The sequence below is a fragment of the Canis lupus genome, chromosome 5 (assembly GCF_011100685.1).
Source record: "Canis lupus familiaris isolate Mischka breed German Shepherd chromosome 5, alternate assembly UU_Cfam_GSD_1.0, whole genome shotgun sequence".
Lineage (NCBI taxonomy): Eukaryota > Metazoa > Chordata > Mammalia > Carnivora > Canidae > Canis > Canis lupus.
The window spans coordinates 16,472,566-17,049,281 of NC_049226.1; the positions used below are offsets into that span (position 1 = coordinate 16,472,566).

The 576,716-nt window shown below is 43.8% G+C and overlaps 8 protein-coding genes, 5 long non-coding RNA genes, 1 other non-coding gene and 2 pseudogenes across 56 annotated transcripts; 6 read left to right on the plus strand and 10 right to left on the minus strand.

Moving 5' to 3' along the window:
- Window positions 1–40,930: 40,930 nt before the first annotated feature.
- LOC111095817 lies at window positions 40,931–48,484 on the minus strand. Of its 3 annotated transcripts, XR_005359208.1 has the most exons (4): window positions 48,307–48,484; window positions 46,149–46,705; window positions 44,319–44,455; window positions 40,931–43,278 (listed from the first exon to the last, which is right to left on the minus strand). It is a non-coding gene; the product is annotated as an uncharacterized LOC111095817 (long non-coding RNA). The 3 variants fall into 3 exon arrangements; XR_005359209.1 differs by lacking the exons at window positions 40,931–43,278; window positions 44,319–44,455 and having other exon boundaries at window positions 45,897–46,269; window positions 46,566–46,705; XR_005359207.1 differs by lacking the exons at window positions 40,931–43,278; window positions 44,319–44,455 and having other exon boundaries at window positions 45,897–46,705.
- A 717-nt stretch (window positions 48,485–49,201) lies between these two features.
- Window positions 49,202–289,559, plus strand: SIK3 (SIK family kinase 3). 8 transcript variants are annotated; one of them, XM_038536044.1, is made up of 25 exons: window positions 49,202–49,474; window positions 178,997–179,113; window positions 182,319–182,382; window positions 212,271–212,432; window positions 240,428–240,552; window positions 241,094–241,217; window positions 259,458–259,576; window positions 260,103–260,213; window positions 260,458–260,601; window positions 261,041–261,118; window positions 261,247–261,356; window positions 262,750–262,903; window positions 263,157–263,312; window positions 266,550–266,620; window positions 268,866–269,009; window positions 272,833–272,983; window positions 273,730–273,855; window positions 274,121–274,206; window positions 274,659–274,768; window positions 275,773–276,112; window positions 276,736–277,613; window positions 286,478–286,641; window positions 287,525–287,657; window positions 288,428–288,643; window positions 289,337–289,559. In XM_038536044.1, the coding sequence occupies exons 1-24, from the start codon at window positions 49,202–49,204 to the stop codon at window positions 288,628–288,630; spliced, it is 4,143 nt and encodes a 1,380-aa protein (XP_038391972.1). In that variant the 3' UTR covers window positions 288,631–288,643; window positions 289,337–289,559. The 8 variants fall into 8 exon arrangements, with proteins under 8 accessions (XP_038391972.1, XP_038391975.1, XP_038391977.1 ...); XM_038536047.1 differs by having other exon boundaries at window positions 288,473–288,643; XM_038536049.1 differs by having other exon boundaries at window positions 276,916–277,613.
- On the minus strand, window positions 80,506–80,612 carry LOC119872101. Its single transcript, XR_005360285.1, has one exon. It is a non-coding gene; the product is annotated as a U6 spliceosomal RNA (small nuclear RNA).
- On the minus strand, window positions 83,437–89,219 carry LOC119871807. The gene is made up of 3 exons (XR_005359211.1): window positions 89,102–89,219; window positions 88,640–88,841; window positions 83,437–84,888 (listed from the first exon to the last, which is right to left on the minus strand). It is a non-coding gene; the product is annotated as an uncharacterized LOC119871807 (long non-coding RNA).
- On the minus strand, window positions 213,900–213,999 carry LOC119872043 (annotated as a pseudogene).
- LOC119871806 lies at window positions 275,529–282,561 on the minus strand. The gene is made up of 3 exons (XR_005359210.1): window positions 282,022–282,561; window positions 281,185–281,288; window positions 275,529–277,933 (listed from the first exon to the last, which is right to left on the minus strand). It is a non-coding gene; the product is annotated as an uncharacterized LOC119871806 (long non-coding RNA).
- A 6,819-nt stretch (window positions 289,560–296,378) lies between the features above and the next one.
- On the plus strand, window positions 296,379–298,391 carry APOA1 (apolipoprotein A1). The gene is made up of 4 exons (XM_038536053.1): window positions 296,379–296,471; window positions 296,647–296,709; window positions 296,882–297,035; window positions 297,648–298,391. The coding sequence occupies exons 2-4, from the start codon at window positions 296,667–296,669 to the stop codon at window positions 298,249–298,251; spliced, it is 801 nt and encodes a 266-aa protein (XP_038391981.1). The 5' UTR covers window positions 296,379–296,471; window positions 296,647–296,666; the 3' UTR covers window positions 298,252–298,391.
- A 2,550-nt stretch (window positions 298,392–300,941) lies between these two features.
- On the minus strand, window positions 300,942–303,503 carry APOC3 (apolipoprotein C3). The gene is given in 4 exon segments (NM_001003369.2): window positions 300,942–301,230; window positions 302,492–302,615; window positions 302,768–302,835; window positions 303,443–303,503. Coding segments are annotated over 3 exon segments (303 nt in total). The 5' UTR covers window positions 302,823–302,835; window positions 303,443–303,503; the 3' UTR covers window positions 300,942–301,106.
- A 4,674-nt stretch (window positions 303,504–308,177) lies between these two features.
- On the plus strand, window positions 308,178–310,728 carry APOA4 (apolipoprotein A4). Its single transcript, XM_038536054.1, has 3 exons — window positions 308,178–308,348; window positions 308,713–308,839; window positions 309,593–310,728. Exons 1-3 carry the CDS (start codon window positions 308,300–308,302, stop codon window positions 310,569–310,571), a joined length of 1,155 nt encoding a protein of 384 aa, XP_038391982.1. The 5' UTR covers window positions 308,178–308,299; the 3' UTR covers window positions 310,572–310,728.
- A 20,459-nt stretch (window positions 310,729–331,187) lies between these two features.
- APOA5 (apolipoprotein A5) lies at window positions 331,188–334,245 on the plus strand. Its single transcript, XM_038536055.1, is given in 5 exon segments — window positions 331,188–331,389; window positions 331,691–331,769; window positions 331,886–331,997; window positions 332,526–333,009; window positions 333,011–334,245. Coding segments are annotated over 4 exon segments (1,104 nt in total). The 5' UTR covers window positions 331,188–331,389; window positions 331,691–331,729; the 3' UTR covers window positions 333,479–334,245.
- A 1,282-nt stretch (window positions 334,246–335,527) lies between these two features.
- Window positions 335,528–344,385, plus strand: ZPR1 (ZPR1 zinc finger). 2 transcript variants are annotated; one of them, XR_005359213.1, is made up of 15 exons: window positions 335,528–335,710; window positions 335,817–335,978; window positions 336,355–336,445; window positions 336,817–336,887; window positions 337,561–337,647; window positions 337,807–337,929; window positions 338,291–338,341; window positions 338,509–338,575; window positions 338,964–339,034; window positions 339,798–339,887; window positions 340,366–340,476; window positions 341,139–341,225; window positions 342,082–342,175; window positions 342,566–342,631; window positions 343,525–344,385. XR_005359213.1 is itself a non-coding variant. In XM_038536059.1 (14 exons), exons 1-14 carry the CDS (start codon window positions 335,540–335,542, stop codon window positions 343,657–343,659), a joined length of 1,383 nt encoding a protein of 460 aa, XP_038391987.1. In that variant the 5' UTR covers window positions 335,528–335,539; the 3' UTR covers window positions 343,660–344,385. The 2 variants fall into 2 exon arrangements, 1 of the variants encoding a protein (XP_038391987.1); XM_038536059.1 differs by lacking the exon at window positions 342,082–342,175.
- Window positions 343,115–345,851, minus strand: LOC111095818. Its single transcript, XR_005359242.1, has 4 exons — window positions 345,609–345,851; window positions 345,019–345,120; window positions 343,945–344,023; window positions 343,115–343,392 (listed from the first exon to the last, which is right to left on the minus strand). It is a non-coding gene; the product is annotated as an uncharacterized LOC111095818 (long non-coding RNA).
- Window positions 345,852–345,980: 129 nt separating this feature from the next.
- On the plus strand, window positions 345,981–446,801 carry BUD13 (BUD13 homolog). 4 transcript variants are annotated; one of them, XR_005359212.1, is made up of 12 exons: window positions 345,981–346,166; window positions 348,461–348,554; window positions 352,790–352,874; window positions 355,444–356,391; window positions 359,078–359,382; window positions 360,934–361,039; window positions 361,399–361,537; window positions 361,855–362,039; window positions 362,277–362,358; window positions 411,202–411,272; window positions 445,934–445,985; window positions 446,082–446,801. XR_005359212.1 is itself a non-coding variant. In XM_038536057.1 (11 exons), exons 1-10 carry the CDS (start codon window positions 346,024–346,026, stop codon window positions 411,227–411,229), a joined length of 2,115 nt encoding a protein of 704 aa, XP_038391985.1. In that variant the 5' UTR covers window positions 345,981–346,023; the 3' UTR covers window positions 411,230–411,272; window positions 419,484–419,625. The 4 variants fall into 4 exon arrangements, 3 of the variants coding, with proteins under 3 accessions (XP_038391985.1, XP_038391984.1, XP_038391986.1); XM_038536057.1 differs by lacking the exons at window positions 445,934–445,985; window positions 446,082–446,801 and adding an exon at window positions 419,484–419,625; XM_038536056.1 differs by lacking the exons at window positions 411,202–411,272; window positions 445,934–445,985; window positions 446,082–446,801 and adding an exon at window positions 377,103–377,499.
- On the minus strand, window positions 352,473–372,012 carry LOC111095821. Its single transcript, XR_005359243.1, has 2 exons — window positions 371,628–372,012; window positions 352,473–352,534 (listed from the first exon to the last, which is right to left on the minus strand). It is a non-coding gene; the product is annotated as an uncharacterized LOC111095821 (long non-coding RNA).
- LOC479430 lies at window positions 383,187–397,855 on the minus strand. 30 transcript variants are annotated; one of them, XR_005359241.1, is made up of 10 exons: window positions 397,691–397,852; window positions 388,372–388,444; window positions 387,234–387,444; window positions 386,456–386,669; window positions 384,762–384,931; window positions 384,571–384,613; window positions 384,431–384,482; window positions 384,272–384,337; window positions 383,768–383,909; window positions 383,187–383,639 (listed from the first exon to the last, which is right to left on the minus strand). XR_005359241.1 is itself a non-coding variant. In XM_038536061.1 (9 exons), exons 1-9 carry the CDS (start codon window positions 397,738–397,740, stop codon window positions 383,566–383,568), a joined length of 1,002 nt encoding a protein of 333 aa, XP_038391989.1. In that variant the 5' UTR covers window positions 397,741–397,849; the 3' UTR covers window positions 383,187–383,565. The 30 variants fall into 30 exon arrangements, 4 of the variants coding, with proteins under 4 accessions (XP_038391989.1, XP_038391988.1, XP_038391991.1 ...); XR_005359234.1 differs by having other exon boundaries at window positions 383,768–383,920; window positions 384,790–384,931; window positions 397,691–397,849; XR_005359233.1 differs by having other exon boundaries at window positions 383,768–383,920; window positions 397,691–397,849.
- Window positions 438,465–438,633, minus strand: LOC119872081 (annotated as a pseudogene).
- Window positions 446,802–576,716: the final 129,915 nt, after the last annotated feature.

A 576,716-nucleotide genomic window follows, 5' to 3' on the forward strand; every position in this document is an offset into this window, starting at 1 on the left:
GCTATCAGGCAGGTAGAATTGAGTAAAGATAGTAAAATATTCCCAATTAGCTCGTCTTTTTTTCCCCCTTTAACTATGAATACAAGGTCATCCTTCCTCTTCTGAAAGGGCAGAGTAAGCAAAAATTTGTTTCTTTGTGCCTTCAGACACTTGGATTTTGTATTGTTTTGCCAAATCAAATTCTCCCAATACAAAGTAGCTTTCAGTTTTACTGATGCCTATGGCTTGATAACATCCTGAAAGAGCAGGTAAAGAAAAACTGAGCCACAAACCCATGCAATCTCCTAAGAATGAGGCTAGAAATGTACACTCTAGGGGACTATGCATTTAGAAGATCCAAACAATTTGGAATTCAAATAAAATAAGCTGTTGTATTTTTTTTAAGACTTATTTATTCATGAAAGACACAGAGAGAAGCAGGCTCCCTGTTGGAAACCTGATGCAGGACTCAATCCCAGGACCCCAGGATCATGACCTGAGCCAAAGGCAGACACTCAACCACTAAGCCACCCAGGTGCCCCAACTGTTGTATTCTTTAAAAGAGAAATGAGGAATGAATTAGGAGCTATCCAAAGTACAGTCTGTGATAGGACACAAAAACCTGAATGATTTTGGGTTTCCTGCCTCAGGAGGAGTATTTGGAATAGTGAAGCTGTAAAAACAGTAACACAATTAAAAAAGTACGAGCAGGGAGGTGGATTCTGACTCCCCTCTCACCTTCTTGATTCATAATTTTCCCTCTGAGGCGGTGGATTATTATAAGTCACTAATTTCTGATCACAAACAGCAGGTTCAGTTAGAGAAACCAAGCAGAATAAAGGTCTGAAGAACAGAACTTTTGTTAATTTACCAGGAGAGACTCTATTCCAAGGAATCTGATTGTCCGTTAAAAAATGTAAATTCTTTGGAAGAATGAGGAGTAAGCAACTTGCACAGCATTTCCCAATTTTCCTGCATTTTCCATCTTCTTTCTACCTTAACTTGAACCGTGACAGTGAACACCAGAATCTCTAGATACTTACACCAGTATGTGGTGTAGCTGGTGTAGCGTGTTTAATCAGAAGCCAGTTCCAACAACAAAGAAATATAAATTCTCAGGCTCAGCAGGATCTTTAGTTTAAGCAGGAAACAGAGGGAGGAGAAAAGTTGCGCCAAGAATTAAAAGGTTGAGAGTGTGTCCACTCTGACCTAAGACTCTTCATTTTGTTTCAGAGGGAGTGGACAGGGTTATACTGAAAGGGAAGGAAAGCCTCATCCAGAACACCCTGCCTCAGTGGGCTGGCGGGTGGGTCCCGGGGATCCAGCACATCCATAATTTATTATCAAACGCCCGCCCAAGCCAACAAATTAAAGCACAATGATTTCCTACTCCTCCCCTGCTCCCCCACAAGGAGGCAATCTTTACATCAGAACAATGTGCCCAAGAGAATCTAAAGACACAAGGCTTATCTGAGGCGAAGCCGAATTCAAATACCCAGGAGAGACCATCCTCTGTATTCTTCCCTTCCTCTTTCTCGACACCTTTATCCTCAGCCCTCGATTTTAAAACTGCATAAAATGAGATCCCAGAGTGGGTGCAGATGGTCTCCCCTTTCTCTGCGGATACGCTCTGAAAAAGAGGCCAAAGCTTCAAGGGTTTGCTTTTCTTAAGGTCTGAACGTAAATCATGAAAAGCAACGCTGGCTTGCGAGCTGGTGGGAAGCAGAGCAGCAGTGACCACGCAACGGGTCCAGCACAAACCTGTAGGCCGAGGAGGTCTCCACCTGGTCCACGGGCACGGGTGGACCAGGCGACGACCCCCGAGGAAACCGGAGAAAACCTGCCCACGGGCCCTTTCCAGGCAGCTGGTTGACCTTGCGCGAATAACCAACCTCGCTGGGCCTCATTTCTAAACTGAGGTGCCGGGGCTGCAAGGCCGTGTAAGCAAGAATCCCTCCGGAGCCGTGACAGTCTGCGGGTTTTTGAGTACATTCAGGGGGAAACGGATAAGTTTCTAAAGAGTTGGAATTTTTCGACAAAAAGCGGGGGGGGGGGGGGTGGCGAGGAAGAAGCGCTCGGCCAACGGGCCACCGACTAACGGGTCTGGGCCCCGTTCAAGGCCTCGCCGACAGCGGAGGGAGGGTCGGCGGTTCCGGCGCGGGGATGGAGGGAAGAGGCAACAGCTGAGACGGAGGCACAAGAGTTGCTACGAAGGCGGCGGGCGGCGCCGACCGCGGCGAGCGGGGGAGCGGGGAGCGGGGAGCGGGAGGCCCGCTGCAGGGGGCGGGCGGGGAGGGGCCGCCGCCTGCCGCCCGCCGCCCCGGTGCCCCCCCGCCCCTCCCCCGGGAGAGGCGGCGGCCGAGCCCAGGCGGCAGGTGGGGGGGGTGCCGCCCGGAGGCTCTAAGGCGGCGGCGGGCGGTCCGGGGGTGCGGGGGTGCGGGGGCCGCGGGGAAGGCGCGCGCGAGGCCCCCGAGGGTCCGGGCGGGGGGAGGGGCCGGCGGTGGGGGAGGGGAGGGGAGGTCGCGGGCCTCTCACAATAACAAATCGCAGGCCTTCCCGACCCCCGCCGCTACGCCGCCGGTTCCCCGCGACCCCGGCTGCACTCACTCAGGCAGAGGGTCCGTGCGGGCCCCAAGCGGCTGCGGCGTCGGCGGGTGGCGCGTCTGTCGCTCGCTCAGTCCCGGCGGCCCCGCTCCGGCGCGTCCCTCCTCGGGCCCCAGCACCAGCAGCAGCGGCAGCAGCAGCGCCCCCACTTCCGGTTCCCCTGCCACTCAAGCCAATGGCTTCCGGAAGTCCCGCCCCATCCTGCGCGGCCTCCGCGTGGCTGGCGGCTGCCCGCGTTCCCCCGCCCGCGGGGCGCTGGCTGCTGGCGCTCAGGTGCCCCGCCACGCCCCGCGGCGGTCCCCGCATCGTTCTGCGTCCTGCCCTCTCTTGGCGCGTGGTCTGCGCAAGGGGCACACGATCTTTCCTCCAGCCGCATCCTCGACCCCGCGTTACTGTCGCCGCGGAGGGGAGATGCCATTCGGGACAATGTGGCGTGACCTCACACTGACGCCATTCCTCCCACCCCGCCAACCTGGCTTCTTTCTCCACCCCGTGGAATAAACCAGATTGCTGCAGCTGGGAGGGAAACGGGGCCTCAAGGTTAATGAGACGGGCTGCTACATAAGGAGACTTTCTGGGATGAATGGGGGGGGCACGGGGGTGGGGGGAACCGCCTCTTAAGGTGATACCGTAGGGGGCTGGCGGGTCCGTCTTTTCCTTAACACTCCGTCCAGATTAGGGGAAGGTGCACCCATATACAAAGTCAACGCAGAAAAGAGCAGAGGCTAAATGCTATTTTAAGCGCGGGATCTATGAGAGTAGAGAGGAAGGGAGAAAGATGTAGGCGGGCTTGCGGCCGCGAAAGCATTGGTAGCGCACAGCCGTGAGCTGGCCCTTTAAGGATGGAACCTTCGGCAGGTCGCCCGCAGAGCCTTCCAGCGCTCAGAAATGATGGGGGGCAGGGGCACGGCCCCGTGATTTCGCTGACAAAAACCTGCTCAGAGTACTATGAAAAAAATCAAGATGATGAAATAGTTTTCCAGCTCACCTGTGCTGTCAAGGGATACTACATTTATCAGGCATGTGTAATCCAAAAATAATTGTGTCCTTGGAATAGGATGGTTTTTACATCGCTAATTTACCGTGGAATTTTCTTGCAGATGTTCGCACACTGTATGGGAGCACCCGTCCACGCGCTCAGTGAATGCGTGTTACGTGTTTTATTGAAAAGAATTCATGTTTGGGGAACTCAAGAGGCAGCCGGGAAATATGTTGATAACAGAAGAGGAACAGCTTGAAATTATTCTCCAGGGATAAATCCATAGAATCTGGCGTTTCCCCAATTGCAACACTCAACACACTTTAATGTAATTAGTACTTTAATACTGTCCCTGCCATAGTGTAAGCTCTGAGGGAGCAGGGACTGTGTTCTGTGGATTCCCAGCACCTGGCACGGTGCCTCATTCACGGTAGGCGTTAGGTATTGCTGAATGAGGAATGAATGATCAAGGGTTGAATTTGTGCCTGTGTGGAACCCATGGCCTATCTTTCTACTTTTTTGTTTTCAACTTGTTAATTAAAAAGCACAAACAAGGGAGGTGTACCCCTAGGAAATACTAGACCCAGTTAAACTAGTTTGTGCAAATATTTAAATACCTTTCAGCTCAGGCAGTTTTTAGTGGTGGGACAAAGCCTCAGTGTTACTGAACCCTGAAATCTATGAAGAGCTTGTTTCCTGAGTTTGTCAGTTTTAGCTTTCTAAAGAGATCTTTCTTTCTTTCTTTCTTTCTTTCTTTCTTTCTTTCTTTCTTTCTTTCTTTCTTTCTTTCTTCTTCCTTCCTTCCTTCCTTCCTTCCTTCCTTCCTTCTTCTTCCTTCCTTCCTTCCTTCCTTCCTTCCTTCCTTCCTTCCTTCCTTCCTTCCTTCCTTCCTTCCTTCCTTCCTTCCTTCCTTTTGATTTTATGTATTTATTTGAGAGAGAGAGAACAGTGGAGGGGAGAGGCAGGGGGAGAGGGAGAAGCAGACTCCTGCTCAGCAGGGAGCCCAGGTGGAGCTTGATCCCAGGACCCTGAGGTCATGACCCCAGCCAAAGGCAGACAGACCCTCAATGGACTGAGCCACCCAGGTGCACCCATTGTCTTTTCTTTCTTCTTCTTCTTCTTTTTTTTTTTTAGATTTAGATTTTATTTGTTTCAGAGAGCCAGCCCAAGGACAAGTTCGAGCAGGGGGAGGAGCCAAGGGGGAGGGGAGTAAGAGAAGAGGGAGGGGCAGGGGCAGAAGGAGAGGGAGAAGCAGACTCCTAGAACTAGGGGAGCCTGACTCCAGTCAAGATTCTAGGATCCCAGGACTCTGGGATCATGACCTGAGATGAAGGCAGTCCCTGAACTGAGCCACCCAGGGGCCCCAAAATAGATCATTTTCAGAAATAGGCAGGTGGTACAGTGCAAAGGGCCCTGAAGTAGGCTTCAGGGTGCCCTGGGTTCTTGTCTGCCAGCTACTGCTATTTTACTTCTTCAAGCCTTTGTTTCTTAGTCTGTAAGACAAAAAGAATGGACTAGATGATTGCTAAGGTCCTTTCTAGCTCTAAATTTCCACCTTCCAGTTATATTCAGAAACATAATTCTGGTAGCAGCTACATCCTATCTCACTCCTCCTCGCTTCCCACACACAACATCCCCTTTCCCCCCTGGGTCCCATTCAGAATCTGTGTTTTCCGTTCAGTCCCAGTTGGTGGTAGGGAAAAACAACTTTTCTGATTATGAGACAAATTGATTGAAAACTATCAGGAGAAAAAAAAAATTGTAATAGAATAAAAAGAAAAAAGAAAACTATCAGGAGAGCTTGTGCTTCAAGTTGTTTTTCCACTAATAATGATGGGTTATATGAATCCATCCAGATTCTTTAGTCTGGTTTCCCTATTGATTAAATGCCACCCTAAAGGGAGGATATATATAAATCCTGACAAAATGTCTGTGGCCTGATTGGAGTCCTCAAATGGGCAAAAGTAAAAGTGATCTAATGTAGATCTAGGACTTTTGAGAATGAGAAGTGTCAAAATACTACCCAAGTGGCCTGGAATTTAGAAGACTGCTTGGCATTTCATTACTAATAGTAATGAAACAGAGGTTTCAGAGGACCTGGCATTTCTTTTTTTCTTTGTTTCTTTTTTTTTTTTTTTTGGACCTGGCATTTCTAACATGAAAAGAGGGAGGCAAATCTATGTGGACTGACAATGAACACATGGTGTGAATTCAGGGAATTTCTGTGGGTAGAACCCAAGATCAGATGGTTCATAAAGAGTTTCAGGGGATCCCTGCGTGGCTCAGTGGTTTAGCGCCTGCCTTTGGCCCAGGGTGCGATCCTGGAGTCCTGGGATCGAGTCCCATGTTGGGATCTCAGCATGGAGCCTGCTTCTCCCTCCTCCTGTGTCTCTGCCTCTGTATCTCTCTGTCTATCATGAATAAATAAATAAATAAATCTTTAAAAAAAATAAAGAGTTTCAATGTGTTGTGTATTGTTAAAACAACATTAAAAAATGTTTTGATGGGCGCCTGGGTGGCTCAGTGGTTAAGTGTCTGCCTTCAGCTCAGGTCATAATTCTGGGGTCCTGGGATCGAGCCCCATGTTGGGCTGCCTGCTCAGCTGGGAGCCTGCTTCTCCCTCTCCCTCTGCCACTCCCCTTGCTCATACTCTCTCTCCTTTCCTCTCTCTGTCAAAGAAATAAATAAAATCTAAAAAAGGTTTTGAGAGAAGAAAACAAGTTTGTTTACATCCTCACAAACACATTTTCATTTGTCTCAATAACCATATATTCAATATTTCCTTTAAAAAAAAAAAGATTTATTTATGTGGGGATCACCCCAGGACCCTGAGATTATGACCTGAGCTGAAACTAAGACTTGGACACTTACCCGACTGAGCCACCTAGGTGCCCCTCAATAAATATTTCTTAATTTTAAGATCTCTGAGGTCAGGCCAAATGTTATTAGAAATATAGTAAAAAAATATACAGTATTATGACAACATTTTTGTTTCTACCACTGACAATTGTTAATTTGTCACAGCCTTATTTTTGTAAACAACATGTGTGTATGTTTTAGTATCGTTACAAGCTCATGGATTGAAATTGAAACAAATTTGAGTGTTTTATTCCATTGTAATTATAAGCTTATTGATAATCATATTGTCCTAACTTTAGGAAGTGGGGTCCTATTCAAGTTGCCTGAGTCATTCTGACATAACCAACATTGATTTGCTTTCTGCCACTTTAGTTTTTGTCTTTTCTACAATTTTGTAGAAATGGAATCATTCAGTAGGTACTCTTTGGTTTCTGGCTTCTTCTGTTTAACATTTTTGAGATTTATCTGTGTTGTTTTATATATATATTAGTAGTTCATTCATTTTTATTGCCAAATAATATTTATGGCTAGTCTACAATTTTTTTATCCAATCAACTGTTAACATTTGGTTTGTTTCTAGTTTTTTTTTTTTTCAAGATTTTATTTATTTACTCATAGAGACACAGAGAGAGAGAGAGGCAGAGTCACAGCAGAGGGGGAAGCAGGCTCCATGCAGAGAGCCCGACGTGGGACTCGATCCAGGGTCTCCAGGATCACACCCTGGGCTGCAGGTGGCGCTAAACCGCTGTGCCACGTTTTACTAATTATTTTTTTTTTAAATAATTTATTCATGAGAGACACAGAGAGAGAGAGAGAGGCAGAGACACAGGCAGAGGGAGAAGCAGGCTCCATGTAGGGAACCTGATGTGGGACTCGATCCCAGGGCCCCAGGATCACACCCTGAGCCAAAGGCAGATGCTTAACCGCTGAGCCACCCAGGCGTCCCTGTTTTGCTAATTATGAATAAAACTAAGATGAAAGTTCCTATAGAAGTCTTTGGGCAAATATGTATTTTCACATTTTTTGACAAACATCTAGGAACAGAATTGCTAGGCATATTACAAGTGCATGTTTCCCATGATAATAAACTGCCCAATTGCTTTTCAAAGTGGTTTATCATTTTATACCCCCACAAGAAGTGTGTGAGAGTTCTAGTTGTTCTGCATCCTTGACAACACACGATATTGTCAATCTTTTTAATGTTAGCCATTCTAGTGGGTATGTAGTAATGCCTCATTGTGATTTTTAATTTGTATTTCCCTGATTATTAATAATATTAAGCATCAGGCAGCCCGGGTGGCTCAGCGGTTTAGCGCCACCTTCGGCCTTGGGTGTGATCCTGGAGACCCAGGATAGAGTCCCAAGTAGAGCTCCCTGCATGGGGCCTGCTTCTCTCTCTGCCTGTGTCTCTGCCTCTCTCTCTCTCTCTCTGTGTGTCTCTCATGAATAAATAAATCTTAAAAAAATAATATTAAGCATCTTTTCATATTCTTTTTGTCCATTTACATACATATATATGGCAAAGTGCTTGTTCAACTCTTTCACTCATTAAAAAAATAACCTAGTTATATACATATATATGTAGCCTAGTCTTATTACTGAGTTGTAAAAGTTCTTTTATATTCTGACTATAAGCCCTTTGTCAAATATATGTATTTCAAACCTTTTTCTCCCAATCCTTAGCTTGAGTTTTCTTTTTTATTATTATTACTTTATTTTAATTCCAGTATAGTTAACATACAGTGCTATATTCCTTTCAGGCGTACAATATAGTGATTCAGCAATTTCACGTATAATTCAGTGCTCATCAAGACAAGGGTAGAGTTTTCATTTTCTTACTTTTTTTTTAAGATTTTATTTATTTGAGAGAGAGAGCATGCACACAAGCAGGAAGGAGGGGTGAGGTAGAAGAGAAGCAGACTCCCTGCTGAGCAGGGAGCAGGACCCTGGACTCAATCCCAGGACCCTGAGATCATGACCTGAATCAAAGGCAGACACTTAACCCACTGAGCCACCCAGGCGCCCCTTAAAGATTTTATTTTTAAGTAATCTCTACACCCTACGTGGGACTGAAACTCACAACCCTGAGATCGAGAATCGAATGCTCCACTGACTGAGCCAGCCAGGCACCCCTGACTGATGATTACTGTTTACTGTGCCATTGTTTTAGATCTTCTTAAATTTCTCTCAGCAATATTTTGTAGCTTGTAGGGTGTAGGTTTATATATTTGATAAGTTTATCCTTAGGTATATATATTCTTGACATTTATGAGAAAATCTTGGTCTTTAAGAACTCTTCATTTTTGAGAACCACATAATAGCATATAATTTTCTGATGAAATGTTCTTGAAATTTTTAAGCAATCACTTGATCTCTGTTGTGACTGTAACACTATGCTTGAGGAGGAGTAAAAAACCCCAATGCCAGGCTGAAATGTACACCCTATCTAGGCATCTGGGTCTTGATTTCTGGCTAAGTGCTTTGTTTTCATTGCCCACCAACCTTGAAGAGTGTTTCATTCAAATTTCCACCTTATTAAAATGACAAATCCTTGTATCATGGATTTTTAGGCTCTCTCTCGAGATAAAACCCTGAATTCTGAAGCCGAGAGAACATGGATGTTTCTACTGTAGTGTGCATCTCCCCCTTTGAACCCTTTGTTTACAAGTCTCTTTCCGTATTTCACTATGAGTTCTAGGGCAAGAGCCTTGTCTCATTTCTCCTTGTAACTCCAGTGCCAGGAAGTGTGTGGCACAATGAATATTTTTTGGTAAATGATGGATAAATAAAGTCATGCTCGATTTTCAGGCCTCAGGAAAGGAGATCGTAAAAGCTTAGAGGAACAGATGCTGGAAGTAAAGTCAGGAATAGGATTCAAGAACAGGAATCCTAAAAGACTGGCAATGCAGTGGGAAGTTGAAACTCAGGAGTTAACCTGGCATAGTCTAACTTAATGCTGGCAAACAGTTATGCTTTAAAAGCTGGATATTCTTCCAAAGATACAAATGTAGTGATCTGAAGGGGCACTTGCACCCCAATGTTCACAGCAGCAATGTCCATATTAGCCAAACTATGGAAAGAGCCCAGGCGTCCATCAACAGACGAATGGACAAAGAAGACGTGGGAATATACGCAATGGAATATTACTCAGCCATCAAAAAATGAAATCTTGCCATTTGCCATGACATGTATGGAGCTACATGGTATTTTGCTGAGCGAATTAAGTTATTCAGAGAAAAGCAATTATATGATTTCACTCATGTGGTATTTAAGAAACAAAACAGAGGATCATAGGAGAAGAGACGAAAAAGTAAAAATGAAATCAGAAAGGGAGACAAACCATAAGACACTCTTAATCATAGGAAACAAACAGGTCACTGGAGGGGAGGCAGGTGAGTGGACAGGGTAACTGGGTGATGGGCATTAAGGAGAGCACATGATGTATTGAACCCTGGGTGTTATATAAGAACACTGAATCTATCTCTGAAACTAATAATTCATTATAGGTTAATTGAATTTAAATAAAAATCTAAAAATTAGATTTAAAAATAGGGGATCCCTGGGTGGCTCAGCGGTTTAACGCTTGCTTTTGGCCCAGGGCACAATCCTGGAGTCCCGGGATCGAGTCCCGCATCGGACTCCCAGCATGGAGCCTGCTTCTCCCTCCTCCTGTGTCTCTGCCTCTCTCTCTCTCTCTCTCTCTAGGTCTATCATCAATCAACCAATCTTTAAATTTAAAAATAAATAAAAAATAAAAAAGCTGGATATTCTTAAAGGCAATGCCCAAATCATTGACATTACATTTCTTTCACTTCAGTAGATACTTACTGAATTCTTACTATGTCCCAGGCATACTACTAAACCGTGGGGAGAAAAGATGATTAAGGTAACATCCTGCCCCATAAGGAACTCACGGTCTAGTCATAGATACAGACGGATATAAAGACAAATGATTTTCATATAATATGCAATGATAGAGGAGACCATTGAATACTCTGAGATATGAAAAAGGCAAGTATTTAGCCCTACCTGGAGGTGGGGTGATCAGAAAAGGCTTCTGGGAGAAAATGATGCCTGAACTGAATCTTTTTTTTTTTTTAAAGATTATTATTTAAAGAGTAGTTTTAGGTTCACAGCAAAATTGAAATAGGGTAAAGTACAGACATTTCCCATATACCTTCTGCCCTGTACAGCCTCCCCCATTCTCAACATTCCCCATCAGAGTTGTACATTTGTGACAATTGATAAACCTACACTGATACATCATTATCATTCAAAGTACATGGTTTATTTACTTTAAGGTTCACTGTTGAACATTGACAAATGTGTAATGATATGTATCTACCATTTCAGTATCTCAGAGTATTTTCACTGGCCTCAAAATTCTCTGTGCTCCTCCTATTCATCCCTCCTTCCAACCCCAAACCCTGGCGACCACTGATTTTTTTTTTTTAATGCCTCCATAGGTATGCATTTTCTAAATGTCATATAGTTGGAATCATAGAGTATGTGGCCTTTTCAGATTAACTTGCTTCACTTAGTAATATGCATCTAGGTTTCCACTCATGGCTTGATGGCTAATTTCTTTTTAGCCCTGAATAATATTTCATTGTCTCGATGTACCATAGCTTGTTCATTTACCTACCAAAGGAGTTCTTGGTTGCTTCCAAGTTTTAGCAATTATGAACAACGCTGCTATAAACATCCATGTGCAGGTTTTCATGCGGTTGTTTTCAACTTATTTGGGTAAATGTTAAAAATGCAATGTATGGTAAGAGTATGTTTGGTTTTGTAAAAACGAGACAAACCCCCAAACCAAAAAGACATAAAAAACCAACCAAACTGTCTTACGACGTGGTCGTACCATTTTGTGTTTTCACCAGCAATGGATGAGAGTTCCTGCTGCTCCGCATCTTCACCAGCATTTGGCATTTGGTGATGTCTATGTTCTGGATTTTTATTCTAATAGATGTGTGGCAAAATATCATTGCTTTAATTTGCACTTCTCTGATGGCATACAGTGGAGCATTTTTCTTTTTCTTTTTTTTTTCTTTTTTTTTTCAGTGGAGCATTTTTCATATGCATGTTTGCAATCTGTTTTATGCCTCTGGTTTTGTATCTAATAAATCATCAACATACTCAAGGTCATCTGGGTTTCCTCTTATGTTACCTTCTAGCTTCTAGCTTTGCATTTTTCTTTATCTTCGATTTTCTATAGTTTGAAAATAATATGCCTACATGTAGTTTTTTTGGCACTTATCCTGCTTGCTGTTCTCGGAGTTTCCTGGATCTGTAGTTTGGTGGCTGACACTAATTTGGAGAAGTTCTCAGTAATTATGGTTTCAAACATTTCTTCTATTCCTTTCTTTCTTTCTTCTCCTTCTGATACTCCCATTATGCATATATTATATCTTTGGTAGTTGTCCCACAGTACTGGGGTGTTCTGTGTTTGTTTTTTTTTTTATCCTTTGTTCTCTTGCTTTTTAGTTTTTTTTTTTTTTTTTTTTTTTATGATAGTCACACACACAGAGAGAGAGAGGCAGAGACATAGGCAGAGGGAGAAGCAGGCTCCATGCACCGGGAGCCTGATGTGGGATTTGATCCCAGGTCTCCAGGATCGCGCCCTGGGCCAAAGGCAGGCGCCAAACCGCTGCGCCACCCAGGGATCCCTAGTTTTTTTTTTTTAAGAGATAAAAGTTTATTGTGCACAGTGCAAGGGAGCAGTGGGCAGGACAGCAGAGGAGAGACTATCTGCCCTTGGTGGTATCAATAAAAAAATCCTCAAGCTCAGAGATTCTTTTATCCGCTGTATCCAGTCTACTAATAAGCCCATAAAAAGCAGTCTTCATTTTTGTTTTTGACTTCTAGTATTTCTTTTTGGTTCTTTCTTAGGATTACCATCTCTCTGCTCATATTACCTACCTGTTCTTGCACACTGTTTACTTTCTCTTTTTGAGCCTTTAGGGCATTAAGAATAGTCATTTAAGGGCAACCCAGGTGGCTCAGCAGTTTAGCACCGCCTTCAGCCCAGAGCATGATCCTGGAGATGGAGTCCCACGTCCGGCTCCCTGTATGGAGCCTGCTTCTCCCTCTGCCTCTCTCTCTCTCTCTCTTTCTCCTCTCTGTGTATTCTCATGAATAAATAAATAAAAAAAAATCTTTAAAAGAATAGTCATTTAAAATTCCTGGTCTGATAATGACACCGTGCAATGTCAGGATGGATGCTTGCTCTGTCTCTTCAAACTGTGTTTTTTGCTTTTCAGTATGCCCTTGTATTTCTTGATAGCTGAACATCATGTTCTTGGTAAAAGGACTAGTATAAATAGGCCTTTAGTTATTTGATGGTAAGGTGGGGAGTGGGGGCTGGGGAAGCATTCTGTACCTGAGCTGAATCTTAAAGAATGAATAGAGGTTGCCAGGTCTGAAGCAGGGAGGATAAAGGGAAGAAGCAGAGGATGCACTATAATTAAAGGCTTGAAGCAGAAGAGGCAGCACTAGCAAAATCTACCCCCCCTTTTAAAAAAGTCTCCCCTTCTTAAGATCTCTCAAGACTAAAATATTTTGGCAATGACCTCATATTAGCTGACTCTCTGGCCAGATGGGCCTCATGCCCAAATCAGCTTTACTTTCTTCACACTGTCTAACCTAGAGCATGAGTTCTGTACACAAGTGTTGTAAAACAAATAAGTAATAATTTACCAGTGACAGGAGCCCTCTCTGCCATCAGAGAGAATCATCCTAAACAAACATAAGTTGGTCCCTAGGTCACATTAGACCAGCCTCACCCTTACATTACTGAATAAATTAGAATTGCCTCAAATAATAGATGGTCTATTACCACTACCTCTCCTACCAGTACTTCTAATACTATCACAAAAATACACATACTATAGTGTGTGTGTGTGTGTGGATATATATATATATATGGATATATATATATATATATATAGTTTGTATATATGTATAGTTTGTATATATATGTAGTGTGTATATATATATATATACACACACACATATGGAGAGAGAATTCAATTATAACCTCAAATTTTAAAAATACATTTTAAAAAAGATTTTATTTTTATGTAATCTCCACACTCAATGCGGAGCTCGAACTCACCACCCCAAGATCAAGAGTTGCATGCTTTACCGACTGAGCCTGTCAGGCGCCCCTAAAAAAATACTTTCATATATACATAATCATAGTTGATCTTTATAAAATACTATTATATTGTTTATGGCTACTGCAAATAGAGAATAGCAAAAGAATAATGAAGAGATTTCAGTTATTCAGTTAACAGATAGTTGTTAAACACCAAAATGTAGTCAGACTGTTAGCTGCCTCAGGGATGCAAACGGCATATTGAAACAATAGTATTCGTAACTAAAAGGATTATTTGGTCCAGCTCTCTCATTTGATAGGTGAGAACTACAGGGGAGAGAGTTTAAGCTTTTGAACTTGCCTGGAGAGCCCACAATTCTGTAATAATCTAGCAGGGAAAATAAAATGAAACAGGTGAAACAATTCAAAAGCAACCAGGTACTGAATAGTATGGCCCTGGCAGAAGAGAGAGACCCACACAGAAGGAAGGTAACAGCACTGAGTAGCACAGTCCTGGGAACTTCCACATGATACTAATCCTCAAAACACACGTCCTCATCACTATCTTCTTTATTTTATGATAAACACCGAAGCTGAAAGAAGTCAGATCAGTTACCAAAAGCCACACCACAAGTGGTGGGCCTGGAATTCAGAGGCAGTTCTGTCTGAATTTGAAGTGTATGGTATTTAAACTTCAAACTACCGAAGGATAGGCACAGCCTCTGTGTGGGATGAGAAAAGCTTCTCAAAGTACTGAAAAAAAAAGAATGAAATGCAACTCAGCAGAGGCTTGAAACTAGGAAAGTGGATTACTTAGGTAGGCATGAGAAGCTTCTGTTGGTTTTTAAGTAGAAGCAGTAACACAGCCACTATCAGGGAACTTTATAATTTTTTAAAAATTAACATATAGTGTATTAATGGTTTCAGAGGTAGAGGTTACTGATTCATCAGTCTTTTTTTTTTTTTAAGATTTTATTTATTTATTCATGAGAGACACACAGGAGAGAGGCAGAGACATAGGCAGAAGGAGAAGCAGGCTCCATGCAGGGAGCCCGACGTGGGACTCAATCCTGGGTCTCCAGGATCACACCCTGAGCTGAAGGCAGACACCCAACCGCTGAGCCACCCAGGCATCCCGATTCATCAGTCTTGTATAACACCTAGTGCTCATCACAACACATGCCCTCCTTAATACCCATCACCCAGTTACCCTGTCTCTCCACTCCCCTGCCCTCCAGCGACCCTGTCTGTTTCCTATGACTGAGAGTCTCTTATGGTTTGTCCCACTCTCTGATTCCATCTTGTTTTATTTTTTCTTCTCTTCCCCTATGATCCTCTATTTTGTTTCTTAAATTTCACATATGAGTGAGGATCATACGATAATTGTCTCTCTCTGACTTGGCTTATTTCGCCTAGCAGACTATCTTCTAGTTCCATCCACGTCATTGCAAATGGCAAGATTTCATTTTTTAATGGCTGAGTAGTATTCCATTGTAACATCTTCTTTATTCACTCATCTGTCATTGGACATCTGGGCTCTTTCCATAGTTTGGCTATTGTGGACATTGCTGCTATAAACATTGGGGTGCAGGTGCCCCTTTGGATCACTACACTTGTGTCTTTGGGGGTAAATACCCAGTAGTGCAATTGCTGAGTCATGGGGTAGCTCTATTTTCAACTTTTTGAGGAACCTCCATACTGTTTTCCAGAGTGGCTGCCCCAGCTTGCATTCCCAACAACAGTCTAAAAGGGTTCCCCTTTCTCTGCATCCTCGCCAACTTCTGCCATTTCCTGACTTGTTCATTTTAGCTATTCTGACTGGTATGAGGTGTATCTCATTGTGGTTTTGATTTGTATTTATCAGGGAACTTTAGAGTTGCAGGGACTCTCAGGTTAGAAGTGACGTAGACATCTATTTTATAGCACTGCTTACAGATATTTACTCAAATTCTGATTTAGGTGACCACTTGACAGGGAGCTCACTTTTTAGGTAGTACATTCCATTATTAGCTAGCCCTGGTTACTAATAGCTCTTTGGCAAGCATACTTTGTATTTCTTCAACCAAAAGAATAAAACAGCTCAGGGACCAAGATCAGAGCTTTGTATGTCACTCCTAGAGATCTTTCTAGGTGATCACAGAGCCAAAAATCCATACCTTCTCATCTGCTCCATTCTTTTTTTTTTCATCTGCTCCATTCTTTCACAAAAGCCTAGGGAAAGCTCCCATGTGCCAGTCCACTTTCTAGGGCTTTGGGCTACAAAGGATCCCTGCCCTCTCAAAGCTTACATTCTAGCGGGAGAAGTACCAAACTTTATACATCGTCATAATCAAAACTAAGTCAAGGACCTAGTATGTTCAGAGATGTGTACTACAGAAATACAGGAGAGCCATAAAGTGGTAGGGAGGGCTGGGGGTGGTAGGATGGTGGAGGTGGTAAGACTTCCATTTGCTCAAGGAAAGCGTCATTTGAGAAGGCAACATTGGGAAAAGAAGTGAGTTATCTGTGCAGATCTCTGGTGGAAGAACATTCCAGGCAGAGGGAATAGCAACTGACAAGGCTCTGAGGAGAGTGCAGGCCTGCATATCTGAGGAGCAACAAGGTGGCCAGCGTGGCCAGGGTAGAGTGAGAATGGGAGGCATGGTTGGAAACAGGAAGGAGAAGTGATGGAGCCAGAAAATGAAGGGCTTTGCAGATCTAGGGGCAGGACTTTGACTGATATCCTGAGGACAATGGGGAACCACTGTAGGGTTTTGAGGAGGAGCATGAGCCATCTTTAATTTTAAAAGGATTCCTCAAGCTTCTGGGCTAAGAGTTGACAGCACAGGGAGAGAAAGGGCAGGAGCAGAGAGACCAGTTGTGGGTTATGGCAGTGGCCCACATAAGTTGATGGTGGCTCAGGTCAGGCTGGTGGCAACTTGAGGTTGTTTGTTTTGTTGCAATCTGCACCTCCTTGCATCAACCCAAAGCAGATGCTTTCTAAAATGTGTTTTTGTGGGGTGTCTGGAAGTCTCCATTGGTTAAACAACCAGCCCTTGATTTGACTCAGGTCATGATCTCAGGGTCATAAAATTGAGCCCTATGTCAGGCGCCAAGCTCAGCAGGGAGTTTGAGATTTTCTCCTTCTGTTCCCTCCCCGCCACTCTCTCTCTCTCAAATAAATAAATCTTTTTTTAAAATGAGCTTTTGCTTGTGGAACTTACCCCACTACCAGTCCCCCTCTCCTTGGGTTTATTTCCTCTCCCCTGACTCTGAAGGTGGACATAGTCAAACCAACTTCCCTTCCCACTCACTTCCCAAGACATGCCACAAGACCTTTCCACCGTGCAGATTTTCCTGCAAAACCACTAAAAGAAAGCTGACAAGAGATGAGGCAACTAACACAGATGAGAAAGTTACAAAGGTGAACTTTATAGTTTGTATAGTAGCAGTGCCTTGTTGGTGGTTTCTTGCTGCCTCTACGATGGTTTCCGGGAACCTCAAAGACTTTTGTCTTTGCTTTTATTCTTGAATAATGGGCCTCCCTAACATTGGCTCCAGCTTCCACAATCCCTGCCCCCCACTACTTTTTTTTCATTAAGGTCTCTCGATTCCGCATCTGAGCTACACTCCTTACAGTTCACTGAACTCTATTAGTTACTTAACGCCCACCTCTGCCCCCTGCCCTTAATTTCCCTGAGTATAGTACAGGAAAAGACCTCTCTACTTCTCACATTTCTCTCTTCACTTCCCTGAGCCCCCAAATGCTCTGGTGCTGGGTATTCAGCTCATGATCATGGTCCTTTCCCTCTACTGTAAACTCTTGGGGTTCCTGAGCTCCAGGTCTGCACTGCAGGGACTTGCTCTTTTTCTCTTAAAGTCCAGTTTCCTTAGTGTGGCTTTTTAAAAAGATTTTATGTATGTATGTATGTATGTATGTATGTATGTATGAGAGACAGAGACCAAGCAAGGGGAAAAGCAGACAGAGAGGGACAAGCAGTCTCCATGGCCAGTACCACCCTGATGCAGGACTCAATCTCAGGACCCTGAGAGCATGACCTGAGCCCAAATCAAGAATTGGATGCTTAACTGACTGAGCCATCCAGGTGTCCCTTATTGTGGCTTTTGTTTTCTGCTCCCTTTTAGGTCTCAAACTGCCTCTTCAGTGTCATGTCCTCCCCACCCCCCCACCACAAATTTCATAGCTTACCTGCTCTGGCCACTCCATAGACCTGCCATGCCTCCAGCAGACCCCACCACTCATTTTCCCATGCCTTTGCTCTGGCTGTCTTCTACCATGAAAGTCCCCCATCCCCCATCCTTTAGCCTTGGAAATCCTACTGCTCCTTAAAGTTTTGCTTAGTTGTGACAGCCCTTCCTCTGTAAAGCTTTCCCTGCTTCCCCCGCTGGAAAGAATGAGAGATGGTGACAGCCTCCTACCCTGCTTTGCTGGCAGTAATCCCTGCTTGGGATCTCTTTCTTCATGAAAAGGCTATCATGCTATGTAGGTAAGGACCCAATTCTCAGCAAGATGTCACATTGGATAGCTTCTGCCTAAAATATTTTTTCTAAGGTGTTAATTAGCTGATAAAGTTTAGCTTACAAATATGTGATACAGGCAATTATAGTAGACAGATTATATCATTGAGAGTCAGGAGACCTGGATTTGAATCTCAGCTCTGATCTATCCCTCCCTTGCTACCTCCTTCCTTCCTTCCTTCCACCCACTCTCCCTCCCTTCCTCCTTTCCTTCCTTCCCAAAATGAGGTTGGCAAAATGAAGTTGGCCAGGTAATACAGGGCCTTTACAATTCATGCTAAGTGCATGTGGAAATCATTAAAGAACCTTAAGGAAAAGTGTAAGAAGAAGATCCAATTTCTCTTTTGGGAATGTGTGTGTGTGTGTGTGTGTGTGTGTGTGTTTGTAAAATATACTTACTATTTCCATTTTAACCATTTTTAGGTATACAGTTTCATGGCTTGAAGTACATTCATATTGTTGTGAAATCATCACCACCATCCATCTCCAGAACTTTTTCATTTTCCCAAACTGATATTCTATTATATAATAACTCCTTACTCCACCAACCACCCACTCCCAGCCACCATCAACCACCATTCTATTCTCTATCTCTCTAAATTTGATGATGCTAGGTGCCTCCTACATAAATGGAATCATACACTATTTATCATTTTGTGTCTGGCTTTTTCACTCAGTGTATCTCTGAGGTTCATCTATGTTGTAGCCTGTGCAGAATTTCCTTCCTTTTAAAGGCTGAGTAATACTCTGTTGCATATATATATACAACACTCCTCCCCCATATTTTGTCCATTCATTCATTTATTCATGGATAGTTGGGTTGTTTCCATCTTTTGGCTATTGTGACGAGTGCTGCTATGAATGTACAAATATCCGTTCAAGTCCTTTCAATTCTTTGGAATATATACCCAGATGTGGAATTGCTAGATCACATGGCAATTCTTTCCTCTGGGGGAAACTGCCATACTGTTTTGCACAGTGGCTGCATCACTTTACATTCCCACCTGCAATGGATGAGGGTTCCAATTTCTCGACATCTTTGCCAACATTTATTATTTTCTGTTTCCTTCCTCCCTCTCTCCCTCCCTCCTTTCTTTCTTTCTTTCTTTCTTTCTTTCTTTCTTTCTTTCTTTCTTTCTTTTCTTCTTCTTCTTCTTCTTCTTCTTCTTCTTCTTCTTCTTCTTCTTCTTCTTCTTCTTCTCCTTCTCCTTCTCCTTCTCCTTCTTCTTCTTCTTCTTCCTATTCTAATATATGTGAAGTGGTATCTCATAGAGGATGGCAGGCACAGTGAAACAGGATGATTGAATAACTATTTATATCCCAAATGCTAAATGCACAGACTGTCTAACCCTTTTTCCCACTTGGCTCCCTTTACTGTCAAGGCAGGCAACTGAAAGAGATTTCTCTGGGGAATCTTGTTCCCAGCAAGTGACCAATGCAGATCATCCCTTCTGAGAAACCCAAAATCAACAAGCCCCACAGATGTCCTCAGAGATTTCAACAGCTCTTTAGTCCCTCACTTTTTACCAAGAACATAGTGAATAGTCAATATTGCCAGATATTTAAGAAAATCCTCTAATCCTGAAGACAGAGAACAAAACAAGGAAACATGTTTTTCATGGAAAAATGTGAATTTTATAATACTTGAAAGATAATATTGTGAAGGGAAGAGAATATAAAAGATGAGCAAGTGCTGGGTGTCCTCATGGCTGCTAATGAGTGTCCCTGCCTGTAGGCTTCTCAAAGAACAGAGCTAGGAAATAACCATACCTGTACTACATGTGTACACACACAGTATCTATTGGTATCTATGTTGAGCTAAATGTGAATCCACAGGGGTATCTCCCACTATAGCCCAGCGCCATATGGTTCATTCTAGTTTGCTCTCCTTTCTTCTCCATAACCTCTCACTCCAACAGTGAGAAACCTGGCTTTCACCATCTGCCATCCACATACATATTTGTTCATTCCCACTATTCTTGTATAGTAGTTTTAGAATTGTTAACCCATATCTCTAAGGTAAACAACTTTACTAACTAGAGGACAAAGCTTATGCATAGTTCTTTTGTCTTATGGTCTAGAGTCTCCAAAGTTTCTGAAGTCAACACGTCTTTTCCCCCTACCCCCTCCAGTGAGAGCATGTCATTTATAATAATGTTAGATTCTTTTATCACAATGTGCATCCATCCTAGGATCTTCTGTCCTCCTCGTTGACTTTTTTAAGTTTGCATACATTAAGATGCACTGTTGGTGTGATGAAGTCCTATTGGTTTTGACAAATGGATAGTGTAATGAGCGATATATTTTTTTTACGTATAAACAATGAGAGAAAAAAGTAAGATGAAAGTGAGCAATGGAAGAGAAGAAGCAGATAGATGTAAACTATTGGCAAAACTCCCACTTTTTAAGTTAGGCAGTACAGTCATTATATAAATAATAAGTAAACAAATAAGCAATAGATAAGACCATCCATGGACCAATGTCAGCAGGTACATATGTACCAATGGTTCTGAGTTATGGTCATGATAAAATTATATAGCCTTTCTATCCCCATCAAGGTGGAAAAGGGGCCATCTGGTGTCCACAGAATTTTTAATAGAAAAAGTCAAAAACTACCCATGCATTCCTTGAAGGATGAGTGGATAAACAAAATGTGGCATGTATACACAATGGAGTATTACTCAGTCTTAAAAGGAAGGAGATTCTGTTACATGCTGTAACAGATATAGAACTTGAGGACATCATGCTAAGTGAAATAAGCTAGGTCACAAAAGGACAAATATCATATGATCCGCTTCTATGAGATGCCTTGTGTAAATTGGCAGAGATGGAAAGTAGAACAGTAGTTGCCAGGGCTGGGTAGGGGGTAGAATGAGGAGTTAGTGTCTAATGGGTACAGAATTTCAGCTGAGGAAGATGAGAAAGTTCTGGAGATGGATGGTGGTGATGGTGTACAATGTGTGATGTACTTAATGCCACAGAACCATGAGCTTAAAAATGGCTACAATGGTACATTTTATGTTATATATACTCTATCACAGTGAAAAAGAAAAGGCAAACACAGAAGAAACAGGTTTGCCCTTCCCTAACAGGAGTCAGAGTGAACTGTGCATAGGGATTAAGATGTCTCAGGATGCCTGGGTGGCTCAATGGTTGAGCATTTGCCTTTGGCTCAGGTCATGATCCCGGGGTCCTGGGATTGAGTCCCACTTGGGGCTCCTCTGCAGGGAACCTACTTCTTCTGCCTGTGTCTCTGCCTCTCTCTCTGTGTGTGTCTCTCATGAATAAATAAATAAAATCTTTTTAAAAAAGGAATTAGGACGTCTCCTTGAGTTCTTTCTTTTCTTTTAGAAAAAGAAGTTTATTATTTTAAAAAATATTTTATTTATTTATTTGCATGGAGAGCACAAGCAGGGGGAGCAGCAGGCAGAGGGAGGAGAAGCAGACATTTGATGCGGGGCTTGATCCCGGAACCCCAGGATCATAACCTGAGCCGAAGGCAGATGCTTAACCACCTGAGCCACCCAGGTGCCCTCTTTGAGTTCTTTTACCCCACCATCAGAGTGAAGAGGGGCCCCATCTCTCCGGCCTTCTGTTCCATCAGCTGTCAAAGAGGGAGTCTGTATCTCCAGACTAACCCCTGGTTTCCTGAGAAAGCTCAACTCCTTGGGCAGGCATCAAAGTGGAGTCTGCATCTGGTATAAACTTGCCCCTCCCCTAACAGGGCCAAGAGTGAAACTGAATCTTTGAGAATCTGGCTGTGACCTTTCCTCTCCCTCAGGCCTTCTACCTACATCATCAGAAGACAAGAGGAGACACGAAGGAGACTGAACACTCAGCATCCCTGGACTCCCTTGCCTCTGTTACCAGGGGTGAAAAAAACGCTGCCCAGATTTCCACCACTCCCTATTCCCCAATGACATTCAACTGACTTGAATCCATCAGAACTAATCTCATTATGTTCTTTACCTCTGCTTATGTCTCAGAAGGCCCATGTAATCCCTCCTGTTGGGAGAGGCAGTCCACTCTGGGCTCTGAATGTCCCTGCGGAGGGAACCAAACAGTAAGACTTAATATCCCGTGATGCTGGGCGGCTTCAATAGTCAGTCACTTGAGCAACTAAGCAGGTGAGGGTAAAGAGGGTGTGACTACTGTCTGTTCAACTGCCTGCCTCAGCCCAGCAATCATGGTTCAGTATATACATGGTACATGTTCGTTCACGCATCTACTCTCCTGGATGGGAATTGCATAGCGTCTCTCTCCTCAAAACATCCTAACTCCTGCCTAGATCATGACCTTGGCTCCTACTTTCCTGAAAAAGTTGAAGCAAACAGAAGACTTTCACAGACTTCCAACACACATTAACCCATCTTCCTAGGATCATAGGTAAATCTTCTGTGCTCCTGCTTTAAGCCAACCCATCCACCTGCATCCTAGAGTCCATCCTTGTCATGTAATGAAGGACATCAGTGCTTGCTGACCACCCACCCATTCCCCACACCACTGAATCCTTTATCCTGTTGTCTTCTTACTTTTTATCCATCATATTTGTTTCCTTCTACTGTATTTTATAGCTTATTTTAAAATAATTTTTATGGTTTATTGTTTGATTCCCCTCACTAGTATTAAGCTTGATAAAGACAAGGATCTTTGTTCACTGGAGGATCCTGAGTCTCTAGAACAGTACCTGCCCTAGTAAGAGCCTCAGCAGATATTTGTGGGACCTGTGACCTAGGAGAAATCTCACCAAAGGACAAAACTAAACTGGAGTAAGGGGAAAGATCTACCATACTCTTGAATGGGAAGACTCAAAACAATTGAGATATCATCAACTGATGACAAAAATTAAAAGAAATTCTGCTTAACATCCCACTTCAATTTGTAACAAGAATTTTAACTTCTTCTGTATTTGAATAATACACAAAACAGGGGCACCTGAGTGGCTCAGTTGATTAAATGTCTGCCTCTGGCTCAGGTCATGATCCCAGGGTCCTAGGGTTGAGCCTCACATCGCATCAGACTCCCTGCTCAGCGGGGAGCCTGCTTCTCCCTCTGCCTTCTCACACTGCTCATGATCTCTCTCTCACTCTTTCTCAAATAAATAAATAAAATCTTTAAAAAAGTAATACACAAAACAGAGAATAATATAGTAGACCTCTATGTTCCCATCACTCAGCTTAAATAATTATCAACTTAGAGCTATTTTTAATTTGCCTTACTCCCCCCATCTACACTCCCAGATGATTTATTGCTTTTATTTCTCCCAAATTGTTTATTTTGAAGAACTTTAACTTACAGAAGAGTTGTGAGAATCCTTCAAGCAAACGAATGAATACCCCAGATTCACTAATTGTTAATATCTTGTCATATTTCCATATTAACATAAACATAATCTATCCTCTTCTAACTCTCAGAAAAAATAAAACTACTAGTGTATTAAAATACGCAAACAAGGAGGGGCATGGCATGTGGTGCGATGAAAAAACATGTGTCAGTGCGTCCCTTTAGAAGATTGTACATATCTATGAATATATATGTGTATTTTGTTATAGATAGTTGTGAACTTTGTGACATTTCATAACAGGGTTTTAAATTTTGATAAGATTATCTTAATGTTTATTTGGGAGAAAAAATATTCAAGAATAGACAAGAAAATTATTAAAAAGGGCAATAATGATAAACGAGCCTTAACAGGTATTATATCATTAAGCTTCTCTAATAAAAATATATGAGAATAAAAAGAGAATCCAGAAATAGATTCAAATATGTATGATAATTTTATATATTAAAAACGTGATTTGAATTTATTGGAGCAAGGTGGTTTATTTAATATATGGTGCTGGAACAACTGACTGTGGGGGCACCTGGGTGGCTCAGTCAGTTAAGTATATGTCTTTGGCTCAGGTCATGATCCCAGGGTCCTGCTCAGTAGGAAGTCTGCTTCTCCCTCTCCGTCTGCCCTCTCCTCCCCCTTCTGCTCTCTCGCACACTCTCTGTCTCTGTCTCAAATAAACAAATAAATAAATAAAATCTTTTTTAAAAGAACAATTGACTATCCATCTTGAGAGAAAAGATTTAGTATGTCACATCATATGCAAAAATTCATTTTAAGTGATTAAAAACTTCAATGTAAATAATACAAATTATAGAAGAGAATTGAGGCACCTATATATACAAGTTCCATGTTATGCGACCTTTAAATCAAGACAGGAGACTTTGGAATTATGAAAGAACAGAGTTAACAGTACTTAAAAAACGCTTTTGTGTAAAAAGATTCCATAAACAATGCCAAAGACTATTAATATATTGAGAAAATTTTTACAATACAAAGGATGTATAAGGACTAAGAATGATAAAATATAAAGAGCTTTTAAAATTTTGTAACAAAAAGACAAGCAACAAAGAGAAAAGCGGACAAAAGATGTGAATGGACAATTCACAGAGGAGCAAACACAAATGCAAGAAAGAATATGAACAGATGCTTATCTTCCCAGCAGTCGGAGAAAGGCAAGTTCAAGTACAATGCCGTCATTTATGCCTATTAAATGGGCAAGAATGAAAAAGAATAACCATGCATACTGCTGACAGTGACATAGAAAGGAAAGGCTCTCATGCTGGTGGAAATATGAACCTTGTTGATCTTTTGGAGAGCAATCTAGGAACATCTGTTCAAGATGTTGATGTTCAAGATGTCAGATCAACATCTGTTAAGATGCAGAGACCCTTCACCTAGGCAATCCTACTTCTGTGAATCTGTCTCATGATAATAAAGGGTGACAGGGGCACCTGGATGGCTCAGTTGTTTAAGCGGCTGCCTTCAGTACAGGTCATGATCACAGGGTCCTGGGATAGAGCCCCACATCAAGCTCCCTGCACTGCAGGGAGCTGCTTCTCCCTTTCTCTCTGCCCCTCCCCCTGGCTCCTGCTCTCTCTAGTGCACTTCCTCAAATAAATAAAATCTTTAAAAAATAATAACAATCGAAAAAATAAATAAAATTAAAAAAAGAAAAAAATAAATAGATACCACTACACACCTATTAAAATGGTCAAAATCCAGAACACAAACAACACCAAATGCCGACAAGAATGCACAGCAACAGGAACTCTCATTCATTGCTGGTAGAAATGTAAAACTATACAGACATTTTGGAAGATAGCTTGGCGGCTTCTTACAAAATGAAACATACTCTTAAAAAAAAAACCCAAATGAAACATTCATTTTCCAGCAATCAGCAATGGTTTTTGCCCAATGAGTTGAAAACATGTCCACATGAAAACCTGCACATGTTTTTAGCAGCTTTACTGATAGTTGCCAAAGTTTGGAAGCAACCAAAATGTCCTTCAGGAGGTGAGTGGATAAATAAAGTGTCATATATCCAAACAATGGAATATTATTCAGCACTAAAAAGAATGAGCTATCAATCCATGAAAAGACATGGAAAAACCTTAAATGCATATTGACTGCTAAGTAAATGAAGAGAATCTAAAAAGACTACATACTGTATGATTCCAACTATATGACATTTGGAAAAGGCATAACTATGGAGACAGTAAAAAGATCGGTGGTTGAATAAAAAAAATCCATTTTAAAAATGGGGGTGCTTGGGTTGCTCAGTCAGTTCAGTATCTGACTCTTGATTTTGGTTTGAGTCACAATCTCAGGGTTGTGAGACCAAGCCCCAAGTGGGGCTCGAGGCTCAGCATGGAGTCCACTTGGGATTCCCTCTCCTTCTTCCTCTCCTCCTCCTTCCACCCCCTCATGAGCGTTCTCTCTCTCTCTCTCTCTCTCTCTCTCTCTCTCATACATACATACATAAAATCTTGAAAGGGAAAAAAAAATCAGTGGTTGGAGTGTAGAGGGAAGGATGAATAGTTAGACCTCAGCAAATTTGGGGGGCAGTGAACTATTCTGTATGACACTCTAACAGTGGTACATGTCATTACACATATGTCCAAATCCATAGAATTTACAGTATCAAGAGTGAACCCTAGGGATCCCTAGGTGGCGCAGCGGTTTGGCGCCTGCCTTCGGCCTAGGGCGCGATCCTGGAGACCCGGGATCGAATCCCACATCGGGCTCCCGGTGCATGGAGCCTGCTTCTCCCTCTGCCTGTGTCTCTGCCTCTCTCTCTCTCTCTCTCTCTCTGTGACTATCATAAATAAATAAAAAAATTAAAAAAAAAAAAAGAGTGAACCCTAATATAAATTATGGGCCATACACACATGGACTTTAGTTAATAATGTGTCAATATTGGCTCATCTATTGCAACAAATGTATGGTAATGCAAGATGTTAATAATAGGGGAAATGTGGGGGTAAGAGTGATATGGGGTATGTGGGAACTCTGTACTTTCTGCTCACCTTTTCTGTAAACCTGATGGCTCGGGGATCCCTGGGTGGCTCAGCGGTTTGGCGCCTGCCTTCGGCTCAGGCATGATCCTGGAGACCCAGGGTCGAGTCCCACATCAGGCCCCCTGCATGGAGCCTGCTTCTCCCTCTGCCATGACTCTGCCTCTCTCTCTTTCTCTGTGTCTCTATGAATAAATAAATAAAATCTTTTTAAAAACCTGACTGCTCAAAAATGTAAAGTCTATTTAGTAGAAACAGATTCCCCAATATATGGCTTTCTGTCTGATTATGTATAATCTTATGGGCATTCTCTTAGAAAGCTAAGAAAGACAACATAGCCAGGTTTGGGTGATGGGATGATGGTGGGAATAGGAGGGAAGGGGTGAATACAGACTGAGCAAAATGCACAAACATAATATTCAGGATCCTGAGCCAAGAAAACATCCCAGCCAAACAGGGTGGAAACAAGCCCAGAGTGGGCACGCAGAAGATCTGGCGCTGTATCCAAACCAGTTCCTTAGCCATACTGGTTAAGAGTTATTACCATTTTCTAAACTTGTAAATGATATGGAGTTTGTATTAAAAACAAGGCACCAAACAAACAAACAAAAGGACAACCTTTGAGAAATGTCCTGTTCTGATTTCCCATATGTGTCCATGTTCTGCCCATATTTCAAGACCCAGTTGAAATGCCCATTTCCACAAAGCTTCCCTGATTCTATCAGCTGAAAGAAAACAGTCTCCTTCCTTTGAACTTCCATAATATGTCACCCATATCTTCTATGGGCACCTTATATTGTGTATAGATGTCTTAATACTATGTTGTTCACACCCTAATCAAAATTAGCCTCCTAATGGCATACTTAGTAGGGATTTATTGAGAATGAACTGACATCATGGAATAAAATATACAATTTACCACAGAGTTAAAATAGTTTTCAACATATTAAAAGCTAGTTTAAAGTAGATTCTTTTTTGATTATTTATTTATTTATTTATTCATGAGAGACAGAGAGAGGCAGAGACACAGGCAGAGGGAGAAACAGGCTCCCCACAGGGAGCCCAATGTGGGACTCGATCCCAAGACCCCAGGATCATGACCTGAGCTGAAGGCAGATGCTCAACCACGAGCCACCCAGGCATCCCTAAAGTAGGTTCTTATAGTAATTTGTAATTTTTTTTCTTAGTGGCTTAAAGTCTTCTGGTCTCCTCTATCTCTTCTTCCTGGTTCTACTGCTTCACTTCCTCTCTGCCTCTGCCTATCACTATCCCAACCAGTCTTACTATTACTGAGTCCTTTTTATTACTGGGCATTTCTTCAGATCCCCATCTGTAATTGCTCAACATTCCTTTTAAATACCCAATTGCCTGTCACCTTCTATCAGAAGAGCTTTGCACACACTGTCATTTCTCATGAAACACCTATTTTTCAGGGAATGGGTTCTCCTTTCATTTATCTGACCCTGCAGCTTTCTGTTCTTATCTCTTACCTGAGCCACCTTATGGCTCAGATGGAAATGAGGAGAAAGAGTTTTTTCTTGGGTAGAAGAGTGACTCCTTGATGAAAGTCTGGTTGTGTTCCATTACCTAGAGACTTCCTGTGTAAGAGTAGTCAGCATACCTCTGACTTGGCAGGTGTTTCTTGACCACCGTGAGGCGAGCTATATTAGCTCTGCTCTGGATTCTAAGCTCTCCGGGGGCAGGAGCTAGGCCTCATTTATCTTGGTGTCTCCTGCAACATCTACCATGGTAGTATACTGCCATCCTCATGCTGGATTAATTCAGCAATAATTTATTTTTTTAAAGATTTAATTAATTTATTTATTTGACACAGAGAGACAGACAGAAAGAGCACAAGTCTGCAGGGTGGCAGGCAGAGGGAGAAGCAGACTCCCCACTGAGCAGGGAACCTGACCCGGGGCTCAATCCCAGGACTTTGGGATCATGACCTGAGAAGAAGGCAGATACTTCAACTGAGCCACCCAGGTGCACTAATTCAGCAATAATTTATTAAATGCCCATGAGCCAGGCATTTTTACCTGGTTCTAGGGAAACTAAACAAATACAATTTCTACCTTCACAGAAACTACTTGTCTTGTGTTAGAGGTTGGAATCCATGAAAAAAGAGTGATGAGGTGCCTGGGTGGCTGGGTGGTTGGGTATCTGCCTTTGCCTGGAATTGTGATCCTGGGGTCCTGGGATCGAATCCCGCATCAGGCTCCCTGCAGAGAGCCTGCTTCTCCTTCTGCCTATGTCTCTGCCTCTCTCTATGTGTCTCTCATGAGTAGATAATGGAATCTTAAAAAAAAAAAAAAAGAGTGGCAGAGGGTTGATAATCGAGTTGAGTGATAGGCAAATAGAAGGTCATTGTACTATGTTTTCTTCGTATTATCATGTTTGAAATTTTTCATGATAAAATGTTTAAAAAGCTATAGAATGGGAAAAATGTCCGGGGTCAAAAGCGACTCTGAGAATTAAAAAAACCAAATAAAGCAATCAGCCCATATTATGGACTGAATGTTTGTATCTTCTCAATATTCCTATGTAGACACCTTAAGCCCCAAATGTGATAGTCTTTGGAGATTGGACCTTTGGGAAGTAATTAGATTTATTTACATATTTTAAAGATTTTGTTTACTTATTTATGAGAGACACACAGAGAGAGGCAGAGACATAGGCAGAAGGAGAAGGAGACTCCCTGGGGGAGCCTGATGTGGGACTTGATCCCAGGACCCTGAGATCATGATCTGAGCCAAAGGCAGACACTCAACCACTGAGCCATCCAGGTGCCCAGGCTAATTAGGTTTAGATGAGGTCATTAGGGAGGGGCCGGTGACTGGAATAATGTCCTTAAAAGAAGTGGAAGAGACTGGCATTTGCTCTCTGTGCCATGTTGAGGACACAGGCAGAGGGCAGCCGTCTGCAAACTAGGAAGAAAGCTCTCACTAGAATCTGACCATGCTAGCACCCTGATCTTGGGCTTGCAACCTCATGAATTATGAGAAATAAATTGCTGTTATTTAAGTCACCCGATCTGTAGGGTTTGGTTATGGCACTCTGAGCTAAAACAATGAGTAGCCAGAACTAAGAAGAGGATGTGGTCAAAATTGACCTTATCATTAGACCAAAGCCTTTGTGATTTGAAGACCTTCGGGGCAGTATCTACAGCCGCTAGATGCTTGAAATTTTCTTTATAGGCTTAGAAGAGGATTGGTAGTTGAAGCCTAGATGGGATGCTGTTTTTCTCCTCTTCACTATTTCTAGCATCTCTAGCTCAAAGTGTAGCTATACTGCAATAATATGAAGAATACACTGGTAAGATCCTGCCCAGAGATACTTCATCCCTCTTGCTCTAGATATATTCAAGACTTGCTGCAATCTCAGAAGTGGTGGATGGGGATGGCATCTTTTTTTATTAATATTTTATTTATTCATAAGAGAGAGAGAGAGAGAAAGTAGGCTCCACGCAAAGAGTCTGATGTGGGACTCGATCCCTGGACTCCGGGATCACGCCCACTCAACCGCTGAGCTACCCAGGCATCCCTGGGATGACGTCTTGAGATGGGGAAGGTGTTTATAAGCAAAAAGATCATAGTCCAAGGAAGAGATCAAGTCTTCAGGCTTCTTTTATGATTTTTCTAGCTTTTTCTGAATCATTTCAGCAAGTCTGACGTAGGCTCTGAAGTTTTAGTTGAATAAGTTGCTTGCAGACTCTTGACAGTGGTAGAAAAAAAAGAAAGTTGCTATTGTCTATGCCACAACTCATACTTAATGAACTAGAATTTACTGGGGCAAATCCCCAGGTGATTATTATAGACACTAAATATTAAGAACCACTGATTTATAGACTTTTCTCTGGTTATAGGCAGCAAGCTTAAAGACCCAGAAACTTTTATCTTCATTATATTTCATTTGATTTACTTGTCACTTAGCTGGATTGCTAGTTACCATCCCTCCCCTCAGAGGACTGAAATCCTTTCCACCTTAGGAAATCCTACAGGAGACTCAGCTTCCAATTCATTGAATAATCAGTCATCTTTAAAATGAATTCAGTATTAAAACCAATAAATTTTTCTCCCTTACCCCCATAACTTCATCCCCAATGTATGAAAGATGCAAAGAGAGCACCTGTCTCTTGTTTTCAGGGAAGATAGAGTGTTGCCTATGGCAACTACCAGACCACTTGAGATTTACTGCTGCAGGTTCCCTAAGCAACCCTGGTAACCATCTTTGCAAGGACTCTTAAGTGGGCAAGGGCTCTGGATAATCTCAATCTATTGCATCCCCAGCTACCACCTATTTCTGACTTTTCTTGGGAGGCATACGGGATTCTGAACAACCTATTCCCCTGAGAAAGAGCTAAGGATTTTCTGTCTCCTTTGGGTCCCTGGAGCAGGGCAGAAGGCAGAGAAGGCTTTCCTTGGAAAAAGCAAGAGGCAGCAGCTGCTCTGAGTATAGGTGAATGGCAATAATTACCTCCTAGGGAGACTTACTTCCCAGCTCTTAGTCTGGCACTGTGGCATTAAAAAAAAGTCTCAAAAAAAAAAAAGTCTCTTTTCAAACTCTATTGGCACTTTGGGGTGTTGGAGAATTAATGGTTGAGTGTTCGTTCTCCAACATGTAGATTAAAAGACACCTTTCAATATATATTTTTAAAATATTTAAGTTTTGGGGGGCTCCTGGGTGGCTCAGTCATTTAAGCGTCTGTTTTTGGCTCAGGTAAGGATCCCAGGGTCCTGGGATGGAGTTCTGCATCAGGCTCCCTGCTCAAGTGGGGAGCCCGCTTTTCCCTCTCTCTTTGCTCCTCCCTCCGACTTGTGCACTCTCTCTTTCTCCCTCTCCCTGTTCCCCCTCTCAAATACACAAATAAACATCTTTAAAAGATTTAATTTCTTAAAAGTGACCTCTACACCCATCGTGGGGCTCAGACTCACAACCCCAAGATCAAGAGCCATGTGGTCTACCAACTGAGCCAGCCAGGCACCCCACCTTTCAGTATTTAAACATGCATAGTGAACGACTTCAAGGTCCAGTGGACACTTCCTCTGGGACGTTAGTGATTCTAGTCTGCTAACTTTTTTATTGTCTGAAATGACTCTGTGTTACATGAACCTTTGCTGGCTTTTAGGGCTCACCTCCTAATGTAGGGGCCCCAGTTTTCTGCAGATCCGCAGATCTCCTCAATGTTCCTGGTAGCTCCGTTGACTATCTAAATCCTTCATTTCTAAAATATCCACAGTACTCTATCAGGAGCTGCTGCCGCTCTGAGCTGCTCCACTAACACTGCCTCCCACTATGCTGCCTGGCATGGCAGTTTCTGCTAAGGACCATCCCTGCTCTGTGGGAAACAATGCACACTGCTGCATTCAGTAATTGTGCTGTGGTCCTTGCTGGAAATTGACACCTCTGCAGGCTGGCACTGCCATGACTCTGCTCTTTCTCCTGGGTGCCCTGGGTCTTTCCCACTGGGTTCCTACTGGGTATCAAGGGAGCACCTGCTGGTCAGTAACAGAGTAGGGAATACTTTCTCTCTCTTATGTGTTATACACTATGGTGGTGGTGGTGGGAATGTCCCCAAACAAGTTGTTTGAGCTCCAATGTGTTATGGAGATAGGAAAATAGTTCTTTCAATGTCTATATAAGACCTGTCTTTACTTTGAGGGCTGGACTTTAGCTCAGGAGTTATGGCAGAGGAACAAAGACCACACACCATTCTGACGAACAAGGCACTTACTTAACTCTTGGTGAGCCTATTGTGCTTGGCTCCATATTCCCCTAGGAGGAGATCTCTCAGATGAGGATCCGAAGGCTTCTTGCAAATAAACACCCTTAAAGCCACCCTCCCGGCTAGCCAGACATACCCAGCCATCCCAGAGCCATCTGCAGTGGGGAAGATGAGATCCCTGACCACCCCTTTGCAGCCATGTGATATCCTAAAGGTTTTTCATGTTTGCAAGCCTTGTTTATACTTATAGGATCTCAAGAAACTTGAGGTCAGGGACTACGTTTCACACTTCTTGTGTTTGTAACACTAGCATAGCCCCAGAACAACAGACAGTAAAGAAAACAAACCTACATAACCCTTTATAATTTCCAAAGTGCTTTTGTAAACATTATCTCCTTTAGTTTTTACAGCAACCCTGTAGTGAGGCTATTACTATCTTCGTTGTGCAGATGAGATATCCCAAGCAGTCCAGGGGCACCAAGATACTCAGTGGTGGAGCTGAACCTTGAACTGCTAATAGCCTCAAGCATAGGTCACTTTTAATTTTTAAAAGGAAAAGTCTTTTGTGCTTTTTCTTTCTTTTTTCAATTTTCCCTCCTATATTTGGGGTCTTTCCTTGCTTGGACCTCTGAGATCTCATTATGGCCTGAATGTGTCTCTCCCCTTCCCATTCAGATGTCTAAGTCCCAACCCCTACCATGATGGTATTTGGAGGTGAGGCCTTTGGGAGGTAATAAGGTTCTGATGAATCAGAAGAGTGGGCCCCCATGATGGGACTGGTGCCCTTAAAAAGAGAAAGACAGACTAGGGCTCTCCTACTCTCTTTCCTTCTGAGAGGTGAGGATGCTGCGAGATGGCAGTATGTCTGCAAGCCACGAAGAACCTCTCTTCCTGGAATCAAATCAGCTGACACCTTGATCTCGCATTTCTCAGCCTCCAGAGCTGCAGGAAATAAATTCCTGTTGTTTAAGCCACCCAGTGTATGTATTTTGTCAAGGCAGCCTGAGCTGCCTAATGCAGACCTTATTGCCTATTTTTTCTTTGTCTTTGTCTTCCAAATCTCTGGCCTATCATACTCATGGAAAGGAGAATGTTCTTTGCTGCTGCTTTGATCTTTTGGTTTCTTGACTTTTCTTCATTTGTTCCTGGGAGGAGAGAGTATGAAGGCAAGAGTGCTGGCTTCATAAGGAAAGAATCAGAAGATACAGCTTTAGATTCTAAGTCCGCTGCTACCTGTATGAGCTCCGACAAGTACTCTAACATCTCCAGGTGCTTGGATAGGTGGTGCATCTGTTTGAGACTCAGTTTTCTCATCTGTACCATAAGAAGATTAAAAAAAAGGATCCAGGACCCTTTCTGGCATAAAATGTTCTGATTTGGGGGGCACCTAGGTAGTTCAGCAGGTCTGCCTTTGGCTCAGGTCATGATCCCTCTCCCTCTGCCTCCCCCTGCTTGTGTGTGCTGTCTCTCCATCTGGGATAAATAAATAAATAAATAAATAAATAAATAAATAAATAAAATCTTAAAAAAAAACAAAAACAAAAATAATGGGATGCTTGGGTGGTTCAGTGGTTGAGTGCCTGCCTTCGGCTCAGGGCGTGATCCTGGTCCCAGGATTGAGTCCCACATCAGGCTCCCTGCACAGAGCCTACTTCTCCCTCTGCCTATGTCTCTATCTCTCTCTGTGTCTCTCATGAATAAATAAATAAAATCTTTTTTAAAAATTAAAAAAAATAAAATGTTCTGATTTTATCAATCTGAATTAACATCTTAGGTTCCTTCTCTGATAGTTTCAATCCTTTGACAACCTACCATTCTTTTTATCAGTCCACCAATTTGGACATTCAATCTGTCCCTCTTCCTAAGTCCTAATCACGTATTTCATATTATCAGATGTAATGCTAGGCCACCTAACATACACTCAGGCTATTTCCCTGGGGAAAGGATTCTTTGCTACAGAATCAACTACAGCATAGTATCATCTTTGTAAGTTGTTTATTTTCTAAGATCAGCTTCTTAAAAACAAGGAGTGTATTTCAGTGAATCTAGTTCACATGCACAATGTAGGAGGTGTCTGTGGCTTGTTGGTTTATGTAACTTATGGTCAAGTGGTGGCCGCTTTGTTTTGGGTCATTCCTTTATCCCACTTTTGGTGCTCTGTGCTTAGCCATGCTGTACTGTCTTCTATAGAAACCACGCCAACTTCTTCCCATTACCTTTCAGCTTGGCCCCACTAGAGGTGAAGAAGTGAGCCAGAGAATATCATTATATTTCTTTCCCCAACTCCTACATCAAACCCCATTCTGGAGGAGATGCAATTCATCATCTCCCCTTAGATCTGTTAGATATTCTGAACAGCTGATCTCATAGCTTCATCTCAGATGCTGTGAAACAGCAGCTTTAGCCTTATACACATTCAGCTCTTCCAAGTCAATAGTGTTGGCTCACAAATGGGCCCCCTTTACATGGAAGGCAAAGAAAGATCAAAATAAGAGGTAGGCCACTCCAGATTGGTGAGCTGGGGGACTTATTTATGAGGCTGGTCCTGAGAGGCCACATGATGAGCAGATTACCCACACTCATCTCTCAGAATCTAAAAAGTTTACATAGAGGCCTTAACTGGGTTCAGTAACATATACCATCCAGATGGTCTCAACAAAACCTTACTCTCTCAAGACTATGTCCTTGGAACAGCTCCCACTGTGGAACAGTGGAACAGTAGGCATACATTCCAAGGACAGGGAAAGGGATGAGGAGCCTCTGATTGCCAGGGTCCAGCTTGACTGTCAACTGGTGGTCATATCCTTTTGATTAATTTCTCCAACAAACAGGGTACTAAGTAAACACATAAGAGCTGAAAATAATTCAGCCCATGAGACAACCTCCAAAATGAAACTGTAATTGATGACCCTTGAGGTCTATTAACAAGGGATAGACAAGAAATAAGCAGACATTGCTACTGCCACAGAACCAGCTGAGCTTTTTAAAACCATGAGGGATTCTTCAGGGACTCTTGGTTTTCCCAGGTATCAGTGGGATTTACTATTTACATCATTGCATGCAAAGTGGGGTTTGTCCCTTGTTCAGTAAAATTGATGAATGTAAATGGGGAGAATTTTAGTTCTTCCTCTTGTGAAATTCTCCCTCCCAGAGGTGTTTCTCATACACTCTGCCTTCCCTGCAGTATGTATTCTTTTTTTATTTTTAATTTTACTTTATTTTTATTTTTTATTTATTTATTTATTTATTCATGACAGACACACAGAGAGGCAGAGACATAGACAGAGGGAGAAGCTATGGGACTCAATCCCAGGACCCCAGGATCATGATCTGAGCCAAAGGCAGACACTCAACCACTGAGCCACCCAGGCACTCCTGTATTCTTTTTTTTTTTTTTTTTTAATATTTATTTATTTGAGAGAGGGGGAGAGCAGACTTGTAAGCAAGCGCACAAGTTGGGGGAGGGGCAGAGGGAAAGCATCTTCAAGTGGACTCCCCACTGAGCAGGGAGCCTGAGGTGGGGCTTGATCCCACCACCTATGAGATCATGACCTGAGCTGAAACCGAGAGTCAGATGTTTAATTGACTGAGCCACCGAGGTGTCCCATGCAGCATATACTCTTTATAAAGAGAAAACGGATTCTAATTCTGGATTCTACAAGTCAAAAGTAATGCAGACTAACCCTTCCCACTGTCTTCCGTGAAAGTGTCTCTTCTTACAAAGACCTTTGGTGCTTGAATGAAACACTTGATAATATATATTTTTTGCACCCTCTTTACTGAATTCCCTTCAGCTGAGTCTCCATTAGTAGAAAATTTCTTCCTCATGAGTTTTTCTTTAATGAAAAAAAAGTTTAGGGGCACCTGGGTGGGTCAGTCGGTTTAGCATCTGCCTTCAGCCCAGGTCATGATCGCAGGGTCCTGGGATCAAGCCCCACATTGGGCTCCCAGCTCAGTGGGGAGATTGTTCTCCCTTTCCCTCTGTCTCTCTCCTAGCCTGTGCTCTCTCTCTCTCACTCACTCTCTCTCAAATAAACAAATAAAATCTTAAAAAAAACTTTAACATCTTTATCCAGATATAATTCACATACCAAAAAAAATCAACCCATTTAAAGTATACAATACAATGATTTTAGTATATTACCAAACTTGTACAATCATTATTATGATCTAAGTTTCAAATACTTTCATTATCCTAAAAGGAAATGCTTTATCCATTAGTAATCACACCTCATTCTTTCCTACTGCCCAACCCTAACGCTTAGCAACTACTAATCTCGTTTCTGTTTCTTGCCTATTCTGGACATTTCATATGTATGGAATCAGGCAATATGTGACTTTTATATCTGGCTTCTTTCATGCAGGTACTATTTTGAAGGCTCATCTATGTTGTAGCATGTATCGGTATCCTATTTATTTATTTGTATATTTTTTATTGGAGTTCGATTTGCCAACATATAGCATAACACCCAGTGCTCATCCTGTCAAGTGCCCCCCTCAGTGAATATCTCATTTATTTTTATTGCTGCATAGTAATCCAGTGTATGGATATACCACATTTTATTTATCCATTTATCAGTTGAATCACATTTGGGTTATTTCTGCTTTTTGGCTATTATGAATAATATTGCTGTGAACATTACTATACAAATTCTTGTATAAACATGTTTTCAATTCTCTTGGGTATACCTAAAAGTGGAATTACTGGATTATATAGTAACTTTATGTCTGATATTTTGAGAAGTCGCTAAACCATTTTCCCAAGGTGACTGTACCATTTTACATTTCCATCAGCAATGTACGAAGTTTCCAATTCCTCCACATCCTCTTTAAAAAATATTTAATTATTTATTATTTGAGAGAGAGAGAGAAAGAGAGAGAGAGCTCATGTTAGCAAGTTGGGGGAGGGGTAGAGGGAGAGAGAGAGAATCCCAAGCAGATTCCCAGCTGAACACAGAGCCCCATGCAGAGCTTGATCTTACAACCTGAGAACACAACCTGGGCCAAGCCAAGAGTCACATGCTCAACTGACTGAGCAACCCAGGCACCCCCCATGTCCCCTTGCCTTTGTCCATCTTCTCTATTACAGCCAGCCTAGTGGGTGTGAGGTAGTGTCTCACCATGGTTTTGATTTGCATTTCCCTAATAACTAAGGGTGTTGCGTATATTTTCATGTGTTAATTGGTCATTTTTATATCTTCTTTGATGAAATATCAATCAAATCCTTTGCCTACTTGTAACTGGGCTGTTTATTACTGAGTTATAAGAGTTCTTTATATATTCTGGATACATCTTTATCAGATATATGATTTGCAAATATTTTTTTCTCATTCAGTAAGTTATTTTTTACTTTCTTGATGGTACCATTTGCAGCACAAAATTATTTATCATTTCTCTTTTTTTAAGATTTATTTATTTATCATAGACATAGAGAGAAAGAGAGAGGCAGAGACACAGGCGGAGGGAGAAGCAAGCTCCATGCCAGGAGCCTGACGTGGGGCTCGATCCCGGGACTCCAGGATCGCGCCCTGGGCCAAAGGCAGGCGCCAAACCGCTGAGCCACCCAGGGATCCCCTATTATTTCTAATTTTATTTGTATGTAGTCCAATTTATCTATTATTCATCTTGTCTGTTGTGTTTTTGGTATTGTAGCTATGAGCCCATTGCCCAAGTCAAAGTCTTGAAGATTTGCTCCCACATTGTCTTTTAAAAGTTTTCTAGTTTTAGCCTTTACATTTATGCCTATAATCCATTTTGATTTAATTTTTGTGTATAGTGTGAGGTAGGAGCCCAACTTTATTCTTTTGTACATGGATATCCAGTCTTCTCAGTACCATTTGTTGAAAAGACTATTATTACCCCACTGAATTGTCTTGGTATCTTTCTCAAAAATCAATTCATACACCCCATTAATTAAAGAAAGGTTAAAAACCATGTGATCCTGTCAATAGATGCAGAAAAACCATTTGACAAAATACAGCATTCATTCTTGATAAGAACCCTAAGCGAAGTAGGGATAGATGGAACATACCTCAACATCATAAAGGCCGTATATGAAAGACCCACAGCTAATATCATCCTCAGTGGGGAAAAATAGAGAGCCTTTCCCCTATGGTCAGGAACAAGACAAGAATGCCCACTTTCACCGTTACTATATAACACAGTACTGGAAGCCTTAGCTTCAGCAATCAGAAAACAAAAAGAAATAAAAAGCATCCAAATCAACAGAGAAGAAGTTAAACTTTCACTATTTGCAGATGACATGATATTCTATGTAGAAAATCCAAATGACTTTACCAAAAAATTGCTAGAACTAATACATGAATTCAGCAAGGTTGCAGGGTATAAAATCAATGTGCAAAAATTTTGTTGCATTTCTATACACCAATAACAAAGCAGCAGCAGCAGAAGAAATCCAGGAATTGATTCCATTTGCATTTGCACCAAAAACAATAAGATACCTAGGAATAAACTTAGCTAAAGAGGTAAAAGATCTAAACTCTGAAAGCTATAGAACACTTATGAAAGAAATTGAAGAGGATACAAAGAAGTGGAAAAGCATTCCATAGTTATGGATTGGAAGAATAAACATCGTTAAAATGTCTATACTACTCCAAGCAATCTAGCCATTTAATGGCATCTCTATCAAAATACCACCAGCAAGATGCCTGGGTAGCTCAGCGGTTAAGCGCCTGCCTTCAGCTCGGGGCATGATCCTGGAGTCCCAGGATGGAGTCCCACTTCGGGCTCCCTGCATGGAGCCTGCTTCTCCTTCTGCCTGTGTCTTTGCCTCTCTCTCTTTCTCTCTCTCTCTCTCTTTCTGTGTGCCTCTCATGAAAAAATAAATAAAATCTTAAAAAATAATACCACCAGCATTTTCACAAAGCTAGAACAAACATTCCTAAAATTTGTATGGAACTACAAAAGACCCCAAATAGCCAAACCAATCCTGAAAAGGAAAAACAAAACTAGAGGCACCATGATTCCTGACTTCAAGCTATATTACAAAGCAGTAGTCATCAAGACAGTATGGTACTGGCACAAAAACAGACACATAGATCAGGATCTCTGATGTCTATCATAGAACGATTTCTATTCTGAGAAAACCCAGAAACAGACTCACAACTCCATGGTCAATTAATCATTAGCATAGCAGGAAAGAAAATCCAAAGGAAAAAAGACAGTCTCTTTAACAAATGGTGTTGAGAAAACTGGAAAGCAACATGCAGAAGAATGAAACTGGACCACTTTCTTACACCATACAAAAAAATGAATTAAAAAATGGATGAAAGACCTAAATGTAAGACAGGAAACCACCAAAACCCTAGAAGAGAACAGGAGCAACAACCTCTTTGACCCTGGCCACAGCAACTTCTTACTAGTCACATCTCTGGAGGCACGGGAAACAAAAGCAAACATGAACCATTGTGACTTCATCAAGATAAAGAGCTTCTGCAGAGTGAAGGAAACAATCAACAAAACTAAAAGTCAGCCTACAGAATGGGAGAAGATATTTGCAAACAGCATATTGATAAAGGGTTAGTATCCAAAATCTATAAAGAATTCATTAAACTCAACAACCAAAAAATAAATAACCCAGTTAAAAAATAGGCAGAAGACATGAATAGACACTTTTCCAAAGAAGGCATCCAAATGGCCAACAGACACATGAAAAGGAACTCAACATTACTCATCATCAGGGAAATATAAATCAAAACCACGATGAGATACCACCTCACACCTGTCAGAATAGCTAACATCTTTTCCCCTGTATATGCAAAAGCCAATTCTTTTTCTTTTTAATTCAGAATGGCTAAAATTAAAAACACAAGAAACAACAGGTGTTGGCAAGGATGCAGAGAAAGGGGAACCCTCTTACGTTTTGGTGGGAATGCAACTGGTGCCACCAGTCTGGAAAACAGTATGGAGTTTCCTCAAAAAGTTAAAAATAGGGGCGCCTGAGTGGCCTTGAAGTGACTGACTTTTGTTTTTGGTTCAGGTCATGATCTCTGGGTCTGGAGATTGAGCCCCACATCAGGCTCCCTGCTCAGTGGGGAGTCTGCTTCTCCCTCTCTCTCTCTTTGCATCTCTCCCAGCTTCCTCATTGCCTCTCTCTCTCTCTCTCAAATTAATTTTTAAAAATATTTTTATTTATTTTGCAGAGATTGAGAGAGAGAGAGAGAGAGAGCACAAGCAGGGGGAATAGGAGAGGGAGAAAGAGGCTCCCTGCTGAGCAGGGCACAGGATATGGGACTTGATCCCAGGACCTTGCGATCATGACCTGAGCTGAAGGTAGATGCCCAACTGACTGGGCCACCCAGGTGCCTCTAAGTAAATGAATCTTAAAAAGTTAAGAATAGGATTACCCTATGATCCAGCAATTGCACTACTAGGTACTTACACAAAGGATATAAAAATACAGATTCAAAGGGTCCATGCAGCCCATTGTTTATAGCAGCATTATCAACAACAGCCAAACTATGGAGAGAGTTCAAATGCCCATCGACTGATAAATGTATAAAGAAGATGTGGTATATATATATATACACATACACCATAGAATATTTCTTAGCCATAAAAAAATGAAAAATTGCCATTTGTAACAATGCGGATGGAGCTAAGTGAAATGTCAGTCAGAGAAAGACAAATACCATATGATCTTGCTCATATGTGGAATTTAAGAAAGAAAACACATGAACATATGGGAAGGGAGGGAAAAGGAGAGATGGAAATAAACCATAAGAGACTTTTTAAAAGATTTTTAAAATTTATTCATGAGAGACATACAGAGAGAGGCAGAGACATAGGCAGAGGGTGAAGCAGGCTCCTTATGGGGAGCCCAATGTAGGACTTGATCCCTGGACCCAGGTTCACGCCCTGAGCTAATGGCAGATGCTCAACCGCTGAGCCATCCAGGTGTCCCTAAACTACCTGTTTGGAGAAACTATTCTTAGCTTTTCTGCAGCCCTGGGGGCACAGTTTTGTAATTTTTAAATTTTTAAAAATGTTTACTTTTTAATTTAAATTTAATTAATTAACATATAATGTATTATTGATTTCAGAGATGGAGGTCAGCGATTCATCACTTATATGATACCCAGTGCTCATTACATCACATGCCCTCCTTAAAGCCCATCACCCAGTTACCCCATTGGGGGGCATGTTTTAACTGTAGCTAGGACTCTTCCATCTTTCCCTTGTAGCAAAGTCAGAATTGGATCTTTGCCAACTATCCCTTCTCTTGCCCTTATTCTAGCTCTCTGTTTCTTGGCAGGGATAGAATCCTGGGCAGTACGATGGTCTCCATTTTCTGGAGGGTGCTTGATTGCTCAGCAAACCCCTTTGCTTTTCTCTTGGCTTCTCCATAAGTGCCTTGGGGGACTCCACTTTACTATAAGATAAAGCGGTCAGACCTAAGTTAGATTTTGGACGGCAGCTCTAGTGTGCTAGTCATGTCTCCATAAACTCTCAAAAAAGAGAATATATGGTTTGGGATAAAACCTCTCTTTCTCTTGCTTTATTTTTGCCAATATACACTGAGTGCTGCCAAGGTGCCAGTATTGTGTTAGGTTCTGGGCGTAGAGAAACGAAGTAATGAAGAAATGCTCTGAGCATATGAGTCCTTGGTGTCAAGGAAATCACAATTTAATGGGGAGACATTCATTTATCTAAGAAATATTTGCTATGTCCCAGACACAGTGTTAAGTGCTAGATAAAGAATAATGAATTAAACAGATATGGTTTCTGTCCTTTAGGAATTATAATCTAATTAGACAGAGAGCCATAAATGTAATGTAAGTTAGGCTGTTAAAAATGCTACAACAGACTCACAATAATAATAATTTTAATAATCATTTGTAGAGCACCAATTATGTGCCAGGCACTATTGTTAGTACTTTATACATAGTAATTTATTCATTCTTCCTGACACTTCCATGAAATAGGTGTTATTATTAACCCTACTTTACAGCTGAAGAACTGAGGCCTAGAGATGCTCGTTAATTTCTTTAAGACCACATCGCTAATGAGTTGTGTGTGAAGTCAGCATTTGAACCCAGTCGGTCTGGCTCCCAAGCCTGTGCTCTGAAGAGACAAAAGCTCTGGAGACCCAGAAGAAAACTATGACTGATTTTTACAAGGATTATGAAGATCTTGAGCTGAGCTGTACAGTTGGGTGAGCTTCAAGGGTATTCCAAGCACACGGACAAGCAGGTGCAAAGGTTACAGAGAAAGTGCAGAACGTGTTTTGATCCTAAGGGAGTTGGCTTTGGTCCTGGGTGGGGAAGGGTGGAGAGTGGCAAAATCCTTGAAATTTGAAATGCTGACAGAGATTGGGGCCAGGTTGTAAAGGTGTTTGAGTCCTCTGCTCTGAGAGTTTGAACTTCCCAAACAATGCATCCGTAAATACTTGATGCTTGGAAGTCACTGGAAAAAAAAACTCTAGAGAAATCAAAGCTTCTAACAGAGTTGGTATGACATGTAGGGGTAGGGTATTTGATACCTACTTAGGTTTCCACATCCAGCTTTTATTGGAACGTGGCTCAATGTGGAGTTTGGAGTTGGGGTTAGGATTGTCAGAGCTCAGATCCTGATACCTACCTACATCATACCCTGCCCCTATTTTTACCTTAAAATTGAACTCAATAATCTTAATTAAGAGTGAAAAGAAATGAGGGCCTTTTAATTTTATTTTGAAAGATAGAGTTAAAAATCACCCATGGGTGCTTGGAGTAAAATCTTAAAAGTAGATTATTGCAGAAAAGGAAGGCATTGGTATAAATAGTAATTTTTTACGTATATGATTTTAAATGAGTTTTAAAAGGAAGACATGCTACCAGGATTGAGTTTTTTTTTTTCCCCATAGAGCTCCTATAGAATTCTCACAGCGCACTTGCAGAAAGTTTGGGAATGCACGCAATTTCTTAAGCAGATTGTTGCATAGCAGTGATAGAAATATTTTAGTATTTTTCTTACACATCTACTTTAAATAAATTTGTGAAGAAAAAAAAATCCTTGGCATTTTTTTTTAACAGACCACAGACACTGGTATACTCTAAAGTTCGGAAAGACAACAAGATTTGGCGATGAAAAGCCTGGATTTGCTTCTCAGACTCATCACTTCCCGGCTGTGAGTCAGTCATCAGATGGGTCAAGTAACCTGACCATCTGTAAGTGGAGATAATAACTACTTTATGGGGCGCCTGTGTGGCTCAGTCGGTTAAGCATTTGCCTCAAGCTCAGGCATGATCTCAGGGTCCTGGGATCAAGCCCCTGCATTGGGCTCTGCTCAGCGTGGAGCCTGCTTCTCCCTCTCCCTGTGACCCTCCCACTTGCTCTCTCTCTAATAAATATAGCCTTAAAAAAATCTCATTTAAGGAAATAACTACTTTATGAAGTTGTGAGATTGGGAAGGTTTTTACGTGACATCTCTGGTTGTATCATGAATACAACTTCCAAAGACTGAACGATATGTGCTGAGTAAACCTAACTAAAACACTTAAAACTATCATTTTCTCCCTGTGACTCCAAAGTTAATTTTTTTAAAGATTTATTTATTTGGGGGAGAGAGAGAGAGAGAGAGAGAGAGCGCAAGCACAGGGGAAGGGGCAAATCCTGAAGCAGACTCCTCACTGAGCAGGGAGCCAGACACCATCCCACCCAGGACCCTGAGATCATGATGGGCCAAAATCAAGAATCCTCTGCTTAACCAGCTGAACCACCCAGGTGCCTCAGAAGTTAATTTATTTTCATAGCCCTAATCCTATTCTCCATCATCCCTCATCTTTTCAAGGTGATTTGGAAAGCAGCCTGTCCTTGTATCCTTGCTTTTAGAGGAAGGAAATGAATACTCAAGTGTATACTATGTGCCAGAGTTTAATCTAGGTCCCTGTGCATATTTATAACAATTAATTCTCCTAACAAGCCTGTGAGGTAGGAGTGATTCTCCAGAAAAAGAAACTGAGGCTCAAGATGACCCTATAAATGGAAAAGCCGACCACAAAGTCTAGGCCTAACTGTAAAACCCTTGCCTCTTTTTCTCTGTTCCACCAGGCTGCTCTTTAAACATACCAGAGGAAATTATTTTTTAAATAAAAATAAATAATAAATAATAAAAACCTAAGAATTCTTTTTAAAATGCCTTGAGAACCCTGGGGCTAACTGGAGACATCCCTGGGTGGCACAAAACCATGGTTGCAGACTGTTACCTAAGTCCAAGGCACCGTTGTAACTTCAGCCCTCTGTGCTTTCTGTTTGGCCGTACAGACATCCAGCTTCCTGGAGCCGGCTTCCATTTGGATTCCAGCTTTCTGGCTCCTGATGTGGGTTTGTGGTTTTCAACTGCCTGTAGTTTAAATAGAAAGGACTAGAAGGCCTTCAGTGTAAAGGAAAAGGAAGCGCAGCTAGGCATCCTGTAGTTTAGAACTTTGACCAGCAGGTGTCTCTGCAGGCAAGGGAGAGGGTTCCTCTCTGGCAGTACCGTCTTAGGGGTGCAAGATGGGTTTTCTAGTTTCACTAAGGAAAACTGTGGTAGAAATGAAGCAAACAAAGGTAGGTTGGCCACCTTTGAATGTGTGAATTGAGTGACCAATTCACTCAATTGGTCAGTCCCAATTGAGTGAATTTTTCTTAACCAATAGCTTAAGAGGCTGGTAGAAGAACTAAGCAAACCCAATCTTTTTTTTTTTTTCCTTAAGATTTTATGTATTTATTCATGAGACAGAGAGAAGGAGCAGAGATATAGGCAGAGGGAGAAGCAAGTTACCTGTGTGGAGCCTGATGCAGAACTCGATCCCAGGATCCTGGGGGTCCTGGACCCTGGGATCATGACCTGAGAAGAAGGCAAACGCCCAAACCACTGAGCCACCCAGGTGCCCCTGAACTGTGTATCCTTATCTTCCATGAAATGTTGTGAATTCTCAGAATTTTAGAGACACTTCTATATAAGGGAAAGAAAAGGATCCAAATATGCCAAAATTTTAATTAATATTTGTTGAGTTCTACTCTTCATTTAGCAGAAAGCAGCACATTATTAAAAAAATTTTTTATTGGCATAGATATTAAGGAGTTGACCACAGGGTAACTAAGTGTACCTTTCCCTAAGGAGCATGTCCTTTTGTGAAACAAAGTTACCTGAATAAATTTTTTTTTTTTCTGTACCCAGTGTATTTTCCCCTATAAAACCAAAGGCCTATCTACCCGGGGAAAACATTTATCCTAAAAGATGATTACAGTCACATCGAAGAGTGCAGAAAACCTTGAAAAGAAATCATACTTAAAGATCTTTTGGATGATCTAAAGGGTGATTAATAATACTCTAAAATTGCTTCCACATCCTAGAACATATGGCAAGTAGTATGGATAATTTTTTAAGTTTGGTGTAATAGCTCGAATGGCTCCAGTTAAAAGAAAAATGTGGGCAAGCTGAACAGAAAATCCTTGAGTGAAAGTTTATTTAGCTTCTCTTAAGCCCCTTCCCCAAGATCTTTTATAACAGGAGACTATGTACTTTACTTTGGCTGCCTAGACACCCAGGGGGAGCATTTGGACACGACTGGGTTGATCTGGGATAGAAGGAGGAAAGGCAACCGCCTCATAGCTGAAGTGGTAATGCAGAACACAGCCCTCACAAAGAAAAGGCACACATTCGACTCCTCCAGAGAACCAGGGAACATTGAGTGTTTGGACAATGTGATCAGTGTCCTGATTACTATGTGATGGCAGGATTTATAACTGGGTAATAATTTCCTTGTTTGGCAATATGTGGCATATAAATATGGTATTGCTTTTTGACATACAGCATTTCTGAATGATGCCCTTCTATCAACTGACTGCTCATATAACATTAGCTTTTTTTTTTTTTTTTTCAGAGTAGTAATAAATTGGGCCAACGTAAAGTGAGGGTTGGACTTTCTTCAAGGCTCTGAGAATCTTTGGAGCTGTGTTGTGAGGTTGCAGTTTTCTTCCAGGTCACTGGTAAACTGCTCTGCAGATAAGCTAAGAGCACCTTTAAAGTCATGAAAGAGTTAATGAATTACCTCCTACTGCTTATATTTCTTTCTGGGCAGACCTTAGGTCCTCAGAGGTTCTCCATCATTTCTAGGGTCTGTGGGCCTACAGTATCCATCAAGCCATGCCTTGGCTTGCCCTTTTCAAATTCTAGAAACAAGACCCAATGACATTACATAGGAAGATATCTCATTTTCATCTCTGAATCGATCTTTTGCCTATTAAAAAAAAAGTCTCTTGTTTTTCTAGAAAAGAGTGAGCTGGTTATGGAGCTGGGTGAGGGCTGGGTGGGGGCTAGTTTTCTGCCTCCATGTGTGATGGCAGGGACTCTGGGAACTTAGCCCCCTTCCCCCCAGGGGAGTTTGCAGGGACACACCTTCCAACCTGTTTTCTAAAGGCAGCAGAAGGACACACTAACCAGCAAGTCTCATTCCGGTGCTACTTACAGGTGAAGCTTCCCGGGTACTTCAGTCTGTTTTGTAGTTTGCTGTTTGTTATGCTTCCGTGCCAACTCCATCCTGCTCTCAAGAATTCCTGGAGTCCTCTTCGTCCCTGGGTCTAAACTGAGTTCAGTCACCCTGGGCTTCTGGAGAAACCATTTTTTTTTTTTTTTTTTTTTACCAGCTCCTCCCTTGCCAGATGTATAATCCAGTCCAGGAGGGCTCTTGGGCTCCAGAGAACACCACCTGAGTTTGAATTCTAGTTCTACCACTTTCGAGTGTATGACCATGGCCAATTGCCTCAATCCTGCGGTGCCTCATTTTCCTTATAGGCGAAATGGGGAGAATAGTATAATGTGTTTCGCAGGGTTGTTGTGGATTAAGTGAGTTCACTTACGTAAACTGCTTAGCGTCCCGACACGTTATTACTGACTGCCAGTTCCTCCCCAAGCCTACCTCAGTCTTAGCACTCAAGAAATCCTTTCTAAATGCATACATCTAAACTATTTTCCTTGTTCCCTGATGATTTTTGCTGCTCTGTGCCCTCCCCAGTTTTCCATGTTCTTTTTACCAAGGAGAACCCTTCAGGGAGCTTTCGAGCAAGTCTTTGTCCAACTCTCAATGGGACACACTATCTACTGGCCTCAATCCCTATAAGCAGGGAGCATAAATAATCTAACACACAGCATACATATTCTGGTCATTATTAGGGACCAGCATGATCTGCCTTTCCTCTTTGGAAGTGAGACTGACCCATGCTCCATTTCCCAGTTTCTCCTCAGAAGCTTCTTGCTTTTGACACCCTCCAGAGAGTGCCAGAAATTGTGGTACTGGATGTTCAATGATATCTGTGAGCGGAGGAGAGGCTGTGAAGACCCTGGTGAGAATGGTTTTGGTTCTGTTCCTCCCCAGTAAAAGATTCTTTTCCCCTTGCCTTACTAGCCAGCTAAGATCTCTGTTGAGGCCCCCCACCCCAGGGAGATGGCAAAACTGTGACTCTGGAGTGCAGCGCTAAAGCTAATGCACAGGCAGGTGAGTGAGGTCATGAAGTGCTAAGAGAGGTTGGGCACACCCCATCATTTATTTGGGATTGAATGAGCTCAACCAAGGCAAGGGCTTAACCAACACAAGAAGCTGAGGACCATTGCATCCTTATCCTTACGTGCTAGTCAAGCAGCCAATTACTGTTAATTGTGTTGGCAGTTTGGAACAGCAACCAGGGAACTGATGCAAGACAATTGTGGGATGACCTCTCTGTCCCGTCCTAGTGCCAGCCATTACTCATAGTCAGATGGGGAGCCAGGACGCGCTCGTAAACATTTTTGGGTCAGAGAGAGTCAATAGGCTCCCTCCTCCTCACACACTCACGGTGCCCTGGGTGTCAGTTTTGGTATGGTACATGCGGTCACCTGACGACACAGTTCCGCCGCACAGACAGGCAGACGTCCAGGTGGATGGATCCGGACCGGACTGAGCACATCTTAACACTGGAGCGTTCAGTCCTCTCCCTGTCTCTAGCACCCCCCAGGCTGCCAAAGGCCACCTTGCCATTGCCAGCCCCATCGCCTATCCCTCTTATCCCCCCCCCCAAAGCAATTAAATCAATCTAGTTAATAGAAGCAGTGGGACGAAGTGGAAGGGAAAGCGCGGAGCTAGTGAGGAGGGGCCCTGGGGGATCCGGATGGCAGAGGAAGGAGAGAGAGAGAGAGAGTGTGAGATTCACTGTTGGAAGCGTCACTTTGGTCACCTTCGATGTCTTTGGAGGGTCCCCGTGGGGAGGGAATCATGATGCCAGAACCTGCTTCTTCATTTTGCCTAACAGACGGTTTCGTCCCTGAGCACGACGTGGCCCTGCTGGACGACGCGCAGCTGCTTCGTCGGGTCACGGCAGCGACACGAGCAGGACGCGGCGCCGGGACCGCCGGGACCGCCCCCCGCTGCAGGGTCGCCGGAGGCCGGGCGGAGGGAGACCCCCGGCGGAGCGCATCCCCGCGCGGCCCCGCCCCCGCGCCCCCCACCCCGCGGGCCGTGACGGGGCGCCCGGTGGCCGCGGGGCAGTTGCGCTGCTGGAAGGAATCTTGCTGAAGAACTGCCCTGCCCGGCCACCGGCCTGCTGACGGTTTCCTCGGCGCGGCGGCTGCTCCTGCCTGGGGGGCCTCGAGGGCTAAAGGGGGACGAGGCCGCGGTTTCCGGGGACGGGGCAGTACTTTGGTTCACGGGAGGCCGGGCGACTGCTGAAGGGGGCGGGTGGCCTGGAGCGCCGTGGCCTGCACCTCCCGCGGCCCCCCCCGCCCCCGCCCCCGCCCGCGAGCGCGAGCGCGGCGGCCGTCCCGGAGCGGCGGGCGGGCGGGCGGCGCGCACCGTCCCGTCCCCGGAGGGGGGCGCCCGGGAGCCAGCGCCCGGGCCGCCGTCCCACGCGGGGAGGGCGGGCGGGCGGGCGGGCCGGTGACGTCACGGTTGCCATGGCCGCGGGCAGTGACGCGCGTCGGCACGTGACGCGCCGTTGCCATGGCGCCGGGCCCCGGCGGCGCGGGCGCCCCGCCTCCCGGAGTGACGTGGGCCGGCCCCCCCGCTTTTCCCGCCCCCCGCCCCCTCCCCCCCGCCGGCTCCCCGCGGCCCGGGAGGTTTCACTGCACAACAAGATGGCGGCGGCGGCGGCGAGCGGAGCTGGCGGGGCTGCCGGGGCCGGGGCGGGGGGAGCCGGGCCGGCGGGCCGCCTGCTGCCTCCGCCCGCCCCGGGGCCGCCGGCCGCCCCCGCTGCCGTGCCCCCGGCGGCCGGCCCGCCGCGTCCCCCCGCCCCGGCCTCCCGCGGGCCGGTGCCTGCGCGCATCGGCTACTACGAGATCGACCGCACCATCGGCAAGGGCAACTTCGCGGTGGTCAAGCGGGCCACGCACCTCGTCACCAAGGCCAAGGTAGCGGCGCGGCGGCAGCGCGGCCCGGGGCGGGGGCGGGGGCGGGGGCGCGGGGCCGGGGCCGGGGCCGGGGCGAGCGCGGGGCGCGGGGCGCGGGGCCGGGCGGCCGGGGCCGGGGACCGACGCTGCGGAGCCGGGGCTGCGGGGGGCGGCGGGGGAGCTCTGGGACTCCTGGCGGAGCCGCACCCCGAAGCCGGGGGCCCCGGGAGCCCGCAGTTGGAGCCCCCGGGGGACGGGGGCAGGGGCTAGGAGGTGCGGACCGCGGGGTGGCCGCGGGGGGGCTTCGGAGAGGACCAAGGACGGCCGGGGCATGCCGGGGCGCGGGGCTGCGGGGCTGCGGGGGTGCGCGGTCCTGGCGCCCCGTGACACACGCCGGGCAGCGCTTGGTCGCCCGGGACTGATGGGAGGTCGCGGCGGGGAGCGGGAGCCCGGGGACGGCCCCGAGATCGTTGGAGGAGGCGACGGAGAAAACGGGGAAACGAGGGGGAGGCAGATCGCGTGGCTCCTCCGCGGGAAGGGGCTCAGGGAGCAGAGGCCCAGGGCGCCCGGGGTCGTGACGGCACTAGGGAGTCAGGGGGTAAGCGGTTCGGGAGAGCTGGGTTGCTGCTTTATTTTTAGTTGTTGCAGGGTCTGGAATCGTGGGCTTTCAGAGAGCCCCGGGGTGGGCTCTCGGCGGTGGTGGGGGAAGCCCGGTGGGTGACGGAGGAGGTGTTGGAGGAACCCAGACCCTGGAGGATCAGTACACTCCTTGGGCCCTTTGGTTCTCCAGGGATTTGCGGAGCTGTTACTAGTGAAATGGGCCAAGGTCAGTTAGGAAGGCACATAAGTACACATGTACGGTTTGACATGTAAAATTCCTTTTTTTTTTTTGAGGAAATGTGGGGTAGCCTTCTTCACTGGAAGTATTGGAACCAGAGTCCTCAGGAGGAATCTTTTGGTCTTGAGAGGACCCACAAAGCCCATTTGTACTCCAGATCTCTTGCTTTGCTCAATCTCTCACTTGAATGAATACTTTCAGTGTAGTCATTCATTATATCTAAAACTGCAGTTTGTGTTTTCCTTCAACCTGATGAAGCACCCTTAGAGCTGCTGCTCCTGCTTCCTACCAAAGCCACATCAATTCCTCACCTCCTCAGTCTGGCCCTTATCATCGCCTGCCTTGTTTTTTGCTTTTATGGCAATTGCTTATTTTCAGAAGCCAGTAACTTATCTAGGCCTTCTCTCCTGCTCACTCACAACCTGAAGTTCCTTTTTTCCCTCCTTTCTGTCAGAGCCTACAAGGGGCCCTTTCCACCAGGGTAGCAGGGTAGGTGGCTGTGGAAAATTGATTGGTCAGTTTCACTTCCTCTGGGGGGCCCCCTTCAGCCTTTTTGTCAGTTTTTATGGGAGGGCCTCAAGTCTGCAGGTCTGAGCTGAATGAGATACCAAAGTCCAGGATTCTCTGATGTCACCCTCAGACCCTGAGGGGGACTAGACTGAGCCAAGACTTTGGTGCGTCTCTGCCTGTCCCCCCCCCCCCCCCCCCATGCACACCCAGGTGTTTACAGTTCTATTTACTGTTAGCTAAGCCAAAGTTATGTTTATAAACAATACTAGTTGTTCGAGAGCTTTGTTCCTTGTTTCAGTATTTCCTTTTTTTTTTTTTTTTTTAAACCTCCCCCTCTCTTCTAAGTAATCACATTGAGCTCCTGTGATTATTTTGCTCTGACCTCTGGGGGATGGACTCCATGAACTTAATTGGTTTCCTGGTTTATGGTATCTATGATTTAAAGAACTTTGTGTCTTACAGCCCTTGGATACACCAAAATATTGATAAAAAAAAAAATCTGTGACAGACAGGGTTGTATGTTTTTGTAAATGTAATTGCAAACAGTTGATTCTTGGCTTTATATATAAAAGAGACATTTTTATCTTCAGTAGTCAGCAAAGCCAGTGGCTAATTATGGCTGATCTGCTTGCTTTCTAATTTCCCTATGTGTGTGTGTGTGTTTCTTGGTTTTTCTCCGAGGCCTTGGTGTCCTTTAGGATAGCAGCATTTTAAACATTAGCTTGTTTATACACGGGTGTCACTGTTTATGTTGGTTTTTATCTTTGATCATTTGTGGTGTGCAGTTATGTAATGCGTATGTATGGAAATATTTGAAATCCTGAACGATACCGAATGAAATGGCTTGGACAATGAGTTGCATGTGTGCGAGGACCACACCAGCGCTCATTTGTGTTTCTGTAGCAGTGTGCAATTTCCTAGTTACAGTTACAAGTGCCCTATCTTTTGCTGCTTAAATTACTCTGACGACATGAGTGAAGCTTAATTCACAAGGAGTTGTCATGTGCTCTGGGTGAACGATGAGCATATTTTGGCCTGCTCCATGGTTGTCTGAATCCACTTTGGAAGGGATTCTTAAATGCTGACAGCTTAGATGTGCCTAACAGCTGTTGACATACAGTGTGATGGCCTATTAAGGCCATGGTTTGGTTATATAATGGCAAAGAAGGTGCCTAGCTAGGTACTAGTAGATGCAGAAGCTGCTGTTTCAATTGCTCAGGGAGATAGATTTTTCTCTCCGTGCACTGCAGTGTTTATTTTACTTCTGCAGTCAGGTCACTTGGAACCAAGAGAGCTATTTTTTCCCCCCACCTCTTTCTAGAATCTATAATTTTTTGTTTCATCTTTTAGAGGTCTGTGATTTTTTTTTTTTTTCTCCTCTTCCCCTGTAAGCCACTGAATGGTCTGGGTTTTTCTTAAAACCGTGTCTAACAGGGGGATCCCTGGGTGGCTCAGCGGTTTAGCGCCTGCCTTCGGCCCAGGACATGACCCCGGAGTCCTGGGATCGAGTCCCACGTCGGGCTTCCTGCATGGAGCCTGCTTCTCCCTCTGCCTGTGTCTCTGCCTCTCTCTGTGTCTCTCATGAATAAATAAATCTTAAAACAAAAACAAAAACGTGTCTAACAATTAGATTCCGGTAATTCAGAAGATACTTGCATTGGTTGAAGGAGGGTAGGTTATCAGAGCTTTCTGAACATCAGAGAAGTATTTAGGATCACCTTTTCTCACACACACTATCCATTCCAAGGACTAAGAGGCTAAAGTAAACTTCATTTATTAAGCTACTGCCCTCTGTCCAACCATAAGCGGTGAGGGTAGCTCTTTTCCAAATTCTGTTAACTCTCAAACCTCCTCTAGTAGGACCCTGGGCTGAAGAGAATCAGTAGAGAAGAGGAAATAGTTTCCTGTTAGGATGCTGGTGACTTTTACAGCACGGCCTTCATGGGCTCAGACTTAATATTGGCAGTTCTGCATTGCTTAGAGCATCATTGCAGAACAAACAGGTAACAGGAGAGAAGATTCATTGGTGACACACTTTGGTCAGCAGCTCACCCTGGTTGTCTTTGTCCTACCTTCTGTGATTTCCTTTTTTTTTTTTTTAAAGAAATCTTAGTCTGAGATTCTCAGTGTGCTTTCTCAGTAGGACACTGTAAAGTTTAAAGAGATTGAAAAAAAGATTTTGTGCTTTCAGATTGCTTATAGTCTGTCTCCTTTGCCTACTTATACTTCTACTGATTGGATTAATGGGAACAAAGGGCAGATATATGTTGTATGCAGTTTTTCAGCATATTTCTGACTATAAGAGCCATTGGTCAAATACTTATAAAGCGTTATTTCAACACATACGTATCACTTGCCTGCTATTGGATTGTGGTAAGAGCTTGAGCTTTTGGTAAAGCTGCCTTGGGGTTGAATCCTCTTCTGCTTAATAGTTGGATGATCTTTGATCAATTATTTACCTTCTCTGTGCTTGGATGTGGTCATCTGTAAAATGAGATGGCAGTGGTACTTACAAGTTTGGGTGTTATAAAGATTAAATAAGATAACATATGGGAAGCTACTGGAACAGTGCCTAGCACATAGTAGGCATGTGGTGAATAGCAGCGGCAGCAGCTGCTGTAGTAAGAAAGATGAATAGGACAGAGCTCCCCTCTTTTTGTTTTTCATCTGTTTGGAACAGTTCATGAATACATAATGCCATTTGTTTTGGGTAGGAAGATGTCATCTTCATGATACGCTTTCAGGATAAAAAATTAGCTATTATTTCAGTTGCCACTTTGAGATATTTGGGTTGAACTCCTGTGGACTATGGGCTAATTTAATGAAATTGACATTTTAAAACATAATTTTCCATTAGTTAAGGTTTTTTTTTTTTTTTTTTTAAGTAAGCCTATGCCCAATATGGAGCTTGAACTCGTGACCCGGAGATCAACAGTCACACGCTCTACTGACTGAGCCAGCCAGGTGCCCCTAAACCTTTTTTTTTTTAAAAGCAATTGTGAGACTTGTCTAATGAAAATGGACTAATAGTGGCTTTTGCTTTGGGCCACCCCAAATTCTTAGTGTGTTTGTGTAACTACTCTTTGTTATATTGGTGATGGAACAGAGTTTATCGGAGTGTACTTCCCCCTCCAGAGATTCACTTAAGTCTGGTGGAGAATATGAAGAAATATTCCTGCAAACTTAAGAATACATTTTGCATTTGGGTGCACAGTGTGCTACTTAGAAGGCCAAGGTCAGGATTCTTAACTTTAGATATTACACAGAGAAAACATCTTGCCCCATGACCCCATTCCAAATGTGGACCAGCCATAACATATGTGTGTGCTGTGTGGTTTACTGCAAACTCATTTTCATGAAAGGGAACGACTCAGAGTGGGCAAGGGCTAGTATTTTCACTTCTAAGGAAGAGTTTAATGGAACAGAATAGATGATGCTTATGCTCATGAGAAGGCTGAAAGCAAGATTCATTGGTAAATAGAAAAGAGAATTGTATCAAAAAGAAAATGAAAGGAAGATTATACTAGATGCATTTGAGGAGGATAGTTCCATCTTTGATAATCTAAAAATGACTATTGAAAGACTTCATTTTGATACAGTTGTGATGGGGTTACTAACTTTGTTGAGATTTTGTGAAGAGCTAAGATTGATTTGGACTGGTTTATCCAGAATCAAAATACCAGTATTCCACTTTCAACATCAAAGCTGTTTATTTTAACATTCTGACTTTGGTGCCAGCTCCCTAGAAAGTCATAGATCTGGCTCAAGCCAGAGGTGCCCAGACTAGTTATTTCTGTGCCAGAAGTGCTGTTTTCATTTTCCAAGCATCAATCTGGCGAATGTTTTCTAGTTCACGGCATAAAAGAGAACAAAATGGATGCTTTGAAGGGAAAAAGAAATGCTCTCTACTTACCAGAACCTCTATAGTTCTAATAAACATCAAAAACACCTTTGCACAGGGATGGAACCTTTTCCTTATTCATCCATTCATTCAGCATGTATATGCTGAATCCAAATTTTGGGTCAGGTTCTATCCTGGGCTCTTGAATTTACCAAGAACAACAGGGACAAAAGCTCTTGCCTTCTTGGAGCTTACTTTCTAATGCAGGGAGACAGACAAGAAACATGTAAACAAATAGCTTCATATAGTATGAATACCATGAAGAAAATAAATGGGCTAGAGAGTAGGGAAGAGTGCTGCTTTAGGTAGAATTGTCAGGGAATGCCTTTCCATAGTGATGAGATATATGTATATATGTATTTTATAAGATAATGGCCATTTTATTATTATGTTTTAGACAGAAGGGAGAGGGAGAGAGAATCTTAAGCAGGCTCCACATCCAGCACAGAGCCTGACAGACTCAGTCTCACAATCCTGAGAGCATGACCTGAGCCAAAATCAAGAATTGGATGCTTAACTGAGCCACCCAGGTGCCCCACAAGGTGATAATATTTGAGCTAATACTTGAAGGATGAGAAAAAGCCAGCCTGAGAAGATTTGGGAGAATTTTTAATGCAGAAGGAATGGCAGGTACAGTGGTGTTGGGATAGAAATGAGCTTGGTTTATCCAAAGATTAGACTCAAGGTCATGGTGCCTAGAGCTTCGTCAATAAGGAGGAGGATATTAAGGGGTGAGGTCAGAAAGTTAGGGGCCAAAACATGTAGGTCCAATAGCCATTTGATGGAATTGAGTATGAAATGGGAGCAGCATCAGTGGATATCACAGCAGAGCTCTGGTATCATCTGATTATGATTTTAAAAATTCATGCTGTTTATTTTATGGTTAAGGGTAAAAATGCTTTTTCTAGTGCATTTCTTCAGATAAGAGAGGTGTTCAATTTTAACAGCTTACATTCTTTCAGAGACTTCGTGTCACTGGGACGGCAACCACCCCAGCATCTTGGGGTCAGCCTGGAGGACTTGGCTCTCTTCCCCAAGACTGGCCATGGGAAACTGAGCGGCCCCTTTACCCCTTGCCTCTTCTTGCACCCAACTCCCCTGCGGGCCCCCAACTCCCCTGTGGACCCCCACCCCCATCCCCCGTACACCTCTGTTGGAAGTTGGATGGTTGGATGTTGCACACGGCTCTCGGTTCCATTTTTTTTTGTCGGGGATCTGCTTTAGCACAGGCCGGTGTCTCTCCAGGTGCTCACCCAGGTTCTCCTTTGTTGCCCACACCCACGCATACCCCTGGGGAGCACTAGATGGCATGGGCCCTCGGGGCTACTGGCCTAAATCCACAATAAAGCCGTTCTAATGCCCCTCAAAAAAAAAAAAAAAAGTGAATGACATACATTTCCCACATTAATTGAACGTGATCAGCCAACAATATTTGCTGATGTGGTTGCGGCGGGGAGACACAGAAAAGATCTTAGACATGTTCTATTCCAGCTTTTTCTTTCCCAGAGTCTAGAAATATGGACTTCATGGAATTTAGGATATTAGGCTTTTAGGTGCTAATTAAAGGAGTTTGGACCAATTATCCATTGGAGTTTGTCTCTTTGGTTTCTGCTCCCGCCCCCATTTTGGCCAGAAACCTACAGTTAGTTAATGGGGGAGTTGGAATTTGAAACAGGCATTCCTACTTAACTCTACCCTGACTCTACCAGTCATTGAAAACCTTGTCCTCGCTGTCTTGATCTTTTATTGAAGAAACAAGATTTATCTACTAATTAAAGTCTAAGAGATTTATCATTTCTGGTAAAACAGACTCCGAAAGTGAGATGCCATTAGAGGAAAAATTCCCAAGTAGGGAGGAAGAGTAAATATACCAACACTGTATTTCACTTGTCCTTTTGGCATTATTGCACTCTGTCACTTACCAGCAGCCCTCCATGGACTTTAAAACTTACCAAATACCCCTTTATGCCCCCTTGACTTGACTGAGGGATCAGAAAAGCCTTTTGTAAGGTGCCTGGGTGACACAGTTGGTTAAGCATCTAACTCTTGTTTTTTTTGCTCAGGTCATGATCTCAGGGTTGTGAGATCGATCCCTGCGTCTGGCTCTGCACTCAGTGAAGAGTCTGCTTGAGATTCTTCTCTCTCCCTTTCCCTCTGCCCCTCCTGCTCGTGCTTTCTCTCTCTCTCTCTAAATAAATAAATAAATCTGTAAAAAAAAAAAAAAAAGCCTTTCAAAATACTAAGGAAGTAAAAAAGGAAAGCAATGAACACAGAAAAGGCAATGACCATAAACACAGTCTGCCTTATATAGTTTTCTTTTACCACTATATCTAGCTTACTCCCAGGGAATATGAGTAATTATACTTTTGCTCTGTTGGGCTAGTCTGGTCTGTCTTTGAAAGTACCTTTCTGACATGGACTCGTGACTTACCAGATCACTACCAATTTCTAGGGCATGGTGCTATCTTTTAACTCATTAAGAGAACTATTCACGAAGATATATACCCTATTGACACAGGTCAAGAGAACCAGTTGTCTAGGGCTCCTCTTACATGGTTCTACTTTCTGGTCTAAGAGTTACACCCAGGGGCACCTGCCCGGCTTAGTCGGTAGAGCATGCAACTCTTGATTTCGGGGTTGTGAGTTCAAGCCCTACACTGGGTGTAGAGATTACTAAGAGCTATGCCTGTTCCCCAAGTGAATGACCTCACTCATCAGGTGAGTCCCTGCCCCCTTCAAATAGTGAGAAGCTTGGTTCCGTTTGGCCTAATAGGATAGACAGACTGTCACGTAGATAACTGATAACATCCAGAGAATGAAAATTATATACATTCTCATAGGCTTTTGTCCTAATGTAATAAATAATTGTTAAATAACTGGCCTAGGCAATGTCTTCTAGAAGCCTCAACAGCCTTGGTTGTATTACCTTGAAAGGGCTTGTTTTGGATCTGTTCAAAATAAAATTCTTTCAGCTACTACACACCTGTTGGATGAGCCATGGTGAAGTTATGTTTAGGAATGTATTTCTCTTTAGGAGATGTGTGATCCACTGAAGACAAGGAGTCTCTGGCTGCTTCTTACTTAATGTCAGAAATCAGTTTGTCAGAAAGGTAAGAATCAGATTGTGAATACTTAGCCTCATTTCCTAGAAACTGAAAAGGAAGGAGAAATACACCCCATGGCCTGTTTAAGCTTGTCTGTGTGGGCTGCGCTCACTCAGTTGGATACTTTTGGCCAGTTGTCTTAGACTATATTTAGGTTTTGATTAGGAAGTTCTGAGAATTTTCAAATTTCTGCCTAGTTTCAGCTCTAGTATGTACATGCTTACCAGCAGCGTGCTTTACTTCCCATTGCTCCCTTCCAAAGAACTAAATGTGAAGATTCAGGTTAACTAATCTCATTTCCTGGGACTAAAATTTTTTGTAAAGAAACTTTTCATTCACTTGTTCCAGCCATCCATTCATCCACCTACCCATCCATCCAGTAAACTTTTGAAAAATTATTTATCAAAAACCAGGAATAGATGCTATCTGCATTGAAATACAGAAAATATAAATTTATACATAGTGAAGTTGAGTCTGCCTTCCACCCCAGTACCCAGCCACATGGTTCTTTTTAGTCTTGTTTCAAAAATATTTATTAACCTCTACTCTGGATCAGTCCAAATGCTAGATGCTGTTTGTGGCATGCATGTAATTTCTAGAAACAATTTTTTTTTAAGTTAAAAAAAAGAGAGAAAATAATCTAGGTTTTAATGCTTGTTAGGAGGCACAGTGTGATAATTTAATGTAAGCTCCATGAGGGCAGGGATTTTATTTTATTTCATTTTTAAAAAGATTTTATTTCTTTGACAGAGAGAGTGAGCAAGCCCAAGCAGGGGGAACAGCAGAGGGAGAGGGAGAAACAGACTCCCTACTGAGCAGGGAGCCAGACACCTGGCTCCATCCCAGGACCCTGAGACAAGGCAGATGCTTAACCGACTGAGCCACCCGGGCGCCTTGAGGGCAGGGATTTTAATCTGTTGTCTGCTGCTGTATTCTCCATGGCTACTAAGAGGCATTTACAGTGCCTGTAAATTCTCATTTAGTGAATGAATATCAGGATTAATAAAAATGGGAGCTGAGCTGGTTTTTATACTCTTAATATATCTTAGAATTTTACGACTAAAATTTTCTATCTCCAGTTAAGACGTTAAAGACAAGTAATTTTCTATTTTATTCTCGCAAGTCTCTGGGTAAGGAGATTTCACAAGCTTTCTGGGCAAGTAATTTATTTTTGGCATATCTGCAACTTTTCATTATTAGGAAGTTCAGTATATCTAAAGTAAATCCTGCAATTGAAATTCTAGTGCCTTACTTTAAAGGGACGGTTCTCTCGGATGCAGGCTCCCTGTGGGTGATTTCCTGGAGAAGGCCCCACAGTATATTCAGCATGGTCAGCTGGTGCCCTGCCTCTTTTTGCCTTGGAGCTTCTCTTCCTTTGCAGACTCACCAGTGTGTCTTGGGCTGCTAGCACTTCCTGAAATAACATCAAATTCTGTGTTGTTACCTCTGGTTCTTTTTGTGATACTAAGCGATCTGATTTATTTTATTTAAAAAAAATTTTTTTTTTATTATTTATTCATGATAGTCATAGAGAGAAGAGAGAGAGGCAGAGACACAGGCAGAGGGAGAAGTGGGCTCCATGCCAGGAGCCCGACGTGGGACTCGATCCCAGGACTCCGGGATCGTGCCCTGGGCCAAAGGCAGGCGCCAAACCGCTGAGTCACCCAGGGATCCCCGCGATCTGATTTAAAAACAAAACAAAATGACTTCTTGGTCACTGGCCCTTAACTTTAATGGGTTAAATTCAGTGGTCCTTATTTTTAATGGATTAATTCAGCCAGTATTTGTGTGTCCATCTGTACAGAAAACGTAACAACTACTGGTCCTAGAGGACGAGAAGAGAAATTTTATTCTTGTCAGGGCAGATTTAGGTTAAGTTAAAGGAGCAGTTGAATGCTTACAGCTTGAACCTGATAGAGGAGGAAGACAAGAGGTGTCTAGGATAAACTCTCTTACTCCAGCCCAACTGCTTCTTACTGAGCTTTCTTCTACCCCCTTGTTTTTGTCTTCCTGATTATAAAAGTAATTTTTGCTCATGGAAGAAATTTGGGGAAAACTCAGGAAATTTTAAAGCAAAGGGGGGAAAATCACCTTAGTCCTGTCACCTAGAGGCAACAGTTATTTTATTTTAAAAGATTTTATTTATTTATTCATGAGAGACACATAGAGAGGCAGAGACACAGGCAGAGGGAGAAGCAGGCTCCATGCAGGGAGCCCCACATGGGACTCGATCCTGGGACTCCAGGATCACACCCCGGGCTGAAGGCAGGCGCTAAACCACTGAGCCACCGGGGCAAGGCAACGGTTATTAATATTACAAAATACATAACTGGAATCATATTGTTAGGCTATTTTATTCCTTTTCTCTTTTATCATTATAAGCATTTTCCCATCACTAGAAGCTCTTTAGAAACATCAGTTTATTTATTTATTTTTAAAGATTTTATTTATTTATTCATGAGACACACACACACACACACACACACAGACACACACAGAGGAAGAGACACGGGCAGAAGGAGAAGCAGGCTCCATGCAGGGAGCCTGACATGGGACTCGATCCTGGGTCTCCAGCATCACACCCTGGGCTGAAGGCAGCGCTAAACTGCTGAGCCACCCGGGCTGCCCAGAAACATCAGTTTTAATGGGTGTATACTCTTCCACTATCAGACTACTGTCATTTTTTGAAACTTTTTATTTTTATTTTTTAAAAGTTTTTTTTTTTTTTTAAAGAGATCTTATTTATTTGTTCATGATAGACACACAGAGAGAGAGAGGTAGAGACACAGGCAGAGGGAGAAGCAGGCTCCATACCGGGAGCCCGATGTGGGACTCGATCCCGGGACTCCAGGATCACGCCCTGAGCTGAAGGCAGACACTAAACCACTGAGCCACCCAGGGATCCCATGAAACTTTTTTCATGATCGAAGTTTCTTCGCAGTTTTCACTCTTGAGTTCTCTGGTATGCCCATTTTGTCCACATGAGTTTTGATGCATTTCTGATTTTTTTACTCAGGATAGATTGTTGGAAGTGAAATTACTGGGTCAGAGGGTACACGTGTTTTTGAGACACTTGATACTTGTGTTGCCACACTGCTTTCCAGAAAGGTCGTGCCAGGGTTAGCCTCCTGGCATGTGTGAGGAGGCCTTCTTTCTTCATCTTTATCCCCTTTGCCTTCTGAATCCCTACTGTGCCTCCGAGCCTGGGCTGGCAGCTGGGCTTTTGGACAGGTCAAACGAGCTGCCTCTTCCTTCTTTCCCTGAGCCCAACCTGGACAAGGAAGAACAGAATGAGTAAGACTCTCACCTTTTAGTTGTTGGTGAATCACCATTCTCCCTTGATTTTTCACAACCAGATGCAAACTTAAATTGGAGAGCCTTACCCAAACCCTGGCTTTTCAAAGAACTTGTCTTGGGTGAACCCGAGTGACAATTTGAGAGATTAACGAAGGCTGTAATTTACTCCTCCCTCTTTTTAAAGGTAAAAAGATGGTGAAGGGAATTGTAAGGGAGATAATTTTGTGAATAAATACGGTGATGCAGCAGCCCTATGATGTTTGAATTTGCTTATGTACTCTACGTGTTAGCTAAGAGGTTTTCAAGGGTAATTGGGCTGTATGGGATATTGTTCTTAGAATGTTTTAGGGTTACCACTGCTGTATTTGCAGCATCCAACAATATGCTCTTTTATCTCCTATAGAATACCTCTTATGCAGTCAGTTTGGATTATGACTTCCTTGGTTAATTGGGGCTGAACAAATGAAGCAGAGAAATCAGAAATAATGATGTATATGTACTTGTAATATTTTAACTGAAAATATACATAGGCATTTGTTCACTAATCTTTTTAAAAGTGTTTATTATGGAAAATTTCAGATGTAAACGAAAGTAGAGAGACTTAGGATAATGAACTCATCACCCAGCTTATGTTGTCACCACCTCATGGCCAGTCTTTCATCTGTACCTCTTCCCAATTCTTTCTGTCTAGTTTACTTTGAAGCAGATTACAGAATCCTGGAATTTTATCCATAAATATTTTGGCATGTATCTCTAAATACGGATTCTTTTTCAAAAAACATGACACCGGGACCTTTATCCTACCTAAAATTACAATTCCTTACTGTCAGTAAGTATCAAATCAGTGTTAAAATTTCCCCAACTGTCATATATACATACATATATATATATTTTTTAACCACTTATTTTTTTTTAAAGATTTTATTTATTTATTCATGAGAGACACAGAGAGAGAGGCAGAGACATAGGCAGAAGGAGAACAGGCTCCCTGTGGGGAGCCTGATGCGGGACTTGATCCTAGGACCCCAGGATCACGACCTGAGCCGAAGGCAGACGCTTAACCACTAAGCCACCCAGGCACACCTTAACCACTTATGTGTTTGAATCAGGGTCTAGTTATAATTGATTGATGTCCCTTAAGGTTTTTTGTTTTGTTTTGTTTTCCTCTGTAGGTTTCTTCTCTCTTTGCAATTTAAGAAACACATTCACTAATCTTTTGATGTAGGGCCAAGGCCTTTCTTTGTGTATTGATGTCGTTTTTTTTTTTTTAAGATTTATTTATTCATGATAGACATAGAGAAAGAGAGAGAGAGAGGCAGAGACACAGGAGAAGGGACAAACAGGCTCCACACCGCGAGCCCGAGCCCGATGCGGGACCCGATCCCGGGACTCCAGGATCGCGCCCCAGGCCAAAATCAGGCGCTAAACCGCTGAGCCACTCAGAGATCCCTGTATTGATGTCTTGATTGGAGTTCCTTCATCTTGTTTGCATTAAAGATACCCATAGTTTATCATCTATGGTTTCCAGTTTGTTTTGCTTTTAAAAGCTGAGCATGAATTTAAAGGCATTTGTGAAGCAGTATGAGTACAGAATCCCTCGAGTTTTATGATCTACCCTCCCCTACCCCCAATCCTTTACATCTGTCTCATCTACATCTAATTTGACTTTACCAAGTCTCTGTAAGCATTCAGCTTGGTTTTCATAGAAACAGGCCTTTCCTTTTTTCCCTGATTTCAAATAACTAATAACAAGAGCACCTGGTATAAATAGGTTTGGGGAAAAAACAATTCTTGGTAAGCATGCATCTCAGTGGGTGGGAGCAGAAATGTCTAGGAGTAAGAGTGGCTGTTCATTGGGGACAGGTCACATGCTGGGGCACCAGTTGTTTCACAGAGGGAAGGGGAAGCATTGGTCATTTAGGCAGCTTGGTTGAGTGGAGGTGGGCTAAGAGATCTTCTGCATGAACAGAAAGCTATAAGCGAGAGTTGTTAGAAATTTGGGGAGAAGCTATTTTACAGAATCTGTTATTGACAGGGTATACTTCAAGGTGGTATTTTTGTTGACTTCGGTTAGAGTTTGCCTGAACCGAACTGAATTTGATAATGGGCCAGTGATGTTAAAAATTTGGTGAGGAAACAGCCAGTCTCTCTAGTTTAAAAGGTTTATATCTGTTCACTGCCAGCATAGTGTTCCATGGAACAAGTTGACATTTTCATGTAGTAAGTTGTTTTCTGTTCCTGGCAAAAGAAATTTTGGTTCATATGCCACAAGAAACAGAATTGTTTTTATTGTGGAAGGCAGGAGCAGAGCTTTGTGTTTCTTATTTGGATTAGTTGGGCACCTGCAGAATTTCTGACTTCTTTCTTTCGCTTCCTGCCTCCTGTCTGTCGTCCTTTCTTCTGTCAAAATGTTCATTACAGTGTTGCATAAAAGCAGCATTCGGACAATAGCTGAGTTTTTTTAGTGGCTCATTTTTCCAGACCCTCAAAATAATGTTTTTAGTGATTGCGTGTTCTTGGCTTACTTTCCATTTCGCCATCAACAGTGATATTGTTATTCCTGTCAAATGGAACAGTTGTTATTCCAGCAATGACCTCTGTGTCTCAATCAGCTGCAGAGACCCCATATTCCTATGTCATACCTAACTACCTTCCATGTGTACTGTCACCCTGGGACATAATTAAATTTTGGGGCAATACTTTTGGAGCTCTGTAAAGGATTTTACACTCCTTGTGAATAAAATCACTTGTTTGAAGCACGTTGCTCATTGGCCTCTTTGACACATGCACAAGCGTGGCCAGTGATTTCAGTCTGCTGTCTCTTCTGATCTCATTTCTCTTCTTCCTTTTCAGTCAGCAGCTGCATCCAGTGCCCTGCTCTCATTGAGCTCTTAGTAAAAGGGGTACTGTTTTACTGAGTCACAGCCTCTTATATCAGTGGTGGTTAGAGGGTTTTTTTTTTTTTTTTTTTAGGTCAAGTCTCCATTTCGGAGTCACATTAAATTTTAAAATGGCATTTCAGTTGTGTTACTACCTAAATTTCTCTTTTTCTTATGCAAGTTACCAGTGTTTTCTGCTTTTCCAGCTCTTTGGGGAACCTTATTGGCCCATCCAAAATGCCCGAGGCGGTCTATAACAAGGAGTTGAGCGTTGGTGTGGGAGTCAGGGCACATGTTTGTGGATTTAATTTTTGATAGCTGCCAGTTTTCTTTGGCCAAATCACGGAACCTCATGGAGCTTCCAGTTTCTTGTTTTGCTTATGTGTGTATATATATTTTTTAAGAGCTTTATTGAGATGTAACATATATGCAATTCACTCAATTCATTGTTTTTAGTATATTCACAGGGTTGTGCAAATGTTAGCACAATCAATTTTAGAACATTTTTATTCCTTTTTAAAGAAATGGTGTATACCTATTAGTGGTCATTACCCATTTCCTAAGCCTCCTTTCCCCAGCCCTGAGCAACCACTAATCAATTTCTATAGATTTGTCTGTTCTGGACGTTTCATATAAATAGAATCATACAAAGTACAGCTTTTTGTGTCTGGCTTCTTTCACTTAGAATAATGTCTTCAGGGATCCCTGGGTGGCGCAGCGGTTTGGTGCCTGCCTTTGGCCCAGGGCGCGATCCTGGAGACCCGGGATCGAATCCCACATTGGGCTCCTGGTGCATGGAGCCTGCTTCTCCCTCTGCCTGTGTCTCTGCCTCTCTCTCTCTCTCTCTCTGTGACTATCATAAATAAATAAAAATTAAAAAAAAAAAAGAATAATGTCTTCAAGGTTCATCCATATGGTAGCATATGTTGGAATGTCATTACTCTTCATGGCCAAATAATATTACACTATATGGCTAGGCTGCATTTTGTTTATCCATTTGTGAATTGATGGACATTTGCCTTATTTCTGCCCTTTGCCTATTATGATCAATACTGTCATGAACATTCATATGCAAGTTTTTGTGTGGACATATGTTTTCATTTCTCTTGGGTATATATATCAAAGAGGGAAATTACTAGATCATATAGCTCCACGTTTAACTTTGTGAGGAGTTGCCAAACTGTCTTCCAAAATGGCTGGACCATTTTCCATTACCACTAGTAGTGTATGAGTAATGTTTTTCTATATCCTCCCCAAAACTTGTTGTGTTCTTTCTTTTTGATCAAGCTATCCTAGTGGATGTGAAGTGGTATTTCATTGTGGTTTTGATTTGCATTTCCCTAATGATTAATGGTTTTGAGCATCTTTTCATGTGCTAAATGTTGACTTGTAGATCTTTGGAGAAGTGTCTATTTAGATTTTTGCCTGTATTTTAGCTGGGTTATTTGTCTTTTTGTTGAGTTATAAGAATTCTTTACATATTCTAGGTACAATTTCTTGATCAGATATATGATTTACAGGTATTTCCTCCCATTCTGTCTCTTCACCTTGATGGTTTTGTTTACAGCACAAAAGTTTTTAATTTTGATGCACTAGTTTTTTAATTTGTCACATTATTCTAACTCTGAAATTATATGCTCTGGTGTCAATATTTTCTTCTATTTTTACTCATTCTCTTCCTTTCTCTTGCTTTTAAACAGTTCTCCCTTTTACAGGGCATTTTATAGCCTCAAAGTCTCTTTAGAAACATCTGTGTAGGGGCTCCTGGGTGGCTTAGTTGTTAAGCATTTGCTTTGGGCTCAGGTCATGATCTCAGGGTTCTGGGATCCAGCCTGCGTTGGGCTCATCTGCTCAGCGGGGAGCCTGCTTCTCCCCCTGCCTCTCTTTCCTGCTTGTATGCATGTGTGCTCTCTCTCTTTCTCAAATAAATAAAATTAAAAAATCTATGTATTTATTTATCTGATACATGTGTCTTTGAAGTAATCAAGCTTTACAAATTACATGGGAAGTAGTTGTTTCCTTTCTCCAGAGAAAACATTAACATTTTATAACCAGATTTTCCTATTCATGTGTTAACATTTTATGTTTTTTGTTAAAAAGGGATCATACCACATATTCAGTTTGCTACTTATTTTTTTTTTTTAATTTTTATTTATTTATGATAGTCACAGAGAGAGAGAGAGAGGCAGAGACACATGCGGAGGGAGAAGCAGGCTCCATGCATGGGGAGCCTGATGTGGGATTCGATCCCGGGTCTCCGGGATCGCACCCTGGGCCAAATGCAGGTGCCAAACCGCTGCGCCACCCAGGGATCCCAGTTTGCTACTTATTTTTTGATGTAAATTGTAGATCTCTGATATTCTTCCGTGTTAGTACATTTTGCCCTCATCTCAATCTTTTTAATGGCTGCAGAGTATTCCATTTTAGGGGAATACTATAATTTATTTAAGTTGTACCCTATTGATAGGGTTAGGGTTGTTCTCAGCTTTTATTTATTGATTTCTATCATGAATTACATCTGTTACTGTGCCTGCACATTTACATTTGCACACTTGTGCTAGTGGTTTTTTCTATTCCATTTATTTGCTCTTGCATTATTTACTATTCAAAAGACTCAGACTTTTTAAAATTAAAAAAAAATTTCAAATGCAAGAGTTTGATTAGGTCCAACTTCAAGTAAATGTCCCAAAAGTTATGTATTTTTTTCTGTGAGGTTATGTACAATGTTAGGATCTTCTTTTGAAATTAGGTTCTTCATTTTCTCAGTAATTTAATAGAATAATACACTAAGAGAGGAATGCCTAAGTATGAATGGTTCAAGTTTTATAAATGTTGCCAAATTGCCCTCCAAGAAAGGCCAAGCTAATTCACTCAATTCAGGAGTGTATCACAATGCTCTCTCTGTTCTCTTTAACACTGGCAACCAGCCACCTTTTTAGAGAGTCAATCTGACAGGTAAAAAATGTCATTTTAGTTTCTAGTTATTTAATAGTGAATTATCACTTAAATTGTCGATTGGCTATTTGTATTTCTTCTTGGAATTGTCTGTGTTGTTTACTTTTCTGTTGGGCTTTTGGCCTTTTCTCATTATTGTGCATAGCTTTCTGAATATTAGGGAAATTTAGTTACATCTAAAAATACGACAGATATGTTTCTGTGTTTGTCTTTTGACTTTATGTGTTATGTGTATTTTGTTAAAAATACAAAATGTAAACATTTCTATGTAGTCAGGTTTTTCTCTTTTTTATTTAATGGCTTCTCATGTGGTTTCCATCCTCATTCCAATCTTATAAAAATATTTACCCATGTTTTTGTCAAGTACTTTTATGGTTTTGTTTTTAAATATAGATCTTTGCTTCATGTGGAATGCATTTTGGTTTAAACCAAAGAAGGGATCAGTTGTGGAATTTGTTGGAGTTGTAACTTTACATTTATTTTTGTGGTTATTAATAGCTTTCTTCTCTTAACTGGACTGTAAGCTCCATGAGGGCAATAGATTATATACTTTTTATCCTCCTGTTCTTTTTTTTTTTTTTTTTTAATTTTTATTTATTTATGATAGTCACAGAGAGAGAGAGAGAGGTGCAGAGACACAGGCAGAGGGAGAAGCAGGCTCCATGCACTGGGAGCCTGACGTGGGATTCGATCCCGGGTCTCCAGGATCACGCCCTGGGCCAAAGGCAGGCGCCAAACCGCTGCGCCACCCAGGGATCCCTATCCTCCTGTTCTTATTTTCAGTATTGAGCACAGTGCCTACCTCATGCTATGCCCTCCATTTATGGAGGATTTATGAATGAATCTCTTTCTCTTTGTCTCAACACAGTATCTTGAATAATTATTTCTTTCTTGATTTTGAAAAGCAACTATTCTACAAAATCTCCAGATGCTTGGATACATTTCCAAGCTCTTTTAATCCATTGATTGTACTACCTTTACTTGGTACTATGTAGCTTTAATTATTATACCTTTCTTCTGCTTAAAGCATATTTGAAAGGCTAGCCTCAAATGTTCTTAAGTATACCAGTTTGGGAAGCACTGTGATCTCCTTTAAAAACTTCTTGCTATACCCCTTAGAAAAGATTGATTTAACTTACTGATTAAACATTTGATCTATTTTGAGAGTCAGCCTGCAAAGTGGAAATGATTTGGGGGTGTTATTGCCAGAGTTTTTCTAGGATATGACATCCTTAGTTCTGGCTTGACATCCTAAATGTCTTTAAAAACTCTCATTTTGTAAACTTGGGCATCTCTAGAAAAACATAACATTTTTCTCAGAGTCTTTTAATGCAGAATACACAGAGGGTAGGTGGGAGAAAAGGCATCGAGACATTGTGTTGGCACCCAGTTGACAGCAGAGCAGATAGTGAAAAAGTCATTACTTAAAAGTGGTCTACAGGGGTGCCTGGGTGGCTCAGTTGGTTAAGCATCGGACTTGGGCTCAGGTCATGATCTCAGTGTCCTGCAGTTGAGCCCGCATCAGTGGGAAGTCTGCTTCTCCCTCTGCCTCTCACCTGCCTTGTGTTTTTGCACATTCTGTGCGGGCTAGCTCTCTCGCTTTCTCTCTCAAATAAATAAATTAAAAATCTTAAAAAAAAAGTGGTATAGAGAATTCACTTCAGCGACTTTTTGATTTCTCACCTCAAGCACGGCATGTTTCTTTCCTATGGCATGCAGTATTAGATGGACTCATTGACTGTGACTTGGGTGAAGTTCAGGTAACGTTGCTAACTAATCACTTTGTTTCTTCAGTGTACCCTCTGCTCTGTAAAACATTAGAAAATCTAATAGTCTGAACTAGAGTATTCTCTTGGGATTTTCTGCCTTGTCCTTATGCGGGAACCAGCATTAGGGTTTTAGGAGTGTTAGAGAAGTTTAACGTGTGGGGAACGAAGCTCATGGAACCTATTGTGGAAGATTCCTTGCTTTCTTCTCTGTTGGAACATTATTCTAGAGTACCTTCATGAAACTCTTAATTCTAAATAACTGCTAATTTACAAGTATTTTCAGACGAGTGCCCGTTTTCTTTGAAAAAAAAAAATAGCAGTGGTTTTGTTAAGCTCTTTCAGACTTTTCCTTAAAAAACCTAACCATGGATTCTAGAAGTATTAAAGCAGAAAAATACTCAAGTTAGGTGTGTTTGGGACCCTTGGTCTCCACCCTGGAATTAAATACCACTGAAAAGAACCCTGGAGTGAAGGAGTTTTGTGTGGCAGGACTAGCTGACTTACATAATTCTTCCTTTTGCAAGTTTCTGTTGATGGAAAATGGGCTGACTTTTAGTTGTGTCCTTGACTTCTCAATGCTAGTCTTAACTGTGAGATTTTTTGATAGTTGGATTTTTTGATAGTTGATAGTTGGAGCACACCAGTGAGCAGCTTGTTAGATGTTATCTCACATTGATTAGGTACTCTTGAGATTTACTGTGCTTGCAAAACACCTGTCTGTATTTGAGCTTTGGTAGGTGGTTGGCTTTTGTGTTTGGAGGTTTGCTCCAAAGAAAGCAAATAGCAATTGGAAAAAGGGAGAAGGGAAAAAAAGGAGTCAGCACTTTTCTATATGCTTTCATTGAAGAGGTTTCCCAATTAGAAAGCTTTTGTAGGCTTGACCTTTTTGCACTGGAGTAACCCAGCATTTCATTATGTATTCCATTGAGGTTTTGGAGCTCTGTGCCAGAAAGCGAGAACCAAGGTTGGATGTGAAAGGAATATTCAGAGAGTGAAGCTCATAGTCAACAAAGTGCTACTTCATAGGCTGGCTCCAAAAATAACCTGCCTGCTATAGGAGAGCAAGCATGGAGGTAGTGCCTGCTGCTGTTTGGAGCAGTGTTTTAGGTCCTGTTATGTCATCCCAGGGTGATTAAAGTCAAATTTAAGGCAATATCAGTTAAAATTTAGGTGGTAGAATGTTGCCTGGGTCATTCTTACCCCGTTATTTTGAAGAGTTATTTTGCAAGGTTTGGAAGGAGTACTTTTCTGCCAGGTTGGAGGATATTAACATAATATCTTCTCTAAATAGGGGGATAGACTGCATCATAGCCTTCTAGTCGTTTAGTCTCAGATTAATGATTTGCATGGATCCTGTGGTCGATCTTGAATAATTAAGAGACAGAACTTATCTTTGGTTCAGAAAAGTTAGCTTTGGAATGGATCCCTGAACCAGCCTTGAAAGTAGTAAATGTTATGGTCCAGAGGTCCTTCGTAGAGCATGCAGTAGAACTTCTAAAGACAATAAGTTTTAGGAGTTTATAAATAACGTTGAGTGTGGAAATGCATAGCACACAGACATAAAATTAGCAAATCAGGGAGTTTGACTACAAGGAATAAATTAACTCTAGTCACTTGATGGAATGAGATCATGGAAGGGAACATAGTTTGTGTTAGGCGTTGGTAATTGTGATGTTGATGCTGGCCCAGGAAATGAGTTGTCAGGTATGCCGTCATCCTCATTAATGGTTGATATTATTTCTCAGGTTGATAGTTGTATGAAGAGATGATTTTCCAACTCCCATCTAGGGCTTCAAAAATTTAAAAGCTACAAAAAAAGAGTGAAATACAGAGGAAAGTTTGCTGCCCACGCATACCCTGTAACCATCCAGATCCCTTTCCCATAGGCAATTGGTGTTATCAGTGTCTTATATATATTCTGAGATATTTTATGTGTATATAAGTAAATGTGTATATCTATTTACTGTATCCTTCTTTTAAAACAAATTATAGTAAATTCTGCACACTAGTCTCTGCCTTTTTTCACTATTTCATCTTGAGGATTATTACATGCAACTGTATAAGAAGTTTTCTAATTAAAAAGAAATGCTTTACAGTATTCCCATGAAAGAATGTATTTTTTTTTTTTTTAGTCCCCTTGTGGATGACTGTTTGAGTTACTTTGAATCTTGCTAATATAAATAATACTAGAGGGTTTTAAGAAATATGTTAGGGTTTTATATTCAAAGGTAAATGTTTTATAAATGCTTTAAGTCATGGTAGAAACTTGTTATAGTTTCAGTAGCATCTCAGATCTGTGTAACATGTTCATAAATGTCATATTTGAGTCTTACTGCAATCCTGTGAGGTAAGTCCAGCGTTTTGCCCAGAAGGCAGTAGATATCCCTTCAGAACTAGCTTGAGTGACAGAGGTAGAGGTAGAAGAACCAAGGGCTTCTGAGTCCCATTGAGTATCTTTTCACTTTACTCAAAATGGGGATGTTCCTGCCAGGGTGTAGAGAAGTTCGTGGTGGGAGAATAATATGAAATAAAACTGGATGAAACAAATGTGAGAGAGAAAGAGAGAGAGAGAGAGAGAGAGAGAGGATCCTGTTTGCCAGGGCAGAGAGGGGCTGGGTATCGGCCTGTGACAGAGGCATAAAGGTGTTTAGGCACTAACAGAACATCATAAATGAACTACCATGTTGGAATATGGTGGCAAGGTGAGCCAAAACATGGTGGTTCTTAGAGAAACTGGCGACTTTCAGAGTTCCCTAGCGTAGATTAGCAAAAAAAGAATACTTAAGATCTGCTAAGATAATGCATTTGGCATAGGTCATAAAACAGAAACAGGCAATAATAAAAACATAGGATTTTCTAAAGTCCCCAGAGTCAGGGAGGGGATGTAGCAATCTAATGGCAAGGGAATGCTTGTAGTGTTGGTCATTTTTGGCCTCAAGACCGTGTACTGGGGGAGGGCCTTCTATAGAGTCCAGATGAAAATAAAAGAGGGTCGGTTAAGTCAGCCGACAACTGGACTAGGGAGAGTGAGAATTGTGGAGGACAAAATCAGTATGACTCATACTTTCGTCACATGGTCAATACTGTTTGGAAATCTGAGTATAGGCCGGGTTATTAGCCTTCCATCATAATTACCATATGCTAAGTGCTTGCCGTGTTCTGGATACTTAGAACAGTATGCAGGCTAACCTCTCAACAACTCTGCAAAGAATCTGTTGTTACACCTAGTTGAGGAAGCTGAGGTTCGGTTAGGTAACTTGTCCCAGGCCACATATATCTTCAGTGGTAGAGTTGAAATTTATAAGTAGGTCAGCATGATTCCAAGGCTTTTTGTTCTTTCCATGATACCAGGCATTAGGCACCAAAAGTGAACAACGGAATTCCAAATAACCAGAATTCTGTCACTGTCATTGGAACTGTTAATATGTAACCAGACACTTTGCTTGTTACAGATGATTTAGGCTGAAAGAGTGAAAGGAATGCTAAGGAAAAGCGACCATTGGAGATGCTAAGATCTGGGCAGACTCACTCCAATAACTGTATAATTTAAGTTAAAGTCATGCTCTTGCCATGTATGTGTAGCTTTATGTAAGATTCTCTAGTGTCCCCTTCCCCCATTAGATTGCGCTTTCTGAAGTCCTTCTCTGTAGAGATTATATAGCAGCCAGAAGACTGTAGCTGATGGTAGCCAGGACCTAGAACTTACTTTGTGTAGAATGTCTGGGGAATCCATATACAATAAGACCACTCACTGTAATTATGAATTCTTCTATTGTGAAGTTTGAGGGAGTAAGAATCTTCTTGACTTAACAGATTTTGGCTTATAAACGTTAGCATCAATTGGATTTTATTCCCTTCAATCCTTTTACATTATCCTCAAAATATTGGAGAATACTTAATGGATAATTCTTTTGATTTATTTTAACGACCATCATAAGGAGTGTTAATATGGGAGGTTGACAATTTGGTGAAATAACCACCTGGAAGCCATGATTCAGCATTAGTCACTGGCTTTTCTGCTAGGTTACACTCCCCCATCCCTCGCCTTAATGTGGTGAGTCTCAGGCATTTGATTACCCAACTATCAAAGAAACTGACCTTAGTGATAACCCAGGCACATTTCCAGATAGTAAAAATACTCAGGGAAGGAAATTCATCTGCGTTAGCTAGTGGTATTACTTCTCTAGAGAAATGTTAGTACACTTTCCAGATTATATCCTAGAATATTACAAAGATGAATGACCATTTTAGGAAAAATGGTCATTTGCACTGTTAGTATTCTTAAAAAGTGGAAGCACAACAGAATGTACTTTCTGGACATGTTCATTTTAGTGCTTAATAATATGGGATCAGTTTTATATCTCTCTTGACTGACTTTGAAAACCATGGATGATTTGGGTTCACTCTACGTGTTTACCTGATTTCTCACCTTTCTGTGTTTCTTCACTGTCTCATGAAATTGCCATGTTTAATCTTTCATTAAATTTTTTTTTCCTAGAATGCCTATTCTTTGTTTCTTCCCTTTTTTCTTTTCTTCTATTTATCCTTGTAGTAATCTACCAATATTTGACTGTCTGCTGTGTTCCAGGCACTGTAGTAGGCATTGGGATAGAGAGGTGAACAAGAGAAGGACATGGTATGGTCTCTGCCCACAGGAGCTTACATTCTATGCTGGTGTTACTGGTTCCTCACCTGACCTGCCTTCAAGGTTTAGGTCTTCTTCTTCCCTTTGTATAGTCATCTTGGACTTTATCCCTCACTAACCCATCTTTTCTATGAGCTACATTACTTTAAATTTGAATCACACAGTTTAGTGCATGGTGACAGCTCATACTGTGGGCCGATTGTTGAAGTGTCTTAGTCTCATCTTACCAGCTAGAGTGTAAGTTCCTTATAGGCAGAAGCTGTCACAGTCTTTTTTGTCCTCTACAATGCTGAGCCCAAGTAAGTGGGTGATAAAAATGTTTTATTTCACCTTGCCGGGCTGAATGTCCCAAGTAACACTAGAAGCCATTTTGAAGATTATGCTAAAATTAAAAAAAAAATATTTATTTATTTGAAAGAGTGAGAGAGAGAGATTGAATGAACAAGCAGGGAGACAGAGGAAGGAGAGAGAATCTCAAGCAGAGTGCAGAGCCTGATGTGGGTCTTAATCTCACAACCTGAGACCATTATTGGACACTAAACCAACTGAGCCACCCAGGTGCTCCTATGCTTTTTTTTTTTTTTAAAGAAATTTGAATTCTTCCTATTGTTTGCCTAACATTTGCTGCTTCTCTTAATCTGTGCTGAAGATGAATGAAAATGACCCCACTGATTCACTATCTGCATTTGTATTATTTTCTAGTGGAGAGTTTGTATTTGAGCTGATTATTGCACACCTTCTTATCTAGTTCCCCTTGTGACTAATGAGGAATGAAGTTCATGGCTAAGGAATGGAGCTGACCTAATGCTGATCTCTTAGTACTGTGCCTGTAATCTTTAAGGCTTAAAGTTCTCACCAACTATTAATTCACTTAAAATTGGAAGCAGACACTGTAGTAATTTAAAATGTAAAATTGAGCTCCTCAAAAAGATTAATAGAAATGGGAAATAATCTTTTAATGGGATCTACATTATTTATATTTATGTGGTGTTAGAACTCAAAACTCTTCCTGAATACTAAGTGAAATATGGCAACCTAACTGTGAAGGAAGGAGGCTGGATCACTGAATTAAATGTTTTTCTGAATGTGCTAAAAGCTCTGAGGTAATGGCACTGGTGTTGGGTATAAGAAGGAAAATTTTCTTTGAAGAGGAGAGCAGAGGGTACTGGGAAGAGGAAATGCTTGCCTGCCTACACCTAAAAATTGCGACGATGAGTGTATTGAATTGAAGACCATAGAGCAGGAGAAAAGGAAACCGTTTTTCCTCTTGAGGTAATCCTAGTTCCTGACTTGAACAAACTGTCTGTTAAGAAGAATTATATGACAATATGGAGATTTGAACATTGATATTTGATGTCAAGCAATTACTGTCTTTTTAGGTGAAATGATAATATCACAGTTATATTCAAAAGAAAAAGTACTCACCTTTTAGAAATATATGCTGAAGTGCAGAGGGATACCATAATATGGTATTGGGGTCTGCTGGGGAGAGGAAGAGATGGTCAAGAGTCTAGAGTCCACTGGCCATTTATTTATAATTTTGGTGGCCGGCTGATGGAATAAGGCTAAGCAGGGTTTTTTGTTGTTGTTTGCTTGCTTCTTTTCTAAGGATAAGCAGTTTTTATTAGGCCAATGGACTTTGGCATCACCTTTAAACAAAGTATAGGAGTTGGATTGCTGACAGTAGTGTGTGGGGACAACATCCAGGGAAGGACAATATTATGTTTGGGGGAGAGTGGATGAATTTGAAGTAGTAAGTTAATTAATCAATTATAAAAAATATTTAATTTCCACCTTTGATGTGGGGTTTGAACTCATGACCCGAGATTAAGAGTTTTATGCTCTTCTGATTGAGCCAGCCAAGCACCCCTAGATTGGTATATGTTAGATAAATGGGATGGAGTGGATTCATAAAGGAAATTATTTTTTAGCTGAGGCATTTGGACTTGATCTTATAGGCTGTAGAGAGCCATTTTTGATTCTTAAGGTACCTAATTATTAATTTGATTTGATGATAATGTAGTGTATTATTAGTTATGTGCTTTTGCACAGAGAATAGAACTTGACTATACTTTTTAAGTTATTTTTCACATAAATTGTTTCTGGAGTGCCCCAAAGGGCTGTTCAGGGACCAGAATTAATATTTCTATTTTTAAAAAGGGAGGGATGGGCTTAGTGGTTGAGCATCTGCCTTTGGCTCAGGGTGTGATCCCAGGTTCCAGGATTGAGTCCTACATTGAGCTCCCCACAGGAAGCCTGCTTCTCCCTCTGCCTGTTGTCTCTGCCTCTCTCTGTATGTCTCTCATGAATAAATAAATAAAATCTTTTTTTAAAAAAAGAGAAACACTGGATTCAGATCTGACATACTGAGTTCTGAGCTCCTTCTACACATTTTACTTATATTAAAAGTAATTGTTTCCTGTATGACTGATTTTCTTTTTTATTTGAGGTGTGTGGTATGTATAGGTGATGTTGACTTTAGGCATTTACTGCCTTTTCTTACCTGTCTGCTTCCTCGGAAGATACATACTTTTTGGTTCTTTATTTTTTTTGTGTGGTCCTAGCCAATTTTCCCCCAGCAATTCAAGACCCAGCACTTCATTTATCCCGTCCTGCCAGTTTGGTTGCCGTGACACATCTGCCCAGTGTAATGTAACGCCGTGAACCCATGCTTCTAATTCTACGCTATGTATCCTACTTTCCTGCCACCCCTGAAATTTATAAAATGAGATAATACAGCTTTTTCTGAGATTCTTTGTGTCAAAGATTTGAAAGTAATCTAATGGAAGGTACTATAAACATCTTAAGAAATACTATAATTTCATAGATTCCCCCCCAAAATAACATTTTAGTCCACTTCATTAAGACCTTATTTGTATTCAATAAAATGGAACCATTTTAAGTATACAGTTTGCATTTTGACAGATATATACAGCCTTGTAATGACTGCACCATCAACATGTAGAACTTTGCTATTATCCCAGAAAATTCCTTTAGTGCCCTTTGTATTCCTTCCCACCCTTCTAGCCCCAGAAAACCCCTAGTTTGCTGTCACTGTAGGTTATCTTTGCCTATTCTGGAATTTCATGTAAATGACCTTAACTAGGTGGTATCAGCATCCCATGTTTAAGATTCATTCACTGGGGGCAGCCCCAGTGGCTCAGCGGTTTAGCGCCACCTTCAGCCCAGGGCGTGATCCTGGAGACCTGGTATCGAGTCCCAGGTCAGGCTCCCTGCATAGAGCCTGCTTCTCCCTCTGCCTGTGTCTCTGCCTCTCTCTCTCCCCCCCTCTCTGTGTTTCACATGAATAAATAAATAACATCTTAAAAAAAAAAAAAGAAAAAAAGATTCATTCACTGGAGCGCCTTGGTGGCTCACTCAGTTAAGCTTCTGCCTTCAGCTCAGGTCATGATCTCAGGGTCCTGGGATTATGCCCTGTGTTGGGCTCCGTGCTCAGCAGGGAGTCTGCTTCTCCCTCTTCCTCTGCCTCTCCTTGTGCTCATGCACATGCAGGCTCTCTTTCTCAAGTAAATAAAATCTTAAAAAAAAAAAATTCAATCTTTGTTATGGTCTGTATCAGTAGTTTGTTACTTTTTATTGCTGAGTGGTAAATCTGAGTAGTGTTACATTGTATGGCTATAACAGGATTTGTTTATCCATTTTTTTTATTGATGAACATGTGAATTGTTTCTAGTTTTTGGCTATTGTGAATAAAGCTGCTAGGAACTTGATGTGGAACTTTGGGTGGACTTATGTTTTCATTTCTCTTGGATAAACACCTTGGAGTGGGAGGACTGGGTCATATGGCTGGTAGGTGTGTGTTTAGCTTTTTAAGAAACTGCCAAATTGTCTTCCAAAGTGGCTTTATAATTTTACATTCTGTCTAGCAGTATGAGGGTTCTAGTTGCTCCATATCCTCACCAACGCTAGGATGAGAAAATTTTAGCCATTCTGATAGTTGTATACACTATCTTTTGCTTTAACTTTACATTTTCCTCATGACTAATGATATTGACATCTTTTCATGTACATACTTGCCAACTGTACATCTTTGGTGAAATACTTGTTCAGATCTTTTGCCTGTTTTTAAAAATTGGGTTATTTTTTTAATGTTGAGTTTTGAGAATTCTTTGCATATTCTGGACACAAGTCATTTATCAGATAATGCTTTGCAGAGATTTTTCTTCCATTCTGTGGCTTATATTTCATCCCCTTGGTAGTGTCTTTTAGGAACAAGAATTTTTATTTTGAATTCCAGTTTATTCATTTGCTCTTTTACGAATTGTGCTGTTGGCATTTACTCTTCATCCTGTCTTTTCATTTTTTAAAGTAATAAAGTAGTTTGGGATTTATCAGAGCATGGCTAGAAGTCAAAGAGTATTTCATTTTTATGTTGGGTAAGAATCACTACAGACAAAATATTTTCTATGGGATCAATTCTTGAATTTTCTCTGGCACAATGTTTCTAGCAATTAGAAGTCAAATGCAGTGCAGAATATTTTGAGTGTTTCTAGAGAACTTAATTTGTAAGCTGTTTAGTTACTAATTACCTGTCCTTTTCTATAGAAAGAACTTAACTATTTTAAGGCGCCTTTTTTAAAGGAGGCTGTTATAGGTATAAGAGTCCACAAATCAAGATCTGAGTAGTAGCTAATAGTCAAAAAGTATTAAATTTGATAAGAGAACATGCTCAATCATATCGTTAATCCTAATTTGTGGTAGTGCTTTTCAGTTGAAAAGAAATGTAAGCTATTGTTAGGTATTAACCTACTACCGGGTAAAATGCCTTGTAGCTGAATTGGAGGAGTTTTGAACCAGTCTTTATTACTCAGTTTTGAGTGTCCGTAATTTCCAAGAATGAAGAAAAAGGAGTTAAGATTGGGAGGCAGTAATTAGTATGCTGTTTCTATTTAAAATACTTTAGGAGATAATGACAAAAGCATAGGGTTATATAATTTTTGGTGTCTCTGAAATGATAATGAAGTATGTTACAAATTGGATAAAGCGAGCACTCTCAGTTTAAAAAAATTTCTTGATGGTTATGGATAGATTATACAGAGGTGATTTCAGTATTAGGAATACTGAAGGACTTTGACCTTAGTTTTGAGCCTGCTTTCTTTTAACTGGTCTATGAATTCTTAACGCTGCACTCTTTGCACACTTTTCCTAGACCTTGATGCCATGCTCGTTGACATGTGATAAAGTTTTCTGTGTACCTGAAGAGGTTTTTTTGACTGAATACAGGACATGGAGTGTGCAATTTCTAACATTACTGACAAGGTCTGTCTTTCTCTTAAAAGATGAGGAATCTTAGGAGTCTTAGCTAAAAATTTAAAGCCTGAGTGTGCTGCCCTCCTGATCATTTCTTTCTGCTCACATCTTTTTTGGTAAATCAGGCCAGAGGGATTGTTTACCTTTTGAATAAAAAACAAGTAGATCCTGCAGTTTGTTTTGGTTGCAAATATCCAGGCAGCTGAATTTAGATGGAGCCGAAGATGCTGCCTTGCTTTAGTGGATGTTCTAGAAACCAAGAGACAATGCCTGTTACTTACATGGTGAAAGGTAATGAATCTAACGAATCTCTTCTTTCCTTTGTGAGGAGAAAGAATGCCACCCTCATCAATTTATGACTTCATTGTAGTTATGTTTGTATCTTTTGAGATATGGCTCCTAATTGTTTTAGCTTTAGCGGGTTTGAGTGATAGTTTTAGGACAAAGGGGGAGGGAATCTAGTTACAAGAACTGGCAGTTTTTATCACTTTTATCAATTCAAGTCTAATGACGTGAAGAATAGTTAGTATTGGGCAGATCCATATGTAATGTATTTTGTTAAGCGTCAGTAGTTTAAAAAAAAAAAAAAAAGTCCAAGTAGTCATATAATTCGTTATAGCAGCTGAAAATTTTGTGATGCAAGAAACCAGTGAAGCTAATTCCTGATTCACCCAGAGCAAAGGAATTTAATATTCTAACTTCAGCAAAAGGCAACTAAAAAGCAAACATGAACCACTTTATGTGGCTTTCAATATGTAGGAATATTTTGTTCATCTTTCCTCATATGTTTTACTTCTTAGTCATTTGCTTCCAGTAGTTTCCAAATTGGTTGAGGGAATTAAGGTGGTAAGTGAGTTCCCTGTAGTACAAGATTTTCCTGCTGTGAATATGAACCACTCTTTCTGGAAAAACCCTTCCATTGGCAGTCTTCTTGAGGCCATGTACTTCTCTGCACTTAGTGATTTGGGGGCTGAAGCCTGTGTTTAGTCAGAGATGACAAATGGTTCAAATTTTTTTTTTTTTCCAGTTTAGTGACTGAGAAATGATTCAGAATTGAAACTAAAGTGAGTATGGAGTTACTTGCAGTTACTCTTCAACCGTTACTGTCTGCTACTATTAGGCACATTTTGGACATGTGGTTTCCATTTCGATATTCTGTGTTACGTTGCTAAATTTCTTGTCTGGTTTAGACACTTTGCCTTTGGAAATTAGGTTGGAACTAGCTTTGAACAGGACCACTAGAAATTGAACACTGTGGTCCATTTGGGAGGAGAACTTGGCATATTTTTACTTAAAGGATTCTTAGGAAAATTTTGATAACAAAAATATATTTTCCAGATGTTACAAGCTTTGGAGGTTAAGTATTTGTTGAGAAAACCAGGAAGCTTCTGATTCCTACTGAAAATATTAGCCTTTTAAGCTAAAGCTATCACTCAGTCCTTTTTTCTTTTATAATTAAACAAAGGTAAGTTTTAAAAAACCATGTTCATTGTAAATACAGAGTTCAGTTTATAGAAGTTTATAATGAAAAAAGCAAAGTGCCTCCTTCCTCCATTCCTGATTTTTTTTTTTTTTTTTTCCCATTCCTGATTTTACTCTCAAGAGGTAACTACTATTAACATTTTGGTGTGTGTCCTTCCGTAGCTTTTCCAGGCACATGCAAATATTTGTAGGTAGATTTGGAGGGTTTATTTTCTCCTTACATATATAAAATCTACTTTATTTCCCCACCCCCCCCACCCCCATTTTTCTGTTAGCTTTTTGGAAGGTTGCTATTAATTTTCCTTTTTTTTTTTTTTTTGCTAGTAATTTTCTTAACTTTTGTGGTATCTTTTGTTATTTAAAAGGTTTTATTTTGCTTATTTTTTTTACATATCTTTATAAAAAATATGGAACATTTCACGAATTTTCTTCTCATCCTTGTGCAGAGGCCATGCTAATTCTCTCTGTATCGTTCTAGTTTTAGTATGTGTGCTTCCAAAGTGAGCACAAAAAAGTTGTTTTTTTTTTTTTTTTTTTTTTTAAGTATAGTTTCAGTATGACTTCTGGGTTTTATGGTATCCTTAGGAGTGTAGGTACCCATCCGAGCATTAAAAGTATTCTATGTTTTCTTCTAGTGCTTTGTAAATTTATTTTTGATGTTTAGGTTTTACATCTACTTAGAATATAGTTTCAGAATAATGTGAGATAAGGATCTGGATTCCCCCCCCCCCCCCAAAAAAAATACTGATAGCCAGTTGTTCTAATAGTTTATCATTTACATACTTATTTGAAATGGTTTTGTTAATATAGTCTTATTTACTTATTTAAGATTTTATTTTTAAGTAATCTCTGCACCTGTGGGGCTTGAACTTGCAACCCCGAGATGAAGAGTTGCAAGCCCTACTTGCAGAGCCAGCCAGGTGACCCTTAACATACACTCTTGACAAAGGGTGCTTGTTTGTGTACCTGTACTACATGTTTTAATTACAGTCACTTTAGAGAATGTTTCGAAATTTCTTTAACTATTACAGTTGATTTTCCCTCTCTTTTTAAAGTAGACTAATCATAATCATGAGCAAATAATAATTTGGACTCTCCCAATGTTTATGCTCCTTTTTTAGTGACAATGTGGAAGAATAGTTACAGTGATAATAGTACCACCTAATATAGTGGTTCTCAACTTTATGCGCACAGAACTTACCTGAAGGATCTTATTAAAATGCAGATTCAAGTAATTGCACTAGTAGGTATTTACCCAAAGAATGTAAAAATACTAATTCAAAGGGATAATGCACCCTGATGTTTATAGCAGCATTATCTACGATAGCTAAATTTTGCAAACAGCCCAAGTATCCATTGACTGATGAATAAAGATGATATTGTATATATATGTATATATATATATATATGGACATACAACAGAATATTAGCCATCAAAAAGAATGAAATCTTGCCATTTGCAATGACATGGATGGAGTTAGAGAGTATAATGCTAAGTGAAGGGATTCCCTGGGTGCCTGCCTTCGGCCCAGGGTATGATCTTGGAGTCCCAGGATCGAGTCCCGCATCGGGCTCCCTGCATTGGGCTCCCTGCAGGAAGCCTGCTTCTCCCTCTGCCTGTGTCTCTGCCTCTCTCTCTGTGTCTCTCATGAGTATAATGCTAAGTGAAATAAATCAGAGAAAGACAAACACCATACGGTTTCACTCATGTGGAATTTAAGAAACAAAATAAGCGAGCAAAGGGGAAAAAAGAGAGAAGGAAATAAACAGACTCTTTAACTGTAGTAAACAAATTGCTCATTGCCCGAGGCAGGGGATGGATGAAATAGGTGAAGAGGATTAAGGAGTGCACTTGTTGTGAAGAACGCTGGCTCTTGTGTGTAATTGTCGGATCACTATGTTGTACACCTGAAACCAATATTATGCAGTTATGTTAACTAACTGGAATTTTTTTTTATTTTTTGTTTTTTATTTATTTATTTATTTAACTAACTGGAGTTTAAATAAAACAAACAAAAAAAGATGGCATATAAAAAAATGCAGACTCAGTAGGTCTGGGGTGGGCCTGCGTTTCTGACAAGCCCCTATGTAATGTTGATTTATAGGTTCATAGACCTTACTTTGAGTAACAGGGGGCTAATGTTTGTTAAACATTTCATTCTAGTCCCTGTTCTTAGTGCTTTCTGTGTATGAACTCAGTTAATCATCTTAACTCCACGAGGATTATTATCTACTACTTTACCAACAGAGAAACGGAGACTTGGAGAAATCTGTAACTTGTGCACAGCGACACTACCAGTAAGTGGAAGAGCTAGACCCAGCCCAGGCAGCGTTGGCACCTTCAATCTCTCAAATAGATTTCCTCACCAATACTGGATATTATTTTCTCCTACATGACTCAAATGGTAATACCTTTAGTTTTTGTTTTAAATTAATAGACTTTATTTTTTGAGCAGTTTTATATTTACAAAACTTGAGCAGAAAGTACAGAGAATTCCAGATATCCCCTTACTTCCCCATTCCCCATGACCCCCATTTTCCCTAATATTAATGGCTTGTGTTAGTGGGGGTATATTTATTACAGTTGATGAGCCAATATTGATATGTTATTGATTAAAGTCTGTAGTTTACATTAGGGCCCACATTTATTTTGTATAGTTCTGTGGGTTTGGACAAATGCATAATGTCATGTATCTACCATTATAATATCACACAGAATAGTTTCACTGCCTTAAGGATTTTGCTTGCTCCACCTATTCATTTCCTTTTCTCCGTCACCTCCAGCTCCTGCAAACACTTATCTTTTCACCAGCTCCATAATTTTGCCTTTTCCAGAATATGGTATGGTTGGAATTGGACATTAGGCACCTCTTCAGATTGGCTTCCTTCACTTAACAATGGCCGTGTAAGGTTCCTTCCTGTCTTTCTGTAGCTTGGTAGGTCTGTTCTTTTAATCACTAGGTAAATTCTGTTGTCTGGATGTACCTTAGTTTATCCATTTACCTGCAGAAGAACATCTGGGTTGCTTCCAAGTTTTGGCAGTTATGAATAAAGCTGCTGTAAAATCCACCTGCGGGTTTTCCTATAACCTAAGTGTTCTTTTCTTTCTTCTTCTTCTTCTTTTTTTTTTTTTTTTTTAAGATTTTGTTTATTCAAAAAAAAAAAAAGATTTTGTTTATTCATTTATGAGAGACACACACAGAGAGAGGCAGAGACACACAGGCAGAGGGAGAAGCAGGCTCCATGCAGGGAGCCGGATGCGGGACTCTATCCTGGGACTCTAGGATCACGCCCTGGGCCTAAGGCAGGCGTTAAACCACTGAGCCACCCAGGGATACCCAAGTAGCCTGAGTTTTGAACTCTTTGGGTAAATACAAAGGAGCATGATTGTTGGATCATATGATGTGTATGTTTAGTTTTGCAAGAAACTGCCAAACTGTCTTCCTAAGTGGCTGTTTGGTTCTGCATTCTTACCAGCAATGACTGAGAGCTCCTGTTGCTCCACATCCTTACTAGCATTGAGTGATGTTGGTGCTTTGGATTTTTGCCATTCTAATAGGGGTATAGTGGTATCTCATTGTTGTTTCAATTTGCAATTCCCCAGTGACATAGGACGTTGAGCATCTTTTCATATGCTTATTTGTTCTCTGTCTATATCTTCATTGGGAGGGTCAGATTCTTTCGCCCACTTTAAAAATTTTTCTGTTTTTTTTTTTTTTTTTTTATTGTTGCATTTTACAAGTTCTTGGTGTATTTTGGATACCTGTCCTTAAATCAGATATATGGGTGTTTTGTTTGTTTTATCAAATATATGTTTTGCAAAGATTTTCTCCCAGGTTTCGGCTTGTCTGTGCCTTTAGTTTTTACCATTATGATGATGCTTGCCCTTGAATTGTGACAAATAATGATTAAGAAAGTTTCCTTCTCTTTTTGTCTTTTTCAGAGCGTTTTTCAGGCATGGTATTCAGGGAATCTTTGAAAATTATTTGGCTAAATAAATAGACTAAGCAAGGCATGTCTGTTTTGTTCTGGATACTTAAGAACACATTCCTTATGGTGCTGTATTTAAGAATGTAATTGAAAATTTAATTCCCAATCCTTGTGAATAGTTTACTCTTCCTCCTTCCATGATCTCTTGTCTCTTTAATGTTTATGTTGATTGCTTGTCCAGCATCCTAATCTCATTCTGGCTTGATCTTTACTTTAGTGACTGTCTCTCCACTTGTCTGTAGCAGTCTATTCTTGGGGCTGGACAGACCGCCACCTCTGGAATCATAAATGTGGAAATTTTGCTCTCTGAACACAATTTCCTGTCTTTTTAGTTGTGCCATTTGCTGAACTTAAGTGTCTGATTTCACTGAGGCCTCCAGCCCCTGAAATCTTGCCTGTCTCCAAATGTGTGACACTCTTCCTGGCATCACTTTCGTCCACGTGGACATAGTTGGTCACTTTCAATGAGTCAGAAGTATCCTCAGTTCTCCTGCAGCTTTGTTCTGCTGTCCCACATGCCGTGCACATCTCCAGCTGAGGATTAACAATACTGCCCATTTTCCGTGTTCCTGCTTTAGGGCCTGAAGAAATGATGGAATTGTGTTTATTTGTCCAGTTGCCAATGCGTGAGTTCTGCCCTCATCTGTGCCTCTTATTGTTAGTAGCCCTCGTACCCGTGTGGAGCTGATTTCTTTTCTCCTTTGCCAGAATGACTGTCCTTTCCAAATCTTTACCCCTTTTTGGTGAGCTCACGTTCACCTTCCTCTATCACAAGATTCCATACTGAAACAAGCCTAAAAAAAAAAAAAAAAGAAAAAAAGAAAACCAAAGAAATCTGTTATTTCTTGTATCATACCTTCTGTTACTCAGATAAAGAGAACATTCCTAAGTTTCACATGCCATTTCTAGTTGTCCAGTCTCCTCTCTCCTCTCTGAGCCCCATCTCCATTGGCCTTTTGTCAAATTCTTCACATGCCATACATACTCTTTCTTAGCATTGAGTCTTTCTGTCCATCCTTCCCTCTGCCAGACAGATTTTCTCTTTCACTGTTTAATTCACATTCATCTTTGGCACTTAATTTATATGTCACTTCCTCAAAGAGGCTTTTCCTGACCTTCTATTTGCCTGAAGACAGATTAGACTCCCCCCTGAAATAATAGTAATGAGACCAACAAGAATAATAGCAGCGGGATCCCTGGGTGGCGCAGCGGTTTGGCGCCTGCCTTTGGCCCAGGGCGCGATCCTGGAGACCCGGGATCGAATCCCACGTCGGGCTCCCTGCATGGAGCCTGCTTCTCCCTCTGCCTATGTCTCTGCCTCTCTCTCTCTCTCTGTGTGACTATCATGAATAAATAAATAAAATCTTTAAAAAAAAAAAAAAAAGAATAATAGCAGCAAACATGGTATTTATTCTATGCTGGTACTGTTCTAAGCACTTTATATATATGGGCTTTTAAATTTTTAAAAAAATCTTCACATCAACCCTATGAGTTAGATAGATGGGTAAATAAATAGGACCTAAAATTATCCCCATTTTACAGAGGAGGAAACCAAAGTACAGAGTGTTGTCACTTGACCCAAGTCACACAACCATTTGGCAGCAGAGCTGGGATTTTCACGCAGCCATCAGGCCTCAGAGCCCGTGTTCTAAACCGCTGTGCTGTAATATAATGCTAATTATGATGGTGTAATTTTGGTTAATGTCCACCTTTCTTGGTAGGCTGTTAGTTCCTGGAGTTCAGAGATTGCACCTATGTGGTTAATTTTTGATTGTCCAGTGCCTTGAACAGAACCCAGCAGCAAGTAGGCTGTGACAGATCCAATCAGCTAGCCATTCTGCTTAAGTGAGTGAGTAAAAAGAAGCTTTTGGTGTGAGCATCTTCAGATTCTGTACCTTCTGCTTCCACATACTCAGCACCCTGGATCGAAAAAATAGGTGCTTGCATTTATTTATTTATTTATTTATTTATTTATTTATTTATGAATGATTTTATTCATGAGAGACACAGAGAGAGAGGCAGAGAGACAGGCAGAGGGAAAAGCAGGCTCCATGCAGGAAGCCTGATGTGGGACTCGATCTCTGGTCTCCAGGATCAGGCCCCGGGCCGAAGGCAGGCGCCAAACCTCTGAGCCACCCAGGGATCCCAAGGTGCTCACATTTATTTCAAAAGTAATCCCTGGGCAGCCCCAGTGGCTTAGCGGTTTAGCGCTGCCTTCGGCTGGGGTGTGAATCCTGGAGTCCTAGGATCGAATCCCACGTCGGGCTCCCTGTGGGGAGCCTGTTTCTCCCTCTGCCTGTGTCTCTGCCTCTGTCTCTCTCTCTCTCTGTGTCTCTTATGAATAAATAAATAAAAATCTTTTAAAAAACAACAACAAAAGTTAATCCCTCTATCTGTTGACTTTCTCTATCCTCGGGGTAATATCTGTACTTTGTGGCTAAGGAGAACTAGTGTCAATGTCCATAAACTGAGTGTCCTTCATCTTCTCTGTCCCTTAACGTTTCTCACCTTTCCAGAGGTGTTGGCTACGAGCCAGCAAAGTGTGTATCTTCTGAGCAGGCACAGACTGTGTGGTCGCTTAAATACACAAAAGGGAGTGTATGTAATATGCACAGTAGTTTAAGTTTGCTTTTATATTAAAAATTAACTTCCAGTATTGAATTATAGTTTTGCAAGCTGTCACCATTGAGGGCAGCTAGGTAAAGGGTACATGGGATCTCTATTACTTTTTAAAGTTACATGTGACTCCAATTATTTCAAAATAAAAAGTTTAAATAAGATATTAAATTATGGAGACCTCTCCACGTCAGCATATAACGTGCTGACTTCTAACTAACTACACAAGACTCCATTGTATAGATGAGCATTTCTTTATTTTACCTTTCCCCTACTGATGGACTGGTAAGCTATTTTTTTTTTTTTTTTTTCATTTTTACCAACTGCTACAGGGGGAACAGCCTTGCGTTCATAGCTTTTTCCTTGCTTGGGGATATACGCACGGACAAATTTTAGAAAAGGAGAGGGGATCAAAAGATAGATGCATTTGGAATTTTGATGAAAGCTGACAGGCTGCTCTCCAAACCAGTTTATACTTTCATCAGCAGTTAGGATAGAGCCTGTTCTTCTGCATTTACCTGCACTATCCTGATCCTGTTCCTCTATCTTTTCTTTGGGATTTGAAAAAATTAATTAGTCCTCTTCCATTGAATATTTCTCCTTCTCTGTTGGCTCTTTGCTGTCTGCTCATCCTCTGTCAAATCCTCCTCATTGATAAGACTTTCCTTTAATACCTAAGTGCTTGACTTGTATTTATTTCTTATATGACAACCCTAAGAGGTAGTTCCTGTTGTTATTCCCATTTTACAGGTAAGGAAGCTGAGAGATAGAGAAGTTAAGTGACTTGCCCAAGGTCACCCAGATAGTGAGGAGCTGGAAAATGATATAGTTGGTCTGACAGCAGAGCCTGTGCCCTAACCACCACACTCTAAGAAGGGGTCGAGAAACTTTATTGCCAGCTGCTCAAATCTATCCTGCGGCCTGTTTTTCATATAACCCAGCCAATATGCTTTTTACATTTTTAAAGGTTTTTTTTTTTTTTTTTTTAAAGGGACAGTGTGTGACCCACAAAGCCTAGAGAAAAATTTACTTATTAAATGAGATTGTTTTTGTGAAATTATTTAGCATAGCACGGGGTCTTAATAATAGCTTTGGAAAGGGGGCATTATTGGCATTATCATCACCCGGTTTCTATGCCACCTCTTTCTGCTCCTGTAAGCTTAGGGCGGTCTGGGTGCCTTCATTGAACTGCTCTGGGAGGGGTTTTTAGTGCTGTGTAGCCAATACTCTTATCCAATTGAAACTTTGGTTCTGAGTTCTTGTATCATTTGATGCTAACTACCCTTTTCTTTTGCAAATTGTTTTTACTTTACCTTTTAAAACCGGAGTGCCTTCTGTGTTTGCTTTTTCTCCACCAGTACACTACTACTTCATAAGGTCCTTTGGTACTCTTTCTCTACCAGCTTTATAAGGGATGGTATTCTTCTGGATTCAGTCCTTGGTGCCCCCTCCCTGCCTTCTGCCCCACTTCCTCTTCCTTTCCCTCCTCTGAATCATGGAGCCCTGCATTTGGATGTGATTCCATCCTTCTCTGTCTGAGCAGCCTCTCTTGGTTTCTTTCTCTTTAAGAATCGAGAATAGTAGTGCCCACCTCACGATTGTGTTGATTAAATGAAACCATGAATGTAAAACCCTCAAACCGTGTCTCATTGGCAGCAAGTGCTTAATAAATAATAGCAATAGGAATAGTAATAATTGTATAGCTGTGTTGCTGTTCTAACTCAGTACCTCTAGCACTTCCACCGTTCCTCACGTCCACATAGAGATACTTAGTCACCTGCTAGAGACCCACACTGAGACACTTCCCTAGATGCTCTCAACTCTTTCTCTGGCTTCAGTGTTGAGTGGCCATGGCCTTAATTAAATCACTTATTTTCTGCCAGTCTTAGTTTCTCCATTTTTGAAATGGCAATGATAATAGGAACTCACCTTATTAACATTGAATGAGATCGTTCTTTTTTTTTTTTTTTTTGAGATCGTTCTTCTAAAAGTATTGAGCATAGCACTGGCGTGCTCTAACTAACAGCTTCAGAAATATTAGAAGGGTGCCTGGCTGGCTCAGTTGGTAGCGCATGCAACTCTTGATCTCGGAGTCATAAGTGCAAGCCCCACATCATGGGGTAGAGTTTACCTTAAAAAAAAAAAAGAAATATTAGAGCCATCATGACCATTAGTATCAGTGTTATTATTATCATTCATTCATTCATTCAATCATTCATTCATTCATTTATAATTCCTGAGAAACACAGAGAGAGACAGAGGCAGAGGGAGAAGCAAGGCTCCATGCAGGGAGCCTGATGTGGAACTTGATCCCTGGACTGTGTGCAGGATCATGCCCTGAGCCAAAGGCAGATGCTCAACTGCTGAGCCACCCAGGTATCCCATTATTACTCCTCTTAAAATTTGATCTTCCTTTTGCCCTGTTCTGCTCAGAACAGGAGCCTCAGCTTTTTCCATCTGTCTTCTCTTCCTGATCCTTTACAGGCAATTAGTCACCAAGTACTGTTGATTCTACCTCAGAAGCATTTGCTCACATTCATCCACTCCTTATCATTTCTTGACAGAGTTATTGTGTAACCTTCTAATTGGTCTCCTGGCCTCTGGGCCACCTTCCACCTTTCATCCAGATTTATCTTTATTGAAGACAGATCTGCTCACATCACTCAGGAGTAAAGGCTTCAGATGAGCCCCTCTTACCTGAAATATAAAGCCTGCAAGGCCCATAACACCTCAGTCTTTTATGGCCCCCTCTCTTGTCCCTGGAACCTAGGAGTCCTCCATGAGAAGATGATGCTTCTGACTATTCCTTGACTGTACCAGGCACTCTAAAATCTTATCTGGTACCAGGAGGGATTGCTCCTCCTTCATTCTTATTGCTTAGAGTGCAGTCCCTCCACCCACTCCCGGCAAATAAGCAACCCTCCAATCCAGATACCTTAATCTGTCTTGGGAATGCTTGGTGGCCCTTCTGTGATGAGCCTCAAAAGATGCCATGCTCTCTTTGGTCTGGACTGTCCTTCATTAATAATTCAGTAATGCCCAACATTAATTGGTCCTTCATTAATGGTCAGTATGGTGGGCCGTTCAGTCCCACCTGAGTTAGGAGCCAGACTGGCTTGGTTAATCATGTGCCTGTAGAACTGGGGTAAAAGTGTTCAACCTATCTGTGCTTCAGTTTTCCAATCTATAAAAAGTGGATATTAGTCTTGTTGTGAGAATAGTGAATTAATATAGGGAAAATGCTCTGAATAGGCCCTGTGCAGACTAAGTACTTCATCAGTATTGGCTGTTGTTATCATTATCACCATTGCCGTCGTCATTGTCATCATGATCATGATGCTTTTTGATTTCTTAATAAGCATCTCTTACATACCTCTGTAATGACATTAACTGCTTTGTATTACATTCACTTTTTTTTGTATGTTTCCCAGTAGACTATGGCTTCTTTGAGGGTAGGACTGTTGCAACCATCTGTGTCATCAGTATCCAGTACACAGTGGACCCTGAGTAAACATTCAATCAGTTTTGCTGTTTGCTCAGCCTATAATAAAGTCCTGGATCCTCCTGCATTTCAACAGTCAGTATCTCACATCTTCTGGAAATGATTACTTTCTGAAAGTATGGCATTAGAGACACAAAACTGTTTTAGGACCTCAATAGGCTCTTCTACCAGAAATTTACTATAACAAATGAAGCTTCCATTTGAAGTGGACAGAGTGCAGCTGATAGTGTTGCAGTCTTTGGGCGGAAGTTTCTCCCAAAGTGGAAGAGAGCTTCTAATGTTGTTTGTTAAAGGGACACAGTCCAAAGCTAGAAAGTCTACTTGTTATCAGATCGTTTTTTTTTTTTTTTTGATATAAGTAGAATTGTTTTTGCCTTTTTAACTTTATTTTATTTTATTTTTTTAAGATTTTACTTATTTATTCCTGAGAGACACCCACACACAGAGGCAGAGACACAGGCAGAGAGAGAAGCAGGCTCCATGCAGGGAGCCCTATGCGGGACTCGATCCCGGGACTCGATCCCGGGACTCGATCCTGGGACTCGATCCCGGGACTCCAGGATCATGCCCTGGGCTGAAGGCAGGCGCTATACCGCTGAACCACCCAGGCATCCCCAACTTTATTCTTATAAGCCTGTTGAAGATCAAAATGTTAAAACTTCACCCTTTTAGTGATTCAGAGAAGAGATTTCTTTATTGTAAACATGATCTGGAGCTCAGAATGAAGCCAGATATGGGATCTTTATAGACAAGTCCAGAGCATTAAGTCATTAAGCTCCATATAGTCTGGTTACACTGCCAACCCCAACACCTCCCCAGGCCTGGGCTATTGTAATGGTAACTGATCTTTCTGCCTTTAGGCTCTTCCCTCCAGTCTGTCCTCTCTGCTGCTGCCATATTAATCTCTCAAAAGCCTTGCTTTATTTTTCTCATGTATTATAAAAAAAAAATCTTCCAAGGGTCTCTCATTGCAGACAAGGTGAGTTCAAAACCATAGCTTGACATTCAGGATGCTCTACAGTCTGACTCGTGTTCTACCTTCTTTTCCACTGTACCCTGGAATGAACTTTGTGGCTTATCTGGGCCAGTAGTGATTCCTGTGATGTGAATTGCATTTTTATTTTTTGACCTACTCAGAGTAGTTTCCATGCTTTTTCCATTTTCCTTTTGAAATTCTGCCTCTCTTTTAAGAGCTGTATTTGAAAACCTTTTTATTTTTAAATAATTATAGATAGACTCACAGGAAATTGCAGAATAGTACATAGTATCCTGTGTTCTTTCCCCCAGCTTGCCCCAATGATGATATATTGTATGATTGTAGTATAAGATCCACTTTAAAACTCCACTTTGAATAATAATCTAGGAGAAAAAAAAACCTGTTCCTTCATTCTTAGTTAGGTGGGTGATCAAGCTGAATAGTACGGTGTCTGGTCCTTGAATGGAAAAGGGTATGGCCATGTGGTATCAGAAGACTGATTTTATCTGCCTTTATGAACTGGCCTTGAGGATAATTCCAAAACAGAAATTTCCAAAAGTGGAATGGGTTTATAACCTCCTTACGTAATTAAGTGGGGGTATGGTACTCATTTATGAGATGCAAATATTCTAGTCTGTTGGTTAAGCTAGTTTCAATATTTGATAGCCATACCATTTATATTCTCTTTTAATACTTCTGTTCTTCCTAGAGATTATGTATTTGTAAAATAAACTAGTTGTTGAAACACATTGGATCCGTGAAATAAAAAAGTTTATTTTCCTCATGCTCATTTTTTTAAAGGAAGGCAAAAAGATTTGTAAAGGAAAAGATTTCAGGAAATAAAGCTTATTTTCCAAACTGGAACCCTCATACGTTGCTAGTGGGAATATAAAATGGTATAGCCACTTTGGAAAAACAGGTTGGCAGTTCCTCAAAAAGTTAAACATAGACCATATGACCCAGCTATTCTACTGCTAGGTATATACCCAAGAAATTAAAAGCATATGTTAACACAAAACATGTACACAAATGTTCATAGCAACATTATTCACAATAACCAAAAAGTGGAAACAACATGAATACCTATCAACTGATGAATGGATAAACAAAATGTGATCTTTCCATACAGTGGAATATATATCAGCCATAAAAAGGAGTGAGGCAATGATGATACAGCAATGTGAATGAACCTGAAAACACTGGGCTCAGTGAAAGAAGCGAGGCACAAAGGGCCACATAGTGTATGATTCTAATGTCTACAATAGGCAACTCCATAGAGATAGAAAGTAGATGAGTGGTTGCTAGGAGCTACAGGAGGAGGATTGACAGAGAAAGGAGGAGAGTGACTGCTAATGGATGTAGAATTTCCTTTTGGGGTGATGAAAATATTCTGGGATTAGACAGTGGTGATGATTGCGCACAGTCTTCTGAATATACTAAAAACCATTGAATTGTATATTTTAAAAGGGTGAATTTTATAGTATATGAATTATATTCAAAAAAATTATTCTTCATTTGCCAGTATCCAATTTTGTTGTAGTTTGGAGCAATACTTGTTTGCTTGGTGTGGCGGTACATGTATATGAGGTTTCCTACATTTTGAGCCCAAGTGAGGCAAGAGATTTTTGGGAAAAGGGAGTAACTTTGCCAGCCGTAAGCCTGATAACTGCTCATTGCCCTGTGACCCACCCTAGTGGGCAGAGTAGAGGTAGAAGCAGATCAGTCAGATAAGGTTGGAATTAACGTCTTTTCAGTTCTACGCAAATTTGTTAGCACATAGAGGGATCAAGAAGTATTTTAAACAAAGCAGGTTCTGACCTGTTAAATTTGTTAGGTTGAAGTTCCTGCCATTCTGTATTGGATGTGAACCTCACAGATCTTTTTTAGTAGATACTGGGAGATAGAAGTCTTGCCTCATTAAAGAATTAGAGGGAAAGTTTTAATAGTTTTTTTTTTTTTTTACCTGTACAGTTACATGCATTTTAATTAATTTTTAAAAGGTGAATCAATCTGGTTTTTTGTCTAGGTGTTGAAAACAGGATTTTCACCAATGCCATACTTATTTTTTCCATATTTGCATAGAAAGCCTTTTTGTTTTTCTCAAATTAATCTGTTTGTTTGTGGTGTAAAAGTCATAGTATATATAGGAATGGTACCAAGATGGTAGCTGTCCTGAACCAGTACGCTTTGGCAGACTGAGCTATATGTAGGTTATAAAAAATAAATCGTATTGCCATATCTGAATAAGGCTTTAATCTTACTTAAATAAATGTATGACAGATGGGGAAAAAGTAGTATGATCTGCCTAATGGTAGGTAACAGCCACTGAGTCTTACTATCTGCCAGGCAGTGTTGTCAGTGTTTTATATTCATCATCTCACCGAATCCTCACAGCTGACTTAATCATTTGATTTAAAAAAAGTAAGAAAGAAAAAAAAAAAAGTAAGAAAGAAAACAAATCAGTACAACATAGATGTTCTTAGTGACTGACATTTTTTCTTAAACTGTTTTAACGCAACAAAGACTTACTGAGTTCTAATAAATGAACCTAGCTGTGTGTGTTGGAGGACCGGTCTTCAAACCGTGGTACGTGTCTAGAGGTATCTAGGCTGGGTGGTTTTAAGAAAATCAATTTCCTGGGTCTCAACATTCATTTACGCTCTTTCCTGAAATTGATTTGTCTGAAGACAATATCCACCTGATCTTCCTTCTTTCCTACCCTCCCTTTAGCCCTGGTCCTTCTTACAGTTGACAAAAGAAAAAGCCTTATTTTCTTTCATCCTGAGTCTCACCATTGTGTGTTTCTTTGAGGTATAAAATCCTCCAGGGTTCCAACAAAGAGATAGTGAAAACATTGGCATCAAGCGTGAAGCTTCCTTTTGTCAAGGTGTAGATCATCTTTCGTACATTTTATTAAGAACTGCAACTCCAAAAAAGGAAGTTCCTTTTTATGTTTACTTATCAAAATCTGTAATATATTTGCATTGTTTTCATCAGTTATATACTACTAATAATACTAACAGGAACTCAATCTAAAGGAGATACTTTAAGGAAATAAAAAATAATTCACATGCATATTTTTGTTACAGGATTCCTAAGTATGATAAAATAAATTATGCTAAAATAAGATACTGTGGAGGAAAAGGAGAAATCTAATTCAAGGAGAAAAAGAAATAATATTTTATATAAGAAAGGAAAATGCTACTCTTATAGTTTTAAAATGGAGGATGGTGGGTATCCAGTTGCTCAAGTGTTTAGATTTCATTGGCTGCATTTAAATTAGTGATATAATTGTATTATTACTTAGATGTCAGTTTCATATTGGCATATAGTACTCTATAAAGGAAAGTTCAGCCTCTGTAATGATTGAAAGTTTTAATGAAAAGTTTTATATATCATCTTAAACATATTCAGTATATTCTTATTTTTCCCCTCTTGGTTTGATTTTTGGGGGTGTTTGAGCAAAACTTTTTGAAGGATAGTATTCTACAAGATATAGAGATCCAGAGGAAACAATCTCTTTCACCCCCGCCCCCCCGGCAGGGGAAACAATTTCTGCCCTCAAGTAGCACCATAGTTGAATGATGGAGTGGGGATATATATATACATAATTTGGCTTAAATAAAGCCTTTATGGGGCATATTTTGCTGCTTATTGACATGGGCATTGTGCCTTGGTATTGCATCATGCTTATTAAAATGACCTTTGAATAGTGATTTAGCTCATATGTACTCTGTTTCCACATAGGCTATTGTGTAGAACAGAGAGGAATTGTTTCTTTCAAAAGACAGAAGGATAGGAAAAGTGCCCACTGCACTTGCCACCGATGAATAGAAGGTCTCTCTGTTGTTGTTGAGTTCCTGTGGTCATGAAGGGCACGAGACAGGGAATCAGGAGACCCTAGTTGTCCTGACTCGAGCACGGGCCATGTGACCTTGACCAAATCACTTCACACATTTGAACTCCAATTTCTTCGCAGGAAAAAAAATTTTAACTGGGTGATCTTATAGCTCCCCAAATTTAGAATCCATCAGTTGATTTTATACATTTTTACACAGTGCATTAGTTGTAGAAGTGGTAGCTGTAGCAAGCGTTAAGAAAGAGATGCCAAAATAGTGTGGCGGATTACTTGCTCATTGTAAGTGATGTTGTGGAGAAGGATAGTTAACTACTCGTTAGTTATCTGACGTGTGACTGAGACCATCTGTTATAATGGCCTGTCAGAAGTGTAGTGAGACTCACCACAGCCCTTTTTTACTTAAAATTTTAAAAAGGGAGAATTTTCCTACATGTTTGAGAATTAGAACAAATGCTACACAGGATTAGTAACTGAGAATCCCTATTTTAGCTTCATACCAGTGCCTTTAGTGAAAGCCACGTATTTGTACTGTGTTGGCAGAATATTAAACTGGATTATGGATTACAGACAGCTCCAGGCCTTGCTCTTTATAGGTCAGAGGCGTAAACCAATAGAGCAATTACTGTTCACCCTTGTCGTGGATGGGGCCTCCTAGCTTCTTTATGGAGCTAAAGTGAGACTCTCTGGAGTAGTTCCACCCGAATGGCTTTGCTGGGGGCTTATGAGGCTTACATTCTGAAACCGATACTCTTGTAGTACAAGAATAACTACAAACTGATGTGGAATTAGGAGGCCATGAGGGGAGAAGCCATATGCAGCTCTCATTCTCGAAAGTCCCTTGGCTGATGAACAGAAATTTTTCCCGTCAGTAAGCAGTATTCGGTTATATATTGACAGAGCCTCTCTAAACAACTTTTAGAATAGAAGACTCTCTCTGTCTTGTGCCTTTGGAAGCTAAGAAGAATCTTGAAGTGTGCAGAATTAGCTAGTTGAACATACACATGGATGTTATCTGTTGAATCTATAGTCTTCATTTGTTATGTTTGTTCTTGAACATGATCTCCATTGTTTGCGGCCAAGAGAGAGAACTGAATCAGTGCTTAAAGACTGATTTGCAGGTGTTATTGTCTTTTAGTTATGATCCTCAGTAGTGGAGAGTTTGGTTTGCTTTATTTAAGTAGAGACTTAGATTGGACCCCCAATTTTTTACTCTTTTTTTTTTTTTGACAGTACAAAATGTGGGGGTGAAGAGGTCCATCTTGAAAGTGACCAGGCTTGTACCTTTTGATGCTGAGGAGGGAAAAATGTTTCCTGGTAGTTTATTGCATTTCTATCATTGAATCTCAAAGTCAGCAGTTTACTTTTTATTTAGTAGTATGCCTTGGCTTGTCTGAATGAGTCATAATTAAACTCTAGTCCCTGGGACTCATGATCTTGTCTAAACAGGAATTATACTACAGAGATACTTGCCGTTGTAGAACTAGGGTGGTACAGGTCTGCTCTGATCCCTGTGATAGGTTTGTTTTTGTTTTTAACCTGTGATAGGTTTTTGTAAATACTCAACTCCTTTGGAAGAACTTTAATAGTTTTCTATATCACCTTCTCCCACTCCCCCAGAGTAGAAAGTGAAAGTGAACAGAAAAATAAGTAAAAATAATGGTTATTAGATTTGAGTTCTGAAGACCCTTTCATCCCCTTTAAGTTCTTTGTATGATGTAAAAATGAAATGATTATTTTGTTCTCCTTGAAAAGATTCAAGGAACAGCACAGTTTTAAAATCAGTTTTGGCATTCCTTTATTTGGTGACAGAGACATTGTCAAGGAGTACCAGCTCAGGGCATGTGGCTTCTGAACCATATCAATCATTAATATTGCTAAGTCTTGCTGTGGTCATTTGACATCAGTATTTCATTGAGCTACAGTTGCACTAGGGCAATAGCCTTAAAGTCAGTAAACATAAATTAAGAATTTGGGTTGCCAGGCACTAAATACTAAGAATGCAAATGTGAATAAAACATTATTTATACCGTGTTTTGTTCCACAAAGGATTTGAAGTGGCTGACAGGAAGTAAATGTAATCATATTGTAAAATACAACAAATTTTCAAAACTAGGGAAAAATAGAAATTAGATTCGGAGGCCAAGATATGGTCAAATAATAAGACACGGACCCTGTGGCCCAGAAGCTCAGTTTAACGTTCATCCCAGAATGACATGATGCAGAAGCTGAGCTTTGTGATGTTCAAGCTATGTTCCGGTGTGGTTAATAGATTTAGCAGGATTATGAAGAGTGCAGGCATTTTTTGGGAACTCCCACAAAAATGTCATCTGGAATTGGTTTTGTAAGTGGTAGTACTTTTGATGTTCAGTGTTATATGAGTTGAATATCACATGGATTTCAGTGTTAGTTTTTAATCTTACTTAAACCTCATTGTGTGTGTGTAGAGGGAGGGGGAGACAGTCTAAGTATCCAGGCTGAGGAGCAGAGGACCGAGTTTCACTTTATATGGTAATGGTTTTTGTTTACATGATAAATATGGATTTAATGTTGAGATGGAAAAAGTAGAAGTGAATTGAAGTGTAAAAATTGTTCTGTTTCCCTTTCTATTTTTCTTGTAGTTATTAAATTTTCTCTTTCCTTGGTTTCTAGAGTTCTTTCATGGCATCTTGGGGTGTGATGCTTTTTGCTGTATCAATAACTACTGTTCCCTCCAATTTCCCAGGTTAGGGAAACTGATCAAATAAATAATTTGTAATTTGAACATAGAGGCTGTTTTGAGGACTCTTGTGGGCATATCGTGGTTTTAAAAGGAAAAAGAAAATGTACTGTTCTAAAGGGATATAAAAACACAACTTTATGACAGTAGCTTTAGATTTTATTGGTTCAACAAATATCATTGTTGCACAATACATAATCTTCCAGTGTGGTAGCTAATAAGATACAAAACTGCATAATTACACCAACAGTTATTTTCCTTATAGAATTTGGCGGCTACTAAGTAAACAATTTTTTTACTTATCTTAATTAGCTTAGTTATATGCCATCACTGAAGGAGTCATATTTTCCTTCATGTTGTTGCATTCCACATTTTAGGTGAACAGAGAAAGATATTAATTATTTTTAAAGAGGGCTTGCTCTTACAGCATTTTAGCCAATTGGCTATCCTGAATTAGGATGGTTACTCATATTTAGAGGAAATCCAACTCAGAAAGAAATCCAACTTAGCTGAAAGCATTCAGGTAGCTAGTATGGAGGAAAGCCTAGAATGTAAAATATTTCAAAGCTGTTTTGTTTGTTTGTTTGTTTGTTTATTTATTTATTTATTTATTTATTTATTTATTTATTTATTTTTAAAGATTTTATTTATTTATTCATGAGAGACAGAGAGGTGCAGAGACATAGGCAGAGAGAGGAGCAGGCTCCATGCAGGGAGCCCGACAACTTGGGACTCAATCCGCTGTGGGAGTCTATCCCGGGTCTCCAGAATCATGCCCTGGGCTGCGCTAAACCGCTGAGCCACCAGGGCTGCCCTCAAGGCTGTTTTAAAGTTTATCCTCATTGTTTTTATTCAGCCTTACATATGTTAATTGCCCAAAGGTTCCTGGTTGTGGGACTGATATTTTGGCAAAGGTCTATGTTTTGTCTCAAGTGCTTCAAATGCAGGTTCTGACTTAAAAACCAGACACATGTAGATGTGCAACAAGACACCACTCCAGCCTTCTGTGTTCTTTTTTAACTTGTAACTTAACAAACCATCTGTGTTTCTTTTTTAACTTGTAAGTTGTGTTTGCTAGTGTATTTCACATTTCAACCAATAGAATCTCAAGAATGCAAATGGGAACATATAGAACCTGTCTGTAAATAGGTTTTATTTTCAAGAGTTGGGAGTAACTGTTGAGAGCCCTGTGGGTTTGGTGGGAAGGAGTGCTTTGGTGGTTGGGTGGTATCTGCTCCGGGTCAGAATGGGGGGGGGGGGGGGGGACGGGGGACTGCAGCATGTGCTCTTTCTCACCTCCCTGCTGTCACTGACTAGCAGTTGAGCATGTTCTCTGGTCATCGTGAAAGTCCAAAGGCACAAAATAATAATTAAAACAGGGAGTTGGGAGAAATTAAGAGGGCAGAGGCATATAGGACGAAAGTGGGCCAGTAAAGGGAAAAGCACATATGGATGGAAGAGTAGAGAATGGTAAATTGGAAAAAAATTGAAAAAACTTGAAAAAAATAATAAGAATAGACAGGCTCTACCAGTTTCATTTTTTGGAGTAGGAAAGGAAAATACATCTGAGATTTTTAGGCCATTTTGGGCAAGGAAATTAAACATTAATTCAAGGTGTATTGTCAGAGTACATACAGTCTTAAAATTTTTGTTGTTCTCAAGGTACAAAACAGAGTATGATATTCACTCATGGTACTCCTCATGAGTATTTTTTTTTTTTCTTTTTGTCACTTTGGACAGAATAAAAGAGACTTCCAGAGTAGCATGGGTTCTTGGAAAAGTCTTTCTAAAAATAATCATGAGATATCTCTTCCTCTCTCTTCTCATGTGAGATCACATCCCATCTTTTCAGATATTTTATTTTTTTAAAGATTTTATTTTATTTTTTTAAATTATTTATTCATGAGAGAGTGAAGAGAGGCAGAGACATAGGCAGAGGGAGAAGCAGGCTCTCTGTGGGGAACCTGATACAGGACTCAATCCCAGGATCCAAGGATCATGACCTGAGCTGAAGGCAGATGCTCAATCACTGAGCCATCCAGGGGCCCCTCAGATATCTTAGTATCAGAGTTTCCCAAACTGAGTTCTGTAGAACACTAGTGTCCCTCCCATGTTTACATACATGTTCTAGGAGGAAAAGGACCATCAAGGAGGTTTGGGAACAAAATAACAAAATGGTAAACAAAATTAATTTCTTTAGATATCTATAGGACATCTGAGCTCTTAAAATACCAGTATGCCTTGTGGATCCCTGAAAAAATAATAAATGGAGTGGAGCATGTAGCTTTTTTTTTCTAATGTATTTATTTATTTATTCAGAGAGAGAGAGAGAGAGAGAGAGAGAGGCAGAGACACAGAGGGAGAAGCAGGCTCCATGCAGGGAGCCTGACGTGGGACTTGATCCTGGGTCTCCAGGATCATACCTTGGGCTGCAGGCGGCGCTAAACCGCTGTGCCACCGGGGCTGCCCAGCTCTTTCCAAATTTAGTTGACCACCATACAGTTTGAGAAAAGCTGGTATATATAATTGAGTTAACCAGTAAGCCTGGCTTTGTATAGTAGCTTTGCTTTATTTTTTTCTTTCTTACTTTACTTCCCTACCCCCTCGCAAATTGGGGGGATTCTCTGCCGTCTCATTTCCATATGTGTATTTCACTTGGGGAGAATATTAATACTAGTTTACATTTATCTACCTATGTACTGAGTTCTGTCTAAGACTAGTCAGCACTGGTTCAGGTGGATCGTGGGAATGGTAGAGAGGAGTATGCGGAGAGATGGTAGGATGTGTGTAGTCGCAAAGGTACATTGCTGTGCTGGAAACCATAGAGGCCTTGGAGTCTAAAGACCTGGCTAGGAGTTCTAGCTTCCTCACTTATTAGCAATTCAGGCAAGTTTCTTAACTCTTCCACACCTCTGTTTACCCTTTTTTTTTTTTTTTTTTTATTTATGATAGAGAGAGAGGCAGAGACACAGGCAGAGGGAGAAGCAGGCTCCATGCACCAGGAGCCCGACGTGGGATTCGATCCCGGGTCTCTGGATCGCGCCCTGGGCCAAAGGCAGGCGCCAAACCGCTGCGCCACCCAGGGATCCCTCTGTTTACCCTTCTATAAAACAACTGTAGCTACTTCAGTAGTGTCTTTCTGAGGATTAAGTCAGATAATCACAGGAAGCACTTAGCTTAGCGTCTCATACATAGTAAGTACTCAACAAAAGTTATAGTACAGCAGGTTTTATCTAATGTAAGATTACTAGTCCAACATTCAGTTTCTTCTCCATTTCATGGCAGCTACGTGAGCACTAGATTAGGAGCTCAAAGCACTAGGTTCTAACATTCTCATTCAGTCTGTTCACTTTCTGTAGGTGATGTTGGCTGTGTTACTCAGCCTGGGGCTCTAGTCACTGATGAGAGATATTTGGTGCATTCATTGCCTCTTTTGATAAATGGAAAAATCTCATGCCTTATTGCCTTTTGTCATTTTGAAATAATTACAGAATTGCTTTCTTCTTTTAAAGTAAAAATATCTTTAAATAAAAAGTGACCTGAATAAAACTGTTATCTGAGGAGAAAAGAAAACTTTTCTTTTTATGGTAAGCTGTAAGAATTCTGGTGTGTATAGCACCATCTAGGCACCACAAACATTGTACATTAATAGGGCTGTCATAAACTGAGTTTGTTCTGAATATTTTCTCATCGTTGAGCTTTATTTTTGGTGTCGTAATACAAAGACAGTGGGTATCTTTTTATTTATAAGTAAAGTTTATTTTATAAATTATGCTTTTTCCTTTGACCTGCACCTTCAAGAGGCATATTGCTACCTTCCTGTATTGAGAATTGCTGTAGTCTCCATGAAGAGAGCTGAGGTGATTCTGATTTGGGAGGACCTATGTGAATGTGGTATATTTTCCAAGAATTTCAGCCTTGATTCATCATGGGGAAGAACTATGAGATTATTAGCAAAGAGAAAAGGGGTGGAGAATCACTGCAAATAAATAATTTTGTAGTCATTTATTCTAGACTAGAGCCAGGGTGTAGTTGATTTGGGTATAAATTACTAAAGTTGGTATTCTGTGAAGTTTTCTTTGAGTGCTTCTTCGTTTGGTTGCACAGGTTCAGATGAGGTTGAGAAAACAGGAACAGCGTGCTTGGAAGGGGAGAAAGTTTTCTTTAGGCCAAGACAGGTCAGTAATCTTATAAGAAGCATCCCCAGACATGATGTTTCTGCTTTTAAAAATATTGTCTGATATGTAAATGCACATATCTGGTGCAGATTTTTCTGGCTAAGGTTTCTGTTTTCTTTTGATTCAGAAATAAGACAGAATAGACCTCTCCCTCAGAACACACAACAAAAAAGAGACATTATGAAACTTTCCAGAACTTCTGAAGTGGTATGACTTCTGGATGCATTCAGCATTCAAAAAACCACGGGAGAACAGAGGAAAGGTGTTTGGCACAGAAATTAATTTGTTTTTTTGGCAAGGAGACAGAGCAGCATTTGAATCTCTGGCTCAGTGGTGGTTGTGTTGTTTTTCATGCAAGTGTTTTTTCTTTTTTTAATACCTTCTGCTTGATTGTCATCTCTTTTACAATTTTTGCTTTGGAAGAGATGTCTCTTTATCTGTGGCAATTACCTACTTACACAGGAGGCAGATTCAAAGCAACCAGTTGTTTTCCTTAACCAGAACCTGCATTTACAGCTGGTCTTAAGCTGAGTCATTGAGGTTTGTTTTACCCAGTTTAGGTCTTGATGTTTGCAGTTGCTTGCTTGCTTGCTTGCTTGCTTATTTGAGAGTGACAGGAACCTTCTTACTCATATTAGTTGCTTAATGTTGATAAAAGGGGTCAGATCCGTATTCTCCCAATGATGCCTCCTTCATTAGAGTCAGGGCTGTGTAGACAGGAGCACAGGTGTGGGGCCTGAGTGTCCTTCCTTACCGTGTGTTCTACCACCAATCCCTAACAGCTTCCCTCAAATGCTTCTCTGCCTTAGGGAAGCTTTCTCAGTTTATTTTGGCCTTGTTGATCATTCCCTCCTTTGAACTCAGCCTAATGGTCTCTGAGTCACGTGGCAGGTAATCTTGTTTTGCTTTGTGGTATCTCTTGTAGTTGACTTTCTTTGTCAGTGTTAAGCTGCTTGAGGATGAAGGCTGTTGTTAATTTATCATTCCCTGTACATTTTACATTGACTCTTGATTCCCCCTCCCCCCTTGACCTTGGGAAGTTTTCTTGTCTCTCAAATGGCAAGAGGATCCTTTAGAACATTTCAGAAAAACTAACCATGTTTTAGGCTTTCTGGGCCACGCTGTGTTTGCCTATGGCCTTCATAAGAGACACAACCAAGATTCTGGGCAAACACCAGGCACCACAATCTTTCTAGATTAATACTTAACCTTGAGTGGTTTTTTGGTTTGGAGAGAAAATAACAGTATCCTTTTCATTTTCACTGCTGAGTATTTGAAGGATGGAAACAAATGATGTACAGTACTTAGTTATGGGGGCAGTAAATAAGCAAACATGTAAAATTAAGATCTTGCATGACTAGTAAGTATTATACCAAACATTCTGATTTTGCTGGTCCCACACTGTAATGTTAGAAAGTAGGGGACTTGATTGATATGATGCTCTCAGTTTCCTCTAAGGAATTTATTTTTTAATGAATTAAAGGCTTCAAATTTAAAAGGAATTTGCATATTTTTATGTAATATCCCAGCTTCCATCAGAGTTATTTTATGTTTTTCATTGCCCTGTGGGAAACCCTAATTATTAAAAGAGTCATTTACTATATTTTGCACACTGGTGGCGCTTGGCGGCCTTTAGTAATACTTCTAGAGGAACTAGTGATACCTTAATACAAGTTGCTTATGATGGAATAATGACAATAATAATTTTGAGGGAAAAAAGTATAAAATTCTACTTTGAAGGAGCTGTTCTGAGCTATTTGAGAGGATATATTTAGATTTTTTTTTTTCAACACATGGTAGGGAAAGATACAAACCTTTGGGTTTTTCCTACAATATTCCCCATGATGATTATTACCTTAGGTTTTAAGACTTCTTTCTTTAGGAGCTCTGATTCTTCCACATGAACAGAATGCTGACCTTTCTTTAAGTAGAGCCAGACTGGGGATCCAAAGCTTTGTATGTATCTGTTAAATAACAAAAATTCAACCATGTACTTTTTTTTAAAGATTATTTATTTATTTATTTATTTATTTATTTGAGAGAGATAGAGAGAACAGGAGCAGTGGGGAGAGGGAGAAGCAGGCTCCCCTCCCCGCTGAGCAGAGAGTCTGACGTGGGCTTGATCTCAGATCCTAGGAGCCGGGGATCTGACCCGAGCCGAAGGCAAACACCCAACTGATTGAGCCAACCATGTACATTTTTAAGTTCAAATTGGCTCTATTGAATGATTCATGAATCAAGTAGAAACCCATCTATCAAGTAGAAAGAAGCTCCAAGGAGCTGTACAAAATGGAAGGCTTTTTTATAGGCAGTAGGGGGAAGGGATAAGGAAAGAGCAGATTGCCTCATCGTCCTTTGGGTTATGGAAAGGCTCTGTGTGGCGGATTACCTCATTGGTGCTGACCAGAAAATTCCAGACTGATTGGTTAATACTCCATTCCCAGGGAAGGTTGAAACTGTAATTAGATTAGGTATTAAGTCTTGGATTAGTGATTTGGGCTTAGCACAAGTGACTCCATGAGGAGTCTTTTACCTCTTTTGTACAAACCCAAGAGCCTGTGAATTGCCCCCACAGTATCCATATTTCCACGTTTCTTTTTGTTATGATTTTTTTTTTTTCTGATGACCTTTTGGAGTGTATCTCCGTACCATAGTATCTCCACTTCCAGGACACACAACTTACATATTCTTTATATTATGATGAGAAACAATTTATTAGGCACTAATTTTAGAAATTTTATTTTCTATATCTGTCTTGTCCAAAAAGAATGGATCTAAGGTATATGCTAAGCATTGGGTCATGGAAGATAATTTATTTTCCTATAATTAAAAATATTTAATTGTGGTAAAATACAGATAATGTTTTAATTTTAATTTTTCATTTATGTTATCTCCCAGAAAACAATTCTCTAGTTTCTGGGCCTCATATACCTTCCTCACTAAGATTATCTTGTTATTTGTAGAGAGGAAAAGAATTCATTATCTTTTTTTTCTCCAAACATTTTTTGAAATATTTTAATTCTTGAAAACAAGTTCCCTGGGGAGCATCCAGTTTTGATCTTAGGTGGAGTAGCACTGTTATCTGAAATAGATATTTTGAAAGTTGAGGGTAAGACTACTTCTGATTGGGTTGGTTTCTCAATTAATAATTTATAGTCAAAATTTTGTCTTGAACTATTGACCTAGTTTGAAGTTTTGCAAATGAAATTTTATCTGGAGCCCTAATAAGCACGAAATTGATAATGGTAGAGTTTTTTAATAGAAATTTATAAGTTTATTACATTTTTAAGAAAGTCATTCATGTTTGATGAGCTCTTGGGAGCTCTAGGTTACGTTTTGGTTCCATACTGTCAAAAAGAATCCTGGTTTACTTAGAAAAGTCCTTATAAATTGTAACAATGTTTTGGAACATCTTGCCTCAAAACAGCAATAATAAAAGCATCTAACATTTTTGAGCACTTAAGCCCTAGACTCTTGATAAGGGCTTTTATATGTTTTATTTACACAACAGCCCAATAATGTAGGTAAGTTACTTTTCTGTTTCACAGATGAAAGAATTGAGACACAGTGAATTAAGATAATTGATACACAATTTATAGATAGTAGGTGGCAGAGCTAGGCTCACATTTGGAGCTATTAACCACTGTGTGCCGTATTTGTATTTTTCTGAAAACCTTTCAGTTAATCTGATCTAGAAGTTTTAAAATGGAGTAGCAGGAAATTCTAATTTACAAATAGGATCACTATATGTTGCTTAATTCACACATGTTCAGTCTGTAGTGATTGTTGAGATACTTTCTTGGCTAATTTAAATCTTCATCATGTATTTGAAAATATTATGAGTGTCATTAAAAAATTTCATTGCTTGTCTTTGTTTATTCACTCAAAATTTTAAAGCAGGTAAACATATTTTGTTTTACATATTCAGTTCAGATTTTGTTTTAATTTTGTTGTTGACATCGTTTGCGGTTGTAAAGCATGATAGCATTACAACCTTGAATTGCAGAATTATTTAAAATATTAGCAGGATTCACCAGCTGGTGCAGCTGTGTTATAATTGAGAGATACTAAAGGAATTTCTTGGTAACCAAAAGAAAAAAAAGTCAAGTTTTGTTTGTTTTATTTGAACTATTTATAATAGAACTTGCCTTTAGAGAGGCAACCTATTTCACAAACGAAGGAGCAGATTCTGGAACTTATAGAATTACGAATAACTCTGTGAAGTCAGAAATTTAAAGACCATGCCTTAATCAAATAGATAATTTGGATCATGCTTACATCTTCTTAACAGCTTGTGCTTGTCAATGGGTCATATCATGCTTCTTTATACTACATTTAGGTAATAGGTTTTTTTAAGAGCCACTACCTGCCCTGTTTCTTCTGTCCTATTTTTTTGTTACCACCAGTACAGATCTCACTATATTTTGGCTAACTTATTTGAGGGCATACTAAAAGGTGATCTAAATAGTACTTAATTTTTTCCATCCTGTGGAAACACCATGTGTGTTTTACAATAAACCTTACTTGCATGAACATACCATTAAAATTTTTCTTGCGATTTCTAACATTCATGTTCATGCCATGTTGAAGTATTTCACATAATTTTCACATGTGAAGTATTTCACATAATTTTAGCCTTTGAATTGTTCAGGTATTGCAGATATTTTTCTGTGGTCTCGGTTTGCAAATAATGGTTCTAATTTTATTTAAGCAGTAGTGTATTCATCTAATAAATGTGTTTACAATGCACTAGTATAGGATTTAATATAAGCCTTTCCTCCAAGGTATATACTGGTTCTGCATGTTCTGTATAATACTTTACCTTGAACAATGCTATGATATTTTTATTATTAGATTTGAATTTTGTTTGAACATCTCCCTCCCCCCAAATAACATTTGACTTTCTTTTTATGCTTCTTGGTTTGTTATTTTTCCCCAAAAACTAGTATTACCCTAGTTGACAGGGATCATAAATCTATTTTGCCAGATTTAACTTCGTTAAACATATCAGAGAGTTGAGTTATATTTTTTCTTGCCATAAAAAGTGACTTCCAGTGATAAAAACTGTTACTTCATTTATTAATATGTGATTCTTGCATGTTACAACACCATTATCAGTGTGTTTGATATTGGTTGAGGAACTGGTTGGTGTTGGTTTCTCATACTAATTATTCATTTGCCTTGAGCCCAACCAATCCTGTTATGTCCATTATCAGATATTTTGCTTAAATCTTAGAATTTTAATCATATTTCACTATGGTTCATTGGGGATAATCATTTTACCTACCGTAGACACATAAGGTATCAAAGTATTCAAAGCTTATGATAATGCCATCCTAAATGTAAAAGGTAGGGCAATGCCATCCCATTCATATTATGGGTTCACTTATTTTGTGCCAGTCAGGCTGTGTCACCTGTAGCATGTGTTGGGCTTGTGTTGGCTGACCCTTCACAGAGCGTAGCATATGTGTGCTCCATTCACCATCTTATGTGGGTTGGATATATATGGCACTGAGTAAGAAGAAGAAGAAATACAAGGGTACAGCTACAGTCTTCCAAATCAAGGACACATTTTAAAGAATTTCCTGTGCAGCAAATGGACAGAAATGATTGCAGAAGGCTTATTTTGAATCCTGCACCAAAGCCAATTAACCAAGTAGGTATAATTGCCTGGAACTTGTCAAAACACCTATGTGTGTTTTGTTACCGAAGTCTTAACTATTTGCTTGTTTATCAAAAAAATGAAAGTAACACAAATGTTTGCAAATGCCCTGATGTTTATTTTTTTAAAGAAGATTTTATTTATTTATTTGAGAAAGAGAGTACATGTGCGAGAGAGCATGTGCAGAGTGAAGGGCAGGGGTAGAGCACACCCCTTGCTGAGCATGGAGCCCATTGTGGGACTCAATCCAGGATCCGGAGGTCATGACCTGAGCCCAAGGCAGACGCTTAACCAACTGAGCCATCCAGGCGCCCCTGGTGTTTACTGGACAGAGTTTGAAGACCATTGTATTTAGGTAACAGTTCCAAGCCTGGTTGTTGTCTAAATTCAAGGACAGAGTCTTCACTAATGAGGCAGATTCTCTGCCCTGGGTTAGCTTGACTTACAATATGTTTGTCTTGAGAGAAGTTGGACTATCTTTATCAGCCAAAGCATGGATTTTGGCTGCACACGTTGTTAATTAAGAATCACTAAACGGATGAATTTCCCATCCCATGAAGTGTACTGTTCTGTTCTGCAAACCAGTGTTGAAGAACTTTGGCCAGAATGTGTGGCTGTACCCAGCAATACTGGACATGGGTGAAAATCGTGCCCTTTTAGGTAGAACAGTCTGAACATCTGTATCAGGAGCTTTTTATTTATTTATTTTATTTATTTTTAAAGATTTATTTATTTATTCATTCAGAGAGAGCGAGAGATAGGCACAGACACAGGCAGAGGGAGAAGCAGGCTCCATGCAGGAAGCCTGACATGGGACTCGATCCCGGGTCTCCAGGATCACACCCTGGGCTGCAGGCGGCGCCAAACCGCTGCGCCACCGGGGCTGCCCTGTATCAGGAGCTTTAATATCATATAAGACAGTTACACTGAAGTTTTCCATCAAATGGGTCAACCTGAGTAATGTTGGTATAGGAACATCCTCCTGTTTTAGGTACAGGATTTTTACTTATTTTTATATTGAGGATCGTCTTTATTGTCTACAGAATTAAAAGTATTCATGAGATATTATAAAAGATTGCTTTTGAGTAAATGAAACCTCAATTATATATTTATTAGTGAAGATGGAATAATTCATTATTAAGAGGTGTTCATTAGGCTTTGAAATATCTACATTTTATATAATGGTAAGATGTTCCATATTGGGAATAGTACTGATAAGTGAATCTTAATGATATAGCTTATTGTTTTATTTTTTATTTTTATTTTTTAAGATTTTATTTATTCATATGAGAGAGAGAGAGAGGCAGAGAACACAGGCAGAGGGAGAAGCAGGTCCCATGCAAGAAGCCTGATGTGGGGCTTGATTCCGGGACTCTGGGGTCACGCCCTGAGCCAAAGGCAGACACTCAGCCACTGAGTCACTCAGGTGTCCCTAGCTTATTGTTTAAAAAAAAATTATTAGTTACAGCCCCAAATTGGAAACAACTAACAGATAAGTCATTGGTGGTATAGTCATACAATGAAATATACTTAAAGAAAAAAGGATGAATTTGAAATGAATCTCAGAAGCATTATGTTGAATAAAAGAAGCCAGATGCAAGAGGGTATATACTATATGATTCCATGTATACGAATAGTAGAACAGTTAAAACTAAATGATGGTAATGGAAATCAGAACAGTGTTTTTTTTTCTGGGTGAGTGGTTGGAATCAACTAGAGTAGGAGGGAACTTTCTAGTGGAAAGATCCTATGTCGTGACTGGAGTGATAGTTACATGGGTACACACATTAGCCAAAATTCATTAAATCCTACCATGATATGTATATTCTATTACGTGTAATTATACCTCAGTAAAAACCATTTGGAATAGAAATCTTTCTAAAGTGATTAATGGTAGTAGTAGTAATAGAAATGACCAGTAATTATTGAGCTGTTATGTACCAGACAACAAACCAATGAAGTAGATTTCATCAGTTCCATGTACATATAAGGAAACTGAGTCTTAAAGAATGTAAGTAACATGTTCAAGGATACAGAGCCACATATTTCAATCCAAAGATTTGACCACAAACAATCCAGTGAACTTAATAATGACACTTCTCTGGGTCTGTAGATATAATGTGTTAAATATTTTCTTGTCTTTTAAAATAGAACATAGCAGTATAATTTAAATTTAGATGGAAAAAATAAATTTATTAGATAGCTTAGGATTATTATTACAAACAATATTTTTTTGTGCTGAAGTGTATAGGGTTCTTTCCTATGAATCAAACTAAATGTTTTGTTGATTATTTTGTAATACTTATACCTCTTCCCTTACTGCTACTCTAACAAATTTTTTCGCCCCTAGTTTCCCTTTCTAATTTTTTCCCTTTTAAATATGCTATGGCTAGAAATGAAACTTATAGTGATTTTTTATAAAATAAGTTTGTAGTAAGGACGGGGGGTATGGGGGCTTTTCTTCAGCATAATGCATGAGCTTTGATGCACAAACCTTCTGATTTATTTTGGCTGCTCAGAGCCACGAGGCCTGACTCCTTGTCCTCTTTTACTCTTTTTAATTTACCTTCCAGATTTTGGTTGTGTTTTAGCTAGATGATTAAATTAGAGGAGTAAATAGCTCGTGTGTGTGTGTGTGCGTGTGTGTGTGTGTGTGTATGTGTATGAAGACTAACAACTAATCCTTAGCAGTAGGCCCATTGTAAGCACATTAGTGTAGGTCAGTTGGTTTTAGGCTTAAAAGAAATCAAACCATAAGTAAATGCTTACCAAATGTTATAGTTGGGTTGGGAACTTGCAATTTCCATTCTATTTGAAGTGACCGTTTTAAAAAATTTATCGATTGAATAATTGATCAGTTGGTTTTTTATTTTAATTCCAGAATAGTTAACATACAATATTATGTTAGTTTCAGGTATGTGAGGTGACTATTTTTTTAAATTTTTAAAAATTTTTTAAAAAAGAAAAGAATTAAAAAATTTTTTTAAAAAAGATTATTTATTTATTCATGAGAGACAGAGAGAGAGAGAGAGAGAGAGAGAGAGAGGCAGAGACACAGGCAGAGGGAGAAGTAGGCTCCCTGCAGGAAGCCCGACGTGGGACTCCATCCCGATCCCAGGTCTCCAGGATCACGCCCTGGGCTGAAGGCAGCGCTAAACCGCTGAGCCACCCGGGCTGCCCAGTGACTTTTTTTAAAAATTGCTTTTAGTTATGTTGACATAGAAGGTGAATGCTTTTATATAAGGAGCATTTCTAAGTTAGTAGCTTGAAAATAAAATCTTTGAAAAATGTTTTAATTTGTAGTTTAACCTGACCTCCAGAATCAACAGTGGCTATAAACAGTTTTGTATGAAAGATTTGACTTTGTATGCATTTATTTCCTTTATTTTATAGCCTGTCTACACAAAAGTAAGGTTTTAATATGTATGTATCTATGTAGATAGATACATATTATATATATATATTTATAGCCTGTAAGTAGGGTTTTAATATGTATCTATATCTCTCTATATATTTTGAGTTTCACCCACCTGACTTTGTTGTAAGCATGGGAGAGAGACTATTTTAAATGTTTCAGACTATTAATAGAATCTTAGTCAATGGAAAGATTCCAGAAGGAATCTATAAAAACTAGGCAAGTAATTTTTATTATTATTTTTGTCCCAGCTTAAGTCTGCAGATGTTATAATTTGAAAGGGGGCATTTTCCTCCCTTTCATCTAGCCTTCGCCTACCTAATGGGAAAAAGAAGCCTATTTTTTATTATTTGGATGAGGTATTTGAAAGGTTGGAAAGGGGATCCTTGGGTGGCTGGGCAGTTTAGAGCCTGCCTCGGCTCAGGGTGTGATCCTGGAGTCCTGGGATTGAGTCCCACATCGGGCTCCCTGTGTAGAACCTGCTTCTCCTTCTGCCTGTGTCTCTGGCTCTTTGTCTGTGTCTCTCATGAAAAAATGGGTAAAATCTTAAAAAAAAAAAAAAAAAAAAGAAAAGAAAAGTGGAAGAAAAAACTTTCTCTAGGTTGTAAATATTTATCATGTTTAAATGTTGATGTAGTCTATTCTAATTCATATTGAAGGATTGAAACTTCTGGCCTTTCCCCTTTTTTTTAAAAATTTATATATTTATTCATGAGAGAGACACACACACACACAGAGAGGGAGAGAGAGAGAGAAAGAGAGGCAGAGACACAGGCAGAGGGACAAGCAGGCCCCATGCAGGGAGCCCAACGTGGGACTCGATCCCAGGTCTCCAGGATCATGTCCTGCGCTGAAGGTGGCACTTAAACCACTGAGCCACCCGGGCTGCCCTCTGGCCTTTCCTTTTTTAAAAAACTGCAATGATTCCCTAAAATAGTGACTTAAATCAATAGTTTTATTTATTGCTTATTATGTTTAAGGCACAGTACTGAGGAGTATAAACACTGTATGGCATAGTCTATGTCACTGATGTATTTAATAATCTAATTGTCCAAGTTATCTAGGTTATCAGTTTATTTTTTTTAAGATCTTATTTATTTATTCATGAAAGACACAGAGAGAGTGGCAGAGACATAGGCAGAGGGAGAAGCAGGCTCCTTGTGGGGAGCCTGATGCGGGACTTGAACCCAGGATCCCGGGATCACTCCCTGAGCTGAAGGCAGACTCCCAACCACTGAGCCACCCAGGTGTCCCTAGGTTACCAGTTTAAAACAGAAAGTTATATCTTATCTTTATGACCAAGGTATTCTGGGAAGAAATCCCTGATAGGGATTATCATGGCCGAATTAGCATTGTTAAGGAGTCATGTGTAGATAACTTACCATAAAGTGAGCTGCTTAATAAGACAGTATGTATTTCAACTTGTGAGGTTTTGTCATGTGATAGAGGGAGGGAAACAAGTAATTGCTTCTCCATTTATGAGGCAGATGCTTATTATACGTAATCTCAGAAGGTCTCAACCTTTTTGAGCGTAACTTCCTCAACATGATAAAGAGCATCTACAAAAAGTCTACAGCTAACATTACATTTAATGGTGAAAAACTGAATGCTTTTCTCCTAAGTTTGGGAATAAGATGAGAAGGTTTCTTCTCACTACTCTTATTAACATAGTGCTGGAAGGTCTAGCTACTGCAGTAAGGCAGGAAAAAAATAAAAGGCATATAGATCAGAAGGGAAGAAATAAAATTTCCCCATTTACAGATGAGATCATTGTTAATGCAGAAAGGAATCTGTAGATAAACTAGAAATAATATGTGTGTTAGTAAGGTTGTAGAATACAGGATAAACAGAAAAATTAAATGCATTTCTATATACAAACAATGAATACATGAAAATAAATGCATTAACATTTACAATTGCTGAAATAAGAAGTAATGCATAAGTGTATATCTCACAAAACATGTATAGAACTTGTATGCTGAATACTACAAAATGTTGACGAAAGAAGTCAAGATTAAAATAAGTAGAGAGACATATTGTGTTCATGGATTGGAAGACTCAACATAGTAAGGATGTCAATTCTTCTTAAATCAACATATGATTTGGTACAAATCCTGTAAAAATTCCAGCAATATTTTTTTTTTACATACAGACAAATTATAAAACATGCGGAAATACAAAGTAACTAGAATAGCTAAATATAAGAAAAAAATGAGAGGCTCACTCTCCCTGATTTCAGCACTTATTATGTAGCTGCAGTAATATGATGGTGCGATACTGGTTAAAGGATAAGACACATGGATTGATGGAACAGAATAGAGAACCCAGAATAACAGAAGAAAGACCTATACAGATATCCCCAGTGGAATTTTTTTTCATTATAATTCATGCACCATAAAATTTACCCCTTGAAGTTCAGTGGTTATATTTACAAAGTCGTACAATGTTTACTATTTCTTAATTCCAGAACATTTTCTATCACCTAAAACAGAAATGCTATACTCCTTACCCATTGCTCAATTACAGTATATTGTGGGAGATATAAAAGCAATTCAGTAGAGGAAAGCCAGCTTTTTCAATAATGGTACAGGAACAATTGAATGCCCATAGGCAAAACAAACAAAAAAAGAACTTTGACCTAAGCTTCACACATTATACAAAAATTAACTCAAAATGGATCACAGGCTTATATGCAAAGCATAAAACATGGGGAAAATTTTTGGAATCTAGATATAGGCAAAGAATTTTCAGATTTAATACCAAAAGCACCTGTAAAAAGGAAAAAAAAATTAAGTTGGGTTTCATAAAACTGAAAACTTCAGCTCTGCTAAAGACCATGTAAAAAGAATTAGAAGACAAACTATTGACTGGGAGAAGATACTCAACAAAATACCAGTATCTAGAATATATGAAGAACTCAGTAATAAGACAAATTGCGCAATTAGACAATGGCAAAAAGACTTCATGAAGGCACATTTCACTGAAGAGGATGCCATATAGACATACGAAGACATGATCAAGGTCATTAGCCATCCAGAATTGCAAATTAAAACCACAGTGAATTATCTCAAAATAAAAAGTTTAGTTTAAAACGCAAAGGAGATGGGATCCCTGGGTGGCGCAGCGGTTTAGCGCCTGCCTTTGCCCAGGGCGCGATCCTGGAGACCCGGGATCGAATCCCATATTGGGCTCCCTGCATGGAGCCTGCTTCTCCCTCTGCCTGTGTCTCTGCCTCTCTCTCTCTCTCTGTGACTATCATGAATAAATAAATAAAATCTTAAAAAAAAAAAAAACGCAAAGGAGAAAAGGGGTACCTGGCTGGCTCAGCCATTAGAGCATGTGACTCTTGATCTCAGAGTTGACTCTCGATCTTGAGATTGTGAGTTTAAGCTCCATGTTAGGCATGGAGCCTACTTAAAGATAAATACATAAATAAATATTTTTGAAAAGGAAAAGATACACCATGAACATGGTTAAATTTGGTAAGTGTAAAAAAGACCAAAGAACACAAAAAGCATAAGTGATCTCACTACCTGTATAAACTTCCACCAAGATTCTGTTGTATTTTATACCTGTTTCTTTTTTTACCATGCACATTTTTATTTTAGACATTTAAATGAATATGTGTGGTTGTGTCCTGCCCTTTTCAACAAACACTACCATGAGTATTTTTTCCATATCGCTTAAAACTACCCATGAGTAAAAACTATTAGATGGCTTGTCCTAGTCACTGTATGGATGTACTATAATTTATTCGCCCATTCCTCTTTTATACATTGAAAATATTTTCATCTTGTTGCTGTTGTAAATCATCCTGTGATGAACATGTTTGTATGAAAACCACAGTCAGCATTTCTGATTGCTTTCTGAGAATAGATTCTTAGATGTGGATTACTGTGCCATTGGGTGTGGGCATCTTGGAGGCCTTTGGAAACTACACTTTGCCAAAATGTGAAATTGTTTACAGAAATACTCTTTGACTTTATGGTCCCTTACACTTCTTTCTCTCTCTTTAAAGATTTAGTCATGAGAGACACAGAGAGAGAGGCAGAGACCATAGGGAGAGGGAGAAGCAGGCTCCTTGCAGGGAGCCTGGTGCGGGACTTGACTCCAGGACCTCAGGATCATGCCCTGAGCCAAAGGCGGATGCTCAACCACTGAGCCACCCAGGTGTCTCCCCCCGCCCCGCCCCCCCCCCCCCACGCTCTCTCTCAAAGGTGTTTGTTTTATTTTAAATTGTGTTAACCTAAAAAAAAAAATAAATAAATAAATAAAATAAAATAAATTGTGTTAACCTCTGCTCTCTTGAATTTCTCTTTTCTCTAGGTTTCTAAACCCTTTATCTTGATTTTCCTCCAACAACTGTTCTCAGTTTTCTGACATTGTTTGTTTCTACCCCTTAAACATTTGGGTTCCCTAAAGTTCTTTTCTCAGTCTGCTCTCCTGTTCCTCCAGGCCTAACTAGAACCAGACCATGTCTTCAACTATAGCTTATACCCTAGGGATGTAAATCCCATGTCTCTTCTGAGTTTCAGAGCTCTATTCTAGCTACAGATTGGACATCTTTACCTGATGCCATCATGTGTATCACAAACATACCTCAGTTTTCTAAAACTGAATACATTATTATTGTTATTATTATCATTATTTTGAACTCATTGTTTATTTAACCCAAACAACTTCTTTACCTTTACCCTATAGTGTAAGCCGGAGGTCTGAGAGTTAGCCTACATAATTCCTTAAACCGTGTCACTTCTTGTCATTCACTAAGTTTTAAGATTTTGCTTCCAGAATCTCTCTCTCATTTGTTACCTCTCCTTCGTTCTTTTTTTCACTGCCTGAATTTAGGCACTCACTTTTTTATACTGCTGCTATAAAGTCCTGACTGATATGCCTATTTTTGGCCTTGCTTTCCCCAATTACATCCTTCATACTAAAACCAAGTTGGTCTTTTTAAATCTAAATCATGTTACCACCTTTACTAGCTTCCGGCTTCTGTAGAACAAAGCCCATTTTCCTTGGCATGGCGTCAGTGAGCCTGATGCTGATTGCCATGGCCCCAGCCGATTTTCCAGCTTTATCTCTTGCCATGCCTGATACAGCTCCCTGTCATGCTGAGCTAGTTTCCTCAGTATATTATATATATATTTTTTCTGGCCTTTATGCCTTTGCCTTTCTTGTTTTTTCTTCCTGACATGTTTCCTTCCTCTCCTACCCACATAATAATTTTTTTTCATGTTCCAAGATTCAGATAATATGAATTAAAGGCTTCCCCATCTGTGTTCCTGTTGTGCCACATACCCATTTCTGTTGGCCACTTCTGATACTGGTGTACTTTCTTTGTTGTTTTTATTGTTGTTAATCTGTTCTTGACCATTATACTAGACTGTATGTGATATACTCAGTCTACTACCTAAAGCAGGTATTTGTGTTCTTTTTGTTTTCTCAAGGTGAGAGAATAGTGACCAACATGTAGTAGGTTTTTAATATTTCTTGACTTGATACAGGAATGAATGAATGAATGAATGAATGAAAGGTTTCATGAATGAAGTGTTTCATTTTGATAAATGAATAAAATGTTAAGGAAAATCACAGAATTTGGAGTCATAGGAACTGAGTTTAAGTCCTCCAATCATTTTGATGTGTCTGTATAATTTGAGCCAAATCATTTCTTCTCTCTGAGTTTCAGTTCTTTTGCAAAATGGAGGTAGTAATAATAATGATGATAATAATATAAGTGCTTTTTAAACCATACTCTGTAAATTTTGGTTAATGTTGTTATCAATAATAAAAAGTATCCTGGGGATACCTGGGTAGTTCAGTCAGTTGGGCATCTGCCTCCGGCTCAGGTCATGATCTTAGGGTCCTACGATGAAGTCCTGCATTGGGCTCCCTGCTTCTCCCTCCCTCTCTGCCCCTCCCCCTGCTTGTGTGCTCTCTTACTCTCTATAAAAATAAATAAAATCTTTTAAAAAAAGTAAAAAACATCCTGTATGTTCAGGCTGCATGTGTGTAATGCACTATCTTCATTGAAGTAAGTGAAAAATTACTCCCAACTTTGGTAGATACACCCATCAATCAGAAGATCAGTTGACCTTCTTTGCTATAATTTGGTTGCATTATTGAGCTATTGCTTTCTTCTTGCATTGGCTCATCACATGCTTACACCCTAAAGATGGGTCAGGCTGAGTCAGTTTCAGAAAACAGACTTGCCTGAAAATAGTCCATAATGCTTACGGTCTGTGATGTGAAATTTCCAGGATGATGAAGTACAAAGCTGCTAACAGAGTTCCACGTTCTTTTCTAATGTGGTTTGACTTTTCTGTTTTCAGTGACACACTTGTGTCCTACAAGTCCGCCCTGTTTTCCATGTTTTCTATACAGAGACACAGAGTTAAAGCAGTGATGAGTCATATGTTTTCAAGAAAAGCTACTATAACCTTTAAGTCTAGATGGGTAGATTGAGCATTTAGAGCTGTAGCTTTTTCACCGCTTTGGGATGACTGTATGTTCCTAGCAAATGAATCACTTTATGAATATGCATGAGCTTAGAAACGCTACTTTTTAAAAGAAATTTTTTTGTGTTAGGAAATAAAATTGGTAGTATTTTCCAAATTTTCTGTGAGAAGGTTTCATTAGTCTCAGAGATTCTTTGAAAAAAAAATGTGAGAGTGTGTTCCCCCTCCCCACTCATGCTACTTTTTTGACATCTCTGGCATTTTTTTCTCCATCCCTTTTCCATCAAATTTCTTTCTTTGTTTCTTTCTTTCTTTCTTTCTTTCTTTCTTTCTTTCTTTCTTTCTTTCTTTCTTTGTTTCTTTCTTTCTTTCTTTCTTTCTTTTTTTTTTTTAAGATTTTATTTATTTATTCAGGAGAGACTCGGAGAGATGCAGAGACATAGGCAGAAGGAGAAGCAGGCTCCTTGAGAGGAGGCTGATGTGGAACTTGATCCCAGGACCCTGGGATCGCAACCTGAGCCAAAGGCAGACACTTAATCACTGAGCCACCCAGGCACCCCTCCATAAAGTTTCTTAATTTCACTGTTTCCTCCTTATCCTTTAGGTAGGTGAAATGACAATGACTCATTTTAGAATTCTGAGTTGGGGAGCTCAGCAACTGGAAAGCTGGTAGACACTGGAGCCCCAAATGGCCAGCACCCAGTCCTGTCCTGTCTTTATTGTCCATGTGGGGCTTAGGGCAGAGATGTGCCCATTCAAGCTTTTATTAATGTGTAATTTGTAGGTGAGAGTGCACCTTCAGATTGTATTTACATATGACCTGGAGGTTCAACCATGTATTGCTTTGGGAAATTCTTGATTGTAAAAAAATCACAGTTGGATTCTGATCAGTGTGTACACCCTCAAGTCATTATTCAGCCCCATCATGGGCTTTTCTTTTTTACTTTGGTACATAATATCACTCTGCAGCTCAGAATGGTCACAATGGTTTCATCAGTGCCTTAAGGAGTGTTCACAATATATCACCTTGTAGAATGTCAGTATATGCTTTCTTTATCTACAGTTCCCTTTTTTTGGCCTGCACAGACTGTAAATTCCTTGTATTTACTTTTAGGTCATGGGATGTTAAAGATTTTGTTTTTTTCATGGCACCATTTTGTTTTCCTTGATAAAAAGGTATTATAAAACCTAAGTTTCAGGAGTTGATAAGAATGGCTTAGCAGTGAATACAAGTATTATATGAAGTAGTGGAAAAAGCCTTGGAGAGGCAGTCAGGAGACTCGAGTTCCAGGTCTGGCTGTGCACTGAATTCACCATGTAATCTTGGCTAATAATAACGGAATAATAAAAATAATAACACTTTATGCAGTGCTCTGCTTCCTACAAAGCACTTTTGTAGAGAATATGCTGGGCAGAGAGATGATTATTACCATCTTATGATGAAGAAGCTAAAGCGAAAGAGTAAGAGATTTGTTCAGGGTTGTATACCTGGCAAAGGGGTAGGACTGGGATTACCTTTTATTCCACTGTGTCATTTTCAGTTATATAGTGCTTGCTCTCATTTTGCTTTTAATTGTGAAATGAGGGATTGGAGCACATCAATGATTGTCAAGTCATTTTCATCCAGAGCCCTAGGATTCTGTAGGAGAGCCTCCTGGTTTGCTTGTGAATAAGGATAAAAATGTGGGGAAAGCAGTTTAGACTGGGCATTGGAGGGACATTTGGGATACAGTGGTGGTTGCACACTTCCAGATGACCTGCGCATCTTTTTCACCATCTTTGATTACTGATGGATGATTTTGTGTCCTTTTAGTGTGAGGGGGCAAGAAGAACGTGGAAAGGCATCTGATAGAAATTTCTATTTTAAAAAAGGATTGAGGGATTCCACAGCTTCTTAACAAAAGTTTGAAAACAACTACATTAGATGATTTTGAAGGTCATGTTTCAGCTTCAGAGTCTGACAAATACTGCAATCTTAAGTAGTGTTACCAGATGGGCCCTTGGTGACTTTATAGACAATTGCAACCTTCTGTCAGTTTGGTGTTATGAGGCACTACTGAAGCCCTGTTTATCTTACAAGATGGGCTATTCATATGTGATCAAGTTGCTATATTTAGTGGTCTTTAGGGAAAAGAGGCGAAATGTCCGAAATGAGCATGGGTAATGATGTTGATGTAGCCATATTTGGTCATGTATTTTTTTTAAAAGACTGCTAGTAAGAATCACTGACTTCACAGTTGCACGGGGGTTGTTTTAAAAAATGAACATGTTTTATCTTGGGTGTCGTGTGTGTTTCCTACAGTCTGCAAATGGTTGAACTTGGCAGTTCTATCAAGAAGGAGCTTCCTTTTTCTTTTTTATTTGCTTCTGGAATGAAGGTGTTTTTATTAACCCTTGAAACAGATACCCACTTCTCTGAACAAAATAGACTTGGCGTTTTAGCTAAAATACTCTTTTATCTACTTTGAGATGAAAGTGGCAATTTCCCTTTGTAATATTAATTATTTAGTTTTGTATCCTTTTACATTTCTCTCTTGCCCACTATAATCTGATAAGCATTGCATTGACAATTATGAGAGACTAACTTGGGCCATGTGGTTATTGAAATTTCAATTCATTTCTTCTCTTAATCTTAATCTGCCTCAGAGGAGATATCAATGAAATATCCATGACTTTTTTTTTTTTTTAAGATTTTATTTATATACTCATCAGAGACACAGAGAAAGAAGCAGAGACACAGGCAGAGGGAGAAGCAGGCTCTCTACAGGGACCTCGATACGGGATTTGATCCCAGGATGCTGGGATCACGACCTGAGCCAAAGGCAGATGTTTAGCCACTTGAGCCACCCATGCACCCTCTGTGACTTTTTTGATGACTCCTTTGATATAAGGGTGGTTTTTGTTACTTCAACTGTTGTATGAGGCAACTCTAGTTGACGTGTTTACATGCTCACAGGCAGGTGCACATGTCCACACTGCCCTGAGGCCCTCTCTTTTCCACTTAGGAGAGGCTGTGAAATCCCATGGCTATTTGATTCTTTAAGAATTAATTAGTGCACAGGAGTTGAAAATACAGGCTGTAGGAAAAAAGAGCAAGTTTCTTTCTCAGCTGGGATTTTTGTCTTACTGTGGTTTGATATGGGGCTTCCTGTTGGTGCTTCCTTACTCAAGTGTTTGGCTATTAAATAATTATCTTTGACGCTTGTATTTTTTTTTAGGTAAAATTTGCCTACTGGGAAGTGCACAGATCTTAAGTATATGTGGTTCAATGAGATTTGATAAATCCTATAACTGCCATGACCACCACCTGAAGGAAGATAGAGAAAATTTCTGTCATCCACTTGATTCTCTCCTGTTTCCTTCCAGTCAGCCCCCTTTTTCTTATATAAGAAAAAGATTTTGACATTCCCAATACAAATGATTAGACTTTTGTTTCTGTAGCAACTATTACTATAAATAATACAAAGTACAACTTATTTAAAATGAGTTTATTTTCTTCTTGTAGAGAGGCTTGTATGTATTGGCAGAAGGTGCTCAAAAGCTGCTTCTTTAACGACATTTTTGATAATAATTGACAAAGACAGTGGTAAGCAGAGCAGCTCGGCTACCTTTGGTATCGACTTTGTATCTTAAAACATAGTTTCCTGTGAAATTGAGAGCAGCTTTCCATAATAAAGTGGTAAGCAGAGACATCAAGCAGTCTTTTCTGGGTAGTTTACACACCAAGTAAAAGGCAGAGAATGACAGTGGCTCAGGGGCCAGGATCTCACTTGTTTGTATCCCCAGGATTTATCCTCCTATTTGTAAAACATTATTTTCCTCGCTAGGCTGCTATGGGCATTGGTTAATGTTTGGAAAATTCTGTGTAAAGAGTGAGGTTCTGTCCATGTTGTCTTACCAAAGAGATTGAGCAAATTTGTACTAAGTGACCGACCTTTGATAAGCACCTACGGCTTCCCATCCCAACTTCTGTTCTTTTGCACGAATAGTTCTGGTGGTTCATATTTCATTTTTCACTCCACACGCAGGCTGTTTGCCCTTGTGTAGACACTGCCCGAATGACCATGGGTGACCCAGGCTCTTCTTGAGGGTGTGTGCCTTTGGGGACTGGCCAAGTTGGCTGTTACACTTACTTTTTCTGAACAAACAAATATATAGTTTCATCTGGCTCATGTAGTCAGACCTCTGCTTTGGGAGGTGTTTGTTCCCTTTTGTGTATTTGTTTTCATTTTTAGGTAGTAGTAATTGATGTGGTAGAGGTGGGGCTTTTTTTGGGGGAAGATAGCACTTTATTTTTTATTTTTAAAAATATTTTTATTTATTTATTCATGAGAGACACACAGAGAGAGGCAGAGACGCAGGCAGAGGGAGAAGCAGGTTCCCCACAGGAAGCCTGATGTGGGACTTGATCCCAGACCCCAGGATCAGGCCGTGAGCCAAAGGCAGGCGCTAAACTGCTGAGCCACCCAGGGATCCCCCTGAAGGTAGCACTTTAAACATTTCTTCCCTTTTCAGGAGTGATAGTCTAGTCTCTTATGGCTCGGTGGTATCAGTAAATACTTATTTTAGATCCTTATCTTTTATCAAGGAAAATACAGGAGCAGAAAACGATTTTGTTTTGTGGCCATAATGTCCGTTAACAGTGATTTCTTGAGATACCTCTTTTTTCTCATATTGACCATAGTGTTTATTAGTCTTATCTGTGTACATTTTATTTTTATTTTTTTTAAGGGGCTCAAACTCAAAACCCTGAGATGAGAAGTTGCATGCTCCACCAACTGAGCCCGCCAGGAGCCCCCGTCATCTGAGTACATTTTGGAAAAATTATTTTTATTCCATACTAAGGAAGGAATGTCAGCCCTCCGTTCTGCTAAGCCTAAAGTGCTGTTACTAGTGTAGTTTCAGGTTAGCAGAGACTACATGTCTGGTCCTGGTAATATAGGTCTCTGGAGAGCAAGGTCATAGCAAAATGATACCCGTGGATGAGTACTGAAGAGTGGAAATGTGGTATGACATTCTTGCAGGCTTCCTAATTCACTGCCCCCACTTCATTTCGGGGGGATGGAATTTATGTCACTGAGCCTTACGTAAGGCCACTGATCTTCAGTGTCACTGTTCCTGAAATCATGTGGGGCCTATGAGGCTTCCATTTAATTGGTTCAACATGTGTCCCTTAGAAAATTCTGTGCCACTTAAGCTCTAAGTAGCAGATTTCCCTTTATTTGTTTAGAGGATTATTAAGAGAACAAAAAAATCCTTTAAAAAACTGTTCCAGTTATTTCATTTTTTTTTTTTAATTTTAACCTTCTTCTGTTTTTCTAGTCTTGTGTTTATGTAGGGCCTAAGCATAACTTTGTAATCCTTAATACTTATTATTCACAATTGCTTATAGTTTTTGGATTTGTCCAAACTAAAAATGTGAATGATAGTTCATCCCAGTAGTTTTAGTAGTTTCTTTTTCTTAAAAGAAAAATTGATAGACAATTTACCAATAATTTCCACATTAAATTAGCTTTTTTCTTCTCTCCATTTGGTCACCTGTTGGCCAACTTCAAGAGTATTAAGATTCCTGATATAATCTTCATATTGAACCTCAATGACTGAAGTATCAGATTCTTTATTTGGAAAATGCCACTTCCAGTATCTGTCATCCTCATTCAGAAAGCTTTCTAACTGCAGAATTTGCTGTTCACTTAAGTCAAACCTAATTGCGTAGTAGTGAACATGAACAGAATTAATGATAATTTGGCCCCACAGGTGCTAAAATATACATATTTCAAATCTGTTAAGATTGTCTTCTAAACTTAAATATTGGGAGGGGAGGAAGAGAGCAGGGAATTTCAGTTCCTAATGAGCTTCATTAATTTTGAATGAGCTCTGTTTATTATGGGGACTTAGTTTTGAATTCACTTTGCAATCATCTACTAGTAAAATTGACCCTTGCTCACTAGGACCTTCAGCAGGTCAGTTCTACAATTTGGCCTTCACTGGTTTTTCTTTTGTTTCTTTTGTTTCTCTCTCTTTTATTTTTTATTTTTATTTATTTATTTTTTTAAAGATTTTATTTATTTATTCATGGGAGACACAGAGAAAGAGAGAGGCAGAGACACAGGCAGAGGGAGAAGCAGGCTCTATGCAGGGAGCCCGATGCGGGACCCGATCCCAGGTCTCCAGGATCACGCCCTGGGCCGAAGGCAGGCGCCAAACCGCCTAGCCACCTGGGCTGCCCCTCTCTCTCTTTTAATACACTTTATTTTTTAGAGCATTTTTAGGTTCGCAGCAAAATTGAGCGGAAGGTACTACAGAGATTTCCTATATACCTCCTACCCACACTCACACGTACCCTAAACCCCTTTATGAACATCCCTCACGAGAGTGGTATAATTTTTACCAGTGAGGGACCTACATTGACACCTTATCAAAAAGTCCATAGTTTACTTCAGGGATCATTCTTGGTGGTGTACATTCTGCGGGTTTGGATAAATGTATAATGGCCTGTATTCACCATTATAGATAATAGTATAAGACAGAGTAGTTTCATCGACCTAAAAATTCTCTGAGATCAGCCTGTTTGTTGCTCTGTCCTCCAAGCCCTAGCAACCATTGACCGTTTTACTGTGACCCACCCATTTTTTAAAAAATGTTACAATAATTCAGTCTTCTACATATTCAGAATTGTTCTTTGAGTGACATGGCCATAGCATTTCTTATGCCCAGCAACATTTGCCTACTTGCAAAGGATTAGGGTTGAGTGGACCAGCCTGGGGCTCTTTCCTTCCTGCTCCATTTATGGTACACCTAAAGCTTCTTCTAAAGATGATTCTGATCCTTTCCTGCCATCAGAGATAATACTAGGTCAGTGGTGGTTGAGGAGTGGTGTTCTCCTTTGGAACCATCATTTGGTCAAAATTAGCTAATATTATTGTATTTCACTGTCAGACTGCAGGTTTTCTCCTAGGTGCTCTTCAGGGTTCATATTATCTTCAATTTTATTCTTTTTCATCTTAACCTCTTAGATCTTATGCCAGTCTAGGGGCATCATCTCTACCTGTATCCCCTAAATGACAGTTAGGGTATGAAGTATTCATATTTTCGTGTTCCATGGTATTTTCCCTCTATGCTTGTTTTACCCATATCTAAAATGATATTGTTCAGTAGTTTAATAATATCGTACATTTGGTGCTTCACTACTCATGAAGTGCTTTTGTAAACATTGTTTTATATGAACCTCACAATAAGCTAAATAGATAAGTATTTTCTTAGTTTGACAGAGGAGAAAACAGATTTGGAGAGATTAAGTAATTTGCTCAAGGCCAGGTCACTAGCATTGAAATCCACATGGCCTATCTTCAAGAGCAGTGTGCTTTCAGGATGCCTGAGTGGCTCAGTGGTTAAGTGTCTGCCTTTGGCTCAGGTAATGAACCTGGTGTCCCAGGATTGACTCCTGCATTGGGTTCCCTACAGGGGGCCTGCTTCTCCCTCTGCCTCTGTGTCTCTCATGAATAAATATATAAAATCTTTTAAAAAAAGAGCAATGTGCTTTGATATACAGGACTTACTAGATAGGATCTTCTTTGGCTGTAAAAGAGCTCATTTCTTTTCTACTAGGATTATGAGATATTCAGTCAGGAGGCAAATAACTTTTCTTTTATATGTGACTGCTTCATACCCACAGGTACTTAGATTGTCCCAAGGTGAGTCACATCAATTTAGTAGTGTCTTGCCTTTAAAAACAAAGCAAAATAAAACTTATGTTGTATTGAGTGCTTACTATAGACTATGTCTGTGGTTAGCACTTTTAAAAATCTTTTTTTTTTTTTTTTTTTTGGTGGGGGAGAAAGAAAATAGACATAATGAAAAATGCATAATAAAATTAATATAGCTTAATGAATTGGTATGATACAAATGCTCATGTATACAACACACAGATCAAGAACTAAAACATTTCTAGCATGCCAGAAACCAATTTCTTGTGTACTGCCTCCAGTCAGTATGCTAGCTTTTTGATACTTCTTTTCTTGTCTTTATGGTTTTATCTCCTAAATGTGCAGCTTTAAATAATATAGTTTGCTTAGTTTGGGGCCTTATATAATTGGAATTACAAAACATGTGCTTATTTTACCCTGTTTTAGGTTTTGTCCATATCTCCTTATGCATAGCCATAGTTTGTTTTTCATTGCTATACAGTATTCATTTGCACAAATAAACCACAAAGTATTCATTCTCCTATCAGTGGACATTTGAAGTTGTTTCCAATGTATAGCTATAATGAATTTACTGGTAGGAACATTCCCATATATGTATTCTGATACATATCCAGCAATTGTTCCTTTGTGATACCCTCAGAAATGGGATTATTACTAGGTTGTGGGGTTTCTTTATTTTCTTTTTTTTTTTTTTTTTAATTTTTTTTTATTTATTTATGATAGTCACAGGGAGAGAGAGAGAGAGAGGCAGAGACACAGGCAGAGGGAGAAGCAGGCTCCATGCACCGGGAGCCCGACATGGGATTCGATCCCGGGTCTCCAGGATCGCGCCCTGGGCCAAAGGCAGGCGCCAAACCGCTGCGCCACCCAGGGATCCCGGGTTTCTTTATTTTCAATTTTACTAGGTACTGCATAACTATTTTCTAAGGTAGTAACAGTTTATATTCTCACCAGCAGTATAGGAGCTTTCCCATTGTTTGTCTCTTTAACATTTGTTATTGTCAAACTTGAAACATTATAGCTAGTTTTAGCTAGTGTAATAGGAGTGTAGTGGTATTTTATTGTGGCTTTAGTTTGCTTTTCCCTGTTTAATAATGGAACACCTCTTCATGAGTTTATGGGGCCGTTTATGATGTGTAAGTCTCTTGCAGATTTTTCTGTTGTGTTGTCTTTTTTCTTATTGACTTGTGATAGTTCTTTATATATTTTGGACATGAGCCTCCTTTTTTTGTTTTTGTTATAGATTTGTGTGTGTGTGTGTGGCTTGCCTTTTCACTCTAAGTAGTCATATAAATAAAATTTATATATATAGATATATATAAGATTTATATAAAATATATATTTATATATAAATAGATAATAAAATTTATATATAAATATATAAGATTTATATAAAATATATATTTATATATAAAATATATATATTTGTTTATTTATTCACTTATTTATTTATGAGAGATTGAGAGAGAGAGAGAGAAAGTGTGCATAAGCAGGAAAAGGGGTGAGGGAGAGAAAAAAAATCTCAAGCAGACTCCATGCTGAGTGTGGAGCCTGACACAGGGCTTGATCTCACAACCCTGAGATCATGACCTGAACTGAACTCAAGAGTCAGATACTCAATTGACTGAGCCACCCTGGCACCCTTCATTGGTGTCTTTTAATAAACAAGTTCTTAATTTTAATATAATGAAATTTTATACCATTTTTTGGTATGATTAGTACTTTCTGTGTCGTCTTTATGATATGAAGTCATGAAGGTATTATCTAATATTATCTTCTACAGGTTTTATTTCTTTACCTTTAAAACGTTTTACATTTAGATTTCTTAAGAGAAGAAATTATTAGGTCACTAAATATTAGTTGAGGAAATTAATTAGTGAATAAGTATTTATTGTAATTCCAGCTGTGTAGAAGAGTCAGTGTAAGATATAAAGAGTTGTAAGGCTTGGCGCTTGCCCTAAAATAATCTACATTCTATTTGTGGAGGTGAGGCCCCTAGCAGTTGGCATCATGTAACAACACTGGACTAAGAATCAAGAGACTTATATTTCATTCTAGAAGCCTGGCTTTGTAACTTTAAACTCTTTACCCTCTTGAAGTCTGAGTTTTAACTTACCTGTAAAATGAGGGGGGCTTGGCCTAAGTCTGGTTCCTGATTTTGGTTCTTCAGATTGATAAGGGTCTGGGTAAATAACAGGTGGAAGCTATTTTTTCTTTTTAAAGCTGAGAGAAATTTTGCATTTTCAGCCATGACTAAGTTGCGCGTGTTAACCAAAATATCAAGTGTCTTTGTTGTTGTTTTTTCCTTCTTCAATTATCTTTGTTTTTAACTGGAGTTGTTATGTCCTTTCTGTTTGAGACCTACATTGAAAGAAAGAAGCTCTAATGTACAACAAGAATCTTTAATTAATTATTTTTTAAACAAACTTTATGTTTGTTAATTATTGTAGTTTAGTAGACAGTTTTTAAAACACGACCTTCGGGGCACCCAAGTAGCTTAGTGGTTGAGTGTCTGCCTTTGGCTCAGGTCATGCTCCTGGAATCCTGAGATCGAGTTCTGCACCAGGCTTTCCTCAGGGAGTCTGTTTCTCCCTCTGCCTGTATCTCTACTGCTCTCTCATGAATAAATAAATAAAATCTTTAAAAACAAAAACAAAAAACAAAAACCATGACCTTCAGATGTCAAAGAGGCCAGGTGATAAGCAGGAGTACAGGGAAGGTATTAAGTGATAAAAAATATAATTAATGATGAAAAAGGGTAGGTACCGACTAGTCTAATGACTTTTAAGGGCTTTTCTAATTACAAAATATTATGACTCAATGAAGAGATAATGACTCAATGAAGAGATAATGTTTACTGCTTTGTGTTACGAAGTACCAAAATGAATGATCTGGACAGCTATTGTGACAGCTTGTGAGCAGGGACGGAGAACCTGTGGCTGACTGGGATACTCGGAGGAGGAGGGCTACCAGGACAAGCTAGGATTGAGCTGCACCAAGGATCTTCAATAGGTGGGGGAGAGGCCCAGAAAGGGAGTTCCAGATAGAGCAATGAAAGAACGGAAGGTACAAGTCATTTTTAGGCACAGCAAGTGAATCAATTTAGCATTAGAAAGTGATGAAAAGGTAGTTTGAGGTGAGAACACAGAAAGCCTTCAAACATAGGGCTGAACACAGACAGCTTTGGAAAAATTACCCTGTGCCAGTATGATTGTGCAGTGAGGATTCTGGGTCTTCTAGGACTGGAGGCTTGTGGAGAGGCCATTGACTTTATAGGATGTCCTCTGTGCTTTAGTAGAATGATTCTGGCTGGCCCTTAACAGCAGTAATAGGGGATCCGTGGGTGGCTCAGCGGTTTAGCGCCTGCTTTCAGCTCAGGGCGTGATCTTGGAGACCCGGGATTGAGTCCCACGTTGGGTTCCCTTCATGGAGCCTGCTTCTCCCTCTGCCTGTGTCTCTGCCTCTCTCTCTCTCTCTCTCTCTCTCTCTCTCTCTCTCTCGAATAAATAAATAAAATATAAAGAAAACAGTAATAAAAAAAAAAGGTATTTGAGAGATAACTGGTTAGATTGGGATTATGTTGCCAGCCAAACTATAAAGCAGGAAATCATATTTTATGGTAGCTGTCCAGCTGTACCTTTCTGAATTTATATATGGAGTGAATCTTCAGTAAATCCCAAGAAGCTTCTCTCTGTGCTAGAAAATGCCTCATTAATGGTGTTGAAGGTTTTGTGACACTCACCAGTCTCAACAGAATTTCTGGTTCTGGGAAAAAAAGATTTTCTCTGTTTAATTTCCATAGAAGTAACAACTTACGAATAGTCCACTCTTTATTGTGTGTAACAATGGAAAGAAATTTCTCTGGATGGTACAAGACAATGACTCATCACAAGCCATCTCTTAGAATTAAGAATGTAATCATAATACACCCGTAAATACTCATGTATACATGGTTAAGCAGTCCCATTCTGCCTTCCTTTTTATTACTTCTCCCTACACCATTGTGGTTTAGCCTGAGTAATCTATTTGCAACTCATCAAAATTCTTAATACAAAACTTTAGCAGCTTTGATTTGGAAAGAAAAAAAAAGAGGTATGGAGATTTTAGATTTCATCTCTGACATTGTTTCTTAAACTATATTAGTGATGTATTTTTAAAAAACACAGTAACCATTTTTGATTGACTCCTCTAATATAATGAAGTAAGGTCATCTACTTTGGGTTTCCTCCATAGAGCATTTAAACACTTTAAAAGGATAAGTTAGACTGCAGTGGCCTTGGGGACAGCAAGTGGGAGCATGGTTGGCATAGGAGTGAATAAGCTGATGGAGGAGATCGGAGTCCCATGCTAAACTGACACAACACTGGTGATGTCTGGGCAAGGACTGGGAAGGGGTGGATTTAGATGGAGAAAAGAGAGAAGTCAGATTTGGGTGTTTCCGACACACCTCACTCTCCTTACACATGAGAACATGACAGCTTAGTCTTCTTGTCCCTGGTTTTCATATAGCGAATACCTGTCACAGCTTTGATCCTAGAACTGGAAAAGTTAGGCCTGTCTCCCCATCCCATTCATTCTTTTGCAGAGGAGTCTCAATTTACTCTTCCCCCGTCCCTTTTCAGTAATGATGCTGAATACTGTAGGTATTTGGAAAGAGGAAGGGGAAAGATTAAGTTCTGCGTGCCAGGGAGCCTTAATTTGTTGTCCTCCCTTTCCTTCCTCCTCTCATCTTCAAGAAAGGGGTCCTGTCGTGAGTGAGGAAGAGGAGAAGCCTGTCCAGGGGAGGCTTTTTGGAAACTAGGCAGCCAGAATCAACCTCTTCAGGGATAACTGATGATAGGTGTTGTCATTAGTATTCTTTTAAATTTTTCTTAATTTTATATATTTTTTCCCAAATGCATCTTCCGTATATGGATTTTTGGAGGTGAAGTTTTGTGGAATTGGTCAGTGCAGATCTAAAAGTTGAGCAGACAACAAAAATGGTACTGAATCAGTATTAAAACAGCCAAAGAAAACATTCTTAAGGAATAACTGAACATCCAGGTGGATGAAAATTTTGATCCAGAAAGACAGTTTTCAGGATGTTAAGGAGTAAATTATCAAGTGAGGATCTCTAAAAGATTTGTAAGGTATGTTGGTTGGGTATAGATGTTAGAGCATGCTAAAAAGTGTACTTAGATTGACACCCTATAAAGCAAGTGGGATTATTATTTATGAAATGGTAAATTTTAAACAATACATCTTGACTTTGTGTACCATAGTTCCTAAAAATACCAACGGATATCTATGCCTTCCTACCTCTAGTCAGTCTGATTTTGAAATAATTTATTTCTGGGTTGCTTTCTGTGGTCTTGGCCGAATTGCAGACTTACAACATGCTTCAAGAAAGTAATTTTATCAAATGTAAGGCTATTTGCAATGTCGTTTTCTGGTTGAGAAGCTGTAACTCTTTGCTGGATTTGGTTTTTTGTTTATTTAACACTTGCCAACAAGATTTTGAATAATTCTGGAATTTGAGATTAACATATTTTCAATAGGGGCACCTGGGTGGCTCAGTGGTTGAGCATCTGTCTTTGGCTCAGTTTGTGATCCTGAGGTCTTGGGATCAAGTCCCACATGGGGCTCCCCATAGAGAGCCTGCTTCTCCCTCTGCCTATGTCTCTGCCTTTCTGTGTCTCTCATGAGTAAATAAATAAAATCTTAAAAAAAAAAGCCAAATATATTTTTAGTAAAGAAATCAGTGTCAGTTTTGTAGAAAGAGTTTAAAAAAAATATGTGTAAATATACAAATAGCAGCCCATGTGGTTAACTGAATTCAAGGTTTTGACTTCTCTCCATAGAGAATTTGAGTTGATTTTTTATAGTCTTGCCTCTCTCTCTTTCCTTCTTTGTTCCTATATTAACCAGATTTAGAGTTTGCAAGGGTATAATAGAGTTTGGAGTCAGAAAAGTACTAGGTTCAAAATTCTAGCTTGAGGATAATAGGTAGGCAAGTTACTTAATCTTTCTGAGCCTCAGAATCATCAGCTGTAAAATGGGATAGTATTGCTTATCTCTTGAGGGTTTTGTAGGATTTAAACTAGAAAAAAAAAGGTGCTTAGCAATAAATGTCAGTTTTCCTTTGACAATCATTTAGGCTTAAGGGTCAAATTTTCCACTTGTTTTAGAATAAATCCAAATGTTATGGTTATATTTCCATATTTTTCTTCAGAGTCAGACTTTTTTATATGCATTCTTGCCAATTTTTAAAATGATTTATTTATTTTAGAGAGAGAGAGAGAAAGAGAGAGAGCAGGGGGGAGGGGCAAAAGGAGAGGGGGAAGGAGAAGCCCAGATAGACTCTGCACTGAGCTGGAGCCTGATGTGGGACTCTCAGAACCCAAGATCGTGAGCTGAGCCAAAACTAAGAGTTGGACACTTAACTGACTGTGCCACCCAGGTGCCCCACATCCTCCCAGTTAAAAAATTTTTTTTTTATAATTGGAAATCCATGAATTCCAGTTATGAATTAGAATCCATTCCTTTTTTTTTTTTTTTTTAAAGATTTTATTTATTCCTAGAGACAGAGAGAGAGAGAGGCAGAGACACAAGCAGAGGGAGAAGCAGGCTCCATGCAGGGAGCCTGACATGGGACTCGATCTCAGGTCTCCAGGATCACCCCCTGGACTGAAGGCGGCGCTAAACCACTGAGCCACCCAGGCTGCCCTCCTCCCAGTTTTTAAATTGGGTTTTCTGTCTGCCAGCTCTGTTTCTAACATATGTTTTCTGTAAGTGATTGATTAGTTATTGAAGTATTGTTGAAGGGAAGATGGTGTACATTTTCTATTGATGAAGACTGAACAACTTAATACAGTGAACTCATATTCTAAACTCTTAGAGTGCCAAATATCAAATTTCAAAAAAAATTACATCTAAAAATTATGGTGATACACCATAACATAATTGTGAGCCTCGGGTGTGGTGGGGAGCTATAAAGATGTAACGTTGCTTAGGATCCCCCACCACACAAGCACCTGTGATTGAATGCACATTGGCACATGCACATATAGGCATTTTCCCCGTGTCCCCCAATATTCAGTACAGATATGTTGATTTGAATTGATGAGGAATGGGAGAGGGGTTTTGAAGAGAAAGCAAACAGGCTTATATTCAATTATAAGATATATCACAGATCTTTAATTCACCAAATTATTATTTCCATCCTTCTTCTTTCAGTAGGAAGCTATTGCTGTGATAGAGCATGTGCCAAAGGGAACACTATGGGTTGGATGGGATACTGGTGAATTGTGGATGAAATCCAATTTTGAGCTCAAGTCTCCAATTCTAGGCTTTTTTCTTTCACTGAATTCATTGGGCTGCTCTGTTGTTGGTGGCTGTACTATGACCACATTCAAATTAGTTCATTTGGCTTTATGGCAATTGTGTAATATTCTGTAACAAGATTAATTTGAGACAAGGGCTTTTCTGTGAAAGTTGCTGTTTTCATTCTGAGGGGGGAAAAAATAGAAGAGATTGCTGACTCTGCATTTCTCTTATCCAGCCCTTAGGTAAGTGCAGGGTCAAGATAGCCTGAACAGAAATGTCTGTATCTGCGAAAACAACAGCAGCTCCCCACTCCCGCCTTGCTTGACATTGAACCATTTCACTTGCTGAGGCTTTTACACAATCAGTGTTCTTTAACTCTGATGTCCCTTACTTCTTCCCACTTTGAGGCTCTTTCTTCCTCCATCATTTAATATAAAGAGCCTTTGTCTTGAGTATACTTTGAGGGGAGAACTTAGGAGAGACTGAGTAAATGCTGGCCTACGTTGACCACAACACTTGGTCTTTGAGTTTATCTGGTTTCTGCTTTTGACTAGAAATGTAATCTGCCCATCTGAGATCCAAGCTAGAAGGAAGCCTCTGTTGAACCTTCTTATTTATAAACTTCATTTAATCAAGTTCAGTTAGTTTCCTGTCCTGAGGATTTTACCTTTTAGATTGTATTTTTACAGATGCCAATCCATTTGTGCCAAAGACCTAGAGCAGGCTCTGTGCTCTAACTCATTTAGCCTCTACTTTTTTTTTTTTTTAACTGTTAACTCTAAATCAAACTGTAGAGCTAAGTACTTCAGCTTGAGCATAGTTTGAAGAACACTGTATTTATTCATAATCAACCTACTTTCTGCTTCCCTTCCTTCCCCTACATCTACTTTACTGTGGCATCATGGTTCTTGCTTGCTTGGATTCATTTCCTTCCCCCAGTGCCTCATCTTGGCACCACTGGTGGAGATTTCATCAGTTCACCAGTGACTGCAGTGGTGTCGATTTCAGTGGGTGCATTTTCAGTGGGTGCATTTTCCTTTGCTTGAATGGAGTGTGTAACATGCCAGATATCGTGTCTCTTTCTGATGAAGTGTCTTTCCCAGGATTATTTTTATATGCTGCCACGTAAGTATCATGTTCTTAGGATTGTGATACTTTATGCCCTCAAAAGCAGCAAAAAATAGTAACAATATTTGGGGGGATGTGCCATATAAAATATACCCTCTTGCTTATTTCTCTCCTTTTGTGAAATAGATGTTCTTATCCTCATGTTAGTGATTAAGAAAGTACTTAAACCTGAAATCCCAGGGCTAGTAAGTGACATGGCTGGATTCAAACCTAGGTGGGCCTGACTTCAAAATCAATGTGCAGACCTCCATCGAGGCTGTGAACCCCCCACCATCTGTTTCAAACATTCAGATTCTGTCTGGTCTTTGCTGAATTCTTTATTGTGTCATTTAGGATTCAATTTTGAACCACTTGGGGCCTTGCTTTCCCATATATAAGTTATAATGTTGGCAATAGTTTCTAAAATTAATGTAATAGAACTAGGGCCTGTGGTGTGATGGGCATTTGTAGTTTGAAAATGAGTGTCTCCCATTATTAAGGATCACTGTGCTTGAGGATTGGTAAGAAAATTGAAAAGTTGAAAACACATTACACAGATGACTACAAGTCTATTGTTGAAACATTAAAGTCCCTACAAATAAGAGATCGTAGGAAAAAAATATTTGAGAAAGCATAGCCTTTTCAGTTTATTTATAATCTTAAGTATGTAGACAGGTTGTTGGGGGTATTCTCTGAAATATGTTCAGAGGCATAACTTATCCAGGAATGGCCCAGGTGTGATTTTTTTTTTTCCTATAAATTGAGACTACATGACCTTCCACAATTCCTTTAACTCTGGTTCAAGTCCTGTATGACAGACCAGTTTTATAGCTAGGAAAGTGATAAATTTTTTTTTTTAATTTCAGTCTCAGTTTTATCTCAGATTAATTTCAAGGTGGTTCATTCTGAATTAAAGCAGTTGCTCTGGGATCCCTGGATGGCGCAGAGGTTTAGCGCCTGCCTTTGGCCCAGGGCATGATTCTGGAGACCCGGGATCAAATCCCACGTCGGGCTCCTGGTACATGGAGCCTGCTTCACCTTCTGCCTATGTCTCTGCCTCTCTCTCTCTCTCTCTCTGTGTGACTATCATAAATAAATAAAAATTAAAAAAAAAAGCAGTTGCTCTAACTTCTTCTGTATATTTCCCATTCTTCCTGTTGTCTTGAGAAGATCTTACCTCGTTTTCATTGAGCATAGTTCCTTTGCTTCTGTGAAATTGATATTTCACCTCGTACATGCTTTATTTCCTTGAGGGAATAGTAACTTCATGAGGTTTCAAAGTCACTGATTTAACGGGAGTGGAAAACAGAATCTTTAAGCCAGTTTAAGCAACAACAAACGGCCATATGGCAAGGATGGTAGTCATTTTCATTGTTTTTTTTTTTTTTTCTTGCAAGCTGGAGCCTTTCCATTGGATACTTGCATCTTATTTTAAAGGACATTTTGATTTGAAACCAACTTCATTATATAGTTTGGCCAGAGTCATAGTTCTCTGGGATTTAAGGATTGGCTCGTGGTTAGTATGTGGAGGGCTGCATTCCTTATAGTTGGGCTGTGGCCACGCCGCCATTCTGAAAATTTCCACTTTTAAAGGAGAGGAAAGGAGTGGAACAAGCGACTCCCTGAGTTGAGCTGAAAAGTCTGTATAATGAAGATTCAAGAACTGGACACAGTTTTTGGAGGGCTATAGCGATTTCAAAATGACCTTGTGTATTGCAGCCTTCTATCAGTCATATTTGTTGACTAGGGAATACATCAGTTAAAGAAAGGCAAATAGAGCAAATAAGAGGGAAAAAACATGGATGTATATAATACTGTGGTTTGTTTTGTTTTGTAGGAAAATCCTCAAGGCACTTGGGTGGCTTCGGTGGTTAAGAGTCTGCCTTCGGCTCAAGTCATGATCCCAGAGTCCTGGGATCAAGTCCTGCATCAGACTCCCTGCTCATTGGAGAGCCTTCTTCTCCTTCCTCTGTTCCTCTCCCTGATTTTTGTTTTATAAAGATTTTATTTATTTATTTATGAGAGAGGCAGAGACCCAGGCAGAGGGAGAAGCAAGCTCTTTGCAGGGAGCCCAATGTGGGACTCGATCCCAGGACCCCAGGATCACGCCCTGAGCCAAAGGCAGATGCTCAATCACTGAGCCACCCAGGCACCCCTATCCCTACCCCTACTTGTGTGCTGGCGTGCTCTCTCTCGAATAAATAAAATCTTTTTTTTTTTTAAAGATTTTATTTATTTATGAGAGACATAAAGGGAGAGAAGCAGGCTCCATGCAGCGAGCCTGACGTGGGACTTGATCCTTGGTCTCCAGTATCACGCCCTGGGTTGAAGGTGGCACTAAACTGCTGAGCCACCCGGGCTGCCCTCAAATAAATAAAATCTTTAAAAACATAAGGAAAATTCTCTCTTGGGCTTCATTCTTGCAATTATAATTGGGCCAGTAGCCTGGCAGCAGAGCAGTACTCAATCTACTCTTGATAATTTGTTGATCATGATAGCTCTCTCAAAGCTAGATATTAACCAGATCGAGATTTTACTAGATTTGGCTGGATTATAGCAAGCACTGAATCCTGTACAGAAATCGCTCTTAAGAGGTTTGCTTTATTAAGGTCAAAATAGGGATCCCTGGGTGGCGCAGGGGTTTGGCGCCTGCCTTTGGCCCAGGGCGCGATCCTGGAGACCCGGGATCGAATCCCATATCAGGCTCCCGGTGCATGGAGCCTGCTTCTCCCTCTGCCTGTGTCTCTGCCTCTCTCTCTCTCTGTGACTATCATAAGTAAATAAATAAAAATTAAAAAAAAAAAAAAAGGTCAAAATAGAGGCCCAGTAGAGTGTCTTTGGAAGAAGGAAATTTTGTGGATATTTACTATATGAACTGCTTTTCTAATGATGTCTTTTTCTGTTTTGACTTGCTACTTATGCATAGTCTCTAGGTTAGACTGAGCTCAAATTCTAGATCCATCATTTACTAGCTGTGTGACCTTGAGTGACCTCTATGTACCTCTATATCCTTATCTGTAAAAGGATGCTAATAATTGCACCCACCACTAGGGTAGTTAAGAGAATTTAAAGGAGGTAATGCACCTAAGTGCTCAACAGAGTGCTTGGCACAGAAATTCTCAGCAAATGTTAGCTATTAGTATTTTTTATTCCCAGGGCTTCATCCTTTGTTCATCCTTTGTCTTTATATTCTGGGTGTTATCTAGTGAAAAAGGAGAAGTCATCATACAATCTTCTAAAACATGATCTCAGAGATATAGTAGGGAAGATGTTAGCTTGGGACATAAGAGTTTTGGGTTCTATTCTGGTTTTAACATGAGCTAGTTGCATAAAACTGAGCAACTCTTAGTTTCCTGGCCAGTGAAATTATGGTAGCTATCCTAGATGTCTCTAACATACCTTCCAATGCTTAAGTTTTAAGACATCAAGTTTCATTAGAAGTCTTTGTTTTGGGCCTCTTACTACCCCATAGCCTGTGACCTTGTTTCCCTTCTCATTGTCCAAAATGAGTTGGACCAGAGTTGGTAGAAAGTGGAATGAGGAGAGGAGCTAAGAATCTCACTGCAGCTGTTGAAACAAAGTTATTACCAGATGGGAAGAAGGCTCTTGTGGTGGGTAAACCCTTTTAAGAATAGAGGAAAAGGACTGAGTTGGATCTTAATTGTTACTGTGTCATTTCCTCCTTCCATCTTTATTATATATTTTGTTAGAATCGATTAGCCAAATGCACTTACCCAACTGTTTGCAGGGTTCTTGTTTGTAAAGTGCAAATAATATTGTTAGTTATTTTGATCAAAATATGCCCCTAAAGGTAAATTCAGCAAACTTACCTGTCAAAGCTTGATTAAGGAGAAGCTTCAGGCTTAGTCCAGGTTACTTAAATTCAGAGTTACATTCTGCCAATTTTGTTTCTAAACAATGGATGGTAGGATGTTATTTGGAAAGGATTTTTAATATTTGCATTTTCTACAGTAGCATTTTGCTGTTTAATAAATACTTCAGTGTGATTTTTACTTCTTTTGTTTATTCATTGTCCACAATTTCTGTAGATGCCCAGATGAAGGCAACAGCACATGGATAATGAGAGTTTATCCTTTTGAGCATTTCTTGCTGAAATATAGTTTTCGCCAATGCTTGGCATCTGAAATGGGAATCCCTCTGTATTTCTCTTTTATATGTTAGTCTATCAATAAGTAGGTTGCCCTACCTTTAAATTCTCAGCTTGAATTGTTTCCTTTTTGTATGTGCCATTTGTAACCCTCTATGTCAAGCAAATAGAATAGCTACGGCAGCAAAATCAAAATAACAAGATAATAGTAATAGTTGCTTTTAATAGAGTGTTTACTGTATACCTGGCATTGTGTTGAATATATCATTTTATTCAATCCCAAGAACAACCCTATGAGCTAGGTACTTTTGTCATCTCTAGTTTACATTCGAAGAAATTGTGCTTAAAGATGTTAAGGAAAATATACAAAGTGCAAGAGTAGTAGTAAGTCATGGAGCGTGAATTCCAAACCAGGTCTGTCTCAGTCAAGGCTTGCTTTTGCATTCTCTTTCACTAAAGACTCACTAAACAGAAATGAGTGAGTGCTCGGTTAATTCTATATAAAACCTGGTCAGGTTCTGCGTAGTGTAGGCCTGGGTAGAATTGATGTGAATTTCTCATCATAACAAGAGACTTCATGTAGCAAAAATCGATCTCCTAGGAACGGAGATGTTATGTGGTGTGCAGACTGACTTTTTAGGGGGGAAGGTTGTTGTTGGTTATTGCTCTAGCAACTACTACAAAGGCAGCATTTACTTGACAAGCCGTGTATACTTAAGGCAGAACACTGACTGCTTTTCATGCTGGCAAATCCGTCCTTTACCAGTACTGGCTACCTGTGAGGAATGTGAGCAAGTTGGAGTTTAGAACAGGAAAAACACAACTTCCACTTCATTTCACAGTAGAGTTCACTTAGGGATACAGACTTTTTGATGGCAGTAACTGTTACTTACTGCTTGTTATTTCTGATACTTGCATAATGCTAACCTGGTAGATATTGTCAGATGACAAGCCATCCTCCTACATGTTCTCCATAAAAGAACTGCTAGTGTCAAGCATTTTATTCTATTAGAATTATGCTTGATACTGTTTTAGATTAAAGCGCATTTATTATGAAGCCAATATCATAAAATATTCTTTTTACCTCTTCCTGAATGTGATGTTTTTTACCCCTCAGTTATGGACTAAGATGCACGTGTTTTGTGTAAAAGAAGTTATTGGCCAGATGGACCCCAGTGAAAGTATCTTATGCAAATAGATTCCGCTTCTGTTTTGGAAAATGATCTAAGATGGATGTTTTATTTTTTTTCTTTGGAGACTAATACTTTATCCCAGTATTTGGCTACTTAAAGTCAGCCTACTACAGAATTGGGAAGTGTTGTGTATGTTACCATTATGCTCGAGCTGTAGCCTTTAAAAAGTAGGGGAGGGAACTTAGGGTAGAAATAAAGACAGGTGTGAAAAAGCAAGATAAATTCAGGAAAGTGTAAATGGTTTTGTAAGGCCAAAGCACAATGGTAGTGTGGGGAAGTGGCAGGAGGTGAGAAAGGATAGATTCTAGAGACCAGACAACAAAAAGCTTTGTATTTTATGCTAAGAAGGTTGGAATTGTTCCTGTAGACAATGGGGAAACTTCTGATACCTTTTAAGAAGGGACCACATAAAATCAAGTTTTGCTTTTAGGAATTCATGTGGCAATATAGAGTGTAGCTTGAAGGTAGGAAGACTAATCATCATTAGGAGAAACATTCATTATTAGGAGACTCTTGTATTATTCAAGTAAGAAATAATGAATTAGGGAACTATTCTAGGAGTGCAGAAAAGAGTGCCCTTTATTTAGTCATCATTTGAGAAATGTTTATTAAGGTCCTGTTATCTGTCAGAATTATTACACATTGCGTTAAAAGGGTGAACAGGATACAGTTAATACCTTCAGGAAACTTCCAGTCTAGTGGGAGATTTGACAAACAACAGGCAATTGCAATGGTCAATTCCTATACTGGGGCATTGATGATAGCACATAGACCTTAACTCCATCCCTGGGGAGTGGGGAAGCCTTTTTAGGAAACTGTAAGTTGAAGTTAGCTAAATGAAGTTGTGCAAGACATAGGGGTGGGGCTTGGGGTGTTGGAAAGATGACTGTTTCAGTTGAGGAAGTAGTATCTGAAAATGGCTAGAGTATGTAAGAGAAAACCCCTGGCTTGTTTAGAGAACTGCAGATCATTTAGTGTGGCGAGATTGTGGAGAGCAAGGAAGTGGGTTGAGAGAAATGAGGCTAGGGGAATTGAACAGTTACCTTATAAGCCACATGAAAGACTTTGTCTAGAAGCACACGAACTGTTTTAAGCTGGAGAGTGTCATGATCAAATTAGACCTTTATCAAAAATCCTTCTGGCTGCTGTGGGGAGGATTGGAAAGGGAGGAAGAGGAGTAGGGCAGATAATAAAAGAGATGCCAGAGAGGCAGGGGAGGGTTTTTGGAAGCAGAAGAAAGAGTTGAAAGAAGGGAGTGGGCTGTTTTGAAAAACATTGCTGGGAAGTCATTAAGATTGAGACTGAGAAATATCTTAGTGGGTCAATTGGCGACCTTACTAGAGAGGAATTTCAGTAGAGTTGTTGAGTGCGAGGCCAGTTCTAGGGGACTGAGGAGTATTAGATAGTAGGTAGCCCTAGTGATTAAAGACTACCTGTCATAGAAACTTGGTCATGATGAGATAAAGGGCACTTGTGAGAAAAAAGTTAGGCGATCGAAGGTTCTAATGAGGTTGAAGAGTGTTTGCTGATGTTGTAAGGCAATGAGAGTAATGCCTCTCTGGGGATTAACATTATTTTGAATGCTTGTTGTCTCTCATAATTTTGCAAGGACAAGTGTAATGATTATTGAAAATTGGAAAAAATCTGTCAGCTTATTGCAGATACTGTACTTTAGGATTTCAAGACTGGGACAGCTATGGATTATGATGCATCTAGAAGAGATAAAGATCCTTGGCAGTAAAGTCTCAGTTCCAGGGAGTTGGCTAGAAGGATGGCTGTACCTGGGATGGAGAAGACTGAGCCAGGTGCCAAATTATTCTCCAAACGTTGAAAGATGGCCTGGAGATGAGCTACAGCATTGACATAGAGAGTAGTATGATGGAGTGATATGAACCTCCAAGGACAGGAAGGTTTCCCCTGCCCATTGGAAGGTGGGAGAGCTTTGGGGAGAGAGAACAGTGATCCTATATTTTAGTTCCTATATATGAGGAAAATTTGCCAAGAAGGTACACTTTTTTAGCTGAGCTCCTATGCTGAGGGATCAATGAGTACTGTTTTATGAATAGGTTCTGTCTATGATTTTCTGTGGAGAAGATTACTCAGTTTTTTTCATATGAATGTATTTGGAAAACTGTTGCTAAGCAACCTGTTGTCATTTTCAAATGTTACTATAATCTGGTGTCAATGACTAATGATCTCATTGGGCTAGTTCTCTCCCCTCCAGCTATGCTGGCATCAGTATGTACATTAATAGTCTTTAAGAAATGCATTCATTACAGACCAGGCAATCACTTTGGAACTGGCCCTGGCAATGTCTGAATGAGTTGGACAAGTTAGAGAAAATGTTGAGCCCGAAAGCTACTGGGTCTTTCAGGTTTGTTTGGGCAAGGTAACAAGAGATGAATCAGCTGTAATATAATGGGATCTGATACTACTTTTATAAGATGGATCAGTTTAACTTGATGCTTTGTCATTAATGTTTTAGTAATCTGACAGCATTAAAGAGAGTTGGTAGTCCCCGTTTTATTATTTCTTGGCTCCATGACAGAACTATGCATTAAAATGCACTTAAGATTTTTAAAAGGGATGTGTCTAAGAAAGTAGTTAACAAACAAACCCCTGGTGGGTTGATCTGACTTATAAATTCCAACAATGTGTAGCTAATTGCAGATAGCTTTTATCATTCTGTATTGTGTCAGCTCTCCTGTGTATACCTTTTATATTGGAGCACAAGTCGTGGAGATGCTCTTTTGCCAACATTAGTTTTGAGGAAGGAGTTTCCAAGGCAGGAATATCAGAATAGTTTGATGCGGTATTTTCTTCTTTTACATAAGCCTGCTAAAACTCAGTGGTTGAGCAAGAGGCTTCTGAGCTAAAAATGAGCTGATAGAAATTTTTAGCAACAATGAAAAAAACATACAATTATCCATTATGCATATCTAATTTTAGGTATACCTTATATGTATACCACCCACAATCAAAGAAATGTCAGTTACGATGTCATTCTTTTTTACTTGCCCAAATGCTGAAGCTTTATTTTAAAAAAGACCATATTCAGTGTTGCTGTGGGGTGGAGGACTAGGTAGCTAGCTACAGCTTTAGGGGTATGTATGAAGAATGTGTCAACAGCTTTAAAAGTGTATGTATTCTTTGACTTAGCACTTTTGGCTTTAGGAGTTTGTCTTATAGAAATGGTCATAGGTCAAAACAATGTAGCCATAAGAATATTTACCACAACATTGTTGAGAGTAGCAAATATAAACAAGTAAAACCTACCCCAAGCCCCTAGAAGTCCAATTCTGAGAAATCAATGTTAAATTCTGAAATACTTTCCTAATGTTGTGGAAAACTATTTGAAGACATTGAAAGATAAGCAATATGTGTTCCTACATGGAAAAAACATATTCTGTATGGTATCTATGGACAGTAGAGTTTCATTTTTGTATTGATAGATGTAGTACACTGGAAAAAATTACAGACATATCAAAGGAATTTAGGATGACATGTTGTGTTGGTAATCCAGGTGAACTGGAAGAGGTTGTGATGGTGGTGGAGCTGAGGTTGAGGTAGAAAATACCGAGCCGAGTGACAGAGTTGTACTGCTCAAATGTCAGCAGTTGCATTCTGTGAGTGGTAACATTAGTGAATTTTTTTCTCCTTTTTTGTTTCTGTATTTTCTAACTTTTCTACAATAAACAATACTACTTTGTAGTAAAAATACTTTATTTTACAAAACAAACACAAAAAGTTGATTGGGTGCTCAGCTTTCAGTGAATTGCCAGAAGAGTTTATGTTGTGAACTTAAAACTGGTTAATTGCATCTGATGTGAAGATGATGAGGCAAATATTGATTGATTTTCTTCATTTTGTACTCCTTGCATGCATGGCCCTTTTATAGGATTCCTTTGAAAAGACTTTAAATTAAAGCAAAGTATGGAAAGATGATTTGTATTTAAATTCAGATTGCTGGAGTGCAGAAAATTGAAGCGGCTTCTTCAGATCAAGAATATTTTTCAGTTAAAGGTATTAGAGATCTAGTCCCCTCCTGTGTCTTACAGGATTATACTGGTACTGATCTCATAAGCACCTAAGTACGCTGAACTTAAAGCTGATGTATATGTACCGCTGAAGCGAGCACTCATGTAAAACCAAGTGTTCATCTGGATGGACTAGATAGCAGTTAAGACTGAGACTTGTTTGCCATTGCTGATCTACCTTGAGCTTAGAGGAGTCACAGATTTTAAAGAATTTTAAAGGACTTGAAGTTACAGCTTCAGAAAGGTCACAGATGTTTTAGAACTATAATTGGAGTGTAAACATCTGTCTATAGCTTAATTATCAAACAGTTGCCCTGTTATAGCTTGGTACAAAGAAGTGAAGGACCTGAAAGTAAACCATATCTACCAATAAAAACATAAAAATGCATTACTCTTGGGATTTAAACCAGTAATTCTGGAAGCCTTCTAATATTTTTAATTCTACGGCCAAAGTCTAGGCACATTTGGTTCCCCTGTATTTGTAAAAATATATTTTCTTTCATCAGTCTTTTGAACTGAAAGCTAAGAATTATCAGGAATCTGATTTGAAATGTGCCCTGATTTCATATACCTCTGTTCTTGGGGGTTGTGTACCTATAGTGGTCAGTATTCTCTTTGATTTGCTGAAAATGGGTCACTTAGTAAAATTCCTTATGTACTTTCAGTGTAGTTAAAATCAAGCTTTCTGGACTAGTTGGGGGTTATGGCTAAATTCTATTTTCATATGGCCAATAATTTATACTTTTACTGTATTTATCAAGTAGAAAGCCCATGTCCGTGTACACATAGAAATTGTGATTCTATGAAAAATTTCAGTGACCTTGGCGATGTGGACAGAGTGCAAGATGCGACCTCTCCATGCCAGGAGGGGATTTTCTGAGGTGAATGGTACTCAGGTTTGTGGAGGAAATGCTGAAAGCCACAGCTTTGTCCTGCCATTTTATTTTTCATATTGATCATGGTCAAAGTTCCTGGCTCTCATTATGGTGAAATGAGATTTTAAACATTTGTTTCTATTTACATCCAAAATCCACCCTAGATAAGAGGAAAAAGAATTACAAGTATTTTTTGAACAACAGTTGTTCGTCTCTTACTTATTCTCTTTCCTTTGAGCCCCTGAATAGCTTGTCTTTGGACTAGTACGTAGAATACCCTCATAGGGGTACCATGCTGGGACATTAATGATGTGCCACCATCTCAACTTACTCTGTGTTTTCCAGGCATTACAAAAATGGTAAAGGGGAAAAACTTTTAATTGACCTCAGTAGAACCATGAAAATCATTGGGTTTTTAAATGGATCCAGCAGACATTTATTAAGCACCTCCTGTGTACTTGATACATTGCTCTAGGCATCGGTCTTACCATGATCATGAAAGACCTGGGAGGAAGTAAGATAGATACATGAAGTGTAAAAGATATAGATGAAGAGATGATTAAACCTGTTCAGGAGCTTTCTAGAAGAACTTTTCACATAATTTTTAGAGTAATAGTATTCAACTTTGTCATTTAAAAAAGGAATCAGACAAAAAATTAAAATAAAAAAGAAATCAACATTTTTTGTCAGTAATGACACTGTTGTGCCCTTTTGGGTCCTGGCCTTCCCTGATTGTACTGATTGGCTGAGATCTGTTCCTCCAAATTCATAGTATTGTTTTCTGTACATTACACATTTGCCTCTCTGCAAAAATGTTAAAGATCCTAATGTTCACATTTTAGTATACTAACTAAAATCTCGTCTTCTTAATCTCATTTTCTCATCTTTCTTTTCATAATTTTATTTTTTACCCAATGTGTATTTATGTAGATACATGTATTTAAAACGTTTCCTGAATCAGAGTGAAATTTAAATATGTTAATGAATAAATGCTATGCTGTCTCTGTCTTCTTAGTAGTCTGTGTCTTATACCTTTTATTAAAAATTTAAGCCACTATAGGATGAATCTGTGTTTAAGTACAGTACTGAACAAAATGCCTTGCGTATAGTGCATAGATGTGGATTTGCATTTAGTGCCTTGCGTGTTTGTTGAATGAATGATACACATATGAGATACTCTGCTGCTAAGGGTTTCTGTTGGCCTGTGCCTCATTTGCCTGTCAAGCAGACTGCCTGCCCCGTTAGATCCACATGAGCTGGCTGAGCTTGCAAGCAGTGTTTTGCTCAGCACCTCTGTGCTCATGTGCATGGATTTATGCCTACTCACAGCCTAGTTGCTAAGGAGTCAAGTGCAGGGCAAAACAAAGGAAGACTGGCAGTGAGAGTATCTCAAGAGAGGTAATCTAATAATAACAGCCAGTGGTTCCTCTGAATCTTGTTTCCTCAAGTTGTTAACTTCAGAGAGATGTAAAATTGCTTGCATTAGGATAGATTTGGGAGTTCTTTTTTGATAATGGAATAAAGTGAAAAGGTCTCTATGATATTGTTGTGGATGAATGTGATACTGGTCAGGAAACATGAGCCTGCCAATTTTAAGTCCACATGCTTCCACTAACAACAATAGTGAGATGGCAGCCTATTGTCTATTGTTTCTCTATGAGGAATAGAGAAACGCCCTATTTTCCATCTTTTTGGATCTGCCCATTCTCATGTTACTGGATTTGGGCAAGTTTCTATGTTGATATTTTTCTGGTCATAAAATTATAGCTACACTCGAGAATATTTTCTTTTCTTTTTTTAAAAAATATTTTATTTATTTATTCATGAGAGACACAGAGAGAGAGAGAAAGAGGCAGAGACACAGGCAGACGGAGGAGCAGGCTCCATGCAAGGAGCCCGATGTGGGACTCGATCCCAGATCTCCAGGATCGATACTGGACCGAAGGCAGGGGCTAAACCGCCCCGTGCCGTGGACCTCTGGGCCCACTCATTCCCCATCTAGGCCCCCGACCAGTGAGGATGCAGACCCCTGGCCGCCCCCACTCATCTGCCCTAGAGTGCTCTGTGTTTAAGGATGAATTAGACTTGTCATTTTTCTCTTCACTGGATGTTTATTATTTATAAAGATTTGATCTGTTCATACGTCTGTGGAGCAGCCCTCCGTCTCCCAACTATATAGTAACCTTAGGTAGTGTTGCGTTGTGGGGTTACCGTTTGCCCTGAGGCTCGGATGGAACCACCCTCGTCCAGCCCCGGCTGTCCAGGGCTGCGGGCCCTGAGTGGAGCCGTGTCCAATAAAGTTCTCGGTTGTGACTGGAAAAAAAAAAAAAGGGATCCCCAGGAGAATATTTTCTTATTTCCCCCCTCCTGACATAGTCAACTGTAATATGGAATTGAGAGATTTATTATTCATTGTGTTTATTGAATAAAATTTTGTTCCTTGGGTTTAGTTATGAAAACAAGTGAGTAAAATACTTATGAAAGTGCGCAGCATTTTGCTGGATACTGTGGATGATGTTTAGGGAAGACAGAGCCCCTGACCTAAAGGAGATTCTTATTACCTTGTAGAGTTTGAACTGACAGACACAATTAGAGAACAGGGTAAGTTTATCCTCTGCAGCTTGGTTCTTGAGAGGATTAGGAGTGATCACCAGGGGATCAAAATATTGGCACACACTCAAAGAATCTGAATTGTTTTCTGGAAGGGTAGATCGCATTTGCACAAGAAGAAAGTAGGAGTAGAAAGTGCTGGAAAATGGGCCTTATTAAAAAGACAGTAGTTGCTGCAGAGGCGGGAATGAAAGAGATCAGTTTTGTGTGAGGTGAGTGACGAGTAGTAACAGGACTGAGTGTGATTGTTTGGGGGTCAATCATTGGGGAGATCGTGTGGGGACAGGTCTTAGAAGATTTTGAAAACCAGACCCAATACATTTGAGTTTGGGATGAGCAAACACAGGTCCCTGATGTACTGTGGAAGGAGTGTTTTAGGAAATTGAGGCTTACAGTGTAATATACTAGCGGATAGTTGCAGTGTATGTGACAGTGGTTGAGATGAGGAGCTTAATTAGGCAATTTCAAAGAGATTTTATGAGCACTTATTGAATGAATACTGACCAAGCACTGTTTGTCTTAAGTACTTTAATCATGATTTCATTTAAACCTCATAGCTACCCTGTGAGTTAAATATTATTATGTTCACCTTAACAGATGAAGAAGCTAAAGGGCACAGCAAGGGTGAGTAGCTTTCTTGAAGTCACACAGCTAATAAGGAATAGAGCCATCAGTCTGGCTTTGGAAACCAGGGTCTTAGCCCCTTTGTTATATTTTCCAGAGAAAATAAAACTAGCATTCTTTTCTCCTATGTTGATTTTTTCCTATATTACTTCCCCATCTCCTTACCTGCAACATGGTTTAGTGGCCTTAGAACAAAGGTCAGGGTTGGGAATTTCAAGTAGTTTTGCTCATTTTGAACTCTTCAACATCAGTGACTGCTAGTTACTTATAAATGATAATTTCACTTTTTGCCCTCTAGCCTGAGATGAATCAGAATAGCTAGAGACTGGATTTTAAGGCTGGAGGAAGGGAGGCTAGCTAATTTTGTAAGTGGTTCTGATTTTCTTTACCTAGGTCATATTATAAACAGTAATGGTTTTTGTATTTATATCCGTTTAAGTATACCATTTATACCTATCTAAATGCTAAGCTGACAGAAGCTCTCTTAAAAAAATAACACAAAATTTGGGTTTCAGCAGTCACAAGATTCATCATAGATTTCTAATTTGTTCATAGTCACTCTGATACATGTGAACAGCATAATATAGGACAGGCAATTGCTTGGCACTTGGGTTCTGGGTTCCCTTTTTATCATTTGTGACAATTGGTCTCTTCACTGTGTGTCTTTTAGGACAAGGGATTGAGCTCCTACAAAAAGCATTTTGGAGGTTTGCCAACTAACGACTTTTCCTCTTATTCTTTACTGTTTGGTTTCTTTGGCAACCTGGCCTCTCCTAGCACTCTGCAGCCCCTCTTCCTCTCCACTGCCCCTCCCGTCACTTGAGGGGTTTCCCTTGTCGCTTTAGGACTGCACTAGAAGCATATGCATGTTTTCTTAAATGTCTGTTCCTGTATGCTCCTGAGGATAATTAGAAGGATAGAGAAAGGAAATCACTTTTAGAAGCTAAGTAACCTGTATTTTTGGGTTTCAGGGCTCCAGCCACAAAAAGGCTAAGTTTATTCTGTTGTCTGCAATGTCTTTCCTTCCTCCCTTTCTTTCTCCTTCCCTCCTTTTGTTAAACAGTAGTAAAGAAAATGTTTTCAGTTAAGCAAACATTTTAAAATCAGAATATTTTAGGATGTAAGGTGTAGAGGGAAAAATAATCTGAAAATGATGTATATAGATTGGTTATATAAGGTTATGCTGTGATTTGTATATTTAAAAATCAATTATGTCTATGAAAAGCACTTCTATTACTTCGGGGGTGGTGGAGGAAGTAAAGATCTAAAAATTTGTCCATTGTTCATTCACATTTGATCCTTAAGTGATACATTTTGAATCCCAATTTCTTGACCCTATTAGTGGTAACTTCAGTATCCTGGGCAGAGGTGGCCATTTCTACTGCCTAAAGCATAGCGAAAAGCCCTACTTCTTTAAATACAAATGAAACAATTTGTACAGTTCATATACATTGGATGCCACATGGTTGAGTCTAACTGTAGTAAACCGTGTCATTTGCTTTTACATTTGGAGATATTCACTTTGGCTTCAATGTATTTTCTTTTCAAAATATGCTGTAGAATATACAGGGTATAGGTAAGGAGTAGATAAGAAAGGGGAGGGGGGGAGAAAGAGAGGAAGGATTGCTGTACAAATGTCCTTCCTTACAGGTACACAAATATATGAGGTTTCTGTGTGTGTGTCCAAACACTTGAAAAGATAGGATAACTCTCTTTTGGGGGATCTATAGTAAATTTTGAACTTTGATATATGTGTATGAGTGTAATTTATATGTCCATAGATGTGTGTGCTGCAAGTTAGGAATGAAAAGCCTGCCATAGAAACAAGCAAGGAGGAGGAGGAGGAATTAGTTTTGCCTGGAGAAGTCAGGGAAGGCTATATTGAAAAAACTGACTATAGACCTGGCCTTAGGAGAATGAGTGAGAATTACTAGTTCCATACAGTGTTAGCCACCAAAAGGTGTGTGGGGCGGAGGAAGGGGACAGTGGGAATTTGGAAGATCTAGTTGAAAGATAAGATTGGAGGCAGAAGAAAAACTGTTTGTCTTTATCATTTAAGCAGGGGACAAACACCAAAAGATACTTTTGGTTTGGTCTTTCAGATCAGATTTGTGTTTCGAGAGTATCTATAAATATAAAATTATATGTAGTATGACTAGAACTATACAATAAAGAGTGAATTTATAATTTAATTATTAGGGTAATTGAATAATACCTGGGTTCCTCCTTCCATCTGTCTTTAAAAAAGCATTTTGTGTAATGCGGCAGTTTTATATAGTGGTTAAGAGGTTGTATCCGATTGAACTCCTAGTCTCCCACTTATTGGCTATCTTTTTAACTTTGAATAAGCCTTAAGCTTGGTTTAATTCATCGGTAGAATAGGCATAATAATGCCTACCCCAAAGAATTGCTTTAAGAATGGATTGAATAAGATCATATCTATAAAGCTCAGCACTTCACAGAAAAAATTTATCTAATAAATAGTAGCAATTATTATTTTGTGGTACTGCTTTCATTATAGAAGAAAAATTTTGGAATGTGAGGGATTAATGCTTCGGGGGGGTTGGGGAAGACCTTTGGTACGTAGATAATTAGGAAGTAGGCTCATAATTGCTTTATACAAACAATGCTTTTAGGTGACAGGAAAATTCAAGGTAGAAAAGGTTTGGCCAGAGTAGATTAGGCAATCGTTTCAATAATAGATGGATCACCTGTAGGGTAACAGAGTACATTCGGGGCATGTCCAGGAGGTGATGGTTGGAAAAAAACAAAGCCTGGACATAGAGATGTAAGGTTTTTCAGTGTCTGCTTGGGGATACCTGGGTCAGGAAGGAGCGATTGAGTAAGTAGCAACCTAAACAGAGAGAGCCTTAAGGAAAACTAATGTTTAAGATTTGGGGGGCCTGTCAAAAAGATTGTGTCTATTTGGTTCTAGGGGCATAGGTCACTAGTCTTTTGTCTTACCTTCTTAAAAAAACTAGGAACTAAGAAATCAGTGATTTCTTTTTCTTAATGTACTGCCAATAAAATAATAAAGACTGTTATACTAAGGTACTAGACTGTATTCTGAAGGCCCATGAGTTGAAATTTGTTGCTGTCTTCATTAATATGTATAGGATATACCCAACTTCGGTTACCTTTCTGGGTATTTGACCTCATTCACAGCATTTTCTCCACTTCTCTGTCAAAGTGGGGGAAGAGTTCATTCTTTGAACTGGGGAGGCTCTCCCATTTGGCAGGTTTCCTCCCTCTCAAGTCTAGACACTTGGCCTCTATAGTAGTTTTTTTATTCAGGAAAGTTCTCACCTCTGCATCGTAGAGGTAGCGTAGATTTGCTGGTAATTGGCTAGTCAGGACCAGTGCAGTGATTGGTATTGGTAAGTAGCATGCTGTCTTGCTGCCAAGAAGCTTTGCATAGTTAATGTACTCAGTCATAGCCTTTTCTTTACATGACTGCACCATTAAATTACAGATTGTCTTACTGCCTTCGCACAGAATGTCTACTGTTTCTAATTAAGTTTTTTTCTGAGTGAGAAAGGAAAAAGTCTTTTGCCATTGTCTTCAAACTGAAATTTAAATTTCAGCAGCATTTGATCTGATGCAGTAAAACATTAAGAGACTCAGAAATTACCCTATTAAAAGTTTGAAATGCTACTTCCCAGTTTATAGTAGGATTTAAACCTTAAGCCCTGTGTTTCTAGTTACCCTTTTGAGCTAAATTGTCAGAAGATACCTTGCTTGCTCTAGAGATTTATAGTTGTTAATTGTCCTGCCTTACCCTACTTCATGTACCAAGATCTAGAGATGGGATTGTAATTGGAAGCCCACAGTTATAGGAAGTTAATTCCACAGGGCCAAGTCTAATTTTTCATTTTAATTTACTCAATCCCTTCTTTACCTCTGGGATACTAATTGAAAATAACTTGGATGGCCTTTAGTTTTAATTTTATTAGGATTTTGTGATAGCGTATCTTTTTGGCCCTGGAAGTGTCAGGGGGCTGACCTTGTTCTTCTTGATCTTTAGGGAGTTAAGATAGTTTGTGTTAGTGTAGAAGCAATATCCTGCTTGTTTTCAAGAAGCCTAGTGGAAGAATACTGAGTTGCAAGTTTGTGCAGACTTCAAATAAGTGTATGGTGTGCTATAAAGTTACAATGTTAAATTAGCTTCTGGCCTGCCTACTTTGTTTCCAAAACTCACTTTGCGTTTTAAAAGCCCCTACTGATTTTAAAAGCAAATACAGACAATTGCATGGAAATACAGATCATCAACAGAGGGACATTTGAACTTGCAAAAATAGTGAATATAGAAGGCAAGGGGCTCTTGGCTGGGCATTATAGACTAGAAACTGGCACTTAAAGTTTAAACTTTTTGGGTAAGATGACATGGTTTCCTGGTTTATGCATCATAGTTTGTCCTCCGTGTCCCCTACCACTATTGCTCACAGCATGGAAGAATGTTATTTATTATAGTCTTATTTGGAAGAGAGACTAGAATGTGGCTTAGTTTAGGGGCAAGGAAGGAGAATTGAGGTCTTTTCAATATGAGGTATTTTTTTCTGTAGACATAGCTTATGTCGTAGGTCCTTCACTAATGTTTTATAGTTTTCTCCACAAATGCTCACACATTTTTGGAATATTTTTTTCCAAGGTTTCTGATAGTTTGTGGCCATTTTGAATATGTTCTTTGGAATATTGTCATCACATCTTATGATTTGACATTGGTACACTGGAAAGTTACTAAATTTTCATATGCTAGGATCTCATAATTTATTTCGTACTTAGCTTTATCCTCTCAATACCTCAATTTGATCATCTGTCCATCAATGGGGTTGAGTTAGAAAGATATTTCAAAGGGTCTTTCTGGTGTCAGCATTATGCACATCTCAGATGAGGTAACAATATCCTTTACATACTTTATGAGGTGAGTGGGAGTTGTACCAGCCAAATTACAGATAAGTTCTGTGAATACAGCCAAACTTAGCTTGGTTTGTATATGTTTGCATGTGTTTAACACTCTTTGTATAATGATTCTTTAACATATTGAGGTAAAGAGTGAATACTTAACATCTTAAAAATAACCCTCAGAAATACACTTTCTTACTCTGGTTGAGATGGTTTACTATTATCTTCTCAGCCTGCATTTTAGTTTGTTGCTATGTTAGTCGTACTACATATTTTTTCTCCTAAAAATAGATGTTCTTTAAACCATAGCTTTTATAAATATTTGCATCTCAAGTCAGATTTTTCCTGTAACATGGGTTTCATTTTGTGAGTTTCATTAGAACAGGTTACATGAAGAGAGCTTTCTCTTACATGTTTGTTCTCTTCTGTACCTCTGTCCCAAAGATCCTAAGTGCAGATGCCACAAGAGTCCATGAGGAGCATGAGTGGAATTCTTGAAGAATTGTTTTAATATTTATTTCTGCTGGGTGGAGGGAAGCAGATGCTGTGCTTGTCATCTCTGAGAATATCCTATCATAACCCCAAAGGTACCTTAGTAACAGGCCATTTTTTTATATCTTTTAGAAAGACATGAGCTATATAAGTTTCTGTCTAGATGCTCGCCAGAAATTTGTTAGAACAAACTTAAATGGCTAAATAAATTTTATTTAGGCAGTGAGGTGCCAAAACTCCCAATTTCCCTCTTGCTGCTGCTCCTGGCAACCACCATAGTCCTTTCTGTTTCTCTGAGTTTGAACCAGTAGTTATTTTTTTGAGAACTTGCCCTCCTTTCTGCCAGCCAAATGGATTTTGAGGGTGAAGAGTGGAGTAATCCAGTAAAACCAGTAGCCACTCTCCACAATCCCATGAGTGTTGCCAGTTGCCAGCACTGAAATTAGAGCATCAGTAAGTCTTCTGTAATCTGGAGTTTGGAAATTGCTGTTACTTTTGTTTGAGGAAAAGAAGGATGATAATAGTTGGTGACTCTCTTGGGCCCTTGTCACTCACCTGAGGTTGGAGGAGAGACCTGCTTCGTCTGGGATGAAAAAGAAAAGGCAAGTTTGGGTGCAGGAAAACGCAGAGAGACATAAAAGAAATTGAAGGAATTTTTCATGTTTGATTTCCCTGTCCAGTAGAAGACTCCATCATTGGTTGAGAGTTAGAGATCTGCAGTTGATGAGAATCAGGCTTTCAGGAAGTGACAGAAGTTGAGATACTTAGGCAGTGGGTAGAGACCTGGTCAGGGATAAGTAGAATGATGATAATAGTAATAACAACATCATCAAGAACAGCCAATACCTACTAGTTTCCTGTTCTGGGCCTGCTCTTGTTCTGGGTGATCTGTATTTCAACCCTTGGAGCGCTTTATTTGAGCAGTTGTTCTTCAGATATGGAAGTCAGTGGCAAGAGTGAGGACCCCAGGGGCATCCACCTGCCCTGAGCCCAGGCTCTTTTCTCTCCCTGCACTGTTAATGACATTGGAAGTGTCTGCGTGGCATTGAGAGCTAGAAATTGAGGGTAGAACTTCAAAAATTGTTTTTCAGAGCAAGGGGGAAGGGCAGACTGAAAAAAAATGTATAGATCCAAAATACAATAAACAGATTGATGCTTTTTTCCCACCCGAATGATCAGATGCCCTTGATGGGCTGCTCCACTAACCGGGGGTCAGGTACCATGGCCCTTTTCATTTTGTGAAGGAAGAACTTGAATTTATCTATGGAAACCCAGATCTGGTTTTGTGACTTGACAGTTGTAGGTCTCTGAAATTATAAATTCATTTTCTCTTTAAAGCCTACATGTCTGAAATACTGGATTGAGGTTTAGTGCTAGTAAGTGCTTTAATTTCTTTGCAGGGAAAAATGAAGGCCTTTTCATTTGTAATTATTTTATTTATTGAACAGATATTTGTTGTACTCCTATTTTGTATTAAGAGACTGTGTTGCAAAGTATGAAAGTATGTTTTTTTTTTAAACAATAGCATCTCTTCATTCATATTCATTATTGCTCTAAATAAATGTGATATTTATAAAAAGTAAACCACTATTTTCTTAGACTCATAAATTCAAGCTTAAGTTTCCTGTTTATTTTTATTTGATATACGTGAAGGTACTTCCAAACTTCTAGGGGCACAAATGGAGGCCAGAGGAATTTGATGTAAAGTAGACCAAAACAGCTGAAGTTGTAACTGAGCCTCTGTGCCTGTTTTAATGTCCAGGTGGATAAGCAAGCTCTTATCCATTTACAAGGGTAAACTCATCTATTAAGATAATTGGGGGCGGCCCAGGTGGCTCGGTGGTTTAGCGCCGCCTTCAGTCCAGGGCGTGATCCTGGAGACCCAGGATCGAGTCCCGTGTTGGGCTCCCTGCATGGAGCCTGCTTCTCCCTCTGCCTGTGTCTCTGCCTCTCTCTCTCTTTGTGTCTCTCATGAGTAAATAAATAAAATCTCTTTTTAAAAGGCTTTTTATTTATTTATTCAGAGAGAGAGAGAAAGAGAGAGGGGCAGAGGGAGAAGCAGGCTCTATGCAGGGAGCCTGACATGGGACTCGATCCCAGGTCTCCAGGATCACACCCCGGGCTGCAGGCAGTGCTAAACTGCTGCGCCACTGGGACTGCCCTAAAATCTTTTTAAAAGATCAATTGGTTAATTTCTAGGCTCTAATTAATTAATTAATTATGTACATTACTGTTATGGTTTAGATTTACATTGCCTAAAACTGTGGAAGGTACCTTTGCCTCCCAAATCTGCATATGTCAGATTACTTACAATTCAGACTGAGCATTTACCCCTTCTAGGCTTAACCTTTTACAGTTTAGTAGTATCTCCTAGGCTTGGTGTATCCTGTGTACTACTTTGTTATGGAGGCTAACTCTTTGATTATAGTGTTAGGAGAAAAACTAGCAAGAAGGTATGAGATGAAATACAGTGTAGATGAGTTCTGTCCACTTGGTGAATGCACACTGTAGACTTTTGGTTGCAGACTTTTTTCATAAGTAGAAAACTCTTCCAAAAGACATTTTTGAAGTTTTGCTATGACGAAAGATGGCTAGTGAATGAAAACCTTTTGTAGACCCCTATTTGGGAATCTGGTAACTGGTACTTTGGGATTCTGTACAGAGATCCAAGGCAGGAAGAATATCTCAGGGTAAAGCTATCTACGTTTTGAATCCAAAGCCATTAATTTCTTCAATTATGAGAAGAAACCACAGATTGCATAATGACCTTGGTATTTTGTCAGTATGGAGAGGATGATCTCAGAAGACTTGTAAGCCTGTGTTGGGATGTGTGTGACACATGCCTTTTTTCCCCGATTTTTAAATTCCAACAGTCTTTGACACATTTTTGAAACTGTGGATATCCTAAGTTAGCAAATCCAAATCAGTGCACAAAGAATCATTTTTTTTTTTGCCAATGCCAAATGCATACTTTGCTGAATTTTGTAATCTGGGCTTCAGAGTTTATATAGAGCAAATTCTAACAACTGCCAAGTTCTGTTATGACCCAGAGGGGAGTAGAGCAAAGTGGGGATGAAGAATCTGGAAATGCATACTGCCCATAGGGTAAATTGCATTTTGGAATTTGCTTCCATGTGGATTTTCTCCTCACGGACCAATGTGATGTTTAGCAGGCTGAGCTGGAAAGGTCATATTACTCAAGAGGAAGAACAATAAATGGTCTGTTCAGTGGCTTGCTGTTAAGTCTTCTGCGAGTGCCGACTAATAGTTGTGATAGCCATTTCTCCTCTGTGATGTGAGAGTTTGGCTGTCATCTTTTGGGGAATATGATAATTTGTTGCCATTGCTTTCAGCATGGTGGAGAGATCTAACATGTAAAGGCTCTTATCCCAGTGGCTTACAGTTCTGGCTTTTTTCTTTTTTTTTTTTTTCCCCCATAAACTGCTGCTGCTTCTTTTGAGCCTTGACTGTAATTTTAAAAATATAGTAAGGGTATCTATTTCATAAAATGTATATGAATATTAAATCTACACGATACATTTTCATTTTGCCAAGGAGAGCTTGAATTTATCTCTTCTTCTAAAACAATTATACATTTATTTATTTATTGAGAGGGAGTGGTTGGGGAGGAGCAGAGGGAGAGGGAGAGAGAACCTCAAGCAGGTTCCACACCCAGCAGGGAACCTGACTCAGAGCTTGATCTCATGATCCTGAGCTGAAATCAAGAGTCAGACACAACTGATTGAGCATCCAGGTGCCCCAAATTTATCTCTTCTTAAAAAACATTGGCCTCACCTTTTTTTTTTTTTTTTTTTTTTAACCTTAGGACATTGGCACTAGAAATAATTTATTGGGTTTTTTGATTTTCCTTAAATCAGTAAAACTTTCTTTTTCTTGAGTTGTAGGTGCAGTTCTAAACCATGTTTAAAATATGTACAGGGGCACAGACCTCAATAGGATTTAAAAGATAGGAAGAATTTGGGGCAGAAGTTAGTATGTCTAATAAATTAAAGTTCCCTCAGATTTGCTTTATAGGAAATGTATCAATATTTTCCGAAGCATTTCCATCCAAGTGAGATATTTTACATAGCTGCCTTTAAAAAATAGATATAATCCTGAAATTATTCATCGATTTTTAATGAGTAAGTAGCTTAAAATGAGTGATGATATGCTATGATAGATTAGATGGGCAGAGAAGCCCTTTCTGGTTAGAACATTTTAATTGTTTTTAAATTTTTAAATTTTTAAAAGATTTTATTTATTCATGGGTGACACAGAGAGAGAGGCAGAGACCTAGGCAGAGGGAGAAGCAGGCTCCATGCAAGGAGCCTGATGTGGGACTCAATCCCTGGACCCCAGGATCACACCCTGCACCAAAAGCAGACGCTCAACCACTGGTCCACCCAGGCGTCCCATGGTCAGGACATTTTTAAATGCAGCTGGCGAAAGGAAAAAATATGTGCACACAAATAAAATATATGTAAAATGCTGGAGCTTGTGTAAGAGAAACAGTTGAAGGCCTCAAAAGGGCTAGAAAGCATGATTTTATAAGATAGAGTAAGCAGTGAAGATAGTGTGTATGCTGAGGGTTTCTTAGAGGATTAGAGCAGCGGGGGGGTGGGGGGTGGGGGAGAGAAGGAATAGTGTCCAAGCAGAGTAGTAGGAGGTCATACTGGTGACTGCCCCCTAGAAAACTTGAGACCCCAGAAAGGTGACTTCCTCAGTGGATAAAAGGTGTCTTGCAATGAAGAGACTTGCTTTTTAATGTTTTGGATCTGAACGGCGAGGGCGAAGGAGTCTCCCATGAAACTGCCTAAAACAGAAGCCCACATTCTGCAACCAGATTTCATACTACCCATGAGGCTTGAAAATCTCATAAGGTGATAACTTAGTTGAAAGTGCTCCTGGTTGTTTGTGATCCCAGGTGTCTGGGAGAATAAAATTCAGATCCAACACAGGAGTACCCAAATATTTAAAACAATTAACAAACACAAAAGAACTCATTGAGAATAACACGATCATGGTAGACTACTTTAACACTCCACTTACATCAATGGAACAGATCATCTAAACAGAAAATCAACAAGAAAACAATGGCTTTGAGTAACACACTGGACCAGATGGATTTAACAGATATATTCAGAACATTCCATCCTAAAACAGCAGAATACATGTTCTTTTCAAGTGCGCATGGTACATTCTCCAGAATAGATCACATATCAGGTCACAAAACAGGCCTCAACAAATACAAAGCGATTGAAATCACATCATGCACCTTTTCTGACCACAACACTATGAAACTAAAAATCAACCACAAGAAAAAAATTGGAAAGACCACAAACACATGAAAGTTAAACAACATGCTACTGAACAATGAGTGGGTCAACCGGAAATCAAAGAAGAAATTAAAAAACAAAACAAAACATGGAAACAAATGAAAATGAAAACAACCGTCTAAAACCTTTGGGATGGGGGTTCCTGGGTGGCTCAGCGGTTGAGCATCTGCCTTTGGCTCAGGGTGTGATCCCGATCCAGGGATCGAGTCCCACGTCAGGCTCCCTGCATGGAGCCTGCTTCTCCCTCTGCCTGTGTCTCTGCCTCTCTGTCTCTCTCTGTGTCTCTCATGAATAAATAAATAAAATCTTAAAAAAAAAATAAAACCTTTGGGATGGGCATGCTTGAATGGCTCAGTCTGTTAAGTATCTGCCTTCAGCTCAAGTCATGATCTCAGCATCCTGGGATCAAGCCCCATGTCACATTGGACTGATATTCTGTGATTTCTGAGGCTAAGCCATAAAAATGCCACACATTTGTTTCTTATTCTCTTGGGATGTTCATTCTTGGAACCCATTCCCATTCTGTGAAGAAGCTCATGCAGTTCGTGGAGAGACCCACGTGATAAGGAACGGAGGCCTCAGGCCCATGGCCCCAACTTAGCTCCCAGCTGACAGCCAGCACTGACTTGCCAGCCTCGTAAGTAAGCTGTCTTGAAAGTGGATCCTCCAACCTCTGGTCAGGCTGCTTTAGTTGATGCCACATGGAGCAGAGCCAAGCTGTCCTCTCTGAGACCTGGGCACATTGCAAATTTGTGAGCAAAATAAATGATTATTGTTTTAATCCACTGAGTTCTGGGATGGTTTGTTGCACAGTGATAGGTAAAACTAGAACATCAACAGTAACCATTAATCTTGTAGATTATTCTATAATAATTTGAAGAAATTTTTATTTGACGAAATAAAAGAGGGAATTAAATATATGATGAAGAGATTCAAAATTGATGAGAAAGATGTGAAAGAAGAGCTCGGTCTTGACAGAACTTCTAAAAATAAACATAAATGAAAAACATTGGAAAGATGATTGGATAGAGTCAAATAGTCAACTGGGAGATCTGGAGATTTCCATAATTGCATGCATACAGGGGATGGGGCACATGTGGTTTAGTGACATGAGGATGAGAAGATACCACATAGGTCTGATTTAGAGGTTCCTAGTCTTTGTGATCTTAGAACCCTGTGCACTTATAAAATTATTGAGAACCGCAATTTGCTTTTGTGCATATAAGTTACACTTATAGTTTGCTCACATTTCTGTGTATATGTTATAGTTCAATAAAAACTTACTTAAAAAAAAGACGTCATGAAGAATAAAAAAAAAAGGTCACAACTTGAGAGAAGATATACTGATAAAGTTTGTTATTCAGAATATAAAAGAACTCCTCAAATTAAAAAAGAAAAAAAAAAGTTAGGAAAAGGAAATAGGAAAGTCATGAATAAGTTTATTTCACTGGAGCAGGAGCAAAGCATCTATGAATATATGAAAAGATTCTCAGTTTTTTCAGTAATCAAGGAAATGCAAACTAAAACAGTGAGGAACTATTTGCCTCCCCATACTCCATCAGACTGGGAAAAATGAAAAAATAGCAGTTGTTGGAGGTGATAGAGAGCTGTGGGAACACTTGCACTGTTGGATACAACCATTTTGGAAAACAATTTGGCTTTACTTAGTGATTCCTAAGGATACACCTTAATGAAACTCTTAGACTCATGGCCCAGGAGACATGTATAAGAATATTTAAAGTACTGTTCATAATAGCTACAAATGCAAACAACTCAACTGTGTGGCAACTGTAAAGCAATACATAAAATTGGTGTGTTCAGAAAGGGTGACTAGCATAAAGTGAATTAGATACCACTCTGTGCATTTCGTGGAACAATTTTCTAAACATAACCAGGATCAAAAAAGGTAGTTAAAAATAATAAGTATGATTCTATTTACATAAAGTTTAAAAATAGACATACCTACATAACACGCTGTTTGGTAATACATTTATGGTGAAAGTGTAAGGAAAAACTAAAGAATGATAATGTAAGTTTTAGGATAGTGGTTATTCTGGGTAGGGGCGGAGTGGAAAAGCACATAAAGCATATGTATATGGTTTGTATATGACCTGTTTTGCCATAAAAATTTCTGCAAGTGTGTTGCTGAAAGGAACCTGCAGTGATTCTTCTTCCAAGGAAGGAATTTGGGTAATGCAAATACTAGCTCTTAATTATTCTCTTCATAGGTGTTCTTGAATAGAAAATCCTCCAGTTAAATACATTTTTGATTTGTTTTTTAGTTTGCATCAACCTTGCTAACTAGGGAACATGCCTAGGAAGCAGATGAACCAAGGAGGATTTATCCACAAGTTCAAGTTCAGTTGTAGTCTTAGAATGGGAAACTAGGCCTCTTATCCTAACCTGTCTGAAAATTGGCTTTCTGTTGTTAAAAACAAAAGACTGTTTCCCAATTCATTTTTTTGGTCAGCCCCAGAGGCACTTTTTTTGCCTCTGCCCCTAGCCTGAGTCTGCTGTTTGTTAAAAATCTCCATGCATTGACATCTCTTCCTTTTCTGAAGGAATGTGAAACCCAATAATTACACACAGACCTGACCTACTTTGGAGGAACCAGAGGACAAAAAAATCTTAGTTTTTTCATCCTTTTTTGGTTAAAAAGCAGAGATTTTGGGAGATGAGGACCAGAACTTCTTATATCTATACTTCTTTGAAGGGTTTAACAAAGTTTGTCCCTGTCATATATAGTAGAAGTTTCCCTGCGTGTACATTGCTTGTAGACTCATGGACTTGATGCTGTTGAATTCTTTGCATGCCTGCCGATCTGGAAATGTTTGGCCATTTCCCAAGGGCACAGTGGCTGAAAGAATCTATTGATTTTTTATTTTTAGTTGTCTTATTTTATAGATTTGATTTTATAAACACTTCACTCCTTTTTTTTTTTTTTCAAACGAAGTAGCTGGGATCCAAATATACACATTTACATGAATGCATGAATGAATTGAAATAAGAGTTTGGACCAGGCATTCCCAGATACTTATCACTGTGGTGGCCTAGTAGCTGTTATTCTACTTCTTAGTTGCTAAGTTGGTGGGTTGTTTTTATCCTAATTTTTATTATTTGTTTTATCAATTGATTTTTTCCCCTTAAAATAAAAGCTAAGTTCCCCTTAAACCACAAGCAAAAATCTTTTGGGTCTGGTTCATTAACAGTTGCTAAATCACAACTGGGTTCTGGGTCTTCCAAGGTCTGTATGGGATGCTTGAGATTTATTAAACCCATTGTTTTATTTGCTAATTATCGGCCTTAACAGAGTAAGATGAATGTGATTATCTGAAATATTAAGAACTAGGAGGCAAGACAACATGCACAAGGATAGACAAACAGATCAGTGGAGTAGATTCAGTAGCCTAGAAATAACCCTTCCATTTATGGTCCTTTGACTTTTGACCAGGGTGCCAAGGCAATTAAAAGAAGAAAGAATAGTTTTTTCAAGAAATGGTTCTGGGACAGCTGGATATCCACATGCAAAGTGAAGTTGGACTCCTGCTTTGCAAAACCATACACAAAAGTTAACTCAAAATGGATCACAGATATAAATGTAAGGGCTAAAACTATAAAAAAAAACTCTTAGAAGAAAACAGGAGCAACTCTCTGATCTGGATTTGTCAGTGGTTTTTTAGGTATGACACCAAAAGCACAAGGGACAATGAAAAATAGATAAAGTGGATTACATCAAAATAAACTTTTGTGGGCAGCCTGGGTGGCTCAGCGGTTTAGCGCAGCCTTCAGCCCAGGGCGTGATCCTGGAGACCCGGGATTGAGTCCCACGTCAGGCTCCCTGCGTGGAGCCTGCTTCTCCCTCTGCCTGTGTCTCTGCCCCCACCCCCGCCTCTCTGTCTCTCTGTGTCTCTCATGAATAAATAAATAAGCTTTTTTTAAAAAGATAAAAATAAACTTTTGTGTTGCAGACAATACCGTCAAAGAAGTGAAAGGCAACACAGAATAGGAGAAAATATTTACAAAGCGTATATCTGATATGAGGTTTATATTCAGAATATATAAAGAACTTTTACAATTAAATAATAAAAAGACAACCAATTTAAAGAATGAACAAAGAAAGCATACGGCAGGCCCACAGACACACAAAAAGATGTTCAACATCATTAGTCATTAGGAAAATGCAAATCAAAACCACGATGAGATACCCATTAGGATGGCTATAATAAATATTATGACCAGGAGCACTGATATTGGTGAAGATGTAGAGATGTTAGAATCTTCTCTTGCATTGCTGATGGGAGTGTAAAATGATATAGCCACTTTGCCATTTCCTTAAAATTTCCAAAAGTATTAACATTTGGAGTTGCCATATGACCCAGGATTGCACTCCTGCATTTAAATTCAAATGAAAACACCTCCACACAAAGATTTTACATGAATGTCCATAGCAACATTATTCATAATAGCCAAAATGTGGAAACACTTAGAAAGCTATCCACTGGATCATTAAAATGTGGTAATGAAATACTGGTCCATGCTACAACATGGATGTCTCTCAAAAACATTATGGTAAAAGACCACATATTATAGGACTCCATTTCTGTGAAATGCTCAGTATAGGCAAATTTATAGAGATGGAAAGTAGGTTAGTAGTTGGTAGGGAGTGGGGGGACAGGTAGTGGCAGCCTATGGATATGGGATTTCTTTTAGGGGGACAAAGTGTTCAAAATTAGATTGTTGTGATGGTTGCACTACCCTGTGAATATACTAAAAAACATTGAAATGCACACTTTAAATGGGCAAACTGTATGTGAATAATACCTCAATACAGCTGTTTTCTAAAAAAGAACTAAAATACCACAAAGCAGGGAAACTGCTAAGGGGAAATATTAATGTGATTGTTTGTGTTGTTAATGTGTTCTTAATGAATTGCTTGTCCTTACTCTGGCTAAATATTTGTAAATTTTTTTAAAAGTCTACTTTTGGAAAGAATTTTAAATATCTTTTAGTAAAAGGTCTATAGACGAAAAACTTTAAAACACGTTTAAAAGAATAAGAGCCAAATAGTGTAGGGGAGAAGGGAAATGGATATAATTTTACCAGAAAACTTAGGCTAACCCTAGCTACCACAGTTCACTTAGTGTTTACTTTCTGGCAGTGAAAGCAACCAACACCAATGATGAGTTCTTTAACTTACATTATTAAGCAAAAGGAAGCAATCCAAGTGAGAAAATGTATTTCCCAGCCCTGCACAGTACTCCACCATAAAGCAGAATTTGTCCATGACTTGCTATCAGGTTCACAAACTATGTAAAAAAAAGGAAAGAAAAAGAAAAGGAAAGAAAGAAGGAAAGAGAAAAGAAAAAAAAAGGATTCTTCGGTAGTACACTTTAAAAAATATTCCAAAATATCTTTCATATGGAAACTTATTTTTGACCCTGGATATATGTCTAGTGTAAAATGTTAACTTTATTGAGCTTTCTGGCTATTGGATTTGAGGAAAGAATGGAAACTGATTTTGGTCTGGTGTCTCTAGCATTTTTTTTTTTAAGATCTTATTTATTTATTCATGAGAGACACAGAGAAAGTGAAGCAGAGACATAGGCAGAGGGAGAAGCAGGCTCCACGCAGGGAGCCCGATGTGGGACTCTATCCCAGGTCTCTGGGATCATGCCCTGAGCCAAACAAAGGCAGGCGTCGAACTGCTGAGCCACCCAGGCATCCCTGGTGTCTCTAGCATTAAATCAAAGTTAATTAACATAATAGAGATGAACTTGAATGTAGTGAACGTAGTACCAGAAGAGCAGAGTATTTTGTTGTGATGTTTGAAATGAAATGCATATGGTTATTTTAAAAATTTAATAAATTTTTTTAGAATAGTTTTAGACTTATAGAAGAGTTGCTAATATTGTTGTTTCCAAATGCCCCACACCCAGTTCCCCCATTATTCATTCATACCTTACATTAATATAGTATGTTTATCACTTTTAATGAACCTATATTCCTACATTATTATTAACTGAAGTCTAGCATTCATTCAGATTTCCTTAGTTTTTACCTAATGTCTTTTTCTTCATGTCAGAATACAGACAAGGATAAACACTAGATTTAGTCATCATATCTCTAGGCTCCTCTTGGCTGTGATAGTTTTCTCATACTTCACTTGTTCTTGATGACCTTGACAGCTTTGAGGAGACCTGGTCAGGTATTTTGTAGAATGCCTCTCTATTGGAATTGCTTGATGTCTTTGTGGTGATGAGACAGGGCTTATGGGCTTTACGGGAGGAAGACGACAAAGAGAAAGTGCTCTTCTCACCACATCATATCAAGGGTAGATGCTATCAACATGACTTATCACTGATCACTGGGCTGAGGTGTGTTTGTCAGGTTTCTGTGCTGTAAAGTTCTCTTTCTCCCCTTTTCCATATTGTCCTTTTTGGAAAGAAGTCACCATATACACATGCTTTTGGTACCATCTTTGCAGGTGACAAAAGTAGCTGTTTTGAAAACTAATGAGTCTGGCATGCTTACTTTTTCCAATGAAGATTTTACCTACCTTTCACAGAAAGGGTTTGCCAGAATCCTTATGAATAGGGCCAGAACTTTTCTCAAGAAAGAGCTTTAATTCTGTTCATATGCTTGAATTCTTTTTGAAACTGCTGGACTGGGACACCTGGGGGGCTCAGCGGTTGAGCGTCTGCGATTGGCTTGGGGCATGATCCCGGGATCCGGGGTCCAGTCCCACATCGGGCTCCTTGCAGGAAGCCTGCTTCTCCCTCTGCCTGTGTCTCTACCCCTCCTCCTCACTCTCTCTCTCTCTCTCTCATGAATAAATAGATAAAATCTTAAAAAAAAAAAAAAACTGCTAGATTTCTATACCATAAATTATGGAAGAGATTTCCCTGGCCTAAAATTTTTTCGAGGTGAGAGTTACCTAAATCATAAAGAACCATGAGGTATTAATTTTCCATTGTTGTGGGGGGGCCTGGGTGGCTCAGGCAGTTAAGTGTCTGACTTCGGCTCAGGTCATGATCCTGGGGTAGTAGGATCGAGCCCCACATCAGGCTCCCTGCTCCTCGGGGAGTCTGCTTCTCCTTCTCCCTCTCCCTCTGCCTGCCAGTCCACATGCTTGTGCTCTCCATCTGTCAAATGAGTAAATAAAATCTTAAAATTTTTTTCCATTGTCGCGTAACTAAAACTTAACAGCTTAAAAGAGTACACATTTATTATCTCACAGTTGCTATGGATCAGGAGGTCTGGCATGGCTCAGCCTAGTCCTCCAATCAGGGTCTCAAAAAGTTGCAATCAAAGTATTGGGTAGATTATGTTCTCATCTGGAGGCTCCAATGGGAAAGAACTCACTTCCAAGACTGTTTGGGCTATTGGTAGAATTGATTCCTTGTGACTTTATGACTAACTCTTTGGTGGCTGGAGGACACCCTCAGGTTATAAAGATGTTGCCTGTAGTTCTTTGAAACCACCCACAGTTGCTTTTCCTCTGGGTTTCTCAAACATTGCCCCTTACTTCCTCAAAACCTCCAACTCCAGCAGGAGGTGAGGGAAGAGATTACACCGGGGTGTAAATATGTATATCATTATGTGTGTGGCCTCATTGGAGGTTGGCCACCATAGCGTCTCTCTGTTACATACCATATGACTTCTGTAGAGAATATTTAATTTTGAGTAAGATTCTATCCAGTCAGTCTTTTTTGATGACAGCTGGGCAGAGTGCCTCCTAAATATCAGTTTATTTACCTAAATATTACTTTACTTTTGACCTGGTAGAGCTGGTTGCAGTGAAAAGAATAAACCTTATAATGACTAACATTATGATAAATGGAGGAAGGTTGAGATGTTCATGAGGCATATCTGTAGAAGGTGAAGAAAGGAGGAGAGGTGAGGTAATGTAATATATTTTCCCTGGTTCAAACTTTTGCTGACTTCTGATGTTGTCTGTCATTAATTCCTTTATGAGCCAATTTTCTGTATTGATTTTTTAGAACTCATTATACCATAAAATCTAGTTTTCAGAGGCAGCAAAGCATAGTGTAGTTAAGGGCTCAGGTTCTAGAGCTCCACTACCTTGGTTTAAATCCTGCCTCCATGGACTAGTACTGTCTTACCTGGGCAGATTACTTCATTGCTGTGTGTTGTGTCAGTGTTTCATGGGAATAATCACAGTGCTTACTTGGTAGGGTTGTTGAGAGGATGAAGAGCTAATGCCTGTAATTATTGTGAATTTTTTCCAGTGCGGTAATGCTTCCATGGTTATATTTTCTAAAAAAGAATGTGAGGGGTGCCTGAGTGGCTCAGTGGTTGAGCGTCTGCCTTTAGCTCAGGGTGTGATCCCAGAGTCCTGGAATCGAGTCTCACATCAGGATCCCTTCAGGGAGCCTGCTTCTCCCACTGGCTGTGTTTCTACCTCTCTCTCTGTGTCTCTCATGAATAAATAAATAAGGTCCTAAAAAAATAAAAATAAAAAAGAATGTGAATCCTTTTTATTGATACATATTGAAATATTTCCAGATGAAATAAGGTGATTAGGATTTTGGATGAAATTGGTGGAGGTATAGATGAAGCAAAATTGGTGATGAGTTTATGGTTTTTGAAGCTGATTGATGGTTAATTGTATTACTTTACTTTTGTGTATTTCTGAAGTGTTTTATGATAAAAAGTAAAAAGAAAGTAACAATACCATGGCACACATTAAGTGCTCAGTATATTTTAGCTATTCTTGTTACGTTATGTTTAATATACTTGTCTAAAACACAAAGGAAAAAATGTAAAACAAACTAAGCTGGACACTTCAGTTTTTTCATTTCTAAGATTCATGCTATAGATGGAAACTTTATTTGGATAATATTCCCAAGATCTTAGACTTGGGTTTTTGGTTTCAGTTGTCTTTTTAGTTCAGTTGTATTTTATGGTTTAATTAGTTTGATTTATTTGTGGCTGTTATCACATTCCATTTAATTTACTCTACCATGGTTTTCTATAAGTGGGATGGAAATTAATTTAATTGATTATTTAGTATTAATAGTTTCAATGTGGGAGACATTGATTTTACCAAGAGTGAAAATATTAGCAGCAAATGCCAGGGTTTTTCCTAGGTAAACAGTGGTGGTATGCTTTAGTTTAATACACTTGCTGCTTAATTTAAGTAAGAGTAATACTTAGGAGCAAATTCTCTGAGGTTATCTCTGCTATGGTAAATGCAGCTTTTTTTCCTTAGGAAATGGTCCTACATTAGATAGCACTGTAAAAGTAGGTGGCTTGAATATTTTAATTGTTTGAGATTGAGAGTTATCTAATTAGTGATTCTGTTTTATGTGAAAGAAACTTAGAAGTTAAAAAAAAATTAAAAGAGGCAAAACCAGACTCTTTCAGAGTTCTCATTAGGAATTGGCCCAGTGAGAGCCTTTGTCTTGATAACCCTGCTTTTTAGTACACACAGGCACACATCTATGTAGTCGATTAGGACGTTGAGGAATAGAGTTGGTCACTTGTAGGTCTGCCATAGATATATTTTAGTGATGGAATTGGGAGTGGAGCCCTAGGTCCCAGCTCTCAGTCCAGTGCTCTTTGGCCGTCCCAGTGATTTCCAAATTGTTCTCCAGAGCCTGAGGGTTCTAAAAAGTTTTGTCTGTTTCTGAACCTTTACCCAAAATTAGCTAGAGTAACCCTCCCCTCCCCTTCCCTTTCCTCCTTTTTCTTTTCTTTTTTCCTCTTTTCCTTTCTTTCTTTGTTTTTTTTTTCCGGAGGGGGGTAGGGGGGGGTGGGGGGGAGGGGGGGGGGGGAGGGAGGGAGGGGGTAGCGGGAGTGCGGGAGGGGGAGGAGGAGTTCGGAGGTCGGAGGGAGTTTGAGGGCGGTTTGGTTCGTCTTTCTTTCTTTTTTCTTTTTGTTTTTAGCTTTCTTCATGCACTTCCGTCCTTTCCTCCTTCCTTCCTTCCTTCCTTCCTTCCTTCCTTCTTTTTTTCTTTCTTTCTTCTTTCTTTCGGTATTTATTCTATCAGCAAGATTTTGTTCAGAAGGGAAAAGATTGTGCTACTGTGTATGTTAGTTTTGATGTCATTCCTACCCTGAGCTCTTTATTCTGTGCCATCTTCTACTCAGAAAAGTACATTGTTGGCGGGGTTTTGTTTGACTTTGTTTCAAAGAATGTCATTGTGTTCTCTGTAGAAATCTGTGACCCAAAGACCTCAGGAAAATTCAAAAGGACTTTTAAACATGGAGGGATAATTATTTTTAGTATGAAGTTATTCTCAACGAACGTTTTATTTCCTTGTACATCTCTACATTCTCTCTATTCTCTCATCTCATCAATCTTATTCCTTGTGATTTTCTGGATGATGTTTCTCATGATCTGTTGTTCTTTTAAGGAGATATTTATGCAAATATGTCTATTTTAAATGAAACTATTTTTGATATCTGGAGATTTTTTTTGGTCTTTCTGGCAGTGAGTTATGGGTCATATCAATTTGCTTAAAAACAGTCTTGTTAAGATCAAAAGAAGACCCAGAAGACAGTGTAATGGTTTGGTTTTTGCTTAAATTGTGGATACTTTAAATGCTTAAAAAAGACCCTCACTGTTATTAATTGTATTCACCATTTCAGCCAGACAGTACATGATTATGATAACTTAAAATCCTTGATGATAACTTTAGAAACTTCAGAAGTCCAGACTTGTACTGTAATGTCAGTTTAGGACTATCTTAGAAGGTCAGAATTTCGGATGCATGTAATCCTGCTAAGGGAAAGGACAAACAATCTTACTAAATGTTAAGTCTGTTATATTAAGTACATACTTCATGTAGTTGTGTTTTTACATTTAATGGGTATAAAACTGTTAACATACATAAGATATACACAATAATAATACACATGACAATGAATTACATTTTAATAGAACAAATTTTTATATTTTTAGTGGCAGGGTTAATCATCTTCTTCCTGCCTTTAGAATAAATATCAGAAATTGAGAATTAATTAATGTTTACTATTAGACTATCCAGAGGAGTGATTTAAGTTACTTAAACTTCATTATTCAGCCCATGGAACACATTAATTATGGAACTATAAAATCTGTTTGATTTGAAAATGTGATGACCATTAACTATAAGGAACTCGTTGAAGCCAGAATAAATGCAAAAAAGCCATCACACAAAATATTCCCATTTTGCTGGAATCCCAGAGGGGCATTTTTTCTGCCAGCACTAATGGTGTGCAGCTGTGATTAAAAGACCATTAGAAGGTACTTGGTGCAGTGTTCCTAGTGGGTGCAGGGAAGCTGGCTCTCTAATTCTGGGCTGCCCCAGGGAAGAGAGTCCAATGTCATCAGCGTTCAGACTAGAAAGCCTGGTTTGACACAGATGTACATCGTGACAGCTCACAGTGCTGGCGTGTAAGGATGCATGACAAGTAACTTTCAGAAATAGGCTATGATGCTCTCTGATAATGGAGATTGCTTCCCTTTGTTCTCATTGCCAAATAATCGGCAAATGTAAGAGATGAGGAATTTAGGGTCGTTTTCCAGCTCTTATCAAGTTCCCTTGGTTCACTCAACCTTTTGCTACTGCAGGCTATCTTATTAGGCCTTGGGGGCATCTTACTATAATTTTAAACAACTTCAAATATGAACTGTTGCTGACTTTGTTCATCAGGAACAACACTACCATTGTAAGGTCAGCAAGATGCTCAGTGTAATAGATCTCCATTGGGGACATATAAGAAAGTTACGACTGCCAGTTGAGTTCAGCTTTCTTTCCAGCTGGTGCTTTAAAAAGCTTTGACTGTTCTAGGTGCTACATCGAAATGTGCTTAATGGTACACAGGCTCCTTGACAAATGCCGTTCTTGGGAAGAGCACAATCTTTCTGTGAGTGTGTGTTATTTTTACCTATGAGCTGGCACTCCAGGAAAAGAGTAGCATGTACTTCATTAAGAAAATTCATCTTGAAATCCATTCCAGGTTTCTGCCTCCTCCTAACTTCACAATCGAGGTCATTGCCAAGTTTTACCCACATGTCTAATCTTTCTTCTTGGGGACTCAGATGCCATCCTTCATAGATACATTTTCCACCATAACTTCAAACTTTGCCTGGGACTAACTGCTGCTCCTTGTTTTTCTTTTATTTCAGAACATTGCTGTGACAGTTCCTATTTTTATCTAAGACCATTTTCTTAGAACTATTCTTTGGTGGCCACTTTCAACCATTGGAGCTTCCTTGTTAAACCGCTGTTAATCCTTTTCCTATCTCTTGAGAGCCTTCCTGCTCAATCCGTCTGTGCTCCAAGCAGCTCCTGTTTGCCCTGCGTTCTTCAGCCTCACTCTCCCTTTCCTGCTCTTTCCCCTCCTGCCTTTTCTTTAAGGGCTGCAGGGTGTTCTTTTAAGTAGGTCCCTAACCTGGGAATTAAGCGATCAGTCCAATTCTATATCTCCCTCTTAAACTTTGAAGCCATGCTTGACCGAAATAGAGACCTGAGAACGGACTGGGCACTGATATTTGTAAGTAATTCTTCTTTCTTTCTTTTTTTTTTTTTTTTTTTGTAATTCTTCTTTCTTATTGTCAACTCCTTTCTCTTCTCCACTCCCCTCCCCCCCCTTTCTAAATATCTTCTTGTTCAGTTCATTTCAGTAGGCAATTAAAAGCCAGGGGTTGATTTACTGTTCTAGAAAGCATACAAAATGTGGCTCTGTGCAAATGCTGAAATAACAGCAGTGGTAGTAATGTCAGTGTGGCTGAGACAGTGGCCTGTTACGTTAGAGATACTCCTAGGACTTCTGCTTTCTGAGAGGGTAAATGGTAACCAGATGGGAATTATTGGAACTGAGAAATCATTTTCTTTTTGTCTGAAAAAATTCCCTTCTAAGCCTTGAATTCTAAATAATCACCAGAAAATTTCCATTGATTAATTATGCACAGTATGACCATGTTCCATCTTAAGAATTCTACCAAGAATAATGCATGGTTCATGGCCTGTTTTTTAACATCGGTAAGCTCACAATTCTCTATCCTCCAGACATTGTAAGTGCACAGATGATTTCGTTTTTACTGTTTAGTACAGCCAAAGCAGGGAAGTATAGAAAAATAAGTCACCTAAAATTCTACTAGATATTGTGAACTATTTCCATTGGAGTTCATTGGAAGCTGATTTACTCTTCCTTTTGGTGGTCATGTTGAGTCCTCCTGTCTAGAGTTGGCTGGAATCCTAACATCTCAATCTTTAGATTTCACAGCTGTGTGTTTTTCCAAAAACAGCTGTGATTGGTCTGTAAAATGGATAGAATAATTAGTTCTTCCCAAATATATGTCTTGGCTTTGCCCCTTAGAACTTGATTTGACTATTTGTTACTGACTCAAATATGCAGTCCTCCTTGATTGGTTCTGGTACAGGAGTCTGGATTTCCCAAGAATATGGCCAGCCTACATCTTGACCACAGCCACAGGGCACATCATTAATAATGGCCATTTACTGCCTTGCAGGTTTAGCCTTATAGTCTAGCTTGTGTATCCTGTGGTGATTTGGGCTTTCTTTTAAACCTGTATTCTGATGACAATTCTATTTTGCAGTTAATTTAAAAGAAAAACAGGTTTGGTTTGGTTTGGTTTTGCAAAGGCATTCTGATTCCTTTACTAGAAGCCATTCTCTACTGGGAATGAGTTAAGTCCCACAGAAAAATATTTGAGTTACTAATTTTTCAGTTTTCCTAAAAAATACCATTCTAGATTATAGGGGAGAAGTTAATTCATCACATATAATAATGCCTCAGGGAAGTTGTACTCAAAGTTTCATTCAGGGAGCCCCAAAAGAGCCTCTAGAACTCTTTCAGTGAATCTCTGAGGTCAACATTGTTTTCATAAGAAAACATTATTTTCATTTTCCACTCTCATCCTCTCACAGTTACACAAGGTGGTTTCGAGGGACTACATGATGACTGATATAATTACTCTTATGGCTGATGAAATGTGTGCTTGTGTATTCTTATGTTTTAAATTTTTGTTTTAATTTCTGGTTTTAATCTTAATCCATTTTGTAAGTAAACATGGATAGATATTACTCATGCAAACAAAACTTCTTTGAAGGTCTCAATAATTTTTGAGAAAAGGAGTCCTGAGACCAAAACATTTTTGAACTGCTATGTTAAGAGTGTAAAACTTAATTCTCTCACAGAACCCTGTTGAGAGCAGCCTCTAGCGAGCTGCATGGGAGCGCTGCCCTCAGCCAATCAGTTGTTCAATAAACATTTTTTAATGGAATTAAATTGAGTTCTTGGAATGCAACTTTTGAGACCTAATTTAAGATTCTCTCCCAAGGCAGTGTTTGAGCATTGAGTGCATTGCAACCTGCCAAGTTTCTTCGAGATCAGTAACTGGCAATTCTCAATATTGAGTCCAGGATTTCAGAAGTCACTTTCGTGTAATGTGTGCTGTAGCTGGCAGCTTACTGGCATCATCTAACATGTGGGCCACATATATATTTAAAATTTTCAAGTAGTCATATTTAAAAGATTAAAAAGAAACAGGTAAAAAAAAAAAAAAGAAACAGGTAAAACTAGTTGGGTTTTCCCCCCAGCTTTTATTGAGGTATAATTGACAAAATTGTAAGGTCTTAGAAGTGTACAACGTGTTTTTTTGTTACACGTATACGTTATGTAGGACTCCTCTGATTGAGTTAATTAACACGTTCATCTTCACATATTTGCCTTTGCTGTTTGTTTTTGATGAGAACATTTAAATTCTATTATCTTAGCAAATTTCAGTTATTACTCACCTACTCACAGTGTTTTACATTAGATCCTCAGGCCTTACTCACTCCTTGTAAAGTTTGTATCCTTTTACCAGCCTGTCCCTATTTCTCCCACCCCCCAGCCCCTGGCACTCACTTACATGTTTTCTGTTTCTATGAGTTTGACTTTCTTTTCTTTTTTTTTTTTTTAAGGATTCTACATATGAGTAATACCATGTAGTAATGTGGTTGTCTTTCTCTCTCTGACTTACTTCACTTGGCACAGTGCCCTCCACATTCATCTGTGTCCTCACAAATGACAAGATTTTCTTCTTTAAGGGTGGTTAATATTGCATTTTGTGTGTGTATAGATACAGATATATAGATAGATATGCTACATTTTCAAAATTTATCCATTCATCCATTGACAGACACTTAGGTTGTTTCCATACGTTGGCCATTGTGAATAATGCTGCAGTGAACATGGGAGTACAGATATCTCTGTGAGATAGTGATTTCATTTCCTCTGGATATACACTCGGGAGTGGGATTGCTAGATCATATGTAGTTCTATTTTCAGTTTCTTAAGGAACCTCCATACTGTTTTTCTATAGTGACTACCTGTTTGCATTCCCACCAGCAGTGCTGCACCAGGGTTCCCTCTTCTCCATTATCTGTGCTAGCATCTGTTCTCTCATTTTTGTTGATAGATACCCTAACAGGCGTGAGGTGGCATCTCATTGTGGTTTTGATTTGCAGTTCCCTGATAATTGGTGATACACAGCACCTTTTCGTGCAAGTGTTGGCCATTTGTATGTCTTCTTTGGGAAAATGCCTGTGTAGGTCCTTTGTCCATTTTTAAATCAGGTTATGTGTGTTTTTTTTTCTGTTGAGTTGAGTGAATTCCTTGTTTATCTTGCATATAAACCCCCTTATCAGATACGTGGTCTACAAATATTTTCTCCCATTCCATAAGTTGCCTTTTCATTGAAATTAGTTTTTAATGAGATTTTTTTATTTAGACTACTATATCTAAAAAGGTATTTATTTCTTCATGTAATCAATCTAAAATTTATCAATGAGATAATTTATATTCTTATTTTAATATTAAGGCTTTGAGTTCTGGTCTATATTTAACATTCATAGCACATCAATTTGCACTGGCCACATTTTGAGTGCTCAGTAGTCACATGTGGCTGGTATGTTCTGTATTGAACAGCATAGATCTCAACCGTAAAATGATATTAGATCTCAACTGAGAATGATGTAGAAATAGAGAAATAGATCATGAAAATTTAGTTACAAAATTTACCATAAAAACAGCCCCATTGAAAATAAGTCACAATGGCAAAAAGTTTGATATCTGCCTAAATTTTAAGACATTTCAGTGAGAAGTAGAGCTGCTTCAGAGAACATTGAAAAAATAAACTTTTCTCTACACTGTCATAATGTTTCTCTTCCCTTCTTAAAAGCATTCAGTCTGCTTATGGTATTTTGTGAAATTATTGTGCATGCATCTGCATACTAGTTCAGGGGAGTGCTCTTTCTCTTTTTGGAGGAATTTTAGCACTTGTGGTCTTTGCATTTTCTTCCTAAGTGGCTCCTTTCTTTAACTGTCCATTTGTCATGGCATATCTCAGCATGAAAGAACCCACATACTTCTGATGGGTGAGGGGTAAGATCTTAATGTTGAACCTTTCCTTGGCTCATTGGTTTTTATTCTGTCACCGTACCTTGCCAATGAATGTGGTGTCAGGATATGCAAATGAATTATTGCCTGTTGTGAAGAAAGCACTATTTTTTCAACTTCATTCCTTGTGAACATTACTGTGCTTGCAAAAATTAGGTAAGAGTTAAAGGAACTGTGGTTTAGAAGTGAGAACTAAAAGGGGGAAATCACTATTTTTCCCCTCTTCTAGAATGAATAATAAAGAACTGCGACTTTACATTTGGCATGATCTGAATTTAGTTTTTTGTCATGCTGCATGCCAACAAGAAAAAGAGTTCATCGAATGGGAATATCTCAGGTTGAGAAATTCCTGAGGGCTTCAGGCAAGCTGTATCTGTTGGAGCAACATCTTGGATACGATGACGTGTTTAATTGATATTAGTGTCAATTCATAAAATCCTGCTCCTTGCAAGAAGAAAAGAATTCTATGTAAAACAAGAAACTTTAAGAAATATATGGTCTCTTGGTAAAATATTGGAAGTTTCCTTTTTTAATTGTTAGGCTTTTCATATGGAAGTACAAAGATGTGATTCATAGATTCTCAGCACCAAAATCTAAAAACATTCTTTGAGAGTTTATCTTCTGTTTACCTACCAATTTACCATTCGCTGTGGACGCATTTCATTTTTCAAGCAGCGTATGTGTTACTTTCAGCTGAAACCCTGATTATATAGCTGCCACCAACCTGTAGCAGTGAAAATTCATGATCATCGATCTCTTCAGGTAGTCTCAAAATAATCACACTTGCTCACCAACTCCCTGCTCTTTGACGTGGTTATTTCTCTGTTTCATTGGTATTTTTCCATTTTCTAGAAAATCTCCACCTTCCAATTTGCAGCTAATGTAGGAGCTGAGCTTTTGGAGGTTATCTTTTCTGTTCTGCAGGCCTCTTGGGTACATATGCCAAGTAGCACATGTGTCCTCCTCCTTGGCGTTAGTACTTAGTTTGCTTAGTTTGAGGGGCAGGGAGCCTGGCCTGCCTTGAAGGAGCAGAGTGCGCTCTCCCTGGTGCAGCCCTGAGGATCAGATCTTTCTGTGGGTTCCATCCTGCAGCTCGGTGTGATGCTCCCCAATTGACTGCATCCCACACCCTAGCTTCAACTGGAAGCTCCCACATCAACTGGAAGCATGCAGTTCGTTCTGAATGCTGCCCACAGATTGTTAGCTATTCGCTTGTTGGCCCCTTCACCTTGCACCTTGAGTGAGGAACTGATGTGTTGGAGATCCCAGATTATGTCCTTTAGTGAAGCAGATCTCATTTTTGCCAAGGAATGCCTAACGTTTAAGGCTTGATTCCAGAAAATGAACACATAAATAACAGCAGTACTGTAATTAATATGGATGGCATGTTTACCACATGCCAGGCATTATATATTAAGCAGGCTGCATCCATTAGCCTGGTCAATCCCCAGCAACCTTTAGTGCAGGTTCTGTTATTACCCACATTTTTTTAAGATAAGGAACCATAGAAAAATTAAATAGCTGGGTCAAGGTTATACATTAAAAGGGCAGTTCCAAGGTTTTGAACCTAGGCCGCTGGACACTGGAGTCCTTCCTGTTGATACCATATTCGGCTGCTAGGTAAAGCTTTGCCCCCATGTCTTGTTGGATCTTGAATCTCATTGAAGAATGGACAGGAATTTGGTGTTCTAATCTATTAAAACCTCTCTACATCCACCTCTGAAGAACAGATTATACTTAATACATTTTCCCTGCAAAGATAAGAATACATTTCAGTATATGGGACCATATTCCCTTTATGGGGAGGCAGATATACTTGTTATGAAATGTATAACTATATGCATACTATACCATTACCTTTATCAAATTAAAAATAATATTAGGTGCGTAATGTCTTGAAGCCAGCTTTGTTCTCATGGATGATTAGATTTGGTTTTCTCTTTATTTACCTTTATGAAAATCTTATTGCTTGAGAATGCAAGTGAAACTCAGGAGTTCATGTGAATCAGGAGGCACTACTCTATGACTTCCTCAATTATGTTTGACTTAGTACTCTCTTGCAGGTGAAAAAGTACAAAAATGCATTGAAAGCCCTAATTAACCACCTCTACCCTCTACCCCCATTATTTTTTCTGTGTCATCCATTGGCAGCCATGGGCAAAACGGGATTTGAGGCCCAGTCCTTGGACAGTTGATGGTCAGCAGATCTTAGTATTGCTTCCCAATCTTTTATATATCATGGCACACACAGAGAAAATGATAATATTTCCTCTGTGGTAAACAAGTGAGGTTTCTTGAGGCTGGAGGTGATCCCTGCCACCTACCCATGGCCTTGGGTACCCTTGTAACTCATTTCTAGCACACTCATTGGGAAGCTCTGCAATAGCATGGCTGCAAGTTTCTTAGCTCATTATACATATAGGAAAGCAGTCTCTAAAGTATATTGTGCCATTCATCTGTAAGCTTTTATTAATAACTAATTACTATTAAGACCCAGAGATTTGTTCTATAGAAGGACATTGTGTACTGTGGTTTTTGTGTTTTAAGAACTGTTCTGGGATCCCTGGGTGGCGCAGCGGTTTAGCGCCTGCCTTTGGCCCAGGGCCCGATCCTGGAGACCTGGGATCAAATCCCACGTCGGGCTCCCGGTGCATGGAGCCTGCTTCTTCCTCTCCCTCTGCCTGTGTCTCTGCCTCTCTCTCTATGTGTGACTTTCATAAACAAATAAATAAATAAAATTAAAAAAAAAAAAAAGAACTGTTCTTAGAGAATTCAGTACAGATGCTAGACCAATTACTGGAGTTAAGGTCTGTATGTGATATGGCCCAGTAGTGAGAAGTAGAAACAGTAATGGTCTGGGGTGATATGCACCGAGATGCCCTACCACTGAGCTATACCCCCTGTACAGATAAGGCTTCCTATAGGAGATTGAACAGCTGCTGAGATTTGTTAATGATTCAGCTATTTTTCCTCATAAAATTACCCACTCTCTTTCCTGCCTATCCTAATTCTTTCTTTTTTCAAGTTCTATTTTGTTTGTGAGGTCTTTCCCTGTGTCTGCTTCTCCTCCCAGTGAAGGTCATGTCCATCCTCAGTTCTACCATCATACCTTGCTTATAGCTTTACTGGCTATATTTCCAATGTTGTGTTGTTGTCTGTTTCATGTATGCCTCTTCCCTACTAGATTGTGAGCTTCTTGAAGTTAAGGATGTATCTGATTTAATCTTTGTAGCTTGAGCTGCATCCAGCTCATTTTATCACATTCCATCATTAGGCAGGGCTTAAATGCTCTTTGGATTGAGCTGAAATTTGTCTCCCTGGGCCTTTCTCCTATCAGTCCCCATTCGAATATCTGAAACAACTCCAAAGTTAGTTTTATGTTAGCTCTTCTTATATTTGAATCATCTACTTTGTATAGTTCCATATAGTCTTTATTGCTCTGGGCAGAACATTTTTATTGTTGAAATTTTGCTTCCCTTGTTTTTCTTTTCTTTTTCTCAATAAGCTTCCTTTCCCTCTGATAGTGTATAGAATTAGAGAATTAAAAAAAAAATTTTTTTTTTTAGAATCAGAATTTTAAGAATTGAAAGGGGCTAGAATTGACCTTGTCTTGGTCCTTCATCAAACTAATATTCATTGATTATTTGCTAATTGACCAAGACAGAAATACAGAGATATTTGCGGGCAACACAATATTTTCAATATTTCACTAAGAACAGTGAAGAAGTTTAGATTTGATAAGTTAGAAAAAGTTCTTCATCTTTCGTTCTGTTTTAAAATGTATGTGCTGGGGCACCTGGGTGGCTCAGTTGGTTAAGTGTCTGCCTTCGTTCAGTTCAGGTCATAATCTTTGGGTCCTAGGATGGAGCTCCGTATCGTGCTCCCTGCTCAGGGGGGAGTCTACTGCTTCCTCTCCCTCTTCCTCTCCCTCTGCTTGTTGTCTCTTTCTCTGTCAAATAAATAAAATCTTAAAGATGTATGTGCTGCTGGATATCTAAAGAATGATGAGCAAAATATATGTTTGATGCTGAAACAGGATATATACAGTACAGAAGGATCTTCAGATTTTTTTTTTTTGATCTTCAGATTTTTATAGCATTACCATTAAGAATTTGATTGTAAAGTCAACCTACCTGGGCTTTAATCTTGGATCTGCCTCATACTAGTAAATTACTTTATTTTGGGTAAATTACTTATTCTGTGTGTCTCAGTTTCCCTATTTCTGAAATAAGGTTAATAATAATGTAGGGTATTGTGAGGCTTAAATGATTTAGTACTTGAAAAGCACTAAGAATTATGCTTGGCACACAGCAGATGTTCAGTATATAGTGACTGCTGCAACCGCTACTATCGTACCACCACTTCTACTACTGTGGAGTTATGCAAGTACCTGGTGCAATGTGGGACACCCCTGTGGAATTTCTGGTCAAATATTACTAAATTATCATGTACTTGTGATATAAACATTTTATCTTAATAAGAGACCCAACATACCATTGTCTGCATCAAAGCATGATTTGCCCAGATTGTGACCACATCTTTGGAGTAATGAAGTATTTTGTCTAGGGTTTTACATAGGAGCAGTTTAAGAAATGGCATAAAGACCCATTAGCTTTTGGAGTCTGTTCCTTTGAGACCAACTTGCTAGGAATCCATTTCCTGTCTTTTTAAAAAGAGTAAAATAATTTTCTTCATTGATATTGTGTAAACAAAGTGCTGGCAACTTGTATTGTTTTAAAATGGATTTAATTTTCTTAGTGAACTGCTTTTAATCATGCATTAGAATAAATTTTCTTCCTCCATTCTCAGGTTGCTATCAAGATCATAGACAAGACCCAGCTGGATGAAGAAAACTTAAAGAAGATTTTCCGGGAAGTTCAAATTATGAAAATGCTTTGCCACCCCCACATCATTAGGCTCTACCAGGTAGGTTCCTTAGTGATGTAGTGTATGGTGATGAAGAACCCAGAATAGTCACTTTTGTGTATAGAAGAAAAGGTGTCTCGGTGAATATCTGCAACTTTTCTTGGTTTCTGTGTTCATATGTATATCCTACTGTTTTCCCACCCTTTTATCTCTTGCTCAGTGCTCATGTTTTACCTGGCTGTTTACTAGTAAGATCTACCTTACCCACCTAGACCTTTTAAATTTGTTCTTTAAAACTTGGGCACAAAAAAAAAAAAGAAAAGAAAAACTTGGGCACCATTCTTTGTGAGGATTACACAAATGGATTACTCAGAAAATGACAAGAAGTTATTTATGTATATCTGAATCCTAAAACAGAACGGGAAAGCCAAAGGAACAGAGAATTTCTAGGGATGAAAAGCTAAAGGTGAATGTAGCATTACCTTTTTATAACATTACTTAAGTACTCATTTCTTTGATCTTGGTATGACATATGATAGCAAAGGATATTTTAAGTATTGCTTCTTGTATCAATCAGAACCTACCTCTTTTCTAGTAGGATCCTAGCTTCATTTTCTAAGGCAGCATTAATCAGTTTGATAACCATGAGATTGATTTTGTTTAATGAAAGAGATTTCCATTCTAGTGTTCTTACCTTCCCAAGAACCATGCCTATTTCATGCCATCCCCCACAACGACTTACTCCAAAAACAGTAAATCTAATGACTGGAATTTCAAGCCAGATAGGAAGAGAGGACCTTGCCTCAGCAGGCTGGTGGAAGAGATATTTTGGGAGAGGTGGGGCTTTGGGGCACTTCTCAGATTGCAGTGTGTTGGCAGCCACAAGCTCTGCCTCTGCCTAGGGCCAGCTCTGCTCACTGCTTTGTACCAGAACAGCCATCACCTAGTTGTTCAGGAAGTGGCCACCCACTCGGTTCATTTGCTGCCTGTTAGTCTGCAGTAAACGGTTGCTGGCCCAGACATGGCACCATGTGTCAGGGCGGAGGCACAATGGGCAGGCTTTCATAGTCTATTAATTTTATGGAAAAGAAAGCATGTTGTGATGTTAGTGTGTGTGGTTAAGGCTACAGCTTTAGGGCTCTTTTCTGGCATCAGCTGCTCACATAATGAAATGAATTAGATCGGCAGGAGCCGACTTGTTGAAATTTATCAGACTAAATTCTGTTGAACCACACCTACGTTGTGCCCCAGAAGCAAACCCATGAAAGCTTCCTGGTGTTGCCTGAAGACTTATGTCTGCAAACTCGGAGGTGTCTAACCTCTGCTTCCTTCCTATCCTGATCGACTGAATAAACTTCTTGACCTCACATTTTAAAAGAAATTGTCTTTAAATAGTTGTAGGGCTTATGAGCTAACTTTGCTCAAGAGATTACCTGGTAAGTATTAGCCTTATAACTGAATTATCCGAGTTTCTCACCCAAGATTTCATTAGCCCTTAAGAATTCAAAATAGTTTCAGCCCTGACATTGAACAATGCCCTCTTTTAAGCTTTAATTTTGCTCTCTGGCAGCTAGTATTGATAATGGGGATTCCAACTTACCCAGGTGAATGGCTATCAAATTATCTTTATAAATAGTATCCAGGTAGTTTTCAGGTGATTTGTCAAAACTTCAGTCTTGTCGGTTTATAGAAGGAGCCAAATATAGGTAAGTGTTTTGAACTACTGAAAAATTTAACAATAAAAGAACATTTGCACTCAATAAAAGGCCCAGGGGTACAAAGGAGATATACAATATAACATTTACTTTTTTTCTTTTCTTTTTTTTCCCTCAACACCCACATATATATACAACACTTTTATTGTTGTTGTGTAAATCAACATACAGGAAGAGCTTGGAAGCAATGCATGTAATAGTGAGCTGATATCACCAGTATATATAGAGTTCTTAAAAATTAAAGAGAAAAATAAGGATGATACAGTTATTAGATTAGAAATGTAATGTGCACTTACATGACAATGCCAGGAAACCATTCAGAAGATCTGTTATCGTAACATGTAATGATGTTATATGGTATTAATGTGTTAAGATGCCCAAGATCAAGTAACTGGGAAATAATTTAGCAAAATAATCAACTGTGAATTATGGTGAAAGTATAAACTGTATTGCCTAATATGATAGCCACAGGCCACACGTGGCTATTAAGTATTAAAAAGTGGCTAGAGCAAATGAAGAACTGAATTTTTTAATTAATTTTCATTAATCTAAAAACTGAAGTAGTTTATAATTAAAATTTTTGTTCAATGACAATATTTTGGATATATTGGGACAAATGAAATGTTAATTTCACTTTATTTTTTTTTACTTATTAAATGTGGCTACTAGAAAAGTCAAAGTTATATATGAGGCCTACATTTTTTTCCAATTGGTCAACATTACTCTAAAATGATATAGAATAAATTAACTTATTGCCAATGTTTCCTTTGAGGGAATAAAATGGAGAGGGCTGAGAAGAGGAAAATCTTTGGTCTTTTGTTTAAATATCAGGTATTTAAAAAGTTTGTATCATGAACATATATATTCACATATTATTTTTAAAAATATGTAACAAAAAAAGGTAAGAAAGGACTGCCAACACACAACTAAATAAAAAAAGCAAAATAGGAATGAAAATGAAATACAAATGAATAATTTATATTACTTGAGGTGTTGGATATTTACATTATTATTCCCAGTTTTGAATAAATGGATAGGAGAAAGGAAAGTTGTCCTTTCCATAAAAAAAAAAAACAAAAACAAAAACAAAAAACAAACCACATCCGCATGTGATTTCTGCATAGTTCCTAAATGATTCCCTTATTTTTCCCTATGCGTTTTTTGGTTTTGATTGGGTTTTGTGGGTGGGAGGGCATTTTTGAACTTCAGATGACCAGTGTTGAATGTGAACTTTCTGGTTCTTGGCAGCTTCTTTGCTTCTCAGTCTTCTGGAGCTTAAGAGATTGCAGAGGCCTCATGGAACAACAAAACGGCTGTCTCTCTCAAGTAGTAACTGCTTCCTACTTTTAAGAACACGGAGGGATATCTATTTTCCCCCTTTCTTCTTTATAGCATTTATACCTGCTCTCCCCGTCCAATGTTTTAAGTTTGCTTTAAGCAGTAACGGTTATTAATATTTCAAATGACAAAAGAGGAGTCGTTAGTTTCTCTCCTATGATATCAGCCTGTCATTTGTGTCACTGTCTGTCACTTTCCTGCCTTTGTACCAGGTTATGGAGACAGAACGGATGATTTATCTGGTGACAGAATATGCTAGTGGAGGGGAAATATTTGGTAAGTACCTCTGTTGCATTCTTTAAAGCTATTGAGCACACTGTAGCAGACCTAACATAGCCGTTCAGTGCCTTAGTCACTTGAGCAGCCGTACTTGATGCTGTCCTTCGGCGCTGTCATTTTTGATCAAGAATTTTAATTTATTTTGGTTTACCTGTTTAAGTCCCTTCGCGGTCTGGGTTTCCTCAGCAAAGGTGTTCTGTTGATTTCAATCAGGTGTTGACAGTTGAGGTTAAAGATCTCTAAAAACAAACACCCCCACCCCCCACCCCGAACATGCAACGGAGGGGCTTTGCTGTTGCCAGATTCCCCTGGGGGTCCTCACATGTGGGAGCGCGCCTGTGGTGTGTGGCCCTCTGTTGTGAGAGAAAAGAGCCACTTGGAGCAAACAGTCTCATTCTAATGCTTTCTTTAAACTTTGTTTAAATATAACATGTAGCTATATTCCTTACCATGTGTTCACAGTTTCCTTGAATTCTTATAGTTTGGGAGGTTTTATCTACGGTAACCATTTTTTTCTCTAACACTGCGCAGCATCAGAATTAGGCAGTGGAGTCTGTTACCAGGAAATCGGACTTTTTGAGGTGGTAAAAACTGGCTAAGAAAAAAATCTTTTATAACCCCAATAAATAGAGCCAAGTAGAGCTAAAGCCTAAATTTTCAAATACGCATTGATATATCTTTTTTATTTTTTATTGACTTTTCTTTTGGTGAGTAACTACAGAGAAAGGTTTCTTTTTATACTTTAGGTTTATCTAGTTTATTTTTTGGGGTTGTGTTTTGGTTTCAGTTGTGATCAGAAATTTTTTTGTGTTTTAAATATTGGTACTTACTAATTTGAGTACATTTAAAAACATGAGATCACCTTTAAAGTGAAATATTCTTACTAGTGACTAGTCAGTTGTGACTGTATGATGTATGGATTTGTGTGTGTGTGTGTGTGTGTGTGTGTGTGTTAAAATTTTCCCTGAAATCTTATAATTTGGGCCTAAGAAGCTTCAGTCTTTTTTATTTTATTTTATTTTATTATTTTATTTTTTATTTTTTTGTTTCAGTCTTTTTTAAAAGAGGTATCATCATTTCTTAATAATACTTTTAATTGACTTCATTTATGTGGTTATATACAATGGTAGTCTTGGGAGAAAAAGAGACCTTGTTATTTTAATGTTTGTAGTAATCAGAGACCCAAACCCAGTGCACATAGATCCACTTGCAGCTGGATCTTTAGGAAAACAGATTTTATTTATTTATTATTTTTTAAGATTCAAAAAAATTTTATTTCTGTATGTCTGTATTTATTTGTTTATTTTTATTTATTTATTTATTTATTTATTTATTTATTTATTTATTTATTTATTTACCAAGACAGAAAGAGAGCAAGTATAAGCAGGGGAAGTGGCAGAGGGAAAGAGAGAAGCAGGTTCCCTGCTGAGTAGGGAGGCACATGCAGGACTCCATCCCAGGATCCTGGGATCCTGACTTGACCTAAAGGCAGACAGTTAACAACTGAGCCACCCAGGTGCCCCAGGAAAAGAGACTTTAAAAGTATACAAAAGAGGGATCCCTGGGTGGCGCAGTGGTTTAGCGCTTGCCTTTGGCCCAGGGCGTGATCCTGGAGACCCGGGATCAAATCCCACGTCGGGCTCCTGGTGCATGGAGCCTGCTTCTCCCTCTGCCTGTGTCTCTGCCTCTCTCTCTCTCTCTCTCTCTCTCTCTCTCTGTGTGACTATCATAAATAAATAAAAATTTAAAAAAAAGTACACAAAAGATAATAATCATCTGGTCAGAGATTCTTTATGAAAATGTAGCAGAAGGCATGAGGAAACAAAATAGAACTTCTCCTAGTATTATTATAAAAGATATAGATGAGGAAGAAAATGATGTATTCCCTAAAGAAATCACTGTGACTGGATAGGGATATAACTATTTCATGAGCTCTGATTTTTAAAAGGATCTGTATAAAAGTTGAAAAGATAGGCATGATCAAGAACATGAGTTTTGGAGGCAGTGAGACCTGGTTTTGAATCAGCTCCTTATTCCCTATTTGCCGTTTTAATTGGAGCAAGTTATTAAATGGTTCTGGGATTCAGTTTCTGTAAAACCAAGGTCTATAGTAGCTGCACCACACTTGTGAAGATTAAATGAGATCACACATATAGAGTCCTAGCACTTTGTTCCTTCATGCCCATGTTAAAGAACACCTGAGAGATTGACTTCTGTCATAACAGCATGAGGAGCTCTGCTGACCCAGTGAAACATGAAAATGATGAAACCCCCTCCCCCATGGTCCTAAGTTTGAACAGTAAATGAAGAGACATTTTTTTCAAAAACATCTATGAAAATATGAAAATTTGGTAAGAAATGAGAATGGCTTTTAAATTAGTACTGCTGTCTCCTTCCTCCTTGCCAGCTCAGTGAGGTGGAGATTCTTATTAGGGCTGCTGTAGCTTAGAACACAGGACCCCCACCCCCACCCCCAACCCTAACCTAGAGTACTGGCTCCTGGGAGGAACAGGACATCAGCATTCTCTTCCTGTCTACAGCTGCCTATTGCTGCAGCTAAGTCATGGGTGAGTGTAGTGCAGGAGCAGGGATTTCCTTCTGCCTAGCCCCCACTCGTGGAATTCTGGAATTCGGTTGCAGCATGCTGAGAATACTGGGGCCTAGATCACTCTTGCCTCAGATTGTAAATTGGTTGTTCCATCCCAGAAGAGGAAAACTGAGAGGACCTCAGACTGTATCCCCTCTCCTTCCACTGAGCTCTCAGCTCCTAGGATTCACTCAGAGAGAATTTTGCCATTGTCCCCCACAGGTAGCTTTAGAGCCCTGGCTCAGAGACGGGCCCAGAGGGAAAAACAGACCATTAAACAGTTCCTAATCTGTTCACAAAGGAACTGACCTCATTTGCAACAGAGACTGAAGAAGTTGAAGCCTAAAAGTATTCTAAAGAACAGTGGAGATTGTGGTAAAAGGCATTTGAGAGGAGATTCAAGATATAAGCTATACCTCAGTTTACCTAGAGAGATCCAGGGAATAAAAATCATAAAAGCCTTCCAGAGGTCAGAACAAAAATCAAACACTGATCTCAGAAACTATTCCTTCAAAGGAACCAGAGTTTTTTTTTTTTTCTTCAAGATTTTACTTTAAAAAAAAATTATTTATTCATGAGAGATACAGAGAGAGAGAGGTAGAGACACAGGCAGAGGCAGAAGCAGGCTCCATGCAGGGAGCCTGACGTGGGACTTGATCCTGGATCTCCAGGATCACACCCCAGGCCGAAGGAGGCGCTAAACCGCTGAGCCACCTGGGCTGCCCAGGGACCAGAGTTTGATTGGCTTGTTTATGGACCAGTTTATTCCCCAGGGCATTCTTGAGAGCAATAGAGCAACCAGCCAGCAATTATTAGAGTTTAACAAGTGGGTGTGGTTAAGAAAAGAATAGAGCCCTCCTCAACCATAGTGATCCAGTGATCTGAGGGTAACTGTGGATATACCAAATCTGTGCTTTCCTGAGGAACAACATCAGAAGCTGAACACTGTGGATGGGAGAATAAACTTCACTGAAACAGTCCATTAGTCACTATACCAATAAGTGAAAAACAGTAACATGTTCTAGAAGAGGAGAGGTATATCAGTACTCAGAGGTCCTATGATACAGCACCTCTAAATATATGTAAATTCCAACAATATGTAGTTTCCAACAATAAGAAAATATGAGACATGCAAAGAAACAGGAAAGTATGAGCCATGCAGTGGAAGAAAAGCAGGCCAAGAGACTGTCAGAGACACCACATGTCAGATTTATCAAAAAAAGATTTAAAGTAGCCATTATAGACATGTTCACAGAAATAAAGGAACTCGCAATTAAAGTAGCAAAGGAAGATATGATGACAATAACACATCAAATTAGGGTATTAATAAAGAAATAGAAATCATTAAAAAAATGAACCAAATGGAAATTACAGAATTGGAAAGTAAAATAACAAATAAAAAATTCATTAGAAAAAAAATAAAAAATTCATTAGAGAGGCTTAACTATAGATTTGAACTGGCAGAAGAAGAAGCATATGTGTAGATAGATTGATGGAGATTATGTAACTTGAAGAAGAAAGAAAACTAGGAACAATGAACAGAGCCTCAGAGAAATGTGGGACACTATCAAATGCAACAATATATGCCTAGTGGGAGTACCAGAAGATGAAAGAGAAAGGAAAAGAAAAAATATGCAAGGAAATAATGACCAGAAGCTTCACAAATTATTGGAAAACCATAATTTACGTAGGCAGAAAGCTAAACAAAATCCAAATAGGATTGCACACAAGAGATCCTCAAACAGATACATAGTGAAAGAATAGTGAAAGTCAAAGACAAGGAAAAAATATTGAAAGCAGCAAGAGAAAGATGATATGTCATTTAAAGGGAACCCCATTAGGTTCACATTGGACTTTTCAGCACAAACAGTGGAGGCCAGAGGTAATAAGATGACATTTTGAAAGTGTTCAGAGACAAAATCCTATTTACCAAAATCTTACATCCAGTAAAGCTGTCTTTCAAAAATGAAGGGAAAATAAAGCTTTTTCCAAATAATAAAAAAATGAGAGAATTCGGTGATCATCCAAAACCAAGAGACCCACCTTACAAGAAATAAATAAAGGAAGTTCTTGGGGGTGAAAGCAGGTAACCCCAGGTGGTAATTTGAGCCCATATAAAAAAAGAAAGAGCACCTATAAAGGTAATTATGTAATTGGGAAAGACAGAAGGGATCCATATTTTTTTCCCTTTCTTCTCTTAGCATATTTAAGAAGCAGCTGTATGAAATAATATATACATATATATATAATGCATTCCCTATAATGTAATATATGTGTAATATATTTGGCAATAACAGCACAAAGGAGGTGTGTGATAAAAGCTTTGTTGGGCTAAGGAAATCACTAAAGGTGGTAAAGAAATAATTATAACAATGTATTGTTGGATTTGTAACATTAATTGATGTGATTTATTAAAAATGACTACAAAGGGGAGTAAAAGGAATAGAGCTATAAAAGAGTAATAGTTCCATATAATCACTAGAAAATTAAGCTAGTATAAGTTAGAAGCCCATTTGGATAAGATAAAATATATACAGTAAAGCCTAGAGCATTCACTAAAAAATTTTCTTTTAAATTATACTGTAGGTATGCCTAGGTGACTCAATTGGTTTAGTGTCCGACTCTTGATTGTAGCTCAGGTCATGATCTCAGGGTCATGAGATCGAGCCCCACTTTGGGCTCTACACTGGTCATGGAGCCTGCTTGGGATTTTTCTTTCTCCTTCTCCATCTGCCCCTCCCCTGACCCTTCCTGGGAAGAAAAAAAAAAAAAGAACTGTAGCCATGACCAAGTAGAACTTATCTCAGGAATGCAAGGTTGGTTGACCATATAAAATTCCATTTATGTAATACATCATATCAATGCAAGAAAAAAATGACACAATCATATCAGATGCAGAAAAAGCACTGGACAGTCCAACATCTTTTAATAATAAAACACTCAACAAACTAGAAATAGAAGGGAACTTTCTTAATCGGATAAAGGATCTCTGAAAAACCCATACCTAACATTATACTTTTTTTTTTTTTTTTTTTTTTTTTTTTTTTTTTTTCTTTTTTTTTTTAATTTTTATTTATTTATGATAGTCACAGAGAGAGAGAGAGGCAGAGACATAGGCAGAGGGAGAAGCAGGCTCCATGCACCGGGAGCCTGATGTGGGATTCGATCCCGGGTCTCCAGGATCGCGCCCTGGGCCAAAGGCAGGCGCCAAACCGCTGCGCCACCCAGGGATCCCCTTAACATTATACTTAAAGATGAACAACTAGATGTTTTTCCCTTCCAATCAGGAATAAGACAAAGATTTCATCTCTTTCTATTTCTAATTAAACATTGTACTGGAGGTTCTAGTCATAGCAGTTAGGCAAAGAAAGACTTATATAAAAGACATCTAGATTGGAAAGGAAAAAGTAAAACTTTACTCACAGATGACATATATAATCTTGCATATAGAAGATCCTAAAGAAAAAAAAAAAGATCCTTAAAAAATCCACTAAAAGACTATAAGAACTGTATAAGAGTTCAGCAAGGTTGCAGGATACAAGAGCAATATATGCAAATAAGTTGTATTTCTGTATCCTTACAATGAACAATCCGAAAATGAAAGAAATACAGCAGTCCAGTTTACAATAGCATCAATAAGAATAACATACTTAGGAATAAATTTAACAGAAGAAATGCAAATTTTATGGTCTGAAAAGTACAAAACAGTGTTGAAAGAAATTTAAGATCTAAATGACTGGATGTCCCATGTTCATGGATTGTAAGAGTTAACATTGTTAAGATGGCAGTACTGCTCACTACTCAAACTAATGTGTAGATTCAGTATGATCCCCATCAGAATCTGAGCTGACATTTTTGTAGAAATTGACAAGTGGATTATAAAACTTGTGCGGAATTATAAGGGACTCAAAATAGCCAAAACAGTCTTGAAAAAAACAAAGTAGGTTAGAGCGATGCAGCCACAAGTCAAGGAAAACTGATAGCCACCAGAAACTAGAAGAGGTGTAGAAAAGATCCTCCCCTTAAGCCACTAGATAGAGTGAAGCCCTGGTGATACCTTAGTTTTGGATTTACTGCTTCCAGAACAAATGATAGTTTGTGGGTGAACAAATGATAGTTATTTTATGTCACCTACCTTGTGGTATGTTGTTTCCAGTACCCTGGGAAACTAATACTGAAGAAGACAGGATTTTGGCATAATTTCAGAATATCTCCCCATAAAATACTAAACATTTACAAAGGAGAAAATTATCAGGCGGAGGTGCTGATATTAACATCATGTGTGATGAAAGCTTTAAAGAGGTAATGCAAGAACTGCCTCTTTGGATTCTTGCTGAAATTAACTAGGAGGAACAAGGTACTGCAGAAATGCTGTAGTCTGTTTGAAAGATTTTAAGATGAGAGAAAGCATGGCATATTTCATATTCCTTGAGTTGTTTAGTATGGTTTAAATATAGGCTGTATGTGAGAAAATGCCCGGAAATGAGGCTGGTAAGATAGGAAAGGCTCAATAAATAATAGAGGCTTTGAATGACGTTTCTGACTTGACCAATCCCCTATCACACCCTCTCATTGCACTGTATTCTTTCTTAGTGGTCCTTATATCTATTGTGGTTTTACATTTATTTTTGTAATTATTTAATGGTGTCTGTTTCCTTCTCCACCAGACACCAAACTCCACAAGTTCAGAGCCATGTCTGCTCACCATTGTATCTATCTACACATCTCTTCTTGCTCTCCAGTTCATACTGTTGGACTCAAGATACTTATTGAGGAAAGTGATCAGTAACTGTTCATTGAATGAAAGAGTGAGTGAATGAACGAACCAGAAGTGCAAAACAATTGAACCTTATCTTGAATTATTGCCATGTGAGGAAGAATTGGGATGGAACATACCAATGCCAGTTAGGAAGCTGTACAGTAATATCTGAGGATGATGAGTTATTGAGAAAAGATAGTGACTTCATCTCTTTCATTTTAATCTTGCAATATAATATTTTTTATCATCATTTTACAAAGAAACTGAGATTCAAGGAGGCTAAATAATTTGCTTAAGGTATAACTGAGATTTAACCCAAGTACTATCTGACTCCAGAGTACATGGTTTTCCCCACTCACCAGGTTGAAGAAGCCAATATAAAAAGACTTCACTTGAGTATTTCAAGGAGGGTCTTTTATTACAAATATAAATCAAATTTCTGTTTTGAAAATTTAGGTCATGGACATAGCAATATAAGTATTTTTTTTACCCCCCTGTTATTGAAGACCCATTTAAAGAGAGGGTGAGACATTTTTTTAGAGAGTATTACTGAGATTTAGGCACAGAGAGTCGCTTATTTACAGACCTAGTGTTTGTCAAATAGCAGCCTCTCCTCTACTTACAAAATAACAATTTCATCTTCTCTTTTTAAGGTTTTTGTTTAATTGTTGTCTATGTAAAAGAGGTGGTCAGTATTTTTAAATTTTAGATTAATTAAGCCTATCAGGAGTTTAGTAGTAGTAAGCCTTTGGAAAATCATAGTGTTAAAGGAGAAAATGAATAGGAGGGTTTTAAGATGATTTTCTGATTTCTGATTCTGTTATTAGTGTGAATGGTAGTGTCATTTACTAAGATGGAGAATATAAGAGTGAAAAATAGACGAAGTGAATTGAAGCATCAATTATGTAAAAGTTGCACACTAAGTCATTGGATATAGTAGTCTGGAGATCAGGGATAAGATGAAGCCTAGAACATTGTTTCACCAGCAGATTGATGGTAATTGGTCATTGTTGTGGGATCATGCAGAAAAGATTAAGGATAAGACCCTTCGTATCATTAGTATTTATGTTGAAAGTAAGGCCATGAAGTACCTGAAAAAATTGCTGTTGGTGAAATAAGATTGTGGTATTTTAAAAGCCAAGAAAAATAGGAATTTCAAAAAGGAGCATTACTGAATGATGTAGAAAGGTAAAATATGGTAAGGACTGAGAGTTAGCCTCTGGCTTTGTGAAAGATGTTCTCAGTACTCTTAAAGAGAGCTGTTTCACCAGTGTAATCAGAAAAGAAATTAGAACTTAATGGGATGAGGTGTGAGTGCAATAGTGAAGAAGGGGAAACTGAGAGTTTATGAGAATGTTTTCTAAAGTTGATCACAGAACATATTAATGACACCATTTAAATTGTGCACTCTAGTTTATTCAAATATATTTATGTAAACAAATGTTATATAATACAATAACTACATTCTAAAATTCATACAGGCCAGGAATTGAAAATGAGGAGATAGTTAGGAGTAACAGGACCTCTGGCAATGACACAGTGGAGGCGTTAGAAAATATTCTATCCAGAGAACTAACACAAAAGTGGCAGGATTATAAAACATAACCATTAGGGCTCTGAAAATGAATCAGTGGCAAACATTAAATTGAGAAGCTTTAATTCATGAAAATCTTTTGAATTCGCGTGAAGAATAATGGGAGTCTTTGGCCTTATTGCCTGAACCCATATATCCTTTCCTTTCCCTCCCCAAGGGAAAGCATAATGTAATCAAAGCTGGGCTAGTCTTAAAACCAGCAGCTTTGTTGCCAGAGGCAGCTGGTATGATTTGGAAAAGAAGACCAAAATAAAACAAAAACAAAAAACCCAAAAAACTCTCATGTCCAGTTGTGTTGTCAGTAAAAATAGCAGGTAGGAAACAAATGTGGAAGGCTCAGAGTCTTGCTAGCTAGATGTTGTGATCTTGCTAGGGGCAAGCCACACAGTAGTTAACTGGCCAGAAATTTAGTAGGGAGACCTTGTTAATGAGAGAACCACAAGAGGGTAAGATAAGTTATTAATTCATGACTGGCTTACTGGGGAACTGGCATCTGATCGAAAGTTCTGAGAAAGCACAGCAAAGAGTAAAAGCTGAGGCCGACTTTGAAGCTTTCAGAACTTTGAATGCCTTCCTGAACTCACCAACAGATTTGTCAGCAGGGGGTGAAAAGTCTACTGACCTGATCACTAATCAGTGTAGACATAGGGATGACCTTAAGGAGCCACACTAAAGAATAAAAATAAGATTAAAAAAAAAATTAGCAGAAAAACCAATGACTGCATTCCACAGGGAGAAATTATCTTAAATTATTTCCAAGAGGATTGCTAAAAAACGAAAACAGCAACAACAGTCCTCAAGGGGAAAAATCATAATCCAGAATTGGTTAAACATATTATCTATAATATGTAGTTTTATTAAAACAAAACAAAACTATTGTAGATATTGAAGAAAAAAACCTAGGAAAATGTGATCCATACTCAGGAATAAAAAAAACCAATAGCTTCTGAGTAGGCCTAGATGTTATGTTTAGCAAAAACTTCATGGCAATTATTATAAATTTGTTCAGACAATTAAACCGTGTCTAAATGGAAAATATGACAGTGACTCAACAAATAGAGAATCTCAGTAAGGAAATAGAAATGATAAAAAAGAAATTCTAGAGTTGAGTGGTACAGTAACTGAAATGAAGAATTCACTAGATGTGATCAATAGCAGATTTGGAAGTTTTAGAAGAGAGAACCAGCAAACTTGAAATATTAATAGAGGGATGCCTGGGTGGCTCAGCAGTTTGGTGCCAGCCTTCGGCCCTGGGATCCCAGGATTGAGTCCCCGCATTGCGCTCCCTGCAGGGAGCCTACTTCTCCCTCTGCCTGTTGTGTCTCTGCCTCTCTCTCTATGTGTGTCTCTCATAGGTAAATAAATAAAATGTTAAAAAAAAAAAAAAGAGATCCACATCTAGACACATATTATCAATTTACTGAAAGACAAAGAATCTTGAAAGCAGCAAGAGAAAAATGACTCCTCATATACAGGATAGCAACAGTATGATTTATAGCTGAGTTCTCATGAGAAAAAATGGAGGCCAAAAGCAGTGCACTGACATATTTAAAATACTGAAATAGAAAAACAAAACAAAACCCTATGAACCATAAATTCTGTATCTAACAAAGCTGTCCTTCAAAATGAAGGCAAAAGAAAAATACATTCTCAATAACCAAAGACAAAGAATTTCTTATAAGCACACCTGCTATACAACAAATTTAAGGAAGTGTTCAAGCTGAAAGGAAATGACACCAAATGGTGACTTATATCCACAGGATGAAATAAAATCAGAAAAGATGAATATGTAGGAAATAAAAGACCATATAAATATACTTTTTCCTCTTTTCTCCTCTTAGGTTCTTTTTTTTTTTTCTTTCTCCTTTTAGTTCTTTAAAAGACAAAAAAGGGCTTCATGAAGTATTTATAACACTTTATTTCTACATTTCACATATATATTGATATAATACAAGTACCTAAAGGAAGGTTGAGGAAATAGAGTCATATTGGAATAAAGTTGCTATAGTTTACCAGAATCAAGTCAGAGTTAGCTGAAAGTAGATTGTGAGAAATTAAGATGCACGTTATAATCCCCAGAGCAACCACTAAGATAAAATCAGCATCCTTTGGAGGCCAGAGGTATAAATGACTCTTGAGAAACTTGGCTATGATGGGAAGCAAAGAGAGAGGGTCAGTAACTAAAAGGGTCATTGGCTGAATGTATGTTGTCTTTTTTTTTTTTTTTTAAGATTTATTTACTTTTTGAGAGAGAGCGAGCGAGTGAGTAGGGTGGGGTGCAGAGGGAGAAGGAGAGAGAGGATCTCCTCGCTGAGCATGGAGCCTGACCAGGAACTCAATCTCATGACCCCAAAATCATGACCGGAGCCGAAATCAAGAGTTGGACACTTAACTGACTGAACCCCTGGTTGTCTTTTTATTATATATTTGACTTTAAGTCTCTCATTTATTTTGAGGGAAAAGAACCTGGAGAACCAGAGGAAATATAGATACAAGGGAGGAAGGGAGATTTACTGGGGCATTCCTCGGGGAGGAGTTGAAGGCTATTGAGTTTGTAGAAGTATTTGTGTGAGATTGATGTTCGGGGGATTAAAGTTTAGAGTCTGACTATCTACTACTAGTGTTTGAAAAGTAGGAAAACAGTTTGTGTGCAGAGGTGAGATCATGGAATAGCAGCTAAACAAAATGAAAGAAGTAAGTAAAGGGACAAGTTGAAGGACTGATTGGCAGCGTTGATAGGTTAGCAATTGTTGGAGATCTTAACTTTATTGGGACTCCACTCATGGCCTTTTTTATGGGTTGTTTAGTTAGCAGTACTTTACAGGTTAGGTATAGGACTAAAGAACATGGTTGGTTTGATCCAGAGTTTTGCAAGGTTGCTTGAGGTGATGCATCATGGTGCTTGGAAGTTTCTGCTCTAGGTGTAAAGCTGAGAACTTTATCTTAAAGTTGGCAGCTGATGACACAAAACTGTCTGGAACAGTAGTTGGCTGCTTGGTTCCGAACTCAGTTTCAGATTTGCTGAAAGAATTATAGTGCTCTTATTCTTTGCAGGATTCATACTATATCTGGAATTATTTTATCTTCTGTTTTGAGTACTGTATTGTACGAAGGATAGAAATGTGATAAAGATGGTGAGCAGTATTTGCAATTGTTGGACAAGGAGTGGGTTAGAGAAGTCTATGGAGGGAGTAATGGTTGAGCAGAGTTTGCAAGTATGAGAAGTTTGATGAGTGGAAATCAGTTTTCCAGAGGGATAGCACAGTAAAGACTTTAAGGTGTGAAAGGATATTTAGGTAACTAGAACTAGTTTTTTAAAAGATTAAATGATGTGCCAGTGGTTTTTTAAATTATTCTAAAAGTTCTGTAGATTCTTTGGAAGTATCTAGGATGCCTTCTCTGAGAAAGTAGATATGTGAGGCCAGGCTTAGCAGTCATGCTTTTCTCACAAATACATTCAACCACTCCCCATTTTTTCCCTCCTGTTCAACAAGAGCATGGCATCTCTGCTTTCATACCTAAAATACTTACTGGATTTCCACATAAGATTTCATTGAAATAAATGATTATGTGACCACTATAGTTTCATCCACTGTTAGTTTTTTTTTTAATTTTTTATGTATTTATGATAGTCACACACAGAGAGAGAGAGGGTGGGGGCAGAGACACAGGCAGAGGGAGAAGCAGGCTCCTTGCACCGGGAGCCCAACGTGGGATTCGATCCCGGGTCTCCAGGATCGCGCCCTGGGCCAAAGGCAGGCGCCAAACTGCTGCGCCACCCAGGGATCCCTCATCCACTGTTAGATGATAGTGAGCCATAGAAGGACTCTAAGCAAGGGTCATGACAGTCTAAGTTATGTTTTAGAAAGGGTACATTTGGTGCCAAAATAAGGGTGTATTTGAAGGCGATGAGACTGGAGCCTGGGAGAGCACTTAGGAGGCTATCAGCAATAAAACAGGACAGCTGGGGAATTTCTGATAAGTAGCAGCAATGGGTACAAAGAAGATGGATTAGAAGTGTACTGAAACAGAGCAGCTTGGATAGAGTTAGACTGCTGTGATTGAAATCCTCGTTCTTACAGCCTTTGTGATCTTGGGCAAGTTTTTTAAAGTTTTTTAACCTCACCATCTTAGTGTCCTCATCTTTAAAATGAAGATAATAATAATAATGATGACAGTGATGATGATGATACCACTATCTCAAAGGTTATTGTAATGATCCTGTGTTTTTAAAGTACTTAGTCTGTGCAAAGACTTGTACAGCATGTTCATAGCATTATTTATAATAGCTAGAAAGTTGAAGTATGTTAAATTTCCATCAACAGATGAATGGATAAATAAAATGTGGTGTATCCATACAGTGGTATACTAGATTGTGGTAAAAAGGATGAAGTGCTGATATAAGCTACAGCATGGATAAACCTAGGAGACACTGTTATGTGAAAGAAGCCAGACACCAAAGACCATGTATTGTGTGATTCCATTTGTATGAAATGTCCAGAAAAGGCAAATCTGTAGACAGAAAGTAGATTCGTAGTTACCAGGGGCTGGGGGTGGGGAAAACTTGGACTAATTGCTTATTGGTAGAATATGTCTATTTGGGGTGATGGAAATATTCTAGGATTAGATAGTAATGGCAGTAGCCCAACATAGTGAATATATTGAGACCACCAAAGTGTACACTTTAAAATAGTTAATTTTATGTCATATTAATTACATTTCAATTTCTAGAAAGTTTTTTTAAAAATGCTTAGAATATTAGCTGGTATATTGTAAGCTTCCACTGGTAACAATTATTAGTTAGCAATTGTAATGTTATAGGTTCCTCTCCTTGGACGCATCCAACTGAATATGCAGAGGTCACCTGGTCTCCTTCACATCACTCTGTGCAAATTAGGATTTGGGAGACTGAAGCAAATATGTTGATGCTCATGCTGCTTGCTGTGCCCTAAATACCAAAGTCCTCTGACCTAGGGAGTTGGGAGGGGGGGTCTCATGTCTTCTACCAGCATTCATGCCTCTATGGTACATTAAATTGTTAAATTCTGGTAAAGCCTCACATCATCTCATTACTTGACAAAGAGCAAGGGGGGAGTTTTGTTTTGTAGTGTTTATAAATGAGACTCGATAGTAGTGTGAGGTTAAGGATACAGGAATGAACAAGATGAGTTTGACTGTAATTGATATGGGAAAGATAACCTGTATGACCAGGTCTGTGAATAATAGGAGGCACCAGAGCTGTGAACATAGTTACCAGGAACTGGTTGCCCAGAGAGGATAGAAGAAGGTAGAACATGTATGTGGCTGTAGGTGGGTTTTTAGGTAGAAGAATGTGAAGTGAAAGTACATCATCTTTTGTCTAATTTTCTGCTGGAAGTCGGAGGCCAGTCCAGCACCTGAGGGCTAAGGGTGAAAGGATAGGAGCCTGGATACATGTAGAGGAGGTGGAACTAGCTACCTGGGGAGTGAAAGAGGGAGAGATCAAGGACAACTAAGAGTTGCCTAGCAGTAGGAAACCACGAACTCGTTCCATTATACAGGATCGAATGCTTTCTTTCCCCAGCAGTACTCGACAGACTGTGAGCCAACAGGGGTAAGAAAAAGTTGGATCTGTCAGTGTTGGGGGTTCATAGGACATGTGTTGAAGAAGAGACCATTGGCAAAGGAATCGAGGCCACTGACTTTAAAGAAATTAATGTCTGGGTCACTGGACATGGGCTAAAAAGGGGGATGAAGGCAAGTGAGATCAGGATGAATGATCTTAGATCATAGGAACTGAAAAGGCGTGAGGCTTAGATGAAATTGGGAAGGATGTGTGTTGGGCCTACGAGGATCAGAGGGACAGAAGTCTGAAATTGTGCTGCTTGGTACTGTAACCACTGACCACATGTTGCTATTGTGTATTTGAAACATAGTACTACTAAGGAACTGAATTTTAAATTCGATTTAATTTCCATGTAAATTTAAAAATTAAGGCAGTGTGCAAGAATTTTAGGTCAGGTGAGAGAATTAGCTAATTGCAAAGGTAGGGCACAGTCTCCAGGACATCCCGTTACTTCTGACACCATCTACAATTTTGGAGATTTCCCCAGACCACTCTCACCTCTGATAATTCACTATAAAGACTCACAGAATTCACTGAAAGCGATTATACTCATAGTTGCAGTTTATTACAGGGAAAGGATACAGATTAAAATCCGCTAAGGGAAGAAACATAGAGTCCATAAGATGTACCAAACACAGAGCTTTTATTTTCTTCTACATGTGGAATCAGGCTGTGTACTGCCCTGGTACTAACATGTGACAGTCTGCACTGAGTATTGCCCATAGGAAGCTCAGCTGAGCCTCTGTGTTCAGAGCCTCATAGGCATGATCGGTTGATGGCCTGTACACTTCATTTCTGTCTCCAGGTTATCTGGGATTGCATGTCCCCAAACTCCCACCGTAAGTCACATTGTTGGTCTTTCTATCCTAAGACTAGATGAGTATGACCAGTTGCCTACTAAATCATTGTTATACTGTCTGGCATGAACCGAGCCCCTCAGGCAGAGACATTCCCAATCTCTTGCATAACATTCTAAGGGCTCAGTGATTACATCTCAGAAGCCAAGGGAAAAGGCCAGATCTTCACTTTGGGCAAGGCCAAATTCTTTGTCATATACCATGTAAGATACCTTTTCATTAAACACAACTCTTATTTTGCCAAAATTACATTTCATCTAGACTATAGACAACTTAATGCCTAAAATGTAATAGGCTGTAAAGTACACATTGGAATTTGAGTAACATCTCATTGCTAATACTTGTGTTAATTACATAATGTAATGATTGGATTGGGATTGATGTATTGGGTTAAAAAATAAATTATAAATATTAAATTCAAAATGAAGTCACATTTTGATTTTTAACGTAGCTACCAGAAAATCTCAAATTATTTAAGTGGCTCACATTTTATTTCTATTCAACATCGCTGATCTAGAAGGTTATGTTAAGAAAGAAGAGTGTATACTATTGAAGTTTAAAATTTCAAAGGTTGAAAAATATTAAGCAAAGGCAAGTTTAAGATGTGGCCACAGGAATAGCTGCTGAACTTTGATGGAGTTATAGGTCACTGGAAGATAAAGAAGGTTCAAGGAATTATGAGGCTAACTTACCTAATAGATTATCCTCATGATTCTTGACATTTCCTAAGTGAGTCGAATCTGGATAGAGAGGTAGACTGTGACGTAGGTGTCAGTGTCTGATAAATGTGAAGGCAAGAGAAGCAGAAAGGGATTTACTGGTATCCTAGCACATACTTTGGTGGTGTGGAGCTAGTGGGGACTTAGAAAACCTTGCATTACTTCCTGATTCCTCATGGGATATTGTCCTTTTTTTCCTTCGTGAAGCTGATAAAGGAATTGTTAGCCTCAGAGGAATTGATTGGAAGTTGTGTGAGAACGCAAGATACAAAAGCCCTATGCTCTTCTTTTCTCTTAGTTGCTACTCTGCTTTTATGACCTTTCTCAAATGTTATGCTTTCTGTGAACTCTGCCCTGATTTTGCTACCAAGTTAATTGCCTTTTTCTTCTTCCTTTGAACGTAACTCTACTATAAAACTATTTGTAGTAAGTTTTTTCTTTCCCTACCCTACCCTCTTGCACTTTTTTTTGGGGGGGGGGTAATGTGTATGTTTCTGTGTCTGTCATTTAATGATCCTAGACTAAATAATTAGACAATAGTCTCTTGACTTACCACCTTTCTTGTGGTGGTTGTTTTGCCAGATTCTCCTCTTCTTCCTGAGATCTACATTTTGGAATACTCCTTGGACCTCTTCTCTTCTATACCCACCCAATCCCTTGTTGACCCATTACACTTTTGACTCCTGCATTTTGAATCTCCAGCCTGACATGTTCTCTGAAGTCTAGATTTATATATCCACATGTCTACTTGACATTTCCACTTGGATGTCTAACAGACCTCTCAGTCTTAATATGCAAACTAATATCCATTTACTTACTTTCTTTTCTCACCAGTCTTCCCCATCTCAATATTGGCACTTCTGTTCATCCAGTTGCTCACATCAAAAACCTCTGTAAGCTCACACTTAATTTTTCCTTGCTCATGTCTCATGCCAAAGCTATCAGTAAATCTTGGTGATTCTACCTTCAGAGTATGCTGAATTCATCCACCATCTCTACCAGTACCAACCTGGTCTAGGTCGCAGTCATCTGCTAGGACTACTGTAGTAGCCTTTGACCAGTGTCCAAGTCTCCCCTGATTCCACTATTGCAATGAGAGTGATTCTTTAAAAATGAAAGTGAAATCTTACTACTCAGCTACTTCTATTGTCTTTCCCATCTATTTGGAACATAGTCCTTTTTGTGGTCAGTGAAACTCTATATAATCTGACACTAGCTGCCTCTCTGACCTCAGCTTCCAGGACTCTTCCCCATTGGCATTTATTTTTTGTTCCCTAAACTCTCCAGTACATTCTCACTTTAAGGCCTTCATATATTCCATTCCTTCTTCCTGAAATACTCTTTTCCTAGACACCTACATAGCATTTCCATTTCTTTCAGATGTCTTATCAAATGTTACCTTATTAGAGAGGTCTCTGCTAGCCATGCTATCTAAAAATCTCACTTTTTCTACTGGCCCACTACTCTCTATCTCCTTCCTTGCTTTATTTTTCTTCTTTGTTCTTATCAACAATTAACATATACGGGAGTAAAGACTTTTTACATTTTGAGCCTTGCTAAATCCCTAGTACTTAAAATAGTGTCTGCAGAGGATACCTGCTCAATGAGTATTTATTGATCAGCTGGATGAAAGACTAAGTGAATGAAAGAATGTCACTAGATTGCAGATTATAGCATTTGAATTGTATGCATCTGTGTCTTCATTGCTTCCTGCAGTGTCTAAAATATAGTAAGCACTCAGTAAAATGATTTCATTGTGTTGTGATGAAATATAAGCAAGTCAAATGGAATTTTTATGTTATTCCATAACACATTTTAGTTAATGAGTTTTTGATGTGGGGGAAAACACCTTTTTGTTTTCTGGATGACTGCAGAGAAAGATATTGAAGATTATGAATTCTAAGCAATTTAATAGGCTCCAGTAAATGATTATTGAATGAACATTTATTACTCATCCATTTGATTTGTTGAAATGATTATTGCATACTATTCAGAACTGTATTAAGAAGGGGCAGCCGTGATAGTGTGGGTCTGTTTAATTTCACAAACAGAATGGAGAAACTGGTTAGTTTGGCAAACCACTAAACTCATAATTTAAAACTTCCACAGTATAATTTTTTTAGAGATATATATCCCCAAACTTCCTATCTGAGACCATGAAGTCATAAATCCAGCAATTTATCAAGAAAAATTTCCTGAATACCAGGCAGAGCTCATGGGCATTTATAATAAATTATTAATAGCAGTTTTTTGAAGTGCATATGATTTATTATGGGCCTTCTCCGTGCCTTAAAAATAACGTTTCCTAATGGTTGCCAACATGTATGGAACCTCGAGCTTCTCAACAAGCCTCCAGGACACTCAGAGACTGACCAGTCAGGCAGAGAATGGGAAAGACTGACTTGTGTAACCATGCTTGCCAGATGTTACTGGTTTCATATATGTTACCCTGGAACCTTCTGTTTGTTTGAGAATACTCTCCCATTTGTTTATTTGAGCACACTGCTATATGCTGGGTTTGTGTTTTGGTTATAACATGTTTTTCCTATTTAATCCTTATGGCCTTCTGTATATCTTTACAACAAAAATACTGCTTGCCCACCACATTATTTACTCCCTTTGGCTATAAAAGCAGTTTTCTAAGTCTCTTCCCCAATTAATTTCCCATTCATTATTCTTCATTTTTGTGGTTTTATTTTCTTAATATCAGCCATGGCTTTAGAATTTATGTTTGCAACCTGCCCCAGATGTATGAGATGTATGACCTTACTTTACTGCTAATCACCCCTTCATATTTGTGTGATCACCCTGCCAGTTCTACCATTACATAAAATTAAATGCCCCAGAGAATTAGCAAAAATTTTTTTGCTGCATTTGATATATACAAATCCCAAAGGAATATGTTTGCCTGGTTCCTGTATTAATATTTTTCCAGAGGGTTTTCTGAACTGTTTTTTTTTTTCCTGACCTTCTTTGGAAAATTCAGTTTCTCTGACAAAAAATAGAAAAAATAAGAATATTTTAATCATCACATTTACAAATTGACTTTATATAAGGAGACCTTTATGACATACTTGGAATTAGTGTACTATATTTCAGTGTGCTTTCTTATCTTTTCTTTTTTTTTAAACAAGTGTGCTTAGGATGCCTTTTTTTTTTTTTTAAGATTTTATTTATTTATGAGAGACACAGAGAGAGAGAGTCAGAGACAAAGGCAGATGGAGAAGCAGCTCCACACAGGGATCCTGACGTGGGACTCGATCCCAGGTCTCCAGGATCAGGCCCTGGGCTGAAGGCGGTGCTAAACCACTGAGCCACCCGGGCTCCCCTCAGTGTGCTTTCAAACTTTGATGTCTCAAAGATATTTGGGACTGGGCTGGTGTGTGTGTATGTGTGTATGAGAGAGAGATTGAGATACATTGATCCCAGTTCTATTATATTTTATTTTTTAGAGCGAGAGCGGGAGAGAGTATATGTGCACTTCCAGGGGGTTAGGGATAGCGATGAAGTGAGAGAGAATCTCAAGCAGGCTCCACACCCCTCGTGGAGCCTTACATGGGGCTCAATCTCATTTACCCATTTTCGAGCCCTTGTCAGCCTCATTCTACATTTTGTCTCTATGAATTTGACTATTCTAGGTACCTCAAACAAGTAGAATCAGATAGTATTTGTCCCTCTGTGATTGGCTTGTTGCATTTTGCATAAAGTCCTTAAGGTTCATCCATGTTGTTGTATGTGTCAGAATTTCCTTCCTCTTTAAGGCTGAGTAATATCCTATTATGTGTATATATCACTTTTTGTTTATCCATTTATCCAGAGGTGGATACATAGGCTGTTTCCGCCTTTTGGCTATTGGGCATAATGCTGTTATAAACATAGGTGTACAAATGATAGATTCCATTTTAAAAAGCTTTTAAAGCTTTTTAATATAAGCATTTTCAAATATATGTGAGAGGGAAGAGAATAGTATAAGGAACTCTGTTGTACTCATCACACAGTTTTGACGGTTATCAACGTTTTGCTTGTTTTTGTTTCGTCCTTTCTCTGAACCTTTTTTGGTTAAAAGTATTTTAAAGCCAATTTGAAAAATCATAATTTCATTCATAAATATTTAATATTTTCTTTTATATATAAGAACTTAAAGAAACTTAACCATAATACCTATCTCAAGGTCACTTAATCCTGTCTTTTTTGGTGTTACTGTTAAGCCTATCCAATAAATTCTCAATTTCAGGTGTTTTGCCATTTTAGAACATACGATTATACATATATATACATATATATGTATATATTTAAAGATTTATTTATTAGGAGAACATAGAGGGGTGGGGCAGGGGGAGTGGGAAAGAGTCTAAAGTTGACTTTGTACAGAGCATGGAGCCTGACACAGGGCTCAGTCCCAAGCCCCTGACTGAGATCATACCTGAGCCAAAACCAAGAGTCAGACCCTTAACCAGCTGCACCACCCAGGCACCCCTAGATTATATATACTTTAGATTCTGGTTCTCCGTTGACATATTCTACCTTTTGGCCCTTTGTACATCTTTTCCTGTGTTTTCTTTAACATATTAATTGTAGTCATTTTGAAGTCCTTGCTTGCTAGCTTCAATATTAGAGTCATTTTTGGTTCTGCTTCTGTTGACTTTAATCTCTTGATTATCATCACTTTTCCTGCCTTTTCCCATGTTTAGTAATTTGTTGTTTGCTAGATATTAAGGGTGACATGTTGTAGAGACTCTGGATTATGTTATCTTCTGTAATGTTGAGTTTGTTGTGGCAGGAAGTTAAATTACAGACGGATCAGCTTGATCATGTTGAGGGTTGGTTTTAGGCTTTGTTAGGGTGATTTTAGGAATTTTACCCTTATTCCTATGGAACAGCTCTTACTCCTCAGGTGTCATCTTCTGGGGTCTCAACTGAGGGCCTAGAGTAGTCACGGAGGTCTCTCCTTATGAGCTGAATTTGAACTCCAACATCTCCTGAATGCTGTGTAACATCTAAAAATTTCTCTTTAGCTTTCATTCTCCCATCAATTTTTTTTCTGCTAGACTTCCCAGAGTCTTGTTTTTGCACATGGGAGTTGACCAGGACTGTGAGTGGAATTTCTGTGTAATTGTTGGTGTTCTTCCTCTGCTGCCTTGCCACCCAAATTCTAGCTGCCTTATTAGCTTCAAACTCTGATCTCATTCCTCTACCCTCATCTACTTCTCTGCTTGGGCTCTGTCTCCCTAGGTTGTGCTTTGGGGTAAATAGAGGGCTCACCTCTTATACTTTCTTTCTCTGAAGAATAATAGTCTTTTGCTGTATGTATATATGCAAACAGTCCAACTTTTTTTTTTTAGGATTCTATTTATTTATTTGGGGGGGCGGGGAGGGAGATTGAGAGCACAAGCAGGGGGAGCAGGAAAGGGAGAAGCAGGTTCCCCGAAGAACAGGGAGCCTGATGCAAGACTCGATCCGAGGACCCCGAGATCATGACCTGAGCCAAAGACAGGTGTTTAACCAACTGAGCCATCCAAGTGCCCCAAAAGTCCCAACTTTTATACGTGGTTAAAGTGCAAGAGTAAATGAATAGCAGCTACTCTTCCATAATCAAAACTAAAGCTTACAATACCATTTTTACACCCAACAAAATTAACAGCATTTTCTTACTAATAAGCGGGCATGTTTAGCTTTCTCCATTTTGTCTCCTAACAGCTTTTTATAGTTTGCTCAATCCATGTTGCATTAAAGTCCATATATCCATTAAGTTGATAACTGTCTCAAATTTTGAGACAAATTTGTTACAAATTAGTAACAACCATAACCCTCTCCTGCAGACACACACTTATTTTCTATGCCATTTATTTGTTGAAGAAACTAGATCATCCTGTAAGATTTCCCACATTATAGATTCAGATCCTTCTTGTGTCATTCAGCATGTTCCCCTAGCTCACTAAGTTTTGTAAAGTGGTTTAGTTAAACAGGCCAGTGTGGGGGAAATGGGGGCAAGAATACATTGTCTTCCTATTGCATCATCTCATGAGTTGTGTAATGTCTAGTTTCCCCGCTTGTAGTGATGTATAAAGTTTTATAAAGTTCTTATAAAGTTTCCCATCAGCCTTTGACCCAGTGTCTTAGCCATAGTCACTCTTCTTATTTAGTTGCTTAGACACATATTCCATTAAAAATTGCAATATGGTGATTTTCTAATTCTTTCATTCTTTCTGCATTTGTTAGCTCTGATTCTTTTGTAATGAATGTTGCTGTAAACTGTTTAGAAACTATAATAAAGGCAAAATAAGTGCTTAATTCTTTTCCTTTATGTTAAATTTCAGAATGATGAATTCTGCTTCTCACTCTCCTCCTGCTCCTTCCCCCTGCTCATTCTCTCTCTCACTCTCACAAATAAATAAATAAAATCTTTAAAAAAAGAATGGTATTGTAAACTTTAGTTTTGATTATGAAAGAGTAGCTGATACTCAATTTACTCTCCTACTTTAACCACCTATAAAAGTTGACTCTTTGTAGACATTGAAAATACTGGTGACCAAAAAAGTTGATTTTTATTTGTAATATTATTACGAGTTTATGAGTTTTAATATATTTGATGTGTTTCAGTCCCTTGAGTTGTTATCCTTTGGATGTTCAAATTATTCCACTGAGCCAGCAGGAGCCTCTTGAAGTTGACTCCTGTGTCCTTTTGACATGATCCCAGTAATCTTTGATAGCTTCCTTGCTTTTAGGTAATATATTCCAGGCTTACCCTGAACATTTCTTGTATCAGACCTAGAATCAGACATGTCTTCTAGGAGCTGTGGTTCTTTCAAGTGGAAAATAGCATGTAGAGACCAGAAACTGTGCCCTCGGGATGCTTATTACTGTCATTGTTTGGAGGCCTTTTCAGGGCACAGAGGTGGGAAATATGTATTTTTTATATAGAGAGGAAAGTAAAACAGGAGCTTGTCATAACATTCCAATTGAATTTAAGATTTTAGCATTTTAAACTTCTTGAATATTATGTATTTATGTCATATTTCTCTTATGCTGAAAATTGTGGTTCCAAATGACTTTAGTATAATTACGTATTTGATCAAAGAGAATAAGGGCAAAATTGATTCAAAGCAATTCCAGTATTATTACAAATACTGAGGAAACTCGTTCTTTTTGTCCCATTAATGCAGAATACTGTGTCACTTTAAAAAAGTATTCTCTGAATGGTTATGGCCTAGCTTAACTTACAGCTAGGTTCATTTTTTTCCAGTTTGATTTTAGTTTTTAGAAATTACTTTTTCTTCCGTTTGATTCAGTTGTGAATTGTTTGAGTTACTTAAGACATTACATGTTTCCAAGGTTAAAGCTATAAAACAAGGTACGTTCAGGAAAGTCTCGCTTCCACCCCCTTTTTTTATCCCCCTATAAGTAACCATTTTTAGAAAATTTTCACCTAACATTACTTCTTTTAGAAAATCTAAACAAATGTACCCATGTGTACCCGTGTGCACATTAGTATTTTCTCTCCATTCTTGCAAACCAAAGCATGCTGTATTTTCCTACACCTTGCAGAGATTCATAGATAGAAACCCATTGTGAGCCAAGAAATCCTAGTCTACAAGAGAAGACAGACATGTTAAGACATAATTGTAATACAGTTGTTCACTGATATTATAGAAATATGTAGAATAAATGCCATTAGACACAAATTATGAAGCATTTTCTTCTAGGGTAGGTGAGTGGGTTAGGAAAAGCTTCAGATAAATGTTCTTTGAGCTGGTTTTTAAAGAATGAGCTTGATATGAAGCCTGTGGATTATCCTAGGAATCAGGGATAGCGTCTGTATCACAAAATTAGCCAACCCGTGTTTGCTGGTATATGGGTGTAGCATGTAAAACATTTGCACTACATAAGAAGTGTCTGAATAACATTCTTGAAAGGCCTTTTGGAATATATGGGATTCTGTTTCACAGGCTGCCTGGGCTTGATGCTTAGTCCAGAGGTATTTTTTTAAGAAGCTATAAGAAAATAAATCCTCTGTTATACATTAATGTGAAAGGACTTCATATCAGAAGAATAGCCTATTTTTGTTATAAAGATTTAACATAAAATAGTACTTAGTTTACAAACTTTGTTTAGTGGAATAATGAAGAGTAAAGAAATATGTTTTTATAAAAGGTATATAGTCTTTTCTCTGGTTGATATTCCTTGAGTTAACCCGTAAGTATGAAGCATTGATCATACATAGAGCATTCTTTTGTATGTAGTAAGGAGGCATAGGAAACAATGGAAATAGTTCTAGTTTAAAACTTTAAGAACTAAGGCGTATCTTGTGACTATGTTTCACAAAGAAATTGTGTTTCCTCAAGACTTTTAAGGAAAAAATTTAACTTACTTGGGATAGAAGAAAATATGGTGTGCTTTTTGTTTTTGTATCTGCAGGAATACTCAGTACCAAGAAACTCCAAGTCATTCCATATCATGATTGCAATGGTCATTGCACAAACATACATGTGAGAAAATGACATAGGACTGTACTCATGTTGTACCCATGTCAAAGTCTGGGTTTTGATATTATTCTAGAATTATGTAAGATTTGCCCATTGAGGGAGAGCGGATGGAGGGTACATGGGCTCTGTCCGTACTCTCTTTGCAACTTCTTGTGAATTAGTAATTACTTCAAAATATAAAGTTTTTAAAAAGTTATTGCTCTGGTTGTTTTGAGAGTGGATCATAGGCCTCCAAGGACAGAATCGAGGGTATTAGGAGCATTCCGATGAGATATCACAGTGCTCCAGAAGGGAAATAATGGCTGTTGGACTAGTTTGCTGACATGAAGGTGGGTTGGAGATGGGGTGAGGGCTCATTGAATGCTGGGTATGTTTTGAAGATAGAGCTAATAAAATCTGCTGATGGGTTGGATATGGGTGTGGGAGAAAGAGAATGGGGTGACAACAAGGGTTTTGGCCTGGAAGCATGAAGAAAAAAAGATACCGAGGAGAAACAGCAACAAGAAAAGAAGGCTGATGTGAGGTAGTTGGATTCTTGGCAAGGAAAACAAAGTAACGAACCTCCTTCCTCCAGCCCCTCCTTCCTCCAGCAGGGTGGTAGCTTGGGGCCTGCATGGGTTAGGGACAGGATGACACTGAAGTGAGTGCACTCTTGTTAACCTGCTCCCAGGCAGCTGAGTTCTCTTGGCCTCGCCCTGGCTCTTTTGGAAAGAAGCATTTGTTTAATAAACAGGAAGTCGTTTCCATGGGTGTAGAGAGAAGAAATGATAGAAGTGAGTGGCAAAGCACAGAACTGCCAGCTGTGGTTAGCTTGGAATTGGCAGAAGTCTTCTCAGGTAGCCACCTAAGCTTAGCACACAGGCTGCTTCCCCGCCACCCCGTTCTGGACTGGGCTATTTCTTTATCAAAAGAAATGAAAAATTTCTGCCCTGTTGGTTGACCTGCTGTCAGAGCATATTCATTTTCAGCTAGTGTTTTGGATCAGTTGGAGTCATAGACTCAGCAGACAAATGGAGACACTGTCTGTTTATAGTGGAAGAGTGACTTATTTTAAGAAGTGTTGGCTCCCCACCACCATCCCATTAGTGGCGTGCCTCTGACACTCCAGTGAGGCTGGTCGAAGGAAGTTAAGACCGCCTTATGTGTATTTTCGCTCTTTGAAAGGTTCGACTCTAAAATGTACCACAAGATATTTCTTCCTGAGTCAGATTAGGACAAAATTACAAGTAGGGAATTCTGAAGCAAACTTTATATATTTACTTGCTCTTCATACTTTTACACTTTGGAATTCATTCCCTCCATTTCTAAGAATTCTCTTCTCGAGCTATATGCATCCCCCCACCACCACTGTGTCACTAGCTTAGCTTCTTCCTACTTCATGAGGAAGAGCAGTTAAAAAAAGATGAAAGAAGTCCCTTGCAAAGTGATTTATGGCAACTGGAAAGTCAGAAAGTCATCTTCAACTTCTTCCTTTGGATAGAAACTTGACACAGGAGACTTGTATTTTCCCTTTAGCAGAGAGTCACCTCATCCTTGTCTTGTCTGAAATGGTTGGAATGAAGCTGTGATAGAGAGGAACTTAACATTTGCCCCAGAGATAGAGGGACAGCTAAATAGATAAAGAGTGCATCATTGAAGAGAGAAAGGGGTTGGGGCTGGTACAACAGATGAGTAACTGGAGAGGATCTGGGCTCGGAGGCTGGGGCCCAGGACCTGGGATCCTGGCTGCTGTGTGAGAAGTTCAAGACTAAGGGTACAAGGTGGTATGGCCCTCAGGATTTAGGAGAACTAGCTCACTGAGCTGCCTGGAAGAAGCAAGACAATTCCTCAGGGTGCCTTTCCACTGAGGTTTATCCAGACAAGATTTAGAATGTATCTTACTCTGAATTCTGAGTGGTTCTGGAACCAGTTTGTTTCATCTGTCTTCTGAAATTACCCCAGTATTTATTCAAATGCTGTGACTTTTTGTTAGGTCCAGGCCGGGCTACTGCTCTGAGTTTCTTTGCTGGAAGTTAAACATCGCATTTGAGCTTGCAAAGTTTTTGCTGCCTGCCTATGGGGCACACGTGAACATAAAGCAGCCATTTGTCCTCGGGCAGCTGAAAGGCGGTTTCAGCAGGGACTGGAAACCACTGCAGGCTGCTGGCTTCCTGGCACACCCACTAGCCCCCATAGGTTTGCTCTGAAAGCAAACTAACAGGGATGGGAGGTAGCGGCGGCGGCAATCAGATGGGCAGAAATAAAAGCAGAGGCCAAAAAGTCTGAATGACAGGGAGCCATTAAGGTGGTCCTGTACTGTACTTCTCCAAAGCCGAGAAAATGTAAACGTCAAACACAGTAACTAGGAAAAAAGATCTGATGCTAGCAGCCAGCACTTGAAAAAAGTGATTTGTATATCTTTATATTCATAACTATAGGGATACTATAGGTGTCTCTGGGAAAATACTATATAGCTTAAACTCTTACCCAGGATGCTTTCACAAATACCTTTTAATTAGATCCATGTAACAGTGACATTTGATATATATCATAATTACCTTCAAGCACTATTGAATCCTGAAGAACCTTAGGATCTATTAGCTAAATATTTGAATATTCTCTGTTTAGATACTGAGTGGACCTTTTTAAAAATACTTTTTAAATGCCCTTGAAAGTTAAAGTTATATCGTATAGGATAACTCCCAATCATTGTACAAGTTTATTTGCAAATATGCTATCCTTTCTTTGGCCATTGCGTGGAACAGGGTTTCTTTCTGCTTAGCAGTTCAAGAGGTGGGGATATTGGCAGTATAAATGATTTGTCCAAGGACAACCAGTGTGTCATTGTGGAGATAAAACAGGACTAGGCTGCATTCCACTAGCTCCTGGCCCGTGTAACAATTTTGAGAACTTTGCAATCATTTTAGGAAAACAAAGTACTTAGAAAATATAGTTGTTTTTTTTAAATAAAAGAAAATCACTTATTTTGGAAATCACAAAATTAATCATTCTGTTGTATTTAAGAAGCTCTTTGATGTGTTCTGGTAATTAGTATTTACTGCCAGACGAATGTCTCTTGGGCATTTTAATTAATGGGTGGCTTGGCCAAATGAGCTTCTGATGGTAAACCTTCATAAGGGTTTATTTTTATGTTTCTCAAGAATAGCTGTCTCTTCAAAGCCCTTTAATTAGACAAAGTTTAGCAGCTAAAACATATTATTAGAATAATTAGGCCTTGGGTTAAGAGGAATAGGGGGTCAAAGGAGCAGGTACTGTTAGAGAGGATGGAGTCTTAAAATAAAACCTAGCGTTGCGTGTTTGATGGATGTCCACTTCTTTAACAGCTTATATTAAGTGACTCTCCCTAGTTAGGGACTTGGTGGTGTTTAAAGTTCATTTGACAGATCTCACCAGAAGCGTAAATACACCAGAGTGCGTGCTCGTTTATCACTACCTCTAAACTGTAGAAAGTGGTATTCTTGTCCTTTTAACTTCTAAATGAAGACTTCCCATTTTCTCTTTTTTTTTTTTCCTACTACACTGGTCATCTTGGCTGTAATAAAGGATAGCCTTTGAGGGAAATGCTTCAAGAAGCTGGGGTAGAAGCCACTGATAACACCAACAATTACAATAATTCTGTTGAAGGGTCTTTCTTAATAGTTTCAGTGATCTACAAGACGTTATTCTTAAAATTACTGTAGTATTTGATGCTAAAGTTTTATGCTCTTTGTGGTCAGAATGTAGTTTGAATTATTTGAAAATCTGCTGTGTAGATGGATTGTCATTTGGCTCCCCTTCTTTACACCTTACCCCCATTTCTTGTCCTAAGCCCTCAATCTTGGTGGTCAATACTAGTGCACATGTTTTATCTCAGACTTCCTCTTTGTGATGAAGAAAAGATACATGTGACTGGTCCTGTGGGTGCTCGCCATGGTGCCAGAACAGTTGGGTAGGATTATTGAGATGACTATTGATAAACAGTAATATGCTTATTTATATTGTCTGATTTTTCATGTTCCCACTATCTCAGGATGCTTGTGATGGCAAGTGTGTCCTTGTCCCGTCTAGATGAGTTAGGTTAAGGATAGTGCTAATGAGACCATTGGAAGTTTTCAGTAGGGCAAGTTGTATCACCAGTGTTTCTAATCCCATCAGTTGTTATGATCTGGATATGTTATCAATTAGATGAAGAACTCGGGTTTAGGATTCATTGGTTCAGTATAAACCTACTGGCAATGTTAGAAAAAAGTATTTAATTATATTGGTAATTGGTAATTAATGGGATTGGCTCTGGGTCAGTCAGTTCACTTTTTTTTTTCCAGTTCACTTTTAAATATTGAAGATAGCTTGATTTATAGTATCACAAAGTTCATCACATGGAAATCTTTTGCTATAGCTTAGTTAGTCCTATTACCAGTGAAATCATTTCATTGAAAGTGGTAGAGGGCAGCCCCGGTGGCGCAGCGGTTTAGCGCCACCTGCAGCCTGGGGTGTGATCCTGGAGACTCAGGATCGAGTCCCACATCCGGCTTCCTGCATGGAGCCTGCTTCTCCCTCTGCCTGTGTCTCTGCCTCTCTCTTCACTCTCTCTGAATGAATAAATAAGTAAATCTTTAAAAAAGAAAAAAAAAAGAAAGTGGTAGAAACTTCTCTTTGTTTTCTATTGTTATCTACAAAAATAATAACAGTTTAAGAAATATTTGAAAAGCACATAAATGCAGATGGAAAGATAGAGGCATATCCTCTATGCATTCCAAGTGTAATCACCAAACAAATACATTTTTAGATTAAGCTGTAAAACTTTGTGAAAGCAGAAGAGAGATTAGCATAGATGGGCTCCTATATAAAGCCGTTTCTCCCTTAGCAGTGACTAACTTCTCTCCTCTCGTCCCCAAAATGATTGATTATTGTGACTCTGCTTTTTGACTCATGCTTTAGCACAGGAAATATTGCTGATTCTTATCTTCAAGGGTATGTTTGCTGTAATCTCTTACAATGGAGATAAGAGAGAGGAGGTGTTGAATGTGATGATTCTCAAAAAAAAAAACATCATAACCCTCAGAACTCTTTTTTCTTAGGGTAGAGGATATGCAGTCCTCTGCATACTCATGTATGCTGAAAACAGTCTGAGCACTGCTTGCTAATGGGCTTCTATAGATGCAGATCAGGGCCACAAGTTGCCATTTGCTTGTTTCACTTCTTCAACTGTTCATCTGGTGGCCCCCTTGCATCTCTCCTGGAGTCCACCTTTTGAAGTGATACCGGTGTGCAACATAACTGACTGTGCTCTTTTTCACCGCAGACCACCTGGTGGCCCATGGCAGAATGGCAGAGAAGGAGGCCCGTCGGAAGTTCAAACAGATTGTGGCAGCCGTCTATTTTTGTCACTGTCGGAACATTGTTCATCGTGATCTAAAAGCTGAAAATTTGCTTCTGGATGCCAATCTGAATATTAAAATAGCAGGTGAGAAGTACATCGAGGATCCCTCAAGGTTTTTGAACAAGGGATTGTCTATTCCCATCTATTCAGAAAGAAGTATTGTGAAAATAAGAGATTTGTTTGTGTGTGGCTTGAAGATTGATAAACCTTCAAAACACACTGATGTTATTTTTCATGTAATATTAGATGGAACTAGGCTGGGGAGAACAGAAGAAAGGGGCGATATTTAAAATTCTCTTATGTTGGTTGACAGTCTCTTTTAAATAATAACGAATAAAGTAGCATGAAGTGGAGACAACAACTGCGGAACCTGTGTAACCTGTCAGGCTTACTTGGGGAGGTTGATGTATGTCATCACTGAAGGCTGTAGTTTTGTGAGAATTCAGGAGGTGCAAATCTTGCATTGGTGTAAAGGCACTCGACCTCTTTGTTTCCTCAGATTTCACTGATGGTGCCTAAGAAGCACTTTTCACTGCCTCACTCTATTCCTCCTTCAGTTTCAATAAACTCTCAGCATTTGCCCAACCAATACAAGCTCACCACCTATTGATAGAAGCAAGTGACTGCAGTCCAGACAGAAAGTATACATCTGACAAGAACCCAGTTTTGTTTTCCTAGTTTTCAGTATTATATTGTGGGTCCCCCATGTAACATGCAAAAAGGGGAGGGGTCTCCTGTAGAAAACTGAAAGACAGCTAGGATATAGTTGCCTGGAAAGTCAAGATGAAAAGCATTTCTAAGGACTTTCCTCCTTAAAAGAGTGGGAGTTGAGGGTTCAGATTTATTTTATATGTTATATACAGGTCAGAGTTACCTACATGTAGTCTTTCAGGGTGGTAATCCTGCTGACTATTTTGTGTCGATAAGTTGAAATAAGTCTTTCCAGGCTCTCCTTTCACATCCTTGGAATGCCACTTAACTCTTTATTTATCTAAGTTCGGCTGATGGATGCACTGTTGTTCAGTACTTTTACAAAGTTGTAAGTTCTCTGCGTCCTGCATTTGCCCAGTATGTAGTAGACAGGAATTAGATGCTTTCTTTATCTTACATAAAATCACATTTTTCCTTTGTCTTTATGTCTGCTTTATATTCTCCAAAGTCCTCTAGATGCTAGCAGTTCCCACACAAGTGGGTAGTATGGAAAGACTGGTAATTTCAAATCCTCTTTTGTAATTTTTCATCCTAGCTTCATTTAAACTAATAGAAATAACATCTACTAAGCTTCACAATCCTTAAAAGTATAATAAAATGTTGCATTAATTTCCTATTTTCGCTGTAACAAAGTACCACAAACATAGTGGCTCAAAAATACAAATTTATTGTCTTACAGTTCTAAAGGTCAGAAATCTGAAATGAGTCTTTTTTTCTTTTTTCTAATGTAGTTAAATTTGTTATTTTAATCCCAGTATAGTTAACATACAATGTTATATTAGTTGCAGGTACACAATGTAGTGACTCAGCATTCCTGTACATTCCTCAGTGCTCATGATGAAAAATATGGAACACTTCACGAATTCACATGGCATCCTTGTCCAGAGGTCATGCTAGTCCTATCATTCCAATGTTAGTATGTGTGCTGCTGAGCAGGCACCTGAAATGAGCCTTATGGGGCTAAAATCAAGGTATTGGTAGGACTATTTCCACCTGGAGGCTCTGAAGAATCTATATCCTTGCTGGTTTCAACTTCTAGAAGCCACTGCACTCCTTGGTTCTGGTCCTTTCCACACAGTACTCTGCCTCATGCTCCCATCGTCACATCTCCCACTCCTAATCTGATCTTCCTGCTTTCCTCTTAGAAAGACCCTTGTGATTACATTGAGCCCTCTCGGATAACCCAGAATGATCTCCCCGTTGCCCAGTCACATCTGCAGAAGTCCCTTTTGCCATGTGGGTCACACTTCACAGGTTCCATGGAGTCACATGGATGTCTTCTGAGGGGCTTTTATACAGCCTGCCACAGATGTGATTGGAGGGTTCTTTGGATTACTGATTAGGACAGTGAGTTAAAAGAAGGTCCTCGTTTTCTTTTACCGTTGTGTTCTACCTTCATTGACCAAAGGCTAAAAATCTTTTTATGCTTCCCTGGTTCTTGATTTTGACTTTAGAACCATTTTGATTTAGTTACAAGAGATTAGTATGGCTCTTTGTCTTCATATTGAGAAACCAAGTGTAAAAGCAGGGGTCAGTGATAATTGAAATTAGAAACACCACTGACAAACACAGGGTAAGGAGATTTTTAAATGCTCTTCTTTGTTAATAGTAAACAAATCCATGTAGTCACAATAAGAGTCTCTACCTGCTGGTGTGTAATTACAGACTCGTAGGAATGCTGGCAGCCCACTGTGGGCTCTCTGCGTTAACACATATGGCGAGATTTTTAAGTTCATTAACCCAAAGTCTGCATTTTTATTGTTTGTTTTGCCAAGAATAAAATAAATGAGCTGCTCTAGTTTTGTGCCCTGCTATAAAATCTAACATTGTCTTTCCTTGTACATTATTTTTTTTCATGCTATAATTATCTTGTCATTCTCATTTTCTCCGCCGCCCCCACTCCCACCCCCCGCCACCACCATCACCCATGGTTTTGCTTTCCATGGTTTCAGTTACCCATGGTCAGCTGTGGTCCGGAAGCGGTGATCCTCCTTCTGACGTATGGTCAGAAAGTCAGTAGTAGCTAGCACTATGTCACAATGCCTACATCATTCCCCTCACTTCATCTCATCACATAGGCATTTTATCACCTCCCATCACCACAAGAAGAGGAAGGGTGAGTACAGTACAGTAAGATATTTTGAGAGTGAGTGACCACATGCACGTAACTTTCATCACAGTATATTATTATAATTGTTCCATTTTATTATTGTTGTTGTTAATCTCTTACTGTGCCTTATTCATATATTAAACTTTGTCATAGGTGTGTATGTATAGGTAAAAACAGAGTGCATATAGGGTTTGGTACTGTCCCAGTTTCAGACATGAATTGAGGGGCTCAGAATGTATCCCCTGTGGATAGGGGGACTCCTGTCCTCAGTTTCTCAATCATTGCCTGAACTTCCTTTCTGACACGTTCTCATCTGCCAAGTTGTCTTTGAACTTAGCAGGCCAGTGGGAGAAACGCTTATGGTTAAAGCCGACCACGCATGACTAATTTTGTTGAGGTGGAATGGATGGCTCTGACAGCATAAGGTCAGACAATTAATGCAATCAACTTTTTATTCTAAAAGCTAAAAGTAACTTCAGGATTTCTGATTTTCTGGTCTTTTGATGAGTTATTATTAAATCTCACTAAGAAGGAAACTACTAGGCACGAAAGAAACACGTGAAAGAGAAAAGAGTTTTGTTGTTTTATTTAAAATATTGTTAGTCTTTGGGCAGCCTGGGTGGCTCAGCGGTTAAGCGCTGCCTTCAGCCCAGGGTGTGATCCTGGAAACCCGGAATTAAGTCCCACGTCAGGCTCCCTGCATGGAGCCTGCTTCTCCCTGTCTGTGTCTCTGCCTCTCTCTCTGTCTCTCATGAATAAATAAATACAATCTTAAAATAATTTAGTCTTAAGCACCTCATTTCTAAAATCATCGTATGTTACAGTGTCAAATTAACATGGGATTAATAAAAATTCAGATTAAGAAATTCAAGGAATTCATGTTTTCCTTATGCCAATGTTAACCTCAGTGGTTTGTTTTGTTTTGTTTTTACCTAAATGGTTTTGATGAAAAGATGATACATCCTGTTCAAACATAGAAGATGATGAATAAGTTGTTCTGGGGATGTTTGTGTTTATGTTGACTTATATACTTTTTTATATGAATTAATGTGGCAATTTACATCTAACCCTTGATATTATAAAAATCTAGCTATTAGAAAAGCCTATGCTAGCCTTCCTCAAGGGAATATGTGCTCCTTGGACATGACAGGTACATTTCAGTTGCAGATATTTAAAAATGCAGTGGTTTAAGTAAGAGTTTTCATGCTTAAATTCTTATCTCTGAATTTTTGTTCCAGTGCTATTTCTAAAGCAAATGAAGCCCAGATGAATAACTCTGTTTTCCTTCTGGTTTTAGAACGGCAATAGCAAACTCGTCTTCTCTAGAATCCTTTAAAAGATGTTTCTGTTATTAGTGACCCAGAAGAAACATTGATGATTTTCAGAACAAAAAACTTTATTTCTGAAAGGCAAAGTTACCCAGTCTAGAACTGAAAATGTGTAGTGATCATCCGGAAATGTATCTGTTATTAACAAAGGCTCTTTGCTCAAGTGTCTGGGAGAGAGAAAGGAAGTATAAGACATGACTCCTGCCTGAAAGAATTATAGTCTGTTTGGGCAGCAAATGCTTACACTTTTGGAAAGTTAAATAGCACCAGAATTACACTTGATGTGTGTATGTGTGTTGTATGTATATGTGTGTATGTGTGTGTGTGTGTATATATATATATATATATATATATATATAATCACTTCACAAAGCATTTTCACATATATTATTTAATTTCATCATATTTGGCATGCAATATGGTTTATTTAGAAAACATTAGAGGTTCCAAAAGACACATCTTCAACTTTCCAAAACTTTGAATTCCTTGTAAAGAGCACTCGTGCAAATCCTTTTCACGTAGAGTTTGGCACCAAGAAAGAATAGGATTCTTGGCCTCTAACCCTTCACTTTTTTGTGCCTCAGACATGTGAGGATCCACAGAGGAGCAAACGAAGAGTGGGGGAGGCACATCATGGCTCTCTTCAGCAGATAGCCTCCATCACTGGGTGACAGTGTGTTCAACAGTGACCAAATTATACTTTGATACAATAGAAGAGATGTTACAAGGCACGCCATGATTCATTATCACCTTAATTATATAGTTTAATTATGACAGAAGTTCAGAGGATGAGGAAACCACTTTAGTTTGTAAAGTTCCATTAAATTGTAAATGCCACAGGGACTGTAAGCGTATCCTGTTTGTTGTTTCATCCCCATGGCGGAGCACACGCCTGTTGTATAGTAGGTGCTCAGAACTTTGTTGATCTGAACTATAGACAGTGGTGATGAGGGCATAAATGCCCTATTCAGGACATAGCATTTGAGGTGAGTCTAAAGGGTGAATCAGATTCTTTAAGGTGTAGGTGTAGAGGAGAGAATTCTAGTAGGATTCGTCAGTCAGCAAATGTTAATAAAGCACCTGCTATGTGTGGGCCCTGATCCATGCACTGGGGATATAGTGGCAGATGAAGTTGTAAAGTCCCTTGGTACTAACACTCTAGTTCGGGAGATATATAGTGAACACATAAACAAATAAGCCCTCATAAAATCGAAAATGTGCTAGAACGACTTGTGGGAGAGAGAATGCTTTTAACCAGGATAGTCCAAACCTTTCAGGCTGAAGGAAGGGCAATGAAAAGGCCTGAGAGAGGTAAATTTAATGTATTTGATAGGGTAGGAGAAAAGTTGACACGACTGGAGTTAATAACTAAAGGGGGATCTGGAAGAAGATGGGGTAAGAGAATTGGCAGGGGCCAGTTCATGCGGAGCTTTATGCACGAGGTGAGGATTTGGGATTTTATTTTGGTTGCAGTGGGAAGCTGAGTTGGAGAAGTATGGGCAGCAGTAGAATACGCGTGGCATAGTTGCAGAAATATAAAGTGGCTTGGCTGGAGGGAAGGTTCAAACAGGGGAGTCGTGCCTGAGAAGGTGGGAGAGAGAGCTGTTTATTTATAGTAGACTGTGAAATTGTTTGAATACCAGCCTTGATAAGTCCAATTCAGGATGGATAAGGAAAAAAAGATGGGAGCAGGAGGAAGCACAGGAAAGGAAATAGGGGGTCAGTGCAAAATGGTAAAATCCTACATAAAGGTATTGGTTGTAGATTTGAAAAGGAAGACGAGGGCACCAAATATAAGAGAGAGCAAATGAAGGGTGTCTGGGGGTGTTTTAACCAATAAACTATCTGGGCTAGGATGAGGGAATTGCCAAAGATACATGTAGAAATTGAGAAATCGGATTTTCTTATTGATGGAATATATTGAGCTATCAAGGAAAATGGTGTTGTCTTATTTCTAATGCTATTTGAAAGCAAATTTAATTCTTGTCCCCAAAGATTAAGTAGAGAAATGTCTATGTTTATAAAAGACTGCCTAAGAAAAGACCAAAACGTAGCTGGCTTACTCCCTGAAGCAAACTTATCTGAAATACTCAGACGTTATGAGAATGTTTTGAAAATTGTGGAAACTTTTTTTAAACCTAAGGAAGTTGGAAACTTTTCTCTGTAAATGTCGACTCCCAGAATGGCCTCCATGAGATAGTTTCCACTCCGGTGTTATTGTTTTAGTTGGCAGTCAGGCGACAGCAGAGATCTGAAGTACAACTACAGCAAAGCCATGTTTTGGAAAGAATTTCCAGAGTGCATGGATCTAAGGTACTGTGGAAATTTTTCACCTTAATGCAGTGAGATCTAGACTACTAGTTCATTTTTTGAAAGTGAGAAACTAAAGCATTCTGCAGGTCCAATGACCTTTCACCTTCAGTAGGAATATGCTGAGAAATGATTATTGAGGGGAAAAAAGGTGGTGAACTTTGGCTTTCTGAGAACCCTCCCCCAGTGTGGTAGCTGAGAATGTCCCTGACAGCCCTCAGAAGGTGGTTATGGATTTCATCACGTCAGTCACAAATCTTATGTCCTGATCGTAACACCTTTATTTAGGTTATCTGTCAGTGCACCTCCCTGGTTGACAGGTAATGAGTTGAGACCCAGAGAGGCCATGTGACTTTCTTGAAATCATGTCATCGCACAACCTGGGAATCCCAGTGCCTCAATGTCTGACCCACAACTAGAAGGTGCTAACAACTTTTATGTATGTTGACCCTTGGGAAAATACACTTTGGAAATTCTCTCTTCTGCATCCTGTCCCTAAGACTGGGGCTTTAAAAACAAGAAACGAAAGCATCTTCACTGGGAAGGTGTTTTTGGTACACACAGTATGAAAAAATTCTAGAGTTAAAATGAGCAGATTTTCGTTAGTCATGGCTTTAGGTTATAAGTGAGGTCTTAATGATCTTGAAAAGTGACTGCATCCTGCTAAGATCAAGAAAATGTTCTATTTTCTATTTACAGGGCCTCACTCACAAGAGCTATGTGACACGTACAGAAGCATTGCTTCTCAAATTCTCCCACTGTGGTTTCCCTAACTTGGAGGGTGATGAACTCAACACAGGGCAGGGGGCAAGTGTGGGATAGTTTGGCTAGTCTGGAATGGTTCAGTTTTTAGATCACATGCTTTATTTTTAAATTCATACACATTTTGTGTTCTCCTCAATGTCATATTACATTTGTTTTAACATTAAAATTATTCAACTTTATTTAACATAGAAAAAAATTAATGTTCCAGGAATATGTGTTTTCTTTAGCCTTCACTTTCACATAACTCTTGGCACCCTGCAGCATTATGCCTGGGGACATATAAACATACACTAGTTCAAGAAACTTGATAATAAAAAATTTCTTCCCCAACTATAGGTTCCTTTTACACAAACTTTTGTTAATTGCAAATAATTTGGTTGGAGGATAATCAGAAGTCAGTAAATCAAGTAATGATTCAGGCATCTCCCTGCCCCCTCCTTAAACGGAATAGTTTGAGAGCCTCTGAGAGTAAGTCAAGTGAACCCACCTGTTAGCAGGCAGCTAATGTGAACATGCTTGTAACTCAAACATTCCATTTACTGCTTAGGTGAAGCCGTTGTTACCATAGTAGTTTTTTTTTTTTTTTAAAGCTCTTATTTTTTTTTTAATATTTTATTTATTTATGACAGATACAGAGAGAGAGAGAGGCAGAGACACAGGCAGAGGGAGAAGCAGGCTCCATGCAACCGGGAGCCCGATGTGGGACTCGATCCCGGGTCTCCAGGATCACGCCCTGGGCCAAAGGCAGGCGCCAACCCACTGCGCCACCCAGGGATCCCACCATAGTAGTTTTGACCAGTATACAGTTTTTCTTCCTATTTTGTTAAATTCACATCTCTAATGAACCATTGGACACTAGAAAGCATAAGGAACAGGAGTGTAAAAATTTGGTTAATAAAAATAATAATGTAACAGTGCTTCAAGACAAATTTTACCCAGTTCACGGATTGTTTTCATTTGATTACTGCTCTTATATAGCACATCAAGATCTTTCTAGGACTTCAAAAACCACAGTTTTATACACAAAGACACACACACAAATATGCACACACCCAATATCCCATTTGCTTTATTAGGAATAAAGACTGTCCATGTTCATAATGTTTTTTTTGCACAGAAGTTCTAAACTTGCTTACCCATTTTACTGCTTGAAACAAAAACGTGAAAATTATTCAGATAAACAAGCTTATTATTTTTTTTAAATTCAGTTAGCCGGGATCCCTGGGTGGCGCAGCGGTTTGGCGCCTGCCTTTGGCCCAGGGCGTGATCCTGGAGACCCGGGATCGAATCCCATGTCGGGCTCCCGGTGCATGGAGCCTGCTTCTCCCTCTGCCTGTGTCTCTGCCTCTCTCTCTCTCTCTGTGTGACTATCATAAATAAATAAAAATTAAAAATAAAAAATAAAAAATAAATTCAGTTAGCCAACATGTGGTACATCGTTAGTTTAGTTTCAGAGGTAGAGGTCAGTGATCCATTAGTTGCATATAACACCCAGTGCTCATCACATCACGTGCCCTCCTTCATGCCCATCACCGAGTTACCCCATCCCCGCCCCCAGCAACCTTCAGTTTGTTTCCTAAAGAGTTTCTCATGGTTTGTCTCCCTCTCTGATTTTTTCCCAGTTTCCCCTCCTTCTATGATCTTCTATACTGTTTCTTATATTCAACATATTTGTTGTTTGTTCTTAGGTTCAAAAATGTAAGTATTTCAAATACCATCTCATGAAAAGTTTTTGGCTATTTCAGGCATTATAATCTCAATATCTATGTGTCTTCCCAACTAAATATGACATAACAATTTTAAATTAGAGAGGGAGACAAACCATGAGAGACTCTTAACAATAGGAAACAAAGGGTTGCTAGAGAGGAGGTGAGTGGGGTAACTGGGTGATGAGCATTCAGGAGGGCACATGTGTGATGAACATTGGTTGTTCTTTGCAACTGATGAATTATTGAACTCTGCATCTCAAACTAACGATGTACTACTATATGTTGGCTAATTGAATTTAAATAAAAAATAAATTAGCACTTTTAATTTAAATAAATAAGTGAGTCACTTACAAAATGGGAAGTTGTTTTCTTAAATGATAAAATGATTAAAAAAAAAAAAAAACCAGGTATGCTTGACCAATAACACTATATAAGTTTCAGCATACAACATAATGATTCAGTATTTTTATATACTGTGAAATGATCACCACAGTAAGTTAAGCCTGGGACACCTGGGTGGTTCAGGGTTTGAGCCAGCTCAGGGCGTGATCCCAGAGTTCTGGGTTTGAGTCCCACATCAGGCTCCTGCAGGGTGCCTGCTTTTCCCTCTACCTCTGTCTCTGCCACTCTCTGTGTGTCTCTAATGAATAAATACATACATAAATCTTAAAAAAAAATAGGTTAAGCCAACATCTATCATTTACGTAGTTACAAATTTTTTTTTCTTGTGATGAAAACTTTTAAGATCTACTTTCTTAACTTTCAAATATACAATATAGTACTACTTACTATAGCCCCCATGCTGTACATTATACCCTCATGACTTATTTTATAACTGGAAGTTGGTACTTTTTAACCACCTTCATCCATTTCACCTACCTCCAGCCACTGCTTCTGGCAACCACCGGTCTCTTCTCTATATCTATGAGCTTGTTGTTGTTTTTTAAAGAGTCCACATATAAGTGAAATCATAAGGTATTCATCTTTCTCCATCTGATGTATTTCACTTAGCATAATACTCTCTAGTGGCAAGATTTCATTCTTTTTTTTTTTTAATTTAATGGCTGAGTAATAGTCCATTGCATGCACACACACTGGGTGTTCCTTATTTATGCATCCATCGACAGACACTTATATTGTTTACTTTGCTACTGAAAATAACGGTGCAGTGAACATGGGGGAACATGTAGCTTTTGGAATTAGTGTTTTTATTTTTTCAATTGAATATCAAGAAGTAGATTTGCTGTGGATCTTATGGTAGTTCAATTTTTAATCTTCTGAGGAACCTCCATACTGTTTTCTACAGTGGCTGCACCAATTTATATTCTCACCAATAATGCACCCAGGCTCCCTTTTCTCTACATCCTCACCAACACCTGTTATTTCTTGTCTTTTTGATATTAGCCATTCTAACAAGAGTGTAGTGATATCTCATTGTGGTTTGGATTTGCATTTCCCTGATGATTGCTGATGGTGAGCATGTTTTCATATACCTGTTGGCCAACTGTATGTCTTCTTTGGAAGAATGTTTTTTTCAGATCTTCTACTTGGTTTTTTAGTTTATTGTTTTTTGTTATGTTTGCTATTGAATTGTATGGGTTCTTCATATATATATATATATATACACACACACACACACATATCATATATATTATCAGATATGTGATTTAAAATATTTTTCCCACTCAGTAAGTTACCTTTTCATTTTGTTGATGATTTTTTGGTAAATATAAATATTACTTATAATGAACTTTTATTTTTTTTATAATGAACTTTTAAATCAGATTTTAATAATGTACTAATGTAGAATGAGATACTTTAAAGTTACTTTATCATGTTATACAAAAGTGACAAAATTAGTTTTTACATTTCTTTCCTTTTCCTAATTTTCTTTTAAATTCTTTTTTAAGATAGTATATTCCTTTGAAAGGAGTTTGTTAGTCAAAAAAGTTGGAAAACACTGGATATTTGTATGGTTAGATAGGTTACCGTCCAAACATAACTTTGTAGATGGGGTTTGGGTGTTTTGTTTTGTTTTGTTTTGTTTTGTTTTGTTTCATCAAATTGTGAGATTCTGAACTCTTGATAGACTCTTTCAGGAAAGCCTCTCTTCTCTATTATATGCCATTTGTGCCTGAACTTTCCCCGAAACTCACTCCCTGGCTTATAATTATACAGTTAGATGTGTAATTGTGTTGTGTGTCTCCCTCACAGGACTGTTTCATGAGGCCAAGGACTATGTGTGTTTTGTTCACCTTAGGCCAAGAACTCATTAGTGGTCCCTCAAAAACTTGGGGAATACCCTACTCCGGTTACCATATTTGCACATTACCTTTTAGACAGGTTATTTATTTTTCAGGTGTTTGCGCTCACATAAGTTATGTTTATCCTGTTAGCTTTAATTTAAGAGGGTATATTCTTACCTGTTTTTAATTTCTTGGGGACACCTTAGAAGTTCTGTGATAGTTAGATCTTTTCTCCAAAAGTAGGCTTCTACTTATTAGACCATACGTCTTAATTTTTAATTTGGGAAACATTATTACTATACCTATATACTATATTTCCATTTGATATTTTTAGTGTCTGTTGAGTGTTTAAGGGAACTTTGATTCATCATACTTCATAAAAGGCACACTAAAATTTTGTATAGATGCTCGCCTGTCAGTATTGGAAACTTACCTGATTGAAGGATTGGACTTTCATTGTTCTAGTGATAGGACTTTATGACTGTAATAGTATGTATTGGATGTAGTCAAGAATTCCAATGAATATTGTTTACAGGTCTTACAGAAAGTGTCCCATTATAGCTCTTTCCTTATATGTCTATTCAGTACTGAGCTTGATGAAAAATCCTATGTCGAGGAGAGGGTTTTCGTGTGTGTGTGTGTGAGAGAGAGAGAGAGAGAGAGAGAAGGGTTGGGGTAGTGCTATCTATAATAGAGCGAAAGGGTTTGGTTTATTACCTCATTCAAAAATAGCTGAGTTCAGTGATCCTAACTGCTAAGGTATTTTAAAGCTTTGAGAGAAAATTTGTAAGTCATTCACTGAAAATGCCAGTGTAATGCTGGCCCAGCATTTTTATTTTTAAGCTTTCATCTTCCACAAAGATAGTATTAGGCTATATAAATATATAGTGCTAGGAAGTTGGGGAGGATCAGAAGATTCGTAAGATTAAGCGACAGATATGGGGCAGTCCTGTATATGATATAATAGCACCTGCAACAAAATGGCACTGCACTGCTTCTCTAATACATTTTCCGGAAAGTAGATACAATGTTTCAATCTCATGCATAGTACCCTCTCCCCTGATCTAATTCTGACCTGCCCTAGTTTCTTGAACTAAACCAAATATCCCCCTCCTACCACCAAAAAAGAGCTGATTACTTGATTTAGTGTCTCCCCCCCCCCCCCCCCCCCCCCCCCCCGTGAAGGAATTTCTCTTGTGTATAAATGCTCAAGCTGTGAGTCAGTAGTTTTTGGCATTACTTCTCTATTAGCTCCTAGTCAGGAAGTTCAGCCAGGGGTTGGAGTGATTGCTAAACGCTGAGGACTTCCCAAGACCCATTTTTAAGAGTGAACTAATATTGTGACTCCTGGGAACTTCGAAGCTCAGCCTTCTTCACTACCGTAATTCTGAGATTCACACAATTGCCTCTTGTCTTGCAGAATTCCAAGTAACACTTTTGGGTCACATGATTTCTAGGCTAGTAGTATTGTATAGGAAAAGCAAGATTGGTTCCTTATCAGTGTCATGTTCCATTTTACAGCCCATATAACAGTCTAAATCCTGTTTATGTACTGTTCTTTCTGGAATGTTGGTCTTTGGTTCTTTGAGTCATTTCTAGTGAGAATACCTGACAGCTTGTCTCCTCCACCCCTCTCATGCCCTGAGTCTACTGGGAAATTAATCAAGGGCCAGAATTATTTCTGTCCTTAGTCTTTGTAATTGCAAGTGCGGAATTAGGGTTATGAGTCCTCAGAAGCTTTCAGGTTTTAAAACGTGAAGAATCTTGTCGCCATGTCTTCTAGTGAAGTTGTTTATTTAGCATAAATAAACATTTTCCTGTTCTACTTTGTTCCTCTGCCCCTTCCTTCTGAGCTGTTTACTTATAACAGCAAGGAAGGGAAGCACAAGTCACTCTTGGGGGAGTTGGCTGTCAATTTTAGCTGCACTGTGTTACCTTAACAGACATGGTGAACATTGGAACCAGCTGTGGGCTGTGCCTCATATGTTTACATCTGCTTTGCATTGCTCCTTGGTCAGCCAAAAAAGAAGTCAAGGGCATTGCTCTGAAGTGGTGGACCGAATAAGAAAATTTCCTGTTGCAGTCATCCTGAGTTTTAAATTAGTGCCACTTGTTCTTTCCTGTTTCCCCTTAACCACATAGACATACTCTGTTGATGATATACTTACTTTTAGGGAGACAGTATCACTATCCTATAGAGCTCTGGGCTCCTGATCTTGCCCAGAGCAAAGAATTTCAAGTCTCAAAATTGACAGTAAAGCTCTGGTATTTAAACCATCCCTAGAAGACAGACATATGGTTCAAATTAAAGTCTGCTGCTCTGTATTATGAGAAGGGGGATATAAGATACCATTTCAGCCTGCAGACAAATGCTAACCAACCAGGGTGTTGGGGGTTGGAAAGAGACTTAACAAATTACGTTAGGAGCCACTTGTGAGTGGAGAAATAAATGGCCATAGGCCACATGAAGAGAACAGCTCCGCCCATATGGCTTCTGTTGTGTGGGTGTGAGTATCCATCTTAACCAGTTTCTGCTGCTGTTTTCTTCTGTAACTCTTCAGAATATTCATCATTGTAATGTTGAATCTGTAGAGCATAAGTCTTTCCCATTGCCAATAAACAGAGATATAAAGTATCTTTACGGGCATCTTTGTACCTGAGAATTTTCTGAAACTATTACAAAATGTTCATCACGATGCATGTAGTTACCTAATGTGACCATACAGTGTTATAATCTCAGTGACTGTATTACCTATGCTGTACTTTTCATCCCTATAATTTATCTATCTTAAATTGGAAGTTTGTAACTCTTAATCCCCTTCACCTACTTCACCCCTTCCTCTCCTCCCTCCCCAGTTCTTCACATTCATGGGTATGTTTCTCATTTTGTTGTTGTTTGTTCATTTGTTTGTTTTGTGTTTTAGATTCCACCTATGAGTGAAATCATGTATCTTTTTCCTATTTGACTTATTTCACTTAGCATAATACCCTCTGGGTCCATCCGTGTTGTCACGAATGGCAAGATTTCATTCTTTTTTATGGCTGAATAATATTCCACTGTGTGTGTGTGTGTGTTTGTGTGCGCACACGCACACCACATCTTCTTTATCCATTCATCCATTGATGGAGACTTGGGCTGTTTCCATATTTTGGCTATTGTAAATAATGCTGCAGTAAACACAGGGGTGCCTATCTTTTTCAATCAGTGTTTTTGTTTTCTTTGTGTAAATACCCAGAAGTGGCATTACTAGATTGTATGGTTTTTCTATTTTTGGTTTTTTGAGAAGCCTCCATACTGTTTTCCAGAGTTGGCTGTACTGATTTACATTCCCTCAAACAGTGCATAAGAGCTCCCTTTTCTCCACATTCTTGCCAATACTTGTTGTATCTGACTGGTGAAAGATGATATTGTGGTTTTGATATGCATTTCCCTGATGGTTAATGATGTTTGACATCTTTTCATGTGTCTGTTAGCCATCTTATACCTTTTTGGTAGAAAGTGCCTATTTAGGCTCCTGCCCATTTTTAATAGGATTATTTGGGGGTTTTTGGTGTTGAGTTGTATGAATTCATTGTCCATTTTGGATATTAATCCCTTATTGGACATCCACTTTGTCAATGTCTTTTCCTATTTGGTAGGTTGCCTTTTCGTTTTGTTGATGGTTTCCTTTACTCTGCAAAAGTCTTTATGTTTGATATGGTCCCTTTTGCTTTTGTTTCTTTGCTTGGGGAGACATATCCATGAAAATTTTACTAAGGCTATTGTCCTTTAGTTTACTGCTTGTGTCTTCTTTTAGGAGTTTTATGGTTTCAGATCTTATAGATAGGTCTTTATGTAATCCATTTTGAGGGTTTTTGTGTGTGTTTGCATGGTGTAAGAAAGTGGTCCAGTTTCATTCTTTTGCAGGTAGCTGTTCAGTTTCCCTAGCATCATTTATTGAAGAGATGGTCTTTTCCTCATTGTATATTCTTGCTTTCTTCATCATAGGTTAATTGACCATAGAAGTATGGGCTTATTTCTGGACTATCTTCTCTGTTCTATTCATCTTTATAGGGGTTTTTGATTCCAGGACCATACTGTTTTGATTACTATAGCTTTGTAATATAGTTTGATATCTGGGATTGTGATACCTCCAGCTTTGTTCTTCTTTCTCAAGATTGCTTTGACTGTTCAGGGTCTTTTGTGGTTCCATACAAATTTTAGGATTTTTTTCTTCTAGTTCTATGAAAAATCCTATTGATATTTTGACAGGGATTATACTGAATCTGTAGATTGCTTGGGTAGTATGGGCATTTTAACAGTATTAATTCTTTCAGCCAATTAGCATGATATATCTTTCCATTTATTTTTGTCTTCTTCTATTTCTTTCATTATTGTCTTACAGTTTTCAGAGTACAGAAGTTCCATCTCAGTTAAATTTGTTCCTAAGTATTTTATTCTGTTTGATGCAACTGTATATGGGACTGTTTTCTTAATTTCTCTTTCTGCTATTATTAGTGTAGAGAAACACAATGGATTTCTCTATGTTGATTTTGTATCCTGCAGCTTTCCTGAATTCATTTATTAATTCGAATAGTTTAGTGGAGTCTTAAGGGTTTTCTATTTAGAGTATCATGTTATCCAAATAGCACCAGTTTCACTTATTCCTTACCAATTTGAATGCCTCTTATTACTTTTTCTTGTCTGGTTGCTGTGGTTAGGATTTTCAGTACTTTGATGAATAAAAGTGGTGAGAGTGGGCATCCTTGTGACATTCCTGATCTTAGAAGAAAAGCATTCAGCTTATCACTATTGAATATGATGTTAGCTGTGGATTAGTTATAGATCCCCTTTATTATGTTAAGATATACTCCTTCTATACTGGGTTTGTTGAGAGTTTTATAATGAATGGATGTTGACTTTCGTCCAGTTCTTTTTCTGTACCTATTAAGATGATCGTAGGATTTTTTAACCTACATTTTGTTAATGTCGTATATAGTGTTGGTTGATTTGTATATATTAAACTATCCTTGCATCCCTGGGATGAATCCCACTAGATTATGGTGAACGATCCTTTTAATGTATTTTTCAATACATTTTGCTAATATTTTGTTGAGAATTTTTGCATCTATGTTCATCAGGTACATTGGCCTGTAGTTTTCTTATTTTGTAGTGTCACTTTCTGGTTTTGGTATCAAGGTGATGCTGATAGAATGAATTCAGAAGCATTGCTTCCTCTGCTATTTTATGAAACCTTTGAGAAGAATAGGTATTAACTTATCTTTAAATGTTTTGTAGAATTCATCTGTGAAGCCATCTGGTCCTGGACTTTTTGTTTATTGAGAGTTTTTGATTACTGATTCAATTTAGTTACTAGTAGTTGATCTGCTCATATGTTTTCATTTCTTCCTGGCTCATTCGTGGAAGATTGTATGTTTCTGCTAATTTATTCATTTATTATAGGTTGTCTAATTTGTTTGCATGTAATTTTTTGTAGTAGTCTCTTTTAAGCTTATATTTCTGTGGTGTTGGTGGTTACTTCTGTTTCATTTCTGAAATTATTTGAGTCTTCTTTTTCTTGATTTGTCTGTCTAAAGTTTCATCAATTTTATCTTTTCAAAGAAGCAGCTCTTATTTTCATTGATCTTTTCTATATATATATTTTTTGTCTCTATTTCATTTATTTCTGCTGTGATCTTTGTTATTTCCTTCCTTCTACTAAATTGGGTTTTGTGTGTTCTTATTCTTTTAGGTATAAAGTTAGACTGTTTACTTGAGATTTTTCTTGATTCTTGAGTTAGGCCTGTATCTCTCTAAAATTTCCTCTCATAAGTCCTTTTGCTGTGTCCTAAAGATTTTGATCCCATGTGTTTCCATTTTCATTTGTCTCCGGGCATTGTTTTATTTCCCCTTTGATTTCCTTGTTGACCCATTGGCTGTTCAGGAGCATGTTTTTGCCTCCATGTATTTTTGTTTCTTCCGGTTCTTCTCTTGTTATTGATTTCTGCTTTTATACTCTTGTGATTGGAAAAGATGTTTGATATGATTTCAGTCTTCTTAAATTTATTGAGACTTGTTTTGTGGCCTAACATGGGATCTGTCCTGGTCAATGTTTTATGTACACTTGAAAAAAATGGAGCACAGAAATTCTTCATAGGGCTTCAGTCCTTTCTTCAATGTCATAAGTGCACTTTGAAACCACAGAGTGTATATACTTAACTTTTTGAATATACGTTGACTTTATTCTCTTCTTTGCCTTAAGTTTCTGAAGTTTTTTATTCTTGTATTTTACTTATATTGAAGTTGCTCCCTCTTTTGTGTTTTCCTGTACGTTGGACCAGTGTCTGGTCTGGTAGTGTTCTTCTCCCTGAGCCATGTGAGCCAAACTTGAGCTTATGATAGTGTAGTTTATTTTATTTGTGTCCCTGAATTAGATTGATCCCAGGTTGACATGTGCTGGGGGAATACTCGAGTGTTCCTTAGGATGATGTTAGTTCTAGAAAGCTAAAAAAAGATAATTACTGAATACAAAGTGACTGTAGTTTTTTTGTTTGTTTGTTTGTTTTTATTTATTTATGATAGTCATAGAGAGAGAGAGAGAGAGAGAGGCAGAGACACAGGCAGAGGGAGAAGCAGGCTCCATGCACCGGGAGCCCGATGTGGGATTCGATCCCGGGTCTCCAGGATCGCGCCCTGGGCCAAAGGCAGGCGCCAAACCGCTGCACCACCCAGGGATCCCCCAAAGTGACTGTAGTTTTAAAGAAATTGTTAGGCTCTGTCTATTCTTTGGCTTGTGACTTAAAGTATTTGATAATCAAAAGGTTATGATCAGAAAATAAAATATGTTTTAAAGTTAGGGGAGAGTTAAGATTAATTAACTGAAATATTCAGCAAAATTATGTCAACTCTCAGTTATACAGTTTTGTCTATTTGTTTTATTATCTGGGTTTTTTTTTCCCCCTTCCCTCCTCTTCCTTCTGGCCATCCAAGTTTTTTTTTGGTTTGCTAGTTTTATTAAGCCCGTTTACCTTAGGTTGAGCATATTAAAGGAAAAGAAGGGAGATCTAAATCTCCTCAGTGTTGGTTTTTTTTTTTTTCGTTAGTAGCTCTTGTTAAATTAGGGAAGACAGTAACATAGAAAAAAATGAATTTTTAAATTATTTATAAGTGATGTGTCTTCGTCCATTCTGGCTGCCGTAACAAAATACCACAGCCTGGGTAGCATATGAATAACAGAAATTTATCGCTCACGGTTCTGAAGTGATTATGTAGATCATTAAAATATTTACTCCTTTTAAGTTATATTTGACTACAGCTGTAAACTTTATCATTATATGTAAAGTCTTCATAGTTTACTCTTCTTCAACAACAATTTCAGTGAGTTCTCTGTTTTAGCAAGTAGCTCCGTTCCTGGCCTCTTGACAGTTCACAAAGAGCTGCTGTGAATTCTCAAGCATGTATGTCCTTTTTTATCCTTTTCTCTCTTTTCCTCTTTTTGTCCCTCCCTCTCTGTTCTTGATTAATCAGTGAATCATTTGTAAAACACTGAGTGCCATGTCTCCTCCCAGCACTGTTCTAGGAGGCAAGAAATCAGCGGTGAGAGAAACAGCTTCATCTCTGCTCTTCTGAGCCCTGATGATAATGGAGCTTAGATCCCAGTGAAATTGCCCTGGATGGCAGGAAATAGAAGTAAGGGAGAAAAAGGATCCTATTATTTTCTCATTTTTTTCTCTATTATTTTCTTTTTTATTATGAAATGCTGCATAAATACTCAGAATTGTGCATTAGCCATATACATATACTTAAATGAAAGTGTACTATAAAGCAAATACCTGTGCAATTACCATTTGGATCAAGAATTAGATCATTTCATCAGCCCAGACTGTGCCTCCCAATCCCAACCTCATCCTTGCTCTAAAATGCAATCACTGTCTTGATTTTTGTGTTTTCCACTTGTATAATGCTTCCCTCAGGACTGTTGCTCCTCGGGGTGCCATATTTATTGGATATAATGTGCAGTGGGGCAACCTTCATATAATTTGTTCTTGAACTATGTATGAATGGAATCATACCAAATATATTATTTTGCGTCTTACTTCACACACTGTGTTTACAAGATTTATCCATGTTTTTATAGCTGTGATTTAGTCACTTTTTTTTCTTTATTGTATTTTATGAGATGAATATACCACAAGTCATTTTTTCCATCATATCCATGATGTATATTTGGAGTTTAGAGCTCTTACCAATAGTTGCATTGAATGTTCTTAAACATTTATCCTTGTTTTACTCCTAAACATTTAAGAGTATAAATGGAGGAGTAAAGTTGCTGGGTTGTACATCGTATCTGTCTCCAGCTTTTACTTGTAATGCAAAACCAGTGTTGCATGTGCCTGAGCGTTTCCATTCCTGCACCCCCTCACCGGTGCTGGCTGCTACTCCACTTTACAAGTTTTGCAGTCTGGTGAGTGTGTGAGTGTGGTTTTAGTGTTTTTATTTTTCTCTCTAATAACAAGGTTGAACTCTTTCCCACATCTTTTGACCTTTTTTGTGATGTGTGCATAAATAAGTCTTCTACCCGTTTTTCTGGTGGGTTGTCTTACTGATTTATAGATGTTTTTGTTTCACTAGTAAGGATGTGAGTCTTTTGTTGTAGTGTTACTAATGTTTTCTTTCATTTTGTGGCTTCTCATTTTACTCTTTTTTTTAATTTTTTTTTCATTTTACTCTTTTTTGTTAAGATTTTATTTATTTATTTGAGAGAGAGTGTGAGTGCACAAGTGGGGAAAGGGGCAGAGGGAGAGGGAGAAGGAGAGAAAATCCCAGGCAGACTCTGCGCTGAACATGGAGCCTGATTCAGGACTCGATCTTAGGACCCTGAGATCACAACCTGAACCAAAACCAGGAGTCAGACGCTTAACAAACTGAGCCACCAAGGCGCCCTTCTCATTTTACTCTTTTTAAAACGTCTTTCAGTGAATAGATATTTTAGTATAATTTTTATGTAACCAAATTTACCACTTTTTCCTTTATGATGAGTACTTTTTGTTTCTTAAGAAATCCTTCCAGGGCAGCCTGGGTGGCTCAGCGGTTTAGTGCCGCCTCCAGCCTAGGGCGTGATCCTGGAGACCTGGGATCGACTCCCACATCGGGCCCCCTGCATGGAACCTGCTTCTCCCTCTGCCTGTGCCTCTGCCTTTCTTTCTCTCTCTCTCTCTCTCTCTCTCTCTCTGTCTCTGTCTCTCGTGAATAAATAAATAAAATCTTTAAAAAAAAAATCCTTCCATCGCCTGAGGCTATAAAGATATTCACCTTTATTATTTTATAACACTGTAGTAGTTTTACCTTTTGCACTGAGTCTGTGATCCACCTGGAATTGATTTGAGTATATAATGTGAGGAAGGTGTCCTATTTAATTTTTTTTCATATGGAAAACCAGCTGTTCCTGTGCCATGTATTGAAAAATCCAGCCTTTTCTCAGTGATATGTAACTTCTTTCCAGTGTACTGTTTTTAAAGAAACATGCAGTATGCCTCAAGCATTTTATGACTTTGGGAATTACATAAGCAGAGTTAAAGGGTTGAGAGTGAAGAATAAAATGAAAAACAATGTAATAACTAAGGAATTTGGAAATGTAAAAATAGTTATGGGTGTACATTTATCTCAATATAAACATACACAAGATGCTGAAAATATAGTGTGGGTGTGGGCTTTGAGGGCATCCAGGCTGGCATTAGGGGCTTGGTTTCATTAATGGGAATTTTTTTTTAACTTCAAATTTGGAGGGATCCCTGGGTGGCGCAGCGGTTTGGCGCCTGCCTTTGGCCCAGGGCGTGATCCTGGAGACCCGGGATCGAATCCCACGTTGGGCTCCCGGTGCATGGAGCCTGCTTCTCCCTCTGCCTGTGTCTCTGCCTCTCTCTCTCTCTCTCTCTCTCTCTCTCTCTCTCTCTCTCTCTCTCTGACTATCATAAATAAATAACAAATTTTTTAAAAAAACTTCAAATTTGGGCATGTTACTTAACAAACCTCACTTTCTCGGACATAAAACAAAAATAATGCTCATCTTAATGAAGTAATAAATACGTGGCAGTCACACAGCACTTGACAGAGGGTCCTTTACAAAACTTCTCCTTCCTTTGTCCTATATAATTGAGAGTGCCGCATAAATGGGAAAAGTGCTCTGAGAGAAACCAGGCCAGTCCAGTTCTAGGTTTTCCCAGATACCAGACTCTTTCCAGGGTTATGCCACTCAGCTGCATGGCCAGGTGGCTCCTTTCTAGGTACCCTGACTGAACTGATAATTGAGAACTGTTGTTTATTACTTGTCCTCAGACATGGTCAGAAATACCTTATTGTGCTCCCAGTATGATGTCTAGGTAATTGAGAATGAATCTGGATTATGTCTGTAGCCCAGTCCTACAATGTAGCATTTCATTAAGACAAACTGACAAATAGAAATTCTGAGGGGGAATGATCCCATTTCTAATCTTGAGTAATTATGTCACCCTACTTTTCCCCAAGACGCAGGTCACAATTACTTGGGTAACATTATATTTCACTATAGACCACCTTTCCTTCTTTGATGTGCTTTTCTCCTGTTTCAGCTTCTTTGTTGTAATGATCTTTCTGTTTGCTTTTGGCTGCATCTTCTTTCTCTTCCTGCACCTAGAGAGCAGGAAGTACTTTGGGGTGCATTCTAAGCCTTAATTCCCAGCCATCCTTTTTTCTACACTTATTCTTTTAAAAAAAAATGCTTATCCATTCAATACTATGACTCAGTTCCTCAGAACATGTCAACTTGAATTTCTTCTCACCTCCTTTAACTCAAGATATAACAAAAATATTTTTTTTCTTCCCAAACCAACTACTACTCTCTAGGCTTTCATGTAGCCAGACGTGCATGGTCATGCTCTCTACTTTCCCCTCCTTTTTACCTCATGTGTTCAGCTTGTCTTAGTACTGTCCAGTCTTTTTTCAAAGTATTTTTTGAAAATACTTGTTCTTTATCACAGGCCTTCCTCTTCACCTCACATCTTATCTAGTCTTGATTTCAGGTTAATTTTACTGTATCACCTGTTCTCTCTAAAAGTTCCATTGACTCCTCATTGCCAGTAAGAGTGGTCTTCAAACTTCTGCAGAAAGAATTATGTTTTGTTTGTTTACATTCAGATGTCTAAATTATTTCCAGGAGATCCAGTAAGGCTGAAGCGAGGTTTGTGGATCCCTCTACATTTTCTAAAACTGTATTGGTGATTCTGATTTGCAGAGAGGATGAAAATCAGTGGTTAGGAAAGGACAAGGGAATGGGACAGGTGGTGCTTTTGATTCGATGTAAGTAATTATCAGGATTATATTTTTGTATTTGGGTGGTAGATTCACTGGTGTTCATTGCATTAATAAAACTAACTATTTATAAAAGAAAACACAGGGATGAATCTTCACAACTATGGGTTAGGCATGGTTTCTTAGATATGACACCATGAGCATAAGTGACCTTAGAAAAAGCTAGGTAAAGTGGAGTTCATCCAAATTAAAAACTTTTGTGCCATCAAAGGACACAATAAAGAGAGTGGGGGGGGGGAATTCCATAGAATGGGAGAAAATACTTGCAAATCATATCAATGAACTTGCATCCAGGGAATATAAAGAACTCTTACAGCTCAATAGTGAAAAAACAACCCAACCTAACAATGGGCAGAGGACTTGGGTAGACATTTGTCCAAAGAAGATATACCAGTGATCAATAAGTACATGAAACAATGCTCAACATTATTAGCCAATAGGGAAATACAAACCAAAATCATAGTGAGATACCATATACCCCTGTAGGATGACTGTAATTAAAAAGAAAAATGGCAGTAACAAGTATTGGCAAGGATGTGGAGAAGTTGGAATAGTGGTACATTGGTAGGAATGCAAAGTGTGGCAGCCACTTTGGATGAAAGTTTGGTCAATTCCTCAAAAATTTAAACATGGAGTTACCATACCATATGACCTAGCGATTCCATTCCTAGATATATAGATAGAGAGATAGGGATAGATACACCCTAAGAAGTGAAAACATACACTCACAAAAAACATACAAGAATGCTCATAGTAGCATTATTCATAATACTAAAAAGTAGAACTAACTTGAATGTCTGTCAGCTGGTGAGTGGATAAATAAAATGTGGTATAACCGTATCATGGAATATTATTTAGTGGTAAAGAGAAGAACAAAGTACTGGATTGATATATGCTAGCTACAACATGGATGAGCTTTGAAAACATTATGCTAAGGAAAAGAAGCCAGACACAAAGTCTACATATTGTAGGAAATATCCAGAATAAGCAAGTTCACAGAGACAGAAAGTTAATTACTGATGGCCTGGGGCTGAGCTCAGCAGTGGGAGAGTTGGGGGGGGGGGGGGGCGGATTGGGGGCTGACTGCTGATGGGCATAGGGTTTCTTTTTAGGGTGATGAAAATGTTCTAAACTTGATTGAGGTAATGGTTGTACAACTATGAATATATTAAAAGCCACTGAACAGTACACTTTTAAGTGGGTGAATTTTATGGAATGTGACATTTATCTCAGTAAGGATAGTGAACAAAAATCTGAGTAGAAACAGGCCACATGTGGAGCAAGGATGAGACTGTGTCCCCACCTGCCCCATGCTGCCTCCAAAACAACCCAGCAGTAGGGAGTTACTTCCCAAAACTACCAACAGAACCCAAAGTAGACTGGTTTGAGTTTTAACTGCTTTCATTTTTTTTCCCTCCAGTCTTTTTAAAATGTGTAGCAAAATGCCCCTCCTAGGTAAGCAGCTAAGAGGATAAAGAGGAGGTATTCTTCCCATTTCCGTTAGCCAGTCCCTGGAGTGTAGATTAAAAGGAACTAGATTCTCAAAATGAGTTCCAGATTTAGTATGTGAATGACTTGAGGTTTCTCCCACATCAGTAACTTAAATCTTCAGAAAGTAAGTTATGTTATAGGTGGATGGACAATGAGCCAGCCAGAGTTGTAACTTACAAGCCGCACAGCAGTATTGAAGACGGATGTGAAATACTTGTGAGGAGGTTCCAGTAGGGAAGATAGGACAGCCGTCTGCTGTCGGTGAAACTGTGAATTTATAGTGATGTGTGCATTGGACAAGGAGGGTGGGTCACACTCTGTTAGGTTTGATACATTAAAGAATGAATTGAGATACCCCAGGATCATTCATTGGAGGAAGCTGGCTTTAACGGGAAAAAATAAAGTCACAGCAGGCAAGGAGAGGCAGATTTTGCTTAAATGTGCAGTTACGGGTGGCAACAACATGTGAAGTGGTTACAGGAGACCCCTTGACTGGTTTACAAGACTAGAGAATTTTTTGGTTGTAATAGGAAATAAGAGCAAGCAGGGCGGGGGCAGGGGGGGAGGTTGTTGTTGAATATTACTAAAATCTTGCTGTTGGTCATCAGTCCAGCTGTTGAAGCCACCGCTCTGGTTGTAACACACTGTTGAAGCAGGTGCATCCCCAGATGCGGATCCCTGTAGTTGTCAGGCCTGATCATATCATTCATTGTTGCGTGCTCATTTCTCATACCAGCACCTCTAAGCTTATAGCCACCACTAACGATGGTTCCCTTTGAGATTGTTTCCTTTGTAAAGACTTCCTGTTTGGCAGATAGAATAAACACACTCATGCCATTAAGTTTGTGCCTTCCCCTCCGCAGCAGAGTAAATGGGTAAAAAGGTTACTGATTGTAGATCATCCATGGTTCAAAATGAGAAATGTCCTGTATATTTTAAGCTGCTTTTTAGGAAAATTTAAAACCTTATGCTTTTAATTAATTGGTTGCCCTATTGTGTTCTCCATTCAAAATACAAAATACTCCACGTTTCTCTCTTCTGGATTTGCTTACCGGTCACACCAACGTCAAGGTGCATCCGTTATCACAGACAGTATCTGCACGTCTCTTCCACGTGGTGCAGAGGAAGGCCAGCCATGGAAAAGGATCTGTGAAGTCTACAAGCCAATTATAATAAAACAAAATAATTACGGATCCTCTTTCTAAAAAATTCCCAAAGACATCTGCTTTGCTGAATCTCATTTGTTAGGATTTTTAACAACCTATCCTCACTCTTGCAAGCAAAATCTTAACAGGGTTCAGTGCACACAGACTTTAGTAAATTAAAGTTACTGGCTTTTAAAAATTGGTGGAGCTTTAAATGCAGTTGCATTCATAGTGAACATTTACTAAGTACCTATTGTGTTTAAACTCTGTTATACTGGGTAATCTGAGAGAGTCGGAGATGAATAAGGCATTCTTAAGGAACTAGAAAGAGTGTGTATTTCAGGGGCTAGAAGAATAGGATATGTATATGTGGAAATAACCAAAATAAGGGAGAAATACAAGGTAATGGGGGGTACAGAGAGAGGCTATCAGGAGATCAGGGAAGACTTGACAGAAGAGGCATTTATTTCCTGTTGATGAAAGGATATTCAATTTCTTATAGAAGTAGCTGTAAATGTTTCTAATAATGGCCCTGACCTCTAAGCCCCTTGTGATCATGACGTTAATTTTAGAACTGTAGGCAGGAGGGCTAAGAGGTAGAGGCTCTAGTGGCTGGCCGGCTGCCGTTATAAGGATGAGAGGGCTCCAGGAGCCAGAAAGTCACAGGGTCAGCCAAGGGATTTTCTTGCCATTTCAGTCAGTGACCCTTTCTTGAGTCCTGGCTCTATATGAGAGCACTGTGTGAAAACAGTGAGTACTGCTGTACTCCTCCCGTTTACTTACTAGTGGGGCTAAGCACACAACACAACTAAGTGTAAGATACGACAGAGTATTTGGGGTATAGAGGTATAATGAAAGGGCTACGGAAGCACAGAGGAGGAAGCCATTGACATAGCCTTTTGTGGTGGAAATCAGTTAAGGCTTCATACAGGAAGTAATATTTGACTGGACCTTGGAAATGAGCGATCTTTCAAATGTGGGAAAGAAAGGAAAAGGCATGGCACAGAGAGGAAGCAGCCAAAGGCAGGCATGTGAGCAGAGGATGGAGCAGGCTAGCAATGCTGAAGGGCGGGAGAAGTTGGACAGATGGGTGGGCTGGGCCCAGAGGAGCTGAAGGACATGGCTCAGAGGGTTACACTGTTCTCTGAGCAGGTGGGAGCCACCTGTATTTTTGAGTGAGGAGTTAACGCAACATGATTTGCGTGACTGTCCCCGCTGTAATGGGTGGCCTAGAGAGAAATGAATTGGAGGTAGTGAGCTATGCATGAGCCTTGGTCGCAGAGAACATGAGTATGAGCTGAGGTGTAAGGAGTGGAAATAAAAGGAAGGAAATGGATTTGGGACACACTGAACAGGGTAGAGGCAGAAAAAGTTTTATTACCAGTTTTGGAATGGGAAATAAGAGGGAGCAGGGAAACGCCAGTGCTCCCAGATGGTGAGTTTGAGCTCTTTCTTCCCAGGTAAATATTAGAAGTTCATATCAGGAGTGGAGCCAGGACCAGAGATAGCAATTTGGAGAATTATTACCAAACAAATGATAATGGAAGCTATGGGAACAGAAGAGTCAGCCTTAGAACAAGGAGAGAGAGAGGCAAAATCGGCACAGAACTTGCAAGAAAATACGTAATGTAGAAGAAAGAAGGGAGCAAAGCAAATAGCAGATAGAGACAGAGTTGTCTTTTTTTTGAATTTGTTTTTACTGAAGTTTGATTTGCCAACATATAGTGTAACACCCAGTGCTCATCCCGTCAAGTGCCCTCCTCAGTGCCGGTCACCCAGTTACCCACCCCCCACTTCCCCTTTTGTAGCCCTTTGTTCTCATGGTAGGAGTCTCTCGTGGTTTGTCTCCCTCTCTAATTTTTCCCACTCAGTTCCCCTCCTTTCCCTTATATTATAATCAAGGGGCGTAAAACTAGGAAGGGGAGAGTAGGGAGTCACTCTGCATTTTCAGGCACCATGACTGCCGGGAATGTGGTAGGCCTGGGGCAGGAGGGAGCTGGCCTCCGGACGAGTTGTGAGTTGTTAGTGTAAATACTTACATACATGAAAGTATTCAGAAGTCTACAACTCTCTGTCCCTTCGGCCTGCCATCCTTGCTCATTTTCTGAGCATTCCTCTCCACACCTTACCTCTCCTGTTGCCCATCGGTTCTCTCTTAAAACAGCAAGAAGGGAAGAAAAGTAGGGGGGTAGTTGAAGCACAAAGGGACTTGGAGTTAAATGTAGATGCTCTTGTTTCAGTGTGTAATTAAGTCGCCTATCCTTTCCTTCGAAAAAGCCACCTTCATGATAATAACACGACTTTATCTAAATTTTCAAGTCGCTGTGTCTCCCATGGTCATAAATGGGTTTGTCATAGGAAACAAAAATGATAGGAAAATTCTGGGTCCAGATGAGTGGGCTTACATGTAGTTACTGACTCTGACACGATCTTAACATCACTACCCAAAGTCACTTCTGTTCTGAAAGGAACAGGCTCACTTGGCTCACCCGGCAGAGGTTCCCAAAGGGAGTGGTATTGGTTCTGCTGACATAACCCCATTACTCGTACTTTTTTTTTTTAAATTTTTATTTATTTATGATAGTCACAGAGAGAGAGAAAGAGAGAGAGAGAGGCAGAGGGAGAAGCAGGCTCCATGCTCCGGGAGCCTGACGTGTGATTCGATCCCGGGTCTCCAGGATCGCGCCCTGGGCCAAAGGCAGGCACCAAACCGCCGTGCCACCCAGGGATCCCTCATTACTCGTACTTTTAGTTAACCAGGGATCTTCTGTGTTCCAGGTCACCTTTGTCTCCCTCTCACTATTATGTTCAGTTCAAGTGGCTGCTTGTAGAGTTTCCAAATGTTTTTTTTCACATTTGATACTCAAATGTAACGATCCAGAGCCTTTATTTGGTGACTAGAAGCTAGTAACATGAGTTGTGTGTGTTGTCTTTCTAGATTTTGGCTTCAGTAACCTGTTCACTCCCGGGCAGCCACTGAAGACCTGGTGTGGTAGCCCTCCCTACGCTGCACCCGAACTTTTTGAAGGAAAGGAATATGATGGGCCCAAGGTGGACATCTGGGTATGTACTGTCTTCTCTTAGCCCCCACTGGGTGTTTATCCTGCGCTGGTAACAGCTGCCTTCACCCTGGGTGACACCAAATGCTGCATGCACTTTGAGACCTTGACTTCCTGTTCTTTGAATTCCCGATTCCATGTGCAAAGCCTTTCCTCCAGCTCTTTTCTTTTGGACTGAGCCACAGATTTCAGACTTCCCCCTTTTGCATCTGCAAAACAAGCCCAAGAGCAAGCTTGGATGGGTGCCCTGGCCAAGAACAGAGATTCTTTCTGTTGTTGCCACTTGCCTTCTCCCTAGAGGATGAGTACTGAGAGAAATTCTAGATACGTGGCCCAAAATTAATGTTGAGAAGCAAAGAAGAATGTCAGCTATCCTAAAGCTGATTGGCCTTGACAATGCCCCATATTATTTCTGATCAAGAAAGAAGAAAAAGCATGTTCCATTATCTTGTGCGTGACTCACTATTGTCTTCATACACACACTGTAATGGCCTCTCGTTTCCTCCGATGCGATTAATCGTATGTGCTCTCTGTTTGGGACACAGAGCCTTGGAGTCGTCCTCTACGTGCTTGTGTGTGGTGCCCTGCCGTTTGATGGGAGCACACTGCAGAACCTGCGGGCCCGGGTGTTGAGTGGGAAGTTCCGCATCCCATTTTTTATGTCCACAGGTAAGGGAGTGACCAGCACCTCGCAGTGACTGGGTTTATAGGAGTTAGACATGCTGACTTACTGTGGGGATCGAGTCATGGAGCACAAACAGCCCACGTAACAACCTTTCTTACCCCAGTTTGCTGTATTGGTGCCTCCAGAAGCAAGGATCTCTAGGAACATAGTGTACAGGCTGTTGCGTCAGGGGGCCCAGTCTGAGGTGGCCTGAGTTTGGCGCCGAGCTCTGCATGTAGCTACTTGTGTTGTGTGGCCAGTTGCCAAGTCTGTCTGAGCTTTAGTTACCTTATCTGTGAATGGCCTGTAGTTTTTTGTGAGGCTATTACTCTGAAGACTCCATTAAATATTCCATGGAGAGAGTCAACAGCCCATCATAGAGTTGCAAGGCAATAAATATTCCTGTTCCACCCTGTCTTTGGCCCCTTTCCCACCCTTTCTCACAATAATATCTCCACGTACTGGGGCCCTGCGGAGATGAGCGGTAAATGCCCAGGATGGAGGCAGGCTTTGCACCTCACTCTTGCTGCTACATTTCCTACTTCCATGACATTTATCCCCCAGACTCAAAGAAAAAAGTATTTTTTAAATGAGTGAGTGGTGGGGTAGTAAGTGGCTCTTGGAAAGAGGTAACACTCTAGACAGACACCAAATACACAGAACCTCTAGTGTTTCATCACCTTTTCTATGCACGTGAGAAAGGAGCAGCTTAGAGACCATGCAGTGAGCACCCTCATTCATTTCGCTTAACCACATTTTCAATTTAAGGAATGGCACACAGAGTGTATGGCCCATGTTGGCAACACAGCATAAGCACATTGCATTTTAGAGTGAATAGAAGACCCTTTTTCTAGATTTGCTTCAAGTCTCCTTAGAATTAATGGCTTAATAGAGTGTCTGATAATGATGAGTGAAAATGAAAAGTAAAAAAAAAATTAAAAAAATTAAAAAAATAAGAAAATGAAAAGTAAAATAGAGAAGATGGTCAGGGCTGGTGGGTGGGAGAGTATTTGCAAAGGTACAGCCAGGGAACCCCTTTACTGCAAAAGCGACATGTGAGCACAGACATAGAGAAGGTGAGAGAAGGAGCCACACAGCCTAAGGATGAGCTCTCCAGCTTGGGAGGAGCGGCCAGTGCAAAGATCCCTGGGAGGGAGTGTGCTGGAGTGTTTAAGGAGCAGGCCAGGGGCCTCTGGGCATGAAAGAGGTGATGGGTCAAGAGAGATAAGGTCAGAGAGGTGAGAGAGAGCTTGCTTTTAGGGCCCATTCAATGCAAAGACCTGAGTTTTTACCATGAGCCAAATGCCAAGGATCAGAGGGCATTGACAGAAGAATGATATCATAATCTGACTTTTGTTTTTTTCCTAACTTTTATTATCAAAATTTTCAAACACACACAAAAAGTCAAAAACATTTGACTTTGAATTTTGGTGGTTGTGTTTTATTTTGTTTTTTTAAATCACTTTGGCGGGGGATCCCTGGGTGGCTCAGCGGTTTGGCGCCTGCCTTTGGCCCAGGGCACGATCCCGGAGTCCCGGGATCGAGTCCCACGTCAGGCTACCGGCATGGAGCCTGCTTCTCTCTCCTCCTGTGTCTCTGCCCACCCCCCTCCCCACCATGTCTATCATAAATAAATAAATAAATCGCTTTGGCTGCTCTGCTGGTTAAAAGGGCTAGGGGCTAGAGGAAAAGAGACTTTTGCAATAATCCAAATGAGAGATACTCGTGGCTTATTCCCAGACATGGTGCGGAGGTAGAGACGGTAAGAAGTGGTCAGATTCAAGAGATACTCCATACTTTGTGGCAGGCACCGTTCAAAGCATTTTATAAACATTGACTCATTTTGTTATTATGACAACCCTATGAGATTTGTAAGTCTATCACCTCCATGTTACAAGTGATAAAACTGAAGCCAGGACACGTTTAGCAATTTTCCCAAGATAAAACAGCTACGAAGTGGCTAAACTAGAATTTGAACCTAGGCAGTCTGGTTCCAACAGCACTTATGCTGGATTTGATGTGAGAGAGGGGGTCACTAAAGGTAAACTCCAGGAGTTTTGGCTTGACCAACTGCAAGGATGAATTTATTGCTAACTGAGATGGGAACAGCTAGAGAAGAATGCTTACATTTTGGAGAGATGTTTTAGATAATTTAGTTTGAGATGTGCATTGTAGCTCTCAGCTGAGATCTGGTGTAGGCAGTCGAATCTAGGGCTGTAGCTTAGTTGAGAGTTTTGGGCCAAGGATGTATATTTACAAATCATCAGAGTATAGATAATATTTACAGCTTTGAGATGAGATCACTTTGTAGGCAGTGATTATAAAGAAGAGGACCAGGGGTTAATCTCCAGGCCACACTAATGGTCAGAGATCAGGAAGATGAAGAATGATCGGCACGGGAATTGCTAGCAAGGTGTGCCAGAGGGTCTGCCGTTCTAGAAAATAAGGGAAAAGGTGTTTAAGGAAGAGAGACTGAGGAATTGCCAGGTGAGAGATGAGTGGGAGCTGAACATGGGAAGCAGGAATGTGACGAACAGAGATGACATTGGAGGATGGTTTTGGTGGAGGGGCCGGAGGACAAACCTAATTCATGTGGCTACAACAGAAAAGGAATGGAGGCAAAATAGCAAAAAGAAATAGGCACAGCTATCCCCAATTTTACTATAAAAGGAAGCAGAGCCTGGGGCCAGCGGATTGCTCTGGCCAGTCACCAGTGATCCTGTCATCATCCACTGGGTGTCCTTGGTGCTTATCTTCATGACTGTCCAGCAGCACTTAGCACCGACCCACTCCTTACTTTTCTTTCTTTTTAAAAAAATAAATAAATAAACTTTTTTTTTTAGGGCAGCTTTAGGTTCACAACAAAAAATGAACAGAAAGTGCAGCCAGTTCCCATATACCGATGTTCCCTCACACTCGTAGCCTTACTCATGATCGGTATCCCACACCAAAGTAGAATATTTGTTATATTCAGTCATCCTACATCAACACTACATCAGATTATCATCCAAAGGCCATAGTTTACATTAGCCCTCACCCTTGGTGTGCATTCTGTGGGTTTACACAAATATATGATGACATGTATCCACTATTATACTATCATACAGAATAGTTTCACTGCCCTAAAAATCCTCTGCACCTGTTGACCCACTCCCCCAACCTCTGGTAACCACCGATCATTTTATGGTCCCCCTAGTTTTACCTTTTCTAGAATGTCATATATAGTAGTTGGAATCCTACAGTATGTGTAGTCTTATTTCATTTAGTAATATCCACATAAGGTTCCTCTCTGGCTTTTCAGGGCTTGATTGCTCATTTCTTTTTAATGTTGTTTTATCCCATTTATCCATTTACCCACTGGACATCGTGGTTGCTTCCACATTTGGACAGTGATGAATAAAGCTGCTGTAAACTCCATGTACAGGTTTTTGGTGTGGACCTACGTCTTCACCTTCTTTGGCTAAATACCAGGAAGTATGGTTGCTGGATAAAATGGAAGAATATGTTTAATTTTGTAAGAACTGCCAAGCTGTCTGTCAAGGTAGCCACAGCATTTTACATTCCCACCAACAGTGAGAGTTCCCAAGAGTTCCTGAGCTCTGCATCCTGGCCAGTATTTTATATTTTGCTTTGGAGTTTTGCTGTGCTAATAGATGCATAGTGGTTTCTTATTACTTTAATTTGCAGTTCTCTAATGATGCATAATGATGAGCATCTTTTCATATGTGTATTTACCATCTGTCTGTCTTTTGGTGACTTGTCTGTTCAAGTGTTTGGCCCATTTTTTAATCAGGTTGTGTGTTTTCTTATCTTGGAGTCACTCCCCACTTTCTGAAACACTTTTTTCTCACTGTTTCTCAGACACTACATTCTCCAGTTTTCCTCCTGTGTCTGTGGATGCACCTTCTCAGTCATCTCTGCCAGATTGCTTTTTCTCTGTTCACCCTTGAAGTTTTTTTCTTTTTATACCATCTTTCTGAGCCATCTTACAGCCATGGCTTCATTGAGGACTGTGATGTTCAGTCCCCTATTAACGCTCAGTTAACTCTCTGGCCCAGACCTCTTCTCTGAGATGAAGGATGACCTAGCCAACCCATTGCTACTGATCAACTTCACTTTTATGTCTTGAATTCACATCAATAGAAACATTTCAAAACTGACTAACTCTCCCCTCCCTATCCTTGGTTGCCTATCCTAGTGAATGAATGGCAGGCGTTACCATGTGAGCAAGGCAGAAACTAGCCTGATTGCTCTGTCTCACTGTTGTCACAGCTGATCAGTTACCAGATCATGTCCATTCAGCCCTCCTTTCATGTAGCTACTTCTATAATGGCTCTTGCCTAGGAGAAAAAATAGCCAACTAGTGGGTTTCTGGCTCTCGTCTTGTCCTTCCCTGATCCATTCTCCACATGCTGTATGAAGAATCTTTCTAAAATAAACAACACACACGCGCACAGATCTGATCATACCATTTTTCAGCTTAAACTTTTCAGTGGTTTGCTTCTGAAATGGTTTGCCTCTAGGCTAAAGTTCATTTCTTAATGTGGCAGGGCCTCTGACTTTTAAACATTTTGACCATGACCGCAGTAAAAAATGTTTCATGCTGTGACCTGAAACCTGCACATATCCATACTCCTGAACAGAAGTTGCTTTTTAAAAACAAAACTTGCCTTCATTATATATTCATTAACACTAATATGCAGTACACTCCAATATATTTTGTTCTGTTACATTAAAAACTACTGATTAGGAGATCCCTGGGTGGCTCAATGGTTTGGCCCCTGCCTTCGGCCCAGGGCATGGTCCTGGAGTCCCGGGATCGAGTACCACATCAGGCTCCCTGCATGGAGCCTGCTTCTCCCTCTGCCTGTGTCTCTGCCTCTCTCTCTGTGTCTCTCATGAATAAATAAATAAAATATTTTTAAAAACCCCTACTGATTATAACTTACTCTATTGATGTCATGACTGCTGTTTGAAAAACAGTGGTCTAGGAATACCTTATGACCTGGTGCCTACCATCTCTGCAGCCCCAGCTCCCCTTCTCTACCTGGTCAGCCTGACTTCCTCCCACTTCCCGGAACAAGTGATGTTCTGTGGAGCGGTTCCCTTTGCCCAGAATACTTCTTCCTCCTCCAGCCCGACTCCACCCACTCCTGTATTCTTGAATAAGAAACTCACATGCTAGAAAAAGAATCAAGATAATTTCTACCAGTCTTCAGATCTCTGGGCTATTTTTTTTTAAATCATGAGACTTACCAAACTTTTTATTGTAATTACTTCTTTTATTGTACATCTTCCACACCAGACTGAGCTTAGAGAAATATAGATAAAGTGTGTTTCTTCACAGTTGTCTAGAGCCTAGCATAGTATCTGGCATGTAGCAGGACTTAGTAAATAGTAAGTAGATAGTAAATAGAATGCTATTTAAAATCTTTCAATGGTTTGCATTTACACTTAGAATGAAGTTCAAAAAGCCATTATCATGATGGGCAACAAGGTATAGCCGTGATTGGCCTGCCTCTTTCATCTCATTTCCTGCTACTGTTCACCACAGGTTCTGAGCACCAGTCACAGAGGCATCCTCAGTTTCTCAGACTCACCAAGCACACACATTCCTGTTCCCTCAAATATCCATATGGCTTACTTCCTCATTTTACTTGAAGTTTCTGTTTAAAAGTCCCCTCAGAGAGGCCATTCCCAACTACCCTTCATTATTCTCTTTCGAACTCCACTTCATTTTTTACATGGCATGTACCACTGCCTGACTTCATTTATTTATTGTGTCCCTATTCCATGTGCCCACTGCCTCTTGACTGTAGTAAACTTTTGTTTTTGTTCACTGCTCAGTTTATTCCCAGGGCTTAGGAAAGTGCCTGCGTTCTAGTGGCACTCAGTATTTGTTAAATGAATGAACAAATGCCTGTGTAGTTTCATTAAAATGCTAATTATTAAAACTCTCCCAGAATGTACATTCGTTTTCAAATAATAACAGTAATAGTGATTTACATTTCTTTAGAACTTTCAAGTTCACAAAGTATTTCCTATACTTGATCTAATTTGAGCTGGATAACTGTACTCTCTGGGATTGGTATTGATACATACTATTTTAGCATTTTGCCATTGAAGTTTAAAGAAATTATTTGACTTGCCTAAAGCCACACAGTTAATAAATGACTAACATAGTCATTTATTCAGTGTTTGTTTGACGACACCACACTGTTGCAAAGAAAGGGCCAGATAAACAAACCACTTCCTCTGCTTTTCCAGTGTCCACAGTATTTCCTGTGAGCAGCTTGGATTCCCCCTGCCCTCCACCCCTGTTCCCTTGCATCATGGCAAAAGATGGGTACTCCAGCCTTACCAGAGCTGGCTTCAGATAGTGGATGCTGGTAAAAAAAAGCCTATCATGCTATCAACGACGTTTATCTATTAGTGCCTAGAAATAAACCACATAGCATTTTAACTACTTAGAAAGAACTAATATTTATAATAAAATTTAACACGAAAGTTTAAAGACTCAGAGAATGTCAATCTTATTACCCTAATTGTGCTTACTTTTTCATCTTAGACAAGTAATTTCGTAAGTTGGAATAAGCATTTTCATAAAATGAAGTACAGAGAATGAGAAACCACCAGTCTAGGAAATGAGTAGACAGTTCTGTGTTAGCCATCTGAGCTTTCCTGCCGTCGGGGACACACCTGTTTGGCCGTGCCTAACACCACAGCCCTAAACCCCAAGGCCCAGCAGACAGTGCCGTCATAAGGACAAGGCATAGGAGCAAAGGAACTCATATAGCTACCTAATCTTTTCCTAGCTCAGACCTCATAGTACCATAAAGTTTCAAGTTCACATGAAGGAAACCTCCAGGCTGTCTCCAAGTTCCTTCTCTGCTTACACCTCTAGTTTCTGGGCACGGTGGCCCCTCAGCAGAGCTAGAGTGAACTCTGAGGCTGGAGCTAGCTACTTTCCAGCTGTGAGCTCGGCTCTTCCTGTGCTGCAGCAGATACGGGATTGAAGAAAGTCCTGAAGAGCCAGATCTTTTCTTTTCTCAGGCTGGTGTCATAGACTTGAGCCTAGTTGATCCATTTTTCTGCCTAGAGGATTTAGATGCTCCAGCAGAGCTGCTGTTCTCTAAATTAGCACTTGGGAGGCCAAACACATAAGGCCACACCATCTCTAGCTGCTTCTAACGGAGTTGAATTCCAGAATATCTGCAGCTGTGTGGGTCCATGCTGTACAGATGGACACAGTTAGTTCAAGAATTCTAAACTCTCTGTTGTCAGTAATGTGTGGAATGAAGCGTCCTCACAGCTAGTGGATATTTCTGTGCCTCGCCTTGTGTGTTTGATATAAGCTTCCTTCCACCAACATCCCGAGATCCATTAAAGACCTGATTCCAAGTTGGAAGATAGTGGTATATTTAAAAGATGATTTTTTCGAGGCTGAACGATTTTGTACTACCTAGTTTTATAATTAGCGTGTATGTCTTCCCCTCTCCCCTAGAATATAAGCTCCTTTATATCAGAACTGTATTCTGTGCATCATCATCTCCCATAAAACCTGACAGCACCTGGTATTGGTATAAACATGCAGTAATTATTTCTTGGTGAAAAACTGAATTATCACTCCCTCCCTAGAATCTTTCTTACATCAAACTCTTGGGTTTTATTATTAAACAGATAGGCAATTCACTCATGATCCAAATTATTCACTGGTTTTAGGTGCTTTTGTTATATATATGGCTTCTAGTTTTAAAAAGGTTTTGATCTGTTATGGATTTGACTTTCTACATCTCAAGTGAAATAAGTTTGGTCTAGACCAGTGTTTTTGGATTAAAATTCTGAGAGCATCCTGGAGTGGTTAGGTAAAAACTTTGAGCCTAAACTAGAGAAGAATTAAAAATTGAAACTTGGTGGGTTTTGAGCTGTTACAGAAGATGAGACCTCACCTGACCACAGGTGTTGATGGGTGCCTTCTCTGACTCCCCCTCCCACTGAAGGAAGCCAACAACTTAAATTTTTTGAGCACCAAACTCATTAACTACCAGTATGTTTTTTTTTTTTAATGCAAACTTTATTCATGAGAGACACAGAGCGGCAGAGATATAGACAGAGAGAGAAGCAGGCTCCTCAAAGGGAGCCCGATGTGGGACTTGGTCCTGGAACTCCAGGATCAGGCCCTAAGCTGAAGGTAGATGCTAAGCTGCTAAGCCACCCAGGCATCCCATCAGTATGTTTTTTAAAACCTCCAGATGTCTATTTCTTAAAGCCTAGTTTGTCTTATTCACCAATTATACTACCTGATAGCAAATATTGTAAGATCAGTCATTCATTTAACTGAAAGAAAATTAATTTACAGTGGAAAAACTGCCATGACAATGAGTGCAGAGAGATCTCATGTGGACAATATTTTTGAGTCCTTATTGATTAGACTTCAGTGTGCATTAATTAATTGTAATACTGCGTAAGCATTTTATCACTGGGAACACAAGACCCAGGCTTCCATAATGCTTCTGATGGAGACTGTACTATGCAGCTTCTGCCAAAAAGCTTGTACTCTGATGCAAGTATCTCTGCCCTGATTGGCTTACTCATCAAGAACCACACAGCATCTTGCTTGGCTAAAAGCACTTTGTATAAAGGTGATGGGACAGGAGATTACAGTAGCTTACTGCCTTATTTATTACTGCCCCTTGTAAGCAGACTGTCTCTGAGCTTATGGCAGCCCAACGGAGGAAAAATAGAGAAAGGGGGAAAATTCTAAGTGGAAGGACTCCAGAGATTTGGGTAATACTTAACATTTATTGAACACTTTCAATGGGCCAGGCACTGTTGCATTAACTTGTTTTATATTTGGAACTACCCTATGAAGTAGGCTACTCTGTCATTTGATAGACAGGAAAATCAAGACGTGATGGACTCCAAATCCCACAGCTAGGAAGGGGCAGAGCTGAGATTGAGACACTAGCAGTCTGGCTTCAGAAACCACCTGTCTTTGATTGTATTTTAATTCTCAAGAAATACCTGCCAAGTTATTTCAAGTATCAAGAAAATCCTGAAATAGCTATCTTTGTCCATCAACATCAATTATGTACTGAAAACAGAATATCAACTATCTATTGGACTGTGGAGCAAAACTAAGCCAGAATTGTATTCTACTCTAAGGATTGATAGTAGGACTTGAAAACATACTCAAATAGTGTTAGAACAGTACAGGCAACACCATTCTTTTTAAAAAATGTGAACTTCAAGTTGGACAGCTTCTAGTAGAACATAGTAGCCTGCCGAGGTCTCTTCCGCATCGGGGCTGGAGGTCTTTAAGCCAGCACTCGTGATCTCTGAATCTTACTTCCAAAGTATCACAGCCACCTAGAAAAAATAGAAAACAAGAAACATTCAAGAAATAGGTGTTATTTTTCTAATAAATGGAGAGAGGTGACCAGATACTTGTTTTCTTCTCAGTCTATCTAAGGCTGATAAACTATTAAAAACCAAAGAGAAAAATCTCTCAGCCTAAGTTTATTCATTCATCATGAGAAGCTTTTCTCACCAGCCCCATCTTTATTGGTTCAGTCATGCCAAGCCACGTTCCCTTGGCCTCTGTGTTCCCCCAGGAAGCATCTCACAAGGTTTAGTTATAAGACACTTTATTTTTATGCCAGAACATTCTGATAATAATTTGCAGAAACCAGTGCTGTTGAGATTTGTATTTAAATCAAGAACTCTCCATTTTCTTGTCTGTTCTCTTACTGTTGGACCATCCTTCTAGGAATTTTACTGAATACTTCAGTACTGGGACTCCCAGTTTTCTTTCCCCTAAAGAACTGAAAGCAAATGATTTCGAAACAAGATTTTTTACCCTTCTCAGTGCCATTCTAACACAGGAGGAGCTGATCTCAATGCTTGTTTTTTAATGAGTCAAATCTTATTACAGCCAACACTCCTGAAGATTAAGTTCAGTATAGTTAATTCCAAGATTATGTGTTTTCTTTGGTTGTGTAAAACTGTGGTATTGACTAGTACTTTCAATAACCCCCCTTAATTAGCTAACTTGCAAGTTGGAAATGTGTATATATTTCTGTCATGACAGTAACGTATCATAATTGAATTTATAAAGTACATGTCTTCCAATCCGACAGCAACATTGTTCCAGCACTGTCTAATATAACAAAGTTTCATTGCAACGACAAAAAAACCCTGTATTTTGTGTGATTGTATTTAACATTTATAGTCTCTGAATGCATCTGTAAGTCTAGCACATTCAGTGCATGTTATTTATACATAGAAATGTCTTGTTTCAAGACCATTTGTCTACTTTGTTTAGATTTTAAAATAGTTACTATGTAAAGTAGCCTTGACCTTAGGTGACAGCTGACAATGACAGGGTTTCCTTGGGTGTATTTAAAAAACATCATTTCTGGAGCTTAGTCTACAGGCTGAGTGAGGATCCCTAACTCTGGCCAGCTTCTTACCAAAGGTAGATATCTTGGCAAAAACCCCTCTGATGTGTTTTTGATTGACTTTTTAATTATTTCTATAGGATCATGATGCTACAAAATAGTCACACTGTTTTAGCCATGATTATGACTAGACAAGGACATGGTGGCAGATTATATTTTCTTTTCATTAAGAAGAACAGCATGTTTGGTGCATGATTTTCCTTTTGGGAAAATGCAGGTGGGATTAAAGAGGAGCTATGAGACATAGACATTCATGAAGTCCAGAACATATACACAAGGGCACAGACTCTTATTGGTGCCATACTGCTCCATTCAGAGATTATCATTGAGGACCATTCATCTGTTGCCTGCTCTCATGGTATCTGTTCTTCCCCAGACTGCTCCCCGAGCTAGGCAAGGTGAATGGGTAACAGAATATTATTAAGGTTATTTGTTTTCCAGGAATCTCTATTAGAGATTTTAATAGCCAACTTATTTTTGCTTCCTTTCTGGATTTTGAGATTGGAGAAGAAATAGACCCCTCTTTGAAATTTGAATTGCTTGGGAATTAAGTATTTTAAGAAGTTTGTTAACCTTATTGAAAATAACTCTTTGGAATTACCTTTGAACACACCTAGTATCAACTGGAATGTTACTCACATGAGACACCAGACCGTACCCTTCTTCCAAGCACCTGGAAGGAACAAGAATTTCCTGACCAATTGCCCCTTCCTTGCATTCTCCCCATGCCTCCTGGCACACAAATGTCTTCTGTTTCCTCAGCTCAGAGCAGTTTTATGTGGTCAGAAAGAATCTATGACTCAATTCCTTTCAGACCACTCCTCTGCCCACAGAGCCGAAAATGATTGCTTTGCCATGTCCTCATCCTTTGGCATCACATGAAGGACCTAAGGGACAATTGCCATTCGCTCCATCATAGGATCAGCCTGAAGATGCTGATGACTCAGTTCCCCAGATTTCTGCCCACCTCTTCTCTTCTGTGGCGCCTTGATTGAGGAACCCTGTTGTTTCTGGCCTTCCGTCTGCCACCATCAGCACCAACAGCCTGCTGTGTCCCCTGGGTTCACTCTTCGCTGGTGCATTTAATACTCACCCTGATGTCTGTGCCTTCTCAGTTCCTCGCAGTGCAACCTACTATCCCCCTTAACATTGTCTTTAGCTAGTTTGTAGCCCACTTTTTTCTGAACATGGCTTGTAGGTGGCTCTAGGGCGATGGAACCTGGGAGATTATATGGCATTTGATCATCAGAAAAGGAAAATCCATTTGCTTTGCTTTTTTTTCTTTAAGATTTTATTTATTTATTTGAGGGGAGGGAAAGAGAGAGAGAGAGCACACATGGAGGGAGAGGGAGAAGCAGACTCCCCACTGAGCAGAAAGCCAAATCCAGAAGCTTGGATCTCAGGTCCAAGACCCTGAGATCATGACCTGAGCCAGAGGCAGATACTTAACCAACTGAGCCATCCAGACACCCTTTGATTTGCTTTTTAAAAGATATGCTAGCTACTACATAAAACATCCAGAATTAATTTATTTTAGGTGCTATATGGGTTACAGACTCTGGCTTTGGAGTAAGACTGACCAGAATTTGTATCCTGGCCCTAATCTCTTTCTCAGGTCAAGTTTCTTAACTTCTCTGATTTTTAATTTTTTTTATCTATAAAATAAGTGGGTGTGATGGTAATAGGGGTTGGTGTGTGAATTAATGCTTAATTAGCTTGAAGGGGTTAGTACTCTGCCTAGCATATAAATGTTCAATAAATGTTAGTAATTATTATTAAGTAATATTTTTGAAGGAATTACTCTATTAATCTTTCATTAGCTCTTTCCCTATGTTGTGTTTTTGCTCTTTTCTGTCTCACTCTCTGTTAACATGGTAAGGATATATTACTAATACTTTCAATCAAATCCACAGGGTTTATGGAGAAGACTTATCTGCTAAGAGTTGTTTTGGTTTTTTTGCAACATAATCTTGACGCTAAGGCTTTGCCCACGTGCAGATATCTATTTCACCCCAAGTGGTAATCTGATTTACAGATTATTCTGTATTTTGCCTCAGAAAAGATCAGTGAGTAAGTACCACTGTGTGAGGCAGAGAACTCTAAAGCTACGAGGGCAAGCCCTGGAAACTGTCTGATCTGGGCTTTTGCCCCCACACACTGCCACATCCCAGTTTTCTGTAAAAGGATAGTTGTGTGGTTTTCCTGGTTGGAAGCAAGGAAAAGGCTTACTCTGTTGTGGATTCTTAGGAACCGCTGAGGAACGTTTGAAGGAATTGTAGCAGCATGCCATCCAGTACTTCTCTCACTGGCCTCTGGAGAGCGTGTTAGCCTATCAGGTGTTGTGGTGGGCACCAGGGTACACAGCTTAGGCTGACACAGTCTCTGTCCTTACGGGACTCTCTGTCTTCCTCACGTGATGCTGGGAGCCCTTCTGATGACTCTCAAACGTCAGCTTCTGATTGAACGCTAATGATAATAAGTGATTATCTAGTGATAATAAGTACACCATTTCCCAGGACAGATCATTCCCTTTTCACAGTTATGTGGTTTTCAGAGCTGGAGGGGACCGAGGAGTTCATCCTATCCAGGATATTGTTTCTGGACTTAACTTTGCAAGTGAACTCTTATTCAGAACACTGATCTATAAAATGCATAAAATTAGCCATGCCACAGGTATGGCCCTGCCCACTGGACAGTCGCTCTCGCTTCCCCAAGGGGCCCCTCCTCAGATCCCTAACACTCTGACCCAGGAATATGGATCAACTCTAACAATTAGAAAGATTTGTCCTAAGTTGAATTTATTATGTTCTAATGATCTCAAATTCAGGCCCCTGGAACAGCATAGTATAAATTCCCTTTGTTTTCTTTATAAGAAGCCTCCCCATAGTTGAAGAACACCCAGTATGCCCCTAGCTGCTGACCTATACCTTCTCTTCTCCAAGATAAATCTGCCTCCTGGCCTTTAACCTATCTTCAGGGCCATGGTCTCAAACTTTGAGTCTGGAAATTCTGAAATTGCTCATTTCTCCTTGTGGCCTGGAAACTGGAGACCAAACTCCTGTCAACTTGTCTTTGGTGAATCTGAAGTTGGGTTTTAATTCCCCTTCCTCATCCTTTACTTCTCCCCATCTCTGCCCCCGACCCAGGCCAAATGCTTTCTAACTCTTAAAAGAAAAACTGTTTATCATCAAGTTTCAACAAGAAAAAAGGTGTTGAAGACCTGGCCCTCTTAGATGGAATTACACGGGTGGTCTCAATGCAATTCCCATTTTAGGGCCTGGCCTTATGGCAGTTCTGTCTCTCCAGAGCCTTCCAAAGGCCTGTCAGCACCACAGGGCAGGGCCCGCCTGAGCTGTGCATCCTCTAGTTAGCATTCTGGTGGCAGATCAAGTTTCAGGGCCGTGGCGATCTGCACTGCAGAGACTGCCTGGCGTCGTGTGCGGAGCAGATGAAAGCGGCGTCTGAAGTAGCTGCTGGCTCCTCTGGCACATGCAGGCAGAGCACACTATTCCTGCACGGCCCAAAGCGCTTCGGTTTCATGCCCTAGCAGAGGGAGGGAACCAGGGATCGGCTATTGCCGAAGTGAAAATAGAGTCCTTGGCAATTGGAAAAGTTGATGCATGTAGCCTTTCATCTGAGGCCCTAGCTTCCTCCCATTCATTTGAATTGACTGTCCCGTGGTTGCTTTGTGGTATTGGGTTGGGAGCATCGATTACCTTTGTTTTCACCCTGTGTCCATATTTTATGTAAAATGGTGTGTTCAAATCTAGCTTGAGTTTAATTTCATGAGCTATGTAGGACACTTAGGAAGTATGAGTTGATGATAATATCTGGCTTTCTGCATTTTGTCATATTTTACCATCTGTGCAACACATGGAAAGCGTGAGATTTCTTTCCTTTGCATGCAGGATATTATGGAGGCCATACAGGATAGAAACTTATCTCCTAGGTATTGTCACTGCCACCAGGAGACCTTAACCTGGGACCTGTAGACATCAGGGGAATCAATGGCATGGTTTGGGGGGCCCCTTGAACAGAAATTACGTGCAAATTTTTGTGTATAAATGCTTTTTTTCAAAGATTTTATTCACCTATTTGAGATAGAGTGAGAGAGCACACACGAGCAGGGAGAAGTGTCAGAAGGAGAGGAGGACACTGACTCCCTGCTGAGCAGGAGCCCGATGCTGGGCTCCGTTCCAGGACCCCAAGATCATGATCTGAGCTGAAGGCAGACGCTTCACCAACTGAGCCACTCAGGCACCCCTTTATGTATAAATTCTTGTTTGTGTTTTTCTGGAGAGTTTTCAAGGCATCTGAAACCAAATCATGATTAAGGATCACTGAATAAAGATTTCAGATCCTAAAATCGAACTAGCTACATCTTCTAAGCAAGGCTTATTATATTGGTGTTCATTTCTTTTGTTTTTAAGGAAATTGCCTTGAAAATCCTGTTTTAAAGCAGCCTGTAACTGAACGTCATTCTGCCTTGGTCATCTGATTGAGGACTGACGTGGTTACCTTTTATACACTAACATGCTGTGTGGGAATTGAAAGAAAACAGAAGGGCGCCATCTAGAGGCTCCAACAAAATTCTCACCACCTTCCAACCAGCCCCAGACCTCCTCTGTACCTGGGGATCTTTAGTACTACAACTAAACAACTTTTTAAAGTGGGCTCCATGCGCCCACGTGGAACCCAACATAGGGTTTGACCTCATGACCCTGAGATAAATACTTGAGCTGAGACCAAGAGTCGGATGCTTTATCAACTGAGCCACCCAGGCACCCCAGTTGTAGTAACTTCTTAAATTAGGAACGTTTTCAGAGATCCCTGGGTGGCTCAGGGGTTTAGCGCCTGCCTTTGGCCCAGGGCGCGATCCTGGAGTCCCGGGATCGAGTCCTGCGTCGGGCTCCCGGAGTGGAGCCTGCTTCTCCCTCTGCCTGTGTCTCTGCCTCTCTCTCTGTCTCTCGTGAATAAATGAATAAAATCTTTTTTTTTTTTAAGTAAGAATAAATTTAAAATTGAGTACATTGTCTTAATTACTCTTTGTATCCCTTTTCATACAGTGATTTAGAATGGTGTTTGCCACATGTTACAGAAACTGTAGGGTTGCAGAGCTGAATTCACTCTGGAAAAATAGATCAAACAGGATTTATGTCCACATGAGGATGTATTAAGGTTAGTCAGGAGCCTTCCTCTCCAGCACCAGCCCTGACATTACTTTGCAATGTTGAGCACATTCACTTGCTTCTTTTATTCAGGGGCCTAATAATAGAAGCTAATTTAGGGTTGTTGGGAAGAGTAAATGAAATAAAGTTGTTAAGCACAGTGCCTTAGACATAAAAAGTCTTTTAAAATTAGCACTGATTGGTTACTGCTATCATCACTGGCCAGTTTTATTTTCAAGACCAATGTCCTGAAATGGAAATAGTTTTAAAACCTGTATCTTACAGAGAATTCTATAGTCTTTTTTTAAGTATCTGTTTTTTAAATTGAAACCTAACTGACATACAACACTGTGGTAGCAGGCGTACCACATGATTCAGCATATATATATATGTGTGTGTGTATGTGTATGTGTATATATATGTGTGTGTGTGTGTGTGTATATATACATATATTTTGCAGCATGATCGTCGCAAAAATCTAGCTACCATCCACCTGTGGCCATGTGACGTCATACTGTCATTAACTGCATTCCCAATGCTGTACGTTGCTTCCTCCTTATTTATTTTATAACTGGAAATGTGTGCCTTTTAGTTCCCTTCCCCAATTCCTCCACCTGCTCACCCCCACCTCAGAATTTTAGAGTTTTAAAAAGCAGTTTCACAATCTTTTATTAGAGTTTCAATAAATATTTATTCATATACTCAGCAGCTATCGATTGGGCTCCTACAAGGTATGATGGTGAGGTATGATCATCTCTGGTATTGAAGGTTTGGTACCGGAAATATCGGTGAGAGAGACACAGGCCTTACATTGTGGTGGGGAAGCTAGACAATAAAGAAGTAAATCAGGTGGCTTCAAAAGAAGTCGTTTGTGTGGAGGAAATTCATGTGGTAGAAGAGAGGGTGATCGGGAGCCCACTTTAGATTGACGAGGTGGGAAGAGCTTTCTGAGGAAGTGGCATTTAAGTCCTCTCCTGAGTGACAAAGAGCTGCCACGTGAGGGTCTGAGGAGCAGCAAGTGGAAAGGCCACCAGTGGGAGTGTGCTAAGCGTGTGCAGTCCAGAGAGAATGTCGGTGTCGCTGGAGCTCTGTGAGCCAGAGGGAGTGTGGCAGGAGGTGAGGCCAGAGGAAGAGACATGGGCCTGTGGGCCAGGGACTTTGGACTTCGTTCTCTGGGTTGTGGGAAGAGATTGGAGAGTTGTAGGCAAGGTGGTACGAACCTAGATTTTTGTTTTAGAAGCATACCCTTTGCTTCTCCATGGAGAACAGATTGTAAAGGAGCAAGAGTAGAAGCAGAAAGACTGGCTAGGAAACTTTTGCAGTAGTCTAAGCAAGAGATGATACTGGCTTAGATGTCAAATTAGTGGCTAGGGGTTTGAATCCTGCCCACGGCTCTGCACAGTCCAGAGGCAGCATAGCGCGTGGTTAAGGGCAGCAGCTAAAGCGTCAGACTGTGTGGTTTGAAATCTGACTTCCATGTGATCTTGGACACATTTTTTTGGCTTCTCTGTGCCTCTTTTTTACCATCTCTAAATGGCAGTGATGATGGTACCTTCCCTTTAGGGTTGATGTGAGGTGTAAGAGAGAGAAGAGTAATTGTTAAATGCTCCAAAGAGTGTAAGTACTGCTTGCTCTTATCATCGCTGCTGCCTCTGACACAAGTACTACTCCTTCATCATCCTCAGTACCCCCAGTTTACACCTGAGAAAATTTAGAGTGGTTTTGAAATCAGAATATGGAATTCTCTATTGTGAATCCATCGTATGTTCTGTAACATAGTATGTAGTATGAGCCATCGAAGAATATTGATGGGAATCTCTATAGCTCAGATCCCAGTTGTATGCACCTGTCAGTGTTTAAATACATGTGGAAAAATGATAAATAAGGGTAGCAGCAGAGTCCCAGTGTGTGGTAGGGAGGCATCCTGTGTTTCTCTATCCCACACGTTGGACCATCAAAAATTTAAATTCTGAGGTTTGAAGAGAGCTCTGGACACCCAAGTCAGAAGCATTTGTATCTCATAGTAATATGTATAGGAAGGTAGAACTCAATGTTTTGAGGACCTTGCAAGATACCAAATCTCTTTAGAGGACAATTTTTTTTTTAAGATTTATGTATTTATTTGAGAGAGAGAGAAAACACGTGCATGCAAGTACACAAGCGGGAGGGGTAGGGAGAGGGAGAGAAAATCTCAAGCAACCTCTAAGCTGAGGATGGAGACCCATGTGAGGCTTGATCCCATAACCCAGAGATCAGGACCTGAGCTGAAGTCAGGTCGAGTCAGACACGTAACCAACTGCGCCACCTAGGTACCCCAAGAGGAGATTCAGTTTTTCATTAATTGCATTAAATGGGGCTATACATAATATAAATAAATGAGACCCATGGATCATCCCCTAAACTGTCTGGTCAGACTTTTAACAAAGGTATTAACCCAACTTTTCTTCTCTTTCTTGCCTTTGCCCAGTCCCTTGTGGAATAAGTAGTGACACCAGTAATAAGGAGCAAAAGAGAGAAATGAGAAGCAAGGTGCCAGAGAGTCCCTCTGCTTGCCTTGCCTCAGCCACACTGGTATGCCCCTTCCCAAGATTGAGGGCAGCCCATTTGTCTGTTGCAGAGTGTGAGCACCTGATCCGCCACATGCTGGTGTTAGACCCAAACAAGCGCCTCTCAATGGAGCAGATCTGCAAGCACAAGTGGATGAAGCTAGGGGACACCGATCCCAACTTTGACAGGGTGAGCTGAGTCCTGCGTGCCTCAGGGAACTCCTCTCAGAGCTCCGGCTATCTCTTGATGTAATGAGATTGTAGTCAGGCCAGGAAAAGGGTGGGTGCTTTGGACAAACCGTGGTGTGTTACTGACGAAGCCAGGGAAGCAAGCAAGAGGGAATTGTAAACCAGCTGAGTTGTTGGTAGTGTTCCCAGTTGCCTACACTGGTCCCCAAATCATAATCCCTCCTTGGCTTTGGAAACCGTATAGCGCACATTTCTGTAGCTCCCCAACCATGGGGCTAGCTCCTTCCTCTTGTCGCTGTGTGTTCAGTTCAGTGGCTTTTGTGACATACCTTTCTTTAAGCCATTGTGGCCATTGCAGAGGACCTCAGCAAAGTGGGGACCTTTGCCTATGGCGTGAATACCTAGGACTTTTGTGCTGAGGCTTTGTCTGAGGCTCGGGACATGGAACAGCTAGTTCTTATATCTGATCTGCCATCCCAATGTGGTTAATCAGGGCTTTGATAGTTTGCCTCTTTTTAATGTCACAGTTAATAACCGAATGCCAGCAGCTGAAGGAAGAAAGACAGATAGACCCCCTGAATGAGGACGTCCTCTTGGCCATGGAGGACATGGGACTGGACAGAGAGCGGACACTACAGGTATCTCTCAGGGCGTGGAGGGCAAAGCAAGGGGTAACCATATTTCCTCTGCCCTGCCTCTCCTGCTTTTTCTCCCTCCTGGGAACTTTAGTCTTTTCATTTTCTTCCTGTTCTTCTCCTTCTGCCCCTCTCTGACTCTCGACAAGAAGGTGCTTTGGTCCTCGAATGTACTGTTGAGAGGGTTTTGGTTATTGACATGCCATTTCACCAGGGTTTTTTACTCTTTTCCCTTCTCCCTCGGTAGTCATTAAGATCAGATGCCTATGATCACTATAGTGCAATCTACAGCCTGCTGTGTGATCGACATAAGAGACACAAAACCCTGCGTGTTGGAGCACCTCCTAGCATGCCCCGAGCCATGGCTTTTCAAGCACCAGTCAATGTCCAGGTGGGCAATAACTCCAGTGACCTGATTTAGGTCAAGTAACATGGCGGGGAAGGGATGGTTAGCCATCACTCACTCACTAACTGTAAGAGAGTTTCCTGGTCTTCCTTACCTCCGTCCCCTCCCACCTGTCATCTTTTCCTTTGTCAGAGGTCAAGAAGAAGTCAGAACCTTTCTTTGGCAGAGAGAGGGTGGAAGGGTATCCCAGTACTCAGTATGGACAACAAGAGTTGCATCTTTTTTTTTTTTTCTTTTAAATAGCCAGTCATCAAGAGAGACTGTTTTCTCTAAAGAATGCTTCCTTGTTGTAGCTTCTAAGGGCAGAGGAACCAAAGACTCAGGGGTAGAAACAGACTTTGGTAACCCAGAATCCTTTGAAAGACCACCATGATTTCTGTCTAGCATGTGAAGTAAGAGTGTGTACATATGTACTACTTTCCAGGCAGAGCAGACTGGTACCACTATGAACATCAGTGTTCCCCAGGTGCAGCTGATTAACCCAGAGAACCAGATCGTGGAGGCAAGTAGTGACCTCAGAGGGCTGTTTGCCAAAAATCACTTTCTTCCCCATACCTTTGCTCCCTTTCCTGGCTTTTTATTTTGAATTCCTTTTTATTTCTAATTTGATTCTATTTCCTTCCACCTCAGCCGGATGGGACCGTGAACTTGGACAGTGATGAGGGTGAAGAGCCCTCCCCTGAAGCATTGGTCCGCTATTTGTCCATGAGGAGGCACACAGTGGGTGTGGCTGACCCACGGTGAGTATCTGGCCAACAGCCCTGGTTAATACTGAAGCAAAGAAGTCTCACCTGACTTTCAGTTCCTACCATGGCTCAGTTTTCCTACTTCGTTGTAGCTCCCAGATGAGATCAAATCCAGTGGCTAAGACATGTATTTTTTTTTAGCCTAGTTCAGGGTCCTGACTTGATCAGACTTGATGTGGCCACAGAATGACAGAGCTGTCCCTTGTGGATGGTGAGCCAATAGCCATCATCATGTCAGTTGATCACAATACTTTGGTGAAAAGCATGGTAGCGTCTTGGCTCACAAAAATTGAGTTCTCCTGATCTAAGTCATAAAAGCACCCCTTAAAATTCATCCAAGTTTGACAGCTTTTAGAGATATTATTTACTATATGTTCTAATGCAAGACTCATCTTAGAAGGGAGGACAAATGATACAATGTAATTTATGTAAGTTAAAAGTTGTATTAAGCGAGTGAGAATCCAAAAACATCCCAAGTAAGTCCCAGTTTCCCAAAGCATTTTCCCAAAACAGTCTTTCAGTATGCTCGCTGATGCCCTCACATGGGAAATGTACCGAAGGCTGGTTCTCTGTTTTTGTTCTACATTTGAAGACTTTCAACATTAAAAATAGCCTTACCTCTTTTCTGGATATTTCCTTTACTGTGTTGGGAAGAGGTTATGGCAAGAGTTCTCTTGAGAGTTCAGTTAGGGGCAAAGCTGGTGTTATTATAAATACCTTTTTTCTCTGAGTGATTTCCAAAAAAGCCTCTCGAGGCCTGCTGATTGTTTGCTTTACATTTCTCATTCTCGGCCTACGATCAAACAGGCAATAGGGGAACGTTCTGGCTTCAAAGACTCTGTCAGCTGCAAAGGGGTGGAGTCCTGTGTCACCCTGTTAGTGGAAAGATCTCTTATTTTAAAGTGTGCTGTAAGCCTTACACAGCACAGCAGCCCTGCACATCCCGGGCTTATCTGACCCATCAGCACAGACAGGAATAATTGCATTCTTTCCCTGGTGAATCAGTTGCTACTTCGGGTAGCCATTGTTTTAGTGGATGCTCTATGTCCTCCAGAAGCTTGCTTGTTCACCTCTAGGCTTTGAAAAACTTCAGCTGGACTGGTGCCAGGATTTCCTCTTGGCTCAGAGCTGTTGGTTTTACATGAGTGGTCAATGAAGAATAGCAAGCCCTAGTCCCAAAGGGTAAAATGGCAGAGAGCCAGGTTCTATACACTAGGCTTCTACTTGCTTTGGGGTCTTAGAAGTACAGATTTAGGAGGAAAGTAAAAAAGGTAAAATTAAAAAAAAAAAAAAAAGTGCTGAACTCAGCAGTTTCAGCATTTGGGTCTATATGCACTTTGGAGTGAGAATATTAACCAAACCTCTCTGTCATCCTGTTTCCTATCAGCACGGAAGTTCTGGAGGATCTGCAGAAGCTCCTGCCTGCCTTTCCTGGAGTCAACCCGCAGGCTCCGTTCCTACAGGTGGCCCCTAACATGAACTTCATGCACAACCTGTTGCCCATGCAAAATTTGCAACCAACTGGGCAGCTTGAGTACAAGGTACCTGGGTGTGGGAGAGAGCTCGCCCCCCAAGAAACACATCTGAGCTCCCTTGAGAGACTTTGAGGGACCTTGCCCAGGATTTCAGAGTCTCTCCTTATGGTGTCTCTTGCACAGCCCCTTGGGTGAGAGGGGCAGATCAGTCTGAGCACACTGGAAGGATCCCTTCATTTCAGCGGATTAGAGTCCCATTCCCTTCTCGCCCCTCCTTCCCCACCTCACCACCCTGTCCTGCCCACTCTGCTTGCGACAGGAGCAGTCCCTCTTACAGCCGCCCACCCTACAGCTGCTGAATGGAATGGGCCCCCTCGGCCGGAGGGCATCAGATGGAGGAGCCAACATCCAACTACATGCCCAGCAGCTGCTAAAGCGCCCACGGGGACCCTCCCCACTTGTCACCATGACACCAGTGAGTAGCAGCACAGGGCATGACCTACTTTCTCAGAAGCTTTTGATAAAGAAGCTGTGGGCCTCGGGCTGGGAACCCAGATCGCCAACCTACGTGTCTGAATTTCTTCTTGCTCTAAGCTTATGATGCTCAGTGTATTCCTGTTTCTTTCAGGCTCGTAGAATTTACCAGACTTAATTTTTGGCCACCTTCTTTACTTAATAATTGCCACCCTAAAGCCTGCTCCTAGAACAGGTCATCCTCAGTGGGCCACTTACAGACACACTGTTAGGTGCTACCACAGTGCTACAGTCCAGGGAGGGGAGGGGTCACAGTGGCCTCACTGACACAGCCCTCCCACCGAAACTCCTCCCTGCCCAAGGGCAGTGGTCCCTAACAGTTTTCTCTAGAATGAACTGCTCTTTACGCTGGTTTCAGGAATCACCTTCTCACTGACCCTTTCTCCTTCCATTAACACTACTTCGAAGTTTTGGTACAACCTCAATCACTGATTATTTGGCTTTCATAAGCTCTAACCTAGTCAGTCGGTGTCTCTCAGTCCCATCCTTTTTTTTTTTTTTCCATCCTTTTTTTATAAATAATGATCACATTCAAAAATTCTTTTCCTCCGCTGGGTTCTGTTTATTTCTGGTGATTTTCTTGTCATAGGTCAACTCATTCATTCGTTTGTTTCTTCATTCATTCTCAAAGGACCATACAATTGGGTGCTAACTATATCCACAGCCTTTACCGGGTGTTTTTAGGGCAGTGCTTCACAACATTCCTCTTATGGAAGACCTTTTTTCCCCTTCAATCCATCATGAGATTCATACCTCTGTAAAATGCAATTAAAGTGAATTATTGAAAAAAATAAAAAATAAAAAAAAATAAAGTGATTTATTGGAGAAATAAAATTTTTAAAATATACAAAATATAAGCCTAAATTTTAGCAGACAGAATTACCCTGTTAAATTGCTATAAAAATTTCTAAAAGCTTACTCTTAATTTCTGTGCTAACCTTATCATAGATTGGTAACAGCAGTTTGTGGGCTGACACGGGTCCACCATGGATCACACTTTCAGTAACAGGGCTGTCAGGAAAAGGAAAGGATTGTATTCATAGTTCTTAGCCCCACAGAGCTTATCATATTGGGAAGACAGGATCAACATATGTGAAATGTTGGAATACTAGGAAAAGACCATGTGTGATTAAGTGCCAGAGTATCACAGACCGGGAGATGTCGGAGGTATGCAGGAATGGGCCAGATCAGTGCAGGTTATGAAGGATCTGGAACCGCTTTGTGGGAGGCAGAGTGACGTACTCCGTCCACTGGAACTGTTTTTACCAAGATCACTGACAAGCTTTTGTTGATAAATCCGGTGGACATTTTAATCTTTATCTTGGGGGCCTTCCAACTATATCAGTCACTGTTGACCATTTTTCTTCTTTGAAATACTGTCTTCTTTGGCTTCTCTGATCCCACATTCTCATTTTCTTCCTGCCTCTCCTTATCAGGTTCCCTTTCGCCTTATTCCTTTAAGTTGGTGAAACCCCAGTTTTGCCTCACGCCCTGTTTTCATCTCATTTTACACACCCTCTCTGGCTGATCTCTTCCACTCCCATTTCCATTACCAAGTGATTGTCCAGCTCAGAATGCTCTTTCTGAGTTCTCCACTTCATATGGATGACCATGTAGAGTTAGTTGGCTATCCTACCAGTACTCGACATGTCCTCACATTTGAATTTGAGATGTCTTCCAATGACTGCATGTAACCATTTTCTCCTCCTGGGTGACAGGGACTGGCACAGTCATTCTCCTGGTCATGTAAGCTAGGAGTGTGGGGTTTCCATTTAACTCCTCCCTCTCCCTCAGCCCTACATCAAATCAGTTAGCCAGAGCCCGCCTCCCATCATCCTCCCTTGCTCCTTCCTCTCATCACTGTCATCCTTTGCTGAGATTAATAAAGTGGCCTTCTCACCACCCTCCTTGCCTCCAATCTTTTCTCCTCATCCTCACCACCAATCCCTTCTACACTGCAGCTCAAGCAAGCTAGCTTTCTGGAATATAAATCTTGTAACATCATGTACCTGCCAAAAATCTTTTAATGACTCACCACTGCCCTTCCTCAGAATATGCCTCTTAGTATGGCATTCAAGGCCATCTATAACTGGCCACTGTGTCCCTTTCCTGCCCCATCCATAGCCACTTCCTGCCTAGCCCTGTTCTCACTCCAGCCTCATGGAACTGCAATAAGGGATCCAGGCAGCCTAGCAGCCTTTCAACAATGGAATTATTCCCAAAGTTTTCATTTTGTTTTATAATGATCTTCCATTTTAAAGTTCTTTCATACTAATCAAAGATGGCCTTTCACTCTAGTGTCTGAGGCATGGTGATTATGTGAGCCACTAGGCTGTGAGGAGCTGTGAAGGATGTACAGCATTCCAGAGTCCTCCTGTAGATGAGGAGAGTCACAATAATGCGTGCATTGTGGTGGTTCTCATTTCACATATCTGTTTTGGTGGGTAATAGCTATTTTAAAGCATTGAATTGCAATCACACAATTATATGTTGTGTACTAAAATGTACTGCGAAAGAACCATTATGCATTTTCGCAAGAAAGACATCTATCTAAACACTGGTGATAACATTAACATGAAACAACAGGCCAGTTCCTAGATGCTCCAGGTAAACAAGCTTCTCCTGTATTTTCAGGTCCTCAGACATCTGTGCAGGCCTTCTCTTTTCTCTCAGTCTAGAAACCCCAAAGGCTTGTGACCCTTTCTTTTATATGTGGCCAGCTCCTCTTTATCCTTCAGGTTTCAAGTGAAGTGTCACTTGAAGTGAAGCCTCCAAGATGCTTTCCTGATTCCCAAAGGGGCCCTGTTAGAAGACCAGGTCATGTTGTTCTGTAATTGTCTGTCCCCTTCTCTCCGTCCTCCACTAGACTATAAAGTGAGGGCAGGAACTATATTTGTTAATTCACATCTCATCCTGGAACATGGTAGACATTCAGCTCTTTGTTGGATAAATGAACAAAGATGAATCAGAGGAAGAAATCCCAATTGAAATCACCTGCTCGAGGTAAAAAATGGAAAGCTAGGAAGGTATGTGAAAGATCCAGATAGCCCAAGGGTCCTAGAAACGGTTTTATAAATAAGAAAATGAACAGAAAGGCCTATCCCACACCTGGTTTCTCAAACGAGAGGTATTATGAAAGAAGCGCCACCTTGAGCTTTTCCTTCCTGTCTCTCTGCAGGCAGTGCCAGCAGTTACCCCTGTGGACGAGGAGAGCTCGGATGGGGAGCCAGATCAGGAAGCTGTGCAGAGGTAATGTGACATCTGGCAGTGCTTGCAGAACGTCCTTGGGCAGGCTCCCCCTGCAACCAACGAAAGGTCACCTCTGCCCAAGGAGGTGGTACAGTGCAGCTTCAACATTTGTGTGGTCTCTTTGCTCAAGCCAGATGGCATGTTCCTCCCCACATGGAAGTAACAGAAGACTACCCAGAAAATGGCATTTCTGTAAGCGCCATTGGAAGTCCCCTAAGTGACAGCAATAACCATAAGAACTTTCTTTCTCCTCCCTCCTTCCTTCCTTACCCCCTGCCTTCATATTGCAACTCTGATAGTATTCACAAGGCGCAAAGCCTGCTCCTACCTGCCAAGAACTGTTTACTGAGAAGGAATTGGAGATTTGAGATGACAGTGATCCTAGCTAGTCTGGCCATGGACCTCTGGCATGGACTCTTCCTTTCCAGGAGAATGAATACCTCTTGTACTGTTTGCTGTGTGCTTCTTCCATCCCCTTGTACCAACAAAGAGATAATGAAAAAAAGAATATGGGATTCGGGCCAGGGACAGATGCAAATATCCCTTGTTTGCAGAACCTTGTTGAGAGATGCCTAATTCAGAGAACGGCAGTGACCATCAGGCATGCTGTACTGTTTGTTTTACCTCAGTCCCGTTAGCTGTGGTCTGCAGCTCCATGCATGCCCCCTTGTGGGAGTTGTCTTTCTTATTTTCTGGGGTGGGTCGGGGTGGGGGGGTTGACCAGAATCCAGCATGTATTTTCCCAGAAATACAGGTGTTCTTCAAAATTATATGTTTTTCCCTTGAGGGAAGTTGAAATAAAATGGTTTTCATGGGCTCTTGGGGAAACTTTGGGTGTCTTTATCAAATGGATATTAAACCACTGATGGCTTACTCTTTGGCAAGTTTACATACCACTAATGGCTCTACAGTCTGTTAACTGTTTTTAACTTAAATGGGCAAAGTAGTTAAGAATGAAGACCACTTTTTAAGAACCTGACAGTTGCTGGCCAGTACTCTCTTCTTTACCCATAGTAGCTCTGTATGAGAGCTACTCTTCGTAAAGAAACTGGTCCCATTTGGAAAGAAGAGTAGAGAACAGAGTGGTGGCAGGTGGGTTACCTACAGTTTGGCCAATAGAAGAAAATCTTTGTAACGTTTTTCCCCCTCCTCACAATGCTTTTGTCTCTATAGTTTGCTGATACTAGGGTATATGATGTACCAAATGGGCCCTGCTGGTGTCATGAAAAAAAAAAAATTCAGGAACTTACTGCCTTTCTACCTTAATTAGACAAGTAGTGTTTCACTTTATCTTGTCTTGGACTTTACTTCCTCCAGCTCCACCTTCTTTCTTCTATAGACCAACATTTAAAGGGTAAAGTGCCCATCGGTCCTGACGTCATGGAGAGGGATAATGCTTCTTTTATGCATGCCCAAGAAGAGCAGCAGTGATAGAGGAAACCATTGGCTACATGAAGGGGGACCGTAGCTTATTTTTGGTATTAACTAAGTAGTGGATCCGATAGATCTTTAGAATGAAAGTCATCAGCTTGTCAACTCCTTAGCTTTGAAACTTCTGTTTTCTTGCCTTGCCTTTTTTCCCCTAAAAACCAATTCTGAGCATTTTATGTGGTTTCATTTCTTCATCCTCTAGAGAATGTGGTTCCCTTGGGACAACATCAGTTTTTCTTCTCTGATGGCTGACTTACAATCATGGGGCATGAGAGAAGGGGTAGTTTTGGAAACACTCATCCCCAAGTGGAAGGATCTGTTTTCCGTGACTTGTAAGTGAGGACAATCTCAAACCCAGGGGGCCATTGGGATCTAGAGATGTATGTGGAACCCTTCTGAACATCTCTCTTGGCTCATCTCTAGGAATAATCCTTAGGGCGCATTTCCTCTGACTTGAATTTTGGAAATTTGGAGGGAAAAGAGGAATCAAATTAACAAGTGGGAAATAAATTCTTTTACCAAATGGAATGAAGGAAGGAAAATCAATCTTCTTCATGAGCTCCATCTGTTTTCTCTCTTCTCTTAGTGGCTACTCTTAGGTTCAAAATTCAGCCACTTCAGTGGTAAGCCAGCTTTTATTGGCCAGCTGACCATGTTTCCCTTTCATCCAGCCAGGGATCTGTTTGCCATGGAGCCCTTTTGGAGCTCTGGCACGATTTCATTCTGAGTGCTTTGGATTAACTTCTGATGCTTCTTGGTGAGGAATATTCCTATCTGTCTTTTTTACTATGAAATGTGCTCCTGCTTGTTGCAGGTACTTGGCAAATAGGTCCAAAAGACATACACTGGCCATGACCAACCCTACAGCTGAGATCCCACCGGACCTACAACGGCAGCTAGGACAGCAGCCTTTCCGTTCCCGGGTCTGGCCCCCTCACCTGGTACCTGATCAGCATCGGTGAGTAGCCACATGAGCTATGTGAGCTCCTTGAGGCTCATCGGGCAGGCACCCTTCTTGCTAATCTTCCAGTGAAGGTGACTAGCATCGAGACTTTAAAGTAGCATCCTGAGCGTACATCTTCTCAACTCCTCTCACTGAGCACTATGCGGGGCATCATGAGATTCTTCTTTCCCATTACCTCATGGACATGTTTATGGTCTGCAGTTGCTTCTCGTAATTCTAGGTGTTGACTCATAGATGAAACTGAACTTGAAACCTATGAGGAGGTGAAGTTCTCAGAGGCCAGCTGGACATGGGAGGATTTGTAGCCTTATCAATAGACTTGACCGTTAATAACCCATCGCCTTCAAAAGAACGAGCATATCTTACCATGTTACCACTGAACAGAACAGTGAGCTTGGACCTGGAGGAAGGTACATCCCTTTGTGAATGGTAGAGCAGAGATACTGCAGTCTCTTGAATGTCGTGCTCGAGAAGTCATTCTCACAATCATATTCTGATGGCTGAAATCTTTCACAAGGTCTCTCTTACATTTGTAATTCATCCTCTTGAAGAAATAACAAGCTTAACCTTCTTGGTCAAGAAAGCTTCGTAAAATTGAATCTCAGGACACCTGGAAACACGGGTGTGGCACGTTGCTAGATTAAGAAAGTGATTACTTTCTATGAATATTTCGATGACTAAAATTCTTAGCTGTGTCCGCTCTAAAGCTGTCTCCAAGCTTGTGGGCCACACTTTCCAGGCCACCAACAATTGCTAAGCTGATTTTATTTCAATCTTGTTGGAAAGACAATGAAAGCAGGCTTGCTTGAGAAAGTTGAAAAGCAGTCAGGTTCCAAGGAAATGAAGTTTATAAATGTGTTGTTATGAAATCTTGTAACCAGCTCACACTGGCAAGCTTGACACAATGTTTTTATTGTGGCTAGTTACCCATCGGGTGTCCTTATAATCAGCAGAGACCGTGGACTCTGCGCAGACAGAGACTTAATTAGTGCCCTGTTGGCACTCTGAGAGAAGGAAGATAAGCTATTATAGATGACCATGAAAAACAGTAAGAATGGTCTGGTCAGAGTAGCAGGAATGATGGCTCTCCAATAAAAACTCTGGTGCAGAAAGACAGTATTTTCCTAAGGAAAATCTCTCAGGACCTACATTATGAGGGCACTATATGAAAAGGGACTTGGAGTGATTGTTGGAGAGGTGCCCCTCCCCACCCCATCCTCCCCCTGCCTCCTCCCACTTCCCCCTGCCTACCCCCCTTAAATTTTCCATGATTTCTCAACACCTCTGAGCTCGCCACTGTTACCCAACACAACCTTTATTTCTTTATTCTCCTTGTTTCTATCGTCCCCGCCTCCACGGCCTGACAGCTTTTTAGCCTTCATCAGGGTCTGTGGTTGAGCAGAAGTCCTCTGGGTAGCCTTTAATTTTATGTGTTCCTCAGGAGACACTCCTGTCAGGGAAACATGAAGACCAGCCCCTCTCACAGAACCTCTATCACAGGGCCTCTATCCTGTCCACGCGTGTGTAGTGAGGAAGGCCACACTGGCCACAGCTCTGTGTGTGTGTGTGTTGCCGCCCTGCGTACAGTCACTGTCAAGGCCTTGCCTGCTGGAAATGTGTCTGCTGTCTGTTTTCGTGTGAACACTCGTGGTGGAGTGTTTCAAGGGTTTCCTGTGGCCAAGCCAGTTTGAATTGGAATGAATGCTTGATGAGTGGCAGATTGTGCAAGGCGAGGCACTTACGCAAACTCAGCCTATGGATGGGGTTACTGTAAAAACACGGCAACACAGGAGGGTGAAGGTAGTCTGCAGAGGACAAAAGCAACTTCGCTGGGCTGTAGGGCACTGGAAATGGGGGGGCCTAGACAGATTATTGAATTCCTCCCATTTCCCGGAGGAAATGCAAGAACAGCGTATATATCTTTTCTTTGGGGGTGTAACTCATGAAGTCCAGCATGGAGACAGAAGAGGGGTCTGATCAACCTTTTCCATCCTGGAAATGTGTAACTTAAAACCTAAAATAAATTATAAAGTGTAATTGGAAAAATGAACACAGGATGATTTTTTTATCAAGGTGGGGAACCAAGTTCCTGTTTGAAAGGTATAGCGGGAGTGTCAGCCTGATACGGGGCTGTCCTGAGTTTGAACATGATTGCTAATAAAAAGACAACACAATGGATACTGTGAGTGCTTCTGAAATGAGCATCTCCATCAGAACTGTTCCTCTGGAAAAAAAAAAAAAGAACTGTTCCTCTGAAGCTCCTGTGCCCAACTGACCAGGGTCAGTCTTCCCACAACCTGGGGCTTCTGGAAAAGTCATCAAATGCCTGGACTGGGAGAGCTGCTCTGTCTCTTTTGTGTAGACAGGCTGAATTACCTGCTTGGAGAACACCGCTTTCTGAATGAATCAGAAATGGGTCCAGTAGCAGAAAATACCTAAAGCATGAGTCCAGTTTTAGGAGAGAATAGTATTTGCTCGTTTTGACTCCAGACACCTGAAGTAGAAACAGACGTAGGAAGTACTGAGGAAGTGCTCCTGAAAGCAGCTTTTGTGATCACTGTTTCTGGAGCGTGTCTGCCAAAATCATGCATCTTTTGTGTTACACACGTATGTTTGTGCTCATTTCATCAGTGCACCACTGTGTCAAGCTTCAGGTAGAGCCAGAAACCGAAGTCATCATTAGCAAGGAGAGGGTTCAAGGCTTGCCTGCGCGGCCACAACTCTGGACCACTCCGCACAGCCATCAGCCACCCCCCCACCCTCCCATAGCCAGACCCTCCCCGTCTGCATTGTATTTGAACTCGCTTATCAACCTGCTTCCTTAGGCACATTCTGCTTCAGTCCAGAGTGAGTAGCTGGCAAGGCGGTCCATCATTTCACCCATAGTTCAGTGTGGTATCATCTCTGCCCTGGACATGAAACCCTGATCCTTTCCATCAGCTGCTGGAATGCTGCCCTGGCAGTCTTTTATCTGCTTACCTCAACCCATAAACATCTCTTTCTGATTAGCTAACAAGGAGAGGTGTTAGCTTCTAACTCCCATGCTGTCTTACGGATTCCTTATCAACAGCTTCTTTCTTTCTTTCGGTAAGATACCAGCTCCGTTCCGACTGAGCAGTGGGATTTGGTCCACACGATTCCTCTTTCGCTGGGAGGTTGTGGGGGAGGCGTGCTACCCTGAGAAGTTAATTTTCACAGTGCCCAGCTGTATTTGCGTTGACCAGGTACGCAACGCAGGATCTTGAGGCCCACGTTCCTTAAGAGTGTGCCATCTCCATCTGGGGATCAGGAGTCCCCCTGTCATCCCGCTTGAACCTCCACCCTCCACTTTCTAGCATAAAACCTCTAACTTCTGGGCCAGGCATTGGCCACAAAGCTGATCATAGTTTTCTTCTGGTCACACGGAGAGTGCTGCTCAGGGAAAAGTGGATCAAACAATGGATTTTAGGTTTCGAAAGGCACTAGACAGACGTAATATAAAAACCAGAATTCCTATGCAGCTTGGCCCGAGGGCTACTGTGAAGCTCTTCTCTCTGACCTAGTATATTTGTAAGAACTGGATGTATTTAATCCCAGGACCTCACCGAGCTTGGAAAGTAAGCCAGCTCAAGGTAAGTGGAAATGGAAGATGTGCTGTTGGAGTTCTCTAAAGGGCAGCAGGCTAGGGACACGACCAGCCTCTGGAAATGGCGTAATGTGCAGGGCTACACATGCAGCCAGCCACCTTTGCGTTCTTCTGGAACAGCAAGCAGTCCCTGGGTGATTTGGTCAAAGGCCCTGAGTCCTTGCCCCTAACCTTCTCTTCCCATGTATTCAGCTCTACCTACAAGGACTCCAACACCCTGCACCTCCCCACGGAGCGTTTCTCTCCCGTGCGCCGGTTCTCAGATGGGGCTGCAAGCATCCAGGCCTTCAAAGCTCACCTGGAAAAGCTGGCCAACAGCAGCAGCATCAAACAGCTGCAGCAGGTAATGGGAGAGGCAGCAGGTACCTCTGGAGAAGCGTGGGGCACACAGAGCAATAGCGTGTGGAGGACCGGGGTGGCAAATCTCTGCCCTGTTCGTGTGGAGGCTCAAATCTGTAGCTTCCTAATGCTCTTTCCTTACTCGTTGGTATGTACGGCTTTCCCCAGACTCAAACGTAACCTCCCCCCGCCGCCCCACAATGAAGGGCCTAGATTTTCCTCCCGTCTCTGTAATTTTTAGAGAGGGATTTCTGGGCATGGGTTTTGGTGGGAAGCCTTAGGGAAGGTAATTCCAGCAACCTTGGCATCCTTCTCTTCTTTTCGGGCACTGGGTCTTGCTGGAGCCTGCTCGGCATGGTTGCCACCTGGCATGCTTTCTGGTGGGTGTGGAATGGTGCTCCCAGAGGAAGGAAGTGTACCTCCAGACTTCTGTAAAGGGCTGGTTTTCTTTCTGCCTTCCTCATAACCAGGCCTCAAGCAACAGGTGCTCTGTACCCAGATTTCACACTGGACACCTCCACTGGCACACAGGCCACCCTTGGTGTCTTCCATTCGTTCCCCCAGCACGGAATGTGAATGTATTTAGTACACAAATACCCATATACATGGGTTGGTTGCTCATTGAGGACACTGTTCTTCTCTTGGGGCTCTTTCCGCCCCTGAGACCTTGCAGCAGATCTGCATCTGCTGACATCACTGCATGGGGTGGGCCTGGCTGCACCCCATCTGTATTAACTGCTTTCCCTTCAGGAGTGTGAGCAGCTGCAGAAGATGTACGGGGGGCAGATTGATGAGAGAGCCCTGGAGAAGACCCAGCAGCAGCATATGTTATACCAGCAGGAGCAGCACCATCAAATCCTCCAGCAACAGATTCAAGTAGGCCTTCACTCTTTGCTCTCTCCAACTTGTTTGGAGCTTGCTTGCAGGCTGATTTGCCTGTGAATTTTCAAGGAGATCACACAGGGCAGAGTGGAGTTATGTTTATGGTTGACATGTTTGAGTAAAGGTAATCAGACTTTTTGATGAACCACAAAAGTGTAAACCTGGGTCACAGAGAGTTCTTCCTGTTTCTTCCCTTCCTGAGAATAGCTCTGCTTAATCTTCAAGCTCACAGATATTCTTCTTTCCCCCATATGTTTAGGATTCCATCTGTCCTCCTCAGCCATCTTCACCTCTTCAGGCTGCCTGTGAAAATCAGCCAGCCCTCCTTACCCACCAGCTCCAGAGGTAAGGAATCACTTGTTTCATACCTAATGTGTTGTCTCCGTAGCTTGCCGTCCTTGGCCTGCTTGTCATGGGAGAGGTTGACTACTTCATCTGGGGAGAACCTCTGTGAAAAGCAGAGAGAGCAATTTAAATGTTAGCTGCCTCCATGAGATCCTGACTGGATCCAGTCCTGTGCCACTTCCTTTCCTTAGCCTGACAGACAAAGTAAACTGACAGTCATACAGGCCAGGACACAGGCCTCCATGACCTCTGCCTCTCTTGGTCTGGGAAACTAAGATGTAGATAGGTCTTACATGCATTGTGGTGGGTGGTGTAGGTATGTTTTTCTAGCCTGGAGGCCTAGCAAAACTTAAAAAAAAAAGTTCCTGCTGATGCGTAGTGTATGAGAGTAACATTAGGGTTGTACTGTCACCTCAGGAAATTTACTTATCTGGTTTTGTTGTTTTTTTAAGGTTAAGGATTCAGCCTTCGAGCCCACCCCCCAACCACCCTAACAACCATCTCTTCAGACCACCCAGTAATAGTCCTCCCCCCATGAGCAGTGCCATGATCCAGTCTCACGGTGAGTGTCGAGGTTTGCGCTGAACCATGATAAGCCACTTGGAGAATATCAGTCCTGGTCTTGAGCGTCAAAGGCCACAATAGTAGTTAAGGGTATAGGCTCTAGAGCCAGACAGCCCTGGTGTGAATCTGGGTCCCACCAGTGCCTAAGCCATACAGCCTCAGGTAAGTGACTTCACTTCTGCATGCCTTAGGCTCTTCAAATATAAAATAAGGATAATAATGGTATTTAATAATAAATATACAAAGAGCACTTAGCCTCTGGCACAAGATAGTTCTTGGTAAAGGTTAACTGTTATTTATATTTTCAATAAAACCCCCTCCAACACTACCAAGTAAAAAGCTGCTACCAAAACCTGCCTACTGTCATGCCTCCAGTTGGTTCTCCATGGTATATGTGAGATCCTCTCTTGTGGGTGTTTAGGAGGAGGCTGAGATGACTTTACCTGAATTGGTATGGGTCTTCAGAGACCGGTGATCTGAAGATTTAGTATTCCCCAAACTGGTAATCTGTTAAGTAATGCCACGTGATCTAGATCCCTTGAGGAGTCTAGATTGGTCTCTGGGCCCTCCCTACTCGATGTGGAGTCCCCTGCCAACCATATCAGCAGGAAAAGTAGAGTCTCAGGTCCCCCTCCAGACGTGTTGAATCATAATTTGCATATCAGCAAGATCACTGGGCCATTTGTCTGTATGTACATTTGAGTTTGATAAGTTCTGCCCTAGATCAGAGCTACTCAAAGAATAACCCAGGACCAGCTTTCAGAGCAATTTATTGAAAAATCCACATTCTGGGGGCCCCACCTGGACCCCACCCAGAATTCTGTGGATAAGACCCAGAAATCTGTGTTTGAACAAGTTCTTCAGATGAGTCTTCCACATGCTAAAGTTTGCAAAGTACTCATCTAGATGGTGTCCGGTGTGAGCATCCTCGTCAGCTCCTGCTGCTTCCAGTCAGCAGGTGCCCCAGGGTATTTGGTCACTCCGAGGTTCCTCTCTCTCCAGGCGCTGCCTCGCCCTCCCAGTTTCCAGGCTTACCGTCCCGCGGTGCAGTCTACCAGCAGCAGCCCGAGAGCTGCTCCCCACCTCCCAACGTGGCCCTAAGCTGCCTGGGCATACAGCAGCCCCCCCAGTCACAGCAGGTGACCATCCAAGTACAGGAGCCCGTTGACATGCTCAGCAACATGCCGGGGACTGCTGCAGGCTCTGCCGGGCGCAGCATCTCCATTAGCCCCAGCGCCAGTCAGATTCAGATGCAGCACCGCACCAACCTGATGGCCGCCTTCAGCTACGGGCACCGGCCCTTGTCCAAGCAGCTGAGTGCCGACAGCGCGGAGGCGCACAGGTGAGGCTGCATGAAGTCACCGGCCGTCTGTCTAGGTGATCCATGTGGGAGGAAGGCCCTTTAGCTAGGCGAGAGAGAAGTGGAGGAGAGTGAGTCTGGCCGGTGGGGGCTTGTCTCACCCTTTCTAAAATCAAGGGAGTGGGGTTGGAATGAACTTGAAACCTGTTTACTGACCAAGATCAAAGTGCTGCTAATGAGACAGAGAAGGAAAATGCCAGAGCTGCCTTCCTCTCTGCAAAGAAGAAAACAGCCTGGTAGAGGAATTTCTAAAAATGCCAGTTCTCCTTGTTTATTTTTTTTACAATTTTTTCCCCTCTGTCACTGTTACTCTAAGAGCTTGGTGCTTCTTGGTAGCTCAGATAATACTGTCAAGTAGGCCAAGTGGCTGTCTTCAGGCTGGATCTGGAGCTGTCCCCCACACAGTGCCCTAAGTCCCCTGGAAATTACTGGAGAAGTGAATGAGGATGAGTTGGGAGGCCACATGCATCCTCGTCTTCCCATCACACCCCACTTCCCTGTCCCAGGGGGCTCCCTACCCAGAAGGGGGTAGTAGCTGTTTCCCAGGGGAGTCTAACACGCTTGGTACATAGATGCCCGGTACTCACTCCCTTTTGTGTCTGCAGCTTGAACGTGAATCGGTTCTCCCCTGCTCACTACGACCAGGCGCATTTACACCCCCACCTGTTTTCGGACCAGTCCCGGGGTTCCCCCAGCAGCTACAGCCCTTCAACAGGAGCGGGGTTCCCTCCAGCCCAAGCCCTGAAAGTCCCTCCACTTGACCAATTCCCCACCTTCCCTCCCAGTGCACACCAGCAGCCACCGCACTACACGGCGTCGGCCCTGCAGCAGGCCCTGCTGTCTCCCACGCCGCCAGACTATACGAGACACCAGCAGGTACCCCACATCCTCCAGGGACTGCTCTCTCCCCGGCATTCGCTCAGCGGCCACTCGGACATCCGGCTGCCCCCGGCAGAGTTCGCCCAGCTTGTTAAAAGGCAGCGGCAGCAGCAACAGCAGCAGCACCAGGAATACCAGGAGTTGTTCCGGCACATGAATCAGGGGGACGCAGGGAGCCTGGCTCCCAGCCTCGGGGGACAGACCATGACAGAGCGCCAGGCTTTACCATATCCAAACGCTGACTCGTATCACCACCAGCACACCAGCCCCCAGCATCTCCTACAGATCCGGGCCCAGGAGTGCATGTCCCAGGCCTCGTCCCCCAGCCCAGCCCATGGTTACACTCACCAGCCGGCCCTCATGCGCTCCGAGAGCATGGAGGAGGAGTGCTCCTGTGAGGCGGCCAAGGACGGCTTTGCAGACAGAAAGAGCTCAAATACAGTGACCAAAGCTTGCCATGACAGCCCCCTGCTCTTGAGTACTGGCGGACCTGGGGACCCCGAGTCTTTACTGGGAACTGTGAGTCACGCGCAGGAGTTGGGGCTGCATCCCTACCGACATCAGCCAGCCGCTGCATTCAGTAGGAATAAGGTGTCTAGCCGAGGTAAGAGCCTCTCAGAGTGAGAGCCCTGGGCCAGTCTGCCCTAACTCACTGAACTCGGGGACAGCGTCCTTTTCTAGCCAGGGCTCTGTGTTCCTAAGAGAAAAAGAATTCCTAAAAAGACCTTCAGGACCTTATGGGGGAGAAGGATATAGGAGGTGGGTGCTGGTCCATAGTGGGTCTGCTTTCAAAATTAAGAGAGAGCGATAGAAAATTAGCACTTACATAACCCAGTGGGTAAGAGCAGTTCCCATTTCTCCTATACATACCATGGTTCCTTGGAATCCAGAACTTCCAGTCTCCAAAATAGCTTGCTTTAACCTCTGCAGTGGAACAAAAATCAGCCAATGCTGAGGAAATACAATTTTGTGCAAATGGTGTTGGACCAAGAGTCAAAAAAGCCCCTCAGTTCTAGACTCTCCTGGATCACGAATGCCATAACCTTGTCACTTAAACCCTCACGTCTTGTTTCTCCTCTGTGAAAAATGGGCAGGAGGAATAATGATACTTTGCAGAATATTTGGGAAGATAAAAACGTGCACATATTTGCTGTGTTAATGCGTAATGCATACGCACACGTGCCTGTGAGAATGGGAGCAGCACTTGCTACCCCGCAAGCGTGATGGAAATGTAAAGTGTTACCATTACTCCGCTCCTCTCACGAATATGCTCACTACAGAATATCCCCGCGTCATAAGGGATCCGCTGTGTTTTCCTGCATCACTTTATATAATGCATGAGCACATTCATTTCCATCCTGAAGGAGACTAGGGTGACCAGCAGTGAGTCATACTCAGAACATCTTCCATTGTTATCCTTGCATTCATCTGAGACGAAAACTGCACTGACATCCAAGCCATCAACATAGATCACGGAAAATGAGTCTGTCCAGAAAATACACAACCTTAAAACCACACATACTTTCTGTCCTCCCTCTCGAGGAGCTGCCCACATCTCCTGTCCTGTCCTTTAAGGTCAACACACAAATTCCTGGGGATTAGGTCCCGTGGAACAGAGCAGAATGGAAAGCCTTGCTCTGAGTCAGTTTTTGAAGATGACTTGGTGCTTTCCAGTTGTGCTTATTAATGCGGATAGGGAGGGATGTGTGGTGGCCTAAAACAGTTAAAAATCATGACCTTTTGAGCAGATGGGTGCCATCCAGCTCAGAGGCCTGCACCAGTCAGACACACTGTGTTCACCTGTGGCTGCTGTATTTTGAGGTGGACATCAGATGGTAGGAGATTTCAGAACCAGGTCATATGTGCAATGGCTGACAGACCTGGCAATGTTTAGGCTTGGGAGAAAAACAAAAACAAAAACAAAACAAAACAAAAAAAACCAAAGAGAACCATCATAAGTAGGTGGGAGAAGGGATTAGACTTTTTAGGGGTCCGTATTATGTGTCAGGACCATGATCAAGGTAAAGATGTCAGCAAATATCAACTCCTGAGGAAGACCTTAAGAACTTTCTAGAATAAGCTGCCTCAGCAGCCTAGGAGCTTTCTGGCACTGGGCGTGTTCCAGCAGAGCCAGGATGATAGTATCAGGGATACCGTGGAAAAGCTTCCTGAGTGAATGAAAGCTTTCGCCAGATTAGCATACTATTATAGCTGGCATAAAAAGGAAGAGAGCGGCTAATGTCTCTATAGTGCTTTCTGTGTGCCAGACACCCACTGCTATTCACATACAAGTTCATTTGATCCTCCAACAACCCTATAAGGCAGTAACTCTTCCTGTCCCCATTTTACCAATGAGAAGAATGAGGCACAGATGAAGTAACTTGCCCCTGAGGTCAGCAGCTGTGAAGTGGCGTCCGAACCCAGGAGTTAGTCCGTTCTCTACAGGAGATGCTGAGTAAGCACATCCTGGGTGTGCAGGGCAGTGAGGCCAGGACAGAGCTGAGCAAGCAGGGTACACTCCCTGCTCCCCCCACCACCACCACCTCATCCTGGATTGTTGTGCATGAAAACACCTTTTTAATTGTTTTTCTTCAAAACATTCAAAAGTTCTCACTTCTCCTCAGTCTTGCCTCCTGTGTGAAGGGGCGGGGGGGCTTGAATTCGCCTGTGCCCCATAATTGTCAGAGGAACCCCCTGCTCAGCAGACTTGCTGGTCTCCTTGGTATCTTCAGTGAGGTAGGATATAGTTGGCTGGTACAGGTGCTTTGGGAACGCCAGAAAGGGGAGAGTGTTCCCAGAGGAATGGGAATTTCCAGCAATAAGTGGCATTTGAGTCGGGTCTTTGGTGGATGAAGAGGAATTCACCATTTGGATGTAGGGAGAAGCAAGAGGAAAGACCAAGGGGCAGGGTGCCTTGGCTTTGTTCTGGGGAGAAAGCAAGTAGGGTAGGTGGGTTTGAAAAGTGTAGTGCACATGAAGGAAAGAGTAGGGGCTAAGCACAGAGACTTTTTTCTTTCCACTTGTAAAACACTAATTTATTAAAGTTTAGGACAATTATGTGTTCTGTAATAGCATGCAGTATGTTTTTACTTTAGATGCAGACGTAAAGGGAGTACAACCCTTAAATGCAAACGGGAATTGTATCTGATACTTAATAGACCCAAAGTCCATAGCAGCAGTAAAAATTAAATTGGCTTGGAATACCATTTTACAGATTGTTTCTATGTGGGCAGAGGTTTTCAAAGGTCCAGAGCATGATCTGGATCCAGCTACAGGGTACCACAGGAAGTCTGAGGCCTTCCTTCCAGCCAGAACTTCACGGTTCTGATTCTTCTGACAAACCTGCCCTACTTCTCCCAGCCGGGTTACTCTCATTATTTCTGTTCTCCCCCTTTTTTCTCCCTACCTTGTCCCATCTACCACCATCAGCCAATGATCCCCTACAGACACCTTTTCTGGTCTCTGGAAGAATCAAGCCATAAGTATATCCCTAAAGCTTTTAGCTCAGCACTACCCACAATGTGCTCATGATCAGGTTTGCCAGTACCTTCCCCCCTCCAAAAGCCCTCTTTTTTCTTAATTTCCTTTCCTGACCTTTTCTAGAAACTATAATCTTAGCTCCTGCCCTGATTGCTAATACATTGTAGAGAAGATTCTCCCTTCTTTCTACCCAGTTGATGCTAAACTTACTTTTTTTTTTTTTTTTTAAGATTTATTTATTCATGAGACACAGAGAGGCAGAGACATAGGCAGGGGGAGAAGCAGGCTCCCTGCAGGGGGGCTCAGTGCAGGACTCGATCCTGGGACTCCAGGATCACGCCCTGAGCTGAAGGCAGACGCCCAACCACTGAGCCACCCAGGTGTCCCAAACTTACTCTTTAACTTAGCTATGGAGTATGCCTTTTCTTGCTTGAATATTATTCATCTCATCTCTTTCTAACATCTACTCCTATTTTGTGACTTCCAAAGCCACATCTACAATTGTCTTTAACGAATAAATCCCCAAGTTTATTAGTGTGATTTTATAACCCAATATAGTGAGATAACGCAATAGGCATTATCTCACTCCTGGCCTCAGGGAGCCCCACTCTGCTTAAGAGTTCCAGTCACCTGAAGGCATGGACATCTGTGTGTTTAAAATGATGTCTACCCTGAGGTGTCCCCATTGTCCTTACCTTAGACAACATGAGCTTCCTCTCTGACCATGGGCCTGGCACATGACCTCTCCTCTCCTCCCTTTCTTCATCTGTGTAACAAAGGACATTAAGCTAAATGCCCCCTAAGAGAAGGAAAGTAGAGTTCATGACTATAGTACTTCTGCTTGAGGCTCTCAGCTCGGTTACTCTTTTCTTATTTTTCACAACCACCATATATATAATATATATATATATTACAATCCATGTTACGGTAAAGACTGTGTATCCACCATCTTTTCCTTCTTTAATCTGATGTGATTCTCTTAAAACCTTGGGAGCTCATTGCGTTATCTTACCAAAGAACCACCAGATAATTTGCTGTCACTTTTACCAAGGTTATAAAGCTATGCTCCCACCCCCACCATCCCCCCCCCCCACAACCCTGCAGGCCGGGGTGGGGGTAGGGTGTCTCGTACTTGTTGATCTCTTTGGATAGAAAGGAATGCCTGCTGGCTTGAGTAATACATGAGTCCATTCCCAAGACCCTTCATTTGTTATTTCCATGACAGCAGATTCAGCAGCTTACAGAATGACTAGGTTGCACAAGATGGTCCTGTAGGAGCTGTGAAGAATGCTGGGATGAAAAGATAAAGAACCTGCCCTCAGGGAGCTTATACTCTACAGGGGGTGGGGGGGAAGGTGGAGACAAGCTCATAAACAGTGTTGGCCGGAAGTTCTACAAAATGTGCTGTAAGAGGAATAATTATTAAAGAACAGAGCTGGCGTGGTCTTCCTGAAATTTCATCAGGGTAGGTGAACAGGGATCACTGGTGATAGTCCAGGGGTTTGAATGCCACATACCAGTGCCCACGTTACCTGTGTCCTTTGTGGCTGCTTGCTACCAGTCAGGATGGGGCCAGGCCCTGCCGCCGGAGTGCTAGAGGTGCAGCCCACGTGCGGAGAACTTCCAGGGCTGTCCGAGCCCCAGGCTGCCTGCGATCTTCTGTGGCATTACATACACTTGATTTTTTTACTTGGCAAATAACTAAGTACAACAGCATAACCATTTTACACAGTGAGATTACTCGCTGAGCTCACAAAGAAAACCACATCCTCTCCCCCAGAGCTTCGTCAGCTTCAGCAATATCTGTGGACTCAGGCCTTACAGAGGGCTGAGATAGTGACAGGCCGGGAGGGTCCACCCTTCAGAACCTTTGGAGGGGTAATCTGCACACATGTCATTTTTTTTTCCTCTCTCCTTTTCTCTTAAAGCCCAGTAAATGAGTAAGGGCGAGTCAACATTGACAGATTCAATAGAGAGTTGTGCAAGCTGCCCTGGAGTCCCCCGGGCGGGTGGGTGGTGTGCACCCGTGTCCCTCTGTGTATTTGCCCCCTGCGTGATCAGATGGCTGCCCCATTCACCCCCACCCCCTCCCTCAGACTTTCTCAGCTTGACTTTGGTCAGTGCCCGAGAACGCTTGCTCACAGATGGCCTCTTCCCGTTATTTCTATGTCCTTCCATGAGTTTGACAGTCCCTCTCGCTGCTGATCTGGCATAAGGGACCACAGACCGGAGCCTGGATTTCCTGTCCCTTGGTCAGTAGGTCAGTCACCTTACCTGCCCCCACTGACACACACACACCCCTCTCACTGGTCAGCAGGTCTCTGTGGAGTGTCCCAAAGGACTGGTGATTCAGGACTGGACTCAGCATCCTTATTATTATTTTTTTTTTAGCATCCTTATTAAAACTAATACTATGCTCCTATAATCCCTTACAGTTTATTAAGGAGCCTTTCACCTGTGATGTCTTTTGAGCCCGCCAACAGCCCTCATCTTTCTGATGGGGAAATGGTTTAGATTACGTGTGTTAGCCAGACTCGTGCACTTCTGGGGACGGAGCTGGACCCTGACTTTAAGGGCTCGGACTGCCCCCACTGCCCAGGTTTCCATTCCTCCCATCAGGCCTCCTCTCCCCGGGTCTGCACCATGCACACATGTCTACAAAGCAGAAGCTGTCAGCCCTCCCGGCTCTTTGGCCTTGGATTATACGGAAACTTGGTTGCCTGACTCCTCTTAATCTGCTTTGTTTTCATCTGGTTTTTAACTTCTATTTGTCTCTCCTAAACCAGAGGAAATTCAATCAATCTCCTACACCAATCTCTGGAAATTCAAGTGTCAGTAACTCATTGGTTTCCTTACACACAGGTAAATTGTCCCCACAGTTTTGGAAGCAGGGTTTCCTTGTTCGTTTTTGACAGTTGGCTCAGCACACCCTGAGCATGCAGAACCAACACCAGTGAGTGTAAGTCACCTCAGTCTTTGTTTCTGCTTACAGTGCACCAACCCCTTTCAGGAGTAAGTCCCACTTTACCCGTACGCTGAGGCCCAGTGAAGTCAGGGGGCTTGCCCAAGGTCCCAGTCCTCAGGACCCCAGCGCATGCCTCTCTGACCCCATGGCTTGTGTCTCCTGAGCTCCAGGCCGGGGAGTCAGGAAGGCTCATGTGTGATTTCCCAAGCAATGGCTGGCTGTGCCGTGCTGGCACTTGTCAGGTGTGGTGGCCCCAAACTCCAGGGCTGGGAAGAAAGCAACAAGGGGAACAGGATCCACACGACCTTCCCAGCAGCAGGGCCAAGATGAGGGTGGGTGTTTGGGTTTGGAGAAACCCCCCCCCACCTTTCTCAGGAATAAAAATAAATTAAAAAACAGAGAGGGAAAGGAGACTACAGACTCTCGAAGAGGCCTCCCAAAGAGGTGGGAAGAGCTCAGTATCAAAATCTGGAGCCTGTCCATTCTGTTAGTTTGGCTGTTGCCTCACATTTGAGGAAATCTTTAAACAGGAGAGCTCTTGTATCGTCTTGGGTGGAGCAGGGGGGTGCAGCCCATGAGGTTGGCATCCAGCTCTGCCATCCAGCGGGAAAGAACCCCAGGGAAGTGAGCGGATGGTGTGAGCTCTCACAGAAGAGAAGATAGGCATTAGAAAGTACTTTGAAAAAGTAAGCTGCAGCTGTTTATGTAGCTTCTTGGCAAAGCAGACCACAGAGCCAGTGTCGCACGACTTCCTGCTGGTGGTTTTCTTTGGTCCTAGGGCAAGTGCGGGAGCTGTGCCCACAGAGAGGACTCTGGGGCATGGGTAAGATGAGTGGGGACCAGCCCACACAGCGAGTCCCGAGTCCCGGTGGAGGCTTTCCTTTCTCTCCTTCTCTCTCTCTTGTGGCCTTTAGCTTTCAGTAGCGAAATAATTGGCTTCCAGCTGTTTCTTTGGCCTCTTTGCTCAGAGAACTTCTGAAAGATTGCTCACTTGCCTTCACCTTTGGCAGTCGATAAGCTTCCATCCTCTCATTTTTCTCCAGAATGTGTTGCATCACCAGCCACGTGCACATCAGTCGGTTCCCCTCCCTTCCCGTCCTACCTCAGCCCCTAAGCTGAGCCTCACCTCCGTTGTTGTAGGAGACCTTTTGAATATGGAGACCTGAACCCTTCACCCAACTCTCACGCAGTACATCTTTCAGTATTCAAATAGATATTGGAATAGGGCTGTGTCTCCTATCAACAACTTTTTAGAAACCTGGTCTTGCCGCGGGAGAGTTCATCAGAAGAGACACTCAACAGTTGATGAGGAACTCTGACCGAAAAAAATCAAGCAAGCAAACAAAACATATGTTCAAGTGGTAGGCCCCAAAAGTGCTACCAGGAGGATCCTGTCAACTTAGGTGTGGTCCTGGTATTCTTCTTCTTGACCACCCTTGGTCAAGAGGACATATTCAGTTCTCTCAAACTCTCTTCTCGCCAAAATCCAGTCCATAGGGTGCATGACTCTGACAGGACACTAACCCATGTTAAGAGAACATTTATTAATGCCAGGTAAAGAGCTAAGTATTAAATACCTCCTGGGTATAGGACACTGTTCTGAAATACCAAAGGCTCACAGACACACATAATATACAGTTCTTATTCTCAGAGACTTTACAGGCTAATATGAACAACTAGGACAAATACACAGTGGAACATGGTGTCGGGAATAATGTCAGTAATAAAGTTTTATAAAATTTTCTGACATTTAAAGGATGCAAAGATCTTTTTCTGTTTGAAAGGGAAAGTTGCATAATGGTGTTAACATTTGAGATGGACCTAGGAGAATGAGTTGATTTGGATTGGCTGGAATGAAAGGAGAAGCAAGCATCTCTGGGGGAGGGAAGAGTGAGGGTACCGTCATGGAATTGTGAGTGGGTGGGGAAGAATTGAGTGCTCCCATTTGACGAGAGGCTAGCACGTAGGGGAGAGCAGTGTGAAGTACTCACTGGAAGATAGGCTGGGACAGCATCATGAAAACAAACTGGGCTACTCTATGAAAAGATTAATCTTTGTAGAGTGGTGATACAGGGATGGTGAGAGAGGGATGGTTAGGAGGGATGGTTAGTAATCCAGGCAAGAGGTGGTGAGGCTTTGGTGGAAACAGTGAGATTGGAAAGGGAGGGATTGAAGTGACCAGCATGCAGAGGTAGATTCTTTAGGCTTGAGGTGATGTGGAACCAGGAGGAACAAATAGGAATCCCATGAGCTCATATCTGGAAGATTAAGGAAATAAGGTACCAAAACAAGAATGTCTGAAAGAGGACCTGGGGTAGGGGGTGTTGATGAGTTTGGAGCTGGGCATGTTTAAGTGTTAGATGTCAGTTAGCACTGCAGGGAAAGGCATCTCTCTAGTAAATAGTTGGGTATTACGGATCTGGAGCTTCTTAAAAGAGCATTTCAAGAATTCTTTCCCTAGAGGTAGGTAAAGAGGCGATAGCGTTGAAGCCATGAAAACAGATGATATTACCAAAGTAAGTGTGAGGAGAGAAAGGAGGTCAAGGTAGAAATATAAAGAGTAGAGGAGCCATGGAAGCAGCTGGGGACAGCAGTGGAAAATGCAGAAGAAGGCCTGGGCAGGTGCACTAATGTGGCAGCCAGGGAAGGAACGAGAAGGCCTCCACAGAACAGAGGCCATTCTTCCAGGCTAGAGGTTCCAGGAAAGATTCTTCTGTGGATGTAGGCTTGGGAAACACAGCACTGTCAGATCAGCAGAGGAATGAAGAGAAAAGAAAAGGTTCAGTGTGGTCCAGCCAGCCGCCCTCATATGGGATTTTTCTCGGGAGTGCTTATGATCCCTGGGGTTGGCAGGCGGGTCCACGCTCCCACAAGCACCAGCACCAGCCGACGAGGATTAGCAGACCACTCACGTGTGGTCCTCACCACTGCTTATTGTCTCTGGCAAGACATTTCTTTGATGGGAGTTGGCAGCGTGGGGAGAAACTCTAGATCTGCTGACCCTGTTTTTTCTATCTCCTCAGAGTCTGTCATAGGGAACTGCATGGATCGAAGTTCTCCGGGACAAGCGATGGAGCTACCAGATCGCAATGGACTTGGGTACCCTGCACGCCCCCCTGTCAATGAGCACCACAGGCCCCGGACCCTCCAGAGACACCACACGATCCAGAACAGTGATGATGCTTATGTATGTCGGCCCCCTCCTGCCTCTTGAAAGTGGGATCCTAGCAGCCCCAAGCCTGACAGCAGACCTTAGTGGTATGGGGTCACGTCGACCCTTCCATTTTCCTCAACCAGAGTCCAGGACCCCTGGCAACTCTGCAAGCATGTCTTTGAATCACAGACCAGTCAAACCTATGCTCCCAACCTTAGCCTGAGAAATCCAGAGTAGTTGCTCTGTTCCTTCTGGTCTGAGTTATTGAACTTCTCCCTGAACAGTCTAAGCTCCAGTCCAAGCACATGAACCCTAGGCTCTTGGTTAGTCTTCTGACGGCTCCATTGGACCTTCTCAGATAAAGGGAACTAATCTGGTTCCGGAAAGCTTTGCTGTCCTAGAGCCAACTCCTAGGGCAGCGCTAATACAGTAGCAGCTAGCCACATGTGGCCGTTCATACTTAAATGTGTTTTAAATGAAATAAACTAGTGCCTCAGTCACCCTGGTCACATTGCAGGTGCTCATTAGCCACTTGTGGCTGGGGGCTCCGCAAAGGGCAGGTATAGAGCACTGCCGTGCTTCTGGGGCGGTGCTGTCCTAGGGCCAAGTCCGCGTGGTGCTGAGGATAAGTCAGAAACCCGGTTTTGGAAGGCCATGTAGTTGCTGAGGGCATGTGACCACCAATGGAAGTTCACTATGCCCTCCCGGCCCCCCACACACACACACACCCCTACCCCATGGGGTAAAGTGAGGCAGCCTCCCCCTGTGGATGGCACCCACCTCAGAGAGAGCGTGTCTGGGAGTGGTGCCTGAGGCTGCCCTTCACCCCCCTATTCGAGGGAACCGCTGTCTCTAAGGGTCACCTGAGGGTGGCACAGTCTCTGGTATTCCGACTTTTCCTATTTGTTTTCCACAGGTGCAACTGGATAACTTGCCAGGAATGAGTCTCGTGGCTGGAAAAGCACTTAGCTCTGCCCGGATGTCAGATGCTGTTCTCAGCCAGTCCTCACTCATGGGGAGCCAGCAGTTTCAAGATGGGGAGAATGAGGGTAAGGGCCTTATGCAGGCTGCCCCCCTCCCCTGTCTTCACCCGTGACTGGCCTCTTCTATATGAAGGGCTCATGGGAAGATGGGAAGCCACAGCTTCCCCACGGGGTCTGGACACAAAGCCCTTCGCACTTCTCTCCATCAAGAATGAGTGCACAGAGGAGCGTATCTGCTGGCTGAGTGCAGGGCCATCACGTCTATCTTTGTAATGCTTTGCTAAGATGCTGCTTTAATACTATTTTTCTAGTGATTGGGAGGTGTTGTGTTGTAAGTGACTGTGTCCCCCTCTCTTCAGCACCAGTGAAGGGAGGGTAGCATAAGAGATAGAAAGCATAAGCTGTGGAATGGACAAGTCTGCAAGAAATCCTGACTTTGCCCTTTATGGGTTTCACAGACAAGGCACTTAGCCTCTCTGGGCCCCAGGGTCCTCCACCCATAGAGTGGCCCAAACTAGATTGTTCTGTGAGGTTAATTGGGTTAGTATAAAGTACCTACAATGATGCCTGGAGCACAGAGAGTGCCCATAATCAGTGCCTGCAGGCAGTACAACGGCCAGCTCCGTGCCAGAGGTGAATCTCTGCAGGAGCGGCGTCTATGTGCTTGACAGGGAGATAGTGAAGGAACAGTGTGGCGGCAGGAGTCCTGGCCCAGCCCATAGCCACTAACACACAGACGGCATGCTGTGAGCTTGAATTCAGGACTGGGAGTCGGGCTCCAGGGTGCTCACATTTCTCTCCCCCCTCTCCCGCCCTTGCCCACCTACCACCTCCAGCCCCCAGCTCCCTGCAGATCTCACACGTTCTTTCTGGCCTCGCAGAATGCAGGGAGAGTCTGGTTGGTCACGAGCACCCGGACCTGACAGACGGCAGCCAGCATTTAAACTCCTCTTGCTATCCATCCACGTGCATTACAGACATTCTGCTCAGCTACAAGCACCCCGAGGTCTCCTTCAGCATGGAGCAGGCAGGCGTGTAACAGGGAACAGAGAGTGAGTATCTCCCTTCGGCCCCATGCCGGCTCCTGATCCATCGGGGCTTCCTTCTGTGCGCGGTGGCCAGTGACCTGGACGGGGCCACTCCTCCCGTCCTGGTCCTCCCATCGTCCTGCTCTGCCACATGAAGCACTGTGCTGGTTCCGGGGTGTGGGTGGGGAACACAGAGAATACCTGCTGGCCACAGTCCCTTGGTTTAATTATGGGGACAAGACACATGTTGAAAGTGCCTTCGCCTCCCAAGAAACGGAAGTGAGCTACGGCCTGGGAGGACAGGGCACCTCTGCCCCGGTGATAAGGAAAAGACGGTTCTGAACTACAGTCCTGAAGCAGGAAACCCAGTGGCACAACATGTCTAGCCATAGTGTTCAAGGCTGTGCTGCAATGGGAGGAATATTCCAGACGGGGACAACTCCGTGATCAGAGGCCAGGGGTAGGAAACAGGCATGCTGGCCAGCTGGGCTGGAGTAGCCCAGACACGCAGGGGGTGGCACAGCTTCTGTCTTTGAAAGCTGGGACGGAAAACCGTGAACGAACATTAAGCCACCTGCAAACCCATCTTAGAGCCTCCGCGTGGCAAACCTCTTAACCTGAGGTCACATGAGCCGGTTGCATTTCGTGAAAATTTTCAGGTGAATGTTGGAGCCTTTTGCTCCGGACTGATTCTCCTCTGTGTCTTCTCTGTTGCAGGTTTGTGTACAGCTCGGGAATGAAAAGGTTGACTTTAACCAACAGTATCTATAGCAGCGTTGCGCCAAATTGCCATTGTGTTTCTGTCCACCCAGAATGTCATGGCTCCTTTCCTCACATTGGTTCATCAGTGTGTGGTTCTTTTGGGTTCAGAGCGGGTTTTGCCATGTTTGCTTGTATGACCAAGTCACCAAGGAAATAAACAGGATACCCACGTTTGTCACCTTTTGTGAAAGTGTATTTGGTATATTTGAGTTGGTGGTTTGGTTTGGTTTGGTTTTGGTTTGAATTGGTTTTTTTTTTTTTGGTATGTTTTCTTTTGGAGGTGATTTTCTTTCTTCTTTATCCCTCTCTTTTTCTTTTTCTTTCTTTCCTTCTTTCTTTCCTTTGTTGAGACAGAAGAACAAAGCAGTTAAAACCACAGAGGCCAGGAGACCCAGAGCCACTCCCCTCCCCAGCCTCCACCCACAGAGCACCCTCCATTCCTTTGTGTTGCTTACCCACAGGAGCAAATACTAACAGATAACAGCCTCTGGAATCTTAGTGCTAGGGACAGGGAGAGAGGAAGGGGCGATGGCCTCCGGCACTTGGAGACCAGAAAGAGAGTGAAAACAAACAAACAAAAAGACCCCCCAAGTCTGAACCCTGGGAAGGTCTTTCCTGCTGGGACCCAGGGAAACACTTGTCTGGCCCAGCCAGGATCGCATCAGAATGTTAACATGGAGGCCGGGAGTGGCCTGGCCTTGAGGGGTTGCCAGTTAGAGTGTCTCAGTGTGAGCCTTCTCTTTGGTGTATAACTCAGCTCCCCTCTTACAACCTGGAAAGTTGGTTGCCTTTGTCATCCTGCTGGTTCTACCCATAGACTGAACACCCAACAGTGGTACACTATGCTTTTTGTGTCACCTGTCATTCTCATTTGACAATGTGCTATACAAGGATTGTTTCTTCATACATGCGTGCACGCTTGCGCACGCGCACATACACTTCTCCCTTACAGCCTCTTTGACACAGGCAAGAACAGGAGGTTGTCTTGGGCCTTGCCTCCCTCCTAACCTTCTCCTCCTCCCTGGGCATCCTCAGCCCCTATTTTAATTCTTGATCATGTAGGAATTGTTTTGGGTAAATGTTGATATTATTGTTATTATTATTATTATTATTAATAAATAAAAACAAAGGAATTTTTGTTTAAAAGAGAAATGTCTAACCAGATTCTGTTCTATTGGAATTGTGACTTGCACCTTTTGTTCAGAGTACCTTCTGTAGACGTTGTACTTGTGAGCAGCTCTTACCTGCTAGTGACAGGTGTAGTGGTCTCCTCCCTCCCTCCCCCCCCCCCCCCCCCCAGGGCAAGCAGTGCCCACGCAACAGCAACTGTTTGCCGCTCTCTTTGTGTTTCTTCACTGTTAGAAACCAAAGTCTTCTCTGCTGGCTGGGGGCCGACAGAGGATCTGGCCTAGCTCCTTCGATCTTCAAAGCAAGAAAGAGATGTCCAATATTCTGACTCTTGATCCTTTTTCCTGGAAAAGGAGAGTGAAGGGTCCCCAGTCCGCTCCTAGTCTTTCATCCTGAATTTGCACAGAAGAAAAGCGGGTGTCCAGCATGGCCATCCTGATGTTGCTGACAGGATCCCCATGCAGCTTGTCCTTCTCACAGATACTGGCAGCTCAGCTCCTGGACCCAGCACCCCTCAAATGGATTTCTGCAATGCGAGAGCCTTTCTCGGCATCTGTCCCGCGTTTCCATGGTCCCCAATGTCCCCTCCACTTGGTGAGGCCACCAACTCCTCACCAGAAGGACGCTACCAAGAAGGCCCGAACAGCTACTGTTTGCCTTCTCTGGGCCCGTTCCAGCGCCGATGCCCCCAGCTGCCCCTTCACCCCCGCGCCCAGCCTGTTCTGTTTACATGGTACTGTGCTGATGGAAGAGCAGGCCGCCATCCTGCAGCAGCCGCCCGGGTGAAAGCCAGTGAGCCTATTAACCGTGCCATCTTGCGAACTACACTTGTAAAAGATCATTGCTTTGTATCGTAGTAACCGATATGCGCCGTATATGTTGAATGTATATGAATATAATTTCATATTTCTGCTCTTTGAAAATGTCAAAAGTATTTTTTCTTTCTCATTTATGTTGAACTAAAAATGAATTAAAAAGATCTCCAGACCCAAATTGTTGCATTAAGACTTTTAGTCTTTTTTATTTATTTATTTATTTTTTCCCCCGATGGGCAATTTTCAACTTACAAACTTAATACCAGGGGTTGTGAAAATAAAAACCGGATTACGATCCTATGTTGATATATTATTTGCCTTGTGGTTCAGAGTCTAGCTGGGAGAAGCATCCAGGTGGGTGGAGGCTGGAGGTTGAAGAAGCCTAACAAGCATAGGGTGGAGCTTTGAGCAATCCATTATCTCACCCCGCCTTGTCAAGGAGCATTCTCTAGAAGCCTGCACTCAGCCCACACTGTGTCCCCGAGCACCCAGCTTGGACTCTGCCCCCTCAGGAGGGAGCATCTGAGTTTGCTGAGTTGGATAGAAAACAGATTCTTTGAAAGGGTGCTTTTAAAGGAGTGGAAGGAGGTCCTCAAGGACTTGGGGCCTTTAGCCAGTCAGCCCAGTGATGGGATTGCCAAATAAGTGTTGGGCCAGAAAGGGGACTCCTCCTCTGGCTTTCCTCTTTTATTACTCCTGGACTCCAGAGGGCAGGGTAGAGTTCCCAGCATGGTCCCAGGCATGGCTAAGAGACAGCTGCTCGAGGTGCTTCTCTGAAGGAAGATTGCTGAAGCTGGAAGTACGGACTGGGTTTGTAGAAAGAATAGAAGAGGGAACTTACAAAAGCTTCTGCATCCACGGTGAACCAGACAGTCCCTGTGGGACTGTTTAGAACAGAAAGGGCCTTCCAAGGACCGTCTTCCAGAAATTGTCTGAATGCGAACCCACCCAGGGAAGGCTCGAGTGAGTGTCTCTGGGAGCACGCAGCGACATAGCCCAGTGCCTTTCACATCTCGTAACCACCTTCACAGCAGTGCCGCCCCCGTGAACTCAGCCAGGGCACCTTTGGGCCAGAGGTGGGATGAGCGTCCAGAGGAAGCAGGGTGCTGCCCTCCTGGACAAAGACCAGAGATCTGAGCTCTAGAAAGCAGAAGCCGTGTCCACAGATCCTTCCCAACCTTCATTCTGACATTCTGCTGCCCACCCACCCCACACTCCTCCCCATCCAAGGCAGGAATTCAGAGGGCTGGTGCGCCGCCAAGGCACCCAGCCTCGGCTTGTGCAGGTCACAGATGAGCCACCTGTGCCTGGGGCTCCGGGTTACAAGGCCCCGACGAATGGCCTAACTCGGGGATCTATCACCAGGAGCTGCGACAAAACTGTCAAAAAGGAAATGTGGGGGCGGGGGCTCCTTCCTCTCCTGCTCAGCTGGAACCATCCCAAGCCCAAGTCTCCCCATTCAGTCATTTCGAGTGGGGTCCGTGATGCACAGCAGTTCCTCACGCTTGACTTTCCTCCCAAGGCTCCCTTCAGATGACCCTTTACCATCCTGGTGACCCTTCCTTTAGTGTGCCAATGTCACTCATCAAGCAAATATTTGTTGAGTGTCTGTTATGTGCCAAGCCTAGCAGGGGACAGAGTCCTTCCAGTGCAGACTGACCAGTGTGACACTGGGACGTGAATTGTGAAATGAGTCGCTAATCATTCTGAGCAAACTCCACTGCTGCAGTCAGCTAGCAGCGCTCCCGCGTGTGTCGAGGAAGCCAGGGCCAGCCGCCTTGGCGACCTTCTTCAGAAACGGGCACTCTGGAGAGTCCCAAGACCAAGGAAAGAGGGCATGGTGACACGGCGCCCACCCTGGGGGGCCTTCGCTAAGCAGCGAGCGCAGTCCGTGGGCCCTGGACGCCTCTCACGGGGACCGGCTGCACCGCAGGCCGGTTCTGGGAGGCACAGGGGCTTCCTCTCCGAAATCCTAGTAATCACTGCACTCCAGTAGAAACAGTAGACAGACACGCTAGTGATCAAGTATAATAAAAAAAAAGAAAGCTTGCGGGGGCACCTGGGTGGCTCAGTCCGTGAAGCATCTGCCTTCAGCTCAGGTCATGATCCTGGGGTCCTGAGCTCGAGCCCCATGTGGGCCTCCCTGCTCAGGGGGGAGTGCTGCTCCCTCTCCCTCTGCCTCTCCCCTTGCTTGTGATCTCTTTCTCTCTCTCTCTCTCTCTCTTTCTCTCTCTGCGTCGATAGAGAAAGAAAACATTTGCTGCTTGTGAGGATGCTGTCAAGGCACTCCATAGCCCCGACACCTTGAGATCCCTGAGCTGGGAAACCGAGGAGCCCCTGATCAGAACACACGGGCTGGGAGGGCCGGCAGCCAGGCCTCCTGACTCCCGCTCCTGGTAGCGCCAAGTACTAGCGGCTGGAGGCCAAGGGCGGCTCTTGGCAGCTCTGAGCGGCTGTCTTCTCATACGCAAGGCAACAGCGAAAATACTTGCCTGCCGGGCTTTCCAGGGACGATCGTGGAAGTGCTTCGGCCACTAAGGCACTACACCAATGTTGGAATTAGGTTTAGCCATAATAATCATTTCGGCAGTGAACCAAAGAGAAGGGCGTAACCATGGCACGTAGCTTGGAGTCCAACCAGTAAGTTTCTGAGATCCCCCAAGTGCCGGGTGCGGCGAGCTCTACCCCCCAAAAGAAAGGAGGCCTCTCTTGGCCGGAGACATCCATGAGCTGCCCCCTGAGGGGACCGGCCTCGCCTCTGCTCCTTAAACCACTGGCCGGAAGCTGGGCGGGCCAAGGGGCGGCCCAGGCGGACTGTTCAGTGAGACCAGCTCCTCTGCAGGGCCCCGTGGACTCTGCGGCTGGGTCAGTCGGGAGCGGGGGCCCCAGATCTCAGCATCTGCAAGTCAGGGCCGCACAGAAAATTGTGAGTCCCTGAGGTCTCAGCTCTGGGCTGACAGTACAAGCGTGTTCAGTGGGAGCAAGGGGATAAAATGCCGGAAATTGGGATTATGGTACACAGAAGGGTTACGAAGTGCCAGCTACCTTTTGGTTTTGCCACGGATGTTCAAATTTGGTGCATGAAACAACACACACTTATTACCTCAGTATAGCTCTAGAGGTCAAAAGTCCCAAGGGGTCACACAAAGCTGAAATCCTGGTGTCAGCAGAGCTGCCTTTCTTGGAGCCGCAGGAGAACATCCGTTTCCTCACCTCCTCCAGCTTCCGGAGGCCTCGCACACTGCCGGGCTCTGGCCTCCTCCCTGCACATCGCCCTGACCTGCGCTGCTGGCCCCTGGTCTCTTCTCGCTCCTGCCTCCCTCTTGTATGTACAAGGCCCCTTGTGCTGACACTGGGCCCACCTGGATAACCCAGGAAAATCGCCCACCTCAACGTCCTTGTAATCTCACATCTACAAAGCCCCTTTTGCCACGGGTCAGTCCCAGGTCCGGGGATTAGGACCTGAACATCTTGGGGCGGGGGGGGGGGGGGGGGACGTTATTCCGCCTGCCGTACCCCCCTGCCGAGACGCTAGGGATGGCATGGTCCATCATTGTCTCGTTCCACAGATAAGCTGCTGCAGCTCGCCCAGGGTCACACGGCTGGGGTTCAAACCCGAGCCTGTCCAGCCCCAAGCCTCTTATCAGGAGACCGGCTACCGTGGGAGCAGCCCGGAGCCGGGCAGCCCTGGGACCTGGAGGACAGCAGGGAGATTCCTGGGCAGATGATGCAGGGTGCATTTCTATCCCGGGTGCATCCAAAGTCCATCCCTGCCTCCGACGTGCCGAGAGACCAGAGGCAGAGGGCACAAGGCTCCCCTGTCCCCAGCTTCCTGGTGTGCAAGGTGGCGGGGCGGGGGGAGGCCGCCGGCTGATGGCTCTGACTCAGGCCCTGCCGTGAGCTGGCGTCCGAGGCGCTGGGCCTCCCGGGAGAAGCCCTGCCGAGCGGCGCTGCCGACAGCCCGGGCACAGGGTGCTCTGCGTTACCGGGGCTCCCTGCGCCTCCAACGGCTCGAGCCATTTTTGTCTCCTTCTACTGAGAGGAAACCGAGGCTCGGAGACATTACAGCACTGGCTCGCGATCCTCCTCCAGGATTTTGCAAATCGGGGGCAGAGCGAAGCGAGTAACCAGCTCCCCTGTGGCCTCCCACTGCAGAGGTCTCCTCCCCACCCCCGCGGGGACCCCTAAAGTCCGGTATGCCCCTCACTGTGTGCACTCCAATGTAAACAGGAACCAGGCAAAGATACACGGATTCAACTGAAGTGCCTGCCCTTTGTTCTGACATTGTGCCCTTTCATGATGTTAAAAAAAAAAAATCTTTTCTCTTTTGAAGTGCTGGGCGCGGCAGAGGGTGGCATTTGGGGGAGACAGTGGTTGACTTTTTTACGCGACAAAATAAAAAGTTGGCAACTCCGAGTGGGTCTCTAGATTTTGTTTTGAAATGTCAGAGCCCCCCCCACCCAAGTCTCTACCTGGGAAGCACGGAGCCCTCCCCAGGGTCCCCAGGTCACTTCCTGGCACCACAGGCCCCTTGGGTCAAGGGTTTGGGAGGCCTGAGAGAGCCTGCAGAGAGGTCTGCTGACCTGTTGGGACAAAACAGGCCACAGCGTGTTGGTGGGAAGACCGCTGCCTCTGGAGAAGAAAGGCAGGGTGGGGGCAAAGTAATCTCCCTGGAATCTAAGGGGCTGTGGGGGAGCACACCTCCTGACGGGAGGAGGCCCAGCGGTCCCTGGCCAGCCGCTGTCTCTTGCTTCAGTCCCTCCACTCCCCTGCTCCACGGGCACAGGGGACAGTGGGGGACACATCCCTCCCAGCACCACCACCACCAGGAGGGATGGGTGCAGAGGACCCCGATCCTGGGGACCTGCAAGCCTGCAACCACCCCACCCCCCCCCCAGTCCCCAGTACCGTCTGACCCCTTGATCCCTGGCCTGGTGGCCCCCGCGCAGCCTCCTGTTTGCCCACTCTATTTGTCCGGCCCCGGGGACAGGGATGATCCTTGAACTCTGAGTTCCACATGGCTGGGACCAGTGAGCAGCAGCAGCAAGGCCTGGGTTGGGCTTATCAGCCTCCCTGCCGGGCCCCTGCCCCTGCCCGGAGACATAAATAGGCGGGGAGAGCGGGCCCGGCAGGCTCCTGAGCGCCTGGTGAGTGCCGCTGCCTGTCCCCCAGCCCGGGCCCTGTCCCTGGGACTCCGGGGGCCTGGCTGCGGGCTGTGCCCTGCCTGGGGACCCTCTCCTGCCCCAGAAGAACGGGTGGGGGCGCACAGGGCTCCTCCACGCTAACGGCCGCCCCACTCACCAGGACCCTCTTCTCCCGCAGGTCCCCTGTGTCCCTTCAGGATGAAAGCCGCACTGCTGACCTTGGCCGTGCTCTTCCTCACGGGTAGGTGACCCCAATCTAGGAAGCCCACTGCTGTGGGGGCCCTTCTCCCACGCTCCTGCGGGCCACCCTCCTGGGCACTCCCGGACCCCTCACCCCTGCCTGCAAGCCTGGCATTTCAGCCCCGATCGCCCTCTGGAGCGGGCCTGACCTGGGTCTCCCCTCTCACCCCCAGGGAGCCAGGCTCGGCACTTCTGGCAGCAAGATGAACCCCAGTCACCCTGGGATCGGGTGAAGGATTTAGCCACCGTGTATGTGGACGCAGTCAAAGACAGCGGCAGAGACTATGTGGCCCAGTTTGAAGCCTCCGCCCTGGGAAAACAGCTGAAGTATGGACCCAACCTGGGGTGCAGGGGGCAGGGGTAGGGGTGGCCGGTTTGGGGGGCACAGAGAGGCCTGCGGGAAAATGCAGCCAGACCAGCCGAATCCCCACCTGCTATTTCCTGGGCCCCCACTGAAGGCCTGGAGAAACGGGAACGGGATCCCCCCAATAACCACCGTCTCAGAACTCGTTTTAGGGAGAACAGGGACGGAGCGCCCAGCAAGGGGTTAGATCCGAGCAGGTGCGCCCGGCAGCGCGCCCCCCACCCTTAGCTCCTTCCTCCTCTGCTCCCGGCCAGCAACCCGGCGGCCTTCTCGGAGCGGACGATGGACTGGAGTATAGGGACTGGTCCTCGAGGCCCGGCTTTGGGGACGGGCAGCACGGGGCACCCGACCCAGCCCCGTGTCTCCCGGCTCCTCGGTCCATCAGCACCGGGGCACGCGGCGCGGGGTGCGCGGGGTGCGCGCCAGAGGCTGCCCTGGGGGAGGCGCCCGGCGGGGGCAGCTGCTGCTCGGGCCTCACCGCCGGCCGCCGCGGGGAGCCGGGCCCGCAGCTCGGGCGCTGTCCGGGGTTCCGCGGGAGGCCAGCCCTGACGCCCTCGCTCCGCCCGCCCCTGCAGCCTGAAACTCCTGGACAACTGGGACAGCCTGAGCAGCACGGTGACCAAGCTGCGCGAACAGATCGGCCCGGTCACGCAGGAGTTCTGGGATAACCTGGAGAAGGAGACGGAGGTGCTGCGGCAGGAGATGAGCAAGGACCTGGAGGAGGTGAAGCAGAAGGTGCAGCCCTACCTGGACGACTTCCAGAAGAAGTGGCAGGAGGAGGTGGAGCTGTACCGCCAGAAGGTGGCGCCGCTGGGCTCGGAGCTGCGCGAGGGCGCGCGCCAGAAGCTGCAGGAGCTGCAGGAGAAGCTGAGCCCGCTGGGCGAGGAGCTGCGGGACCGCGCGCGCACCCACGTGGACGCGCTGCGCGCCCAGCTGGCCCCCTACAGCGACGACCTGCGCGAGCGCCTGGCCGCGCGGCTGCAGGCGCTCAAGGAGGGCGGCGGCGCCAGCCTGGCCGAGTACCACGCCAGGGCCAGCGAGCAGCTGAGCGCGCTCGGCGAGAAGGCCAGGCCCGCGCTCGAGGACCTGCGCCAGGGCCTGCTGCCCGTGCTGGAGAGCTTCAAGGTCAGCCTGCTGGCTGCCATCGACGAGGCCACCAAGAAGCTGAACGCGCAGTGAGGCGCCCCCCCCCCCCGCCCCGTCCGTCTGTCCGCCCGCCCGGCCCTCGGAACAAACGCTTCCCACGCGGGACGCCCGTGTCGGGCGCGCGGGTTTGGAGGCCGCGGCTGTGATTTTTAAACAATAAAATGTGCTCCGAACCCTGGACGTTCTTTCTTGGGCGGAGGGAGTGGGGGGGGGGGCGGGGGCGGGGGGCCCTGCGGTGTCGCGGCCCGAGGGCAGCAGGCCCGGGTCCCCGCGAGGCCGCGCTGCGGAGCCAGGTCGCGGGGCGCCCTCCCCCGGGGCGGGGCGCACGCAGGGGCGCGGAGGACCCGTCCGAGGGGCGCCGCCCCGAGCCCGAACCTGCGAGCTCCCGACTGGGACTGGGACCCGCCGCAAACAGGGCAGGGCCTCCGGCAGCCCTCGCGCTCCGGGCCAGCCGGGGAGGGCCTCAGGGAGCCCCTGGGGCTGAAGGATGGGCCCGGCTCCCGCGAGGGCTTGGCCTTTGCTCCTGCCTCCTTTTTTTTTTTTTTTTTTTTTTAAGATTTTATTTATTTATTCATAGAGACACACAGAGAGAGAGAGAGAGAGAGAGGCCGAGACACAGGCAGAGGGAGAAGCAGGCTCCATGCAGGGAGCCCCACGTGGGACTCGATCCCGGGTCTCCAGGATCACACCCCGGGCTGCAGGCAGCGCTAAACCGCTGCACCACAGAGGCTGCCCTCCTTTAGTAATTCAAAAAATGAAGAAAAAGATGAGCCCCTTTCCTTTTTTTTTTTTTTTTTTAATTTTATTTATTTATGATAGTCACAGAGAGAGAGAGAGAGGCAGAGACACAGGCAGAGGGAGAAGCAGGCTCCATGCACCGGGAGCCCGATGTGGGATTCGATCCCGGGTCTCCAGGATCGCGCCCTGGGCCAAAGGCAGGCGCCAAACCACTGCGCCACCCAGGGATCCCCCCTTTCCTTTTTTTTTACAAGGGCAGCAGGCCACTCCTCACACCCCTGCCCCTTCCAGGATTGGAGGGTATTTCCTCCCACACGCTGTCAGCCGGCTATCCCCTGGGGGGCCCCCAAGCCTGGGTCACCACAACAATCCCCACCTCTTGCAGGTGATGAGCCCATTTTTATCTCCAAGATGCCCTCGTGTCCTCCATCCCACCACCTCCTTCCCCAAATCCTGGCCGTGCCACCCCCGCATCCATGGTACAGATGAGAAAGCTGAAGCTGTGTGAAGTCACTCGCCAAGGATCAAGAGCAGGATGGACTGGGCTGCCCTTTCCAGACCCATCCCGGCTCTTTAAAAAAAACAAAACTGTGTGGCCGGGCACTCAAGTGCACACCCACCGCTGGGCACACATGCACGCACGTTCTCAAGTAGAATGTCCTTGTCCGCAGCTGGCCCTTCTTCACACTCAAGGACGCCCCCCCCCCCCCCCCGTGTGCACACACATCACTTCACTGGGCAGTGCACTGATGGAGCTTTCTCTACTGTCCCCCCAAGAGCCCTTTGCCCCCCCCCCCCGCCACTCCCCTCATGTCCAGTGTGTCCTGAAAATTCTTGGATAAATAAGTGGGCTTTGGAGTTCTAACCATCCAGAGCTGCAAGGGGTGTGAAGCCCGGATTCCGGTGAGAACACTTTCCAGGTGCAGGTACTACCCCGGCCGATTTGGGCCAGAAGATTAGCCCAGGTGGATTGCCAAGGACAGAGTGGATGTCTCCAAGTGGGATTGGGTGCACTGATGCCACCAAGAGGTGACAAGGAGCCCTCTGACACCCAGTGTAGGCATCACTAAGTATTTAATGTATCAGCTGAGCAGAGTAGGAAGAGCAGGTGACCTGGGCTTGAGGTCCGGCTCTGTCATTTGCTGACTCCATGACACTGGGCAAGGGCCTTCATCTTTCTGAGCCTCAGTTTTACCATAAGAGCTGGGGGCTGCTCAAGCGGCCTGCGGTTCTGGGACTCCCTGATATGAACATCTGCTGGGTGGTGGGGACACGAGGGAAACAGCCTCCCTTGGGTAACTTTGGGTCCCTTCTTAGCTCCCGGGACACCGGATCCCCCCCAACTCCGATTCTGGTCCCAGGGGGGATTTCAGCTCAGCTTGTAGCAACGATGATGACCATTTGCCAGGTACTTTGATGTGCTGGGTGTTGTGCACAGTCTTACCTCTTTCGTTCATTCATTCAACAAACCTGCAGTGGAGGTTGTATTGTTGCACCCACTTTATAGATACGAAACTGAGGCTGATATAAAATAATGGGGCCAAGGCCAGAATCGAGTGGTGTCTTACTCTAACCACTCCCCATTGGCCCCCCTCCCTGGAGTACAGTGGAGAGGCCCAGGGCATAGGTAGCACAGGCCACCTCTGTAAGTTTGGTGCACACACAGCAGAGTCCCAACCTTGATGATGACCTAACAAGGCCGGGCACGGTGCCTGGCACAGCTCACACACTTAAGTCATTTTGTACAGCATTTGGTAGTTCATCAAAGTATTGTCAAACCTGTTATCCCACTTGCTCCTCCGTACAAACCTGCAGGGGCAGTTATCCTACCTTACAGCTGGGCCCAGACAGCACCCAGCTACTGAGAGGCGGGTCAGGCACTGCCCCAGGCCTGCCTGAGTTGGAGTCGCCCAGTGCCCGCCCACAGATGAGCCCTGGCCCATTTCCACGCCCAAACATACATGGCGCGCGTGGAACGTCCCACTCACGGCAACTTCTCATCCAACTTTATTGGGAAGACAGCGAGCTTAGGGGTGGGCCAGGTCTGGGGCGGGGTTGGAGGTGAGAATGTTGTCACTTTCAAGTGACTTTCGGGACTGCCCAAGATGCTGGCAGGGTGGGTGGGCAGGAAGACTTGGGGTTTCGAGGTCTCAGAAGGCATCAGAGGCTGGAGTTGGTTTGGCCTCAGAGGCTGAATCCCAGAACCCAGTGAACTTGCCCTTAAACGTGCTCCAGTAGTCTTTCAGGGAACTGAAGCTATCGGTCATCCAGCCCCTGGGGGTTAAATCAGTGAGGGGAAGTGATGGAGGTAGGGGTGAGAGCTCATCTGAAGGCAGTGGGGGCCCCCATCAGATCCCCACTGCCTCTCCTCCAACCCTCTAATCTCACCCAGCAATGCCCCTGAGACCGCAGATGGGGACGCTCTCAGCTGCCACTCCAGGCAGAAGAGATGCTGAAGGGGGTGACAGGAGCCTAGTCTGTCCAGGCTGGGGCAGCCCTTTGGGCCAGCCTGGGTCTGAAGCGAGCTGGAGAGGAGAGGCGCGGCAGGCCACCATTCTGTTCTAGGGCTGTCATTCTGTTCTAGGCAAATGATGCCCGCAAGGGTTGCACCGCCCAGTGGCTCTGAGTGCGGTGGCGCAGTGGGAAGTGGTCTGTCATTTGGAAAATCATCAGAGGGCAGCCCGGTGGCTCAGCGCTTTAGCGCCGCCTTCGGCCCAGGGCGTGATCCTGGAGACCCGGGATCGAGTCCGTGTTGTTGCATGGAGCCTGCTTCTCCCTCTGCCTGTGTCTCTGCCTCTCTCTCTGTGTGTCTCTCATGAATAAATAAATAAATAAATAAATAAATAAATAAATAAATAAATAAAATCTTTAAAAAAGAAAAAGAAAAGAAAATCATCAGAGGATGAATTAGCTGTGCGACCTGGGGCAAGTCATTTAACCTCTCTGAGCCTCGATTTTCTCATCTGCAAAATGGCAAAAATAACACCCACTCCGCAGCCAGTTCTGAGGACCATGAGGGTCTGTGACTGCCTCAGCTAGGTAAACGCTGGTGACTCCCCCCCCACCCAGGGTGGCCTGGACGTGGGGGCGGGAGCTTGGGAGAAGAGAGGACTAGAAGGCAAGGCAGGGTGGGAGAGGAACGATGGACATCTGCTCACACCGGCCCCAGGGCTTGGCACAGGCTGAAACACACACACACACACACACACACACACACACACACACACACACCAGCTGAAACTGGGTTGAATGGAGCTTCTCAACCCACCTCCAGCAGTAAAGGAAGATGGAAGCAAGAGCCAACATGGCCTTCCTCAGAGCTGGGCAGGGTGCTGCAGGAGCAAGGAGGCCCAGGGAGGGAGGAGGGGCAGGAGGGGGTAGGAGGGTGCCCTGGCTTTTGCCCTCTCCTGCTGGCAGCGAGAGCCCTGGAGGGACCCCGGGGCGGAGCGTGGAGGCTCAGAGAGGGCCAGGGCCCCCTGGGGCGGGGGCAGGGGGTCCGGGGAGCCGGCCCTGGTGCGGAGAGGTGAGGGCATACCTGGCCCGCTGCGCCACCTGGGACTCCTGAACGCTGGTCAGCGTGTCCTGGGCCGTCTTGGTGGCGTGCTGCATGTAACCCTGCATAAGGCCCAGGAGGGAGGGGTCCTCTTCCTCCAGGGCTCCTGTCGGGAGAGCAGGGCCGAGTGGGTGGATCCGCCTCTGGGGAGCCCTTGGCTCTGCCCTGCCACCCCCAGGGGCCCGGGATCCTCAAGCCATTCCCAAGGGTCCCCCCCGCCCCGCCCCGTCCCTAGCCCTGTCCCCACGAGCTGCTTACGGGCGGAGGCCAGGAGCGCCAGGAGGGCAGCGACGAGGAGGACCCGGGGCTGCATGGCACCTCTGTTCCTGCGGGGAAGGGCCTTGTGAGGGCCACCCTGACCCCTGCCCCTCTGCCTCCGGACCCTCCCTGGGGAAGTGGCGTGGCCCCTCCACTGGGTCCTGAGCTGGGTCGGGCCAGAGGAGCAAGGGCCTGCTGCCAGCGAATGTGGGAGACGCAGGGCTTTCAGGCAGGGCCGGGGCAGAGCCAGGCTGGGGACAGAGCAGAAAACCCACCAGATGGGGGATCGAGACCCCCTCAGGCCCCCCCAACCAGGTTCTGGCCTAGTTCCTGCCACTGACACGTGGGGGGACTTGGGATAGCCCTCTGGCCTTGTCCAGGCCTCAGTTTGCCTGGCCGGGGTGGGACTGGGATCTAAGGCTCCTTCCAGTCCTACACACGCAGGATGAGGGGCAAGTGTGCCCTCGGAGCGGCGGGTGCCAGCGGGGCCACGACATTGTAGCTTTCTCCCGGGAGCCTCGCTTCCCCCCAGCGTGCAAACTGCAAGTGGGGGCCGCTCCCCCAGCCCTGAGGCTTCCTGTGCTCCAGCGAGCTCTCCCCCAGACTGTGCTGGCAGTCAGGCAGGGACCCCTCTGCCCCTGCTCCCCCCCCCCTCCTCCTCCCTGGGGGCATTACCTGGAGCAGCTGCCTCTTGGGATGAATGGAGCAGGCAGGCAAGAGGCTTCTGACCTGTTTTATATGGTCTCCAGGACAGCGGGCACAGAGGGCTCAGTGAGCTGGACAAAGGTCACCTGCTGACCAGTCTAGATCCTGGCCTGAGGCAGGATGCCCAGATGCAGCCAGGCCTGCTGGGAGAGTTGGGAAATCTGTGAGCACCACGGTGCCCACGCTGCTCTCCTGCTGCCCTGCAGGCCAGGGGGGTGCTCAGGGACTGGGGAAACCCCACTTATCCCAAGCGGCCTGGCTCCCCAGGGAGAGGCCGGTGATAGAGGGGAGATTAGGGGACAAGCGGCCCCATCTCAGCACTTCATGCGTGGTTTTCAGATCCCTCCCCACCCCCACACCCTGGGAAAGGCCTGCAGGGAGTGGGGGCTGGGCAGAGAAGGGGATGGGCTTCTCAGGCTCCCCAACAAAGAACTCAGCATGGGCTAGGGACTTGTCTAGAGTGAAGTCGCAGAAGACCTGTGGGCAGGGGCTTGTGTGGGGTTTACACACTTGAGTCCTACTTGCAGCTTCCCCAGGAGCCTCCCCAGGCTGAGCCCAGAGCAGGGGTTGGTGGGAGAACAGAAAACACTACTCTGAGCCCAAGGCCTTTGTCCTCCCCTCCCCCCTAACCCCCATCCCACCTCCTACCCCCACCACCCCTTGCCCTCTGGACCCACTGATAACACTCCCTGCGGCTCAAGGCTGGGGCCTTGCATGAACTAGGACAGCCGGGATCCATTTCCAGCGCTGAGCCCCTCTCACTTTGGGCCTTGGTTTCCAAAACTTGAAACCTCAGCCCTCATCGCCCCCTGGCTGGCCCGGGAGCTGAAAGAAAGCAGGCTGGTCAGTCCGGTGGAGAGAGGGTGCAGGGGAGCTCTGTGGGGGGCTGTCCAGGAGAGGCCTCAGTCCTCTCTCGGGGTGAAGTGTCCCGGGACCCACACTGGGAGCCGTAGCCTGGAGAGCAGGATTGGAGAGGCTAAGACTTGGGAGCCAAGGAATCCTGGCTTTAAATGCTGCCTTTGACACTGACTCCTATGACCCACCTGACATCTCAGAGCCTCAGTTTTTCCTCCCTTAGAAAAGGGAAAAGAACGCCGATAAGCAAGAGTTGTGGTGCAGAGTAAGTGAAATGTGTACAAAGCAACTGGTTCATGGAAGGGGCTGGATCAACCTCTTTCTTCTTCCCAAACACCTTGTCCATCCCTAGACAGCACAGTCTGAAGGCAGGAGGAGCCTCCAATGTAGAAATAGGGCTTTTGGCAGGCAACCAACTTCGCAGGAAGAAGCGACTAACCCAACAATATGAAATCGAGGGCCTGGGAAAGTGGCCTGGCTCCACCCTCAAAATTCTTTATTGTTGGCTGAGACTTGAAGTTTCTCCATCAGAAATTCATTCCTTTGATTTAAGTCTTGTGTTCTGTTAAGATGCAAATAGATTCCTGGGAAGTTGATACTAAGAACCCCATTTTGTAGGTAACTAATTTAAGGCTCAAGGGGGTAGAGATGCACCCAAGTACACATAGCCTATCACCCGTAGAGCTGGGAACAAGAATCCTGGTCTTCAAATACCTACACGGGTACCAAACCAAACAGCTTAGAGAGATGAGACCCTCGGGGATTTATCAGCCACCCGTACCTCCTCTTGAGCAGACTTTGGTGACGGGGTGGGAGGAAGCTCATTAGGTCACTGAAAAATCTGAGCACTGCGGAGGGTAGAGAGCAACAGGGCCTGGGGCCGTTCTCCTGTTCTGGCCTGTCCCTCAGCCCCAGAGGTGAAGGCCACAGTGGGAATCCAGATTCCAGGGGGGCTGGAGTACAAAGTCCTCGACCCCGGGGCCCGCTAGAACGAGCTGGCTGGATCTCTTGGCCCTGGACCCTCCAACTCCCTTGGCCTGTGTGTGGAGGTCCTGGAGGAACCTGTCCTCTCTCTCCTTTGTAGCAATGGGCCCCCTGAGGCCAGAGAGGTCAGAAGATGGGGGCAGAGAGACCCAGAACGGTGGTGCTGAGCCGGGTAGAGAACCCAGGTGTGCGAGCCCATGCAGCAAGGACGTGGCCTGCCATGAATCCTGGGCTATTTCTCTTTCAAAGGGTTCGGCGCATTTGAGGGTCTCTGGGGGTCGCGGGAGGGGCTGTCTTGGAAGGGGCCCTCTCAGTGGCCAGCCTAAGCTGCCTGGCCCTCCGTATTGACTCTCTCCTTCCCACATTGGCTCCTCTGGAATGAGGAGACTGCTCTGGGCCTGGGCCAAGACCGGATCTAAAGAGTAACCAGCAGTGAGTGGGGAGGGTGGGAGGAGGCTTGACCAGCGGAGGCCGAAAATGATCCCCTGGGGTTGGGGAGGCTCTCTCAGCTTACTTGTGTCTGCGTGAGGCTTAGCACCCAAACCCCTGTGACCCATGCCCCTGCCAGTCGGCTGGACTGGGAGCCCCGATTCAGCCCAGCCAGTCAGAGGACCTGGAGAAGCCAGCGTCTGCGCCCAAAGAGAGCCAGAGGCCCAGCTGGACGCAGAGTCTCCTACTTCCATCGGCAGCTCGAACACTCTGAGACTGGGCACTCATTCTTCCCCGCTCCCAGCACAAATCCATTCACAGGTTGTACAAAACATGCGCACTGACTTTGGGAAATAAATGCATTCATTAGTAGCACCCGCCCACGACACGTCAGGACACAGCACACCCCCCTCATGGCTGTGGCTGCTCACATAGGCCTATACCAGTCCATCCCAGTCCCTCAGCCGCGTGCCCTAGCTTTGTGCCCACACACAGCTGGCTTATTTGCACACTTATGTGAATCTGTACACATCATGGCAGATGCTCTCAGACACCCTCAGACAGGTGCAGACACTCCCATTGTGTGTACACCCCGCAAGTGAGACAGGACCTGTCACATGCTGGTGGTACTTGCTGTCAGACTGTGAGTCCAAGAGGTCAAACTGTAGCTGAGGTGTCCTTGGTGACTCATTGCTCTTTTCATCTCTGGCCCCCGGGGAAGGGATGGGGTCACTTAGCACTGACCTTCGTACTCACCCCAGGCTGGACTGGACCCAACTCAGGGCTAGGAGCAGGCGTCATGGCCAGTGTTGCAGGGACGTAAGGCTATCAGGGCTGGGATGTGGCTAGTGCTTGATGAGCACCTACTGTGCGTCAGGCATTGCTCCCAGCACGACATGGGTGGTCTCACTGAATCCTCACAGCCCAGGAGGCAGGTATCATTCTATGCCTCACTGAGGCAGCCGGGGCTCAGAGAGATTGGGAGCTCTGCCCTGAAGTCACATGGCCAGTAGGTAGGGAGCCCAGACACAATCCCAGGGAGTCCGGCTCCAGAATCTGTGCCCTCACCAGCTACTAGGAGATGGGAAGAGCCGCTCCATGAAGATGCAGCTCCCTGACACTGGAGGTGACCGTAGGTGACGTGGGGACTGCAGGGTGCAAGCAGCAGCAGGCCTTTTAGCTGTCCTCAATCCCATGAGACATCCAGCCACTGCTGGAATATGAAACACGGAGGCCTGATGAATCAGGCTTAACGCACGTGGGCTGATCCGTAAGGGCAGGTGCCAGGAGCCCAGCTACGCGCCAGGCCCAGTGCAGTAGGACGGGATTCGTCTGGTAGTCAGTGCGGGGGCTCTGGTCCAGCAGAGGGACCCACGCTGACCAGGCTGCGTTCTCTTCTTGGTGGGCAGCTTTCTGTGACTGTGTGTACGAGCTCATTTGTAGAGAAGGTGAGAAATCCTGTAGAAGACCTCCTGGCCCCCGCCCACATCCCCCAGGGAGATGTCCCCCAAGAGGCTCAGGTCCTGCGATTCAGCATAGGCTGACTGCTCCTGCCCAGGGTGTGGCCGGGCTGGGGGCAGGAATCAGGCCCCAGGCCAGCGGTTCTCCCTGAGTTGTGCCCCTCCCTCCCTGGGAGCCCCAGAGGGCTGGCCTGACCCTGCCAACTCTCACTGGAGGGGTGAGCATTTTACTGGACCTCCTGCCATGGTCCAAGTCAGGAAAGCACTATTATTATTAACAACAGCAACTACTTGGTAGTGCTTTCTCTGCACCAGGCATTATGCTATTCATGCCACGAGCAATATCTCATTTACATAAGCTCAGCAACCCCATGTTTCAAAGGAGACACTGAGGCTCCAAGTGAGGCCAAGCTGAATCACAAGGCCCAGGTGACACAGCTTGGCAGTGGTGGGACAGGAAGCCCACTTACAATACAGGACCCTGCCCACTCCACCAATCTGCCCAACGGCTTGCAAGAGCCCCTGCTTCCTGGGCACACTTTGACAGAGCTCTGGATTTCAGCTTGTCATCCCTGATGGTGGCCCTAGGTGTCCCAGTCCATGGTCTGGTGCTCTGAGACAGAGTCTGCATGGGGGATGGAGTGAGAGGAGGGCTCTCTTCCCTGGGGCAGACACAGGAGATGTGAACTTTGCCCCCCACCCCAATCTGGCTCAGACCCAGAATTGCCAGCAGGGCCTCTGGGGCATTAGTCCCTAGCTCAGGGTTTCCCTAGGCCTCCTTTCTCCCACAGCTCCTGGCTCCCCACCCTCCCTTCCATACAGGGTGGGGCATACACACAGAACAGCTTCTTCTGACTGCTGCCACGTTGTCCTGGGTCACGAAAGTCCAAGAGGCCTCCTGGGAATGTGTCACCTTCCAACGTGGAGTCACATTGGGGAAAGAGGCAGGAAGGCAGCCTGGGATGGGGTTTATATGTCTGGCTGGCTCTGAGATTGAGTCAGTTCTGACAGCAGCACAGGTTCTGGCTCTCTGGTCCCATCTGATTCCAGAAAGATCCAGTGCAGCGCGAGGCTTCTCCAGCCCAGTGAGAAGCCCAGGATGTTCCTGAAGGCTGTGGTTCTGACCCTGTCCCTGGTGGCCATCACCGGTGAGTAGAAGCTGGCTTTGGAAGGGGCCTTTGGGCAGACTCCATGTGCTCCATGTGCGGGCAGGGTGAGAGTCCAGAGCTCAGGCAAGAGGAACGTTCCAAATGCCTTCATCCCGCAGCTGGATGCAGAAGGCTGCTGCCCACTTGCCACTCGGTTCATAGGAGGGCTGGCCTCTTCAGGATGCTCTGCCCACTGGCACTGGTGCCAACCCTTTTATATGCCCCTGTGACTTTCAACTAGGGAAGCAGAGGGGGAGATGGGTGGTGGGGTTTGCCCACCATCAGCCAGTCTGCAGCTCAGGGTCAATGCAGAGTGGCCAGGAAGGAGGTAAGTCCTCATGAATCACTCTCTGTTTCTGCCTAGGTGCCCGGGCTGAGGTCAGTGCCGACCAGGTGGCCACTGTAGTGTGGGACTACTTCAGTCAGCTGAGCAACAATGCCAAGGAAGCTGTGGAACATCTCCAGCAGTCTGAGCTCACCCAGCAGCTCAAGTAAGAGTGGCACAACTTGGGTGGTGGGGCTTCTTAAAGACCACGCAGTGCCTTGGTGAGGGCCGAGCTCAGAGGCAGGAGACCCGATCTTAGAGTACCTATTGCCCTGCCACTAACTCACCCAGTGACCCTGACCTCTCCAGATCTGAGATCTACATTTGCACTCGAGGGGTTGGACTAATAATCCCTAAGGAATTTTCCTGCTTGAAATTTCCAGAGTGTGACCAAGGGCCACATCTCAGCATTGAGAGTCATAGAAAAAGGGAGGGAGAGAAATTCATGGGAGCATTCCAGAAGGGTGGGCCCCTGTGAAATCATGGGGAGGCAAGTGGGGATATTTGGGCAGCCTCTGAGGGTGGGCAAGTGCAGGGAAACCAGTATTTTGAATCCCCGAAAGACTGGAAGAGGTCCAGAGCATAACGCTGTATTAATGAATGTGATCTATGTCACTGCACACTTGAGCTGGGATGGACTTTGACGTCTGCCCTTTTTACTTTGGGGGGGTGGGGTGGGTCAGAAAGCAAACTACTGGAGGTGGGTAGTGACTCAGAGTCAGGGGACAGTCAGAGATACAAGGTAATAACTTAGTCTATTACATCCACTCTCCCAAACTGTGATCTACCCGTGAACTCAGTACCCCCGAACAGTCACCTGTCTCAGGCAGGTGTGTAGGAGGTGAGCCCCGCACAAGGGACAAGGTCCCGACCTGTGATGCCAAGGGTAACGGGGCCCCCTTGTGTCCTTCCCCTGCAGTGCCCTCTTCCAGGACAAGATGGGGCAAGTGAACACCTACACCGATAACCTGCAGAAGAAGCTCGTGCCCTTTGCCACGGAGCTGCACGAACGCCTGAGCAAAGACTCGGAGAAGCTGAAGGAAGAGATTCGGAAGGAACTGGAGGAGCTGCGGGCCCGGCTGCTGCCCCACGCCAGCGAGGTGAGCCAGAAGATCGGGGACAACATGCGCGAGCTGCAGCAGCGCTTCGGGCCGTACGCGGAGGAGCTGCGCACCCAGGTCAACACCCACGCGGAGCAGCTGCGCAACCAACTGACATCGCACGCGCAGCGCATGCAGAGCGCGCTGCGCCAGAACGTGGACGACCTGCACTCCTCCCTGACCCCCTTCGCCGATGAGCTAAAGGCCAAGATCGACCAGAACGTGGAGGAGCTCAAGGGGCACCTCACTCCCTACACCGACGAGCTCAAGGTCAAGATCGACCAGAACGTGGAGGAGCTGCGCCGCAGCCTGGCGCCCTACGCGCAGGATGTCCAGGAGAAGCTCAACCACCAGCTCGAGGGGCTGGCCTTCCAGATGAAGAAGAACGCCGAGGAGCTCAAGGCCAAGATCTCAGCCAACGCCGAAGAGCTGCGGCAGAGGCTGGCGCCCGTGGCTGAGGACGTGCGTGGCAAGCTGAAGGACAACACCGCGGGGCTGCACAAGTCTCTGGCCGAGCTGAGCAGCCGCCTGGACCAGCAGGTGGAGGAGTTCCGCCGCAACGTGGGGCCCTACGGCGAGACCTTCAACAAAGCCCTGCTGCAGCAGGTAGAGGAGCTTAGGCAGAAGCTGGGCCCCTATGCGGGGGATATGGAAGACCACCTGAGCTTCCTGGAGAAGGATCTGAGGGACAAGGTCAACTCTTTTTTCAGCACCCTCCAGGAGAAAGAGAGCCAGGACACGCCTGTGGCCCTCCCCAAGCAGGAGCAGGAGCAGAGCGCCGTCCCTTTAGAGAGCTGAGCTGTCCATGGTGCTCACGGCCTACCATGGACACCTGCCCGGCCCGGCCACCTGTCTGTCTGTCTGCCCCAAGGCAGTTCTGGCACAAGCTTGAGGACGTATGTCCGGTGGAAAATGAGACTACCTCTCACTACTCAATAAAGCTGCTAAGAAACTAGTCCAGTGTGGTTGCGAGGGGACTTCTCACTCGGTGCACTCGAGGGGGCGCAAAACCACTGCTCAGCAAAGCTTAGCAGGTGCAGGGGGGATACTTGGAGGGACACCAGGGCTGGGGAGATGAGATTGCAGGAGGGCCGAGGGCAGGGTGTGCTGATGGGGGTCTAGAGGGTGCTCTAAGGGAGGTGGAAAAAGATGTCACGTGTTACCCAAAGACAAAAGACGCAGCCCAGTTACACTCACTCAGCCCACAAACGTTTATCAAATGCCCTCAGCGTGCACGTCACTGTTGTAGGCAGCGGGCAATGAGCCAAAGAGCTCTTGTGGGCCATGGGTCTGACACAGTGCTTCAGTCTGCGGGAGCCGCGGAGGTGGGCCTGACCTGGTGCCTGGCTTTCAAGAGCTCGTGGCAATGGGGAGACTGTCCCTCCTTCCATAAGCTCTTCTGTGCCTTTAACTTGATTTGTTTTTATATGTGAATTTTTGTTTATTCCCCCCTATCCCACGCCCATTATAGACTTGACCCATGCTTATTTCAGAAATTCCTTGACTGTTAATCCCATGGTATCCAGAGTTCTGGAATGTAACCTAGAGATAGGGATGAGGCCTGGGAGGTAGGGTGGAGCAGGTGCAGGGTCCTGGGATGCTCTGCCTAGGAGCATCGTGTGAAGGGGTTGGCATGTTTAGGGCCGAGGTTGCCAGCCAGGGAGAGAGGGGTAGGGGGCAGGGAGAGAGGGGTTGGACTTGAAACAGTCTCAGCACAGCCAGCTGTGGGCAGCTGGAGTGGTTTCTCCCCCAACCCTCAGAGATTCAGAGACCTCCTCAAGGAAGGAGCCCCAAAGAAGAGCCAACTCAAGTTTTGTCCCAAATGACTCGACATTTTAGTCGTTACTGCTAAGTCTGCAAGTCCAGCTGAGCACCCCTTTCCTTCCCAGAGTGGGGTGCAGGCTTTTTAGGGTTTTCCTTAAGGACACCCAGAACATGCCCTAGTGGGGCAAGGCCCAGGGAGTATGTTCTGGGACCTCCATCTCTTTATCCCTCCATGCCTCCCTCACACAGTGGCTCCAGGACGGGGGCCCACAGGCCCAGGCCACTCTGCTCCTGGTGTCAGCCTGAGCAACTGCTCAGGATTATGCTTGGGAACCAGGTAAACCTGAGTTTGGATCTTGGCTTTTCTACTCACTACTGGATGATTTGGGGCAGATGAGTTGACCTGTTTTGGAAACTAGGGATAACAGAGGCGCTCAACCCACAGAGTTTTGCAGTGTTTGATGAAACAGTGCATGTTAAACACTCAGCACAAAATCAAGCTAGGTCCACGTGCAACAACTGTTCACACACGGCTGTGGCTGCGGCCATGGCACAACAGATGCCTGGGAAAAGTAAGGGGTGTCCCCTCCGTGCTCACTCCTCTTCCCCTCTGCACCAGATTGTACATCCTATAACATGAGGCCACCAGAACTGGTCAAATGCAGACCCCAGCGTCCCTCCCGGCCCTAGGTGCTCTCACTCTCACACCCTGGGTCAGTAAGGCAGCTGCTGCCTCCTGCACACCTGGCCTCCTAGCACGGCAGGAACCTACCTGTAAAGATACCTTGACAACCCACCATGCACTTGGAGGTTTACTGGCTGGCTTTGGGCAAGGGCCAACTAGAACAAGGTACTAAAAGGAAGCAGGGCAGAGAGTGAGCAGATTTCTGAGTGGATCTGGAAGCTTCAGGGATATTCCCAGACCTCCTCTGAGCGCCCCTGGCTAAGCACACTGCCTCTGGGACTCCTGGAGACCTTAGTGTCTGGTCCTGTCATGGCCTTAATCCCATTAGGTGAGGAGGGAGGAATGAGGAATGCCTTTTCCCTCCTACACCAAGGTTTCTCACCTGGTCCCCCGTCTCCTGGGTCCCTGACCTGGCAGAGATCTGTCGGTGATGCCATGGCTTTTGGCTGCCCAGACTCTGAATCTCCCTTGCTTTGTTTGGGGAATTGCTCACTTATCAAGTGATGGTGGGCACCCAAGTCTGCCTTCCATGAGAGATTATTTACCCTTTTGTGTCTGGCTTTTTTCATGTAGCATGATGTTTTCAAGGTTCGCCCATGCTGTAGCCTTTACCAAAATATCCTTTTTATAGGCTCTATAATATTCCACTGTATGTATAGGCCACATTCTGTATATCCATTCATCCACCGATGGACTCTTGGGTTGTTTCCATCCTTTGTCCATTGGGAACAATGCTGTTATGCGTAGAAATATCTCAAGTCCCTGCTTTCAATTTCCTGTGTACATATCCAGAATTGGAATTGCTGGATTGTGTGGTAATTCAGAACTACTCCAGGATCCAGTCTTTACCACGTAGCAAGACCAAAGCACTTAAACCCAGAAGAACCATATACTTAGGGGCCCCAGCAGTGTAGGATAGGGAGTGTTTCCTGGTCCTTGATGTATCCCTACACCAATACTTCCCTGAGGAGGACTCCCAGAGCCCAGCCCAATCTCAAGCCTGAAGCTCCCCCAGTTACTTCTAGCTTCTCAGGGGACCTGGACTCCTCTACAGGCACCGGTTAGTTTCCCCAAAGGAGTGTCAGCCAGCACTGACGTGCCAGTGCTAGGCCGAGACACTAGCCACACATCTGCACTCATCCCAAAAGCTCGAAGGTCAGAAGTCATCTGAAAAATTCAAAGGGGTCAGTACCCCTGAGGTGTCTGGTGTATGGAACTGCCCTGATTAGGGAGAAGAAAGAAAACAAGGCAAAGGAAGGTTCTGGGGGCCTGTTCTCCTCCTGTACCCCAGGGCCTTGCTGCTGTAGAGGAATTACCCCAGCTCGGTTGAAAGCAGCTCCTGTATGGGGATGCTGTGTTTTCCCGGTGTTATCATAGGACACCCTGTGTTCCTAGGGTGGGGAGCACAGGCAATGGCATGCTCTGGGGAGAGAAACAACTAGTGTGGGGTTATCTGGGGACTTCTGTGTCTCAGAGCATGGAGGACAGAACCATGGTTATCTCGCTGTGTGACAATAAGCAGCTAGTGATGGAGGAGCACAGTTAGAGACTCCAGCATTCCTGTTGGTGGGAATGTGAACTGGTGCAGCCCCTCTGGAAAACTGTGTGGAGGTTCTTCAAAGAGTTAAAAATAGAACTGCCCTATGACCCAGCAATTGCACTGCTGGGCATTTATCCCAAAAATACAGATGCAGTGAAACAGCAGGACACCTGCACCCCAATGTTTATAGCAGCAATGTCCACAATAGCCAAACTGTGGAAGGAGCCTTGGTGTCCATTGAAAGATGAATGGATAAAGAAGCTGTGGTCTACGTAAATGGAATATTCCTCAGCCATTAGAAATGACAGATACCCACCATTTGCTTTGACGTGGATGGAACTGGAGGGTATTATGCTGAGTGAAATAAATCAGAGGAGGACAAACATTATATGGTCTCATTCATTTGGGGAATATAAAAAATAGTGAAGGGGATTAAAGGGGAAAGGAGAGAAAATGAGTGGGAAATATCAGGGAGGGAGACAGAACATGAGAGACTCCTAACTCTGGGAAACGAACAAGGGGCAGTGGAAAGGGTGGTGGGCGGGGGGTTGGGGTGACTGGGTGATGGGCACTGAGGGGGGCAATTGACGGGATGAGCACTGGGTGATATGCTATATGTTGGCAAATTGAACTCCAATAAAAAAAAATTGAGTAGATCTCTGGGACTTAAACTGAGTGGAAAAAATAAAAAACAACATTCTTTAAAAAAAGAGAGAGAGAGACTCCAGCATTGCTCACATCGGAGGGATGAGGATTTGAGCAACTGGCTCTGAGGTATGAGCTAGGACCTATGTACAAGATCACAGGCCATAAGGCTTGGAGGGAATCACCTTGTCTCTGTTCAATTTTTAAAAAGATTTTATCATTAATTCATGAGAGACACACTAAAATGCAGAGACATAGGCAGAGGGAAAAGCAGGTTCTCTGCGGGGAGCCTGATGTGGAACTCGATCCCAGGACCCTGGGATCACACCCTGGGGCAGACAATCACTGAGCCACCCACGTGCTCCTCTCTGTCCAACCCTTTGACACCATTGCTAATGCACACACACAGCTCTACATTAACAGGTATCCCATTCCTTTGCCCATAATTGTGTATATAGATTGTGGTACCCAGCTTCCCCAATGGCTCCAGGATCGATCCTCCTCTCTGGTTCATGCCCTGCATGGTCTCTCTCATAGCCAGAGAGCTGACCTGTGTGATCAATAGGCTACTGTGGCAGTCATAGTGTATGACTCCTATGGGTGGTCAGAAAGGGTACTGTTGGTGCCTTGGATCTCCCTTGGATCGTTGACTCTGAGGGAAGACAGCTACTCTTCTGTGAGGACACTCAAGAAGCCCCGTGGAGAGGGCCACACAGGGAGGAAGAGCAGCCCCTCCTTGCCAGCCACATGAGTGAGCCACGTTGGAAACAAATGCCGGGTCAGGCCTTAGAATGACTACAGCCCCAGCCAACATCCTACCTGCAACCTCATGACAGATCCTGAACCAGAACCACACAGCCTAGGCACACACCCACAGGAACTGTGAGAGATCATAAGATGTTAAGTTTTGGGGTGATTTGTTATGCAGAATAGCCAACTAATACACATGCTTCGCACAGTGCCTGGCACACGGTCACCACTCAGCTGTTGAGTGAATGAATCCTGTACTGGCAGCCAACTTACCATCTCCCAAAGAATGGATTTTATCTTGGAACAGCCCTGTTAAAGATCATTAAAATTAAGCTTGTTCTTTCTCAATATGGCTTTGGTGGTATTTTTATTCCTCTTTTGAACCACAGAATAATTATAAAACCTTTATATATATGATCTGCCCACAGGAAATCTACTCAGACACTCCTTGCATGGAACCGCAAACCTTGAGGACAAAACTGAGCCAGAGATGTGCCATACTGCACTGCTGCCTTGGGGTGAGCAATCTTAGCACAATGGCTAGAACTTAGTAGGTTCATAATTAATATTTGTTGAATAAATCAATTCGTTTAATGAATCTTTGTCTCATGCTCAGTTGTACAGCATGGATATATTCATCTTTACCAGATAATGCTGAATTTTCTACAAGCTGATTGCATGGCCTTTTCTTTATCTCTTCCAACGACAGGAAATTTCTGGAAAAGCCTTTTAATTAATTCTATCTTTTCTCTTATGTCTTCCTGCTCTGTAACGCTCTCCTTTCTGAGAGATTTCTTCACCCTCTATTCAGTTGTTTGTTTCTGCAATCACATGTTTATTTTGCAAGAGGATTTTTAAAATTCTGTGAATGTTCTTTTATAATATCCTGTTCTTGTTTGATCAATGTAATATATTTAACTCTCTGATGATATTCATGGTATTTTTAAATGACTTAGCTGTGGTTTTGTTCAAGTTCTTTTTTAAATGTTTGTTTGTTTTGGGTCTCTATCTTTCATGTTAGGATCTGTCCTCGAATGACTGGTAATCTTTGCTGTCTGCTTAAATTTAAGAGTGGGGATTTAAAAACTGATGTGAAGCTCCAAGTACGTGGGTAGTACTTGTTGACTGTGAGCTTCACTGTTGGGTGATTCACTGGAATGTTTAGTCAGGGAACCCCTAATGTAAAAAGATTTATGTATTTCCTTTTGCGTTGGTCATATGTCCTTTAGAAGTTTCTCCCACTTTTCAGCCTGGAGAGTAAAGGCCTGGATACCAGTGTTCTTGGGGCTGAGTGGATGGAGCAGGATGGGGCTTAGCATTCAGAGGGTATCCTTTGGGTTAATCCCTCTATTTCTAGTATGGCGACCCTGTTCTCGACTTTGCCTGGCATTCTTTTTCAGTCTTTCCCTTTTCAGAAAAATAAACCTCTAGTCTTCTGCCAAGGTGGGATAAAGGAGCTAAAGTTTTACTTTTTAAAAAAATAATTTCAACTAACATTTCATATTTTATTTTATTTTATTTTTTAAAGATTTATTTATTTATTTACGATAGAGAGAGAGAGAGAGGCAGAGATATAGGAGGAGGGAGAAGCAGGCTCCATGCACCGGGACCCCGACGTGGGATTCGATCCCGGGTCTCCAGGATCGCGCCCTGGGCCAAAGGTAGGCGCCAGACCGCTGTGCCACCCAGGGATCCCCAACATTTCATCTTTTATAACACCCTCTTCATTCACCTCTACTTTCGTGGTAACTGGTGTCTTGAGTTCAGGGCTGTTATGTATGGCTGTACACGATGTGCACTGCCCAACTCTGAGGGTACATTTCTCACACTGTAGACATTATGGAATTGTATTTATTATGACTTATTTCTGGCAGACGGCAGTAGCGTGTCTCGAGAATGGGGAGGTTAGTTCTAATTCACACGTGGGTGCAACGTGGACTAACTGCGGATTTGCTACAATTCCTTAAGACTTTTGTGAATTCAGTGCAATAAGCCAGGTTGGAGCTCATCTTTCCCCACTGCCAACTTAAGATCAGCTCTCTCAGGCCTGCTAAATTAGTTGCAATGGGACTGTTTTTTAGCTTTACGATTTCACTGGCATCTTTTCTTCTGTTCTTCTTGCTCCTATAGGGATCCATCTTTTATAAAAAAAAGAAAAAAAAAGAAAAATTCTTTTTACCATAGTTTGAGGGAGGTTTTAAAAAAAAGTGAAATTAGATACGTGCAATCAATTTGCTATGTTTATCTGGAAGTCTACAAAAGTAGCAAAGGTGGAAGACCATTGAGAGCTTTGTGGTGCATTCATTCCTCTAGAGTCTAAGCCACTGGTTCTGACCTACTCACGCGGTCTTTGGTATTACTGAGAAGGGTTTGTGAATAGGAATGTACCCATCCAGAAAACGTTCTTCTATTTAAAAATATATGTTAAGGAAGTAACCATGGAATGCATGCATTTAGCTATCACGATGCTTGTTGTTGTGCTTTTTAAGATTTTAAAACAAAACAATGTATAGAAGGAGATTGTTAAATTATGGTGTGTCCATATTCATCTCCACTGAAAATCAAATTGTGAATGAATATTTATTGACATGGATGTATAAGTATATATATTCTTGAAATGATAGATCCAGTCACCAAATAGCTCGATCCTATAAAATAAATTGTTCAAAAATGTATGCAAATACATGCCTAGATAAAAAAAATATGGTAGGAATATAAGAGTTGATGGTGAAATTGTGGGTGATTATATATATTTTTGCTTCTCTGTTTTTTCTACTTTTTCTATATTGTACTCTTAAATATTAACAAAATAAAAAGCTATTAATGCAAATTAATATTTTAATAGACAGGACTTCCTACTCAAACAGGGCAGGCACTCTAGATTCCAGCCATAGATCTGGTCAGGCCACCAGAAGCTTAGATATTTGGGTGACCCCACCTTGATCTGATGCAAAATTACCATTGGTCAGGGACTTTTTGATACAGTTCGAAGGTCCCTCTATATAAAGTCCCGTAGAGATATTCAGTTAGCTACTTGGTGTTTGGAAAACCATTATTTTCTGAGTCTGGTGTGCTTCCTTCTTCTGATTATGACAGTTATGTAACTTACTGAATTTCCTTCTTCATGGGCTTCCAGGAAACCCAAAACCAATATGAAAGTCAATAATTACAACTTTGTCATCTCTTATTGCCTCTGTGGTTTGTGTCTTTTAGATCTTGTGCTTTATCAGGTTATCAGGTTTTCTGCTATTATTTTTATTTTCACTAGTCTTAAGGGTGTCCCCCTTCCACCACCACCACCACCACCATCATCATCATCATCATCATCATCATCATCATCAATCATCAACATCATCATCTCAATTTCCACTGTCAGTCGCTTCAAATCTTTGGAGATGAGAAAGGATATTTGTAAACAAAACCCAAACCAGTAAATAACCAAAACCCTTATCTCTGTTGGCACGCCATCATAGTGTTGACTCAAAATGTGCCCAGTACATTTCGTGGTATTAGAGTCTACGTCACTGGCCCCACCTCGCTGTTGCGCCACCAGCAGGTGTTTCTGACACAAACATCTAGCTGCGGGGCATCTCTCATTGCTGATGGATCATAGACTGTGGAGGGTAAACAGGTCATAGTGACAAGGCTAAAGACCTAAGGACCTGCTGTTCCGGCCGTAGCTAGAGCTGGTTCTATTGCTGGGGGACAGGAGAGGAGGGGACCTGAGGGGGCACATTAAGTGTGGGATAGGATGAGGAGGCAGAGGTGGATTCCACTCCCCATGGTAACTTGATAACTATGCCTGGATTTGGCTGTCCTTCCTCTGGCTGGCCCTGAGCTACTATTCCTGTGTCCACATTAGCTTCCACATGGACTCTGGCTTCCCTGCATTTCAACAGTCCTCTTTCTCCCAAATCATAAACCCCTTGGTGTGAGGGAGCAGGACCTGGCTTTCTACTGAGCACAGTGGGTTCCTGGCTTCTTCCAGTAAGGAGGTAGAGGCTCTGCTGTGGTTCCGGTCCTCAGAGCAGGGTTCTCTCATCCTGAGCATGAGACGGTGTATTGAGCATGGACTCCAGAGTCAGACAGACCCGGGATTGGTGCAGGGCAAGACCCTGAGCAAGTTACCGAAACTTTCTGAGCCTCAGTTTCTCTGTAAGTAAAATGAGGATAACAGTACCTACCTTGGAGCATTACAGGTAATAAAAGTAAATACCAGGCCGTGGCAGGTGCACAACAGAGGGGTCATTGTGATCAAGCTTTCAAATCCTATTGGGCCGGACTCTGAGGGTAGAGAGACTTGCAAGTGTGCCCAGGCTACCTTCCCAGGCTGCTCAGCTGCTGAGCACCAGCCAGACTGAATCCTTCACTGTGCCCCCCACCCCCCTTGCTACGATTGCATCATGTCCTGCCTCCACGCCTTACTCCGGCTGTGCCTGCTGCTTCTTCCTTCCATCACCCTCTGGACCGAACCCCTCTGTGTCTTCGGCCTTGCCTAGGACACGCCCCCCCCCCCCCCCCCCCCCCCCGCCCCGGCCTTTGCTGCAACCTGGTCTTTGCTCAGGACCCCTGGTTTCCCCTGCGGCCCTCTTTTGTGGAGGCTGGTGGTCCTCAGATCTTGTTGCTGTTTCCAGACCGCTAAATCTTTGAGGCTGGCTCTGTTGGGCTCTGCTCCTTCCTTGCCCTCACTGCTGATTTTCACATTTGCTGAGCCTTGGGCGGCTGGCTCCTAGTGAAGCATCTATCTCTTTTCTTGGGAGCTCACCTCTGTCCTAGCAACATCCAAATCTATGTGGAAAACGCGACCAAACATCTCCCCTCTCAAATCCTTGACCTCAATTTAACTATCTTTTTCCTCGGACTCATTTCAGATGACCAAACACATGCACACTGGGGGACCCAGAGCTGCTCTGCCTCTGGCACATTTCTCTCAAACATCCCCCGAGCCGTGCACACTGCCAGGGCTCTGTTTTCTTGTTGCCTCCCTCACCACCCTCCTGGGCTCCTGCCTCACCCTCCATCCTGCTCAGTGCTTCAAGTCTCTCGAGGTTCCCTGGGCCTCTGTTTCTCTCTCTCTGTCTCTCTCTTTTTAATGATTTTTATCCATCCATTTGACAGAGAGAATGCGCACAAGCAGGCAGAGCAGCAGACAGAGGCAGAGGGAGAAGCAGGCTCCCCACTGAGCAGGGAAGCTTGATGCAGGACTCCATCCCAGGACACCAAGATCCTGACCTGAGCCGAAGGCAGTTGCTCAACCGACTGAGCCGCCCAGGTGCCCCATCTCTCTCTTTCATTCGTCTAGCAAACCCTCATTCAGAATAAGGCTGGCTTCTGCATTTCAACTTCACATTGTGGTGTCCTGTTAGAGAAAATTCTGTTTGGATTCATGCCCTTGTGAATTCAAGGTGTCCAGCTCTCAGTGGGCCTGCGGCTAGGGTCTGGTCAGCTTTCTGGGAGTTCTCACTCAGTTCTTTCTCCTGCTCCCCAAAGCAGCTACCCCAGGTCAACTCAGGCCCGGCTTCTACGTCCACCTGCCCACTGCTTCTGCTTCTGTGGGGCTCACGGGAGCTTCCCCTGGACAAAATCCGGGGGTGCGCTGAGCTCAGCCTCTCCCATCCCTTCTCTCTCCATCCACTTGACCTCTCGCTTCTTTTTAAAATCACATAATGAACGATTTCAAGCATACATAAAAGTGCATAGGATAGTAGGAGTAACACCCAGGCACCCCTTACCCAGATTTGACAAATATTGATGCTAATATTAGAATCTTTTCCTGAAGAAGCAAAATGCGGTAGATACAGCGCACGTCTCTGCCATTCTGCCCCCACCTGTTTACTTTCCCTCCCCAAGGCCATCACGAGCTCGAGGCTGGTAAGTCTCCACGACTTCAGTTTCCATCCACGGTTTTATTCTTTTGTGGATATTTATGGAGCCCAAATCATAAGCAACGCTGTTTCACATGCTATAAAAATTTATGTCAACAATATAAAATTAGTTGTATCCTCTTGCAATTTGCTTTCTTTCACTTTATATTATGCTTTGGGGATATATCCACATCTCTTTCTCTAGAATGTGTTCATTGTTGGGATCCCTGGGTGGCGCAGTGGTTTAGCGCCTGCCTTTGGCCCAGGGCGCGATCCTGGAGACCCGGGATCGAATCCCACGTCAGGCTCCCGGTGCATGGAGCCTGCTTCTCCCTCTGCCTGTGTCTCTGCCTCTCTCTCTCTCTCTCTCTGTGACTATCATAAATAAATAAAAATTAAAAAAAAAAATCTTAAAAAAAGAATGTGTTCATTGTTACCAGGGAATGTGGTACTCCAGTCTGCGAATATACCAGAACTTATTCATCCATCTATTGATGGACATTTAGGGTGTTTTCCTTTTTTTTTTTTTCATTTTTTTCAATTTATTTTATCGTTATTATTTTGCTACTACAAACAATTCTTGGATTTCCTTTGAGGCTTAGTATGTACTCAATTATAGTAAAGGTTCTGTATTTCCTGAGGTACGGGGTCCTTTATATATCATGTTTGCTGCCTATTGTTCACATCTTTCATTTTTCTGCGATTCTATTCAATTTGAGAAAATGGTATGAAAATCTCTCAGCAAATGTGTCAATTTCTCTTTGAGACTCAGAGGCTTTTCAGTTCATCTCTTTTGAGGCTATGATGTTAGGTTTTATTTTCCTGGTAATTTTTTTCCTGTTTTTATTTTTTTTTCCCCCTGCTACACTTCTTTGGTCTGTTCATCATTTTTTGCCCTAAAGCTTATGTGTTCTGATATTTATATTGTTATACCTGCTTTCTTTTTGTTAAATTTTGTCTTGTATCGGTTTTTAAGGTCCCTTTCTCCTGCCATACTTTAAAATTTTTCTCTGATGTTGTATTTTCAGTATGCTTCTTTAAGTCATTAATGGCTGGAATTTTTATAAAAATCTAATTTTTATAAATCTGATTGTTATCAATGATGATAGTAAACCATTACACAGTGCTCACTATGTGCCAAGCAGCACTCTGAATGTTTTTACTTCATTTTTAAATATATTAAATGCATTTATTTCCGACAGAACCTATGAGGGAAGTACTATAATTATTCCCAGTTTACTAATGAGGAAACTGAAGCTCAGAGAAGTTAAGTAAATTGCCCAAGGTCACAGAACTAATCCATGTCGGCATTGTAACCCACACTGTCTAGCTTCAGAGTTGGTCCTCTATGGGCTGGTTTAATCAATTCCCTTCTATTGGGATTATCGATTTATTTCTATCATATTATTTTGTATCTTCTTTTTACCATGGTAATTTTTTTTTTTTGCTTCTTTCATCTTCCTGCTGGCCCTTCTATTAGTTTTATTATATTCTTTTAAAAATAATTGTATGTACTTTTAAATTTAGTTTTTGTTTTATCAAGCTTCACAGTTTAGAGAATCAAATACTACAACTTAGGACAAAAAAGTAAAAATCCCTTAAATTCATCCTCATTTTCCCTTCTGCATAAACACCTTAGAAAATTCTATGTTATTACTTACTGATTTTCCAGTTTTAGGCTCAACTTATCTTTAGGCTTATGATTGCCCACTATGGTCAATAAAAATGGGGTTTTCTTTCACATATAAAACACAGCTTACCCACAACACACATTTCAATCTGTCATACCATAGGTCTTAAACTATGATATCATAGCCAATATTTGTATTAGCATGATTATATACATGCTATACATATGTGGTATATTATGGTAATTTTTCCAGTACTTTTTTTCTACTTGCACTTAATAATTGCCTTTTGTTGCTATTTATTTGGTTTCCTATACATTTCAATAATTTACCCCCAGATTCTTGCCCACTTGTGTAAATCTGAAAAATAGAGTGAAGCAGGCTAGGGAGCAGAAATCAAGCATACATATGAAATATGCATATATAGAGAGGAAGCAAGCATGGCAAAATATTAATTGCTATATTATTAATATACAATCACTGAACCTAGGTGGTATTAACGATGATCACTGTACTTTCAACTTTTCTGTATGTATGAAAATTTTTATAGTAAATTGGAAGAAAATAATGAAGCTGAAATGAAGACTTAAGTCCATGACTCACTTTAGAATGGACCCTTAAGATCACAAAGAATCCCCAAAAGTGTTTCTTTTAGCCTATTTTCTTGGGATAGCCAAGTTTCTTAGGGGAATGTTCTAGTCTCCTTCCTGGATGGTAAAGTCTAACTGGCCAACGTTTTGGCCAAAGGAAAAGATGGTGTGGAGGGAGGCATCTCTCATATATAAAATTTTACTTACATTCCCTTTTTTGGGTGGAAGAACCCTGGCCCCAGTAGCACCTTGTTTTCTCCAGGCCAGAGACCTCCCACTGTTGCCCCCACCCCCCACGCCCGCTCCCGGCCTTAACCTCTCCGGTTAATAAACTTCTGGTTTCCTGCTGCTCTGGGGGAAGGCTGTAACCCAGCTGAGTGGCATTGGGGGGGCACATTTGCCTCTCAAACAGACTTGCAACCAGTCGCCACTTCTTGAGCCCTACTGTCACCCATGCTTCTAGAAGGATCTATTCCTGTTAATGTCTGAACTTCCAGGGCATTCAATAGTACAGACCAGGGTGTTTCTTGGCTTTCTCCATCACTGCTACAAAATTAATCTTTTCAGGTGTGTCTAGTTATTATTATTTGACCATTTAGAAGCTTTCTAACTTCCAAAAAATCTTGTCTTCTATTCTCTTTGTGTGTTTATACATTTTTTAAAAAGTGCCCTTTAATGCTACTTTATTGGGATTTCAGAAAAGAGCACAGGCTAATGCATGCAATCAATCCACTATTCTTTACTAAAAGTCAATCTGATGTTCTTTAATCTCATTCCTATATACTAGTTTGAAAGGTATACATTCTTTGTATTCTTTTAATGGGTTATCCTTAAAATTTTAATATCCACAAAGTCTAAAAGATAATCAATATCCCTATCTTCTTACAGAATAATGCAAAGACTGCAGAATGCTCTAACTTTGATTTCTGCTTTCCCGTTTTCCACACTACTTTGGTGTAATATTTTAGGTCCTCGTTGCTTATAACACTTCCTCCAAAGTAGTCCCTTCATCAATATATACTTATTGAGGCCCCCTACCATGTGACAAGTAGTTTTCTAAGTACTAGATATGCAGCAGCAAATGCGACTGAACTACATCTAAAGATATTTTTATGCTAGGTTGGACTATCTGAAATTGCCAGTATTTTAGCAATTTTTAGTTGCAAAGAACTAATCTTTCATGGTTTAAGTATACATATGTTTAAATATATATATATGTTTATATAAATTCATATAAAATCATGAATGCATTTTCGATTTACCTAAACATTTACTAATTTCGTTCCTTCCTTCTGTGTCTATTTATACACCAGTCCTCTCTGAGTTTTGTTTCCTTTTCAGTGAGTTTTTGTGAGTGATCAATGCTCTACGTTCTCCCCAGAAATCAACTTGTCACTCTTGAATAATAGTCTACCCGAGTATAATGCTTGGCTGGCCGTTAATTTATCTTCAGCTTTTTTTGAAGATATATCGCTGCTAAATCAGCCATCCGCTTAATCATTTTCATTTGTAGATAATCAGTCCATTCTCTTAAGGATGATTTTAAGATATCATCTTTGATGTTCTTCACATTCACAATAATGTGTCTTCATTTGGATTTTGTTTTCATCTATTCTACTCATGACTCAAGGATGCTTCTTCCAACAGAGGATTCAGGTCACATCTCTCTTCAGTTTTCAAAATTTCTTAGCTGTCTTCTTTGGAATATTGCTTCTTCCAACATCTCTCTATTCTCTTTGTAGAAATTCTAGGAGGCATATGTTGGACCTTTCCATTTTACCTTCTATGTCTCTTACCTTCCATTTCATATCTTCCTTCTCTTTATGATTCTTTCTGGGTGATTTTCTCAGATCGTCCTTCTAGTTTACTAATTTGGTCTTCAACTGTACCCAAATGATTTTTTTCATTTTAGTAACTATATTTTTCATTTCCAGATGGCCTATTTAATTACTTTTCTTTCTGACAAACAATGCGAACAGATCATCTTTCAAGACTAATGATTACACAGATTACTACTAAACATGCTTGGCTATTTCAATGCCATGTTAAATGCCCTTTGTTAAAGTGCATTTGAGATGTATTTTTGTTGTTGTTTAAGTGGACTTGCATTTAGGCCTGCTGATAGAAGCATAAACAATGTAGAATGGACCCATAATGGATGGTTACTCTATTCTGCCTATGTCTCTGGTATATTCTGGGATGGACCCTGGGACCTGCTGTTACACTGAGTAAAAAGTGCTCCACCTCAGTTTACACCTGAGTTATTGGCAGATAAGACTGAAGGAGAACAATTTGCAGAAAGTTTGACTTACCACAGATGGTCCCCAACTTAAAAATTTTCAACTCTATGATGGTGTGAAAGAGATATGTGCTCAGTAAAAACCAAACTTCAGATTCTGAATTTGGATCTTTTCCCAGGCTAGAGATTCACAGTATGATCCCCTCTTGTGAAGTTGGGCAGTGGCAGTGAACAGCAGTTCCCAGCCAGCCCCATGATCACGAGGGTCAACATCTGGTACACTGACAACCATTCTGCACCGGCGCAAATATTCTGTTTTATCACTTTCAGTACACTCTCCAATAATTCAATATTGTTAGGCAAAGGGTATTAAATGTATTTTCTTTTTAAAAGATTTTATTTTATTTTATTTATTCATGAAAGGCACAGAGAGAGAGAGAGGCAGAGACACAGGCAGAGGAAGAAGGAGGCTCCATGCTGGGAGCTCAACATGGGACTCGATCCCGGGTCTCCAAGATCACACCCTGTGCTAAACCGCTGAGCCACCCAGGCTGCCCTAAAGATTTTATTTCTAAGTCATCTCTACACTCAAAGTGGGGGCTTGAATTCAGAATCCTGAGATCAAGAATCACCTGCTCCACTAACTGAGCCAGTGAGGCTCAATATTTTCTTATGGTATGTATTTTCAATTTACAATATTTCCAATTTGGGATAGGTTTATTGGGACAGAACTCCATCATAAGTTGAGGAATTTCTGTATTTAGAATGAGGAGTCACTAATATTCCTTCAGAGAACAAGTCAAATGAGGAAGACTGCCTAAGAAATCTTCTCATTTGGTGCATGTTGAGATTGTACTTGAAATCCATATGCTTGTGCATTTCATGTGTACATAGCAAAACTGCTCCTACTGAACATTAAAAAATAAGGTACCTTTTAATCTTTACAAATATATATTTAAAAATTATTTTTATTCTACATCCAGATTATGTAGGCAATTCCTGAATAAAACAAACAAACCAACAAATCCAAATGGTAACTCTCTTTTAAAGATTCAGCTGAGGGATCCCTGGGTGGCACAGCGGTTTGGCGCCTGCCTTTGGCCCAGGGCGCGATCCTGGAGACCCGGGATCGAATCCCACGTCAGGCTCCCGGTGCATGGAGCCTGCTTCTCCCTCTGCCTGTGTCTCTGCCTCTCTCTCTCTCTCTCTCTCTCTCTCTCTCTCTGTGACTATCCTAAATAAATAAAATATTAAAAAAAAAATAAAGATTCAGCTGAGAATATCAGATACTAAGCAACAAAGAAGCATGGAGAAAAGGGAAAGGCAAACAGGTTCTTGTGGAAATAATCTGGTTTGAAACGCTTTATATCTGGCCCATCTTATTGCACCACATCTGGAAGTACAAAATGTCAGGTTGTCCGACTATTTGGTGATGCTAAGTTTGATCACTTGGTTAAAATGATCCACCAAATTTCTTCACTGTAAAAGTACACTTAACAATTGATAGGTTTTCTATCTGTGGGGTGATACTTTGAAGGCACATAAGCACCCCTTTCCCCAACAGTTCTTCACCTTATGGTTTTAGCATTCATTGATGATCCTTGCTTGAATCAAGTATTCTCTGAGGGCTGCAAAAGAGTAATTTTTTAAAAAAAGATTATATTATTCCATCTATATGTAGTAGCAGATTTCTTCTATAAGTAAGTGCTTTTAGGAAACTTGTTTTCACATCCAATGATTGGAGCCAAACATGTTTAACCTGAATCTAATGATGAGGAAACAGTCAAATCCAGAACATTTTATAAGACATCTCCCCTGGACTCTTAAAAGGAAGTGAATGTCAAAGGTTGGGGAGTACCGTTCTAAATTTAAAAAGACCATAGAGGCACAACAATCTGATAAGATGTCTTGGATCCTGAATTTATGAAGAAAAAAAAAAAAAGGAAAGAAAAAGGAAAGAAAAGGAAAGAAAAAATAGCTACAAATGGCATTTCAGGAGAATTGGGGAAATTTGAATATCTGAATATATTTAAATATATTAGGTATATTAAAGAATTATGTTAATTTTCAGGGTCTGATAATGGTATTGTGTTTATCAAGAATTGTCCTTATTCTTAGGAGATGTATGCTGTCTATCATTATTTCAAATGGTTCCACACAGAAAGCACATAACACATACACATGCACAAATACCTCCAAACATTTAACCCAAACATTTTAGAAACTAAAATAAGATGGTATCGAATAGGGAAACATGAGTGTGTCTTGCATCTACCTCTTGTATTAATGTAGGTTCTGTCAAAAAAAGCCAGAAACCACTCTGTGTATTTCAAGTGTGAAAGGCTTTAATATAGAGAATTAAAGGTTTATAAAACTGTTGCAAGTGCTGGAGGAGTGATCATCTCAGCTTGCACTTGAAGAAGAGATTCTCAAAAGTTCACCTGTTAGTAACTATAGATGAGAAGCTCACCTAATTGTCTTAGTCTACAAAGCCAATGGGTGTGATTCTTAAGAAGGTCATCCAGAAGCTGCTTTATTTTTTTAAATAATAAATTTAGTTTTTATTGGTGTTCAATTTACCAACATACAGAATAACACCCAGTGCTCATCCCGTCAAGTGCCCCCCTCAGTGCCCATCACCCATTCACTCCCACCCCCCGCCCTCCTCCCTTTCCACCACCCCTAGTTCGTTTCCCAGAGTTAGGAGTCTTTATGTTCTGTCTCCCTTTCTGATATTTCCCACACATTTCTTCTCCCTTCCCTTATATTCCCTTTCACTATTATTTATATTCCCCAAATGAATGAGAACATACACTGTTTGTCCTTCTCCAATGGACTTACTTCACTCAGCATAATACCCTCCAGTTCCATCCACCTCAGAGCAAATGGTGGGTATTTGTCGTTTCTAATGGCTGAGGAATATTCCATTGTATACATAGACCACATCTTCTTTATCCATTCATCTTTCGATGGACACCGAGGCTCCTTCCACAGTTTGGCTATTGTGGAAGCTGCTTTAAACTCCAAGTCTGTCTGCCTATGCTTCTGCCTGCAAGTCCCAAGGAAGAATAATAGTTTTTCCTCTTGACTCTCGCACTGACTAGTCAGTGGCCCAGAGAGGGGAAGGGATTCTGGGAAACACGGTTCCAGGTGTTTCTTCTACATTACAGACAAGACCTTAGACGATGTGGTGATGAGGTAATGCCTGGGTGGCTCAGTTGATTGAACATCCAACTCTTGATTTGGGCTCAGGTCATGATCTCAGGGTTTCAGGGTCATAGGATCGAGTCCAACATCAAGTCCTGCATCAAACCCTGCAGAATCAGGCTCTGTACTCAGCGGGGAGTCTGCTTAAGGATCTATTTTTCCCTCTCCCTCTGCCCTTCCCCTTGTGTGCATGCTCATGCACCCTCTCTCTCAAATTAAAAAAAAAAAATCTCTAAAAAAAAAAGGATTGATGATGATACCAGTCTACAGACACTATAGTGCAGCTAGATTTTATATCATAACTTATGCAAAAACCATTAGGATACCAAAAATGCTTTTTTTAAAAAAAGATTTTATTTATTTACTCATGACAGACACAGAGAGAGAGAGAGAGGCAGAGGGAGAAGCAAGCTCCATGCAGGGAGCCCGACGTGGGACTTGATCCTGGGACTCCAGGATCACACCCTGGGCTGAAGGCGGCGCCAAACCGCTGGGCCACTGGGGCTGCCCCCCAAAATGCTTTTAAAAAAATATGGTAAAATATGCATAACGTGAAAATTATCATTTTTAAGTACACAACTGTTCAGTGGCATCAAGTACATTCACACTATTGTGCAACCAGTACCACTAACCACCTCCAGAACTTTTGCTCTGTCCCATTTTAAAAAAATTTTTTTAATTTATTTATGATAGTCACAGAGAGAGAGAGAGAGGCAGAGACATAGGCAGAGGGAGAAGCAGGCCTCCATGCACCAGGAGCCCGACATGTGGGATTTGATCCCGGGTCTCCAGGATCGCGCCCTGGGCCGAAGGCAGGCGCCAAACCACTGCGCCACCCAGGGATCCCAGCTTCTGTCCCATTTTTTAAAAAGACTTATTGATTTATTTTAGAGAGGGAACGAGCACAAGCAGGATGGGGAGAGGAAGAGAGAATCTCAAGCAGACTCCATGCTGAGCCTGATGCAGGGTCTGATCTCACAACCATGAGATGCCAAAACCAAGAACTAGGCGCTTAACTCACCAACCCACTTTGTGCCCTTAAACAATATATCTCTTCTTCCTCCCTCTCCAGCCCCTGGTAACCACTAATCTACTTTCTGCCTCTGCCTTTGACTATTTTAAGTACTTCATTTAAGTGGACTCATACAAGATTTTTTTCTTTTGTGTCTGGCTTATTTCCCTTAGCATAATGTTATCAAGATCCATCCATGTTACAACATGTGTCAGAATTTCCTTCCCTTTTAAGGCTAAATAATATTCCATTGTGTATATATACCACATTTTGTTTATCCACTCATCTGCCGATGGACACTTGGAGCTCTTTCCACCTTGATTATTGTGAAAGTGCTGCTCTTAATATGGAGATACAGGTATCTGTTCCAATTCCTGCTTTCAAGAGTCCTTTGGGTATATATCCCAAAGTGGAATCGCTGGATGACATGGTGATTCTAACTAATATTAATTAGTTCAAACTGAGTCTGAAAAAAATAGAATATAAACTCACCAAGGTATAGGCTACTTCAAACTGAGGGAGCAGTGTGCACGAAGCCTCAAGTTCCTGAAAGTGATGCATGCTCAGGGAATGCCAAGGGTGTTACGTGGGAGGAGATGAGACCAGAGTGGGTTGGGATGAGCCACAGAGAGGATGCACAGAGTAGGCAGGGCTTTGGCAGAGAGACCTGTTGGAGGCTATGCACGTGATCAAGGAGAGAAGCAAGTGAGGCTGTGATGTGACTGGTAATGGAACATAGGGAACCAATTCAAGGTACATTCAGTTGCAAAAATCAGCAGTTCCTATTGTATTCAAGTATATGGAGTGGTCATCAGACAAAGGTCGGGCCTCCCCCGGCTTCCCCTTCTCAGAAGCCCTGGGGCGGGGGTGGGTGTAGAGTTCGGACTTTCCCCATTGGAAGAATCCTTCTCTTGCTCCAGTTCTTTGGGCCCACAGTCCCTGGCCCTGAGGTCTTTAACTGCTTTCACCCTGCCACATCTGACTTCCCTGCAGTTCCAGGATTATTTCACAAAGTGGAAGATGGGAGTGCCCTTAACCCTGTAAATGCTGGCTCTTCCCAGGCTGCCTAAGTGGCCTGTAGTGAAGCTGTCATGAGCTGCCCAGGTTCAGGCTGGCCCCTGGACACTGTCCCTGTCTGGCTAGGGCTCAGTGCCTCTGGGCAGTTGAGTAAGAGCAGCGCCCTCAGCAGACAGGCTTTCCTCTGTTGGTGGGCCAGCCAGCTGGTCAATGGGAAGGGTGAAGGTCATGGGGCTTGGGGGGAACTGGGTGAGGAGTTCAGCCTTACTCCTTGTTAATCTTTCCAGGAAGAACTTTTTTGCTGGAGCAGCCCCCTGATACTAGGGCACTCATTAACCCTCTGGATGCCAGGGAAGGGCAGGAGGTGAGCCCTGGGAGGCAGCTGAGGTCATCCTTCTTTGAACCTCCACGTGGTATTTACTCAGGGCAATTGTTGTCAGAGGCCCAGGCCCCTGGAGTATAAAGGCGAATGTCTGCTCTCTGTGCCCAGAATTGAGGAGGTGAGCAGGTGCTGGGTGGAGGGATGCAGGTTGAGTCCTCAGGGAGGGGATTGCCGGAGTCTCCTCAGAGAGCTGGGGGTGGGTGCTAAGGACATCCTGGAGCCCTTTGGCCAGAGTTGCTTCTTACTCCCTTGGGACACTCAAGCTTCCCAGCTGCTGAGTGGGAGGCAGGAAGGTAGGTAAGCAAGGGAGTGGTGGCCGAAGTGGCTGAAGGAGCTGCTCATGGGGTCTGGGGAGGGTGGTGGTAGGGGGAACTTTACAAAGCAGTTTGAGCTCCACACTGTGTGATCCAGGTGAAAATGAAGCCCTCCTCTTGCCAAGACACCCTTTCCCTCCCAGCCATGCTCACCTCGATCAGTCCTCATCAGCCCCAATAGCAATGTGCTCCCCATATCTCCGGGAAGGGTGAACAGATTCTGGGCAGGTTGGCTCTGGGGTAAACTTGGGAGATGCCCTTCTTTTGCTTCTTCACCCAGGCCTCGGTCCGTCTTCTTTCTGAGTAGACGACAGCAAGCATGGTTGCAGTTCTGGCCTGGGCTCTGACTCTGCTCTCAGGTGAGGCTCCAACCCTGACTTAAATGTGCAGGTGTTGGTGGGGGCCGGCCCAGGGGCCATCCACCCTGGGGGGTGGGTGGGGACACAGTCTCCAACCACCCCCTCCGTCTCTACAGCGTTTGCAACTGTCCAGACCCAGAAAGGCTTCTGGGACTACTTCAGCCAGAGCAGCCGAGACAAAGGGAAGCTGGAGCAGGTCCAGCAGCAGAAGCTGGCATGGGAACCCACGTGAGTGGCTAGGACAAGGGGTGTGGGCGCATGGAGTTGACAGCCGGGCAGTGGGATGGTGTGCTGCTTCTGGTTCCTCAACTTATTAAGTCCTCATTGGGACAGAGGAATGGAGTTGTACTAGTTTTGCCTCATCCTGGCCTTCCTGGGCTGTACAGCCCCCCACTTTGCTCACAGCAGCGCCCCCCATCTCTGCCTTGATCTCACTATAGCTGCTGCCCCTCCCCAGGGGTGGGACCTGGAGCCAGGCAGTGGACCCCTGCCACGGCCCCCAGAATGAAAGGATTGTGTGAAAGTCCAGATGCATCTGTTTCCTTGGGCAGTGTTGGTCTGGATTTGCATGTGCCATGTGTCTGTACTTCTGTGAGGGGTGTGTGGTGGGACCGCAGCTAGGACTGGAGCCCTGGCTCTGGGGCCACCACCCTGCAGCCTTGGTTTCCCCAAATGATCAGACAGTGATGTCTCCGGGGGGAAAGGCCATGATGGGGCTAGCGGCATGATGGTCTGGATGTCTGTCCCCTACCTCAGGAGCCTGAAGGACAGCCTTGAGCAAGACCTCAGCAAAATGGACAAGTTCCTGGAAAAGCTGAGCCCTCTCAGTGGGCAGGGGAGGGAGCCTCTGGGGCTCCCACCCGACCCGGTGGGCATGCGGCAGCAGCTGCAAGAGGAGCTGGCGGAGGTGAGGGCGCGCCTGGAGCCCTACATGGGCGAGGTGCACGAGCAAGTGGGCTGGAATCTGGAGGGCCTGCGGCGGCAGCTGAAGCCCTACACCGCGGAGCTGATGGAGCAGGTGGCGCTGCGCGTTCAGGAGCTGCAGGAACAGCTGCGCGTGGTCGGAGAGGGCACCAAGGCCCAGGTGCTGGGCGGCGTGGACGAGGCGCGGGAGCTGCTGCGGGAGCTGCAGGACCGCGTGGTGCATCACACCGGCCGTGTCAAGGCGCTCTTCCGCCCCTACGCCCAGCGCCTGGTGACCGGCATCGGGCGCCACGTGCAGGAGCTGCACCGCAGCGTGGTCCCCGCACGCCGCCGCCAGCCCCGCGCGCCTCAGCCGCTGCGTGCAGATGCTGTCGCGCAAGCTCACGCTCAAGGCCGAGGCTCTGCACGCGCGCATCCAGCAGAACCTGGACCAGCTGCGGGAAGAGCTCAGCGCTTTTGCGGGCGCCGGTGCTGACGGCGCGGATGAGGGGGCGGACCCCGACCCCCAGATGCTGTCCCAGGAGGTGCACCAGCGACTCCAGGCCTTCCGCCACGACACCTTCCTGCAGATCGCCGACTTCACCCGTGCCATCGACCAGGAGACCCAGGAGGTCCAGTTGCAGCTGGCCCCGCCCCCGCCAGGTCACAGTGCCTTCGCCCCAGAGTTTCTCCAAGCTGACAGCAGCGAGGCCCGGAGCAAGCTGCAGGCCCGTCTCCAAGACCTATGGGAGGACATAAACTACAGCCTTCATGACCTTGGTCTCAGTCATCTAGAGGAGCCCTGAGGGTCTACTTGTCCAGGCTCACTGCCCTGCTCCTTGTCTGAGCCCAGGATCTGAGCCTCTGGCTGGCTCTGTCCTTGACAGTGGCCTGTCGGGCAGAGGGTGGAGGGCCCTGCACAGGATAGGCGAGGCCGCCAAAGGGACTGTTGTCCCTGGCATATCCAGCCTCTTGCGTTTCCCCCATCTGGATGCATTACACTCATCAGGCTTTGCAAACCCAGCTTCCCGTGTTCATTTGGGAATCCTCATGAGTTGCTCCAATCAGGGATGGTGGGAGTGGGGAGGGAGAGAGGCACTCTATATGCAGGTAATTACGTGCAGGCCTGTTGCCATGGTGCTGGAAGCCTGTGCCTCTTCTTCCCAGGGCTTGACTCTGATCACTTCTGGCCGCCTGGTGGCCATTGCTACAGCTGGTCTACGGAGAGGAGCTCTTTTCTCCCCAGGGCTGCCATGACAGCTTCTTTTGGGGGAAGAGAAGGGAGAAGGGAGGAAAATATGACGAGAGCACATGAAAGTGTGTATATATATCGCTGCTGGCTCTGATGCCAGGGGAACAAATGGTGGGGGTTGCAATGGGAGGGAGCAGAGCCTACATTTCCTTACATAGCTCTACATCTAAACAGCTGACCCAGCCCTCCAAACTGTGCGGCTTCTGAAACCCTCGGGGAAGCATGATGTGTGTCCTCTCCATTTGGGGCGTCTCACTTCTGACTCCCAGGCTGAAGCCTAGACTTCTGACTCATGAAATAGAGGCATATGGTGGAAGCTTATTTGCCTGCTGTGACTCTTATTTGAGCCATGTCTGAAAGTAGTGGCCTCACCACTACCCCCAAAGCACATCCATCACTCATTCCAATTCCTCAATGCCCTGTCTCATGGACCCTCTCCCAGGACCCAGGCTCTGTTTAGGCTCTGCCTTAGATCACAGCTGTCTGTCATGCCTGGGTGTGGGCCTGGCTTAGAGATCTTCCGTCTGCACCTGCATGGCTCACCAGCCTTACCACAGGACAGCAAGCATGAAGGGCAGGTTCCAGATTTTGAATGGCCTCCTCATGACTGACCCTCTTCTTGAGAACTCCAAATCTTATACTCCCCGTTCCCCATATACAGATTCACTTGGTGGCAACAAAAGTCCTCCTAGATCCCTCGAGAAACTCTGAAATCAGGGATGAGTGAAGTGGGAGGAAGAGGAAAGGGTAAACACATCCTGTCCAGCACCTTTGGAAGGTGCTGTCCAGCAGCCTTCCCTCCCCTGGAAGCCTGCCTTGCACAGGGTTCTCAGCACCCCATATGAATCTGGCCTAATCATGCCTACAGGCTGGACCTCTTCCCTGACACCTACGTTTAGCAACAGAACCGGGTGAGGGGTGCCCAAGGAGAAGAGGTACTGGAAAGGAAAGTTTACCAAAAAAAGAGGTGTTTTTGTTGTTGTTAGTTGGGAAACGAGGCGGGATGAGTCAGCCGGGGTTTGATGTGCTGGGGATGAGGGGGTGGGAGTAAAAATGCGGACGGTGTGTTTGAGGCTGGAATTTGGGCAGGTGTTTCTGAGGACAGAAATAAGGAGTGAGAACAGGAAGGGCTAGACTGCTTGAGGGACTTGGCGGGGGTGGGGGGGGGGGGGGGGTCTAGAGCCCAAGCAACGTCTGGTCCAACAGTAGTCGGGGCCAGAGCCCGAGTCGGACAGCACGTCCTCATGAGTACAGAGGGACAAGCCGAGCGCCTTGCCGGCAAGTCTCTGCAGTCAGGTTCGTGGACCAATGGTTAGAGTCGTGCACGATGGAGCTATAGCAAAGGAGCGAAACAGTGCCCTGGGTCTCAGAGGACGTCCCGGGGGAAGCAAGGCCTGAACTGCGGTGGAGGCAAAGCCTGAATCCGCTGCCTTTGGAGGTCTGGACCGTAGACTCCCAGCAATGAGCGCCCGGCCGGGAGGGCCCAGAGCCTGCGGCCTCTTTAAGGAGGGGCGGGGCGGGGCGGGGCTGCAGCTGGCGGAAGTGCCGGAGGAAGGGGTGGGGCCGCGAGGGGAGCGGAAGCCGGAAGCGGAGGCCGGCTCTGCGCGTGGCGGCCATGGCGGCGAGCGGGGCCGTGGAGCCGGGGCGCCCGGCGGCTACTGCCGCCCCCTCGGCCGCCCCGGCGCGGGCTCCGGCCCCCGAGCGCTTGTTCCGGCCTATCAGCGCCGAGGACGAGGAGCAGCAGCCCACCGAGATCGAGTCGCTTTGCATGAACTGTTACCGCAACGTAAGGGGGAGGGGACCCGGAGGCGGGCACGCCCGGCGGTCCGTGGGGTCAGTGGTCGGGGCCCTGGGGCTCCCGGTTTCTCTGCAGCAGCTTTCGGCTTCCGCAGGGCATGACGCGCCTCCTGCTCACCAAGATCCCCTTCTTCAGAGAGGTGATCGTGAGCTCCTTCTCCTGTGAGCACTGCGGCTGGAACAACACGGAGATCCAGTCGGCAGGCAGGATCCAGGACCAGGGAGTGCGCTACACTTTGACCGTCGGGGCCCAGGAGGTGAGGGGAGCCCCGAGCAGCCTGCGGCCTGGAGAGGGCCTGGGCCCTGGGGCCGGAGCTCCGGCGGCCCGGAATAAACACCTCACGTGCCCGGGCCGCGGTTTCCCCCTCTGTAAAGTGGTGTCGGTGCTGTCAGATGCTCGGGGGAGATCGGGCTGGTGAAAGTGCTTGGTAATTAGGGCATTCGTCAGAGGGAATGGGATGAGCGTAGCTGTGAGGAATAGCACTGTCACCGTGTGGGCGGCGGGCTTCCCACGTGCGCTCGTCGGGGCCGCTGGAGAGCGGATGGAGCTGCGGGCTGCGCTCTGGGTCTGAGACGACGTCTCCTGACAGCTGTCCAGACCCCTCTGCACTGAAAGTCTATCTTTCTGCCCAGGACATGAACAGACAAGTGGTGAAAACGGACTCTGCCACCACAAGGATCCCGGAGCTGGATTTTGAAATTCCTGCCTTCAGTCAGAAGGGAGGTCGGTATAGGGTCAGGGTATTTGGGTTGTTCGTGCCCCGCTGTTCCCTTCCTTCCTTGTAAAAGCCCGTGTGCCAGGTCTGGTGGCTACGGTGTGGGCTTGGCCGCCTTGCCACTGCGATCCTCGTTGGTTCAACGTAAACAGAAAGCTAGAATAAAACAGCCGGAGACAGCAGATTATGATAGTAAGGCTGTAATGTGCTTCTTAGAGAGCCTTAGTGTCACCGTTACTAGAGGTCAACAGGACCTTGTTCCAGGCCTCCGCATTTTACAGTTGCAGTCAAGGCCCACACAGTTCATGTGAATTGCTCAGTCATACAGGCACTTGACAGCATAGTCAGGACTCACGTGTCACGTGTTCTCATTCGCCAGCTCTGACCACTGTTGAAGGATTGATCAGCCGTGCCATCTCCGGCCTGGAGCAGGATCAGCCCGCACGAAGGGTGAGCTGGGGTTTTCTGATTGCTGCAGCTCATGGCGGTGATGACCAATATGTGTCTCAATAGGGGATTCCGCTTCCCGTGCAGCTGAACCATCTCCGACTGAATGTTGGAGAACTTTGGGGGGACACACATGGTGTTGCTGTCCCTGCTAGGCTGTTGTCCGTGTTCTGTCTCCCATATTCTCCACTCCCTTTCCCCAGTGTATATTGAGACCTCCTCTCAGGCAGGCAGTAGAGCATTACTTCTGAAGAGCCTTTCCTGATGCCCTTGAATTTATCTGTACTTACTGCGTGTTCCACTGTACCGTACATCTATCATGACACAAATAATATAATTGCATAGGTAGTCATTTGTCTTCTTAATTGGCTGGGGAGCCCCATAAGAGGACTCTGGTTTATTTACTGTTGTATCTCTAACCTGGCATGGGAGTCTGGCCTAAATGGTTGAATGAGTGAGAAAATGAAGCTCATTTGGCTCCACATGTGAACTTCAAACTTACTTGCTTCACTTATTGTGAAGTCTGAGTTTCTCTGTTCCTCCTTGTACCGAGACAGGTACAAGTACTTCCTGATGGCAGTGACGTAGGCATGACCAGCAGTGGGGGCATAAGGTCTGTCACCAGGGCTGGGGAGCCGAGCTGCATGACTGTCTGTTTACCATTTATTCCTGTCAGGCAAATGAAGAGCCCGTAGCTGAAAGAATTGATGAGTTCATTGTCAAACTGAAAGAGCTAAAGCAAGTGGCCTCTCCTTTCACTCTGGTGAGTATTGAGGAACTCTAGGTGCCCTAGATTTAGGGAAGGAGAGACCCTTAACACTGTCTGAGATTTTAACACTGTGGTGACCAAGAGGTCTGATGGTAGGCAGAGGAGCATATGTGATTTCTTGTCGTAATTACTCCTTCTTCACCCATCTGTCAGATCATTGATGATCCTTCAGGGAACAGCTTTGTGGAAAACCCCCACGCTCCCCAGAAAGATCTTGCCCTGATCATCACGCACTATAATCGGACTCTACAGCAGGAAGAGATGCTCGGGCTTCAGGTAAGACTGAAGAAGCCAGAAGAATGCTCTGGTATTAGCTTGCTTTCTGGATTGCTTGGACCCAGCGGAATCTTATTTTGTTGTTGCTGCCTTATGTACCCTATCTCCGCATGTCTGTGCATCTCATCTCCAGCTCCTGTCAAGACAGGATAAAGCTTATAATAAAAGCTGGCAGTGGCTGTGATCCAGTCTTAAGCTCTGTTCTTCTGGATTGGGGCTTTGCTTCCTAATGTCTCTGTTAAACCCATGAAGTGGCAGCTGATAGAAGCCAACCAGAGTCTCTTTCTCTCACTCCAAGGCAGGCTCTAGGGGAGGCTGAGGTGTATGTGCCAACGTGTGATTTATATTTCTGCTGTGCTAGGCCGAGGCAGCACCAGAAGAGAAGCCAGAGGAGGAGGATCTCAGAAATGAAGTGAGTCCCATTGGCTGCTGTGGAGGAAGGAGCAGAACCGTGGGCGGAGACTGATGCCACTCAGTCTCTCTTCTCACAGCCAGTATGGGCAACCGCCAGTGTGCTGACTGGATTGAACATCTGGAGCCCGAGCAGGGCTCACCCTACATCCCCATGTTGTGTTCCAGGTGCTGCAATTCAACACAAACTGTCCAGAATGCAACGCTCCGGCTCAAACCAACATGAAGCTAGTTCGTATCTTTCGTCAGGCAATTGCATTGCTCTTCACTTGACCCAGGCAGGAGATGAGAGGCAGGCTGGGCAGTGCTCCCTTCAGGGAAAGTGCCTGTTTTAATTCAAGTGATAAGGAATGTGCCCCTTAACTTTTGGGTTCAAAGAGAGAATCAGACTCTGATTTCTAGGGTCCTGTGTTTGGCTCGACTCATATCTTCAGATATTTGTGGACCAAGATTGCCATGGGTTGCAACTTTGCCCTCTTCTGGAGGACTGAGTTAGGCTACTTCTTGTGCTCTCTTTCCTGTAGTCCTAGGCCTAGCAACTGTGGGTTTAGGGTTCAGATTTGTTCTTCTCTAGAGGTGGTCATGCTCTCCAGGAAGCAAATTTCCTTACCTCCATCTTCCAGAAATCCCACACTTTAAGGAGGTTATCATCATGGCTACCAACTGTGAGAACTGCGGCCATCGAACCAATGAGGTGGGTGGGCTCCATTGTTTGGGAAGAAGACTGTTAAGGTGAGGGTAACTCCTGTTTAACTTTGATCTTTCCTAAGCCTACCTACCCAGGGATGAGGTGGGAGGAAGCTGGGTCTTTCTCTTGGATGTAGGGTGAGGTGCCCTTGAAGGGACTGGGAATTAGCGAAGTAAAATTAGAGATACCATAATTCATTTAGACATGAAAGTGATTATATGGAAGAGGGAGGCATTCTCTCTCTCTCTCTCTCTCTCTGTCTCTTTTGGGGTGGGGGGGGAAGAGATTCTTTCATCCACCTCTCAGAGAGTGGGAAGTGCAGTGATGCAAATTTTGACTCATTAATAAAAAAACTTTCCAGATCTTTCTGGAAATAGAACGAGGTACCTTGAAGGATTGTAAATTACCTTTCCCCAAGTGTATTCAAGCATAAGCTGTTTTGGTTCTGAACCCAGAATATTATAAGGTGCATCCACATGTTGGATGCAGTTGAAAGTCCCTTTCAACCCCCAGAGTCCATTTTTTTAAAAAAAAGGTAAATTCAGAATTTGTTGGCAATTTGAGGTAAGTTTTGGCAGGCTCTTGGCCATCTCTTGGTGTTTCTGGTTTGGGCGACTGCTGCCACTGTTGGTTTAGAAGGTTCTGTCCTTGGTAGCTGTTAGGGGGCCTGATTGGAGGTCTAAGCCCATCTCCTCTGAGGCCTCCCTGGCACTAAATGAGGTTCAGAATCTTCTCTCCTGTTGTTCCCTGACTACTCTCGTCTGTGCAGGTGAAGTCTGGAGGAGCAATAGAGCCCTTGGGCACCCGGATCAGCTTCCATATCACAGATCTCTCAGATCTGACCAGAGATGTGCTCAAGGTATCCCCTGCTTGGGAGAGTGTCTGTCTTCCTCATGTAGGCTGGCTCTATCTAGGGGAAATCGTCTTTTAAAATTATGTCCTAACATTGTGGGGTACCTCCTTACTACCCTGGGTTTCAGGATCCCTCAGTGGAGTTAATCCACAGTAGGAGGTACAGATTCAGACAGTGACCCATAAACTCTCTGATGACTTGGCAGCTTTTTGCCCCCAGTGTCTGTAAGGGCCCTTGTCTCTGGCCTCTAATGACAGGATACCTGGCAGCTTGGAGCCATGACTCAGAAAGTCCTTTTATTAGATTGGTTCCATTTCTGTGGTTCACATAGAAATGAATGAGCCTAGCTTTAAGTGGAGAGTCAGAGAAGATTGGGGCAGGTGACTCCCCAAACTCTCATCAGTGGTATTTGGCAGGAGAACTCTGGTTAGCTTTCTCAAAGAGGCTCCTGATCTAAAGCCTAATTTGATTTCTCATCTCCTAGTCTGAGACGTGTAGTGTGGAAATCCCAGAGCTGGAATTTGAACTGGGAATGGCTGTCCTTGGGGGCAAGTTCACCACACTAGAGGGGCTACTGAAAGACATCCAGGAACTGGTGAGTCACCTGACTGTAGTGCATGGCTGCTTCAGCACTGTGGCTGAGGTGAAGGGGCTAGAAGGCTTCACGCATCCTGGTTTTTGGAGCTGTTAACTGGGGGTTTCTTTGCCTTAAAGCTGGTTTGAGAGATTTAAATAGTATTTTGGATTGTGAAGATAAGTTTATGGGAGATTCTGAATGGAAACTCCCAGTCCTACTTTTGGGACAATGTAGATACTTTGTGGTTTTGGGTAAGTCACTTATTTCACTGTAAAATGAGGGGAAGAGGGTCCTTACAGCAACCTGAAACTCCCCAACATAAATATTTGTGTGTTGACTTAGCCCATATATTTATTGTCTTGAAACATTTTACTTAATTGGTTCCCAGTTGTCAGGCATTTTGTCTTTGTAAATTACACTTTACTTTGCATTTCTTCTTCAAATTAGAACTAGAGTTCATGCTGGAAGGACATTTTTATAGTATTTGTTTCATATTGCCAGTTGTCATCTTGGCAGATTAACCTCTGTGCTCTTAGCAGTGGTTGCTTAGATCAGAAAGGTGGTGTGGAGACCAAGCTTCCCTGGCTGGGCTGGGCACCCTCTTGCCGTTGCCCACCAGCTTTACGGTCAAACCTAAGAAACAGCCAGGATTCGAGCAGTTCGGATGCCATTTATTACAGGTGACCAAGAACCCTTTCACACTGGGTGACAGTTCCAATCCTGGCCAGATGGAGAAACTGCAGGAGTTCAGCCAGAAGTTAGACCAGGTGAGATGATTCTGGCCCTTCACTACTTGTGGTCCTGGGGTACCAGTGGGCAAGAGGCCACATACTATGTCCTGTCACCTTCTAAAGATCTAACCAACATGTTGGGGATTCCCTAGGTTTCTCATATGCTGTGTCCTCTTCTTTCTTGTTTTTCTCCCTTATGTTGTTAGAGCTTCTTCTCTAGTAGTTTCAGTTGGGTTTTTCATTTCCACCGACTTTTTTTCCAAGAGCTTTCTTTTGGTCTTTGAGTACTCTCCCTTCTCCCTTTTCCAAATAGCATCCTGTTGTTTTAAGGATGTGGTAGTTTTTTTTTCTCTTGAGAATGTTAATGTTGGCTTTTCTTTTTTTGATGGTTTATTTTCCCTGCATAGTTTCCATTTCCATTTAAGTTGTTTTTTGTTTGTTCAGGGTTTTTTTGTTTGTTTGTTTTTGTTTTTCCATTTCACGTTCTTTCTTTCAAGGTTGGGGCTTTGCTCACGCGTCTGATAGTCATGGATTATCAGTTTAAAAATAGAGGACTGAGGGCAGCCCGGGTGGCTCAGTGGTTTAGCGCCGCCTTCAGCCCAGGGTGTGATCCTGGAGACGCAGGATTGAGTCCCAGGTCAGGCTCCCTGCATGGAGCCTGCTTCTCCCTCTGCCTGTGTCTCTGCCTCTCTCTCTCTCTCTCTCTCTCTCTCTGTGTCTGTCATGAATAAATAAATAAAATCTTAAAAAAAAAAAAGAGAGAGGACTGAAACATTGGAATGGAGCTGAATCCTCTTCACATAGGACTCATTGTAGGGGGATTTAGCTTAGGCATTTTGTGGAGGTAACCCCAGTGCCAGAGTCGTTAGGTTTTTCCTCTTGGGCTCCTCAGATTCCCATCAGCGGGTGTTCTGTTTCCTGGCCCGAGGAGGATGACTTGGCTGCCAGTATCCTGATTGCTGAGTGTGGGAAGAGGAACTGGGAGTGTATGTCTGTTTCCAATAACAACATGCTCACTTAACCTCCTGTCCTTGCTGCCTGCACCCTGCCACCCCCAGTCTCCCCAGGGCCTTGCCTGCAGTGGTGGGAACTTCTCTACAGAATCCTGCAGTTTTTTGCCAGGATGGGGGGGAGGGCAGCTGTTGGCCTGTGTGAATGGGAGAAGAAATGGGGATGTCAGTTGCTTCTTAAGTAGCTTTCATACAATCCTTATTTTAGGTATTCTCCACTCCACTTTGAGAGATGCCTCATTTCAGCAGTTTGTAAAACTTCTGGGGATTCTGCGGTATAAATTGGGTTGGTTCCTGTCTGGCAGACACAGACTCTTCCTCCCAGGAGCCATGTAAAATTCATGTGCTGTATTCTCCCTCCTTTAGATTCTTCAAGGTAACATGAAAGCCCACTTTATTATGAATGATCCAGCAGGAAACAGCTACCTTCAGGTACGGTAGACCTTCCTTGCTAGCGCATGGAGATATATTTTCTGACCTTCTTTGAATATGCATTATTTCTCTGGAAACTGACTTGATTCTGAATGAACTGCTCTTTATCAAGGAATCTCTTAGAATTTGAAACATAAGGAAGTGGGGGGGAAGTGGGAGAGATTATAAGTGTGTGTAGAGGGGGAATAAAAGATACTCCTAGACTCTTCTTCTCTAGTCCAGCTCTTGCCCTTAGCAATGGAGTTGTCATTTTGCAAATCTAATTGTAGACTGAGGAGAAACGGTACCTTGTCCAGAGGCTGAAATAGGAAACCTGAGAGGCTTTCAGCTGACTGGGGAGATATTCTGGTGATTTATAATAACTTTAACATTTATTGAGCATTTATGATTGGTCAGGCAAAGTCTCTTTACTATTAAGACTATTGCTATATTCTTTAAGAAGGTGCAGATAGAAAGGTCTTTTTTAAGATTTTGTTTATTTATTTGAGTGACAGTGCAAGCTGGGAAGAGAGGGAGAAACAAGTTTCCCGATGAGCAGGGAGTCTGATGGGCTCGATGGGCTCGATCCCAGGATCTTGGGATGATGACCTGGGCCAAAGGCCAGTGCTTAACTGACTGAGCCACGCAGATGCCCCCAGGTAGAAAGTGTTTTAGGCAGACTGTTCCCTAATTCTGCCAAGGGCTGGATGTTCCCATTCCTGGGATTCTCCTGGTTTCTGTTGCTGCTTGCTAGTTGAGTCTAGCCATAGGGAGTTGGCAGCCTTTAGAATAAAAAACTAAGTTAAGTTTTAGGGAAAGTGGGAATTGGAAGTCACCTGGGGGTGGGGGCGGGGGAGGGGGAGGGCAGATAGCTGGGTGGCATAGGTACTGATTGTCTGTCTTTGGCCTTGCAGAATGTGTATGCACCTGAAGATGATCCTCAGATGAAGGTGGAGCATTATAAGCGCACATTTGACCAAAACGAGGAGCTAGGGCTCAATGACATGAAGACAGAGGGCTATGACACAGGCCCAGCCCCACAGCGGTAGCGCTGGGTAATTCACAAGCCAGCCTCTAGTGCTGCTCAGACTGAAGGATTATTTATTACTGTCGAGAAAAGCTGGGGGTGTCCTCCCCACCAGGCCTTGCCCATGTATGGAGGTCACCTGGTCAATTGGTCAGATGTGGGCAATTTTCTGAATGGTTTGTGATGGAAGTGCAAACCTGTTGGTTTCCTTTCCTGTATTTTGGAGGTTTTGAATTGGCCTGGGAAGAAACCCAGAAATGAACCATGAGGGCATGTTATTATCACTTTTTTCCCATCAAGTCTTTACCTTCCGTCCAGATAATTCTTTCTGTATACAGTTGGAACTCTGAAGATGGAAGACAGCAACATCTGGAGTTTGGGAGTTGCTTGGGGGAAAAAAAACACTGGCTTTCAACAGGAAGAGTCTTCTGAGGGGAGGCAGCCCAGCGCAAGAGAAGTTCTCATTAAAGTGATGGCCTTTCAACAGGACTGGCCTCTGAATTCACTCTGTCCTCGTTTGATACCATGCTAGTAGAATTCAACCTCCTGAATAAATTTTCACCAACTTGGGGGTGGGAGCTGACATTTCATTCCTTCAGTAGATATTTGCTTACTTTGTGCCAGGCACACCACGGAACTGAACTGAGCCCTGTGTTCATGGAATTTAAAGTGAACTTTTGAGGTCAAATCCAAAATTCCTGCATTTGCTTTATTAGATGCAGCTAATAAACAGAGGGCAGAACTCAGATTTTGGGCATAAATTCATTTGATCCTGCTTAACTGCCCTATGAGGAAGACGGGGTTGGGATCTGAGCTTGGGTCTTGTCAGGCCAAAGGTGGGTGTGGATTAGAAAGGGTAGTGGTAGAACTCAAGACTAATGGGCAGGAGATGAGTTGATGGGGCTGAGAAGGTACTGGTAATGTTCAATGGAATGGAAAGATAAGTCTTCAAATGCCTGCTGACCACAAAGTAGTAGAGGCAGGGCTTTGAAAGTTCAGTTTGAGGTCCACCAAAGTGGATTAGAAGCCAACACAGGGTTGTGTCTGGGGGACCCATGGGGACCTCCAGCCAGTGAAGCCCTCTATCAATCTGGTATCCCCACAAGCCCTCAGAGACCCAGTCTGCTTTCCTTCCTGGGCCTCAGCTGGACCAGTCAGGACAACACTGTGGTTAAAAGTTCATCCATCAGGGCTGGGACTTCCACACCTATATTATATATAATTTTTTTTTTGAGCATGTATCCTGGATTCTGAGCAGAGCATTTATAAAGTATAACAAGCAAGCCTTCTTGACTAATAGGCTTTCAAACAGTGACAAAAATTTAACATGTTGAGATAAGGGAAATACTTGATCTAACATTTTCACAAACTTTGGATTTACCTCTTGTACCTCACTTGGCTAGCTTCTGCTCCCAAGGGTCACATTTTGGCTGTATAAAGTTGGACAACTTCCTTAACCTCTCCAAGCTTTGGTTTTTCTCATCTGTGAAACAAGCATAATAAAACCACTTGAGAGATTTGTTAAATGAGGTAATTTATGTAAAATAATGTTCACAAGAAGAAAAGGAGTATGTCCCCTCCCCCCGGCCCCTCCCAACTTGATAATTAGAATTCAGCTTCTCTATCTGGCTGAAAATAGAGCCAGGTCCTTTTCACAGGAAAGATTGCAGGCAACAGATAGTTGGGGGCTACGTATTCTATCAAAAGTGGGGAAGGTCACAGGTTAGAGAAACCTCCATATTTTTTCATGGTAATCACGTTTGGAATTCCTGACCTCTCTTGAATGGTTCGTGGAAGACTATTTAGAGCAGTCTAACCTCCACCTAACATACTAATACAAACAACATACATACTGTGCTTCAGACACTGTGCTAAGCATCTCACGCAGTAAAAGTGTCTCATTTCTCGAAGCCATTTAGTTAGGTGCCATTATACTCCCCAGTTCGTTAATTAAGTTGCCCCCGGACCTACAGTTGGAAGTTTCGGAGCCCGAACTCCAGCTTAGGGACACCGTCCCTCCAGAGCCCGAGGTCTTGACGACGCTATGGTGCTTCTGGAGCTGCTGGGGACAGAGATCTTGTTTGGGTCGTGGTTTTAGCCTCCCGCCAGCTGCATCGTAGGTTGAAGGGGCAGACAGGTGGACAAACCCCTGCCGGTCGGGCCGGCAGGGGCAGGGGCAGGGGGAGGGGGAGGTGGAGGTGCAATCGGAGGCGCGCGCACCTGCGGAGAGCCAGCAAGCGCAGCCGGGGGTCAGCCCGGGGCGGGTCCCACAGCTCTCCACCACTTCCGGCCCCGGCCCCGCCCCCCCGGGGGCCCCCCGCCGTGCGCTTCGCGTTCAGGAAATTTGTCCCCAGCGCCGAGCCGTCTCCCCGCCCCCGCCGCTGCCATGGCGGCAGCTCCGCCGCTCTCCAAGGCCGAGTATCTGAAGCGTTACTTGTCTGGGGCAGGTGCCGGCGTCGACGGGGGCCCGGACTCCGGTCGCAAGCGTCGCAAAAAGCGGCCGAAGCCTGGCGGGGCCGGCGGCAGGGGGTGAGTGGGTGCTGGCGGGGCGGGGCGGGGCCTGCGGCGGCCGGCCGCCCCTCTGCTCCCCGGCTCCGCGCTCGGCCGGCGCGCCCCGCGGCCGTGCGCTCGCCGCCTCCGGCCGCCGGTAACTTTCTCAGGCTGTTCCCGCCCCGGTGGCTTTCCGGCCTCTCCCGTGGAGAGTGAGTGTCGCGCCGAGAGGAACGGCGGGGTCGCCCGGAGCCTGTGATGGCACGGCCGGGGGCTCGGCGGAGTCGGGCGCCGCGCGCACCTGGGGCCGAGTCCTGCGCGGGCGGGCGCCGACCGAGGCTCCAGGATTCCGCGGCGGAGCGGGGCCGCCGTGCCGCTCTCCCGGCGGGTCCGCGCAGGACCCCAGGACGTGACTTCCTTCGGAAGTAGTGCCGCCGCGGGTGTAGCTAATCAAGATGCGGTCACAGCACATCAGGACGGGCGCCAAATCCAGCGTGCCCGGGGACCCCTTAGGAAGGGGGGGATTTGGACGCAGAGATGGGGAAAGCCCGCCGTGTGAAGATGGAGGCCGGCCTTGGGCTGGGTTTACGCTGCCACTAGTAGCCAGAGTATGCGAGTACGCCTGCCGCTGCCAGCAGTTGGAACAGCCAAGGAATCCCCCCGCCCCCAGCCTTCCCAGTGGGCACTGCCTTGCAGACACCTTGATTTCAGACTTCAAGCCCCCAGGACCCTGAGAGAGTACAGTTCTGTTGCCTTAAGCCGCCTGGTTGGCGGCACTTTGTCAGGCAGCCCTGGGGAACCAATACGCCCAGCTCCAGAGACCAAATCCACTTCCTTTTTTTTTTTTTTTTTTTAATTTTTATTTATTTATGATAGTCACACACAGAGAGAGAGAGAGAGAGAGAGGCAGAGACACAGGCAGAGGGAGAAGCAGGCTCCATACACCGGGAGCCCAACGTGGGATTCGATCCCAGGTCTCCAGGATCGCGCCCTGGGCCAAAGGCGGGCGCCAAACCGCTGCGCCACCCAGGGATCCCCCAAATCCACTTCCTTTCGTGGGTTGCTTCTTGCCTGTTCTTGCCCTCTGTCTTCCTGCCTTCCGACTTGTGTCGATTGTTTGGACACAGACAGTGCCATGTAGAGAAAATAGCTTGCTTGACCTCTGGAGTAATACCAGTCAGAGTTTGAGTCCTGGCTGTGCCACGTTGTGGGCTCTACGGCCTTGGGCAACATACTGTCTCTCCAAGACTGTTACCGCAGCTTCCTTTCTTTATTTTTTAAAAGATTGATTATTTATTTATTTATTCACAAGAGACACAGAGAGAGGCAGAAACCCAGGCAGAGGGAGAAGCAGGCTCCATGCAGGGAGCCTGACGTGGGACTTGATCCCTGGACCCTGGAATCAGGCCCTAAGCTGAAGGCAGATGCTCAACCGCTGAGCCACCCAGGCGTCCCTATTTTTTTTTTTTTTTTAAGATTTTATTTATTTATTCATGAGAGACACAGAGAGGTAGAGAAAGAAGCAGAGAGAAGCAGGCTCCATGCAGGGAGCCTGATGTGGGACTCGATCCCAGCACTCCAGAATCATGGCCTGGGCGGAAGGGAGACACTCAACCACTAAGCCACCCAGGTGTCCCGGTTACTGCCTCTTTAAAAGGAGAGTAATACTATCGCTCTATGGTTGTGATTAGAGAGGTATAAAGTGATAACTGGCTGTTCAGATAGAATTGTTCACATCATGGTAGTCATTGTTAATTACTTGGACTCATGCATAGTTTATCTGTGTAACAAACATGTATTGAACACCTACTTCTTATGCCAGTTACTTCAGGGTGTTCAGGATATCACAGTGAATGAGAAGGCATAGTCCCTATTCTAGTGGGCCTTATAGTTTAACAGGGATCCTGGCTTTAAACAGCTAATTACACAACTAACTGATTTATTTTCTTTGTGATTAATGCAATGAAAGTATTCCAAGGATGCATAACAGAGGTTCTTAGTCATGGGAAGTAAGGGGAGAAGCTCAAGGAAGTTAAATGTATCCTAGGACTCTTAAGAGTTTCCCATTAAAGAAAGAAGAGTAGGCCAGGCCGAAGGAAGGAACTGAATATGTGAAAACTGATGTGGTAAGGTATTGGCTCATTCCAGGCACCAAAAGATGATTAGCAAGGTAGGGAACTGTGGAGGCAGTGGTACAGGTGAAGTTGGCCGTATAGGCAAAGACTGGACCTTGCAGAGTCTTGTAGCTTATACTAAATCCATAGATAACTGTTTGTGGGCTGTCACCCAAGAATGATTCTTCCCTTTTTGATCTTTTTATTTTTCATATTTAGAATGCGGATTGTGGATGATGATGTGAGCTGGACATCTATCTCTACCACTAAACCAGAAAAAGAGGAAGAAGATGATGATGGAGATTTGCCTGTGGTGTGTATCTTTTGAGGTTGTGAGGACTTTGAAATGCAAGACTCTCAATCTTGATTCTTAGTACAGGGTGGATTTATAAGGGGGAATGTTAGGGCCCAAAAGAGGTGACACTTTTCAAAGAGCTGTTTTATTTAATTAATTAATTTTTAAAAAAGATTTTATTTATTCATGAGAGACACAGAGAGAGAGGCAGAGAGATAGGCAGAGAGAGAAGCAGGCTCTCTCTGAGGAGCCTGATGGACTCAGGAGCCTGATACAGAACTTGATCTCAGGACCCCAGGATCATGATCTGAGCAGAAGGCATATGTCCAGTTCAACTTGTGAGCCCTCCAAGAGCTGTTCTAAAGTAGTTTACTTTGATAATGCCTATAGACCGCGTGTTTTCTTTGTTCATGGAGGGCCTCATTAGCCTAGAAATGGGAACTAATCACAGAGAGGCAGGACTTCTCATTGTAATGTTTACAATTAGCTGTGGTTCAGTTTATTGGAATGTACCTTAAAAACAATGTTCAGATTCAGTTACAGGAATATTTTTATTTGTTCCTTTTATTTATGGATTCAACCAAGTTTGAAACTGTATGCTTCTAAGTACTGTAGATATATAGATTAATAAAACCCAGCGTTTATACTTTAGAGACCATATCCTAGATGGGAGACTGAATTTCAAATAATTTCAACAATGTGATAAATGGTGAAGAGACATTTTGCATGTGTACCAAGTGCTTTTAGAGTACAGGGGAAGTAGCATTTTTTTTTTTTCCCCACTGGGATATTCTTTTATAATTTTTTTAAGATTTATTTGAGAGAAAGCGTGCACACAAGTGGCAGGGTGGTGGGCAATTCGGTGGGTGGGCAGAGGCCGAGGAAGAGCACACTCCCACTGAGCAGGGACCCTGACATGGGGCTTGATCCCAGGACTCTGAGATCATGACTCAAGCCGACTGAGCCACCCACGTGCCCTCCACTAGGAAACTCTATGAAGGATATAAATACCTGAATTGAGTTTTGAAGGATGAGTAAGAACCAAGTGGGGGAAAGCATAGGCAAATCGTTCTCTAATTGATACTGTCATGGAAACTTCGCTGAGAAGCTGAAAAGGAGAGCTGTTGAAGGGCTGTATCACACTAAAACATTGTAAAAATGAATTCTAGATGAGTATATTCAGTGTTAATCGCCGGCATATTCTATAGTACATTATTTAAGATAATAATAATTACAAGGGAGGGGATCCCTGGGTGGCTCAGCGGTTTAGTGCCTGCCTTTGGCCCAGGGCGCGATCCTGGAGTCCCGGGATCAGTCCCACATTGGGCTCCTGGTATGGAGCCTGCTTCTCCCTCTGTCTGTGTCTCTGCCTCTCTCTCTCTCTCTGTGTCTATCATGAATAAATAAAATTTTTTAAAAGAATAATAATTACAAGGGAAATAGTGGGGTGCTTGGCTTTCTAGGTCAATGGAGCATGTAGCTCTTAATCTCCGGGTTGTGAGTTTGAGCCCCACATAGAGATTACTTAAAAAAAAAAGAAGAAGGGAAATAATGATCTTAAGGGACCAACTTAATTTGAGCCAGAGCCAGTCACTTAACCTAGTTAATGTTTACAACATTTTCTTTTTTTTGTTATAAAAGCAATACATATTTGTAAAATATTAGCAAATTACAAGGAGGTTTAAAATTTTGAAAAGAATATAGTAATTACTGATTCTGTGACTGTTCAGAGGTAACAACTGCTAACATTTGGATGCATATGTCTTTAATTCATAGATTATACATACTTGTATTTTATTTATTTTTTAAATATAATCCAGATCACACTGAGCATATGGTTTCGGAGTCTGCTCGCTCGCTCCTTCCTTCCTTCCTTCCTTCCTTCCTTTTCTTTCCTTCCTTTCCTTCCCTTCTTTCCCTTCCTTCCCTTCCTTCCCTTCCTTTAGTTCCTTTTTTAAAGATTTTTATTTATTTATTTATGGGAGCCACAGAGAGACAGGTAGAGACATTAGCAGAGGGAGAATCAGGCTTCCCCTTAGGGAGCCCAGTGCGGGACTTGGTCCTAGGACCCTGCGATCATGACCTGAGCTGAAGGCAGATGCTCAACCACTGAGCCACCTTGGTGCCTCTGGAGTCTGCTCTTTCATTTAATAATATGTTGTGACTACTTTAGTAAGATTTTAAAATATTCTTTGAGGACATGCCTTTTAATGGCTGCAGTGGTAGGTCATTATATGTATTAATGTAACCTGTCCTTTTACTGGACATATGGGTGGTTTTCTATTTTAAAATATGGTGCTTTGAAAAACATCTTGTACAGAATCATTTTAGAAATCTGTTAATTTCTTTCTTCCCATCAAGTGGAATTAATAGGTTAGAAATTATGGTTCTTTTGAGCTGTATTCCCATTTTACTGTCCAAAAGGTGATACCAATTTATACTCTTCTTAGAGTTGTTTGAGAATGCCATTTTCCCCATTTCTTCATCGTTACTAGAGAATTATTTACAACAAAAACAATAATAAACATTGTCAGTTTGGTAGGTGAACAGTGGCATACAGTTTCTTTGAAAAATAAATATTTTTTTCATATGCTTATTGGACATTTGTATTTTATAAATGTTTTGGCATTTTTTCCATTGTTTAGGAAATTGAACTTTTTAATTGATTTATTTGATATTTATATGATGAGAATATATTACCTGTTTTACCTGTCATAGGCATATTTTATTATTTTCCTTTTCATTTATAATTTTCAATATTTAAAAAATTTAGTTTTTATATAGTCAGGTCTGTTAATTTTCCTTTATAATATTGTTTTTTGCTCTTATGATTGCCTCAGAACCTGAACAAGGGAGGCTTTAGCCCCATTGCTCTCTACGATGGTTAAAACAGATCTTGATTATTGAGTTTATTTTTGTTACTGCAAGACCATCACCACCACCAGTAATCATGGCAAAATAATTAGGACAAGCACAATAGCAGTGGCAGTACAAGAATAATGGGTATAATTTATTGAGCATTTACCATGTACCAAGCTGTTTAGCTTACATGAATTATCTCATTGAGTCCTCATAGAAATCCTTTGAGTTTTCCTTTTACAAATGAGGAAATTGAGGTTTAGAGAAAATAATTGCTGGAGGCTACACAAATATTAAGTGGCAAAGCTGTTGATTTAGATCTCAATTTATCTTGCTTGAATTCATGCCGGTGCTTTCCTTACCCAGTGAGATATCTCAAAACTAGGTTACCTAAGGAATCATGGTGGGCTCTTGGGAACAGAGAAACAGAAGTGAATTATAACCTGGGTTTGGATTTCAGTTCTGCTACTTGCTAGCTGTGACACTGAGAAATTTATTTCTCTGAGTCAGGTTGTTCTTTATTAGTGTGGAAACTTTCTTTGGAGGGCTCTTTTGAGGATTAAGTGAGATAATGTAAGTGAAGCCCAAACACAGTGCCTGGCACGTGGTTGGTACTCTGTAACTAGAATTTATTAGAATTTATTATGCTGTCTTTGGAAGTGTGTTACTTGGAAAGAGGATCAGGTGGAATTGGAGTTAGACTTTCTAGCACTGCCCCCAAATACAATGGAATGTCTTGTAACATAATGAGTTCACTGCCAGTAAATTGGTTCCCTGTCAGGGAGGGACTGGGTTAGTGATCATTTATCAAAGGTATAAGAAGATTCCAGATTTGTTTGGTAATTTGGGTGATGTGAAACGTGTTTTTATCCCTTAAAGATTTGTAGATTCTATGTATTTCTTAGTGATTTCTTTTGGTTGGATTTAAGAAAACCTATCATTGTGATGATAACCTATAACAGCAAAGGTTTCATGAGGAGCCTGAAGCCGTCGATGAGTGATAGGTGTGACAGGGAACCTTCATGTATTTTTACTCTGAATGTAAAAGTAAAAAGGTAAAAGGAATTTAGCTTTTTGCTTACCTGTGGTAGTTGTATACCTGGCAGGTGATAAAGAGGATTTGTAATGAAGAAATTCACCTTTGGAGGAAAATTGGTTAGTTAGAGAAAGATCTATAATTAAATTATCCGGTGACAATTAGATAAACATCTCATGGGGCAAACATAACTGAGGACCACTACATGTTTCTGTGTGTTTCTTCATGGCTGTTTTGGACTTGTGTGTGTTATACACATTAGGAATGGGAATAGTCATAGTTTCAGGTTCTTGAAACAACAGTGCTCCTTGCTTGGATCCTGTGGATTTTTTCAACATAAGTGTCGTAACTCTGACAGGTGGCTGAGTTTGTGGATGAGCGGCCGGAAGAGGTAAAGCAGATGGAAGCCTTTCGTTCCAGTGCCAAATGGAAGCTTCTAGGAGGTTAGTTTTAACAATAAATAAATTTAAATTTCCCATATGTAGGGGAAGCCTTTTTTTTCTTCTCCGCACTTTTCTTTTAGAGAAATGCATAGTTTGTTTTAGTGTGTTTTTGATCTTGAAAAATATAGTGTGAAAAAGAATTCAGAACTTCTTCAGAGGTAGCAAGAATGGGAAATGAGAGACCAAGTATCCCATTTTCTCTTATATTTTGGCATTAGGGTTACTGAAGTCAGGAAGTGACTTATTTGAGGGCCTTGCAATAACTACTCCGCCCGGACCCAAATATAGGGGCACTTAGTACATAGGACGTTGGAGGAGTAAATCTTTGTTCTTGCTTTAAATATTGGTATTTTGCAATGCATTATCCTCCACTTGCTCACTCTATACCCTCTCCCTAGGCTAATAATTTAACTCCCTATTTAAAAAATTTTTCAGTTTTTGTGGATTCGATAAAGGGCATTCGTTTGTCATGTTTGAGCAGAGACAAGCCCTGTTCTTATTTATCTTGGTTTCTACCCTGCCTAGCGTAAATAGGGATCTTACTTCTGGATAACCATTTAACTCCAGTTTACTCTCTATATGTGTTCCTTTTCATACACAAAGGATGGAAGAATTAGCTCCAAGACAGGATTTGTTCTTTCTGTGTTATGCTTTGTGCTTATGTTAATCATCCTACGATTCTGATAAGAAAAAAAATGTATAACTAAATGACAACTGACTATAGATTAGTGGTCACTGTTGCCTCAGTTACTGTTGCCTCAGTTACAATAATTCAGTACATTATTGTTATGTTTTATGAATAAAAAGTTTATTATCCATATGTATTCTTTCATCAGAATCTTGTTCACTCTTATTATTTTCTGCCTTATCCTGTGATTGTGTTTCTAGTTGTTTCCATAGTCCTTTTTTCAGAGAGAATCTTCTGGTCTCCATATTTGTAGGTCTAGGAAGTGATACCAAACGCCCCTTTCCTCCCAGTAATTCTTTTTTTTTTTTTTTTTTTAAAGACTTTATTTATTTATGAGAGAGGCGGAGGGAGAAGCAGGTTCCATGCAGGGAGCCTGATGTGGGACTCGATCCCAGGACCCCAGGATCATGCCCTGGGCTGAAGGCAGCACTAAACCGCTGAGCCACCCAGGCTGCCCTCCCCCCAGTAATTCTTTTTCTTCACTCCCCACTGCTCTATCCCCATTTGTCACTGGAAATACCCTCATTGGTCTCTGATCCTTACTTTCTTTTTATAAATGTCATGGAATTTATCAATGCCATGGATTAGATTTGCTATCAAATCTCCCATAGATATCAGTACTTTTCTGTGAGTGATTCTAGTCAGATAGGATTATACCTCAAAGTAAAGGAGTTGACTTGGTTTAATTCATCCACTTAGTGAGTGTTCATTGGGCCCTACCCAGCATTTATTTGTACTGGGGCCATGGAGCTCAATGACAAGAAATGGAGGAGAAACTGGATTTTGGAAATGTCTTGAGTTGCTCTAAACATTTCATTCTCTTATACCTTTGAAAATTTGAAGTTTCAAACTCTTACCTCAACTACTTATTTTATTATTTTTTAAAGATTTTATTTATTTATTCATGAAAGACACAGAGACGGGGGGGGAGAGAGAGAGAGAGAGAGAGAGAGAGAGAGAGGCAGAGAGGCAGAGACACAGGCAGAGGGAGAAGTAGGCTCCATGCAGGGAGCTCGATGTGGGACTCGATCCTGGGTCTCCAAGATCACGCCCTGGGCTGAAGGCAGCGCTAAACTGCTGAGCCATCTGGGTTGCCCCTCAGCTACTTATTTTAGAAATTGTACCTGGACTGTGGAGTTGAATGGATCTGGGCTGGATCCTCCACGACTCTGCCACATATTAGTGGTATGACTTTACTTTTCTAAGAATATCAAGTTCTCCATCTGCAAAATGGGGATCACAATATTTGTCTTTCAGGCTTATTGTGAGAATTAAGTGAGGGAATCTATATAAACCATTGGCTTATAGTAGGTGACCAGGAAATGCTGATTCCTCTTTTTTTCTGGTGATTTCCCCCAGCAAGGAGCACAGTGAAGTGAATTAGTTAACAGCATTCCATTTTGATGTGGCACAGGGTTATTTAGTTTTCCTTCTGAAAGAAGAGTAAATATGAACTCTGTGTTATCTAGCTTGAATATCAGTAGGAGCATCTGGGAACTTTGCACAGACACGGTTTTGGGAAGAGCACTGGGTTGACAGCTAGAGGATCGGGGTGTTAGCCCATCTCTTCATCTTAGTGGCTGTGACCTTTGGTAAGAAATCACTCATCTTGGAGCCTCTTTTCATGTCTGTGAAACAAGGACCCCTGCTCAGCTCACCTTACAAGGTATAATATGAAAAATGCATTTAAATGGCTGGTTAGGCAAATACAAGGGGTTATCTTTAAGGTATTCATGATTGCTGGTTTCTTGTACCTAAGCAAAAGACCTGTGCAGACCTTTGGGATTTCTGAGTAGTTCTGACATGTATCTTTTGAAACTTTGAATACTAGGGGTAAATAGAGCATCTGTGGGGATCTAACTCTTTGCCCTTTGTGTTTAGGCCACAGTGAAGATCTACCCTCAAATAGACACTTCCGTCACGACTCTCCGGATTCATCTCCCCCAAGGAGGGTCCGTCATGACACCCCAGATTCATCTCCCACCAGGAGGGCCCATCATGATACCCCGGATTCATCTCCCCCAAGGAGGGTCCGTCATGACACCCCAGATTCATCTCCCCCCAGGAGGATCCGTCACGACACCCCAGATTCATCTCCTCCCAGGAGGGTCCATCACGACACCTCGGATTCATCTCCTAGGAGGGCCCGTCACGACACTCCGGATTCATCCCCTCCCAGGAGGGTTCGTCACGACACCCCGGATTCATCTCCTCCCAGGAGGGTCCATCATGACATCCCAGATTCATCTCCTCCCAGGAGGGTCCGTCACGATACCCCAGATTCCTCTCCCCTAAGGAGGGTCCGTCATGACACCCCGGATTCATCTCCTCCCAGGAGGGTCCGTCATGACACCCCAGACCCATCTCCTCCCAGGAGGGCCCATCATGCTTCTCTAGATCCTTCTCCCCTCAGGAAGCCTCATCGTCACTATTCAGGTGCGTCTCCTAGGAAAGCCCATCATGACACACCAGATCCATCTCTTTCTAGGAGGGCCCATCATAGTTCCTCAGATAGCTCTGTTTCCAGAAGGGCCCGAAATAGCTCCCCTGACACATCTCAACCTAGAAGGACTCTTGACTCCTTGGACACATTGCAGCTCAAGAGGGCTCGTCATGACTCCCCTGATTTAGCTGCTAATGTCCCTCATCCACTGCCCAGAACCAAAAGCAGTAAAGCCCCAGAAAGAGCCTCTAGCAAAACTTCTCCACATTGGAAGGAGCCAGGACCATCTCATGCACCACTCCCAAAGAACAGCAAGTATGAGTATGACTCTGACCTCTCTCCTCCACGAAAAAAGCAAGCAAAATCCCATAAGCATGATTCTAAGGGTAAGCATTTGATTGCCTATGAGAGGGACTTACTCCTTAGGTGCTTTCGTTCTTTCTTTTTTTTTTTTTTTAAAGATTTTATTTATTTATCTATGAGAGACACAGCAAGAGAGAGGCAGAGACATAGGCAGAGGGAGAAGCGAGCTCCATGCAGGGAGCCTGATGTGGGACTTGATCCCAGGACTCTGGGATCACGCCCTGAGCCAAAGGCAGGTACTCAACCGCTGAGCCACCCAGACGTCCCTAGGTGCTTTCTTTTTTTATTTTATTTTATTTTGTTTTGTTTTTGTTTTGTTTTGTTTTGTTTTGTTTCATTTCATTTTATTTTATTTTATTTATTTTATCATTTATTTATTTTATTTTTTAATTTAATTTAATTTAATTTAATTTAATTTAATTTAAAATTTTTTTCCTAGGTGCTTTCTTTTGGACCTTTTACTTATGGTCTTTAGAAATGAGAATGGTATTTTTTGGAGAAGTTTTATTCTCTTTAAATTATTTATTTGTTTTAAAAATTTTATTTGAGAGAGAACACAAGCAAGGGGAGTGGCAGAGGGAGAAGCAGGCTCCCTGCTCAGCAGGGATGTGATGTGGGGCTGGATCTCAGGACCCTGGGATCATGACCTGTGTTGAAGGCAGATGCTTAGCCAATTAAGTCACCCAGGCACCCCTGGAGAGTTTTAAAAAACTGTAGGGAAATGGGGAGAGGTTGAGATGAGGAGAGTTATAATTTAAGGTGGCAAGGAGGACATTTTTATAGATCTTTTTATTTTTTTTTCTTCCCATCCTGTATGAAAATGCTGCGTGTTTGATGTAGAAAATTCAGAATGTATAGAGATGTGTAAAGAAGTAGAAGAAAGGTTATAAATTCTGTCATTCAGAGCCATTCATTCTTAGTGTTGTGGCCAATGTTCTTTTAGGCTTTTTTTTAATTAATTTTTTATGTAGTTAAGCCTTTTCTATGCAGCATATACATGTTGTATGTGTAAATCTTGCCTATTTTTTTCACTTAACATTAGCTTCCCCGTGTCATAAAGATATCTCTTTGTCAGTATGATCTTTATCGGTGTTCTGTTATATAAATGTGCTTAACCATTTCCCTGATACTGCATGTTTTAGGTTATTTCTAAATTTTTGCTTTTATAATTCTAAAATGAAACACGTACTTAAATTGTTGCCTATATGCTGGATTATTTCCTTATCTACTTTTAGATAGATTTCCTGGAAATTTAAGTACTTCTAGGTATGCTTCCTAGGAAATTAAGTAGAAATTGACTTACTGGTAAGAGGGATGTATATTTTTTTTTAAAGATTTTTTTTTTTTTTTTTTTTTTTATTCACAAGAAACACAGAGACACAGGCAGAGGGAGAAGCAGGCTCCATGCAGGGAGCCCGATGTGGGACTTGAACCCGGGTCCCCAGGATCATGCCCTGGGCTAAAGGCGATGCTAAACCACTGAGCCACCCAGGCTGCCCGAGGGATGTATATTTTTAAGACTGTTGATACCCATTGTAGATTGCCTTTTTAGGAGTCGATTTGTGATGTTTCTGTCTACAGCTCAGGCCTGTGCAGTAAGGTTTGTTTACTCAGTCTTTGTCCCTAGGTACTGCTTTCATTATTTTTTTTAAAGATTTTATTTATTTATTTGTTTATTTATTTATTATTTTTTTAAGATTTTGTTTATTCATGAGAGAGAGAGAGGCAGAGGCACAGGCAGAGGGAGAAGCAAGCTCCACACAGGGAGCCTGATGTGGGACTCAATCCCGGGTCTCCAGGATAATGCCCTGGGCTGGAGGTGGCGCTAAACTGCTGAGCCACCTGGGCTGCCCTAAAGATGTTATTTATTTATTTGAAAGAGAGAGTAAGCAAGAGAACGAGAGCACTGGCAGGGGGAGGAGTCGAGGAAGAGGGAGAAGCCGACTCTTGGCTGAGTAGGGAGCCTGACACGGGGCTCTATCCCAGGACCCTGAGATTGTGACCTGAGCCAAAGGTAGATGCTTAACCCACTGAGCAACCTAGGCGCCTCCTGTTTTCATTTTTCAATAAAATATATTGTTATCCTTTAGTCTCGAACATCAGTGTATATTCTAGGTAGTTTTAACTTTTGCCACAGCACTGAGATCTGAGTGCAAGTTGTTTTGCCCTTTCTATGGTCAGATAAATGTGACATAGGTGAGAATGTTGAGGTCTCACATGCTAGTCACAGTTACTAGTAACTTGGGAATAGAACCCCACATCCTCCCTATTGGTTTTAAAGGTTGTCCCTTTAAAAAAAAATAAAATAGGGGAACCCTGGGTTGCTCAGCGGTTTAGTGCCTACCTTCAGCTCAGGGCGTGATCCTGGGGTACTGGGATCAAGTTCCCCATCGGGCTTCCTGCATGGAGCCTGCTTCTTGCTCTGCCTGTGTCTCTGCCTCTCTCTATCTCTGTCTCTCTCTCGTGAATAAATAAATAAAATCTTTACAATAAATAAATAAATAAATAAATAAATAAATATATATATATATATAAATAAAAATAAAATAAAATCCCTGATTCTGCTTTTCTCGCACATCATCTGTACTTGTGTTTTGGTTAGTGGTAGCTCTTTAGAGGAGGACTAAATGAATATTGACTATTAGCTTCGTAAGTTCTGTTTTTAAGATTCTGCCAAGGGGATTAAGGACTTTATTTTTTTATTTCTAGGCTCTTCCCCCAGCCATAGGAAATTTCATATGAGTTCTTCACCTAGGAGACATCAGAGTCACATATTGGACACTTCCTCCTACCCAAGTGACAGTCGGAAAGCCTCTGATTCAGATCTTTCTCCTCCGAGGCATAAACAAATTTCAGGGCACAAGGATTCTGATTCAGATCTGTCACCTCCACGGAATAGACCTACACGTCGGAGCTCTGATTCTGACCTGTCTCCACCAAGGAGGAAACAGAAGGTCAAATCTTCTGATTCTGATCTGTCTCCACCTCGAAGGAGTCAGCCTCTAGGAAAGAAGGTAGAGTTTTTCAAGAGCCGTGTCCTTCTCTTAGAGTGACTCCTGTTTTCTAGCTTTGTACATGTCTCCAATACATAAACCAGAGAGGGAGGAGGTAGTTCCTGGTAGTATAGTAGATCTAGTGCAGTTACCTCTAGAGCTCTTTGCTTCTCTCTGCAGGCCAGACTGACTGTAACCCAGCCCAGAAGAACTTGCAAACACCAGGTTTCCTAAGTACCTTCTGTCTTTCTATTCTCTTAATTCCACAAATCTCAATTTTTAAAAAGTCCAGAAAAACTTTCTATTTTCTTATGAATGAACTAAGAACTATAGTTTACAGAGTAGAATTTGGAGTACAAGCCTTGTGTTGGATATTCAAATCCTACTTCTTCAACTTACTGTGTGAGATTTGAACAAGCTGTGGAATATCTCTAAGCTCCAGCTTCATCTGTAAAACATGGATAATGGTAGTATGTACTTCATGAGGTTATTGTGAGTTAAATGTGTAAGTGTATCTTACAAGTGCCCAGGACAAAGTGAGACATTAGCACAAGCAATTTATTATTATAAATTGGACTACAGGTCTCTATATCCAGAGCATAAAGAGAGGTGTTTAAAATATAAAATGACTTTTAGAAATCATATCACCTGGGAAGTCAGTGTTTTGTTTTATTTTAAATCTATGATGAAGCATGAATTGCCCAGATCATCCACATGAACTCTTTTTTGTTTTGCAAAGCACACTGGTGCTAGGAAAAGAATCTTATTCCAGTGGGTTGGTTAAGAAATAGTAATAGAAAAAAATGAACAGTAATAGAGTCTGCAATATGCACATTTCCGTCCAACCCAGACTTTTCCAGGTAAGTCTTCTCTGTCACCCACATTATTCTTGTAGCCTGTCCCTGACTCAGGAAGTGGGGCTCTTCTCTTTTGGGGAACAAAGTGAGGTTTGTGTTGAAACTGGACCCATTGCATTTTAGGCATCTGTTTCTTTCATGGACAATTTTATGCTAATCAGGTTTATATGTTGCACTGGATACTCTGTATACTCCGTTTATGGGTCGGTTGGTTATCTTGATATGAAATGGAATTTAATAAAAAGGTTTGATTTGGTCATAACTTGTCATTATCCTGAAATGTATCCACAATTGAAGGACCTTAGATTTGCTTGAATATGTAGTTGAAATGGAATATTTTATCAGTGTATGTCTCTACTGGAGGGCTTAGAGCTTGATACAGGTTTCAATCAGGTGATTTGAAAATGTATCTTCATGTGTGCAGTTTATATATTAAAAAGTCAGAAATATAGATGCTGTGCCTTTTCTTTAATATTTTCTTAGTTTGTGTTTCTGTTTATTCTTAAAACTTAATAGTACTGTTAATTTGCCACCAAATTCAGCTTTATTCTTTTTTATTTTGTGAATCTTGTGGTCAATAATGAGAATACAAAGCTACAGTGTTTGGTTTGGTTATTGCTAATTATCAGGCAAAAATGCATCTAACTGTGTATACCCTGGAGCCTACTGCTACATTGTCTCATTAATGTCGCATGCTCCCCTTTCTATTGCATAGGCTACACACATGTATTCTGGGGCTAAAACTGGGTTGGTGTTAACTGACATACAGCAAGAGCAGCAGGAGCTCAAGAAACGGGACCAAGAAACTCTGGCGTTCGAAGGTAAAAATGTAAAAATTCAGAGACTAATTGAGGCTCATTTAGATTTTATTTTTTTAATGTAGTTTATTGTGCCTGATATTTTAAACTTTTAATTGATATCAAATTTCAGTTCTGGTTTTATGTATTATTTTAACTTCTTAGTAGGCCCAAGTGATTCTTTTCATTCTTGAAAAAGGTTAGTTAGATATTGGTAGGAGCTATTTGTAGTCTGGCTGCAAAAGTTTTTATCCAGCATCAGAATCCCAAGTGGTTAAAAAAAAAAAAAAAGGAATCCCAAGTGGTTGATTTCAACTGTTAGAATATTGTTTCTGATTTTGATACCTGATGTTTATCTTTAAAAGTAGAATTTTCCTTTGCAGCTGAATTCCAGTATGCTGAAACTGTATTTCGAGATAAGTCTGGCCGTAAGAGGAATTTGAAACTGGAACGTTTAGAGCAAAGGAGAAAAGCAGAGAAGGACTCGGAGAGAGATGAGCTGTATGCTCGGTGGGGAAAAGGGTAAGAGAACTGCCGAAGTGAAGAACAAGACTGTGCTAGGACTGGAGAGGACATTATCTAGTTTCCTGACCAACTAGTTCATTGTTCTGCCTTCAGAGCCATTTCAGGAATGGAAAATTTGGTGTGCTCAGTCTCCTTCCTAAAATACTGATGTATTCTACACTTTCAGTTCGCTTTCTGGAAATTTTACTCTTTTCAATATTTGGCTTGTGCTGTCAGAAAAAGGAGGTGCTCCAAATGTAGTCATATGGTCCATTTTAGTGTAAGAAGGGAAATGTTACACTAGATAGCAGACACTCTTGGTTCTTTTTGCCCAGGCTAGTCCAGAGCCGGCAGCAACAACAAAACGTGGAGGATGCAGTGAAGGAAATGCAGAAGCCGCTGGCCCGTTATATTGATGATGAAGATCTGGATCGGATGCTGAGAGAACAGGAAAGAGAGGGAGACCCCATGGCCAACTTTATCAAGAAGAATAAAGCCAAGGAGAACAAGAATAAGAAAGGTGAACCTTTTGGGATTCACCAGAGACTTATGTAAAGAGGGATGGTCGTTAGGCTGATGGTACATAGCTGGACAGAGAGAAGGCTTTCCCACACAGTTTTAGATTCCTTGTATTTGGGAGTTAGGGTTCAGCTCAGTAGAGATCTCGGTGTAAAATTTTTTGTTCCCACTGCCACTCAGTTCTGAATTGAGTTACATAAGGTAACTAACTTCTTTTCTCTCTCTCTCCTCTCACCAGTGAGACCTCGCTACACTGGTCCTGCACCTCCTCCCAACAGATTCAATATCTGGCCTGGTTATCGCTGGGATGGAGTGGACAGGTAAGCCTGAATGTTTCATACATTTTTGTTTTCTTTTCCATCTGCCCCTAATCTTCCCTAACCGTTCTTAAATTACTCTCCCTCTCTCTCTACTCTAAGCACAAGGTTAATAACATGTAGTTTGCTTTTTTTAAGGTCTCCAAATCCCATTTCCCATGCTCAGAATACTACTACTCCTATTTTCCTTTTCAAAGCTTTATAAAGCTCTGGACAAATTGCTCTGGTGGTGCTGATAGGATACCCTTTGTTTCTGACATTGGTCACCTCTAGTGATATTTTCTAAGGTTTAGAGGGAATGAGTGATGGATGGGAGTCTGGAGTTTTTTTGTGTGTTGTATCTTTAAAATGTAGTTCTTCAACCTTCTCTTCACTGCCTTAGGAGTGAGCTACTTACAGGGTCTCACTGACCTCTGCAACCAGCATCTACCCATATACTCTAACTTCCTGTCTATTAACATGATGACCTAAATGTGCTTCTATCCAAAGTCTGTCCCTCTCCTTATACATTAGAGTCCGTCTCCTCTTGCCTACAAAGGACATTGTTCTAGCATTTAGCATGATAATTCTCAAACTTTTTGACCTCAGGAGCCCTTTCTACTTCTAAAAATTACTAAGGACCCCAAAAAACTTCTGTTTATGTGGAATACATCTTTTAATATTTACCATATTCAAAATTAAACTGAGGTGTTTAAAAGTGTTTATTAGTTCATTAAAAACTTAATAAAACCATTATGTTAACATAATTGCCATATTTTTAAAGAAAAATAACTTTATTTTCCAAACAAAGAAAATAGAAGAATGGCATTGATTTACATTTTTATAAATCTCATTCATGTTTGGCTTAATAATAGATAGCAGGATTTTGCATTGATCTTTTATGGTATGTTTAGTTCAAGTACTAAGGAAGAAAATTTAGCCTTAGAAAATTCAGCTTTATATATAAGTAGTTAGAAAAGGAAGATGTATTATGTGTTTTGATACTACACAAAAACACAGCAAGTGATAATTTCTTAAAAGTGATTTATAATACGGAGCCTGAAACCATATCAAAAATTTTCCATGCTGTTACATTAAATTCTTTTTTTTTTTTTTTTCCTGCTTTGGATGGATCTTTTTGTGGTGCATGATTTTATAACATCATGTACTGGTCATTTGGAAAATACTGGTTTGCTGAGTTTTTCAGACCTGCCAAATGTTGACATTTCTCACTGTGTAACATCAAATAATCTTATATTTGTTAACATTACCTCTGATCTCATTACCAAAATCTTCAATGGGAAGCTAGAGTTCATGGTGGCAGATAAAAATTTTTTGAAATTCTAATTTACACTTAAAAGTTTGTAATTTTATCATTGGTGACAAACATCAGTTGTTATTGGAGTGAAACTCACTTTGTACAATAGCTTTTTTTGTAGATTCCTTCAGATTTTGTACCTAGCGGATCAGGTCATCTAAATATAAACAATTTTACTTCTTCCTTTCCAATCCAAATGTCCTTTGTGTTTTCTTTCCTTATTGCACTAACTAGAACTTCTGGTGCATCTGAATAGAAGTAGTAAAAACAGACAGACATCTTTGTCTTCTTCCTAATCTTAGAAGAACAATCAGTCTTTAGCTGTAACCTATAAGTTTTTTGTAGATTTCCTTTACTGGGTTGAAAAGGTTCCTTTCTGTTCCTAGCTTGCTGAGAGTTTTTTTTTTCGGGAATGTGTGTTGGATGTTGTTTCATTCTTTGATCCATGAGTTATATAGTAATGTATTGTTTAATTCTAAACATTTAGATGTTTCTAGATACCTCACTGTTAATTGATTTCCAGTTTAATTCTCTTGAGGTCAAGGAATATACTCCATAATATTTTGATCTTTTGAAAATTAGTAAGCTGCATTTTATGGCCCAGTATATAGTTACCTTGATGAATAGTCTGTTTGCATTTGAGAATAATGTGTATTCTGTAGTTGTTTGGGAGGTTGTTTTGAGAATATTTTATTGTACTTTTTAAAAAATAAGCTCTTTGTTTTTTAATAACTGTAGATTTATTTATTTTTAAAGATTTTATTTATTTATTCATGAGAGATACAGAGACATAGGGAGAGGGAGAAGCAGGCTTCCTGTGGGGAGCCTGATGCGGAACTCGATCCCAGGACCCTCAGATCATGACCTGAGCCAAAGGCAGATGTTCAACTATTAAGCCGCCCAGGTACCCCATAATAATTGTAGATTAATAGAAAACTTGCAAATAGTATGAAGAATCCTGTATATTCCTTGTCCAATTTTATTACCATTCATTACATGATCATGGTACATTTATCAGAGCCAACATTGGTATGTTATTATTATTGTACCAATTGGCACCCTGGGTGGCTCAGCGGTGCAGCACCACCTTCAGTCCAGGGTGTGATCCTGGGGACCAGGAATCGAGTCCCTCGTCAGGCTCCCTGCATGTAACCTGCTTCTCCCTCTGCCTGTGTCTCTGCCTCTCTCTCTGTGTGTCTCATGAATAAATAAATAAAATCTTTAAAAAAGATGTACAAATTTTACATGGATTTCACTAGTTTTCCATTAAAGTCCTTTTTCTGTTCAGGGATCCAATGCAGGATCTCACATCGCATGTAGCTGTCATACCCTTTAGTCTTCTTTAACCTGTGACAGTTTCTCAGTATTTTTGTTTTTTGTAACCCTGACAGCTTTTTGTAATATGGTCATTTATTTTATAGAATGTCCCTCAAGTTGGGTTCATTTGATGTTTTTCTCATGATTAGACCAAGATAATGGGTTTTTGGAAAGAATGCTACAGTGTGAAGTGCCCTTCCCATCACGTCATTTTAACAAGTACCACAGGACATTGCTAATGATGCTAATAAACTTAATCACTTCATTAAGGTAGTGAATGTTTGCCAAGTTTCTCCACTTTAAAGTTGCTCTTTTTCCCCTTTCATACTCTGCTCTCTAGAAGTGAATTCAGCTTGCACTCAAAAGATGACCTATGGGTAGGATATCTACATGTAATATTTGGACCTTTTCTATAAGGATTTGTTTCATCACCCCATTTATTTTAGTCATCTATTTTTAGCAGTAATAAATCATGTATATTTCATACTATTGTAATCCAGTAATATTTATTTTTGTTGCTCAAATCATTCTGTTCTTCAGCCACTGGGAATTCTTTAAGGTGTCCTTTTGTCTGCCCTATCCTTTTATTTTTTGAGCACTCTCTGACTTTCTGGTACTACAGGATGCTCCAGATTCATCTTGAATTTTCTCTGTCCTGACTCTAGAATTAGCTATTTTTCCAACGGGCCCTAGTGGCTGCTTTTAATGGATAATGGTATTTAGGAACCAAGATCTGACTTGTACAAGTACTTGTTACTGTGATGTCATTGTTCCTGGGCCCTGATAGTAGACAGAGCTAGGTAGTACATGTGTTGTAATCCATGTATACACAATGTCTGTCATTATTTCTGTACCTATTTACTATGTGTCTGTATATATACATGTTTATACAGATACATAAATATGAGTTCATACTGGTATAACTGACTCTAATGCAGTATTACCCCCTTTTTTTTTTTGTTTATAACTTTCTCCTCCAACACTGAGAAACCTGGCACCCACCATCTACCATCCGCTTTGCTTACCTCAGTATACACATAACAGTTTCAGAATTGAGAAATGAAATGAGAAACAGATTTCCAACTAAAGTATAGTATTCATGTGTAGTTGCTTTTACTCTTACCCTAATAATTTCTAGTGAAAGTACCATTTTCCAACATAACTTAAAGGGTCAACTCCCTGCCTCCCCACTCCCATACTATTATGTCATATATTTATAATATAGTTAGATTTTTTTGTCATAGTCTATAGTCTATCCTGGGATCTCCTGACACCTGGGTGATTTTTCCTTTTTAGAGTTTGCTTATATTAGCATTTACTTTTTATGGTCTATGGTTCTGTGGGGTTTGACAAATGCATAGAGTCATCCATTCATTACCCTAATACTATATATAGAACAGTTCCATCATCCTAAAATTTCCTCCGTAAGTCTTCTTTTAGTCAGTTACACCTTCTCCACCAAACCCTTGTGATTAGTGCTTTGTTTTTTGTGCCTATAGTTTTGCCTTTTTCAGAGTATCACATGAATGAAATCATACAATATGCAGCCTCTTGAGTCTGACTTATTGCACTTAGCAAAATGCTTTTTAAGATTCATCCATGTTCTTGCATGCATATCCCATTTTATGGATGTGCCATTTTGTTTATTCCCCAGTTGGACATCTTTGTTGCTTCCTGTTTTTAGTGACTGTGAATAAAGCTGCAATAAACATTTGTGTATAGAGTTTTATGTGGACATAGTTTTCAGTTTGCTTGGATAAATACCCACTGATTGCTGGATTATATGGTGAACTTTATAAGAAACTGCCAACTATCTTCCAATTTGCTATACCATTTTATGTTAGGCCAAAGAATGAGAATACCCACTGCTCCGTATCCTTCCTTACTTAGCCTTTGGTATTGTCAGTGTTTTGGATTTTAGGTGTGCACATTCAGTATTGGATTTTAATTTCTCTGTTATTATTTCAGCTAAGTCTCTGCAATGTTTACTCTAAGATCAGTTTCTGTCTTTAACTTACCGTGGCCTACTGAGTACTGTTTCACATAGAATATAAGAACCTTCTAACACTATATAGTTCCATCCACCCTCAGTTCTATGTGCTACTGTTGTCATGTATATAACATAAATGGTATAGATCCTACAATACAGTATTCTAATTTTTATAGTTACTTAAAAAAAAAAAACTAAGAAAACAACAAAATGTATAGTTGTTAATATTTAACTCACATAGCTACCATTTCTGGTGCTCTTTTTTATTTCCTCTGAACAACCTTTTTTTAAAAAAAATTTTATTTATTGATTTGAGAGGGGGGGAGAGAGAGAGAGAGAGCAGGGGGGAGGGGCAGAGGGAGAGGGAGAAGCAGACTCCCCACTGAGCAGGGAGCCCGCTGTGGGACTTGATCCCAGGACCCTGGGATCATGACCCAAGCCGAAAGCAGGTGCTTAACTGAGCCACCCAGGCCCTCCTCTGAACAACTTTTAATATTCCGTTAGTGCAGGTTTATTGGCAACAAATTCTGTTTTTGTTGATATGAAATGTCTTTATTTCACCTTTATTTTTTCAAAACTTTAATTTTGAAATAATTTTAGACGAGAACTTGAAAAAATAGTAGTGTGTTACAGTGTATCTTTTACCCAGCTTCCCCCAATTATAATCTGGTACATTACTAAAATAAGGAAATTGATGTTGGCATAATTCTATTAAATTAGAGCCTTTTTCTCACCTTCATTTCTGAAGGATAGTTTTACTGACATAGTGTTGGAGGAGGTCATCAAGAGGACATGACCACTGGTTGACTCACAAACTGGACCCAGGCAATCAGAGGGCTCTTACTGCCTCCCTTGTCCTTGGGATGTGTGTCCTTGTCTACTCTTCCCTTAGTAACAACTGTTTCATGGCTGTAGCCTTCAGAGAGTAAGGTATTGTTGAGACCACCTGGGCCAAATATGTGATTGAACCCAGTTAAGGCCTCTGTATAAGTTTCTAAGATTCTGGTGGGTGGAAACCCAAGACAGGCTTCATGGTAAGTCCCCTTGTGTATTGAACCTGCTCCCTATCAATCTGGAGTGGCCACCTCTTTCTTCTGTGTATCCTTGCCCTCTGCATCTCAGGGCCAACTTCAGACTTCACCCGAGGAGTTCACAAGCTTGCGAGCCAACACATGGAACTCTGGATTGATAGTACTAGACTTGGGTGACAGTTCTGCCAACTTTTTTGAGGGTGTTTCTGCATTTTTTGGCCTCCATTGTTGTCCTCAGTCCTCATTTGTTTCATTGTTACCTCCCCTCCCACACATACTTCTAAAGCATTGTTTTTCTCTAGCAGATTTTCTTTTTTTTTTTTTTAAGGATTTTATTTATTCATGAGAGAGACACACACACACACACACACACACACACACACACACACACAGAGGCAGAGACACAGGAGAGGGAGAAGCAGGCTCCATGCAGGGAGCCCAACATGGGACTCCATCCTAGGTCTCCAGGATCAGGCCCTGGGCTTAAGGCGGGGCTAAACCGCTGAGTCACCCGGGCTGCCCTCTGGCAGATTTTCTTCTGCTAGGCTTTCAGCAAGCAGTTTGACTATGAGATACTTCAGTGTGGCAGCAGCTACAGTTTCTGCTCAGTTCTTTTGGTTTCCACCTGCTGCTTTTTCATTGGGCCTAATGTGGGTTCCCCTGCACAAACATGGTTTAGCAGGTGGCCAAAGATTTGGGTGCAGTTTGTATTTTCTGGAGTTCATCTGTTTTGTAGGTCCCTCCCTTCCAGAGTTTCCTCCCTGATTTTCCAACTGCTCTGCCCTCTTTGCACTGACGCCTCGAGCCATTAAGCCTATGGCTTTCTGCCGCCATGAGCTGTGTAGATTGGGAAGTGCCCTCTGGCAAAACGCCTTACAAATCTCTTCACACATAGATTCCTGTCCAGGTTCTGCCTGCTTTTTGGTCACTTTCCCATGCCTTCAAATAATTTCAAATACTTGCAGTTTTATATTTTTTCCAGATTTTATAATTGCTGAGGGTAGATTAGTCTGCTCAAGTTCCGCTGCTGTGCCCGAAATCCATTGCACCACTTCATATGGGCCTAAGGCATTGTTCTTCCGTCCCTTGAGCTGCTGTCGAAAGCTGAGGCTCTAGTCTCTGATATTGGCAGGTATCCACAGGGTGGCTGTGGTTTCAGGCTAGCTTACTACTCTGCTTTGCAGTTTGCTGGATATAGGCTCTTTGGTAGTGGGAGCATATTTCAGAATGTTAATTTGTAGCCAGATGTAGATCTTTTTACAAGCCATAACCCTAAAGATTATCCCTGCTACACTGAGTCCATCCCCCCCCCCCCATTTTTTTTTTTTCTATTTAAAAAAAAATTCTGGATCCAAACTCAGAACACTACCTGACCTAGGATTTTCCTGGCATTTGATCTGTTTCCCACTCTCCCAGTAGTTTTCTTCCACTTTGTATTTTTTTCTAGATTTTTCCTTTTAGTTCTCTTTTTCATCTTTGCTTTCTTTCTGATTATTCTTTTGTCACCTTTTCTAGTTTCTTCTGGTTTTGGCCCATGGCAAGTGAGCATTTCTGGAACAGATCTGTAGTTGGAAAATTCCCTAAGGTCAACTGACCTTAATCCCATTATTATTATTATTATTATTCAATTTGCCAACATATAGCATAACACCCAGTGCTCATCCCATCAAGTGCCCCCTCAGTGCCTGTCACCCAGTCACCCCCACCCCCCACCCACTTCCCTTTTCACCACCCCTTGTTCGTTTCCCAGAGTTAGGAGTCTCTCATGTTCTGTCTCCCTTTCTGATATTTCCCACTCACTTTTTCTCCTTTCCCCTTTATTCCCTTTCACTATTTTTTATATTCCTCAAATGAATGAGACCATATAATAATTTTGTCCTTCTGTGATTGACTTATTTCACTCAGCATAATACCCTCCAGTTCCATCCATGTCAAAGCAAATGGTGGGTATTTGTCATTTCTAATGGTTGAGTAATATTCCATTGTATACATATACCACGTCTTCTTTATTCATTCATCTTTCGATGGACACCTCCATAGTTTGGCTATTGTGGACATTGCTGCTATAAACATCGGGGTGCAGGTGACCCGGCGTTTCACTGCATCTGTATCTTTGGGGTAAATTGCATTGCTGGGTCATAGGGCAGATCTATTTTTAACTCTTTGAGGAACCTCCACACAGTTTTCCAGAGTGGCTGCACCAGTTCACATTCCTACCAACAGTGCAAGAGAGTTCCCCTTTCTCTGCATCCTCCAACATTTGTTGTTTCCTGCCTTGTTAATTTTCCCCATTCTCACTGGTGTGAGGTGGTATCTCATTGTGGTTTTGATTTGTATTTCCCTGATGGCAAGTGATGTGGAGCATTTTCTCATGTGCTTGTTGGCCATGTCTTTGTCTTCCTCTGTGAGATTTCTGTTCATGTCTTTTGCCCATTTCATGATTGGATTGTTTGTTTCTTTGCTGTTGAGTTTAATAAGTTCTTTATAGATCTTGGATACTAGCCCTTTATCTGATAGGTCTTTTTTTTTTTTTAAGATTTTATTCATTTATTCACGAGAGATAGAGAGGCAGAGACACAGGCAGAGGGAGAAGCAGGCTCCACTCCGGGAGCCCGACGCCAGTCTATCCCGGGACTCCGGGATCGCACCCTGGGCCAAAGGCAGGCGCTAAACTGCTGAGCCACCCAGGGATCCCCTGATAGGTCATTTGCAAATATCTTCTCCCATTCTGTAGGTTGTCTTTTAGTTTTGTTGATTGTTTCTTTTGCTGTGCAAAAGCTTCTTATCTTAATGAAGTCCCAATAGTTCATTTTTGTTTTTGTTTCTCTTGCCTTCATTCTCAGTGGGGAAACACTGGGAGCCTTTCCTCTAAGATCAGGAACAAGACAGGGATGTCCACTCTCATCACTGCTATTCAACATAGTACTAGAAGTCCTAGCCTCAGCAGTCAGGCAACAAAAAGAAATAAAAGGCATTCAAATTGGCATAGAAGAAGTCAAACTCTCCCTCTTCACAGATGACATGATACTGTACATAGAAAACCCAAAAGACTCCACCCCAAGATTGCTAGAACTCATACAGCAATTTGGCAGTGTGGCAGATACAAAATCAATGCCCAGAAGTCAGTGGCATTTCTATACACTAACAATGAGGCTGAAGAAAGAGAAATTAAGGAGTCAGTCCCATTTACAATTGCACCCAAAAGCATAAGGTACCTAGGAATAAACCTAACCAAAGAGGTAAAGGATCTATACCCTAAAAACTACAGAACACTTCTGAAAGAAATTGAGGAAAACACAAAGAGATGGAAAAATAGTCCATGCTCATGGATTGGAAGAATTAATATTGTGGAAATGTCAATGCTACCCAGGGCAATTTACACGTTTAATGCAATCCCTATCAAAATACCATGGACTTTCTTCAGAGAGTTGGAACAAATTATCTTAAGATTTGTGTGGAATCAGAAAAGACCCCGAATAGCCAGGGGACTATTAAAAAAGAAAACCATAGCTGGGGGCATCACAATGCCAGGTTTCAGGTTGTACTACAAAGCTGTGGTCATCAAGACAGTGTGGTACTGGTAATCCCATTATTATTTAAAAGACAAACTGAGGCTGAGATAAATGGAATGACTTACCTGGGTTATTAAGCTTTCCTGAGAAAGCTAGAATTAAAATCCTGGGCTCCTGATTCTGTAGTCCGAGACTTTTCTACTGTGAGTTCTCTTGCAGGTTTGTTTGTTTGTTTTTTGATTCTGTAGGGTTTTATTTGTTATTCTTATGTCCTTCATCTGCATGATCATATTAGTGTTGATTCTCCAAGGCAAAAAACAATGGTTTCCTTGGTGTTCTAGAATATCCTGCATACTTATAAGGTTAGAGATGGAACTATCTGTAATAAGCTTCCCTTCTTCCTAAAACATTCTGTTACTTTACTCATCCCTTATGGAAGGCACGAGGAAAGAGGGAAGGCTGTTATCTCAGTTTAGTGACACTTAGCATAGATGTGATTACTTTTAGCAGGTATGTACTAGGTACCAGTTTCTTACAATTAATGAGAGAGAATCTTTGAGCCTAGGAAATCACTTTCTATTTAGAGGAGAAAGACAAGTAAATAATCTCAGTGGTACTTGCTAAGTATTATTATAGAGGGTTTTCAAGATGCTTTGGAAGCACAAAAGAAGAATAAATTTAGCCTTGGGAGTGTGGTTAGGGAAGGCTTCCTAGAACATGCATGAGCTTAGTCTTAGGGGATTATCAGTCCAGCCAACAGAAGAAGGAAAGGGAGGAGATTTAAGGAAGGGGATCCTATATGTGTGAAGTCATAAGGATATGCAGCATCGTAGTGTTACGGAGACGCAGTTGTAAGCAGTTTGCTATTGTTGGATAGCATGAAGCATGGAGTAGAGTATAGGAGATGGACTGGAAAAGTAAGCCAGGGCCTGGTCTCAGTAAGCTTTGGAAACATTTCTGAGTGTGGTCTTCACTCTAAAAGCAAAGAAGAAAAAAACAAAAAAAAAAAACAAAAAAAAAAAAAGAAAAGCAAAGGAGAGTCACTGAAGGATTGACGCAGCTCTGCATTTTAGATAGATGAATCATTATGGCAGTAATTTGATGCATTTGAAAAGCACAGGTCTGGAAGTGAAGAGACAAGGCACAAGGTTGTTGAAGTAGGTGAGGGTAGAGGAGACAGACAGAGGCCTGAACTGAGGAGATGGGGAAGTGCTCAGGGGATAAGGTAGCAGGACCTGGTGACTGGACTTGGCCATAAGGAAGGTTACTGGTGACCTTAAAGAGAGCGAACTCTGTGGCATGGTGAGACAAAAGCCAGGGTCTAATGTGTTAAGGAATGAATGAAAAGTGAGGAAGTGTAGACAGTGACTACAGGCTCTTTCAAGAAGTTTATGTAAGAAGACGGAATGCATAGTATTGAAGGGAGTTGAGGTTGACTCTGAAATTTTCATGACACCCCACTCCTGGTTCTTTTCTTCTTCTTGGCCATCTTTATGAGCTCTCTTCCCTCTTTGTGCCCTAAATGTTGCTAGGGGCTCCATCCCTATCCTTAGCTGTTCTCACTCTGACTAAATCTTTAGTCACACCTTCAGTTATCACCTATGTATGTAAGTGATCCCCAGATCTGTGTTTGCAGTTTAGTCTGGCGTAAATAGCTGTGCATTGGATTTCTGTATTGATATGTATCTGAGGCACCTTGAATGCAATGTATTCAAAATAGCTAATCAGCCTCCATTCCCCTAACTTGCTCCTCTTCCTGTTTTATCCTGCTTAGTGCAGCCTCATTCATCTGGTTACTAAAATTATTAACCTGTGAGTCAAACTTACCTCCCCTTTCTTTGCTCTTACCTAATCTATCATGAAGTCTCCTTTATCATTGCTTTGATCATCTGTTGCCTGTACCTTGCAGTAACTTTCCTGTCTTCAGTCTCCTCCAGAGTGATCTTTTTGAAATACAGTTTCTGCTCCTGTTTTAAATCTGTTCCTTCTGGATAAAATCTGAGCTTTTTAACTTTGTCTCATGCTATTCCCTTCATCATACTTTAGGCTCTAGCTATACCAGTTTGCCTTTGGTTCCCTGCATGTACCAAGCTATTTCTTATTTTTGCATCTTTGTTCTTGTTAGTCATGTTGTGCTCTGTCCTGAAATGCTCTCTCCTGACCTTTCTGGTCTTCCCTACCTCCAACTCTGTTGTTAGCTCTATCTTTTCAGACTTAATTTAGGGGCTACCTTCACAAAGTCTTTCCTGACCATTCCTGTTCATCTCTTTCCCAAGTTGAGTAAGATCCCCATTCTGCTTCTAAGATACCTATTGTATATTTCCACTGCAGTTTATGGTTTTTATTTAAGTATTGGTATAAATGTCTGTGTCCTCCACTAGTCTGAATTCATCAGAACAGATGCTATGTCATACTCATTTTCATGACACAGTGCCTAGTATGTACAGGTGCATCTCAGAGATTACTGGGGGGTCTGGTTCCAGACCACCACAATTAAGTGAAAATGACAGATTAATTTTTTGGTTCCCCAATATGTGTTAAAGTTATGTGTATACTATGCTATAGTTTATTTATTTATTTTTTAAAAAATTTTTAAAAAATTTTTATTTATTTATGATAGTCACAGAGAGAGAGAGAGAGGCAGAGACGTAGGCAGAGGGAGAAGCAGGCTCCATGTACCGGGAGCCCGATGTGGGACTCGATCCCAGGTCTCCAGGATCGCGCCCTGGGCCAAAGGCAGGCGTCAAACCACTGCGCCACCCAGGGATCCCCCTATGCTATAGTTTATTAAGTGTGCAATGGCATTATGTCTAAAAAAAATCCCAATGTATCTACCTTAATTAAAAAATACTTTATTCCTAAAAAAATGATAACCATCATCTGAACTTTCAGAAAGTCATAATATTTTTGTTGGTGGAGGGTCCTGCCCCAAAGTGGATGGCTGCTGACTCATCAGGGTGGTGATTGCTGAAGGCTGGGGTGGCTGTGGCAAGTTCTTAAAATAAGACAACAGTGAGATTTGCTACATCATGTGACTCTTCTTTCATGGATGATTTCTTTGTAGGATACAATGCTGTTTGATAGCATTTTACCCACAGTAGAACTTCTTTCAGAATTGGAATCCGTCCTCTCATACCTTGCCACAGCTTTATTAGCTGCATTTAGGTAATATTCTAAATCCTTTGTTGTTACCTCAATGGTCTTCACAGCATCTTCACTAAGAGTAGATTCCATCTCAAGAAACTACCTTCTTTGCTCATTTGTGCAACTCCTCATACATTCAAGTTTTGTCATGAGACTGTAGCAATGCAGTCCCATCTCAGGCTTGACTTCTGATTCTGGTTCTCTTACTATTCCTCCCACATCAGTGGGTACTTTCTCCACTGAAGTCTTGAATCCCTCAAAGTGACATGAGGGTTGCCATCAAATTCTTCTCAATTCTTGTTCATGTTGATATTTTGACTTCTTCCCATGAATTATAAATATTTTTTTAAAAATAAATATTCTTAATGGCATCAAGAATAGTGAATCCTTTCAATTTACTTTGCCCCCATCCATCAGAGGAATCACTATCAATGGCAGTAATAACCTTATGAAATGTATTCCTTAAATAAGAAGACTTAAAAGTCAAAATGACATCTTGGTCCATGGGCTGCAGAATGCATGTTATGTTAGCAGGCACGAAAACATTCATCTCGTTGTCCATCTCCATTAGAGCTCTTGGGTGACTGGGTGCATTGTCAGTGAGCAGTAATGTTTTGAGAGGAGTCTTTTTTAATGAGCAGTAGATCTGAACAATGGGCTTAAAATATTTGGGAAACCGTGTTGTAAACAACTGTGCTGTCATCTAGGCTTTGTCCATTTACAGAGATCAGGCAGGGGAGATTTAGCACAATTCTTAAGAGCCCTGGGATTTCTGGACTGGTAAATGAGCAGTGGCTTCAACTTCGAGTCACCAGCTGTATTCACTCTTTAGCAAGAATCAGCCTGTCCTTTGAAGCTTTGTTTTTTTTTTTTTTTGTTTTGTTTTTTTTTTTTAATTTTCATTTATTTATGATAGTCACACAGAGAGAGAGAGAGAGGCAGAGACACAGGCAGAGGGAGAAGCAGGCTCCATGCACCGGGAGCCCGATGTGGGATTCGATCCCGGGTCTCCAGGATCTCGCCCTGGGCCAAAGGCAGGCGCCAAACCGCTGCGCCACCCAGGGATCCCCTCCTTTGAAGCTTTGAAGCCAGGCACTGACATCCTTCTCTGGCTATGAAAGTCCTAAAGGCATCTTCTTCCAGTAGGACCCTGTTAAATCTACATTGAGCATCTGTTTAGTTTCACTGACTATCTTAGCTAGATCATCTGGATCACTTGCTGCAGCTTCTGTATCACCACCTGCTGCTTTCCCTTGCACTTCTGTGTTACGGAGATGACTGCTTTCCTTGAACCTCATGAACCCACCTCTGCTAGCCTCAGACTTTTCTTCTGCAGCTTCCCCACCTCTCTCAGCCTTCATAGACTTGAAAAGCATTAGGGCCTTGCTCTGGATTAGGCTTTGGCTTAAAGGAAAGTTACAGCTGATTTGATCTTCTATCCAGACCACTAAAACTTGCTCCATTATCAGCAGTAAGGCTTTTTTGCTTCCTTACCATTTGTTTGTTCCTTGGAGTAGCACTTTTAATTTTCTTCAGTAACTTTTCCTTTGAATTTACAACCTAACCAATTGATGCGAGAGGTGTAGCTTTTGGCCTGTCTTGGCTTTTGACATGCCTTCCTCACTAAGCTTAATCATTTTTCTAGCTTTTGATTTAAAGTGAGATGTGTGACTCTTCCTTTTACTTGAACACTTAGAGGCTGTTGTAAGGTCATTAATTGTCCTAATTTCAATATTGTTGTGTCTCAGGGACTAGGGATGCCAGAGGAGAGGGAGAGAGATGGGGGAATGGCCCATTGGTGGAGCAGTTGGAACACAAACAACATGTGTCAACTAAGTTTTCCATCTTATATGGGCATAATTCATGGCATCCACAAACAGTTTACAGTAGTTACATCAAAGATAACTGATTGAGGATCACCATAACAAATAATGAGAAAGTCGGAAATACTGCAAGAGTTACCAAAGTGTGACACAGAGGCACTAAGTGAGCAAATGCTGTTGGAAAAATGGCGTCCGTAGACTTGCTTGAATGTGGGGTTGCCACAAACCTTCAGTTTGTAAAAAAAAAAAAAAAAAAAAAAAAATGCATTCTGTGAAGTGCAATAAAGTGAAGTGCAATTAAGCGAGATACACCTGTAATGAGAATTCACTAAATGCTTGTGTAATGAGTGGATAAATTATGAGACATAGACATCAGCTGAGAGTGAGTTGGGCCTGCAGATTGGTAGGTAAATGTCTGAAACAGTTGTCAAGAGAGTGGCAAAGGGTGTGGACAAGAACTAATGAAAGGATCAATCATGTATTTTAGCTTCTTGATTCTGTTGCATATGCCTTAAATATTTTCACATGCCTGCCCTACTGTCCTCCTTGTTCATTAGGTTGTGAACGCTTCTCTGTTTTCACAAATAAATGTCCAGTTCAGGATTCTGGCTGACCAGTGTCTCTTGATTGCAGATCCAATGGATTTGAACAGAAGCGCTTTGCCAGGCTTGCCAGCAAGAAGGCGGTGGAGGAACTTGCCTACAAGTGGAGTGTTGAGGATATGTAACCTTTCTGAGGCGGTGGGGTGGCGGTGGGTTGTGCTAGTGGATATCAGGCAGCCAGACATCAGCTGTACCAGTTGTCGATGCTAATAATCAGGGTCCACACAGACCAGCAACTTGAATGCCAGTTTTGACTACAGAAGAATATTTTAAGACCTGATGTTTGGACTGAGGCGCTTGAACTTCTCAGGTGTGCCAACACTGGCTATTGCTGGCCTGCAGAGGAAGGGTTGATTTTTCAGTGTCCCAGGGTTTGTTCTTGGTTAGGATTTTTTCTTTTTTAATAAACATGCATTTATTTTTCCAAATGATGTTCTTAACTGGGTTTTCTGTTTTGGGGAAGAATACAAGCTAATGTTGAATGAACCCCCATGGATCTTGAAGGTGATGGTTGGATTTTTCATTAATCTAGAAAGCATTGTGAGTACAAACTTCAAAAGCGGTGGGTACTTCCTTTTAGAAAATACGAATTAGTGCTAAACTAGACTTAGAAATAGACATATCTGTCTGGAGACATGGTATATGCTAAAGGTAGTGTTACAAATTAATGGGGAAGAAATAGGTATGGTGCTTAGAAAATTGGCTTATGTATGGACAAAAATAAAGTTGGATCCCTACCTCAAACCATATAAAACAAAGACGTCCTAAAGCGATTAAAACTCTAATTGAGAGGTAAAATGTTAAAGCCAGTAGGAAAAATCAGAAAATGTCATCGTGACCTTGGGATGAGGATAAATTTGTTAAATAAAATCCCCGAAGCACAGTCTATAAGATCTGATACCTTCAACTACTTCATAATCAAAGATTTCTGGTCAACAAAGCATCTGATAGTCAAAGCTAAAGATGTGTATAGATTAGAAGAAAATATTTGCAGTGTTTAAAACTGACAAGGGATTGCGTATATAAAAGAGCATAGTAGAAGGAACTACTGCAAATCAGGAAGAAAGACAAAACATAAAATAAAAATGGGCAAAGAATATAAATAGGTAAAATCTAAAGGGAAAACCAGAATGACTAATAAGTATATTACCTCACTGGTTATTAGATAAATGCAAATTAAAGTGTTAATGTGTTTCTACTTTATTGGTTTAGCAAAAATAAAAGACTGAGATTTCATGGGGGATGAAAACTCATGGGAGTTTCAACTGGTACATGAATTCCGGAGAACAAATGGGCAACACTTAATTGGAATTAAGTAATAATTGGGATGCATGAATGAGTTTTTAAGAGTATGACTCTGAAGCTATACTGACTGAGTTTGAATCCCAGATATGTGTTTTACTATTTGTGTGATCTTGGTAAGCCACTTAACTATGCCTTAGTTTCTTCATCTGTGAAATGGAGATAATCATACCTATGTTGTAGGAATAATTTATTTTCAGCTTAGAACTGTGCTTGGCATATATACATGTCACCAAATTATTAGCTCTTATCATCTTCCTAATCATCAGGTGTTGATAGCCAGCTTTCAGCATAACCCAGTGATCCCTGACTCCTAGTATTCAAACCCTGTGTAGAATAGGGCTGTTCTGCATAACCAGTAGGATGTACTGGAAATGTGTAACTTCTGAGGCTAGGTCATAAAAGACATTGAAACATCTATCTTGTACTTTCTTGGATCCCTTGCTCCAGGCAAAGCTGGCTGCTATGTCAAGAGGACACTCAAGCAGCTCCCTGGAGAGGCCCTTGTGGAGAGGAACTTAGGCCTCTTACCCTACACAGCACTGAGTTACTTGACCCCAACCCCACCATGTGAGTGAACCACCTTGGAAGTGGATACTGTAGTTCCTTTCAAACCTTTAGATGAATGTGGTCCTGATTGACATGTGACCACAACCTCATGAGAGACCTGGAGCCAGGATCACCTAGTTGTAAACTCCTGACCCAAAGAAACAGTGAAATAATAGGTATTCATTTTTTTAAAAAGCTTTATTGAGATATAACTCACTATACAGTTTACTCATTTCCCATGAAGCACAGTTCAGTGGTTTTTAGATTATCACACGGTTGTACACATATCATCACAATTAATTTTAGAACATTTGGATCACTCTGTGACTATGAGAACTTTGTATCCATTAGCCTCCATCACTCCCCACTTGTCCCCAACTCCCCCGCCCACCCTGGCAACTACTGATCTGTCTCTCTAGATTTGCCTGTTTTAGACAATTCATGTAGTATGTGACTGGGGCTCTAATACAGTATGTGGCCGTTTGTGTCTAGCTCTTTTCACTGAGCATAATGTTTTTAAGTTTCATCTGTGTTGTAGTACATATCAGTCCTTCATTCCTCCTTTTGGCTCAATAATATTCCCTTGTGGATAGCATACATATCATTTATGCATTAGTCAATGGACATTTGCATTGTTTATACGTTCTGTTGTGAATGATGCTGCTGTGAACATTTATGTACAAGTTTTTTGTATGGGTGTACATTTTCATTTCTCTTGGAGTAGAATTGCCAGGTCATATAGTAAACCCCATGTTTAACTTTTTGAGGAACTGCCAAACTTCCAAAGCAGCATACGAGAGTTCCAGTTTCTCCACATCTTTGCCAACACCTATTTTTCTCTGCCTTGATTACAGCCATACTAGTGGGTGTAAAGTGGTATCTCATTGTGGTTTTGATTTGCACTTTCCTAATGCCTAATGTTTAACATTTTTATATATCTTCTTTGGAGAAATGTTTATTCAAATCCTTTGCCCGTTTTTCAGTTGGATTATCATATGTATATACGCACGCACACAAACACACAGACACACCCGTATGTAGAATTCTTTATATATTCTGGTTACAAGTTTCTTATCAGTTACATTTACCAACATTCATTCTCGTTCTGTAGATGTTATTGTTTTAAGCTACTGAGTTTTGAGATAATTTGTTATACAGCAATAGGTAACTAATGCATTAAGAATGTATATACTCTACATCAAAGTACTTCCACTCCTGGCTATATCCTTCAGAGAAACTTGCACAGATCCACAAGGAGTTACATAAAAGGATGCTTATCTATATATAGTTTGGGTAGCAAGAAGCTGGAAGCAACTTAGATGTCTGTCCCTAAGGGAATTGATAAATAAAATGTGGTATATGCATATGATAGAATATTATAAAAGCAGTCAGATGCAAGCAGTTAGGAACTGCTGTGACATGATAGACTCCAGATGAGGAAAAAAAAATCAGTTTACAGCAAAAACCAGCTAAGTAAATTAAACACACTAAATGATGTTTTTTAAGGAGAACATACACCTTAACTCACTGGAATAGGGTCTGTGGGAAGGGACAGAATGGGACTGGAAGAGGGAATGATGGAGGGAAAGGGAAACAGGAGAGGCCTCGTGTGGATGAACGTGGAGGGTGGTCACCTCAGTTCCATGCACCTGAGGCCCCAAGTGGAGATCAGAACCAAGGTCTTGCTCTAATAGAATTGACATTTTGCACTGTTATTAGGCTAAACTGTCATGACAACTATCAAATGGACTAACTTCTCACAATAGAAGTTTTTTTTCCTCCTTCATTCGTGTAATGTCTAGGGTAGTTTCAGATTGGGTTAGTGGGAGGGGTACTCTATTCCATGCAGTTGTCTAGGGACCAGGCTGATGCCAATGCTAACATAGCCTCCAAGATTGCTTTGGGTGTTGTGCCTTTAGTGAGTTGAAAAGAACTTGGGAGATTGCTTGGCAGATGTAACAGGCCAGCTCTAGAAGTAGCACAAACTTCCACTCACATTCTGTTGGCTAGAACTTAGTTGCATGGTGTCCCTTAATTCAAGAAAGCCTCAGAAATGTAATGCATACCCAGGAAGAAGGGAAAAATGGATGTTTTTGGACAGCTCTAGTCTCTGCTGCAGTGTCTTCTCAGACCCCTAAGAAAGGGTATCCACCCTCCGGCCATCTGAGACGTGGATTTTGAATTTTGAAATCTGAAAATTCCCAAAGGGATTCCATTCTCTAACTGGAGAGTCTCAGCTGGAGTCACTGTTGGAGATGTCTCTTCCTTAACTCTAGCCAGTGGCTGTCAGAGAAGTGCTTGGGAATAGAGATGAGGGTAAGCTTTATGTCTAGAATCAGCATCTGTGAGATGGAGGTATGTTAGAAAAGAGACAAGCTCAGAAAACAAGCTCTAAGGTTCTACAGTTAGCATGAAGCACAGTTGGGACTAGAACCTAGTGTCTGGGTTGCACACTGCCTTTCTGGTCCTTTGGCTCCTTGCTATAAACATTTTGTAAAAAGATCCAAGGTTAGAAGATTAGTGGTGAAACTGGTGACATCCTAATAAAGTCTAGAGTTTACTTCCTAGAAATGTGCCATCATTAATTTCTTAGTTTTGACAGTTGTACCATAGTTACAGAAGAAGTTTAACAGTCAAGAGCTTTGAGTTAGAGAGTAACAAAACTGCATATTATCTTTACAACTTGCTCTAAGTTTAAATTTTTCCAAAATAAAAAGCTTATTTTATGAAAAGGCCCCAGTGAATATAGGCTCTCGGCCCTGGATCCTACTGTAAGTTACTACTTACAGTTAATACTTTTACAAGCTGTTTTGTAAGCCATCTCCTTTCCTTGGCCAGAAGTGGCAGTGAGTACATTCAACTCCTAGCCCTTTGTCACAATTCTTGTACACAGCTGGGTTTTATTTCCATATATGGGTTTAGGTTTTTACCTTCATTTGAGTAGGGCCCCACACTTTCTTAGGAACACCTTGCGTTAAGAAACTGTCATGGACTGAGTGTCCTATCCCCCCACATTCCCATGTTGAAATCCTAACCCCAAGGTGATGGTATTATTAGGAGGTAGGAACTGTAGGAGGTGTTTAGGTCCTGAGAGGGTGGAGCCTCGTGAATGAAATTAGCGACCTTGTAAAAAGAGACTCCAGAGAGCTCCCTTGCTCTTTCTACCATGTTAGGACACAGTGAGCTGACCTCTCAACAAGGAAGCCAGCCCTTGTCAGACACCAAATCAGTCTGCTAGTGCCTTGATCTTGGACTCCCAGCCTTCAGACTTGTGAGAAATAATTATATGTTAAGCTCTCCAGCCTATGGTGTTTTGTTATAGCAGCCTGAATTAGACTAAGTAAGACAGACTCCGTTTTTTTGGAATCCTTAAACCACTTTTTTTTCCCCTTAACAAAGGAATCTGTCTATTTTTAAGCAAAGACTGAGGTGGAGGAGAAGCAAATAGGTTCTTTGTAGATGAGCTTTGTGTTTAGTAGGCATTGGTGAAATTGATAAATTCCTTCTCTCTGATTTCTCTGCCTTTGTGTGTGTGAGCACCGCATGTCCTCCAGGGCAGAGACCTGCAAGCCTGTCCAGCGGGTGGCTGGCTGTCATTCCCCAGGCTGGCTACTAGAGGGCAGTGTGATATGCCTTTTCCTGACTAGGGAAAGGAGGGCCCTGGGTCTCATGCATGTTTTTCAAAGTAATAAGCCTTAGCCTCTCTCAGGAATACTTTCAGTTGCCTCTTCCACTTCTTGTCTGTCCCTTAAAACCAGAAATATAACCCTGTTTTCAATATGGTAAATATTTTTAAGAGAGAGATCTGGTATTTAGATTAGATCAGAGTCTCCCTTAGGCTTTGGAATACTTTCTCTACAGGGCAGGTTTGGTTTGTTTGAATCAAATTCAGACACTCCTGTCTTCCTTCCTTTCCTGTGCCACTTCCTCCACTCTGAAGTTTAGATTTAAGCAGCAGTGAGCAATACTAAAAACACCTGGATTTTGCATCTTAAAAGGGTGAATTTTATGGTATGTGAATTATAACCTCAAAGAATGTAAAGGGGGCAGCCCAGGTGGCTCAGCGGTTTAGCGCTGCCTTCGGCCCAGGGTGTAATCCTGGAGACCCAGGTTCGAGTCCCACATCAGGCTTCCTGCATGGAGCCTGTTTATCCCTCTGCCTGTGTCTCTGCCTCTCTCTCTCAGTGTCTCTCATGAATAAATAAATAAAATCTTAAAAAAAAAAAAAGAATGTAAAGGGGAAAAAAGCAGTGAGGAGACACCGTAGCTCAAATAGAATGTAATTAATTGATGGTACTGACTTGAGAAAAGTCTTGATGCTTTGCCATTCATTCATTAATTAGGAGGGAAACACTTGGACTTCTTTTTTCCCTCAGGTGTCTTGTAACACCACCGACCTTCTAGGACACACAGTGCATCATCGTTCCTTTCTAAGTAGCTTACTCACCCTTGCTCATTTAGTTTCAAAGAGCTGGATTAGGGTTTGCACGTGACTGGGAAATCCCAGTGGGAAAGCTGAATCTACACTGTGAAGTAGTTATTGTGGGACCTTAGTTTTAAGTTTGAGTTGGTTCAGAGATGTGTGTCCTGAACTGTGCATTTTTGCATAGGTTATTTGGGCAATTTCTTTCCTCCAATGATTACTATATTTGGGAATTTTGAATCTTGTTGTTGCCATAAATTCTTCTAGAGCTGGCTTTCAGGTAGCTGGACTGGCCTGTAAAAATAGGCAGAGATATAACGGGACCAGGCTGGAGCGGAGTTGCGTCTTCCCCATGATGTTGTTTTTTTTTTTTTTTTTTTTTCCTATTTGCAGACAGGGAAGACTCAGTCTTTCCTTTGTACCTGAATGTTTTCCTTTGCTCTGTAGAGAAATTGTGTTTGGCTCCCATTTGATGCTGTTGACCTTGGGCTTACACAGGTTCAACCTTTCAGAAAACAAGGGCATGTAGGAGATCCTGGGGGTAGTTTGATTCTCAGTCGGTGCCTGTGAACACCCTTTCCAGGGGACAGAGAGCAGTCAGCTGAAAAAGGAGTAAATCTTTCCCTCCCTGCATATTCTACTCAGCACCTGCTGTCAGCTAAGGAGTTACAAGGAGTCACATACAAATGCAATGTCTGGTGCTTAGTAAGCAAGGTTTGTTTTCTTTTTCTTTTGGCAGAGGAGAAAACATTTGTGCAGAGAGGTTAACTTGCTCAGAATTACTCTAAGTTGGAAAAGATCCAGGATTTCAACATCAGACTCCTTTCCCAGCAGTCACTCCACCCCCACCCTCAGCCCCATTGCAAGGTGAGAGGTGAAGGGGGGAATCCAGGGGACCGTCCCCTGCCCACAACAGAACTTCTTACCGGCAGCTTCTCATGGCTTCTGTGATAAGGGTCTCCACAGCCTACCCTGGGCTGAGTTCGGCCGTCCTGGAAGAAGCGCTTGCTGGCAATTTCAGTTTGTAACTTGGCTTTGAAGACTCTGAGTGTGCTAGAGGGGCACTTACCCTTGACCCGTTTTACCTGGGCTTTAGGAGGAGGTAGGTAAGGCATCTGGGAAGAGAGGAATGCATATCTGGGAAAATAATAATAATAATGATTCTAATTGCTATCTTTTGTTAAGTACTTACTGCGTGTCAAGCATATGTTAAGTGCATACATACCTCACTTCTGTGGTCAGGGACAGATATCAGAGTCCGTAAGTGGCTGCAGATTCAGGAAAGTAAAATTTTTGGATTTCCCAAGAATAGTAGGGTTGAGGTGATCTGGCAGGCTAAACTTTCCCCCTTGTTCCCTGTCTACCCTTGCTCCCTTCCTTGGGTTGAGGGAGTGGTAAGACCCTCATGCTGATTACCTCTTGACAGAGAGCTTGGGCACTTTACCCTGGTCACTGTGTCTCCATCAAACTTGGCAGTGCTTTTCCTACCCAGGATGGTCATCTCCTGCCTCAGCCATCTCGGCTTCTGATGCTGATGCATAGTGGGCTGCCAGCCAGTGTCTTTCTGCACAGCCTGGATATATTTGCTGCATAGGGTAAAAACATTTCTACAAGTCGGAATCTATACCTATGAACCAATCCAGGCATACCAAATAGAGGGGGGCACCTTGCCATCTACATGTTGTTGTTGTTGTTGTTGTTTTTTTTTTTTTTTTCGCTTTTCATTTGTGTGTCTGCCTAAACTATACAGCGTATTTTCAGGTAATTTCAAATACAAATTTATTTCTTCCCTGAAAATAAAATTTTGCTTTATCTGTTTCTTTTCATACTCCCCAGTTACCATGCTAAGAGCCAGCAGAGAGGGTCCAACACCTGCAGTCAAAGGATAGGGCAATGGAGAGCATCTCTAGAGGGTTCTAGAGTAGGCAGCTAGAGGGGTTTCAGCTATGGCTGAGAGAATGTGCTCTTAGGAAATGAACTTGGAAGTGTGTGTGTTGGGGTAGGGGGTGAAGAGCTGTTGTATTTGCTAGGCTGGCACCCCTGCTCCCTTCCTAGTGAAGGCTGTCCTTTTCTCCACCACTTTGAAATAGGACTCCATTTCTGTAACATTTGTATGGCACTGCGTGCGCGCATATTCCTGGCTTTGCACTGGAGCCTTCTAACCTTTCAGGGATGAGTCAGAGGGAGCTAGAGGGCCATCCTGAGCCCCCAGAGCAAGCAGGCTTTAATAGGTGAGAAGCCAGGACAAGGCTGGGCAAGTAGTGTGCCTGATTCTCTGTGGTTTCTTGAGGACTGGAAAAGCCTGGCTACTCTACCTCTTGGCTTACAATTAGAGCTCACATCTCCCAGAGATGTGGAGGTGGGGAGACTGACCCCCAGTTATGAACAGCGTGCAGTTTGGCCTGGCCCAGATACGTGAAGTGAGGGAAATAAATCTGAACTAGTTGGAGATCCAAGATTCTGAAACAATTAGTCCTTTGCTTTGTTGCCTTCTATAGCTATGTCTCTGAATTGGACAGAAGACTGAGTTCTGAATTATTACAGATCTTCCTTGACTTATGATGAGGTTACATCTCCTTAAAGCTATTGTAAGTTGAAAACATTAGAAGTGGAATTGGATTTGATGCACCTTACCTACTCAACGTCATAGCTTAACTTAGCCTACCTCAAATGTGCTCAGCACACTTATTATTAGCCTACAGATGGGCAGCATCATCTGACACAAAGCCTATTTTATAATAAAGTGTTGGATAGCTTGTGTAGCTTATTGAATAGTATTGAAAGTGAAAACCAGAATGTTTGCATGCATGCAGAAAGGTGGTCAAAGCCTTGGTTGTTGACCCTCCTGACTGCAGGGCTGACTGAGAGCTGTGGTTCGCTGCCACTGCTCAGCATCACCAGAGAGTATTGTACTGTGTATTGCTAGCCCAGGAAAATATCCAGATTCAAGACTGGAAGTACGGTTTCTACTGAATGCATATCACTTTTTCACTATCATCAAGTTGAAAAATTGTAAGTCAGACCATCATAAGTTGGAAACTCTCTGTACCTTTCTCTAGCCCCTTCCTCCACAGCAACCCCGCAGCTTGCCAAGAGTTCTGGTTACTCACTTAATCCCCTGATTGTTTTTGTTTGGGTCAGTTCTGAGGACTTGATTCCACCCTGAGGCCTGGAAGTTCCTCTGGTATTGGCTGATATACTCCATGTAGCCTGGACGCACTACTGGTGCTATTTTTCTGCCCTGAATGTGAACTGGGAGCATTGATTGGCCAAGAAGAGGGTTCTGGAAGGAAATCTGATGAGTAGTGATCATGTGGTAGTCACCTGAGGGGAGTGAGAAAGTATGCAGAGGGCCTCCTCTGTGTGGGACAGTCTTGAGAGTAGAGGTGGGGATCTGGACCCCTGCCTTGGCTCCTGCACAGCTGGCTCTATTTAAACTTTTCATAATGGGAATAATAGACACAAATGTAAGGGCGTCACCTCTTCCACCACTCTGAGCTTCAGGGTTGTTTCCCCAAGACCAGAACTAAAGAACTTAGTGTGGAATCCAGATTATCCTCCTACCCCTTTTTTGATTACCTGAGCTTTGAAAGCCTGAACGACAGGGCTGCCCACTGGTCCAGCCTACACAGGAAGGAGGGGAGGCTAGGATGGGGTTATTGGTATGGCACTCTCTCAGAGTGGTCCCAGCTGACCTTGTAGCCAAATACTGCCTGAAGTGCTCATGAAGAGACTGCACTGGGGCCCTTGCTGCTTATTGTCTTCTCCTGGGCTGGGGTTCCCACCCCTGGGATCTGCCTGGGGGATGGGAGTGCCCCTGGGTAGGATGAAGTGGGTGGGTTGGGAACAGAGGGTTTTATACCCTTCTGCTGCCAGGCTAAGACTCACCTGAATGGGAGGACTTCTTCCCATGGTAAGTCACAGGCTCTATTCTCCAGGGCTTGTAACAATCTCCATAGGTTGCACTGAAGGGAGACCACTGAGGCTTGTAGGACTGGCTGAAGTAGCCTGTGGGCTGTGTCTGGAGTGGAACCTTGGAAAGGGGCTCCAGGTGGTATATAATATCTCCTGGGGCTATTTCCTCCTGGGCTTCAGACTCCTGCAAAGCAACCCCTCTGCTGCTGCTTCCCCAAAGTGGGAAGTTAACATTTGCCTTTTTGTTTAGAGGGGTCCTTCTTATCTCCCCATCATGAATAGGGGAAGGGGGGGGGGGGGTCAGTCTCCTAGAGTGAGAGGTCATCAAAGACTAGGCAGGTGCTATTTTCTAGCAAGTTACTTCACTTCTCTGAGCCAGTTTCCTTATTTGTAAACTCACTTTCTGGTTTATTGAGAGGATCTGAAATAAAGTAGCATAGTGTCTGGCATGTAGGAGGTGCTTTATAAATAGTATCTTCTCTTAAGCTGTTAACATTAAGATACTTCAGAGTGTTTCTGCTCTGTCAATGGCTTGAGTCCCTTTTGGCTCCCCTCTCCCTCCCTACCTTACCTGAATATCAGGATGGCTGTTCTCTGGCTGGGTTTGGAGAGCCAGTGTGTCTTGCTGAGTGGGATTGAGGGCTGTGCTATTTGAAGAAGGGTGGTCAAATGGGCAGAGTCGTCCATGCCCTGGAGAGAGGCTATCCAGAGCAGGGGGAGGAGGAGTGATCTGCTTATTCCAGTGAGGCGTACCCATTTACCTTCTGCCAATCTAGCCTTCTACCCTTACGCGTTACCCCCACTCTCCCCTGAGGGCAGAGCTGGGGTGCTGCCTATGGCCATGGTGTTCAGACAGTACCTAAATTGAGTCTGAGTCCTGAGCAGTAGGAATTGGGCAGGAAGTCTAGGGTGGGGAGGATGCTTTCTCTGCATAAGGGCATGTGGCATTTCAAAAGCAGTTATTTTGGAGTTTGTGAAAAAAAGAAGAAAAAAAAAAGCAGTTATTTTTAATGAGCATTTCAGGTTTGCTTGTTTGTTTATTTAGGCTTTAAAACTAATGCTGGTTGTGAGAGGGGTGGCTTACAATGACATTGGTTAGTATTGGACTTACCAGTTGACCAGCTGAACTCTGGAAAGGGGTCTCCCGCCCCCAGGGCTTGGTGCTGTTGCTGTGTCTATGTTTCCTAAGAGGCAGAAGAAAAAGAAGCATGAGAGGGTTGGACCTGAGTCAGAGGTTTGCTCCCCTGCTACTTTAAAAGTTGCAGGAGTGTATCCCTTGGGACCTCTGGAAGCCCCTCCACAGGGGGTTGCCAGTAGCTGACACTCTTTCAGGGAGAGGGGGGAGGAGGGCTGGCTCCTGCACAGGCCACACTGGGACTCAGCATTTTAGCTCAAAGGGTGGGTGGGAGATTGGGAGAGAAGGAACTGCTGCCCTTTGGGAAGCAGTTTTCGGTTGGTGAAGAAAAAGCGTTTTTGACTGGCAGCAGGGTAGGGTGTGTGGTGTCCTGCAGGATGGACAAAAGACCTACCAAAGGGCCATTTTACCTACAGTTGATGTTGAGGGGCTGCAGTGGTAGTGGGGAGCAGGTAAAAATAACTCTATGGGGAGGCCTGTCCTTGAACCGTTGAGGTCTGAGCATGCACTGAGCCAGAGCAGTACCCAGGACAGGAAGTGTCCTGTGTCTTCTTCCTGTCAACCTATATTAGAAGAACAGAAGCAGACAGCAGGAGCTTTGGGGACAGGTAGAAGGGGAGTGAGAAGGGGGATGCTGAGTAGGGGGTAACCAGAGGACACTTAGCCATAATCGCAGAACCCACAGAGATGGCTGAAGGTGGGCACTGTATCCTCTGGCTTTCTGGGTTGTGATCACAGTAGCCTCCTTGCTCAGCCCTACCTTCTGTTCCCAGCTCCTGAATGAGTGCTTGTACTTTGGCAGATTGGCATTGGTTCTGAGCTTTAGTGTCTTAGGCTGCCCTGGTCTTCCTTATTGAATATGAAAGCCATCCTACTGGCTTTGAGAGAGGAGGTGGAAGCCACTGTTACCCTAACAACAGACTCCTAGGACTAGTAGCTGGAGGGGGGCAGGGTGGGTGATTGTGTGATTGGTCAGGCCTCAAGGTTGTTGGATCTTATCTCTGCCACCAGCCTCAAGTCCAACTCTGGATCCTCACTGTGTGTGGGAGATGTGTGTGTACATGTGTATGTGCATATGTGCCCATGCCCTAGGCCCTTCAGCAAATGTTTATTGTTTTCTATCCTCATCTCCACTCCCCATGCGAGACACACACACACACCTGTTGTCCTGAGACAGAAAGTTGACCTGCATCTTATCAGCTGTATAGATTTGGCCAGTAGCTGACACTCTTTCAGACCTTGGAATCACAAAATAGGAATCTCAGAAGTGGAGGATTCCATAAAGGACTTCTATTCGTGACTTTCCCCACACCAATTAATTTAGAAGTATTTCCATCATTTTACTAGCAGTTCAGCTGCTATCCCAACCTTTGGTCCTATGGAAATACACTGCTAATTATATGAATCCTAGAATCAAAGTTAGGGTCTTAAGGAGATCTGATTCTCCCACCTACTCCCTGCTGGAATACCCTGGCAAATCAAAGTGCCATTCTCACCCACATTTGAATACTTTCCAACCTGTCACCACCTCCTCGATATGTAGTTCATTCTTGGGCAACTCTAGCTATTGGCTGTTATGGTCCCCTGGGCTTCACCATTTGCCTGAATGATCCATCTTGGGGCTTATGAAAACAAACTAATAACCCCTTTTCTATCTGACAACATTTTAGATGTGTTGGTATAAATTTTTCCTTCTCTTCTGGAATCACAAGATTAAGGTCATAGGAGGAGAGTTTTGTATTGAAACTTGTACTAGATAGGAAGCAATTTTTGCCTAAAAGGTAGTAGGAAATTAATCTTTATACATAGGGGGTCTAATTGTGTCTGTAGACATTTCACATAGGGCCTCTTCCCTCTCCTCCATCCCCAACCCAGCAGCAGAACCAAGTATGACAAGTCAGCTAGAGGCTGACACAAGAGGAGGAAGTGGGAGGAAAAGAATGAAGGACTATAAGAGAGGGCTGAGGTCTTCAGTGCAGAGGGCCTGGATGTATGTTCACAGTGAACCTTTGAGGGTGGATTCAAGGTGGGTCCTAGAGTCATACATAAACTCTGAGACAGACTGAATGGACAAGAGGAACTGTTCTTGAGCCCTGCCGTCCTGCAGGTGCTGTGTGTTGGGGAGTATCACATGAACCTGAAAGGCAGGAACTGAGGGACAATCTCTGGGATTCATGATGCTTAAGTAGCTGATAGTAAGATATTTCCCCCCTTAATTGTGGCACATCCTTTATGAGCAGGAAGTAATGTCACAGTTATATTGACATTATAAGAAAGCTGCTGGACCCATTCTTTTGTTTTCTAGTTTGTTCCACCATGACTTTGAGTCATGTACTACCTTCTCTATAGCCATTCCAGTTTGTCCCCTTTAAAGTATAGCACGTGGCTTGGGTCTAAAGACCCAGGGCATTCTGATCAGAGTACAATAGGACTGTTACTTCCCTGAGTCTAGATACTGTATTGTAATCAATATATTTAAGGTGGGATTAGCTCCCATGGTGACCACATCCCATCATTGCTTCCCACTGAGAAAACTATTGTCAGATGTTTCCACTGCTCCTTTACATGTATTACTAGAGGAGATGGAGCCACATTACCCCTGTTACCTACTTGTGCAGTTGGCATTTCTTCCAGTGTAGTTACCTTCAGCATCTAGAAATCCCACTTTCTTGCTCTTTGACACTTTCTCAACACGTAAGGTAATGGGATGGTGGGCCTTGTCCTGGTTTTTCTTGGTGCAGGAGAGGACAAAGCTAGAATGGGTGTTTTCTAGGCTCATTCCTTCTCTTAAGGTTCAGATTAGCTCAACCAACATGGTCTCATGCTAGTTCCCCATCTTAGTTACTAATTGGAAAGTCTTTCAACGTGGACTTTAGAGAAACTTTTGCAAAGACAAAGTCAAGCAACCACTCCAAGTGCTGGGAGACCTCTAGGGTATATGGCAGGGGCTAGAGAGGCCCTGTTTGCTCAATTCCGCTTAGGAACTTATAATGCAAACTCATGCTACTGCTTTAAGTAGTGAACGTACCAATTTGGCCTTTCTCTGAGTTTTCATGGCACTTTGTGCTCAACACTCATCATACTGTTTTGTGGCTTGTGAGGTCCTGTGGCCAGGACTCTTAGTCAATTTCTTATTCTTATTTATATTCTTATTTTCTTAGACCTTTTACTCACTTTCAAATCTCCAGCTCCTGGCCCAAGATACTATACCTCAGAACTAATAGCTGTCATTTATTTAGTGCCACTATGAGCTATATATTAATATAGCACTCTCTATATATTAATTTCATAAAAACTCAAATCTGATGCCAGTATTTCCATTAGTAGACAAGGAGACTGAGGCTGAAGACCACAGACCTACCAAAGCCTATGCTCTTTGTCCAAATGTATGAATGAATGAATGAATCTTGAGATGGTTACTCTGGGTTAGTAGGCCAAAGTTGGTTCATTACCTTCAGGATGCTCCCCCCAGCATTTTAGTGGAAGTCTCTGATTAGCAGGGCTAATAATTGATGGTCAAATATGCAACATTAGATAAATTAATTAGCACATAGACCTCCTGTCAGATATTCATGGAGTGGCTCTCCCAGCCAATCCAGTCCCAGTGACAGGGAGTTTGTAGCTTTCAAACAGGATACAGGATAGGGAACAGGATAGGGAAAGCATAATTATCACAGTATTGATGGGGGGAGACTGAAGATAGGAATGTATCTAGAGTCACGTGGGAGGCAATTGAGGAGGCGGCCTTTATTTACAGGATGTGTCCAGTCTCCTCAGCATCTCTTCAAGGTCTTTTGTGACCTGACCTATTGACCCCTTCCCTGGACTCGCTGGACTTCTCACTTCTCTGATCAAACAACACTGATTCAGATCTTTTTTTTTTTTTTTTAAATATTTTTTTCTTTATTTATTTATGACAGTCACACAGAGAGAGAGAGAGAGGCAGAGACATAGGCAGAGGGAGAAGCAGGCTCCATGCACCGGGAGCCCGACGTGGGATTCGATCCCGGGTCTCCAGGATCGCGCCCAGGGCCAAAGGCAGGCGCCAAACCGCTGCGCCACCCAGGGATCCCGATTCAGATCTCTTTGCTTTTCCAAGATGCTTCTGCTGTTCTGTACCCCGCCCCCCTCAACGGCAGAACCTTACTTATCTTTTAGGGCCCAGCTCAAGTATTTCCTCTGTGGAGTTTTCCCTGGCTTCCTTGCTACAGGCAGAGTGGCTGAATTAAATGCTTCCTATTTATGTAACATTTGTAAATATTTATGCACTCAACATAGGATCATCTAAATCTATAAACAAATATTAACAGACCTGAAGGCAGAAATAGACAGCAATATAATAATAGAGGGGGACTTTACTACCCCACTTACACCAATGGGTAGATCATCCAGACAGAAAATCAATAAGGAAACATTGGCCTTAAATGACACATTAGATCAGATGGACTTAATAGATATGTACAGAACATCCCATCTCAAAGCAACAGAATACACATTTTTCTTAAGGGCATGTGGAACATTCCCCAGGATAAATGATATAGTAGGCTACAAAACAAGTCTTAATAAATTTGAGAAGATTGATATATCAAGGATCTTTTCTGACCACTATGGTATGAAACTAGAAATTAACTACAAGAAGAAAACTGCAAAAAGCACAAATATGTCGACACTGAACAACAGGCTATATTGCACAGCCATGGGTCAACAAAGAAGTCAAAGGAGGAATAAAAACATACATGAGTCAAATGTAAATGGAAATACAACATTCCAAAATTTAAGGGATGCAGCAAAAACAGTTCTAAGAGGAAAGCTCATAGTGGCACATGCAAGAAATAAGAAAAATCTCAAATTAGACTACACTTCAAGGAACAAGAAAAAGAATGAATGAAGCCCAAAGTTATTAGAAGGAAGGAAGTTACAGACCAGAGTGGTAATAAATGAAATAGAGGGGCAGCCCCAGGTGACGCAGCGGTTTAGCGCCGCCTGCAGCCCAGGGCGTGATCTGGAGACCCTGGATCGAGTTCCACATCGGGCTCCCTGCATGAAGCCTGCTTCTCCCTCTGCCTGTGTCTCTGCCTCTCTCTCTCTCTCTGCATCTCTATGAATAAATAAATAAAATCTTAAAAAAAAAATAAATGAAATAGAGACTAAAAAGATAATATAAAAGATCAGCAAAACTAAGAGCTAGTTCTTTGAAACAAAACTGATAAACTTTTAGCTAAGCTTACCAAGAATAAAAGAGAGAGGGCTCAAATAAAATCAGAAATGAAAGAGGAGACAGTACAACTGATACTACAAATACAAAGCATAGTAAGAGTCTACTCTGAACAGTTACACACTAACAAATTGGACAACATAGAAAAAAATGGTTAAGTTCCTAGAAACATACAAACTTCAGAGACTAAACAGAAAAATATGAATTGATTGAAGAGAAGGGAACCTCTCCAATGTCATTTTACAAGGCTGGTACTGCTCTGATACCAAAACTGATAAGGACACACCAAGGAAAGCAGCTCTGGTGAACATAGATGAAAACATCCTCAACAAAATGTTACCAAGCTGAATTCAACAATACATTTTAAAAAAATTACACACTATGATCAGTGGGATTTATTCCATCATTATAAGGATGGTTTGACATCCACAGATCAACATGGTATACCACATTAACAAAATGAAGGATAAAGATCATATGATCATCTTAATAAATACAGAAAAAAGCATTTGACAAAATTCAGCATTGATTCATGATTAAAAACTCTCAACAAGGTGGGTATAGATGCAATGTACCTCAACATAATAAAGGCCTCATATGACAAGCCCACAACCAACATTATATGCAATGGTTAAGAGCTAAAAGCTTTTCCTCTTGAGATGAACGAGACCAGGAGATTCACTCTTGCCATTTTTATTAAACTAGTATTGGAAGTTCTAGCTAGAGGAGTTAAGGAAGAAAAGGAAATAAAAGGCATCCAAATTAGGAAGAAGTAAAACTGTCACTATTTGAGGATGACATGATTTTATAAAACCCAAAAGACTCCATCAAAACACTATTAGAATAAAAAAACACTATTAGAATAAACAAATGTAGTCAAGTCACAGGATACAAAACCTGTATATAAAATTCTGTTGCATTTCCAAACACTAGCAGCAAACTAACAGAAAGAGATGTTAAGAAAACAATCCTGGGGTGCCTGGGTGGCTCAGTTGGTTAGCATCTTCAGCTCAGGTCATGATCCCAGGGTCCTGGGATTGAACCCCACATCAGGCTGCCTGCTCAGTGGGGAGTCTGCTTCTCCCTCTCCCTCTGCCTCTCTCCCTGGCTTGTGTTCTCTCTTGCTCACTCTCTCTTGCTCAAATGAATAAATAAAATCTTTTTAAAAATCCCATTTATAGTTGCATCAGAGAGAATAAAACACCTAGGAATAAATTTAGGAATAAATTCACCAAGGAGATGAAAGACCTATACACTGAAAATTATAAGACATTGATGAAAGAAATTGAAGAAGACACAAATAAATGGCAAGATATTCTGTGCTCATGGATTGGAAGAATTCATATTGTCATAATGCTTATGGTATTCCAAACAATCTATAGATTCAGAGCAATGCCTATTGAAGTTCCAATGGCATTTTTCACAGAAACAGAACAACTATCTTGAAATTTATGTGGAACCAGAAAAGACTCCGAATTGCCAAAGCAGTCTTTCAAGAGAAGATTGTGCAAGCATCACACTCCACGACGTCAAACTATATCACAGAGCTATAGTAATCAAGACAGTATGGAATCAGCATAAAAAGAGACATATAGATCAATGGAACAGAATAGAGAGCTCAGAAATAAACTCACATATATATGGCCAATTGATTTCCAACAAGGAGGCAAAAATATGCAATGGGGAAAAGATAGACTTTTCAACAACTGGTGTTGGGAAAACTGGACAGCAACATGCAAAAGATACTAGGATACTCTTATGCCATTCACCAAAATTAACTCAAAAGGGATTAAAGACTTCAGTGTAAGACCTTAAATCATAAGTCTCTTGAAGAAAACACACATAAGCTCCTTGACATCGGTCTTGGTGATGATTTTGTTATCTGACTCCAAAAGCAAAGGCAACAAAATAAAAAATAAACAAGTGGGACTACATCAAACTAAAAAGCTTCTGCACAGCAAAGGAAACCATCAATAAAATGAAAAGGCCACCTACCGAATGGGAGCAGATATTTGCAAATTATGTATCTCATAAAGGGTTGATATTCAAAATATATAAAGAAGTCATGCAACTCAACAGCAAAAAAAAAAAAAAAAAAAATCCAATTAAAAAATGGGCAGAGGATCTGAATAGACATTTTTCCAAAGAAGATATACAGGTGGCCAGCAGACTCATAAAAAAAAAGCTCAATATCACTAATCATCAGGGAAATGCAAATCAAAACCACAATCAGATATCACCTCACATCTGTTAGAATGGCTATGGAGTGGGGACTATTGCTGCCGAGTCCCCCAAATGCACAACTATCAGTTCCTGATGTAGTTAGTAGGCATTTATTTGTATATTACTCTGCTGCTAATTTACATTAACTTCTTTGAGTGATAGCGAAAGGGATAACAGCTCAGGTATCCTGGGGCTGACTTTCTGATTTCTCTTCCTCATCTCTTTGGTTGGGGATGGGAGGGCTTGTGAAATGTCTTTATTGATTTTGCAATTCAGTCTAGGGAGTTAGCTGGGGGAAAGCAGGTGAAGAGCAGGGTAAGGAGGAGAGAGGGGCTTTGCAATCTAGGTGGGCCTTTGGGAAAGGCAGAGAGCATACTCCAGGGCAGTACCAGGCAACCAGCTGGATGGGACTGCCCTACTGCAATGTGGATGGGCTGATGCACACTGCTCCATGGTGCCATTTGCAGGACACATGTAATAAGGTAGCATTTTATTCCCTCAGGCTTGTATGTTTTTGCTGAGCTGGCTCTTCTACCTTCTTTTTTCTGTTCCATCTGTCAGGCAATCCCCCGCTTTGGGAAAGATCTGCATCCCCTCTCCCCAAGCTGGATTTTGAGATGCCAGGGCTCTGGCCCAGGGCAGGGGCTCTGACTTTTGCTCCTGGTGCTGACTTGAAAGGGAGTAGCTTCTTCTCTGGTTGGGGACTGAGAGGAGGTTGCCTGTCTCTATGCCCAGAGCTTCTTCACTTCCCCCCTTCCCAGACTTTCTCGGACCCTACACTTGCCTGTGATTAGAGAGACCATTTAATTTATTGTACAAACTGGGACATTTCTGAGTGTGCCTGTGTGAGCATACCTGTGCTATTAATAATTATGTTGGGACAACAGGTGTAAACCAGGACTGTCCCAGGTAAACTGGAATTCATGGTGAGCGTAGTTCTGAGGGCCGGCTGGCCTTGCTTTCATCCCTAGGGAAGGTGTGGAAGGCGGAGGCAGCCAGCAGAGGCTGCTGTGGCACCAACTATGTGTGAAGGTCTTGCTGCCTTGGAGAAACTCTCTTCCGCCCTCCCTGTTGAGGGACTGTGGGAGGACAAGGCTGGGGAGCAGAGGCTGGATGCAGTGGGTAAAGGTGGCTGTGGTAAAGATGTTGTCCCCTGCTGACAATGTGGCCGACATGAGATCTGGGCTCACTTGGGTCTGATTTACAAAGTGATGAGAAGACTGTGTGCTCCTTCCAGTGGAGCTGGGGACAAAGCCCAAAGCCCTGGGGGGGGGGCCTGGTTTCTCCAAAGCTCCCTGTAATTCCTGGATTATAGACTGTGAGTCTCCTGAATTCTGGCAGTTTTTGTCCTGCCCCTTCCTTCAGACAATGATGGGCAAGTGGGTTTGTGGTATTGCCAGCTCCCGAGGCTGCTGTCTGCCTAGATAGATTGGCAAGAGGGCTCATAGGTCAGCCCAGGGACACCCTGTATCAGAGGGGACGGTGGGAATGCCTAGGATCTTCGTTGCCTGACTTGCAGGTGGAGAATACAGACCAGCCATGGAGTCCCATGAAAAAGAAGGGCTTTCCTGGAAACTTCTAACCCTCTCTCCTCATCTAGTTCTTAACTCAGGCAGCAAAACCCCATTTCTTCCTCACCTAGGGGGCTTCCCTCTCTTGAGTTTGAAGTGCAGAGTTGGGAGACCTTATTCCTTGTGGGAGGAAGGGTTTTCTGTAGAAGGATGGGGGTCCTTCCTCTCCTCTGGCCTGGGGAAAGCCTTGATTGCTGAGAGGAGTCTGATCCCCCCTCCCCAGCCACAATGTCCTGGCTACCGGCTCATACCAGCTCCCATGTCCCCATCTTCTCTCCCTACTCACCTTAAGGGAAAGGCAATGTCTAACTTTGCAGACCACGTGTTGGTGATCATACACCAGCTCCTTACTCTTTGTCCTCAGTGATGGTAAAAGGGGAGGTGTTCTAATCAGGCTGTGGGGAGGGCTGCCCTGCCTGAGCAGAGAATTCTGGAGCAGCAATGGGTATCCAGGGCAGCCACAGGGATTACCATGGCAACAGGAAAGGCAGGCCTAGTTGTGGGGAGATGGGGCTGGAACAGGATTCCTGGGATGGTCAGAGGGGGGCTTGCCCTGACAGAGGCCAGCGAGGCCCCCTGCCTGTTGTCGCTTGTTGGCTTGAAGCCCACACTCTCTGGCACACTTGTGTGAAGTGCCCAGCCCTGGCAGAGGGCCTGCTGGTGTGTGGACAGCCTGTGGCTATAGAGGGGGGAGGGGAGCACAACTCAACTGCGGACATTTGTTTTCTCAGTCTGTCCAAAGAATGGCAATGGGTTTTGGACTGTTCCAGCTGCTTCTCTACCTGGGGGACCCTGAGCCATCAAAGCTAACCTAGACTAGTAACCAGGGATCAATTACTGGCCTATAATGTGCTCTCTAACTTCTTGCAAAAAGCAGCCTGTTTGGACAAAAAATGAAAGTGCTTTTCTTGATCTCCGGCACTGCTGAGCTGGGCTGATGCCCCCCTCCCCAGCTGCCTTTGCCCACTCCTCTCTCATTGCTTCCCTCTACTCCTTAGGCAAAGCTGGGTTAACCCCTCAGGTGCCAGGTTTGGGGCGTCCCCCTCCCAGCTTCGTTCTCAGGAGTGAGGAGCAGGCCAAGTCCAGTGCCTGCCAACCGCCTCCCCGCCCTCCCTCTGGTTGCCAAATCTGACTTTGATTAGCGTGTGAGGGGGGAAGAAAGCAGGAAAATAGAATATTAAAATCTTAATTCAATTTAAAACACTGTCATTCACAGGCATGCCAAACAGTGAGATGACTAATTATTATGCAAATGAGGCAGATAGAAAAGTGATTAATAATTGCACAAATTAAAAATTATTGTAAACATCCTGTGACGAGCGATAAGTCCGATGGAGAGGCGAGGGCGGTGGGCCGGGGAGGCCGCGGCGGAGCCGGCTCCTGCATCCTTATTTCCTCATTAGGGGGATTTAATTAGTGCCTGATGATGGGGCTCAGTGCTGCCAGGGGTGGAGGAGTGGGTGGCCGTCGCTGGGGCTGGCCATGCTGATGCTCAGTCCCTCTCCTCCTCCTCCTCCTCCTCCTCCTCCTTCTCCTCATTGCCCCATTGCCAGGCTGGAGCTGGCTGAGCAGGAGGAGGGGTGGGGGAAGAGAGGCAGGCTGGCCACCCTGAAGAGCCTGGTACAGTGCAAAGCTTCTCTGCTGCTTTCTATTGGCCTCTACCAGCTGCTACCTCAGATCTGGGCGAGGGGAAATGGTGCGGGGGTGGGGGGAGGTCCCCAGGTGGGGGACTGGTGTGAGTATCCTGGTTCAGCATGCACATGCCTCAGGTCCAGTGAAGGGATGCATGGAGCATAACTGCAGTGCTGAGAGTGAGGAGTGGATCATGTTACCTGGGGCCTCCTGGTTACTCTGGGTTTAAGTTTTCCTGACTCTGGGGGCACAGAGGAACCAAGTCAGTGCCCTGAGCTGAATGACTTGCCTTCTCCATGTCTAAACTGTATGCAAGCTTCCTCCAGACAGGAAATGTATAGGACCTGCTTTGGCTTGGGCTGACTTCATTGCTCTAGGCTAGGGGGAGAAAGGTCTGAGCTCCTCTGTCCCAGCAGTACCACTCGTGTTTTCCAGAGCAGACAGCCATCCTGGGTCCCATCCATTGAAGTAGGGCAGCAACTGATGTATTCCCCGTAACAAAACCTACCTGCTAGCTAGAGCACAGTGGCTTCCCGCCAGGCCCTGAGCCCACAGAAGGTATAGATGGGGCTGGAGCCAGGCCTAAGGCCAGGTGGCTGATCTGTCCCACTGCTGTCCCCTTGTCACCATGGGCCTTAGGGAGAAGGCCTTCATGTGGGGGCAAGACCACAGATCAAGTCAGAGGTCAAGGCCTGCTCAAGAGCTCTTGCCATTCAAAGGAGCAGGGGCTGCTGGAAATGTGGAAGGCTTCTGGGGAGGGCTAAGGTGGGGAGCTGGCTTTTGAAGAATGAGGTGGGCTCAGAAAAGCGGGTAGGAGGTGGGGAATGGGGCAGTACTTTATCTAAGCCTTTATGTATTCCCCCTGGAGGAGCCCAGATTTCCTAACAGTGATTGCCACTCAGGGCTAAGAAGCTGAGGTTTTCACAGATCAGCGGTCCAGCCTGAGTATTCCCAAATTTTTCTTCCTGAGACTGGGACACAGTCATATGCTGGGCAGCTTTGCTGTTGATGAGGGCCCTGCTTAGCCCTCCAGGTCTTACTGCCTGAGCCCTGAGAGGGCCCTTTCTGCCTGGCCTCCCCTGTGTCTCTGGTGTCCCTTTACCTTGGGGGTAGATGTAAAGCCTGAGGCCTGAGTTTGTGGGGACTGATGCCAGGCAGGGGGCTGCTCCCCTCTTTGGGGATGATTTTCCAAACCAGGCTGCACATTCCCCTGAGGCTGCCACCATACCTGGGAAGCACAAATTGGTGGTTGCGGCTCAAAGGGTCAGTTGCTTACTCCCTCTTCTGGGACAGTGTTGTCTTGCTCTGGCTCGCCTGAGGCAGACTGCACCCTACCACCCATGCTCCTCTTCAAGAGAAGGGTAGCCTAGTACTTACTGGAACCTATGAGTGCTAGTTATCCCAAAGGTCCCCAGTTGGCATTACATCCTCTAAAATCCCAGTGCACCCTAGGAATGCCCACACATGTGCTTTTGCTCGCTGTTACACTCCAGAGTTTTCCAGTAACTTACTGGTATGTCCCCAGCAACTCTCATTGCTTTCTTATCATGCCACAGTATCTTTCTGATAGAATCCCTGTAAGGCCCCAGCACTCATGGAATCCCAGGAACTCTAGTAACTGCTGGTGAGCTCCTAGTAGTGCTTGGGTTTCTCTGAATATCAGAGTGGACTTGTAATGTGTGCTCAGGCATACTTGGTGGTCCCCCAAGAGTGTTCCAGCACATGGTATCAAAATCCCAGTGTTCTGCAGGATTTTCAGTAGTGTCCATCAGTTCCCAAAGTGGCCCTCCTCCCCACCAGTGTCTGCTAGGAATGGTGCCTGGAAAGGGATTTGCTGTCCCTCCACTCCCTGAGTCCTGCCACTGGAAGGGAGAGAGGCTCTTTGCCCTTGGCTTCTGCAAGTTACCTGGGCTTCCCTCCAGTGGGAAGTGGTGGGAAGAGAAAGGGAGTGGAAATTAACATTTGTTGAGTGCCAACTCTGTCTTAGGCATTTTATTTAGAGAAGCGAAGTGATTTTTCCCAGTCATTAAGTGGCAGGAAATAATTTGAAGGCAGCTCTGTTGGGTGCGGCTACACCGCTGCCTGTCCTGAGCCTGCAGAGAACCAGAGAAGGCAAATCCCAGGGGCCCCGGGATGCATAGGTTGCCGAGAATGGGGGGAGCTCCTTCCTTCTCTCTGTGTGTGTTTTAACCTTGGCAGGAAAGAAAGGAAAGGGGTTACACTGGTTAAGCTTTCTTTAGAATGAAGCTCTGGTTCCTGGGAGTGTCGTGGCTCCCAGGTGGTGGCAGGTGTCAGATCTACCCCCTCTAGTTTTACACTCCTATTCAGATATCAGGTTCTATATCCATGGCTCACTAGAACCACAGATTTTCCAGATGAACCCAGTTCCAGGGACAGCCTAAGATTATAGGCTCACCCCTGGCCCTTCCCTCAGCCCTGGTCATCACCCAAACTTCAGGATCCAGGTTGTGCATCAGCCTTCCCTGCCCCCCTCCCCTCTGCTAGCTGTAGACATGCTGCCCATGTCAGCCGCCCATCTGCTTCTCTTCCCCTGGCTGCCTTCCCTGGCACGGGAGATACTTGCAAGGTGACTTTGAACAGTGCAGACTCAGCTGGAGGGGGGATGGGAGCAGCCCCACAGGTGGGGAAATGAGAACTAGACCAGGTCTTTCCCACCCCTGCCCTAGCTGTGTCCCTCCACTCCTGGGAGCATGGATGGGAGGGCAGAAAAGGCAGGGAGCCAGAGACTGAGGGGACTGGTTGAGGGAGTCTGTGCTGCTGGGTTGGCTTCATCCCATCAAGGACTCTGACCCCTGCTCCCACATAGGGGTGCAGAAGAGAGATGAATGACTCTGGTCCTATGTTGGGCAACAGCCTCCCCAGAGTAGAGAGAGGCAAGTTTTAATACATCTTGGCTTCCTAACCATCTCCTCCCTACCCCGCCGTTACTTCAGTGGAATCTTTGGAAAACAATGCAGTAGAAGGTTTAGGATTTAGAGACAGACTGCCTAGGTTCATCTCCCTCTTCATGTATAATAGCTGTATAACTTTGGACATACTACTTAGGGTCTCTGAACCCCAATTTCTCCATTCATAAAATGTGGCTAATATTGTTACTTACCTGTCATGTAGTAAATGCTCAATTGAAAAAATTAAATCTTTTTTTTTTTTTTAATTTATTTATGATAGGCACACAGTGAGAGAGAGAGAGGCAGAGACACAGGCAGAGGGAGAAGCAGGCTCCATGCACCGGGAGCCCGATGTGGGATTCGATCCCGGGTCTCCGGGATCGCGCCCTGGGCCAAAGGCAGGCGCCAAACCGCTGCGCCACCCAGGGATCCCTTAATTGAAAAAATTAATGGTATATGGCCTTTTCTATATGTACGTTATACTTCATATAATCATACTGATATACATATGTGGTTATGTACGGGTTTTGTATGTACTCTGTCCTTCCCTTCTTTGCTCTTTCTTGTTGCTTCCGGAAGTTTGGGTGGGAGGTGAGAGGTCTGCTCCCGAACACTCTGGCTACTCAGGGGGCTGAATTCTGCTCAGGAAAGTCAGGTACAGAGGGGAGAGGGCTTAGTCTAGAGAGCTGGAGGAAAGGAAGGTGGTCCAGAAGGGTGGTCTGGGATGTGGCCTGCTGTCTCAGGGCAGCAGAAGCTTGAAGCAAGTGGGAGGGTACCTTCCTGCTCGAGCTCACCCCTCCATCCTGTTATTGCCTCTACCTTACTCTCTATATCAGAATCTCAGCAGTGCCTCTGCCAGCACCTTGGCCAGGGAGTATAAGCCACTGACACTTGCTGCTTGCCTCTGGGGGAGACCTTTTGGAGGGGTAGAGGGACTTTCAGCTCTTGGATTAGCTCCTCCTACTGATTTACTCTCAACAGTGAACAATTTGGTGAGAATGGGAGGCTGTTATAATGGTTGGGTCCCCCAGAGTCTGTGGTCTGCGGCTCCTTCTGTGGGGTGTCAGGGATGGGATGGCCTCTGGTGAGTTTTCTGCAGGAGATGACCTCTCTGATAAGAACCTCAGGGTATGGGCTTTTCACCTGAGGATCTAGTGAGTAGGTGTTGGCATTGGCATGGCCAGCCTGAGGGAGGGAGACTTTGCCTTCTGTGTCCTTTCCATGGCCCTCCACCTCTTGGCAGGGGCTGGTGGAGGTGGGAGGAAGAAGGGAGATGATCCCTGACATAGTGGTATCTCTGGTGGCAGTGAATTTGGGACTAATAACCAATACTGCTGACATATGCTAGCCATGCTTAATTGCAGAATAACTAAGGACAATTTGAGATAAAAATCAGTAAAAATATTGACTTGAGGCCTCAGGTTTGTGCCTCCTTCTTGCACACCCCAGTGTAAAATAAGTCTCTCTGCATCTTTATGGCTGTAGCTGAGCATTTCTCAGCATCTCTGAGGCATCAGTGGGGAAAGCAGCCCACTTTCATTTGGCCTGGTTTCCCCTAGCAGATATCCCAGTGAAAACAGGTGGCAGTGCATGGAGGTATACTGAGAGCAAGGAAGGCCAATGGTCTGCACACCCTGTGTAGGGGACAGGGCCCTGCTTACCCCTAACCTTGTTGTCATCTGCCCCTCCCCACCCCCAGTGACAGTGAGGAGATTGGGCAGCTGGAATATTTATGAGCCTCTTTTCTCTCTTTTTCTTTTCAATTACAATGAAACCTCAGGTAATTAACTGCTAATAACCTTGTTAATTTAAAATGGATCTTCTCCCTTCTGCCCATCACAGGGAAGACTTAAGTCACAAAGTATCAACAGGTTTGAGGAAAGGGGGCATGGGGCGTGCAGAAGAGAGGGAAAGAGAGCTCTGGCTGTTTGGTTACACCTGTTATGGGCAGAGCTCCAGAACTGTAGGAAAAGCTCCTCACTGGTAGAGAGTTCTCTGGTGGGCCCCACAGCCATGGGAATCCAGAGGCACTGCAATTCCTTCAGCCCCACATTCCCAGACAATACGCCATGTTACATAGTGTTACTTAACTTAGGAAGAGAGCTCTGTGGGCTCTGACCCAACACACTAGGCCTTTACTGTGGCCTGACCTTCAGCCTAAGGTACTGTTGCTTATCCTTGGGCTTGTGATCCTGGAAACCCAACTTCTCCCATCTTCACTCTTTCCCAATCTCAAGGATTTGGGATAAATTCAGGAAGAAAATAAGCTTATTCTGGATGGTTTAGACATTTGTCTAGAGTTGGTGCATCCAATTGACAAACTTTTAAAGTGCAGCTGAGGTCTTAGTAATACAGAGATGAAGAAAAATATGGTCTTTGTCCTCAAGGAGCTTATTGTTTCATGGCCAGAATCTGTCAGGTAAACAGATAATTACAACACAAATTATGCAGAGCACAGAGAAGAAAATACCTCACCTGGTAGGGTATGGGAGTCAGGCAAGGTTTTACAGAGGAGGGGATATTTGAAATGGGCATTGATAGATTAAGGAGGAGTGCTCTAGGCAGGTAACACAGAGAGTGGGAAGGCCATGCAGAGGGAACAACATGGAAGTGTGAGAAGCCATGGCTGCTGGGGAAATGCAGGGACAAGCAGGTGACTGGAGCAGAGCCAAATCTTGAGGAGTTGGTAGGATTTCTTCTGAGGGTGACCTTTCTGGCCCAGGACAGCTGAGGGCTGTACCCCACAGCTGGATGCCTAGGAAGTCTATGGCCTTGTGACATTAGCCACAAGGGGGATAAGTGGAGATTTAAGGATAAATAGGGCCTCAGATTTGGATTCTCTAAGTGGCTTCTCCCTGTCCCACACTGCTTTGAGGCCATTTTGGAGACTTTGAGCTTTGAGTCTGGATGTGTATAGAACACCTGCTCCCTCCCCGGGGAAGCCTCTATTCAGAAGCTGGCAGTCTATTTCCAGAAAGCATCTCACTGCTGCTCTGGGATGGGTCCCTTAGCTCAGCCTGGAGATGCCCACCTTCCTTCCCCAAACTTCAGCTGCTGAAAGAAGCCTGGGTAGAGGTGGCTGGTGTGGTTCTTGGTGGACTACAGCTGAGGGGCACCATCCCTGTCCAGGAGGGCTATGATTACTTCCGGGGAGCCCACGTCTAAGATTTGGGGGCTAAACCATCCTGGAGCCATCAGCCTTCTCTCCTAATAGATCTTGTCACCACCCCCAGATCCTTGGCTTCTGCCTGTGGGCAGAATCCTTAGTTTCAAAGTTGAGTCTCAATTGTCTGAGCCTCCCTTCTCCTGTTCCCTTCCTGCTGTTTCAGTGTTGTTGTTGTTTTTTTTCCCAAGACAAACAGCCACAAAGCTCCATCTCTTAATGAAACTGTTTGATAATGATTAATTATGCAGCCATCTCATTTGCATGCACAGGCTGTGGCTACCCAGCTTCTCTCCCACCCTCTTCTGCATGCCTCAGGCAAAACAGAGACCTGGTAATTCCAGTGACTACCCACTCTCAGGCAGCCCTCCCAGTCACTTCTAGAGCTGGCAGCAGGGGCTAGCCTATGCAGTCACATTTGGGACCACTGGACAGGGGCATGTGTCATGAACTCTCCACCCAACCTAAGAAGACAGGGTGCTTGGGCCTTACCTAGTGTCTCTCCTTTACTTATCTACAAGCCATGAGCCCCTCTGCCTCCAGTTGCCTCTTCTGAAAAGTGAGACTCACCCAAATACCACCCCAGTGGGCAATGTCTGTCTCTCTATCTCTGGCGCTGGTTCCAGTGATGGTGCTACTGAAGTAGGTTTTTGAGTGATTGGTTGCATCAAGTGGTCTCTTGGGATCTCTTTAAGATGTTACTCCAAGATTCTATGGGATCCTTAATTTTACCAGGGTTCTGGTTCCACCTGCTGTAACAAAACACCCTCTCACCTCTAATGCAGCACCCACTGTGTGTATCCCCTTCCCTGGGGAGCACCCATGTCCTCATCCAGGAGACCCCCAGGGTCTTGAGGGGCCTCACACTGGAAGGCTCTGTTTTGGAAGGGGGCAAGGATGATGTCTGCTGGAGGCTTGCATACTAAGCCCCTGGTGGCACAGGAAGCAATACCTTATGTTGAGGCCAGGGCCAGGGGGAGGGGGCCAAAAGTCTGTGGTGGTGAGGAGACTTCAGTGCCAAAGCCCTATGTCCCTGGAATTCATGGAGGTGTCACGCCAGGGAGGAAGAATCTTGTCAAGTGGTCTTTGAAAGGGCAAAATTCACATGGAGTTATAAAGCATTGAACCTGAGCTGTCTGTCAGGGAGAAATGGGACTTCCAAGCAGTGAATCTCAAATCTTCTGGGGGCAGAAAATTCTCCAGCTCTAGATCCTTTCCAATTAAACGTGCATATGTTCCTACAGACCCAAAAGTGTACTGACTGTCTTCTTAGGGCTTCTGGGCCTGAGCTGAAGGATCAGGTCTGGTCTGGGAGTTTTAGAAAACCAGAATGGAAGAGGGCATGACAAGTAGGGTGGGAGCCAGATGGCTTCCCCAGGGACTAGGTGGGAAGTCTGACAGTGGCCTCCTGGGAAGGGACAGAGCTCACTGTGGGAAGTTTTATCTGGAGAGTAGGAAATGACCCTTGAACTAGAGAGCAAGCAGGCTCTGAAGTGAAGCCCAGGAGCTTCAGGAGAAAGGGTGCTGCTTGACCTCTGGGCAGAGGGAGAGACAGAGCCCTCATGAAGGAGGAATGCCAGATCCTTAGGATGGTGGGTGAGATCTGAAGTGGAGAAGTGAGGCTGAAGTGGGAAGAGAAGACCTCCAGATTAGGATGTGGAAGGGCTGGAAAGGAATGTGTTTTGATGCTGGAGCTTGGGGTTTCCAGGGGAGCAAGAGGGCAAGGAGTATTGGTAGGGCCAGGGGACTCCGACAAGGCCAGGACTTCACCTCATCAGTGATTTCACCTTCAGAGACCCGTGTTTGGTTGGTGTTGCCTGGGTGATAGGCTTGGAGAGGTTAGGATTCAGGTTCATTGAGATTGAGAGAAGGAGGGAGGGCATGGCAGTGGGGATGGTGGCTGCCTGGGGGGGGGGTAGCCAGAGCAGATGCTTGCAGGAGGGAAGGAACTGGGATTTTATTTATTTTATTTTATTTTATTTTATTTTATTTTATTTATTTTTTAATTTAATTTAATTTAATTTAATTTAATAATTTTAGGATTTTATTTATTTATTCATGAGAGACACACAGAGAGAGGCAGAGACATAGGTAGCGGGAGAAGCAGGCTTCCTGTGAGGAGCCTGGTGCAGGACTTGATTCCAGGACCCCGGGATCATGACCTGAGCTGAAGGCAGATGTTCAACCACTGAGCCACCCAGGGCGCCCCAGGAGCTGGGATTCTGTGTGATTCCAAGTCCTGCTCAGTGCACTTTACACCATTGACTCTTAGTTCCTCTGTGGGAGCTCGTGCTCTGGATGCCACTCTCTGCCTTTCCCCTCCCTACCAGTTTTCTCAGTCAGGTTTTTCCAGAATGATAATCAGAGAAGGCCTCCCTGTCTCTCTTCTATGGTCACTGGCTTTGGGGGATCCTGCTCTTTGTGGAGCCAAGTTGGCAATAGCTAGGTTTCTGAAAAACTGCCAGAGGAAGGATTAGAATCAGAGCTTCAGAAGGGTGACCTTTCTTGGCTGAACCTGTTCAAGAAACCTGTGAAGAGAAAGCAGTTTGGGGTGTTGGGAAGCATGCTGGCTGGGGAGGCCAGTGAACTGGGGGCTTGGTGCTGATCTGCTGATCTTGCCGCTCTCTGCTGAGAGCAGTCAGATTGGTCTTGATTAAGTCACTTTTTCCCCCTTCTATTCCTCAGTTTCTCAATCCATAAAATGGATAATTCATCATCCACCCATCCACCCATTTGTGTGCCTGTCTGTTCATTATTCCATCCATCTATCTATCTGTCTGTCTGTTCCATCCAGCAACTATTTATTGGATGCCAACTCCATGCTGGATGCTATATATAGCACTGAGGATGCACAACAGTGATGAGGCTGACATGGTCTCTTCTCTTGTGGATCTCAGGGTGGACCAAAGAACAAAGACATACAAAAATACTAATACCTGTCTCCCAGGGTTGTTTGGAGACTAAAGTAATGAGACACTGTGGGAAAGGACTGTGTGCTACAAGGAGGCCCAGTTCAAGGAGGAATTAGAGAGGCCTTCAGCATGCCCAGCCTAATGACTCAATGTTTAATTTCCAAACCTCTCCATTCCTTCCCTTTTATCCACCTCCATCAACCCCCAGAGCTGGTCCTTCCTCCTTTTGCCCCCCTGCTGCCACCACCTTCTGTGCTTTCCCTGCAGGAGGAAAAGGAAGCCTCTGATAGGGATGGGGCTGGGACAGCTGAGCCCATGGCTGCTAATTAGCAGCACTGAACCTTGGCCAAGCTGGAGAGGCAGATAAGGGGAAGTGCCGGGGTGGGGCAGACCATGAATGGTCCTGCTGGGGGTGTCATAGATTCTCTAGGGACAGGTCCTGAGGTAACCCCTCTCCCATGCCACCCCTTGACCTGTGTGCAGGCATTGTCACCCATGACTGCACAGTGAAGAGACTTGAGTGATGGTAGAAAAAGCAGATGGTCCACAAGGGAGGACCCTTCCAGCTGGGCCTTCTCTAGATTCAGAGGACAGAGCTTGATCACTCTTAGTATTCTTGTTTCTGGACTTCTGCTTGGACCATCACCTCTGCAGGAAATGCTCTGCCTGCCTCACCACATGTCATCTGTCCTTCCAGACCAGAGTAGACATCTTCTCCTCCACCTGATCTGGCCTCCTCATAGCTGGAAGCAGTACCCTCTTCTTCTTGAACACGCATAGCCCTTGGGTCATCCCTGTCTGATGATGTGTGCACTCTCCTTTGAATCACATGTGTCTCTACTCCCAGCATTCTCCCCACCCAGGATGAAGTCCTGTCTTCATCCTTCACACCTCACACATTGTCTGACATTGAGTGAGTGTGCAATAAAGTTTACCAAAAGGTCCCAGAATGTCTCTGGCTGTCCCAGTGGGCTCAAGGACCATTTCTGAAGGTACAGTTTTACAAATGAAGAAATTGGGGATCAGAGAGGCCAAAGAGTTTTTGCTCAAAGCCAAACAGCCACTAAGAAGTGTCTCTACTTCAAAGTCAGGTCTGTTTTAGGGCAGTTTATTATATTGAGGGACTTCTGGAGACACCAGGTTCAAATAGCTAAATAATAAATGATAGAAATAATCAAAGCAAACCAAAGTATGTCCTGACCATCCTTCTGATCAATTTACTGGGAAAACCATAGATGTACTGAGTGTGGGGGCTAACGGAAAGCCACTGTGGTTAGGGGCTAGACATTCTGGAACTGTGTCCAAGCTGATCTGACTGGGTTTCCATGAGATCTTTGGGCCTCTGGGGAGTTCCTTCCATAGAGAAATTGCTGCTGGCTTTACACCCATAGCACTACGGCTGTGAGAACACCTTGATTTGCAGTGCAAAAGGTCAGAAGTGGGCTGGAGGAGTTGCCAGTATGTTCTGATGTCACAGATGGGCTTTCTGATATTCTGAAACTGCTCCTTTTTACTGGTCAGGTTGCTAAGAGCCTACATTAGCACCTCACCACTGTGGTTAACGTAACAGGAACTTTCTTCTTTGTAAGTCCTGAGAGATTGATGTGGTCAAACTGGCCTTTGACATTTTCTGGAGGCTCAGTATATTTGACTCGGTAATTCCTGAGACTTTCAGAAAAAATTTTGCAGTGCGAGTGGAGGACTGACATTATGTTTATTTTGCTGGCTCTTGCAGATGCCTGCTTTCTTCATCTGCATAGCACCACTTGCCCCTCTTTCTTGGTTACCATATCCCTATTTCCTTTAGTGCATAGGCTATTTCCCTGTTCTATTGGGGCAGCAGGACAGTACTGACACCTGGTCCTTAGGATTAATCCCATGACTCAGGCCACAGCGATTGAGTCCTGCCCTGCATTTCACAGGTGAATGGAGAGGGAGCATGAAGATCTTTTCCTCCGAGATCATAAGTGAGGATAATATAAGCCCAGAGCAGCCTTTGGCCCTGCCAACCCAGAGCTCATTCCTCCTATGACCCTAACCCAGGGAGGAAGCTCAAATTTAGAAAAAGAAGAAAAGTGTGGTGCTGAGATATGGAGAATGGGAGAGAGACCTGACCGTGCCATCTGACTTTCTGGTTTTACTCTTGCTCTTCCAGTTCCATGAGCCACCACATCTCCATTTTTGCAGTATCACTTTAAATCCCTCCCTTGCAACAGAAAGAATCCTGAGTATGTACCACGTAAGGTCCTTGTATGCATGTGCACAAGCACACACACACACACACATACATATGTATGTAAAACCACAAACAAAATAGGAAGGACAACTTCAGAGTTAAATTGAGTCCATTTAGCTTTATGAAAAACTGTGTTACAATTCTTTTTACAGGATCTAGTAAGGATCTAGTAAGAGGCAGCACCTGATTATGTACTTGTGTCTGGGAACTGTAGATGTAGCCATCCTTTTCTAGAGAATAGGTTCTGAGGGGCAGAGGGCTCAAGACAAAATGGGGATGGCTGGGACCCCAGAGGCAAACTCAGCTTAATGCTTCATTTCAGGAGGGCCACCCCTGCCTTAGTGGTTACACTGGAGGGTGTGTGTGTGTGAGATCCAAGATTCCCGTGCCCAGGCCCAGCACCCCTGCTACCACCCCAGTGTTTGGCTCCTTCCAGCGGTCAGACCTCTGGGTCCCTGGGAAGCCCCCTCTCTGGACAGTGGGAACAGGGAACCAGCAGCAAGTTCCTCAGGCTTGGTCTGGTGTGATCCATGGGGGCTTTATCTTGCCATTAATGGTTTTCTAAATTGGTGGCAGTGGAGCAAAAAACCCAATTTGCGCCTGGAGCACGCATGATTACTATTGTAATAACCTCAGCTAATAAGAATATGATGTGGGGCTAGGCCGGGAGAGAAAACACATTTCTCATTAGCTTTTGATTAATTACTCTACATAATTTCTTAGTTGTGGTGGCCAAGGGGGGGGGGGTGTTTCCATTTCTTTAACTCACCTTAACCCCAGCAGGCTAGGGATATTCTGGGGATCGTGGTATACCTCCAAGGGCCATTGAGGGAGAAACGCCTCTCTCTCTATTCCTCACGTCTTTTCCCTGTTTTCTCTCCCCCCTTTCCTCCCTCGCCTTGCCCTCTTAATATTTTCTCTTTTACCTTTTCCCTCTCTCTCCAGCCTCTCCGGAATCTTCATGGGTGTCTGACCTGCATTTGGTGACAGCCCAAGTGGTCCCCTCTCACTGCCAGGTAGGTAGGTAATGGCTGGTTTGCAGGTCCCAGCTAATCTACCCTGACTCCTAAGCCCAGCTGCCCTCTGGTCCTGCCTCTGGACCTCTTTTGGCTCACCTGCTCTTGATGCAGGATCATCAGCCTGGCTGAGGGCACCTCACCCCTCCCACCACCTGGCTCCGGGCCTTCTCAGGACTCTGCGGTTTGGAATTGTTCTTTCTCACGACCTCACCACATGCACAGGGGCCTCCTGGCCTTTCTCCTGGTCCCTGGCAGCTAGGTCCCAGCTGGATGGTCTCTCTGGTCCTCACATCTGCAATCTAGCGCTCAATAGGACAGTTCCTGAAAATATTTCCATTTTGTTTGTGATTCAACAGGTTTCTCTTGACCTCTTCTATGTACCCAGAGCTGTGCTAGGCACAGTGGGGGACAGAAGAGAAATGACAGCTGTGGGTCTTGCCATCAGTTGGGAAGGCTGTTGAGGGAGGGACACAATCTAACACAAAGTGATGTGTACTGAGTATCCTGTTGGCAGAGAGAGCAGGGGAGTGAGGCTTCTCAGGCTGGAGGTTCAGGGAGGCTTCCTGGAGGAGGGGGAACTCAGGTTTAGATCGGCAGAAGGAGAGGATGGGAAAGGGCACAGTGTGAGTAAAGATCCAGAGTTGGGAATACTCAGAGCGATTTTGGAGGATTTTAGGTGGCTAGTGTATTTTAAGTGGGGGTTTCTGTGGGAGGTGAGCTACAAGGGAAAGTTGGAGGCCAAGTCTTTCAGACGTCAGGCTGAGGGTTTGGGACATCCATGCTGTGCGTTGGGGTCCTGCAAGGTTTTGGGGTGCGAGGGCGATCTTACAGCAGTGGCTTGCTGAATGGACAATGGTGGGGTGTGTTCGTTTTCCACTGCTACTGTAACGGATTACCACACAATTAGTGGCTTAAGATAATACACATTTATTATCTCACAGTTCTGCAGGCCAGAGTGCAGGTTGGCTTGACAGTTTTCTCTGCTCTGGGTTTATACAAGACTGAAATCAGATGTTGGCTGGCTGGGCTCCTGTGGGGAGGCTGGGGGAAGAATCCACTTCCAGGCTCATTCAGGTTGTTGGCAGAAACCTACTCTTGTGGTTGTAGGACTGAGGCCCCCATTCCACTGCTGGCTGTAAAGTGGGGTTCCCTTTATCTCCTAGTGGCTGTACCCCGGTTCTTGCACATGGGCCCTTATACCTCAGTGCCAGCAACAGTGCCTGAAATCCCTTTTGTGCTTGGAAGCTCTCTGACTTCTCCTGCTGCGTCTCTCCCACTGTTTCTCTGCGTCTCTTTGACCTCAACCAGAGAAAATTCTCTGCTTCTAAAGGCCCAGCTGATTATCCAGGGTAATCTATTTTAGGTCTTTAATCTTAATTTTAAATATCTGCAGTCCCATATTCAACATATTCCCTGGCTCCAGGCAGTAGGGCCTGGATATTTGGGGGGACAGGCATTATTCTTTCTACACATAGGACAAGACAGATGAGGTGGTTCCTACAAGAGTCCTGGTGAGTGGAAATGAGAGCTGGGACCTGGGGTGTGGGAATAGAAGGTCTGGGCAGGTGCCAAGGCATTTCAAAAGCGACTAGAGGATGCTTGCTGATTGGTTGCATGTGTGTGGGGTTGGAGGGAGGGTGGCTAAGGAGAAAGGGGCAGTAACCTTGGGTCCAGCCTAGGACACAAGAGAAAGATGGTAACTCACTGGTCCCTCGACAGGGAGGTGCTGGGTGTGGAGGGCAGATGAAGTATTTGTTTCAAGCCAACTTGGAGTGACACCAGAATTCCTTACGAAGCTGAAACTGACTTATGAGTAGTTGGGAACCCTCTGTGAGCCCTGGCCATGCTAACCTGGGCGCTCTTCACATGGAAGCAGTGGTTGAAGGGTTGGAGAGGCCATGGAGGAGTGGGGTGTAGATCATTGTGTCCGGGGGAGACAGGGTAGAAAGGGAATCAGGTTAGAATCTCAGGGGATGACCAAAGAAGAGGTGGGAGGAGGAAGAAGAGCTAGAGAGAGTGAAAGAGCAGGTGCAGTTGGGCACCTGGAAAGGCAGGAGGGGAGCTAGGAGAGGTCCCACTTGTGAGGCCAGGCAGCCCTGGTGGGCAGGATTAGGAAGGACAAGGGAGAGGAGTGGGATAAAGGGCATGAGTGAGTGACAGGATGGCTGTGGGTGGGGGGGACATGCATTTCCAAGTGTAGGGGTGGAGGGGAGACTGGGTGGCATGGAGGAAGGAGTGGGAACATGCATCAGGCTCCGTAAGGCCCATGGGTGCTGTGTGTCAGCGTGTGTGGGCGGGGCTGGAGAAGGCCAGGAGTGATGGGAAACTGAGCAGGGGAGGGGCTTGGCACTGCTGAGGGGAGGGGGAAGGGATGCAGAGGGGCCAGAAGCAAGGCCCCCAAAGTGGTAGGGGCTGATGAGTCTGAGAATGGAACTGGAAGCTTTCAGGAGGAGAGGCCAGATGTGGGTCCATAAACATGTGTGGGTAGAGCAGAGCTCACATAGGGCCCACTGGACATGCTGTGTGGTGGGGGTCTGCACACAGGGCAAGGGGGAGAGGCAGGGCCTGGTACTTGGGTAGGACTGGCTGGGCAGAGACCTGCAACCCTCTTAGAACAGAAGCCTTTGGGGGTGGAGGCTTGGCCTGTGGGAGAGGGCAAAGGACAGGACCAGGCAGGGCAGTAGATAAAGACACAGTGACGTTATTCCTATCCTGTGCCTATTTGCTGTCCCTTGCTTATCTTGGGGGACCTGGGGCTTTGCAGCACACTAGGTCTGGGCCAGAAAGGAGCTTAATTTACTCAAGGAGGTTTGGGAAAGGAGGCACAAAAGTGTCTCTCCTGCCTGCCATCAGGTCCCTTGGAAGCTCTTGGCTCCATTGGTGCGTGGTCAACTACGTGGCCCCCCACATGGCCAAGGTTCTTGTGAATCCTGCCCTCCTGCTACTTTGGACATTTCACAGGCTGTTTGTGAGGCCTAGTTGCCTTCCACACAGCACACTGCCTCCAGACCCTGCTGGCCATGTTGCCAGATAGTCTGCGGGGCTGCTCAGAGTCACTGGTAGTGGCCTGGCATTGATAGGCAGGCCCAGGATAAAGCTGCATGCACAGGCGTGCACAGCCCATCTCAATGCATGCTCAGTGGGGGGCCTCGGTGTATGGGTGTTTCTCTGTGTGGCTGTGCAGCCCTGTGGACATGGGGAGACCCTGCAGAGTTGTGGGGGTCATGTAGCTGGTGGATGGAGGGGTGTAGAGGGGCCAGAATGCTGATGGAGACTTGCAGAGGGCTAGGATGGGATGCCTGAGGATGGAGGAAGGCCTGAGAAGCCCCGGGCTCAGCACTGGCACAGCTATCCTCTGCCCAAGCTGCAGGCTCCCTGTGCCAGACCCTGGGCCTGCCCTTCCCAGCTCCCCCATGCCCCCATGACCATGGCCACTCCCTGGCCTCTGTCTCCCTCCACCAACTCCCACCCCGAGAAGGAAGAGGAAATCTCGCCAGAGATCCATGTAAAAATAGATGTATTTCTGGATAAGCAGCGAGCCTGAAAAACAGCTGAGCCGGAGTCTGCTCCGCTGACAGAAGATCTATGTACCAAATTCCTCTTCAAAATCTATTTCTCCGGAGATTTATTCTTGCAGGGCTCTGCCGAGCTGGAGGAAGTCTGCAGCACTGGGTGACTGGGGTCCACTGCTCCACCCTTTCCCGAGTGACTCCTTCCCAGCATGAGCTGTGGTCAGATTAGGTGGCAGCCCTACGGGCATGGGCCAGAGCAGAACTAGAAGGATCTGAATGGCAAAAAGGTCATTCTCATGCATTAGCCTGGCTGGGTCGGAAGCCAGCGTGATGCAGCATGACACCCATCCTGGCGGCTGAGAGAGTAAGTGATGGCTATATTTATGTTTCCATCTAAATGCATGGATCAAAGCAGACACTTTAATCTATTCAACAACAGCCCGAGGATTAAAAAGTTGCAGGCAAATCACACTCTTAAATTGGTAATATATTTTTGCTTGTCACTTGACAAATCATTTTAGAGAGTAACTCTAGGCCGGGTGGGGGATCTAGAGACTTGAACCTGGCTCCCTCCTGGAGAAGGCCCCAGTGCCATAGGTTGTGGCACCAGTTTCTTCACTGTTTTAGTTCCCATGAGCCCAGTTGCAATGGGTCTCCTGGAGGGGGGAATGGGAGCTAAAGTGGAATATCAGGCCTTGGGGCATGTCTCTAAAGCTGTTTTAATCTCCCTAACAGCCTAGCAGGTGGATCCTCCTATTACAGACCAGGTGACCCAGAGACATGGCTTGCCTGGGTGGCACAGTAATAAGTGGGAGAGAATGGGATGCAAAACCAGATGTGCTGGACTCCTGTGGCTCTGCTGGAGCTGCTGGAGAAGATTACAGCTCTCCTCTGGGGACCACAGGACAGCAGAGATGGTCAGAGGCTGCTCTGCCTCTTGCTGTGTAGCTCATGTTCTGTTCCTTTACTTCTCGGTTTCCTCCTCTGCATAATGGGGGCAATAATCATATCTACCTCCTGGGGCTGTTGTCAGGAATAAATGAGATGGCACATGGAGTGAGCTTAACACTGTTCTAGGTGTTGTGAGAGCAGAGGTTCATGCTACTCTCTGAAGAACAGGACCCCACAATAGTGTGTCTGGAGGCTGAGCAAAGAATCACAAGTGTGCCTTCTGAGGGACGGTTGAAGGCCATGGGACCACTGAGTCAGCAAGAGAGAAGGCTGCCTCCTAATGTCAACTGGGTGTGAAACGAAGGGGAGATTGGTATGCTCTTGTGACCCCAGCAGAGACCATTAGATCCTTACAGAGTCTCATGGGTTTCAGCTAAAGAGAAGCAAGGACTTTCTAATCACCAGAGTTGGGCAGAGAGGTAATGATGAGCTCAGGGTTTGGGGAGGTGTGTGAGTTAAGGCTGGATGAGCACTTGGTGATGATGTTGTACCCAGAGATATGCCTATCCAGGGGAGGCATTTAGACCAGATTTCTTTAAAGGTTCTTTCCAAGCAGCAGAATCTAAAATGGTATAGTAGTAGGATCAGCTTCCAATCATTTCCAGTCACGGAGGACAAGAAGAGTTGGGAACAAGGCAACTATTTTTCTTAAAAAGGCATTCTTTTGTGTGTATTTCATGACTTAATCTACTGATTTACACTTGGCTTGGATCCCCAGTAACCTTAGGGTATGTGGAATAGCATGAGGGATGGCCAAGTGACTGGGCTGGAGGGGGCACAGCTGGCTTTGGGTGCGGGGAGAACTCCTGTCCCCTGCCCAGTAGAGGCCACAGTGGTCTGTGGAACCAGAGCAGCACCAGACCACAGAAAAATAGTGGACTTGGAGTTGAGACTTGGGTTTCCTCTCGCTCCATCTCTCAATACCTTTTGTCCAGCTGAAAATCACCAAATCTCTCTCAGTTTCAGTTTCTTCATGTGGGAAGCAGGGAGCAGATACCTTCTCCACTCACTGCTGAAGTAGTGTTAGCATCTTAGCAGTTGGCCTTGCTGCTCCCTTGACCTTGGGAGAGGGATGCTGTTTGTAGAAGGGATGGGGTACCCTGGGTGTGCCACAGTTTGGCTGCCCCGTGCTCCAGACCCCCTCTCCACTGCATCTGTCTGTGGGCTGCTGTGGGCTGCTGTCTGTGGCGAGGCACCGGCATGAGCGTCCCAGGGCGGAGCCTACGTACACCCTGGCGCGCGGCCAGACTGCACCATCTGCCTGTGCGGAAGTGGAGCGCAGGTGTCTGGTTTGGGGCGCAGGTAATTGCTGACGGCTGCGCCAGCTCTGCCTGCATATGGTCCCGGAGCAAGGCGATCCCTGGGTGCCGGTGGCCGGGCCTGCATGGTCCCCCGCTTGGGCTGGTGCTCTGCACCTTCAGTCTGTACCCTCTTGTGAGCCTCAGAACAGCTTAAACCAGGGAGATCAGGGCATTATTGGATTCATTTTACCAGCGTGGAAATCGAGAACAGGAGAGGTTAAATCTGTGGCCCAGGGTCCCGCAGCCAGTCAATAGTGGGCCTGAACTAGCTCTCCCAGTCACCCGACTTTTAATTCTATTTTCTTTGCATGACCCTGCGGCTCCATACAGTTCAACAACATTTATGGAGGGCCTTCTATGGGTCAGGCACTAAGCTAGGTGCAAGGGGTGCCGACTGGGGGCTTCAGCTCTGTTCACTGGAGGGTGCAATTTTAACTGTGGTGTCTGGTCCCTAGGCTCCCACATCTCCATCCTGTATTCCACATCCTCATGTCCAGCACCCAGCTACCTGCAGTGTTTCTCCCCAGCACAGGTCTGACCCGCTCACACATCTAATGATACTCTAGAGCCAAACTCCTTGGTTTGCTCTGCAAGGCCTTTCTGAATCTGATTTCAGTCTGCCTTTGCTGTTTCTTCTCTCCTGTTCCTGCCAGGACCCCTCCCTCTAGCTCCTCAGGTTGACCATCCACACACGGTTCTGGGAATCCAGTGCCCCTTTCCAGAATTTGGCTTGTCTGAACCTACTTGTGCATTCAGTGGTGCACAAGTGACTTACTCCCTGTGGCTTTCTTTTATTCTCCCCTGCTTCCTGATGCTTCCCTATCAGTGAATGGCTCCCATCCCTTGCAGAATGCCCTTTGCATTGGCCTTTATGATAACAAGAAGCTAGGTTTTATATATTTCCACTGCTCTCCCACCCCTTCCTGGCTAGATCTTGGGCTCTTCAAGGCCTGGGTCTGGGTCTTCTTAATCAGTGAGTGCCCCCACTCCCACCAGTATGGTGCCTGGCACACAGGAGATGATCAGCAATGCAATGAGCTGGTGTACATAAAGCTGTTCTGTAAAGTACTGTGCAGTGCTTAATACCACTGCTGCTAACATTGAGAGGGGTTTATTGAATTAAAAATCCTATGGAATAAGGTTCATCTCAACAACTCTCCATTTTTAAGGACTAGGTTATTTTTGTAATCAATCTAAAATCATCATAATAACAATAGCTTCACATTTATTGACCTTTCTGTGCTTAGTATTAGCTGTTATTATTCTAATAGGAATGTACACTTGTACATACATCTTCCAATTTCTGCACATTGATTAAGTGATCAATAGGGCAATATTGAAATCATGTCCTGAATCTTCAAATATGATTCAGGAGATTCTTAACCAAACGTCCCCCGTCCGCCCCACCAGGACCTCACTGCTGTGACCTCTGACTCTCAAGGATCTGGGTAGATGGAGGCCATGTTTGTCAGGTGTTCACAGCAGGTGAGGAGCTAATCTCCCAAGTTTCTCCATGCTCTGTGAATTTGTCCCTTCAGCAGCCTCTTCTGCCTTTTGGGGGCAATCAGGCAGCGAATGTACCCAAGCATGCCCAGGGATGGGCCAGCCTCCTTATGGAGTGGGACACATATAGTGTCTTAAAGGAGTGTTCATCTCTGTGAGTCTATCATACAAATTTTTATTTCAAGTCTGAACGACACAAGATTGTTAGATTTCTGTCCTTTGACACATATGGAGGACACACACAAAAAAACTGCTCAGAGAATATAAACAGAGAAGATTAAAGGCCTTTCTCGGTGGTGGGTGCTATTGATGAGGCAGCAAGCCGGGAGGGTTGTTTCTGGGATTTTGGGGTGCTGCTGCAGCCCTGAACGTCTCATTTCTGAGTCGTCATGGAAAGCTTGGGTTTCACAGAGTCTGAGTTTTAACTTTCAGCTGTTCCAATCTGTGTGTGTGTATGTGTGTGTGTGTGTGTGTATACACACATATGTATGGGTGTCTCTGTGAGTACACAGGTGAGTATGAGCATACATTTCTCCCTGTAAATGTGGGTTTGTTTGTGTGTGTGTGTGTGTGTGTGAATGAGAGTATGGTGTGCAGTGTGCATGATGGTGTGTGTGTGTAGCGGATGCATGCTGGGGTAAATGTAGATGCTTCTGGGTGTACAGTGTGTATATTATGTCTGAATGCACATGAGTCTGCATTTTTGAGTGTGAAAATGGTTCGAGATGTAAAACTGGAGTGTATTTGATGTGAACAGGTGTCTGAGTTTGTGAGCATGGGTCTCTATGTGTTCATAGTGGAGCATAGATGTGCATTTCTCAGCATGTGCCTCTGCCTGGGTGGGTGAGTGAAAGAGGGGAGTGGGTGAGCATGGGTGCATGTGTGTGCACCACAAACATGCAAGCTGTGCAGACAGGTCCCCGTGGATTTTGTATGCCCAGCTCCTGTGGTTCCTCCTGGCTTGGTTGCTGCCTCTGATCCCTGGTGGTTCTGCCTTGCTGGTCCGCAGAGAGATCAACACCCTTCAAACCAGCTGCCTCGTTTGGCTGCGGCTCACTCGGTTGGCCTCCCGATGCCTGCAGTTGCCATGGAAACCAAAGTAGGTCTGTTTCTGTCTGCCACTGGGTCCCTGGGCTAGGGCAGCTGTGGGCCAAAGCCACTGTGGTGAGGGCTGGCCCGAGGGAAGCGAGGAGGGGGCTGGGGAACCCTCCAAATCTGCTTCTCCTTACACCCTCCTGGGGCTTCTTTTCTGCCCGTAAACATGAGGGCAGGTCCCCGCTGTCAGACAACTGGGATAAAACAGCCCCGTTAGACAAGGGCCTGAGCAGTTGACTTTTTCACACACATACAAAATCCTTTCCTGAAAAAAAAAAAAATCAAGACATATGCTAATTCCACATTACTGTGCATGTCATTTGTACACCATTAATTCAGTGCCTAAAATAAAGTGGCTTTTAGGAGAGAGCTGATGTTATCTGATGGGAGAACTCTGTACATGCTTTTGTGGCCTGGTTTTATAATAGGCATCTGCTCAGAGTTCACTGCATGGGGAAAACTTGAACATAACAGTGTTAAGCATTGAAGAGATCACAGATCCTATTTAGTTTTGAAAAACTGAGTAGCAAGCACAAACCTAGCTGTGTAAGCAAAGGGCAATACATTGTTACAGAGACGCATAAAAGTGGCACCACCATAAAGCAAAGCAAGAGGATGATTAATATGAGTGTTGGGAGAGTGGTTAACTCCACTGGTTAATAGAGCAGGGCCAGTGTGGGGAGGGGGATTGGGGCAGGAACATTGTTATGTCTTCATCCGGGCAGTGGAGACTCAGAAAGGGGACCACTCCTCTTTCCCTGCATAGATCTATTGTACTCTTCTCTGTGAGTCATGTCTTTGGCAATAAACAGAATCACCCCTCCTGAGTTTGTGGCCCCTGGCCTGAGTTCGGTGGGAAGAGGCAGTATGGGTCAGGGAAAGAGGACAGGGTGGAGCTCACCTTTTTATGGGTTCTGGAGCTGCCTCCAGTACTCACCAGCTGTGTGATTAAAAAAAATATATTCATGAGAGACACAGAGAGACAAGCAGAGGCAGAGGGAGAGCTCCTGTGGGAAGCCCAATGAAGGATTCAGTCCCAGGATTCCTGGGTCTTGACCCAAGCCAAAGGCAGATGCTCAACCGCTGAGCCACCCAAGCCCCCCACCAGCTGTGTGATCTTGAGGAAGCCACTCAACTTCTCCTGGGTGCAGTTTCTTCCTCTGTAACATGATGAATATGTTGGACTTATTCATTCAATTAAGAATTAGTTTGGGGCTCTCATTGTGCCAAGTACTGTGCTAGGAGGAAGAGTCATGTACAAACATCACTGCAGCACATGATGAAACATCGTGAGCACACTGGAAGGGACATGGACAGACAGGGAGAGTCTCGGGGTAGATCAGAGTGGGGGAAGAGACTCCAGACAGAGGCAGTGGAGGAGGCAAGTTTTGAACTGGGTTTTAAAAGGTGGGATGGATTTCAAGTGGCTGAGGCAGGGAAGGGGGAAGTGAAGGCTCAGCACTGGCAAGGGGGAGAGGTAGCTGGAGAAGAGCACAGTCCCATGTGGCTGTGGTAAGAAGACTTGAAGGAGGGTATGGCTTAATTATTGGAAGGTTTCTTTCAACATTAAAAGGGAAAAGTTGCCCAATGTGGGCTGGGGAGGAAGACAGAGGTCCCAGCTGGGATCGCAGGCAGGGGAGAGCGGGGAGACTGAGAGGGTAGATAGCAGGCACTGCTGCCCGTCCCCCATCCTGGGTGCTGGTGATGATTTGGTGACCCTGATCCTCAAGACTGTGTGTCCCTTTGAGACAATCTGGGGGCCCCCTCCCTTCTCTAGCTTCTACATTGGCCAGGCTGGGAGGAAAGGACCTTTCCTTCCTTCACATGAAGACCCTGAAGCCTCCAGATACATCCTGATAAGCCAGCCACCTGCCAGAAGGGTGTGTGTGGAAGCAACACATGGGGTTAGGACAACACTGGCCAGGATGCTTTGAGTGGCCATGAGGCCTGTCCTTACCACATCCTGCCCCCAGCATCTACACTGACCTGCTGCCTGTAACTTTGGGCACATGATAGGAAGGGAAGGAGGCCTGGATTTGAGACCAGAGAAGAGTCTACATCATGGCCCCATCTCTAGAGGTGGGAAAATTCTCCATCCTTCTCCGACAGGACTCAGGTGTCCTTGTTCCTAAAGGGAGAGGTGGACCAGTATTCACATAGGGACTTTGATGTAAGACATTAGCCCCTTCCATCCAGGTGGAATGCTTCTGACCTGCTGGGCATTTTTCGTAGGAAACCATGCAGCTTTGTTTTGCTGGAGATGCTGTCTCTCACTGATGAAGTATGTAAGGTGTTTCAGTGTTGCTAGAGTGTAGCATCAGGGCTCCAGATCACCTCCCTGGGGAATGCCTGAGTGATGACTCAGCAGAGAGCCCTCCCTGGAAGCAAAGTTACCCGCACTTGATTGTTCTTGGAACACAGGACCTGTTAGGCAGATGAGTTCTGTGAGCAGGCCAGGAACTGCAGGCTGCTTTAGGTGAGGGCCAGGAAGTTCAAATGACAGAGGTTTCCCCAGTCTGATTTTAGAATCTGTTAAGTTTTTTTAGTAACTAGACGGAAATGAGACCGCCAAGGCAAGCGAGGGTCCAAGAACAGATTTTATTGCAGGCACCCTCGGGCGAGGTTCCCCGACTCACGGGGGAAAGAGAGTGAGTCGAGGAAGTCGCGCCAAGACAAGGTGGTAGGGGGTTTACATTACGTTGTAAGGCAGAACGGTTTCCTATTGGTTGGCTCATATGCAAAGGAAGGATTGCAATCCAACCAGTCAGAGTGACCCTCACTATGCAAAGGAAGGATTGCAATTCGACCAGTCAAAGGTGACTTCCTCCTCTGGGGTTTGAAGGGCATTGGGTTCGGTTGAGGAAGTCCAAAGGAGAGGTGTAAGGGTCTGCTCAAGCTGTCGTCCCAAGTGGAGGTGGTGACAGGAACTTCAGCCATTTTGGCGTATCCGCCATCTTGAGGAGTTTCCCTTCCCGCCTGGCCCCAACAGAATCTAGCACTGATAGGGCTCTGGTTGGGGAGCCCCAGGCCAGGTGGTGCCCATCCCATGACAACTCAAGAGAAAGTGTCTGTTGCCCATCAGTGAACACAGAGTAGGTTCATCAGCATTGAATGAATACTTTTGGAGGCAAATTCAACGTCACTGATATTTTTGAATTTGGTCATTGGTGAAGATCTTAGGAAGTAGCTTGGTGGTGTCAGAGGTTCACCATACCTACTTCTCGTGGCCGAGGGCATGAGTTTTGGAAACATATACATCAAGGTCTGAGTCCTGGCTCTTGTCTTTACCACCTGTATAACCTTGGACCTCTCAGATCCTCAGTTTCTTTGTTTCTAAAATGGGTACAGTATTAGTACCTATGTGTGCCAAGGGTGAGTCCTGTAAGCTCCTGGTCTCTGCTTCTTCCTAGCTGAGAGGAATCTTTCAGACTGGTGTAAGGATGCTAGGTGATGTGGGTAATGCCTCCCACACCTGACTAAGTACTCAGCAGGTGGATGGATTCAGTGGCTTTTTTTTTTTCTTTTGGAAAAAGGCAGAGTATGCAGACCTTATTTTAAATAGAGCTACTACAAAGACCACCTCCTCCATGAAGTCTCCCAGGCCACCAGAGCCCTACTCTTCCATTCCTTCTAGCTCTTTGCTGCTCCTGAGACCTCAGGCCTTGGCAGTGTCTTCCCGAGAGGCCAACTCCTGTGTGTGTATGTGTGTGTGTGTGTGTGTGAGCATCTGTCACCGTGCCTCCCAGTTGCGGAGTACTTACAGAAGGTGGAGAATGTTTGCTGATTGGTGGGCTGCCGGGAGGTGGGGGGAATGGGAACATGAAGACTGGTCTGGGGACCTTGGCTGCCAGGGTCGTATCCAGGCTGGCTGTAAGGTAAACAATGAGGAGGGTCCTGCAGCAATCTTTCTGACTTGGACCTCCCCATCACTATTTGGGGCCTTCCACCCCTCCTCCCTGACCTTGTTTCTCGTTGGCTCAGCCCTGTCCTGCTAACGAGCTGAGCCAGCCGCCTGGCACCCGCCTCTCCGATGTGCTGACTCAGTTCTGTGGCTCCCGCTTCCTCTGCCCTTGTTTGAAAATGCCAAGTTAATTGCTCTCCAGCTTCAGGCTGAGCAGGCAGGGGGCATGGCCCCCCTTTCCTTCTGTTACACATGCCCTGGGAGGGGGACTGCCTGGGCCTGCCCTCTGTGGACAGGGCAGTGTAGGGTGGGGGTTGGGAAAAAGGGCAGAGGATCCAAGAGGGGAATGGGTTATCAGTGCTATTTATTAGGGAGAAATGGGGAGCGGGAGGGGAAGCACTCTCAGAGTCTGGTCTCCCTATTTCCTGGCCCTTGGGATCTAGAAGATACCAGCTGCTGCCAGGATGGTCCTGGGTGGGAGGAAGAGGGACTGTGAGCCCTGCTGAGTGGCTTCTCAGGTCTGTGCCCAAAGCTGAGGGCTAGGAGAGACGCCCTTCCCCTTCCCTCCCCTCCCCTCCCCTCCCCTCCCCTCTCCTCTCCTCTCCTCTCCTCTCCTCTCCTCTCCTCTCCTCTCCTCTCCTCTCCTCTCCTCTCCTCTCCTCTCCTCTCCTCTCCATTCTTCTCCTCCCATCTCTTCTCTCCTCTCCTCTCTTCTCCTCCCCTCTCTTCTCTTCCCCTCTCTCCTCTCCTAAGGGTTCCTTAGGCCTCAAACAAGTAGGTAAGAATGGAGGAAAAGAATGGGGGAGGGAAGGAAGGAAGGAAGGAAGGAAGGAAGGAGGAGGGAGGGAGGGAGGGAGGGAGGGAGGGAGGAAGGAAGGAAGGAAGGAAGGAAGGAAGGAAGGAAGGAAGGAAGGAGGAACTCAGTCTTGCAGAGACACTCTCATTTAATTCCCACAGGATGGGCCACAGATGCACTGTGCTGGGGGGTGGTGGGGTTGGTGGGGTGAGAGTCATAATATTTAACCCCCTATCACCAGTCCTTACTAACCAGGACAAGGAGGGGCTGGGAGCTGGCCAGGGTCCTGAGGGCCCCTGAGCTGAGCCAGAAGTTAACTCTGGTTGGTACATGGTGGGGACGTAGGGGAGGGAAGGGTGGGGTGTTGGTAAATGTTCATCAACTGGAGTGGGGTATCTCAATATTTTCACAAGTAAGCTCTGTAGGGCTCATCATCTCTTTTGTTCACTGATGTGTCCCAATTGCTAAGAAGCAGCCTGGCCTACAGTAGAGGCTTTAGCCTTCGGTGAATGAATGAGTAGTGGTGGAGGGTGCATGTCAGCCTGGAGCTACCAGGTGAGGAGTTGACATCCGTGGGGAGTGGTGGAAAGCAGATCTGGGAGCCAGGGAGCCAGGTGCTCCCTGACCATCTGACGGGGAGCCAGGGAAGATGCCCCACTGGGGACAGAGCATGTGTGAGGGCAGGGTCTGGAGGTAGGCGGTTCTGGGGGAGGACACACTGGGGACCCTTCCTTCGAGACTTTGAATTTTGGGGTTCCCCTTCTGGAAACTGGTCCTTGCCCGTAGCCAGGTTGGCTCAGAATGCAGGTGTGGAGGGACAGGTGGGCCTCCAAAGAGTCCCTGGGGAAGGCCTGGGATGATGCACGCTAATTCAATTTTTAAAATTACTATGACAGAGAGAGGAGGAAGGAAGAGATGGGATTAAAAAGGAAGCTCTAATCCCCTGGTGATCGCACAGGCATAGACAGATGAAAGAATTTTTTTCTGATGAGGACACAGAGCCCCCTGAGGACGCGCCATGTGTTTCCAGGTGGATTTTCTGGCTTCCGCGTCCTTGAAATGACCTGGTGAAGGGGAATGGGCCCTCTTGTTTTCTCTCTCTTTCCCTCCTTCTGCAGGGCCTAGGAGGTTGGGGGGCTGTGTAGGCAGGTGTGGGACGGTGCGGGAAGGAGGAGAGAGGAACCCAGAGTAGAACACAGGACCCAGGTAGGACCCACCCTCTTAGACTTTAGCTCTTCGCTTTGTTCTACCAGTAGAGCAGATTCTGTTTATCTTCTCCTCTCCAAAAGAGGAGATATTTTCTGATCATCTTCCAGCTTCTCAAATCAGAAGCTTTACACAGTTTTCACAGCAGGAAGAAAGGCAGAAAGGGAAGGGGGAAGGAGCACATGAGAGAACAGTGGGCTTCCCAAGTAAGTGGTTCATGTCCTGTGGATTGCAGACCCCAAAATGCAGCCGGAGATCTGTGTTAGGGACCTGGGGGACCCCAGTGGACTGGACCCGTGTCAGTTCCAGGGCCCTGGCATGGGCCCAGCCCGAGAGGCCTGCCTTCCCCTCCCCACCCTGGCCGATCTGGGGCCTGCCCCGTCACGTGCTCCTTTTCTCTTCCCTTCTTGGGTCTCCAGCCAGCCCGCTGGCTTGATGAATTAGCCCCATAGATATTCCGTCGGGAAAGCAAACACATATCATATATATCTTTGACAAGTTATTATTCTCCCTTATCAGAATTCGGGCGCATCCCGCGCCCGCCATTACTCACGCCGCACACCCACCCTGCCTGGGACTGGGCACAGAGCCCGCCGCGCCGGGCCCGGCCGGGTGGTGGCGCGTGCCTGTGCCTGTGCGAGTGTGCGTGTGTGCAGAGCTCCCACCCGTCCGGGGCAGGAGCCGTCCGGCCTCTTTCCGGGCCCATGGCCCGACTTGCCATCGTTCCCCACGCAGAGGCTGCGGGCATCGCCAAGATGAACCTGGTGGCTTTCTGAGCCTTTGGTTTTCTTGCCAGTACAAGAGGCAGAAGTTTTGTCCCCAGGAATGGTCTGGTTTGGGCCTCACCCATGTCCACCTTGTGGGGCTGGGGTGCCCCCCATTCCCCTTTGCTGCCGGACCCTCCGGGGCCTGCTGGCAGGACACACTGCCAGCTTCCAACAATCCCAGAGCTTCTTGGAGCCCAGTGCCTCCAGAGCTGACCCCTCTGGCCCCTGAGATGGCTGAGACCCAGTGGCTGGCAAGGCCTGGAGAGACAGTGGCCCTGATGAATGAGATGTAAGTGAATATTAGTGCTCTCAGCCTGGCCATCGGGCGTGATTTGTCATCTTTCACCCAGCGCGTTCCCATTCCCCCAGAGGCAGGCTCCATATTAACAAGTCCTCTGCTTAGGAATATAAATGGGGCATTTGGAATTACTCCTGACAGCCTGAAGGCCGCTAATGCACTCAGGCCTTGGGGTGGGGGGTGGGAGGGACTGGGTGTGACTCCGAAGTGCCCTTGGCCAGCCAGGAAGGCCTCACACCCTGGGCGTCTGTCTGCTTCTGAGGGAGGGAGGCCCCTACTGCCTTGACAGGGGCTCACGGGGGGCTGGCTGGCTCTCAGACTTCCACCCGCCCCAGCACTCAGAGCTGAAGGGGAGCATGAGGGGACCGGCTCCCCCTCGGTGAGGCATGGTTCTCCACCATCTCAGTACAGAGACAATAGAGACCATGGCTGCTGTCATCTGAGAACCAACTCTTCCCCCCACAGAGTCTGCAGTGTCTGCTCCTCTTCCAGCTTCACATTGTGCATACCCGGGAGCCTTCTCCTTTCCCCCTGGGGCCCACGGCCCAGCCCTCCAGGGCACCCTGGACTGTGAAGGAAGGGTGGGAAAGGACGGAAGGAGCCTTGCCAGGGGCAGGTGTTGCTCTGTCCCCCATGGCCACCCCTGCTGGATGCCCGGAGCTGAGTGCTCAGGTGGACTTGGGGTAGCTGACTGAACAGGCTCCCATGCCTAGGCTCTGGCCCTGAATGACACTCCCAGTCTACTGGGAGGATGCTTGGGGAAGGGGACCGACTGGTGGTCCTGAAAAGTATTCTGAGTCACGGAGAGGTACCCATGGTATTCACTGCAGCAGATGAAGGTTGAGAGAGCACAGCTGAGGGGTATGCCAAGGAGGAAGGCTCAGAGAAGGCTTCCTGCCCGGAGTACATGCGTGGGCAGGGCTGGAGGGAGGTATGTGGACCTTCACTCAGGGCTCTGTTACTGCCTAGGGCTAATGCCCCATCATCCAGGGAAGGATGGGAGGCAGATGAGGTGAAAAGGGTGAATAGGATTCTGGTTTGGTTTGGCCTTTTGGGACCACAGTTTTGGGATCTGGGTAAGGTCTCAGGGGCCTGGTGCTGCCATAGAGGATGTGCCCATCATGCGGAGGTTCCTGCTTCAGGCGGAGCTCAGGGCTCTGCGCCAGGCCAGGGTGGGTGTGGATGTGTCAGTTGCAGTTAACTTTATGGCCACTAGAGGGCAGTCGGACCCCACGTTTCCCTCGTTTGTTCCCGAAGCAGAGGGCCCAGGCGGGGATGGGAGATGGGGTGGGGGTGCCAGCGCTGGTGCCAGTGGGGTTCCTCGCGCTGGGAATGCAGGCACCTGTTATGCTGCCTCTCTGGGTTGGGACCTTAGAAGGCCTGAGCTCTTCTCCCTGAGTTAGGGAAGAAAAATCTCTGAAAATTTTGAAAAAAATGGGAAAATAGAATTTTGGGTAAACATTTCAGTATCTATGATACTTATTTTAGTGCCTTTTACAAAAAAGGGTTATGAGCATTAAAAAGTCTTTGTAGAAGACCACACAGCTGATGGTCAATGTCACGGGCTCTGGTGGTAGGTAGACTCCTTGGTTGGAATCTTAGCTCCACCCCCTGATGGCTGGGTGACCTTGGACAGGTTAAATAACATCTCAGTTGCCCCATCTGTAAAACGCGGACTGTAATTCCTACATCACGGGGTTATTATAAGAATAGACACTGTGAGGGTGGCCCAGCACTGCCCAGCAGAGAGTCAGTGCTCTGATGCAGCGGCTTTGTTTTCATATGATGAACAGTTACGTTTGATGTACAAGGGAGAGCATAGGACCACATTTAAAGCAAAAACACTATTTTTCCTTCCATTAATATTTTAAAGGACTCCTTTCCTCCCACCCTCAATGCAGTGAAGTAAAAACTAGAAAAATTTCTCCTCAACCCTGACATTTTCTAGGCCTTCCTACAAATGAGTAGGAAGTGAGGTGTGATTGCCTGTTGGGCACCCCCAGGGCTCCTCTGGTGTGGAGGGGGGCACACTTAGGCTCCCATCCCCCTTGCCATATCACAGGTTGCTGGCACTGGGAGCCAGTGGTGCCTGGTCACAGACCTGCCAAGACCCTCTAGTTCAGGCTCCTCCACTCTGGCTGCACATCAGAAATCACAGCAATTTGTTGAAGAAACTACCAGTAGTACCTGAGCCCCACCCCCAGGGGTTGCAGCCCAGGCATCAGGCTGATGAAAAGGTTCCCCAGGAGATTCTACAGTACATGCAGGGAGGAGGGCCACTGCCCAGAGAAGGGCCACTTCTCTGGTGAAGGGAGGTGTTCTTAGCCCCAGCTCCATGGCCTCGTGGAGTTCTATAGAGATTTAGGAAGAGAAGTTTGACTCGATGTAGGAAAGTCCTCTGGTTGTTAGCAGGGAGGACTTGGTTCTAGTCCTGGCTGAGGGTTAGCTCTGTGTGGGCTTTTTGATAAGCCCCCTGCTTCTGGGCCTCAGTTTTGTCATCTGTCAGATGGGCTGAGTGACAAAGGTGTTACCTGATCAGAGGCCACAGTGAGAGTGAATTGCTTAGAAAGAGTGAAACCCAGATACCCACAAGCAGGTTGGTTGGTTTCTTTTTTTTTCCCTCCCTCCCCCCTCCCTCCCTTCCCCTCCCCTCCCCTCCCCTCCCCTCCCCTCCCCTCCCCTCCCCTCCCCTCCCCTCCCCTCCCCTCCCTCCCTCCCTCCCTCCCTCCTTCCTTCCTTCCTTCCTTCCTTCCTTCCTTCCTTCCTTCCTTCCTTCCATAGCAAAGTGCCATAGACTGGAGGGGCTTAAATGACAGAAATGTACTGCCTCATGGGTCTGGAGTCTGGAAGTCCAAGACCAAGGTGTTGGTAAGTCTTCCTGGGAGGCAAGATTCTGTTCCAGGTTTCTCTCCTTGGCCTACAGATGTCTATCTTCTCCCTGTTCCCTCACATCATCTTCCCTCAATATGTGTCTGTTTTAGAGTTCAAATTTCCCCCTTTTATAAGAACACCAGGCATGTTGAATCAGTGCCCGCCCTACTGATCTCACTTTAACTTGATTACCTTTGTAAAGATCTTATCTCCAAATAATGTCATCTTCTGAGTCCTGGGGGACTGAGATTTTACATAGCATTTGTAGGTGTTACCAAGTCAATCACAGGGAGTGAGAGAGTGTGATTGCTTGAGTCACAAAATAGCAGCAAGAACAAACAAACCAAAACCACTGGAAGAGGGAAGAATTGAGGAGCAGAGACCAGGCTCAGCTCCCACCTCTGAGCAGCCCTCCATAGATATTCCTACCTTGTGCCCCCTTACCTGGGGACTGATCTGCCTTCCTGGTCATGGGGTGTGTGGGTGTGACAGGAGGAAAGGGGACAAAGTGTGTGTGGCCCAGCTCCAGGCGGCACCAGGCACATTGCCATCTATGTAGGTGACACTCCCTGAGCAGAACTCTTGCACAGTGTGGGGGTCTTTGTGGGAGGACATAAAAGAGGGGAAGGGGTCTGTAGTGTGGTGCCTTTCAGTTGCAAAGCAGATGGGATGCTGGAGGCTAGGCAAGCTCCTGTCCTGCCTTCACATGGGTTGGGGAGAGGGAGAAGAGCAGGAACACTGGGTCTCATGTAATATTCAGGCCAGGCAGGGTGCAGGGCCTTGTTCCTGTAAATGACAAGTACACCAGTTGTCTCCCTTCCTCCCTCCCCTATCTCTGACCAGGGACTCACTAGGCAGAGGGTAGGGGCGTGTGTAGGGTGCAGGACTGCTGCTGGCCAGGTGTGCATCCATATTTATGAGGGGTGAATCCTTGGGAAGCAGCCAGGTGCTGAGCATGCCAAGCGATCTGTTTGGGTCAGCTGCTCCATTCCTGGCCAGCCACTGGAAGGAGGAGATTCTGGAATGTTGGCCCAAACAGTGGTACCCTAATTTGCAGTGTTTGCTGATTTCTGTGGTGTAAATACTCCCACCATGACTGATTTTCAGCTGCTAACATGAAACCGCTGGGCTCACAAAACTCCTGAAAATTTAACAGTTTGGCCCAACCCCCTTGGTATAAAAATAACAAAAACAAAAACAAACTGAAACCCAGAGGTGGAATAGCATAATGTCTCAAAGCAGGTTGATTAGGGGCTCAGTTGGACAATGTTACCAGGCTGTGTTGGAGTATGTCTGTATTCCTGGTGCCAATGTTGATAATGGGTCCTCTGTGATAGTAGGGGCAGGGAGTAGGGGTGGACTAGCCATCCAGAGGGGTAGCTCCAGGAACTCAGCTGCCCAGCCTGTGCCAAATATAACACCCAGTGTTGGAGAGCACCCTATAGTTTGCGAAGTGCCTTTTTGCCTATTATCTGTAGATTTAATTTCCACAGCAACCCAATGAGGTATATATTGTTATTATGTTTTATATAAGAGGAAACAGTCTTATTGGGAGCAGTTGTATGATTTCTAGGTAACGTGACCAGTAAATGGAGGACATTCGCCCAAATCTAGGTCTTCTGAGATAATCTTAGTTTCTCCAACTAAAGAGATGCTGAGGCCATGATGTCCTTCAGTTAATGCAGCCTGTCCAGGTCCCAAAAGCTGCCCATCTACAGGAGGCCTAGAGCCAGGTACAAGTGGGAGCCCCTGTGCCTTCCACACTAGTATTAACCTTGCACAGCAAGTCCTCCTACAAGTGCCTGCTGTTGGGTGAGTGACCACTGGACATTGGCCTGGAGGCTGGCTTTTACCCATTACTGCTCCCTAAGGGTGGTGCCCTTTGATGCCTGGGTGCTACCCATGCCCATCCCATCTGTTTCCTTCTTATCTAGGACTGGGGCCCCTGATTGGTTCACCTGAGGCCTTTCCAGGGTCCTCCCCACCTCCCAGACCCAGCCTGTCCTCCCACCCCTCACACCACGCACAATATCCCTGGCCTTTGTTCCAAGGTTTTGCCTGGGACATGTGAGGAAGATGTTCATATGTGTGAGTCTTTGGGTTTATTGTGGTTCCCTTCCTGGAACAAGTTCTCTTCCTGATCCAGGGCAAAATACAGATGGAAGTCTCAGCCCCAGCCCCATCTGCATCTCTCAGACCAGATCCAGTATATTGAAGGGGACTGAGCTTGTCTGGTAATTAGACAGACCAACAGGGGGAGGGAAAGAAAGGCAGTGAAGAAGACAGACATGAAGATACCATTATTAGAGAAATAGTAAAAAGCAGATAACCAACTGATAGGTGCCAGGCCCTGTGCTGAATCCCTATAATGACCCCCTGAGGGATCCCCACCGGAGGGTTGAGGATACTGAGGCTCAGTGAGGTTAAGTACTTTGCCCAAGGGAGGTCTGGGTGGCTCAGTGGTTGAGTGTCTGCCTTTGGCTCAGGTCATGATCCTGGAGTCCTGGGATTGAGTCCTGTATCAGCTCCCTGCAGGCAACCTTTTTCTCTCTCTGCCTATGTCTCTGCCTCTCTCTCTCTCTCTCTCTCTCTCTCTGTGTGTGTGTGTGTGTGTGTATGTCTCATGAATAAATAAATTAAATCTAAAAAAAAAAGTACTTTGCCCAAGATCATACAGCCTTGTATGTCTTCAAGGCTTTGATTTGATTTGATTCAAACTCATTGTGTCTGTTCTCACTCATTACACTACCAGGCATCCTGGTTATGGAGTGCAAGACCAGAGTGAGTGAGACAAGGAGATTGAAAAGTGAGAGAGTGAGAAATAGAAGTTGGGTGTTCAGCCCAGCACCATTATATCACTGGGAAGGGCAACTTGGGGTGCCACAGTGGGGAAGCTGTGCAGTGTACCAATGAAAAAGAGCACCTGATGAGGAGTCAGGATAGCCTCTGCCAGCGATGTCACATTGAGCAAATCACCTAACCTCTCTGGACCTTGGTTTATCATCTGCAAAAGAAAATAATAACTCTGTCCTGTTTACACCTCTCTGAGTGGTCCTGATGGTAATAAAAAAAAATAATGGATGTACAGAGGATCCTGTGAAGATGACAGAGTAGGAAGCATTAGGAATCTGTCTCCCTACTTAGAAAACCATCGCATGGGCAGAATCTGTGTGATGTAATTATTTTGGAATTCTAGAGTCTATCGAAGGCATGAAACTTCCAGGAGAAGACGTGGGAAGCATGTTGTGGTTAATTTTGGTCAATTTCAGCTCTTAACACAGTAGTGGCTCCCAGTTCTGTCCCTACCCGTCAGCCCCTTGGGAGGCAGGTGTGCATAATTTCCTGGAGTGGCTTGCACACAGCTTGCTGAAGCTAGGGTGGGGCTAAAGATCTATCTTCCAAATATTAGAGATCTCTGTTCTGATTGCTAATTGCTGCTTCTGATCACAGAGGTGAAGACAAAGAGGCATCAATTATTGTTGTTACACTTTGACTTGTTACAAGCCCCACTCACTATGGCTGAAGTGATTTCTAGGGCATTTAAAGAGCCAGCACACAACATCACAACTTCATATACAGGAAAAATTAGAAAATAACCATACAATACCTGGGAAACTCACAAAAAGACCCAAGAAGACATTAAGTTTACATTGGATGCTGATCTTCAGCACAGGGACAGTCTACAACAATTGAAAAAACAAACAAACAAAACAACAAAAGCCCAGCAAACTCGAGGAAGGACAAGAATCTGATTTCCAGATTTGCTACATTATTTGTTTCAAATGTCCAGTATTCAATGACAACAAAAAAATCACAAGGCATACAAAGAAACAGGAAACTATGGCCCATTCAAAGGGGAAAATAAATCAACAGAAACTATCCCTAAAAAAGACTTGCTGGCAGATATATTAAACAAATACTTTCAAGTAATTGTCTTAAAAATGCTCAAAGAGCTAAAGGAAATGTGGAGCAAGTGAATTAAATGATGTATGAACAAAATGGAAATATCAATAAAGAGACAAAAAACCTAAAAGGAAACCAAAAGACAATTACGGAGCTGAAAATTATAATAATTAAAATGAAAAAATTCACCAGCGGGAATGAAAGGCAGATCTGAACAGGCAGAAGAGAGAATCCGTGAACTTGAAAATATGACAATTGGTATTATTGAATCTGAGGAACAGAAAGAAAAAATATTAAAGAAAAAGTGAACACTCTAAGGGATCTGTGGGACATCATCAAGCAGACCACCATATATTTTGTGGGAATCCCAGGAGAGGAGAGGGGGAAAGGAGCACAGAAAGTATTTAAAGAAATTATGGATGAAAACTTTCCAAATTTGATGAAAGGCATGCTTATAAACATCCAAGAAGATCAATGGATTCCAAGTAAGATGAACCCAGAGAGATCCACACTGACATACATTATAACCAAACTTTGAAAAGACAATGAGAGAATCTTAAAAACAGCAAGAAGGAAGCAAATTGCTGCATATAAAGGATCTTTAATAAGATTGTCAGCATATTTCTCATCAAAAACTTTAGAGGTCAGAGGCAGTGGGCTCTGGATATATTCAAAGTGCTAAAGGAAAAAAACCTGTTAACCAAGAATCCTGTATCCTATATCTGATAAAACTGTCCTTCAAAATTGAGGGAGAAATTAAGACATTACAGATGAACAAAAGTTGAGAGAGTTCATGACCACTAGACTTGCACTGCAAGAAATGCTCAAGGCAGTCTTGTAAGATGAAATGAAAGGACGATCGACAGTAACTCAAAGCCAATTAGAGAAATAAAAATCTCAGTATATGTAAATACACTGACAGTTATGAAAACTGGTATTATTGTAACAATGGCTTATAACTGTTTTCTACCTGATTTAAGAGACTAATATACTTAAAGGAAAGATTAGTTTGTGTTTTGGGGCACACAATATATAATGCAATTGAGAACATCAGCAACTGAAAAGGGTGGGGGAAGAGCTGCAAAGGAGGCGAGTTTTTGTTGTTATTGAAGTTATGCTGGTATAAATTCAAATTAGAGTGTTATAACTTTAGAATATTAAGTATAATCCCTAGGATAGCCACAAAGAAAATAGCTATAGAATATGCACAAAAGGAAATAAGAAAATAATTTAAACATTTCATTACAAAAAAATCAACTAAATACAAAAGAAGTCAGTAGTACGGGAAATCAAGGACAAAAAAACCATAAAGCATATAGAAAACAAATAGCAAAATGGCAGAAGAAAGTCCCTCCACATTAGTAATTACTTTAACTATGAGTTGATTAAACTCACCAATCAAAAGACCATCCATTTGCAGAATGGATAAAAACACATGATCCACATTATATGCTGCCTATCTATAAGAGATTCACTTTACATCCAAAGACACAAACAGCTTGAAAGTGAAATGATATTCTATGCAAATAGTAACCAAATAGTAACTCATTCTATGAACCAAAAGAGACTAGGAATGGCTATATTATTTTCAGACAAAAGATCAAAAGAGGGTACAAGAGACAAAGACATTATATATAATAAAAGTTTTTTAAAAAAGATTTTATTTATTCATGAGAGACAAAGAGAGAGAGAGAGAACGAGAGAGAGAGAGAGAGAGAGAGAGAGGCAGAGACACAGGCAGAGGGAGAAGCAGGCTCCATGCAGGGAACCCAACACGGGACTCGATCCTGGGACTACAGGATCACACCTTGGGCTGAAAGCAGGCGCTAAACTGCTGAGCCTCTCAGGGATCCTCAATAAAAGTTTTAATATAGTGAGAAGATATAACAATTATAAACATTTACTCACCTAATGACAGACCATCAACATATATGAAGAGAACTGACTTAATTGGAGTGAGACACAGTTACACAAGAATAATTTGATACTTCAATAGTCTACTCAAAATAATGGATAAAACAGCCAGACAGAAGATAAGCAAGGAAGCAGAGGGCTTAACACAATGAACCTCTATCTTTATTAGACAAATACAGTGTACTCTACCCAATGACAGCATACACATTCTTCTCAAGTGCACATGGGACATTTTCCAGGATAGGTGGTATGTTAGGCCACAAATTAAGTCTCAGTAAATTTAAAAAGATGGGTATTATACAAAGTATCTTCTTTGACCACCGTAAGATGATGTTAGAATCAATAACAGAGGTAAAACTGGAAATTTTATGAAATTGTGGAAATTAAATAAAGATTTACGCAGCCAATGAATCAAAGAATAAATCACAAGGGAAATTAGAAAATATTTAGAGATGAGTGCACAAAAAGGCAATGCACAAAAACTTATGGGACACAGTACAAAGAATGCTAAGGGGGAAATTTATAGCTATAAATGCTTACATGAAAAAATAAGAATATCTCAAATCAACAACCTAACTTTACAACTTAAATAGCTAGCAAAAGAACAAGCTAAATCCAAAGTGCAGAAGGAAGGAAATAATAAAGATTAGAGTAGAAGTAAACAGCATAGAGAAGAGAAAAACAGAGAAAAATCAATGAACCCAAAAGTTGGTTCTTTGAAAAGTCAACAAAACTGACAAACTTTTAGCTAGGTGGACTAAGAAAAAAGAAAAGACTCAAATTCTTAAAATTAGAAATGAACGTGGGGGTTACCAGAGAGTACTATGAACAGTTGCACACCAACATTGGATAGCCTAGATGAAATGGAAAAAGTCCTAGAAGCACAAAGCCTACCAAGACTAAATCACAAACAGAAAATATAAATATACCTATAACTAGTGAGGAGATTGAAGCAGTAATAAAAAATTCCTTTTTTTTTTTAGTAATAAAAAATTTCCTGGCAGAGTAAAGCCATATGCCTAATGGCTTCACTGTTCATTCTACCAAACATTTAAAGAAGAACTAATACCAAACCCTGTTCAAACTTTTCTAAAAAATTTAAGAGGAAGGAACACTTTCTAATTCATTCTATGAACCCAGCATTATCCTGATACCAAAGCCGGAGATACTACGAGAAAACTTGTAGTATCTAAAGGATATCTTTTATGAACGTCAATGTAAAAATCCTCAACAAAATGCAAGCAAATCAAGTGCAGCAGCATATTAAAATGATTATACATCATGGCCATGTGGGACTTATTCCTGGAATACAAGGATGGCTCAACATACAAAAACCAATAAATGTAATACAGCACATTAAGACAATGAAGGAGAAAAACCCACATAATTATTTCAATTGATGCAGAAAAGGGATTCGACAAAATGTAACACTCTTTTATAATAAAAACACTAAAAAACTCTAGGAATAGAAGGAAGTTAGCTCAACATAGTAAAAAACATACATGAAAAAACTATAGTAAGCATACTCAATGATGAAAGAATAAAAGCCTCCCCTCTAAGATTGAGAACAATACAAGAATACCAGCTTTCAATACTGCTGCTCAGCATAGTATTGGAAATTCTAACCAGAGCAATTAGGTAAGGAAAAGTGTGAAAGTCACCCAAAGCAGAAAATAAGTAAAATTATCTCTGCACATTATATGATCTTATTTGTAGAAAACCTTAAAGATTGCACAAATAACTGTTAGAAATAATACATTTAGCAAAGTAGCAGAATATGAACCCAATAAGCAAAAATAAATTGAGGGTGCCTGGCTGGGTGGGTCGGTGGGGCATGCAACTCTTGATCTCAGGGTTGTGAGTTCAAGCCCCACACATGGACCCTACTTAGAAAAAAGTTGTGTTTCTATCCACTAACAATAAACAATCCTGAAAAGGAAATATAAAAACTATTCCATTTACAATAGCATCAAAAAGAATAAAATACTTAACTGAGGAAGTGAAAGACTTGTACAATGAAAAGTATAAAACATTGCTGAAAAATTGAAGAAGACATAGATAAATGGAGACACATCCCATGTTCATGGATTAATATTGTTAAAATCTTGATACTACCCAAACTGACTGACAGATTCAATGCAATGTCTATCAAAGTCCCAGTGATTTTTTTCAGAAATAAAATTCATATGGAAAATCAAGGGACCCCTAATAGTTAAAACAATCTTGAAGAATGAAACTGAAAGACTCACATTTCCTCATTTCAGAAGTTACTACAAAGCTACAGTGTAAGCTATATTATCAAAAACAGTGTGGTATTGGCATAAAGATAGACATATAAACCAGTGGAATAGAATAGAGCCTAGAAATAAACTCTTGAATATATGTTCAAATGATTTTTGTTAAGGGTGCCAAGACCATTCAATCTTGAATGACAATATTGAAGACAATCTTTCAACAAATGGTACTGGGAGAACCAGATAGTCACAGGCAAAATAATGAAGTTGGACCCTTACATAATGCTATATACAAAAATTAACTCAAAGTGTATCAAAGACCTGAGTGTAAGACCTAAAACAATAAAACTGGTAGAAGGAAACATAGGGCAAATGCTTCATTACTCTAGATTTGGCAATGATGTCTTGAAAATGATACCAAAGGCACAGGTGACAAAAGAAAAAATAGACAATTATAATTCATGAAAATTAAAAATTTGTTCACCAGAAGACGCTATCAGCAGAGTAAAAGGGCAGCCCACAGAATGGGAGAAAAATTTTGCAAATCATATATATGATAAAGGATTACTATCTAGAAGTATCTAGAGAATTCCTAAAACTCAACAACAGCAAAAGAACCTGATTCAAAATTAGGCAAAGGACTTGAATAGACATTGCTCCAAGGAAGAGATATAAGTGGCCAATAAGCCCATGAAGATGCTCAATTGTACTAATCAGTAGGAGAAATTCAAATAAAAACTATAATGTGGTACCACCTCACACCAAATAGGATGACTACCATAAAAAAATAAAAAAGAGAAAGAAAAAGAAAACAACATATTGATAAGGATGCAGAGAAATTGGGACTTTTGTGCACTGTTGGTGGGCATGTGAACTGGTATAGTCACTGAGTGTGGAAAAGAGTATAGCAGTTTCTCAAAAAATAAAAAATAAGATTACCATATGATCCAGCAATTCCACCTCTGGGTATACGCCCAAAAGAATTGAAAGCAGGGTCTGCCAGAGATTTTTTTTCTGCCTCCTCCTCATGGTTTTGGGTACTCTACACATTCAGAGAAACTTGTCTAGTAACAAACTATAGAAATGACCCCTGAAAGTACAGTCTTTGGAAGAGATATTTTGTATACCTGTGTTCATAGCAGCATTGTTCACAATAGCTAAAACATGGAAGCAACCCATGTGTCCATCAGCAGATGAATGGATTACCAAAATGTGGTATATACATACATGGAATATTATTCAGCCTTAAAAAGGAAGGAAATTCTGTGATATGCTACAACATGGATGAACTTTGGAGACACTGCTAAGCAAAACAAGCCAATCACAAAAAGAAAAATACTACATAATTTCACTTTTATGAAATACTTAGAGTTGTCAAAATCATAGAGACTGTAGAATGGTGGTTGCCAGGGACTGGAGAAAATGGAGTGTGTGTGTTTAATGGGTATTAGAGTTTCAGTTTTACATGATAAAGAGTTATGGAGATGTATGATGATGATGGTTGTACAGCATTATGAATGTATATGGTACCATTGAACTATACACTTGAAAATGGTTAAGGGGCGCCTGGGTGGCTCAGTGGTTGAATGCCTTGCCTTGGGTTCAGGGCGTGATCCTGGAGTCCCAGGATCGAGTCTCACATTGGGCTCCCTGCATGGAGCCTGCTTCTCCCTCTGCCTCTGCCTATGTCTCTGCCTCTGTCTGTGTGTCTTTCACGAATAAATAGATAAAAATCTTTAAAAAAATGGTTAAGATGGTTAAATTTTATACTATGTGTATTTTACTACAACAAAAAATTGAAAAAAAAAAAAAAAAAGGATGTAATCACACAATTGCTTACCCAGCAAAATACGCTGACCATCCACCATCTTCCAGGCACTGGGAATAAGAATGAAGAACCCAGACACCATTGCAGTTTCTCATGGCGTTTCCAATCTAGAGGGCATTGTAGATCATTACAATTAAGAGGCCTAAGTGCTAACTCCATGTAGCAATGAAAGTCAGAGGAGAAGCCCTTGATCCAGTTTAGGGTGTCAGGAAAGTTTTCTTGGAGCAAGTGGCAGTAAGCTGAGACAGGACAACAATTTGATTATACTTAGGATTTGGGCTGGGGAAGAGGGAAGGTGTTCTAGGAGAGAGTATGGAGTTGGACCCAGCTCTATGAAGAAGCCCTTCCTGTAATCTGCCTAAAACATGCCTTGGTCAAATTTTAAAGTTGGCCTTGAGCTCTAGTATATATATTTTGTGTCCTGAGAACTATTTGCCTAACTCAATGTGGTAATGATTTTTTCCTATGTTTTCTTCTAGAATTTTACAGATTTAGCCATATTTAGGTCTATGATTCATTTCAAATTAACTTTTTTTAAAAAAGATTTTTTAAAAAAGATTTTATTCATTCATGAGAGACACACAGAGAGATAGGCAGAGACATAACGCAGGCAGAGGGAGAAGCGGGCTCCATGCAGGGAGCCCGATGTGGGACTCGATCCTGGGACTCCAGGATCACGCCCTGGGCCAAAGGCAGGCGCTAAACCGCTGAGCCACCTGGGCTGCCCCTAAAAAAAGATTTTATGTATTTGAGAGAGAGAGAGAGAGAGAGAGAGAGAGCATGAGCAGGGGGAGGGGCAGAGGGAGAAGGACAAGCAGACTCCCTGCTGAGCAGGGAGGTGGATGTGGGGCTTGATCCCAGGACAATGAGATCATGACCAGCTGAAGGCAGATGCTTAACTGACTGAGCCATCCAGGCACCTCTCAAATTAACTTTTTTATATGGTGTAAGATATATATTTAGGTCCTTCCTTCTGCCCTTCCTTCCTTTCTCTGTTCCTTCTTTTTCTCCCCTCTTCCTCCCTCTTGCCCTTTCTTCCTGTCCTCCTACCTCAATATCCAATTGTCCAGCATGATTCATTGAAAAGACTTTCCTTTTCCCACTGAATTACCTTGGTAACTTTGTCAAAATCAGTCGACCATATGTTGGGCATATTTCTGGGCTCTTCTGTTCCACTGACTTATATGTCTATCCTTGCCCCAATACCATGTTGACACAATTGATTACTGTAACTTTGCAGTAGGTCTTGAAATCAAGTAGTGTAAGTACTCCAAATTCCACCCCCCCACCCCGATCTTCTGCATTTCTTTTAGGATTAGATAATCAGTTCTTTAAAAAAGCCTACTGGCCTTTTGATTAGGTATGCACTGAGAATCTATAAATCATTTGGGGGACGATTAACATCTTAGCAGTATTGAATATTCTAATCCATGGACTGTTGCATGTTTCTATTTATTTGGCCTCACATTATTTCTCTTAGCAATGTCACAGTTTTCAATGTGTAAGTCTTATACATATTTTGTTAAATTTATCTATGAGGACTGTTTTCAGTTTACTATTTTTCAATTTCATTTTCCCATTGTTTGTTGCTAATATATAGAAATACAATTGTTTTAAAAATATATTTGCCTTCTATCATGTCTTTGTTAATCTTCTTTATTAGTTCTAGTAGTTCTTTTGTAGATTCTTTTGAATTTTTCTACAGAGACCATCTTGCTGTATAATAAAGACAGTTATACCACTCATTTCAAATCTGAGTGCCTTTTATTCCTTTTTATTGTCTTATTGCCCTGGCTAGAACTGCCTGTATTATGTTGAATAGAAGTGTTGAGAACTGACATCCTTGCTTTGTACCTGATTTTAATGACAAATCATTCAATCTTTCATCACTAAGTATGACGTTAGCTGCAGGGGTTTAAGGTGCCCTTTATTGTATTAAGGGTTTTCTTTATTCCTAGTTTGTGGAGGGTTTAAAAAAATTACAAATAAGTGCTAACTTTTGTCAAATGAATTTTCTGCTTCTTTTGAGATGATCATATATTGCTTTTGTTTTTAGTTTTGTTAACATGGTGAATTTTATTGATTAGTTTTTGTTTCATATATTTTGATGTTATGTTATTAGGTGCACACATATTTAGGGATGTTTTTTTCTCTGGATAATTCACCTCTTTATCTTTATGAAATGTCTCTCTTTATTCTGGTAATAACCCTTGTTCTGCAAACTACTTTGTTTGATATTAATAGAGCCATCTTCAGCTTTATTTTGAATAGAATTTACATGGTATACCCATTTCCATCCTTTTCTTTTAATCTATCTGTGTTTAATGTTTTAAGTGTCAGGTCTTGCTTTTTAATTGAGTTTGATGATCTCTGTCTTTTAATTTGATTGTATAGACTATTAACATTTAGTATAATTATCAACATGGTTGAGTTTAAATCTCTTTCTTTTCTATTTGTTTTGTTTTTAGTATCTGTTATTTGTCCCTACTTTTCTTTTTTAGATTGAGTTTTTAAAATATAACTAATTTCATTTGTGCTATTGAAAGCCAGTGCTTTTAATTACTATACTACCCTCTCTCTCACTAGGGCCTTCCAACAGAGCTCCAGGGCAAAGAGTGAGTTGCCTAGGTATATTATAAGGGAAATCATGCTTTAAAGATAGGTCTTGCATCTTGAGATAAATAGCTATTTTCTGGACCCAAAAGCCTGGTATAGTTTATAAGGCTTTTTTTTTTTTTTTCCCACCTTTCTGTCTCCTGAGGCATCTCACCACCTCAACTTCTGGAAGTCTTCAGGATGGCATAAGCTGTGCCATCAATCAAAGCCAGAAGATGGGGATGTCTGGATGGCTCAGTGGTTGAGCATCTGCCTTTGGCTCAGGGCATGATCCCGGGTCTGGGGATCGAGTCTGGCATCAGGCTTCCTTGCATGGAGCCTGCTTCTCCCTTTGCCTAGATCTCTGCCTCTCTTTCTCTGTGTGTCTCTCATGAATAAATAAATAAAAACTTTAAAAAAAATCCCAAAACAACAAAGCCAGAGGATGAAACCTAAATGTGAGATCCCTAGAGCTTCTAAGCCCTGCCCTCCATTCTGAGGGGAAAAATCTCTTCCAAGTGATTGCCAGGGCAGTGGGTTCCAACACAATGAAAAGCCTCACCCTCTTGAGTAGCCACTCAGTGCTGGAAGATCCTGAAACATTCATTACTTCTTCAACTACTTGGGCAATTACAGTCTCGCAATATCTCTGTACTTTTATCATGCAATGTCCATAACTGATATATCAAGAATTAGGGCTGTAAAGAAGCAGGATGGACAGTTTCAGGTAGTGAACTATTTATCATAGAGATATTCAAGTCAGAGTTGGACAATCACTTTTCAGGGATTGTTGCTGAGTTTTCAACAGTTGAGACAGTGTGGTTCCGACTGACAGTAGACAGTCCTAGTAGTTCCAAATTTGCCTGAGCATCAGAATACCTAGGAAGTTGTGGGGTTTTTTTTTTGCTCTAATTTTTATTTTCTTGAAGATAATATATGCACATAGTCAAATAATTCCAAAAGGCTTATAATAAAATACAGTAGTTTCCTTTCTCAGCTCTCTCCACTCTCCCCAGTCTCCTTCCCCAGAGGCATAATCTTTATTTTAATTCTTCCTTCTAGTATCTATACAAATCTCCATTACTCTAAATAACAAGTAAATACTAATACAAAGATGTTTTTAATTCATCACTTTTAAATATCCATTGATTTCTATTTATTGTAGATGAAGACTTAGTTATCTTAACTGCCCAATATAGCTGTATTTTCATTAAAAAATACCAATATTTAATAGTTACATTGTTATATGCATACAGATATTTTAACTGAATATTACAAATATTATGGGTTATAATTGAATATAATATTATATAGCGTACTTTATTTTCTTCCTTTTCATTTCCCCTGAAGTTAATAATTGTCTTTATTTCTAATTTGCTCAGTTTTATGTGTATTCATCAACAACTCCTCCTACACCTCTTAAAAGCCTCACTCTCATCAGGCAATATATTAGTTCCATCTGTTGTTTTTTTTTTTTTTAAATAGAGACATCCCTTCTGAAGACCTCCATTTTTCTTCTTCCTGGACTGATCACTTTCAAGGATTGCTGCACCCCTTTTATCCTGAGTCTTTCCATTGCTGCCGTTCTTGGTTTCCCTTGCCTCTCTTCTGAGCTGGATTCCTTGTTTCTAAATCTTGTATCTTTTTCTCTCTTGCTTTTCTTCCTTGTTTTGGTAAAGTACATCTTCAAGTAGTCCCATTAGATTGATGGTGGAAATGCAATCATAAGGTAAAAACATTCCTATCTGTTAATTCATACTGATTGTTTTCTGTGTTGTGAACAGTTGTCATTCTAGGATCTTTTCTCACATCCATCCAGGAAATGCCTTCTGCTTCTATCTATGCCTTCCCCTTTCTTTGCCTATTCTATGTTTTGGTGGAAGATATGCTCTGTAGCCTTATGAAAAAATATAGAACAGAGATAAACTTTAGAGACTTTGCGAAATTGAAAATTCTAATATTCTACTTCATACCAGATGATAGTTTGGCTGGGTATAGAATTTATGGTGGCCTTTAATGTCATTCACCAATATTCCTAGTTCTCTATTTTGTAGGCACAAGGTAGAATTGTATACCTTCATCTTCTTGATGTTAGCATTGTGATGTGATTTGCTTTAGACAACAAAATGTGATTCAATATACAAGTTATTCCTTGGACAGAAGACTCTAAAAGAAGGTGTATAATTCACTATGTTTTTTTCTCTGCTACTCTGACTGATACATTTGAGATGCTGCAGGCTCTCTCAGCCTGGGTTCCTAAGTGAGAATGACTTGGGAGATATGTTTCCCCACATGCAGATAAGCAAGAAATAAAACTTTTATTATTTTAAGCCATTGAAATTTAGAGGTTGTTTGCTGTCACATCATAATCTAGCACATCCTGATAGATCAAGATTGATTTCTAGAAATGCAGTACTAGTAAAACAAAAAGTCTATCATAGGTGGCCTGCCTAGGACTATTTAGTGAGCTATAAGAAAACTTTGTTAGTGGTTGTGAAGGTGGCAATGTACATTATGCAGTGGGAAATATTTAATAACATAGTCTGGGAGTCAGATCACATTCTTAAATTCAAACTCAAGATGAAAATATGAGGAAACAGTGTATGTTAGCATGTTTGGTTATTATTGACTATGTTAGACAAAATTGTAAGATAGTATGTTTATAGAAGAATTGGCCAATATGTGAGTAGAAATAAAAGTGAATAGAGAGTCCAAAATTCAGAGCCTTGAAATATTTGGAAGAGCCACTTAATTTTGGAGTCCAAATAGTAGGAGATAAAATTAAGAAAACTTGGGTGACAAAGACCACTTAAAATTTATTCTTGTAGCGTGAGTCAAAATAAGGGAATGACTTTCACTCCTACTGTTAAAAACTGACTAAATTAAGATGCTTCAGATAAAGATCCTTTGAGGCTGTAGTATCTAGTTACTCTTTTCATAAGACAAATGTTTGAAGGAAGGAAAAGAAACTAAGACTGTTACTTTCTCATATAACCCTGATAGGCCTAAGGTACACTGATCTTTAGAAGAAAAGAAAAAATATGGACATGAGAAACCAAAGACATAACTGTGGGAACTGTATCTCTAAAATAAATGTGGGCTGGATTCTGTTGCTGACAGAATCAAATAGGTAAAGAGATAAGATATTGAGAGAGATGTATTGCCAAAAGAACCATCAGTCTGTATTGAGAAAGATTATTCAAGGACCCAAAATGACCCTATCTAGCAGTAGCAAGTGATCTGATAAAGGAACTCCACCCTCAAGGAGACCATATTCCCTCACATTTACTTCATACATATATGAAGGCCAAGGAGAGTAATCGAAAAGAAAGAATTTCCTAGGGAAAAGAGCCAAGAACAATGGAGTACAATGGCAAAGGAGCTACTTCCAAGGAGCAAAATGAGAGCCTAATCTAGCAATATCCATATTCTAGAATGAGACTCTCAAAATGTCTGCACAGCAGGATTTCAGAATTGCAATGAGTGAGTGTCTTCTATTTTTATTCTTTTTCTTTCTGAATGGGACTGGCCCTGTGGTTATCATATCTCTGTTCCACCACTGTAGATTGAGCATATGAAGCAGAAAACATATTTTTACTTTATACGTCTCCAGATTAAGAGGAGAGCCACATCTGGATCTAATGGAGACACTGACACATCATCCAGGGAGATTGTACTTCGTGTTTGTTGCTATGACTAGATGGAACTTTTGGGTTGTTGCATTTGGGGAGAGGATGTTTATGTTCCTCTGGTGAGAAGAATAAGATACATATTTAGTGACTGAAGGATGGATTAGTGATTATATATATCTAGGACTCTCTGCATGCAGGGAAGTTTGCACTTCTTTCACTTTTTGAAGTTAGACAAGTCCTTGTAACTAACTATGGCCAAGGAAATGTGAGCAGAAGTGATGCGTGTCACTTCCTGATAGAATTTTTTTAAAGAGCTGTTAACTCATTTGTCATGTTCCCTTTTCTACCCAGAAACAGCTGGAGACCCTAACAGCCAAGGACCCTGCTGACCTGAGATACACAGGTAGCATCTAAGATTTTGGAGTTGTCTGTTACTGAAGCATAATCAAGCCCATCCTGACTGATACAGAATTCTAATTTGTAAATGGTTTTCTTTCAGGATGTGAAACACAATGCTCCCTTGCCTTCTTGAATTTAGTATTACTGTTGAGAAGACCACTCCAGTTTCTGATACATTGATGGTGACCTCTCCCTTTTTTTTCTTTTGAATTTTATTTTATTTTAGTGTTCTGCAATTTCATAATGATATGTCTTAGCATGAATTTATTTCATTGATCGTACTTTGGCACATGGTGAACCCTTCCAGTCTGGAAATTCATGCTCTTTGGTTTTGGGAAAGTTTCATGAACTATTTTATTGAAGATTTTTTTTCTTGATCTCTTGTAATTTCATATTGAATCTTCTCAACTTGTGTTCTAATTTTCTTATTTTTTCCTCTCCTATTTTCTATTCATTTTGCTCCCCTCTGCTGCTGGCTTTGCAAAATGATTGCACAGGTCAGGCTATAAAATAGGCCATCTGGCCTCCCTCCCATTTTCTGGGACCTCCACACTGCTTCAGCTGCCCTAGTTTCTTCCCCCTTCCCTGTCCTCAAGGCTAGGAAGGATGAGAATCTGCACTGAAGGACTGTTGTCCACTCGTCCCCAGGGATCTACTCTACTCCCCTCCCTGGGAAGGCCTGTGAACTCAGGTCTTGAACCTGTGTGTTCATGCTCTTCAGTGCTTAATGCACCTGCCTCACAGGTGTCCCTGGGTTGCACTTGACCCTCACATCTGGGGGCTGGGACAATATAGAATGTTCCTGGGTGGGATCCCTGGGTGGCGCAGCGGTTTGGCGCCTGCCTTTGGCCCAGGGCGCGATCCTGGAGACCCGGGATCGAATCCCACATTGGGCTCCCAGTGCATGGAGCCTGCTTCTCCCTCTGCCTGTGTCTCTGCCTCTTTCTCTCTCTCTGTCTCTCTGTTACTATCATAAATAAATAAAAATTAAAAAAAAAAAAAGAATGTTCCTGGGTATCCCCATCTTTCTCCTTCAGGCTCCTTGGTTTCTTACCCTTGTACATATCTGATGGCAGGCATTGATCCCTCCCCAGAAAAGTGTTCATATGTGCATAAACTGGTTTCACATTTAATTTCCAGGAGTTCAAGGGTTTTCTGAAACCCTTTCATGGGCCATCCTAGGAATCCACAGGTCTGTGATTATAAACCCCTGAGCCAAGTGTGAGACAAGCCTGGATTGCAGCATGTATGCTCTGTTCCCAGTGGCCCACTGGGGCAGGACCTCTAGTAGGTCCTTGATCAGGAAATGTGCGTCCTGTGTCTGCCACATGGCAGGTGTCACTCCTACACTGTGGGTACAGCAGTGGAGCAGCAAAGTCCTGGCCTGCGGTGAGCTTGCCTTCTATGGGGAGACAAACAAGTGAATATGTATCTCTATTATAGTGTCAGAACTGCTAAGAGGTGGGCAGTGGTGAGATCATTTAGAAACTTGCAGATCATGGTAAGAGCTTCTGACTTTGTCTAGATCATGATAGGAAGCCACTGCACAGACAGCGATAAGATCAGATTCTAGAAGTTTGCTCTGTGCAGAAATGACTGGGGGGGTGACAGTGGAAATAGTGAATTTACAGAGCTTAGGCCACTCACTTGGGCTCAAAGGCTGGGCATTCCAGGCCAGAGGGCATCTCACCCAGCCCTGCCTTTGAGAAGTAGGACGCTCTGGGTGATGGCTGTCCTTACTCTGTTCTAGTTCTCAGAGCACCTGCCACCTTCTCTCCTCTTAATGACCTCCTCACTTCTCAGGAAAATGGCACCAGGGTACCCAGACTGGCCTTCTGTCCCTCTCCCCTGGTTTCTTCCTGTGGTCCTTGCTGCCTTTCCCTGGGGGCTACAATCTGTTTCCCTTGGACCTAGCTCTGTGCCAAGAATGCAGTGAGCACCCAATCTGTGATTCTTGATTGGATGGTGGGCATGAGGAGAAGTGTGAGCTGAAGATGATAGTGTTTGCATATCATACCCACAGGTGCATATAAGCCTTGTGCATATTGGGGGGGGCATAACTGGGACCCAGTGTGTGAGTGGAGGGTGATGCTCTGTACCTGTTGCAGCTCTTGTGGGTTCACCCTGGTGGATCTCTGAGCCCCAGGTTGGGAAAGGGGCATGCCCTCTAGGGCCCCTGGGCAGGTGCAGACCCTGGACACCCTGGGCTGGGAAGGCCCAGGTGATGCCTGGCAACACTATGGTGGGCCATGAGTCTGGCTTCCAAGTTCATGCTGCCACTACACACAGTAGTGATATTCCTGGAAGCTGGTGGCTCAGCGATCATTGCAAGATGCTGATAAGCAGTTCTGAGAGGGCGTGGATCGGGAGATGAAGGGGAAGGATTTCTTTTGTTTGTTGCCATCCCCTTCTCTCTGTCTCCTCCCAGGAGGAAGAAGGAAGTATAGGCTGCCTGCCCCCTCAGCTGCCTCATCAGCATGCAGGGCCTGCTGTTGCAGAGAGGGTCCTTGCTGGCTTTGTGCCTTCAAGGTTATGGTCAAGGCGGCTTTGGCAAAAGATCAGAGAGGGGTGGGTGTTGGCCAGGTTCCTCCAGGCCCCACTGTGGAAGAGGGTCTGGGAGGACACCTGGCCTTCCGGTGCCTTCTTGTACATGCGTGTCTCCCCACTGCACCCTGGGCTGAGGAGGAGAGGTAGAGGGACTTAATTCCTTCCAAAAACCTCATGTGCCTTCCAAGTGCCAATCCCTGTGCTTGGCTCTCAAGTCCTTCCTGCCCAGCGGAGGAACTAGACCAGAAAAAAAAAGGAATGTAACAGTGTGGCAAGAGTGGCTGTAATGTAGAAAAATTACTGGGGGACCCCAGGCATGGAAGCACTTGTACTTGTTTTATTAGTATGTGTGTGTGGGATCCTGCTCAGGGAAGATGTGTGGAATTTTCCAGGTGTAAAGGAAACATACACACAGACCCAAGGGTATGTGAATGCAGGTGTGGGGCTTGGGACTGAGAAGGCGTTGGATGTGGTGGGCAGGAGAGGCCATGGTAGAGGCTGCACATAGCGGAGGACAGGGAGGAACAGATGGAGATGAGTGGGACTGAAGAGGGTGGAAGGTGTCCAGATGGTGGCAGGCATTTCCCACAGGACTTGGGAGTTTTGTCTTGCCCTGAGGGCCCCACATCTTACATGTTGGGAAAGAGTGTTGTGGTAAAACTTGCGTTTTTAGAGAGCTCTTTGGCTTCTTTGAGGAAGATGGGCTGGAAGGAGAAAATTGGCAGAAGGGAGACCAGGCAGGGGTCTCTTTTGTGTTCTGGACAATGGGGGTCAAGGTCTTGAAGAAAACAATGTCCGGAGGTGCCAGGAGCTAGACATGGCAGGACTGTTGCATCTGGCTGTGGGGCCAGACAACTGGACACTGGGGGGACTGGCAGGATTTTCCCTGGGTGCCAGGGTGGATGGTGGGCTCATCAACCAGCAGAGGAAGAAGAATAGAAGATTTCAGGAAGATTGACAGGGAACCCAGCTTTGGACATGATGAGTCAGAATATGTAGGCACATGTGACCAGCAGGCAGTGAGAAATGCAGGTCCAGATTTTGGGAGAGAGGTCTGGCCAGAAACAAGAGTTTGGTAAAAAAAGCAGTGCCTGAGGTGGGATGCAGGTGAGCTCACCAGGGAAGGAGCCAGGGAAGAGGAGAAGGAAGGAAGTGAGCATGGAAGTTGCTGCCTGGGAACACTACCATTTGAGTGGTAAAGAAAGGAGTCCTGGCAGTAGGCAGAGGTAAGGTCAGAGAAGCAGAAAGACAACCTGGGGAGCACAGGTCATGGGGCCAAGAGAGAGTTTTAGAAGATGCCACTGGAGCCCAACACAACAGAAAGGCTAAGTGAGAAAGAAGGCAACCAAGTAATTGTTTCTGGCAATTCTGTGGTCTTTGAGACCTCTAGGATTTTTAAATATTTGGGTTGTGAGGGACTGAGGGGTACATTCTGTTTGTTCCCAGGGGGCACACTCTGTTGTTGGCTACTCACTCCCACCAAGACATATATCTGAGCCCCGAGCGACATGGAGGATAGTGAGAAAGAGCTACTTCTTGAGAAACTTTATACAGGATTGGGGTGTGTGAAGCTGCTCTGCTGGGATGTGCCTAAAAGGATTAGTCAGAAAGTGGGGACGGAAGTGGGGCAGAGCCTGCTGTGGCTCACCAGTCCTTGGCCGCCCCTCCCGGGGCCACACACGCCTGGACTGCCAGCCTCCCTTGCAGTGAGATGTGGGTCCTGTCATCCCCAGGCTACTGACTTATGAGCAGAGGCGATGAGCACTTCCAGCCATGGCCCTTTAGAACCTTCCTTGTGCAGTCCTCACCCCTTTCCTCCATTTACCATAGAATGGAGAGGACTCTGGAGTCCTAAAGGAGGGTGGAGCCACAAGGTGGAAGGAGATTCTGTTTATGAATGACTGTGTGGGCTGACTCCCCATTGGACTGTACTGTGAGCAAGAGATAAACTTTTATTGTGTTCAGTCAATGAGATTTAGGTACTTATCTGGACAGTAGCTAGTGTCACCTTAACAAATGTGGGGATTTTTGTTCCCCCTTGCTGCCTGCAGATGTGGCATGTCAAAGCTTGAGAGCAGTGCTGGCCCTGGAGGAAGTGGAGGGAAGGAGCTCTGGCCCCAGGGACTGGCCAGTGGGGAGGCAGGCTGGAAAAGGGGTCGTACCACCTGGCAGAGGGCGTGGTGCTGGGTGGAGGCTTGGCGGCAGCTGATTGACCCTGTGCTTTGTACTTGAGCTCACGTTATATACTTCCTGGGGGATGGCCAGAGATACCACCGTCCTCTAGGGACAGCCACTGCAGATACAGTGGGGCAGAAATGCAGGTTATTACTCTGGCACTATGCCTTTGCAGTAAGTGCCTAGTAGAATAGTGCCCGGTGTCTAGCGAATGCCTCCTCAGCCTAGAGAGTTCTGGCTCTGCGACTGGTGTGACCAGAGAAAACAGGCAACATGTCCTGCACGTCTGCTGAGTCTATGCCTTCTTTTCCCAGGTGCAGTGCAGGATACACTCTAGAACTTGAGGTGAGGCGGACTTGGGGTGTCTGGCTTCCCTTCCACATTGTATGCAGAGCAGGAAATCTACACAGTGTGATGTTAAGGACTCCAGAGCTGGCTTTAAGTTAGGCCAGGAATGCTAAATTTGTGTTAGTGTCATCACACTGGCTACAACTTGGTTTTCAATCTCCCCAGCCAGGGTTCTCAAAATTAGAGAATTGACACTGATTATAAAAAAAAACAAAAGAGAGCTAGTACTTATATTACCGATACTTAGACAACTCTTGTTACATTTTTGGTTTATAGCCTTCTAGCCTTTTCTTCTGCTGTGCACACACCCACATATATTACACACCTTGAATAATTATATATACAATATATTTATGCTACATATGGGATATATTATATACATACATAAAGAACTAAAAGGAATGAATTCACACTGGACATATTGCCTTTTGCACTAAAACCACAAGATTATTTTTTATGTACTAAATATTACTTTGCAATATTTCATATGGCTTATTTAACCAATCCCTTACTGTTGAGCAATGGATGGTTCCCAGTTTTTGCTGTTATCAACAGCTCTGAGGTAAATGTTTACGATTATACATTAATGATTATTTTTTTGGATAAACTCCTACATATGAAATTTTTGCATCCAAAAGTAAGACAAATTCTAAAACTGTTGTTATGTGCAAACTGGCCTCCAGAAAGCCTGTGCTAAGTTACACTTCTGTCAGCGGTGGAGGAGATATGCGTTTATTCACACCCTTCTTGGGACTGGGTGGTATTATTTCCCCAGGGCTCCTTCCATACCTGGGCTATACCATGGGAGGGAAAGCAAGGCTTGTCTTGTGCTCCTCAAGTCTGCTCTTCCCTGGGAATGGCTGCACTTTGGTGAGATGGACCAAGCTCAGGTGGGAGCATTGGCAGGGGGAGCGGATGGCTGGTTGGTGGTGTACTCAGAAGAGAGAGGCCTGGGCATCTCTCTGGAGCATCTGACTACCCTGTTTGAGGTCTGGCCATGGAGCTCTGGTGGTATGGGCTTGTAGCCTTGTTCTGGGCATATGGGATGGGCCAAAAGAATGCCAGAGATGGGTCTGGGAGACAAAGTGATGAGGGTGGAGCAAAGGTGGACACCACCAGTCATTGGCTCCAGGGGCTGTAACAAAAGCAAATATTTGGAGGTTGGGATTGCTTAGCTTTCTCCTTGGAATCAGCAGACTCTCGGAGGCTGGGATTAATTTGAAGAAATTTACTAGCAGAGTTTGTGGCAGATAAAACAGTTTGCTTATTTCACACTTGTATGGCCACCTGCTAGGAACTGTTTGTTCAGTTTCGGATTCTTTAATTAAAATCAACATAAAACAGATTGAAAACATCCCAAGAAGGGGATGCTTGATTTGCTGGAGGATATTGCAGAAAGATGGAGCAAAGTGGTTCAAAAAGCGTTTCGTCACCAAGCAAGCAGGCGGGTGGGAACGTGCAGCTCTGGTACATGTGGGGTTTGAGCATGCACACGCGTGTGTGCAAGTGGCTGTCAGGAGGTGTAGGGAACTTACACAAGTCTTCTTCCCATTCTGGGCATTTTCCATGGTGGTGGTGGACTCGGTGGAAAAATGGGGTCCTTCTGGCTTCCACCACTTGGAAAAGGTCAGCTCCAGATTTTTTCTTCCAATAAATACTCATTGAATCCCTCTCTGTCAGAAGTTGTGAACAACATGCAGTCTCTGACCAGAAGAAACTCGGAGTCCTATGAGGGAGACAGGAAAATGAAATAGAAGTTATAACCCAGGGTGTGCTATGTGCTACCAAAATGCTGGGTGCTAGGGGAGCCTAGAGAGGGAGCATCTCCCCCAGAACTGTGAGAGTGGTGATGGGACTCAGGTCAGACTCCTGAGAAGAAATGACCTGACCTCAGATTCAGGCTAAAATGATATATCCATTAGCTATTACCATGCTATACTGTAATATCTCAGTGGCATATAACAATTACTACTTAATTTAGTTCATGTACCTGTGAGTTGGCTGAGGGCTGGCCGATCTTGGCTGGACTTGCCTGGTGGCTCTCCTGATCTAGGCTTTTTCTTGGGGGTCAGCTGATGTAGGCTGGGCCCAATTAGGCAGCTCTATCCCGTGAATCTTCTCTCCTTCTCCTGGGACCAACAGGCATGGTCTCTAATGGTGACAGGAAAAGCATGAGATGGTAAGCCCAAGCACAGATACGCTTTTCAAATCTTTGGTTATGACCTTCCCACTAAAGTTCCATGGATCAAAGCTTCTCATGTATGTCCAAACCCAACGTCAAGAGGCAGGTAAAAGTATTCTATCCTTTGAGTGAAATAATGTCCTCCACCTCTTCAGAATGGTGGCTGTGAATGTAATCTCCCACACATGGGATGGATGTGAGTGGATGTTATAGGATAAGGGAACAGCAGGCACAGGATGGTGCATGGAAACTATCTGGTAGGAGCATAGAATATGCAGGACTCGAGGTTCCTGAGAAAGCTTGCAGGAGGAGATGAGGAAGGGTCTTATCTGTCAGCAAAGGCTTCAGATTTTATCCCCAGGGCAGTGAGGAAGTACTGATGGGTTTCCAGCAGGGCAATGACATAGTTAGATTGTACTGTAGGGTGATCACTCTGGCTTCAGAGCAGAGAACAGAATGCAGGGAACAGAGTGGGAAACACAGGAGAGCAGTTAGGAGACCTTGAGTCACCCAGCCTCCTCTGAGAATTGATCTCATAATCAGAAGACTCGGATCAGAAGCCTCCTGTTTTTACAAGGGTTTTTCTAAATGCTCACCACTCTTTAACTTTCATCTGCTGTGAAGGCAGATGGAGTCGGCTGAACTGGGTGAGCAAGTAAGGAGGCTTGTGGGTTCTGATGCATCCCACCCACCCTGGCCTTGACTCAGTACAGGTGGTCCCCCGAATCTCTCCATCATCTTTCAGCAGACCCTACCGGCTTCCGGGAAGACAGAAGCTAGAGGTCCCTACCCTTGTAGGAATCACTTAGTTCACCTTGACATAGTCTGCCTGCACTGTCATCCTTTCCTTTTGGGGCCAAGTGTCCCTGATACTCTGCAGGCACAGCTGGGCATAGGTCCTACCTGCTGGAGATTTGGGGCCCCAGGGCACTGTAGGAAGGCCAGCCACATAGGCTTAGCCTGGTGCCCATTTTCAGGCACCCGGTGTTAACTCCTGATTTTATTTAGCTAGCCACTTTGTATTTTGCACCCCATACCTAAATGCCCTGTTGTAGTAGAAAAAGCACTGTATTCAGGATCCAGAGACCCGGGTTTGGGTCTCATTTCAACTCACAGCAAGTCCTGTAATCTTGAACAAGCCACCAGAGCCCTCTGGACTTTGGTTTCCTCCTTGTTGTTTTATCTGAGCTGGTAAAGTTATGAACTGAGGTCAGATGAAGGTGCAGAAGCTACTGGTAGACCACTCATCTCTCAATTCCCTGCCCAGCACACTACTAACCCTAATATCCCTGGATGTCAACTGAAAAAGAGGGCTCAAGCAGACCTCTGGTGAAGCTCTCACTGCCTTACTTAAACACGGCTTCCCTAGCATGGATGCCTCTTGTCAATGCACCTCCATCTCCCAGCCCCAGCCCCTGGCACAGCACTGGCAGTAAACAGTGTCGGAGAAATGAACATTAATTCTTGCTAGCTTGATCTGGCCTGGCAAATTCAACCTCTCTGCTTGTTCCTTCTTCCCTGAAGATATTCCCAGCTTGTAGCCCCCCAGACCACCTCTCCCTCCTCTCCCACCCTCTCTCCTCCCTGGGACTGCCATCTCTGGAGGTGTATAGCTGTCCATAGCTACAGGTCTCTAGCCTCCCCTCCAAGGCCCCCGAGGGTGAGGACTGTCATCACTCTGTCCCATCCATACCTCTCACTAGTGCTTGGGATCAGATGTCATGTCCAGAGTGCATGAGTTGTGCTGTTGATGACTCCATGTCTTAGTCTCCTAGGATTGTCATAACGAAATACCAGAGACTGAGGGGTGGCTTCAACAACAGACATTTATTCTTCACAGTTCTGGAACCTGGAAGTCTGAGATCAGTGTGCCCATGGATTCAGTATCTCTTCTTATATGGGTACTAATCCCATCAGGAGGGTCCCCATCGTCATGACCCCATCTGAATCTAGTCACCTGAAGGTCCTACCTCTCCACTGAGGGTGGGGTGGGTAGGGCTTCCCACCCATGAATTTGGGGAGGAGGGGAGACTATTGAGCCCATAGCATCCAGGCAGCCCCATGTTTGGACTCCTCTGTCCTTCCCATGTCAGCTAATCAGCTTTACAAAGCACTGGGTGCCAGGAGCACAGTAGACAGGTCACAAGTTTGTGGCTGAAGCCTGTAATAAGGAGATCCCAACACCGCCCATCACTGGCTGGATAGCCTGGGGACTCACTGACAATGAGTTCAGTTTCCACACCTGGGATGCGGGGATGGTTTCACCACTGCTGCCAACCGTGCCTTTGCAAGCAGCCCTTGTGTGGAAGGCACTGTGCGTGCTAGGTATCAAATCATCATCATCACATCATTATGGCGCTGGAGTTGCCAGTCCTTGAGAGCCTGTCATGGTCCAGACAGAGTTGACTCTTTGTGGGTATTACCTCATTAACCTGCACACATTCCTGCAAGGCCTGTCTTCTTGTTCCTAGGTACCTCCTGCCTGCTTTGGAGGCTGCTGTGAGGAGCAAGGGAAATGATGCCTGTGTATCTGGATGTTAATCATTACTAGGGTTAGGGGAGGGCAGGCAGGAAGATAGGGAGGAAGGGCTGGATGGGCCCTCCCACCTCATTTTAGGAGAAGCAGCTCAGATAAGAGAAAGTGGCTTGGATTCTGGATTTGAAAACAGGATGTTTGAAAACCAACTAAAACCAACTATGCCACTGTGAGGATTGGGGCAAGATACTTAGCTGCTCTGAGCCCTAGTTCCCTCACCTGAGAAAATGGGGTGAGGATTGGGGCAAGATACTTAGCTGCTCTGAGCTCTAGTTCCCTCACCTGAGAAAATGGGGTAAGATTCCCCACCTTAAAGATTAAATGAGGTAAGGAATAAATACAAAGCAGCCAGCAGGAAGCATAGAGTGCACCATATACCATATAGATTGTGAAGTGGCAGGTAGCCCAGCTCACACAGGATGTCCTCAAAACATGAAGCTTGCTTTCCTGGATTTTATTTTTATTCAATCATCATCAAATGGGTTTTCAGGGTAGGCCAAGAGGGTTCTCGTCATCCAGAGGAGAAACTGAGTCTCAGAAATGTCAAGTGACAGGCCCAAGGCCATACACTGAGCAAATCACAAGGTGGTTCCTGACCCCCGCTTGCCTGACACTGGGCTCTGCTCATCCCCAGTATCAGCGGCCTACCTGGCCTAGCTGCCTGCCTCCCTGCCATCTTTGTGTGCGGCTCCAGGCCTGGGGCCATGGCTGGGCCACCATGGCGTCTGGTGGCTGGCCTGAGCCCTCTGTCTTCTCCTCTGCCTCCCATCATTGGCTCCCCAGAGTCCAGTTCTCAGCTGAGGGGCCCACTGCAGTGAATCAGCCTCCTTTGTGGCGTTGATTAGAGGCCTCCTCCTACAAACATCAAAGCTTCAATTAACATGGGCCGCTTGCAACCCTCTTGCAAAACTCTGATAAGAATAGAATTTTCTCTTGGAAAATGGATTTTTATTTAGTTGTGTGTACTGTTGGTTAAATGACCTACTCTATACACTGGCGCTGAGATTCCGGGGACAATTAGGGGGCTCGTCAGGAACTGGTTATCTGAAGGAAACAGGCGCCGGGCTGTTTAGCTGTCTAATATCCTGACAGGGGGTGGGGGGCAGAGGCAAATTAAAAAAAGCCTTCTCTCCTTCTCCAGACAGGGGCTGTTGAGGGTGGTTTGCTGAGTTGGGGCTTGGTTGGGGGAGGCAGAGAAGTCCTAGCTCATGCTCTCCTGGGGGTGTGGCTGGGTTGGGGGCCCCCAGGCTTGTATCCAGACTGCCGTGTGTCTGTGTGTGTACATGTATGTGTGCAGGAGTTCTGGATGCTGCTGAGAGCAGAGCCTGGCCTCTTTCACGGAGGCCTGGGGAGGATGGCTGGGTGGCTAGGGAGGGGTCAGAGCCTCAGGAACACAGCAGGGATGAGGGTACCCAATCTGAGGAGAATGGGAGGAAGGTCAATGGGCCCCTTGGTTTTTCAATGATCACTCCTCCTATTAAACTTGGCCTTCTCCAAGAGAAGAGTGAAAACTTTTAGGAGATGCTGTCTCTTTAACCTCATTGCTTCTGGGAGAGGAAAAGAAACACTCTTCCCCCAGCCTCGGATTTATATGCCTTTCCTCTGAGTGGCAAAGACAAGGCTCACTGAGAGGTCATTGGGTCCATACCTCTATCTTAAGCCATTGTGCTTGGATCTTTTGGGTTCTGAAGATCCTTTGGAAGAAGGTGTCCTCTATTCTCTCCAACACTTCCTGAGCTGTCATCCACCACCAGAAAAGTTCTTCCTGTTGTCTAACCACATCCCTCCAGCTGTGCTCCAAGTCTCTCTTGAATCAGGCAGATAAATTTGATGGAGTCAGGGACTTCGGGTCAAAAGAGTGGCCTGGTTAGGAGAGGGGGAGTTTGGACGGGGGCGAGGAGATTGCTAGGGACAGCAGAGGACAAGAATATGAAGAACGGCAGCTCGCCACCCCGCATCTCTTCTTTGAGTCAGGGAGGCCTGGCGTAGCATGACTGTATTGATTCAATTATTCCCTACAATGTAATACTCTGCATTTGTGTGATAGCAACAAACAGAGTTGAAAGACATACAAAAATAAATGATCTGAAAGTTAATATGGCTGAATGGGCATCTATGAATTCGGGGAGAGAGGTTTTGTTTTACATTGTAAAATCAATAGTGTGCAGAACAATGTCCTAACTTCCCCCGGGGACCCTAGCAAACCCGCCTGTATCGATCGCCATGCAAATTAATTGAATTCATGAAATCCACATTGCTGGGTAATTGATGCTTCTTATAATTACCTCCGAGTTATGAGCTTTTAGGGGATTGCATTGATTCCTAGGCAGCGGGGAGGGTAGGACAGGGCAGCAAAGATGCTGGATTCCTGGAACTGCTGGCAGAGGCCGCCTAAATGGGTATGGGCAGGTGGGGGATGGTCAAGGCTGAAAGGGACCTTTGCCTGGTGGTGGTGAGACCCTTATCTCCCTGTGAGAGGCTGGGGGTTGGGGGACACCTCAGCAACTATACTTAGACATTTGAAGGGCCCCCAGTGGGTTGGCTGCCCTGGTATCTGGAGCTCCTGGGAAGCTGAGACTGCTTTCAGAGGTATTAATAACAAACTCTCATTTAGCATTTGATGTGCCAGGCATTGTTTCAAGTATTTTTACACATAGAGAACTCCATAAATCTCTGAAATAACCTATGAGGTATGTACTATTATTGTTCCCTTTGATTATTGAAGAAGGCACAGAGAGGTTAAGTAAGTTGCCCAGGGTCACACAATGGCAGAGCTGGAATCCTTGACCAGCAGCCAATCCATGCATGGACTTCAGGAGTGAACTGCTTTAGGTCACATGAGAAGTCTGCATGTCCACGCATAGGAGTCTTTTTCAGAAGGAGGGTTTGTAACATGTATCAGATCACCACTGAGATATTCTATAAGTATCTGTAGGGAGACATTGTTTCTATTATTTGTACAGCGATCAGTATTTGGATCCACAGTCTAGCACATCTCTGTGAACTTGACCTCCGACCTCTGTCCCCTAACTTATCTGAGCCTCTTCCATAACTGTGATGTGAAACCAGGAAAGTGTCTCTGACTGACACCGAGAATTTACTCATGTGGACTCCCCAGGAAGCCCTGAGCTGGGGCAAGATGGCAGGCAGAAATTATGCCCATTTTATAGACAAAGAAACAGACCCAGATGGTAGGTGTCGTTCGGAAGATCATGTGGTAGGTTAAGGGCAGGGACATGATGAAGAGAGATGAACCAACCTCCAAACCAGGATGCCTCAGGCCACCATCTGTCATCTGCCTAGAGACCCTTCTGTGTGGATCAGCAAAACCCAGAGCTAGTCTAATTCTGGGTCCTGCAGCCTGTACTCTGGTCCTTCTTCCTCAGAGCCACATGCCAGCTTGGCTGTGAAGGATCCCTTCTCCCCACTGCTTATGCTGGGCAAAGTCATCACCACTTCCTGGGCCCAGCCCTTTCTCTGTAGAGCGAGTGGACTTTGAGAGCTGTGCCTAGAGCCAGCCAAGGGGTGTTCTTGGCCACGGGGTAGGAAGGCTGAGTTGGAGCCCAGAGGAGAGAGTCCTAATAAATACTATCTCCACACTTCCCAGAAGGTATGTGGGATGCTAGCCCCTTCTCTCCCTTCTCTGAGTGTGTTAGAAGGTGAGGGTTCACCATTCAGGTCAGCCCCTCCTGCTTCTCTGGTTTTGGAGTCTAGGTTCAGAGAGACTCCTCTCCCGGTTGATGGGCTTTGGCTTGGTGGAGCTGAATCACCATGAAGCACCGTCCATGCTGGAGACCTGGCCTGACTCCACATCCCTTCCAGGGCTGTCTGTGATGGCCAGGTGGCACTCACAGCGGGGAAAACAGGGCTCAGAGTTCAAGGTGGTGACGAGAGCAGGTTGGCAGCTTGGTTGGCCTTCCCTATGGCTGGAGCTTCTGCCTGGCTCTTGAGGACTAGGTTGGGGAAGATGTGACCAGGAGTTCCTCGCCAGACACCAGCCTGTGGTTCAGCTCTCCATCTCCCAGAGGTTTGGGGCTACGAGGGTACCAGCTTTCCACATGGCAGCTGTCTCTGTTGAGAAGACAGTGAGGGTAGCATGTTTAGGGGTTCCTGGACATTTACGGATGGCCTGCCAGGCCTGCTTCCCTGGGATCTCATGAAATTCTCACTACAACACTATAGATCTGATGCTGTTTTGTCCCCATTCCCCAGATAAGGAGACTGGAGCTTGTAGAGGTTAGAGCAGAGGAGCCTCGGTGAATACCCCAGGGCTGTAATGAGAATGACATGAGGTCCAGGCCACCGATGTGTTTTGTAAACAAGCCCTCAACGAATTAAGGAGAGTTTTATGGGACAGGAATGACCAGTGTTCTTCCCCTCACCCCCATCCTTTCCTTTTAAGCTGCTGTGGCACATTACTTCAGACCCTAAAGAAAATGGGCAATGTGACTGTCAGAAAGTGATGGAAAATGAGAAATCCTCCACTAGATCTGCTCTCCTGTCTGCAAGGGATGGATGCTCCAAATTATATGGAGCTTCAACTTCGTGCTTAGTGTTGTATATTTATTTTTCATTGGACTCCCAAGTGCAGGGGCTTTTTGCTATACCATGTGGATAATACCCCACAAAACAGATTTATTATCACCATTTTGCAGATGAAGAACCAAGGCAGGAAGTCAAGGTCACCTGTGCAATATTACCCAGATAGTAAGTGGTAGACAGAGAGGTGTGAGGCTAGGTGAGGTAAGTGTCACCTTGTTCTCACTTCTATCCTGGCCTGCCTGCTGACCCAGGCAAGGCAGATGCAGATGTGTCCATGTGGGTAGAGCCAGGAATGACAAGGACCTACTCCATCCACCTGCCCTTCCTGGGGGTGCAGGACAATCCAGACTTGCCCATGCCCTCCACAGCTAGCCTAGCCTGGGTGTCACTTAGAACTCCATCTGCTGCCTGACCTGCTGATGTCTTGCCTGGGTGTCCCTGCATCACCTCCTCAGCCTCCCTGCGGTGGGCTCTGATTGAGCTCAACTGCTTATAACCGAAGCCCACACCACAAACCCCTGTATTAGCTATATACTGCCACGTAACAAATGACCAGATAATTTTGTAGCTTAAAAACAATACTTGATTTTTAACTTATTATTTAATTAATTTATTTAAATATTTTATTTATTTATTTGATAGAGAAAGGGTGAGCACAGAGGGAGAGTGAGAGGGAGAGGCAGCTTCCCCACTGAGCAGGGAGCCGGATGTGGGACTCAATCCCAGGACCCTAAGATCATGACCTGAGCCAAAGGCAGATGCTTAACTGACTGAGCCACCCAAGCACACCATATTTATTATTTATTATCTGATGCAGTCTCTGTGGGTCAGGAACTCAGGAGTGGCTTAGCTGGTTGGGTTTGGCTCAAGGCCTGTCCTGAGGTCACAGTCAAGATGTCAGCTGGGGCTGCATTACCTGGAAGCTTGACTCTGGCTGGAGGAGCCACTTTTAAGACAATGCACTCAATGTGGCTCACAAGTTAGTACTCCCTAGGACTGCTTGAGTATCTTCATGACATGACTCCCCTCAGAGTGAGTGATCCAAGAGAGAGCAAAGGAGAAGCCGCGATGTCTCCAGTGGCGTAGTAGGAAGTCATGCAGTTGCTTCCACATTTTATTTTGTTGATAGAAGCAAGTCACTACGTCTAGCCACACTCAAGTGGAGGGGAGTTAGCTTCATTTTTTGAAGGTAGGAGTATCAGAAAGAATGGTGGACACATTTTATTTCTTTATTTTTTTAAAAAAGATTTTATTTATTTATTCATGAGAGACACAGAGAGAGAGGCAGATACACAGGCAGAGGGAGAAGTAGGCTCCCCATGGGTATGATGCAAGACTCGATCCCAGGACCCCAGGATCATGACCTGAGGCAAAGGCAGATGCTCAATCCCTGAGCCATCCAGGGGCCCCGTATGGTGGACATGTTTTAAAATCACTATACTCTCAACTGTTCTTTTTTTGCTAGGAAAGATAAGTCACCCAGCTCTTTACCAGATAACAACCAGGCTCACCCATTGCTTTTTTGGGACTCCCCCACCTGTTGCACATAGCTTTTTCTGAGGGCCAGGTGGGTCTGCAGCCCCATCCTCCCTATCAACCCAGTCTCCTCATTCCTGGGATTTAAAGCCTCCATGCCATGGCTTAAACCTGCTTTTCCAGCCCATTTCTGTCCACTTTCTTGGATTCTAACTCCACGTTTTTGCTTCCTTCTTTACAATGATAATAGCTACCCTTTATTGACCACCTACTTTGTGTCAGGCACTATTCAGACATTGTCTATAATTCTTAAACAGCTGTGCCAGATGGAGAAAGAGAAGCTCAGGAAGGTTAGGTAACTTGCCTAAGAACCCACATCTAGTCAGTAGCAGACCGAGGATTCAGATGAGGCTGGCCTTGCCTGCGTCCTGCTGGGGGTCCTGCCACTGTCCCCCTGACAAGCCTCCCCTTCCCCTTCTTTCCAGCCCTTCCCAGCCTTCTGGATCTGGCTCAAGCATAACCTCCATGGGAGGCTTTCCCTGATGCCTCCAGCTGGCAGTGAGTGATCCGGGAATCCCGCCACATCATTGTCATCTTGTTATTTATGCACATTCCTTATTTTCTCCATTAGCCTATGTGTGGTTTGAAGGTGTAATTTATCTAATGGTTCCTTTGTCCCCCAAGGTACCTGGCATATAGTGGGGATTCGGGAAGATTATGGGACACAAGTGAATGCAGAACTCTGGGGCCCCAGCTGGGGCTGTTTGCCGCAGGGCTACCCCGCCAGGGAACGGGTCAGAAACCAGAGCCCCTGTGCCGCTCTGCCCAGTGCCACCATCCTGCCCCTCCTCACTTCGGTGGGCCATGTGGGCTGGCTCCTTCCTCCTGGCCTCAGCTCCAACGGTTCCTGCTATCGCAGCTCCAAACTCCCTGCTCTTTCTTCCCTAAATTGATTCTCAAACCTCTCTCTTTATACAGACTTCTCAGGCCTCTTTAGGTTTGTTCCTGGAATCTTCTGTGCCCCACCCTCCCCCCCCAGCTCCTCAGACTCACACTCCTGGGCCCCTGTCCCCCACCCCACCCCTTTCCTGAGGGGGACTGGACCTGTTGCTGGTCTCCAGCCCGCCTTCCCTCCCTCCTTCCCTCCTGTGGGGGGCCCCTCCCTGCGCCTCTCTGCTCTTGTCTCCAAGGTTACCGGGTGACTTTGCCCATCTCTGTTTCCTCTTCCCGCCTCCTGTTTCTTAGCTGTTCCTGCAGGGAGGGTGGAAGCGCCTTGAGAGATGGCGCCTTCTCCCTCCTCCCCGTTCCTTCCACTGGGGGTCTGTCCCTTTGTCTCTTTCTTTCTTTCCTTTCCTCTGCCTTGTAAGCTCTCCTTTCTCTCTTGCTTTGTCACACTCTCTCCTGTTCCTCCGTCTCTTTGTCTCTCTCCTTTTTTTCTACCTCTTTGTTTCTCCATCTTTCTTTTTCTCCCTTGTCTCTCACTTTCTATTGAATTCAGAGAGAATAAAGAATTAAACCTGGTCCCAGTTCCCCAAAGGGGCCCTCACCAGACCCCATCTCTAGGTTTTGGTGCTAACGGGCTCTATGGGAGGAAATTTAAGTCCGCCCGAAGCAGGGCTGAGCTCTGTTCAGGCAGGTCAAGAGATGCTTAGGGGAGGGGAGTGGGCAAGACCCCACAGTAGCATGGGCACCCTGCTTTCCAAATATATGCCAGGTGTAGGGACAGACCAGTGCCCCTCCCACCCCCCTCTGTGGCCGGGACATGTCTGGCATAAGCAGAGGCTAAGGCTGAGGGAGGTACCCTGCCTCCCATACGTTTGGGCAAGTGCTCTCAGTTGGCTGAGGTTTGCTGCAGGCTGCCTGTGTCTGTGATCTACAGGTTGCTCCATTTTCATCACACCAGGCCATGCACACGATGAGCCTAGCACAGAGCCTGGCACACAGCAGGTGCTCAGTGTGTCACCTTTCTGAGGAGGGGCTTGCACACAGCCTCTGACCTCCTGGTCACAAGAGCATTATGCGACATTCTAGGAGAAGTAAAACTTTTTCCAAGACCCTTTTAGTGGACTTTTCCAGAAAAATTAAAAGAAGAATTTTTTCCTTTGGGAAATGTCCATTTCCTTCTGTTGAAAATGTCCCATTTTTCTCTGAGTCTTTGATATCTGCACTGAAACACAGTAAATAGCTTCTATATTTCAACATGATCATTACATCTTCATACACTTTATGTTCCTAAACTAATAGTGATATTATAAGGGTCCCTAAAAACAAGACCTTGCATAAATTTGTACCCCCTCGTGTTTTCTTCTGGGTCTCACCGTTTCTGCATTTCTCTACCCCCACCCCCGCCCCATATGTCACCAGACTAGAACCCTGGGAGATCAGGCTGAGATGACAAGTGCTAGACGCTGCTAAATACAGAAGCAAGGAGAAGGCTGCCCCTCAGCCAGGCTCAGTCGGGCCCACCCACCTGGAGCTGGCCAGACCCTGTCCAGCATAGTCAGCTCTAACCAGACCCCATCAGATCCCATCAGACCCCGCCAGGCTGCACCAAGGCTTCAGTTCTTTGTGGATCCTTACTGGTCCCAGAGAAGGGATCTTTCTGGCTTCTGGCTCGGCTTCCCAGGAGGAACAAAGGAATCCTAGTTCAGGCACATATACGTATGGGCAGATAATCTATGCCATTCTCGCTTATCCTACAAGTATTTGGGAGCACCTAGTTACTCTGTGCCAGTTCTAGGCCTCCAACTCTTGGAATACTTCCTGTCTTTTTTGTTGACCTATTACCACTGTCTTTTCAAAAATGGGTGTATAACCTACCTCCTTCTGGAAGCCTTCCCTGATTTACCTCCATTCATTTATTGAATATGTATTTAAGGAATGTCTGCCACATGCCAGACACTATAAGAGACCCTGGGAATACATTAGTGAACACCACAGATGAGGTTTATGCCCCCATTAAGCTGACATGGGAGAGACAGACAGTAAACAGAAGGATAGGTGACCAACAGGGGACGCTCCCCTGGCTGGAGGGTCAGGGAAGGACCAGTCTGCTATCAGAGGGGAAAAATCCTGTCTTGAGAGGGACGCTCTAGTTCGTGTCTACTCACTAGTGGTGTGATCTTGGGCATGTTACCTGTCCCTGAGCTCATTATCTTCATCCATGAAAGAAGAAGTTTGGAAGAAGGTCCCTTTTTACTCTAGAATTATTGTGTCCTAACAGCAAAGCAAATTTGCTTTTAGATAAATTCATAAACATATTACATTATTTCTTGAGTCTTAGTCATCATAAAAAAATGTAAAATTCCAATTAAGCATAAAGCAGAAGAAAAAAAGAAATAAACACAACAAAATAAATAGGCAAACTGACAAAAACATCCTACCCACAATCCCTCCTCTCAGGGATAAGGGGAATCCCTTCTGGCACTTTGGGAATCTAGGCTTGGCCCGAGCTGGCAGTGAACCTCTGCCAGGGTCTGGGGCGTGCACTGTCTTCCGCTCGCCCCTCCCCTGTCCCTGCCCTGCCGAAGCCGGGGAGGGGGGGTGGGCAACTGCCCCCCTCCAAGGGCACAGGGCCCCTCTCTGGCTGCCTCGGCTAGTCTCGGGCCGTGATCACTGATGAGAGGCCGCCCCGGCAGGGCGCACAGAGGTGATGCCTCCAGGGGCGGGCTCTGCAGGACACCTGCTGCGGGAGCGGAGGCCCGCGCGCTCCGCCCGCGTTGGCCCCGCTGCGCGGGGTGCAGTGTAGCGTGCGGCCGACAGATGGCAGCACTGCACCGCCTCAGTGCCGCGCCGCGGCGGGGTCGGTCTGGGGAGGGGCTTGTCCTCTGCCCTCCGGGCCTCTGAGTGGGGACCACCGCTCTGGCTGGGCCGCGTGGAAGGTGTGGTTCACGTAGCCTCCACGCACAGCGACAGAAGGATCATTGCATTCTGGAGGCCGTGGCCCTGGTCTCCATCCCCGAATTGCTCCCTGAACCTCGAGGGTCGAGGGTCGAGGGTCCTTGCAGTTTCCTTGGAGAAGCTCTGGGGATAGGACCTCAAGACCCTGGGGAACTGGCCTGGCCTCCCCGCTCCCTCCCGCCCCTCCCCTCCCGGCAGCTTCACAGCACCTGTTCCCGTGTGGATTCCAGTCCTGGGAGGGCACAGGACAGAGAGGAGGGGCCAGGCTGGCTAAGATCTCCATTCCAGTCTCACTGCCTGACCTCCAAGCCCAGTTCCACCATTTGCTTGCTCGATTGCAAATCACTTAACCTCTCTGAGTTTACTTATCTCTAAAAGGGGAACAATAAAAATGTTCGGTTTCATTATCCCTAGCTATTTTAATCACAGCTCTAAAAGACCTCCCCTCCCCAGAAATGCTAAGAAGCATTTCTCAGTGGTCTTATTTCCTAACAGTCCCTGTGCTTGTCCCCTGTCTTCCCCTCAGGACCCCTAACCTCTCTATTTCCCTTCAATAATAGCCCACCAACACCTGCCACGTATTGGGGGTAGACACCATGCTGGGCACTATGAGTACATTTCAGTTAATCTTTTAAGAAGACTTTGAGGTTCTGCTTCACACAGGTGGGGAAAGTGGGGCTCAGAAAGGTGATGTAACTTACTCAAGATCGCACAGCAGAGCCAGGATCCCAAACCAGGTGTCCCAGTTCTGGACTGACTTTCTTCAGACCCTTCGGCTCCCCATGCTCCCAAGTTGGGCTGTTTTTTTCCTGTTCAGACCCTTAGTCAGGTTCCAAAAGTCCCTTTCTCTGGGGTCCTGGCCTCGCTCCAAACCGTGGGTACTGTTGGTGCATCTGCTGAGCTCCTGAGTGCATGGGTGAAGGGGGGTAGGTGTGTGGAGGGCAAGCCTGAGCCTCCGGCTGCCCTTGGGTGGGTGTCCTCTACACAGGGCAGGCGGGGGATGGACTCACTCCTGAAGGCTAGTGCCCAACCCCGCCTGGTACCCCCCGCCAGTGCTGACTTGTTAGGCCAAGGAAGCTGACACCCTAACAGCGCCTGTCAGACTCCAATGAGTTGATGATGTGGAAACTGGTTATTAAGTGTAATAACAGTGGTTTGGTTTTTCCACGGTTCTGCCTGTAAGTGCCTAAGTGACAGCTGGCTTGTGCCACGGAGCTGCATTCTAAATGGGGCACTGGGGAGGGATTGGGGGCCCCTTCCAAGCTTTGGATGGAGGGAGATCAGGAAGTGCTGCCTCCACCTCTTCTGTGGGCCAGGCCTTCCAGCCCAGGTGGGCGGATGGACCCTGCCCTCTGGGCCAGGGCTTGGCTGGATGAGATGTGTGGACTCAGGACATCAACTCACTTGGTGATGTGTCTCCAAACCTCCTGAGTCCTCATTTATAGAATGTTCCTTCTTGGGCATCCCCAGTGGCCCAGTGGTTTAGTGCCGCCTTCAGCCAGGGGTGTGATCCTGGAGACCTGGGATCGAGTCCCGTGTTGGGTTCCCTGCACGGAGCCTGCTTCTCCCTCTGCCTGTGTCTCTGCCTCTCTCTCTCTCTGTGTCTGTCATGAATAAATAAATAAAATCTAAAAAAAAAAGAATGTTCCTTCTTGACCCGATCCCTGGGTCAACAGTTTGAGAATCAGATGGGCAATCCAGGGGTTTGGGGTCTAAGCTCTACCCCTAAGTGTTTGTGACTCGGGAACATGGCTTACCTCTTTCAGTTGCCCCATCTCCATCATGAAGGGTTTGAACAGAGTTAACTTATCCACGTAACTACAAGTGTCACACCAACAGACAATGGAGAGAAGTTCACTGTTAGATGTATTTTGTTTGGCCCACGCAGTGCTTTAAATTTAAATGCCAACGTTTAAAATTCTAGACTTTCCAACGGAGATCCACATTTCTGGCTTTTCTTCAAGAATTGGAAGAATTGGTAAGTGGGCCTGCATGCCCACATGGCAACAGTTGGCTGCATTGGCACCCCCCTGAGACAGAGTTTATAGTCTCCAATTTACCACACACAGGCCCCACCAGTCTGTCAATTCCCAACACTGAAGCCCAGTGCCAGGCTGTTTGACTTGCTACATCTGAGCTACCTTACACAGCCGCATTCGGTGGCTGACCTGCATCGGAATTCACTGGGCCCGCTTTGTGTGTGGCATCATGCTTTACACTTCAGAAATTACAAAGATCAACCAAAGAGTTTAGATAGGCACTGAGACCTGTATCGGACTTAATATAAATCTTAAAGAAGTAGTAGACGACCCATCATCCTCTTCAGTTTACAATCCTAGGACTGTTTCTCGGACTCTCTCTCCCTGAACTAGCCTAATGAGATATTTCACTCAGGGTAACCTCCATATCCACACTCAGGTCTGGAAGGGAGATCGTCCTCTCCTCCCTGTCCCTATCATGCCTCACCCCGAACCTTCGAATAAGTTAGCCTTCCCCACTGAGTGTGTCTTAATCTAGCCATGTACTCTCTGCCTCAGTTTCCTTGTCTGCAAAGCGGGCCATTGAGTTGTGGAAAAGTTTTGAGTTTTGTGTTTGAACCTTTCAGGCTACCTAGTCCATGAGTGACCTCAGACAAGTCCCTTTACCTCTCTGAGTCTCCTCCTCTGCCAAATGGGGATACATACCGGCATTCTTATCTAAGAAAGCATGTTCTGGAAACTGGAAAGTACTATTCAAATTCACAATTAGTGTTATTAATTTTGTAAGTATAAACAGCACAGGATTCAATTCCTCCCCTGCCCCCGCCCTATATCAAGGGGATGGCAGGAGAATAATGTGAAGTGCTATGCATGGTGGTACTTTGGAAGGGAAACTGTTCCAGTCCACAAGGGATTCTTGTATTGCAGTTATTAATATAGTCTCACCAAATGGTCTTGGCTGGAAGCCCGAAGGGGTAGCAGCTGCTAAGACTTGGAGCTCTCCACCATCGTGGCTCCTTCTAACTTCTGCTCAAGAGGACATCCATCTTTCTGTCTTCTCCAGGCTGGCTTTGTTCTGTTCCCTAGGACTCACCCCATTGGCCCTTCCTACCCAGCTCTGTCTGTACCCCACACCACCCTTGCTCTCTGGGCACAGAGATGTCAAGGGCCATTGAGTGCCCACATCAGAGAGGTTTTTAGTGATGACCCAATTTTTCATTCAGTGGACAGATTATTTTTTGAGCCCCTATGATGTGCCAGGTCCATGTGCCAGATACAGAACAGATAACTGTTCTGGAAATTGATGTTAAAGTGATGAAAAGGCACATGAAGTCTTTGGTTTGCGGAGCTTATACTGGGAGGAGACAGATAATCTACAGGCAGATGTGTGGATGCAAATTCAGAGATAATGTAGATAGTGATAAATCTCATGAAGAAAATAAAGCAGAGAAAATATGGTGGCTGGGAGTGGGTGGTCTGGAGACCTCTTGGAGAGGAATGAAAGATGGAATGAAGCCATGGGAAAACTGAAGGGGATGCATTCCAAGCAGAGGGAATGATCTTGACTTGTTCAGGCCCCTTAATGAACTGATAAAGAACAGAGAGGGGGAGGGTCTTGCGTAAGGCAGCACAGCCATTCAACAGCAGCAGAGCAGGACTAAAATCCTGTTCTTCAGATTCCCAGGCCAGTGCTCTGCCGAGGCAGCCCTTGTTTATTTTTATTTTTATTATTATTATTTTTTAATGAAATGTCAACTTCTCCAGGGCAAGACTGGGCATCTCTGAATTCCCCACCTGTCCGTCATATTTTCCGCACCCCAGCCAGGGTCCTCCTATGCACTGCTCTGTACCCAGGGCAGCTGTGCTCCTGCTCCAACTGTGCCCTCTGGAGGTACAAGGGACAAGGCAAGAGCAGAGGGAAAGCAGAGTGGCCAAGTGGTTCCTGCCATTAATTGCTAAGTGCAATAAACCCAGTGGAATCCCAGTCTTATAATGGCCTCGTTTAATTAATGCTAAATGACTGTGGGACCCGTATGGATTTATACATTAGATCCACATTAACACCAAATCGTTTGATCACGAATAACTGTTAAAATAATGAACACAGGCGCTTTACAACTAGATGAGAAGGATGTGACCCAGCCTCCTGGGTGGAGGGGGAGGGCAAAGCATTCTTCTCAGGGCTCTACCTCCCCGTCTCCTTTCCCTCCCTCTTTCTCTCTAAGTTGGTTATTTCCAAAAGGCATTTATTGAGCTATCTGTGTGCCAGGCACTGTGCTAAACTTCTCTCCTGGAGCTTACAGCCTAGATGAGGCATATTCTTGAAAAACAAAACATATTGTAAGAAAAATGCATTTATCAAGCATCTAGTAAGTTCTGGGGCTTTACAAATACCTTATTTAATCCTCTCAGCATTGGGAGGCAGATACTATGATCACTTCTCACTTGGCAGATGAGAAAATCGTGCTTGTTAAGGATGAGTGAATGCCTCGCCCGAGGTGACCCACCTAGTTGAGGCAGAAAAATTGGAAATCAAACATAGATGTAGCCTCCCAAAGCCCTTGGTAATTCCTCTGCACCATCCTGCTCCCTAAGACAACAGTCTAGAGGCAGTGGTCCTCAACCTTGCTTGTACTTCGGACCTTCGGATTGGAGCTGTAAGGGAGGGCTCCATGGAGAAGGGGGGCTTGGAAGGGTGCCCGCAGTTGTGCATTGGGGGGGGGGGTGTGAAGAGTTGGTGGGTAGAATTCTTGGACGGCACTTTATGCTTCTCCCATCCCTCATCTATCCCTGACTGTCCCCCTTGTCCTTTGTGCTCACACATCGCCTCCACAGAGTGTCCAAGGTCTTCTTCCAAATAACTTCACTGAATCCAGAATCAGGTTATTTGATTCACTCATTGGGAGGGGAATGGGTTGAGCATGGAATGTGCCCAGTCCCATGGCCTCGGGAGGCACTGCCTTTACTCCTCATCGTTCACTTCATCATACATATCTTCCCTGGGCTTAAGCAAGGAGAGAAGACAGGAGCAGGCCTGTGAATGGATGGGGAGTGATGAGCTCAGCAGGACACAGACCACACGGGAACACTTGTTGGGCACATCCATGGGAGAGGAATGTAGTGGTGCCCAGCTCATTCTCTTCTGCCAGGACCCCCAATCTCTAGAAATCTTACCTTCCTACTGCTACGGGTCCCCCCTGGGCAGGGGAAGTTAGGAATGTCTCTGACAGGGGTCCTTAGGGAGCTCCTGGAGCAAACTGGAAATGCCACTTGGTTGGTGAAGGCAGAGCAAAGATTGGTGCCCTGCACTCTGCCCCAAGCCTGCAAAATGAGGTCATGGCCTGGAGGACATACGCGTTGGCTCCCGGAGTGTCCAGCCCCAGTAGATGCTTGATTCTAAGTCAGGTTCAGTCATAATTACATCCATTGGTGCAAGCATTCCCTCCTCCTTCTGCTCTGCTAGACCAGCACTTGTCCGTTCAGACCCACCTCCAACACCAGGCCTTGAGAAGCCAGCCCTGCTCTACTGAGGAGAACTAACCACTTCTGCTCTGTGTTTCCTGGCACTTTGCCCAAGCAGAGCACAAATCTCATTGTATTATGTGTATACACATCTGCCTTCTGGGGGGCTGCATGTAGGTGCTCACCCAGAAGAGATGAGGTTGGAGTGGGGCTGGCTTCTCTCTCACCAGAGAGTCCTGGAGGTGCCAGCTCAGGCTGAGCTCAGCTGTCACCATTTTGGGTGGAAAAATGCTGGGAAAGAGGGAAAAAAAAGAAAAAAAGAAATACAGGGCTAGGGAGATTTCCCAGTCAGTGAGTCATGCACCACTGGGCCTGTGCGTGTGTGTATGAGCCTTGGTTTCAGAAAGTCCTGTGGGCAAGTCCTGAGGGGTCTCCAAGAGGCCCTGGGTTGACATTTCTGTGGGCTCATAGGCTGGGCTTTGTCCCCTGAGTGGAGCTGCCAAGTCCAGCTGCTTCCAGCAGGTTCCAGAGGAGCCGCGAGGACCAGGCCAGTGAGCGGGCTAGAGATGATCCGTCTAACCATCCACAGCACAGACAAATGGGCACAATATTTTGAGTTCCTCTTCACTTAGCCAGAACATAAATCAGCTCTCTGTAGGGAGTTCAGAACAGTCTTTTGGTGTTCAGTTCTGGAAATGGAGATGAGCCCAGGGGGGCACCCAAAGACTGACTACCTCAAAGGGGGCTCCGCCTGAGTGGCCCTGAGAGTGATTTGGCCGCGTCTCAGCACGGTGCCACTGGCCCAGTTCACTTCTACCTACTTTATTTGAAACCCAGCTGAACATTTCAGACTTGATTCCCTCGGGAAGAGGACCATTAACATACAATAAGACTGGATTATGGAGGGTCTGGAATGCCAGGATAAAGAATTTGGCTTTAGTGACTTAAGGCAAATACCTGGTGTGTGTATCAAGGCCACCCTCTTTCTCACCCATGGCAATGATCAGTAACTGATCACAGCACCTTTCTCCAATGAATCTGAACTTGTCCTCAGTATCTTTCTTGACCTACGGCTCAAGAGAGCTGTTACGCTGATTGGAGCTGGGTATTCAAGGCAAATTTGCCACCTCTGGGTCCAGTCTCCACACTGTACACATGAAAAAGAAATAACTGAGGCTAAGGGAGATGCTGTGACCTGTCCACGGCCATCCTTAATTTGGTAGGCAGAGGGGATAATGGTAAGTCCTTGTTCGGGGGAGGACATGATGGAAGCAGGAAGAGTAGCCCAGCATCATGGAGCAGGGACTAATAATGTGAGGCAAGGCAGGTGCCTGGATGCAGAATTCAGAGAAACATCACTCTCAGCTGTCGACTCCATGCTTGCAAGACCCTGAGAATGAGACCTTTTTAAATTTTGCCCCCAGGAGCTCTCTGGCCTCACCCTCATCCCTGCCCTGGCTGGGAGACTAGTTAGCAACTAACTTTTGCCAAGTCCATTAAGTGGAGCTGTGACAGCAGGAATGCAAGAAACGGATCAAAACTGGCAGATTTTGTAAAGGAAGAACAAGCAGGACTTGGTGGCAGATGGGTCACAAGGGTAAGAGAAAGCGACGTATTTGTGCGTCAAGGTGATCATGAAGATGATAGAACCCTGACAGGAACAGAAAACAGGGAACAGGGTTAGAGCTTGGTAGCAGCTTGTGATTTTGCCTTTCTGGTGGGTGTTGTTCAGTATTGGCCTGCTCTTTTTTTTTTTTTTATTGTGGTCTAACACAGAGAAAAATGTACATCTTGTATGTAGTGAATTCCCAAAAGCCAACCACGCTACCTCGTAACTACTATCCAGGTCAAGGAACAAAACATTATGTCCCTTCTGGTCTCCACTCCTGCCCCCAAGGCAGCCAGTGCCCTGACTTCTAACACTGTCAATCAGTTTTGCTTGGTTTCGGACTTTGCGTGAATGCAATCTCACAGTCTGTACTCTTTTGCATCTGGCTGCTTTCACTCGGTATTATGTTTGTGAGATTCATCCATGTTGTGAGTGATTGTAGATTATTTGTTCTCCTGGCTGTATAATGTTCTATGGTGCGACTGTACTATGACTTATTTACCTATTTGACTGTTGATAGGCATTTGCACAATTTCCAGTTTCAAGCTTCTATGGACAGTGCTGCGAGGTACACCAGTGCGCATGTCTTTTGGTGACAATATGTGTGCATTTCTGTTGAGTGTGTTATGTATGAGTGGAATTGCTGGGTCATGGGGTGTGTGCATGTTCAGCTGTAATCGGTACTCTGCTGGGCAACTCCTGATTGTCACCATGAGTATGTTAGAATAGGACCTTGACAATGCAGAAGCCAAGATGGGATTAGAGGTACAATAGCTTTATTGGGGAGAAATCCTGTGAGGGTCAAAGAGGAGGAAGCAGGTGTAGGCAGGGACCAGCCTTCCGACCTCAATATCCCTCTGACTCTGTGAAAGAAGAGGATGGGGGATTGGATAGGATGAGTCCAAGACCCAACACAGGTCTGAGAAGGCAATGGTCAGGCTGAGGGAGACTCTACAGCCAGAATTACCATTAGGAGAGGGATCCCCTAGTACCAGCTGTGCTTTGTCACTGACTGGGAGCAGCTGGGGGAAGTGTGGCCTCAGCACTAATGTGCTTTTGGTTCTGGAGGAATGGCAGCTGCATTCCCTGCAGCAGGATATTTGATCCATGCATGTTCATGGCCACCACCTGACAGTTATGAACTCTGGGGGTGATCGCCAGAAGTACAGTGAAGCGCTTGAGAACCTAGGTTTTAGAATCAACCTGGCCAGGCTCAAGCCCTAGCTCAGTCATTTGCTAGTTGTGTGATTTCCCATAGGTTGACTAACCCTCTGAGCCTCAGTCTGCAAGTCACTAAAATGGAAGTGATGACAACTAACTCATACGGGTTGTTGTAAGGATTAAATGAGATAATTCAACAAAAGCACTCAGTACACAGTAGTCATTTGATAAGTAGTAGGAGTTCATTGTTCAGCCACACATTTATTGAGCACCTAATATGCCAGGCACTGTTTTAGCCTTGGGCAGATGCAGCAGTGAGCAAACCAGAGTTGTATGTTCTTGTAGAGAGACATAGCTAATAGATAGACAAACCAGCAAAATATAAAGTGTGTCAAAGAGTTGTAACCGTGCAGGAGAAAAATAAAGCAAGAAAAAGTGGGGTGATGGGGGAGGGGGCTCTATCCTGTGTTACCAGAGTGGTCAAGGAAGTCTCCCCTAATAGAAACTTCAAAAAACTGAGGGAACTAGCCATTCTAGTGAATGGGGTAAGCACACCCCAGGCAGAAGAAACAAGTGTCAAGGTCCTGGCATCCAACCAAGTATACTTGGCCTATTAGAGGCAGAGCATGAAGGCTTCTGGGTAAGAGCAGAGAGAGGGAGCAGTGGGTGGTTGGAGATGAGGTCAGAGAAGTAGTTGGACCAGGAAATGCGGCACCTGTGGGCTTTACTCTGAGCAAGAGAGGAAGTCAATCTAGATTATGTAGGGTTTCTATTTTTCCATATTCTCGCCAACACTTGACAACTTAATTTTTCGTGTCAATGTTATGGGCATGAAGTGGAATTTCCTTGTTTTAATTTGAAGTTCTCATATTATGAGAAACAAGGCTGAATAACTCTTTATAAGCATTTTATTCATTTGGGTTTCTGTGTCTATGAATCACCTATTCATATCCTTTTCCTGTTTTTCTGTAGGATTTTGTCGTATTGATTTGCAGTTTTCAGGCATGTTACAGATAGAAATCTTTAATGATTTTAGACTTTAAAATATGTTCTGTCAGTTGTCACTTGTTTGTTAATTTTGTCCCTAGCACCTGTGGTCCGTTGAGTAGTGTCTTTCAAGACTTCTTGTCTACTAGGAACCTCGGAATGTGACCTTGTTTGGAAATAAGGTCTCTGCAGATGTAATTAGTTAAGGACCTCAGGATGAAGTAATCCTGGATTTTGTCTGAGCTATAAATCCAATGACTGGAGAGGACACAAAAGCCATTTAAAGACAGAAGAGGAGATTGGAGTTATGCTGCCATAAGCCAAGGAATGCCTGGAGCTTTCAGAAGCTGGAAGAGGCCGGGGAGAGTTCCTTCCTAGAATCTTCCGAGGGAGCATAGTGCTGCTAATTCCTTGACATTAGGCTTCCAGCTTCCAGAACTGCAACAGAATAAGTTTCTGTTGTTTAGAGCTCCCCAGTTTGTGAAACTATGTCATGACAGCCCCAGGAAGGTCCGTATGGATTTTGGCACAGGGTAGTGGTATGCTGCTGTAACAAATACCCAAAAATGTGGAAATGGCTTTGGAATTGAGTAATGGACAGAGGCTGGAAGAATTTTGAAGCTTATTATAGAAAAAGCTTACACTGCATTGAGAAGGTCATTGAGGGAAATATGAATGTGAAAGGCAATTCCAGGGAGTGCTGCCATGGAAGTGAGGAGCACAGCTGAGAAAGCTTCTATCATGAAATAGAATGCACTAGAAACAGTATTACTGGTGGGGCCGCAGGAGGAAATGAGGAACATGTTACTGGAAATGAGAGCAAAGGCAATTTTTTTTATAAAGTGGCAGAGAGGGGCATCTCGGTGGCTCAGTCAGTTAAGTGTCTGCCTTCGGCTCAGGTCATGATCCCAGGGCCTGATCTCAGTGGGGAGTCTGCTTGTCCCTCTTCCTCTGAGGCTCCCCCTGCTTGTGCTCTCTTCTCTCTCAAATAAATAAATAAAATCTTTCTTAAAAAGTGCCAGAGAACTTGGCTGATTTACGCTCTACTGTTAGATGAAATGCAGAACTTGACTAGGATATTTAGCTGGGGACATTTCTAAGCAAAGTGTGGAAAGTGTGGCCTATTTCCCTTTATAGCTCAGAATAAAGTCCAAGAGAAAAGAGTTGGCTTGAGGAAGAAATTGTTAAACATAAAGGAGCCAGCACTTGATGATTTGGAAGGTTCTTGGTTTATCTAGATTGCTACGATTAGGAAATTCACTGTTGAGAAAGCATGCTCAGGAGAAAGCACTGAAAGTATGACTGACAACATTGTGCTGAGGAGACTAGGTATGTGACAAATGGATCCAACTAGGCTCTCTGAACAGAAGCGAAGGATAGAGGTGGGGTCATCCAAAAAGCATCTGTGGGTAACATTCATGTCCAATGGCATGAGATTCCCATGACACACAGGAGACTCACAAACCTTGTGACTGAAAGGGCCAGAGACTAGACAAAGTGAAGGAAGGCTGGCCGACTTCTGGGATTCTGCAGGTGGGAAGCTGGCTGGTAGCTACAAACGTGTGCTACCCTTAAGGAAACAGATGAATGGCTCTGGAGCAAAACGTAGAGATGCAGAAGCAGAGGCCAGAAAGGCAGGGGCTGCCACTGTAGGCCCAGGGGACAGTGCATGAAGCCACAGAGGATCATTCTTAGGCTTTGAAATTAATAGGATTTTTGGGTTTCTGACTTGCTTGGGAATGATGACCTTTTTATTCCTTTAAATCTCTCCCTTTTGGAATGGGAATATCTGCTCTGTGCCTGTCCCATCACTGTATTTGCAAGAAGATAACTTGTTTTCTAGTTTCATACGTCTGCAGATGGAGACAAATTTTGCCCCAGGATAGATTATACCCAGACTCTCACCTATACCCGTTTTATAGATTTAGATGATTGGATTTGGGACTTTTGAATTGATTATATTTAGTTAAGGTTTTTAGACTTAGAATTGTCGCTGGAGGGCAGCCCTGGTGGCTCAACAGTTTAGCGCTGCCTTCAGCCCAGGATGTGATCCTGGAGACCCGGGATTGAGTCCCATGTCAGGCTCCCTGCATAGAGCCTGCTTCTCTCTCTGCCTGTCTCTCTCTGTGTGTCTTTCATGAATAATTAAATTTTTAAAAAATCTTAAAAAAGAATTGTCGCTGGAATGAGTTAAGATTTTTCTGAATATTGGGATGGGGTAAATGTACTTGCATGTAGGCAGGATATGAATTTCGGGGAAACCAGAGGACAGACTGTGATGGGTTGAACGTGTTCCTCAAGAAGATCTGTTGAAGTCCTAAACCTTGGTACCAGTGAATGTGACCTTATTTAGAAGTAGGGTCTTTGCAGATGTAATCAAGGTAAAAATGGAGCCTTTAGAGTAGACCCTAATCTAATATGACTGGTGTTCTTTTAAGGAGAGGTAAATACCATGTGAAGGCAGGGACATGCAGGGAGAAGATGGTCATATGATGATAGAAGCAGAGATCAGAGTGATCCACATACAAGCCAAGTTATGCTAAGAATTGTTGGCCAACACCAGAAGCCAGAAGAAGCAAAGAAGGATTCTCCCCTACAGGTCCTACAGGGAGAGTTCCCTGCTGACACCTTCACTTCAGACCTCTAGCCTCCCGAGGTTTCAGAGGGAGCATGCCCTCTGACATCTTGACTTTAGATTTTTAGCCTCTAGAACTCTTAGTAAATTTCTGTTGTTTTAAGTTACCCAGTTGAACTAATACAGCATCCTTTCGAAATCTTTAATTTTTTTGCAGTGTCACATACAATTTATTTCTTCATTAATGTTTGATTTTATTTTTTGAAACCTGAGGTTATGATTGACATGTAACATTATATAAGTTTCAGGGATCAGGGATACAACATAACTGTTCGATATTTGTATACACTGCAAAATGATCACCACAGTAAGTCTAGTTAACTCTATCGCCTTACATAGTTACAAAAATTATTTTTTTCTTGTGCTAAGCACTTGTAAGATCTACTCTCTTAGCAGCTTTTAAATATGCACTATGATAGTAATAAGTATAGTCACCAGGGTGTACATTACATCCCCATGACTTACTTATTTTATAACTGGAAGTTTGTACATTTTGATCCCCTTCTCCCCTTTTTTCAACCCCTGCCTCAGGTAAACACCAATCTCTTCTCTGTATCTGCATGCTTTTGTTGTTGCTTGTTTAGATTCCACATATAAGTGAGATCACATAGTATTTGTCTTTGTCTGACTTATTTCACTTAGCATAATGCTCTTGATGTCCATTCATGTTATTGCAAACGGCAAGAAACATCTTAATTTTGATGCAGGAAATTCATCAATTTTTGCCTTATGGATTTGCTATTTGAGTTTTGTTTACAAAATTCTATCCCTGCCCAAGATCACAAGGAGAGTTTTATTCATTTTTATTCTATTAGTTCTATTGTTCTACCTATCAAGTTTAGGTCTTTAATCTATCTGGAATTCACTATTGTATATGGTGTGAGGTAAAGATTTTTTGGTGAACCACCAACCACATCCTTTCCCACTTATTAGTTTTGCTGTCTTTATCATATATCAAGTTCCTATACTACACACACACAGATCTGTTTATATATTCTCTCTTCTGTTCCATTGGATTTATATGTCTATTCTTGAGTTAGAACCAAGCTTTGTAAAATTGTATAGCTCTGTACTATGTCATAATATAAAATATAGCAAATCACTGTGCTTTCTTCTTTTTAAAACATTGATTTAGTTTTTTGTGGATTTTGAACCTTCATTTTTTCTATATATTAATTTGGGAATCAATTTGTTAACTTTCAAAAAAATTGGTAGAATTTTGATTGAACTTTGAATTTAGAGATGATTCCATTTTCATAGAATTTCCTGCAAATTTGCAGTTGAATCTAGAGTGTTGGTCAAATCCAAACTGTATATCTATCAATATCTACCTGTCTGTCTATATTTTTTTGTCTATATTGATAGATGTAGATATACATTTTTTACATTCATAAGTGGGTTATGTTCTTACTTCATGAGGAAGTAAGAACATATGTCAGAATCATATATTCTTACTTATGGAGTCATATGTTCTTACTTATGGACAATGTCTGGTTGACTCTCCTAAATTGGTTTTAGTTGCCATTAATAATTAATAGCTAGATCAATTAATTGACTCTCATTAGGAGTCCCAATAGGTTGATATTTTAATTTAAACAATTTTTATTCTTGATTTTACTGATTTCTACCCTTTCCTCTTTAATTATTTTTGTTTTTGAGTTTACTCCATAATCTCCCCCCCCCCACAAATTCCTGAGTCAAAGCTTAGCTCATTTTTTTCCCATCTTTGTTGTTTTCTGGAAAATATAGTTAAAGCCATTAATTTTCCTTAAGTCTTGCTTTAGTTGTGTCCCACAAATTTTGACATGTGGTGTTTTTATTGTCATTCAGTTCTAAGTATTTTGTAATTTCCCCTATGATTTCCTCTTTAACACAAATGTTATTAAGTAGCTTAGTTTTCAGTTTCTATACCTTTGGGATTAATAAGTACCTGTCTTTTTGTTATTGATTCTTATTTTTATTGCAGTCTCTGGAAATGGTTGAATTGTCATCCTTTGTAGCCTAATTTGTGGTAGATTTTTTTAATGTTCTAGGTGAGCTAAATAATAATATACATTCTTCATGTTTGGGGTCTAAAGTACCTCAGTTCAAAGTTATCAACTATACTATTCAAATCTATTAGCACATTTTTGTCTTCTGATCTGTTAGTTTTTGAGAAGAGTGTGGTAAATTCCTTAACTACAGTTTTTATTTTTTAATGTTTGTCTCTTCCCCTCTAATATGTCAGCTATTGCTTTATAGTAGTTGAGGCTATAATATTAACAGATGATCCTTGTATCTTTCTTCTTTGTCTCTTGTTTTCTTTTTGGCCTAGAGTTCTATTGGCCTAAAAATAAAACTGTGCTGTTGTTTTTTCATGGAATATCTTTACTATTTATATTAATGAAGTTTGGATTCAACTAGTCAAAGAAAACTCAAAATGTCAGTGTCCTGAACAAGATAGGAAGTTTATTTTATCAAAGTCTGGAAGAAGCCAAGGGTGGGTACTGCTTACAGAGGATATTTCTTAATTCAACCTAGGCAGACAATAGCTGTTATGGCACCCCCATAAATTCTTTAGGGATCTAAGATTCTTTTACCTACCCTTTCACAATGCATAGGTTATATCCCTTGTCCTCATGATTTAGTAAGAAGGAAAGAAGAAGCAGAAGGAGAAGGACACACCTCCTTTCTTTAAGAATACTGCCTGGAAATTGAATATATCATTATTACTTACATTACATGGTTAGAACTTCATTGTAGGCCATTCCTAGCTGCAGGGGAGGTTGAGAGATGCAGTCTTTATTCCAGGAAGCCATGTGCCTAGCTAAAAATTGTGTCCTATTAAATGGAAGAAGGGAAAAATAATTGACAATTATCTTTCTCTGTAATACCATCTCTTTATTTTTCAACTTTTCTGTAGATTTTGTTTTAAAATTGAACATTTTATTGAGATAATTGTAGTTTCACATGCAGTATAAGAAATAACACAGAGAGGTCCCACATACACTTTAACCAGTTTCCCCTGATGGTGACATTTTATAGACAGCTATAATATCTCAACCGAGATACTGACAATGATACAATTCACCAATATTATTTCTTATTCAGATTTTCTCACTTTTACTTGCACTCGTTTTTGTGTGTATGTGTACATGCACAGTTAGTTGTTTGTGTGCACACATTTAGTTCTTTATAATTCTATCACTGTTGTAGGTTTGTGTATCCACCACCACAATCAAGATACTGAACAGTCTCATTACCACAAGAATCCCAGTTGCCTGTTTTTGCCACATCCACCTCCATCCTCCTTCTGCCACCATCCCGTATCCTCTGGCAACCACTACTCTGCGTTGAAAAAATGTTATGTAAGTGGAACCATAATATGCAACATTTTGGGATTCACTTTTTTTTCACTCAGCATAATTCCTCGGAGATTTATTCCAGTTGTTGCCCATATTGACAGTTCATTTTTTTGTTGTGGCTGAGGCATATTCCATGTATATGTGTACTGTGGTTTGTTTAACCATTCATCTCCTGAAGGACATCTGAACTGATTCCAGTGTTTGGCTGTTATAAACAAAGCTGCTATGGACATTCATGTACAGTTTTTGTGTGTGTGTGTGAACATAAGTTTTTATTTCTCTGGGATAAATGCCCAAGAGTAGAATTGCTGTATGGTAATTGCATATTTTAGTTTTATAAGAAACTATTTTCCAGAGTGGCTGTATCACTGTACATTCCTACTAGCAGGGCATGAGTGATCCAGTTTTTTCTACATCTTCACCAGCATTTGTTGTTGTTTTTTTTTAGTCATCATGAGAGGTGTATAGTGATCTCTCATTGTGGTTTTAATTTGCATTTCTGTGATGGCTAATGATGTTGAATATCTTTTCATGTGCTTATTTACCATCTGTTTGTCCTCATTGGTGAAATGTTTGCTCCTGTCATTTGCCCGTGTTCTAATTGTGTATATAAATATATTCTCCTTCACATATATTTTTCCTGTTTTGAGAGTTATTTATATGTTCTAGATGCTAGTCATTTGTTGTATATGTCATTTGAAAATATTTCTCCCAGTCTGTAGCTTGTCTTTTCATAATCTTTACATGGAAAAAAAAAATCTTTACATGGACTTTCACAGAGCAAAAGTTTTAAATATTGATGAAGTCCAATTTATCAAGTTTTCCTTTTTTGGGCTGAGCTTTTGATATCAAGTATGAGACTTCTTAAGACTTCTTTACCCAGCCCCAGAACCAGAAGATTCCTCCTACTTTCATTGTAAAAGAAATTTATAGTTTTACACTCTACACTTAAATTCATGATTCATTTGGAGTTTGTTTTTGTATAAGGTATGAGGTTGAAGTCAAGGTTTATGTCTTTGTTTATGGATGTCCAGTTACTCCAGGATCATTTGGCGAAATGCTATTCTTCCTCCATTGAATTCCTTTCATACTTTTGTCAAAAATCAGTTGAATATATTTGTGTAGGTCTACTTCTGGGATGTCTCTTTTGTTCCATGGATCTATGTGTTTATCCCTCTGCTAATATCATATCATCCTGTCTACTGTATAGTAAGCTTTAAAATCAGATAGAGAGCAGCTGGGGTAGCTCAGTGGTTTAGCGCCGCCTTCAGTCCCGGGCGTGATCCTGGAGACCCGGGATTGAGTCCCATGTCAGGTTCCCTGCATGGAGCCTGCTTCTCCCTCTGCCTGTGTCTCTGCCTCTCTCTCCTCTCTGTGTCTCTCATGAATAAATAAATAAAATCTTAAAAAAAAATAAAATCAGGTAGAGTGATTTTCCCTATTTTATTCATCTTTGTCAAAATTGTTTTAGCTGTTTAAGTGTCTGTGCCTTTCCATATAAATGTTAGAATGAGCTTGTCTAGTGATGGCTAATATATGTCAATGTGACTGGATCACAGGGTGCCCAGATATTTGGTTCAGTGTTTTCTGGGTGTGTCTGTATGAGTCTGCAGGTGTTTCAGACATGGTTAACATTTAAATCCCTAGACTGATTAAAGGAGATTGCCCTTATTCAATGTTAGTTGGCCTCATCCAATCCATCAACGCTTAATAGAACAAAAAGACTGAGTAAGTGAGAATTTGCTCCCTCTTTGCCTGACTTTCTTCAAGCTGGGACATCAGTCTTCTCCTGTCTTTGGACTTAGACTCAGGCTGGAACCATACTGTTGAGCTTATAGCTTGCCAACTGCAGATCTTGGGACTTCTCAGGCTCCATTATCGTGTGAGCATATTTCTTATAATCTCTCTCTCTCTCTCCATATATAAATTTGGGGGGAATTAACATTTTTACTATATTAAATCTTCCAATCTGTGGACATGGTATGTCTCTCCAGTTGTTTGGGTCTTCTTTTATTTATTTCATCGGCATTTTGTATGTTTCAAGATATGAATCTTGAACATATTTTGTCAAGTCTATGCCTTAAATATTTTATTTTGGGGGGGAGGGATTGTAAATAATATTGTGCTTTTAATTTCTGTTTCTGTGTGCTCATTGTTGGTACGTAGAAATGTGATATATTTTGTATGTTTTATCTTTTATCCTGCAACCTTGCTGAACTCATTAGTTCTAGGTATCTTTTGTAGATTCCTTGGGATTTTCTACATAGACAGTCATGTCCTCTGTAAATAGAAGCGGCAGTTTTAATTGTTTCTTTTAAATCTGTATGCTTTTTGTTTCTTTCTCTTGCCTAATTGTAGTGGCTAGAACATGTAGTACTATGTTGGATAAGAGTGATGCTAATGGATATCTTTGCCTCGTTTCTTCTCTTAGGGGGAAAGTGTTCAGTCATTATCCATTAAGTGTGATGTTAGCTGAAGGTTCTTTGTAGATGCTCATTATCAAATTGAGATAATTGCCCTCTATTTCTAACTTGCTGAGTTTTTAAAAAATAATAAATGGGAAAAAATAATAAATGAGTGTTGGATTTTATCAAATGCTTTATCTGTGTCAGTTGATATGATAAAATGATTTTTCTTTTTTAGCTTATTGATATGGTGGACTACATAGATTTTTGAATGTTGAACCAGTCTGAGATAAATCCCATTCCATCATCATGTGTGATTCTTTTTATATATTGTTGGTTTCAGGACTTTTATTAAGGACTTTTTCATCTAAGTTTGTGAGAGATACTGGTCTATAGTTTTTCCTTTTTTGTGTGTCTTTGTCTGGTTTTCTTACCAGAGCCTCATAAAATGGGTTGGGAAAATTTCCCCTCCTCTTCTGTTTTTGGAAGAAACTTTATATAAAACTGTTAATAATTTTTTAAATTTTTGGATGGATTCTCCAAATTTCAGAGCTTGAGTATGAGATGGTATTATAATTTTTGTTTTCATCATCAAATATGATTTATAAAACTCATTAGGAAAGGAATGGTCTTTTGCATGTACTAATATTTCTGTTATTTCCACTGTTCTTCCTTAGTGATGCTCCAAGATTCTTTCTTTTATAATTTTCTTCCCATTTGGAGGCTTTTATTTAATCAGTCTCTAAGTATAGGTCTGAGGTCTTTTTGCTTCCCTTTTTCTGAGAATATTTTTATTTTCTCTTCATTTCTGAAGGAAAATTTCACTGGGTATAAAATTTACAGTTGAGAAGTAATTTCTTCCACTCATGAAAAAAGGCATACCACATCCTTCTGGCCCCCATAATTTCAGATGAGAAATCTGCTATCATTTGAATTGATGTTCTCCTGTAGATAATGCCTTGTTTCTCTCTGAGGCTTCCATGATTTAAAATTCGTCTTTGGTTTTCAGTAGTTTAATTACAAATTTTCTTGGCATGGATTTCTTTGAGTTTATTCCGTGTGGGGTCTGCTCAACTTCTTGAGTTTATAGGCTTGTGTCTTTGGCCATTTTTTTTTAATTTTTATTTATTTATGATAGTCACAGAGAGAGAGAGAGAGAGAGAGGCAGAGACACAGGCAGAGGGAGAAGCAGGCTCCATGCACTGGGAGCCCGACGTGGGATTCGATCCTGGGTCTCCAGGATCGCGCCCTGGGCCAAAGGCAGGCACCAAACCGCTGCGCCACCCAGGGATCCCCCTTTGGCCATTTTTAAAGGGCTTTTAGTTCTTATTTATTTGAATATCTTTTTACCTCCACTCTCTTCCTCCTCTCATTCAGGGACTCTGATGATGTGAAGTTAGATATTCTGTTATTATCCCCCAGGATCTCTGAGGCTCTATTCATTTTTTTTCACACTATTTTCTCTTTGTTTTTCATCTATTTATCCATCTTCATGTTTACTGATTTTATCCTATGTCCTTTTTACTATTAAGCAGATCCAATGAGATTTTTAGAGACTCTGTTACTGTATTTTTAAATTCTATAATGTCCATTGGTTTTTTTTTATAATCACTTCAATCTTTGCTAAATTTTCCATTTTTTCATTCATCTCAACAGAGTTGTAATTGATTGTTGAAGCATTTTTATGATAACCTCTTTTTAAAAAAGTTATGTTGTCAGATAATTCCAACATCTGATTCATCTCAATGCTGGTATAGTTGATTGCCTTTTCTTATTTGAATTGTGGTTTTTCTTGATTTTTGATATAACAAGTAGTTTTAAAATTGTTTCATGGACATTTTATATTTTCTCTTATGAAACTCAGGATCCTGATTAAACTTTTTTATTTTAGCAGACAGTTCCTTTCTTTATGTTTAGCACAGTTCCTGGCCTATGTTTGTGGGTAGTTGTTCTAATGATAGTAAGGTTTTCAGAGGCTATCTGCTGTTATTTTGGTCTGCTTGGCATATCGAGTGCTGCTAGGGATCTCAGCTCATGCTGCCTGAGAGGGTAGAAGGGGTTTCCCCAGGTTGGATGGAGGATGTCTTTCTGTGGGGGAGGGGTCTGAAGCTAGCAAGGAAGGATAGTACTTTCCTTGGCTGCTTATTATTGGCGTGATTCCCCATCAATTGTCTTTGCCAGTGGTGTTGGGCTTACCTGATGTTGTCAGAGGAACTCTTGTTTGGTTTGGGGAAAGAGCAAGGCTAGTGGGCTGCCTTCTCTTGCTAGGTTGGAGTTTAGGAAATGGTGGGCCTGTTGTCTTCTTCTGTTGGATAGAGGACATAAGATGTCTTGCTGCTTATTGTTTTTCTGGTCCTATGGCCACAAACCAGTTTACTTACCACATTTCAGAGTTCTCCTTTGGTTGTTTCTGGCATTATTTCCAGGGTTTATAGTTGTATTTAGTTGAGGAGGTGCAGTAAATAAATGGGTCTACCCTATCTTATCCAGACTGGAAAGCTGAATTTTGTTTTTAAATATATCTCTTGTAGAAAATATATTACTGGATTTTGCTTTTTAAGAGAATTCAGTGCATCTATGATTCACTATCATTGGTATAATTTTTATGTAAGTACTCTTTTCTGCTATATTATGTTATGTCTTACATACTTTTCTATCACTCTTCCCTTTATTTGCCTTTCATTAATTGGAGTGAATCTTCTTTTCCTAGTTTTAAAGATATTTCTATTCTCCACACAAGAGGATTATACATTCCTGCCTTTGTGATGTGAGTTGCAGCATTTCCCTGTGAGTTGATTATATTTTTCTACCTTGTTACTATCAGGCATGGGTTGAGATTTGCCTGACAAATAGACTATGAGTCAAAAAGATCTACCCATGATTTCTGAGCAGAGGCTTTCAGTACTGTCATGTAGTTCCTTAGTTGTGCTTTTGTTTCTGCCATGTGGCTGAGATAAGACCTGTTCCTTTTGCTGGGTCCTGGAATGAGGAAGTGAACAGATGCCTGGAACACACCTGCAGCCGCTGACTTGCAGCCAACACCTGAAAGAGAAATAAACTCTTGTTGTTGCAAATCTCTGAGATGGGGCTACTTGTTACTGTAGCATAACCTTGTAAAAGCTGACTGGGCAAAAGTAATTCATTACATTTTAAATTTTCTTGGGGCTTGCTTTTTAAAGAGCTCTGATGACATTTCCCCCTTTGGGTTCTGAAGTACATCAGTGTTTTTCTATTCCCCTAATGTGTACCTCTTCCTTTAAGGATGATTCTTCTCTTGTTCTACTATGTTAGGTTTATTTAAAGCCTTAGTTTTTGATTGTTGTGGACACACTCTTGTTTTCAATTCTTTCTTTTTTTTTTCTTATCTTTGTTTTCAGTTCTTTCTCTTTTTTTTCTTATTTATCCATATATCTCCCAGCACACGCCTTAATTTTTTTTTTTTTCTTCTTGCCAGGGCACTTTCTCTAAGAGTTTTCCAAGATAATATTCTGAAGTCTTCCCTGCCTGTTACTATCCTTTAATTTTGATCTTATATTTAAATATAGGTCACTTGGATATAACATTCCAAGTTTAAGGTCTTTTTTCCCTGCAACCCTGAAAATATTGCTGTATTGCATTTTTGTATTCAGGATCACTCTTGAGAAGTCTGATGTTAATTTGATTCTTGTTCATATGCAATTTATCTGCTTTTTTATTTTTGAAAGGTTTTAAAATTTTACTCTTTTCTTTTGATTTTGACTTACTCTGTAATATGTCTAGTTGTTATTTTTCTTTCTAAATCCATTCTATATGAGCCTTTTCAATCTGAGACCTTTTAGCTTCCTTTAATTTTGAGAAGTTCTCAGTCATTATTCATTGAAATATTTCCTCCCTTTTGTTCATTGTTCTCTCCTTATAGGACTCCTGTTAAACATGTATTGATATTTCTACTTCTATGCAGTATATCTCTTAACCTTTCTTTTTCTATTTTACAACTCTTTATCCCCTTATGATGCTGTTTAGCATCGGTCTGATTTTCCATTTCACCTGTTTGTTCCTTGGCTGAATCCATGCTGCTATTCAACCCACCTACTGACTTTCTTATTTCTTTTTTTTAATAAATTTATTTTTTATTGGTGTTCAATTTACCAACATACAGAATAACACCCAGTGCTCATCCCGTCAAGTGCCCCCCTCAGTGCCCATCACCCATTCACCCTCACCCCCTGCCCTCCTCCCTTTCCACCACCCCTAGTTCGTTTCCCAGAGTTAGGAGTCTTTATGTTCTGTCTCCCTTCTCCCTTTCTGATATTTCCCACATATTTCTTCTCCCTTCCCTTATATTCCCTTTCACTATTATTTATATTCCCCAAATGAATGAGAACATACACTGTTTGTCCTTCTCCGATTGACTTACTTCACTCAGCATAATACCCTCCAGTTCCATCCACGTTGAAGCAAATGGTGGGTATTTGTTGTTTCTAATGGTTGAGTAATATTCCATTGTATACATAAACCACATCTTCTTTATCCATTCATCTTTCGATGGACACCGAGGCTCCTTCCACAGTTTGGCTATTGTGGACATTGCTGCTAGAAACATCAGGGTGCAGGTGTCCCAGCGTTTCATTGCATCTGAATCTTTGGGGTAAATCCCCAACAGTGCAATTGCTGGGTCGTAGGGCAGGTCTATTTTTAACTCTTTGAGGAACCTCCACACAGTTTTCCAGAGTGGCTGCACCAGTTCACATTCCCACCAACAGTGTAAGAGGGTTCCCTTTTCTCCGCATCCTCTCCAACATTTGTGGTTTCCTGCCTTGTTAATTTTCCCCATTCTTACTGGTGTGAGGTGGTATCTCATTGTGGTTTTGATTTGTATTTCCCTGATGGCAAGTGATGCAGAGCATTTTCTCATGTGCATGTTGGCCATGTCTATGTCTTCCTCTGTGAGATTTCTCTTCATGTCTTTTGCCCATTTCATGATTGGATTGTTTGTTTCTTTGGTGTTGAGTTTAATAAGTTCTTTATAGATCTTGGAAACTAGCCCTTTATCTGATACGTCATTTGCAAATATCTTCTCCCATTCTGTAGGCTTGTCTTTTAGTTTTGTTGACTGTATCCTTTGCTGTGCAAAAGCTTCCTATCTTGATGAAGTCCCAATAGTTCATTTTTGCTTTTCTTTCTTTTGCCTTCGTGGATGTATCTTGCAAGAAGTTACTGTGGCCAAGTTCAAAAAGGGTGTTGCCTGTGTTCTTCTCTAGGATTTTGATGGAATCTTGTCTCACATTTAGATCTGTCATCCATTTTGAGTTTATCTTTGTGTATGGTGAAAGAGAGTGGTCTAGTTTCATTCTTCTGCATGTAAATGTCCAATTTTCCCAGCACCATTTATTGAAGAGACTGTCTTTCTTCCAGTGGATAGTCTTTCCTCCTTTATCGAATATTAGTTGACCATAAAGTTGAGGGTCCACTTCTGGATTCTCTATTCTGTTCCATTGATCTATGTATCTGTTTTTGTGACAGTACCACATTGTCTTGATGACCACAGCTTTGTAGTACAACCTGAAATCTGGCATTGTGATGCCCCCAGATATGGTTTTCTTTTTTAAAATTCCCCTGGCTATTCAGCGTCTTTTCTGATTCCACACAAATCTTAAAATAATTTGTTCTAACTCTCTGAAGAAAGTCCATGGTATTTTGATAGGGATTGCATTAGACGTGTAAATTGCCCTGGGTAACACTGACATTTTCACAATATTAATTCTGCCAATCCATGAGCATGGAATATTTTTCCATCTCTTTGTGTCTTCCTCAATTTCTTTCAGAAGTGTTCTATAGTTTTGAGGGTATAGATCCTTTACATCTTTGGTTAGGTTTATTCCTAGGTATCTTATGCTTTTGGGTGCAATTGTAAATGGGATTGACTCCTTAATTTCTCTTTCTTCAGTCTCATTGTTAGTGTATAGAAATGCCACTGATTTCTGGGCATTGATTTTGTATCCTGCTACGCTACCAAATTGCTGTATGAGTTCTAGCAATCTTGGGGTGGAGGCTTTTGGGTTTTCTATGTAGAGTATCATGTCATCGGCGAAGAGGGAGAGTTTGACCTCTTCTTTGCCAATTTGAATACCTTTAATGTCTTTTTGTTGTCTGATTGCTGAGGCTAGGACTTCTAGTACTATGTTGAATAGCAGTGGTGAGAATGGACATCCCTGTCTTGTTCCTGATCTTAGGGGAAAGGCTCCCAGTGCTTCCCCATTGAGAATGATATTTGCTGTGGGCTTTTCGTAGATGGCTTTTAAGATGTTCGAGGAATGTTCCCTCTATCCCTACACTCTGAAGACGTTTTGATCAGGAATGGATGCTGTATTTTGTCAAATGCTTTCTCTGCATCTAATGAGAGGATCATATGGTTCTTGGTTTTTCTCTTGCTGATATGATGAATCACATTGATTGTTTTACGGGTGTTGAACCAGCCTTGTGTCCCAGGGATAAATCCTACTTGGTCATGGTGAATAATTTTCTTAATGTACTGTTGGATCCTGTTGGCTAGTATCTTGTTGAGAATTTTTGCATCCATGTTCATCAGGGATATTGGTCTGTAATTCTCCTTTCTGGTGGGGTCTTTGTCTGGTTTTGGAATTAAGGTGATGCTGGCCTCATAGAACGAATTTGGAAGTACTCCATCTCTTTCTATCTTTTCAAACAGCTTTAGTAGAATAGGTATGGTTTCTTCTTTAAACGTTTGATAGAATTCCCCTGGGAAGCCATCTGGCCCTGGACTTTTGTGTCTTGGGAGGTTTTTGATGACTCCTTCAATTTCCTCCCTGGTTATTGGCCTGTTCAGGTTTTCTATTTCTTCCTGTTCCAGTTTTGGTAGTTTGTGGCTTTCCAGGAATGCGTCCATTTCTTCTAGATTGCCTAATTTATTGGCGTATAGCTGTTCATAATATGTTTTTAAAATCGTTTGTATTTCCTTGGTGTTGGTAGTGATCTCTCCTTTCTCATTCATGATTTTATTAATTTGAGTCTCCTCTCTCTTCTTTTTAATAAGGCTGGCTAATGGTTTATCTATCTTATTAATTCTTTCAAAGAACCAACTCCTGGTTTTGTTGATCTGTTCCACAGTTCTTCTGGTCTCGATTTCGTTGAGTTCTGCTTGAATCTTAATTAACTCTCTTCTTCTGCTGGGTGTAGGATCTATTTGCTGTTTTTTCTCTAGCTCCTTTATGTGTAAGGTTAGCTTTTGTATTTGAGTTCTTTCCAGTTTTTGAATGGATGCTTGTATTGCAATGTATTTCCCCCTTAGGACTGCTTTTGCTGCATCCCAAAGATTTTGAACGGTTGTATCTTCATTCTTATTAGTTTCCATGAATCTTTTTAATTCTTCCTTAATTTCCTGGTTGACCCTTTCATCTTTTAGCAGGATGGTCCTTAACCTCCACGTGTTTGAGGTCCTTCCAAACTTCTTGTTGTGATTTAGTTCTAATTTCAAGGCATTATGGTCTGAGAATATGCAGGGGACGATCCCAGTCTTTTGGTATCAGTTCAGACCCGATTTGTTTTTTTTTTTTTTTTTTTTTCAGACCCGATTTGTGACCCAGTATGTGGTCTATTCTGGAGAAAGTTCCATGTGCACTTGAGAAGAATGTGTATTCAGTTGAGTTTGGATGTAAAGTTCTGTAGATATCTGTGAAATCCATCTGGTCCAGTGTATCATTTAAAGCTCTCGTTTCTTTGGAGATGTTGTGCTTAGAAGACCTATCGAGGGTAGAAAGAGCTAGATTGAAGTCACCAAGTATAAGTGTATTATTATCTAAGTATTTCTTCACTTTGGTTATTAATTGATTTAAATATTTGGCAGCTCCCACATTCGGGGCATATATATTGAGGATTGTTAAGTCCTCTTGTTGAATAGATCCTTTAAGTATGATATAGTGTCCCTCTTCATCTCTCACTACAGTCTTTGGGGTAAATTTTAGTTTATCTGATATAAGGATGGCTACCCCTGCTTTCTTTTGAGGACCATTTGAATGGTAAATTGTTCTCCAACCTTTTATTTTCAGGTTGTAGGTGTCCTTCTGTCTAATATGAGTCTCTTGTAGACAGCAAATAGATGGGTCCTGCTTTTTTATCCAGTCTGAAACCCTGCGCCTTTTGATGGGGTCATTAAGCCTGTTCATGTTCAGAGTTACTATTGAAAGGTATGAGTTTAGTCTCATCATGATATCTATTCAGTCCTTGTTTTTGTGGATTGTTCCACTGAACTTCTTCTAAAGGGGAATTTTACGAGTCCCCCTTAAAATTTCTTGCAGAGCTGGTTTGGAGGTCACATATTCTTTCAGTTCCTGCCTGTCTTGGAAGCTCTTTATCTCTCCTTCCATTTTGAATGAGAGCCTTGCTGGATAAAGTATTCTTGGTTGCATGTTCTTCTCATTTAGGACCCTGAATATATCCTGCCAGCCCTTTCTGGCCTGCCATGACTTTCTTATTTCAACTGGGATGCTTTTGCCAGTACTGGAAATTCCCACTGCTTCTTCTTTGTAACTGTGTGCTCCCACTTCATGCCCCCAGTCTTCTCCCCTATCTCTTAGAGAATCATTATTATAAAGATATTTTAAATTCTTGTTCTGTCTAGTATTTTAGTTCCATTTTTGTCTGTGATAGTTTCTTATCTTTTTTAAAAAATAAGGGTTACACTTCTCAGATATTTCATTATTTTCCTATGTGAACTCCTATTCCCCAGAGGTTTAGGCCATCTTGACTGTGGCACATACTGAATCAGTATGTGACATACTGACCCCTACAGGTGAATCCTGGGCCCCAGTTTATACCCTTCCAGGCAAGTTTAGTGGAGGGGGGGGGGGCGGGAAGCGGGGGCAGAGGATGGGTAAATGCACCTCAGTGTGTAACCGTGGTGGTACGGCTAGTGTTTAGCTATTGCCCATGGACCATCACTGTCCTCTTCCCCTATTTCCTCGACTTACGGGGACCCTGGCCTACAAGGAACCTGCCTTAAGTTTTGATCCAGGTCTTTATAGAGGGTATGTATGTGTGTGTGTCGTTGGGGCTCTCAAGCTCAACCTAGATGTAACTCTGCGGATGCACACCCTGGGGTTATGTTGCTGTTTTCTGCCCTATGGTGATGATAGGGTGAGCAAAAGTCTCTTTCCCAAGGCAATGTGGGCCTTTCCTCTAGCCATTCTCGTGTCCTCTGCCTTATATTCTTAGCTGCATTTCTTTCTCCTGCTTCTGTAATGTTCTCAGGGTTGGGTTTGGAGGAGGGAGCTATTGGTCCCTGAACATTCACTGCCTTTCTGCAGATGAAAAATTGGCACCCTGACTTTCTTTCCATCTCCTCTCAGTTTCGATTTTTAAGTAATTCCTTGCCTCAAATGGGATTTCCTTTCATAGGTGTGGGCAATATCTGGGGGTGGGACATTCTGTTTCTGAGCCCAGAGTGCTCAAATGGAAGAAGGGGAGCAGCCAAAGCAGCCCTGAGTAAGCAGGACCTAGGGGGCACTGGTGGGTGAGGCATGGGGTTTCAGAAGTGGGTGGTGGTTTCAGGGCTGGACCCGCTAGGCTCCAGCCCACTCCAGCTCAGCAGTCAGTTTTGAGAGAGTCATGGAGACAATCTTAGAGAGACTAAGGAAAGAGGAGGGTAGGAAGGAGCCTCCAAAGCATTATAGACAGGCGACAATGAGGTGGTCTCGACCTTCATTTCACCCATACCTTCACTCATCTGCTTATTCAGTAAAGATTTATTAAGCACCTACTAGACACTGTTTTGGATGCTGGGGATACTGTCATGAGTAGGACACTTTAAGACCCTGCCCATAGAGCTGACAGCCTGGTGGTGGTGGTGGGGCACAGAATCAAGCAAGGTTGGGGGGCCCCAGGAGCAAACTCCTATTCCTAAGGGAGGTGTCAGCCAGAATCTCCGTGGGGAACTGAAGGACTGGGAGGGGAAGGGCCTTGAACTCTGGGCTCATGGCTCTTGAATGTTAAGGAGGGTGTACATGTGGCCTGTTTGTCTCCTACTGATTAAGTGACCAAACCCTGAGACAGAAGCTCCTTGACCCAGACTGAGAGAGCAGGGGAGCCACTGACTTGGTGGGCACATGAGGGTCTAGTTCCTTAGACTCCCTGGGTCCAAGAGGCTGAGGCTGCTTCTAGATCTCAATACTTCCCTGACTTGGTCTGTATCTGCCCAGAAACCAGATGGGACAGAGACTTCAGGTGGAGGGAATCAGGGCTTCTGATCTGGAAGAGAGGGGCCCCAAGCAGATGATGCCAAGCTCCCAGCTCTTCCCCATGGTGAAAGAGTCTGCCCTGAGCTCTAGCCCGACCCAATGGTCTACACGCTGATAGCTATTGTGTGACTCCATAGACTGAACATTTGTGTCCCTCCAAAATTCAAACTGCCCATTATGTTAAATTCTTACCTCCAATGTGCTGAGATTAGAGGCCAGGGCCTTTGGGAGGTGATTAGGTCATGAGGCCTCATGAATGGGATGAGTGTCCTTATTAAAAAAAAGAGAGAGAGAGAGAGAGAGAACTCCCTTGGCCCTCTGCCTTGTGAGGAGCAGGAAGTGGGCTCTCACCAGATGGTGAGTCTGCAGGCTTCTTGATCTTGGACTTGCCAGTCTCCAGAACTGTGAGAAATAAACACCAGCCACCAAGTCATGGAAGTTTGTTACAGCAGCCTGAATGGACACAAACAATGACCTTGAGCAAGTCCCTTCACCATTTTATCCCTCCCTTTTCTTCCTGAGTCTCAAATTGGATGGCCTCTATTAGGACCTCTGTAGCCCTGAGATCCCCAAGTAGAACAGGGACCCCGTCTTTACCCTCCTCTACCACATCCCTCCATCTTGGGAACCCCAGATGGAGCCCTCTTGATACCTTTGGTGTGACATGTGATTGAAAAGTGCCATCTGAAGCATCCCCATGCACCCTTCCTGCTGTTGATTTGCAGCTCAGGGTGGGTTGACTGCCAAGTCCAGTAATCAGGAGGTAATAGCCTGGTATCGGGCGAATCCCCAGAGCTGGCAGCCGAATCTGAAAATCTCCATCCCTGGGCCTCTGCACCATTTATGACCAGGAAAATAATTGTGTAAAGCAGGCTGGCTCGGATCAAACCCAGCCTGACATGGCGCAGTGTAAGAATTGCCAGCGCCCTGGTCTGATGTGGTTATTAGTACCTTGCTTGGGGGCAAGGCTGCCCAGAGCGGCAGACGCGCTGTGATTCATTTGCCCATGCAGATTGGACACTGTTTTCAAACCCACAGGGTTTGAAACCCACAGGGACATCTCTATCGCCACCTCCTTGCCCAGCCCCCCTCCCCAGCCCCCAGCCCCTGGTTTTTCCCTCATTCTCCCCCATCGCCTGTTTAGGCTGCCTCTTGCCTTCCTCCGTCCGTCCATCGTTGCTGAAATTCTCGCAAAGTGCTGATTTTATTGAGTGCGACAAGTGGCAGTTCATTAAAAAGTGGGAGCAGATGGGGAACGGATTGTGGAAGAAGATTAATGATGCACACAGACCACTAAATAGGGCCAGGTTTGGGAGTAAACACAATCACTCGGCTCCCTCCGAGTGGGTAATCCTCCTCTGTCAGATCCGTTCTCGTTAGCTGGCTAACGTTGGAGGGCTCTGGAGAGTTAACGAGGAGCGTGCCAGCCTGCCCAATGGAGGGTGAGGCTGTGCTCTTGGCTAGGACAGAGGTGGGGGAGGGGGAGGCACAGACAAGCTCCACCAGGCTGAGGAGCAGCACTCTTCAGGCTGAGAGGCCCTCCGATCTGTTGGGGAGGGTTGGGGAAAACCAGGGGACTTCTTTTAACAGCCCTGCCAGGCTGGATTTGGACATAGGAGTTGGCCTACCCCAGGGTTGGCTTGGTTTGGTTTTGTCTGTTTTTGTGAACCTTCAAGATTTGGCTTCTGAGAGTTTTCTGACTCCACCCAGAGTTCAGGGAACAAAGGGTTACCCCACCCTATACCTACCCTTTCTGGCCTCAGGTGTCCTCCAGCCTGGTGTGGAATTCTGGGCCAAGGGATCAGAGCCTTGGTTGCAGGAGGAAAATCTCTCAGAGAGACAAATGTGAGCCTTCCACAAGCATCCTGCATGTATAGTACAATAAATCGTTCTAGAAATCACCCTGCCTAGACACCTGCCTATGGTTTAAGACAGAACAATATGTGATCATTCCAGACCCAGGTTGGGGGAGGTAGTTACAGAGAGAAAGGACGACACTTCCTTTGAAGGACCCCCTGGAGCCCAGGCATTAATTTAATAAACATTTATTAAATATGAAATATAATGTGCTAAACCAGGAATGGCAATTAGTTGACGTTTGTTCCACTTCCCTTCCCTGCTTTCTCATGGCAGACATCAAAATTGATGACAACACTTTTTTCCACTGAGTTAAGAAGAGTCCTCAGAGTCCTTCTCAACACAACATCATAGATAGCCACTAACAATTTGCCGGCACCAGCCGGTGAAGTGAAATTGTTTCCCATCCCTATGTTAGACATTTTGGGAAACCCAAAGATTTATGTTGTAAAACAAACTGCTGAGGTGAACAGAAATATTTCAAGATGAAAGCACATTTGGAAAAAAGAAATAGCTGACCCCAAAGAGAACTGAGGAACGGGTGATGTTCATTACTATTCATTTGTACGCAGAGAACCCCCTCTTGCCGGAAGGCATTCCACCTGTGGCGTTCACCCCAACTTTGCTGGAGTGAAGGAAGGGAGAAGAGAGGGCAAACAGCTACCCAGACCTGTCATCCCCGGTGTCTCCAGCTCTCCCCACAGGGACAGCCCCCCAGGGGCTGGGGTCGAGACCAAAACCCAAGCCCTGGAAGGTCTACCTGGTATCGTGGGGCAGTGAAATTTTTTTAGCTGTTCTGTGGGCTTCTCGTCAGGCAGAGGAGCACCCCATGCTGCAGTTCCATCTAGAGAAAGCTTTCTGGAGATAGCCTCCCATTCATGACTCTGGCTCCAGAGTCCCGTTTACCTGGCTTCCTTCTGCTGCCAGGTAGCTCTTGACAAGTGGTGTCAGACTACCCTTCCTGTCCCCGCAACCCAGCCCTGGCTGAGCCATTCTGGTCTCCCAAGTCCTCCTTCCCAGTACTGCATCTCCACTCACCCTCTGTAGGTGAGGATTATGCCCAGGGCTTGACCCCAAGAAAGGTGGGGGAGCTGATGGGAGTCCCTGGCTGCTAGTGAGGCAGGGATGCTAGCAGGATGTCTTGTCCCTGGCTTCAGACCAGGTTTCATCTTCACTCTTAAACCTCCTCTTTCTTTGGACTCCCCTGTTTTTGCCCCTGTACTCACAGCCTCCAATGTATTGCTCGTTCCCTGGGTCAGAGGCTACTGGTTGCCCTCTAATAGCCATCTCCCCCTCCTTTCTCCCTAGTGACATATCCTGAATGTATTCAGGGCACAGTGGATCCACCCAGACTCCATTTCCCACCCTACTTTGCAGCTTATATTGGTCATGTGCCTAAATTCCGGTCAAGGAGATGTAAGAGGAAGTGCTGTAAGAGAAATTGTGTCCTTAAGGGAGCTGATTCAGTGGGAGATTTTTGCTTTCTTCCTCCTGTTGCCTAAGATGTGGAAACAATGGCAGAAGCTCAAGAAGCTGTTTTGGTCCATGAAGTGACCTTGAGGATGGAAGCCATATATGCTAGAATGTTAGAGTAGAAAGAGAAGGAGCCTGGATCCATGATATATCTGGACCAACCATCTTGACCCTGAACTGGCCTCCTCCAGACTTCATTTATGTACAAACACTTTGTCTTGGGTTTCTGTTTTATTTGGCCATACCTAATCCTGACTGATCCTCTTTCTGCTTCCTGCCTGGGAAGTAGTAAAGTTCGGCAGGCTCTTTCTCCAATATAACTTTGATAGTCTCCTGGCCATCGCCACAGTTTTGACCATGTCATTGCCCAAATCAGAGACTTTTGTTAGATCCTCATTATCTTTTAAATAAAAAACAAATTCCTTCCCCTGACATATAAGACCTTCCATTGCTGTGTGTTGACTTAGCTAAGTTGGTTCTACATCCTGCATCCTGTGGTTTAGCCAAGTTGACTTCCTGGACACCCCAGACACCCCCATGCCTGTCTTCTTTGGCTCCAGTGGTTCTCCTGCCTATTAAAACCCTACCCATCATTCAAGGCTCATCTCCAAGTTGCTTCTTCCATAAAGCGTTCTCATTGCCTCTGAGTTAGGAGTGATGGGTCTGTCCTCCACACTTGCGTAGTAAATTGTTTGTAGCTGTCAAGGTCTTCCCGATATTATTGCCATCTCAGCTTTTTACCAGACTAGAGACCTTGTAGGGCTGATTACATCTCATTCATTTCCAAATTCCCCAGATGGCCCGGCAGGGCCCCCACATAGTAGGCCCTTGGTAATTGTTGGCTTGTCAAGGTGACCCCCACTCCCTGTCTCTGGCCTCTACCATGACCAGTGCCCGTGGAACCGTGCAGAAGCTCCTTCCTGAGGTAGCTCTACTCCTGATTTTGTTCTTCTTAGCTCTCCCTATCACGATCACTTAGCCGATTCTTGGGCACTGGCTGCCAGGGACAGTGATAGGCTGGGGTAGGGCCTGGGCCTGCAGACAGACAAGTGCCGCTGCCTGGGGAAACAGAGATGTCAGGGTTGACATGGGGGAGCTAGGCTGCTCATTAGATCTGCTAAACTGCTGTCACAGGCTTGCCCCCCTGTGGTGACAGGGCTCACCTCTCCCCACCGGGGCCGCCTGCCTGCTTGCCACCCTCTTTCCTGACAGCACTGACCTATCTGGGTGCTGCTCTTGCTTACTAACCCAAGGGCCACTCAGCGTCAGGGCCTTATCCACAGAAAACAAGGCCATTTGTCTTTCAGGAGCGATAGCCTCTCCCTCGGGGGACTGCTTACAGCTCTGTGGCTTTGTGGCTATAGTCAGAGGAGCCAGGGGAGAGAGAGCTGGCTCGGGCCAACCTTGGCCTTGGATGGGGGGAGGTTTGGAGCCCCTAGTGCTTGAGGCAATGAGCTCTACCTAAGTGAAGTCTCAATTAAAACAATAAATCATTACAGGGATAAAGTGTAGTGGGGCCACAGAGGGTTGAATCCAAATTTGAATATGATAGGCCTATAAATTACAGCGATGGCACAGTGCTGTTCATCAGGGCCCCAGGGACTAATGAGCATGCACACTGTCAGCTTAGGGGGCAGGTGGCTTGCATGGCCATGTTTGGGAGGATATATGTTCACTGGAACTTTTTCATGCTAAAGGAATGCAGTAACAGGGCAAATAAAATTACAGCCTTTGAAATTAAACTCCCAGCGTTCAAATCCCAGCTCAGCTAAGTGGTAACTGAACTTGGGCAGGTCGCTTAACTTTCTTGGACCTCAGTTTCCTTATACATAAACTGAGCATTCACAAACCTTTTGTGAAGATTATAACAAGATGATATAGGTAAAGCACTTGGTGGAGTTTCCAGCACATAGTAAACATGTGATAAGCTAGGGTTACCTACTGGAATGCAAATCTCCAGAGGACATGGATCTTATGCATATTGACCACTGAATATCCACAGTGGAATCACAGTGAATGTTATGAAATGCAACCTTGTGCATCTGGAGAGTAAGCTTCATGAGGACCAGACAATGTGTTTTCCTCTTCTATTTCCCATAATACCCACTATAGTGTCCTGCATGCAGTAGATGCTTAATGATTAACAATAAATTTAAGTACAAAGTGTCCTTGCAATTTTAAAATGTGTTTTTTTAGAAATTTTAAAAGACTTATTTATTTTAGAGCAAGAGCAAGGGCAGGAGGGGCAGAAGGAGGGGGAGAGAATCTCAAGCAGACTCGCTGCTGAGTGTGGAACCTGATGCAGGGGCTCAATCTCATGACACTGCGATCATGACCTGAGCCGAAATCAAGAGTTGGATGCTCAATTGACTGAGCCACCCAGCGTCCCTGGAATGTATTTTATAAATAGTAAAGAGCACTTAAAAGATCGCAGCCAAATAATGCCCACATTTGGAAAAATTCTCCATCTTGCAGCATCTCTCCTAGGTCTTGGGCTAAGACATCTTCTCCAGAACTCTGCAGCTTAGCCTAACGTAAGGTGTTGTGGGGAGGTGCCAGGACTGGATGTTGGGAGACCTGGTTGTATTCCCGGATCTTTAATGGTTCCACCACTTGACCCTGCGCAAGTCATTTCCCAGCTCAGAGCCTCAGTGGCTACATCAGTAATGTGAGAGGCTTTAGCCTAGCTGCTTTTCTAGATTCTTTTCAGTTTGATCCTGATAGCTTTCTGACTCGAGGGGGCCAGGTTCCCAGCAGGACCTAATTTGGGGTGCACATGTGATTCTGCAACCCCTTTCTCTGGAACAGGGCCCTGGGGCACCCTTTCATGTGTGTCCCTCAGGTGCTGTGGAGGAAAGGCCTTGCCCTCTCTGAGCTGGACCTGGGACCACTGAGGGGCACTGTTGCGGCCTGCTGCTGTCCTGGGTGGAGAGGTGCTGAGCAAGCATTGCATTTTCTGAACCATTCCAGCCTCATCCCTGGGGCACCAGTGCGGGAAATGCAGAGCCAGTCATGTTGGGCCGCTCCTTATTGTGACAGGAAGCCAGGGCTAGAGCACAGAGTGTGGGCTCTGTGCAAGCATGGGAGGGCTCTCATTTCTCCCAGCCATCTGCTTCCAAGGGACCACTTTCTGGGCACAAAGTCTCACTGGACAGCCCACTGGAAAAGGCTCCCCCATACAAACATTGCCTGTTGCACCTTGAAGCTCATTGTTCCGTCCTTCAGCCAGCTGTGACCATACCCTTCCCTTGAAGTCTGGAAAATGAAGGATGCCCTTCCTGTGGCATCTAGGGCCTTGCTGTCATCAACTCCTCCAGAAAGGCTGTCTTGGTTTCTCAAGTCTCATGGAGTTACCTGCCCACACTTTCAGTAATGCATGTCCCAGGACAGGTCTGGTGCTGAGCTCTCTGCTATCCTTGCTCTGTGGGGACCTTTATGTCCTGTGTGATGGGGCAGTTGGGAGTCCAGAAGGGCAGGAGCAATGGGGAGCACCCTGAATGCCCGGGCCTAAGCTGAGGCTCTGCTGGGTGATTTGGGGTCACCTCTCACTAAGCCTCAGTCTTTCTTTTTTTTTTTTAAGCCTCAGTCTTATTATTGATAAAATAAGGGTAGCCATAGAGACTTTATAGCGTCCTGTTAAGAGCAAATGGGGTAAAGAGGATGGGAAGCATGCTGCAAGCTGTAAAGTGCTGGGCATAACTAAGCAGCGCGAGGCCTGACACTGGAGGAATAGCCCGGCCTCCTGGGAGTGAGCAGCTCCTTGGAGCAATGGGCTCTTTCCCACAGAACTTGTTTCCTTCCCTGAGCAGCTCCTCCCCCCTCCCCCAGAGCTCTCAGTTACAGATTAATCCACCTAATTGGAAGACTGCTGGATCAGGCAAGGAATTTATCAAAGGAAAGGAAAGGAGAGCTTGGTGCCTTTGGCTCCCTGCACATTTGTCCTTTCAAAACCTTATAGATAATTCCATTTCTGCATGAGGAGCAAGTCTGGGATTTTGCGTAAGAAGTAGGAAGAGGAGGAGGGAAAGGGGAGGGGAAGCGATGAGGCCGCAGGCTGGGGTGGTGGTAGTGGGGAGCTGGGACTGTCCAGGCCTGGGTGGGCTGGGTAGGGGCTCTCTTGGGCAGGAGAGGACATGTCACTGGCAGAGGGGGTGGAACTGGGGGGGAACACTGCCTGGCCAAGCAGGCAGGGGAGGTGACACCTGGCAATTGCAGCTCCTCTGCCTCCCAGGGACACAGGAGGCTCAGACTGCCCTGGAGACAGTTTCCTAATGGGTCTGGGTCTGGTCCGGTTGGGGTCCAGTCCTTGGTGAAGGGGGAGGGAGATATGGGGCCAGGGCAGAGGGAGCCCGGAACTGCAGGCAGAGGTACGGGGTAGAGGGGACATGCAGGGCATGGAGAGGTGGCCATCCCCACTGCACGCCGAGTGGGGTAGTTGGGGGCAGGGGGAGAGATGAGCAGTTCTCCACAGGGAACACTGATCCCCAGGGACCAGACTGATGTGTTTGTGCGCTATTCCTGTGCCGGCAGCAAGGGCATGCCCAGGAACAAGACACAGCCCACCCTCGGGGGCCCTGCGGGTCAGAGGGGGAGGCTGGGGGGCAGGTGAGCACACGGGTGAACACACTGCAGCCTGGTGGTTAGCGCTGGGAAGGGGCCAGTGCGCTGCACTGTGGGAAGCCTGGAGGACACCATGGATGGGACAGGTGCCAGAAGAGCTTCACGGAGGAGGTGGCCTTGCTCCCATGGAGAGCTGAGGGATGGGTGGTGGGGTGGGTCAGTCAGCCTCCAGAAGAGAGTGGTATCTGGTTCTACGGTGAGTGGGCCTTACCGCCAGCACACAGAGGACATACTGACGCTTACCTAAGGAAGGACTGCGCCCATCCCTCCTCTGCCCGCTCTCTGGGAAGGTTCCAAGCCCATGGGCCCTCTTTCCTGGGGAGGCATCCGTTCTACACGAAGGGACTGTGGCAACGGAGAAAAACATGAGCATCTCGTTCAGGGTCCCTGGGGCTGGTCAAGGTCCAAGACTAAGATGGGGATGAAAGGCAGGCCATGGCCAATGAAGTATCTGTCCACAACCCAGGGACCCACCGGGTGGGCACTGTTGTTTGGGATCCCAATGCACCTGAGCTCACAGACTACTGTGCTGGTCTGTATTATGTTTGGAGGTGGGTTGCTCAAGCACAGGGAATTAATACACGTGTCCCTGAGGGGCTGCAGGCCGTTTTGTCCCCATCCTCCCAAGGACATACTACCTTTGAGAGAATGCTTGAAAGACCCTATACCATGCAAATGTATTAACTGATAGGAGATGTACTGCAGGTCAGGTACATCTTAGAGGGGAGATGATAAGGTCTGGAGCAAGGCCACTGCCCAGGGAGAGTGGATCGAGGCGTGCCAGAGTATGGGGGGTGGGGGCGGGCTGTGACATCTGAGGAGCAGCACAAGGAGGGTCAGGAGCAGGTGGGGAGGGCTCACAGAAGACAGCGCTGTAATGATGTGGCCTGGCCTCTGCTGGAACCTGTGTTGGAGTCAGGGTGGGGTGGAAATGTTGGTCAGTGAACTCCCCATTCCTGAGAAATCTGTCAAGGAGAAGGGTCACACAAAGGAGGAGAGAGAGAGAGAGAGAAAGAGAGAAAGAGAGAGAGAGAGAGAGGCACATGTGCACACATATCACTAGTACACACAGAAGTGTATGCAGGGCCCTCGTGCACTTTTATCTGCACGTGTATGGTTGGCCAGTCGTCACAGGGGGTGTTGAAGGCCAAGAATGGTGATGGTGACGATGAGGACTTCCAGCTTGCCTACCTAAGTCTTGCCTACCATCTCTTATGATTGCTCCTAAAAATCCTGTGAAGTAGAGAATATTCTTTCCCCTTCTCAGATGAGGAAACGGAGGCATGAGCTGGGTTAAACAACTTGTCCAGGGGCCTTGAGGAGCTCAGGTCTTCCCATTCCAGGTCAAGAGCCACTTTCCTGCAGCCTCTGACAAAGCTAGTTGTCCCAGTAGCCCGTTCACATGGTCCAGAGCTTGTCAGGACGCATGGAGACTCAGGCCAGTGTATCTGGGAGGGCTTCTCGAATGAGCACAGGTGGGTTGGAATAATGGTGCCTCTTCCCAGGGCTGTGTAATATTGGGGAAATTCATCAGCTTCTCTGAGCCAATATTCCCTCAGCCTCAAAATTGGATAACAAAATTGACCCCACAGATTGTATGAAATACGAGGAGACAGATGAAGGGCCTAACACAGTGTGCAGAATCCCAGAGGGTTCTGTTTACCATGAATGTCTAGCATCTGTCCTGTTCCATGAGGGCTGAGGCCCACCAGGCAGGCAGTAGGGAGGGGCGGTAGAGCGCCCTTCCTGGGAGTAATGTCAGTGCAGGATTGCTGGTGAGGGGGCTTTGGAGGGGCTCTCCTGACCTGGGAGCCTGATTTCTCTTTCTTTCTTTCTTTCTTCTTATTTCTTTTTTCTTTCTTTCTGTCGCGGGATTGTCTCGTGCTATGGGAGGTATGTCTGTGAGGGATGGAGGGATGGAGGGATGGAGGAGCGGGGAGTAGGGAGTTATGGATTTGGTGGCGTTCTGTGAGTGAGTTGGGAGGGATTATGTCTTTCTGTCTTTCGTTCTTTAGTTTCGTTTCTTTCTCTTTGCTTGCTTCTGTTTTTTTTCTTTTTCTGTTCTTTCTTTTCGTTTCGTCTTCTTCTTTCTTTCTTCCTTTCTTTCTTTCTTTCTTTTTCTTTCTTTCTTTCATTTATTCATGAGAGACACAAAGAGAGAGGCAGAGACATAGATAGAGGGAGAAGCAGGCTCCATGCAGGGAGCCTGGGGTGGGACTGGATCCCAGGATCATGACCTGAGCCGAAGGCAGGTGCTCAACCACTGAGCTACCCAGATGCCCTGAGACTGATTTCTTTTTGACCAAGGGCACCTCAGCCTGTGGAGATACCCTGCCCTGGCTGAGGCCAGCTCTTATAGGCAGTGACCGGAGCTTGTCAGAGTGGTCTGCTGGGGTTTTGTGTCCAGAACCCCAGGGGAGTAGAAGAGACCCCCGACCCCCAGCCTGCTTGGGCCTCTGCCTGCACTTTCCTGCTGTCAGCAGGCATGACACAGGGCCGCTGCGTGGGCACCAGTGCATGTGAGGTGATTACCCCTTTAATGTTTAATGTGCTGAAAAACCATTAGACCCCGAAATGGACAAGTTCTCAGTTGGTAACTTTAATTATTGTTAAGACTCAGTCACGCCTGCTTATTAGCAATTATGCATGGCATCTCCCAGGGTGCCATGGGCCTTTCCACTTTCCTTCCTTCTCCTGAGGGGAACAGGTTGGCAGACTGTGGGCTTCAGGTGGCTGGAAAAAGCAGCACCAACCACACAGGGAGTAGGCCGGCCTTGCTTAGGGCCAGAGAAGGCTCCTTCCTTCTCAGACGAAAGGAGAGGAAAAGGCCTTGCAGTGCAATTGGGGAGAATCAGTGGTGGTGGTGGTGGCAGCAGTAGGTGCTAACTACATGGCATGATACCCTTTAAAGACACCTTTTCTTCCATGACCCCATTTCCCATGACCATCCCCATTACCCAGATAAGCAAACTGAGCCTTAGAAGGTTAAGTCAAGCAGTTAGCTCCTAGAGTGCCCTCCTTCTTGGAGACCTGCCCACTAAAACCCTGGGCCTACCTGCCCTGAAAGTAGCATGCGACCCAAGCAGGCAAGCCACCTACTCCCCTCGCTCCATCACCATAGCAGCCTGGGTCGGCTGGTTCCTGGCCCCCCACAGGGGCTCTGTCCTGGAAGGAGGATGGTTGAGATGTGGTCAGTAGGAGGCTGGACATGGGAGGTGATGGACGACCAGGAACCTGGGAGGCCCAGTTTGAATCATACACAGTCTCTAGGGAGGCTCTAGAAAGAGGTTCATAGAGGCAGAGGGAGAGGGGGGAACACAGAAATCCTTCCTGGTGCTTTACTCTCCACTTTAGTGTGAGGCCTGGCTGGCTGTGCTTGCCTACTCTCTGGTTCCATGAGATAGCCCTGTGTCCTTCCCATAAAATCCCCTGTCCAGCCCTAGATTGTTCCCTATCCCAAGGCCATTAGTGAGCTCAGACATAACCATTTCAAGGCCAGCCCTGGTGGTCAGCTGGACGTGAGGGAGCTCTAGCCTTCCTTCTGACTTCAGGAGCCCGGCGGGTTCCTGCAGAACTGTGGGCACGATTTTGATTTCAGGCTGGAAGAAGGGGCAGAGGGAGGCAGCCTCCCCTTCCCTGCTGCGCCACAGATCACCAGTAATGCCCATCATCCCCCGGAGAGTCTTCCAGAAAGACTGCCTCTCTCCTAACTCCCCCTGCCCAGCCCAGGAAACCCTCATGCCGGGCTAGGCTCGGGCGAACAGCAGAGCCATGCCATGTGCCAGCAGCCCTGCTTCTGGCCCCGATTTTTAAGAAGGGGAGGGGAAAAAATAACAGAAGGAAAAAAGTGAACATGAGTAATGGGCCTGGAATGAGACATACGAGATAACACTGAATAATAACACGTCAAAAACTACAAGATGTATTTTTTTTATTTCCCAGTGGAGTTTCCATTGCGCTAATCCATCACTGTAGAGCAGGCAAGATTATGCTTCCCCAAAAAAACTCTGAGAGATAAATGTGAGTAAATTAGGGTTTATTATATTATTTGGGGTGATATAATTTCCAAGCGGGCCCTTATTAAATTACTTCCTCTGGTGCTGACACCTCGAGCCTGGGTTTCTGCACCTTCACTTCACTCCCCTGTCGGAAGCTGCTTTGTATTTTAATGCTTCTCATCATTTTTTGTGGGGGTGGAGTGCCCATGGAGAGAGCTAAGAGTGCTGAGTCACTGCTGTTGGGCTGAGTTTCTTTCTTGCCAGGCTTCCCGTCATCACCCACACACGAGCTCATGTTACACCAATGCTGGGGGGAGAAAAAGGGATGCCCAACTTACACCCTCATTGTCTAGGTGGGGCCCGAGGAAGAAAAGCGAATTGCCTTTGGTCAGACAAATGGGGAGGGACAGAGTCGAGATTGGAGCATCATGTGGTGACTCCCAGGCCAGTGCTCATTCTTCACGTGGGTCTTTTTGTGCCTGCCAATCTCCTTGGCTAAGGGCAGCTCTAAGCCCAACAGCCAACCCCATAGAATTTAAGAGTCTGGGTCATGTATGGTTGAGTCTTCCCAGTGACCCAAAGGAGATCTGAGAGACCTGTGATCTACTCTTGGTTGGACCACAAAAAGGCTACAAAAAGGACCACAAAAAGGCTGAAGCAAGTGACTTCACCCCTCTGAGCTTTTATAGTTAAGTATACCATCTTTAGAGTAGAAAGGCTTGCAAGAGCTTCGTGGTTTACAGACTATGTTTTCAGCAGTGGAGCTCTGTTTGGGAACGTTACTTGGAACTCTAACACACAAAATGGTTAAAGGTGGAGTTCCTGTGATTGAAGAATAAACCTGGGGTTGGGTGACCCTCCCTCAGTGTCCCTCCATCTTGCGCCCCATCATTTGAAGCTACCAGGCCCAGGTTCAGCATCCAACCCTGATTTTGTCCCCCGGTGCTTGCCTGGCATCCTGACCAAGTCCTGCCCCATCTCCAAAGATGTATGTCAGTGTCTCTCCCAGCCTTGAGGGTCTCTGGTCAAACTCCACAAGGCCTGTCCACACAGCCTGTGCACTTGGTGCCAACATGCATAATCCCATGGCCATCGGCCTCAGAGTTGTGCCATTTATTTAGCTGTGTCACCCTGGGCAAGTCCTTACTTTTAATCTCTCTGTGTCTTTCTCATCCTCTCTAAAATGGGCTAATAATAATCTGGAGCTCGGAAGGCAGTGAGGTTCGAATGAGAAAATATGTGTAAGAGACTTAGCATAGTGGGTGCCTAGCATGCTGTGATTTATAGTGATTATTATCTTCTTAGTGATTACTACCACCTTGGTGTATTTTTGTTTTTATTTTCTGTGTTTGTTTTGGCTTTGGTGAGGTGTATATAAGTGCTTATTACAGCACACAATAAATGCTTAACAAATAGATAAGCAGTGAGTGCCATTTTTATTAGCTATTATGATAATAGGCACCATGGGGAACCGATGGTGGGAACATTCTTGTTCTCATTCTCAAGGGACTTCCAGGTGCTACTTGTCCATGTGGACATGAGCACTAATGCTGCCGAGACCAGTCCTTCAGGAGAGGACCCTAGGGACAGGGTCTTCTCAGGACACAATGAATCATACAAACCGAGTAGTTTATTTATTATTTGTTTTAAAAGATTTTATCCATTTATTTGAGAGAGAGAGAGAGAAAGAGAGCATGGAGCAGTGGGGAGGGGCAAAGGGAGAGGGAGAAGCCGACTCCCTGCTTTGCAGAGAGCCCTGTGTGGGGCTCAATCCCAGAACCCTGAGATCATGACCTGAACCGAAGGCAGATGCTTCACCAACTGAGCCACCCATGTGCCCCAGCACACACCTATAAATTCACAGGACAGGGAGTGGAATGGTGGTTTTCAGGGACCATGGGGAGAAGGCAGCAGGGAAGTAGTGTTGAGTGGGTACCAAGCTTCTGTGTTGCAAGCTAAACTCAGTTCTGGAGATTGGTAACACGGCAATACAAAGGTACTTGACACGACTGAACTGGACATGAAAAAGTGGTTAAGAGGGTAAATTTTGTGCTATGTATATTTAGTCACCATTAAAAATTTAAAAAGGGAAAATCATGAGGAAGAAAACAACACAACCACTACAATACCTATTTCAGACTTCCTAGCACCATAGATCAGAAGTCTGGCAGGGCTCAGAGGAACCATAGGCTGACCTCAGGGTGTTCCTGTGTTCCGGTCTGGAGGAACTGGGAAAAGTCCCACTTTTGAGCTCATTCAGGTTGTTGGCAGTGGTAGGACCCAGGTTCTATTTTCTTGCAGCCTATTGGCTGGTCATCACTTTTATCACCCCTACTCTCCTTCCACCCCAGATTGCTTTCAGGTACTATCCACGTGGTCCCTTCCACTTTCAAGCCAGCAGCAGCCTGTCCTGTCCTCTTGCTTCCAGTCTCTCTGACTTCCTTTCTGTGACTGGTGGGAGAAGCTCTACTTTGAAAGGGCACAGTGATGAGGTCAGGCCACCTGAATAATCTCTGTGCTTTAAGGTCAATGATCTGATACTTTAAATACATCTGCAAGATTCCCTACAGCAATACCTCACTTAGTGTTAGATTGAATTATCAGGGGAGGGGAATTTGGGAGGCATTTTACAATCTTGCCCACCCGGGCAGGTCTCTTTAGTATGGGGATGGAAGGAGAGACAGGATTTCCAAGGGTGAAGGAGGGCATTCTGGGTGGAGAGCTCCAGAACAAGGAGGGTGAAGAGGTCCTGAGCACTGGGGCTGGACCGTGTCTGTGGGGTGGGGGAGGCAGTGCTGGTGGGTATGTGGTGCCCAAGCCTCCCCCCGAGCCGTGGACCAGAGCAGTCAGGGAAGTAGCAGAAATGTTCTTTGCCTTCTTTATGAGGAGCTTGATTCTTTTCTCCCTTTCTTCTATTATTCTTCACCTATTCTGTAAGTATTATGGAGTACCTACCACGTACCAGGTCTGTGCTAGATTCTGTGGGCACAGTGGTGAGCAATATGGGCACGAGCTCTCCCCTCTAGGTGCATTTGGAGTCTCAGAGAGGAGAGATGAGCAAAGAGGGGCTTCCTGTGCAGAAGGGAGTATAGCAGGAGGGGAGGCATTGGAGGCCCCTCGCCCTGGGGCCTGGCTTAGAGTGGACAGAGCAGGGGCCCCTTGTCTCCATCAGAAGGTGGAGGGGTGGCAGAGGCCCCATGAAGGGCCATCTAGGGGGGCTCGCCCAGGCTCCTTTTGCCTTTTGCCAGAAGAAGTCCTGTGCTGGCACTGAGAGGAGCCCCAAATTGGCCTGAAATGCACAATTCAGAGGGAAGGGGATGCAGAAAGAAGTACAAAACTGTTTGATCAGTCTGGCCCCTGGGAAAGAGCTAAGTGTCTTTTTCCTGGCAGCTGCAGCAAAAGGAGCAATCATCGCAAGGTGGCATTTTGCATTAAAATTGTTCCCATCAGCCAGTGACATTTTCTTGTTCCTTCTGGTCAGGAGACCTTTCAGTGCCACAGATTCAAATGACTCAGGAGTCAGAATTTCTTTCCCTCTGGGGGCCAAACCAGTCCAGTCACCCTGGGGTGGACATACCGATTAGCTGAGGTTAAAAAAGCAGATGAACTAATGACACAGCAACGACCAAGGGGTGTGTGTGAGGACATGGAAGAAAGCAAAGTGCATGCCCATGTTCTGTGCATCCGAACTATTCTGTGTCTGCGGGGTGGCAGGTCCCTGCGAGTGCATTCATTACTGCAGGGAGAAAGGCCTGCAGCTGGGTGTGTGTGTGCGTGCATGTGTGCACTGAGGAAGGAGGTGAGTGGGTATGCACACAAGTGTGTGCGTGTGTGTGTGTGCGGGGAAGCCTGTGTGTGTGTGTGAGTGAGTGTATGCACTGAGGAAGGAGATGGGCAGGTATGCACGTGAGGGTGTGCGTACGTGTGCGCAGGCAAGCCCCTATTGGAGCCTGGGCGTGTGTGTGGCCACACAGCTGGTGACAGGTTGTTGCGTGGGCTGTCTGAGGGGTGCATGACAGTTGACCCATCTCTTGGCTCAGCAGGGATGGGGTGAGAGGTCCCCCCACATGCTCTGCAGTCAAGCCCCAAGCCTGGGGGATCCTTTTCTCCCTTGCTTTCCTCTCCAGTTCACATTTCTCCTCTTCAGATAGACCTCTTGTTACCAATTCAGCCAAAACAGCTTGTTTGGCTCTTCTACAAGAATTCTCCTTTTCAGCACACGCTCCTTTCCTGTACGGCCTTATCTCTGTGGGAACTTATCTTGCTTGTTTATGTGATAGTGTCCTTCCGCCCTCTGCAGAATCCAGCTCCCTGAGAGCAGGGATTGGCTTTCACATTCACTTTCCTATGCCAGGAGGCACTCAGTAAAAGCTTTATAGAATGACTGATGAATGACTTATTTCCCTGCGAAGCTCCAGGGGCTGACTTAGGTCTAGGAGGAGCTCTTAGAGGTATTGCTTCAGTGCAAAGACACTGTGACACAGACCAAACTGGCGCATGAGGCAGTGAGTTCCTTGTCCTGGAAAGCATTCAAATAGAGCCTGAGTGAATGCTGTTAGCTTTCCATACCCGTGGACTACCACCAAGTGCCATATTGTGGGACACAGGGTTGTCAAGATCTGGTCTCATGTCGCCTCCCCAGCCTCACACCTCCTGTTTGCACATACTGTGATCATGATCTTGGAGGCCTTTCCTTTCTTCCTCCATGGAAATTTATTCTCATCCTTTCTAGCCCGCGCTTGAGTATTCATGCTCTATGAAGTTATCTTTGACTCTCCCTGACACTTTGTCAGTGCTCCTGGGGCCCTTTGGTGTGGGCCTCCTAGCTCTGACCCCTTTGGTATGTTTGCTCGTGCACCCCCACAATAGACCCAAACTTCTCAAAGATGAGGCATGTAGCTTGGCATCCCTAGGCCACATGGTAGGAGGTCTGGCAGGAAGGTGAAAGGTGCAGGTCCAATAAATGTATCTTCTGCTGTCTGCCCACTCCCCCTGGCCTCTCTAATTCTACGGCCACCAGAGGTTGGTCCTTTCTTGTAACTGTCAGCTCGGCTCGAGCGTTTCTGAATCCCCCAGGAGAAGACAGCAACCAGATGACTATCCAGACCCCAGAGGAGCCAGTGGCTGGCGGGGTACCTTCCCTAGGCCTGAGTCACTGGTCAGAGGACTCGAACTCGGGTCACCGAGGAAGCTCACAAAGCTCCTCCTTAATATGGCCCAGAGGGATTGTTCTGGGGTAACCCCAGGAAGAGACAACACTTTCTGAGAGGCCAGGGCTGGGTGAGGATGGAAAAATTGAGCTCCAGAGGTCCCCACTCTCAGTCTACATTGCAGAGAGCAAGGAATAAGCAGCAGAGAGCCAGGGAGCGGCTACCAGAGGGCTGGGGTAGGTCAGTGTGGGCTGCTCCCTGCCGAACCTTCAGGGCAGCTCAGGCCTCCCAAGGCAGGACCCCATAGTTGGGGTGGGCTGGGCTTGTGGGTGAGAGCCCTGGGGAGACCCTGAGGGGCAGCACCCTGAGTCTGAAGTTGGGAGCCAAGGGTCCAGTCTGACTCTGCCCCTTCCTAAGCACACAGCCTTGGAGGAGGGTCTCAAGTCCATCCAAGCCTCGGTTTCTCATCTACTAAAGTGATGGAGCACTGTGCTATACACTATCTCATTTAATCTTCCTGGTGTCTCTGTGTGGTAAGTGCTCTTCTATTTCTCATCTCGTAGACAAGGAAACCAAGGCTTCAGCCAGATAATTGTGCCTAGCCATGCCAGCCAGCGCTGGGCTTTGAACTTAGCAGGTTGCTAGCTGTGCATGCAAGTCCTCAGCCACCACCCCATACTGCTTTACAATTCCTGCCACGCCTAGTTCCCGGGACTAGTGTGGAGATCTCAAGTGGAAGCAGGGTGCACGTGTGGGACCGTGGCCGTGTGGCCCTGGACTCAGAGCAACCACTTCTCCCAGACACAGCTCCCCTCCCCGCTTCCCCCACCCCCAGCTCTCACTGGTGCCCTCTCTGCCTGCTTCGGCTGCTGCTAAACTTTACACTGGGCTCTGTCATTAGCCCAACAACAAGCTCCCTGTTTGACTAGCCCTGTCCAAATTTGCTCGGCGCGAGCAGGAGCCCATGGTAAGTAAACGGTTTTCTGTTGATATTTGAGCACTAATGAAGAGGCAGCGAGCGGGCCCATTAATAACTGAGGAGATGATTGTGTTTGCAGAAGGCCTGTATACAGCGTGTCCGCCTGCCCAGACAGGGCCCGCCTCCTTATTGATTTCCCAATAAGCCGCAGTGTTCCTCTGTTCGCCCGCAAGGCGGGAGGCGTCCTTTGTGTAGGACCCAGGTCGGAGCTCCTTTGCCTAGGAGCCGCAAGCCCACAGAGGCTCTTCTCAGCCTGCATCCCAGGCTTCATTCATTCCTCCTTCATTCATTCGACATGCATGGATGGAGCATCTTTTACGTGCAACTCATTCTGCCAATAGCCAAGTCCCTACCCTCACCTAGAAACAGGGCCTGCCCTTGACCTTACCTGGGGGCTTGGTCCCTGACACCTCTGGGCAGACATATGGGCAAAAGCTGATTCCCCGTGGAGCTCTGACCATGCACCAGGGGTCCCTTGTCACCATCTGCTGCCCACCAGAGCTCTCTATCCCCATCTTGAACTGACCAATTGCCTGGTCTGTGATGGAAGATGACCCTCTGGCTGGCTCTGGGGTAGTGTCTTTCCTCCCCATGTTATCCTTTAGCCCTGAGATACAACAGGCTCAGCTTGGGAATTTCTGGTTTCAGTAGGTTACTTATTTATGGAGAAGAGCTATAGGGCATGCCTGGAGTCCTGCTCATCATCCCTGCTGGGAACCTTCCAGGTCCTGAGCTCTCCAGGGAGATGCAACAGCAGATCCAGGGCTAAGGCTCAAAGAAGTGTGCCAGGTCCCCCAGCCTGAGCCTAGTTCTGGCCTGCCTTGAAGGGGACAACAGGATGACCAAGGCAATTTGCTATCTGATGAGCTCATAGTCTGGTAAAGGAGGCTGACTTATAAAAAATACTTGGAGAAAAAATTTACTGAGAAGCATGAGTCCAGGGCTGTGGGTGCAGAAAGGAGGGTGCTAGAAGGCAGGGAGGACTTCCCAGAAAAGGTGGCATTTGAGCAGGTTCTTTAAGGGTGAGAAAGGAAAAGAATGAAGTCTGCCACTCATTATAGTCTGTAGACAGACCAGACTTGTGTCTCCTGATCTGGGATAAATTTTTGGTGGAAGGATTTAGTCAGGCAGCTCCTTGAGTTGGAATTGGGGTGTTGGGTTGTGCTTGGAGTGAGATGCTCCTGAAGGAACACCCTCCTGGACTGGGTGTTAGGGTCCCCAGCTCTCTTCCCATTGGAGTACTCCTGAGAAAAGATGAAGGAAGGCATGAGGGTGAGAGGCAGGCCACTCACACTCTCATCTTAGCCTGGCCGTTAACTGGGAGAGTGACTTCACTTCTGGAAGCCTTCATTTCCTGAACTGTAGAGCAGAGCTGATAATATCTATCTCCCCAAAAGGGAAGAGTCAATTGGGATACTAGAATAAAAGGTGCTCTAAAGAAAAGCAGCATAGTGCTGAGAGACGTACATCATACCAAGAAACACAACCCAAGCATCTGTATTTAACTTTGGTCCCTAGGTAGACACACACATCTCATACACTCTGGTCCCTTCCACATCATCATACCAGTCTTCTCTTGCTATGACCCTGGAGAGGTAGGAGGCAAAGCCCATCAATGGACAACCGAGAAAAAACTGTACTAGCAGGATCTCAGGGCCAGGCTGAGATGGTCTTGGTCTCAGGACCAAGGAAGTGAGCAAAATGGATTGAGGAGGAAGATGCCTGAGCTAGTTCTAATGAAGTCGACCTTGCACTGTGTCCTCTCTTCTAGGACACACAGGCCCCTAGTAGGGCTGCTGCCTTGACTACCCTCTACCAGAGGACCCTGAGCTCCTGGTCAGTGGGACAATTTGGAGTCCTCTTAAGGGGCTTGAGAGAGTTCTGAGGAGTGAGATGCCAGCCTCCTGGGCCTTCTTCCACAGCCTATTGTTTGGGCCCCAAACTACCTCCCTTTCCTGCTCTCATCTTTGGGCTCTGCATGAATGTGGGGCTACAGAGAGGAAGCCCTTCTGCTGGCTGGAATCTCCAGATTAGTGGGTGTCTTTGACCAGATTCTAATGGGGAGAGGGGAGAGGCGGTGCTGGCAATAGTGATCGCATTTCTACCACCCTCATTGCCACACAGCCTTGTGCTACTTACCGTTGTTTGTTGACATCTGGAAAGAACACACCCTAGCTCCCCTGTCAACTCCTGGCTCCTAACCCCAGATTAGCATAGCTGGTAGAAATGGCAGGTACCAACACGGGAGGCCAGACCACTGGGTCTTGGCTGCTGACAGGGGACTGGATATTGGGATCAGCCAGCTCTGGAATCACTTTCTTCCAGAAACTGGAAGGAGTGCTAGAATGAAGGAAAGATCTGAGTCATAGCCGGAATCTTCACAGACGTGGCACAGGGTGGCCAAGCTTGCATGTAGGCGATGGCGCTGCCCCACCCAGGGGAGCTGTTTGGGGACCCAGAGCCATGCAGACTGCTGAGTCTTGCAGCTCTGGCTCACTGCCCTGGAACGAGCATATGGCGATGTGGGAGGAATGATTTCTCCCTCCCTCAGCATTTTGCTGTGCCCCCCTATACGGAACGGCAGCTCTCCCAAAGCAGTCCCTGGAATTGCGTCTGCTCTTCCCTCTGTGCTTTAAATCGCTTCCTCTCTCCAAATGAGTTGACAAGATGGAAAGAGGGGCCCACACTAGAGTAGCCCAGGCACCCTTCCTCTCTCTCCTGCCAGGGCTGTCCTGTCTGCAAGGTGCTTGCATGCCTCTCCTCCTCGCTGGGGCGACATCTACCCTGTAGGGAATAGACCTGCAGTTCCAAGTGCAAAGTTCAGTTCCAAGCAAATGTATGAAGAGTCCAGCTGTGGAGGTAGATCCAAGCTGTGCTTGCCGACCCAGCCTTCTCTGCAGTAAGCTGGTGGTTCTTTCTGTTCCTATGGAGGGCACCACTATCTGAACCAGGCAGCAGAGGATGGACAAGCTGGGCTGGGGGACAGAGCATTGTCTAGGGGAGAAAGTGGCCTGGGCAAAGTGGCCCAGAGAAGAGCACTAGCAAAAAAGCTGGAAGGAGAGGCTAGAGGCAGACCCTGGATGGCCTCAGATACCAAGCTGAGGACTTGGAACGTAATGGGACACACATGGTGGTTGGGATGCCAAAGTTTATATCAAGGCGTGACAAATATCAGAATTGTTTTTTTAAATATATTTATTTTTTATTGGTGTTCAATTTGTCAACGTACAGAATAACACCCAGTGCTCATCCTGTCAAGTGCCCACCTCAGTGCCTGCCACTCAGTCACCCCCAACCCCCGCCCACCTCCCCTTCCACCACCCATAGTTTGTTTTCCAGAGTTAGGAGTCTCTCATGTTCTGTCTCCCTTTCTGATCAAATATCAGAATTGTAAGGCTCTGAAAACATGGCTACAGATTCAGTGGGAGGCACAAGGGAGAGTAAAGTGTCACAAGGAACACCAGGGTTTCAAATCCAGTTGCAGGGGAGATATGGATGGCTTTCCAGCATTCTAAGAAGCTGGGAGTAAAGAGGAGGAGTTGGCTGGGGTGCGGACCTAAGAACAAGGACACTGGGAGAGAGGGTAAGAGAGCATGGCTGGAGACACAGCCAGTGAGGACACTCCCAAGTGGGGTTTGAGGAGAGGAAGAACAGGCAGGAAGGAGCAGGTGGGGAAATGCCTGGAGGGATGGAAGCCCTGAAAAGCAGCTGAGCAGTGCCGCTGAAAATCGAAGATGGGGGGTGCTTTGTTGGAATAAGGGGTGGCCATCCAGAATTGAACTTAAGCAAAAGGGGGTGGTCCAAAGTGAGAAACGCCACTCAGAAGTCAAAGAGTATGAGGACCAAGAACAGCTCTTAGATGTAGTCGTTGGGAAGTGGGGATAAGAGATTAGTTTGAAAGGGATGCATTCCAGTTCACTCACCCCCAGGTAGACTGGGGTGTTCTCTCATTGCCTTCTAAGTTATCCTCTGGCTCCCATCATAAAGCTCAAGCTTCTTACACAGCACATAAGGGCCTCCACTATGTTACCCTGCCCATCTTTTCAGCCAGATTTGGATTTGGATCTGTCATGTTCCGCATGTCCCCCAGCACTCCAGTCGGGCCAGGTGTCTCCTTGTCCCTTGAATATCTTGCTATGCTTCTGCAAATGCTGAGCCCAGTGTCTGGAATAGCCTTCTGCCTCTTCTCACACTTATAACTCCTGCCCATTGTTAAAGACCCCACTCATAGATAGGTTACCTCCTCTAGAAAGCTTTCCTGGCTGCCCACCTTTCCCTTGGGCATCGTATTGTGGACAACGTTGGTAGTTAACCCATGAAAATTCATGACAGATCCTGATTTTGTTTGGGCACTCCCCATTCTCCCACACAGCCAGCGGATTTAGGGGAATCTGACTCCCCATAACTCTCAGGCCTCAGAGGTGAGTCTGATTGGCCTTACATAAACCTCATCCTCCTACCAGTGACTGGTTCAGGAATTGGGAAGGTACCCCACATTTGGACCAATAAGACACATGAAAAGAAGTAGTTGAAGAAGCTTCTGGAAATTAAAGTCTTCTTGCTTCTAGAAGAAAGCCATGGGAAGAGAAAAGTCTACCATCTCTTGTGTGCTGCCCACTATTAGGTCTGGAAGGGATGCCTCGAACTGCTTCAACTGATCCTGTCACTAGACTGAAGACGGAGCCCAAACCAGGGAGAGCACAGAGGGGAGGCAGAAAGAGGGAAGACTCTTGGTCATGTCATTGAGCGCTTGCATAAGCCAGCTCTGGATCCCGCCTTGGCCCTTGGCTTTCTGCTACATAAAATAATTCCCTTTCCTTATTATTTAAGTGATCTGGAATAAGGGTTTTTGTGACTTGCAGCCCAAAGTGTGCTGACATAGTTCCAGTAATACTTTTGGCACCTCGGTGAAATCATATCATATTCCAGGCTGGGAGATTCTCATAAACAGGCTGTCACAATCATAGCTCTGTCCTTGGCTCTTAGCACTGTACCTTGGAATACCAGTTCAAAGGTGGATTGAATAAGCGAATGGTTGAACCCTAGGCTCATTTGGACATACTCCCTAGGGTATCCTGCCTCAAAGTTGGCTTTTTCAAACACAGAGCCCCTGCCAGACTGCAGTGGGGCCCCACACTTGGTCTTCAGAACTTCAGAACTTATACACTCAGCCATTGTTACCAAAACTATAAACAATGCCCAAGGATGTCTGGGTCTGGAAGAACTTTTGCACCACACACGTGCATATGCACAGGAGGACTCAGTGATGAGTAACTCAAAGGGGTGCTTAGAACTTGGGCCTATATAGCATCTGAAGAAAGAACAATACATTTATGGAGAAGTGATAGGACAAAGGAACAGGGGTTTAGGCTCTTAACAGTGGCAAACTGTAGGGAGGTAGATATATGGGGGAAAATAATGGAATATAAGGGTGGTTTTAGCAAGATTTGTTATATAGATTATTCTGGTGCCTTCTCTGGGCTGATGAGAGTCCCAGGATTATTGCCAGTGTTTAAGAATCATCCTGCCCTTCCTGGCAGAGAGGAGGCCAAAAAGTTTATGCGGTGTTTGCTTTTTAAAAATTGCCTTCAGTCCAAAATAATCTTTCTGCCAGAGTGGCATGTTTTGAGGAGGGATACTCTGAACCCCATCAGTGTCTCGAGGGAGTGGGATAGAGAGAGAGCAGGGGCTGGACTGCAAAGCTTAAGGTACCATGAGTGGGAGAGAAATGTGTTGAATTGTATTATAAAGGCTCTAAGGAGGGCACCTGGGTGGCTCAGTGATTGAGCATCTGCCTTTGGCTCCGGTTGTGATCCTGGGGTCCGGGGATTGAATGCCGCATCGGATTCCCCTCACGGAGCCTGCTTCTCCCTCTGTCTATATCTCTGCCTCTCTCTGTGTGTCTCTCATGAATAAATAAATAAAATCTTTTTTAAAAAATGTTCTAAGGAAACTCAAAGGCATTCTGTAGGAGTCACCATGGTCAGATGTGCTTTGTAGAAAGAACCCTGGATTATAGCACAGAGAATGGGCCAGCTAGGAGCACGTTATAATACACAGGTGGGATACAAGGTTCTAGACCTGGTCCTGGTCCTGGCTCACGGTGGAGGTGGTTGGAGGGCAGATTCGATAGACTAAGGCTCTGTGTATGTGTGTCCTTGGGGAGGGTAGGACATGGGGTGTTGAGGGAGTAACCTAGTGATTCAACCTTGCCTGCCGCCCCATGAACACACCCTTCACCAGCAAGAAGGCAGCCGCCAGCTCTCTTCTCACCCATCCGTGTATGGCTCTCAAGGTTAGCGCCATGGGGGTCAGCGCTGTTTAAAGGTTGATTACAGAGACGGTGGGAGCTGCTCAGATTTCTAATTAAGATTAAAGAATGTACCTGGCTTATAAATGGTTCTCAGGAATGTATAATTTGATTAGCCTGTTTTCTCTGGGCGCTTTAATTTCTGGATTAGCGAACGTGACCTCTGACTCCAGGTGGGGCCACTGGCTCACGGCACACAAAGTTTGGGACCTTGCAGGGCATTAGGATGGGAGGTAGTTCGGGCCAGAGGAGGAAGCAAGCCCTGGTCAGCGGGGCACATCTCTTTCTTCTCATCTTCCCCATCTCTTCTGCACAAGAATGAAGAATGCCCAGCTCGTGATCAAAACGTGCCCAAATACTGACTATAAAATACATGTGCTCACCTGGACCTCATTTACATTCATTTATTTCTATCCTAAGGCACGGGAGGCCAGGTCCTTTGACTCCTGAATCCAGTCCTCTTTCGTCCTCTTTCCCATTTTGAGCCCTGTCTGCTGGGCTGAGATCTCTTTAGGGAGCACTGACCTAGTGTCAGTCATCATCACATGACAGCGTGAGGGCCGAATCAAAGGCTGCCTCTTTCCACCAAGCCCTGGGCATTGCCAGTGAGGGGCCGGGCCCACTGTAGGAATCCGGGAAGCATCTGAGGCTCCGGGGAAGTTGCTCTTCACCCTATCCAGAGCCCTCATCATCCTGCCCTAGCCTGCATTCTGACTTGTGACCCCCTAGGCACTTTTGCTTCCAGGGGTCTCCTCTTCCTTGAAAAATAAGTAAGTAAATAACTCTATTTTACAGCTGCATTGGTATAGAGACAAATAAATTGATATTATATGTTAAAATGGTTTATTCTCTCTGGAAGCTCATTTGTTTTCTTCTGATTTGAGAAGAAATTAAAACATTTCCTTGGTTTCCCTGATAGGTCCTGGGCCATGAGCCTCCTGGGACTGATGGATAGAGCAGCCCCCTGCCCCCCCAGCTCCTGACTGACAGCATGCCTCCCCGCCCACTGGCCTAGTGACAAGTGGCAGGAGTCTGGGAAGCCAAACGCAGCTTCTCCTGCAGAAGTCCTCAGAGGAAGCCTGTATCAGTTCTGCCCCCAGGCTGTCCCAAGCCTCTCCCTAGCCCCTGTATACCTGGCTTCTGAAACCCCAGAAACCCCCCCACTCCTGTAGAGGGGGCCAAAGTTTTCCCACTCCCCAGCCAAGCCTTCCTCAGATGGCTCTACTTTCCTGGGCCTCATTGTTTGAGTGAGTGTCCACTCTACTCTTGCACTTCCATGTGGCTGACCTCTGATGGGGTCTTTGTATGATGCTCTGCTCTTGCTGGGCAGGGGTCCTGGGAGTGGCTATAAGAAAGTCTGGGGGGGTTGGGTGGGGAGGCTGTGGGGTGAGTGTTTAAAGAAGATTCCAGAGGCTCTAACCTAACTTCTACATCAGACCCTCAGGTTGGAGTGGGGAAACTGCCCTGTGAGGGCCTCCCAGGAGATTCCCTCTCCATGCACATGAATGGGAGAGTGCCCTGGTGTCAGGAAAGGGCATGAACTCTCCTTGCCCCTCCTTCCTTCTGGCAGGCCTCAGACTCCTTGCTTCTGTTTCACTCCTGCTCAGAATACAACCAATGTCGTCAACCACCATGGTAGGAACGATGGAGGAGAAAGGGAAAGGTGTAGTCCAACCACTGCTTTGTGGAGTTTGAGTCTTCTTTCCCAGAGAATGGAGATTACCTTCTATTTGCCACCCTAACCCCACCCGTACAAGAGGCTTATCTTTTCATGCTTCTATGGAAGAGGTCTAGAGGTTCAGCCCCAACCACCAACTTCTGAAATTAATAGGAAACATCCCTCGGCAAAAATGCTTGTTGGTGGAAAAATGCTCAATTTTAGGAAAGCAGCATGAGAAACAGTGCAGGCAAGAATTGCATGCATTTGAAGAAATGATTCTAAACACAATAAGAAGGTGAGCTGGAAGGTACCACCCAGGATCTGGAGAGGGCATCCTTGAGCTCCTGCCTTGGCATGGTCACTAACCAGTTAAGGTGTGACCTACACCAAATCCCTTGGCAGTCACCTCTGAGCTTCTGTAGCTCCTTAGGACCTGCTGAGATAATGTGTGTTTCAGCACTTTGTAAATGGTAATGAACTCTGAGCATCATTCATTATTGTTTTTCTCAGTATTGCTGTGGTTATTCTAAGGGGAGCAATCTACAAGAAGCTGAGCACTAGGGAAGTCTGGAAACTGGAGTTTGGCTCTGCTTCCACCTGGCCATGTAATATATGGACACCCTTCACTGGTCTTGTCCTTATAATCATCAATCTCACGGGGCACCTGGGTGGCTCAGTGGTTGAGCGTCTGCCTTTGGCTCAGGTTGTGATCCCAGGGTCCTGGAATCTAGTTCCACACCAGGCTTCCTGCAGGGAGCCTGCTTCTCCCTCTGCCTGTGTCTCTGTCTTTCTTTCTCTGTCTCTCATGAATAAATAAGTAAAATCTTTTTTAAAAAATCATCATCCCATAAAAGTGGGAGAAAGGACTGCATAATATTCAGTCTGGCTGTTAGGACTTCCAGGACAGTCAAACTCAACAGCACAAGACCAGTTTCTGCCAGAATTTCTGCTTGGTACATTCAGAACCCCTGTGGGTTTGGTTTTGTGCTTCGGGGTCCTTCAGCGGTGGCCTGGCCTTAGAGGAGGCCAGGATTGGGCACCAGGGTCTCTGGTTAAGGGGGACGTCGTTCTGGAGGCAGCCGGGGACAAATCCTGCAAGATTTAGGAAGACAGATTGCTTGGGTCTGTGCAGCGTCAGTACTTGGAGACCACCTGGTCCTGTTGCTCTGCCGGCTTCTACACATCCCAAACCTAGGGCTGGTCCTCAGTGATGCCTTCCTGGGATGGATACATCTGCAGTTAGTTGGGCCTTGTACCCGGCCCCTCCTCCTTCCGGTCCTGGTCCTAGTATCCCGAACTGCAGAGAGCCTGGGATAAGAGATGGCTAGCCAGGAGGGCTGGGGGACCACTGGCAGCCTGCCCTTGGGGTCCCTGAGCCCCGCCCCGCCGCTGCCTCGCGGGCTGGCAAAGGGATGCTCTGGGCTTCCGCGCTGTTCTGTTCTGGAAGCGTGTTGGGACGGGGCTAATGATAATTAACACTTGGGGCGCGTTTTGTCTTCGAAGTGCTTTACAAACACGACCTAATTAGCCCGCGGGGAGGAGCAGCGCCACCGAAACGCTTGCTTGCTTTATTATTCATTTCTATACCGTCTGGAGCGCGCAGCGCAGGCGCGCCAGTGTTGGCACAGAGGAAGCTCCTGTTGGGGCGCCTCCTCCCAGCGCCCCAGCCCAGCTCTGGGGTTGGGGTGGCGGGGGCCACCGCGAGGCTGCGTACGGCTCCTCCGGCTCCTCCGCGCTTCAACCTCCTCTCCTGCATCTCATTTAATCTCTGAGGCAGCCTGGAAACCTCTAGGCCTTGGGGCTCAGAGAGGTTCAGTGACTCGTCCAAGGCCACACAGCCGATAGCGGGGCACGGAGACCCCCACCTCAAAGCCCCGGGTCTTCGCCACTTGCCCGGGCGCCTGGAGGCGGGCGCAGCGGGGTTCTGGGCATCCCGAGGGGCTCGGCGCCTTGCGGCAGCGGCGGGGGCTGGGCCGCGGGCTGGGGCGGTGCGCGCGCTCCCGGCCGAAACTGTTGCCAGCGCAGAGCTCCGCGCTACACCTGAGCGGGGGACAGATGTGCATCAATATTTATTCGGAACTCCCAGGAAACCTGGATGAAGTGTAATTATCTCAGCTCAATCAGCTCGGATTAGCATAACATCAAGTCACCCATCAGACGAAGGGTTTGATTTCGGGGATCAAAGCGCCGCGCTGTAGCCGCTGATTAATCGGGGAGAAGAGAGCGGCGAGAAGAAAGCTGTGCGGCTCCGCGAGTCGCAGCTGCGCCGCTTTGATGCGCCGACGGTGCCAAGTTAACTTTCCGGGCCGGCCCGGCGCGCCCCCCGCCGCCTCCCCGACCCGCGGCGCCCGCCGGCCCCGGTGCCGCGCCGCTGCTCGGACGTCGGGTCGCCGGCTCCAGCACAAACCCGGGCCCCTGCCCACCGGGCGCTGAGCTGTAAAGCGGGGGGCTTATCCGTCGATTTTCTGCCCGGAGGTGCAGGGTGCTACGGGGCTCGCCCTTGGGGCCCCGGGCAGCCCCGAACGTTCTTGGGAGCTGCCCCAGGGCTGAGCGCAGGAGTGAAATGCCGGCGTTCAAGGCCTTCCTCCAGCCAACCTTGCCCACCTCACCTGCCCCAGCTCCTCCCACCACGCAAAAATCGCTCTGATTTTCCTAACCCGCCCTGTTTTCTTGATTCTGTACAAGAGTTTGTACAATCTGTTCCCCCTACCGGGATGCCTTTCTGTCCAGGCCTTTCCTTAACCAACTCTGACATCTGGAACACTCAGCCCAAAAAGCATCTTGCCTTATGCTTCTAGTCATTTCCTGAGCTAGGGCAGCCTCTGTTGTGGCTCAGTGGCTTTGTGCTGTCACCACGATTTCGATAGCCCTCCTGCCCCTGCAGCCTTTGCACTGAGCAGTGGGAAGGATTCTGGGGGCCCTGGAGAAAAAAACATTTTCTGGAGAATGAGGATGCTCAGCAGGGTTCAATTTCACTGATAATCCATAGAGACTCCCCCTTCTAATTTGCACTGTCTGCCCCCCGCCCCCTGCCATCACCATCAGTGGTGCAGAGGGCAGGAACTCTGTTATATCCATGTTTGTGTCCTCTTGGATATCGTTCTTGGCCCCTGGTGGTGTATTTTAGCTCTTGCCCTTTGCCAATTCTGTTTACTTGACCAAATCACTTGACCTCCCAAGAACCCAGACTGTTGGGCAGTTTCAAAGGTCTTTGTGACTGTGATGTTCTGTGTTCTGTGATCTTCCTTTGTAAACCCTGTTCAGGGAAGCCACTCCCAGGGGACAGTGCCCTAGTAGGTGTCAGAGAAAACCTAATCCTAAGGTTGAAGGGGATGCTCATGGACCCCTTCCTCACTCATCCTCTCAACAACTAGTCTTCATCCTTTGCTTGAGGGGATGGGAGAGTGGAATGGGGTTCCTGAGGGTCTGCACCACAGCCGACTCACATGGGAGCTTGCTCACTCAGCATGGTGGGTGCAGGGCAGGGGGAGGATCCTAATGGTCATCCTTCAAGGTTCTCTCTGGCTGATAGGATGAAGGCATCAGCCATGACATCATCCCAGAGTGTCTGGACACCAGGATTCTTCCTACTGGAAGCACTGGGAGAGCAGTGAAGACCCAAAGGGTCTCAAAGTTGAGACATGTATGTATCCATTGGTGTTCTTCTGTGGAGCTCAATTAAACCCCTTGAGAGCAGGGACTATCTCTTTTTTATTTCCTACTGTGCCCCAGAATCAAAGTTCAGTGCTTGGTACATAGGGGCCCAATAAACAGATGTGGAATAAGTGAAAGAAGAAATGAATGAAAGAGGGAGGAAGAAAAGAAAGAAGGAAAGAAGGATGAGGGGGGGCGGGTGGCAATTAAAGGATTGCCTGTCCTGGCAGGGGGCAGAGTCTTGAGAGTGGGTGGGCATGTGCCCAGTATACTGGCAGAAAGATGATTTATCTCCATTTCAAATCTCTGCCATGCAACATCGTGGATTTTTCTCTCTTCTCTCCCCTTTAATTAAGAACTAAATATAGATCTTAATTAAGACACTGATGAATTTAATTTAGAGTGGCATTAGGGCCTTCAGTTGCAGAGCTCAATGCCGTGTTTGTATAATGTGGGATATAAGCTCAATGAGTGCTTGCTTGTTACCACCATAAATAATTCCCTTGCAAATCCCTTTTGAAGCATTGCTAACACTAATCCATCCCCATCTAGAGGATGCTCTTGGACTCCCATTGCCGAGCCCCTCTTCGCTGGTCTCCCTCGCGAGGAGGACCCATCTTCTCCCACTGCTCTGACTAAGCTGGAGCCCTCCTTTCCGCACTTCAGCTGCCTCGCTCATTTCTGTCTTTGTTCACACAGATCCCTCCTCTGGGAATGCCTCTTCCTCACTTCTCCCTCCAAATCTGTCAGGAGAACTCCTCCCCTTCCCCCAAGCTCTAGCGCAAGTGTGTGGCGTCCATGAAGCTCTCTCTGCTCTGTCTCCTCGTGTCCTGATCACTAATGCACATGAGTGCATTACTGTGAGCTCCAGACACCCACAGGGTCCTGTGGAGTCCAACACTTCTTCTGCCGTGTGCTGTTATTTCATTACCCATGTTGTTTCCCTTGCCTGCATCGGGTTATAAGTGACAAGCACGGGGCCTGTGAACAGTAGGAGGAAGTTGCGACTGGGGCTTTCAGCCATGGAACTCAAGGAGCCAATCCTCCCATCTCAAGCCTGGATGCCAGGCACCGTGCTGGGACCCGAGAGACCCTTACGATTTCTGCAGTGTGTCAGGGACATGCCTTTTATCTACATTGCCAATGGCTCTGGGCCCTTCTGCTGCCCTCTATATTTCTCACCTGTGAAATGATGGAGTGGAATAGAGTGATTTCACCCTTGTCCCTGCCCCCTTGTCATCTTGGGTGATTCAGCTCCCTGGGTCCTCTGCCCCCTTTCCTTACCTCATGCTGGTGCAGTTTCATCACAAGTGTTTAGAAAGTGAGGATTTTGGTTTTTAAGCATATGCCCCACAGTGCGGGCAAACTGTTCTTTCATGTGGCACAGAGTTTCACAGGTAACTCTTTGTGACTTGAAGGACTGAATGATTTCCCCAAGCCTACCCCCCTGCTATGGCACTACTGTTCTAGGCTCTGAACAAACAGTGCACCTTTTGAAATCTGTGGATTCAGTTCCCTTCTTTTTCTCATTGCTAGCACATACTGAACACACCCTATAAGGCTCTAGACCAGCATTTCTCAGCCTCAGCAGTATTGACATATTTGGGCCAGATAATTATTTGTTGTGGGGGGTTGTCCTGTGCACTGTGAGGTATTTAGCAGCACCCTGATCTCTTCCCACTAGATACCAGTAGCAAATCCTCTCTCCCAGTCATGACGACCCAAATGTCTCCAGACATTGCCAAATGTTTCCTGGGGGGCAAATTGTCCCTGGTTGGAAATCATTGCATTATCCAAAGCACAAGCCACATGCATTATCTTATTTATCTACTTGCCAAACTTGTCTGTAGATACTATTCTAATGCTCATTTTATAGATGCGGAAACAGACTGAATAGGGATTCTGGAATCAGGCACAGTGTCTGTTGGAAGCTGGGCACTCATTAACCTCCATTAGCCTCAGTTTCTCACCTTTAATATGTTGATAATCATACTTTGCTCTCAGTGTTACTGTCAAGTTCTTAGCACAGTGCTTGACGTTTGGTAAGTGGTCAATAAATATAACCAAATATTTTTGTAGATGCACATTCAGATCAGCAACTGTTTTTAATTCCTACCATGTGCCAGTAATTGCAACAATATTTACTGAATACTCACTATATGGGAGAAACTTTTTAACTGTATTAACTCATCTGACCCTCATAGCAATCCTACATGGTAAGTGTTACTCTTGTTATTCAGATGAGGAACAGAAGTGCAAAGAATTAAATAACTAGCTAGTAGTGTGAGATGGGGATTCGAACCCAAGACAGTGTTGCTCCAGAGTGCACACTTTTTTTTTTAAGATTTTATTTATTCATTCATGAGAGACACAGAGACATGGAGAGAGAGACAGAGACATAGGCAGAGGGAGAAGCAGGCTCCCTATAGGGATCCCGATGCAGGACTTGATCCTAGGACCCTGGGAACACAGCTTGAGTCAAAGGCAAACGCTCAACCCCTGAGCCACCCAGGCGCCTGGAGTGCACGCTTTTTATTACTGCACCATGCATCCTATGACACCAAGTTCTCAGTGAGAACTTCCATGTTCATTTCACTTATGAGACTTATCTCCAGAGACATCTCTTTCTAGAACTGCATTGTCCAATTTGGTGGCCATCAGCTATTTGTGACTATTAAGATTAATTGCAATGTGAAGTTCAGTTTCTCAATCATACTGGCCACATTTCAAGTGCTCAGGAGCTCTGTGTGTTCTGGGACTATGGAAATGCATCTTTCTCTTAAGAGTTTTTTTTGCTATCCCTTTAGATAATTGGTGCCAGTCAATCAACAATTCTGTTTCTAGAATTGTACAGCCACCAGAGTTTTCTGTTCACATAAACATGGATAACGTCCCTACTGCTATGGGTCTGAAACAGTATGGAGGACTCAAAAATAGAAAGATAAATAAATATGGTCCCTGCTCATGAAAGTAATTTATAATAGCATTATGTCGTTAACTTGCAGAGTTTATATGTTAATGCTGTGTTTGTATTATGTATCTAGGAGCTAAATGAATGTGAGGGGGGCTAACTTTGCACAAGAGCCAAGTGTCATAGTGCAGGTCAGGGGCAAGTAATTCTCTCAGAGTTGAGTTAAGGGTCTTCCTAAAGGAGGGATCTGGGGACCCATCCTTGAAGGGCACTGTAGCTCCTTAGGCAGGCAGAGACTGGCCAATGCTCTCTGGGTTCTGGAGGTGCTCAAACTCTCTGTGGCTGGAATTCCTGCTGTTGAAACTTGTAGTAAAGAGGGTCGAGCTATTAGGGCAGATTGGCATTATTTAAAGGAGATTGTGTCAGTTGGTAAAGAAGTTACATTCCGGCGGGGGGGGGGGGATCCATAGTTGAGCATGATGAGTTAGGTCAGATAGCAATATTAGGGTGTCATCTAGGCTTGTACCTCTAGAGACCCAGTGTCCTTCTTTACTGATTCCCAGCTGAGTCCTTTCTCATACCTCTCTAGAGCTCTCAACCCCCACTCCCCACTGTATCAGTTAACCCTGACCAATTGCCCATCTTCCTGCTCCAATTCAACACCCTCCTAGCTCAGAAATTGCTTGGTGATATTGGGGACAATGAGGCCTGACTCTGTTAGTTCAGAGCAAATTTCTTTTAAGGGTATTGCATTCCTGGTGATGTATGGATAAGTCAGGAGAGCAGAAGGAGAGCAGGGATGGAAGGGAAAGGTAAGGAGAGAGGCTGGAGCTTTGAGGGACAGGGAAGGTGACTGCTACTGCTGGTGTACGAGCCCAGGGTCCTGCAGAGCTGAGCCAAGCTCAGTCCCTCCAGAGGAGAAACCCTACATGCTTGGCAGGAGGGAGAAGCCAATAGGGCTGCCAAGGAGCCAGGGGCAGTGGAGACCTTATTCCTTCTTGGGGATAAGAGAGGGATCAAATTTAGCTTTATTTCATCCTTGCTGTCTTAGTCAAGAGTGAGGGAGTGAGGGAGGTTTGAGAGAGAAGGTCCACATGGGGCCACACTGGGACCCAGACACTGCAGTGATCACCTGAGGCCATACAGCAGGTCAGTGGTTCCATCCCGGGAACCGAGGGCTGTGTGCTTGTGTGTGTGTGTGTGTGCACATGCTTGTGCATGTGTGTCTATCATCATTCATTCCTTTGATTGTTGAGTGGTGTTTCATGGTATGCACGCACTACATTCACCTGCTTTGGGTTGTTTCCAGTTTGGCTATTATTTATTTTTTTATTAATAAACTTAAATTTTTTAGAGCAGTTTTAGGTTTACAGAAAGATTGAGTTGAAAATACAGAGACTTCCCATATATCCCTTCTGCCCTTCCCCTCACAGTTATGTTATTACTGTCTTGCATGAGTGTGGCAGATTGATTACAGGTGATGAAGCAATATTGATACATCATTATTAATGAAAGTTCATAGTTCACACTAGGATACACTCTTGACTTTGTACATTCTGTGGGTTTTGACAAATGTATTTAATGTCACTTATCTGTCATTACAGTATCACACAGTAATTTCATTGCCCTAAAAATCCCCTGTGCTCCAACTATTCCTCCCTCCGTCGTAACCTCTGACAACTGCTGATCTTTTTACTATCTCCAGGGCTTTTTCTATTTGCTTCTTTTTGGAATTTTCTAGGGAAGTCTCTCCTCTTGGATATCTAGCCTGACCATACCTAGCCACAGAGCCTTTTTGGAGCCCAGGCATCATGGAATGCTGGTTCTGGAGTGTGTGAGCAGCCTGCACATGAGTTTGAATTGCCTTCTTTTAAAGCCCAGCTGCTGCTGGAACTGGATGATCTAGCTCCATTCCATTGGTTGAGCTGTGACCTCAAGAGAGCTTGATGCTCCAGGCCCTGTTTGGGAGCAAAGGAGAACAGAGGGGGGAGGGAGTGGCCTTGTCAACTGAGAGTTCAGCCCTGGGGGCTTTTCCAGCCTCGAGGCCCTTGGAGACCCCAAGCACTCAGCTCCTTTACAGCTGAGCTTAGAAGCCAGCTGCCTGGGCCTTCTCCCTCCCAGTGCCTCTGGCTCAGCCTGGGGCTGCCTCCTGGCTTGCGGGCTCCCCCACTAAGTCCCACTTTCATTTCTAAACAGACAGTAAAATAAGCAATTGATTTTAGGGTATTACATAAGCTGAGTGAGGGAAACTTTAATAAGACAAAGAACAGAGGGAGGGGTCTGAATATCTTAAGCTCTAAACTACAAAAAGCCCACCATTTCCAACCCACATGGAAACAACTACAAACCTGCTCTGATCAGAGAGAGTACAGGTGGCCCCAGGCCCTGAGGAGAAGGCTGGCCCAACCAACCAGGGCTCTGTGATGTCTCCCTGGAGGCTGAGCCCAGGGAAGTCTTTTTCTCTTTGCTCCTGTTATGGCCACCAAGGGTCATTCCTTATGCTCTCCAGGGCATTATTCCCCTCCACGGTCTTTCATGTGGTTCTCAAACCACCCTTAAGGCAGGTTGGGACTCTAGGCAGTCGGGAATACACAGGATGTGAGGGCGGGAAGAGATCACAGGGAATAAGTTCAGTGCCTCTCATTGTACAGATAAAGGAACCTGGGTTGAGATAGTGCTGTTAGTGCATTACAGGGGCTGCAGCTCAGAGACCCCAGTGTCCAGGCAGGCCCAGCCCATTGTTGGCAGGTGAGAGGATGAATGCGTAGTGCTTTGCAGGGAGCCTACAATCAATACTATCATCAATACTATTGATGTTGTATACATTCTAGATGAAGAAACTGAGCTTTGGTGAGGTAGCTCTCCCTTGCCTAGGCCTTTGGACACCTGGTTTGGTGTTCTTGACTGTTCCATGTTTTCTTTATGGTCATCTGGCTGATTTCAGGTTGGGTGCACTGTCTACAATCTTGTTATTGAGTGTATGTGTGTGGTATGTGTGTGTGTGTGTGTGTGTGTGTGTGTGTGTGTGTAGGGTGGGTCATTAATGATATGAAGGGCTAACCAACACTTGGCAGGAGGACAGCAGAGGATTAGTAAGGGTCTCATGGATCTTGCTGTCTATGGCCTCCCAGGCTTGGGAAATTCTCATTTAGAACATATGGCCCTGAGCAGTCCAATTGGTGGCTGGTATAGTCTCTGCACCCCCTTCTCTTAGAGTCTCTCAGTTCTAGAGCCCAGAGGATGCTGGTAGACAGGCCTGTGAATCCCACATCTCTCCCAAACCTGGAGTACTATGGACAGGATCCACAGAGTGCTTAAAGGCTAGATGGGTGACCTTTCTTCTATGGCCAGTTGTTGGTCTGCTCTGAGGTCCTTCTTGGGTTGGATTTTGGAGCCAGCAAATGAAAGGCACCCCTCCCACTGACCATAGTCAGGAGGACATTCATCCTACACCTGGTGGTGGTGTACTTTTCATAGTATCTAAATCCTTACCTAGAGTCTTGGATTCTCTTTAAGAAAAGATTTGGAAATGTGAGAAAGCAGGAAAGTCTTGGTGACCTCCTTTCTTTTTTTTTTTTTTAATATTTTATTTATTTATTCATGAGAGACACACACACAGAGAGAGGCAGAGACACAGGCAGAGGGAGAAGCAGGTTCCATGCAAGGAGCCCGATGTGGGACTCGATCCTGGGCCTCCAGGATCACACCCCAGGCTGCAGGCAGCGCTAAACTGCTGCGCCACTGGGGCTGCCCGGTGACCTCCTTTCATTGGGTTGCAAAGATGCAGGACGGTCCTTGTCCCCTCACCACCCCTCTACTCTTATGGAGGAGGATAGACAAATGCTCAGGGATGCTCTTTAATGAGAGGCAGACCCTGATTAAAAACCCCAAAGGAGGTTCCAAGAGCTGCCTGGGCTCAGAGGCTCAGACCAGCCTCCTCTTGGCAGTTGGCATTTGAGCATGACCCTGAACAATGAGTAGGAATTCAACAAACGGCAGTGGGGGTAAGGGTGTTCCAGATGATCACAATGGCATGGGCAGGGCACCAAGTATTTGGGAACTGCCAAAGTATCAGGTTTAATTGAAGCATGGAGGAGATATAGAAAAGTGATGACAGAGGAACCTTGGGAGAGCTTGAGCCAAGTCATGGAGGATCTTGAATGCAAAGCAGAAGATTTTGGGCTTCACTTAATCATCAGCAGGAGACCTTTGAGGGTTTTTGAGCTGTGGATGTCATGGTCAGAGTGGTGCTTTAGAAAGATTAACTTAGCAGAGTTGCAGAGGATGTATCTGAGCAATAATCAGGTGATTGCAGTGGTAGCGCAGGGAGCTCAACTAGAAGCCTGGCCATGTGAAGAAGGAGTGCAGGGTGTGCACTGGGAAAATGAAGAGAAGAGAAAGATCTGGCTCTCATCTGTAAGCCTAGCTGGGGAGACAAGGTATATATGAAAGATATACATGAAAGTTGAGAGAGAAAGGTATAAGAAGGGTATTGGATGACTTGCCAAGTTGTATATGGTCAAGTGCCAAGTATGGGTTTTGGGCTGATAGGAGGGATGGATCAACAGGAGTTGGAGCAGAAAGAAAGGGCCTGTTGGACGATGTGGAACTGTAGCCCATGTTTAAAGCCAAAGAGGATTTGAAAAGGAGAAGAGGGCTGGAGATAGAAGGAGAGCGTTCCTGGTGGGGAACAGCATGAGTGAGGGTAGTTAGGCCTGGAAAATGGGGCCAGACTGGGTGAAGCTAATCATCTTACTTCTGGATAAAGTACATTATTAGACTTTGTATCCTTGGGGCTTGGAGACTGGGGTCGGTGGGAAAGCCCAGGTGAAGGTGTCTAGCGCCTGCTCCGTGGAAGGCTCCAGACCTCAAGGCCCTGCACAAAGCCTCAGATGGGCTGGCTTCTGGCCAGAGTCTAGAACTCTCATCCCATCCTCCATGCTAAGGCTGGTCCTCTCCCCAGGAAGGGAGAGGGAGCTGCTCCTTTCCCCAGGAACTATGCAGGGAGTGCAAGGAAGGAATGCAGGCCTAGGGGCTGGGTTTTAAAAAGCAACCTGGTTGTAGGAGTCAATGAAATAGCCATGCCTTTGAGAGCTTGTCTGTTCCCTTACCTGCCTAACTTTCTGGGTGCTCAACAGGGATCCTCAGATTTCTATGAAGAAAGCTATACTTTGGAGCCCACGAGAGGCAGCTCTCCCCAGCTTCCTGTTTTCCCTCCCTCTCTGCCTTCAGCCATCTCACTGGGAGACTTCTCCTTTGAGGTCCCCTTGGTTGTTTCTGAAATGGGGCTTTGTGGAGGGAAAAGACCAAGACCTACTTTACCACCTGATCCTCCAGGCGTGATCCTGTAGAGCCAGGCACAGGGGAAGGAGAGAGAAAACCACCCCTGCCGGGTGCCCCCCTCCTCCTTCATTCTCTGTCTGAGGCAATGGGGGGGCCTCCCATTAATACTCCCCTGCCAGTGAGGGGGCATTGCTGGCTCCCTCTCCTTTGGCCAGTCTAGGGATCCAACACTAGACTCAGGGAAATACAGATGTATATAGAAGCTACCAGTTTTTTTTTTTTTTTTGAAGATACCAGTTTTGATCCTGGGGGGTGTGGAGGGTGGTGGGTCAAAGCTGTGGGGGAGATGGACCCAGGATAGGCAAAGGGATAAGAAATATTCAGGACTAGACAATCGACCCTGTATCTCTCTCTCTTCCTTCAACCCTTGCATTTATTCAAGTAACTGAAGACTAAACTGCTGGTTGGTGCACCCTGAGAGGGAAATGTGAGAAAAGAGGACCGTGCAGCCGGAGAGGGAAGAGTAGAGCACTGTCACCTTTCAGAATACACGGCCCAAGCCCCATGATACAGGGTGAGAGAGACCTCTGCCCTCCCAGTCCACCGCTTGCCAAAGCAGGGGTCAGTGCAACACCGAGGGCTTTAGACTTGGCACGTATCTTGGCACCACTTCAGGAGGGCTCGCTGTCCTTCTGCCCAGGGGCTTGCCCGGGCTTTTGTGCTATCTTCAGCCCAAAGCTCACGATTAGGTGACTCTAGTGCTGATATAGAATAGTCAAGTCTCACCACTTGTAGCTTGTAAAGAGCCTGCACCTGGGTTAAATCCCGGGTCCTTCTGATTGTGGGAGGTGAAGGTCCCTCATAAGGTAACCCCAGGGGACAGCCATGAGAGAATGGGGTCCTACAGCGTAAAGCGCGAGGGCATCCCCAGACCCAGGACTGAGCTTTGTCCACCTCCTGAGCCCAGCCTGGCACATCTGCATTCTCTATGCAACCAGGAGATGCAAGAGCACACAGACTGCCAACCCTCTGGCCCCTGGGCCTCTGAACTGAGGAAATGTCTGAATAATGAATGAGCCAGAGCACATCAGAGCGGTGGCCCTGGGGAACCGTGCAGGCAGAGGGAGGGGTATGGACAGGTGGGGGGTGGCCTGGCACGGGGAGAGATGCCAAGAGCCCTGATGAGCGCCGTGGCTGTGGCTTCTGCTGTAGGTCAGAGCTACGGACTCACAGAGGCAAGCAGCCCCGAGGGCTTGTCTGTGGATTGTGTTGCAAACTCTTGGCCTGTCACAAGTCTAACCCATGGTACTGTCCCTATTGTCTCTCAGCCTCAAACCTCCTACTCAGAAAAGCTACTTGGGGACTTTGCAGAGGTGGTTTGTGGAGCTGGATTTAGACTGTATGCAAGGCACCCTTCCTATGACAAAGATTGTAGGATGGGAAACTTTGGGGGGAACATTTAGAGGAGGGCCAGATTAACCAAGAGGGTGGTTGTAGTACACGTGACTCCAGCAGGTGCTGGACAATGCATGGGTGTCCCCAGCGGGGATTAAGGATCTGCAGGGCTGCTGGATCCTTGGTTGCTCTGTGATGAGATGCCCCTCTTTTCTTCAGGCTGCACACTTCATTAAGCAGTTCAGTTATGTGGGCGTCCAAGTGTGTGACCTGGGAGTCCCCTGCCCCTTGTTTTCTCCACCAACTCAATACTGTCCTACACTTTCTGCACGGCCCAGAAGGGTCAGCAGTTTCCAAAACTCGGCTGGCAGAATTATGCCACCATAATTAACTGGTGAGTTGGGATCCAAATGTATGTGACTGAGCTGGGCTTCAAGCTGGAGGCAGTTCTCGTCCTTTTGTTGGCATTTTGGAGGCCTTTCAGTCAGACTCCCTGTTGGGGCAGCTTGTCAGGTGCTGCCCACCGCCCCGGTGCCCCAGCTTTCTTAAGCCTTTTTGGCATAAAGTTAACTACCAGGGCATGGGTTGGGCCAGGGACCCTGCCTGGTCCTGGATCTCATTCCTAGGATTTCCCCCACTTCTGTGCAAAGCGTGGTTGAAACAGGTGGCTGTCCTGTATTTGTCAGGCGACCCACCTGATAGCCCTTGTCCCAAGTCTTGCTGTAGGAGCATCTTTCCCAGGCCTTCTCTCTCTGCCACCAGCAAGCATGTCACCAAAGCATGTGGGGGACCCTCTTCTCAGCTCAGAGCAGTTGGCCTATGCCCACCCTTTCACCCCATGCTTTAGGTAGGAGGCAGCATCCCTGGGCTCATTGCCAGGGGGCCTTCCTCTCCCCCAGGTCCTCCTCTGTGCTGTGCCCTCCCAGGCGTGCCATGGCTGCTCGCTGCAAATCCTGGCCCCAGTCAGAGCCCAGCCAAAGCCCCTTTGCCTCAGGAAGAAGCCTGGACTTGTGCCTCCCCTTCCCCCGGCTTCTGTGTACCTGACTTGAAGAGCTGGAGTCAAGAGCCCCAGCTCTGGCCTTGGGACAGATGGTTTGGCAGAAAGTTTTTCAGCTTTGGTAGGAGCCACCCTGGATCACCCATCAGAGGGCTGGGAGTGTCTCAGGACGTTCTCTATACATATGACACACCAAGGCCAGGAGGTTGGGGAGGCAGGGAGCAGATAGCCGGATACCCCCCCTCCTTTGGGTGGGGCTGGGCTCTGAGCTGGCCTGCGCACACTGGACAGGGGGCAATGCCACGTGAGAGCAAGCCTGCCTGCCTGGAGATTCCCTTCAGCCCAAGTGCGAGTGTCACTACACCGCACAACGAATTTCACTGTCGTTCATGTTTTATTAGTATAAGTGCCTTAAAAGCAGATCAGAGATTCAACTAATTTGCTCATTAGTAAAAGGAAATTAGCCATTTGAGATCTGTTCTAATAAAATTAGCTTGGTGACAAACGCTTTGTTGCTATGTTTATTAGATTACCATACTCCCTGCGTTTTAAAGGCCAGAGCAGTCCTCGGCAGCTCTTTGGGGTATTCGCAGAGCTTCTTTCTTCCTTGTTCCTGTTCTTCCTTTCAGGCCTGTGGAGACTGTTTTTTTCCCCTTCCAAGGCTAATTGGGAAGGCTGACCCAAATCTGTGTTCTGTTCGCACATCCCACAAATCCTCACTTGGAGCATGAGGTATGTCTACAGGACCCTCTGCTGCCTATTCCCCAGCCTCTTGGCTTGCGTCTCTCCTTCCATCCCCGCTCCCCTCATCCCCTCAAGTTTCTATGTTGCCCATCCTTCGATGGAACCAGCATCTCTCATCCCCACCACCAAGAGCAGCCAGCCACAGGCTGCCAGCAGCAGTGTCCCCCCAACCCCGCACTCCTCAGACCACCTATTCATCGGTCCTTGCTTGGTTACTCATTCCACTGAGCCTCCTCCCTTTACCCCCCAGCTTAGGACCACCTTGGCTTCACTCAGTCCCCTAGGAGTGGCCCACCCCCATTAGTGTGGTCAACTGACCTGTTTGCTTCCATCCTGTATGTGCTTGGCTGTCTGGTGCTCGGCTGGTGTGGACAGAGAACTCCATGAAGCATCCCATTATACAGCCAGCTGCCTGGAGAGCTTTGGGGACCGTGGGGAGCTCCTAACTGACCAGAACTTCATGATTTAGGAGCAAGCACTCCCCAAATGATTTAGGCCACAGCACCCTGTTGGCCCCTCTCTTTTTTTATTTTTTTAAAGATTTTATTTATTTATTTATTCATTCATTCATGAGAGACACAGAGGGAGAGGCAGAGACACACACAGGGAGAGGGAGAAGCAGGTTCCCTGTGGGGAGCCCGATGTGGAACTCGATCCCAGGACCCCGGGATCATGACCTGAACTGAAGGCAGATGCTCAACCACTGAGCCACCCAGGTGCTGCAGCTTCTCTTTCTTTCTTTCTTTCTTTCTTTCTTTCTTTCTTTCTTTCTTTCTTTCTTTCTTTCTTTCTTTCTTTCTTTTTTTACCCCCCAGCTCCTCTCTTTTAGCAGTATCTTGTCCTACACCGTGTGTCACTTTCACAACCACCATGGGCATTATTTACTCTGCACCAGGCCCTGGGGAGTGATCAGTGCTTATGCTGCATTCTCTCATTTAATCTTCTGGATGAAAAAAAAAAGGGATAAGGGGATCCCTGGGTGGCTCAGCGATTTAGTGCCTGACTTTGGCCCAGGGCGCAATCCTGGAGTCCTGGGATCAAGTCCCGCGTCGGGCTCCCGGCATGGAGCCTGCTTCTCCCTCTGCCTGTGTCTCTGCCTCTCTCTCCCGCTATGTCTATGATGAATAAATAAATAAAATCTTTAAAAAAAATAATCTGGATGACACTAGGAGGTAGGCCACATGGTTATTCTGACTTTACAGGGTCTGATGTGGGAACATTGCCTATAGCTACCCTGCTGGTAAGCTGCAGATTGAGAATGGGAACCCAGTCTTGTGTATCTCCAAAGCACTCAACTCTAACTGCTGGTCATCTCGTGGGCTGCCTGAAGGGGTGGGGTCTGGGGCCCTCACAGTGCCTGGGACAGATGCCTCGTGGTGGATACTTAAAGCATTTATTAAATGTACAGGTGGATAGAGGAGGGTCAATCAGACAGCCCAGTCTATTCCAGGGTTTGATACCTGTTGGAGGGGGGACTCCGGCTGGTCCAGCAGAACCTGTGTGCGAACCTGCACACTCATCCTTCTCCCTCTTTGCTGCCAGCAGCCCTAGGCCCCCGCTTCTCCCTGCCCCTCCCGGCTCCCTCCTCTCCTGGCACAAATCATTGGCTCAGACAACAGCGATGGGTTTATCCCACAGGATGTGACTCTGAATATTAGAATGTCAGAAGCAGCAGCCTTTGCAATAAGTTGCTGTCAGAGAGGAAATAAAAGGGGAGTTGCAGTTATTTAATTTGGAGCGTTCAGGCGACAGGCTGGGCCTGAGGACTCTGTTGTTTGCCCAGCAGCCGAGGCATCAAACCTCGTAGGACCCAGCCCTGGGTTCCCATCCTGCCTCCAGTCACACTTTCCTCCAGCCCCTCCCCTCACCACTGAGTCCTGCAGGGGGGCCCGGTCCCACTCTCCAAGCCTCCCCTGCCTCCAGTGCTCTCCCACCTCAGCCTTCCTAGTCCAGCCCTTGCAGTCTTCGGGGAGCCCTGGGTTCCCCCTGTTCCCTTTCCCCAACTGCTCTTTCCAGCCCTCCCTGCTCCTGTCACCTTCACAGTGTTATTTATAATATAAATGATATTTATTCTTATTGTCAATGATCATATTATCAATGCTAAACAACATGATTATTGGTATTAATTATTAATGATTAGTGTTATTGAGGTACCTGGTTGATGCAGTTGGCTGAGCCTCTGACTCTTGATTTCGGCTCAGGTCAGGGCCTCAGCCCCCACATAAGGCTCTGCACTCAGTGGGGAGTCTGCTTGAGATTTTCTCTCTCTCTGCCCCTCTCGCTCCTGCTCTCTTTCTAAAATAAATAAATAAATCTTTAAAAAATAATAGTGTTATTAACATTTATCCTTATTATATCATTATCCTCACCTCACTACCTCTCTAGTGAGGTAGACATGATGTCTCCTATTTTATTTTTATTTTTTATTTTTTATTTATTTATTTTTTTTATGTCTCCTATTTTAAAGAAGGAAATTGAACCCCAGAAAGGCTAAACACCCAGGTCCTCTGACTCACATAAAAGAAGACACAAAGGGGGCACCTGAGTGGCTCAGTGTTTGAGTGTCTACCTTTGACTCAGGTCGTAATCCTGGGGTCCTGGGATCAAGTCCTGCATCGGGCTCCCCGCAGGGAGCCTGCTTCTCCCTCTGCCTGTGTCTCTGTCTCTCTCTGTGGGTCTCTCATGAATAAATAAAAAGAAGCAGAAGAAGACATGAAGGAGGCCAGCCATAGTGGTTCCACAGTTCTTATTACTGAGCACTGTCCACAAGCTCAGCTCCGGGAACTCCCTGTTCCATTTCTGGCTGACCTGCTGCTCTGTTTCTTACCCCAGTTGGGACTGCCACTTTGGTCCAGCAGAGCCATGGGTCTTACCCCATTTGCTTCCCTACTGAGCAGGTGTTTGTCCTGCCGACTCCCAGACGTGGGTTCCTTACCTTCCATTCCCAATCAGGCCTCTCCCCAAGGAAAGTTCTCGTTTTCAATGGTCAGCCCTGCCTAGGAAGAACCACAGCTGGGGGTGGGGACGCCAGCAATCCCAGGACAGACTCCAACTTTTCTAACCCAGAGTTCAGTTTTTCATGAGCAAAAGCTTCTCAATTTGTTGTTTTGCCTTGGGTTGATTTTCAGAGCCCCCGAATGGTTGTTCTGTGTCTGCCTATTTTGCCCCAGATTTTGGAAAGAGAAGTTACTGGCCTCTTTGCTCCACCCTTGCTGGAAAGCTGCCTTGATTCTTGAGAACTATGTTTATCAACGTGCAACTTGTATCTTATTTGCAAGTGATGAAGGACCCTCCACCTGTTCTGTGTCTCATGAGCTTCTTGAGGCCTTTCATGACCTGACCTTTTCTCAAGACAAAACTGATTTGGAGATTTGCAGGCTTGTCCTGGGCCCTGGCTGCTCCCTGGAGGTCTTCTCCACCATGGTCCCTCCTGGGGGGAGGGCCAGGCTCTGCACCAGCCAAGCTATTCCAAGAGCTCGAACCCTCCATGATGAGGCTATGCTTGCCCATCAACCCTACCTGAAGTGTACCACTGATAAAAATGGAGGGTGGGGGTTTCCATTGGGGACCCCTGAAATTGTGACCCCATTTCCTTAGGGGGCTTGTCTCATGAGCATTCCTCTTTGAAGGAAGGCATCTGCCCTACCTTTGCCTGGTGGTGGGGAGCCCCTCTCTGAGGATTCCTTGGACCTCATTGCCTCCAGGACCCCATAGTCTTTGGGGCATCAGGTTTTGTTCTCCCCAAAGATCTTTCTAAAACACAGCTAACTTACCATATTTTTGTTTAATGCCTAATTGGCTTGGCGCTTGCTGCTATTGGATATCATCTAGACCTCCCTGTCTGGCATTCAAAGTCCTTCAGGATGAAGCTTCAACTCACTTTTCTAGCCTTCACTCCTGTCAGTGTCCCTCACACTCTGTGCTTTAGTCCCGGCAGTTATTTGCTGCTCTTGGGACACACCATCCTTGCTCACACCTCTGTACCTTTGCATATGCTGTTTCCTCTACCTAGAATACATTTATCCCTTCTCCGTCTGATAAGCACCTCCCTTTATGACTCATCTTTGTGGTCACCTTGTCCATTAACTCCTCTCTGATTCCTCCCAGCAGAGGCACTGTCCCTCCTCTGTCCTTCCCTAGCGCTCTGCCTTTGCCTGGGTCAGCCCATCATACTTGCTGACCAAATCCAGTATCTTCTTCCTCTAGCCCATAAGTAGGCAGAGAGCATGGCTGGTCTCCTGCTCATGTCTATATCTCTGTGTCTGACACAGTGCTTGGCCCATGGTAGCTTCCTAATAAATGTTTATGGAATGTGAGAACAGTCTTCCTTTAACCTCTTCTGCCAGTAGTGAGGTCTCTTAGTGGTGGCACACTGTAGGTTTTCAAGTCTTTGGAGTACAATTTATAATCTGATTATATTCAAATGTATCTACATGACAACATTCAATTCAATTCAATTTTTTATCATTTTGGGTGACTTTTAACTTATTTTTTTTAAAGATTTTATTTATTTATTCATGATAGACATAGAGAGAGAGAGAGAGAGAGAGAGAGAGGCAGAGACACAGGCAGAGGGAGAAGCAGGCTCCATGCCGGGATCCTGACTCAGGACTTGATCCCAGGACTCCAGGATCACACCCTGGGCCGAAGGCAGTCACTAAACCGCTGAGCCACCCAGGGATCCCCACTTTTAACTTACTTAATATTTATTGTCAGTAGCACTGGGAAACACCATCCTCCCCAGATTCTGTATTGAGGCTATAGAATTGTTTGATTTAGTGTTGTCCATCTGTTATAAATAGTCTTTGAAGCCTAAAGAAAGATTTTCCCCTTCTCTCACCCCCACCAGCCCCACTTTGAGATCAGAGGTCCTGGTGCTCCTTGCAGCCACCATAGGTTTCTCTGGGACAGCTAGTGTGTGTGTGTGTGTGTGTGTGTGTGTGTGTGTGTGTGTGTGTTTGGAAGGAGGGACCCTCATCCAATGGTATGGCGTGGGCTTGTTATTTTATTATTTCTTCTTTTAATAACCAAATTACTGATGCTGGCAAGTATTAAAGATTAATCCTGTAAATTCCTCTCTGAGCTGCAGTGATCTCTCAAACAGGCCCCTTCCTTGATGGAATACATTCCGGGAATGAATGCTCTGGAATGAATCCCATCCTTGTGAGGGGAATCAGTGATTTGGGACTCCTGAGCCAATACCTGCCCCATCTGGTAGCTGGAGGGAGGCAGTCTGGGAGGGAGCCATGGGAAATTCTTTGGGGCCCTGCTCCCTGCCTCTTCCTTTAAGCCAGTGACCCCCTGGGAGAAATGGTGAAGCTACAGGTCATCATCCTTACTGCTCAGTGGGAAGAAAGTCAAGGGAAAGGTCAAGCGCCTTGGAAGGTTCTATACGCTGGGCTGGGACTCCTAGGGTTATAGCTGCGGGAGGGCTCAGGTATATCATCCAGGTCATTCTCCAACTTCCACAGAGGTCCAGATTCCCTAACAGGGAAAGTTTGTCTCCAGAGGTATTGATGGATTGAATAGGAGATACTCCATCTAGTGTCCAGTTCTCAGAAAGAGGCAGACAATGCCCACTGGGCCCTGTGATGACCCTTCTCACATCACCTTTAGGACTCTGTGTCCCTAGTTCTATATGCACAGCTGACTCCCACCAACTGTGAGCCCCTTGGGGGCAGGGACTGCATCTAATTTATTTTTATAATTTAGTATCTAGTGCGGTGCCTGCAGTGCAGATTGGGCTCACTTAAGATTTACTGCATGGCAGAAAGAAGGGGCGGGTTGAGGACACAGTTGGGTTGGAGATGGGGAGCAGACGAGAGATCCTTGACTCTGTAAAGTAGGTGGGCATTGGCTCCTCTCTCTGCCCGGTGACCCTGTTTGTCACTTGTCCTCTCTTGGGAGCCTGATATAGTCTGCTGCCTGCTATACCCTTGCAGTCCTCACACAGCTTAAAGCTGAGGACAGGGTCTCTGACTAGTCTGGACCGAGGAGTGGGCCGGGTCAGGGTCCCAGTGGGACCACCAGCTGTAGGAGCTGGGCCTTAGATAGAGCCTGCTGTGGAGGGAGCTGGGAGTAAATAGCCCAATGGCTCTTTCCTCCTACCCTCTGGCCCCTTGCCACTGTTTCTTCTAATGAATGCAAAGGGCAGTCAGAGAATGAGTGTGTTTGGAGGGAAATGGTCCATGGAGGTGGGCCTCCCAGGTCATTCGAAGCAGGAAGAAGGCTCTAGGACTAGGGGAGGAAATGGACCATGTCCAGCACGCAAGGTATGGGGTCCGCTAAGAGTGTCCAGCTTGGGGTGGTGTGTGGATCCACTGGCCTCCCCTCATATGCTGGCTGTGGCCCTTGAGACCCTGTCCCAGAAATGCAGGACTATAACCCAGATCGTCCAGCTGCCCGGGCCCCCACCTCACCTGCCCTTCCCAGCCTCTGACTCTCTGACCCAGCAGAGTTTTTCCTCTTTTTCTCTGTGCTATTAAAGGCCACCTGCCCCAGGCAAGAGACACAGCTGCCTGTCGATAAAACACCAATAGCCTCGTACTCTCCTAATCAATACCTGAGTGGAGAGGGAAACAATTAGTGACTTTTTATCTTCCAAGGAGTGGGCTGTCTTTTGTGCGGGGCAGAGGTGGAGGGCACCTGGCTGGCGACAACAAAGTGCTTCATAAATCAAAAGTTAGTGACTCAGTGGTACACTAAATAGGACTGCAATAAATACCGAATTCTGAAATTAAAAAAAAAAAAAAGAAAACAAAAGTTAGTGACTTCCAGGTCTTGCGACATTGATGGACGTCTGGAGAGTTGGGATCTGGGTTTGCTTAGGGGTAGGGGCTGGGAGGGGAGGCAGGCTGGGGATCCTGGGCCTAAGGGAGTGAGTTTAGAGTTGAGGGAGGGAGACAAACATCAGGTTGCAGGGACTGATGGGTTTTCTTGGCCAGCCCCAGACTCGGCTGTGAGTTCCTAAACCACAGAGAGCAGGACTTTGAAGTTTGAAGAACCTTAGCAGTCTATGGACCCCTCATCTCACAGAGGGAGTCACCGGAGCTTCATAAAAGCAGTGACTTTCCCAAGGTCACACAGAGTGTCCAGGACAGGACAGTGCCACAAACCATCTCATGAAATCCTCTTTACTGAGCCTATCAAGTGGGCTCTATACAACCTGTTTTGTGGCTGAGGGGGTAGAGCTCAGAGAAGCCAAGTCGCTGGTTCAAGGTCACACAGCTAGTAAGCGAAGAAGCCCAGTTCTGTCTGGCTTTGCAGTCCATGCCCTTCCACCAGACATGCTGAGACAGTCTTGCGGGGCCAACCTGGGGCCATCTTGTCATCTCACGCTCTGTGAGCAGAGCATGGATCTTTATTTTGACAACATCAAAGTTCCACATCACTAATTGCTATTGTCTGTCTGAAGTGGCACTGCTCTGTGTTTGGGATGATGCATGAGGGTCGGCCTAGGGATAATTAATGGGATCCATCCTCCTTTCTTCTGCTCAATTGAACTCAATTTGGGTGATTTTCATTAGTCCATCTGGAGGCCTTATCCCACACAGGGGTGGGAGGCTAATGGGATTGTCGTACCCTAGGGTCACCTGGGTCTCCCCCAGCACGGCGAGTGACTGCCCCAGGTCATCATTGTGAGGGGCTGGCTAATGTAGAAATCCTCCGCTCTCCAAGGATCAAAGGAAGACTTTGACGGACCCTGCTCTGGGCCTGTGCATGTGCGTGGAACAGCTGTGCCTCTCCCCTCTGGTGCTCCTGGAGGCCTAGAAACCAGGAAGCTCTGAGCTGAAAGGCTTGGAGTCGCTTTTAGTTGCTTCTAATATTCAAACCCTTTCTGCAGCACCGCTCCTCCCCCAGGGCCTCAGCCAATCTTTCCTTGCATACCTCCAGGGACAGGAAGCTCAGTACTCCTATAGCAGAGCTTTTCCAGTATATTTCCATCAGCACGTTTTGTGAGTTCTCCACCACAGGGCCACTGTGCGGGTGGTCAGAATCCCATCGCGGTTACCGATGGCTTTGGGCAACCTCATCCGTCCCTTTCCCACAGTGGGGGGTACTGATATGATCGGTTTTTCAGTGAGTCATGGTATGAACACTGCTGTATGACAAATTTGTCAGCCCTCCCTTCTGGGACATCACCTGGGGCCTAAATCTTCTTTTTTCCTATGGTTTCCAACAACAGAATGAATTCCACACTTTAGCCAAATGGTCCAGTCCATTCTCTAACAGCTGGATCCTTTGTCCTTGTGAGTCTTATATAGGCTAAACACAACCCAATTCTTTCAATACCTCTCTTCCATCACCATTTGAAGCCCATCTGTATCCTGGCCACCCTGCTCTGTCTAAATCTCTCTAAAGCACTCACCGCTGAACCCTGGTCCCAGGGAGGGCTTTCCTTCCAGAGACAGGCAAGACTGTCACCTCCTTCACTTTGGACTTTGTGTCTCCATGAAAGCTGCCCACACCCACTAGCTTGGTTGGCGACCCCTTCATCATGCTGACTCTGTGCTGTCTGGAGCCCCTAAGTCTTTTTACAAGGGGCAGGTGGGACCCTATCCTGGGTCGATCATTCTTGGGATGCCTACAGAGGCTGTTACCACCCTCCACGCTATGCCCTTAGTAGAGAAAATCTGGCCAGGAAACATCCCACATAATGACCAGGTGCATTATGTGTGTAGCCTTTTGCTAGTTCAAAAGAAGGAGATGTGGCTTCTGCTCCCAAGAAGAGAGACCCGTGAGAGTGATGTTGGTCATGTGAGTGTCCGGCGAGCACAGAGCTCTCTCTGGCCTGGGTTCCTTCCTTCCCTCTGCTCTCCTTGGTGTTATGCCTCTCACTCCCTGAAATTCTATGCTGTCTCTCTTCTCCAGGTGCCTGTGGATCCTTGCTTGGGAGTGATGCAAGGGGGAAGAATAGGGAAGGTGCAAAAGTCTAACCACCTCTTATCCAGCATCCTCAAGACAGGTCGGGTGGTCTACGCTCCCACCTCCATCCAGGTAGGTTGAATTAGTCCATACCAAGCCGGTGGTCACATGCTAGGGAGAGGGATCCATCCTCATTGGCTTTCAGAGGATAGTCATATCTTGGTTAGTGCCCCACCCTGGATTCCGATCGCTGCACACCGATCGCTGCACACCAATCGCTGCACATGGAACACGTTATGTTGTGATGCCCTGAGCTTGCGTCAGAGGGACCCAGGTCCCAACTAACCCAGGCTCCATGCTTGTTAGCTGTGTGCCCTCAGGAAAGCTACGTGACATCTCCCAGCCTCAGTGGTAACATCTGGTACCGGGGTGCAACTTCCATCCACCAGAACTGATGTGAAACTTGAAGATGTCTTGTGATTTACTGCTCACATAGTGCCGTGCATGTTGTAAAGACTCAATTGGGTTTTTATTGGGATTTTTCTGCTGCTGGTGAAATGAATACTCACCAGGGTGGGAAGCTGGGCAGAGTGGGAAAGACTGGGGGTGGTGGTGGGCGGTTGCTGCACAGTGTGTGGGCAGCAGCCCGTCCCAGGGGCTACCCCTCTCACAGCCGTCCTTCCTGGTCTTTCTCCCAGCCGGGCCTGCTTGTCTGGGGAGCTGGAGAGTCTTTGGAGCTGCTGTTGCTGCTGCTGGCGCCTCAGGTCCTGCAGGAGCTGTCGACTCTGCCCCCGGCTCTAGGCTCTAGTGACACTGCAAGTAAACAGCAGTTGTCAGAGTCGATTTAACGTTGATATTTTTATCACATATCACGGCCTGGCGCCATGGCAAGGAATGACAGAAGCAGAATGCTAAATAATTTCTCTAAATAATGTAGGCTCCCTGGGCTGCCTGCAGGGAGGAGGAGCTGGGGGAGAGTGGGGACGCTGGCTTGGTCTTCAGTGTGTGTGTGAGGGACACGCTTAGTTCCTCATCCCCCGGGCCCTGCCGCTGACAGCCTCCTGCAGGTGGCTCCTGGGTGAGTGGAATGGACCACAGGGCAGCAGACAGGGGGGTGGGAGGGGAGGCCAAGGAGAGGGAGGGTCAGGGGAGGGGAGAGAGCAAGAGGGTCAGATTCAATAAATACTTGTTGATATTGGGTCACCTGGGGGCTCAGCAGTTGAGCGTCTGCTTTTGGCTCTGGGTGTGATCCTGGAGCCCCGGGATCGAGTCCCACATCGGGCTTCCTGCATGGAGCCTGCTTCTCCCTCTGCCTGTGTCTTTGCCTCTCTCTCTCTCTCTTTCTCTCTGTGTGTGTGTGTCTCTCATGAATAAATAAATAAAATCTTAAAAAAAAAAACTTGTTGATTTGATTTGAAAGAGGGAGGAAAGGGAGGACAAGGAGGCAGAGGCAGAGACTGAGAGCCTGAGTTAGAGACTGTGGATGGAGAGGAGGAGGCACTGGTGGAAGAGACCAATGGAGCAGGGGAAGCCAGAGAGTAAGAGAGCCAGGGAGAGGGGAATGGGAGAGGGACATGAATGCGAGTGAGGGTGACTGGAGCTGGAGTTGCCAGGGGAGAACAGTAAAAGAGATGTGGCCAGGGGGCCAGGGAGGGAGGGAGGATGGGGCAGGGATGGGGCATGGGGCAGGTAGGACACCCCAGAGGGCCACAGCAACAGTGCTAGACTGGCCAGGGTGAAACCTCTTTCTCTGCAAACTTCAATCATTCTATTCCCCTTGGCCCCCAACCGCCTGCTTCCTTCTGGACAGGAACGTTCCTCTGGGCTTTGGGGGATGCAGGGAGGTCAGGGCTGTGCAGATGCAAAGCCTTCCCCAACTGCTTGAGCCATCTTTGGGGAAAGTCACACATCCACACAACCTGGCAGCCAGGGTGGGGAAGCCCTGTCTTCATGCCATCACCCAGCTGGGGAAGGACCCAGAGGAGGGCTCTTCCCCTGGATGGGCCTGGGCCCCTGGGCCCCCTGGCTGTTGAAAGCTCCAGGAAGGACCTCCAGCGCCTTATGGTATTTAGTCTCCAGTGTCCATCTGGAAAGCTGCACCCTCTCCAATTCCAGTCCCTGGTGAAGTGCTGGAACGTATCAGGTGCTCATATCATTGTTCATAGAATGGATGAAGGAGGCAATGAACCATCTCAGGGTGAAGGGGACATCAGAGATGTAGAGAGGTTAAATGACCCTGCCCACAGCACTTTGTGACAGACCCAGGACCCACAAACCCCCAGGCTGAGGACAGATCTTCCAACCCCTCAGTAAATCTCTGGAGCCTGGAAGACTCCAGACCCCTCCAGGTCCAGACTTCTGTTTATAAGGTAGCTGAGGGTGGAGCCCTGATCAGTCTAGACTGGCTAAGTCCTTCTAGAAAAGTCTGTCTTTCTCCCTTTCCACTTCCTCTTTCTTCCTCAGCCATCTTCCCATGTCTCTCTCCTGTGCCAATCCCATCTGCCAGGGAAATACTGTGATGAAATCTCATGGAGACCTTGTGGCCAGCCATACCCCTCCAAAGCTCTCATTCACACCATCCTTGGTTACCACACAGGAGTGGTAATGCTACAGTAGCAATAACCCCTAGATCCCGGTGGCTTATCCCAGGAGCGGTGACTCTCCCTCCTTCATGGAACACATGGTACATCTTAGTCGTCATCCTCATGCCAATGTCTCCCTGGGTGCTGAGAGCTTCCTTCCTCACATCTCTTCGTATATATAGTGGCCTTCATCTTTGCTCTACTTTTGGCAGCCACCCCCATAGTGACATCTGGGACTTATTGTCCAGAATTGCCCCCTACTCCAAAATCCTGCATCCGTGCTTTGACCACAGCTTCCCATCAACTGAATTGTCTCTCTTGCCATTTCTTTTTTTCCAGTAAGTGTTTTTTTTTTTTCTTCCTTCTTCTCTTTGATAGTCCCTGGATTTCTGTCACTTCTCTGTCCTCATTTCCTTTCCCATCCAGCTTAAATTCTCTGGTCCACCATTTAGCAACCCTAATACAGGTTTCTCCAGAGAAATGGAACCAAGAGAAGATTGTATATATTTGTCTATATCTTTATTTATGTAAGAGATTTATAGGGCATCGACTTATGAAATTATGGAGGTTGAGAAGTCCCAAAATCTGCAGTCAGTAAGCTGGAGACCCAGGAGAGACAATGGGGTAGTTCTAATCTGAAAACCACAGGATCAAGGCCCAGGGAGAGCTGATGTTTCAGCTCCAGTCTGAAAGCAGGAAAGAACCATTGCCCCACCTTGAAGGCCATCATCAGGTAAGAGGAGTTTTCTTCTACTCTTAGGAGGGTCGGTCTTTATGCTCCATTCAGGTCTTTGAGTGATTGGATGAGGCCCACCCTCACGGGGGAGGGCAATCTACTATACTCACACTACCCATTCAAATGCTAAAATCATCCAAAGACACCCTTGCAGGCACACCCAGAAAAATGTTTAACCAAATGTCTGGGCTCCCCATGACCCAGTCAGTTTTGCACGTAGAATTAAGCAACTTAGCCCTGCTTTTGCAATATCCCCAGATCTTTTGCTTCATTGCTTGTGTCTCATGCCCTGGACAACCTCTAAATCCTGGATCAATCTAAAGGTCTCTCTTCTCCCTTTCTCAGTCTGGGGTGATGAGTGCCTCTGGCCACACACACACACACACACGCACACTCACACACATGCACACACAGGCTTAGTGCTGAGCACACTGGCACTTCACCCAGCCTTCAGTAGCACTCTCCATAAGCCTCCTCTGGTTCCCTGGGTAGCCCTCTTTCCATTTCTCCAAGAAGCTCCAATCTCCTTTACTGCCCTTGAACTTCCTCAACATGGCATCCCTTCCCTCCTCATCCCACCTCTGCACCACTGAGATAGCAGCAGCCCTTCCATCCAATGCCTTTAACAGACTTCTCCCTTCCCCACACCAGCTCTGCTATCTGTGTCTGAGCATTCCCTGAGTCTTTCCTATCCCTGGGGATGGGGGACCAGCTTTTTTGTCTCCTGCCAGGACATTATCTCACCCTCAGTGAGCAACTTTCTCTGCTATACCTGCAAACACCCCTTCTCTGTTTGGATCCATCCATGCACCATCGGAACACCTGCATCCCTCATACACATAAACATGCACGCTTCTCTGACTTTGCATGCCTCCCTGGTCATCGCCCCTCTCTCCTTTCTCCTGTAGTGCCAGACTTTTTGAAACAATTGTCATAATTTTTATTTTTACTCCATTCACTGCATTGGAATCAATTTCAAGGCCACCTGTGACCTGTTCGTATCACTAAATGTGATGGGCAGGTTTTAGCTCCTGCTCTGCTGCTCTACTTGACTAGTCCCCATTTTCCCATCTAGTTGACCACGCCTTCTAGAAACACTCCCTTTCCTATGGTACTGTTTTCAATTCTCTTTCCACCCCTCTGCCTGCTTCTTTGTGGTCTGAGTTGTAACCTCCATTTCCTATTTCCTTAAATTTTGACATTTCTTGGTGTTCCATTATCTGCCTCCTTCACCTTCCCTTGCCAAGTTCTGTCTGGGTGCTTAAGGCCAATCCCCCCACATCGGTTGTGGTCTATAAGCTGGTGACTCTGGTGCCTTCCCTCCACCCTGGCCCCAGTGTATCCTACTCTGTGGCTGAAGCTCCAAGACTTCACTCACCATCCCCCTCCCAACAAACATGCTCCCTCCTGTGTTCCTTCCCTTGGTGAATCCCATCATACAGCACGTACTTTCTGCATGCCAGCCATGTGCTGGGCAGGCTCTGGTCACCTCTCCCCTGCTGCCTACACCAGAAGCCTGCAGGCAACTTCAGTGCTCTTACTTTCCATCTCCTAAAACATGAAACATACCTGCCAAACCTACCTCTGCGATCTCTCATCAGGGCTGCCTTCACTCAGTTCCTGCTGCCTCCCAGGTTAGGTTATTACCTTAGCTCCCAAACCCATCCCTGTTTCCAGTCCTGCCCACTCCAATCACTTGCCTCTGTGAAGACCAGAGAATTCTTAGCACTCCACTGCTCCAAACCTGAAGTAGACTCCCTTTGCTCTCAGGCTCCCAGGGACCTGAATACTCCCCCGCCTTTGTGGAGCACGGCCTCTGTTTCTGTGGGCTTGTCTCTCTTTCTTTGCCCCATCTTGGTCTATGCTGTATCTACCATGATATATTTGCAGTCACAGGCATGTCCCCTCTGCCTGGAATGCCCTATCTCCCCATCGTTGCCTATAGGTCTTTCAAAGCTCAGGTAACACCTTAGAGGTTCTGTTTTTCAGAAAGCTTCTGGGAGCACCACAGCAGAGAAGGGGCAACCTGGACTCAGCTCCTGCCCAGATCCAGACCTCCTTCCCGGGAGCAGACACCAACTTGGGTCCCCTGGGGGGAGGGTTTGGCCTAAGTTGACTGGGGAGCAGGATTCCCACTCTGGTGGGAGACCACACTCCAATGAGCCCAGCAGGTTCTCAGACTCCCTCCCTAGCACTGTTTCTTCCTGGAGCCATAGCTGTCCTCCCCCTTGATCCTGTGCCCAGTCCCCAAGGAGACCGCCTCTGAGTCTAAAGAGGTACTTGAGTGTGGGCCGAGAGAGAGCTGGATATGGTGGGAAGGCCATGAAGAACCCTGGGCAAGCAACCAACCCTGGGAAGGTGCTTGTAGGCCTTTTGTGCATCTCAAGAATGGAGTTATAAGCCCACCATATGGGCTGCTGTGAGGGCCAGTGGGGTGAAAGGTGTGAAACTGCTAACTCTGTGGGGTCATACATGCTATGCAAATAGTAAGGATGGTCAGAGAGGCCAGGCTTTGTGAAGGCTATACTATTTCTATAGAACTAATGCACTGGCCAGAAGATGATCCTGGTCAGACCCATTGACTTGTCAGCGGAATGTATGTGGTGGGTGTTGGTGAGAGAGTATTCCCCAAAAAGAGTATTCCCAAAAAATGGCCTCCTCCAGTGTTGAGACTTTCTGGCTGTGCCTGTGAAGGATGAGGGGACCACTGACCAGTTTCAGGAGGGAGGGTATAGAGGGGAGCCCTGGAGAAAGCAGCTAAGATTCGGAGAGCTCCAGGGGCTCTAAGGATGGAGACCCCATGAGGCTGGCCGAGCTGATGCCAGGACTCAGCTCTGCCAGAGTTTTAAACTGGTTGCTTATAGTTGAGTGTTTAAAGCAGTTTACTCATGGTGCCAACTGTTCTTGGATGATTTTCCCTAAATGTTTTATGTTTTGTACTTGTGCCCAGAGGCAGTTTTATCTGGTGGGGGCACTTCTGTCAATCTGTCACCACGGATGATTAGAAGGGAGGGGGGAGCAGAAGGAGGGAACAAATTGGGAGGAGGAGGAGTCTGTGTCCTTCCAGGAGGCATGGGGCTGGGGAAGTCTGTGCACTGTCGGCCGGTCATGCAGGTTGTCCAGCGGTCAGTTCCCCCATGAGCTGAGAACCCTAAGCCCCCTGAATGCAGCTGGATGGGGGGAGGCCTGAAAAATAGGCTGGTGTTTTTGCCTTCAGGGCACTGAGGATTGAATGACGGGTCTCTCTCTCTCTCTCTCTCTCTCACATACACACACACACACACACACACACACACACACACACACACACACACGGCTTGGGTGCAGGCTCACCTTACCAGAGAGTGGTTTCCTATAGGACACCACTTATGGAATTTTCGGAAGATTCTCCATCACAACCCCTCTATTCTATCCTATTACCTGGAATCTCTTATCCTGTGAGCAGGAACTCTGACTCCTCAGATCTTGGGTCAGCCCCTTAGAGGCCATGCAAGCACCGAGAGAGGGCAGGCAGGCCAGCAGCCCTGGGCTCCTCTCTCTCTGGGTCCGGACTTGAGTGCTTAGATGCTGAGTGGTGGCCACTCCAAGCTCGGAGCTGCCCTAGTGCAGCCTCTGGCTGGGATGGGAGGGCTGTGGTCAAAGGTCAGCCTTGCGTCTGCTATGCTTACTGCCCGGAACTGTGCTGGCATATGGTCAGCAGGGAGTATTTGTTGGATGGCTGAATGAAGACCCCTCAGGATTCCAGAGTCAAGGTTTCACTTTGTGAACAGACTCCTCGAAAATGCAGATGCTTGAGTAAGAGGCAGGGCACTATGTTGCCCTGAGTCATGGATAGTGGTCAGATGGATCTGGATTAGAATCTCAACCCTGCCAGCGACTATGCATGTGCGCTCAGTCTCCTCACCTGTAAAACAGCCTCCCAGAGCAGTGGTATGGGTTCAAACAGGTAAGCTGAGAGCGAGAAGGACGCACACAAGAAACCCAACCTGAGAGTGAGAAGGACACACACAAGAAACCCAAGCAGAAGTGGGACTGGGAAGAAGGAAGCCTAATCTCAGTGAAAGCTTGCTGCCAGCTGGGCTGGACATCCCCCAGCACGTGCTCATGCACACATGTGGTTTGGTGTGGGTGCAAATCCAGCTCTGAGGTCTAAGTCCCTCAAGAGTGGCACATCTGCTGTTCACCAGGGCGGCTTAAGTGACTCCTTACATGGGGACTGTTTTCTCCTCCCTGGAATCAGTCAGTTCCCTTTGCCGGTCTAGGAGCTTGCAAGAGCCCTCCTTGCCTTTCTGACTGAAGGGATGGAGGTTTTGATGAAGTGTCGAGGAGAGAGTATGATCTGGGGGCATGGAAGTGACATGCAAGGAACTTACCCAGGGGACCACAAGCCTGGGAAGCTCCCAGAGATCAGATCACGGAAGGACTGAGTCTTCCCTACACACACACTTGCTCGAGAACTAGAAAATCCAAAGTCCTCGTTCTCCACAGAGGGCTCTAGAAGCTCTACTATTTCGCCTGATTTCCACAGAGGCTCTGAGAGATTTTCATGGAAGATATTATTTTGCCATTTTGCAGTTGATAAACCCAAAGACCAGGGAAGGAGAGGGAGATATGTGTGTAAGTTTGATGCCCTCCAGTCCCTGGGAAATGTGTTTCCTGACTGAAGGCACCATGAAGCTAAAAAACCAGATGGCTGGGGCGCCTGGGGTGGCTCAGTCGGTTAAGTGTCTGATTCTTGGTTTCAGCTCAGGTCTTGGTCTCCCGGTTGTGGAATCGAGCCCCGCGTTGGGCTCCACACTCAGCATAGAGTCTGCCTGAGATTCTTTCCTTCTCCCCCTGTCCTTCTCCCTGCTCAGATTCTCTCCTTCTCTCTAAAATAAAATAAATTAAATAATCTAAAAAGCAAACAAACAAAACAAAGCAAAAAAACAAATAGGCATTTGGGGAGCTTTGGTCACCAAGAGGCCAGTCCTTCTAGATTAGTTAGAAAGATGGTGAAGAGTGGGGACAGGGAGACAGGGGTTCATGTTCACCCTGAACTTTGCCCGCTAAAATCGGGGTTGTAACAGATTGCTGTGGGGCAGGGACGGATCCTGGGAGACACAGGGCTGGAGCCAGATGCTATTAGGGCTTGTCCCCAGGTCCACGTGTCCCCAGGTCCAGAATGGTCTTCTGACAGTGGCACCAGCAATGCAGTGGGAGTCATCCCGACTCTGGGCTCCACGATCTCTGCCTGTTGTGTAGCTCTCGGCACACCCATCTGGGTCCTCGGTTGCGTGATGGCAAGATCTCTGGGAGCAGGCCTGCGTCAGGAAGGGAGTCTGGACTGACAGGAAGGCAGGACCGGAAGGGGCCTCTTTGGACCACAGAGGTTTGGCTGCTAGACTGCAGGTGAACCCCCTGGAGTGTACAGATTGCCCGAGAACTACGAAAAACCTAACATTGGAATTAGAGTGTGTCCTGGACAGGGCCAGCTACATCATTTGTGGGATCCCCTTGTGGAGGCCCTTGTTCCAGAATGATCGAGACTTTCATCACAGTGACTGCAGGCCAGGAAACAAAGCTCAGGGTCCTCTGAATGACCATGCGGCACTGGTCTCGGGCCATGGAGGGATGGGTAGGGCAGAGAGGGCTGTTAGAACTGGGAAGGGGCCTCTCCTTCTCCTCTAGGGGCTTGGATTTACCCTGCAAGTCCTCAGTTTATCTGCAGCTAGGAAACCTTTCCTTGTGGACCTACCTCCCCGAAGGGGCTGGGAGCCTAGAGTGTGTGTTGGGGTGAGGGGAGCGGGCTGCTTGCTCACAGAGGCGCGGAGGGAAGTCTCCCCACCTCCCACTCAGCATCGTTCCCCACCCCAAAGGCAGCACAAGGTAATAGTTTTCGACACATTTCATTGAAATATAATAAAATATTTGCATGGCGTTATTAGATAAATAAGGGTTGACTTGAGGCAGTGCTTATTGGGAAATGTGATATGAAAATTCATTTAATATGAAAGAACGTGGAAGCTTAAGTTTATGGTAATGGATTGATTGCAGATAGTATCTAATAACTCCATACAAATATATTTCAATCACAATATCCGCTGGGGTGGTCCTCGGCTCCAGAGGCGTACGGGGCAATTGTGCGCCCGACCTCTCTTCCGGGCCAGATTAGAATTAATTAATTGCTAATATTGTGACATTACTTTTGTAATTAAGAAGCCCCATCATTTTCAGCAGCGGTGAGAATGAGAAGTGTTTATTATTGTCTCAGATGAGGCTGGAGAAGGTAGAGAAGCAGAAAAGTCATAGCCGAGAGAGAAATCTAGAGAGGGAGCACGCATTATTTCATTCCCTGGGTCTTGAGGTTTTGTCTTGCCTGCAGAGTGGAGAGGCCCAGATAAGAGGCAGGATCGCAGGGCCGGGCGGGGGCAGAGGTTCTAACAGGTGCCACACGGCACAGAAGGGGGGGGGGCAGCGTCTCTCTCAGAGCTGCTGATCCCCGGGGGCAGGGCCCCGGAGCCAGCCGGGTGAGGGGGCACTGACTGAGCTCAGGGTGGGTCACGGTTGATGAGTCTGTGACACGCCCCTTCCTCCCTTGATAAACTGTGAAATCCATTTGTCCTTGGCTGGGATGAACTCGGGGAGGCGACGGCTGTCACTTCTGGGCCCCGCAGAGGGGCCAGAAGAGGTGGAGGGGCGTCTGTCGAAGGTCCATATGCTGGCCTGTCTCCCAACATGCAACCCTGGGAGTTTGCTTGTCTTTCTGCCTTTTCCTTTCCTGGGGAGAAAATGGAAATAATTTCCTTTGAAACGTGACATTTCCTAATCCGGCGCCCGGCCTGGCTGACAGCAGGATTAGTGTGCACGGGCTGCCAGGCCTGCCTGGCCATATGCAGACGCCTCCCGAGGGGCTGCGGTGGCCAGCGCCAGCCCCCTCCCCTGGCTCTCCTCCCACCCCAGTCTGGTCTCAGCGGCCCCCTCCATCTGCATATTGGGAACCGGTGAGCCAGAAGCCCTTTCTGGACCTGTGCGTGTATGTGCGTGTGCACTCGTGTGTGTGTGTGTGTGTGTGTGTGTGTGTGTGGAGGGGAGTGGGCGGAGTGGGGGAGTTTCACACACAAGAAGCTGTTAGTCTTATCATTGGAGAGGAGAGGAAACCAGGACCTGGAGACATGGATTCAGGTCTTGGCTCCGCGTGGACCAGTTACATGACCTAAGACTGGCTGTTCGTGCCCCTCTCTGGATTTTAGACTTCTTACCTTCCAGGTGAAAGCATGAGGAGAGTATTGCATTAGATGGTTTTACCTCTCCTGCTTCCAGCACTCTCTGATTCTCTACTCTTTATCCAGCTCTTTTGTTAACAAGGACCAACATAATAATGGGCCCTCAGTAGTAGTTACGCATGAGGCGTTCTTCAAGGGCAAGAGCTGGCTCTGCTCTCCTCGCTCTGTTTCTGCCTCCCGAGGTGTCCAGGACTGGTGTGGTGGCTTTGCACGTGGGGCCTGTCCATGGGGTGCCCAGCAGAAAGTCCCTCAAAACCCCCTTACCACCATAGGCCACGCGTGTTATAATGCATGATGTGAAATCTCATGGCAATCTGACAGGTAGATAGACTTCCCTCCTTTTCACAGGTGAAGAAATGGAGGATCAGAGAGGTTAGGTGACTTGCTCAAGTTATTAATTCAAGCCAATTTGAACCCAGATGGACCAGCTCCAATCTTCTGCCTCTCACGCCACTGTCCCATGTCACCTCCCTACCCTGCACCCTCTGCCAAATCCATGAGCTTTGGGAGTTGGCTTCAGCCCCAGACCACCTTGTTTGTGTGTATAATTGTCATTTTTCTGCAGTAGGAACTGGGGTACTTCCTTTGGGGAGGACTCTAGTGTGCCCCCCTGCCCCACATTCTGGATCAGCCATTGTGAATTTCAAGATGGGGACCACTGGAGGTGTCCCCAGACCAGAATGTCTATCCCTGGCTGTGTTCCCAGATCCAGTGGAGAGCTGAACGCTTAGACAACCTAACAGAGAGAGCCTGCAAGGAGCTGTGAGGTGGACGTTTCCTCGGCAGGTTGCTGGGCATCTCCTTTCTAGTCCTCGAGACCAGGAGAGGAGGCAGAGGGAGCCCGGGCTCCGGCCAGTGCAGGTTGGCAAGGGAAGGGCCTGACTGCCTCCAGGATGGATTTCCTCCTTTCCCTGGCTCTCAGTTTCTACCTCAGTGAATCGGAGATTGGTTCAAGTCTGAGAGCCTAGGGTCTCTCTGAAGGGCTGCTCTGAGGCCAGTGGGGGCCCCGGGAGGCAGACACTCTGCAGACGCAGTCTCCCCTTCCTCCCCACTGCTCATCTCCTCTCTGTGCCGCAGCAGTCCTAGCTCGGTGTGCTGGGGAAGTCTGAGAGCGCTCTATTTAGGAGGCTCGGGTGTTTGTGTGGAAACTAGGGGAGTTGAAGGGTAATTGTTGCCATAATGGCAAGAGGAAAGAAGTGTACACAGTCTCGCTCAGCTCAGCCCTCCCTTGCCCCTCGCTGATGCAAACAGCCCACAATGGAGCTCCTTCATTACAGCTCAGAATTACAGACGGGAGAAAATGCTTCCAGTGCAGGGCCCAGGGGTGGAAGGCAGACAACTTGGTCCTAGAGTGCCCTTCTTGAAAGTGGCTTTTTTTTTTTTCTTTTTCTTTCTTTCTTTCTTTCTTTTTTCTTTTCTTTCTTTCTTTCTTTCTTTCTTTCTTTCTTTCTTTCTTTCTTTCTTTTTTTTTTTTTTTTTTTAGATTAGAGTAGCAATACTCAAACCTGCACACCACGGACTGGGAGAGCTGGGCCAACCCGCACTAGCGAGGTGTGGTCCACTGGGAACGCCCATCCCCACACCTGCTGCGGATGTTTACCTGACCTGCTTCTTTAGAGTCCAGCAGGCCTTGTCCCACTCCACACTCTTGTGTTTTTTTTTCTTTGTCTTCCTGCCTGTCCTTTCTTCTCTGCATCTTCGGTGTCTCTTTCTTGGTGTTTCTGCCCCTCCCAGTTTTTTCTCTCTTGCTCTCCCTCCCCATCAATCTTCCGACCTCTGCATTAGCATTCACAACCTCCGGCACCAGCCACTTAGGCCAGAAAGACAGCTCCTTGGAAACACAATTGAAATATTTTTATAAATGACCAGTGGAGTTTGAGTGACATGCCCTTCTTAGGCTAAATAAAATTAAAGTTAAACCTTCTAAAAAATACATGAGCCAAACATCCTCTGCACATTTCATTATGCAAATGCAGCTGTCCGGCGCTGCACAAATTAGCCCTCCTTTTGAAATTCACTGCTGCTTCTTCTCTTCCCTTCGCTTTCCTCTTTCTTTCTTTTTTTTTTTTCTCAGGGTTTTGAGCGAAAAGTCTTTGTGATTTTAGGCCGACAGCTGGAGTCTGGGGGAGAGGGGGGAGGCTGGAGGGTGGGAGGGCCAACTTACTCCCTCTGATTTCCTCTTTGTCCCCTTTCTTCCCTGTTTGGGGGGATGAGGATGAGCACACGGAGGACTCCTTACCCCTTCTCTTTGCAAAGTGTTTTGCAGGGTCTGGCCAGGAGAGGTCAGTCTGGGGTTGGGAACGGGGCTCCCAGGCGGGGCGCTCCGCAATCTCTGCCTGGGGGCTGTGGGAGCCTCGCAGCCTCAGGGATGGACTGGCTGCTGGGCCCCAGACCGCCTCCCACCCCAGGTCCAGACACTTCTTCCACGGCGCCTCTGGCATAATAAAGGATGTCTTTCCCTCGTTGCCTGAAGCCCAGGTTACAATTGAAAAATTTGAACAATGTCCTAGATGCGGCATCTCCTCTGTGCCTAGCTCTCAAGTGTCCAGGAGAGTTTGGGTTTCATACAGGTAGGAGAAAGTCACGTTGATTTGGATAGATGGGAGAGCCGCCCTCCCACAGCCAGCTGCCCAGGTCACAAAGGAAGACTGTCTTTAATCTTCCCTGTACATGCACTATGGCAGCGTGACATATCACCATTAAAATCATTTATTTACCCTGGTCCCCTCAGGGGAGAAAAAAAACACTAGGGAAGGGGAACAAAATCAATCGTATGAAGGTGTAAATAACCTCCTAGAATCTCAGCATTTAATTGTGTCTTAGGAGGGTCCGTGTTTCTCACTGCAGGTCTGGGGACTGAGGTCAAAGCGGATGTGTTGACCTGACCCGAGACAGGCTTCAATGCTGTTCTCCAAGCCAAAGCACTGAGGGCAGGGCTCAGAAAGAAGAGAAGGGGCACAAGGGCAGAAGAGCTGCTGAGACAGCTGGAGACACTCCTCTGTCCCCAGAGATGGTCTTGCCCTGACCCTGTGGGTTCCAGGCAGCACGTGGCCTTGCATCCAGCCAACTTGCTATTCATCCGTATCTGGCTAATCCACTCTGGACTTGTAGGACTGGATGCCTGTCCCCACGCCCAGCTCCTAGCGATTTCAGGCTAGTCCATGGGGTCCGAGTTGCTCTTGCCCCTGCTGCCCTCTCTGACTTTCCCTGGAGGAGAGAGTGTGGGAGAAGGGAGGAGGGAGGCAAGAGAGAGGAGCGGATGAAAGAAACTCCGTGAATCCGGGGCGTTGGCAGCAGGTGGCAGATTCAGGCAGACCCACAGGACACTTCCTTTCCATTCCAGCCTCCCCTGGTGCTCACTTTACTCCCACTCTGGGCCACTCTTCCCTGGTTGCTGGTGAGATCCCTATCCCGACTCTTACCAGCCATTTTTTTTGCTCAAAAACTTCAAATGTCCAGCTTAGTGTCAACAAGCATTTACTGAGGGTCTGCTATCTGCCAGGCATTGAGCTAGGTGTGAGGGGTCGGGAGAATGGGGCACAGAGAGGCATGTCCCCTGCCCTCGTGGAGCTTACAGGGTAAACAGGGAAGCCCGAGGTAGACATCTGGAAGGAGCCAGTGAACCAGAGGTTGCTTTGGTGTCCTAGTGACACCAGGCTGCCTCGGTTCGTTGCTGTGATGGACAATTTCAAGCACGTCCTCTTGTGGGTCTCTGTGAGAGTTTGTGTGCAGCCCACACCCAGGAGAGGGCTTGTGGGCCATTTTCACTTCCACTTCGAACTGCCACGTGACTCCTGAGATCTGCTGTCTCGACAGACTCTATGACTGGCAGTGCTGGTGGCTCCCGGTTTTCCCACATCTTTTCCAACATTTGGTGTCATCTGGCTTCCTGATTGTCACCAGACTGACAGGTTTTACAGGGGTGCTCCCCTGGTTCTTGCATTTCTCTGAACACCGTGCAGTGGTGCGTCTCACGGTGTACCTGTTACAGAGAGAGACTTTGCAGATTTCACCTTATGGGAATTGCCTGGTCATATTTTTTTTTTCCTTTCTCGATTGTTTCTAGGTTTTTTGTTTTTTTTTTTTTTTTTTTGCCTTCTTGTTGATTTGAAGAAGTTCAAATATATGATATTTGCAACATATATGCACATTCTTTATTTCAGCTGTTACAATGTCTTCTCCTGGCTGGTCACCTGCTTGGTAACTTTGGCATTTTGTTCTGTGGATGAATAGAAAGCCTCAATTTTATTCTAGTCAAATGCATCATTTCTTTTTTGCCTGATGGTTTGAGCCTTTTGGGGTCTTATTAAAGAAATTTTCCCACACCAAGGTCACAAAGATATTATTTTCTGTATACCTTCCAATAGTTTTGCAGCTCACATTTAGGGCCCTAATCTTCGGGCATTCAAGTTCTTCTATAGCAGAAGGAGGGATTTAAACTTGTTTTTCACCTATGTGGTAAGCCAGTCTTCCCAACACTACCCCCTTAACAAACGACCTTTCCCTCCAGTCTTTATGATTCCACCTGTGTCATACGCCTGATCTATGGACACACAAACACAACATGTTTTATATATGCATATATATATATATATATATACACATTTTTACATATATTTATATATACACGTTTTTTGTATGTTCTCTCTTCTGTTTTATTCATTTATTTGTTAGTTCTTGTGTCAGTACTCTCTCTAGTTTTCTTTAAAAAAATTGTTGTCATCATTAGCACTGTTCATAAATAGTGTAGTTCTCCCCTCTTTCAGGAAAGTGGTAGGATTGCATTTCCCTGTCCACTTGGAGTTCACTGTGGCTCTATGACTTGATTTGGACAATGGAGTATGAGCAGAAGTGACACATGTCACTTCTGGAAGGAAACTTTCAGAGCCAGTGTGTAATTCCCCACGTTCCCTTCCCCCTACCATGACAACCTGCGATGCTCCAGTCAGGTAGGCGCTGTCAGCCTGGCTGACACGGAGCAGACCCTCCAGGCAACCTTCGATGGACATGTAATGTGAGTGAGGAACAGACCTTGGCTGTTTTAAATGATTGCACAGGAAGGTTATTTTTTTCTGCAGCAAAATCTTGCCCATTCTGACTAAAACAATTACCATGGGTGGACAATTTCCAGCAGCTGATAGGGCATGGCCCTCCTCCTCATTCTTCCTTTAAAAAAAAAAAAAAAAAAAAAAAGGAACTACATAGCTCTTTGTTCTCCCATTGTAGAATGTGTCAATCTTTTAGGGAATTCCAGCTGGAAAAATTCACTCGTACAAGGAGTTTTGAGCAGGAAGGTGACAAAAGAAGGAGGGTTTCTATTGCTGAAATGCAAGGAGATTCAGTTTGCCCAACAAGCATTAGCTTCTAGAATACAAATATTCACAACCTCATCTCCCATGTGCTCCACTGACCCTGGCTCATTCCATCCTCTTGCTACGTTTCTGGCTCATGTTTTCATCATCCTCCCTTCTTGTTTTTCCTTTCTTCTTGCTTCCCTTGTATGTGAATAACCCTGAATTCCTTCTGAATCTCATACATAGTGGCTTTCCCCCTTATCCAAAGTTTCTGTGCCACTGTCACTCAGGCTTTCAGAGGCCTCGCCTTTTATCCCACATTTATCAAGAGGACCTTTGCGACTGTAACTGTTGTCCTGGAAGAGGAATTCTGATACCAGAAGTCAAGATACTACAAAATGAACCACTTTGTTACAAGCAAAAGATGCTGGGAAAATTAGGCAGTGGGTAGAGGTGGGGAGAAGAAGACAGGCATACCTCAGATACATATTTTATATCATCAAAAATATATTTTGTATGGATAAAGAGGTTAATTGTTGGGAGTGAGGGAAAAATGGGTAAAGGAGGTCAAAAGGTATAAACTCTTGGTTATAAAATAAGTAAGTCATAGGGAATGTAATGTACAACATGCAAAGTATAGTTAATACTACTGTATTACACATTTGACAGTTGCTAGAACAGTAGATCTTAAAAGTTCTTATCACAAAAAAAAATGTGTAAATGGTGTGCTGAAGGATGTTAACTAATGATCCTTTTGTAGTATATACATATATTGAATCATTACGTTGTACATCTGAAACTGACATACTATATGGCAATTATATTCAACTTAAAAAATAAATAAGAAGTTAACTGTAAGAGTGAAATAACAGAAAGCTAGAATGAATATCCAATCTCTGTTTCTAACCTTAAAACTAATGGAAGAAATCATAGACACACTGACATACTTAACTAAGATGTAAAACTCCTGATGTCCCAACAGTGTAAGCTGAATTTAAGGGCAATCAACAAACTCGGAGGTATTTTGCATGAGTATGACAGGCAAATATTTGTCATTTTAGTAAAGTGTCCATCCAATCAAGAAAACCCAGGAGCATCCCTAAGAAAGAAGGCAATCATAGAAACAGACAATTCTCTAAGGAGGAAACGAAGTAAGCAGATAAGTGATATACAGAAAAGATATTCATATTTATTCATAATGAACTAAAAATTAATTTTTAGTAAGCCTTCCAGAATTGGGTTCAGAATTGTATTGAGTTTATGAATTAATTTGGGGATAATTGTCTCTATTTAGGTCTCCTGTTTTATCCTTTAATAGTTTATAATTTGTCTTTGTAAAGGCCCTTTGGATTTTTAGGTAGCTTAGTCTACATATACTTTACATTTTTGGTTGGTGCTGTGACAGCACCTGATTTCTAGTTAAATATTGAGGTGGGTGGGCCCAGCCACCTGCCCTGGAGCAGAAGATACGTTCAGCTTCTTATCCTTATCATATGCTTTGCAGTTGCAAGCTGCCCTTACTGACTCCTCGGGTTTGGGAGTGCAGGAAGGGAGGCGGAGGAAGGGAGAAAGTTCTCACCTGAATGATGCTGTCCGGAGGTGGCTGTGGTAGTTTTGTGCTATGTCAACATGTCAACATAGCTGGGCTAGATTAGTATCCCAGAATTCCCTTCTCTGAATGAGTCTGGATTAGGATCGACCACAGGAGAAATCTGGGCAAGGTTTGGAGGGTAGGAGACAAGCTGCAGCTGCTAGGCTACAAAGGTACAGTGCAGGCACCCAGGTGCTTCTCTAGTCTCGTACATACTGCCAACTGTCTTCTGGCTCACCTCAGTGGGGCCAGGCTAGAGCAACCACTGGATCTCCCCCTTCAGCCGCTCTGAGTCCTGGGCCAGGCGCACATGCCGATCTGTAGTCAGGGGCTCCCCCTCCTTCTGCCACTTGTCAAGGTCGGAGGCACCAAGAGGCAGGTGGCAGGCTCCAGTCTGCCCTTGCTCTGCTTTGCTTCGTGACCTATTGTGACATTGGGCCCCACATCAGAGTCAACAGCCTTCCACAGACTCCTTCACCAGCGAACACACCTGGGTAAAGTCTAATTCCTGTGGTAAGTCCCAATTTCATCTCACTCATGGCAGTTCCACTTAACTAATAAACCCTACAGACACCATGGCTCTGTGCCCTCTGGACCTAGCAGATGTTCGAAGCCAGTGTATTGTCTTGTGGACTTCTCAAAGGCACCTGTGTGACGGCAGCTCTCTTAATGGGCCATCCTCCAGCTGCCACCCCTCCCCAGAGCTCTCCTTCTGCATCCAGGGGTTGTTCTCTCCTTGTTGGATTCCCATTGCCCTCCCAGGTGCCCCTCTTGGGGAAGATACAAAGTGGCTCTCTCTCTCTCCCACTTCCAGTTTAAGGAAATGCAGAAATATCTTCTGTCCCTGAGAAATCCTGGGGCTGCAGGGCTTCCCACTCCAGAAGCAGTTCTTCCTCTGCCTTGAAACCAAGTCATGCTCTTGCTCTTTAAATATCCTGGTAAAAGCTAGATACCAGGTCCTTGGGCTCCTCAAGGTGCAAGGGACCCTTATCAAGCTCTTGAAGCAATCTTTGGAAGTCCCCCTGATTTAGTGCATCTCTCTTCATTGCTCCTGCCCGGGGAAGGGTGGGGAACACTTACAGCAGTTCTGGCCAAATAAAACTACTTTTCAGACTCGTCTCTCCATTCTCACTTTCTTTACCTTTTGTAGCCTCTCTGTGGATTGCAGTGACTTCTAACTGGTTTTTGAACATCTACTTTGTTATTTTTACTGGTAGACTAGCATTTGCTGTGTCGTGGTGCCAGAATTTCCATGTAACGTCCTATTGAGAATGGATGGAGCCCTCCCCCCAGATGGAGATGCTTGTGGAGAAAGAGATCCATCCCCATAACCAGGCCTGCAGGGTCAGAATGCAGGGCCCCCATCCCCATCCTTCTCTTTCCCTAAGGAACTTACCAGAAAAAGCAGTCTTGTTGGTCTCCAAGCTGGCTCTTGGGGGAGATTCTAGAGCTACATGATGTCAGAGCTGGAAGGTGCCACAGAGGTTGCTGGTCCTACTTCTTCATTGTTATGGGGAGGTGACTGGGGCCCAGAGAAGGGAAGTAACCTGCTCACAGAGATACTGTTTCCAGCCAAGCCTGGAAGGGATTCCAGGTACTCACCTCTTTTTTTCTAGTACCAACAGACTCTTAATTCAAGTAGACACTAGCTTTCCTACCCCCAAGAAGAACTGAGCATATGCTGGAGGGTCGGGAGGTCCATGGGGAGGCTGGTCTCCAGCGGCTGGTTGTCATGGCATCCAATGAAGCTTCCCTGCATTCCCCAACTTGGGAGGAAGCCAAAGAATTTGGTCAACCCTGGTACATGGGGCTGGTGGTGGGGCTAGAACCCAGCAGTTGGGAATCTGGGCCAGTTAGGGGGCATCTGCAACCCCAAAATACAGTCTGAGGGCTGTATTTTGTGAACATCCTCATTGCTTGTGGCTCTCAGGCCCAAGTCTCTTAGCTGTTCTTTACCCCACCTGTTGGCCAGATTGGGCTGTGGCTTGTTCTGGAGGCAAATCTTGGGCTCCCAGTGTTGTGGGGCTGGGCCTCTGCCCTTCTCAGGCATGGGTTAGCTTCTGGAATATACCAGTTCCCTCCTCTAGCTCTGGGAGGAGGACCCCTTCTCCAAAGAGCAGAGCCTCTAAACAACAAGCTTAGCTGTGGATAGAATATTCACTTTGAATATACAAGGGTAGCTGTCCCCAGAGCTCCCCCTTTACTTCCAGTGGGTGGTACCTGACCAAGCCATGTGGGATATGAGTACTATTGTACTGAGCACTGCACTAGTTTGCACATGCTATTCCTTTGCATTCTGAAAGTAATTCTAAGAGACTGCTATTGAGACTCAAGGTATGAAACTTGCTTAGGGTCAAAGACCCACCTAGGAACAACCTCATTCTAGGGTATATCAAATTATACTTCTACCAGCAAAAACCAAAAACACAGAAAGCCAACTATATCTTTACACCCTTTCCTGCAAAGGGATTTTGAACTTTTTAACCTTTGACCATCTATTAGGTTAAAATGGCATCACAATATTAACATTTCTCTTGTTACAGGTGAGGGCAAGCATCTTTTCTTGTGTTTGGGAGCCATCCCCTTTTAGATGAACATCTGCTTGTACCATTTGCCCAATTTCTCATTGACTTGTAAGATGTTCTTTCTCCTTTCAACAAATTAACTCTTGGTAGTTTGGTTTTTGCAATTTTTTTTTCCAGTTTATCATGTGTTTCTTGGCTTTATTTTGCTGTTTCCCACCTCACCAGCCCCTAACTCCGTGAATTTGATTTCTTCATGGTCAAATGAATCAACTTTGTGAAATGGGCTCTAGATCTTGGGTCGTATTTAAAAAGATGTACCCTACTCTAAGATTATATTTGAGATTCTCTCATTTTTTTCTAGAATTTTATGGTTTTATTTTGTAAAAATGTAAAGATGTGATTCTTCTTGAGTTGATTTTGGTGTAAGATGTGAGACAGGAATCCAACTTTAGGGGTGCCTGGCAGGCTCAGATAGGTGGAGCATGCAACTCTTGATCTCAGGGTTGTGAGTCTGAGTCCCACACTGGGTGTAGAGATTGCTTAAAAATTAAAAAAAAAAAAATAAAGAAAAAAGGAATCCAACTTTTTTTCTTTATTTTCTCTCCAATGGCTACCCAGTTGGATAAATGCCATTTTAAAAAAAAAATTCTATCTTCCTCCCTTTTGAAAGGATGTCTTTGACTTTCTTCTGTTCCATTAATTTGTCCATCTGTTCATGCCACATCCTATGGTGTTTTAATTATTATGGCCTCGTTGCGTTATAATTTGTTTTAATATCTGGTAAGGCTAGTCCTGCTTCTACCACCCTTTGTTCTTCAAAAAATATTTTGCTTATTTATTTCTTGCTTATTTATTTCTAGAAGTCATTATTTCAGAATCATCTTTTCAGTTCTACCCCCCCTCAAAGCCCAAGCAAACAAAAATATAGAAACAAAATTTAAAAATCCCCAACTCTGTTGATATTTAGGGGGGCAGGATCATAATGACTCTGTATATTAACATAAGGGATTTTTCATATTTTCAATTTAAATCTTCATCTGCAAGTCTTCTATTGGAGCCTTATGGTGTTTTCTGTTTTCTTTCTTTCTTTCTTTCTTTTTTTTCCCTACTCGATCTACATTTCCTGGTTTAGTTTGTGTATATGATCTTCTTTTGCTGTTATAGATGAATTTTTCCTCCTCCTATGTTTTCTAACTGGTGGTTGTTTGTATATATATTTTCTGTTTTCTGATATTTTATACAATTTTTGTTGTTATGATATTCATAAGTGACAGTGGGCTATAGTTTTTTTGTGTGCTTTTTGTCAGATTTTGATGTCAGTGTTTTACTATTTTCAAAAGAAATTGTATGCACTTGTTGTATGTGCCAAAGGAGTTTACAGAGCATCAGAACGATCCATTTCTTTAAGCATGGTTAGAATTCTTCTGTGACAGTCCCTGGATTTGGTGTTCTTTGGGTGGGGGGCAGCTTTGACAATTGTCTGTAGTTTCGCATAGCAATTAATCTGTTAGAGTATCTCACTTTACTATGGTTAGTTTTAACAATTTATATTTTCCTGTGCACTTATCCTTTTTCCCACATCCTCAAATTATTTTGCATAATGATGAGCAAAATAGTGTCATGTTATGTTTTAAATTTTATCAGTTTCTATGGTAATTTTCCCATTATAATTATTTATTTTGGATATTTCTGTTTTCTCCCTTTGGCTTGATAATGTTAGCTAATGGTTTATCTCTTTTATGAGCTTTTTTCTTTTTTTAATAGAATTGCCTCTTGGAGATATATATATTAATTCTACAGTTCTTTAATTTCATTCATTGTATTCTGCTTTCACATAACTAATGTCTTCTGCTTTCTGTAGCTCGAGTTTGTTGTCTGTTTTCTAACTTCTTGAGTTGCATGCTTAATTAACTTACCTTCATTTTTGCCTGTGAACATGCTTCTAGCACAGTTCCAACATAACACTTTCATTAGGATTATTTAAAGGTATTTTCCAATTTCAGCTTTGACATCCTCTTTGTCCCAAGTGCTCTTTAACAGAAGGAATAAAATTTTGGAATGGTAAGAATTTTATTTAAAAATTCTGGTTTTACTTGATTATAATCCCAGCAAATGGTATGGATGGTTTTTATTTCGGAGGTTATGTTTGTGGACTAAGGTATTCAATTTTAAAATTTTCTGTTTTCAGAGTTTTGAAGGTATTATTTTCAGGATATCAGGGTAGCTTTCTTAATTTGTTATTTGCTCCTCTGTATCCTTATTTTGGGTTTACTTCCCCTCTCATGGGCTGGATGGCCAGGTGTCATCTCTGACTACTAAAATACGTCTAGTTCTTGTATACTCTGTTTTATTTAAAGAATGTTGATGTGATGATGTTTGAAATATACATATTCATAACTGTTGGATAATCATTAGGGATGGTGGTGATCTTTATCACTGTAACATTTCTTTCCTTCTAGTTTAATGTCCCTCCATGTCCTACTTGCTGTCCCCAACTTAAATCGTGTCAGCCCCTAAAATTGTGCTCCTTCCTTCCTCTTCATTTGTGCTTGCAAGTTCTCTCTTTGCCCATTCCTTTGTTTCCAACCTCTCTAGGTAATCATGTTTTAAGAGGCATAAGAAATCTGGACCTTATTTTGTGATCCAGTCTGAAAGCAAAATATTTTAGTAGGTAAAATGATCCCATTCACATAAATTAATATGACAGACATGTTTGCTCTTAGTTTTTTCCCCCTTTTAAATCATGTTTTATGTTATACTTTCTGGTTTTATTGCTGCTGCATTTATTTTTCAATCCTTTACTCCGTATGTGTTTTCTTTGCTTGTTTTTTTTTTTTACGTGTATATTTCTTCTAATAATTTGAAAGGCTTTTATTTTCCCCTAAGTGGTTACCTTGTGTATATATGTGTGTTCCTTGGTATCTACAGACTGCTTTCTCTATGAATGACCGAATGCTAGTGTGTTTCCACTAAATGTTACCTCTCCCTACCACTTTAGTTTATCATATTATTACTATTTTATGCCTTTAAATATTCATACTTATCTATCACTTACTTTATTAGTTTTAAATGATATCTTTGACAGCTAGTTATAAACAAAATGCTATCAGCATATTTACATTGTTTTCTACCTTCTCTTACCTTCTATTAGCCAAGTTTTATTGGTTATAAGCTTTTAATGCTGTCAAGGTTTAAAACCTTTACCTTCAGTTCTAGAACTGTAATTACCATGTTGTTTAGTGTTGGTCTTAGTCTCAGTTATGCGAATCTTGTGTCACTCACTTTAGTTCTATTGCTGTATTTTTTTCCATTCATCCTTTGACTGCCTTGAGATTATCCTCTTATAGATATCTCAAGCTCATGAGATTGATGTTCTCATGTTCCTTCATTATCATAAATGTTACATTTACACTTGATTGATAGCTTGCCTGGATGTGACAACTTCAGTTACACTATTATTTCTTTGTTAGAATAGAGTGTTGCAGAGCTGTCTGAGGTTACACTGATTGTTTTCCCTCCTCCTTAAAAGTGACTTGATCTTTTGGGCTGAATGTTCCAAAGGAGTATTTATCTTTGAAGTCCAGAGTATTTACTAGATTTGACCATTCTTTGCTGTTTTCCTTTTTAATTGGTAGATTTGCTCCTATGTTTTTTGAAAATTCTTATAAAATATCTTGAAATATCTGTTCTCTTAATAGGGATATGAATTACATATATGTTTATCTACCTTTCAGACCTAGCATTCCTCTATGATCTTGTTTTTTTTTAAGATTTTATTTATTTATTCATGAGAGACACACACACACAGAGAGAGAGAGAGAGAGAGAGAGAGAGAGAGGCACAGACACAGGCAGAAGAAGAAGGCTCCATGCAGGGAGCCTGATGTGGGATTCGATCCCGGGTCTCCAGGATCCCACCCTGGGCTGAAGGCAGCGCTAAACTGCTGAGCCCTGATCTTGGTTTTTTAGCCCTGATCTTGGTTTTTTAACCTTTTATTAATTTATGTTGATTTTTCTCCCTTCCTTCAATTTTGTCCTCCATATCACTTCCAATGCTTTCAGCAAGGTCTGTGATTGGCTTTACATTTTTTTCAACTTATTTTCTGAGCTCTACCATCTTATGACTTATATCCGTTGCTTGCCTTGCCATATTTTTTACATAAACATTTGTATCTCTTCTTTGTGCTCTTGGTTTGTAGAAGCAGTTACTTCCCTGAGTTTAAAACTTTCCATGGTAATATGTTTTTCATTTTTCTGGTGAAGGTTTTTTGTCTACTATTTATTTTTTCTCTCTTCTGTCCTTTTTTGTTATAATATCCCTATAAATATATAATATATTTATTATATAAATTCTATGGTAGTTTCTTTTTGATTATTAATTTATCTTTTAATGAAATGAAATTTTCCTGGACCAGCTATTTGCATAAAGTTCTGGAGTGGAGGAGGGAGAGCATGGTCATGTTCTAGGCTACAAGCACTTTCCTACAGTTTTTTTTTTTTTTTTTTTTTTTTGCCCTCTTAGTATAAACACTTGAATCAGTTCCTTTCACTGGTCAAGTAGCTGTGGTTGAGACTTTTCAATTACATAGCAGAGTATATACACTCTTGGACCATCTCCTTAGCAGGGGGCTATGGGCACGAGGATTTGTATGGACAAGTAGAACCCAGGCAATGACTTGGGGTTAGGACTGAGTTTGTAGAGTATGAGATGAAGACCTCACACTGAGCCTGGATGGACTGGAACCTGTGAGGAATAGTACAAGATGAGACTGAATATGCAGGGAAGGTGGCACTTGTACTTAGCCCTTACCCTTCTCCCCCCACTCCTTCCCACCTTGTCCCAGGAATGCCCCCTGAGAGTAGCCAGTCTCACTGCCACCAGGGTGACATTCTGAGGAGTCAGCACCTGGACAGGGCCTAGAAGAGCTGGGACTTGGGAGTAAGAATATGCTAGAAAGGAAGTGAGGCTGGAAGAAGAACCCAGTTAGGAAGCTATTGGCCCTCAACATGAGGGTACGAGTCCTGGGAACTGCAAAGAACAAACTGCAGTCATTATGAAGCTGGGAAATTCCAAGACTGGCATAGTATTGGTAGGGAAGAAAGAAGAGGGATGGAGGCAAGATCCTCTGCTGAAATAGAGCTATAGAACTCAGGTGCTAATTGGTAATGTGGACAAGATAGAGAATAGTCAATGATGGTACATTTGACTGAAGCCAGGAAGTAGAAGGGAGACATGGAGCAGGAGGGATATGTGGAAACTGGGGTCAGGCGGGAGACTCAGAGAGTACTTTGAGGGTCATCAGCATTGGAGGAGTTCAGGTAATAAGGCAAGTTGGTTTGTTGTACCAGTGTTTACTTATAATTAATATTTTCTCTTAAGTGACTGGTGGAAACACTTGTGCCGGGCTAGGGTGGCACTAATCTGGCTTAGCCATTGGATCTGAGCCCATTAAGACTGTCCCTGGAGTGTGGTCAGTGTGATGAATGGGGGACTTTCTCCTTCTCTCCCCCTTCACCTCAGTCTCCTTCTGGCCTCTCTTTACTCCCACTGCTCTTGTTTCCACTCTGCTGCTTATGCAATAATAAGCATATAGGGAGTCAGAGATGGAAGGTTAACTTATAGACAACCTCGTTCAACCCTCTCCTTTTACAATGGAGAAAACTGAGGCCCCAAAAGAAGTGACTTTCCTAAAGAGAATGGGTCCCCGAACCCAGGTCTTCTGATTTTTGGTCTGGAGTGCTATCTACTATGCTAGACTACCTCTTTAACCAGTATGTAATATTTTCTCAGTATCAACGGTTTGCACTGTGTGTGTGTGTTCACTTTGTGAATTTGCACACCATATTGTCCCAAGGAGTCCTGAAAATTAATATTTTATTCCATTTTTAAACTTTTTTGAGATGGTGGTACAGAGAGAAAAGGAGAGAGAGAGAATCTTAAAGCAGACTGTGCTGAGCATGGAGCCTGATGTGGGCCTTGATCTCATGACCCTGAGATCATGACCTGAGCCGAAACTTAGAGTGGGACATTTAACTGGCTGTGCCAACCAGGTGCCCTGAAAACTAACACTTTAGAGAGACTCCTTTGGAGCAGGTAGTCCCGTCTCTGACCCTATGAGTACCTGCAACTGTAAGGGCATCCTTCCTTCCTGCTACCCACACAGCCTGTTTATTTTCTCTCTATACCACCGCCTTGCTTTGGGGGATGATTCAGGCCTTACCCCTCCTTATCCTGATTGCAGCAACAGCCTCCCATTGGTTTCTTTTCTCTGGTCTGGTCACCTCTTGTCTCTCTGTTATGGACCAAATTCATACTTTGAGGTTTTAACCTCCTGTGTTTCAGAATGGGACCTTATTTGGAGATAGGGTCTTTAAAGAGACAATAAAGTTAAAATCAGGTCATACAGGTGGATCTAGTCCGATATGACAGGTGTCCTTAAAAGAAGAGGAGATTAGGACACAGACAGCACAGAGGGAAGACCATGTGAGCACACAGAAGAAACCAACTCTGCCCACACCTTGATCTTGGCCTTCTAGCCTCCAGGATATAAATCTTTGTTAAGCCACCCAGGCTATGCTTCTTTATTGTGAAAGCCCTGGCAAGCTCATACACCCTCTTTCCCCTCCAGCCAGAAGGAGGTTTCTGGAATGCAGTGCTGACTCCTGGCACCTACAAGATAAAGTCTAGTAAGGCCTGTAGTCCTTTCATCATCTGATCCCTCCTCTCCAGCCTCATCTCTCCCTCATACTCCAAACCAACCTCAGACATCAAGGCCAGAGACATCAAACGGATTCTAGTTCCTCCAACAGACCAGGCCCCTTCACACCACTGTATTTCTGTTTGGCCCTTTGGCTCTTCTGTCTGCCCAGCTAACTCCTGGCCAGCTGCACAGCCAGCTCAGATATTACCTCCCCCGGGCAGCCTTTTCCAGCTGCTCCCTCTCCTGGGCACTTGGCACCTCATTCATCTGTTCTGCATGGCTCACACCCATATGATAATCCCTTTTCCTATTCCTCTTCCAGAGTGTGCGTGTTTGGAAAGTCTTACTCTTTATCTCTGGGCTTAGACTGACTGAGCAAGAGGTATCAATAAACATTTGTTGAATTGAGTTGAATTTTGCATCTACAGAGATCATGGGCCTATGCTCTAAGAAAATGAAGGAGAAGGGTCTGGTTATAATCTGGCTCCAGCCAAGCCTGGCGTTAGCAGGTGTGTCTCCTGAGAGTGACCAGTTGCTGCTCAGGATATGGAACAGGGGTGTTTGTTGGCTGCATGCACAGCACAGCTGCTCAGATGAATGTTGATCTCCATGTCAGGTAGAGTGATGTGGGCAAGGACATTTTTGGTTCCTAGTCACATCTGTCATGGGGCCCAGCACAGTTTAGTGAAAGCGCTGAACAAGTTTAAAGGACACTTCAGGGCAGAGGGTAGAGATTTGAGAGTACTGTTTTTTTGCTTCACAGAGATGTGGGTTTGAATCTCAGCTCACCACTTAGTAGGTATGTGACTCTGGGGCAAGTCACTTAATCCTACTAAATCTTATTTTTCTCATCCATCACATAGGGATTGTAACACCTACCCACTAGAGGTATTGAGAGATTAAATGCAATAATGTCTCTTTAACGGTTACCAACCTACCAACCTGCTCTCTTTACCTACATCTATCAATTCATCCATCCAAAAAAAAAAAAAAAATTCATCCATCCATTTATCTACCCAACTATTGACTCATCAATCTATCTAGTGCTTTGTTCAGATCATGGCACATACCAGGGTTTCACGGTTGCTAGTTTCATAAGCAAAGAAGGGAATATTTTCATTTCCCTCAGCTTCAATGACAGGGTTCGGGGTGGGGGTGGGGCTTTCCCAAAACTGTTCAGATTTTTAACCTGTGCTCTTACATCATCCACAGGCCCAGAGGAATAATAATAGCAATGGCACAGTCTGTGGAGCACTTGGTAGCTCATAGAAAGCTCCTGTTCACCATCATGTGATATCACCAAGAAATGCACTCAATCCCATGGCAAGAAGACCCTGGCATCCAAATAAGAGATGATGAGAGCAGTGGGAGCAGTGGTTTCGCATCCCCAGCCCAGCTGTGGTTCCTCTTGTCCATCATATTGGACTCTTTTCCTTGCCAGGAGGCCTGAACAAAGAAAGCTCTTTCATAAGCCACCTGAGCTTTTAGGAGTGTTTGACCTTGAGGGTCCTTCTCCAGGGTTTGGAAAGAAAGCAGGGGTGGCTGGGACCCTGAGCTCCCTCTCCCCACCAGCCTGCAACAGTACCTGCCTGCTTTGCAGAGGTCGGCTCTCCCTGGCAGCCATCCCAGGCAGCCAGCCCCTCCCGCGTGCCATCCCAGAGGGCCATGTCCTCGTTCACGGACCATTGGGTGCAGGCTGCTGCTCTCTCCTGCCTAATTGCCGTTGTCCTTGTTAACACCCTCCCTCTGCCTTCATGCCTCACACCCACCCACTGCTCTGGCTCCCCCAACGAGTGCCTCCTACTTGATGAACAAGATGTAAGTATACAAGTTATTAATCTTCCTACCAAGGCAATTACAGCCCTGCAAAGTTCCTCCTTGGCCACGTTGGCTCTTCTATGACAACCTTATCAGGTTAGCAATTTCAGATCTGCATTAAGTGTTCAGAAATCAATTTTCAGCTTATTTTGTGTTGCAAAGTTTGCCATGCCTGAAACCGCACTGCTAATTGAACAAGAGCAATTGATGTTTTAGCAGTAATTAAAGATGGTAATTATGACCAAATCTCCCCCATGGCCCTGCCGTGTTTGCTTTTGGACCTGTCAGAATGGTGGGCAGGCCAAATCAATCTTAATAAAGTTGGCACTTCAGAAGTCTCCCCAGAAATGGTGCCACCTTCAGGATGGGGATGATGGAGCCATGGGGAACCAGGGGGACAGCATACTTGGGACTGTAGGGTGACCAGTTAGCTGAATAGTCAGGCAGTCATTAGGTATGACCTGTTTGGCCTCTGAGTGGTTTTTGAGGGAAGAAATGGACAAAGTAGGGTGAGCAGCTTGGCGTTGGCTAGTTTGAATAATTTCACTGGGCTCTGGGGCATGGGGGCTGTGCCTAGTTGTCTGACACCTGGCCTTGCGGAGATTAGGGGAGAGTGCTAGTGGCCTGGAGTGTAAGAGCCTTGTGAGGGCCCCATAAAGGAGGGCTATGGTCTCTGGACTGGTTTGTTTGCATATGACAGGTGTGTTCTAGGTGTTTGCTATTTCTAGGAATTACCTAGCACTGGGAGAGGCAGTCTCCCCAGAGTTAGCAAGGCAATAATAATCCGATGTCAAAGCATCAGAATAAGAAAATATGCTTACTACATGCTTGGGCTGAACATACTGTATGCATCATGGGTTGTGCTCCAGAAGAGGAACGCCATGCACTGCTATTGTTCCACTGTTTTAGAGGGAGAATTTGAGAGCAACTTTGCAAAACAGTCTAAGCATGGTGCCAGCTGCTTAAGGGAATGCATACCAGAGCTGGACATGCCAGGTTCCCAGCATTATAGCTTCTGGAAACCATGAAGAACCTGCAACTTCACCCAGCTCATTGCAAGGCAAACTAGAGAGAGCCATCAGGTCATTCAGTGGGCATTCCTGTCTGCATCTCCACAATGACTAGGATGTGGTGCCTGGCTGCAGGAGCTTTAAAGTCCAGCAGGGAAGAAAGAGCATAAGCAGATAATGAGGAAATACAATACAGTGTCTTGGCATAGTCATGCTGGGTTTATGGAACTACTGAAGAAGAGCCTAGATGGGTGAGAGAGGGATTCCTGAAAGCTGGCTTTTAAGGCTGAGTAGACCTTGAACCAGTTGAGGTTGGAGGGGTCTTCCTCAGGCAGCAGAGCTCAGCATGAGCCATGTCATGAGGATAGAAGCATTATGGCATGTCTTGGGAGGTGCTGGAGTATAGACGATGAGGCAAGAGGCACAAGAGAAGAGTTTGGAGAGGGAGATATCCCATCAGGGCATTTGGGTCATGCAAAGCCATCTGGGGAGTGGGAAGCCACCAAAGGAGTAACACAGAAGATGTCAAGTTTGCTTTTGAGAGAGTTCATTGTAACAGTTGTATGTGAAAAAAAAAATAACAGTTGTATGTGGATGGCAGGGTGGAGCCAGATGTAGCCCTAGAGGGCTCAGAGATACACGGTCTGGCAGCTCTTAGCGATTCCTGGATCTCTCTAGAAAGGCTAGATGGATTCCTTGGACAATTGCCCTCCCCACTCTTGTATTTGGTCACATGTAACAGGTCAGTGGGATTGAGTCTGGCTCATGGCCAAATGATCCACAGGTCTGTACTCAAAACTGCCTCATTCAAGCCTCTGCTTCAGTAGGGTTGGGAAGAAGCAGGCACAGGTTGGTGGCAGCCTGCCTGGCAGCAGTTTTGGGAAACACTGTGAAAAGGACTCTACCAGATGAGCAAGATCTCTGGCCACAGAAATGCCCACCATTTCCTGCCTAGCAGGCAGCCTATCCTAGCCACAGGAGGGTTTGAAAGCATAGTGATGTAGGCCCCATTTACACACACAAACCTGTTGAAAGGCACATGCATACGTGTATGTAACAAACATGTCTGTAACAAATACATAGACCTGCCTGAATGTGAACACACTAAGCAGCAGAGGTCTGCACATTTATAGGCACACAGCACTACACGCAGGTATGCTTGAAGTCATGCATTTATGTGTGTGCTCTGAAACACCACCCATGTGTGTGCCATCTGCATACATGCCCAGGCACCTAGGGTGGGTATGTGTGCACACTCTCAGCCCTAATGGAAATATTTGCCCTCTGGTCCAGGTGGCATCAGTTTAAAAAACGAGGTAATTTGGGAGCCAGACAGGTCTTCAATCAGAGGGCTTACCTCTTCCAGGGGAGGCAGTGGGGGTGAGTGGGGAGCGAGTGCAGAGGGAGGGGTGGGAGAGGAGCTAAGCGTGGTTCTTTGGGTTCCTCTGGGGACATACACCACTCTTCCCATATCTGGGTTACTTGGTGGGGAGAAGGGGCATGTTTTGGCCCTTCAGACAGGCCCACCTTGGTCTTCAGACTCCAAATCCTCAGTGTTCCGTGGCAGGGTCAGGCCAATCTTTACTGATGGCCACAAAGGTCTAGCAGCTGTAATGGGAGGGTACTGGTTTCACCTCCACAAGGGTGGGGAAATCGGGATGGAGAATTTTTGAGTTTAGGGTTCATTTTGCTCAACTCTTGCATTGTCTAGATTGAGTAGACAGGATCGCAGAGGGGACAAGTGACTTGCCCAAGGTCACACTGAAGCTGTGTGAGGATGCACCTCACCATAACTCTGAGGTCCCTCTTTAGCAAACCATCCACCATGGGCTGAAGAGACACTATACAGTCTGTGCATCCAAGGCTTGGAGATGTGTGCCAGGGGAGGCTCAGATGTTATTTGCCAGAATGATACCCCTAATAACACACCTTAGTACAAGCTGAGGACCTATGACTATGTGGCCAGCCCCTTGCCACCAGACACCTGCACCTTGCTCATCAGCTACAGCGTATATTTGGGTTCCTGTTTTAAAAGCTCTTCCCTGGCAGGCCTCTTCCCTGTCCCCTCAATACTGTCCCTTGAGTCCTATTTCTTTCCCCTAGCCAGGACCCTCTCCTAGCAGACAGGAACCCTCTCTCTTCCCCAGCTACTGCAGCTGCCTGTTACCACTTATGCTCCTCTATTTTTGGTGCCATCTCAGGAAAAGAGAGAACACCTGGTCATTTCTTCCTTATGTTTCCTGATGCTAATCCTCCAGGCCAGTCCAATTTATAGACTTAAACCTTGCACGAACTTTTTAATCTTTGACTTCTCTAGGAAACCACATCCACGGGGGAAGATGTTGGGGGTGGTGGGAGTTTCAGCCAGGGGGCTGGTTTCTTAGCACTGGAGCTGATTTTTTGCCTTGATGGGACCCTGTCCCCTTTCTTGGGCAGGGCTACTGTGCAAGACCCTGTGGGGGCCCATTTAGGTGAGGTGGGTGGGTGGGAGGTCAGGTCAGGGGCCCAGGACCAGATGTGCCCATAACTTCGGGTTTGTTGACCACTGAACATCCTCTGTCACCTTGGACCCCACATTCTCTCCAGCTCCACTCTCTCAACCAGCCTGTCTGCATTCCTGAAGCTCCTTCCCTGGATGGGTGATTGATTAATTGATTTACATATTTATTAAAATGTATTTTAGTAGCGTCTTTGCCTTTGATGCCAAATCTCATTTCCTATTGTGGGGCTGCTGACAGCCGGCATTGTAAATGCAAAGACACTTTACAAAACAATTTAAATAGCAATTGCCACCAGCTTAAAAATGAGCAAAACAGACAAATAAAATACTGATGAGGAAATTGGCAGCTTCAGGACAAGAAGGGCCAGGGGTTTCTAAGCAGCCAGCAGCTCTGGGTGCTGGGATGGTAAAGGCTGTGTAATTGTGTCTTTGGAATGGCCCAGATTTTAGGTGTGGATGAAAGGAGGTTAACAGTTGCTGCTCAGGGAGCAGAAATGCCTTGCCCTTAAAGGCAACCCGTCTTTGGGGAATTTTTCTGAGCAGAGGGGATGTATGGAGGCAGGGAGCAGTGAGGGCTTCAGCCCCCGATCTTTGCCCTGCAGTCGCAACTTGTGAAGACGTGTCTGCTTGCTGTAGGGAGCGCTGTGGGCACTGAGTCAGGTCTGAGGATCTGGGAGGTCAGTGGGCAGCTGACCAGCCCATGGAATGGGAAGAGTGTGGACAGGAAATTCAGTCTCTGGATTCTGGTCCCAGCCTGGCCCAGCTGTGAATCTTGGGCAGGTTATGTTCACCTCCCCCCACCCCCCACCCCCACCCCAGGGTTTCCGTTTCTTCTGTAGCAGGCACTGTGCTAGAAATCCAGGAGCACTAGCTTGGGACACTTGAGACCTGGCAACTAGTCTACTTCCTAGCTGCGTGACTTCAAGCAGGTTGCATTCCCTCTCTGGGCCTCATCTGTGGTGTGAGAGCAAGGGATGTGATGCTTCGTGAATCCTTCTTTTTAAATCTATGATGCGGTAGGGGCCCATGACACCATGTGGTCCCACTGATGGTCTGATTGGAGAGAGGGAGAGAGGGGAAGGTGAGTGGGTGTGTGATGGGAGGAGCAACCTGCATCACAGGAGGCCAGGACCAAGCCAGAATTTGGAGCAGGACATGATTGTATTGCCCCTGAGAAAAGGCAGAGATGAAAACTGTCAGGAAAGAGGCTAAAATCTCCAAGGGCGAGTCAGATATTACTCATCCTTCTCGTCCTTTTATCCATCACTGGCCTCTGGTTGCTTCGCATCTCTCTGGTT

What these genes read in the sequence shown, in the direction of transcription:
- BUD13 (XM_038536056.1), top strand. Translation starts at nt 346,024, where the DNA reads ATGGCGGCAGCTCCGCCGCTCTCCAAGGCCGAGTATCTGAAGCGTTAC. An exon ending in CAAATGGAAGCTTCTAGGAG is followed by an intron (nt 352,875 to 355,443) that starts GTTAGTTTTAAC and finishes CTTTGTGTTTAG; the next exon opens with GCCACAGTGAAGATCTACCC. An exon ending in TATGCTCGGTGGGGAAAAGG is followed by an intron (nt 361,538 to 361,854) that starts GTAAGAGAACTG and finishes CTTTTTGCCCAG; the next exon opens with GCTAGTCCAGAGCCGGCAGC.
- ZPR1 (XM_038536059.1), top strand. Translation starts at nt 335,540, where the DNA reads ATGGCGGCGAGCGGGGCCGTGGAGCCGGGGCGCCCGGCGGCTACTGCC. An exon ending in AACCAACATGAAGCTAGTTC is followed by an intron (nt 338,576 to 338,963) that starts GTATCTTTCGTC and finishes TCCATCTTCCAG; the next exon opens with AAATCCCACACTTTAAGGAG. An exon ending in TGAAAGACATCCAGGAACTG is followed by an intron (nt 340,477 to 341,138) that starts GTGAGTCACCTG and finishes CATTTATTACAG; the next exon opens with GTGACCAAGAACCCTTTCAC.
- APOA4 (XM_038536054.1), top strand. Translation starts at nt 308,300, where the DNA reads ATGTTCCTGAAGGCTGTGGTTCTGACCCTGTCCCTGGTGGCCATCACC. An exon ending in GTCCCTGGTGGCCATCACCG is followed by an intron (nt 308,349 to 308,712) that starts GTGAGTAGAAGC and finishes GTTTCTGCCTAG; the next exon opens with GTGCCCGGGCTGAGGTCAGT. An exon ending in GAGCTCACCCAGCAGCTCAA is followed by an intron (nt 308,840 to 309,592) that starts GTAAGAGTGGCA and finishes CTTCCCCTGCAG; the next exon opens with TGCCCTCTTCCAGGACAAGA.
- LOC479430 (XM_038536060.1), bottom strand. Translation starts at nt 397,740, where the DNA reads ATGATCACCAACACGTGGTCTGCAAAGTTAGACATTGCCTTTCCCTTA. An exon ending in AGAGTTCAGCTGGTCAACTG is followed by an intron (nt 387,445 to 388,371) that starts GTAAGTCCAATA and finishes GTTGCTTTGCAG; the next exon opens with GAGTCTGAAGCCCAGGAGGA. An exon ending in GAGCAAAGGAAAACATTCAG is followed by an intron (nt 383,640 to 383,767) that starts GTACAAAGGAAA and finishes CTATTTTTACAG; the next exon opens with GCCAGTCCAGCTACCTGAAA.
- SIK3 (XM_038536044.1), top strand. Translation starts at nt 49,202, where the DNA reads ATGGCGGCGGCGGCGGCGAGCGGAGCTGGCGGGGCTGCCGGGGCCGGG. An exon ending in TAGTGGAGGGGAAATATTTG is followed by an intron (nt 182,383 to 212,270) that starts GTAAGTACCTCT and finishes TTTTCACCGCAG; the next exon opens with ACCACCTGGTGGCCCATGGC. An exon ending in TGCCATGATCCAGTCTCACG is followed by an intron (nt 274,769 to 275,772) that starts GTGAGTGTCGAG and finishes CTCTCTCTCCAG; the next exon opens with GCGCTGCCTCGCCCTCCCAG.
- APOA1 (XM_038536053.1), top strand. Translation starts at nt 296,667, where the DNA reads ATGAAAGCCGCACTGCTGACCTTGGCCGTGCTCTTCCTCACGG. An exon ending in GGCCGTGCTCTTCCTCACGG is followed by an intron (nt 296,710 to 296,881) that starts GTAGGTGACCCC and finishes TCTCACCCCCAG; the next exon opens with GGAGCCAGGCTCGGCACTTC. An exon ending in GCCCTGGGAAAACAGCTGAA is followed by an intron (nt 297,036 to 297,647) that starts GTATGGACCCAA and finishes CCGCCCCTGCAG; the next exon opens with CCTGAAACTCCTGGACAACT.